This window comes from Taudactylus pleione, unplaced genomic scaffold, assembly GCF_031769625.1.
Source record: "Taudactylus pleione unplaced genomic scaffold, aTauple2 ptg000585l, whole genome shotgun sequence".
NCBI classification, from domain to species: Eukaryota; Metazoa; Chordata; class Amphibia; order Anura; family Myobatrachidae; genus Taudactylus; species Taudactylus pleione.
The window spans coordinates 4,802,107-5,364,334 of NW_028284987.1; the positions used below are offsets into that span (position 1 = coordinate 4,802,107).

The 562,228-nt window shown below is 45.0% G+C and overlaps 4 protein-coding genes across 7 annotated transcripts; 3 read left to right on the forward strand and 1 right to left on the reverse strand.

Annotated features, from left to right (window-relative positions):
* The first annotated feature begins 14,462 nt into the window (after positions 1-14,462).
* On the forward strand, positions 14,463-108,795 carry AKAP10 (A-kinase anchoring protein 10). The gene is made up of 15 exons (XM_088453665.1): positions 14,463-14,717; positions 36,465-36,509; positions 39,480-39,662; positions 47,223-47,777; positions 66,965-67,063; positions 78,535-78,619; positions 78,941-79,064; positions 79,873-80,009; positions 83,489-83,633; positions 85,671-85,847; positions 86,001-86,110; positions 86,414-86,496; positions 86,643-86,695; positions 94,211-94,306; positions 106,098-108,795. Exons 1-15 carry the CDS (start codon positions 14,696-14,698, stop codon positions 106,101-106,103), a joined length of 1,920 nt encoding a protein of 639 aa, XP_088309791.1. The 5' UTR covers positions 14,463-14,695; the 3' UTR covers positions 106,104-108,795.
* A 23,146-nt stretch (positions 108,796-131,941) lies between these two features.
* CTPS2 (CTP synthase 2) lies at positions 131,942-366,110 on the forward strand. 4 transcript variants are annotated; one of them, XM_088453684.1, is made up of 20 exons: positions 131,942-132,143; positions 147,445-147,552; positions 147,950-148,155; positions 150,154-150,324; positions 159,659-159,759; positions 173,350-173,466; positions 178,695-178,778; positions 179,802-179,882; positions 184,228-184,379; positions 202,613-202,745; positions 207,885-207,973; positions 223,910-224,004; positions 225,164-225,226; positions 227,366-227,409; positions 259,369-259,465; positions 275,061-275,116; positions 294,234-294,330; positions 297,182-297,326; positions 346,876-346,955; positions 365,778-366,110. In XM_088453684.1, the coding sequence occupies exons 2-19, from the start codon at positions 147,509-147,511 to the stop codon at positions 346,919-346,921; spliced, it is 1,821 nt and encodes a 606-aa protein (XP_088309810.1). In that variant the 5' UTR covers positions 131,942-132,143; positions 147,445-147,508; the 3' UTR covers positions 346,922-346,955; positions 365,778-366,110. The 4 variants fall into 4 exon arrangements, with proteins under 4 accessions (XP_088309810.1, XP_088309811.1, XP_088309813.1 ...); XM_088453685.1 differs by having other exon boundaries at positions 147,490-147,552; XM_088453687.1 differs by lacking the exon at positions 147,445-147,552.
* Positions 298,572-301,192, forward strand: LOC148481351 (uncharacterized). The gene is made up of 2 exons (XM_088453683.1): positions 298,572-298,790; positions 299,871-301,192. Exon 2 carries the CDS (start codon positions 300,039-300,041, stop codon positions 300,648-300,650), a length of 612 nt encoding a protein of 203 aa, XP_088309809.1. The 5' UTR covers positions 298,572-298,790; positions 299,871-300,038; the 3' UTR covers positions 300,651-301,192.
* Positions 366,111-440,916: 74,806 nt separating the features above from the next.
* Positions 440,917-447,079, reverse strand: LOC148481352 (thiamine transporter 2-like). Its single transcript, XM_088453701.1, has 5 exons — positions 446,930-447,079; positions 444,833-444,972; positions 444,255-444,736; positions 442,562-442,692; positions 440,917-441,051 (listed from the first exon to the last, which is right to left on the reverse strand). Exons 1-5 carry the CDS (start codon positions 447,077-447,079, stop codon positions 440,917-440,919), a joined length of 1,038 nt encoding a protein of 345 aa, XP_088309827.1.
* Positions 447,080-562,228: the final 115,149 nt, after the last annotated feature.

Genomic DNA, 562,228 nt, shown 5'->3' on the forward strand with positions numbered 1-562,228 from the left:
CCTGACATCTCACTGCTCTCGCAAATGAGAGGTAGCTGGCGCTGAATACATACGACAGTGGCATCCCAGCAGAGGAGGAAATCCCAATCGTCAGAGATAAGTATTTACTAACCTGATTCTACCCCCTAACCCTCCCTTAGGGGTGCCTAACCCTAACCCCCCCTTCCCCTAGCCCCTAGCCTAAACCTAACCTCCTGGGGGGAGGGTGACTAACCCTAAATCCTCCCCGGGAACCCTAAACCTAACCCTCCCCCCCCCGCAGCTGTCCACACCCGGCGCCCAGCTTACCTTCGATCGGTAAGTCGGGTTCCCGGCATAGGTAAAATGACAGACATCGGGATATCGACGTCTGTCATTTAATCCCTTGCCGGGATTAGACAGTCGGGAAGCCGACGGTTGGGATTCCGTCCATCGACTTCCCGACTGCTTCCCGCCGGCGCTGCGGTAAGTAACAGGCGATCCCAGGCAGAATCCTGACAGGCAGGACAGAAGAGTGTGGAATTTCTGAGGGAGGTCATTGAGGCATACCAGGCATACAGCTGTCTCTTGAAATGCAGAATACAAATTATGCACACCGTATTTAAAAAAAAACTAAACAAGATGCAGGTCTCCGAAAAATCTGAGCTGGGACAGAAGAGGTTTATGTACCTACTCTTTGGTACTACAACCTGCTCAGCTTCACCACAGAAGAAGTCGAGCAGAAGCCATCACTGAGCTCAATGACCTTGGATGTCAATGTGGGACATAGTTGTTCATCACAGAATGTGGAGTGTATGGATGACATGGACAGGGCCACTGACAGCTCTGCCAAGGTGTTGCCAGACCCCTTCTTACAAAAGAGAAAAAATATATATTACCTTCTCAGCAATGAGCGCCGCACAAGGGGCCCTGGTCTCAGGTGTGTGGGGCACCTGCGTTCGAGTTGGAGGGTGAATGTGATTGCTCCCTCCGGCACATAATGCAGGGAGAGAGAGGACTGACTGCTGCATGGATGACATGGACAGGGCCACTGACAGCTCTGCCAAGGTGTTGCCAGACCCCTTCTTACAAAAAAGAAAATATATTATATATTACCTTCGCAGCCGTGAGCGCCGGACAGGGGGCCCTGGTCTCAGGTGTGTGGGGCACCTGAGTTGGAGGGCGAAAGTGATTGCTCCCCTCGGCACATAAATGCAGGGAGAGAGAGGACTGACTGCTGCTGCAGCAGGAGCCTCTCTCCCTAGCCCAGTACACAGCATGACAGCAGCATGTGTGCTGGGCTGGGGAGATAGGCTGCTGCAGCACCAGTCAGTCCACTCTCTCCCTGATCGAAGTACCGCATCGGGAGAGGGGGGTGCAAGACGTGTTCCTCCGCCAGGCCCATCCATCAAGCCCTTGCCCAAGTAAAGAGTACCTGCTCCCCCCCCCTCGGCACCCCTGGACATGGACATGGTAAGCATTAATGAGACAACAACAGTTTTGTTTGATGTAAAAAAATATTTACTTCTCAAACTGAAGCAATGCATTGTCAATAAAATGTAAATTTAGTACACTTAAACCACAATGTAATTTTGTAATTTCACAGCACCATCTCCATTAAAATACTGAAAATACCTTTCTGTATTTATGCGTCCCTGTGCTGTGTGACCTCTATATAAGCCGGGCACCATTGGTGTTCATCTCTTAGCTTCCTTTAGAACACTCAATGGACTCATCGAAACCAGATGTTTATGTAGAGCAGTGGTTCTCAAACTTGGTTCTCAGGACCCCACACAGGTCATGTTTTCTAGGTCACCTAGCAGATGCACAGGTGCAGTCATTACTTACTGACACATTTTAAAAGATCCACAGGTGGAGATAATTATTTCACTTGTAATACTGAAGAGAACTGAAAAACATGAACTGTTTGGGGTTCTGAAAACCGAACCTGTGGTGTAGAGGATGCTTCGTGCCTTAAAAAGTTGTGTAGGACACAACATGCCAATACCACCCAGTCTATTTTGTCAATCTTCACATTAATGATATTATAAAATATTCTTAATCGGTTGCTCAAAATTCCAAAGGCATTTTAAGAACATTGGATCAACTATTGATTATTTTACATAGACAAGTGTACAAACTGCAGATTTACTAAGCATCGGTTTGCAAACCGACCAAGAACAAACCACAAACCAATGGCCAACCCACCCAATAGATTACCAACTAACAAGCGTGTCTGAGTTTCTTTGCGTTTTGTTATGACAAAACTAAATATACAGTCATGTTACTTTATATAGGATAGGTCCTTGATGGATATCTTCATTGACAATTGTTTGAACACAAAGGGCGGAATTCAATTGTATTCGCGGCCCGCATCTCCCGTCTAAAGTGACAGGAGATCGCGGGCCGCTATACAAATGTCCAAGATGTTCACGCTGATCGCGCCCATAGAGGTCAGGTTTAGCCGCGTAAAGCAGCTAAACCCGACCAAAGTGCTGGGCGCGAAAAGTGATGTTTGGGCGCCCAAACATGTCACTTTTCGCACGTTTCAGCTCTCATCCCCCAGGGGCTGCAAGCTGAAATGTAGCGCTAGCAGCTCATCGTGCCCGACAGGAGCAAGAATTGAATAGCTCCATCGGTCGCGATAGCGGCTATAAAGAATTGAATTCCGCCCAAAGAATACAATTGATACATTTGTCAAAATAGGCCTTACTCTGGCTGTTAAAATATATTGTGTGAAACATTACATAAAAACAGTATACTACTTTAGGTGTACCTTTTCAAAATATATTGTTTGTTGTGTTAAAAAAAATTTCATAGAACCAATAAATAAACAAATAAATATTTTAATGGTAAGTATGCTTAAATGTAAACTTAGGGCCTAATTCAGCAAGGATTGCAATTGCAAAGCAGCACGTAGGCAGCGTTGCAATTGTGATCTTTGCAAAAATGCAAGTGCAGCGCTACCATCGCAACCATCTGTGGTCGATGGTCGCAATGGTGGACGGCGCCGGGACTCTGGCCAGCTGCGTAAGCCTCAGCTTACTCAGGCCGGCTGGCTTGCGAGCCCAGGACACTGCGTTGATCAACGCTGATCCTGGGCTAGCCACTCTCGGAAAATGGGGCGTACATGCCCCTGTTTCCGTGAACAGTGTGGGCATGGTCACATGCCACAAGGGGCGTGGCCACTGAAAAATTGGGGCGTGTCAACATGATATACCACCGTTTCTTGTCATTTTGGGAACATTCCTTTCCATTCCATGTGCACCTTAATGCCCTCAGTAGTAGTGCCCCTCTTGCAATGCCCACTGTAGTAGTGTCCCATTTAGTAGTGCCCCTTATACAGTGCCCCCAGTAGTGCCACTTATACTGTGCCCCCAGTAGTGGTTCCCCCTATGCAGTGTCCCCATTGGTGCTCCCCCTTATACAGTGCTCTCAGCAGAGTTGTCTACCTTTGCAGATCTCTTCCCGAGGTGGGGTCTGATGGCTCACGTCATTAAGCCCCTCCCCTCACATTAAAATTGCCATGATTGGCTAGAATTTGCATAGGAGGTGGGGCCAAATGACATGATTAACGTAGAATCACGTTTTAAGCCCCGCACCCTACACGGAGACCCGCGATCGACGCGGGTATTCTCCTCATTCTGGCCACTTCACTAGGAAGTGGGCAGAATGTGGGAGAAATGCCTACCCTTCCGGGAGCTCCCTCCGTCGTGCGCATGCGCAGTGGGGACCATCGACCCACTTGCGAGCGTACTGCCACTCGCGAGTGGGTCTGAATGACCCCCTGAAATCCCTCCCTTTTTCCTGTTTTAAAATCCTGGACAGCAAATCGTGTTAGAGGGCTTAGTATATTCCCTTGATAACTACAGCTGAGAGATGTTTTTTCTTTTAAAGATCAGTAACACTTTCAGAGTTTGTAACTTGGCTGGTAGTTTGGTATTCCTGTTCCTGTAGTATTATAAATCTTAAATTATGTGAAGATTCGTCACAGTAGATAGACTAACAAGGTGACATGCTTCTAAATTGTAGGATAGTTCCTCCAATGACATTTAAATAAAGCATTCATCAATAACCTCTTAGGGCGGAATTCAATTGTATTCGCGGCCTGCATCTCCCGTCTAAAGTGACAGGAGATCGCGGGCCGCTATACAATTGTCCAAGATGTTCGCGCTGATCGCGCCCATAGAGGTCAGGTTTAGCCGCGTAAAGCAGCTAAACCCAACCAAAGTGCTGGGCGCGATCGCGAAAAGTGATGTTTGGGTGCCCAAACATGTCACTTTTCGCACATGTAGCGCTGGCAGCTCATCGTGCATGACAGGAGCAAGAATTGAATAGCTCCGTCGGGCGCGATAGCGGCTATAAAGAATTGAATTCCGCCCTTAAAGTGAAGGCAAACCTCCCATATGTCAGCTGCTCTGTGTTTGCTCACTTTAGTCTGTCAACCTTGTTTCCCTGCAAATTAATCCCAAGAGGAGATCTGAATGATGTGCAGTATTTATATATCTATGCAGGGGGGGCACTACTGAAGGGGTCGTCAATGTAGGGATTATATTAGATGTCGGCTGCCTGGTTGTTTAGGCTGCACTAATACAGGTGATAACTTTACTGGAGTATATACTGTACTATTGTAGACTGAGCTTTAGTACTCCTCTGAATGCTGCTGAATTTACAGTACTTGTTATTATTGATACGATCCTAGCAATGTGGGGATAATAGTCCCCCCTTTTAGTTAGCTGTTTTGTCCCTCCGCTTAAGTATAACATGGGGTGCTGAGTGTGATTTGTGTTGGCAGAGTGTAACAGAGATACAGTACTTTTTGACAGGCTCACCACCTCCTGTAAGCTGGGATCTCACTGACTGCTGTAATACGATGCTGTTGCATAGCCTGCCTCAAGCCTGCCTCCTCCCCAGCTGGTCCACTCAGTCTCTGGGGCGTGTCATGGCAGTCTGCCCTCCTTAGCAGACTGAGGGCTTTCACTGCTCACCAAGCACAGCCACGCTCCCCCGACAGCCGTCCGGACCGTTGCCGAGACCGCACACAGCAGCTCCACTCCTCCGCAGGTACCCTCCTCACCAGGGTCTCCCTGCTCCACTCAGCCCTCACTGGCTCCTCTAATCCAGCCTCACAGCTGCTGCTGGCGCTCTCATTAGGTTACCTCAGCGCAGCGCCGCGGCTTTAGATCAGAGTGCTCCCAAGGGGGAACTCCAGTCTGCCAACTGACACTAGCTCTCTCCTATTTATAGCCTTCCCCTCAGCCTGCCATAAGCCCCTCCCCTCTGTACCCAGCGCATGCCATTTCTGGAACCTTCCAGGATCCTTGTGTTTGGGGCCCACTTCTCCACAATTACCTATGTGTCCGTGTGGTGACATGAACATTTATATAGGAAAATTGCCTTCACTCATAGATTTAACAACCCCATATACATTTTCATTATATCAAGGGAGTCCAGGACCACTATTGCCTTCCATAACGGTGTATTCATAAACCTGTCGTAATCACAATCATATATTACATTTCAACACACATAGCTTATTATTACTTAAACTTTATAGTGTGTGTGTGTGTGTGTGTGTATCTTCTGTGTTTTGTAAAAGATTTAATTATTTAACATAGGGTGTTACACAGTCCCCCAGTAGTGGTCCTCATTATGTAGTGCCCCTTATACAGTGCCCCCAATAGTGGTCCTCATTATGTAGTTCCCCCAGTAGTGCAACTTATACAGTGTCCCCAGTATTGACCCTTATACAGTTTCCCCAGTAGTGGTCTTCATTATGCAGTGCCCCCAGTAGTGGTCCCCTGTGCAGTGCCCCTTATACAGTGCCCCCAGTAGTGGTCCTCATTGTTTATTGCCCCTTACATATACACAGTCACAGACACAATAAAAAAAAAACCACTTACCTGAATCCCCACTCCTGCGCCTTCTGCCGTCATCCTGGCCCACTCGGCACTGTGGGAGAGACGTCACTGTGGGAGATCACTCACTGCCGAAGCCAGAAGGCAGAGCTCACCAGTGGGCTCCAGCTCATCTTCGGCAGTGGGCGCAGCAGCCAATGAGAGTCAGACGCTGAAACAGACCGCACACCGCCGGTCCAATGTCGCCCCAGGCACGAGCCCCGGCCCACCCCCCCTGGTTACGTCATTGTTGTCATGACCTCATCTAGAATACTGTGTTCAGTTCTGGAGGCCATATCTCGAGAAGCATCTAAAGACTGTACAAAGAAGTGCAATAAAATGGTGCATGGCATACATCACAACTCTTACAAGGAAAGACAAAAAGATATTACTATATAATTTGGAGCAGAGAAGAGAAATGGGGGACATGATGGAAACTTTCAAATATATTATGGAGAGAAGTGCTAGAACATGAGGACATGTACTGAAACTGGGAGGAGGTAGGTTCAAAGGAAATTTGAGGAAAAATTACTTCACGAAAGGGTAGTGGATAAGTGCAATAGCCTCCCATCAGAGGTGGTAGAGGCTAAGGCCCTGATTCAGAGCCGGACGCTCTGACCAGAGCGCTCGCTCTGAATCAGGGCCCACCTCCATAATTATGGAGCGTCCTCCTGGACGCTCGTATAGCTGTAGGTCACCACTCACAGCATATACGAGCGTGCAGGATGATGGTCGCGATGGTCTTGACCATCGCCACTATGAGCCGAAGCCTGCGGTTGAGTTTCTCAACCGCAAGGCCCGGAGTGATTTTGGCTCTATCAGAGCCAAAATCACTCCCACTGACATCACTAGTGATGTCAGTGGGGCCGGCTTCTGACGGTAGGCGTTCCCTTGGGAACGCCCCCGTCTGGGAGGCACGCCCACCAAAGGGGGCGTGCTGTCAATCAACATCGACAGCACGCCCCCTTTGATCAGACACAACGAGCGAAGGAAAGTCCTTCGCTCGTCGCGTCTCGCGCATGCGCACGACGGAGCTCCCTCCGTCGTGCGCATGCGCAGTGCACACCATCGACCCACTTGCGAGCGGACAGCCGCTCGCGAGTGGGTCTGAATCAGGCCCCAAGACAGAAGAGCAATTTAAACATACTTGGTACAGGCATAAGAATATCCTTACATAGAACTAAAGGCCCCTACACACGGAACGATACAATCTCATTAACGATTTCCTTGAACTCCTGTATGCTCCCGGAAAAACGATATTGTGCATACTCATGGAACGATTGTACATACGATCAAATGATATAGATGGGTCATTAATGACTCCAAATCGATAACAATATATAGTTTGGCAGCAAACAACCTCACGATGCATCTTCTGTCTCTCCGTCTGCTAGCACAAAATGGTGGAGGGGAGTGTCCATGAAAAGTGACGACAAATCGCTAGTCGTTAATGAAATCATTCGTCGTGCATACACACGGAACGATGTGTGTCAAATCGTGAAAGACAGGTCGTGATCTTTCTGCATGTTCAAAAGATCACAGACCTTGACCAACAACCAGCGGGAGCGCGCATCAGCATCATTACTGTAACCACCGTAAGGTGGTAGAGGCTCTACCCAGCTCCAGGCGCTAATAAGCTTATATAAAAAATTAGCACATATCAAACTAGCAGCATATGTGGGAAGTCAAATGTCAGACTTCAGAGAATGCAAATATTAAACAGAAAAAGAAAACACTGCGCTTAGTAATGGCCTAATTAGCAAGAATGTATATAAAAAAATAAATTGGTAAAAAATTATATTTTATATATTGGAAAAGGTAAAATAACACAATCTTATATAATCAGTACATCGTATGGGGCCAATCCATTAGACGACTTTCAGAAAGTCGTCTAATGGATAGCTGGCAAGGACCAGCGATGACCGTGCACGCTGGGTCCTTGCCGACGCCGACTATCTGTGGAACATGCCCGTCACCTTACGACGATCGTCAGGTTCGGCATGTTTTCAGATAGGAGGTCGGTCTCCTGCACTGAATGACGTTCAGTGAACGCCGTTCAGTGTGGGCACCGCACCTAGGCGACCTGAAGGACTGAACGCTAGTCGTTACGTTTTTCAGGTTGCCTAATGGATAGGCCCCTTTATACACATAAGCAGTCCCCGCAAAGATACAAAGTTAAAAATCACATTAGGTTGATTACAATGTTGCTCTTCTGTTGGAAATAGAAGCTAATGCAATCGACAAATTCAAATGCATCCCAACACTTGCAGTGATAGTGTGTCTGTCCACATGTAACATATAGAAAATCAGAGATAGAAAAATATAAAAAGGTAATATGTAGCAGCCAGTCACAAATCAATTAATGAAAAAGTGTCTTTATGTCTGTGCTGGCGATGGCGTCCCAGCACAGACACTTGTTTGCTAGATCACACTTTTATATTACCGGAGTCGGCTCCCTTCTGAAGTTGTCTCCCCAAATATGCTGTAAGCCGGTCAAGTTCCTGTGATCGCGGCTGAAGACACATGCCGCTCATCTCTTCAAGGTATACTGTAAGCCAGTCAGAGGACCTCATTCAGACCCGCTCACTAGACGCGTTCGCTTGCTCGATGCGTATGCAAATTTGGGAAGGCAGGTGATCGCACGGCAAGGCATTAGCATGCCCTCTATGTCTTGGTGGAGGCCCTGGCCTTGGGCTCCCAGAGTGTGCTGTCAATGAATTTTCAGTGTGGTGGTGGTCCCAGGGGCCCGGGGCTCCACTGGCGTTCCTTCCATCTCCGGACACTGGGTGCGGCCATGGTAGCTCCTGTTCAGCCGAGTGCGTTGCTGATGAGTTCTCTGTATGGTGGTTGTCTCATGTGGGTGTGATATAAGAGATAGACAGTAATTAGTTAGACAATGTCTAGATAGACACCAGATGTTAGACAGTCAATAGTTAGACAGGGAAAAAAGTTTGACACAGACAAAAGTCAAACACACTAAAGTTAGACATGTAAAAAGTTCAACAGATACAAAAGGTTGACAGGGTCAAAAGTTCGACATGAAAATGGTCGACACAAAAATGGTCGACAATCTACTTTTTTAGCCCTAATCTGCACCCTAACCTTCCCTCCTGGTTATAACCCTAACCATCTGGGTAAGTGCCTTATCCTAACCATGGGGGTAAGTGCCTAACCTTCCCCTTGGTGCCTAACCCTCCCTCCTGGTGCCTAACCCTAACCGTCTGGGTAAGTGCCTAACCCTAACTGTGGGGGTAATTGCCTAACCCTCCAGTAAGTGCCTAACCCTAAACTTAACCGTAAACCTAACCCTTCAAAAAAAAGTGTCAACCATTGTTGTGTCGATCATTTTCATGTCGAACTTATGACCCTGTTGACCTTTTGTACCTATCGAACTTTTTACATGTCTAACTTTAGTGTGTCTGACTTTTTTCCGTGTCGAACTTTTATCCTTGTCTAACTATTGACTGTTGCGACCAGCGTTGTTGTACCTGGCAAGTCGCGGTCTCTGCCTGTGCGGGTGCTTTGGCGCGGTACTACCGGTGGGGGTGCTGGTGTTTGGAAGCTGGCGCAAGGTGCGCATGGATGTCCGAAGGGTATAGGCCATGTGGTGACAGGTGAGACTGGCATTGCTGCCGCGTCGGGGATTGCTGGGTGCTGCCATCTTGGTTTTGGGCATGTGACCTGAATGGGCCAATCAGGTTGGAGCATCTTGTGTGTACTCTCAGCAGCCTATCATGTACCTTCCCATTAAGGGTGTTCAGCACGCCCTCTAGCTGCCAGTGCAACGTATACACAGCACAAGCTGTGTGAGAGTTCTCTGTGCTCATTAGCTCCGTGTGATTATTGCAATCCCAACAGTACTCCGTTTCCTGCTCTGTCTCCATCACAGGCTGTTCCCAGATACCTGCATCTACCCTGCTATACCCCGTTACTCACCCCACGGTTTGTGAACCCTCTAGCACTCCGTACTCAGAACTCACTCCAGTACTTCAGACCTTTGTTCCTCAGTCACACCTTCATTGGACTTTTGTTTTTTTCTGTCTGACACCTGCTCCCAGCCTCACTAATTGGACTTTTTTTCTGCCTGACACCTGTTTCCAGCCTCATTAATTGGATTTTGTTTTCCTGCCAGACATTTGTTTTCAGCCTCACTTCACTTGGACTTGTTTATTTTTTTCAGTTTATATATTAATTACCACTTCATGAATAATAATATTCCTATTAAACCTGCTGCATTCCAATACTACAAACCTGATCCTGTTTCTTCTCCTGCATCCACGCCAGGTTCAAAAAATAATCCAGACCAGACACTAACATCTGGGGGTAAATTTACTAAAGGTCGATTTGGCATTTTGAGTGATTTGAGGTGCGAATTTCATTCGATTTGGCTTCAATTTTGCTTTTTGGTATTTACTAAAGGCCAAATCGAATGTAAAATCATACTTCAAATCGAATTTGGAATCAAATCGCCCCCAAATCGACCATCGGAAAACATTGGTACTTTTACATAGCCCAACACACAAAACACTTATTTACTATCATTCGTTTTGAAATCGACCTCAAAATTGGACTTCAAATCGAACTTCAAATCCAAAATACAATAGACCTGCTTCATGCTTTTGATTTGAGCATGAGCAGGTCGGATTGACACAGATACATGCAGACATCAGTGAGATGCCTGCATATATCTCACTGTAAAAAGCAAATAGTTACATTTAGAAAAAAATTGACATGAGGCTTCCCCCCCAAATCAGAACCAGTCCCGGACTGCTGAAACCCAGTTCTGGTTGACTAAGTACAGGGAAAAAATGACGTAGGGTCTTCCTGTACTTAGAACAACCAGCATTGGGCTATGGGAAGCAGGGCTGGTCCTGGATTTACAGGGTAAAAACTGCGTAAGGTTCCCCTGTAAGATCCAGAACCAGCCCTGGACCCTTTCTAACGGGGGAATGATGCCACAGCCAGGGGAGCCCTATCACCGGGCCCCCCAACCGCAGCATCAGCCCAGGCCAGGGAGTTGGCAATCCCTTCAAAAAAAGGGGTCTACCTCTCCAGAGCACCCCTAGCCTAGGCTGATAGCCCGGGGATATACCCGCCACCCCAAGGCGGTGGGTGGCGGGTTGATTGTGTAGGTGTTGTGTAAAAATGGATGAAAATAAACATTGTCTTTCCAGTAGAACTGCAGGTCTCAGCAAGCCTCCCCCACATGCTGGTACTTGGAGAACCAAAAGTACCAGCATGCGGGGCATTAAGGGCCCACTGGGACTTGTAGTTCACCTGTAAAGAAATGTTGCAAGAAACACACACACACCTTACAAAGTATAACTTTAATACATACATACACACACACATACTCACCTATATTACCTCCAGTGGTCCCCTTCTCCAGTAGGCATCCATGGTTTAAAATAAGAAAACGAAAACCCGACCATTGCATTAAGGATTAATCATTCTAACTAGAATGATTACTCCTTCCCGAATGAAGCACACAGACGCGGCTTCATCCTTTGAAGCTCCGTGTCTGTGCATTCATTGGCTGAAAGAGGTCAGGCCCCGCCTCTCAGCCAATGAACGGCTCCTCCATTATACTCAATGGTGGGAGCCGCAGGGTTACTAAAGTTTATCCTGCGGCTCCCACCATAGACTTCAATGGAGGGAGCCGTTCATTGGCTGAGAGGCGGGGCCTGACCTCTCTCAGCCAATGAACGCACAGACACGGAGCTTCAAAGGATGAAGTCGTTCGCTGTAAACTGACAGGAGTTGATTGATTGGTGCTCTATCTCTCTCCACTTTATCTCTCTCCAAGGCAAAGTACATCTCCACAGTGGCTTGACTGAGTCGTAACTAAAACTTTTAGCGCCTGGTACAAGAAGGAAATGTTATACCCCCCTCCAAGTCTTCCGTTGTAACCAAATTAATCTAAAGTATTCCAGGACCCTCCTTTAGATTTGCATCCTGGGAGACTACCCCTCTTGAACAGCCATAGTTACGGCCAGTGCTTAAAGTGGTCCTAGAGAAGTGGTGGAACTCACTGCCCCCCCCCTCGGTGCTTTTTCAATAAAGGGACAGCACGCGCCGCAGATGCGTGGTGAAAAAAGGGGCGTGGTCTCAAAAGAAAGGGCCATAGTCACTCAATAGTATTTCCAATTCAAATTAAACCACACAGTAGCAAAATCTTGATTCACATTACATTACATATTAGTGTCCCTTATTCATGTATGACACATAGCAGTGCCCCTTTTACACAATGCCCACATTTTTGCCCCTTATACACAATGCCCACAGTACTAGTGCCCCTTATACAATGCCCACAGCAGTAGTGCCCCTTACACATAATGCCCACTGTAGTGGTGCTCCTTATGCAATGCCCACTGTAGTGGTGCCCCTTATCCAGTGCCCCACAGTAGTAATAGTGCCCCTTATGCAGTGCCTTCAGTTGTGGTAGTGCCCTTTATGCAGTGCCCACAGTGGTAGTGCCCTTTATGCAGAGCCCACAGTAGTGGTGCCCCTTATACAGAGCCCCCCTTATGCAGTGCCCCCAGGAGGGGTGCCCCTTATGCAATGCCCCCATTAGTAATCCCCCTGTAATAGTGCCCCTAGTGGTAATGCCTCTGTAGTAGTGCCCCAAATAGGAGTGCCCCCAGTAGCAGTGCCGCCCGAGTAATGCCCTCAGTAGTAGTGCCCCCAATAGTAATGTCCCCTGAGTAATGCACCCAGTAGTAACTCCACCCAGTAGTAGTGTCCCCTGAGTAATGCCCTCAGTAGTAGTGCCCCCTGGGTAATGCCCCCAGTAGTAGTGCCCCCTGAGTAATGCACCCTATAGTGAAGTAACTAGCACACAAAGAAAACTCTAATACTTACCTTAAGCCCCACTCCCGTGTCCGCTGCTGTCTGATTGCTCCTCTGAACTGGGAGAGACGTCATGACACCTCTCCCATAGTGCACTGCACACTGCGGGAGTCAGAAGCCGGAGCTCAGGAGTGAGCGGCAGCGCCTGCTGGTAACAAAATCTCAGCGGCCACCTGGCAAATGGAGCCTCCCTGAGGCGCCGGGCTGAAGTTGGCCGGATGCGGCGTAAATGGTTTCGTCTCCAAATAGAAGTGACAGAATGCAGTTCCGCCCTGTTCCAGCCCACTTTAACCCCTGGTTATGGCCATGTGTGTCAGCCCCATGACAAGAAGCCTTATAGATCAACCCCTCTAGAGTTATGCAATAGACACACACAGTCATACAATATACCAATTGTACATACAATATAGTACAATATTACATTGTTTTTTCTTTATCTGTCGGCACAGTTAGGCTATGCATTTCTTTATAATTTAGGCTTCATAAATAGGCTCCACAGTTAGCCATCAACCATCAATGATCAGCAACAATTGATGATTTGATGGAGCTGGTAATTAGTTTTACCATTAATGAGAGGTCACCAATGGTGTACATCAGTGTCATAGTCCTCGTGGCTAATGCTGGCTATGGTCTGCACATATGAAATTTAAACCATCGATGGATAACCCCTGCCCACAGTCAATAAAAAAATAAGTCTGATTTGAAATATGAAAAAAGTAGATATTGTTAAGAATCAGATTCCCTTCAGACACTACTGGGTACACACTAGATGATATATTGGACGATTTGACTATTTTAGATGAATTGGAATTACAAATTGTCGGCATCGTCTAGTGTGTACTCACTATTGCGCGCTCCCGTGCATCGTTCATCAAAACTTCAGATCGGCCTGCATTGCATGCGCCATAGTGCATATGATTGAAGGATGGAACGACACATCGTTCCGTCATTCATCAAATCTTCTAGTGTGTACTGGCAATCTTGCATGGTCTAGGGTGAAGGTAAACTCCCTGACCATCGGCAAGATTTACTGGTCGTGTAGTGTGTATCCAGAAGGATGGACAGACACATTGTTCCATTGTTCATTAAATCTTCTAGTGTGTACCGGCAATCTTGCATGGTCATGGGACAAAGATAAATCACCCCGACCATCGGCAAGATTGCCCGGTCTAGTGTGTGCCCATTGCCCAGTAATAGACAAATAGTTTGATAAATAGGGTTGCTATGTGTATTTTAACAGTAAAAAATAGGCTTTGTTCCTCCAATGCTATTAATAAGGCAAGCACGTAATATTGCCTATAATAATTACCATAGTATTATTATTATTTTTTTTATTAAGAAAAAGACTATACTTCCCCGGACAACTGACAACCCAAGTTACAGTATAAACTCCAAATGACCACAATGTTGCAGAGGTTGCTTGTATTTTCAGTTTAAATGAAACAAAGTAAAATAATAATGCATAAAACTTGCCAGCAATCGGTACAGGTTTAGCTACATGGTTTGATAATTACTAAAAGATAGTGACATTTGCAGTAACAAGACGGCCTGGGAAAAAGTATTGTAATCCTGGATACTGTATGTCACTGGATAGTAGGGACAATGAGCAACTACAGGACGGTCACCCCGTGTCATGGAACTATTTATTACATCAAGTGACTAAAAGCAAATTATGGACTCGGAGTACTACTGTGGTACCATGCCCTAGGTAAAGATGGCCGCCCGTGCCTCCGCAGCCTGGGTAAGGAACCACCATGCGCTGCGCACCCCGGAAGGCTGTTCTGCTGTTGACAATATGGCGCGGGCAGGATCTGCGACCGGAGGAAAGAGAGAGCCTCATCCATGCTAGAGCTACCGGGTATCCTCCTGCCTGCAAAGCCCAGCGAGCGGCGTCCCCGGCGTCCCCGGCGTCCCGTGTCCTGGGATAAGGGAGCCGGGGCGCCCCAGCATGCGCTGAGTGAGCCGGGCAGGTCCTGGAAGCCGGCGACGCCATGTCCTTCTTCCGCAGGAAAGGTAAGAGCTGGTAGATATGCCGGTAAAGGGGGCCGTGCGGCGGGCGTCTCTCCCTGTGCACTGCAGACCGTAACAGGACAGTGGATGTACCTGCCGGGCGGATTTGGTATATTTGGCAGATGAAGGGCTGCATGGGGATCTATGTCAGAGATGGAAGGCTGCATAGGGTTATATGTCAGATGGAAGGCTGCATGGGGTTAGATGGAAGGCTGCATGGGGGTATATGTCAGATGGAGGGGAGCATGGGGTTATATGTCAGATGGAGGGCAGCATGGGGTTATATGTCAGATGGAGGGCAGCATGGGGTTATATGTCAGATTGAAGGCTGCATGGGGTTAGATGGAAGGCTGCATGGGGTCAGATGGAGGGAGGCGTGGGGTATATGTCAGATGGAGGGAGGCGTGGGGTATATGTCAGATGGAGGGAGGCGTGGGGTATGTCAGATGGAGGGAGGCGTGGGGTATATGTCAGATGGAGGGAGGCGTGGGGTATATGTCAGATGGAGGACTGCGTGGGTATATGTCAGATGGAGGGAGGCGTGGGGTATATGTCAGATGGAGGGAGGCGTGGGGTATATGTCAGATGGAGGGAGGCGTGGGGTATATGTCAGATGGAGGGAGGCGTGGGGTATATGTCAGATGGAGGGCAGCATGGAGTAAGCCTGTGACAGCTATAAGATGAATTTGGGTGATGGATAACAAGAGGGACATTGGGTGTGACAGCCTGGAAGGGGGATGTTGGGTGTGACAACTAGAAAAGTGGTGATGTCTGGGTGTCACAGATAAATAACAGACTATAAAATAAATATTATAGGGTCATTCAAATTAGGTGCGCATTGGGTACTGCGAGCTGTTCTCTCGTCAAACTCGTACTGTGAATTTCATTTGCAATCCAATGCCATACTCGTATTGCTTTTTCAGAGAAAATTCACATATTTTGTGCGTAGCCCTTCGAGCAAGTAAAAAGATAGGGAAAATCTCAATTTTAAAGCTAAAATGTCTGGACACAGTGCAGGACCTCTGGTACATCTTTCCCAATGAATAATCATGCACTTGAAGGCAGGGCCTGATTTACCGCTAGGCAACCTAGACACCCGGCGGGTCCCAGGGTGCCCGTACCCGGGCACCAAGATATCCGGCCCTGACCATCACAAAGGCGGGCTCAGAGGTGGTATTTCTGCCCTAGGCACATAGGGCGCAATTCAATTGTTTTGTCCCTTCCTCGCGCCCGACAGCTATTCAATTGTTGCTCCTGTAGGGAGCGAACAGCTGCTGGCGCAGGCATTTTGGCTCACTCCCCCTGGGGCGGCGAGCTGAGATGCGCGAAACGTGACCCGTTTGGGCGCCCAAATGGCACTTCTCTTGATTGCGGCCAGCACTTGGTTGGGTGTAGCCGTTCTACGCTGCTAAACCCGACCTCTTTGGGCACGATCGAAGATCGGCATCAATTGAATTGCGCCCCGTGATCTCCCGTTACTTTAGATGGGAGATCGAGCGCCCTAAAACAAATTGAATAGTGCACATAGTGTTAACTCTAGGTCCGGCGCAGGACCTATAGAAAGAGCACTCTGGTGCGTGCCCAAAAAGGTGGTGTGACCATGAGAAAAGGGGTGTGTCTTTCTTTTCATCACTCTTGGGGGCGTGCCTGGCACTTTTGGACATGCCGGGCTGCCCCCAAGCTCTCTCTTTTCTGGGAGTAGATGCATGCTCCCGGCATCTATTCACCGGCGGTGATCGATATACCGCAATTTTACCCACCCACACGACACAACGGCCCATGGGTGGGGACGGCAATTTTCAGGCTGTTTTAGCGGAGCGCCGCCAAGAGGGGCAGGACGCATTCTGCCCTTTTGAAATTGGACAGGGTGCGGCACCCCGCTGAAACAGCCTAACGGGAACGCTAGGCACATGCCTCATGTGCCTAGTGCAGGGGTTCCCAAACTCTGTCCTCAAGGCACCCTAACAGTCTAGGTAGAGGTTTCCAAACGCTGCACTCAAGGCTCCACAATAGTTCAGGTTTTAGAGGTATCCATGGTGGAGCACAGGTGACTTAATTAGTACGTCAGTCAATTTAATCTAACCACCTGTGTCCATCATGGATATCTATAAAATAGGGGTGGACAATAAGCGGCCCCCCAGCTGTTGTAGAACTACACATCGTAGCATTTTACTATTTGGCCATGCTAAAATTGTTGCAAGGCATGCTGGGATTTGTAGTTCAACAAAAGCTGGAGGGCTGCTTATTGTCCATCCCTGCTCTAACACCTGGACTGTTGGGGTGCCTTGAGGCCGCGTTTAGGTTTTAAGGCTATCCATAATTGTGCATAGATGATATAGTCAAACTGACAGATGTACTTATTAAGTCATCTGTGCTTAAGTATAGATATCCTGAAAACCTGCACTTTTAGGGTGCCTTGAGGACTGAGGAGCTCATTCAGACCCGCTCGCAAGATGCGCCGCTTGCTCACAGTGTATGGAAATTCAGCTAAGTGATGTCAAGGCAGCCGCTACGGCAAGGCATAAGCACGCCCACTATGTTTGAGCGAGCGATCACTTTGTGTTTATAGACGCCCACCAGCCTGTCTTTAGCCACCCACTTGCATACGTCATCTCCAGGAAGTATATACAACCATCAGTACATCGGGTTCCATCGAATCTGACCGCAGCGCTTGCGGTCGACTGTACCCTATCGCAAGCACTGTGAGCACTTCAGTGTAAAAATCAACCAGGTGACGTGTACTATGACGCTGCCTGTTAATTATGCACGCCACAGAAACAGCATGAAAACACTCTGGCACGCCTGCGTCCGCAACTCCACGCCCCTGTTACCTCCCACAAACGGTCTCTCCTGTCACTCATTCCACTGGGCTGTCTTTGCAGGGTGAGTGAAAACATCCCGATCGCTCGTAATAGTATGCGCACGCGCACTGCGAACTACACGCATGCGCACATTAGGGAACATCGTCTGTTGCGAGCGGGTCTGAATGAGCTCCTGAGTTTGGGAACCACTTGCGTAGTAGGAAAGCCGCCACTGCTTACAAGGGCTAGCCGCAGCTTAACAACACTGAACCACCTGATTCCATGATGCAGGCAATCAGAAAAATAATAAAATAATTCGGGTGTCCCAAAAAGAGTAATTCAGTTTATAAATATTCACCCAGACGGTTCCAATAAATTTATCTTTCACTCCAGTGTTTCCAATTGGGCATGAAAAAAAGGGGTAAAAGACACAATAGTGTATTATATTCATACATTCAGCCCCCTGTGCACAGAAACTGTCTCTTCCACCATAGAAAAGTAATAGTATAAGGTAGAAAAATAGGGTATGTAACACAGACTGCCTGTTGCGATGGCTATATAATAGAGGACTAGGTGTGATTTCTGTGATATAACGCATGCCATGAAGTGATGGCAAGGACTGTTGCATTTGTATAATGGGTAAGCAGGGATTTTTGTGATAGCCAGGAAAGGGGAGCATTGGTCATGACATCTACAGTATATGAGATGCGGTCAATATCCCGACCGCTCTGTTTCTGGAAGCAGAATGCAGACGCCGACATCTAGTGTTCATTCTAGCACCCTGCACCTGTTAAAACCCGTGCCGTTCCTCTTTCCTGCCTGAAGTGTTACTCTCTGCTCTGGTGCTTCTTGCTCGCAAACTGCTGAATCTGCTGAGTGTCCTAGAACCTCTAGAGCAGAGCGACACCCCAGGTAGGATCGAGGAAATGCATGGGTTGTGATAGGTGCAAGGTGCTAGAATGAAGATGAGGCATCCCCACCGCCGGGATCCCGAAGGAAAATACTGGGGTAAGGGGGAGGGTTAGGTTTAGGCACTACGGGGGGAAGTTAGGTTCAGGCATCGGGGAGCGAGGGTTAGTGGTGGGAGAGGGGGAGGGTTAGAATACCTACCGACAAGTGTCTGTATTCTAACCGTCGGGATTCTGACCAGCGGGATCCCGAACGCCGGTATTGTGTATGTATTTCCAGCTATATAGGTGTGGTTAACATGGAGGTACACCTATATGTGTGGGTGACAGCTAGATATATGTGTAGGCCATGACGTGTCTGCTCAATAGGTGGAGAGGCCATGACGTGTCTGCTCAATAGGTAGAGATGCCGTGGGGTGAGTAGCCTCATACTCTGTTTTATTCCGCCTACTAAAGATGGAACCATATGATTCAGTTATAACAACAGCCATGTCCAGCTGTCATTGGGTGAACAGAAATATGAATGCTGAGCATTACTTACAAGTGAGTTCTTGTTAGTGGATAATAGTGGAGTTGTTTGTTAAACTGTACATTACCTTAATGAAAGGAGCATCCAGGAGATACCCTACTAGGGATATTATTTGTGTGTATATTCCTTCTATATCTGCCCAATGTATGTATGGTGTAAGCCCTATCCACAAGTGTGTTATCATGCAAGCTTGCTTACCTAGAAATAATGGACTATTGGCCAATATACTGATCTGTTCCACATGAACAAAATCAGACTCCATAATATAGGATAGGATTTTTCTGGGTTAATAATAAAACCCTTAATTTCGTGGTTAACAATTATGCTTAATTTAGTTCATGTAGCACTATGATGTTTTACACCTTGTACACTATGCTATTTTTTTTAATTACTTTTCGATTTAATTTAATTTCAAGTGACTATATAAGTAATCTGAGTGTGTTTCAATTATGAATTTACATTATTTATTCAGATTCATGTGCACAAAGTTTGTGCCTAAGGCAACAATTAGAGGCAGTGTTCATGTTATTGCAAAGTATTACTAATGGAAAATGTGCTGTCATTTTATTTCGCTCTCCATATGCAGCTATATGTGAGTGTGAGAAAGCCACATGCATTTTTTTTTAACATTTCTTGGATAAATCCAATTTCTATATTTCTTATTAGTTTTTTTGTGTGAACAGTATAAAGATTTAACGTTTTTTTGCTAAAAGTATTCCATGGGCGATAACAGACAGTGGGGGAAATGTACTAAGCCTTGGACAGAGATAAAGTACCAGCCAGTCAGCTCCTAACTGTCATGTTACAGACTGTTTGAAAAATGTAAGTTAGGAGCTGATTGGATGGTACTTTATCTCTCTTCACATCTGCCCCAGTGTCTGGTTCTGTTGTCTGAGTGACAGCATGTAACGCTGTATTTCAGGCCTAGATTGGCCGCTACTTCCCATTGACAGTGAGGGCCTTGGTACAACGGGCTCCCAGCACACAGAGGTGTTCTGACACGTCTTTGCTGCAATATCACAAAACAGCCCTTCTCAGCACACCTGGTGCCATGAGATTCTGCTGGCGCCAGGCGTCTCTTCTTTTTTTTATTTTTATTAAAAATGCGTCTAAGTTGTAATGCGATGCAACTAGGTCGCACCAGGACACTGCGCAGTCTAACTTGATATGCAACACTTGTATATCTGTGCAACTGATTTTCTCAATCAACATGTGAAGCACTACGATGCAGTGACTGCAGCTTTAATCCACGCCAAGCTGCATTAACAGACTTGGTGGTCTATTTACTAAGCAGTGTTAGGAGACAGAGTGAAAAGTGATAAGAAAGTGATAAGGTGCCAGCCAATCAGCTCCTAACTGCCATCTCACAGGCTGTGTTTGAAAAAAATGACAGTTGGGAGCTGATTGGCTGGCACCTTATCACTTTTCACTCTGTCTCCTAACACTGCTTAGTAAATAGACCCCTCAGTCGCACACAGATATACAAATGCCGCATATCAAATTAATCAGCGCAGTCCTAGTCACATCGCAATGCTACCTAAGTTGCCCACACACATAGCGATATTTTACCCGATCTGGCCGATTCCGACGCATTGGAACGTCAGATCGTGTAAAATATGGCCAAAACCGTGAGTCCCCACTCACGATCACGATGCGATGCGTGTCCCTGCAGGTCGCACATCACATCTTCAGATCTGCCGTGCTGTAGGGCAGATCTGACAATCTCTCAAGTCAGGATGCACTGGAGTAGTTAGGAGGCACGATATATCGTGTGTCACATTGGCAGCTTTTTTTATACCAAATTGTGTGCAGTACTGCCAGGGCGCTCCCGGGGAGAGTTCAGGGGGAGATCGTGTACATCGGATGATCTGGAACACATCGCTATGTGTGTGGGCATCATTAGACACAATTTTGTCCAAAAAAATCCGCCCGATGCTAGCAGAGTTGCATGGGACCTGGCAGCTCCCTCACACCAGGCATATAGCTAAATGGCGTATTGAGGCTAGATGAGCAAGGACACATCTGTTAATTGCCTACAGGATCCCAGCAAGGAAGCCATTGTTTTTATGCTCCTGGCAATGTAAAAGCTGTGCTCTTGTCACAACTAGCAGAAAGTGCAAGTCTGCCGCTGCCCACTGTGTACGAAAATTGTGTGCGGCAGTAGTGGAAAAGGTTAAAGAGTAAGTAAAAATCTTGTGCAGATCCGCCATATAGTATAGGGGACCAACACCATGACTAAAGGCCAGGGGCTGATCTCATCCTGAGCTTGTATCACAGCAGCAGAAGTCATATCAAGTCAATTCACTTTAATGGGGGAAAGAGGGGGCGACCGTTCCATCCTTCGGGTTAAGAAGTTCCTTATGTAACGTTTCAGGCTGACTCCCTATAGCTAATGTCTATAACTTCCTTACATTTTCTAGATATCCTTCTTGCTTTTAAATATGCTGACTCAATGAATTTTATTTGCTTTAAAAATGTTTTATGTCTATTTCCTGCTGAACTCTTATATCCAGCAAGGAGCACTAACTTTACTAAAGCAAGTAATGTACTTGTTTTATTATGTCAAGTATAGGGGGCCCGTGTACAGGCTCAGTGCAGGCCCCCTCCTTTCTCCAGTGGTGCCACGGTGCATTAGATTCTGGCTTAGTGCCAGAATCTACTGCGCATGAGAAGGTCTCTGGGAAAATGGCGCCCCTGCCATTTTCCCGGGGACAGCAGTCAGCATCCTGACAATCCAGATGCTCACTAAACCGGCTGCAAGATACCAACGGGTCAAAATGCAGACAGAACTTCAAAAGGTAAGTATTAGGGTTAGGCTGCTAGGGGGGAGACAGGGTTAGACTGTGGTAGGGGTAGGTTGGGGTTAAGGTTTGCCTTAGAATAATCGCCGGCATTTTCACTGCTGCCGCCTTTCTGATCGTCAGGATGCCGTACCCAACCTGTAATATGTGATGGTCAAAATATTTAAATACTTTCTAGCACACAGGTTCTCAAACTCGGTCCTCAGGACCCCAAACAGTGCATGTTTTCCATTTCTCCTCACAGAATCGCAAGTTAAATAATTAGCTCCACCTGTGGATCTTTTAAAATGTGTCAGTGAGTAATGAACACACCTGTGCACCTGCTGGGTGACCTGGAAAAAGTGAACTGTGTGGGGTCCTGAGGACCAAGATTGTGAAAACCACTGTTCTAGTATTTACACAATATTTAGTTGCAGGGTACAACCAGTGGTGCAAGTAGAAAACATTTCTTAGTGCTACTGAATGCCCAAATAAAAGGGTGTGGCCGCGTGTCACGAGGGATGTGGTCACTTGAAATGGGGATCCTGGGCATCAGTCGCCCCCCCCCTGTACCGCCATACTTGCACTGCTGGGGTACGTCTTTGAGAATTATTTCTCAGTGATTTAGGCCATTCCGGGAAATGCCCCATACCTGACACTGTAAAAAAAAAAAAAAAAAAATCTGTACAGTAGCTGTGTATCTTTCTTAGGTTTACAAATTAAATTATAGCTTTTTCTAATAATAGGTTTTCTTAAAAAAAAATAACACAGGCTATTTAATACAACAATGGGCGGAATTCAATTGATTATTCCCCCCTTCACACCCGACGGAGCTATTCTATTGTTGCTCCTGTCGGGTGCGATCAGCTGCTAGCGCTCAATTTCAGCTCGCAGCCCCAGAGGAGTGCGGGCTGAAATCGGCGAAAAGTGTCCTGTTTGGGTGCCCAAACAGCACTTTTCGCGATCGCGTCCAGCACTTTGGTCGGGGTTAGCCGTTTTACGCAGCTAAACCCAACCACTTTGGGTGCGATCAGCGTGAAACGCTGGCACAATTGAATAGCGGCCCGCAATCTCCTGTCACTTTAGACGGGAGATGCGGGCCGCGAAATCAATTGAATTCCGCCCATTGAGTTGAGCTGAAGTAGAAGTTTCCTTTATGTCCCGTACGTGACATGGAATGCCCCATTTGTGTTTGTAGAATATATGAATAACTGTAATCTGTAATGAATAGCACTGTGAGGTTATTCAGAGAGACCGATTCGGAAAGTTGGATAGCTAATCAGTTGTGAGCATTCCATACAGGTAACTAACCAAATTGTTTATGCTTATGGGTAACACAGCTAGCAATCATTCATTTTTACTGCAGATCTGTCCACATACATCTTTCCTCCTTGCGTGTTAATCAACCCTTCTCGGTAGCGCAGAGCGTCTTTTCGTGCAAATTTTCTCTTTCAAATGCGTCTTATTTGCAAAGCGATGCAAATAGAATTTAATTAGCAGATGCTGCTTTTGCAATGATATGCAGCATGCCTATATTCTGTGCGCGAGTGCTGGTGTATCTGCATGCGAAGTACTACGCTACATTATAGTGTCACCGCCGCTGTGATGTAGCATATTGCATGCAGATATAACTGCAGTCGCACACAGAATATAGGAATGCTGCATATCAATTTAATCAGCATAATCTGCTAATGCATTCTATTTCCATCACTTTACGACTAATACACATTTTATAGGTAAAAGTCGCATGAAAAGATGCTCTGTGCTACCAGGTTGCACGACACTCGCAGGTTAAGCTGCCCATCCATTACACGATGCGGGGACGATGGCATGATGTCGCCGTCGTCTCCCGCTGGGTGAAGTGCATACACTGATCGTTCAGACGTTCAGTGTATGCAGATCAATCATCCCCGAACATGGCAACCTGACGGCGGTCGTCAGGTTGACCGTTGTGTTCGGGCGATGATTGATGTTAAAAACAACCATCGGGAGCACGCATCACTGGTCGTTTTTAACCTTTTACTGCCCGATTTTCGGGCGATTACCAAGCGATGGCGCGATAACGACCGTCGATATCGCTCCATCGCTAGGTTTAATCGTCTAGTGTACGGGCAGCATAATGTGTAGCGCACGGAGGATAGATGTATGTGATTTTTTACTTTGTTTTGTCCTTTTTAAAACTATAAACACTGCAATTATTCAGTTGTATACTCAACTATTGCTATGGTAAATCTATTTTTTGTATAAAAATGTATGCATCAATATTTTACTAAGTATTTATAAAAATTTATATTATATCAATACTGCGTTTTTTAACAAAATTTTCAAGGAGCATGGTGGAAATTACTTGAACAGTACAGTAGATGTCTGTTCAGAATTTGGCTGCTTATGTTTGTTTCCACAGGAAATAATAGTTTTTTTTTGTGAGTATTTTCCTCTTTTTCCAAAAGTGTTGACACAGCTGCCTGTAAAGGGGTGTGTAGGTAATGACATGGCAGTGTATGCAGGGCTGGAGCCTGCTTCACACATCACAATGCAGGTGATGAAATGGAGCTATATTATTAGGAGCTTTGCAAGTAATCAAAATGTAAAAGCTCTAAATCCAGATTTCTGTACTGTGCTTCTTTTTCCTTACTGAACAGTAAAAGTTGTTTAATATTTCTTAATTCATGATGCGAGCTGTTAATTGGGTTGTCCCTGCATGCAGTGGTTTAGTTGTATCAGACCAAATGACTGCATGTGTGGGCCTAGTATGACACTTTGGTTACCAAGATGAAATGGTAGTACCATGATTAGAATTGCAGCATGGTGGTTTTGGGTTGGATTATCACTTAATGGGGGAATTCAAATAGCAGCGACACATATCTCACAGCTAATTGATCACACCTCGTGGGTAAATGCTATTCAATTAACCACTTAACTGATATGGTGGCATGGGATGCGAACGCTTCAGCTGACAAGGTGCGACCGCACCACCCCGCTGTGTTTTTGAAGAGGAAATCCATTCTACACATGCGCAGGACGGATCGCATCTGACTTCCTGGACTCTCCTGCGGACCCGGTAATTTCTGACCGGTTTTGCCGGAAAAACGACACTTAGGTTTATGTGCCCCGGGGGGGAGTTAGCGTTAAGCTGCGGGCTGGGGGAGGTTAGGGTCAGGCTCCGGCTCCGGGCAGAGTTCAGGCAACACCTGAGGGTGGATGGAGGGGCGCTAAGGGGGGAGGGTTTGGGCTCTGGGTAGAGAGGGTTAGTAAAAGGCTGCAGGAAAGGAGGGTTGGGGGATAAATAGGACAGGGGAACATTATTTACCGTTCCCCTGTTAGGATTTTAATAAACGGAATGCCCCTGTCAGTGTACTGACAGCCGGCATCCGGTCCATTGGTATTTCGTACCGGTTCCCTAATATGAATGGGGTGTGGGGTGAGAGGGAATGATAACTGAAATAGAAAATACATGTGGGATACTCCATACAAGGCACCAGATAGGGATCAGAACAGATTTGTCAGTTGTTTAAACCACAGATACAATTAGCACCAGTGTAATATATCTTTTCTAATAACTGACACTAGTTTGACACATCTTTGTCTTAATTGGCACCAGTATAATGTGTCTTAGTAATAATTGGCACCAGTATAGCACGTCTTTGTAATCATTTACAACACTATAAAACATTTTCGTAATAAATGACACCAGTATAAGGCATCTTTGTAACAACTGACACCAGTATAACACGTCTTTGTAATAATTGCTATGCCCTATTATATAATGATACACCCACTATTTGATAGCGCTCCCTCTTTTTGTCATCATGCGTTATGCATGGTCCTGATGATAACTGTGGTTCCTACATTTTGGACATACTCGTTGAGCACTGAAATAAGTTACTTGGGCAGTTTTAAGGAAACCTATTTGTGTTTCAGAGCACCATCATATGGCCGAGTGTACTGTTGAGAACTTATTTTTTCTCTTGATGTAAGAGAAGCTATTTAAGAGAATTAATAGTGTTTGATTTTCAGTTTGTTACTCCATAAATAAGGCTTGGTTATGTAGTGTTTCTCCAGGCGATGTGCCTGCCAGAGGCTAGTACTATTATAGTTATCTTTGCAACCAATAATGTGAGAACCATGAGCAAGTTTTGAACTTGCTATTAAACTTGATTCTGAATGACAGAAAATGCATATCAAACAGAAAATGGGAACATAACATTGAAACTCCTTACTTTTTTTTATAGTTTTTATTTTTGGTGCAAAGATTTACAGTGAAGAGCCTACCTACACGCCAAGGTTGACAAAAAATATAATTGAAAATCTGTTTAAACCTGTATTCCGCCATCTGCTGCTTATTCCACCAGATTGTCATAAGTTTTGCTGTCAGTCTGTTTTATCACATCAACTATAAATGTAATTATTTTTGCAATGCAAGATTTGAATTTTAATGAAGAGATTTGTAATATGCGACATACACACTTTTTGTTGTGAACAGTACGTTTTGTACTTCTTTGATAAGAAGCTGATGATGATTTTTCCAGTAGATTCTGATATAACTCAGTTCTACCTTTTTTAATAGAGATACACTGGTTACCGCTGCAAAAAATCTCTCGCATTATAGAAACATTGGTTCCTACTCCAAAGCAAGAGAGTGCAACCTAATCTCGGTGAGAGCCCATCAGTCATATAGCTCCTTCTTGGTCACGTGATGGTAACTGAAAGACGCCCGTTATAAAATCTCTCTACTTACTATATCAAACTAAATTATTTATAGTTTGAATTACAAGTCAGTAGGAAAGTGAACTAAGCAATCTGTCTCCTTATATGTAACCAGAGTGATTTTTGTTAGAGACTCACACCACATTTTAGAGAGATTTGCAGTTTTTTCAGCTTTTATTTTTAATAAATCATCAATTATCCAAACCAAATTAAAACATGCAAGAGCTGATTCAGCATTCCACGCAAGTCCATACTGCGGATTCACTGTAGCTGAGCATAAGCAACTTTGAACAACTAATGGTGATCCAGGGTGGCACGCATGTCGCACATCTCCACTTGCGGCTGAGTGGATGTAACTGGGCGGCTATTGGGCATTCACGTATAGAAGTTTTCTGGTGGCGTGTAGGCGGAATTACAGATCTGTTTGATTTCAGATAGAATAGAGCCGGAGCAAGTGCGCGTCAAAGCTGATAATAATGGCTGTTATTCGAGTAAAATGCATGTGACCTATGAGCCCATCAATGAAACAGTAATCCCCATTGTATGATGATTTTCAGAGCTAGTCGCAAAATACAAAGGATCAGCAAACTCAAAAAATGTAGTCATACCTGCCAAAGATAATGGCTGTTGTGTCCATACAGTCAGTCACTCTGCATTTAGAATCTGTCACCATAATTGTGAGGAAATTAAGTTTATCGCTTCCATCATATTGAGAGCTACTAACTTTTTGTTGTTGTGAATCTATTTTGTACATGAGGAATTTACCGTAACTAAATACACAGCATATTTCATGCATGGAGTATAAGCACTTGCTTATTAAGGTTGAAATGAAAGTACAAAGTGTATTTGTGGCTGTTGTTGTTGCCTATTTTGTATATTGTGCTACAACCAGAACCATGCTATTGTACTTCTGTATGACGCGTCACTATAGTCATGGATCCATAAATCTATTAAATCCATTGAGAGCATTGTGTTCCATGTCATTCATATTCGTTTCCAAAATGAATTACTGTAATACAGTACTTTAGAGTGGAATATTGTTTTTCTAATGTAAAAATATGCAGTAGCAAACGAAATATCTGACCTAAAATCATTCGCAACAATTTGTGGCTTCTCAAGTTATATCATGGTAGACCTACTTTATCCTTGTCAAATACATGGTTAATGTTTTTCCCCATTCGCTGCTGGGGTCATCGGTTCCATTCCAACCAGGGCCGTAACTGTGTGGAGTCTGTATATTGTCCCCAATGTTTGTGTGGGTTTAATCTGGGCACTCTGATTTCTACCTACACTCCAAAAACATACTGTTAGGTTAATTGGCTTCCTTTAAAATTAACCATTGTGTATGTGTCTGTACAGTAGGTAAATAGACTGTAAGCTGCACTGGGGCTGATCTAGGTTATTAAATATTCTCTCTAAATCACTGCAGAATATGTAGGTGTTCTAAATACTGTAACGGTTATTAAAATAATCATAGACCACTTTTAAGAGATTAGCTGTTGTGCTTCAAATTCTGTTCCTAAAAGCAGCCATTTTGATGTCGCTTTCTCTCTAAAGATGCTTGATTTTTTTTTTTTTTTTTTTCAAATGAATTATTTGGCTACTAGATAGTATTGTTTTCTATTTTTCCAAATCCGCTAGACACTAGCTATTCATTAGGGAGAACAAATTAATATTTCTTTTGCAATCAGACTGACCTCTGAAAAGAAAATCCAAGATAGATTTGTAATAAAATGGGAAATCCAAGCAAATAAAGAAAAATCACAAAGAGCATCCCGAACTACTCTTTCAGCCCTGCCACAGAGAAGGTTGGGTTGACGAGGAGTCTTACTAGCTGCTCACCCAATCACAAGTGGTTTTCCCATACTAGCCAATATGTGATTGGCTGGACTGCCAAAGATTTCCTGCTTTGAATATGCCTCAGTATAGGTTAATTGAATCTCCATTGATGTAGCTGAGAAATCAGATTTTATAGCCTGTGCCTCTCCATGTTATTATCAATAAGAAAATGTGTGGTTGACATGCTTTGAATGCACTGGGCGGAATTCAATTGTTGTAGCGCGCCCGCTCTGTCTAAAGTGATGGGAGATCACGAGGCGCTATTCAGTTGATGCCGATTATTGCACTGATTGCGCCCATAGAGGTCTGGTTTAGCCGTGTAAAACGTCTTCCTCCGACCAAAATGCTGGGCGCGATCATGAAAGTGCAGTTTTGGCGCCCAAACGGGTCACTTTTTGCCCATTTGCCCCCTGTTGAAATGGTGCGCCGGCAGCTGACCACGCCTGACAGGAGCAACAGTTGAATACCACCGTCGAGCACAAAGGGGGCTGGAAACAATTGGGTTCCGCCCACTGAATTAAACAATCTGTTTCCAAAGAGCTGCGCTGCAACAGAAATTTATCTTTGATGTAAATATGAATTCAAAAGGGTATGGACACATAAGGGGCATTTCAGTTCAGTGATGAAACTGTGTAAAGAAAACCTCCACAGGCGCTAGAAAAAATAAGTGGAATCACCAGTAGTTGTATAAAGGTAGTGTAGATCTTTGTGTTATATCCTCCAGGGGTAAACATCGCTTGAGGTAACTATAGTCATATGGGGTCAATTCAATTAAACATGATGTGAAAAGCCCCAGGAACGGGTTCCTGAAGCTAATTAATTGTTTCCCTAGCGCCCGGCACTAATTGGGAGATGCCGTTTAGAGTGCCTTAAGCCGAGTGTTTAGGCGCGCTAACCGGCATTTTCCAACTAAAGTCCGGGCTGCAATGTTAGCGCCGTGCTAAGCTGAAAAACAGCATTTGGCCGGCACTTTAGTAGGAATTTTGCTCGCACCCTCAGGAGGGTGCTAGAAGAAGTCCTTTAATCGGGCTCACAGCATGGTCGGTTAAACAGCTCTGGGAACTTTGGTTCGCAGGAGAAGAAATAAAATTTGCTTTAAGCAAGTCTAATGGAGCATACACACGGTCAGATTTTTCTTCAGATCTGAACGATAACTATTTAAAAAATCGTTCAATCGTTCATATCTGAAGGAAAATCTGACATATCTGTCAGTTGAACGATGCGCGTTTCCGATGGTCAGATAACGATATCTGACATCTGATGTGTTTGCAGTCAGACTTGGACGATTCCATTCATTTTAATGCAGTCAAAAATCGTTCATATCTTTGGTAAAATCGTTGATCTGACAGATCTGACGTGTGTATGCTCCATAATTAGACAAACTTTTCTGTTCTTTCCATAGGATTGTCTACTTTTAAACCTTTTATGTATACAAACTGTCATGTTGATAAAATTGGAATGAGTAACAGTCTGAGAAACTCATTGTAATTTCAATTCTCTCATTGGCTCTCTGACAAATGTGCGCCTTACCATTGACATGGTTTATTGTATTATTTAAAGTCATTGTTTCCACTGTTTCTGGGAATACCATCTGAGTACCTGCTGTAGTGCTGCTGCTATTAGACTGTATGAGATCATTTTAATCTCCTGCTTTTTATGAATCATCTATATAATAAGCGAGAAAGTATGTCTGTCTGTCCGTCTTTTATGACCTAGCTACACCAAGTTTGGCATGGTCGTGTAGTTTGACCAGGATTAGGTTTTTGCCTAGGTTTGAACTTTGTCAGGGCCACACACTATCACACAATCCTTAAAAATTGGGGACAATCTTAAATTATACAGAAAAAAAAACAATGCCAAGTGCTAATAAAACTTATGTATAGCAGCAACTTACCTAGCGAGCCTGTGTTAGCCCACTAACAGCTGAAAAATCAAAACTACATATAAAACAATGGTATTGCGCTAGTGATATTTCTTAATCTAATAGGATTGTCAAATCCTGAGATGGCAGAAAAAATTAAATTTAAGACACCACTTATATAGTAATAAGCTTTATATAATAGTAATTTTAAAACCACACAATTACATACAATAAAATAACTGCACATCTATACATTCATATATCACAAAGTATTAAAATAGCTAATATAAACTTGCAAATAGCTGCCAATATTTATCAATGGTGGCTGGATGTTCGTAACATCTCTATAATGACCAATAATAAGTGTAGGAGATTTCTACTCGGCAAAAGGAATTTATATTACCAGTGGGATTCCGGCTTTTTGATTCCAAACACTTCTATATAGCCAAAGTTTGTAGAAAGTTAAATCAGTCTCACACCACATAAACTTCAAAGGTCTCCGCAGCGTTCAATGAACTAATAGCACCTCCAGGTATTTGCAACTGCGGTCCACACTCCCGATCACTTCGTGAGAGCTCAACTCGTATGCCACAGTGTAACCAGTGAGTTTGTAGCGCTTCCAATGTGGCATGTAATTATGTGGTTTAAAAAACTACTATTATATTATATATTTATATATTAATTATATTAATATATGTGGCGTCTTAAATTAAATTTTTTCTGCCATCTCAGGATTTGACGATCCTATTATATTAATAAGTATCACTAGCGCAATCTTAAATTACACAGGTTCCAAGGCTGGCACCAGTGGAAACTGGCAGTCTGCCAAAAACCTGTGAGAAAGCTACAAAAGTATAATTTTATCTTCAGTCTGAGCAAACTTGATGACTCGTGCAAGTTCATATTAAAAGCAGAGCCTCTGTGTTTGCAAGGGCGTAACTAGAACACATACATTTGCCACCACACATAGCCCATTCGTGGTATGCCACACAGTAGTACCCCTTATACACATTGTCACTCAGTAGTAGTGCCCCTTATACATTATGCCACACAGTAATGCTCCTTACACATTATACCACTGAGTAATGCTCTTTACAGATTATGCCACATAGTAGTAGTGTCCCATATAACACATTATTCCACACAATAGTAGTGCCCCTTACACATTATGCCCCCTCCAGCAACTTACCTCTCCGTGTCCCTCCAGCAGCCTCTCGTCTCCCCCTGTGTGCCATCAGCAACCGCAGGTGTGCACTTGAGGGGGGAACACCAGCTAATTGCCTCTGCCTGCTGGTGTGCCAGCTGCAGACCTGGACAGACAGCACCTGTGCAATTTGAATCTGGCATTGGTAGTGAGCCAGACGGAGCTCGTCCAGCGGCAGCTAATTAGGAGCCGCCACTGCTGATTGCCTGCCGGTCTGAGAGCTCTGATTGCCTTTCGACCGGCGACGCTGTCACTCCATGACTGCCTATCAGTGCGCCAGCTGTAATCAGCTGGTGGGCCGGCACCACATCAGCATAGCTGACACCCGGGCCCCCCTCAACGGCCCTGATTGGACCGGCCCACGTTGTGTATGTACGTGTGTGTGTGTGACTGGGTGCAGAGGTTGCGGCAGGCCACAGAGGCAGCTCAGGCACCATAGCAGCCACGCCCCTTGCACCCACAGTGGTTATGCTACTATTTGCATGCATGTTAGTAAACAGTGGGGTCCTTAATGGAATGGGGTTATAGGCGTCGACAATGTAAACAAATAAAGGCTGCAGGTGGTCTTCAGGGTCCAGTCTTCGACCCAGGCAATGCCGGGTATCCCAGCTAGTTACTAATAAAAATTGTTGAATTTTATTTGGTTCGCAGAGCGTGTAGTCTACACTATTACTATAGTTACCTCAAGCACTGTTTTTGTCATACTTTCTCAGTGGTGAAACTGCAGGATATTACAGATAAGAAACATTGCTTATCTGAGTTCCCACCTCTGCAAAAATAAGAAATGTTTGACTTTAATACCTGGAAGTGTGCACAGCTCCAGCGTGACCGGAATGAAAGCTGCCACAATCTGTTGGTGTAAACATCCTAATACCTCCTAGCTCATAATGCAATTAATTTGCCTAAAATTGTGTAGGAATGCGTATTATGTAGAAGGTTTGTGCAATTAGTCCTAATATCTGACTATTATTATTAGCATGTGCACTTAGGTCTTATGGCATAAGGGTTAGATTGAAATGAGTGTAAAGAGGCCTAAATGAAGGGCGTATATTAACGTCAGACTGAAACACAGACCCCTTTGTTCAGGTCTCTCACAAGGTCTTGTTTCTTGAGGATTAGCACTAAGACATTAATACTGCACACAACATTTTTCCATACTGAATATAGATATTACATGGGGAAAAAAATCAAATCCTTGTTCTCAGCGATTTTATGATTTAATTTTTAAATGTACTATTTGTACAGTAAAATGCATGAATTTTGTTATAGAACATTAGCTTTGTAATTTTTATTAGTTTCCCAACAAGCCTTCTCCAAGCATGTGATGTGTCTTTGTGAAAGGCTTATTCATAACCTGGTCTGTTTAAAAGTGACTACAATCCCCCAACATGATATCTCGCACTCACTTCACCCAGTAAAGCTGGGCACACACTTATACGATCTATCGACCGATATAGCGGTCTGACACGGATCGGAACGATATATCGTACACATCGTATAGTGTATATGCCCAATCGTTAGTTCACTGCCGTCGTTCATTGAATTGTTAATTCTGCTGTGCTGAACATCAGGCCGACGCAGTGTCACATGCAGCATATAATAATACATTGTGTCGGCATACGCCGGATCATGTAGTGTGTATGGCGACGCTCTGTATCGTTACTTCGCATCACCACATCACTGGGTCGCACTGTCGTTTTGGGGTCTAACCATCTTTTGGATTTGGCTCAAGAGCTGGCACTGGGAAGTCGTCTTCAGTTATTCCCGCTCTTATCCCATAATAAAATCCTAACTCTGTATTAAATTAAGTTTAATGACAAAAAATGTATCTCAGCTTATTCATATAAAGGTAACAAAAAAGATAAGCTGGTATACAAATCAGTATAGTTTAACCATCGTCTAACACACAGTAGGAATAAGAAGTGGTGCATTAAACTGAGTGTGTTTTTCTGCCGAGATCTAGAGCTGATGGTTATATAACATGGATACATTGCGAGGTTGTGATATATCTATAGCTTCCTTATGAGACTAGGAGGTAAATTTACTAAAGTGAGAGTTTTTAGAAGTGAGTTTTAAAAGTGATGTTGCCCATAGCAACCAATCAGATTCTAGCTATTATCTTCTAGAATGTGCTAGTTAAATTTTAAGTAGAAGCTGATTGGTTGCTATGGGCAACATCACTTTTAAAGCTCACTTCTAAAAACTCTCACTTTAGTAAATTTACCCCTAGTAGTGGTCATTCTAGCAGTCTGCACCAGTTCTTGTTTACTGCCTGGAGTGTCTCTATCTGCTCTGGTGATTCTAGCACACTCATCTGATGCAGCAAACTGCTAAGATACAGATCAGAGTGTGCTAGAAGCACCAAAGCAGAGAGCGACACCCCAGGCAGGAAAGAGGAACTGCACGGGTTGTGAAAGGTGCAGGGTGCTAGAATGAACACGAGACTAGTATTTTTATTGAGGACACATTCTATGTAGCTAGTTACCTTGATTACAAATTTATATAGCAACCTTCCTCAAGTATGTATTGTAATGATGTATGTGATCTTTGAGCATGTGAGGTTATAAACTATAATTGGCTTGTCCACTGGACACGGGCCTCTCTGCAGAAACAACTAGGTCTCTGTATACAGTCAGGTGCATAAATATTGGGACATTGACAGAATTTTCATATTTTGGCCTCTTTTCACAACCACAATGGTTTTGATATGAAACAAACAAGATGTGCTTTAACTGCAGACTTTCAGATTTAATTTTAGGGTAATTACATCCAAATTAGGTGAACGGTGTAGGAATTACAACGGTTTCTATATGTGCCTCCCACTTTTTAAGGGGCCAAAAGTGATAGGACAAACTAAACAATCCTAAATCTAACTTTCACTTTTTAATACTTTGTTGCAAATCCTTTGCAGGCAATTACAGCCTGAAGTCTGGAACGCATAGACATCACCAGACGCTGGGTTTCATCCCTGGTGATGCTCTGCCAGGCCTCTACTGCAAATGTCTTCAGTTCCTGCTTGTTCTTGGGACATTTTCCCTTCAGTTTTGTCTTCATCAAGTGAAATGCATGCTCAGTCGGATTCAGGTCAGGGGAATGACTTGGCCATTGCATAACATTCCACTTTTTAGCCTTAAAAAACTCTTTGGTTGCTTTTGCAGTATGCTTCGGGTCATTGTCCATCTGCACTGTGAAGCGCCGTCCAATGAGTTCTGAAACAGTTGACTGAATACGAGCATATAATATTGCCCGAAACACTTCAGAATTCACTCTGCTGCTTTTGTCAGCAGTCACATCATCAATAAATACAAGGGAACCAGTTCCATTGGCAGCCATACATGCCCACGCCATGACACTACCACCACCATGCTTCACTGATGAGGTGGTATGTTTTGGATCATGAGCAGTTCCTTTCCTTCTCCATACTCTTCTCTTCCCATCACTCTGGTACAAATTGATCTCTGTCTCATCTGTCCATAGGATGTTGTTACAGAACTGTAATGGCTTTTTTAGATGTTGTTTAGCAAACTAATCTGGTCTTCCTGGTTTTGAGGCTCTCCAGTGGTTTACATCTTGTGGTGAACCCTCTATATTCACTCTTGTGAAGTCTTCTCTTGATTGTTGACTTTGACACATATACACCTACCTCCTGGAGAGTGTTCTAGATTTGGCAAACTGTTGTGAAGGGGTTTTTCTTCACCAGGGAAATAATTCTTCTGTCATCCACCACAGATGTTTTCCGTGGTCTTACGGGTCTTTTGGTGTTGCTGAGCTCTCCGGTGCGTTCTTTCTTTTTAAGAATGTTCCAAACAGTTGATTTGGCCACACCTAATGTTTTTGCTATCTCTCTGATGGGTTTGTTTAGATTTTTCAGCCTAATGATGTCTTGCTTCACTGATAGTGACAGCTCTTTGGATCTCATATTGAGAGTCGACAGCAACTGATTCCAAATGCAAATGTCACACCTAGAATCAAGTCCAGACCTTTTACCTGCTTTAATTGTTAATGAAATAATGAGAGAATAGCCCACGTCTGTCCATGAAATAGCTTTTGAGTTGATAGTCCCATTACTTTTGGCCCCTTAAAAAGTGGGAGGCACATATAGAAACCATTGTAATTCCTGCATCATTCACCTGATTTGGATGTAATTACCCTCAAATTAAATCTGAAAGTCTGCAGTTAAAGCACATCTTGTTTGTCTCATTTCAAAGCCATTGTGGTGGTGAATAGAGACCAAAATATGAAATTCTGTCAATGTCCCAATATTTATGCACCTGACTGTACATCCATATACATTAACCCCTAGTTCATTTGCGCTGATGGAACCGCTGACACAGTGACTGATCAGGTAAGCTATACAGACTTACCAATCGGACGCTCAATGTGTGTTCCCTGACATCACAACTGGGTGGGCATGTGAGTTTGCCCACCCAGTTGAGCTGTTGGTCACCGGCGGTTCCTGCAGCAAACGTATCGATGGTCGGCCCGTACACACAGCCCGATGCGCCGTTATATCTGCAGATATATTAGTCATCTGCTGTGCTGCACAGCAGTTACTCATATATTTTGCAAACGTCATGAATATATATATATATTTATATTATTTTCCTAATTGTTGATTAGGCAATAGTTTGCTACTTATTTTTTTGTTACATTATCTCACCCATTATGATTAACCTTCCTTTGAAAATTCAAGATAATAAATATTTGTAGTTTCCAATCAGATTTTGTCGCTGGACAATGGGAATGAAAAGGAAGATTGTTTGTGTGCATACTCCCATGGTGTGACTGATTGTCATTTGTGTGGAAGCAAGAGAGCGTTTATGGGATGGCTGATTTGGTTGCCTGGTCATTTCATTAATGATGCTATACATGGACAAATAATACTCATATTTGACTTTTCATCTAACAAACTGTCCATTTGCAGATAATTGCATATGTAATGTACCATTACTTACTGGCATATACAGTTCATAAAGGCATTGTGTTGCTGTAATCTATTTCCTGGTAACTGTGCCCGTCCATATCCCCTTACCTACTGTTATGACATTACTGTATAGCAGCAACATAATACCAATAACTTATTTTAACCAGCAAATTGTATTTTCTTTTTATATTTTGCAGTCAAAGGAAAAGATCAAGAAAAGCCAGATGTTAAAATATTTAAAGGTAATGCCTTTATATTTCCTAAATCTTTTGCCTTATACAGTAGCTTCTGTAATTTTTCTAGCACAACCTGTAAAATGACAGGGAGTAGCTGATTGGTTGGCACTTTCCCTCTCTTTCTCTCTCTCTGCTTTATCACTCCCCATGATTTGATAAATCTCCCCCTTTGTTTAGACTGTGAAAGTATAGCAAAGCGTTAAGTACAAATGTGAAACCATTCTATATATTATGTGTGGTCATTTTCACATAATCACATTTTTAATGAAGAGCCATATATGCATCCTTGCAGGCTGTTCTTCTTATTTCCTAAAGTTTTACCTGTCTGCTGTATTATAAAAATAATTAGAATAATCTGTACATGCACTTTAATAGCTGTATCTTACTTGTCCCTTGCCAGTCGTGCCATCCTTTTTATAAGCTGTGGCAAAGGTGCTCCATTAATTAACCCTTTATTTTATCCTGGTGATCTAATCAATATTAAAGTGTATTTGTCATTTTGAATTACTACCATAGTGGTTGAACGAAAGTTTCAAGCATTTGGATGTTTAGTACAGGTTTTGTGATCCGCATCTGAGCTCTCACAAGCAGGATTCCATGGTAGTAACGTGTGTTGTAATCTATTGACGTCCAAGAATTTTCTATTTCCCGAATGCCAGTTGAATTTTTTTCTACCCTCCCCATATTGCATATACAGTGGTACTGTATAGGAGTTTTTTCCCCTTCCTGATTTCTTCTATTTTTACACAGTTCTCGCACTTATTTGTTTCAGAGCCCAAGTAAATACAAAATACAGTTTTTAATTGATTTCATTTATTGAAGAAAAAAAGCTATCCAACACCTATATTACCCGTGTGAAAAATTAATTGCTCCCCTAAACTGTTTAGTCTTTAGCAGAAACAACTGCATCCAAACCCACACATCACTCTTCTTTGCAGAATTACTTTAATTCAGCTACATTGGTGGGTTTTCGTGCATGAATTGCTTGATAAAGGTCCTGTCACAGCATCTAAATTCAGGACTTTGAATAGGCCACTCCAAAACCTTACATTTATTATTTCAATCATTCACAGCTGGATTTGCTTTTGTTCTTCAGATTGTTGTCTTGCTGCAGAACCCAGTTGTGCATGATCTGGGAATGACGACCAGAAAGTCTCAGAATTTTCTGGTAGAGAGCAGAATTCATGATTCCATCAATTCTGACAAGTTGCCCAAGTACTGAAGCAGCAAAGCATCCCGACATCATCACACTACCACCATTATGTTTGACTGTTGGTATGATGTTCTTATTGAGGATTGCTGTGTTGGCGTTACATCAGATGTAACAGGACCCATGTCTTCCAAAAAGTTAGATACTAATCCGCCACAGAACATTAGCCCAAAAGGCTTAGGGGTTGTCAATGTGGCAAATATGAGACAAGCCTTTAAGCTCCTCTTGGTAAGCAGTGGTTTTTGCCTTGCAACTCTCCCATGGATACCATTTTTGCCTGGTCTCTTTCTTATATTGGAATCATAAACCCTGACATTAACTGAGGTGAGCGAGGCCTGCACTTCCACAGATGTTTGTCTGGGTTGTTTTGTGTCTTCCTGAATGAGAATGTTGATGGAAGAATTTTGGTAGGCCAACTACTTCTGGGAAGAATCACCACTGTTCTAAATTTCTATAGTGTCAGAGTCCCGGATTATTGGAAATTAATTTGTAACCCCTTTCAGACTGATATATTTCAATAGCTTTCTTTTTAATGTCTTCTGGAATTTCTTTGGATCGCAGCATACTGTGTTGCTTATTAAGACTTTGTAGCCAACTTCATATTGCTGGAAAGGTTCTTTTTCAGTGCTGTTAAGATTCAGCAGGGCTGGCAGTAGTCAAGCCTGATTGTGTCAAGTCTAATTGAACCCAATTGTCAATTCAATTTGGTTCATTGATGGAATGAACAACGATTTGGCTGATTTGGGCAAATCGGAACGTCAAATCGAGCATATCGTGCAGCAGTGTGTATTCCCGACTGCACACTCACGCGGCTGCATGGCCAATTACACGCTATTGCATGCAATGCTATACTTCTTAATGAAGGACGTGTCATTAAATCTTTTTACCAGCAATATCATTTGGGGTGGGGCGAAAGGAAATTGCCTCCTCCATCAGCACAATTGCCAGTCGTACAAGTATGTAACCGGCCTAACTACACCTTGAAAAAGAGCTCCATAGCAGCTCGAAGCGCGTTGGTGGATCTTGCATGCTGTACTTCCATTTGGACTTTACCTGTGGGACGGTCCTGCCTATTTGGAGAAAATTTGTGGAGCCTATACAGGGTAATCCGGACTTACCCTGTATTCTCAAACATCCTGTGGCTCCATATCTTCTATTGGGTAGGATCCTCTCTGTGCGTTACCTATACACCCAGCACTTATATCATTATAGAGCACTTTGGATTTTGTGCAACATAACATCATCCAGGATCTTTTCTGTGCAATATTATACTTAAGCACTTTATATTGTCATACAATATTCTGTGACATTATCCAGGACTTTTTGTGCAATATTATATCCAAACACTTTATACTATTTTGTAGATTTCATGTATATTTTAATTTTTTTAACACTTTTTAAATGTCTCTAATAAAATGCTTTTAAACGTTTTTAATTAGTATTTTTTCGGAGTTAATATAAGAAAATGTTTTTTTTGTGTCTGTGCGCCAAAAGATTATCACTACTGTTTTATTTGAATAACTAAGGGAGCAGTTACTAATTTCACACAGGGCCAGTTGGCGTTGGATAACTTTTTTCCTTCAATAAATGAAATGATCATTTTAAAAACTGTATTTTGTATTTACTTAAGTTGTCTTTGTATTATATTCAATTTCGTTATCTGAAACAATTAGTGTCACAAACTAGCAAAAATAGAAGAAATCAGGAAGGGGACAAAAAACTTTTCATGTCTCTTTATAATTATATGAATTGTATCTGTGTTCCAGATCCAGCACCAGTACATTCCCCATCAAGAAGTCCGAAAAACAATGCCTTACTGGAGGCTGCTGGACCAAGCCATGTGGCTATCAACGCCATATCGGCCAACATGGATTCTTACTCAAGCAGCCGGACAGCTGCCCTCAAAAAGCAGCCAACTCACATGGAGGCTACACATTTTGGGGACCTTGGTAAAACATGGCTATTCATTTGTGGTTGTTGGTACTGAGTGGGAGTATACATATGATTGTCTAACATAACAATTCAGTTTACAATCAGATGTTTGAGCACAACTGCAAAATATATATATATAATATTTATTTTTGTGTACTTAAATAACTTTTCCACCACAGACTTACATTAGTTTATATACTTGTACATCTTGTAAGCTTGTTTGATCGTAGTCATCTTTACATTTTGTGTCATGTTGCTAAATGTACTACGATCATCTATGTTGGCGGCAGAACCCAAGGGTTTGGTGCCATTGTAGGCATTTGGGAGGAGATTATGGTATAAGGGGTCTATTTACTAAGCAGTGTTAGGAGACAGAGTAGAAAGTGATAAGGTGCCAGCCAATCCGCTCCCAGCTGTCATGTCACAGGCTATGTTTGAAAAATGACAGTTGGGAACTGATTGGCTGGCACATTATCACTTTCTTATCACTTTTCACTCTGTTTCCTAACACTGCTTAGTAAATAGACCCCTAAGTGAGGGAAGGAAAAGCACATGAGGGAAGAAAGCCCTGCTCGTGAGAGCTTACATTCTAATTCAGAGGGGCAGACTTTTACAAAATACACTTGCTTTATTTTCTGTCTTCTACACTTTTGAGCCATGTCTTTATAGTATCAGGGAATGTGGTTTATTTTTTTCTTCAAGGTCCATAGGGGATCCACAGGGATACCATGGGGGGTGTGTGGTTGTAGTGATCCAGGCACCAAACAGTTAAGCTTTAGCTCTCAGGATGCCTCGTTTGGTGCTGGGCAGGATCAGTCACACCTTTTTATAACGGGGACTGCTTTAGCAGCCCAAGCTTTTTCATTTTATTAGTTTTTTTTTCCTGTCATCTGAGCAAGCAGCAAGGTGTCCTAATGGACACCTGTGCCGCTGCTCCAACTACCTCTGCCGGAGCTGCAACACCAGTAAGTGATCTGGTGATTTCGGTGGGCGCCAGCGAGGCAACGGAGAAGACCCAGGGCTGCAGCTAGGCAACGGAGAAGATCAGGTAAGGCGATTCCCCGCTTGTGGGGAATCGCATGTTGGCAGTCCTTACTTCCGGCGATGGAGACCCACCAGAATACGCTGTAGAGTGGCGACTGGTGCGTCTGCTCCCCCACTAGACCACCGGGACGGTTTAAAGCCAGGTGATGACAGCAGCACCCGGTGGTTGATGCAACAATAGGGGAGGTAGGTTCTCCCCCGGCAGGCCCTCCCTCAGCCCAGAGCGTGATCCCTCACAAGAGTTTTCCCGCTTCTGAGCTGCTCCTCCTACTTGTCCTCCTCCTATATGAGACGCTCAGTAGCCATTACTCAATGCTTTTCTGAAGCTACAGGTCTCAAGAGTGTCGGGTCCGATCTCCCTCTATACCTCTCCCTGGGGCCAGGTTATACAGCGCACAAATCCTACCAGCCCTTGGAGGCCTGATATACTGTCTTAGGCCCTGATTCAGAAGCGCTCGCTCTGAATCAGGGCTGGCCGGTGTTTTTTTTTCCCCCGGTCTCCCGCTAAGCTGTGGGCGACCACCCACAGCTTTAGCGGGCGGCCTGGCGACGTTTGCAATTATCGCGACCAAGGGGCTTGCGATGAGACCCTTGAGGTAGGGTCTCGTCCACCGCAAGCCCCAGTGAACTTCCTGCTCTAATAGAGCAGGAAGTTCACTACTGACATCACACGTGATGTCAGCAGGGCCACCCACAAACAGCAGGTGTTCCTTTGGAAACGCCTCAGTTTGTGCAGCCTCCCTCCCGACCCGCCTACAAAACGGGGCGAGCTGTCGATCAACATTGACGGCCGGCCCGTCTTGTAGCGAGCCCTGGAGCGAGTGGTTTCTCACTGCCCAGCCATCGACCCGCTTGCGAGCAGGTCTGAATCAGGCCCTTAAACTGTCTGGCTGTTAGTTATATCTATCCCTGCTGCTCTTTCTTAAACCCTTAACTACCAGGTGTGTAGGGGTTAATTATTACTTCACATTTACTTGTATTTGTGAAGGGTGTCGCATTGCATTGTTAACTAGACACTTATTGTGTACTACTTATTGGCTATTTCTATGTCTTCCAAAGGCAAGGAAAAACAGGAGGCTGAGGCCCCTGTGCTGGTTACATGTAAATCCTGTTTTGCGGGCTTGCCCTCTCAGGATTTCATGCAGGAGGGTCTATGTGCTAATTGTTATAAATCTGCTCACCAATCCATCTTACCAGCCCCGGTATATGAACCACCCTGGGTGTCCTCCTTATCCCAGGTTATGACGCAGCTAGTGGATCGTTTATCAACTCCCATTCTGCCTCCTACCATGGGGTACTTACAGATGTTAAAAGCTACTATGTCTGTACCCCCATATGCATTCTCCTTTGATGGATGTTTATGCCCATCAGAATATGGCTCAAACGTCTGCCGCCTCTCAGCAAAACTTACAAGTGGGCAGACCTTTAGCCACCAAAGCACATAGGCGGACTGTATCATCCTCTCAGTCCACCTAGCTTTCAGATTCTGACGCGTCATCTGAGGAGGCAGATGACGCTCAAGATTTTCTCTCTGAGTAACGCTCTGGTGAGGAGCACCGTCAATCACCAGTGGATGTTCCTGCTTTAGTGAGGGTGGTTAAATCAATCCTAAATATAGAGGATGATGAACTGGCCCCTAAGCCTAAAACCCTGATGTTTAAACATCAGAAGGTGATTAAGGCGGAATTCCCTCAATAAATACAGCTCACTGAGCTCATGGGGTACTCCTGCCAAGCGGTTCCAGGTCTAAAAAGACTAGCGTCTTTTTACCCTCTCCCTACTAAGGAATGTACTAAATGGGAAGTCCCTCCCACTGTTGATTTGCATGTGAAACGCTTAGTCAGAAACTCTACTCTGCCTTTACAGTCTACATCCTCCCTTAAGGATGCCACAGATAGAAAGCTAGAAACTTGTCTCAAGTCAGTCTACTCATTTTCTGACACTATTACTAGGCCAGCTATGGCTGCGGCCTGGGTGGCTAAGGCTATCGAAGGATGGGCAGGGGCACTGGAAGAGAGCCTGCCATCAGAAGCTACCAGGGAACAACTGGCCTATATCTCCCATATTCAGGATGCGGCCTCTTATTTGGGAGAAGCTGCGTTGGATACTGGCCACCTTGCTTCTAAGGCATCTGCGACCTCGGTAGTCGCACACTCGGGTCCTTTGGCTACGTTTCTGGAAGGCAGAAATGGGATCCAAGAAGGTACTTGAATCCTTACTCTTCTCTGGAGACAGGCTGTTTGTCGCAGAATTGTACAAAATTGTGGCTACTGTGGCAGCCTCAAAGTCTGCCTTTCTGCCATCAGCAACTGCCCCTAAGCCTAGGCTGTCCTCTTATCGGTCCTTTCGCCCCCCAGGGTAAGGCAAGAGGACAGTCTTTTCCCAGGCAGTCTAGTTCGCTTAAGACCACCAAGCCGCGAGTCAAGCAGCCTTGGTCGTCCAGACGTCCAGCTTCCAAGCCTGACGACGAATCTTTATGATGGGGCAGGCCTCCTTTTTTGTACATGTCTCCCATCAGACCCTGTCAGGGTACTGGCCCTCCAGGAGGCCATTCACTCATTGATGCGTTCAGGTGTGATAATACCGGTTGCTTCGGCTCAGAGAGGAACTGGTTTTTATTCCACTCTATTTTTGATTCAGAAGCCGAATGGGTCTCATCGGCCTATTCTTTATCTCAAACCTCTCAACAAATTTATCAGAGTGCCCAAGTTCCGCATGGAAACTTTACGATCAATTGTCCTGGCAATGGAGCCTGGGGATTTCAAGGTTTCTCTGGACATTCAGGATGCATACCTGCATGTACCTATTACTCCAACCCACCAGCAGTTCCTACGGTTTGCTGTTCTGCAGCAACATTACCAGTTTCGGGCACTACCCTTTGGTCTGTCAACAGCCTCTCGGGTCTTTACCAAAATAATGGGGGCACACCTCCCAGGGAGTCTGAATCCTGCCATACCTAGACGACCTCTTAATCTTGGCACACTCACCGGTTGTATAACAATGCCGTCTCCAGCTGACCATGTACTGCCTGCAAACACACGGCTGGATCATCAATTCGAAAAAGTCCTTCCTATCTCTGACACAGCGGATGATACATCTGGGGGCACTCCTGGATTCTTAAATACAGAGGATCTTTCTGCCAGCAGACAAGATTTTGACACAGTTGCGTGTGCGCAGCTTGCTCCACAATCGGAGGGTATCCATTCACTCAGAAATGCAAGTCCTGGGCCCTGTGGTGTCCATATGGTGGAATACGCCCAGTTCCACTCCAGGCCTCTGCAATAACTGATTCTATCCCGGTGGAACGGACAGTATAATCCTCTCTCTGGAGGTTCGGCTTTCCCTCTAATGGTGGCTACAGATGTCCCATCTGGCCAAGGGTCGCCCCTTCTGGATTCCAGATTGGGAACTTCTCACGACATATGCCAGACTTTGCGGTCGTCATTCCTTTCAGGGACTGACAACTCAGGAAAGTCGCCTGTCCATAAACATTCGAGCAGTGTACAGAACACTCACTCAGACACAGGATCTCCTCCACGGCAGGCTGGTCCAGATCCAGTTTGACAATGCAACTGCAGTACCGTACCTCAACCATCAGGGAGGCACGTGAAGTCAGTCAGACACGTGGGCAGTGGCAAACATTCTAGTCTGGGCCGAAAGTCATCTCTCAGCAATCCGGCAGTGTTCATTCCAGGAGTCCTCAACTGGGAAGCAGACTTCATAAGCCATCAGGACATACACACTGGAGAATGTGCTCTCCATGCGGATGTCTTTCAACTCCTGGTGGACAAATGGGGCCTGCCATACGTAGACCTTGTGACCTCACATCACAACCACAAGGTCCCCAGGTAAGGGTCCAGGACCAGAGACCCCTCAGCCACCTTCGTGGACACTCTGGCAGTGAGGTGGGACTTTAATCTCGCATTCCTCCGATCTCCCTCCTGCCGAGGGTGCTTCAAAAGTTCAAGCATGAAGGTGGCACGGTGATATTAATAGCCCCGGCCTGGCCCAGGCGACATTGGTTTGCCGACTACGGAGTCTCTCCATAGACACACCGTTTCCTTTGTCTCTACAGCAGGATCTACTAGCACAGGGTCCTTGCTGGCACCCGGACCTACTTCGTCTGTCTTTGAACGGCGTGGCTCTTGAGTCCATGCTTTTTAAGAGCCAAGGGTTTCTCTCACTCTGTGGTCCAGACAATGCTCACGTAAGCCTGCCTCATCCCGCTTCTATCACAGAGTTTGGCACTCTTACTTTCAATGATGCTCCCCCAGAGGCTAAGACCCTACAGTTTTTAGGATCTCCCGGGTGTTTGCTTTTCTCCAGGCTGGGTTAGACCTTGGTCTCCACCTGGCCTCCCTTAGAGTTTAGGTTTCTGCTCTGTCAATCTGGTTCCAGCGAAGGATTGCTCCCCTGCCTGATGTTAGAACATTCTTTCAGGGGGTTCTACATCTTCAACCTCCTTTTATCCCTCCGGTAGCTCTGTGGGATTTGTCCTTGGTTCTCAGGGCTCTACAGGCTCCTTCTTCCTGCAGGGTATCTGATATCTGATTTGGCAGCGCTCTCCTATCGCTCCCCATTCTTGATGGATGGGTACCTCCCCTAAGGTGGTATCCCGGTTCCATTTGAATCAAGAGATTGTGGTTCCGGCCTTCCAGTCCTCGGATCTATCTGCAGGTGAAGCTTCCTTGGATGTGGTACGTGCTCTAAGGATCTACGTGGATCGTACAAATTCCTTGAGGAAATCATATTCTCTCTTTGTCTTCTATGGCTTTCACAAGCGAGGCTGGTCAGCTAACAAACAGACTCTGGCTTGTTGGCTCCGCATGACAATCTCCTAGGCCTACACACAAGCTGATCGTCCTGTTCCAAACATGGTTACAGCACATTCTACTCTGTCTGTGGGACCCCCATGGGCGGTTCGACGTGGCGCTTCTGCTGAACAGCTATGCAAGTCAGCCACATGGTCTTCCGTCCACAACTTTCTCAGGTTCTACGGCTTTTTATAACTTTCCCGCTCAGGATGTTTCTTTTGGGCGTCGGATTATTCTTTCTGCTCAGGAGCGTCCCCACCCTTAGGGAAACTTCTATGGGACATCCCCATGGTACCCCTGTGGATCCCCAAGGACCCTGAAGAAGAAATGAATGGTAGACTTACCTTTTTGTTAACTTTTTCTTCAAAGTCCATAGGATCCACAGGGTGCCCACCCTGACGCACCTGGCCTCATTGGGTATTTTTCTCTCTTGATAACTTAATCCTTCATTTTCTGGGAGAGTGTTTCTTGAGAGTAATGTTCTAACTTTTCTTCTTTCCTGCTGGTGCCTTGGGCTTATTTACACAACTGTCTGCCTGTGGCTGGGGGCGGGGTATATGTGGAGGCGGACCAAGGCATCCTGGGAGCTAAAGCTTAACTGTTTGGTGCCTGGATCACTCCAACCACACACCCCATGGTATCCTTATGGATCCTATGGACTTTCGAAGAAATAGAGTTAATTGTTGTTGCCATCATATATGACACAGCATTTTCTAGATACAATATTATACCACACATAAATTTATATCCAGTAGCCTTTAAAAATACATTTATTTGCATGATTATATAAATACATAAAAGAGCAGGAGAGTGACGTAAATATGTAAAAATAGAAGGATGGGGAGATGCACACCAGTAAAGTAAACAGCCCCTCTAGGAATTTGTTACATTATGTTAGCTAACCCAATTTTCTCCATAAATAACAGTGTAGGAAAGCTGCATAACTCATCTTTCCCACCTCTGTTTTTGCTTTGGTCTGGAAATGTCTACTTGGCCCGCTATCCTCATGTAACCTACAGATGTGTACTCCTACCCGCTATCCTCATGTAACCTACAGATGTGTACTCCTACCCGCTATCCTCATGTAACCTACAGATGTGTACTCCTACCCGCTATCCTCATGTAACCAACAGATGTGTACTCCTACCCGCTATCCTCATGTAACCTACAGATGTGTACTCCTACATCTAGCCTCAATACGACACACAGATGTGTACTCCTACCCGCTATCCTCATGTAACCTACAGATGTGTACTCCTACATCTAGCCTCAATACGACACACAGATGTGTACTCCTACCCGCTATCCTAATGTAACCTACAGATGTGTACTCCTACATCTAGCCTCATGTAACCTACAGATGTGTACTCCTACCCACTATCCTCATGTAACCTACATATGTGTACTCCTACATCTAGCCTCAATGCGACATCGTATATAGATTCAGGAACCCCCCTCACTGCATGCCATAGGGAGAAAACAACTTTATTTAAATTGGCTGCAGTTTGTAAGCCATGATATGATTCAATAATAATACAATTGAAGGAATAGGTTGTTTAAAATCTTGTAATGAGGCCAATAGAAACAAATGAGTAAGGAGATGTGACCGAACAATGTAAGTTGTAATAAAATTGTATTGTAATTGTAGATTTTGTTATTGTATTTTAGTTAAATAAATGTTATTAATCTTTGAAAAAACTGTTTTGGTTCTGTCATTAGGTCGTTCATGTTTGAATTATGAATCCCAGGAAGCAAAGTCGAGCCTGTCCAAGACTCTGGAGCAAGTGCTACAAGACAACGTGGCTCTCCCTTATTTTATCCAGTTTATGGAGCTCCGCAGAATGGAACATTTAGTTAAGTTCTGGCTAGAGGCTAAAAGTTTTAACGCCACTACCTGGTCCCGAATAAGAGCATACAGTTTAAACACAGTCAAGCACAGCTCTTTGGCAGAACCAGTATCACCTTCTCCAAGGCGGCCTGACTTGTCAGTAACACCACCACCACCTATATCTGTTAATCAGCAAGCCCAAGATTGCTCTAAAGTTCCACAACACACATCCAGGTTGAAAAGATTGGATCCCTCAGTAAAGCAGAGCAGTGCTTCAAACTATTTACAGACTAAACAGGAGATAAATAGCACACCAGCTATTCAACTGGAACTGGCCAGCGATGACACCTTATCCCCCTATGAGCAGTCTTCCATGCTTACCGCACCAAACAGAAACAGCCTGACACACGAAGGACTGAAAAACATGTCACAGAAGTTAATGAAAAGTAAGTTAACTATTTGCAAAGTGTACAAAGACTTGTTTTTCGCTTGTGTGATACAGATCAAATACTGTGTGCAAAGTAGAATGCAGTACGGCAGTGGTTCCCAAACTGGGTGCCTTAGGGCACTTGCAGGGGTGCCTTGGTTTGGTGGTCCAGTACCAAATAAAATGATTTTTAGTCAGTGTGATAGGCAAAACCAGTGCTAATAGCTGCCAATAAAAAAATGTGGACAAAAAGAAGCGTAACCCTATCAACCACCTCATAACTGAACCTAAGGATAACCTATAAGCACAATTTTCTTATTTAATCGTTGCTGAATTTCTAAATAAAAACTTTTGGCCCAGGGGTGCCATGGTTGAAAAATGTTTGGGAACCACTGCACTAGGGTATTTCTTAGGGTCACTATACAGATGTGTCCTTGCTCATGTAGCCTCTATACACTAGTGCAATATTCCTGGTGAGGGTGAGCTGCCTTGTCCCGGTACAACACTGCTTGCGTTTGTCTAAATTTTTTGCCTAAAATGTGTCTTCAGTCACAATGTGAGGCGACTAGGATGACCCAGCAGTCTGTGCTGATTAATGTGACACTTATATCTGTGTGCGACTGAGTCTGTAAATGGAACTTGGTGTGGAAAAAAGCTGCGGCTGCTGCATTGTGCTCTTCACATGCTGATTCAGAGACTCAGTCGAACACATATATCAAATTAATCAGCACAGTCTCCTGTTGTGTCCTACTCTCATCACAACCTAGATGCATTTTCGGCAAAAAAAGAAGCCTGGCGCTAGCAGTCTCTCATGGGACCAGGTGCACTGACGGGCTGTTTGGTGCGGCTGCAGCAAAGACGATTGAGGACACATCTGTACATTAAAATCCGAAAATGTACAAGGAATGGATCCATATAACAAGCTAATGATTACAGTGTATTGGGTTATCTATTTTCTTCGTCAGGCAGTAATTATGGACACCCTTGATGATGATCATGCTGTGCACTGAAGCCAGTCCATATTTATAATCATATATACTACTTTATTAATGAGCTATTTTTGTCTTCTGAGTATACTAGGCATCATATTCTAAAGGAGTCTGAAGCCTAAAGCTGCATACACACACACAATGATTTAGTAAATGAACAATTTTAGTAAACTATATTCGTTCATTTTTTCAAGGGAAAAATGAACGAAAATCGTTTACTAAAGTCGTTCATTTGCTAAATGTAATGAACGATTTTTTTGAACTACCAACGATTTTTCGATATTCCCTTACTGAAAATCGTTGAGTTGGTCAGTCTGACTGAACTACAAACACGAACGCACATGAGCGATAATCGTTCATCGTTTTAACTCAGAAAGTGAACGATTTTTTTCAAAGATTGAACGATAAAGTATATAGTTATCGATAATTGTTCAAAAAATCGTTTTGTGTGTATGCACCTTAACCGTTTATCATAGTTGGCTGTATAACTTTTTACTTAGCATAGTCTGTGATTTGAAGGGTGTGGGGTGTATGTATGGGGTGTGTGGGATGTATATACAGGGTGTGGGATGTATAACACAGGGTGTTGAGTGTATATATAGTGTGTCGGGTGTATGTATGGGTTGTGGTGATTGTGTGTTTATTTAGTGTACGAGATGTGTCTGTGCGTGTATATATATATATACGAGGTATGTCTATAAAATAACGAGACTGTGATTCCACCTAGTAAACAAAGCAGTCAGAACCGGTTCTAACTGCATACGTAGTAACCTTGAACTTGTATCAACCTGCATGACAAGCAGCAACACTCTATGATGTTCAGTTGATTGTGAGTCGCCATTTAATTTGGTTGTGTTTTCTGTAGAGTGCCGAAAAAATGCTAAGTTTAAAGTTGAACAACGTGTCAATTTGACATTTTTAGTCAAATTTTTCGATATCAAGGGTGTAATTTTGCAAGAATGGGTTCCAGATGTTAACCAGCATTATTATAAGGAAGTTTTGGAACAGCTGAGAGAAAGAGTCAGAAAGAAACGGCCGCAACTGTGGAAAAATGGTTTCATTCATCACTAGGACAATGCGCCTGATCACAAAGCACTTTCTGTGAAGCAGCTTTTGACCGACAATCACATTACTACACTTCAACATCCTCCATATTCGCCCGATTTAGCACCTTGCGACTTTTAAATTTTCCCAATAGTTAAATCAGTGCTTAAAGGGACACATTTTGATTCAGTTGATGCTGTAAAGAAGAAAACTGCAGATATGTTGAAACAACTAACAGAAATTGATTTGCTCCATGCCTACAGCCAGTGGAAAACAAGACTACAGCGATGTATTAGTGCAAATGGGGAGTATATTGAAGAGGACAAACATTAAATTTGTAATACCAATAAATAAAGATGAGTTATTTAATCAGTCTTGTTATTTAATAGACATACCTCGTAGATATATATAAATAGATTATGTATGTATGTTGTCTTCATTCTAGCACCCTGCACTTGTTAAAACCAGTGCAGTTCCTCTTTCCTGCCTGGGGTGTCTATCTCTGCTCTGGTGCTTCCAGCACACTCAGCTGATGCATCAAACTGCTGAGATTCCCACTGCCACTCCGACGCCGGTGACGGCAGCACTGGCGACTGGATCAGTGACTTCAGACGTGGACTCCAGTGCGTACAGAGCCGCAAGCCACAGCCGGCGCTCAGTGGGGAACGTATGGCGGCTCCCTGCATTCAGGGAGCCGCGTGTCTGCTCCCTCCGGTAGTACTGGTAGTGGGGGCTCCCGTCTCCTGCTCTTCCCACTAAACTACCAGGAATGTGATATGGAGCAGATTGCTGCTTATTAGTAGCGTTGGCCATGTTCCCTTGGGTTCAGCCAGTAGGGGAGGTGGGAGTTCTTCAGCAACCTCCAGACAGATCCTTCCTTCTCTCCTCCTAAACGCAGAGCAGCCATTTTACCTCATAGCCTGTCTCAGCATTGGAGAGAGAAGCTGGGCTACGGTCTCCTCTCATAGCCTGCTCCCAATAGCTGCGCTATTCACATTGCTCCTTCCTGCTATTATTGGCTGTTTGTCTTTAGCCCACATTTCTGCATTGACTAGTTTGTGTGTTTGTAAGTAGTGGTGTTTGTCTCTGTACCTGCTGTGGCTACTGGTCACCTGGGGAACATCCCTTGTAGGGTGAGTACAACTCCCAGTATATTTACTATAATATATACTGACACTGTTTAAAAAAACCTTTTAAGCATAAACACATATATTTTATTGATGTTTGGAGATTTCTGCCACTCTCAGGATGTCCAGAAATAAAACTACCAAGGATGTAGGCACTACAGTATTGTGCACATGTAAGAAATGTGTTACTGTCATTTCTCTTCTGGATCCAGAGCACGATTGCCTTTGTGTCAATTGCTTTATGAACCTGCAACAGGCGACTTTGCCCATTGAATCCAATCCAGAACCGCTTGGGCGTCCAGGTTAACACAGGTAATGTCGCAGTTTGTATACAGGGTGGCGGTTCCAGTGCCCCCTGTCGCTGTGCCGCAGCTTCCCATGGCGGAGCCAACCTGGATGCAGACCTTTGCACAGTCAGGTCAGGGTTTAGCTCAGATGTCCATTTCCTTTCAGCAGATGCTAGATAAGGATAGGGCTCCTAGACACAGGCCTGCTGCACGCGAAAGCGCTACTCCTTTACATAGACTCCGATGTGTCTTCAGATGGCGAGGCCAGTGCCTCTGTTACCTCTGACGAGCCAGTTGAACCTTCTTATGTCCCAGAGGAGGCGATGTCCCCAGTAGATGTAGAGGCTCTTATCAGAGCATAAAAGTCCATTCTACTAGTGGAAGACTCTCCCAGATCCAAAACACCTGTATTTAAAAGACAGAAGAAAACTGTATTTCCATCTTCTTCTCAGCTAGAAGACCTCCTAGCGGTGGCGTGGACTCACCTTTAGTAGGCGCTTTCAAGTCTCCAAATGTATTGCTACCTTTAACACTCTCCTTCGTCTGTGATGCCCATATTACTCGTCTAATTGATCATCCTCCATCCTATTCTTAATACTGCATCGCTTAAAGATCCTATGGATAGGAAGCTAGAAAATTTCTTAGTCAATTTGTCAATGCGGGTGCTCTGGCTTGTCCACCCCTTGCATCGGCTTGGGTGGCTAAAGCAGTTGGCCCATGGGCAGACACTTTGGAGGATGGGCTCACATCAGGCACGCACAGAGGTGACCTGGTATCCTTGGTTGGGCATGTTAGAGAGGCAGCTTCTTATCTCTCTGAAGTGGCCATAAGGATTTTCAGCTTCTGCAAAAGCAGCCAGAACTCTGGAAGGCCAACAAGGAATCCAAGAAGGCCTTGGAAGCCCTTCCCTATTCGGACAATGTTATTTTTGATCAGGAGTTGGACAAGATAGTAACCATGCTAGCAGCGTCTAAGACTGCTTTCTTACCATCAGTTGCCACTCCCAGCCCTAGGACTACAACTTCTCGTTCCTTTGTCCGCAGGGCAAAGCCAGAGGTCAGCCATTTCCCAGGAGCCAGGGTTTGTTCCCGAAAAGCTCCAAAGGTAAGCAACTCTGGTCCACTAGACGTCCGGCTGACAAGCCTGCCGCATGACGGTGCGGACCTCCTCCCTGGGGTCCTCTGAGTGGGAGGCCGGCTTCTTTGCTTTTCGGCAGTATGGATGCAAACCACGACAGATTCTTGGATCCGAGACGTGCCTCAGGGCTACGCTTTCACGTTTTGACAGCGTCTGCCTTCCCGATCCTTTTCCTCTGGCCTTCCTATTCGCTGTCTCATGGCCTCAGGGGTCGTTATTCTGTCCCAGAGAGGGTTGTGCTTTTATGCCAATCTGTTGCTGGTATAGAAGCTGGACGGCTCTTTTTGACCCATCCTCAATTTAAAACACCTGAACAAATTTATACGTATTTCCAAATTCCTCATGGAGTCCCTGCGGACTTTATGGCATTGTTGGATATCTAGGATGCCTATTTGCATATCCCTACAATTCCTCAGGTTTGCAGTACAAACCAGCCATTATCAGTAAGGCGTTACCCTTTCGTCTGTCCACAGCCCCTTGTGTGTTCACGAAGGTCATGGCATTAATGGCAGCACAGCTTCGCCCCTGGGGCGTCAAAATCTTACCTTACCTGGACCACTTGTTTCTTTTGGCCCAGTCTCCGACAGTTCTCCAGGATAGAATTCAGCTGTGGAGCTTCTACAGTCACACGGATGGATAATCAGTTGGCGAAAATCCATGCTAGCTCCGTCCCAAGAGATTCTACATCTGGGAGCCTTATTGGATTCGAGAACTCGAGAGTTTTCCTCCCTCTGGACAAGATCTTGACCTTACATGCCAGAATACGCGCCTTTCTCAGCCAGCGTCGGGTGTCCATATACTCGTACATGCAGATTATGGGCACAATAGTGTGATATTGAAAACAACAAGTGAATTTATTCATCAAACACACAAACATATAAATCAATCCTAAAAAAGGCTAAATTAAGCCAAACAGATGCCTATTAGGCATGGTATGATAATTTCTTTAAAAGGAGGGAGGGGCCCATAAGCCCTGCGTACCAGATTCAAGATGTAAAACCGCGTGGTGGAGTGTGGTCAGTTTCACTCCGGGCCTCTTCAAAGGGTTATTCTAAAACAATGGACCTCAAGGCACAGACTCTCATTCTTCCTCAGTAGGTACGTCTCTCCCTACTGTGGTGGCTCCAGCGCTCACATCTGGACAAGGGCCACCTCTTTTGGATCCAGGACTGGGTCCTACACACCACCGAAACAAGCCTTTGGGGGAGGGTGGTCGCCTGTAACCTAACCTTTCAGGAGAGCCAGCTTTCCATCAACATACTGTGTCAGACACAGAACCTTCTTCATGGAAGTTCGGTAAAGGTACAGTTGGACAACGCAACTGCGATGGCTTACATAAATCACCAGGACGGCACTCAGTCAAGGAGCCATGCAGGAAGTCGCATTCTCAGATGGATGGAGCATCATCTTCCAGCACCGTTCGTCTTCATCTTGGGAGTTCAAAATTGTGAAGCGAACTTCCTAAGCTGTTGGGACGTTCATGCAAGCGAGTGGGCGCTGCATCCAGATGTATTCCAACTATTAGTCGGCCATTTGGGCCAGCTGGATATAGACATGATGACGTCTCGTAACAATCATCAGCTGTCGAGATACTGCTCCCACAAGAGGGATCCAGAAGCTCTCCTGGTAGATGCCCTGGCGGTTCCGTGGAACTTCCCTCTGATTTACATTTTCCCTCCAATCTCAATGATTCCTTAGGATCTCTGCAAGTTCAAGCTGGAGGGCGGCACGTTGATCCTGGTGGCAGCAGATTGGCCTCAGCGTGTGCGGTACGCAGTTCTGTTGGGCCTCTCCGTGGACGCACCTCTACATCTTCCTCTGCGGCCGGAATTTTTGTCTCAAGATCTGTGTTTCCATCCGGATCTGACCCACCTCGCTTTGACGGGGTGGCTCTTGAGACATCTGTCCTAAGGGCAAAAGGTTTTTCCTGGAGGGTTATTTGGACCATGCCTCAGGCTAGGAAGCCGCATTCGGAGCGTATCTACCACCGCGTTTGGCGTACCTACTTTTTTAGGTGTACAACAAGGGGTTTTAACCCCCGGTCTTTCAGTCTTTCACCGTATCCTTTCCTTTCTGCAGAAAGTTCTGCATTTGGGCCTCCAGCTCTCGTCTTTGAAGGTCCAGGTTTTGGCCTTGTCTGTTCTCTTCCAGAGGCAGATCGCACAGCTTTCCGCAGCTTGAACCCGGTGGGCAGCATGGGAGAGCTGTCCTTTGCGAGTTTACTCACAAATCTTCATTCAAATCGGCATTATTAAAAGTGGCGGGATGCATCGCATGCAAAATGCGATGCTTGATGTAAACTGTCCTCTGTCTGATAAAGGTATAAATGTGTTTTTCTTGATAAAATGAAAAAATACAGCAATTTATTGCACCTTGCAATTTGAAGTAACACTGCTGTGGAAGAAAGTCCATTCATTAATTTTCTCCTTCCACAAATACTGTAAAATGAAGATATAAAAAGCAAAGAAAAATAAAAAGAGGATTCCTGATTAAAAGGTCCACTGGAAATACTTCTGGGATCGTTATAGCATCCACGTGTCACTGTTGTTTTTTCTATCTATATAAAATGTTTACTTGTAATTATGAGGCAGTAGCTGATTACAGATATATATTTACATTGCCTCTGTCCAACATTATGTCCAGTTACTCCAGGCAGCTGCTGTATATTGTCAGCAGACCATCACTTGCTACCTATCACCAGTATGAAGGTTACTGCAACATGCCCTAGAATGCTGATGAGGTTATTGTGTGATGATAGTATTCATGCTAGCGACATCACTCAACAGTATCTAGTCCACAGACAATATCCTGTGTTGTATATATTTTATTGCTGATAATACAAGCACATAAACATGTAATGTTCTGTATAAATCCTATAATTCAATTTTAAAGTTCAAGAGATTTTACATTCCATGTGCTCCTGAGTGGTTTAAGAGTCCAGAGTCCGATCTGATCGCAAGAACTGACACATATTGCACTGATGTCCTGCTTTTTTCCGGGTGTGGATTAACAGATAGACAGTAAAAAAGGTCGACAGTGTCTAGAAAGACACCAGATGTTAGACAGTCAAAAGGTCGACAGGGGCAAAAGGTTGACACACTAAAGGTTGACATATGAGAAGGTCGACAGGGTCCAAAGGTCTACATGAAAATGGTCGACACATGGTTTGTTTATCGTCAGGGTAGGTGTCTGACCCTAACCGTCCCTTCTAGTATCTAACCCTGATCCTCCGGTAAGTGCCTAGCCCTAAAAAAAAAAAAAAAAAGATGTTTTTGAGTCGACCTTCTTGCATGTTGACCGTCTTGCATGTCGACCTTTTGTCCCTGTCAACCTTTTGTCCCAGTCGACCTGTCTGTCTAACATCTGGTGTCTATCTAGACATTGTTGACCTTTTTACTGTCTGTCTATAGTCCAGAACCCCTTTTTTTTTCCATATGTCAGTGTGATATCTCTGCTGCGGATCTCCGTGAATAGCATTACACATGTCTGCTGGGTAAATAAAAAAAAAAAATTAAACATGTCTAGAACACAAATATCACCCCTAAGGTTATATAAGAGCCTGAGCCTGTTTCATAGTGAGACTCCAGCTTCCACTGTTCAGTTATGTCTCAAGTATTTCTTAAGATAATTATCAGAATGAGGAGACATCAAGCAGTTGTTAGAGATGTTTGACTTCATGGGCGGGGTGCACTATGCTGAAAAATATGGCCAGACCTCCAAAAATTCAGTTTTCGGAGGCTTGACCACAATTACCGTATGCACCAAGTGCTTTCCGGAGGTGGTGTAGCCTAATAGAAGACTATCTTATTGGAGTTTTACCTGAGAGGGATCAGATAGGATCCCTCCCAGGGTCCAGTGCGGCTCAGGCATGCGCGGTTGTACTCCTGGGGGACTTCTGGGTCATAAACTCAGAAGTTCCCACACCGCAAAGGACAGCACTTATCGGCAGAGCTGTTATTGGATAAAATGTACGTTACTAAACCAAAATGCGATACTTGAGGCATCTCACCCCGTGTGTTTGAAGCTTTGTTTTATACTGACTGTGAGGAGCCTACAGATACAGAAATGTGATTTAAAAAACTATAACCTGCTTCTCTAATCCATCAGAATGTTTTATACAACATTAAGTAATGATCTTTCTCAATAGTCATCTGTATCCAAAACGACTGTGCCACTGCTAAATGACTGATGGAAACACGGGGTGAGAGAGACACTGAGAGGTAAACACGAGATACAGAAGAGAGAATCCAGGCAACTAAGTACCTTGAAAAAATTTCAGTGTTCAGGTTACTGACCAGGGAGACAGAAAACTCCCAATAGATGGAGTGATGGAATGATTACTAAATGACCTTAATTATGTAAGACGGATCTTACATCACAGTAAGCAATTATGCATGAGAGTGGAACACCCTTTACCTCCCGCTAAGTGGTGTACCTCCTTTTAGATCAGTGCCTCCACCCAAGTATAGTATGTGCCTACTTGGAAAAACCCTAATTTAAGTGTTGAATCATAAGTTTGTACTGTAACATTGGTTCACACAATGAATATACATTTTACAAGAATAATCCTGTACTACTTCCCTCCACTGCTCCTCCAGGAAAGTGACACACAAGATACTGTTTAAAAAGTTTTTAAACTTTAGTAAGATAGTTATATGTTTACACAAATTCAACTTTATAATTCACAGCATTGTAATAATGTTGTTTATATGTCCACTGAACATTGGAATAACATCTCACTTATCAGCTATATATACCTATTGGTGCCTGCATGTATAGTTCTAAAAGTCTCGCAATGGCACCCTCTACTAACAGCCACAACATGGGGTACTGATGCATCAGAACCACTTAAAAGAGGGGAGAAATTTGCCACAGAAAGGGAGGAGCATTTGGTTATATGCACTGTATTCTAACCTATGTGGTACGCATATTATATTACTATTACCATATTCCACATAATAATTTGATTATTACACTATAATGCGCTGTGCTCTCACCTTTTTGTCATATATATATGTGTGTGTGTGTATATATAATTATATATATATATATATATATATATTATATAATGTGTGTATATATATGTTTACTTAGCTCCGGCGGCAGCCGTGCGTGCCCCCGAAAAGGGGGCATGTCTATAAGACGCGTCCTCTTTTCGTCACTCTTGGGAGCGTGCCCGGCACTTACGGACACGCCGGGCAGCCCTCAAGCGCTGCCGACAGGGAAAATAGATGCCGGGCGCATATTTCCCCACCCGCGGGACACTGCGACCCGTGGGTGAAGACGGCACCCGCAGGCAATGAGGGCAGGGCGCTGCGCCCCGCTAAAACAGCATAGTGGGAACGCTATATATATATATATATATATATATATATATGTGTATGTATGTGTGTGTGTGTATGTATATATATATATGTGTGTGTATGTATGTATGTATATAATCTCTCTAACCCTCAGCTTGTACAATAGCAAAACCATCTTCAAATGACGACAGCAGCCACATTTGTGAGGGCGGAACCGGGTAGAGAGCTCTTTTCAGATCCCTCCTTGTGTGTGAGCAGCTAGTCTTCTCCTTCCTCCTACACTATGCATGCAGAGCAAGCAGCGCTAGACAGTCCTCTGGATTTCTGCATTGCTGCTCCATCACCCCTCTGCGGTGCTGCGACTCCAGCCCTCGGCTAGGTACTCTCGACGGGGCTCCGGGGGGACCTAGCTAGCAGGGCCCCTCGGACCCCAGACTGCAGCCGGGATTTAAGGGGGGACAGGTAAGGCAGGTCCCCTCGTCTATGCGCAGTCTTACCACCCGCATCTGCCAATTACACCTTCCCACCAAAGGTGTTTGCGGTTCTGCAGAAACCTTTCCAATTTCAGGCTCTGCCTTTTTGGTTTGTCAACAGCCCTGCAGGTGTTTTACCAATGTAATGGCAGTAATAACGGCCTATCTCAGGCGCTAGGGAGTCTGGATACTGCCATTCTTGGACAATCTCCTGATATTGACACAATCTACACAGGTATTGCATCATCATCTCAGACTGACAATTTCCTATCTACACAGACACAGCTGGAGCATAAATTGGAAAAAGTCATCGCTTTTTCCAGTGCAACAGATGGTGCATTTAGGTGCACGCCTGGATTCTCTGGAACAAAGGATATTTCTGCCAGAAGACTGTGTGGCCCTTCAATTGCGGATTTTTCGCATTCAGTCAGCGATGCAGGTTCTGGTGTCCATGGTGTCCACCTTCGACATGGTAGAATATGCTCAGTTCCACTCCCGACCACTGCAACAGTTGATCCTCTCCCGGTGGAACGGAGTGTACCAGTTAATGAGGTCACAAACGAACTGTCTTTCTCCAGAGATTCGGCTGTCCCTCTCATGGTGGTTGCAGATGTTTCGTCTGAATATGGGTTGCCCCTTCTGGATTCCAGATTGGGTGCTCCTCACTACCGATGCAAGCCTCTGCGGATGGGGTGCAGTGACAGGTCGGCACACATTTCAAGGAAGATGGATGACCAAGGAGGGTCTCCTGTCCATAAACATCCTGGAACTGCATGCAGTATTCAGAGCACTTGCTCTGGCACAGGATATACTGAAGTGCAGGCCTGTCCAAGTACAGTCCGACAATGCCAACGCAGTAACTTACCTCAACCATCAGGTTGGCACGCGAAGTCGGGCTGCCATGGCAGAAGTGACAAACATTCTGGTCTGGGCAGGATGCCATCTTCCAGCAATCTCCGCAGTATTCATAAAAGGGAGTCCTCAACTGGGAAGCGGACTTCCTAAGCCGGAAGGATATACACATCGGGGGGTGGGCTCTTTATACAGATGGATTTCAGAGCCTAGTGGACAGATGGGGACTACCAGAGGTAGACCTCATGGCCTCAGGCCACAACCACAGGGTCCCCAGGTACGGGTCCAGAACCAGGGATCCCTCAGCCGATTTTGTGGATGCTCTAGCAGTGAAGTGGAACTTCAAGCTAGCGTATCTCTTTTCTCCATTCTCCCTCCTCCCAAGGGTCATTGGGAATTCACGCTGGAGTGTCGGAACAGTAATACTGATAGCCCCTGCTTGGCCCAGATGCCATTGGTTCACCGACCTTCAGAGTCTCTCCATAGACACTCCATGGCCTCTTCCTCTAAGGTTGGACTTGTTAAAACAGGGTTCCTGCCTGAATCCGGACCTTCCTCGTCTATCTTTGACGACGTGGCTCTTGAATCTTCCATTTTAAGAGCCAAGGGTTTTACTAATTCTGTAATTCAGACGATGCTTAGGGCAGGGAAACCTTCGTCTTCCCGCATCTATTACAGAATTTGACACTTCAATGGTGTAAGCATAGAAATTATGATCCTGAAGTTTATAGGGTCTCTCGAGTGCTTGCTTTTCTTCAGACTGGGTTAGACCAGGGTCTCCGCCTGGCCACACTGAGACTTCAGGCATCTGCACACTCATTTTGGTTTCAGCGAAGGATCGCTCCGCTGCCTGAATTTAGGACATTTTTTCAGGGTGTTCTGAGGGTTCAGCCTCCCTTTGTCCCTCCGGTAGCTCTGTGGGGTTTGTCTTTGGTTCTCAGGGCTCTACAGGCTCCCCCATTTAAACCCCTGATATCAGTAGACCTTAAGTGGTTGACATCAGAGACAGATTTTTCTTCTTGGTATCGCCTCTACCCGAAAGGTCTCTGATTTGGCAGCCCTTTTTTGTCGCTCTCCCTTTTTGATTTTTCATCAGGATAGAGCTGTTCTTCATACCAGGGTGTGGGTTACCTTCCTAAGGTAATATCCCGCTTTCATGTAAATGAAGAAATTGTTTTTCCAGCCTTCAGGCCTCTATGTAGGTGAAGTGTCTCTGGATGTTGTACGTGCCCTACCTATACATGGATCGCATCAACTCCATTAGATAATCGGATTCTCTTTTTATGTTGTATGGCTGTCATAAGCGAGGCTGGCCAGCTAGCAAACAGACTCTGGCTTAGTATGACAATTTCTCAAGCTTACACACAAGCTGAAACACAGTGACAGCACATTCTACTGGATCCGTGGGATCATCGTGGGTTATTCCTCGTGGTGCCTCTGCTGAACAATGGTGCAAGGCAGCCAAGTGGTCTTCTGTCCACACTTTTATCAAATGTTACGCATTTGATACATTTGCCTCTCAGGATGCTTCCTTTGGGCGTCAGATTCTCCTTTCTACTAAACAGGAGCATCCCCACCCTTAAGGGAACTGCTTTGGGACATCCCCAAAGTAATTCTTGTCGACAATATGGACCCTGAAGAAGAAAATAAGAGTTATGGTATAACATACCTTTTGTTAACTCTATTTCTTCAAGGTTCATAGGGTCCACAGGGCACCCACCCTAATGCACCTGGTGTTATTGGGTAATATTTTTCTTTCTTTTGTGTTTTGTATTTCAATGATTCCCTCTTCTTCTTAGAGAGATTGTTTCTGTGGTACAATTGTCCTTCCTTCTCCTCTTGCCTTCTCTTGCCAATAAACTGAGTGCCTGTAGCCAGGGGAAGGGTATATATGGAAGAGGACCCAGTGCATCCTGGGAGCTAAAGCTTGTAACTGTTTGGTGCCTGGATCACTCCAACCACATACCCCAAGGTAATTCCTGTGGACCCTATGGACCTTGAAGAAAGAGTTATCAAAGTTATGTTATACCATAACTCTTATTTTTCCTGAAAGAGGATGATATTATAAAGAGGGGATATTCTGTATGGCTAAGCTCTGCTTGGAAGCTATTCAGGTTAAATGTAGGTTTGTTTGAAATTCTTCCTTTGAATCAGTGGGTTAGAGTTGTGTGACATATATTCTGCTACGGAATTGGTATGAAATCATGGCAGTCAGGATAGCTGCTGTCAATATATCGACAGTGGCATCCCGATGCTCATAATCCCGACAAGGGTCGGGTAAGTATACTTACCTTCCCCCTAACCCTCTGTTTGTACATCCTAACACTAACCCTCCCCCCGCCCTATCCTAGCCCTATCTTTTCCCATTAGTGCTTAAACCTAACCCTCCCCTCTTGGTGCCTAAACCGAACTCTCCGCCCTTACTAGCTATTCCTATCCCACCCCCAGGGGTACCTAACCCTAACCTCCCCTAGCCTAACCCTAAGCCCCCCTGTGAAGCCTAACCCCCCCGCAGCTAAGTCCTAACCAACCCGCTGTACTCACGTTCGGCATCCTGGCTGTCGGGATTCCGGCCGTCGGGATGTCACCTCTTGACGGGATTTCGGCCGTCGGGATGTCACCTCTTGTTGGTATTCCGGCGCCGGAATGCCACTACCCGGCTTGAAGACCGGCGCCGGAATACCGACAAGAGGATATCTTCAGACGGGATGCCGCACGTCGGGATTATAACTACATGCCGCTGCTACTATGAGAGTATTCATGATTGTTACATTGTGGTTCTGAGCACAGTGTTGTGTGTTTGTTGTATCTATTGTTAGTAAGCTGTTAAATTTAACCTTCATTCTTTTTTTCATTGATTTGCCAATTAGGGATGATAGCCAGTTTCACATTTATGGACTGTTTATTATTTTGAGTTGTTTGTTGATTATAAAACCATCTGTCTTTTTATGTTTGATCAATCAAAAAAGGGTAAACAGGTGTTTCTGAAACATTTGCGCCCTTTATTGGTCCTACTGCAATAATGATTATTTAATGGTGCACTATTATGGAATAACAGCAGCATTTCATGTCCTCTGAGCTGCATGCATAACCTCCCAGTTAGACTTTTGTCCTATGGTGTCCTGGTAGAGGTGATCTCTTTTGGTACGTTGCTTCTTCTGACGGGAGACTGGATTCTGAGCTGGTTTTGTACGCAGCCATTATGGCAACCTGCAACTGTCATTTGCAGTAAATATACTTGTCTAACAACTTTTTTACTTGCCACTATATGCTACTAGTCAAGTGTTTTAGAACATCCCCATTTTTTCAGTTTTTATTGAAATTTAAGCAATTCAAATCCCGTGAATAACCTTGAAACGGCACAAAGGTACAAAATATGGCACATAATATGTAAAAAGAGGTACAATACAAATATGGTTAGCTAAAGAGCACTGAAAATATATCCCAACTTACCTAACGATACATAATCAACATAGAGAAAAATATGAAGTACAAACTCCAAGCATTGATTAGGCAAGAATGGGCGGCCATCAGTCAGTTTGTGGCCCAGAATTTGATTGAAGGCATGCCAGGGCGAATTCCAGAGGTCTTGAAAAAGAAGGGTCAACACTGCAAATATTGACTCTCTGCATAAACTTAATGTAATTGTCAATAAAAGCCTTTGACACTTATGAAATGCTTGTAATTTTACTTCAGTATACCATAGTAACATCTGACAAAAAGGTCTAAAAACACTGAAGCAGCAAACATTGTGAAAACCAATACTCCATTCTCAAAACTTTTGGCCATGGCTGTAGAATATGCTAGCATAACTTGGAGAGTACAAGAACTATAGAGCCATAATAATCGGCAGTGTGTGGATTTAAGCTGTGAGCAAGAGGTATATAAAAATGGAAAACCGGGAAAGGAGAGTAGGCCACTCACGGTGTGCTGACCCCCCCCCCCCCCCCTCCAGAAGGAGGACCAGATTCCTCCAAATAGTTCAGTAGATCCCTGCATTCATGGATATCTTGAATGAGGACAGTTTTACCATTGAGGTCCACAATGAGTTTAAAGGGGAAACTGCAGCGGTACCCGATACCCCGATCACAAAGTGCCTTGGTCAGGTCCCTCCATTCAGCGATTGTTAGAGGAGCAAAGTTCTGGTAGAATTGCAGTTTAGCGCCATCAAAAAAATTATGTGGTTTGCCTTTAGTGGGGGCGAGAACAAGTTCCTTGTCGCAAAGGAATCGCATTACCGTGTCTCTGGGTGGATCATTATCCCTAGGTTTAGGTCGTAGAGCATGGTGTGCCTGCTCCAGACGAAACTGTCGAGTACCGAGGTCTGTAAGTAGCAACGAAAATAGTCTATGTAGGTTCCAGAGTGCGCTTCCTATTTTCTAGGTCCTCGTTTTTGGTGCGAAGGTTCGAAAGTTTGGTGATGATGTGGTCCAAGTCCCTGCCAGTATCATTTAGCGATTTCCAGGTGATCTTGACGGGATTCCAATTTGGTGGTTCTAGCTGCTAGAGTGGATATATCAGATTTGATTGAGGCCACTGCTCTGTCCAGCTTTGTTTCAAGAGAGTCCTTAAAATCCGTGATTAAGGAGCGTCGGTCCAGAATATCTTCTTTTGGAGAAGGAACCAGCTCTATACATGGTTGCTAAAGGGGGTGGGGTGGGGGGGTGATGGGTGCTTGAGTTGACTTGATTTTGTACCACTGGTGAAATGTTGAGATATATAACCACCCCCTTGTTTAGATGTTTTGGCAGTGGACTTCTGCATGGAAGATGAGGCGCAGGTCAGTGTCACGGGGAAGAAGTACTCTTAGGGGTGCGTTGAAATGTCTTACAGCAAAAAGGGAACTAAAGTAGATGGACAAACTGGATGATATATACAGAATGGTTGCTAAAATATATAAAGGAGATAATACACCCAGGGTACTGATTGCCTGAGTATCAGGTAGACATTTAGCAGTATATGTGTGCTAATCAAGCATGAGGTTGTGGATGGTGGAGAGAGACAGTTATTGACCCCCAACTCTGAGGGGGCTCCAGCTGAAAGAGGGGTATGGTGGCGTGACTATATATATATATAATGCATATATTATAGAAAGGGAGAGGGCAAGCTGATAACCCACCTCCACTTCAAAGGACTTGCCCCTGCTGAAGCTGCAAGGAGGGTATCACAATAAACCAGGGAGACAGTGGCCAGGATGTCTGCCAGAAATGCTGGGGACAGTTCTGTCTCCATGTGCTAAGGGCAAGTTCCGGCCAGAGAGGGTCCCCACACCAGGAGAGAGAAGCTGGGACTCCCACCAAAGAATATGAGAGTGGGCGGAGGATCAGCAGTCACTGTTGGGTCCAAGTGTCTGAGAGCCGATATGCTAGCGGGGTCAATCACCCGCCGGATGCTCGATTGGTGGTAGGGTGAGCACTGGAGAAGCCGAGCCTGAAGGTCTGTCATGCAGCAGGGGCAATGCGACCGGCTGGCTCCAACTATAGTCCGGCGCTGCAGTGGGAGGAGAGGGCTGCAACCTGCAGAGTCTCCCCAGGCGATCCGCGGACAGACTACCTCGGGTGCCTCACAGACAGTAGGTGACCCAGTGTGCTTTGGGGAGCCTGGAGAGCGTGAAAGTGAGGGCAGAAGCCCAATATTCAGCACTGGCGAGCCAGGAGCTCCAGCTATGCGTGTCCGCTCAGCTTGCTTGCCAGGCCACGCCCCCTCAAAATGGCACAAAGGTAAAAGCGGTAAACTGTAAAGGTTCAAAAAAAAAGTTTAGGTTAGCAAAAACTAAAAAGTATTGTAGATTTCAGAGTTACAGAAACATGATTTTTCAGGGCAGAAGTAATGAGTTAAGAACCTATAGCTGCAGAAATAAACAAGAAGCTTGCTTTGGTCATGAAGTACCAGTGAACTACTGAAGACTGGAAAAAGGTCTTATAGATTGATGAACCAAAATGTTAAATCTTTGATTCATTACACAGAGTTCATTGTACGCTGTTGAGTAGGCGAAAGGATGGTTTTTCTGCATGTGACACCAATTATCAAACATGGAGGAGGAAGTATGATCTGTGGCTCATTTGCTGGATTCTGGCTTGCGCAGAGGTACTGGCACCTAGACCCAAAATAGTTACTACAGATTTGCAGTACCAGGTTAATACTCTGTTGTATACCTAATTGGTCAACAGTTCATCCAACAGCAAGGTAATGATCCAAAACATACCTTCAGGCTATGTCAGAATTACCTTTGAGGAAAGAACAAGATGGTACACTCATTTCGGAATGTTCAGCACAGTCTTCAGACTTAAACTTCATCAAGCTGGTTTGGGATGAACTGGACTGAAGGAGACAAAGAAAGCAGCCTACAAGTGCAACACATTTGTGGGATCCATCTGCACCTGTGATGGGAAGAACTTCCCATACAACAATACTTGAGTTCCATTGTAGAAAGAATGCCAGGACCGTGGTTAGCGATTTATATCTGCAATAGATGGGCACTTTGGAAGCGTTTCAAATGTTTTTTTGTTGCTCCATTCGAGCACCAGCACCCAAAAATACGTGTTTTAGCAGCTTTCCCCGTCTAAAGTCCTGCTTTGGGCCCAAACAGCTGACCTTCACACATTTCTGCTCGCCACGACCGGTGGCTGAGAGCAGAGATGTGTGGTGGCTATTTGGGTCTGAATGGAGCAACAATTGAACTGCTCCGCCAGGCGTCCAAAAGAAATAGCTGCGGATAAAACAATTCAAAACAAATTTTGTTAAAATGATTCTATGATTTTTTTTTTTATATGCAGTTTGTTCTTATTAAACTCAATAAAAACTGGTGTGCCGTGCGCATACACTTTTCTCTCCAGCCACATGGACACCATACATCCCTGACATTACCATACACTAGAAGGGCAATACTGCCTAGAGGAAGGAGATGGTGTTAATGACATCTGATGGTGAGAGTTTAATCACTGCCTTTAAATTGGTCTCCCTACCAAGCTGTTCTACAAAACCTTTTGGTCCTGTATTTGTGAGTATATTATATTATACAGTTGTTTTTTTTTTGGGATAGTTTTTAAAGTTGTCTTTATAAGCCCATCCACCTGGAAGTAATATTTTAAGTATTAACACTAGTAGAAGTATCATAGCACTAATACAAAGAAAATTCTCCACACTTCTGCTGTGCCTTGTATGTTCTGTGTGTTTCCAGAACATTATATGATTAGTAGATCACATTTCATAAGAGTACATTGTCTGTGGACCTTACAGTGTATCTATCATGAGTAGGATTACTGATACCTAGAGGTAAATTTACTAAGATGGGAGTTCTATTTAAGAAGTGATGTTGCCCATCGCAACCAATCGGATTCTACTTCTTATTTCTCTAGCACCTTCTAGAAGATAATACCTGGAATCTGATTGATTGGTTGCTATGGGCAACATCACTTCTTAATAGAACTCACATCTTAGTAAATGTACCCCCTAGTGTGCTGTCTATACACATAAAACATTACAAACCCTGTAATTCACTACCTGCAGTACCTCTTGTAATGTGTATGTGTTTGAGTATTTTGCTGGATGTTTCAATTAATTGCTTATTATAAAGTGTTGCTCTATAATCAGGTGAGGTACTTACATTCGGACAACCTTTTTTCTTGCTATTATTCCAGCTGTTTATACAGTCTATGTATAATTTTGGAAACCTTAATTTACATCAAATAAAAATGCCAAATATTGATTTAGGGCTTAAAAAGAAATGGGTTGTTTTATATATTAGCGTTCAGCTGCCAGCTGTGATATCCTGCTGATGAGCACTACATAACTTACACTATCTCCAGCCTCCTCTTCTGCGTTCTTTCCTTTATAGTTCTTTCTGTGCTCCAGCTGTTCCTGAACTTTCAACTTCCAGCTCCTTTATTTTGGCAACCACCTAACGGTCTCCCGGTGTACTCATTATTAATGTAAGAATAACAGACGCATGTAATGCGTGCTGCTCTCTATTAACTGTTTATCTTTTCTTCCAGGTATAGAGCAAGATGCTGTTAATACTTTCACCAAATACATCTCTCCGGATGCTGCTAAGCCTATACCGATCAGTGAGGAAATGAGGAATGATATTGTAGGTGAGTATTACGGTTGGCAAATAAATACCCTGCTTGGTACATACAGTACCAGTCAAAAGTTAGGACACACCTTCTCATTTAATGGTTTTTGTTTATTTAAATTATTTTCAACATAGTAGATTAATACTGAAGACATCAAAACTATGAAAGAACACATATGAACAACACAACTGATGGTCTCAAACACATTAAGAAGGCAAGTAATTCCACAGACGGAAGCTGGCCACACACCTAAAGATTATCTGTCCAACCAGCCAACTAGTTGATTGGTTGGAATGAAAATCTGGATGACGTATGGGAGTAACTGATGATCAGCACTTTGCTCCTAAATGCCAGAAAACAGATGAAAATTGTCGTCAGACAAGTTTGTTAAATGTTTGATCTAAACAATTTGTTCAAACAACAGTTTTTGTCCATTTTCCGGTGTTTGGGAGCAAATTGCTGATTGTCATTTGCTTTCATACCTTACCAGATTTCCATTCCAACCAATCAACTAGTTGGATGGTTGGACAGAAAATCTTTAGATGTGTGGCCAGCTTGACTCTTGACAAGGCACACCTGTTAATTCAAAACCATTCCAGGAGACTACCTCTTGAAGCTGATTGAGAGAATGCAAAGAGTGTGCAAAGCTGTCATCCAAGCAAAAGGGGGCTACTTTGAGGAATCTAAAATATAAAACACATTTTGATTTGTTTAACACTTTTTAGTTTACAACATAATTCTATATGTGTTCTTTTATAGTTTTGATGTCTTCAGTATTAATCTATGTTGAAAATAATTTAAATAAACAAAAACCATTGAATGAGAAGGTGTGTCTAAACTTTTGACTGGTACTGTATATAATAAAACATTTTCAAGTTTAAGATTCAGCTAAAGGTCCTGAAACGATTACACCTGCAATGTCATAGTAGGGTTTAATATGGATGCTTACTATGTGGCTTAAGAAGCATGGGAGCTAGGGTTACCCAAAGGTGAAAAAAATATTTGAGCAATGATGAGTTACATTTGGTATTAAACCTGTGTGGAAGCAAATATTGTAAAATTGAGGTTATGAAGTTAAGGAGCGGTAAATGGATGCGGGTTGGGTATGTGAGTTCCACAGTTAAAATGTTGACATTCACAACGGGGACACTGTGTGGATGAACCCGGCATGCTGATGTGTTAATGTGATTTAATAGTGTTCATTCTAGCACCCTGCACCTGTCACAACCCGGGCAGTTCCTCTTTCCTGTCTGGGGTGTTGCCCTCTGCTCTGGTGCTTCTAGCACAGGCTGGTCTGTATCTCAAAAGTTTGTTGCATTAGCTGAGTGTCCTAGAAGCACCAGAGCAGAGAACGACACCCCAGGAAGGAAAGATGACCTGCACGGGTTATGACGGGTGCAGGGTGCTAGAATGAACACTAGATTAACAGCATTTTAAGTGTCAGATTTACAACTTCAAAGATGATTATTTCTCATCATCATGTTTAGAGTTGCAAATCTGACACTGTTAAAATGCTATAAAACTCATTATTAACACGATGACATCCTGGGTTCTACTTCAGTGTCCCTGTTGTGAGTGTCGACATCTTAACTGTCAAACTCCCCACTACTTACCAATGGATGCAAATGGAGAAATAATTTAGGGAGAAAGTGTGACAGGGGTTTGGGTTCAGGTAGCGGCGAGCCCTACTTTATAGGGAGTGAGGTAGGGGGGAACACTGCTTCAGCAAACCTGATAGAAATGTTAAAATATGTTTAAGCTATTACAGATGCCTACTATTACTTCTAACATGAGAAGTAACGGTGTCGGGTAGGCTTGTTTTATGGAACATTAATAGATTAGGGGGAAGGTTCTGTTAATAGGATCCAGGTCATGTGCCTCACTTACTGCAAACTTCTTCCTGTGCTAGTTAATTAGCTGGATCAGATTTAGGGTCTGATTCAGAGACGGACGGCAATGCAATCTGAATTGCATTCACTTATGGATCACAGTTGCTAAAGTATGCTAATGCCTTTCAAAGCACAGCCGAGCATAGGGACAACCCACTGCTGCCTTCTCATTTCCGTCCGCCAACGTGCAATAACGTAAACATCAGTAATATCAACGCACAGAAGGCTGTCATGCAACGTGCAAGGCAAACACTGCAGCTCTCCTAGCATGCAGAGAGCTCTCATGCTGCGCAGGAGAACACAATGTCTAATTTATACACGCCCATGTGTCAGCGTTAAAATGGTCAGAGACACCTGCGTTCTTCTAACTCCACCCCCCCCTCCCCTTTACTTCCCCAAAGGCTGAATCCCTGTCGCTCACTTTGTGAATGGTTCCAATATACATACACAGTCGCAAAACAATCGCTGCGCGTTCTCAGTGCGGCGTTCGTCCATATGCAATAGCAAACAATCGCTGGTTCTGCAAAAATATCCCCATTTAGTCCTCCTCAGAATCAGGCCCTTAGATCACACTCCATGCTGGTTGCACGCCTGGGCCAATGCACTGGATGTTCCATGGTGACTGACATAGGATGCATTATGAAGGGTCTACTTAATTATGCCAAAAGTTAACCTCTTTAATAATATTATTTCTACTTCAGGGTCCATAGGGGGTCCACAGGGTTGACCTTGGGGTTATAGCTGGAACAGGATCCATGGGCACCACACAGTTAAGCTTTTAGCTCCCAGGATGCACTTGGGTCCTCCTCTATACCCCGCCCCCGAGCCACAGGCACCTCAGTGTAAGCTGGTGCCCGGCCGGAGTCGGTCACCGCGCAGGGGGGCTGCAGGAGCAGCCCCCAGAAGCTTTTTATTTTAAGTTAGATTTTATTTATTTTAATCTTTTTACTACAGACGGCAGCGAAGGGCTGTCTGTACAGACGCCCACGCTGCCGCTCTGATCCCCGACTGGCGCCACGACGCCAGTACTGATCTGGGGATCGCGGCGGGAGGGCAGAGTCCGTACTAGCCGGACTCTGTCTACCTCCCAGGACTGCTGCCGGAGTCGCCGGGGATTCAGGTAAGCCGCGCGTCGCTGGCTAGCGGCGGCGCGCGGAATGCCTTAAATGCAGTCCTTTAGCCTCCGGTCCTGGGGACAGACCGGAGGCTGCTGGCAGTGGCGGCGGGCCCCCCCCCATAACCCGTGGGACCACTAGACCACCAGGGATAAAGGGGCTAGCGGGAAGCCAGCATCCCTGGGGTTATGGCCAGCCAGGGGAGGAAGCCTTCCCTGTCAGCGGCTCCTCCCCTCAGCTCAGCGCTCCTTTCAGCACGCAGTCTGGCGTCGCTGAGCTGCAGTTACACGGCCACTCCTCCTCTGAGGTCTCCAGCGGCCATTTTCCCAGTGGCAGCGCAGATCTCAGGGAGCACGCGGACCGGTCCCCCTGTGTACCTCTCCTTTGATTAAGGACAGCGTACACAGCACTATAGCCCTCCCAGACACTGAATCTGGGCAGGTTGATTGTAGTGTAAAGGTGCAGTGAGTATATCTTCCTGCATGGTATGTGACTATTGCTAGTGCTGCCGTCTGTGCTTATTTTCTACTTACTGTCAGCTTATACCTATCCCTTTACTTCTCCTACAAGCCCTACAGGTGTGTGGGGGAGGGGCGTTTCTACTGACCTCACTTATATAGATCACGTATTTGTGAGGTCCGTCACATACAGTTGTGTGCTACTCAGTGCCATATTGTGGGCTGTTGTTCAGCACACCGGTGAGTGCGTTTTACTTCTACCCTGGTGCCAGATATATAATATATTCTGTCATGTCAGACGAGGAGGTTGAGCGCTCAGTGGCTCCGGTGTTGGCCTCCTGCGGACGCTGTTCTGCAGGAGTAGATAGGGAGGATTTGTCACAGGATGGCCTGTGTAGTCGATGCCAGGTGGCTCCTGGCCCATCCAGACCTTCTCTGGCGCAGGAACCACCGTGGGCGATGTTTTCTCAAGTGCTGGTGTCTATTGCGGACCGTCTGTCGGTCCCGACTGCTCTCCCTACTAGGGCGGTGCCCCAGCCGACCATCCCCCATTCCCCGGGTGTCCCGCAGTTATTGCGGAGTCCTCCTGGGTCTCAATCAGTAGGTCCCTATGCGGGGTTGCCTATGTATATACAGGTTTCCCCTGTGCCGCAGAAGCCTGTGGTACCTTTTCAGGCCCCTATGGCGACTCCTCCACCATGGGTGGATGTGCTCTCCAACTCCGTGCAAAATTTGGCGGCCGCTTCCTCGGCTTTTCAGTCAATGTTGCAGACTGACATGCCTTCTAGGATTTCAAAACGCCCACTCATGACACGGGCTGCTCAGGTATCGGACTCAGAGGGTTCCTCAGATGATGGGGAGGTCCCTGATGACACTGACTCGGACGCCTCGGTCCAGGAAATGGATACCAAGTCGTCCATTAATGTGCGAGCACTAGTTAGGGCGGTGCGAGCTATTCTTCTTATAGAGGATGAGGCACCGGTTCCTAAGTCGAAGTTTCCTAGTTTAAAAAAAACTAAGGTGGCTTCTGCGGTGTTTCCCCTGTCGGATCAGTTGATGGATCATATGGCGGTAGCTTGGCAGGCGCCCAGTAAGAGATTCCTTCCTCAGAAGCGGTTGGCTTCTAATTACCCCTTCCCTGAGGCACATTGTAAAAAATGGGAAACTCCACCGGCGGTGGATTCCCATGTCACCCGTTTAACTCGGTGCGCCACCTTACCATTACCGTCGATATCCTCGCTGAAGGATCCCACGGACAGGAAAGTTGAGACTTGCTTAAAGTCTATTTACTCCCTCTCCGGGGCGGTGGCCATCTCCTGGGTGGCCAAGGCCATTGAGGGTTGGGCCAATGCATTGGAAGATACCTTCCCAGACGACGCTCCGGATGTCCAGCGGGCGTTGTTGGGACAAGTGAGGGACGCTGCTTCTTACATTGGTGAAGCTTCTTTAGATGCTAGTCTGCTGACCTCGCGGGTATCGGCTGCAGCGGTGTCTGGCCGCCGATCCTTGTGGTTGCGGTCTCTGATTCAAAGAAGGGTCTGGAGGCCTTACCTTTCAATGGGGAATTACTATTTGGTCCGGACTTGGATAAAATAGTGGACACCCTGGCTAAATCCAAGTCGGCCTTCCTCCCTTCGGCGGCACTGCCTGCTAAGGTTCGGAGTTCGGCTTTTCGTTCCTTTCGGGTTCAGGGTAAGGCGAAAGGTCAGTCCTTCCCGAGACAGTCTGCGAGTAAGACTGCCTCTAAACCCAAGAAGCAAGCCTGGAGTGCTCGGCGCCCTTCTTCCAAGCAGGAAGATAAACCTGCGGCCTGATGGGACGGGCCTCCCTCTGGGGGACCTCAGAGTGGGAGGCCGACTTCTTCTATTTGCCCAGTGCTGGCACAATACCACCACGGATGCCTGGGTTCGAGAAGTGGTCTCCCAGGGGTACGCCCTGTCTTTTCGGCACAGACCACCCCACCAGTTTTTCTGCACAAGTCCTTCTCAGGTCAAGACCAAGGCGTTACAGGTTCAGGAGGCTATAGAGTCCTTGTTGAAAGCAGGGGTCATTGTTCCCGTTCCTCTATCACAACGAGGGACGGGGTATTATTCGTCTCTGTTTCTGGTGCAGAAACCCAATGGTTCTCATCGCCCTATCCTCAACTTGAAGTCTCTGAACAAATTCCTCAGAGTTCCCAAGTTCAGGATGGAAACGTTACGTTCCATCATTCTGGCGATGGAACCGGGGGATTACATGGTGTCCCTGGACATCCAGGACGCCTACCTCCATGTTCCGATAGCATTTTCACACCAGCGGTATCTGAGGTTCGCTATCCTTCAACACCACTATCAGTTCCGGGCGCTACCCTTTGGTCTCTCCACGGCACCAAGGGTGTTCACGAAGATTATGGCGGTCATGGCCGCACATCTTCGGAACCAGAATGTACGGCTGCTGCCGTATCTGGACGACCTCCTGTTGCTGGCGAGCTCCCCGGAGGTACTGCTTCAACATCTCCACCTGACGATCGCTTGCCTGCAAGCACACGGGTGGTTGATAGATTGGAAAAAGTCCTCCCTGATTCCATCACAGCGGATGGTTCATTTGGGAGCCCTGCTGGATTCGCGTCAGCAAAGGATCTTCCTGACTCCGGAGAAGGTCGCCTCCCTACAGCTGCGGATACACAGTTGCCTGAGCCGTTGCCGTCTGTCGGTCCATTCGGCTATGAGAGTTCTGGGGTCCATGGTGTCGACATTCGACATGGTGGAATTTGCCCAGTTCCAGTCCCGGCCCCTGCAGGGGCTGATTCTATCAGAATGGAACGGGTTACCTCACCGGATCCGCTCTCAGGTGCTGGTGTTGTCTCCGGACGTTCGGCAATCTTTGGCTTGGTGGCTTCAGACAACTCATCTGGTCGAGGGGCGCCCATTTTGGATCCCGGACTGGGTCCTGCTCACGACGGATGCCAGTCTCCGGGGTTGGGGGGCAGTGACCGGCTCTTTGTCGCTTCAGGGTCGTTCGTCAGCGGAAGAAGCACTTCTCCCCATCAACATCCTGGAACTGCGGACAGTATACAGGGCCCCGCAGTCGTCCGGCCCCGCTCTTCACTGAAGGGCGGTACAGGTGCAGTCCGACAACGCCACCACGGTGGCGTATATCAACCACCAAGGCGGAACTCGCAGTCAGGCAGCGATGTCGGAGGTGTCTCGTATCCTGACTTGGGCGGAGGGTCACATTCCGGCGATCTCGGCGGTCTTCATCCCCGGAGTCCTCAATTGGGAGGCGGACTTCCTCAGCCGTCACGACGTGCATCCCGGGGAATGGTCGCTTCACCCAGAGGTGTTTCAGCTACTCGTGGACAGGTGGGGACTGCCGGAGCTGGACTTGATGGCCTCCCGTCACAATCACAAGTTGCCCGTTTACGGGTCAAGGACAAGAGACGCAGGCGCAAGTCTGGTGGACGCGCTGTCGGTGAAATGGACGTTTCCCCTGGCGTATCTGTTTCCTCCGCTATCCCTGCTTCCTCGGGTTCTGCGGAAATTCAAGCAGGACGGCGGCATGCTCGTGCTGGTAGCTCCGGCGTGGCCCAGACGTCCTTGGTACTCCGATCTCAGGAGCCTCTCCATCGACGCTCCGTACCTTCTTCCTCAGCGTCGGGACCTGTTGTCTCAGGGGCCCTGCCTTTACCCGGATCTGGGTCGGCTGTCTTTGACGGCGTGGCTCTTGAGACAGCCGTCTTGAGGTCTCGGGGCTTCTCCAGTTCGGTTATTGGTACCATGCTCAGGGCACGCAAGCCTGCTTCAGCACGGATTTATCACAGAGTGTGGCACACTTACTTTCAGTGGTGTGAGTCCAGACATTATGATCCTCAGGTGTTCCGAGTTTCTAGGATCTTGGAATTTCTTCAGTCAGGATTGGATCTCGGCTTACGCCTTGCATCTCTGAAGGTTCATGTGTCCGCCTTGTCCGTGTGGTTTCAACAGCGGATTGCAATACTACCGGACGTTCACACCTTTTTCCAAGGTGTTCTCAGGATCCAGCCTCCCTTTGTGCCTCCTGTGGCTCCTTGGGACTTGGCGGTGGTGCTACGGGTCCTGCAGGGTCCTCCGTTTGAGCCTCTTGAGGCGGTGGAGCTCAAGTGGCTGACATTTAAGACGGTTTTTCTCCTGGCAATTGCTTCGGCCAGGAGGGTGTCTGAATTGGGGGCGCTTTCCTGTCGCCCTCTTTTCCTGATTTTTCACCAGGACAGAGCGGTGCTCCGCACTCGTCCTGAGTTTTTGCCCAAAGTGGTCTCGAAGTTCCATATTAATCAGGAACTTGTTGTGCCAGCTTTTCAGTCCCCTGATCTTTCAGCTGGTGAGACTTCCTTAGATGTGGTCCGGGCGCTTAGAATTTATGTAGACCGGACGGCTTCGGTTAGGAAGTCTGATTCCTTGTTTATCCTCTTTGGTTTTCACAAGAGGGGTTGGCCTGCCAACAAACAAACGTTAGCCCGTTGGCTTCGTTCCGTTATTTGTGAGGCTTATGCACAGGAGGGCTTACCTGTGCCAGCCTCTGTTAAGGCTCATTCCACTCGTTCTGTGGGTCCCTCTTGGGCTGCTAGACGTGGCGCTTCTGCTGTTCAGCTGTGTAAGGCGGCCACTTGGTCTTCAATTCAAACGTTTTTGAGGTTCTATGCGTTTGACACCTTTGCCTCTCAGGATGCATCCTTTGGGCGCCGGGTACTCCTTTCAGCACAGGAGCGTCCCCGCCCTTAGTTGTACTGCTTTGGGACATCCCCAAGGTCAACCCTGTGGACCCCCTATGGACCCTGAAGTAGAAAACAAGAGATATGGTAAGAACTTACCTTTGTTATCTCTGTTTCTACGAAGTCCATAGGGTCCACAGGGCGCCCGCCCTGACGCACCTGGCTTCAAATGGGCTGTGTGGCTGGTCACCGGTTTTCCGTCTCCCATTTCTGTGAGTATGGTTTCTTGTGTGTTCCAGTCTTCCTTCTCTCTGTTCCATATTCTCCTCCGGCCTAGGCTGCTTACCAACTGAGGTGCCTGTGGCTCGGGGGCGGGGTATAGAGGAGGACCCAAGTGCATCCTGGGAGCTAAAAGCTTAACTGTGTGGTGCCCATGGATCCTGTTCCAGCTATAACCCCAAGGTCAACCCTGTGGACCCTATGGACTTCGTAGAAACAGAGATAACAAAGGTAAGTTCTTACCATATCTCTTGTTGTTTCATCATATTGAGAGCCCTTTCAGTAGTGTATGTAGCTGAGCACAAAGACACCAGCAGCTGTTTGGGGATTGGACCAGAATGACTTTGTCAGTGATTCAGTCATGGACATTTCTCAGCCCTGAGTGGTCATTAATCCCATCAGATTTCCCCTTTTCCAGCAATCTTTTGCACAGAAAGCATTAATAGGAGATCTCGGTATGATAGAAATATTCAAATATATCAGAGTATTTCTTAAAGAGAAAGACATGTCTAGAACTAAGGGACATACTTTGATATTGTAGGGAGGAAGTGTGAAAGCTAACCAAGGAATAACGTTGCTACAGAAAGGGTGATGGATCCATTATTGCATGGAACAAACATACGACCCTATAATGACTTAGATATAACCTATTTAAATAAACCCATAGCAATCACACACAACAAAGGGTGGTCTAGACTGGCCTGTAAATTCTCTTCTGGTGTCAAATTCTGGCGAGGTAAATATCATTATATCCTTCTCTGCTGTTTGTGCAGAGATAATCAGTATACATACGCAGCTGTCATTTCGTTCAGGTACTGGTTTCTTTTTTTTTCCCCTATGATTGACTGTCGGACAGATTTAGGGGGGTATTTTTCAAAGCTGGGAGATAAAATAGTAAAAAGTAAATGAGCAACCAATCAGCCTCCTAACTATCCTTTTATAAACACAGCCTGCAAAATGTAAATTGGAAGCTGATAGGTTAGTACTTTATCTCTCATAATTTTATCTCTCTCCCAACTTTGATAAATACCCTCCTCAGAGGGAGAAACCTGTTCTATTTTTTCATAAACCTTCAAGAGTTTGGTACTTAAACGACTTTTCCACTTTAAATAGTTGCTTTGCTTCAGCCTTCACAGCAATAATAGTAGTAAGGTGGGATTTCCACCCATGGGGCCAAACCATTTGCTGCTGTGCTCGCTTATAGCTGTAACCTCTGCTGATAACCTTCTGTGCTGCTCAGCATTCTGTGTGAAAGGAGAGATCTCACTAAGCCGCTCTAAGTGAGAGACTTATAGCTGCTATGTTGCATATTCCACCTATGGAGATATAAGAGAAGCGGCCGAGGTGACCGGCAGAGTACCCAGCTATGTGCAAGTGCCTGAACCTTGCCAAAAAAGATATGGATTGTGACCACAGGGTAAGGGTGCCATTATTAGTAGTACTGGGAAGAGAAGATTTAGTACAAGGGTTGCTTAAAATGGAAAGCATGTTTTTATTAGACTTCATTATCTATATTTTTTCCATTGGCTGAGTTAAATCCTCAAGCAGTTGTTTCTTCTGAAAAACGTAATCCGTGTCACCGTTTTTGTGCTACGTTTAAAATCATGATAATATGCCCAAGGACCACACCAAAAATATATTCCTGTACACTGTATTTTCACCCAAACCTCAATTTTTTCCTTGTGTACGTGAAGCATAATATAAGATAACAAAAAATGTCATATGATGTACTCCACATGAAGATAAAGTATTAAATATAAGTTTAAGCCCTCTCCTTTTGTGTTGTGCTTTTATAGTTGCACATCTTGCATCTGACCTTGTGAGGTGCACTGTTCAGTAGCTTTGGTTGGTGAAAGCAGGCTACTGAAGCAGCACAATTAGTATCTTTGGGGTCTCCTCTCCTCTCCTGTTCCTGTAGTCTTGTGCTGGAACACTCCTCTTGAGCTTCTATTTGCAGCGAGTGGTGCGCTATGTGCCGAGTGCCAACACTGATAACTGGCGCTGGAACACAGGAGGAGAAGGGTGCCCACGCCAGTCTCCTCCTCCTCTTTGATGAGCTGTCCGCTACGCAGACAGCAATTGAATGGAGAAACACCACAAACTCCTCATCTTATTGGCCGATGTGCGTTTGGTACCTGATGATTTTGCTGAACATAGTCCTTCACCTAGTATAGCACGTAAACTACGCGCAATAGCGAGTAAGTGCGATCATTGTGCATGGTAACCTGATAAAATGCATTGTTCTCCTAACTCGTGTGGGGGTCGCATTGTTTTTTCAGAGGAAATTTGTAGTTTTATTTTTGTTGCACACCCCTGAGCAGATGAAAAGGTAGGGAAATGCCATCCCAATGAAAAATAATGTACTTGGAGGGACTTAAATAGTGTAATTTGGCCAATAAAGATGTCATTTTCTGGTGACGTTCTCTAAATAGCTGAAAATGGGTTAAATGCAGGACATGTACAGTATGTAGTGCTGTTTGATGGGAAAAGGGGGTTTTGAACTTGCCGATGAGTTACAAGTGTTTTTTTCCAACATTTTACAAATTATAAAGACCAAAAAAAAAAACACTTTACAGTATTTTGGGGTATAAAAAATGTCTGTAAAGACTGTATTTGCTGAAAAACACTTTCTGGCTATAATTTTTCCACGATTACTGAAAAAATGTAAAAATGAACCATTTGCTACTTTTTAAGACCCTTCAATGCTTTACTTACGGCCACTAACCGTCTTTTATACGGTCCTGCTATCTCAGTTGCCACTATTTTGGGGTCCAGGATGATTTTCTCACTTATTCATGCACATCTGCCAAGTCGCTTTTTGTAGAAAAAACGTGCGACATTGCCATGAGTCCTGCAGATCGCCATTGCCGTGATGTATGCATGTTTTATGATGCAAGTTCACGTTTGTAAATAATTTAATTGACCCCATGGATTGATATTACTGTACAGTATTTACAATACTATAATCGTGCAGTATTCATAACATAGACGTTGGCATTTTTGCACTGTATTTTGAAGAATAATAGGAAATTGGTTTAAGACGAAATGTGCATGACCCAATAAAATGTGTTCTTGTTTGCAGCAAAGATCTGTGGTGAGGACGGACAAGTGGACCCCAACTGCTTTGTCACAGCACAGTCCATAGTATTTAATGCCATGGAACAAGAGTGAGTTTTTATTGTCATATACTGTTTATATTGGCATAATGGGAGATTTACACAACAAATGTCCAACATTATATCCAACAATAATGTGTTTTCCTACAACAAGTGAAATGTTAAAGCCATACATTTTATTTATTAATTTTAAGCAGTTTATGAAAGTTTCCCTGTTGCTGACATTGTCAAGAGTGTAAACATTCTTCTCCATTCTGTGCCGTCCTGCTATATGGTCGGTCGGTAGGGTCTGTCGGTGCGTTTGATCAGTGTATAGCCAGCAATACACAGCAAAGTATAGATGCTTATGACCTTTCTCACCATTGTATACAGGCACTTTTCTGAATTTTTGCGAAGTCAGCATTTCTGTAAATACCAGATTGAGGTGTTGACCAGTGGAACAGTTTACCTGTCGGATATATTGTTCTGTGAATCCGCTCTCTTTTATTTCTCAGAGGTAAGTGCACCTATTTCAGTACCTTTTCAGCCCGTGGCTAAACCCAGATGTCTATTCCGTTGTGTATCCAATCGCAGCAACAATCTCTGCTGGTATCATTATTTCTTTTCAAGCCAGTTCTGTCATAAATGACACTTTGTTAGCACTACAGAGTGATTGCTGTGAGCATACGTGTCAGTAGCAGAACACACCAACTAGTCTAAATGAGATTCATATGATTTTTTTTCAGTAATTATTCTGATACACATGTGATGTCTGAACACAAAGTCACAACACAATACTAACAACAATAATAGACTAACACTAGCGCCTCTACATTCGGCAGCACTTGACACTGGGGGATAGTCTCATAAGTAGTTCCCCTTCCACAAAATATAAATGCAAACAAAAGTGTCTATGCGTCAAACAATGTTAGGAGTTTTTCCAAGTTCACCAATGGTATCCACAGCTATAGGATGTATTCACCACTCCATGTAAGAACCATCTGTTCTTCTGTCTTTAAAAAGTTGGATCCACTTTCTTGCAATCCTAAATACAGTACAGTATTTAGGAACTTGGAAAAAATCCTAACATTGTTTGGCGCATAGACGCTGTTTTGTTTGCACTACACAATACTAGATTAAAGTGGCCCTTCCCCGACACAGGTTTGCCGTTTGGGGCAATTTGCTACCTGTAAGGCCAAATGGATACATGACCCATTTATATAATTTGAGCTTGCGTAATGCACAAAGTTATCTGTATATTTAATTATCTTGGCCTATTAAAAAGTGGTAACTGTTTTATTTTGTTGTTGTTTTCTTAATACCAGTATATGGAAAAAGAAGATGCAGTAAATATATTACAATTCTGGCTGGCTGCCAACAACTTCCAGTCTCAGCTTGCAGCCAAGAACGGCCAATACGATGGGCAGGAGGCGCAGAACGACGCAATGATCCTCTATGATAAGTAAGCATTGCGCCTTATAGGCAGCATTATAAAGTTGGCATCGAAGCTTTCATGTTAGAGGAAAATCGCAGACATCCACAATAAATATTACATGAGGTGAATGTGCACATAAATAGGAAGTGGAGCTATGACCCTTTCTGCACATAGAAGGCTGCATAGCATTCACCATGAGAGCAGTGGTTACTGTACATACTCTGTGTGATGTTCCAATGTTACTAAGGACCAGGCTCGTATAGATCAGTCAGACAAGCTGGGTGTAATGTGTTCCCCTATTATACAGACACAATGACACACATTTGCAAGGTACAACGCAATTTTATTAAGTTGTAATGAATGTTCAGTAAAGTAACCTGTAAGGGTGCAAGAGTACGCAACAAATTCTATACCTAGTAATATATAAGCAATTCATAGCAAGTCCAAGCTCTTGTGGCAACATGCATTAAACAACTTTAGGCCTTGCAGGTATACACCGTTTGTGAAGTGTAAGCTCTTGTGTCAGCATACAATAAATAACCATAAGCATTGCAGGAGTATACGGAATCGGTGAAGTGTAAGCTCTTGTGGTAATATGCATTAAACAACTTTTAAGCCTTGCAGGTATACACAGTTCAATGAATTGTAAGTGCGACCGCACACAATAAATAACCATAAGCATTGCAGGAGTATACGGAGTCAGTGAAGTGTAAGCTCTTGTGTCAGCATACAATAAATAACCATAAGCATTGCAGGAGTATACGGAATCGGTGAAGTGCAAGCTCTTGTGGTAACATGCATTAAACAGCTCTAGGCCCTGCAGGTATGCACAGTTCAATGAATTATAAGCGCGACCGCACACTATAAATAACCATAAGCATTGCAGGAGTATACAGAGTTAGTGAAGTTCAAGCTCTTGTGGCAAGATGCATTAAACCTAAACTCTGTGGGCCTTTTTCTCACCTTCCCAAATATAAAGACCATAGTCTAAGGACAGAGGGAACCTTAAATCCCCACCCTTCTCAGCATCCACAGAGAGAATTTATTAACAGTAAAAAGTGTCCTTCTATACCAGGGATCTGTGCTCCCCTTCTATAATGTCCAGAGCCTAAGGTTTGTTTGTTTGTTTGTTTTTTTTTTACACCAGCAGCAGAGGATAGTAAATAACCAGTGTCTCACCCTCCTAAGCAGTGCCCAGCTCCTCCTCTCCACAGCGACCACTCTCTCCAGTGCTTGTCTTGCGCAGGGCAGGTTTTCCAGTAGTGGGCTCTTTAATCAGTGGTCAGTGGCAACAGTGCTCTCCTAGGGTCCTCGTCTGTTTATCCTCAGTGGTGTCGCCCTCTTCAGCGGTCTTCTCCCCGGCAACAGGGGTCTTCCTGACAATGGGCAGGGGCAGGACAGCTCCACCTCTCTCAGGATCGTCAATCCGGCTCCAGGGTCCTCCACTGAGTCCTCTTCTTCCAGTGGTAGCTCTCTCCGTGGCAATCTTTAGAGAGGGGTCCTTCCAAGCTCCTGAGGCTGCCAGGTGTGTCTACACACTGCCTGCCCATTCTGAAAGTGCTGATGATGGGGGTCCTCTGGTGAGGGGGTCCTCTGGTCTCTTGACTCGCAGCCGGCCAGCAGCAACATTCCTAAGAGCCAAGTGTCCAGGCTTCACACCCCGTCAGCAGCAGTGCTTCTACTCTGGCAGGGTTCCAGACAGCAGGCACTCCACTCAGGTAGCGGCAGCTCAGTCGTCTTCCAGGTTTCTCTGATCCTGCAGCCGACCTCCTCGGCAGGGGCCCAGTCACTGACAGGTATGTGCTTTTCGGGGGGTTGGTGTCCTCTCTCCGATCTGGTAGCACTTTTCTTTAGTCCGGCAGCAGCAACAACAGCATCCCCCTGGCGTTCCGCAGCTGTAACCAACGCGGAGGGCAGGCTCTAAGCTCCAGTACGGTGATCACCGGCCGGATTCCATTGCAGGGACCCACCGGCATTCTTCTTCGATGGTCCGCGCACACAAAGGCTCCACAGGTCCTGCTCTGCATTTTCATTGCCTATGACACCCCTCTGCTGCTCTCCCTGCAGATACAGTGTAACTCTCTTCCCTGCTACATGACAACACCGCTGCACATCTCTCTCTGCTGCCACTTTTTATATACTTGGAAGGTGCAGGATCCGCCTCTGCTCCTGGGTCCCCTGCTTCTCACAAGCTCTGGGCCCCCATGAATGACAGCCTCCAGGCTCCTCTGCCCTACAACCCTGTTCTCCAATGGTGGCACGCGGGGGAATCTGCCCTGTCTGCGCAGGCTCAGTGACAGCCAGGCTGACATGGTCAATGAGAGTTCAACTACCTGCTGCCAAAGGATTTAATGGGGACCAACCTAACTACCATATATATGAGGAAAAAAAACTACTGGGCCCGCAGCACATCTATAAGCCACTACAATTTTATAATAAATAAATGAAAAAGGTGGGATGGCCCTTTTTAACATTTGGGGTTACACACCCTGCACACAACATTTTACTGTTAAACTAATCTAAACTTGAATTGTCCATTTTGTGTGATGTTATTGCTTATTTACGGTACGGCGATCCTCTTTATACAGCGAGCCCCCCAAGTAGTGTAAGAGTCCAGCGACGCTTTCTTCGTTCCAGCTGAGGCAGCACTCTCTGATTCTGTCTGTTCTACAATATGACTAATATTATTATTGTCATCATTGGTTGTGTATAGCGCCACCATATAAAACAATGCTTTCCAGAGTATTGTATTGTTCACATCAAGGGGTAGATTTATCAAAGCTTGGAAAGAAGTACCAACCAATATGCTTCAGTAATTTTTCGAACACAGGCTGTAAAATAACAGTTAGAAGCTGATTGGTACATTGTCTCTCTCCAAGCTTTGATAAATCTCCCCCTGAATTCCCTACCACACACTAGGACTAGTTTAGTCAGAAGCTAATTTAACCTACCAGTATGGTTTTTTGGACTAGGAAAGAAAACCAGAGCATGCAGAGGTAAACCACACAAACATGGGGAAGACATACAAACCTAACATGGTACCTTGATCAGAATTAAGCCTATAGCCCCGGTTCTGTGTGGTTTATCTTACATATTTCCTGCCTAATCAGAAGCAAGATCATTATCTAAATCCCAGCACAAACAACTTGTACACAAAAATCTCATAATTATTTATTTTAATACCAGTTATTTATATAATGCATACATATTCCACAGTACTTTACAGAGAATATTTGGCCATTCCCATCAGTCTCTGCCCCAGTGGAGCTTACAATCTATATTCCCTACCACAGGTGTACACACACACATACACACTAGGGGTAATTTGTATGTCAGGAGTCATTTAACCTACCAGTACATTTTCTACACTTGCTGTTTCTTGATTCCGTTATGGGATAGGTTTGTTTTGAACATTAAGCACAAATCTACTGTTTGTAACTGAGCATGATCTATAACCATATACATAGCTCTCTTTATCTGAAGCATTTCTTCTTCGTCACATCTAGGTATTTTTCCCTACAAGCAACACACCCTTTAGGCTTTGATGACTCTGTCCGGCTGGAAATTGAGTCCAACATTTGCAGGGAGGGTGGTCCACTCCCAAACTGCTTCACCACTCCATTACGTCAGGCTTGGACTACCATGGAAAAGGTGAGGTTGTGGCACAGACACCAGGGGGTTTATTTACTACAACCCGACACTTCTGGTTCGTGTTTATGCCCAATATTTAAATGGGGCAGTGCTTTTATTATCGAGACATAGCTAGTAAAAGCACTGCCCTTTTAAATATCGGACATAGACTCGAGCAGAAGTGTCGGGTTATAAATAAACCCCCTGGCTTCTTAGCCGGCTGGAGCATGCATTTTCTATATCGGAAACAAAACCGAGCATTAACCAGGCTTGATTTTGACTTGTTTATTACAGTAACATTTTCACTGGGTAATAATAAAATATTCTATATATGCATTTTTTATTTTACTAGTTCTGATATCTACTTTAAATATACCTATTATTGGAAGCTGTGCTCGATATCAATTATAGGTATTGAATGTTAAGGAAAGTTTAGCAAAGTTTGTTTATTGGGACTGGTAGTATATTCTTACATCATTTTTTTGTTTTCAAAATATATAATATGACACTAGTTGAAATATGATTGAAGGAGACCTTTTGCCACATTACTAAAATGCAACTTAAATCTTTTCCTCCACTTTGTACAAATCTATAGCAAGCTTAAGCTAAATTGTTTTCAATTGTGTGATGAAAGATTAACGATAGGGTGTTTATTTTATGTTCCCTATTTGTGCTCTACATTGCATTGGGGAACATATTGTGATGGCATTCTTTAACCTCTTCACTGCTGAGAGTTTTCGCACCTTTGTGCTGAGGCCATGTCTTCACATTTGCACTCGTCACATTCCAACATCAATATCGATGATTTTTTTGTGCGGTACCTGCACAAGTTGGACTTTTTTTTTTCTAGAAGACTTTGTATTTTCAGAAAATACCATTAGTCTTTTTATTCTAACACAAAAAATGTTTAAACCTAAATGACCAAAAAAGTATTTTCTTTTTATTGAAATTCAAGAAAGGGTACCAATGCAAATGTAATTTTTTTTTCTGTCTTATAAGCACCACAAAGAAATACTTTTGTGGGGTTTGTTTCTCCAATATTCTAGATTTTCAAAATAGTAAAAAGCAGGATTCTATGTGTAGGTTTTGACAAATTTGCACTTGAAATGAAAATGCATATATATTTTTTTTTCATTTTTGCTGTTTCACTTTAAACTCTTAGGCCTACTATATTTTAAACTTGGACAACCTACCTCATTAGGTGAGGGATCACTTTCTTATTTTGCACGAGATGAGGGGGTATGGACTTTCGATACCCTCCATCTGTGGAAAATGTGATTTTTTATTTTTTTTTTAAATTCGTTTTTTTGTGTATAGTTTCCGTTATTGTTTGGTGATCACCACATAATAACTAATAAGGGTGCACTTTTTTTTAAGTAGGGGACTCTCCTCTTTCAAACAAAAGTGCCCCCGTCTTTCTATCTTATACGGTGGAGACTTAAAGTCCCTCCCCCCACTTTTTTCATTAATTTTTTTTGTTTAAAAGATCAGTGTGCATGCAACAGCGCTCCATATTTCTTTCCTTTGCCAAGACTAATCTTTTTATGGGGCTTATATTAAAAAAAGGGACAAGGACCAAAAATGTAGTTAAGATAAACTTTTACTTTGAAAACCGCAAGTGTAACCACATTTGTCTAGATAGACATTTCAGGCACAAACCAGCGATTTTCCCATAAGGGGTTTCTACTTCAGGTCCCACAAAGAACTGCTCACTTGTTATGGAGCCACTTGCAAACTGCTCCTTCTTTCCTAATTTCTATAACCTATACATTGGGACTGGAAAATCCCTATCAAAATACTGTACAAATTTGCTGAGTGTCAAGAAAGGTGGTTCTAGTGGTCAAGGCAGGAAATAAACAATTAGACCCTGAGTCAACATTACATTAACATTTTATTGAAAACTGTAAAATTGTGATTACCTAGTCTTATGTTTGCTGGCTTTGTTACTGAATACTTGTAGTATATACCCTACCATCATGTTTTTCTTCATATGTTTTCCTGTATTTTATGTTTCATTCTTTGTCAGTAGTACTTATTGCATGAATATATATATTTCAGGTCTTCTTGCCTGGCTTTCTCTCCAGCAATCTGTATTATAAGTACTTGAACGATCTGATCCACTCAGTACGAGGGGATGACTATAGTTGGACTGGAGCAGGGAATCCCAGCCAAGGGAATCAAGGCACTCCCAACCATGTGCCCTATGCGGGCACGTCAGACACCTCTTCCTCCCAGGTACTGCTCCACCATGAAGCTAGATGATAGCAAACACTGTGTGTATACACTTTGTTCTAAGCAAGCCATAAGACTCCATAATTAGTGCCATCTAGGAAGTAACAGATATAACATTATAAACATAGTTGTAAATACATTTTCTTTTTGTTTCAGCCTAATGTCAAAAAGAGCACTGTAAAAATACTGAAAAATTTTGATGAAGCAATAATTGTCGATGCTGCAAGTTTGGATCCTGAGTCACTTTATCAACGAACATATGCAGGGTAATAACACCTTATTCTATACCATGCATCTTTCTGATCAATAGGAGTACAAGTTGTTGGGTTCTTGTAGGGTTAGTTCCACAATAAAGGGTACATGTTTACTACATACATTTCCTTACTGCAGATTGTTGTCATGTGCACCCTAGTTTGCATGTGAGTGCATAGAATTTGTGTACAGTTTGTGTGCACAAAATGCCTCATGCACACTGTTTAGCATTTGAAACCAGCTTTGCAACATACGTATTATTTTTAATTACTATCTCGCATTAAATAACCTTTGTTCATCTTTTCATGTATTCACAGAAAAATGACTTTTGGTACAGTCAGTGACTTAGGTCAGTTCATCCGTGAGTCTGAGCCTGAGCCAGATGTGAAGAAATCCAAAGGTGATTGTCTATAGTGCAACAGATTAATTTTTGGTTAGGAGGGTAAAAATCGAGGGATGGATGAGCCTTGCACTTCTCATCTGAACTCTTAGCTTCACGTGTTAGATACAATTGTATGTGTCACCATATCTTTTATTTGTGTTTAGGTTCAATGTTCTCACAAGCTATGAAGAAGTGGGTTCAAGGAAGCACTGATGAGGTAATTATTCCCATGCAGGAGGGTCATACTGTACAGGGTACTAGTTTGCTGCTACCACTATCCGTGAAAATGTAAACTTGTATTTCTACTTCAGGGTCCATAGGGGGTCCACAGGGTTGACCTTGGGGTATAGGTTGGGAACCAAATCCGGGCACCACGCAGTTAAAGCTTTTAGCTCCCAGGATGCACTGGGTCCACTCTCCCTATAACCCCACCCCCAAGCCAGAGGCACCTCAGTTTAAGTTGGTGCCCGGCCGGAGTCGGGTCACCGTTAGCGCAGGGGGAGCTGATTAGCAGCCCCTAAGCTTATTTTATTTTTTTAGGGACAAAGTTTTTTCCATGGACTTTGGACTCTTCAGAGCGGCAGCGTCGGACTGTCCATAGGACGTCTAAGCTGCCGCTCCGTCACCCCGCTGGCGATGAGACGCCAGTACAGATCTGGGGATCTCAGCGGGACCCCAGAGTCTGTACTAGCCGGACTCTGTGGGCGCCCAGGACTGCTGCCGGATCCACGGGGAGCAGGTAAGGTCGCGGATCACCGCTTGCGGTGATCCGCGCATTTCAAATGCAGTCCTGTGCCTCCGGTCTCAGGGGACAGACCGGAGGCGCCGGCAGTGGCGGCGGGCCCCCCATACCCCGTGTGTCCACTAGACCACCAGGGACTTAACGATCGGTGCAGGGAGCCGGCGTCCCGGGGGTTAATAGCCGGCCAGGGGAGGCAGCCTTCCCTGTTACAGCGGCTCCTCCCCTCAGCTCAGCGCGCCTTTCAGTATCCATAGTCTGGCGTCGCTGAGCTGCTTCCTCCGCGGGCCACGCTTCCTCTGAGGTCTCCAGCGGCCATTTTATCTCTGTGGTGCAGCAGAAATCTCTCAGGATGGCAGTGAGTCCAGTCCCCCTGCGTACCTCACCATCAGGTCAGTGTACACAGCACTGTAGCCTTCCCAGACACTGAATCTGGGCAGTTGAATGCAGTGTAATAGTGCAGTATATTATATGACATGTTTATGTATATATGTATATATCTGCATTGTATGTGACTTATGCTAGTGCTGACTGTACTTTATTCTCTCACCTGTCAGTGTATATCTATCCCTTTTCTTTATCTGCCCTAATACAGCTGTACTTAGGGTGGTTCTGAGACCTCACATTTATATACTTGTTAATATTTGTGTGGTTTGTCACATACTGTTGCGTGCTGCACGTTGCCATATTTTAGATGGAACTGTGTGTTGCATACGCTGAAAATGGGTCCCTGCAGCTAATTTTTGGCATCAGTCAGGACCAGTATAGCGCTGCTTAATATTTCCGCCAAGATTGGTCAGATATGTCTGACCAGGAGATAGAGCGTTATACTGCACCCATTTTTACTATCCTGCAAGTCATGTGCTGCAGGTGTTAGTGCGGAGGATTTGACTCATAAAGGGTTCTGTATGTGGCGTCATCTGGTGCCGGCCTCTTTCACGACCCCCTTGGGCGGTTTGTTTTCTCGGGATCCTCTCAATTGCGGATCGCCGGGCGGGCCCCATTGTTGTACCTCACTTGGGGTTACTTCACCATACTGCCCTTTTCATCTCAGGGTATCTCGCAGCTTCTTGCTCTCTTCCCCTGTGACACAGACTACCGCTCCCTGCAGGGGTTTTTCGCAGTATATGAATTCCCCCTGGTGCCACAATAGTCTGTCATTCCCCTTGCAGGGATTACCACAACAGCCACCCTGGGTGGATGTCGTTTTCTACGAAACGCTAATTGGCGTGGTTGACGCCCTGTGGTTACTTCCCAGTTGGCTCTGCCGTGAACTGGGTACTGTTCGGGGCTCTTTCCCTCTTACACGGGGGGAAGCCTATTTCAGGTATTATTATCCCTGCTTTAGGGCTGGTAGCAGGTCCATTCTGGTTAGAGTGAATGTTGACCTGCACCTGTATCATACACCCTCAGTATTGCGTGCCTTCGGGTTCCCTGTTGCTGACTAGCGGGTGGATCGCATAGCGGGACTCTGGCTGTTGCCAGATAGGAGGTGTTACAACAGTGTTTGGCCTCCTGTCCCAAATTCCCTGAGGGTCATCACGAGCCCCTCCTGGGGGGGATGGGCGTGTTACTCGTCTGATTACAGACGTTACTACGCCTCCCATTCCTGCGTGGTCGGATTCTTCGGATCCGTAGGTGGTAACTCTGCCTGAAATCAGTATACTTGCTTTCAGGAGTTGTTATCCATCCTACCATGGCTATAGCATGGTTGGTTAATACTATTGCATATTGGGTTGATGCATTTGTAACGTTTTTTCCCCTCCAACACGTCGGGGGTTCAAATGTATTTGGTCGCTCACGTAATATATGCTGTTGTCATAGGTGGAAATGCCTATATTGGATACCAGTCTCCTAACTTTCAGAGTTCCGGCTGCGACTGTATCCTCCGTAATACCCTATGGCTGCGCTCTGGGAATGCAGAGGTGCAGATACCATCTTTAGGGTTGATATTGTTTGGTCCTGACCTTGACAAGATTGTAGTAACATTGGCAGTATTACTAACGACAAGTTTACCGCTTTCAGCTATGCCCACTACAAGGCCTCAGACTAAGTCTGTTAAGTCTTTTTTGTCCTCTGGGTCAGCCTAAAGGTCTGTTTCTTCGTAGACTGTCGGCATCTACAAGGGCCGACATATCCAGTACCGAGCAGGCCTGGACTGCCAGCCGATCCTGCTTCTGAACCTACGGATATCTCTTCAGCCTGACGGGACAGGCCTACAACTGGGAGATACCGATTTTCTCAGTTCGCCCGGTATTAGTGTCAAGTTGCCGCGGCTACGTGGGTAGGAGGGTACGCCCTCTTTACAAGGGCCTTACAGATCCAGAAAGCTATGCAGTTGTTGCGGTAAGCGGAGCTAATTAGGCCATCCCCACTATCTCAGTGAGGGACTGGTTGTTCTGCTTTCTTTCTGGTGCGGTAGCTGAATGGTCCTCTTTGGCCTATTCTCTGTCTCAATTCCCTGAACCAGTTCCTAAAGCTACCTGGGCTCAGGAGGAAATCCCTATGCTCCATCATACGATGTTTGGAACCTGGGGACTTTATGGTATCACTGGATATACAGGACGCGTGCCTACGGGTACTTACAGAGACCTTTCCTCAGCATGGGCTGAGGTTTGCTGTATCACAGCAACACTTACAATTTTTCGGGCTCTGCCTGTTGGGACTGTCCTCAGCCCCACAGGGGTTTACCAGCGTTTTGGATTTTCTGACAGTTCTTCTGTTCAGTATATCCCAATGCTCCTGTACCTGGACGGCCTCCTGCTCTTAGCGGGATCACCGGGGTACTTTACGGCCAGGTCAGGATGACTGTGGCTTCTTCAGGGTGCAGACGTTTAATCAACGGGGAAAAAGTCCTCCCTGCATCCCTCTCTGGGTATTCTTCATCTAGGATCCCTGCTGGATTCTCAGAATCTGAGAATTCTTCTGGCGTAAGACGGAATCTCCTCTCTTCCATTAGGAGTACATGGTTGTCTGCGCAGTCGACAGATGTCTTTACACTCTGGGATGCATGGTGGAATGGGCTCAGTTCCATTCCAGGCCTTTCCATAATTGGCTCATCTCCAGATGGAATGAGTTTTTTCTGTCGGATAACTGTTCAAACGATGATGCTCTCTCCGGAGGCAAGTCGGTCCCTGTCCGGGTGGCTATGGCCATCTCGTCCAGGGTTTTCTTTGCTATGGACAGTGTCTGGATCGAATCCTTTTCAGTGCAGTTGGACGTCTGTCGATTCCACCCTGTCAATTAACTTACTCTGGCATAACTCTTGTTTCCCGGTGAACCTGAAAAGGTTCAGTCCGACAGGGTCAGGACAGTGGCTTCCTTTTTAGCAACACTGTTCGTTGGGTGGCAATGACAGGTATGTCACATATTCGGACATAGTCCGAGGGTCTCCTCCCGACCATCTCGGCAGCGTTCATTTCAGGAGCTCTCCATTGGGAAGCGGGAGTCCTCAGCCGTCACGACGTGCATCCCGGGGACTAGTCTCTTCCCCAAGAGAGGTTTCATCTCCTGGTGAGCAGGGGGGGCCCCCCTGAGGTGACCCTCATGGCCTTCTGACTTTATCACACTATGGTGTTACAGTTCAGCTTTGGGGATTCTGAAGCAACCTTCAGCGACTCTTTGTCGGTGAAGTGGTCCTTCCACTTTGTGTACCTGTGTTCTCCGGTCTCCCTTCTTCCTCAAGGTCTTTGGAAGTGTTTTCAATCGAGACGGAGATGCTTTCCTGCTGGTGGCTCCTGATTGCCCCAGATGTCAGGGGTACTTGGATCTTCGGAGTCTCTACATCGATACTCCATCCCTGATGCTTCACTGCCCGGACCTGTTGTCTCAGGGTCTTTGGTTTTGCCTTGGACCTGGGTCGTTTGTCTTTGACTGTGTCCTTACAGTGGTCTTACGGCTTCCCTGGCTTTGTCATCGTTGGAATGATTAGAGCACATGGATCAGCTTTTGCTGGGACCTACCACAAACTGTGGCAGCCATAAATCTTATGGTATTGTACCTGTCGATACAATCCTCCGGTGTCCAGGATTTCCAGATATTCTGGCATTCCTTCCGGCTGGCTTGGGTTTCACACTTGGCCTGGTCTTCCTGACAGTGCGGATCTCTACACTGTCAGTATGGTTAAGATATGGAATTGCTCCACTCTGGTATCCAGTTCATCCTTTGGAGTGTTTTCTTGATTATGCCTCCATTTGTCCTCCCTAGGGACTCCTGGGGAGTAAGTAGTGGTTCTTCGTTACCTCCGGGGACAGTCAATGGAACCGCTGGTTGTGATAGCCATTACATGGTCTATTGCTTAGGCTCTCTCTTTCTCTCAGGGTGTTTATATCAACCAGGAGAGTGTCTGAATTGGGAGCGTTCTCATGTGGCTCCCTCTTCTGGAGGGCATCATGTCAGGGTGGGAGTTGCTCTCGCCCTGTGTTGCTTCTTAGTGGTTTTCAGGTTCCATATTGTTCTGGAACTTATGGTACGGCCATTCTGTCCCCAGTCCTCTCGGCTGGTGTGGCCTCATTGACTGTGGTCTGGCCTCTTTGGATTTTTGTGATCCGTTCAGGTTCCTTACGGAAATCGGACTCCTTATTGGTGGTCTGAGATTTCTGGTTTTCACAGGAAAGGATGGCCGGCCTATAACCAAATGTTGGCTGGATGGCCTCGTAGGTCTTCCTCAGGGGCCTACCCATGGGTAGGCCTTCCTGTTGTTGATGCTTGTTTTTTCTCGGGCCATGTGTGCGGCTCGCTGTGGCGCCTCGGCTGTTTTACCTTACTAGGTGGCCACGTGGTCTTCTGTCCACACCTTTTTAAGGTTCTAGGCATTGGTTTCCTTTGCCTCTCAGGATGCTTCCTTTTTGGCGACGGATTCTCCTCTCAGCACAGGAGCGTCCCCACCCTTGGTTGAACTGCTTTGGGACATCCCCAAGGTCAACCCTGTGGACCCCCTATGGACCCTGAAGTAGAAAACAAGAGATATGGTAAGAACTTACCTTTGTTATCTCTGTTTCTACGAAGTCCATAGGGTCCACAGGGCGCCCGCCCTGACGCACCTGGCTTCATATGGGCTGTGTGGCTGGTCACCGGTTTTCCGTCTCCCATTTCGGTGAGTATGGTTATTGAGTGTTCCAGTTTTCTCTCTCTTTTTCTCTCCTCCTCCGGCCTTTGGCTACTTACAAACTGAGGTGCCTCTGGCTTGGGGGTGGGGTTATAGGGAGAGTGGACCCAGTGCATCCTGGGAGCTAAAAGCTTTAACTGCGTGGTGCCCGGATTTGGTTCCCAACCTATACCCCAAGGTCAACCCTGTGGACCCTATGGACTTCGTAGAAACAGAGATAACAAAAGTAAGTTCTTACCATATCTCTTGTTATTCACAGCTTACTGCTCACATTGCTGGCACGACAAGACTGATAAATAATTATCAGAGTCGTGTCGTGTGTGCGCTAGTAACCAATAATGATCTTAGGAGTTTTGGGAAATACACCAATACTCACTGGTATATCGATCTGCAGGCTTCTTGCGAATACGTGATAACTAGATCTGGCTCACTTTTTCCCATAGTCCTACATATCGAGTCTGTATGTTCTTCCTATTTGTGGGGTTTCCGCTCAGGGTGTGGATTAAAGATCTACAGTATTTAGCTAGACCGTAAATAGGTCGACACCAGATGGTCAACAGGGTCAAATGGTCGACTGTTTAATGGTCGACATAGACTAAGGTCGACAGTGTCAAATGATCGACACCGAAAATGTTAAAAAAAAATGTTTTAATTATTTAATTCTAACCCTACCTCTAGTGCCTAACCCAAACCATCCCCTTCCACGGCCTAACACTAAAAATCATGTAAAATTATATGTCGACCTTTTGACCCCGTCACCCTATTGACCCTGTTGACCTTTTTTCTGTCTATCTAGACACTGTAGATCTTCCATCCCTGTACCTTCTTCTCGGCATACTGCTAGGTTATTTGGCTTTCAAAAAAAATTAACCTTAATGTGTTTTAGGGATTCAGAGTGTAAACCCCAATAGGCAGTGGTTGATGTGAATGAGAACATATTCCCTACAGTGCTGTGTAATATAATCTTGTTCATGCAGGGCCTGATTCTGGTTCGCACAGCCGCAAGGAAGTGCCTGTGCAGTAACGTCCAGCAAATATTAAAACACTGCAAGAGGCCTCTATAAGAAATAGACGCCTCCTGACAGCAATTATTTATTTATTACCAGTTAACTATACAGTACACACATATTCTGCAACACACACACACACACACACACACACACACACACACACACACACACACACACACACACACACACACACACTCTTAACCCACCAGTATATTGGAACCCACAACATCAGTGCTGTGAGGCAGTAAAGCTAACCATTACACCGTCTGTGCTGCCCACAATAGCGATCTTAGTGCAGTGTCTGTTGACACTTCTCTTGATCACCATTTTGACCATTGGTTGCGATGGTGGCAGCACTGCCCAGTCTGAGTAGACTTCAGCTTGTGAGTCCAGGCAATCTGCGTCCACTGATGCAGACCCTGGCCTCGGCACTTCCGTAAAACTGCGTTAATACACTTACTACCATCCGGACATGAATCAGGCACATTAGAAGAGCACAAATGTTTTGGAAATTTGGCAGAGAGACCTTGTTATCTGGCATCTAATTATGGTGTATTTTCTCTATATAACTTTCTATGTACTCACTGTTGGTGTAACACAATTGAGTAGCTTTGTGACGTCGACCTATAATACTGTATCATTGTTCCATGTAAAAAATTGTGAAATGACAAAGAGCAGCTCTGTATAAAGCTAGGACTGCTAAAAATAAAGGATATATGCTTATTTGAAAAGTAATTTGCTTTCTGAATGAAAAAAACAAATGTATCTATCTATATCTCATATTCAAATAGGTGCCATGCTCTTCTCAGTAGCATCCTTACTGCTCACATTGCTGACTGTTTGCTGTGGGTAACAGTCTCCTATCCTCTATTTTAGGCTCAAGAAGAAATGGCTTGGAAGATTGCAAAGATGATTGTTAATGATGTAATGCAACAGGCACAGTTGATTCCGCCAACAGACAAATGTACTGAGGTTAGTGTGTGTGTCTAGTAGCTAAACTACTATGATTGCTCAGGATACGTTCAGTATCCCGACATTGGATGCCAGCATTTAGAATACCGGCGCCGGAATCCCAACACCTGTCAGAATCCGGGTGCCGGCATCCTGGAGGTAAGTAGTGGGGATGGGGAGAGGGTTAGGAACCAAGGGGGGAGGGTTAGGTTTAGGGTGCATGGAGGTGGAGGTTAGGTTTAGGTACTGGGGCGGGGAGGTTCAGGCATTGGGGAGTGGGATGGTTATGCTGCCCATCCAATAGGCGATTATACCTAGCGATGGAGCGATAACGATGGTCGTTATCGCTCCATCGCTTAGTAATCGCCTGCAAATCGGGCAGTAAAAAATGAAAAACGACCAGCGATGCTCGCGCCCGCTGGTTGTTTTTAACATCAATCATCGCCCGAACATGACTATCAACGTGACGACCGCCGTCAGGTTGCCATGTTCGGGGATGATTGATCTGCATACACTGAACGTTCAGTGTGCGTGCTATGGCGTCCAGAGGCTTAGGGAGCCCTCCAGCCCAGCAAGCAATACCCTGCAGACGCTTTTTTAAATTTTCCACTGTATTTATTTAAACTCGGCTGACTGCGGGCAAACGCTGGCGAGGGGAGGGGGCTGTGTATCACTCACTGACGCTGTCAGGCTTCCACCCGACGCGCAGAGTTAGTTGTCTCGCGAGATGTCATCATCTCGCGAGTCTCTGGTAGTGGGAGGGCCGTGTGGCACAGCAGGCAGCGGATTCAAAGTGGCACCGGTGTTTAAAGGAGTGACACTGAGTAAAACCAACTGTGCTGCTGCAGCTGCTGACAGCCCACTCATGAAGCTAATTTATAATGAATTTATAAATATAATATGCCCATTAATATTTATATATTATATACAGTAGCATGTATAAACCTACTGTGACACAGTTAGGTTAGGGGGTCCCTCTCCTGGGTAGAGGACTCCTTCCTTACACACACACACAGCAGCAGGGAAGCAGCACACCAGTCTGGATGCAAGTACAAGCTGGTCGGCGCCAGTCTTTATTGTACAGTGTCAGAAATATAAAGAAAACATAAATATAAATCCTAGCCCTGTCGTGGCACTAACTTCACAGGTAGTTCCCTCACTACCAGAACCTGGCAGGGCCTAATGCCCTCGCCAGCAACAAAAGCACAGCACAACACTTACAGTTAGGTTTTCAAGTGTCTCTGAGCAAACTCCCTGTCTGCTCTCCCAGGTGAGACAATCAGCCCTAAACAAACTAGGCTTATATTGGCCACTCTCAGGTGGAAAACTAACAATCCTGTTACCAGGCTGCGAGAACCAAAACTTGGAGTGGCCATGGGTGGAGCCCTCCCTCTCCTCTCACCCACAACCCCCAGGTCCCAAACCGGCTTTTCAAAAAGCCGAAACTCAAGCCTGCTACACTGCAGACTTTCTCCTGGGGATTTTAAACACATAGGACAGGAATCTGGGATAAATGTCCCTGCCACAGACCATTTTACCAGTGATCCTATCACATATCCCCCCCCCTTTGTTTCGACCTATGTGGCGGAACAACTGAAGCCCCCAAACAATGAACGCGTGACAACGCGCCTGCTTTAAACAACAGGCCCCCTGGCCTGTGTTCCACCGAAAATGTAAAAGTTTGTAACGCCCACTTTATGGCCAACGCCTCCTTCTCCACTGTGGCACCGGGTAGGCATCGAATTTTGAAACACTGTTCAACTTTCGGAAGGCATTGCAGAAACGCACACTCCCGTCGGGCTTTGGAATCAACACAATGGGACTTGACCATTCACTATGTGATACTTCAATAACCCCTAACTCTAGCATATTTTAATTTCTTTCGACACCGATGCTCTTGGTGCTTCTGGTAACCTATAGGACTTTAGATTAACTTTAACCCCTGGGTCAGTGATGATGTCATGTTTAACGGCCGAGGTTTTCCCAGGTACGTCAGAGAACAGCACCCTATTTCTAACCAGAAACTCCTTGACCTCTCGTTGTTGAATTGCCGACAGGGTTTTTGCCACTGTCACTTCGGGAACTAAGGGCCTTGGTTTTACTAGAGGGACTCGGACGGCCGACAGTACCGTTCTATCTTTCCAGGGCTTTAACCGATTTATATGGTATATCTGTTCCGGCTTTCTTTTCCCCGGCTGGTAAACTTTGTAATTGACCTGTCCCACTCTTTCTAAGATTTCAAAGGGCCCTTGCCATTTAGCCAAAAGTTTATTTCTACTTCAGGGTCCATAGGGGGTCCACAGGGTTGACCTTGGGGTATAGCTGGATCTGGATCCACGGGCACCACGCAGTTAAAGCTTTGCTGCTCCCAGGATGCACTTGGGTCCGTCCTCCTCTATACCCCGCCCCGGCCACAGGCACCTCAGTTTTAGTTGGTGCCCGGCCGGAGTCGGGTCACCCTGTCGCAGTGGGGCTGCAGGAGCAGCCCCATAGCTTTATTTTAAAAGAGAAATTTTTTATTTTTTTCTTCTTTTTTTACACTGTTAGAGCGGCAGCATCAGACTGTCCTTTAGGACGTCCACGCTGCCGCTCCTTCTCCCCGCTGGCGCCGCGACGCCAGTACAGCTCTGGGGATCGCGGCGGGACCCCAGAGCCTGTACTAGCCGGGCTCTGGGGACTCCCTTGACTGCTGCCGGACGCGACGGGGATCAGGTAAGCCGCGGGTCGCCGCGTGCGGCGGCCCGCGGATACTTCAATGCAGTCAGGAGCCTCCGGTCTCTGGGGACAGACCGGAGGCGCTAGCGGCGGCGGCGGGCTCCCCCTCAATTGAGGAATACCCCGCGTGTCCGCTAGACCACCAGGGTATCAGGCTGGTAGCGGGACCGGCAACCCGGGGGTTAATTGCTAGCCAGGGGAGGCAGCCTTCCCTGTCTAGCGGCTCCTCCCCTCAGCTCAGCGCGCCTTTCAACTAGGAGTCTGGCGTCGCTGAGCTGCTCTTATCTCTCGGCCACTCCTCCTCTGAGGTCTCCGGCGGCCATCTTTACTGGCACATCGCAGACTCCCAGGCGGTATCAAGTGGACCGGTCCCCCTGTGTACCTCTCCCCTGCTAAAGGACAGTGTACACAGCGCTATAGCCCTCCCAGACACTGAATCTGGGCGGTTGATTGTAGCGGAAGGTGCAGTGAGTATAACTTTTCTGCATTGTATGTGACTATTGCTAGTGCTGCCTGTCTGTGACTTATTCTCCTTACTGTCAGCTTATAACTATCCCTTTCCTTCTCCTACGGCCCGGCAGGTGTGTGGGGGACGTGCGTTTTTCTGAGACCCTCACTTATATAAAACACGTATTTGTGGGGTCAGTCACATACTGTTGTGTGCTACACAGTACCATATCTGGGCTGTTGTGTCGCATACTGGTGAGTACGCGGGTGTTAAAACCGTAATTCCTCTGGTGATACCTATTTCTTGTGTATTTACGGTATCATGTCGGATGAGGAGACTGAGCGCTCTGTGGCTCCTGTGCTATTTTCCTGCAGACGCTGTGCTGCTGGAGTTGATGGGGAGGACTTATCTCAGGATGGTCTGTGCGGGCGGTGCCAGCTGGTACCGGGCCCCTCCAACCCCCCTGTATCACAGGACCCTCCTTGGGCGATGTTTTCACAGGTGCTGGCGTCTATTGCGGACCGGTTATCGGTCCCATCAGCGGTCCCTTCTAGGGCGTTACCGCAGCCCACCATCCCCCATTCCCCGAGGGTTCCACAAATGTTGCGGTCTTCCCCCGGGGCCCAGACTGTGGGTCCTTACTCGGGACTGCCTGTGTATGTGCAGTCTTCCCCAGGGACGTGTCAGTCTGTAGTGCCTTTGCAGAGTGTTGCTCCGACGGCTCCTCCGCCTTGGGTGGATGTTCTATCCAGCTCCGTACAGAGTCTGGCGGCTTCATCCTCGGCGTTTCAGTCCATGTTGCAAGGTGATGTGCCACCAAGGGTGTCTAAACGTCCGGTTGTGAGTTCACTAGCTGCGCAGTTGTCGGACTCGGAAGTGTCCTCAGATGATGGAGAAATCCATGAGGACTCTGATGTCATGGGGCAGGAGGTGGAAGCTAAGTCCTCCATTAATGTTCCAGCCTTAGTTAGGGCGGTGCGGGCTATCCTACATGTTGAGGATGATGCGCCGGCTCCTAGGTCGAAGTTTCCTAATTTTAAAAAGGCCAAGGTGACCTCAACTGTGTTCCCCCTGTCTGATCAATTATCGGATCATATGGCGGCGGCCTGGCAATTACCTAGTAAGAGGTTCCATCCACAGAAGAGGTTGGCGGCGAACTATCCTTTTCCTGAAGCTCATTGCAGGAAATGGGAAACTCCGCCGGCGGTGGATTCCCACGTTACCCGCTTGATCAAAAGCGCGACGTTGCCATTGCCGTCTATCTCCTCTTTGAAGGATCCCACGGACAGGAAGGTGGAGACTTGTTTAAAGTCCATTTATTCTCTTTCCGGGGCGGTGGCTCGCCCGTCCATGGCTATCTCCTGGGTGGCTAAAGCCATTGAGGCATGGGCCAATGCCTTGGAGGATACCTTTCCTGATGAGGCTCCGGATATCCAGAGAGCGTTAGTGGGACAGATGCGGGATGCAGCTTCCTATATTGGGGAAGCGTCTTTGGATGCCAGCCTGCTCACTTCTAGGGTGTCGGCTGCAGCGGTATCTGCTCGGCGCTCCCTGTGGCTGAGGTCCTGGAGGGCTGATGCAGATTCAAAAAAGGGTCTGGAGGCCTTGCCTTTTAATGGTGATTTACTATTTGGTCCGGATTTGGACAGAATAGTGGATACTTTGGCTAAGTCCAAGTCGGCTTTTCTCCCTTCGGCCTCTGCGCCGGCTAAAGTGAGGAGCTCTGCCTTTCGGTCCTTTCAGGTTCAGGGTAAGGCCAAGGGCCAGTCCTTCCCGAGACATTCGGCGACCAAGGCCGCACCCAAGCCCAAGAAGCAGGCATGGAGTGCTCGGCGCCCTTCTTCCAAGCAGGAGGATAAGCCTGCTGCCTGATGGGACGGGCCTCTCTCTGGGGGACCCCAGAGTGGGAGGCCGACTTCTCCAATTCGCCCAGTGTTGGCACAATACCACCACGGATGCCTGGGTTCGAGAAGTAGTCTCTCAGGGGTACGCCCTGTCTTTTCGGTTCAGGCCGCCCCACCAGTTTTTCTGTACGAGTCCTTCTCTGGACAAGACCAAAGCTGGTCAGATTCAGGTAGCTATAGAATCCTTGCTACAAGCAGGGGTCATTGTTCCCGTTCCGCAGTCTCAGCGCGGGACGGGGTACTATTCTACTCTGTTTCTGGTACAGAAACCCAATGGTTCTCATCGCCCTATCCTGAATTTGAAGTCTCTGAACAGATACCTCAGAGTTCCCAGGTTCAGGATGGAAACGTTACGTTCCATCATTCTGGCGATGGAACCCGGGGATTATATGGTCTCCCTCGATATCCAGGACGCCTATCTCCATGTGCCCATAGCACCGGCACATCAGCGGTATCTGAGGTTTGCTATCCTGAACCATCACTACCAATTTCGGGCGTTGCCTTTTGGCCTTTCCACGGCTCCGAGGGTGTTCACCAAGGTGATGGCGGTTATGGCTGCCCACCTTCGGGGTCAGGGTCTACGTCTGTTGCCGTACCTGGACGATCTTCTGCTGCTGGCGAGCTCCCCGGAGGTGCTTCTTCGACATCTCCACCTGACCATTGCTTGTCTTCAAGCACACGGGTGGTTGATAAACTGGAAGAAGTCCTCCCTGATTCCATCACAGCGGATGGTTCATTTGGGAGCCCTGCTGGATTCTCGTCAGCAGCGGATTTTCCTGACTCCAGAGAAGGTCTCCTCCCTGCAGCTGCGGATACACAGTTGCCTGAGCAGTTGCCGCCTGTCGGTCCATTCAGCTATGAGAGTTCTGGGGTCCATGGTGTCGACATTCGACATGGTGGAATTTGCCCAGTTCCATTCCCGGCCCCTGCAGGGGCTGATTCTATCGGAATGGAACGGGTTACCTCACCGGATCCGCTCTCAGATGCTGGTGTTGTCCGCGGAGGTTCGGCAGTCTTTGGCTTGGTGGCTTCAGACGGTGCATCTGGTCGAGGGGCGCCCCTTTTGGATCCCGGACTGGGTCCTGCTCACGACGGATGCCAGTCTTCGGGGTTGGGGGGCAGTGACCGGCTCATTATCGCTTCAGGGTCGTTGGTCCGCGGAAGAAGCACTTCTCCCCATCAACATCCTGGAACTGCGGGCTGTGTACAGGGCCCTGCAGTCGTCCGGCCCCGCTCTTCACGGAAGGGCGGTTCAGGTGCAGTCCGACAACGCCACCACGGTGGCGTACATCAACCACCAAGGGGGAACTCGCAGTCGGGCAGCAATGTCGGAGGTGTCTCGCATTCTTGCTTGGGCGGAGTGTCACGTTCCAGCGATCTCGGCAGTCTTCATTCCCGGAGTCCTCAATTGGGAGGCGGACTTCCTCAGCCGTCACGATGTGCATCCCGGGGAATGGTCGCTTCACCCAGAGGTGTTTCAGCTACTCGTGGACAGGTGGGGGCTGCCGGAGCTGGACTTGATGGCCTCCCGTCACAATCACAAGTTGCCCGTTTACGGGTCAAGGACAAGAGACGCAGGCGCCTGTCTGGTAGACGCTCTGTCGGTGAAATGGACGTTTCACCTGGCGTATCTGTTTCCTCCGATATCCTTACTTCCTCGGGTTCTGCGGAAATTCAAGCAGGACGGCGGCACGCTCGTGCTGGTGGCTCCGGCGTGGCCCAGACGTCCTTGGTACTCCGATCTGAGGTGCCTCTCCATCGACGCTCCGTACCTTCTTCCTCAGCGTCGGGACCTGTTGTCTCAGGGGCCCTGCCTTTACCCGGATCTGGGTCGGCTGTCTTTGACGGCGTGGCTCTTGAGACAGCCGTCTTGAGGTCTAGGGGTTTCTCCAGTTCAGTGATTGGTACCATGCTTAGGGCACGCAAGCCTGCCTCCGCGCGGATTTACCACAGGGTGTGGCGCACTTATTTTCAATGGTGTGAATCCAGAAACTATGATCCGCAGGTGTTCCGGGTTTCCAGAATCTTGGAATTTCTTCAATCGGGTTTGGACCTCGGCTTACGCCTGGCCTCTCTGAAGGTTCATGTGTCTGCTTTGTCCGTGTGGTTTCAGCGACGGATTGCTACACTGCCAGATGTTTACACCTTTTTCCAAGGTGTTCTCAGGATCCAGCCTCCCTTCGTGCCTCCGGTGGCTCCGTGGGACTTGACGGTGGTACTGAGGGTCTTGCAGGGTCCTCCTTTTGAGCCGCTTGAGTCGGTGGAGCTCAAGTGGCTGACGTTTAAGACCATTTTTCTCCTGGCAATTGCTTCGGCCAGGAGGGTTTCAGAATTGGGGGCGCTTTCCTGTCGCCCTCCTTTTCTGATTTTTCACCAGGACAGGGCAGTGCTCCGCACGCGTCCTGAGTTTTTGCCCAAAGTGGTTTCAAAGTTCCACATTAATCAGGAACTTGTTGTGCCAGCTTTTCAGTCACCTGATCTTTCGGCTGGTGAGGCTTCCTTGGATGTGGTCCGGGCACTTAGAATCTATGTGGACCGGACTGCTTCGGTTAGGAAGTCGGATTCTTTGTTTGTCCTCTTCGGTTTTCACAAGAGGGGTTGGCCTGCCAACAAGCAAACGTTAGCCCGTTGGCTTCGTTCAGTTATTTGTGAGGCTTATGCGCAGGAGGGTTTACCTGTGCCAGCCTCTGTTAAGGCTCATTCCACTCGTTCTGTGGGTCCCTCTTGGGCTGCTAGACGTGGCGCCTCCGCTGTTCAGCTGTGTAAGGCGGCTACTTGGTCTTCAATTCAGACGTTTTTGAGGTTTTATGCGTTTGACACCTTCGCCTCTCAGGATGCATCCTTTGGGCGCCGGGTACTCCTTTCAGCACAGGAGCGTCCCCGCCCTTAGTTGAACTGCTTTGGGACATCCCCAAGGTCAACCCTGTGGACCCCCTATGGACCCTGAAGTAGAAAACAAGAGATATGGTAAGAACTTACCTTTGTTATCTCTGTTTCTACGAAGTCCATAGGGTCCACAGGGCGCCCGCCCTGACGCACCTGGCTTCAAATGGGCTGTGTGGCTGGTCACCGGTTTTCCGTCTCCCATTTCTGTGAGTATGGTTTCTTGTGTGTTCCAGTCTTCCTTCTCTCTGTTTAGTCTCCTCCTCCGGCCTTAGCTGCTTACCAACTGAGGTGCCTGTGGCCGGGGCGGGGTATAGAGGAGGACGGACCCAAGTGCATCCTGGGAGCAGCAAAGCTTTAACTGCGTGGTGCCCGTGGATCCAGATCCAGCTATACCCCAAGGTCAACCCTGTGGACCCTATGGACTTCGTAGAAACAGAGATAACAAAGGTAATTTCTTACCATATCTCTTGTTTTTTCCCCGTGGGAACCAATACTAACACACTGTCCCCAGGAGCAAAGCTGCGTAACCGAGCATTGCTGTTGTATACCCTCTGCTGTGCCTGTTGAGCCTGTTTCAGGTGCTCTCTCACTATTGGCACCTCAACAATAGGCAATGGAACTAGTGGACCCTTAAAACGTGGTCTGGGAGCATGATACTGACACTCAGGGCAGGATAAATCCTGACACATTGCCATGTGGGGATAGGACAAAGGACTATCAGGGTCTACGGGTTTACCATCAACTACCTTTACCTTCTCCCTGGCTTTTACCAAAGTAGGGTCATTCCACTGCTCCACGGCAAAGACCTCTCTTCTGACCTCTAAATCAGGCAGACGATCACCTGGCCCAACAACACTTCCCACCTCAATGGGAGGCACATCAGTTGGCGGGCCACCGTCACGCTCCACATTCTCTAGTTCGCCAACCATAGTAGGAAAAGGGAATAACTCTGACTCAGAAGAAACTCCCTCCTCCACTATATCGACAACCTTCTCAAGTGGACCGGGGTTGTTCACTTCTGGAACAAAACGGCTTTCCCACAATTTCCAGAAGTGAGCAAAGTCTCTCCCCAATATTGCATCGTACATCAGACCAGGCACCAAACCCACAGAAACTATAGCAGAGCCACATGGTGTCTCGATGTTCACCTCGGCAGTAACATAATATCGATTATCCCCATGTATGCAGGTCACATCAACAGTTTTCCCTGTATGCCTCAAGGGGTTCACCAGCTCAGCTTTTATAAGTGTCACCAAGCTACCAGAGTCTAACAGTGCCTCTACTCGGTTGCCATCTACAGTGAGTACACACATGTGCTTATCAGTCTCAGCCTGCCGGTCAGCCGTACAGGCTGTCTGTGCAAAGAAAGACCCCCTGCGGTAGACATGAGCAGTATCACATTGCATAGGTTCAGTTGTAAGTGAACAATTAGCGGAAATATGGCCGAAGTCACCACACCGGAAACACTGAATCATATTAATGTCTAGTCGTTTACGGGGCAAGAACCTTCCTGGCCTGGCAGGCCTGTCTCCAGGTTCTACACCCTCAGTCTTAGGTACATCCCACCGCCCAGCACCCTTCTCCCCTGGAACAGTCTTACCAGTGTCTGTGGGAGTTCGCCGGTGCGCCATCGGGGCTTGGTGGGGCATACTCCTCAGCCGCCACGTACCTCTCCACTAGCTCGACCAACTGGTCCGCGGTCTTAGGGTCTGCATGGCTCACCCACTTGCGCAGAGTCGCAGGTAACGATCGCAGGTACCGGTCCATCACGACCCTTTCCACGATCTGTGGTCCCGTCAGCGTCTCGGGCTGTAGCCATTTTGAGGACAGATGGACGAGGTCATGCATCTGTGAACGTGGAGGCTTGTCCATATGGAACTCCCAGCGGTGGACCCATTGGGCACGAACAAACGTGGTGACTCCCAAGCGAGTTAGGATCTCCTGTTTTAGTTTTTTATAGTCCTTGGCATCAGCCAGGCTTAAGTCGAAATAGGCCTTTTGTGGCTCCCCAGACAAAAAAGATGCCACCAGACTTGCCCACTGCTCCTGGGGCCAACTCTCCCTTTCGAATGCGGCGAGATAGGCCTCCACATCATCGCCCGAAGTCATCTTTTGGAGGAAGTGACTGGTGGTGGGAGGACCAGTATTAACATCTCTGGGCCGGGCGATCAGGTGCTGTACCACCTCTTTTATGGCCTGGCTGTTTTCCGCTAAGGCCTGGCGGGTTTCCTCGATGGCGACCTGTTGTTGCCTCTGGGCTGTCTCCAAGGCCAACAGTTGCACCCTGGTGGATTCCTGCTGAGCCCTGGTAGATTCCTGCTGAAGTTTGTTTGTCTCCTGCTGAGCTGCTGTAGCTTGGAGCAAGGTCTTAATAATGTCCTCCATTTTGTCCTGGGGTGTAGGTTGGAAGCTGAACCTTGCCTCTCTGAGCATTGGCTGACGCCTCCTCTATGGGACTCCAAGGACACAGTGTTATTTCCACACTCACAAATTGGGTGTCTGTCCCTTTAATTTTTAAACGGAAAGTTTTCCTCTTGCTGCAACTTCAGTGTGTGTGGGTGCCCGCATTCTCCACCATATTGTGACACAGTTAGGTTAGGGGGTCCCTCTCCTGGGTAGAGGACTCCTTCCTTACACACACAAACAGCAGCAGGGAAGCAGCACACCAGTCTGGATTCAAATACAAGCTGGTCGGCGCCAGTCTTTATTGTACAATGTCAGAAATAACACAAAGAAAACATAAACGTAAATCCTAACCCTGTCGGGGCACTAACTTCACAGGTAGTTCCCTCACTACCAGAACCTGGCAGGGCCTAATGCCCTCACCAGCAACAAAAGCACAGCACAACACTTACAGTTAGGTTTTCAAGTGTCTCTGAGCAAACTCCCTGTCTGCTCTCCCAGGTGAGACAATCAGCTCTAAACAAACTAGGCTTATATTGGCCACTCTCAGGTGGAAAACTAACAATCCTGTTACCAGGCTGCGAGAACCAACACCTGGAGTGGCCGTGGGTGGAGCCCTCCCTCTCCTCTCACCCACAACCCCCAGGTCCCAAACCGGCTTTTCAAAAAGCCGAAACTCAAGCCTGCTACACTGCAGACTTTCTCCTGGGGATTTTAAACACATAGGACAGGAATCTGGGATAAATGTCCCTGCCACAGACCATTTTACCAGTGATCCTATCACACTACATACTATATATGTATATACATATATGTGTGTGTGATAGATAGATATATATATATATATCTATCTATCTATCTATCTGTATCAGTCATAAGTGCGGGGTATGTTTTTATTTTCATGTGGGGGTGCAATATGTTTTTTTTTTTTACCTCTCTGTCCCAGTGTGGGAGGGGGGGCCCTTACAAGATTTTGCTATGGGACCCACAGAGTTCTACTTACGCCCTTGGTTTCACTTCTGTGTTGTCCCACTCGAATCATGACACTGCCCTTGTCACATAAGCTCCGTAATATAATGATATGATTGGATAGCTTAGCTGCCCCTCCTGTTGAATCAGAACACTCATGTCATGCTGCAGTAAGAACTCTGATGATCTGATTGGCTACGGGTTCTGCTGTCACCCCCCACATTAAAACTTGGGACATCTGGAGCAGGAAATTGATAAAAAAAAAAAAAGGTGATCTGACTCTCGTCACAATTTTCTACAGTATTCACTGTGGAAAGAAAAAAAATGTGTCATTTAAGAATGGTAACCACTCTGCTACAAACTGATGGCACCGAGATTCCTGAAGTTTAATGATTGCTGATAATTTGTTCGTTGGAATTTTTTCTAATAATTGTTTTCGTATATGTTTGTTTACTTAATAATTTTTTTTTCTTGCTCCTTTGCTTAGATATAAGATCAGTGACTCTGGCTGCCACTCTGCTTTCTGTGTGCAAAGACACTGAATATTCTCCTGCACTTAAGGATGCTGTGTTCAACTAGCCCTGCTGAAACCAAGCAATTATACTTCTCGTGGCCGAATGGCAGCGTTCTGGAACTAGGCAAAAATACATTATAAAGCAAACTGATGTTTTGTTTTTGTTTTTTTTAATTACCTGTCCTTGTGTAATATCTCTTGTATGTTACAGATGTCTACAAAGCACTTGTTAATATGAAGGTGACAAATATATGAAGTGTGAACACAGACCACCTGGTTTGTGAGCGAAGCTGTACATGCTCCTGTTGGGATGCACTTGGTTTTTATTCAGGACATGATACGTGGATTGCTCATTTACTATTTCCAATAGCCAACGTTTCAAGATTATAATGGGAACAAATGCCTCTGTGTTACATCTAAACTTTATAATTACGTTGGTTCCCAGTTTAAAGACACATTACTGCAATGTTTGTTACTTGGAGGACAGGGGACTTGACAATTAAGGTTTACAGTAAGCAATCCTAATGTGTTAAGCATATATTTTATCTCTGGGGACCTTTTATAGAGAACATTTTTTTTCCTCTGATATCTACCTAAATCAGTCAGTTCTTTATCCACCAAATCTATATTGTGTGTCATGTCTATACCCAAAGAAAGAGTGGGGTGGGTAGGCTAGGTCATCGCCATAGATGCTTCTCCTCTTTCTGCATGCTCGTTCCTCATTTCTCCAGAGATGCCATCACATGTCGCTGCAGTGTGATTTGCTATCCACTCTGGCGGCTTGTTTAGTGTTTTACTTTATGATTATGCAAATGAGAGCATTAAATGCAATTGACGGAGGTGTTTTATTGGTGGAATATATCAATTTTGTATACTCTTATTTAATCTGTAAAGCAGTGCATTCCCTTTTCCCAAGATCCAGCTTGATAGGTGGGACTTTTTTGCTTTCTTGCCCCAAAAGCCTATTCTTGATCTTGCAATATTACTGCAGAGGTTCTCTACCTTTGGACACCTTTAATCTGTTTGTACATATCACCTGCTACTTTCATAAAATACTAGTGTCAGCAGGTTTGCTAGGAATGGACCAGCTCCAGAGCCAGAACTAAGTCGTGGCTCTAGGTTGCTCCACACTAATGCTCCAGTTTCAGCTACGTAGATATACAAACAAATTTTCATTTTATTTTTTTATATTATAGATTTAGTGTCCACTTATATGTGGTCTATTAGAGGTAAAATCAGGCTATTTTTTATATACAATTAACATTGCTTAGAGAATATATCAAAGTTTAACGTTAAGTTACCAGAAAGAGGAGCTACTACAAAACTGACCTCCAACTCCAAACACTTTATCAACAGCACCACTATAACATAGCTTAACTGGAGCTGATAAAGATCAAGAAGTGAGTGTAACATAAGTTCAGTAGGGATGAAAGTAACAAATTCACCAAAAACCACCTACTACAGAGCGCTAGCAGGAACCATGAGGAGAGACAGCCTGCCGAACCACGGTCGCATTTCACCAGCTGCTCTGGCTTTTTCAGAGATATATAAATAATAGAAGTATAATAATGCCTATATACAAGTACTTACATTAGGCACAGTCTAGTTTATACTTACTGATTTAATTGGAGCACCTCACTGTTGATGGTTTTTGTCTTTAGAAATGTTCTATAATCTTGTTCAACCATTAGTATATGGACTGCTATAAATGCATGGCTAAAAAGCATAGAAGGAAGCTGCAAATGCAAAGCAATTTAATTGCACAAAATTGGTGGAGGCATGTACAAACCAATACATTAAATGTGTCTTATGGTGTGAAACCTCTTGCATTGGGGCAATAGTTTGTAGCGAAATGAGACCTGTTTGGTTTCTAGCTTTGATTTTGCAAACCTCAGTGTGTCTGCTGTTATGCAAGAAAATTCTCTTGTTTAAATGCCAGCAGTGAACTGTTTATTACTTCAGAGTTGCTTTGAGAGTGTTGTCTGGACTGGCGTTGTGACCTCTGCACAGTTAATAACTTACATGCATCAGGTATGGAAATACTGTATATACTTGTGAATTCACATACCAAGAATTATTATTTTTTACCCTTACGTTGCAATTCCATTTCGGAATACTCAATTCAAATCGGAGAACAATAACAGTTTGGAATCCGTTTTTTTTGCCAATATTGGACATTGAAGTACTGTAACAGGACCTTTCAGAAATAATGGGAGCACATGGCACTGCATTGGACATAATTACGTTTCAGGGCATAAGCATTGATCTTCATGCAACACTCCGTTATACTGCTGTAGTTTTATTAGTGACAATACTGTTTCTCGAGAATGCAACTCGGGGAGCTTGATCCCTGTTTGTATGTTTTTATAGGCTTTCTTTTTCTTCTCTACCCTCTCAAAAATCACTTTGTCATGTTATGAAAAGTTTCCAGAAATGGGGACAGCATTGATTATCTAGATAACCTAATCCAGCTACAATTGTGGAAAAATAACATCCTATGTATTGTCTGGTAATATATAAAAGGAGGCTCTGTATAGCTGTTTTTGGTACTATGTACCTATTCCAAGACCTTCTCATGCCCGAGTATTCCTGTACTTAATCACTCATCTATTTAAATGTGTTAAATTGAAAATATATAAGAGAAATTATTAAAAGTGTTGTCTATCCTTTTCATTGTGTGTGATTTCTGAGTGTTTGTTACGTAACGGTTGGACTTCATCTGCTGTCAATATTCTGCCCAAACCATTTGTGATGACACTCCCACTTCCAATAGTCTCTGCCCCTTTTATGGTCAGAGAATTGGGACTATAGTGAGGTAAGTTTAAGGAGATGTCACCTCATCAGTTCAACGTTGGGCCCATGTTACTATCATCATACTTTATTTCTAATATAAGGAACATACAATGAAATAGTGACAGAGCTCTGCGCTTCAAAACTTACGTTCTAATGATGGCCAAAATCTACCAGCATTTCATAAGGAACATGTCACCGCTAATTTGTGTTGCTCTGTTAAGTTTGGTTTTATTGATTACAGCAGTAAATCCCAAACCTTCTGGAATCACGTGCCCTAGAGTAACAGCATTTTATTCACGGCGTGACTAGGCCAAATGTTTCTTATAGAGAAAGTCTGCAAAGATTATTAAATTAAGTAAACTGCTCATTTATCATTCGGTTCAGTTAGTCGTTATGTGACTAGGACGTACCAGGAGACTCTGCTGGTTTATTTGATATTCAACACTTGTATATCTGTGTGCGACTGGGTCTATATACGAAGCATAACGGAACTTGGCGTTGAAAAAAGCGCGTGGCATCGTAGCATTTAGTATTCAGTTTCAGGCGCTAACAGAGTCGCGTGGGACCTGCCGTGCCAAGAGGGGTTGTTTGGTGCAACTGCAGCAAGAATGTATGAGGACACATCTGTATTAGTAGCTCTACAAGCACTGGTTTTGCTTATCACATTGATAAAAATAATTTGGTTTGTTCCTGGACCAGCCAGTTTGGGAACCACTGGACTAGTATGTTGTATAAAATGGCTTGTGAGTGTAACTAAATTATTACAGTGCATGTAATAGCATACATTAATATAGATGGAGCAGAAGGACATTTTACATCATCTTGTTCTTTACATGGTGGAAGAACATGTCTGTGATCTCTAATGGCTCTTCATACTATCATTGAGTACACTATGGGTAGACAAGTACATTTGTTTGGGAGTGTGGGGAATTAACTTTTGTCAGTCACTGGATATGTTGTTCTCACCGGGGAGCTCTTGAGATGTCTCTCTAGATCTAGAAGGAAGACTAGCATGATCAAGTGTTACAGACAGCAAAGTAATGTGTGAGTGGCTGGAAGGCCATGCTGGGACTTGGTCACACAATAGCAGTCACAGCTTGGCTAGTTCTGCATTCAAGTATTGTGTGTAGTTGCCCAGTTAATGAGTACAGTAGTTATCTGAATTATTCGTACTTAAAGCTGCATTACCACCTTTCACGAATATGCTCCATAACCTCCATGGAACCCAAGGGGCTGCTCCATGCAGTTGTTTTACCTGCGTCTCTGTGGTCCCTCTTGACTGAACTAAATGCTAGGGCTGCATGATGATGCTGAGGGGTGGAGGGGATTGTGAAAGGAATAGCTACAGAAGCAGCAACCAGATTGGTACCCCCTTCCCAATAGCTCTAAAAGCAGCTGTGAAGTGGCAAGCTTAAATCTTCTGCCACTATTTGGTAATGCAGCTTTGATATTAATAAAGATTTCATATAAAAATAGAATTGCATTAATCTATCATGCTTGTAAAAATAAGAGTTATGGTATAACATACCTTTAACCCTTTTTCTTCAAGGTCCATGAGGTCCACAGCCGATACGTTGGGTATATAATCCAGTCACCAAACAGTTAAACGAGCTCTCTGCTCCCATGTTCTCCCGACCACTCTCATAAAGGAGGGAAAATTATAGAGATACAGAAAACCACAGGTGCGTTAGGGTGGATGTCCTGTGGACCCCATGGACCTCGAAGAAAAAGTTAACGAAGGTATGTTATACCATAACTCTTATTTTCTTCTCCGGGGTCCATGGGGTCCACAGCCGATACGTTGGGGATATCCCAAAGCAATAACCTCTAAGGGTGGGGACGCTCCTGTGTCTCGGAAGAGAGGAGAATCCTACGCCCGAAGGAGGCATCCTGAGAAGCAAAGGTGTCAAATGCGTAGAACTTAACAAAAGTATGGACGGAAGACCATGTGGCTGCCCTGCATAATTGTTCAGCAGAGGCGCCCCGGCGGGCCGCCCATGAAGGTCCCGCTGACCTGTAGAATGCGCATTTAATGAGTCCGGCACCATACCGGAGCTATTAGTATAACCGTAATGCCTTCTTGCTTGATCTTCCAGATGACTCTGGGAAGAGCAAATGGCGGAAAGAGATACTCTAGCATGTAACGCCATCTTACTGCCAACGCGTCTACAAACTCAGCCATTGGATCCCTGGTCCAGGATCCGTATCTGGGCACCTTTTTTCTCCTTGAGGCCATGAGGTCTATTTCTGGTAGACCCTATCTGTCCACTATGTTCTGAAACACCTGTGGAATCAGGGCCCACTCCGGCATTTACCTCCTGCCGACTCAGGAAGTCCGCTTCCCAATTTAGGACCCCTGGAATGAACATGGCTGATATTGTGGGGAGGTGATGCTCTGCCCAGACCAGAATCCTTGCCACTTCTGTCAAGGCAGCCCGACTAGACGTGCCTCCCTGATGATTGAGGTAGGCTACCGCGGTGCGGTTGTCAGATTGTATTTGAACAGGCCTGCCTTTTAGTATTTCCTGAGCCTGAACTAGAGTTCTGAATACCACTCTCAGACTAGGATATTTATGGACAGACGACTTTCTGCCTCTGTCCATCTCCCCTGAAACGTGTACAGACCCGTCATTGCCCCCTAGTACTGAAGACTGGCATCGGTCTTGAGAAGTACCCAATCTGACACCCAAAACGGGCGACCTTGGCTGAGATGACTTGTTCGCAACCACCATGACAGAGATAACCGAACCTCCGGAGAGAGATGAAGTATCTGAGACTTGATTGCGCGATAGTCCTTGTTCCAGCACAACAGAATCAACAGCTGCAATGGTCTGGAGCGAAACTGGGTGTACTCCGCCATATTGAAGGTGGATACCATCGACCCCACCACTCGCATTGCTGACTGTACAGATATCCGTCTGTTGCGAAGCAATCTGCGTATCCGCAACTGCAGGGCCATCATTTTTTCCTCCGGCAGATATATTCTCTGAGCCACAGAATCTAGGCTTGCCCCTAAGTGACACATCTATTGTACCGGGAGAGGTGAAGACTTTTTCCAGTTTATGATCCAGCCGTGACTGCGCAGGCAGGACACGTCAGTCCCAGATGATTCTGCAACTGCTGTGGAGATCGTCCCAGCAACAGGAGATCATCCAAGTATGGTAAGATCCTGACGCCCTGGCGTCTGAGACATGCCATCATTACCACCATCACCTTGGTAAACAACCAGGGAGCTGTGGACAGGCCAAAAGGCAGAGCCTGGAATTGAAAGTACTTGCCCCCTACCGCAAATCGCAGAAATTGTTGATGGGGCCGGGTGATTGGTATATGGAGGTATGCCTCCTGTATACCCAAGGACACCATGTAATCCCCCTCTTCCATTGCCAATACGATCAACTGCAATGTTTCCATACGAAACCTGGGAGCTCGGATAAACTTGTTTGGCCCTTTCAAGTTTAGAATAGGCCGGTAGGATCCATTTGGTTTCTGAACCAAAAATAGATTTGAATAAAAGCCTTTCCGTAATTGATTCTCTGGAACCGGGATAATGACTCCCGAAGTCAGCAGGGATTGTATTGCCTGTTGAAGGGCCAAGGCCTTTACAGAACCGTCCTCCGGTTTTATGCAAAAATTTTTTTGAGGAGGACTTCTCCAGGATGTCAGGGCATACCCCCGGGAGACCACTCCCCGAACCCAGGCATCTATTGTCGTGAGATGCCAGGCTTCTGAAAACTGAAGAAGTCGGCCCCCTATCCTGGGATCCCCCAGGGGGAGGCCCGTCCCATCAGGCCACTGGTTTATCCTGGGCTCTGGCAACTGGACGCTTGTTCTGCCAGGGTTTCCTAGATCCCGTTCTTTTAGTCGAAATAAAGCTCAATGAGGGCTGACCTGTGGCCGAAAAATCTGAAAGGACGACCGTTTGGGTCTAGACAAAGCTGCTGATGGTAGGCCAGCTGCTTTAGAGGCAGCCACTGTAGCTGCAATTTGTCCAATTCTGCACCAAAAAGAATACCCCCTGTGAATGGAAGGGATTCTAGGGCCTTCTTTGACCCCGCATCCGCCTTCCAATCTTTCAACCACAGGACCCTGCGTGCCACCACCACTTTGGCTGCATCGGTCTGGCGGCCTGCAGAGGTTGCTGAAAAACCGCTGAGGATGACGCCATGCCTCGACCAGCATACATGTCCATCCATGATGGGAACATAGACAGCATAACCATAGGGGGTTGCATCTTCTGAGGGTATCCCCATACTGGGGGTGCTCGGGCAGCCAAACGTTCCGCCACTTGTGCCATAATCTGGGTAAAAGAAGCCCAAGGGGCTTCTGGTCCATAGGCTGGTAAGCTTGATTGATGTGGTGACTGTCTAAAGCAGTTACAATCCATTTTGTATAAAATCCTGTGGCCAAACAGGATAGCAGCACATGGGCTTCTGCCACCTGTCTTTCAGATTCCTTAGACATAGTATTACTATCTTATGTCAAGTTTCTGAGAACACGTGATTTCGGTTTCACCCCAACTCCCACACACCTGCAGCAGAGGGACAATGGGAGAACACACAGCAGTGATAGGATACAAACTGACAGTTATTCAGGCATAAAAGACAGTACCATACACAGCAAATTCAAATCCCATGTAATGCATAAAACACCCCTATGAGCATATGCAATTTTTAAGCTCTTGTCACTACGAACAACCCTAGGCTTAGTAGGATAGAGAGCACTGTAAAAACCTGTCACCATAGGAGAGGTATACAGGGAGACTGATCCAGCCTCCTGAGTGTGCAGCGACTGAGAGCAACTGAAAGTGCTCTGAGGCTGACTCATATGGGGAAGCTGGGAGGAGCAATCCAGACGCTGTGAACATTAAGCTGGGCCAGCATGTGAATCGGGGGAGGGGCCGCCGGGGAAAGCAGACCTCCCTTGTGCTGCCTGGACCCACCCGGCAAACTGACATGGCCGCCGCCAACTAACTCCTGGCTGTCAGGAATAATCATGTCCCGGTGGTCTAGTGCGGGAGACAGTTTACCTGACTTCTCACTGCAGCGCGCCCCCGGCCATTCTCCACTGCCGGAGGCCGGACCGCCACGTGGTCCCGGTGTCAGCGGCCGCCGATGTCCCTACCGAAATCACTGCCTCGACACCAGTGTTGCGAGGCCGGAGGGGGTAGATGGAGCGGGCGACCCGGCGCATCTCCCATCAGACGCTTAGCTGCTTCCTTCAGTCAGCACGTGCCGACCGCCCAGGTGGAGAGTTAGATCCTCTCTTTTTTTTTTACTCGTCTGCGGGACTGCTCCAGCAGTCCCACTGTATTTGTGGTGTAGCACCAAACAGGAAGAACAGGCTACCTATGGGGGGCGGGGTATATAAGTGGAGGACCCGGTGCATCCTGGGAGCAGAGAGCTCGTTTAACTGTTTGGTGATTGGATTATATACCCAACGTATCGGCTGTGGACCCCATGGACCCCGAAGAAGAAAACGTCCTATGGTTGATGTGTGTCAATATGAATAGTTAAAAACATGAAATATGAATAGTTAAAAACACTGATCGAAGCAATAAAATCATTAATTTTAAATGACGCACTTAATCCTTTGTGTTCTAGCCAAAATGATTCCTGCTCACTATGGAGGGAATACAGTTGCTGGTGATGTACCGTGGTTGTGCACAGATTGGCCAGCTGCAGCAATACCAGCATGGCGAACCTCTATGGAATGGCAAATTGCTTCCATTGTGTTGAATTCCTCCTATGCAGTGCAGAAATGTATTTGTGTGCATATCTAGTCGTCTTCAGGGTCCAAAGGGAGACCAATGGGATGTAGGTGGTACTTGGAGGACCGCACACCAACAACAAAGCTTTTTCTGTCTCAGGATGAATGCAACTCCGTTTCATTGGTGTCTGACAAAAGCTGGATTACCGTTATACAGTGGGGCTGCTTTGAAGCAGCCCAAGCTTTATTTTATGATTTATTTTTATTTACTACAACAGAGCAAGCAGTGCTAGACAGTCCTCTGAACGTCTGCACTGCTGCTCAATCACCCCTCCGTGGCGCCGTGACTCCATCCATAGGCTAGGTACTCTTTGTGGGGCTCCGGGGGGGGGGGACCTAGCTAGCAGGACTATTCGAACCCCAGATTGCAGCCGGGACTCAAGGGGACAGGTAAGGCAGGTTCCCGCTCACGGAGACGCTGATGTAGACACCGGTTTGTCCGGGACTCCACTAGACCCCCGTGGTATAACTTTCTTCTTCGGGGTCCATAGGAATTACCTTGTGGGTATGTGGTTGGAGTGATCCAGGCACCAAGCAGTTACAAGCTTTAGCTCCCAGGATGCACTGGGTCCTCCATATATACCCTGGCTACAGGCGTTCAGTTTTTTGTAAGCAGCACCAGACGTTCGAATGGACGCCAGTGTTGCTGCTCCGTATACCCCCTCTGGTTCCGCAACACCAGTGTGGGAACTAGTGATTTCGGTGGGCATCAGTGGAGTGAGCGCTGAGCCCAGGACTGCAGCCGGAGGTATCGGGGATGCAGGAAAGTTGGCTCCCCGTGGGCCGCTGATGGCAGGGAACCACGTGGCAGTCTGTTCCTCCGGCGGTGGTGACCTGCCGAAGGCCGCTGTTGTAAGGAACCAGGTAAACTGCTTCCCCAACTAGACAAACTGAACATGAGATTCTCCTGACAGCCGGGGATGATAATGGCGGCGGCCATGTATAAATCAGTGAGCCCGGTGGATCCATACAGCCTAGGGGAGGTATGCTCTCTCCGGCAGCCCTTCCCCCAACCCAGACGCTGGTCCAGAGTCGATGTTTCCCGTGTCTGGGTTGCTCCTCCCTGCCTCCTTGGATGGCCAGGTTATACAGAGCTCGATATACTAAGCCTAGTGTGCTGTTCGTAGTTGACTAAGAGCTCATCGCATATATATATATATATTTCTACTTCAAGGTCCATAGGGTATCCACAGGATACCTTGGGGGTATAGGTGATGGCGGCAGACATCGGGCACTTCAGAGTTAAATTCTCAGCCTCCCAGGATGCACTGGGGTCCCTCTCCTATACCCCCCCCCCCCCCGAGCCAAGGCATCTGTTTCGTAGGTGCCCGGAGTTGGATCACCTTTTCAGAGGGGGACTGTTGGCCCCTGAAGTTTTTTTTTTTTTTTTTTTCAAAGCAGCTTGCTGCTCTGATATGAGTGGGCAGCAAGGACAAGCTAATTAGAGGTCCATGCTGCCGCTCCATCACACCGCCGGGCCAGGACACCGGTACTGATCTGGGGATCCTGGTGGGTACCAGAAGTCTCGGCTAGCGGCGACCCCAGTATATCCTGACTGAGGCCGGATTCAGGGCAGTTCAGGTAAGCGGCGGGCACCCGCCGTTTCAGTGTTAATTGTCCCTAGGCAGGGGGCTCCCTAGGGATGGCTGCGTGTGGAGCCAGTTACTGATCCTGCACTTCCACTAGACCACCAGGGACAGCGGGCTACGGCAGTGAGGATGCACTCCAGCGTCCCAGGGGTTAATAGCATGCCAGGGGAGCGCTCCTTCCCTGTCTTACACCCGGGGCTTCCCCTGCTGCACAGTGCCTTTCCACAGCGGTCTCCTCCCCCGGGCCCGCCTCCTCTCAGCTCGGCGGCCATTTTCTAGGAAGTGGCAAATGCTGCTGGATTATGATACAGGTGGCATTGCAGTCCAGGTCCCCTGCATACCTTTCCTCCGAGAAGGTCAGCGTATGCAGCACTGTTTCCTACCAGGCTCTGTGTCTACGTAGTTGATCATTGTGCTTGTAGTGCAGGTAAATTACTTCTGCATTGTATGTGACTATATGCTATCCCTGTCTGACAGTACTTTCACTTTTGACTGTCAGCCATTTTACTATCCCCGTTCTTTCTCTGCTAAAGCCCTTGCGGTGCGGTATTGCAGGGTGTTTATTACCTAAAGTAAAAGTGTTTTTCTGTGTGGGGTGTCACATACACGCCGTTTACACTCATCATGTCTGATGGGAACGTGATTATCCTCTTCAGCTAATATGTACCACATGTAAAGCACAGTTACCGGAGGGTGATGTGAACGCTGAGTGTTTATGTAGTGCGTGATACGATATAACAATATTACAATTTCTGTCTCTGAACCTGTTCAGGAACCGCCCTGGGCTTGTTTTGCTAAGGCACTTACAACCCTTGTGGGTCAGTTGGCAACGCCCCCTGCATTTCCCCAGATGGGGTTATTGCAGCAGGCGGTGGTCTCATCACCCATGCAGGGGTTCACAGGCAGTTGATGGTACCCCAGTGTCTCCCGCTTTCGCCCCCCCCAGGTCTCCCAGGAGCCTGTGTGGCTGAATTCATTGTCCAACACGGACGGATGTTTTACAAGGGGAGTCACCATTGCGGCCTTTATTGTCTCAGACGGCTCAGTATGATGATGACGTGACGTCTGATGATGGTGAGATTGACTTTTCAGACCAAGAGCCACTTCGAGTGAAGGATGCAGAGTCTAAATCTAAAGTCTTTCTTTATACCCTGCCTCATACGGGCAGTCCGTGCGGCCTTGGTTATTGAGGATCTCCCCATGGCTAAATCCAAATATGCCTTTAACGATATTAAGGGAGATGCCACTATATTTCCTCTATCTGGTCAGTTAGTGGACCACTTAGAGGAGGCATGGAAAACTCCTGGTAAGAGGTTCCAGCCTCAAAGATGCTTGGCCTTTACATAGCCCTTTGTGGATAATTACTTCTCCAAATGGGAAACCCCTCCACAGGTGGATTCTCATGTTACACGCCTAGTGAGGAGTGCAACTTTACCCCTGTCCTCCATGTCCTCCTTGAAGCATCGCAAGGTGAAAATTTGCTTAAAATCCATTTATTCCCTTGCTGGGGGGGGGGGCTTTCAGACCGGCTATGGCCATGTGCTGGGTAACCAGAGCCATGGAGCACTGGGCTGATAACTTGCAGACGTCTCTGGACACTGACTCTTCAGCTGAACAGTTGGAGTTAGTGGGCAATCTCAGAGACTCGGCCACGTACATTGAGGCAGCCCTAGATATAGGTCGCCTCACTTCCAGAATTTCCTCGGCAGCAGCAGCGGCTCGACGCTCTCTGTGGTTGCGCTTTTGGAGAGCAGATGTAGACTCCAAGAAGGGGTTGGAATGCTTGCCCATTAATGGCCAGGTCCTGTTTGGCCCTGATCTGGACAAAATTGTGGACACGTTGGCAGCAGCTAAATCCGCATGTCTGCCCTCGGCCGCAGTCCCATCAGGGTCTAGTACTTCATCCTTTCGGCCCTATAGGGCCCAAAGTACAGTCCTTTCCAAGACCATCAGGTGCCAGGAAATCTGCCAAGCCAAAGAAGCAGGCTTGAAGTACAAGACGTCCTATTCCCAAACCGGACGATAAGCCTTCAGCCTCACAGGACTCCCCTTGGGGGTCCCCAAAGTGGGAGGCTGCCTTCTTCAGTTCGCCCGGTGCCTGACTACCACAGACACTTGGGTAAGAGAAGTGGTCTCTCGGGAGTACGCCTTCTCATGCCGAAGGCCTCCCAGCCGGTTTTTCACCACAGGCCTTCATTCCGATCAGGACAAGGCCCTGGAACTCCTGAAAGTGTTACGCTCTATGCTACAGGCTGGAGTTAAAGTGCCTGTTCAGTTACCCCAGAGGGGAATGTAGTATTACTCCAATCTCTTTCTGGTGCAGAAACCCAATGGGTCTTACCGGCCCATCCTCAACCTCAAGTCCCTCAACAAGTCCTTGAGGGTTCCTCGGTTCAGGATGGAGACCCTGCATTCCATTATATTGGCGATGGAGCCTGGGGATTTTATGGTGTCGTTGGACATTCAGGATGCCTATCTGTATATCCCCATTATTTCAGCACACCAGCGTTTCATCAGGTTTGCGGTAGTCAATCAAAATTTCCAGTTTCAGGCCCTGCCCTTTGGCCTTTCCACAGTGCCTCGGGTGTTTACCAAGGTCATGGCAGCCCACCTGCGGATGCAGGGGGTCCGCTTGTTACCTTTTCTGGATGACCACCTGTTATTGGCAGGGTCTCCAGAGATACTTCAGTGCTATCTGCAACTGACAATATCTGTGTTCCAGAATCACGGCTGGTTGGTAAACTGGAAGAAGTCCTCCCTGGTTCCCTCACAGAGGATGCTCCATCTCGGAGCCCTGTTGGACTCTCAACAACAGAGGATCTTTGTGACAGAGGTAAAGATCTCTGCATTGCAGGTGAAGGTACGCAGTTGCCTTCAGAGTTGCTGAGTGTCCATTCACTCGGCAATGAGGTACGAGGTTACTGGGATCCATGGTGTCGATGTTCAACATGGTGGAGTATGCCCAGTTTCACTCCAGACCTCTGCAGAAATTGATCCTCTCCAGATGGAATGGGTTGTCACATCGGATAAAGACAGACAATGGTGCTTTCTCCGGAGGTACGTCGTTCTCTGGCTGCAGACGGCTCACCTAAACAAGGGGCACCCCTTTTGGATTGCGGACTGGGTCCTTCTGACAACAGACGCCAGTCTCCAGGGCTGGGGAACAGTAACAGGTCCACACTTGTTTCGGGGACGGTGGACAACAGCAGAATCTGCGCTTCCAATCAACATATTGGAACTTCGAGCAGTATTCAGAGCTCTTCAGCAGGCAAGACATGTTCTCCACGGAAAACCCATGCAGATAAAATCAGACAACGCCATCACAGTGGCTTACATAAACTGACAAGGAGGAACCCGAAGTCAGGCGACACTGACTGAGGTGTCCCGCATTCTGGCTTGGGTGGAGGGCAATCTCCCAGCCATCTCGGCAGTGTTCATACCAGGAGTGCACAACTGGTAAGCGACTTCCTCAGCCATCAAGACGTGCATCCAGGGGAATGGTCTCTTCACCAGGAGGTGTTTCAACTCCTAGTGAACACGTGGGGCCTTCCAGAAATAGACCTCATGGCCTACCGACACAACAACAAGCTGCCTGTGTGCGGGTCAAGAACAAGGGACGAGGGGGCTCTTCTGGTAGACGCTCTGTCGATCCAGTGGATCTTCCAGTTTGTGTACCTCTTCTCTCCATTCTCCCTTCTTTCTCGAGTGCTTCGAAAACTCAAGCAAGAAGGAGGCACGCTCCTGTTGATAGCTCCAGCGTGGCCCAGACGTCACTGGTACTCTCTCCATCGACACTCCGATGCAGTTGCCGCAACGTCCGGACCTGTTGTCTCAAGGTCCTTGTCATTACCCGAACCTGGGTCATCTGTCTTTGATGGTGTGGCTTTTGAGGCAGTCCTCTTAAGGTCCAGGGGTTTTTCCAGCTCTGTGCTTAATACCATGCTCAGAGCTTGGAAGCCTGCTTCTGCAAGAATTTACCACAGTGTGGCATACTTTCTTTGAATGCTGTCGCCCTAGAGGCTATGATCCCCAGGTGTTTAGGATATCCAGGGTTTTGGCTTTCCTACAGGCGGGCTTAGACCACGTCTTCGTCTTGCTTCCTTGAAGGTGCAAGTTTCTGCCCTGTCAGTGTGGTTTCAGCGTAGGATTGCTACTCTTCCTGATTTCCACACCTTTATGCAAGGTGTACTTCGCATTCAGCATCCCTTTGTCCCACCAGTGGCTCCTTGGGATTTGGCTGTGGACCTGAGGGCTCTCCAAGGACTACCATTTGAACCCCTGGGCTCAGTGGATTTAAAATGTCTTATAGCTAAAACTGTGGGCCTGATTCAGACCCAGACGCTATTTGCGGCCGCTCGCTCTCAAAAAGGGGCCGGATATTTAAATTGAGCTCTCACTCTTTGCGGTGTGAGGACGCCTCTATGTCTGTGTGAGCGTCCGCTAAATGCGCTCGCTATTTTTTCAAGACGCCCCTTTTCCGTTCGCAAATCACGGCATCTCCTGTTTTTATTAATCGGGAACATCGAACGGCATCTGAACTGCTCGCAGTGCTTGAGGTAGGAATTACTTCCCGTAATCACTGCGAGCAGTTCAGGCTAAAAGACAACCAAGTGACGTGATCAATGACGCTCCTTTGCTAATTATGCACTCCCATTAAACGCCCTTTTGACCGTTGGGCACGCCTGCGTTCGCACAACCACTCCCCTGTTTTCAAGCACCTTCCCCCGTTACCACCCACAAACGGCACATTCTGTCACTCAAAATAACAGCCCCTCTGTGTTTTACGAGCGCACGATTTCCGACCGCAATGACTGGTATGCGCATTGCGAACCATACGCATGCGCAGTTGTGCGACCATCGCTCAGATCGAGCGTGCGGACGCTTACGAGCGGGCCTGAATCAGGCCATGTGTTTCTTCTGGCTATTGCTTCGGCCAGAAGGGTGTCAGATTTGGGGGCTCTCTCATGTCGCCCTCCCTTTCTGATATTTCATAGGGTCAGAGCGGTGGTATCTAGTTTCCACATTAATGAAGAAATTATAGTGCCAGCCTTTAATTCCCCAGACCTCTTAGCTGGTAAAGCCTCATTGAATCTGGTACGTGCTCTCAGATTTATGTTGACCGTACCAATTCATTTCGGAAGTCGGACTCCTTGTTTGTCCTCTATGGTTTCCATAAGAAGGGATGGCCTGCCAATAAGCACACTTTGGTAGGATGGATTCGCATGGTGATTTCTGAGGCTTACACTCATGAGGGCCTTCCTGTACCGCCCTCTGTTAAGGCTCATTCTACTCTGTCTGTGGGTCCTTCGTGGGCATCTCGCCGTGGCGCCTCTGCTGTTCAGCTTTGCAAGGCAACCACCTGGTCTTCTGTCCATACCTTTGTGAGGTATTATGCATTTGATACCTTCGCCTTTCAGGATGCTTCCTTCGGGCAGTGGATTCTCTTTTTTGCACAGCAGCGTCCCCACCCTTGAAGGATACTGCTTTGGGACATCCCCAAGGTATCCTGTAGATACCCTATGGACCCTGAAGTAGAAAATGAGAGATGGTAAGAGCTTACCCTTGTTATCTCTATTTCTACGAAGTCCATAGGGTTTCATAGGACTCCCGCCCTGCCGCACCTGTACTGCAGATGGGCTTTTATCTGGTCACCGTTTTTTCCGTCTCCTTCTGGTGAGAATGTGATTCTTGTGTGTTCCAGACTTTCTTCTCTCTCTTTCTTCTCCTTCTCCGGCCTATGGCTTATTACGTAACTGAGATGCCTTGGCTCGGGGGCGGGGTATAGGAGAGGGACCACAGTGCATCCTGGGAGGCTGAAAATTTAACTTTGAGGTGTCCGATGTCTGCCGCCATCACCTATACCCCAAGGTATCCTGTGGAACTCTATGGACTTCGTAGAAATAGAGATAACAAGGGTAAGTTCTTACCATATCATATTTTTTGCATTGCATGTGACTTGTGTAAATCTGCTGTGTTATACTGCCTTTTTTATTCCTGAATAACTGTCAGTTATCACTATCACTGCTGTTTCTCCTCATAAGCCCTCTGCTACAGGTGTGTGGGTTATTTTGGGTGTAAAACTCTGTCACAGTGTATTATATTACTTTGCATAACATTAGGGATATTGTTATGTCCAAAGAAAACGAGAAGCAGGAGGCGAGAGCCTCTGTGCTGGTTTCATGTATGGCCTGTCAGGCGAGTTGTCCCCTCAGCTTTTCATACAGATTATGTGGTCACTGTTACAAGGAGTCACCACATTAGTCCAGCCTACCAACTCCTGGAACCCCCTTGGACTTCTTTTTCCCAGATCATGGCCCTGTATACCTCTCCTTTGGTGGCCAGGTTATACAGAGCTCAATATCCTACTAAGCTGTTTGTGCTTTTTGTAGTTGATTAAGAGCCTATTGCAAATATATTGCTTAAATGCATTAAGTTTTGCTGTGTGTTATACTGCCTTTATTTTTCTGAAAAAACTCAGCTATAACTGTACTTCACATTTACTAGATATTTGTGAAGGTGGTCACATTACATTGTTGCCTTTATATGACTAATGCTGTTCATACACTATACAATTATCTGTCAGATATCTTTCCAATCTGGCTGGTTGAAATTAAAATCTGGTAATGTATGGGTGCAAATGACAATCGACCATTTGCTCACAAACACTGGAAAACAGACAAAAATGGTCGTTCAAATTGGTTAAAACACGAATTGAACCAATTTGAACAATTGTTTTTTGTCCGTTTTACAATGTTTAAAACTATATGATCAACTGTCATTTGCTCCCATACATTACCAAGTTTTCATTCCAACCAGCCAGATTGGACAGATATTTGACAGATGATTGTATAGTGTATGCCCAGCATAAGGTAAGTGCTCCAATTAACCCTTAGCTGGTAGGGGTTAAATTGTACTTCACATATACTTGTGAAGACTAGGCTGCCCATTCCCCTCTCTCATAATGAATTAGGGATGCTCAGCTGCAGTTGAGTGCTGGCTGAAGGGAGATTTGGTCAATCTTAGAGCATACCTTTTTCCTAGGAAGGTATTGTTGAAACAGACTTCACCGGGCCCAAAGAGAGCTCTCTTGTCAGTAATCCAGTTGTTTTATGAGCGGCCGGAGAGAATTAAACACACAGCAAGGGGTTGTTTATGATATCCTCTACAGTGTATTAATTTCAGTTAAATTTTATAGCACTCTGGTAAAAGTCTCTCAACCCCCACTAGATATTCTGCCTAGCAATAAGATAAGCAGAGACTTCTGTACATTTAGAATTGTTCTTTGTTGGCACAGCCTGGCATTGGAATGTGCACACAGTCCTATCCTTGAGATTGCTTCTCAGAAATAACTGTCAAGTAAGTGAAGGTCTCTAAGCTTTTCTAAAGTCATGTAGCTGACAGTGAAATAGGTTCATGAATAACATTTAACACAAAATGGTACAAGATGGCTGCCGAACATACAGAACATAATGTTAACTTTTTCAGTATATAGCTGGAATCCTACCAACTTTTGTTGCTTGTGATTCAGTGCCTATTTGTATGCATTGCACTTATATCCTACCAATATGGTCGCAATTTCGGTGCCTATTTGCAAATACGTTATTTGCAGGTAGATCCTAACTGATGTGTTTAGGTAATTAATTTTAATGCCCTTTTGCAAAGATTTTATGTGACTTATGCTACTGTTGAAACATTTTTTACTTTGTGTTTCTTTCTAACACCTAAACTGCCGGTGTAAGGGGTTCAGAGAGTGCTTCACATTTATTTTTTTCTGTGAAGGGGGTCACTTGGCATTGTTAAACTAGCACTTGTTATAGGTTACTTGCAAATATTTCCCAGGGCCCAGGACTAGGGAATTAGGAGACTGTTGTCCCTGGGCTGGTTTCACGTAACTCTGTGCAGTAGGCCTCTCAGGTTTTCATACACGATGGACTGTGTGTTCATTGTTATACACAATAGTCCACCTTGCCAACACCTGTTCAGGTGTCACCTTGAATACTCCCCTGGTCTCAGGTTGTGACGCAGTAAGTGGACCGCTTATCAGCCCCCATACTGCCTCCCACTTGGGATTCCCACAGTGATTACAGCCTGCTATGTTTCCTCCTGTCATACATCCCTCTTGGATGGTAGGGTTATGTCCACTCAGTTCAGAATCTGGCTTTTAGCATCTACCTATCTGCAGATGTTACAGGCGAATAAGGCATCAGCCGCTTAAGTATATAAATTGAGTATGCCATCCTCTCATTTCACCCTGCTTTCAGAGTCTGATATAAATATAATCTGAGGAGGCTGAGGATACACAAGATAGTCAATCGGAAAAGGTCTTTTCTTTCTCCAATACAACAGATGGTACGTCTAGGGGTGCTACTAGGATTCCCTGGTACAAAGGATCTTTCTACCGGGGGTTACAATTGCGGGTGCGCAAATTGTTCCGCAATCAATGAGTGTCAGTTCACTCACAAATGCAGGTCCTGGGGTCCATGGTATCCACCTTTGAACATGGTGGTATATGTCCAGTTCCATTCCAGGCCCCTGCAGAGATGGAATCTGTCTCGGTGGGATGGTCCGTATCATCTGGTAACGGCTCTCCCTCTCATGGTGGTAACGGCTCTCCCTCTCATGGCGACAGCAGACAGCTGGTCGTCCCTTCAGGATTTCAGATTGGGTGCTCACTACCGATGCCAGCCTCCGTGGATGGAGCACAGTGATGGGCCGTCACACCTTTTAGGGTGGATGGATGACCAAGGAGGGTCTCCTATCCATAAATATACCACAAGGTCCCCAGGTACGGGTCCAGAACCAGGGATCCCTCAGCCGATTTTGGGGACACTCTAGCAGTGAAGTGGGACTTCAAGTTAGCGTATCCACCGACTGTCAGAGTCTCTCCATAGATACTTTATGTCCTCTTCCTCTAAGGCCGGGCCTGTTAACAGGGTTCCTGCCTGAATCCGGACCTTCCTCGTCTATCTTTGACGACGTGGCTCTTGAATCTTCCATCTTAAGAGCCATGGGTTTTTACTAATTCTGTAATTCAGACGATGCTTAAGGCACGGAAGCCTTCCTCTTCCCGTATCTATTACAGGATTTGGCACTCGTATTTTCAATGGTGTAAGCATAGAAAATATGATCCTGAAGTTTTCAGGGTCTCCCGAGTGCTTGCTTATCTCCAGGCTGGTTTAGACCGGGGTCTCCGCATGACCACCCTGAGAGTTTAGGTGTCTGCACTCTGTTTCTTTTTAATGAAGGATCGCCCCGTTGCCTGATGTTAGGACATTTTTTCAGGGTGTTCTGAATCTTTTTCTTTTGTATTTCAATGATTCTCTCTTCTTAGAGAGAGAGTGTTTCTGTGGTACAATTGTCCTTCCTTCTCCTCTTGCCTTCTCCTGCCTTGGTAACAAACTGAATGCCTGTAGCCAGGGGCGGTGTATATATGGAGGAGGACCCAGTGCATCCTTGGAGCTAAAGTTTGTAACTGTTTGGTGCCTGGATCACTCCAACCACATACCCCAAGGTAATTCCTGTGGACCCTATGGATCTAGAAGAAAGCGTTAACAAAGGTATGTTATACCATAACTCTTATTTCTACTGGTGCAAGGGGTAGCTAAGGCCAGGCACCCCATGGTTGATTTCAGCATAGGGGAGACTGTCCTCTCCTGCAGTCCCACCCCCAGCTCAGGGTGCATCCCACTGTGGTACTGCCGCCCCTGAGCTGTTCCTCCCTCACCCTCCGCTCCCTCTCCCTCCGCCCCCTCATAGACTCACGGTGGCCATTTTCTGCAACAGCCACAGGTCTCCGGGAACACTGGGCCCAATCTCCCTGTATACCTCTCCTAGGAGCCAGGTTATATAGCGCTATTTTCTACCAACCACTGCGGTCTATGTAGTTGAATTTAGTGCCCACTGTAGTTATATTGTATACTTTGCATTGTATGTGACTTGTGCTAGCGCTGCTGTCTGTTTGCTGGGAGGCAAAAGATACAGACCTCTCTCACTCTAACTGTAAAATCAATTATTCAAATAGAAGATACAGAACCCACACCTAGGGCAAAAGAGCCACTCTTTAAATGACAGAAGGTACAGTGCATACGGAAAGTATTCACAACGCTTCACTTTTTCCACATTTTGTTATGTTACAGCCTTATTCCAAAATGGAATAAATTCAGTTTTGTCCTCCAAAATTCTACACACAATGCCACTTAATGACAACGTGTAAAAAGTATTTGTTACAATTTTTGCAAATTTAATAATAAAAAAACAAACTAAAATCTCCACACTACAGCACCGAGTGCGCAGGTTACTCCACAGTTGCCGAGTGTCAATTCACTCTGCAATGCAGTCCTTGGGATCCATGGTGTCCACCTTTGACATGATGGAGTTTGCTCAGTTCCACTCCAGGCCCCTACAACACCTGATCCTCTCCAGGTGCAATGGGCTGCCCCTTCTGATCAGATCCCAGATGATGGGCCTCTTTCCGGAGGTTCGCCTGTCCCTCTCCTGGTGGCTACAGTCCCACTTAGACAAGGGTCCCACTTAGACAAGGGATCCACAGACGCAAGCATATGCGGATGGGGTGCAGTGACCGGCCAGCACTTCCAAGGACGCCGAGGCAATCTTACCAATTAACGTCCTAGAACGCAGAGCAATTTACAGAGCCCTCAATCTGGCTCAGGATATCCTTCGGCAAGCCGGCAGTGGCCTACCTCAATCACCAGGGAGGCACTCGAAGTCGGTGAGCAATGGCAGAAGTGTCAGGCATTCTCACATGGGCTGAACGCCATCTCCTAGCCATTATCCCAGGAATTCTCAATTGGGAAGCAAATTTCCTCAGCCGTCACGTGTACGCAGGGGAATGGTCCCTACTCCCAGAAGTCTGTCAGCTCCTGGTGGACAAATGGGGTCTACCGGATGTGGACCTTATGGCCTCACGACACAACCACAAGCTTCCAGTGTACGGGTCCAAGACGAGGGACCCCGAAGCAGCCTTCGTGGACACATTGTCATTAAAGTGGACCTTCAGTCCAGTCTCCCTTCTTCCTCGGGTTCTTCAGAAGTTCAAGCAAGAAGGGAGCGCAATCCTGTTGATAGCTCAGGCTTGGCCCAGACGCCATTGGTACTCCGATCTTCAGAGTCACTCCATAGACTCTCCTCTCCAAAGACTGGACCTATTGTATCAGGGTCATCCAATACAAAAAAATGGGAAAGGTCACCAAGCGCTGGATTCTGTTCATATACTCAAAAAAGAAAGAAGTTCTTTATCGGTAAATGTTGATTGAACACAACCTTTAAACTCCTATTGCAATTCTCACCTTAAATAGGTGAAAGAAATTCCTTGAAAGGTATCTTTTCTCGTCATATATCCACTTATAGGGGGAAGACTTTATGTTGATCTTCAATACTAGACATCAGTTTTCAATACCCATCTCAGCCTCGCTGTATAATATCAGCCTACAGGTCTGAAAAGATACCTTTCAAGGAATTTCTTTCACCTATTTAAGGTGAGAATTGCAATAGAAGTTGTGTTCAATCAATGTTTACCGATAAAGAACTTCTTTCTTTTTTGAGTATATGAACAGAATCCAGCGCTTGGTGACCTTTCCCGTTTTTTGTATTGGATAACATATGGTGTGGTGAACCTGGGTGTGGACTCTTGCCAAGGAAGGAGCGCAGTTTACATGGTCTTTTCGTTTGATAAGTACTATTGTATCAGGGTGCCTGTCTACATCTATACCTGGTCCATCTCTTTGAGGTCTAAAGGATTTTCTAACTCTGTGGTCCAGACCATGCTCAGAGCGTGTAAGCCGGCCTTTGTCTGGATTTATCACCGGGTGTGGCATACATATTTCCAGTGCTGTGCTACCAAAAACTATGACCATCAGGTTTTTAGGGTTTCTAGAACACTTGCCTTTCTTCAAGCTGGATTGGATCTTGGACTCCGCCTGGCCTCTCTGAAAGTGCACATCTCTGCTCTGTCCATCTGGTTCCAGCACAGAATTGCTCCACTGCCTGATGTTCACAACTTCCTGCAGGGTGTTCTCCATATACAACCTCCCTTTGTCCCTCCTGTGGCTCTGTGAGATTTGCCAGTGGTTATCCACGCACTTCAGGAACCTCCATTTGAACCCCTGGACTCAGTAGACGTCAAATGGCCCACTGCAAAGACTTTTATTTTTTCTTCTGGCTATAGTGCCTGCCCGTAGGGTATCTGATTAAGGGGTGCTCTCCTGTAGCTCCCCATTTCTGATATTTCATCGGGACATGGTTGTTCTTTCAATGCGCCCAGGCTTCCTTCCCAAGGTGGTCTCTCGTTTCCACCTTAATGAGGAAATTGTAGTTCCGGCCTTCCAATCACCAGACCTCTCGGCAGCTGAGGCCTCCTTGGATGTGGTCCGTGCTCTGAGGATCAACGTTGACCGTACTGGTTCCATCAGGAAAACTGATTCACTCATTGTCCTATATGGATTCCACAAGAAGGGAAGGCCAACAAACAAACAGACTTTGGCCAGATGGCTTTGCATGACTATCTCACAGGCTTACTGTACACGCAGGCTGGCCTTTTTGTGCCGACTACAGTATCTGCTCATTCTCCTTGCTCTGTGGTTCCCCCGTGGGGAGCCCACCGTGGCATGTCTGCCGAACAACTGTGCAGGGCGCCCATGTGGTCTTCTGTCCACATCTTTCTTAGGTTCTATTCCTTTGATACATTTGCCTCTCGGGATGCTTCCTTTGAACGCTGAGTTCTCCTCTCAGCTCAGGAGCGTTCCTGCCCTTGAACAACTGCTTTGAGACATTCCCATTGTCTCCCTTTGGAGCCCTATGGACCCTGAAGAAGAAAAGGAGAATTATGTTAAATCTTACCTTTTAACTCTTTCTTCGAAGTCCATAGGGTCCACAGGGCACCTGCTCTGATGCACATGGCTTCTATGGGTTTCTTCTCTTGGTCACTTGTTTCCTTTTTTGTGTGAAAGTGTGATTCTTCAGTGTACCAGTGTTCCTTCTCTCCTATCCTGCTCCTGCCTTAGGCTTATTGACAAAACTGAGTTGCCTTCAGTCTGTGGGCGGGGTATGGGAGGAAGGATAGGAGCATCCTGGGACAGAAAAAGCTTTGGTGTTGGTGTCCGGTCCTCCAAGTCTACCTACACCCCATTGTCTCACTGTGGACCCTATGGACTTCTAAGAAAGTCCATAGGGATTTACCATAACTCTTATATATATATATATATATATATATATACATATACACACACAAAGGGGAGTAAACTATTAACCCTAAGCATGTTATAATAGCAGTTGAATTATAACCAGGTTTAGGTAGAAATACTAAATAAATGATGGCCTCAAGCAGAGAAAAGGTGCTGTTACTCGCCACAAGTTGATACAATATTACAGTAGCTTCCTTATTCTGGACAAGTCGCCATACAGGGCACTTTTTTTTTCCCTGAAATATCAATCATATCTTCCTGATTCCAGAACTAGGTACACACCTATACAATCCTTGGCACTACGATATTGGGTGAAGAGGCCGACAGTTGTAAAGGTGTGCAAGCAGTACCCTTCTAGGAGTATTAGCCTAACGCTTTAAACGCTACTGCAAAGGTCGCCGTCGAGATTTGTGCTGTTTAATATTTTTCGGCCTGATCTCCTGATCCCATAGAAGCTAGTACACAATGAGGTCTATTTACTAAGCCTTAGATGGAGCTAAAGTACATACCAACCAGCTCCTGTCATTTTTCAAACACTGCTTGTGACATGGCAGTTAAGAGCTGATTGGCTGTTACTTTATCTCTATTCACTTTATATCCATCCAAGGCTTAATAAATAGACCCCACTGTGCTATGTCTGTACAGTATGTACACTACTCGCAGGCAGCTGACTGGGTCACACTGGGGACACATTGCACAGCTGATCGGGAGAGTTTAGCCCGATCAGCTGCTGGTTATAAAGGTGTGTACCCAGCTTAAGAATAGGTGCCAGTACTGAGTACCATAAGCTAAAATGCATTGGTCTTTCTAATATTCCTTTTCACAGTGGATTAATATACACTTTTAGTGCTTGCTTACTGATTATGTGCCCCTGCCCAGGTGATATGTTAGTAAATGCCCCTGTATGATCATAGCAGAACAATGCTGCAGCACAGGGTGTAACTAGTAGTTTGTGGGCCCTATAGCAAATTTTTTAATAGATCCCCCATTCACATTATGCCACAGGGGAATGCAAATTTCTTATATGCACTGGAACACAAAACTAGTAAGTAGGTGTCCCTGCATCCAATGGTAGGTATAGTCTGTGCAGTGAATGTCCTTAGAGGGTGGCGTCCCACACCTCCTATATATTAATGTTAAATGTTCTGTATAAAATGACTGCTTCTGATGTACAATATACTATAGATGGAGTACCCTTAGGTAGACGAGCGGGGGAACAGTCTGGTGAGTGTAAGTAAGTTGACTCTGAGCTAACTGTTCTCTCAAGGTGAGGGGAGGTACACAGGGATTAGCTTGATGCAGGCGCCCCCATGTTGCATGTGTTTCACCGAGATATAGCTATAGCCTGGGGAGGGGATAACACCAGCTTTGAGCTAACTTAACTTGCTACTGGGCACCCCTTCCTCTCAGTCTTACCTTCTCTCTCACTCTTGGGTGTCCTGGCGTCTGATTGTCTCCTTCACAGCAAGTGCTGTCTCTTGCTTGCTGCCGCTGCGATCTGTGGCCTGGCACTTCTGGGTCTGGATGATGGTGGTCACGTAGTCTCTACTTCTGCCAGCTCCGGGTGGCTTAGTCTTAGGTGCTATACTAGTTGGATGACATTACCCGGCTCTCTCCTGCACACGGGCAGATGTATTATAGCTGTACTTGAAGTGCTGCTATAACGGTTCCTGCTTTGCCTTTTTACCGAGGCGAAGCAGGAAGCACTAACTATAAGCACTAACTATATAGCTCATCGGCCGGAGTGGGGGGGGGGGGTGTAACTTCCCCCCTCCGCCAATCCCTGCCTGAGTACACCACACATCAGCCTAGTGCTGATGCGCTGTGTCTTAGTCCCGGCCAGCTCCACTGAGCATGCGCGGGATCTCGCAAGATCCTGCATGCAGACCTGGAACTGGCAGCCCCCGCAGCAGGGACAGTGCATCGCCAGGCTGTAGCTGTTGATGGCAACAGCTGGAGCGGGCGAAATGGTCAGACTAACTGACTGTTCATACATAGCCCAGGCTATCTGCGCTGCTATCTTGTAGATAGCAGGGCCGATAATGACAGGGGTGCATAGCAAACATAGTGTGCCCTGATGCCGCTTCATACATCTCCCCCACAGATTCCTAACCACTTATAAGCTAACAACCTTGCTTCACACCCAGGGTGAAGGGGGTTGCTTGCTTGGCAGGTGGATCCCTAAGCCGGTGGGCCCCATAGCAAGCGCACCCCTTGCACCCTCTATAGTAGCGCCACTGCTGCAGCAATAACTTACAAGCAGGGCTATTTATATAACATGGTGACAAGGAGAAGGGTGTGTGACCCAGAGCAATCAGCCTGCCATTCATGTAGTGCAGTTGCGAATGTGATGCTGCTGATTCTATCAACGACAGGAGAACTTACAATTGTACATAATGTCACCTGTTCACATGTCAATAAAGCGCTTTAAAAAAAAAAAAAAAAAGAAAGCAGCCAGTATTTGTCACATGCTCTGTGGCTGTGCTCGCTTCGCCAGGCTGGTCTCTCTGCTGTGCGCCCCCTCCTGCCAGGTTGCAGCTGTCAATTATTCCCCCAACAATCCAGCGTGTTTGTGTAGTAGAAGCAGGAGACACTCGGGCCCCATAGTATTGGCATGAAGGCGGTATGGGCAGGATCACATGACTTTCAAGGAGCTGCAACGTACTACACAGGTAATGAGTGTGACACTGACAGTAGCCTCCGCCTCCCCTGAGACGCCACTGATATAATAATGTATTTCGCTCACTTTGTGGTCTATGGGTGGCTGGTCTGCGGGCAGGCAGGTATGAGGCAGTGGTGGCTGTCCGAGCTGTGCTGTCCCTTAGTTACATTATAAATTACTGTTGAGAAGGTCACTTGTGTAGTTATTTCTGCCCTGTCCTGTATATGACCAGGCTCTGTTGGCATGGGAGGGGTTAAGTTGCTGACAGAAGGAGGGACTGCCCCCTGGAGGCACATACTGTGTAGGGGGTCACACACACAATCATTCTGCTAGTACTATTTGTGATCTGGCTTCTGGAGGTAACATATTGGGGCAGATGTATGAAGCTCTGAGAAGTGATAAAGTGGAGAGTGATAAATGACCAACCTATCAGTTCCCAACTGTCATTTATCAAACACAGCCTGTAACATGACAGGAGCTAATTGGTTGGTCGTTTATCACTCTCCACTTTATCACTTCCCAGAGCCTCATACATCTCAAACAGCCACATTATCTCGGTCCTTCCCTACTACCCCCTGTATGTCACCAGGAGACGCCTTGTAATAGGAATATATGATATTTACCTAAGGAGGGAAAGCAGATGGATGGGAGCCTGGACTAAGATCACAGCCTTTATTGTGCATGAATGAAACCTATATAAATGTCACAAAGGTGAGCTGAAGAAGCATTTTATTGGCAAAAATAACCAACAGTGAGTTGATAATATTTGTGGAACACAGAATACATAAGTAGAAAGCTGGTAAATTAAACTCTCCAGACTTAATTATTAGAGACCTATCTAAAATCTCACCGGTTACATTTATTATCAGGACTAATCGCAGCAATAAGAAATTAAAGCTCACTGACATCTACACATTTTGTCATTCAGAGACGATCACTTTAATTCACGGTTCAAGGGGGGGGGGGGGGCTTCTGCGCTATTACGCATACACAGCTACTAGACTGCATGTGTATGCTACCAATGCGGGGGGCTCCCCCTCCTGGAATGTTATGTGTAATGTAGCCCATAGGTTACAACGAATATGTTACTATTTGCGGGTAAAACAACCCCCCTCCCCAGAAAAACACAAACAAACAAACAAAAAAAAAAAAAACATTGCCCAAAATTTTTGGATAAATATACTCCCAAGTCTTACAAATGAGTGGCAAATGTCAATAAATGTATTAAGAGTCTAAGGCTCGTATTCAATTAGTTTCGCACCCGCGATACTTTTCCACCTGCTGGACTTTTCGCCTACATCGCGTGTTTTGGACGCGCAAAGTTTTCGTGCTCAATACCAAAGGATGCGAAAACGCGTCCCGGCGAAACTCAAACAGGCAGAAAGTGCTGTCAGAAATGGGGAAATCAGCCTAATACCCCCCAAAACATGCACTAACATTGGGGATCAGTATAGAGGTCGCCGATTAGCCCCCCTGGAGCTATTTGGGTTACTTATGTGCTTTTAATTACCTCTATATAGCATATTTGCACAAGTGGTGAAGAATAGCATTAAGCAGTATTTTTTTCGAGGATATAAGTATTCCTGTCAAATTTGGGGTACATGAAAATGGTGGCAAGCATGGTTTAAAAATGCTGAAGTGAAGTTTTAAGTGACGCCAAAAACGCACCTTCAGCGAGCACCTGCAGTCAAAAAAACACCTACCGCATACTTGCAGACCCCCCAAAAGTCTATTTCGCTACTTTTTATGTGTATCCCAACTTTGTACTTTTTCACCACCATTTTCAAAGTAATTTTTTGGGATTATCCTCACTTTTATTTAGGATTTTTTGGACGCAGTTATCCTTTGGGGGGCTGCAGAGTAGTTTCAGCACCTTTGCACCCCAAAAGCGCACTTCTGCACTTTTTTTTGCCTGCTATTCATAGGTGAAACTTTTTCGCCCATTATATTGCATTGATTTTCCGCGCACACGAAAAGTCTTTGCAATTGAATACGGTGTTACATTTACGCCTGGCGAAATGATGTCATCCGCGATACTTATTCGCGGATTCTGACTTTTCGCCGGCAATTGTATAAGGGCCTAAGGAGTAGATTTACTAAGCTGACGATTATCGACAACTTTGATGCATTTAAAATGGCAAATGTAATAATTACTAAACAAGCATTTATTACAGTTGCCATTTTAAATCCATCTTGACAAATTGCGGAATAGTAAATAAATACCTAATAAGTTTATTGGTAAAAAACTAATGTACTGTAATTTTCCTAATCCTAAATATTGATGGGACATGGGAATGAAAACATAGGGCCGGATTCAGTTAGCCGCGATAAAATGAAAATGTATATTTTGTATTTGCCACTTTTAGTGCAATATTTTCGCGTCTTTTCACAATGTGCACTCCGGTTTGTTGGCCCTATCCAGTTACAAAAGATGTGAAAATGCATATGTGCGATAATTGCGCATGGCGAAAATAGCAAAGTCCAGGATATAAGTATAGAAGTGTATTTGTGTGAAATGGTTGTTATATGCATATTTGCATAAGTGTGGAAAATTGATAAAAATTAAAAAGCAATATTTTTTTGGAGAAAATAATTGCAGCTAAATTGGGGGTACAATAAAATGGGTGCTATTGTTTATAAAGTGCACTTTTAAAAATGTTTTAAAAAACACACCTGTTGCAGCCACCTGCAATCCTAAAAACCTGCCCCATCCATACAGCCCCCCAAAGTACCTGACCCCAATACCTTAACTCTATTTTCCACTCTTTTAATTTTTTTCACCCAATGTCATTATTGGCCAAAGTAAGCTAATTAAAAAATAATTTTTGCCTAATTAGTCAATAGTGGAAGTGTCCAAGGGGTTCTGAATCATCCCCACATTTTTAGCCAAAATAGAGATTTTGCACATTTTTTCATCTGAGATGGTGAAAATATTTTGTCGGTTTTTGTCCAGGGAGTTTTAGCGAATGTGAACACTTCGGCAATTGGATAGCGTGATACGCATTTATCTGCGAAAAGTTTGCACCTGCGATATGCTTTTTGCCAAAGCGCAACTTTTTACGACTAATTGAATCCGACCCATAGTGTCAATGTTTATAACATCAGACACAGAGCACATTGGTTTTGAGACATTGATGGTTCCAATGTTTACTGATGTTTCTTATATTTTGAAGTAAACTAGCCACTTAGGGCCTGATTCAGTGTGTAGATTTTGGTCTCAAGCAGCCAATGTTTTTAGCTTATGCAGGCTTCCTGATGGTTACTGTCGGGGGATATAGAGAGAGACAATTTCAATGGGCGTTCTTGGGTAGTAACAGTGGGTTGGCTAGCAAGACGTGGGCATGTTGCGACCAGTGACTGTCCTTTTTTGCTGTGGCTCAGTCATCGGTGGTCATGTCCCAACTGATATCCTGAGCAACCATAGAGCTGCTTTAATGTCCAATGGTGAGACCGAAGTGCAGATGGGCAATTAACTATGCAAAGCGGTGCATTTGAGTCGAAGCTGTGGGCTTTTCTGTACGAATCCTATCGGCTGCGGCATTAGTCTAAAGACGCAATGGATGTGCGTAAGACCTAGTCACATGCCCTGTGACTAAGATTTTGTCTTTTAAATGACTTCTACTTTAAAACATTGGGCAGAGTCGCACAGAATTTGCCGATGCCTGCAGTCCGCAGGCTATTACATTTACCCCTCAGACTCAGCTGCACACAGATATAGTGTTGCATATCAAATTAATCAGTGCTGTCTGCTGAAGCGGTTTTGTCGCATTGCATTGAGATTAAGACTCACATTCCAGCAAAAAGCTTCTCGACGCAAGCAGATTTGCATGGGACCTGACACGCCAAGATACGCTGTTTGGCGCGACTGTGGCAATAGTACAGAATAGGACATATCTGTAATATGCAGCTTGCAGAGCTAGAAGAGATGCTGAGAGAACAGTGGTATGTGAGTCAGATTTACAACATGTGGCTTGCTAGTGGTAGTGGTAAATATTAAAGTTGCAGTACATAAATAATTCAAACTAGGGCCTGATTAAAAGGTGCACGCAGTACACACAGCGGCTGCGTATAAATATGCTAATGTTGCAGGAGACATCTTGTGTAAATTGACTCTTCCTGTAAGCTTTTCTGATCTGTTGCAGCATATGAGGACTCGGCATCAGATCATCTGCGATAACATTGGCCATCTGAGTAACCTTCAACAGGATGTTTTCACTCTGGCGGGGCCAGTGAAGCTGCCTTGGAAGAGTAGACCCTGGCTTTGGCATGCCTTGAAAATGGGGCCGACAGTCCCCCGTTTTTAAGAAAACGGTCCGCCCCCAAACGGCTGCAGCATGTCAAGTTATGCTGTGACTTGGGGGCACTGTGAGCAACCTCGCAGAATGAGACCTTCCCATGCACTAGACTGATTCTGCACATACGCAGAACTGTCACCATTGGTGTTGTATGCAAATCATCGGGTTTGCGTACAACACTAAATCAGGCCTATTAAGATTTATATACACAATACAGTCCGCACAGTATTAATAAATAAGAAGTCACTTTGCCATGTAAAACACAGTTAAATACAGATGCAAATACAACATTTCAGTTATAAAGAAAAATATGTTGTTTTTCTCGAATATAAATCTGCTTTCATGCGAAGGACCGATTGCAAATATCTAATAAATAATGCAAGAAGTTAGCAGCAACCACACTAATAATAGTAACAGTGTCAGTGGAAGGGATTAAGATGGACTCAGCCAATCATAAACAGCTACAGTTGTCATCATGGTCAATGCATTTTTTGGCCCAGGGCTCGGGCATCTACAAGTGATACGCCTACTGACAAGCGCATGTGTTCCTGTTGTGGTCTGCATGGGAGATATTTGCATGAACTCGCCCTTTCTCTACTCTGCCAACGAGGGCCGGACTGGCCATCTGGCACTTCTGGCAATTGGCAGAAAGGGAGATGGCCTGATGGGCCGGTCCAGTCGACTGAAAGCCTCCCGTCGCTCTGCTCGGCTGGTGTGCTGAGATACGGGGCATGCTGCGAAGCCACCCTTCCATAACACGCAGTGCACCCTAGTGAGGCGCCCTTTGTACACGCGCACGTCTACAACATGCGCGCTCTTCTATTACCAGGGCCAATTAGGCGCCCCAGTACGTCACTGCTGCGAATGCTTGCACATGTCCTCCGTCAGTTTTGCTTCTCTAATTGTAAGGAGGCTTTATCGCAAAATGTCTCTAAATCTATGACTTTTATTGTGCACATGTGCAGTACAAAAAAGTGCAATTTGTGATAAAAAAAAAAAAAAAAAAGCACTTACACCCAATTCTACATTAGCCCCAGAACGTTTCACCAAATTGTGATCACCAACTTCTTTTCCAGTAGTGTCATGGTGGCTAAATAAATACTGCTTTTACTGTCTGTGTTTTTGGGAGTGTGCACCCACTATGTATTCAGTGGTTGCAGCATGCATAGTTAATCTAGGTTAGGTGTGATGTGGCTCACGTTGTACATTGGGCCTGATTCAGGTCCAGATGGTATTGCACAGCCGCAAAGAAGCGACTGTTCAATACTGTCCAGCAAATATCAAAAATACTATAGGAGGCATCTATAGGAAGCAGATGCTTCCTGACAGCAGTAGCGATCAGAGTGCTGCGTCCGTAGATGCTGCCTCAGATCCCAATCACGGCCAGGCCAGTGTGAAAAGCTTCAGACTCAGACAATGGCTTTGGCACTCCTAGAAAACGGGGGTGATTTTAACATTAATCCCTTTTCTGTGTAATGCTATTGTTTCACTAAAAATTTATTTTGTATTATTTAGGATTAAATACTGATTGGTTTATACATTATAAAGGGTCTGACCGTTATATTCTCCAGGGACAACATTCCAGAAGTCATTTTTCTTTTTCCTGATGGCCTATTGCCACTGCATTCATGTACAAACTACCTGTATGCTTAGGTTCTTGGTGTGGAAAACAGGTGTAGGGCTTTACTTTAAGGTGGGGTAGAGGTTTTCCTGTTTCTCTTTGGGCTACTAAGGAATGCTGGGACTAGGTAAGTAGTGAAAGTTGTTTTGGAACTAAACTTTCTATGTATTAATTTATTGCAGTATTTTTGTCTTCAACTGTCTGTATATTTAAATTTTTCTATGGCAAACTACAGCTCCCAGCTTGCCCTGGTGCCAGAGCAAGCTGGCATGATGTGTGATACTTTAAGTGCCAGTGTACTGTGGCAGCCATGATTAAACCAAGACCTGCCTACTCTTCCGATTATCGGATGCTGCTTTGGACAACGCAGCTTGTATAAGTAATGCAGGACGGAATTGCAAACCTGCAATCACCCCCTTTGTCTCCTATTCCCCTGACGACCACAGGATCATATGAAAATAGTGACTTGAACCAGCTTTCATTACAGCTCAAGTGCCCCGTGGCTCCTGAATCCATGTACCAACAATACGTCTTTAAGGGACAGTGGATGGCAGCGGAACCTGCCTCCCGATCAATATTTGTACTTTGGGCAGTCTCCAGAGCGTTGCAACTAGTCAGACTCCTTCTGCTCGAACAGCCCGGGCAAATTCGGTCTGCCTATGCCACAACGGTGGCTTACATCAATGTCAAAGGGAACCTCGTAGTCAGAAGGCCGTAGAGGTATCCCGCAATCTGACTTGGGCGGAAGGCAATCTCCCAGCCATCTTGGCAGTGTTCATTCCCGGAGTCCTCATCTGGGAAGCGGACTTCCTCAGCCGGTACGATGTGCATCCTGGGAGACGATCCCTTCACCAGCAGGTATTTTGGCTCCCAGTGAACAAGGCCTTCCAGACACAACCGCAGGCTGCGGGTGTATGGGTCCAGAACTAGAGACGCTGAATGGTACGGTGAACCTTCCAGTTTGCGTACCTGTTTCCTCTGTTTTCCCTTCTTCCTCGAGTGCTTCAAGGGTTAAAGCAAGACGGGGGTTCGATCCTGCTGGTGGCTCCAGCATGGTGTGTACATCTTTGGTACTCAGGTCTTCGGAGTCTCTCCATCAACACTTCATTGCTTTTGCCTCAACATCTGAACCTGTTGTCTCAGGTTCCTGGCCTTTACCCGGATCGGGTCGTCTGTATTTGACGGCATGGCTCTTGAGACATCCCTCCTAAAGGCTAATAGGTTCTCCAGCTCTGTGGTGCAACACCAGGTTCAGTGCTCGGAATCCCGCCTTTGCCAGGTCTTACCACAGGGTGTGGCATATATACTTTGAAGGGTGTCCGATCCCCAGGTATTTTGGATATCCAGAGTTCTGGCTTTCCTACGGGAGGGCTTAAATAAGAGTCTCCGCCTTGCCTCCTTGTGGGTGCAGTGTGGTTTTAGAGGGGGATGGCTCCCATTCATGATATCCACACTTTATGCAGGGTGTCTTTTGCATTCAGCCTCCCTTTGTCCTTCCAGTGGCTCCTTAGGTTGTGGCTGTGGTCCTTCGAGCTCTCCAGGGACCTCCATTTGGACCCCTGGGCTCGGTAGACTTCAATGAACTTTCAGCAAGGACTGTATTTCTGCTAGCTATTGCTTCAGCTAAAAGGGTGTCAGATTGGGGGCTCTGTCTCTCTCTTGTCGCCCTCTTTTTCTGATTTTTCACAGGAACAGGGCGTTGCTTAGGTCTCGCGCTGGTTTCCTTTCTTAGGTGGTGTCTAGTTTCCACATTACCGAGGAAGTTCTAGTACAGGCCTTTAGAACTGGTAAGTGGATTCGCAGAGCGATCTCTGAGGCTTCCACTCATGAGGGCGTCCCAGTGCCGTTCTCTGTTACTGCTCATTCTCCTCGGTCTGTGGGTCCCTCGTGGGCAGCTTGTAGTGGCGACTTGGCTGTTTAGCTTTGTAAGGCGGCCACGTGGTCTTTTGTCCATACCTTTGCGTGGTATTATGCATTTGGTACTTTGCCTCTCAGGATGCTTCCTTTGGACAACGGATTCTCCTTTTTTGCCAAGGTAATAACTTCACTTTGTTATCTCTATTTCTACGAATTCCGTAGGGTTCCACAGGGCTCCCACCCTGTCGCACCTGTGCTGCAGATTGGCTTTGTTCTGGTTACCGGTTTTCCGTCTCCTTTTTGGTGAGAATGTGATTCTTGTGTGTTCCAGACTTTCTTTTCTCTCTTTGTTCTCCTCCTCCGGCCTATGGCTTGTTACGTAACTAAAGGTGCCTTGGCTCGGGGGGAAGGGGCATAGGAGAGGGACCCCAGTGCATCCTGGGAGCTGCAAAATTTAACTGAGGTCCCCGGATGACTGCCGCATCCACCTATACCCCAAGGTACCCTGTGAAACCCTATGGACTTCGTAGAAATAGAGATAACAAAGGTAAGTTCTTACCATATGTCTTATTTTTATGCTGCTTTAGCACTTGCACTCTGCCCTCAGCAGTTTCCATGGTCTCCTCCTGCTTGTACTCTCTCTCTGTAACCAGGCTGCCATTGTGGCTGTTGCTGTGGTCTTCCCTCCAGGTCACCTATGGCTATGGGTTCTCCTAAGTCAGTGCTATCACTTTGATGCCTCTCATGGTGGGTCCATATTGATGCATATTCCATCTGCATTTTCTGCTATCCTTTATACCGTTCCAATTATGGTAAATTGTGCCACCAAACATGGAGATTGCAGCTTTATCATCCTCTGTGGTCACCATTAAATACTCTTCATCTGCCGGATCTGTCAGCTGTCTAAAACAGTACTGGTAATCTATACCTAGATGTTCTCCATCACATTGGGTTTTAAACTCTGCGATGACTCCATTATTTGCAGGTGGTTGTTCCTCCATTTCTGCATTCTGCAATTCACTTTGCGGTTCTTCCACACTCTGGGCAGCAGACTCGTCTGTGACGTCGCTATCAGAGCCATACATCTCACCATGAGCTTGTCCTTCCTCCTGATCCTCAGTATGGAATTCAGGATCTTCTTCTTCTTCTTCTTCTTCTTCTTCTTCTTCTTCTTCCACACTGTCATTAATAGTTTCCTCTATATAGTAATCCTCAGAGGAATCCATTTTAGCGTGGACGCGAAAACTTATCATGTGCGTCCCCGCTTTTCGCCCTATTCAGTTACTAACCAGGCGAAAACGGCAAGCGGCGAATGCAGAACAGGTGGAAAGTATTGTCACAATAGGGGAAATCAGCCTGAACCCCCAAAAAGATGCACTAACATTGGGGATCAATATAGAAGTGCTCAAGTAGCCCTAATACTATTTGGGGTACTGAAGTTGTTTAAAATCCTTGTTAATCGCGACCTTGTAAAAGTGGTGAAGAATGGCATTAAGCAGTGTTTTTTGGTGAAAATAAGTAGTCCTGTCAAATTTGGGGTAATTGAAAATGGGTGCTGGCATATTTTAAATTCTCTAAAGTGTTGTTTTAAAAAACCTGGAAAACGCACCTGTTGCATGCACCTGCAATCCCAAAAACACCTCACCCATCCTTGCAGACCCCTAAGAAGGCGATTTCGCTAGTTTTTATGCTTGTTCCCCCACTTTGTACTTTTTCGTGTTCTTACTTTTTTTCCCTGGATTTTTTGACGCAGTTGTCCTTTGGGGGCTGTCCCAAGGGTTCTGAGTGGTTTCCCCACGTTTGCACCCCTAAATAAAAATGTTGCACTTCTTTTCTCCTGCTATTCTTAGGCAAATCTTTTTCGCCTACTACATTGCATTGACTTTCCGCGTAGGAGAAAACCGTCTGGAATTGAATTTGGAGATAGGTTCCGACCACGCAAAATGCCCCGATCCGCGATACTTTTCTGCGGAAAACGGCTTTTCGCTTCTAATTGAATACGGCCCAAAGTCGGTAAGTATGCACCACTGACTCTCGTGTATAGTTCAATAACCTCTGCATTCTGGACATTATTATGGAAATTGCTGAAAAGCCTGCAACTGGCTGATCAAACATCTGCTACTGTAGCCATAGAAATAGCAGCTTTATAACTGATCACTACATAATACTGTACATCCCCCAACAAGTTACCTCACACTCACTGTCCCTCTCTCTGTTGGAACATGTCTTATGCAGCACATGCTAACACAGTGCTTCCCAAACTCTCCTGAATCACGGCTCCTTAGAGCAGCAGCATCTAGCTCAAGGCACCCCGAGGCCAAACGTTTCTCATTGAGACATTCAGAAAAGAAATGTTGCAAATTGCGCTTAGCTGCCATCCTTAGGGTCAGTTATGTGGTGGTGGACAGGGTTGTGAACACATTTTATGATTGGCAGTCACTATCACATTGACCATAAATAATTTGATTTGGTCCTGGTCCACCAACTTGTGGCACCCCTGCATGTGTCCCACGGCACCCAGTTTGGGAACCACTGCCCTAACATGTTCTACATATATGCCTCTCTCTAAGCAATAATTATGCATTAGCCTGCGAAGGCAAAGGGCATGGGGGGTGCGACACCCCCAACCGGACGGAAATTAACTGCCACCACCCTTCCCCGGGTACATGGACATGCTGATAGTCTATGGCAGCGGTGGCCAACCTGTGGCTCTTGAGCCACATGCGGGTCATCCGTTGTTCTGATGCGGCTCCCCTGACTGACAGCTTATCAGAGGAGGCTCGTCCTTTGTTGCTGCAGTCTGCTCCGCTGTGGAAGCATGTATGGGCGATGTGGCAATGTCACGCCGTAAACAGGAGGTGAAGCTCAACTTGTGACTGAACCTGCAGCCACAAGGAGGATGCAGTTGCAGATGTGGGAGCCTACCTACGTTACACAGTCGCAACAGGGTAAGAGCTGTGGGTTTTTTTTATTTGTTTTTTTCATTTTACTTATGACATGTGGGGGGCTGAAGTGGAGTGGGAGGGAGTGTGGGGTAAAGTGGCTGGAATGGAGTGGCCCAGGGAGAGAGGAGGAGGAGGGACTACTGGAGTGACACATGAGGGGCAGCTGAAGTGACACATGAGGGGGATTGGAGTGACATATGGACGGCTGGAGTGACACATGGAGGGACTAGAGCAGGGGCGTTTTAAGAGAGGAAGGGACCCGTGTGAAACCTCAGTTTGGGCCTCCTCTCTGTCAGCGTAGTAGATTCTAGCTTCATGACAAAACCTACTGCGCATTTACGGGTCTCCGGGAAAATGGCTCCCGCGCCTTTATCACGGGAACATCTTTTCTGCACGTGCGCGAGTCACCGGGGAAAATGGCCGCTGCCATATTCTTTGTGATTTTTTGCATGTCCTGCAGCGTTGGTCTGGCACTGTAGAGCAGGACATCCAAATCTACGGAAAGGTAAGTATAACTAACTATGGGTGCAGGGTTTGCCCCCTGGACTCAGGCTCCTGTGTGCACTGCACACCCTGCACCCATTATAAATATGCCCCTGAGCTGGAGTGACACCAGGGGGGTTGGATTGTATTATTCGTGAATCTGGTTTTATTTTTTAATGTATTTTATGTGGATATGGCTTTTTCAGTGTATGTTAAGTGGATCTGGCTTGTTTTAGTGTATTTTTTGTGGATCTGTTTTTTCAATGTTTTTTATATTGTTCTGGCTTTTTCTTTCCCTTTAATAGTTACCTCCACGGTGATTGTGTGCATGCGCTTTTACATGCTCCTACATACATAATACCAGGGGCGTGGCCTAGCTGGCCACATCCATTTTTGCACGTGCGCCTTCGGCGCGTGCATGATCTCGACTCTTTGACATACTGGTTGGCCACCCCTGGCGTAGAGGGTATCATGGATCGGGTTACTGAGAAACCTTAGATAAACAAATACTACAACCTATGAAAATGAAAATTTATTGGAAATAATAAATACATTTCTAGAAAAGTATTTGTCAAAAGACTTTTGAGCACCACTGTGAGTGTGTGTGTGTGTGTGTGTGTATGTATATATATATATATATATATATATATATATATATATACACACACACATACAGTCAGGTCCATAAATATTGGGACATTGACAGAATTTTCATATTTTGGCCTCTATTCACCACCACAATGGCTTTGACATGAAACAAACAAGATGTGCTTTAACTGCAGACTTTCAGATTTAATTTGAGGGTAATTACATCCAAATCAGGTGAACGGTGTAGGAATTACAACGGTTTCTATATGTGCCTCCCACATTTTAAGGGGCCAAAAGTAATGGGACAAGCTAAAAAATCCTAAATCTAAATTTCACTTTTTAATACTTTGTTGCAAATCCTTTGCAGGCAATTACAGCCTGAAGTCTGGAATGCATAGACATCACCAGACGCTGGGTTTCATCCCTGGTGATGGTCTGCCAGCCCTCTACTGCAGTCTTCAGTTCCTGCTTGTTCTTGGGGCATTTTCCCTTCAGTTTTGTCTTCATCAAGTGAAATGCATGCTCAATCGGATTCAGGTCAGGGGATTGACTTGGCCATTGCATACCATTCCACTTTTTAGCCTTAACAAACTCTTTGGTTGCTTTTGCAGTATGCTTCGGGTCATTGTCCATCTGCACTGTGAAGCGCCGTCCAATGAGTTCTGAAGCATTTGACTGAATATAAGCATATAATATTGCCTGAAACACTTCAGAATTCATTCTGCTGCTTTTGTCAGCAGTCACATCATCAATAAATACAAGGGAACCAGTTCCATTGGCAGCCATAAATGCCCACGCCATGACACTACCACCAAAATGCTTCACTGATGAGGTGGTATGTTTTGGATCATGAGCAGTTCCTTTTCTTCTCCATACTCTTCTCTTCCCATCACTCTGGTACAAGTTGATCTATGTCTCATCTGTCCATAGGATGTTGTTCCAGAACTGTAATGGCTTTTTTAGATGTTGTTTGGCAAACTCTAATCTGGTCTTCCTGTTTTTGTGGCTCACCAATGGTTTGCATCTTGTGGTGAACCCTCTATATTCACTCTTGTGAAGTCTTCTCTTGATTGTTCACTTTGACACATATACATCTACCTCCTGGAGAGTGTTCTTGATTTGGCCAACTGTTGTGAAGGGGTTTTTCTTCGCCAGGGAAATAATTCTTCTGTCATCCACCACAGTTGTTTTCCGTGGTCTTCTTGGTCTTTTGGTGTTGCTGAGCTCTCCAGTGCGTTCTTTCTTTTTAAGAATGTTCCAAACAGTTGATTTGGCCACACCTAATATTTTTGCTATTTCTCTGATGGGTTTGTTTGATTTTTCAGCCTAAGGATGGCTTGCTTCACTGATAGTGACAGCTCTTTGGATCTCATATTGAGAGTCGACATCAACTGATTCCAAATGCAAATGTCACACCTAGAATCAACTCCAGACCTTTTACCTGCTTAATTGATAATGAAATAACGAGGGAATAGCCCACACCTGTCCATGAAATAGCTTTTGAGTTGATAGTCCCATTACTTTTGGCCCCTTAAAAAGTGGGAGGCACATATTTAAACCGTTGTAATTCCTACACCGTTCACTCGATTTGGATGTAATTACCCTCAAATTAAATCTGAAAGTCTGCAGTTAAAGCACATCTTTTGTTTCATTTCAAAACCATTGCGGTGGTGAATAGAGGCCAAAATATGAAAATTCTGTCAATGTCCCAATATTTATGGACCTGACTGTATGTGTGTATATATATATATATATATATGTATGTATATATATATATGTATGTATATATATATATGTATGTATATATATATATGTATGTATATATATATATGTATGTATGTATATATATATGTATGTATATATATATATATATGTATGTATATATATATATATATGTATGTATATATATATATATGTATGTATATATATATATATGTATGTATATATATATATATGTATGTATATATATATATGTATATATATATATATATATATGTATGTATATATATATATATGTATGTATATATATATATATGTATGTATATATATATATATATGTATATATATATATATATATATATGTATATATATATATATGTATGTATATGTATATATATATATATATGTATGTATATGTATATATATATATGTATATATGTATATATATGTATATATATATATACACATATATATAATATATATTTATATAGAGATATACATGAGATCAAGATAATTTGATATTTGTACTATCGTAATAACTAAATATGAAAGAATAGTTAATGCTTGTTATCAATTGTTGTGAAGAACCTTTACAACTTGAAAAAAAAAAGTAAAATAGCAACTTATAATGTACTCAATTATAATACACAGCAGCAAATAGCTGGAGATATGTAAGTTCTGGTATGTATATCATAATTTGGGAATAATTCTAACTGACTACTTAAATGGCTCTTGTGCCTCTTTCATTAAGTAACTAATGTAAAGTGCTGCTTCTTGTCCTGTTCATCGTCAGGGGTTTAAATTGTGTATGAGTTAAAAACTTTCTGTATTAAAGAACACTGTCTGGGGAAATTTGGGATACTTGGAAGTTCTATTCTTGAAGGACTCTGAATAATAATTAATGTTTAGCGCCACTTCTCCACTTCTCATCAAATGACTCATAAGAGTAATACATAAGGGGTGTTAAGCTCAAAGTGAAATCCTATCATGCAGTAGAGAGCACAGATATGTCTCTAAGGCTGGGTACACACGTAAAGATTTTCGGTCCAACCATCCAATTAGTTGATTGGTTGGAATGAAAATCTGGTAACGTATGGGAGTAACTGATCAGCAATTTGCTCCTAAATGCCAGAAAACAGTTGAAAATGGTCGTTAGACAAGTTTGTTAAATGTTTGATCTAAACCAGTGGTTCCCAAACTTTTTTGAATCACGGCACCCTAGAGTATCAGCATTGTCTCCATGGCACCCCTAAGCCAAAATGTTGTTATTGAGAAAGTCAGAAAAAAATTTAGTGAAGTAAATTGTGCTTATCTGTCATCCTTAGGTTCAGTTATGTGGTGGGGGACAGGTTTGCATTTCTGTTTGTCCACATGTTTACATTACATTGACCATAAATAATTTAATTTGGTGCTGGACCACCAACCTGTGGCTCCCCTGCAAGTGTCCCGAGGCACCAAAGGGTGCCGCGGCGCACAGTTTGGGAACCACTGATCTAAACAATTTGTTCAAACAACAGTTTTCGTCCATTTTCCGGCGTTTGGGAGCAGATTGCTGATTGTCATTTGCTTTCATACTTTACCAGATTTTCATCCCAACCAATCAACTAGTTGGATGGTTGGACAGAAAATCTTTACGTGTGTATGCAGCTTACAGAATACTTTGGCTACAGCTGTGTCACATTATAATATGGCTTATTTACAGAGCAGAAGCAGTGGTTTAAAGTATGAAAAAAGTAAATGTGCAAAAAATTAAACAGGTTTTTTTTTTTTTAAGAAATAAGTTTTTTTTTTTTTTTTTTTAAGGCTTTTCAATTCATTTTGGGAAAACATACCTTTGTTACTTTTCAGTGAGGAAATAAGCTGTCTAATGATTGGAAGAAGAGCTTTGAAATTTATTACCTGTGGAAAAAGGTAATTTAACTTTCCAGCACTCTATTGGGACAGGTGACAGGACCAGTGTTTGCGGGAACAGTAAAATGGAAACTGGTCTCATTAAAGTGCTTCCATCCATGTTATTTGGTCTAGCTGCAGGTGGGCTCTTCTGTCATCGGTGAAAGAACTAAGGGGGAGATGTACTAAAAAGCCCAAATAGCACTGGAAATAAGAACATTACATGCATATGTAATTTCACATTTTACAGGATAATTATATTTTGGATGTTCAAGTAACAAAGTTAATCAATTTGGTTTTGACATTAATTGTTTTTTTACATACTAATGCTAATTGGATTATAAATGCTTTATCATAAATATATTATTTTCATTTAAGTTTTGTGAACAGTGACGACATTTTATTTGTTACGTTCCAGAACTCTGTTTCAGCGCTTGTGCAGTGTACGCGGAGAACCAATGAAGTACATACTGGTGACTGGTGGTGTCATCTCTGGCATTGGGAAAGGAATCATCGCAAGCAGCATTGGTACAATCCTGAAGTCATGTGGACTGCGAGTAACCGCCATTAAAATCGATCCATATATTAACATTGATGCTGGGACATTTTCACCTTACGAGCATGGTACATTACAAGTTATGCTGTCTCTGCATTACCAATTATATTGTCATTGAAAATGCAAATATGCTACAATTTCAATATGTGTACCTTATATAACTGGGTGTGTCCTAGATCTAGGCATGTATTTGGTTGTAAAGGGTGTGACCTTTATTATTCTGAATTTCTAATGTGTGCATTTGATTTTCATTTGGATTGAAGAGTATTGTCCTTGGTACACTGAGGATCTGTGTGGGCCCCAAAGCATTTGCAATCTTGCATCCGTATTTATATAGCAAGAGCATATTGCATTGGTTATTTGTGATATGATTCCTGTGAATTGAAAGAAAAATGATAGCTAGAACCAAAACATAGAGATAAAACATAATAAAAAAAGATGACTAACGAATCACAGGCTGCATTATCCCTTCCTGCTTCAGAACATGGTCCACATGGGTTGGGTATGGGTTCCCGGCGTTCGGGAAGCTGTTGGTCAAAATCCCTACACCATTAGGTAAGTATCCTTCCCCTAACCCTTACCCCTAACCCTCCACAGTGCCTGAACCTAACCTTCCCCCCTAGTGCCTAAACCTAACCCCCCCACACCGTACCCTAAACCTAACCTTCATTCCTTAGTGCCTAACCTCCCCCCCCCCCTAGTGCTTAACCCTAAACCTAACCCTCCCCCTAACCCCTGATACTTACCTTCGGAATGCTGACAGTTGGGATTCCGGAGCCGGTATTTTGACCATCAGCATGCCGGGATGCTGACTACATCTCGGTCCACATAGTGATAAAGATTAATAATTCAAATGAAAAAATCTTGGATGGAATGTCCTAAATGAAATGTTTTCCCATAAGGGTTACTTACTTGGGGTAACACATTCACACCCTCCGGATGGTCCCTAACATGTTCTATGTGTCAGTGTGTATTTGAACAAGCCTGAACCCCCTAGTCACTGAAAAACTGCAAATTCCTATAACTAATACCTCTGAATCTCTATTATCATGTAGGATTTAAATATTTTTTGTTGATATTGCTGCAGTGTGCTGGAGGGCAAATCCCTTATTTTCTGTGTTCAGTGACCTGTGCTATGTCATTAAGCTGATATGAGCGACCACCATACTTTTTGTTTACCTGCTACTGTGACTAAGGACTATATAACATACTTGCCTACTTTTGAAAAAGCATGTCAGGGAGATTGTGATAGCAGCACCTATGAGTGTGGCGGTAAAGTGGGCGTGTACTGCTACGTCTGAGAGGCGTGTCATAAAATTGATTTACATCCACATGTAAATGAGCCCCAAAGCAGTTAGTAAGATCTACTTGTTGATGAAAACACACTGATACTTCTCAGAAAATACATGTAGCTATAGGGATCATTGTGCCTTATAACCAATGTAGGGTAATGATACTAATGATCCCATTTCAATGTATATTTCTCTGTTTTTTATTTTATATAACAGTGTCATAATGGGGGTAAGGTGAAATGAGGGATATTGCTAGACTCTTCAGGGAGACAGGGAGAATGGGGGTAAGGTGAAATGAGGGATATTGCTAGACTCTTCAGGGAGACAGGGAGATTGCTGCTATTTCAGGGAGTCTCCCTGACAATGAGGGAGAGTTGGCAAGTATGCTATATAATCACCACTTTTTGTGTGGCTCTGAGTTTATTATTTTGTGATCTTCTCCTTGGTTGTATGCCTTTTTATTATTGGCCTTAAACAGTGCCATAACTGTGTTTTAATTATATACATAGGCTGTATTGCGTAGGTATAAATCATAGCCTTTTCATTCACCATGTTTGAAACACAACACAGCAGAGCTCCGGAGGATGGAAAAAACACATGTGCACATGCTGAAACACGATGGAACATTGATTAGCTCAGCCCATACAAATAACCTTTTTGTACCAGTTACTTGTACTGTAGATAGCCCACAATGTTGTTTTATATCATAGTAAATATTTCTGTCTGTGTTCATGATAACGTAGAATATGTCATATTATTGCATCTGTTTTGCAGGAGAGGTTTTTGTACTGGACGATGGAGGTGAGGTTGATTTGGATTTGGGAAATTATGAGAGATTTTTGGACATCAGCCTCTACAAGGACAACAACATCACAACAGGGAAGATTTACCAGCATGTGATTAACAAGGAACGGAAAGGAGACTACCTGGGGAAAACAGTGCAAGGTAATAATCCATATCACTAATATGAAATGTCATTTAATGACTAATCAGAGACAGCCAAGCACTGTATATTGTTCTCTGTTTACCAGTTTTTATAAGTAGCGCCAAGTGTTTGCTGAATGGGACTTTCAGGGACTTGCACAAAGTTCTTACAGTACAATTACATGTATGCATGTCTCTGTTGATCAAGAGTATGGTTGTGCCGTTACTTATTACTCATAATTCCACCATTATTGATGAAAATTTAAACATTTCTCATTCTTATTATAACATGTATAATCAGACCAGCTTAATATCAGAGCCGTAACTTGACTTTTTGGTGCCCTGTGACAGAAAGAGCATTGGCACCCCCCTCATTTTTCAAAGGGACATAATGCACCCAAAAAAGGGCCTTGGCTTCATGGGGAAGGGCCAGGGAAGAGATAGGAGAGGCCAGGAGATGCTGGGGATGAAATAAGAGGAAACTACAAGCAAGAATGATAATAAACAGAAATTTGACAGGCCCAAACAGCGGCCCCTGACCTGTGGTGCCCTGTGCCATGGCACCGGCCACGCTACCCTAGCTATGGCCCTGCTTAATATACAGTATTATCAGCATTCTATGGTATTACTGTAGCTTATACAGCATTATTATTGAATGTATAAACTTTGTTTCATATCAAGGTGCATTTGACACCACTCTCTTTCTGCATCTTTTTGTCAGGCGCCTCACATTACTACTCTGTGCTGTTGGGAAACCTTAAATCTTCCACTGTATTTTTCGACTGTAGTTTAATTCTCTTCCTCACATCATGACAATACTCCTGTCACCTAGAGCTCTGCATCACTAACATTATCACATAAGTCCTATAACATTGTCACACACATCACTTTAAAAAACATGTGCTGTAGGTGGCTCCTGCTTCCTTGACTATCTAATTCTCAGTCTGTGAGTATTGTCTCACAATATTGTCACACTCATCTCTTGAAAAACCCACATCTTGTAGGAAGGAACGTACTTATTTCCATGTGTGTGTAATGTTTCAAAATTAACAATTAATTAGTTTTTATAGCTGCTGCTTACGTTTCTCATTTTTCATGTACAATATGATTTATTCCATGTACATTTTTTATGTGATTTTTTTTTTTTCTTTAGTTTGGGTACAGCCATCAGCCATAACATTAAAGCGGCTGACAGGTGTAGTAAATAACAATAATTATCTTGTTACAAGATGCATTTTCGGACTAAAAAGATGATCGCGCAAGCAGAGACGCAAGGGACCCGGCGGTTCACTCAAACCTCGCAGCTTGAAGTATTTGGGCTAGGTGTATGAGGATACATCTGTCCCTACCAAAAGTGGTCGAAGAAAGGACAATTGGTGAACTGGAGACTGGGTCATTAATGCGCTTAGGAAGTGAAGGCTAGCCCATCTGGTCCAATCCCACAGAAGAGCGACTGTAGCAAAAATTACTGAAAATGTTAATGCTGGCTATGATAGAAAGGTACAGAAACAGACAAATCTCAGGTGCACAACTCCAAATTATTAATAATATATATAAATGCAATCAAATTTTGCAATCAATAGAGGTTTTAAGCATAATCATGGCCAAGTTTATGGGCCTACCCACCATATCCAGGTAACCTCTTTCGGGTAGGTCCCTTACATACTAGGGCTCAAATCCAGAGTGCAAGACCCCCCAAAACTGGCCCAGCCAAGCTGCCCCAGGGCACTACCATAGTAAGAAAAGTGCAGTGTAAAGAGATAGTTAGGAGCAGCTGCATATAAAGAATGAAAATAAAAAAGTGAAGTACATATATATTAAACACACAGTGAAGGGTTAAAATGTATTATACAGGAAAATGTGTTATAATGCAGTGCCCTGAGACAGATCAACCAATGCAATCTAGGGGGACCCACGCCCCAAAATTTACCAAAGTTGCACTACAGTATATAACTTGTAGGACTTATCTAGAATTGTGCCTAATACAGTGTGCATATACATTTCCATACTCCATGCTTTTAAACCAATAAGGAAGGGTGCTAATCCAGAATGAGGGCGTCTCCATATGATAGAAAGGTGTCAGATCACATAGTGTATCGCAGCTTGCTGTGTATGGGGCTGTGTAACCACACACCAGTCAGAGTGCCCATGCTGACCTCTGTCTACCACCAAAAGCGCCTACAATGGGCACGTGAGCGTTTCAACTGCACCTTGGAGCAATGAAAGAAAATTAATCACATTTTCTGTTACATCATGTGAACGTACGGGTGCATGTGTCGTTTACCTGGGAAAGAGATGACACCAGAATGCATTATGGGAAGAAAGCAAGTAGGCTGAGGCACCGTTATGCTCTGGGCAATGTTCTGCTGGGAAACCTTGGGTCCTATCATACATGTGGTTGTTACTTTTACACGTAACACCTAGCTAAACATTGTTAGAGACCAAGTACACCCTTCTATGGCAACAGTATTCCCTGATGCCAGTGGATTCAGCAGGATAATGCACCCTTCCACACTGCAAAAAGTGTTCGGGAATGGTTTTGGGAACATGATAAAGAGCTTAAGGTGTGACCTTGGGGTTGGGTACAGGATGCCGGCGCTCAGGATCCCGGCATTTACAATTCCAACGCCAGCCGGTAAGTACCCTACCCCTAAACCTAACCCTCTCTCTCCGCAGTCTAAACTTAACTCTTCCCCCCCTGCAGCCTAAACCTAACCCCCCCTCCCCCCTGCAGCCTAAACCGTTCCCTCCCCCTCGCAGCCTACCCTCCCCCTAGCCTCAATACTTACCGTCGGGATGTCAGCGGTCGGGATGCTGGCGCTGGTATTCTGACTGGTGTTTGGATTCCGACGTCGGCATTCTGGCAACTGGCATCCCGACCGCCAGGATCTTATTTACATCCTGTGGCCTTGGCCTCCAAATTCCCCTGATCTCAATCCATTCGAGCATCTGTGGAATGTGCTGGAAAAACATGTCAGAGCCATGGATGCCCCAGATCTCAACTTACAGGACTTAAACGATCTGCTGCTAACGTCTTGGCACCAGATACCACAGGACAACTTCAGAGGTCTTGAGGAGTCCATGCTGACTGGTCAGAGCTGTTTTGGCGGCACAATCGGCACCTACACAGTATTAAATATGTGGTTTTAATGTTATGACTGATGGTGTATGTCATGTATTAAATATATATTCCTTGTTGTCTCATATTTTCCAAATTGGTAAATGATTTTTCTAGGGGGTCCACAGGGTTGACCTTGGGGTATAGGTTGGGAACCAAATCCGGGCACCACGCAGTTAGCTTTCAGCTCCCAGGATGCACTGGGTCCACTCTCCCTATAACCCCACCCCCAAGCCAGAGGCACCTCAGTTTAAGTTGGTGCCCGGCCGGAGTCGGGTCACCGTTATCGCAGGGGGGGCTGATTAGCAGCCCCTAAGCTTTATTTAATTTTTTTTAAGACAGTTTTTATTTTTCTACTTTGGACTTTCTAGAGCGGCAGCGTCGGACTGTCCATGGGATCCAAGCTGCCGCTCCGTCACTCCGCCGGCGCTTAGACGCCAGTACAGATCTGGGGATCTCAGCGGGTCCCCAGAGTCTGTACTAGCCGGACTCTGCGGGCGCCCAGGACTGCTACCGGATCCACGGGGAGCAGGTAAGGTCGCCATCCACGCATTGGAAATGCAGTCCTGTGCCTCCGGTCTCTGGGGACAGACCGAAGGCGCCGGCAGTGGCGGCGGGCCCCCCATACCCCGTGTGTCCACTAGACCACCAGGGACTTAAAGATCGGCGCAGAGCCGGCTTTCCGGGGGTTAATTGCCGGCTCCTCCCATCAGCTCAGCGCGCCTTTCAGTGTCTAAAGTCTGGCGTCGCTGAGCTGCTTCCTCCGCGGGCCGCACTGCTTCAGAGGTCTCCAGCGGCCATTTTCTCTGATGGTGCAGCAGCAGATCTCCGGAGATGGCGCTTGGTCCAGTCCCCCTGCGTTCCTCACCATCAGGTCAGTGAACACAGCGCAATAGCCTTCCCATAGTGCAGTATATTATGTCATGCTTATGTATGTATGTATATATGTCTTCATTGTATGTGACTTATGCTAGTGCTGACTGTCTGTACTTTATTATTTCACCTGTTAGTGTATATCTATCCCTTTTCTTTACAATCTGCCCTAATACAGCTGTACTTAGGGTGGTTCTGAGACCTCACACATATATACTTGTTAATATTTGTGAGGTTTGTCACATACTGTTGCGTGCTGCATGTTGCCATATTTTAGGTGGAACTGAGTTTTGCATATGCTGAAAATGGGTTCCTGCAGCTAATCTTAGCATCAGTCAGGACCAGTATAGCGCTGCTTGATATATCCGCCAAGAGGGTTGGTCAGATATGTCTGACCAGGAGATAGAGCGTTATACTGCACCCATTTTTGCTATCCTGCAAGTCATTTGCTGCAGGTGTTAGTGGGGAGGATTTGACTCATAAAGGGTTATGTATGCGGGCGCCATCTGGTGCCAGGCCCCTTCCACGACCCCCTTGGGCGGTTTGTTTCTCGGGATCCTCTCAATTGCGGATCGCCGGGCACGCCCCATTGTTGTAACTCACTTGGGGTTACTTCACCATACTGCCCTTTTCATCTCAGGGTATCTCGCAGTTTCTTGCATTCTACCCCTGTGACACAGACTATTGCTCCTTGCAGGTGTTTTTCACAGTATCCCTTGCAGGGATTACCACAAAAGCCACCCTGGGTGGATGTCGTTTTCTATGAAACGCAATATGGCGTGGTGTATGCCATGTGGTTACTTCCCGGTTGGCTCTGCCGTGAACTAGATGCTGTTTTGGGCTCTTTCCCTCTTACACGGGGGGGAGCCTATTTCAAATATTATTATCCCTGCTTTAGGACTGGGTCCATTCTGGTTAGAGAGAATGTAGACCTGTACCTGTCTCAAACACCCTCAGTCTAACGTGCTTTTGGGTTCCCTGTTTCTGACTAGCGGGTGGATCGCATGGCGGGACTCTGGGTGTTGCCAGATACGAGGTATCACAACAGTGATTTGGCTTCCTGTCCCAAATTCCCTGAGGGTCATCACGAGCCACTCCTGGGGTGGATTGGCATGTTACTCGTCTGATTACAGACATTACTATGCCTCCCTTTCCTGCGTGGTCTGATTCTATGGATCTGTAGGTGGTAACTTTGCTTGAAATCTGTATACTCGCTTTCAGGGGTTGTTACCCGTCCTACCATGGCTATAGCATGGTCGGTTAATACTATTGCATACTGGGCTGATGCATTTGTAACGTTTTTTCCCCTCCAACACGTCTGGGGTTCAAATGTCTTTGGTCGCTCACATAATATATGCATAATATATGCAGTTGTCATATGTGGAAATACCTACATTGGATGCCAGTCTCCTAACTTTCAGAGTTCCGGCTGCGACTGTATCCACCATAATACCCTATGGCTGCGCTCTGGGAATGCAGAGGTGCAGATACCATCTATGGGGAAGGTCTTGTTTGGTCTTGACCTTGACAAGATTGTAGTAACATTGGCAGTATTACTAACGACAAGTTTACCGCCTTCAGCTACTCCCACTACAAGGCCTCAGACTAAATCTGTTAAGTCTTTTGACCCTCAGGGTCAGCCTAAAGGTCAGTCTTTTCTTCGGCTGTCAGCCTCCACAAGGGCCGCCATACCTGGTACCGAGCAGATTGGACATCCAGACGCCCTGCTTCTAAACTGGAGGAGGAACCTTCAGCCTGACGCGTCAGGTTTTCATCTGGGGGAATCCCAGAGTGAGATACCGGTTTTCTCAGTTCGCCCAGTGCTGGTGTCAAGTCACCACAATTGCTTGGGTAAGAGTTGAAGTCTCTCACGGGTGCTTCCTCTCATTGATCAGAGGGCCTCCCCACATATTTTGCTACACAAGCTTTCCTTCAGACCGAACAAGGCCTTACAAGTCCAGAAAGCGATACGGTCCTTGCGATAAGCGGGGGTAATTATACCAGCCCCGCTATCTCAGCGAGGGACTGGTTATTCTGCTTTCTGGTGTAGAGGCCGTATGGTTCTCATTCTCTATCTTCAGCGATAGCTCAGGGTTGCTGTGCCACTGCAACTCTTCCAGTTTTCAAGTTCTGCCCTTTGGACTGTCCACAGCTCCACCGGAGTTTGTCAGATTTATGGCTTTTATGACGGTCCTCCTGTTCAGGGTATCCGACTGCTCCTGTATCCGGACGTCCTCCTGTTCTTTACAGAATCACCGGAGTTCTTTGAAGCCATTTCCAGTTATCCATTACTTCCCTTCACTAGCAGGAAGGATTAATCAACTGGGAAAAAATTCCTCCCTGAATTCCTCACAGGATATGGTTAGTCTGGGAGCCCTGCTGGATTCTCAGAATCTGAGTATTTTTTCTGACATCAGACAAGATCTCCACTCTTTTATCTACGGGTGCGCTGACGTCTCCACAGTTGACGAGTGTCTATACACTGTCATGTGGGTTCTGGATTCCAGGGTGTCTACCTTCAAAAGGATGGTATATGCTCAGGTCCATTCCAGGCCTTTGCAAAGACTGACCCTTTCCAGATGGAATTCCATCGAATCACTGTTTAGAGATGTTCTCTCCGGAGATGTGTATGTCTCTATCTGGGTGGTTATGGTCATCTCATCTAGGTTAGTCCTTACTACAGACACCAGTCTCTGAGGTGCTATGACCGGTCCGCACTTCTTTCGGGGCTGTTGGACGTCTGTCGCTTCTGCCCTGCCCATTAACTTGTTGAAACTTTAGGCTGTCTTGGGTCCTCACTCTGGCCTAACACAGGCTTCATGGTGAACCTCGAACGGTTCAGTCCAACAGTGTCACGACGGTGGCTTACATCTAGAAGACACTGGTCGTTGGGTGGCAGTGACGGGAGTGTCACGCATTTTGACATAGTCCCAGAGTTTCCTCTCGACCATCTCTGCAGCGTCCATTCCGGGAGTTCTCCATTGGGAAGCAGACTTCCTCAGCCGTCATGACGTGCATTCCGGGGACTGGTCTCTTTTCCTTGAAAAGTTTCAACTCCTAGTGAGCAAAGGGGGCCTCCCAGGGGTGTCCTCATGGCTTTTCTGACTCTACCACACACTGCCGGTGTTAGAGTCCAGCTCTTGAGATACTGAAGCAATCTTCTGTGACGCTTTGTCAGTGAAGTGGTCCTTCCACTTTGTGTACCTGTTTCCTCCAGTCTCCCTTCTTCCTCAGGTCTTTGGAAGTGTTTCAATCGAGACGGAGATGCTCTACTGCTGGTGGCTCCTGATTGCCCCAGATGTCAGGGGTACTTGGATTTTCGGAGTCTCCCCATAGATACTCCATTCCTAATGTTTCACTATCCGGACCTGTTGTCTCAGGGTCCTTGTTTTGCCCTGGACCTGGATCGTTTCTCTTTGACTGCGTCCCTACAGTGGTCCTACGGCTTTCGTGACTTTGTCATCATTGAGATGATTAGAGCACATAGATCAGCTTTTGCTGGGACCTACCACAGACTGTGGCAGGCATAATTCTTATGGTGTCGTACCTGTCGCTACGATCCTCCGGTGTTCAGGATTTCCAGATATTCTGGCATTCCTTCCAGCTGGCTTGGGTCTCACCCACCCTCCGCCTGGTCTTCCTGACAGTGCAGATATCTGCACTGTCAGTATGGTTCGGATGTCGAATTGCTCCACTCTGGTATCCAGTTCATCCTTCAGAGTGTTTTCTGGATTATGCCATTTGTCCACCCTAGGGGCTCCTTGGGAGTTAGTAGTGGTTCTTCGTTCCCTCCGGGGACAGTCAATGGAACCACTGGTTGTGATAGCCATTACATGGTCTATTGCTTAGGCTCTCTCTCTCTCTCTCTCTCTCTCTCTCTCTTATGGCGTTTAAATCCGCCAGGAGAGTGTCTGCATTGGGAGTGTTCTCATGTGGCTCCCTCTTCTGGATGGCATCATGTCAGGGTGTGAGTTGCACTCGCCCTGTGTTTCTTCCTAAAGTGGTTTTTAGGTTCCATATTATTCTGGAACTTATGGTACGGCCATTCAGTCTCCAGTCCTCTCGGCTGGTGTGGCCTCATTGACTGTGGTCCGGCCTCTTCGGATTTCTGTGATCCGTTCAAGTTCATTAGGGAAATCGGACTCCTTATTTGTGGTCTGAGATTTCTGGTTTTCACAGGAAAGGATGGCCTGCCTATAACCAGTTGTTGGCTGGATGGCTTCGTATGTCTTCCTCAGGGGCCTACCCATGGGTAGGCCTTTCTGTTGTTGATGCTTTTTTTTCTCGGGCCGTGTACTCCTCGTGGGCAGCTCGCTGTGGCGCCTCGGCTGTTCTGCCTTACTAAGTGGCCACGTGGTCTTCTGTCCACACCTTTTTAAGGTTCTAGGCATTGGTATCCTTTGCCTCTCAGGATGCTTCCTTTTGGACGACGGATTCTCCTCTCAGCACAGGAGCGTCCCCACCCTTGGTTGAACTGCTTTGGAACATCCTCAAGGTCAACCATGTGGACCCCCTATGGACCCTGAAGTAGAAAACAAGAGATATGGTAAGAACTTACCTTTGTTATCTCTGTTTCTACAAAGTCCATAGGGTCCACAGGGCGCCCGCCCTGACGCACCTGGCTTCATATGGGCTGTGTTACTGGTCACCGGTTTCCCGTCTCCTTCTCTGTGAGTATGGTTCTTGAGTGTTCCAGTCTTCTCTCCCTCTTTCTTTCCTCCTCCGGCCTTTGGCTACTTACAAACTGAGGTGCCTCTGGCTTGGGGATGGGGTTATAGGGAGAGTGGAACCAGTGCATCCTGGGAGCTGAAAGCTTTAACTGCGTGGTGCCCGGATTTGGTTCCCAACCTATACCCCAAGGTCAACCCTGTGGACCCTATGGATTTCGTAGAAACAGAGATAACAAAGGTAAGTTCTTACCATATCTCTTGTTATGTGCAGATGAGTGTGTATTTGAGTCTACGGTCATTATGTGCCTGTGACTGTGTTGATATGTTGTGTTGGCAGCAGAATGTATATGATGTGCTTTAAAATGTAAATGGGGGAAGGACAGTTCCTCTAAGGTCATTAATTCAATTTTGTCAGCAGCATTTCCAATGTAGTAATCAATTGGTTTGTTCCCAATTGCAATGATTTATATTGTGTGTATTGATGTTCATTGTTTCGCTCTTTCAGTCAGTCATACACAGTATTTCTCTATAGACTAAGCTGTAATGGTAATCATCACAAAGCCTATTAGTATGGATATAAAATCATTGCAGCTGATTAAAGCTGTAATTGCTGCGACTTCTGCGTTATAACTTAGTTTGTTGTAATGACCATAAAGTCTGCTACAGCTGATACATGGTGTCTTCTTTGTTTCAGTGGTCCCACATATCACAGATGCCATTCAGGAATGGGTGATGAATCAGGCAAAGGTTCCTGTGGACAAAGATCATCAAGAGCCACAAATATGTGTCATTGAGGCAAGTGCATATAACGACCACATTTAGTGGTAGCTTTATACACAAACCTTGTACGTCATGACAGCCGCAGCAGCTGTATCGCATCACAACAGCAGCAGCTGTGTCGCATCACAACAGCAGCAGCTGTGTCGCATCACAACAGCAGCAGCTGTGTCGCATCACAACAGCAGCAGCTGTGTCGCATCACAACAGCAGCAGCTGTGTCGCATCACAACAGCAGCAGCTGTGTCGCATCACAACAGCAGCAGCTGTGTCGCATCACAACAGCAGCAGCTGTGTCGCATCACAACAGCAGCAGCTGTGTCGCATCACAACAGCAGCAGCTGTGTCGCATCACAACAGCAGCAGCTGTGTCGCATCACAACAGCAGCAGCTGTGTCGCATCACAACAGCAGCAGCTGTGTCGCATCACAACAGCAGCAGCTGTGTCGCATCACAACAGCAGCAGCTGTGTCGCATCACAACAGCAGCAGCTGTGTCGCATCACAACAGCAGCAGCTGTGTCGCATCACAACAGCAGCAGCTGTGTCGCATCACAACAGCAGCAGCTGTGTCGCATCACAACAGCAGCAGCTGTGTCGCATCACAACAGCAGCAGCTGTGTCGCATCACAACAGCAGCAGCTGTGTCGCATCACAACAGCAGCAGCTGTGTCGCATCACAACAGCAGCAGCTGTGTCGCACCACAACAGCAGCAGCAGCTGTGTCGCACCACAACAGCAGCAGCAGCTGTGTCGCACCACAACAGCAGCAGCAGCTGTGTCGCACCACAACAGCAGCAGCAGCTGTGTCGCACCACAACAGCAGCAGCAGCTGTGTCGCACCACAACAGCAGCAGCAGCTGTGTCGCACCACAACAGCAGCAGCAGCTGTGTCGCACCACAACAGCAGCAGCAGCTGTGTCGCACCACAACAGCAGCAGCAGCTGTGTCGCACCACAACAGCAGCAGCAGCTGTGTCGCACCACAACAGCAGCAGCAGCTGTGTCGCACCACAACAGCAGCAGCAGCTGTGTCGCATCACAACAGCAGCAGCAGCTGTGTGGCCCCACACCAGCAGCAGCTGTGTGGCCCCACACCAGCAGCAGCTGTGTGGCCCCACACCAGCAGCAGCTGTGTGGCCCCACACCAGCAGCAGCATCTGTGTGGCCCCACACCAGCAGCAGCATCTGTGTGGCCCCACACCAGCAGCAGCATCTGTGTGGCCCCACACCAGCAGCATCTGTGTGGCCCCACACCAGCAGCATCTGTGTGGCCCCACACCAGCAGCATCTGTGTGGCCCCACACCAGCAGCATCTGTGTGGCCCCACACCAGCAGCATCTGTGTGGCACCACACCAGCAGCAGCTGTATGGCACCACACCAGCAGCATCTCTGTCGCACCACACCAGCGGCAGCTGTATCGCACCACACTAGAGGCAGCTGTGTCGCACCACACCAGCACTTTCTAATTATACACTTCAGTTACTTCATGTCTCCCCCGTTGATTGCTGTGATAATTCCTGTGTAAGATACGCCTGAAAACACTCACACTTTCTAAATTCACACGTGTAATTTCTCATAGTTATACGGTGCAACATGGTTCCTATTTAGTAGAACAAGTCTTGCAAACTCGCCTACTGTGGAAGTCCTTTCCATCTGTGACAGGTGGACAGAGGAGATACACAGGAACATATAAAGATCTTTCATTTCTATGGCGAAAAGCCATTGCAATGCACAGTGCCCGTCCCACAAAAACAAATGATGGCGTAAAGATAGGGAAAAGCATGGTCTTTATATTAGTAGTTCACCTATCAGAAAAAGAAAGCGGGACAAATTGCTTTATAAAACGCCTTCAGCTATGAAAAAAAAAAATTTTGTATGTTAAATACTATAAGGTAGTTTCCTGGTGTTACTGCCATCTTGTGTAGTATTTTTACACAATGAATTCAGAAAATAGTGCCTTGTTTCCACAAATTGTTGCATTTACCATTAGCTAATGAACTAGGACCGTTTTATGTTTGTTTATAATAATAGTTATTTGGTAATGTAAAAAGAGCCACTCTGATTAATTAGATGCAGTGAATTCTAACTAGAGATGACGGTTTGGTTTTACTCTGTTATGTTCGGATTTCAAAAACGGCATCTCACGTGTTTTGGATAGCCAATAAGATAAATTTGAATTTGCACTAATTTGGCGAAAATAACTGAGTCAAAATTGAACCGCTCATCTCACTTCTAACCAATAAGAGTTTAGACAGATTTTGCAGTGTCAGATGCTCATACTGAATTGATAAATGATATGTAGTTGCACAATTCTCTCCCTGTTAACACATGATACAAATACCAGGAGGGATAGAGTAAAGGGTATATTTACTAAAGTGCGGGTTTATAAAAGCGAGATGTTGCCAATAGCAAACAATTAGATTCTAGCTATTATCTTCTAGAGGGTGCTAGATAAATATTAAGAAGAATCAGAATGGTTGCTATAGGCAACATCTCCAATTCTAAAAATCTGCACTTTAGTAAATGTACCCCTAAGAGTGTAGAGCCCAGACTAATAGTGCATCTCTTCACTACTGCTGCCCCCTGTTTGAAACATTGGACAAGGGATGAAAGAGTGGTGGGAGCACGTTCCTGGGTAAGGGTAGAAATGGCGCTTCTGCAGACTGACCTGGTACTCCCTTACACCATGTGCATTGCAGGAATACTCATGGTCAGTGGCAGATGATAGAGTGCCTGAGAAAGAAGGTGAAATACCTGTTAGTCTTTAGAATGTAAGCTCTCACGAGCAGAGTCCTCTTCCCTCATGTGCTTCTCCTTCCCTTACTTATACTATAATTTACTTGTAACTCCCCACAACGGCAACTTAAGCTGCCAACACATAGCGATATTTTACCCGATTTGGGCGATTTCGATGAATTGTGACAACAAATCGTGTAAAATATGCCCAAATCATGATTGTCCATTTACGATCACGGTGCCAATGCGCGTCCCAGCTCGTCGTACATCGCATCTTCAGATCTACCGTGCTGTAGGGCAGATTTGCCAATCTGGGACTCAATGCACTGGATGCACAATAGATCTTAAGTCAGATTGGACATATTTTACTCCAAATCGTGTGTAGGATTGCTGGGAAGCTGCCGGGGGAGAGTTCAGGGGAAATCGCACACATTGTGGGATCGTGTGCAGATTGCTATGTGTGTGGGCACCTTAACACTTGGTTGCTGACACTCTGCTGCTTATTTAAGTATTATGCAGCAATGTTTATAAACCATGTCCTTGTCCTACATTGTTTGTACTGTTAACTGGTCACCTCCCAAAGCACCTTCAGTCACATCGTCCTTTATTTAACGCACACATTTTAAAATACTGTCATACCCGGGATTCGAACCCGCCAGTGATATTTGCTGCATATACACTACAAGCAACACTCTTTGTAGACCTTCAGCCGGTGGTCTACTTTGCCGGCTCCAGGCTTGTGTACGGCTGCTCTGATGGACAAATCCTGTTGAAAGTGCAGCTTTACCACCACTCTAATACATCTAGAGCAGGTGAGTTACTGTACAGTATACTGCATGATTCTGCATCTTCACTGCAGCCATTGGATTCACACTGTATACCTGGATAACACTGGCACAAAGGAATTGGTAACCCTTCATCATCATAGGACAAATCAGATTTGCCTTGCCCCTTACCCATGAGCCCAAGCCCCTTATTCGAGCGCACGCCTTATATTTCTATTTGGGTGGTGATGGTGGGATGGTGGCAATGCTTTTTCTGGCCTAGGGCACCAAAAAGTCTAGTTACAGCTCTGTGTAGGAGACTCAGAATCAGTGAAGAGTCTGTTTTATAGCGGATCGGAAGTAGAGGATGCACGTTTTGTCTGTCCTGGCCTGTTAGCTGTTCATCTCAGTCTGCATACCCGGTTCCAGTTCTGTATACTGTATATTATTCCAGCCAATTGGCGTGTCACATTTTTAGATTGTCAGCGCTCTCTGCCAGTAGAATGGCAGAGCTCTCTACCAGTCAGCCTTTAAGTAGGAGTAGTCCACTTTGTTAATAAACAATTTTCGTCATTTAGCTGGTGCTGACAGGCAATTATAACAGCCAATCATCATGTGATCTTTTTAGATTGGCAGGCCTCTCTGCCAATTGAATGGCAGGACTCACTACCAATAAGCATTTATTGTGGGAGTAATCCCCTTTGTTGGTAAATAAAGTGCTGATTTTGTCAGATTGCAAGTGCTGACATACAGAGTAATTAGTAACAAGGTCTCCTATAGCAAAATATCTATTAGAGGTGATATTTATATTAATCTATGATCATGTATGCGCTTCAGTCAATATATATTTTACTCATATTTTGTGATTTTGCTGGTCATATGTATATCAATTTTAAAAAACCAAAATTGTTGTATTGACTTGATTGACAGTAATTTAAATAAATAAAGGTAACAAGTTTCTGTCTGTACCTAAAATAATTAAACTTCAGGAAAGAATATATAGCTAACATAAGGATAAAACATATTGTTTAATCTGCATGTATCCTATTATGGAGAAATATTTATAGTTGATAAAGGACATAAACTAATAAAGTGATAAACTATAATTTATAGTGATGGTGTAAAGTAAGAAGGAGACATACTGTACTTGCATATTGTCTCATAATTTACTAATAACATTGGGAACTCAAGTGCTAGATCCCTTCAAAATAATTATGTTGGTATTAATAAAAATATATTTTTGTCTATTTGGCTATGTATAAGGGATTCTTATATATATTTTTACTGAATACTGTAGGTCACAATTTGGTGACTCATAATTTAGTGACTTAAGGTAGACGCTTTAAAATCCTAGGGATATATTTGTTAAAGTGCAGGTTTTTATAGGTGGAGATGTTGCCCATAGCAACCAAACAGATTCTACGTAACATTTATATAGCACCTTCTAGAAGATAATAGCTAGAATCTGATTGTTGTTGTGGGCAACATCTCCACTTCTAAAATCCCGCAGCTTAGCCAATATACGGCGTAGTGTTTATCTAATCTATTTAATACTTATTTTAATTGCACACAGTTCTTATGTAATTTACGGTAGTATTATCATTAAAAGTTAAAAACATTTATTATATTTTGATTGTGTGAAGTAGTGCCTGTAACAGTGTTTGTTTTTTATTTTCTTTTTGCCCTCAGCAACCTTAGTCCTAGAGCCCTAGTGTTGTCAGCATGGTGCTGTTTTTCCAAAAGGGGTGGGCCCACGTTGTTTTTTCAGTCCCAATTTTTCAGCCATATGGATCCCATGCTGTGAGTTCACAGAGTAGCCTGTCATAGTCACTAACAGCACTTGGCTCTTTTGGAGTGACCCCATGCTATTTGTACCCCAGATTTTGCCACTACTAGCCTAGGAGTGGTTTAAGAGAGGATGGGTCCTGTGTGCAGTCTGTGTGTGGGGCCCACTCATGACACCCTTGTCTGTGCCATTTTCCAGGTAGTTGCGGCAGCATTGGCAGATAGTTTATAATGGGTGCAGGTTGTGCGGTGTGGGCATGCTGGACCAAGGGCCTATGTGTACCACATTCCCTGCACTCACTATAGATACGCTTTTTTTTGTAGATGTAATTGCCAAACCAGCTCTTTTTTTTTTAACCTGCTTTTCCAGCATTTTCTATAAACTATTGCAACACTAGCTTGTGTTTGAAATGTCAGTTTTCTAATGATTTTTTGTCAATTTAGCCTATATTATATAGTACTTACCAGACTGCTGTTATCGCAGTGTCAGAGGCTATTACATTCTGGCCTATATGTGCTAAATTTCTAAAACCAGACCTATAATACCTTCAATTTTAGCAACTCAAATAACTTTGATATGATACATAAAGACTGTTCAAACATTATATTAAACCACTAGAGGGCACAATTGCCTAATTTAACATATGTGACAAGTCTTTGCACATTTTCTTTGGCTTTCCTAACATCTAACTGTGTGTGTGTGTGTGTATATATGTATGTATGTATGTATGTATGTATGTATGTATGTATATATATATATATATATTCAACAGAAACACATACACACAATAGCAAAATGAAGGAGAGTACACAGCACGGCACTACAGGACATAGTATGCAGATAGAAGGGGCGCATTAGGTCTTGAAATGTTGAAGTAAACTCTGTCTGCATGCTGTGTCCTGCAGTGCCGTGTTGTGTACTTACTCTCCTCCCCGGGTCTAGGGTTGCCATTCCCGGGAGGGCACCCAGGTAAATTTTAAATACTTATAGTGGAATGCCAGTTATAAGAAATTGAATATAATATATATTTACATAGAAATATATATTATATATATATATAGTGTGTGTGTATATATGTGTATATATATATATATATATATATATAAAATTGGTCTGTCTGTTTGTTTGTCTGTCCGGTTATGCATTCGGACACCCCTGCACCAATTGGTGGTCTGGTTGGATCCTGGCCAGGTTTTAGGGGGGTTATGGTCCCAGTCGGACCTCCCGTTGGTGTACGCTGGACAGAACTTTTACCTGGGGAGCCTGTCCTGGGCCTGACACTGGATGGATTTGGATGAAAACTTCAGAGGGATGGCAATTGGTCTGGGATGCTTAATAGAGTGGTTGGGGTCCTGGTCCGACCTCACGGTGGAGTGTGCTGGGCAGAACTTTGACCCAGGGAGCCTGTTTTGGGCCTTCCACTGGATGGATTTGGACGACATAACATACTTTTATAACATACATATTTTTTCATAAAGGTTTACACACTTTCTTGTAATCAATAGCGACTGTGCATTCTTGCATCTAGGGTCAAGCGCCACCGACATCCACATTTTTACAGCTTTATTTTTACACTGCAGATTTCAGTTTGAACACACTCATCTCACATCTAAGGGGTGAGTTTACTAAAGTTCGGTATTGTGTTTTTGGACGATTTTGCAAACCGACCAAAACCGCACATTTGTTAAAGGCAAAACCGACCAAAATTCAGACTTTAGAACATTGGACTAATAGTCGATACTATTTACTATTACATAGACGACTATACAAACCGGAGAAGTACTAGTGGTCAGTTTCAAAAGCAAAACAACGGCAAGCCCTCCCAAACAATAGACCTGCCTGTGGCAGGCGAGTTTGGGAGAAGCACTGCACTGTGAGCGACGATGGTAATAGAAGCTGACGCATGTGCAGTGCATTCATAGATCACTGATAATCGCTCAGCTACATAAGCACTGGCATTGTGTCCATCTCCGAATCAGGCCCAGAGTGCTGTATACAATTATATGCAATATAAACTAATAAAAAATTGTTTGACATTTTACTATTAATAATATTTATATCCACAATTTATATACTTGGATAATTGACCAAAAAATATTTGTCAAGACAAAAAGGTTGCATCAGCAGTTAATGCATTGTTTTAATAATAACATTGTTACAGTACAGTGTATATGCTAAACTGGGATACTTGTAAGATGACTGATTTCTGTGCATCTTCTATATTGTGTTTTTCTCTGTAATGGGAAAAAACATAACAATCTATTATATAGTATATGGTGTGGGGTTTGGTAGCATATATGAATAATTAATCACATTGGTGATAATTCTCACTTTATGTATAAAAGTTGTGAGTCGGGTAGTTGCAGATCATTTTTATAGCCTGAGAAGGATGAGAGGGGAAGAGCAGTGTGATATGTTATTAGGAGAAAACGTAAAATGATAACGCTATAATATAGATAAGTGACATAAAGTTCTGCTGTTGCGCTACAGAAAAACCGTTATTCCATAACACAAACTTGCCAATAGTATTTTTGCAGTGTTATTCGCAGAGAAAAAGCTGTGCTCCACCCAATTATTGTGTGACATTAGTGTGGCATGGTGCCAAAATCTTAGATCACTACCCAGCTGCAGCAAAGCAATATACTTGGTACACAATTCGAATAAAAAGATATACCATGAACATACTGCAATACGCAAAATGTGAAACTAGTACATAGCAGCAGCAATACATTTTGAATGCACCGTGAGCTTGATTCAGAGGCGTACACATTTTATTTAGAGCCCGATGATTTAAATCTGCTCATGCATCCGAGACGCACAGCGTATGCGTTACTATGGTTAGCGCTGGGGGACGTAGATCGGAATTGCATGGAGATAGACATTCCTGGGCGGTGACTGAGAGTGGGTTTTGTCGGCGGATCCGACAGGGGCATGCCGATGTCAAGAACTGCTTTGGAAGACGCGGTTAGTCAGACTCCGGCGCCAATGTACCATCAGACATTCTGAGCAACCAAAAAGTTGATCTAATGTCCAGTGGTGAGGCCGAAGTTCGCTCAATGATGCAACTATTTTACGCACTGCTGCAGATTGCAGCCACATATGGTGGGTGTCTCAGTAGGCCAATCCATCATGTGCGGCATTAGCATAAATTCACAGTAGTGGATGTGACAAAAGACACAGCCGCTACTGCATTTGTGTCCAGCTCTGAATCAGGCCTTGTGTCTAGCACAATGGTGGATGAGCACATACTTATTGCAGTATAAAAATGAATACGTAGTATGTGCGATACTCGCCGTAAGCACTGCAGGAGCACAAATAGTGGAGGGAAGCTTACATAAAAGTCACCCCAATTTTAGTTGCTGTCGCTCAGACCTGGGATGGGCGGGGCTTGGTTATGCCATTGTGTTGGAAACTGATGATGTAATTAATCCCCTTTCAGGCAAAACACTGCATACTTTTTTTACAAGCTAGAAATAAGGGAGAAAGCAGTAAAAGTTATTCTCTGGTGATCAGCAGAGTACAGTCCTGTACTGCAGAAATGAATTACGGGGATGGGGGAATACTGTATATCTCCCATTCTGGCTTCAGTAACTGAAGGGCACCCATATTTAAAAGAGGAGAGACCCCTCTCTCAAGTGATGTGGACCGTTAATAGTTAGTGTCTGGGGCGTTAAAGAGAGGAAGGGGCCCATGTGCAGTCACCGTGTTTCAACCCCCACCCCCTCGTAGGTGCATGTGCTGAGCTGACTCTGACACTGTGGGGAAGTACGTATTGTCTATGGGTGTAGGGTATGTGGTGTGAGCCCCCAGGATCCAGGGGCCTGTATGCACCGCACACCCTGCACCCAGTATAGATATGTCTAAATATCAACCTACTCTGCAGAAATACTGTGGATGGAGAAGGGCACTTACAGATGTGTCTTCATACACCAAGTCTCAATACACCATGCAGAGCAAGTGAGCTGCCAGGTCCCGTCTCACTTGCTGAGAGTCTTTTTCACCCACAAATGCACATAAGTCACAAACGGATGTGGTAAACGTTTTCCTACACTGATTAGTTTGACATGCAACACTTCTATATATTTTTGAAATTGAATCTGCATACAAAGCACAATGAACCATGGTGTAGATAAAAGCAGTGACCACTGCATTGTAGCACTTCGTATACAGATCAGATTCAGTTACACACAGATATACAAGTGTTGCATTCAAATTAATAAGTGCAAGTGGTTTGTTTGCGACTAAGATGCATGTCCGGGTGAAAAAAAAGCAAAAAAGATGCTTTGTGCAAGCTGATTTAGATGGGACCTGGCGCGTCAACAAGGGCTGTTTGGCGTGATTGCAGCAATAGTGTATGAGGACACTTCTGTAATGTGCACGATCAAACTCATCCTGGCAGTCAGGGGCAAACTCTTTTGAGAGAGGGGAGTCCCCTCTTTAATCAGCTGTGCCCCTTTAGGAAGTCCTGCGTTAGTGGGGTTATAAATGCCTAGATCTCCCTCATCCTGGCATCATTAAACACAAGGGTCTCCTCATTTAATGTGGTAGGTTGAATATTTTTGAAAATAGTTTGTCTTCTTGAGCTACCATATTGTTCCTAAATATTTTATGCATTCATTCAAACATATTAAAAAAACAGACAGCGTATTATCATTTATTAGTGCAGATTGTATTAGAATGTGTAGAATCCGGCTTTTTGCTGTCTTGGAAAGGTGGATTCATGCTGCACGAAAACCAGGGCCGGCTTAACAGCATTTTAGGCCCTGGGCAAAGCAATGCACTGGAGCCCCTACTCACCCAGTCATGGGAATAAAAAGGAAAGCTGTCAATAAAACAAACCTTCAGATTTATTGGTACTTTCAACAAAATCAATGTTTAAACATAAAAAAAACATGATGTAAAGAAAGGCTTACGGACTCAATCTCCTTTTCTCCTCTGCAGCTCGGAGTGCAGTTCCTACTCTGCACTGCTGCTGTGATTAAAGTATGGGGGGCCACTGAGAGAGTGGCCCAGGGGGATTTGTCTTCTGTGCCACCCCCCTTATTCCGGTTCTGAGGCTGCAGTCTGGGAGGCAGGTAGAGAATGCTGCGTGACTGCTCTGATTATAATTCACAATCCGTACGGGGCGGAAGCATCTTTCTCTGCCTGCCTCTATGCTGGCTGCCCTATGCACAGAGCGAGCAGCCGCACATCCCTGTGTAGAATCCACCGGCCCAGACCGCCCCTGCTTGGAATCAGAAGTGTGCCTATATGTTAAGATGGCCCTGACGAAAACCTTGAAGTATTTCTTGGTGGTATGAAAAAAATACACACATTTTGCAATTTCAATTAGGAAAGAACTTTTCTGCCCATTGTGGGTAAATTGGTTTTGCAGTGTTTGAAGAAATAAGCTAACCAATGCTATTATCTGGAAACTCAAAGTCCTATAAAAATAATATATAATTTGTGTGGATACTACATAACTTATTACAGTTATTGTTATTGTAATGTAACCAGTTCATAATAGGCTCAGCAGTGAAGGCGTTAATGTGGATCACACAAATACCAGTGCTGAGTACAGTACATCATACCAAACTCTTATATACCCCAAGATAGTCTTGCATACCAACATATAGCCAATGTGCCACACTGTTTAGGGTAACTGCACCTAGTTATACACCCACATCTGTATATAAGATTGAAGGGGTGAACAAACCTTTTCAGTGTCTGCAGGTCCAGGGCACTGCATTTCAACCACTATAAAATCTCTCAGCACACAATATATATACTCAAGACACTATAATAATTTAAAGACACTATAATAATTTAGCACTTAAATGAGGAAAAGTATTTTAGGAGAAAAACACTGAATGGAGTGACCCTAAAGAGATCGTATACTAGAGTTTGAACTGTACTTTTGCACTGTGTACATTTTGAACACCACAATCTTTAAATGCATATACTGTGATTTTCTTGGGCAGGTCCAAAGTCCGTAATTGAGGTGTGCACAGTGGCGTCACAAGGGGGGTGTGGCCTGCACCCGGGTGTCAACCTCCGAGGGGTGACACCAAGGTGCAGGCTCCCCCTCAGTGACAGGAGCCGGGTGCTGCCCGCACCTCCTGCACCCCCCACCGTCACCATCCCATTGATTAGTTTGTTTGCCACAGGCCGGGGATCAGGATCAGTGTTGCCAACTGTGAACTGGAAAACAAGCAACCTATAAATAAAAAAAACAAGCCTAAACCAATCCTAAAGAGCCCAATAAAAAAGCCCAATTTATGGGGGTGTCTTTTTGTCCTCACTCTCTACCTGCCTAACTTCCTTTATTCCCCCTCTTCTCTAACCTAAATATTTTAGTGTATGCACAGCCTTATCTGCCTATATTGCTTTTCTCCCTCTACACCAGCCTCCATATTTTTACCTCCTCCCTCTTTTCATACCTCATTCCCTTGCCAGTCTTCAGCTGGGTACACACTTGCCGATGTGTGTGTCCAGCGATGCGACACACGACTACGCAATATATATCGGGCGATCAATACATACTGCATGATGTGGTGACCAAACATCCGATATGTCGGGCACCGGCTCCATCCACTATTTCGGCATCTGGGTCGTTCCATCAGCCCTACATGTAGGCCTACGGAACGTCCACGATGGACGACCCGTGGGAGTGCGCAGGGTCATGCATAGTGGTTGCACACTGGCCGATGTGGACGATATGTCAGCCCAATCAGCAGGACCAGGCAACAAATCGTCTAGTGTGTACCCACCTTTCCTTTACCTGACTCTTCTCCGCATTTCTGTCACCCCTCTTTAATTACCTCCTTCATTCCTGTCACATGTTAATTCCATTATCCCCTCTTTTTAACAGCCTCAGTAATTTTAACTTACCCCCATGTACCTGCCTCATTTCTATCATCTAGTTTACCTCTCCTTCATGCCTGCCCCCTCCAACTTCACCCTGTCCACTGGCTACTGCCAACTATTATACAGACACAACCCCCCCCCCCCCAATCACACACACATTTGCTTACCGCCAGGGGTGCCTCGGCAATGCACAGAACAAACACTAGCAACCTTAAAAAACAAGCAACTTGCAAAATTAACAAGCCCAATTCCGCTTGTTATAAGCGGAATTGGCAACTATGACCAGGATCGGCCTGCGAGGCCACACCCCCTTCCGGAGGACACACCCCTCTCTGAGACCACGCCCCTTTTTTGGCTGGCGATTGCGTCCCTCCCCGCACCGAGTGTCACCGTGGGAAGTTACGCCACTGGGCGCGCACCTTTGTATGCCCCAGGAGGAAGACACATACAGTAGATGCATTTGCACACAATAAAAAACTTGTCTGTATGGTTTGCCCCTTTCATATGACCGTGATTGTGCTTAGTACATATGATTTGCAATTACAGAAAATAACGCTTATATTCTGTGCTGTGGTTAAGGATATAATGCTCTGAAACCGATTTTTCTATCTTTGACTGTTTCATCTCTATTGCATCCATGTGTCCTGTGTTTTGAAGAATAAATGAAATAGGATCTCTGACCCTTCTCAAACTCACCTATAAAATGCAACAGAGGGAATAATACATATTTTATTTAAGCTAATTAATAATATTTTTTAATATGTTTACATTTTTTAACTCTAAGGTCTGTAGAACTTTGAGTTTTGTAGAAAAATGCACAGAGCTATGAGGCATTATTAAGGTCATGTCTCGTCTGAGAATTGCAGTACTAGTAATATAGCTTACTTCTGATCATCACTGTGAAGCAGTGTCTTATTATTCCTTTGTGTATTGTCTGCCTGTTTGCTAAGTTCCGCATACAGTAGTGCATACTTTAGAGTAATAGACTCCAGGGATACCAGATTTCACTCTCTGGTGTGTGTGCGCTCTTGAAATGATGAGCAATGATTTTAATATATTGTCTGTGTTTGTTTAGTATGCCAATTTCATATCACCTGTTTCAAGAGTGTCTGCTATGTAGAACAGCAAGATTTACATGGAAAAATAGTTAACTGTTCATGATTCCAGGCAGGCCAGATGGATATACTCTGCTGTAGAACAACAGGTCTATACGCATAGGCTGGTAAGGTATGCTGGGGCTTGTAGTTCTTGCAGACAGCCTAATCTTCCCTACGTCTGTTATAATGAATAGTGGAGATGCTTGCATAACTGAATCTTGAAGGGTTTGCTGTTAACACCAGCTGTCTGCACTGGACAATGCAAAAATGAAATGACAACATCTGCGTATGTGTGATTGTGTTTATTGGTGTGTTTTTCTGAATATGGTACATGTAACACAAGGTGGAAAGCTTAATAGTTTGTCCTGTGCTTTTAGCTTGGCGGAACAATTGGAGACATTGAAGGAATGGCTTTCATAGAAGCTTTCAGACAGTTCCAGTTCAAGGCGAAGAGAGAGAACTTTTGTAACATACATGTCAGTCTTGTGCCTCAGGTATGTATTTTATTTTTAGCATACCTTCGTGATGTTACTAGATCCTAGTAGATAGACTCAGTTTTGTTGGGGTCGACAAAATAGCTTCCTACACATTGTGCCTACTCATAGTGAAGAAAGATATTTTGAGGGATGACCAATACCTATTATAATGCAACCTATCAATTTCTATAGATATGAGTGACATCGCTGAGGCTCACAGTACTAGAACACTCCAAAGTCAGCTCTCGGTTAGCTAAGTTTTGTTCTTGTAAGTCCATTTTGTTAGGGGGAAATGAAATAGTGGCTTACTTTTATACATAGAAAATAACAATATTCTCATATGACTTATTCATTGAAAAGAAGAACAAGCTGTTTTGATTTTAGTGCTCGCTGGTAAACCAAATTGTATTCTTTACAGGTGAACTACATGTACCAGCGGCCCCTTAATGCCCTGCATGCTGGTACTTGTGGTTCTCAAGTACCAGCATGCGGGGGAGACTTGCTGGGACCTGCAGTTCTACTTTAAAGACAATGTTGTTAATTTTATTTTTAACACTACACCTACACTATCGACCCACCACCCACCGCACAGGGGTGGTAGGGATAACCCTGGGCTATCAGCCTAGGCCAGGGGTGCCCTGGAGAGGGGGACCCCTTTATTGTGGGGTCCCCAACTCCCCAGGGATCCCTGGCCTGTGCTGACTAGCGGTCAGGGCTGATGCTGCAGCTGGGGGGCCCGGTGAAAGGGCTCCCCTGGCTGTGGCATCAGTCCCCCGTTAGAAAGGGTCCAGAGCTGGCTTTAAATATAAGGGAACCTCACTCAAATTTTTTCTCCCTATATTTAAAACCAGGTCTGGCCCTGCTGCCTGGTGCTAGTTCTTTAATTGCTGTGGAACCCTACACATTTTGTTTCCTGTAATTTTAAAAACCAGGACTGGCTGGCAAGTCCGGTGCTGGTTAGTCTTTGAGGGGGTGAATTGAAGCGAGTTTGCTAACTCTCCAGTATTTTCCTGTAGCAAAGGAAATCTCTTTCCCGAGTTTTACATTAGTAAATTTGCAAGTGGGGAAATATGCCCAAACTTTCCAGAGTTTGCAAACTCTCCCAGACTCGATTCTTAGTAAATTTACCCCTAAATGTTGATATGGGTTAAAAGACTCAAATAACAAATAATTGGATGATAGTTTATTCCAAGTCAGTAGTGTCACTGGTCACGCCTACAGTATGTGTATGAGTCTCTTCAGATTATTTCTGTAGTTTGGTAGCTCTTTAATGCATAATTTATTGCAGGTATTAAAGTATACTAAAAAGTGTTGCCGTGACTAATCACAGCTAGGCATGCTATACATGTTGGTTTGAAATCAAAACAAAAATGTCTGGTTTTTATAAAAGTCACTAAATATCTCCCAATATTATATCTCACTATAACTAAGATTTAGGTCAAGAGCTGACACTGTTAGAAAATCTTCAAGTAGGGCCCAAATTATCCCAAACTGGAAACTAATATAAACAGAGATACTGTAAATTAATCTATTTACTGCAAATGTAAAATTATAAAACCAATCCTATCTGATGAATTAATTATTTAAAAACACAAAGATTGTACATTATTAAACTAAGTATAATATGACAAATTCACAATGCTTATTGAATAAGAATGGTGATAACAAATTGATATGCACAAAATATAAAAACAGAACAGTCTTTTTTAAATAATAAAGGAATAAAAACAGAAACTATCATAAAAGTCAACAAAAAGTCTGTCATCTGGGGATTGCTTAGAGGTTGCAGACAGTTAATTGGCAGAAAGATTGGGCCCCAAAAGTGATAATTTTTAAAATATTACTTTTAAACACACATGTGGTCACTGCAAGAAGAAGTGTTTGTATGATAATCTGTTTTTACAACTGGCCTTATTGTTGTTTGCTATTTTAATTCTCTTCTAAAACATAACAGCGTTATGATGATAAATTAATTAAACAGTACCGTTTTTTTCTGCATGAATAGGAAACATGAATTTGTTATATACATCCCTTGAGGAGATACGCTATATTCATGCTTTATGTCCTATCATTCAGCTAGTTCCACTGATTCCAAGTATGTATAGAGGTCTAACGAAACAGGTTTTTATTATAGTGGATTTTCCCTTTAAAGAACATGTCTCTCCTTAAATGAACCAAAGCTAACCTCTGGGGCTATAAGGGCTTTCATAGTCTTCTAGCATCTTTAGCACTGTGCAATAAACCATAGTTCACTGGTGCTGTGCACCAACATTCAAAGCTATGTGACAAGAAACAGGTCTCTGAAGAATACCACAATATATGTTTACTCAATTTTTACTGTCACACTGTGAATTAACAGGTTGTTAAAACAACTGATATGCTTAGGAGGCATCCTGTCTACATAAATAAATTATTTTAACAATTCCAGATTAGAGGATAATTATAACAAGTGTGTTTGCTCGTTAATGCTGTTCAATGTGGACAAGCAATTTGTCCAGCTGATGAGTTTTTATTAGGAAATATTCTATTCACGAGGTGACCAATGAAGTGTTTTTTTATTTATTTATTTTTATCTGTCAGTTATGAGGATAAACAGCAGTAGTTATAACACCAGCAGTATCAATTAGGTCTGCATTCTAATGCTGGGTACACACTGGCCAATATATTGGCCGATAAACTGATCGGCCAATATATCTGCTGGCCGTCGGCCAGTGTGTACAGGCGATATGTCTGTGAACCGCGTGGTTCACAGACATATCGCACTGGCTGTGCTGCACAGCCGATGGACAGGTAAGTCTGCAGACATTATCTGTCCATCGCCAAGTGTGTATGGGCGGTCTGCAGACCACCCGTGCATACACAGCGGCAGATGCAAGGAGGGGGGTGGCTCCGCCCCCGTCCCGCCTCCCTGCTAGCGTGACCCGCGGCTCCCGGATAAATGATGGCCGTTCAGTGTGTATGAACGACCATCATCTAAAGATATATCTGCAGATCACTCGATCTGCAGATATATGTTTCAGGTGTGTACCCACCTTAACACAGCAGCAAAAATTCATAATGTGGTAAGAGAAACATATTTGTAATATAAGCAAACATTTTTTATAGTATTACCACTACATGCTAAGCACTATCTGTCTTTAGAAATTAGTTGTATATCTTTTATTTATAAAGCACTAACTTGTTATGCACCTCTGTACATTGAGGAGATTATGGCGTAACACAGCATAAACAGGAATGACAAAGAATGGAAAGATGGCCCTGCTCAAGTGATTTTACAATCTGATAATCTAACTTGCATTGATTTATGTATCTTCCATTAGATTGAAGCTTCTAAGGCCAATATATAGTGATGACAATTAGTATGAATACTGGATGAAGCATTAGTAATTCAGAGTCATATTTAGCCCCTGTCTGTGTACCTCTGAATGTGCATAAAAAAACATCGCAATAAAATTGTAGCATTTATAGTGTTGGTATTTATGACCAATGCCGGTGGGGTATTCACAGGGATCAGTTATTCTGTGACCACATTTATTCTAGTATATAAATGAATACTCTTCAGGAAAATGTGGAGGTAAATACATATTATACAGGGTTCACATAATTTACCTTTACTGGAGTCATCAGACATATTAAAAGAGAACTTACAGTGTATACATTTTTTCATCCTTAAACTCCATTCCTTCAACTTGTAGACTCTTCCCTGTGACTGATCTACTGTAAAGGTTCATTCTCCACAAAGGCAGTAGGTTGCAGAAGAACATTATGGCAGGATCATTAATGCTCTGCTGCGCGTTTCCTTCATATTGAGTTTCATCAGGGGACCACAGAGATAGGGGCCGGGGATTCTTTTTTCATTTTTTAAATTCTTTTTATTGATTTTCATTAGACAAAAAAAGTAACCAATTCTCAACAAATGTCCCAACCAAGTCAATGTGAGCAAAAAGAGAATTATTTCTCATACAATGTTACATACGGTATCAGTAAGGATGAGTACAGTCATTGCTTACATAAGATAAGGGAGGCTCAGCATGTTGGAGCAAGAGAATTCATTTGTACAAATCTTTTTTCAATCATGGAATTAGCATTTCAATTGTTGTCTTTACTTATGATCAAATAGACTTAATTTTTAAGCTTTTGCTTTAGAGCTCGCCATCAGGGACATAAGTAGTCTAAACACCTTGCACCTAAAGTATATTCAACTAACCAATTAAATCTAATTTTAATTCCATTTTTATCATACTTCTCTCAGTGGCTCAGATTTATTTATTTATTACCAGTTATTTATATAGCGCACACATATTCCGCAGTGCTTTGCAGAGCATATTTGTCCATTCATATCAGTCCCTGCCCCAGTGGAGCTTACAATCTATATTATCCTACCACATGTTCACAGACATACTAACACACTAGGGTTCATTTTTTTTTTTTTTTTTTCATGAGCCAATTATGCTAACCATTACACCATCTGTGCTGCCCAATCATTTAACAGATCATTCAACGTTGCACTAATCTGCCTAACTGCTTTTTTATTATTATTCTTCTTCTTATTATTATTATTATTATTATTATTATTATTATTCTTTTTATTGACAGTTACTTACAGTATATAGTGCCAGCTATATATTTTTTTTTACCATCCAACAAAATGGAAATGCAGCAGGAGGTGCTCCATTGGCCAGGCTGCGTAAGCTGAAACTTAACTCCACCTGACCGGTGCCTGGTCACTTGCGAGGCCAGGAAATCTGCATTCATCGATGTAGACCCAGGCCTCATCACTCCCGGAAAACGGGGACGACACGCCCCCTTTTCTGGGAACGTTGGCCAGCTCCGCCACCCAAATGCCACAGCATGTCAGTCGATCTGCGGAGAGTGGGGACTGGGAGCGAGATCGCAGGACCCGTTCTGCATATGCGCAGAACGGGTCCTGCGCCTGTGCAGAGCCCTAAATATCAGAGATGTACGCTGACCATTGAGTTAGCATACAGCTCTGAATCAAGCCCACATTTTAGTTATAATATCAACCTACTTATGTGAGATTGTGAGTTAGGCTAAAAATAAGGATGATGGAAATATTATAGCATCACTATAGAGTATACTAACACTTTAGAATCTCCCACTTCAGTACTTTCAATTATTGTCATAGTATACTGCTGGTTTTACCCTTGAATTTTATGATGTTCCTACATATATACTGAATGTGAATGAATGGGAAATTATAACATTAAACTGTTACTTTTGTTTAGCCGACAGCTACAGGAGAACAAAAGACGAAACCGACACAGAACAGTGTTCGAGCGCTCAGGGGACTTGGCTTATCTCCAGACTTGGTAAATCCAATACATTCCTGTTAAAATTAACTGTGTCTCTCTAAGGTGTCTGGCTGTTTGAGGAAGGACTAAAGCCGGTACACACTGGAGCGAATGGCTAAATCGTAACAGCATATCGTGCAGTGTGTATATACAATATGCACGCTCCCGCGGTCACTTGCAACTTCCTCAGGTTTGATGTGCTGCACATCAAACCTGAAGATATCGCAAGAGGCCCCATTCATGTTAATGAAGGACGGAACAAGTGGTGGTTCTGTCGTTCATAACATGACTCTAATGTGTACCCGCGGTATGATATGTCGGCCAAACAGGCCGACGTGTGTAGTAGGTATTACCGCCAGATCCCAACAGCGGCAGCCCAGCAAGGGTGAAAATCCCGATCGTCCCTAAAGTAAGTATCGCTAACCTAATTCCCCCCTCTAACCCTAACCCTTCCTTAGGGGTGCCTAACTCTAACCTCCCCCTCTAAGTGCCTAAACCTAACCCCCCCTTCGCCTAGCCTAACCCTAACCTCCCGGGGGGTGCCTAACCCTAAGTCCCCCCCGGAAGCCCTAAACCTAACCCTCCCCCACCTAGGCTGTTCGCGCCCAGCATCACTGCGATCGGGATGCCGGGCGTCGGTCTTCCGGCGTCTGGTTAATGACAGGAGTCTAGATTTAGACGCCTGTCATTAGTACCACACCGGGTCTAGAATGTCTGGCCGGCGGTCGGGATTTAGACCGTCGGCTTCCAAACTACATCCCCAGGCCGACATATCGTCCCGGTACACATTGTCCAGTGTACCTGGCTTTACACTGTTATTCCAAAGGGCTATCACATCCTATTCTCCTAATCAGCTGTAAATTGGTCATCCATTGCCAGGTGTAATTACAATAAGATTGTTATTCAATAATTAATAACTATAGATGAGGCTATAATGAAGCATATATATGCAGCTTCAGAAATGTACGGTGGCACAAACCTTGTAGTGATGAAATTATGCAAAGTCAAGAGTCCTGATTGCTGGTAATTATCTTGTGATAGATTGTATGCAGGAGTACCAAACCTATTGAGATGGCTGTGAAACAGAAGATTTCTATGTTTTGCCACGTGGAACCAGAACAGGTGATTTATTTAATGGAATTTGCTTACTGTTTTAGAGCTTGCTAAATTAAATGTTTGATAATTCACTTATTAAAGGATATGTTCACTGTCAGAAGATGTTACCTTAGACCAGAAGGATAATTTTTTAAAAATTTCATAAGATGCACTCGCTAATATAGTGTATAACTCTAATGAGCATCTAATAAAGTGTATCTAACGGGTAACTATGCGCACTTCTCTAGCTCTTTTCTCTGTGGAGCTCTCTAAGAAATGTCTTCTCACCAAGCTATTTTTATATGTAGGCCAAAGCCTTAATTGCCTTGGCCAAAGGATTACCCTACACCTCACACACAATAATCTTATACCAGTATAAAACACCCCCCACACATTAATCATACCCCTATATAACACCTCCCACACATTGATCTCATACAACCCATATAATTGTCACACACAATAATCTAAGACCTCCATAAAACACACAGTACTGTAGATGTTCGCCGTATTGGATTTCTGGGCAAGATGATGACGTCAGATGACAAAAACTGGAGCAGACCCTGGTGATGGACTCACCTAGGGAAGTGCGGGGACCGGTTCACCCCTCCCAGGTTAAACAGCATGAAGCTCCTCCAAGCCATGTCCTTCATGTATGCAGCCACTGACACTGGTGTCCCGTGTCCAGCATCAATGTTGTGTGTCCACTAACCATGCGGAATGTATGTCCCATGCACGCCAACGTGGTGACTTATCATTTGCTGATTGACACACACATGTGTATATATATATATATATATATATATATATATACACACACACATTCACACCCTACAAATATTCACACTCGGCACTAATACCACTTCCAAAATGTCAACGATTTCCGGTTTCTTATAACATACAATAATTCCAAAAGATATTCAGGGTGGTACTCAGAGTGAATATGCAAAAAAAAATAACACAGAACCTCCGCTCGTCAACATTTCAATTCAATTCTATTGCAGAATTTTCATCAGGACATGCCACCTGAATATCTTTGGAATTATATATATATATATATATATATATATATTTATATTTATATTTATAAAAAAAAATTTCTAATTTTATAGATTTGCAATACATTTTAAGTAAAACAGTACACAGTTAAATAAATAATTTGAAAAACAAATTTAAATACTAAATATCTTCAATTTCATATTAAAAAACAGTGAGAACAAAGGAATGTTATCATCACTAATATTGAAGGTAGTACATTTATTGGGATCCTGGCCCTCGCTTCTCCTTGCTAAGTTTGTCATAGAACAGAAAACAGACTGACCCTACGGGCTGTGGGTCAAAGAGTTGGCTGCAGTCAGCAAGACTAATACTGACTAAGCTTATAGGTAAATCAGTGAGTTTACACTTTTTGTTATTGTTTACTATCTTTACCTAAGTATATAAATAGTTTTTTTAATTACAAAATATTAAGGTCCAAATTTAAATCTGGAAATTACACATATAACCCTAGCTGGTAAATCTTCGGCGTGCCACTTATAACTGTTCCGTATGCTATGTCTGGCACGTGTGCTAGGAGTTGCCTGGTCTGTGCAATGTTCGGTGACAGTTTGCTCAATGTAAAATGTGTTCACTATACAGTCTTTACAAACATGCAGTTTGGCTTGGTCAGTGGTTTCTTTAGCAAATGGATCTATATAAAGGCCTTGGAGTAAATTCACGATGTGACACCTTTCAAAGTCTCTGCATCTTTAGCGGTTTTCGCCTTTGGATTTATAGTGACAATAATATTAAATACAAATCACGCCTATTTTTTTAAAACTGTAATATTATTGCCCCTTTAAATCCTGGCAAATATTGCAGCTGCATTAAAAAGTGCCGCTTAGTAAATTTACCCCCTGGTACCTTTGCAAAGTATGGGATCTGTGCAGGGTCGCTGCAGACTTGGCAACAGGTTCATTGCATTTGGTATTTGCAAAAATTATACTTTTTAATGGCTAGTTCCAAAGCTGTTGCAGGCTTCCAGTCAGACAGACCAGGAATGGGCACTTACTTCTGCAGCACACTGTTCACTGGTTAACCTCGGGTCTGGAAGATATAATAAGTGTTCGGAGCACTTTGCAATCATCAGAAAATGTTGCATGTTGTACCTTAAGATTGTAACTGTTCCCGTGTGACAGCAGCCCTCATTCAGTTCCAAGTGTAAGTTAAGTTCTCACAACCAACTTGATCTTTGTTTACTTATGTATATATCCTCCAAACTGTTCGTTCTTTCTTTCGGAAATGTCTAAAAGGTGTCCCAAGAAGGTCATTACAAGAAGCACAGTGTATTTGTTTTATTATTATGTATTATCGGCTATGTAGGCAAAGCCGCAAAACTCGCACACAAACTTTGTGTATCATGGTATTATTTTATAAGGAACTCTGATTTAAATTTGTTAGTCCATGGGACAGATCGATCCATAAAATAAAACAGTCATACAATAATGTATCCTATAAATAAATTAAAGTAGAGAAACAAATACAGTACTTATGAGATCTAAAACGTCTCTGATTAAATGCTTATAAGTGTGCTATATATCATACTTAAAACTGTTGTTATACATATTTGATCTGGAAGCACAAATGATAATTTACGAAGATGCAGCAAAGTGGCCACTTGGGTGAATGATGTTTTGAGACATCATACACCTAGTTGTGCAAGTAAAGGTGAATGATTAAGTGTGTCTAGGTAGGCTGCAGGTGGACATATTCGGTCCTCATGGGAGGAGTTAAGCAGATTATGGAATTGAGCCCTCTTCATATAACACACAAATACAAAAATAAAATACTTATGCCAAAAATATTTAAACCAGCTTCAAGAGGTGGAGAATGCACATTTTTTGGAGTTGCTTTTTATGTTTCTTTTTTTACCCCTGGAAAATGAGAGGTGGTAAAAATTGGACAATATTTTCCACGACGTACAGTAGGCACACTTATACAGGAAAGCACCAATATACAGATTATATACAAACATTGAAAATGGACAATTTTATGTAACACATACTAGATGTTCACATACGAGAAAAACGTAATGGTTGTAATTTATTAACATAATAGTTGTTAGTTATTAAAGGGCTTAAAGTGATAGTAAGCACCATCTTACTTTTCCTGGTATAGGCATTCCCATCTGGAACTGCAGTTCTTCCTTTATATTCTGTAGAGCCACTTCCCCTGTATAAGGATATAAAATGGACGTAGTTGTATAACATTAAATGTTTTGCATATCTACAGATTTATTGTGGTTAGTAAAAGATCCTCATTGTTTCTCCCTGCAATTTGCACTTGTTTGTACTGCGCATGTTCATCAGAAGCCATGGCGACAGAGTCGCATTTTACGTTTACGACCCATTGATGCTGACCCTAAAATAGACGCAAATGCCCCTTTTTGGAGGCAGATCACTTGCAGGTCCTCGACTCTCACCGCAAAATATGAACACATGATGACACCATGAAACTACCGAAAGTTTGCAGTTTGTAGAACCGCCGATTGATACACGCCATACAGCCTGCTTTAGAGTTGGGCATTAATGTGACTTATATAAATTTTGTTGCACAAGTTGCGGCTGTATTTTGAATTGAGAGTATTTTGACTGTGTTCATGTATAGCAGCAAGTACACCAGGCCCTTAGAGATAAGTCAGAGTTTTATTTACACATATCTGTAAAATAAATTTTTAGTAGGAGACTTCACATAGGACTGCACATGACTGCATTTTTGTGCCAAATGCATTTCTATGCTTGATTTAAAGTTGCATGTATTTTAAGAGTATTAAATTATTTTTTAATCCCTTTGCCAAATTGTTTTGTTCATATTTATTCCCAGTATTTGGGTTTCCATATCTCACTGCCTTCATACAAACAAGAGCAGTTATCTGAGGTCTCCTTAGGTTGATTGATGCCTGTATAAAATTTCTGGTACTGGAGAAAGGCATGATGGGACATGGAGTTCCTTGATTAAGAGCAGTTCATTGATTAAAGTCACTTGGAGAACATGCTTTCCATCCCCAGACTTCACTAATAAACCAGCATCTTTAGATCTTCCATAACTGAATACTAACCCCTGGATATGCCATTTGTTGAGCTAAGTAAATAAATAAACAAATACCCACACCTATAGGTAAGGCGAGGGTGATGTTATTTTCTACTTAATTTTACATGTTTTGAAATGTTATTATAGAAAACAAATAATTAAGTTATCATTTACGAAAAGCTTAATACAGTAAATTTCAGACAGCAGGCTTGAAACGTATTCAGCTTGCAAACTCTTTTTTTGCTGTTTTGTACATACAGCCATTATTATCAATGTCTGCTCAAATAAATTATTTCATTTCCAGGTCATTTTTGTTCACGATGTCTCTTCTACTTACCGTGTGCCCATATTATTGGAGGAACAAGGGATAATCAAATATTTTAAACACAGGCTGGACCTTCCTGTTGCTGATGAGCCCAGTGTGCAACTCTTGAAGTGGAAAAGAATGGCTGACAGGTACATTAGGATGCATTTATCGTGCCACATTGTCTGGATTATATTATGCCATAATTGTTAAAGACAAATTTGCACCAAAAATGATTTTTTAAATATATATATATATATATATATATATATATATACATACACATACATACAGTAAACATATAACAAGGGCCCTCGTTCAGAGCCGTTCGCTATTTGCGGTTGTTCGTTCAAAAACAAGGGGTGGCTATTCAAATGATCCGTTCGCACATTGCAGTCTGTTCACACCTCTAAGTCTGAACGAGCGAGCAAACCATACGCTCGTTTATTTGATAAAAATGTCCCCTGGCCGCTCGCACCATTCGTCATGTCCGCTATTTATTAGATTAATCGAGTACATCGTACAGCGTATGAACTGCTCGCTATTCTTGTGGTTGGTTTTTTCAACCGCTATTTTGCGAGCAGTTCTGAGTTTAAAAAAACCAAGTGATGGGGTCAATGACGCTGCTGGATTAATTATGCACACCCTTAAAACGCCCGTTTTGACCTTTAAGCACGCCTGTGTTCGAATTCCACTCCCCCGTTTTCAAGCACCTTCCCCTGTTACCACCCACATACGCCTCATTCTGTCTCTCAAAATAGCAGGCACTCGCTATATAGCGTACAAACGATTTTCGGCCGCACTGACTGGTTCGCGCATGCGTACTAAAAACCATACGCATGCGCAGATGTGCGAACATCGCTCGGAACGAGCGTACTGCCGCCAACGAGCGGCTCTGAATGAGGGCCAAAGTCCCCAGTTTAGGGGTCTGTCTGTTCGTTCGTGATCTCTTAAACCACTGGACACATTTTGATGGGGTTTTCACTATTCTATACAGCATTGGTCTGTGACAAAAGGGAGCCGAGGAGTGACGATTTTACTGAAGCAAGTCACAGAAAAACTGTTGCGCTGTTTGAGTGAGTGAGTGACTAACTGATGCCCTGATTTACTCTCTGAGACAGTAGTGATGAACATCGACCATCCAAGATTTTAAATCATTGATGTTTTATGTCCAATGTCGAATAGTTTTACCATCTATGGCAGAGAGTCAATGGTTCTCTGCCATCGATGGACGAATGGGAAACCATTTTTTTTTATCTGGATGGAATGATGCTTAGCCCCACCCCGCCCCCTGTTGCCAGCTAAGCCCCACTTCTGTTTTTGATTAGCCTACAGGCCACTGTTCCCCATCGCAGTGGTGTTCACCGAGGGGTGCAAACCATTGATGATTCACCATAGATGATAACCATCGATGGACACTGTTCCGATGGCCTTCCCTATGAGATAATGAGAGCCAGTCAGAGATAGCAATGTGTCCTCCTGTTGCTTAACAGCAGCCTTAGATAGGGTGGTGGGTGAGGAACTGAGCAGGGTCACGTCTGAGGCAGACACAGTAACCAGGAAGGAGCCAGGGGAGGGATAGCTATCAGGAATGAAAAAAAAAAAAAAATACAACCATTGGAACACCATCAAATAATTTCCATTTGATGGTGACAAACATCGGACCACCACCATCAAATATTAAAAACAATACCATCGGAACAAAAACATCTCTACTGTTCTAGAGAAGGATTTTACTTTTGTGCACAGGCAACTTTTGGTTACTTATCACTTTAGAGCAGCTGTGTGTAGTCCAGGGTTTCTTTTGTGTCATGCTTGATGCTGAAGACATGGAGAACAGGACCGCTGTCTTCAAGGTTGTAGTGGAGATCATGGGAGCCAACAAGTTTTAGTATCAGATGCTATGAGTATTTCTCTCTGCCTGTGGATGGTTAAACACAGAGCTGATGTAAAGTTGTTGAGTCAGATCAGTTTATAGCTTAAGCTGCCCAGTGCCAGCAAGTAAAAGGTCACAAAAAATAATACTAAGGTCAAGTAGGTAAACAGCTTAATGATACTAAAAAAAATAATACATAATATAAGGAAAGAATGAGGAAATACCTAATACTGTAAACATATAAGGGATAACTAAATATGATAATGATTGTTTCGCAATGCCGTCACAGCCTAACATAAGGACGCCCACATTACCTTACACACATCCGTAATGCTTTGCAAGTTTGCAAAACCATCGGTAACATCGAGTACAATCGGAGCCTCACTCACACTTGCACAAGGCCTGAGCCTACTCAGAAATTGCTAATCTCATCGTACGCAGTGAAAGCTCAAGCTGCGTATGGCATCGCAATGGCTAATTTATGCACGCCTCTGTAATGGCGTTGAAACGCACTGGCACCCTGTGTTTCGCCAACCACCCCCTCGTCTCCACCCCCAAATGGTCACATCCTGTCAATCACTCTGCAATAGGTCTACGTAGTTACTGCGATCGCAGTGGAGTCATCGCGCACTTGCAATGCATGCGCAGAACGCAACAGTCGGCCAATCGCACGTGTAATCGCATTTGCGATCGGTAATGAATCAGGCCGTCAGTGTATTCTACAACAAGTGAACAGAGCAGGGTGACTATAAGCAATAATCAGAAGGCTCTAATCCACACTGGAATGTAATAAGGAAAGAAATAAGAAGTGGGATGTATCAGACCCATGGCAAGTAATTAAATAGACATGAGCAAAGCATCAGAGGGTCATGGATTTTTCTGAGACACGTGAGTAACAATAGAACTGGTTTACATATGGATTTAAGGTGAAATATATGCATACGAGAATAAGTCTGCTGGAGAGCATTAGCATAGCTGTTGGATCTACGAAGCTAAATACCAGACTGCAGATTCATGGCATCGCCCCTTTCCTGTTCTAGCACTCCCAGTACCCCAGTAATCTTCAGGCTCATAAAATTCAGTTATCACAACACTCCCACAATTTACTTTGAACCCATAGGAAATTCTTGTCATTGTATTTCTTTATTATCAAATATTGTTTCCCATATTTCCAAAACATCCTGAGCTCCCTCTTTTTACTTAGCAGACTCCTTATCATTTGGAAATTAACACCGAAGCTTATTGGGGTTAATTCTGAGTTACTGTAGGGGAAAAAAAGCAAGTAACTATGCACCTGGACAACCCATGTTGCAATGCAAGACGTGCAAAAATACATTTATTGTCTTTGCATGTGGGGTAAATATTGGCTGCTTTTGCATGTAACCCACAAATGCTTGACAGCTTTATATTTACACTGTAATTTAGATCTGAGCTAGGACACATCCCTTTCAAATCTAATTCTCTCTGCACCTTTTAAATCCGCCCACCTGTAGTGCAGCATGGTTCTAACATGGTGCAAGGTTACTTGTTTGTTTTTCTTGCTTTACTCAGAATCAGCCCCTATTGTCTTCAAATCTGCTGTTTTGGTGTTTTTTTTCTTCCTTTCTATTTTCTTTAACTGTAAGAGAGGGATCTCTCTGTAACCTGCAAGAACCCTCCCCATTCACCCACCGCTGCACCCATTTCTCTGACAGACCAGTGGCACCATAGTTTATTGTTGTGCTCCATAGCAGCTGAACCCCCCACTCCCTAGGTCCACAGCTCTACTCTGCAAATGGCTTCACCTAAGTATAGGCATACAAAGTGTGTTCTCAGAGGAGGACTTGGGGAGTGCTGCTGAGCCTGAGGGAAGAGGGGGTGAAGCTAGCCTTTCTGTGACCTGAGGCAAAGACTCAGCTCGGCGTCCCCTTCAAGTAGTTAGTAGCCATCCTCTGCGTATAAAATGCGGAGAGCATCAGTGACCGCCGTGTCATGTAGGGAGCATCATTGACATCTATATAATGTAGGGAGCTTCAATGACCTCTATATAATACAGAGAGCATCAGTGACCACCATACAGTATAATGCAGGGAACATCAGTGACCTCCATATAATGCAGAGAGAATCAGTGACAGCCATATAATACAGAGAGGCGAAAAGTCCGGATCTGCAATACTTGTTCGCCGATGACGTCATTTTCGCCTGTTTTGCTTTTACCCCGTATTCAATTTGAAAGACTTTCCGCCTAGGCGGAAAGTCAATGCACTGTAATAGGCGAAAAAGTTTTGCCTATGAATAGCAGGCGGAAAAAAGTGCAGAATTGGGGTTTTGGGGTGCAACGTTGCGGGAACCCCCCTGCAGCCTGACAGTCCCCCAAAGGTAAACTGTGTCAAAAATGTTTTCAAAAACACTTAACACCCCCAAAAAAATCACTTTCATCTTGGGGGCGAAAAAAATAAAAGTTGGGGGACAAAGTTAAAAACTAGCGAACTTGACTCTGGAGTGGTCCCCAAGTCTGCCCCATTTGTTTTTTGATTGCAGGTGCTTGCGGCAGGTGGATTTTTCACGATTTATTCAACTTCACTTTAGCAACTTTTAAATATGCAGACCCCCATTTTCAAGTACCAAAAATTTGCTGGGATAACTTATTTTCTAGAAAAAATACTCCTGAATACTATTCTGCATGACGTATAGAAAAACGCTATTTAGCAGCTATTCAGCCCGTTTAAAAACACCAAATACCTTCAGCAAGCCAAATCGGGGGTAACCAAAGCTAACCCCCATGTCAGAGCATCTTTTGGGGCGTGTCAGGCTGATTTCCCCAAAACTGACAGTACTTTCCGCCTGTTTAAGTTTCGCCGGGTCCCGTTTTCGCGTACTTTCAGATTGAATATGGGGTAAAGCGGCCACGCTCGCTGTACTTTTCCGCCTGCAAAAGAGGTGAAGTAGGCGAAAAGTCCGGGACGCGAAAAAGTATCGCGGCTCGACTCAAATTGAATACGGCTCTCAGTCACACTTAGATATACTAGTGTTGCTTATCAAATGAATCAGTGCAGTCTCGTGGTGAGTCTTAGTCGTATCGCATTGTGACTAGGACAAATTTTAATCCAAAAAAGAAGCAAAAAGTGCTCTTGGCACAAGCAGAGTCACACGGACCTGGCGCGCCAACAGGGGCTGTTTGCCGCGATTTCAGCAAAAGTGCTTATCTGTATGAGATCCATTCTGTTATTAGGAACAAAGGGTAATCTTTCAGCAGGATCACTTGACCTGAATGGCTTGCTGTCTCCTGAGTTCAGCATGAGCTGGATTTCTTTACTTGAACTGGGTATGAACCAGCTGTTTTTGTTTATATTTATATCAGCACAGAATAAATGGAAGATGCAAGATTCAAGAGTTAGTTTAACCACTTAACTGGCTAATATTTTTCCCAAGAACTGCTCAGAAATTGCCAGGTTTTTTTTATGATTGAATTAGGTCAAGAACATCATTTAAAAACTTATCCAACATGATTTTCTAAAAGAAAATAAATAAAAAAATAAATATATATATATATACACAGTATATAATTATTTTTTTTAAACACAGTATACCATTAAAATAGCTATTTTAATGGTATACTGTAGTGATGGCTATTGACAGCTGTACCATCGATGGAGCAACCATCAATAAAAATCTTCAATTGCTTGAGACTGCAGCCACTGATGTGTCCTTACATCGGTTGGGGCTGCCATCGGTGGTGCAACATCAGTGCTCGTCAGCGATGGAAAATCCACTTGTTATCGGTCATAGACCGATGGTCAGTGGCTATCCCTAGTATACTATATAGTGTACCATCCCTATCCCATTGGGCTACATCTGACTATTTGCCCGGCATCTGCTCCTTCCTCACTGCAGCTGCCGGGTTGCCTCTAGCTTGGCAGAGGTGGGGGAAGGCGACGTGGGGGGGCTGTATTTTTCCATTTGCCTGGCGGCTGCACCTCCAGCTGTCTTTAGCTAGGCAGCAGGTGGCAGGAGAGAAGGACAGCTGGCTGTTTGATTTACTTGCCCGCCAACTGCTCCGTCTCCTTTACAGCCGCCGGGTTGGGGTGCGCCAGCACTGGGCAGGCCGATCTCTTCTGCTAGCAGTGATCGGCACAGGGGGAGGAGCCTCTGAGATTGGTGGCTGCTGGAAGATTATCTTCCAAAAGCCGCCCACTGGGCATTTATTATTGGTCACATCAAATGTGACCATGTCAGGGAAAGCCCGGCCTGATGTGATCGCACTCCAGGCAAGTGGTTAAGGAAATATGCAGTAAACTGAAGGAGAAGACTGTAACTGTTCAATTCTCTGCAACGCCACACAAGGGAAAGCTAAAGGCTTGGTGTAAACCAAATAAAGCTTAACAGTAGAATATCTTCATTTAATTTAAGTTATTACTTTAAAATATTAGTAATTATCCTCCGAGTGATCAATGTAAACCTTGATTCAGAAACAAAGAGCAGATAATTCTCAGTCTCTTTATGCAAATACATTTTACAATTCCGTGTAATGCTCTGGCAAATTTATAAAAATTTTTGCTACAGCCTATGAATACTGTAGCAGGAGAAAAGAAGTGCAACATTTTTATTTTGGGGTGCAAACATGGGACAGCCCCCCAAAGGACAACTGTGTCAAAAAATATGGGGAAAAAAAACATAAGAACACCCCAAAAAAGTACTTTCATTTTGGGGGTGAAAAAGTACAAAGTGGGGGGATAAGCATAAAAACTAGCGAAATAGCGTTCTTAGGTGTCTGCAACGATGGGTCTGGTGTTTTTAGGATTGCAGGTGTGTTTTTCACGTTTTTTTAACTTCGCTTTAGAGAGATAAAAATATGCTAGCACCCATTTTCAAGTACTGTACCCCAAATTTGACAAGACTACTTGTTTTGACCCAAAAATACTGCTTAATGCCATTCTTCACCACTTTTACAAGGATGCTAATAACAAGGATTTTAAACAACTTCAGTACCCCAAATAGTTTTATTAGGGCTATTGGAACACTTCTACATTGATCCCCAATGTTAGTGCATCTTTTTGGGGAGTTCAGATTGATTTCCCCCATTCTGACAGTACTTTCCGCCTGTTCTGCATTTGCCGCTTGCAATTTTCGCCTGGTTAGTAATTGAATAGGGCGAAAAGCGGGAACACGCACAATAAGATTTCGCCTACAAAGCACGCGATGTAGGCGAAAAGTTGGGTGTGCGGAACTTTTTCGCCGAGGCAAAACTAATTGAATACGGGCCATAGTAACTAAACAGATTTGTACTGTTATGTTTTAGCAATTCAGGTTAGATAATGAAAGCAAGCGTCTTTTTGGCACCAATGTGTTTTTCTTTCAAATGGCTTTTTCCTACATCAAAATTGAGGGCTCCAACCTCTTTGTAGGAATGATCGTGTTAACCCCCTGGCCTTGCTTGTAACTGCTTTTACATGTGTGTCAGTTGCTCATGATATACAATCAGGAATATTGATTTTCACAGTGCCAGACTAATTTTCCTGGTAGAGAATTTCTGCTCTTCCAAATAATATTTTTATTTATTTATTTTTTTTAAAGTGACGTTTTGGCTGGAATGTTACTCACTATACTGGAATGTTTACAGAGAAAAAGAATTACAGTGCATAGCAATAATATCGTACCAGAGTAGTGTTGTGTCCTTTATAGCCGCCGCATAATTAAGGTTATTAATTGAGATTGTCAGGACGAAGGACACTGACCTTGCTACTGCAGGAATCATACGCATTCTAGATTTTCTTTTTTGTTATTTGCCAGTAAGTCTGGTAGCAGCTAGGGCCTGATTCAGAAGTGGAGGCCATGACAATGTACAGTATGTGCAGTTGAGAGATTTTCTGCTACTGCAAATGTGCGAAAAGTCCTGAAAACCACAATGGCGCATTAGTTCACCTGGGTGTACGTAGAGACGCATTGTTACATACTGCCATTAGAATTTGCGGCGTCAGGCTATGAATGGTGAATGGGAGGTGGCCTGAAGTGAATGTAATAAAGGCTGTCTCATGGGCGTGTTATGGGAGTGTCCCAGGAGTGTCAGTGAACGTGGCTGCATTCCCAAATGCCAGGCAGCAGCCACTGAAGCCATATTGGCAATTTCAGAAGGAGACAATGCGCCAGCCATAGGCTGGTGCAAGGGTTAATAGTGGATGCAATGATGCGCAGATGGTGGAGTATTCAGTGCCACTGGTGGAGTAATACTATCTACAGGCATTGATAATGTGCGTCTCAGGGCTTGAAAGTTCGTTGCACGCTAGTGCACAAGGGGAAGGCTGGAACTAGCATTTTCACATTATTGCCGCTGCGACTCCACAAATAATTGCAACCACAGCGGCAATAGCGTCCATCTCTGAATTGGGCCCTTAATTGTATACTCAAATCATGGGAACAAGTCTTTAATCTTGATTTGTTTGTGGGAATTAAAAAAAAAACATATATATATAATTTTCAACTGGATACACAGTGGCATGTAGCGGGACTGGAGCCAACCAGCATTAATATGTTAACATCTGTATAAAGCATTTTAGCTCAGCTAACAGGTTGAAGTGGGGGGGGTGGGGTCAGTTCTAAAGCTGGATACACACTAAACGATGTGTCTACCCAGAGATGCAGTGGATGACTGGACGGGCGACGGGCCGATATATCGGGTGGCCGGTACACATTAGACGATTGATCCGGTGCTCGCCTGATATTTCGGGTCCAGGCGCATCCAGCTGCTTGGGGTTGTCAGTTGCATTGTCAGATTGAGCTGCATTTAGGGCCGACCTGACGAATCGACTGACAACCAAACGGGAGTGTGCATGGCCCGACCTAGTGAGTACACACTAGGCGATTTTGACGATGTGTTGGCCCGATTTGTCGGATCAGGCAAATATCATCTAGTACCCACTTTTACATGCCCATTCTAACAATTTGTGATGTAAGGTTTGTGTCACACTGGTTTGTGAAGATTGAGGTGTGCTCCACAACATGAAATATCGTTCATTGGCCCATTATCAACAATATTCTTTAATGTCTCCCAATGTGTCTGAAGTTAATATTTTATTCTAATACTATAATTGAGACTAAAATTCTATTTATTAATCTGTCTATTGATCTAAAAGCTTTGCTGATGTTTTTGGCCTAGAGAAACACCTTTGATGACTATACTAGGTTTAAAATTGTCCCCAGAGTTTTCAAGGACGTTCCTATATTTCCCATTAGGGAAATTTGCTGCCAGATTTGCCTTTGTGGCAGTCAATATCCATTTGTCACATACACATGGCAGCATGAAGTACAGGAACACTTATGCTTGCAAGTATGACAGAATAATTAGGAATTAGTTATTCCTCTTTTGTGTGGGAGCCGCCTGGCCTGATCATAGGGCTAAAATAAATGTAAGTCAGAAACAAATATGATAATATACTATGCACTTTCCTTTCTCTTTCCCTAAGTTCTGTCACATCAAGCCTTATAGCAGGCATTACTATTGCAAATGTCCACTGAACTGAAAAGATTGCTGAGCATAATTCTCCATTAGGTCAGTGGTAGGAAGCCACTTGTGTGTCAGAAAAAGACTGGGCCTATGGTGATTGCATGTAAATGCTTTGTGGTCGCACGGAGAAGTGTTATAATAATCACATAAACAGTTTATCTGTGAGACCCCTGAGGTTGTAAAGGATGACACAATTCACATTGCCAAGTACCTCCCACCTCAGGAGCTGTGCTTGGCCAGGGGTGTAGTGATGCATTTAGCGCCATCATACACCTTTCACCACCTTCATGATCCCAATGGCATCAAGTCACACACAACTCTTCCTTCACATATCTGCTATTATCCTTTCCCAGAGAGGGGGAAATATTTCTTCCCGAGCTGTCTTTCTATTCCAGCATCATATATTATTATATTTAGTGCAGATGTCATTAATCGTTGATGCCACTAAGTATGCCCCAATATGGAGCAAAAACAGACCTATAGCGGGAAATGTAAGATTCTGCGACTCGCAGGCATTGCCGAGATTCCGACAACTCTGCCCGATGCAGTGGTGGAACTGAGTGGTGGGCCCAGGTGCTAGGATATGCTTTGCCTCCCCCCCCCCCATTCCTGGCACCCTGCACCCCAATTTCTCCTCCTCACATCAGTGTCGGACTGGGGCATGAAGGGCCCAGAGTGGAAATGCAGTGGTAGGGGCCCATGCTTAGAATCTTGGCTAACCATTACCGAGTGCATGGTCTTGGCCCCTTAATAAATATATAAAATAAATGCTGCTAGTGCATGATAAAGTACCAGCATAATAACAGCAATACACTGTAGAATATGCACCATAGTCCTGTGCAATATAATGTCAGATATGTATAATGTATAAATCAAGGACAGAGTCTGGATCCTGATCCCTAGAGGAGGGGGGCAGGCCCCTAGGCAGAGGGGCACACTGTCGGTTTCCCTTGTACCCTTGTGGGCCAGTCCGACCCTGTCACATGCAGCCCTGTCTTCACTAACACATCATTCTTCTCCTGATATTCTCTCTGCTGCTGTACTCTCTGCAGTGCGACATCAGTAACATAAATTTATCAAATTATTTATGGTAAATGTACAGTAATAGGCAAAACCAGTGCTGTGGACAAACAAAAGTGAATCCTGTCTCCTCACATAACTGACCCTAAGGATGACATGAGCACAGCTTACTTAATATTTCTCTGAATTTTTCAATAAGAACATTTTGGCCTAGCGGTGCTATGAAAAATATTCTGAAACTCTAGGGTGCAGTGACTAGACCAGGAGTCTTCAACCTTGGCCCTCCAGCTGCTGTGGAACTACACATCCCAGCATGCACTGCCACCTTTTTGATGTAACAGCATGCTAAAACTATGGCAGTGCATGCTGGGATGTGTAGTTCCACAGCAGCTGGAGGGCCAAGGTTGAAGACCCCTGGACTAGACAGTCTCTATATCATGCAGCACTGGTTACTGCTGCTGCAGTAGCAGCATCCTAAATAATGCACATATAGTATGCAAAATAAAAACAGCTTTGTTAAACTTTTTTTCTTCTTCAGGGTCCATAGGGCACCACAGGGATACAATGGGGTGTAGGTAGGACTTGGAGGACCGGACACCAACAGCAAAGCTTTTCAATCCCAGGATGCTCCGGTTTTTACCCCTATACCCCTCCCACAGCCTGAGGGTAACTCAGTTTCGTTGGTGTCCGGCAGGAGCTGGATCACCATTTTAACAGGGGGCTGCTATTAAGCAGCCCAAGCTTATTTTTATGATTTAATTTAGTTTAATTAATTCTACTAATGAGCAGCAGCACGAGACAGTCCTTTGGACGTCTGCACTGCTGCTCCATCACCCTATGCGGCACCGTGACACCATCCCTCGGCTAGGTACTCTCGGCAGGGCTCTGAGGGGGGCCTAGCTAGCGAGGCTCCCCAGACTGCGGCCGAGACTCAAGAGGCAGGTAAAGTGGATCCCCGCTCACAGGGACCCGCGTGTATGCACAGTCTTACCTCCGGTCTTATGAGACAGACTGGAGGCTCTGATGTGGACACCGGTTCGTCCGGGACTCCACTAGACCACCAGGACATTACAAGTACTGGAGCAGAGCATATGTAAGGCTAGGGGACCCGGTGGTTAAAGTCAGCATAGGGGAGAAGGCCCCCTACCCCAGCTCAGGGCGCCATTTCACTGCTCTCTTGCTGCTCCTTGAGCTGCTCCTCCCTCACCCTCCGCCCCCTCTGAGACTCATGGCAGCCATTTTCTGCATTCAGGTGTCCAGGTCTCCCTGTATACCTCTTCCATGGGCCAGGTTATACAGCGCTATAGCTTACCAGCCACTATGGTCTGTGTAGTTTTAGTGGCCACTACAGTTATACTGTATATTCTGCATTGTATGTGACTTATGCTAGCGCTGCATTCTGTTTTCTTTTTCACATGACTGTCGGCTTATACCTTTCCCTTTCTACTACTATAACCCTGGCATACTAAAGGTATAGGGGGTTCATTGTACCTCACATCTCCATATATTTGTGAGGGCTATCACATACTAGATATCACTGTTGCCAACTATACTGTGCCGTATTGCACATACATCTGAGTTGCTCACTGCACTGTGCCAGATTGTGTGTTACATTATTCTTGCAGCTATGTCTGGCAGAGGCAAGACTGACAAGCAGCCTTCTCCACTCTGGTGTCTTGGAAGTCCTCAGCAGGCTTAACTTCAGAGGACATCATTCAGGATGGTCTTTGTGCATCGTGTTATACTGCCCCGGGCCCATCAGCCCCCGTGTCCTCTCCTCAGGATGCATCCTGGCCTACATTTTCACAGGTGCTAGCAAACATTGCAGACCATCTAACGGTCCCTGTAGTAGCTCCCCCTATGGGATGGCCACAGCAGGTACTCCCTGCAAATCCTTTACCTCCCCCATGGGTAGACATACTTTCTACCTCAGGGCAGAGTCTGGCGGATACCTCTACAGCTTTTCAGCATGTGCTGCAAAAAGAGAGACCCCTACCTAGTAAACCTACTAAGTGTGCTGTGTTTTCTTCCCAGTCCACCCAGCTATCAGATTCTGATTTATCATCTGGTGAGGCAGAAGATGCAGACCTCTCTCACTCTGACTCCCCTTCGGGAGATGAGGAACAACCCTCTAAATTGAATATACCACTTGTAAGACCTTTAAAATCTATTCTTCAAATAAAAGAGACAGAACCTGCTCCTAAGACTAAACAGCCATCTTTTAAACGACAAAAGGTAATTTTACCAGACTTTCCTCACTCTGATCAGCTATCTGATCACACGAGTGAGGCATAGAATATGCCCAGTAAAATATTTCAGCTGCCTAAGTTTAAGTTTCTTTTACCCTCTTCCCGCTACTGATTGCACTAAATGCTAAGATCCCCCAGTAGTGGATTCCCACGTGACACGTCTGGTCAAAAATGCTACCTTACCTATCCATACTGCAACCTCCTTGAAGGAGACTACAGATAGAAGGCTGGAAGCTTGTCTAAAATCTATATACTCTTTTACAGGAGCTATTACTCGTCCTGCTAGGGCTACGGCCTGCATGGCTAAGGCCAATGAGAGTTGGGCAAATGCCCTAGAAGAGACATTTCCTTCTGATGCTTCGAGGGAACAGCTGTCCTACATATCTCATATTAGAGTTGCAGCCTCCTATTTGGGTGAAGCAGCTATGGATACGGCTCTCCTAGCCTTCAAGGCATCTGACACTTCTGTAGTAGCCCGCCGTATTGTTTGGCTCCGCTCATGGAAGGCAGATGCGGACTCAAAAAGGCTTTGTAGTCTCTGCCTTATTCAGGTGATATCCTGTTTGGCCCAGAATTTGACAAAATTGTGCCTACCTTGGCAGCTTCCAAGACGGTGTTCCTGCCCTCTACACAAAAAGATACACCCAAGAAAAAGCGCTTCTCAATAGACACATTTACATAAACATGCAAATCCGGTGTGGGCACACACAGAAATGTATAATAATCACCCTTCTCTGTTTATTCCAGGAGAATAAGTTTGCAAGAATATATATTCACCCCAAAATCATATACCAATGTTGGTATCTATAATAGGGTACAGAAACACAGAGAACGGCACATTAATCCTTATTTAGAACAATTAGTGCTAAATTTGTTGCACTTACAAACCAAGATGAATAAGAGGCATATAGTAAATCCCATCAATGTCAGGCAGCGACCATGAGGTTCAATCCATGGACATCTTTAAAACACTTGCATCCCCTTGTTCTCATAGCGTATATGAAAAATATAAAAGGCAAGAAATATAGTGCAAATTATCCTTTAAAAGCAAGTTTTAATTACATATATTGTACTTACAAGAAAAAAGTGAAAAAAAGACATGTAGCAAATATCCACGATGGCGCACAGTAGACCAGATGTCTCAAGATGTTAAAATGGAACACAGGCTCCGGATATCCCAGTCCACCAAGCAAAACTCCCAGGTCCTCTGTACACCAACGATCGTCACCGCCACAGCTTAACGCGTTTCTGCGAAGCCTCGGACGGCGTCCTTTCGTCCTCAAGGAAAAGCTAAAGTCCTTTTCAAGGTATCAAGCATCAACTAAGGCTTCCAAGCCTAGGACCAAACGGGCTACTAGATGTCCATCTAGCAATCTGAGGACAAGCCTTCAGCCTGGGTAAGAGAAGTGGTCTCCCACGGATATGCCCTATCCTTCCTGAGACGACCCCCCCAGCAGTTCTTTTGCACAGGTTCACGATCTGACCCACGCAAGGCCCTGAAAAAATCTCGGTATTACAGCACCGGGTGCGCAGACTACTACACAGTCGCCGAGTGTCAATTCACTCTGCAATGCAGACCTTGGGATCCATGGTGTCATGGTGGAGTTCGCTCAGTTTCACTCCAGGCCCCTACAACACCTGATCCTCTCCAGGTGGAACGGGCTGCCTCATCTGCTCAGATCCCAGATTGAGAGCCTCTCCCCGTAGGTTCGCTTGTAACTAACCTGGTGGCTACAGACGCCCCACTTGAACAAGGGATGCCCCTTTTGGATCCTGGACTGGGTACTCCTAACCACGCTCCACCCGAGGCAGTCTTACCAATCAGTGTCCTAGAACTCCGAGCCATCTACAGAGCTCTCACTCTGGCTCAGGATATTCAGAGCAGGCCAGTACAAGTACAGTCTGAAAAAGCCACAGCAGTGGCCTACCTCAATCACCAAGGAGGCACTCGAAGTCGGGCAGCAATGGCTGAATTGTTCCGCAGTCTCACATGGACCGAACGCCATCTCCGCAGTGTTCATCCCAGTAATTCTCAATTGGGAAGCGGATTTCCTCAGCCGTCACGACTTGCATTCAGGAGAGTGGTCTCTACATCCAGAAGTCTTTCAGCTTCTTCTGGAAAAATGGGCTCTACCACTTGTAGATCTCATGACCTTAAGACACAACCACAAGCTTTCAGTGTATGGAGCCAGGACAAGGCACCCCAACGTGGCCTTCGTGGACGCATTATCTGCGAGGTGGACCTTCCAGTTGGCGTACCTCTTCCCTCCAATATCCCTTCTTCCTCTTCTTCAGAAATTCCAACAGGAAGGGGGCACAGTCCTGTTGGTAGCTCCGGCTTGGCCCAGACGCCATTGATACTCCAGAGGTATGTATCTGTACAATGTATATGCCCAAACAGCAAGCACATATAGAAAGAGGGCAGTGCTTGTAGTAAACAACACAAGAGTACTAATTATAAATGTATTACCATGCAAATCGTAACAATATCTAAATCAACTTTCACATACATAAACTTCCGGGAGTGGGGGATCATAAAAAGTTGACAAAACACATATATTACCAAAAAGTAAAAAAATATATAATAATGATAAAACATATTATGCATTAATAAGAAAAAAATAAATGAAAATAAAACAGCTCGTGACCAAATCATACGGCTCTTAATTCCACACTGGATCACTGTCCCATATGGCCTCAGTGTAATTCACTATAGTCCATTTGTACTCTGATCATCTAGACCTGGCCCACCTGACTCTTGAGACATCCCTCCTAAGGTCTAAGGGATTTTGTAGCTCTGTGGTACAGACCATGATCAGAGCTCATAAACCGGCCTCTCTCAGGATTTATCACTGGGTATGGCATACATATTTCCAGTGGTGTGCCCCTAAAAGTTATGACCCTCAAGTTTTTAAAGTTTCTAGAATACTTGCCTTTCTTCAGGCTGGATTGGATCTTGGACTCCGCCTAGCATCTCTGAAAGTGCACGTCTCTGCTCTGTCCATCTGGTTCCAGCACAGAATTGCTCCTCGATCGGATGCTTACACCTTCCTGCAGGGTGTTCTATGTATACAACCTCCCTTTATCCCTCCCGTGGCTCCGTGGGACTTGTCAGTGGTTCTCGACGCACTTCAGGAACCTCCATTCGAACACTTGGAATCAGTGGATGTCAAGTGGCTCACTGCGAAGACTCTGTTTCTTCTGGCTATAGCATCTGCCCGTAGGGTATCTGATTTAGGGACGCTTTCACGTCGCTTCCCCTTTTTAATCTTTCATCAGGACATGGCTGTTCTTAAGGCGGGTATCCACTTATAGATATACAAACGAGAGCACGATTACGACATTGCTGTCGTGCTCTCGTTTGTATATGTAGTGATGTGCCTAGACGGAACGTTCACTCGTTCAGTCCGGGCACATCCCTCATCCCCGCACATGCTGATCCTGACGATATCGTCAGGTTGACCAGCATGTACGGGCGATGTCGGAAGCGACCAGCGGGCATGCACTTCACTGGTCGCTTCCGACCAAAACATGCCCGATGCATGCACGATTTGCAAGCGATTGCACGATAACGACATTATCGTGTAATCGCCTGGTTTATTCGCTAAGTGGATACCCCCCTTTAGAATGCGCCCGGGTTTCCTTCCCAAAGTAGTTTCTCGTTTCCACATTAATGAGGAAATTGTGGTTTCGACCTTTCAATTACCAGACCTCTCGGCTGGTGTGGCCTCTCCGGATGTGGTACGTGCTCTAAAGATCTAGGTGGACCGCTCTAGTTCCATCAGGAAATCAGACTCCCTCTTCATCTTTTATGGATTCCATAAGTAGGGATGGCCAGCTAGCATACAGACTCTGGCCAGATGGATTCGCATGACTATCTCACAGGCTTACGCGCAGACTGGCCTTCCTTTGAGCAGCTACAGTATCTGCTCATTCTACTCGCTCTGTGGGTCCCTTGTAGGCAGCCCACCATGGCGCCTCTGCTGAACAACTATGCAAGGCGGCTACATGGTCTTCTGTCCACACCTTTCTTAGGTTCTATGCCTTTGATACATTTGCCTCTCAGGATGCTTCCTGCAGGCGCAGGGTTCTCCTCTCAGCTCAGGAAACATCCCTGCCCTTGAACAACTGCTTTGGGACATCCCCATTGTCTCCCTGTGGAGCCCTATGGACCCTGAAGAAGAAAAGGAGAGTTATGGTAAAACTTACCCTTGTTAACCCTCTTTCTTCGAAGTCCATAGGGTCCACAGGGCACCCACCCTGACGCACCTGGCTTCTATGAGTTTCTTCTCGTGGTCACTTGTTTCCTTCTCTGTGTGAGAGTATGATTCTTCAGTGTACCAGTCTTCCTTCTCTCCTATCCTGCTCCTGCCTGGGGCTTGTTAACAAAACTGAGTTGCCCTCAGGCTGTGGACGGAGTATAGGGGGAAGGACCAGAGCATCTTGGGATTGAAAAGCTTTGCTGTTGGTGTCCGGTCCTCCAAGTCCTACCTACACCCCATTGTCTCCCTGTGGACCCTATAGACTTCAAAGAAAGAGTTAACACCATAGCTCTCCTTTTTTTTTTGTGTGTGCCTACCTAGTCCTGCTGCAGCGCAGGGAAATGGCTGCCTCTGCTCCTCTGATCTTCCAGCTCCTTCCATCCACAGAAGGCACCAAGAACATCAGCCAGCGCAGCCGCACTATGGTTGGTATGAATGGAAAGAAGCCGGGAGGGACCCGAACTTCCGTCCGGGATCCGAACTTCAGGCAATGGCAGCGGCTCCATACTGTGGGTCCCGGGAGACACTGGCGGCGGGTGCATGGCACTGTTGGATGCAGACGGCTATGGGCCCCGGTGCAAGGCACCGGGTGCACCGACGCTAGTTCCGCCATTGGTCCAATGTTTTAAAGTGGCAACCTTTTAAAAGGCAAAACCAGGTTAGTTATGCCTTTTAAATGATTGCCACTTTAAAATATCGGGAAGACTCGCTGGAATCTCTATGATGGCTACAAGTCGCAGGTTATTACATTTCCCCCTACAGGTCTTTTTTTGCCCCATAGTGGCATCAAACGATTAATGACATCTGCATTAAATATAATAATATATGGTGCCGGAATAGAAAGACAGCTTGTGAAGAAATATTTCCACCTCACTGAGAGAGGATCAAACGGTCAGACCTGCCTGTGTTTACCTAACCCCTCCCCCCGTTACCTCCTCCAAACGCTGACTACATGTCATTTACTTTGTAAAGGGATCCTCTGTGCGCACGTAATCGTAATGCAATCACGACAAATGCACAGTGTGACTTGCATGCATGCGCAATTGCAAATAATCACTCGATCTGCGTAAATATCGGCATTTCGTCTGATGCTGAATCAGGCCCATAGTGCGTACACACTAAGCAAACCTCGAAACGACTGCACAATATATTGTATAGTTGCATCGCATATGATTATTCGTTACCCCTGTCAACACTATACGGCCATCTTCCGGTTGAGCATACACACTTCACAACTTGCTCAAAATCGTTAAAGATGTCTTTTCATCTGCCGTGCAATACAGCAGATGAGAAGATGTGAGGAACTATGCACGGGAGGACGCAAAAGTGCGTACACATTAGACGATGTGGACGATATGTCATTCCAGTTCGGCTCAAAATGACAATTCGTCCTATATATCGTCTAGTGTGTACCCAGCTTTACAATATCCTGTTATTTGTAATATTATATGATGAGGTATACAATACATTGTGTGGTAATTGTAACCATTTCCATCAGATATGAAAGATTACAGCAGACCTGCTCAATTGCACTGGTTGGAAAGTATACAAAACTGAGTGACTGCTACGCATCCGTCTTCAAGGCTCTAGAACACTCTGCTCTGGCCATTAATCACAAGCTGAATTTAATGGTAAGCGCTGCCTTTCCTGTGCTCAGGTCTTTCAGACAGTATTCACTGCACGTTCTGGTTGCTGAACTATAAGGTTCTACCTGATTGAGTAACAATTACATTTACTAAAAGTAATGTCTTGGGAAGCATCAGAAACTCTTATTTTCAAATGAGCAAATCTGTGAAGATGATGCAGTATAATGATTATTATTATGATTGCTATTATTAACAGTAAATATGTATAGTGCATACATAATAGTTACAGAGAATATTCAATCATTCACAGCAGTTGGAACCCCAGTGGGTGCTTCACATGAAGACCTTGGGCAAAATTTACTAAGCTGCAGGTTCTAAACCCCATCGGTTTGGTGGCTGTTTGAAGGCGGGTTCTAAACCCCGGGGGTTTGGCAGCGGTTTCTAAATGACAGTCCTGTTCTATTCTATCATAAATTTTGTTTTGACAGCGGTTTTGCAGCAGTTTTGGCCTTAGTAAATCTGTGGATAGCAAAACCATCACCAAACCGCTGGGGTTTAGAACCTGCCGCTCAGTAAATTTTGCCCCTTGACTTAAAAGTTGCCTATACTGGGGGAGGGTTAAATTATTTTTGATTGAAAAAATAAGTTAATGAGATGCTTGATTGAATATTTATTCTAGGAAACGGAAACTCGCTATAGCAGCTCATTGTTCTAGGAAATGTGAGTCAGGAGAATACTTTTCAATATTATGGGGATGATTCTGAGCCGGACCTATCTCTTTTCTCGCATGCAACTAGTGAGTTTAGTATACAGCGTACGAGCAGAAGCGAATTTACGCATTTTTCGTGCCTCCATCCAATTGTGAGTCAGATGGATCTTTGGCGGATCTTGCTTTGTGTGAAAAGAACGTTTCAGGGTGGGAACTGGACTGCGACAATGTGACCGCATGGAACTGTTCTGTCTTGTGGGAGTGTAATGGAGTGTCTGTGCTATTCTGAGTAGTTTGTACGGAGAAGGGAAGCTGCTTCAGGAGGATCTCTTGCACTCAGCATGGGACTGTATATACTAATAATGACGGCTGTGACCGTAGATGGAAATACAGTGGGTGGTGCGGCTTCTTGCTTGAAGCTGCGCGGATACTCTCATCAGCCTAAGGGAAACTTGCATTAGCTAGATAGTAAATCAGGCTGCCGTTGCATTATGCAAGAACCGCCACTGTGCGTCCAACTCAGGATCATCCAGTGTACAGTATGAGTACAGATGTATCCTTACACATCTTTGCTGTAGTTGCACAAAAAAGCCCCTTTTGGCGTGCCAAGTACCTGAGACTCTGCTAGCGCCGGGCGTCTTTTTGCATCTTTATTCAGCGAACATGCGTCTAAGTCGCACTGTGATGCGACTAGGACACACCAGCAGACTCTACCGATTAATTTCATATTCGACACCATTATATCCGCATTCGGTATGAAATACCGGCTGACGCATGGCCGGCAGTTCGATTCCCGGCAGCGTCAGCCCGACAGATGCAGAGATCCGAACAGCGCTGGAAATCCTGATCGTCCCTAGGTAATTACAATCTAACCTAACCCCCCTAACCCTAACCCTCCTTAGGGGTGCCTAACCCTAACCTCCCCCCCTGTGCCTAACCCTAACCTCCCCCCCCTGTACCTAAACCTCACCCCCCTTCCCCTAGCCTAAACCTAAGTCCCCCGGGGGGTGCCGAACCCTAACCCCCCTCTTCCCCTAGCCTAACCCTAACCCTCCCGGGGGGTGCCTAACCCTAAGTCCCCCCCGGGTGCCCTAAACCTAACTCTCCCCCCCACGGCTGTCCGCTCGTGGCGCCCGGCATCCCTTCGATCGGGATGCTGGGTGCCGGTCTCCCGGTGTCGAAAAAATTACAAGCATCTAGATTTAGACGCCTGTCATTTAACCCTCGCCGGGGTAAAGCAATCAGGAAGCCAGCTGTCGGGCTTACGTCAGCCGGTTCCCCGATTGAATCCCATTTTATCTGTGTGCGACTGAGTCCTTGATACAAAGTGCTACAATGTAGCGGCCGCAGCTGTTTTCATTCCAAGTTCCGTATTGCTTCATATACAGACTCATGTGCCCACAGATATATGTCGCATATCAAATTAATCAACACAGTCTGCTGGTGCATCCTTGTCACATTGCAATTTAAACACATTTTCGGGGAAGAAAGACACCCGGCGCTAGCAGAGCAGCACAGGACCTGGCGGCTCACTCTTGCCAGGCAAGGCGCACTGCGTAGTGTTTTGGGCTAGATGCATGAGGACACATCTGTAGTTGAGTAAGAATATTCAGTGGTGTACAGGAGGGCTCTGTTACTGTGAGCTACCCCAACCAACCTAGAGAGATCTTGCACTGCAGCTGTGAAACACTCTGAAATTACCTTTGCAAAGAGAAATATACAGGAATGCCAGTGATCAGGTCACAATGTTCTGTCCCTTGATGGTCTTTCTTCACAAGTTGGCACTTTAGTGAGTTTTACATCTATGCAAATAAATGAAATTCACTTGGCACATGTGCACCTTGATGAGCAAGACTAAAGACATATTCTCCGCCTATAAAGGTACATACAGTATTTATCACCCAGTTTTCCCAACTGTCCCGGTTCTGCAAGAATGATACATTCCCATGATGTTTATTGCAATTATGTTGGGAAACATCTAAAAAATGTTTGATAATGAGTGGATCAAGATTGCAAATCCTAATTAACATGCCCTGATGAATCTACTGTGAGATAGTCTGCAGGGTAAGGTGAAAGGAGCAGGAGCAAAACTAACTTTAATAAGACAAATATATACAGGTTGATGTTAACTAGAAATGTAACCCAGAGCATCCTACTGCAGTCACTGAGGAGCACTGATAAACTTTAATGAATGTTAGGCACAGTGTGGGGACACACAGAGGTAATTTCTAAATTAAATTTGGTATATTTTAGGCATGTTGCTCCAAATTAATATAAATTGCTATATATAAATTACATCAGTTACATCTTCAGGCAATGTACTGTGCTCGAGAACTTTACATGTAGTTAAAAGCTAACAGTGCTTGTACAGTAAGTACATCTGTGACTGCCGAGTATTTAGCTTATAGTGGTGAATAGTTCTTGTACAGTAGAAGCTTGTTACTAACAATGGAGCACCAAAAGCCAAATGTTTCCTTATACCTCCGTATTGCATGACTGCCGGTTTGTGCCTACAAGCACACTACCCCCTGCGCACTGAGCAAGGCCTGCAGTCACCTGGTGTATGAGTTTTAAGATGTAACTTAGCTGATTTAAGTGTTTTGTGAGTGCCTTGCTTTTATGGGGATGTAGTTATGAGAGGTCTCAATACGGACATCCGAATCCCGGCAAGGGTCTCAAGATAGGCGTCGAAATGCAGACGCCTATCTTAATCCCGATGCTGGAAAGCCGAAGGACATCAGACCGAATGAGGTAAGTCCGGGGCGACCTTAGTGTTAGCAGCTGGGGGGGTTAGGTTTAGGGAGCATAGTGGGGTTAAGGTCAGATTTTGAGGGGGGATAGGCACCCCTAAGGAGGAAGGTTAGGTACTCCGGGGGGAGGCTAGGGTGAGGTACTAGGGGGGGAGGTTAGGGTTAGGCACCACTAAGGGAGGGATAGGGGGGAGAGCGGTAGGAATAGGGTACACGCGTGCCCTGCCGGGATCTTCTCCCTTCGGGCTGCCAGCATCGGGATATGAACTGGTGGCTATTCAGTCACTAGGACTTCATACCCATTCCATTTTATGTATGTTGCTTCTTACACTGCAGCCATTTTTTTCAGTGTGCTTTTCCATAAAGTAGTTAATATTAAACTCACATGGCATGTTAGCATGTGCCAAAAGATGCTATTGGGATTCCTCACTAAAGGGACAATGCTATGTTGAATGCGGATCATGCATGTTTGCGCTCTGTGCATGCTCTGTAATGAAGTGCTCACAACTACAGGTGATTCAAAGTCACGTAACTCAGGGCCTGATTCAATAAGGATCGCAATTCTGCTTATACACACGCACCGCAGTTGCTAATATCAGTGGTGCTATTTAAATGTTTGCATTCACATTGCGAACGCAGCCTGACATAAGGAAGCCCACTTCCCCTTACTCACATTCATATACTAGGGCAACATTGCGAAACAATCGATAACATCGGACCCATATAAATATGCCCACATGCATCTATCCTACGTGCGCTACAAGTTGCGCCACACATAACGCGGGAGCTCAGAGTGACTCGGTAGCGCCGAATGTCTTTTCGTGCGTGTTTTTACTTTCAAATGCATCTTATTCGCACAATAAGAGTAGATAGCACAAGCAGTTTCTGCTGATTAAAATGACATGCAGCATGCCTATGTTCTCTGCGCGAGTGCGGGTGTAACTGCATGCGAAACGCTATGTTACAGTGTCAGCGGCTATAACACTGTAACGTAGTATTTCGCATGCAGATACACCCGCAGTTGCACACATTTTAAGCATCAGAAGCTGCTTGTCCGTCCTATTCACATCGTTGTGTGAATAAAACGCATTTGAAGGTAAAAAGACACATGAAAAGCTTTCAGCGCTACTGAGTCACGCCACGGCCTTGGCGAGATTCAAAGGGCTGTTTAAAGCGCCAGGAAGATAGTTGTATGTGGACCCATCTATATGCACACTTGCACAAGCCCTGACCTTACTCAGAAATTGCTAGCAGCCACGCACACTACTAGTGCTATGGCTACTTATGTCCACACAGTTGCTAATTTATGCAGGCTCCTGCAACGGCCTTGAAACGCACTGGCAGGCCTGCATTCGCCTGCCAGTGCGACGGATCGACACGATATAGGTGCTATATTGTGCCGTGTATGGTCATGATACCTGATATCATGCTGCACGCTCCCACGGGGTCGTACATCGCATCCCCAGGTCTTCCTGCAAAACCATCTGATCTGAGATGCGATGTACGATCCCATTCAGATGAAGGAGGGGGAAGCCGGCATATCGTGCGGTCTGCGGGGACCACACGATTGCCGGCAGTGACAGCACGATCCGTCTGCCGACCTTAAGGATAGGCAACAGAGTAAAAGAGTTTAAAACAGTTTCCAATGTAACAGTTGGCATTTACAAATGTTCATAGTGCATTTTATAATATTAATGAGTCATATTGTTTGTCATCTTACCTTAGTATATAGATTCTACTGAACTGGAACCTTCAACTAAAGCTGAGGATCCTGTGAAATTCCACAAGGCCTGGGAAAAGTTGTGTAAAGCTCAGTAAGTCACATTTATCACATGTATTGTGGTATGTTTTGAGAAGACAACTGGTTCTTTAAACTGTCCTTTTATCCACAATGCTTTATATGACTAAAGGAATGAAGTCTACTAGTGTCCCACTGTGCGGGAGAGAACATGCAGTGTTCCCCACAACATCTGGTCCTCACAAATGTTTGCTTTGTTTAGCATGGCAGGGTCAGTAGGAACCCGCTGTAGTAACATCATGGGGACTATCTAGCGTAGTGTGACTAAACCAGCATTCCCAGCACTCTACATAAGGTGATACCTGCTGTGTATGGATTTGGTTTGCTACCAATTTTCAATTATTGGGTGCTAAAGTTAAATAAATGCTGTTTGTTACCTAAGGTCGAATCTATTTCTGACTCCCATGGGGCTGCTAGAGAGTAATTTCAGTTATTTGAGTGAAGTTTTTGCCCTGGGGTGCCCTTAAAGTTAATATGTACAGATTATTTTAATATGCTTTGGTGCATAGGAATGGATGATTGAAGATCTCAGATTGATCTGCTGGATCAATGCAGAATCAGTACATTCACATCAAATAAGGTAGATGACCATCGGGGGAAATGGCATTGATCTCTCTATGCATCGATATTTTGTGCATGGGCAATTAAATATCTTCCTGCAGAGCTTTCTGGGGATATACAGTACACCTGGGTGGATAGAGGACAGTCACAAAGCAACAAAAACACATAGGGAAAGAGACCTAACATTGGGACTAGGGATGTGAAATGGAGAACTGGTGGGCAGTGAGATGAAAGGATGATAGAATGTGAATATAGAATTAAATGAACACACAGTAATGGGGGAACAAGGTGATGTAATTACACTGTGGAGAGACACAACATAATGGAAATAGAAGAAGACTGGAGGAGGTCCACAATAATGGGATGGAAATGCAGGGCCAGAATCTGTATATCAAGGTGTGATGTTAGATAATGAAATGAGAGGAAAGCAGCAATGCAATATAAATGGATTTGCATCTAGAAATAGAAAAATAATATTAATCTCAGTACATACACTACACACTGTCTGTCTTATATATAAACTATAGCAGGGCTGCTACTTTATCTTCTCAGAGCTAATCTGAGCGGCAGGGAAAGCGTATCAGAAGACACTAAGAACTTCTCTCAGTCTTTCAGAGAGTCTCACCTTGCTAGGACAGCCTCCAATGAGCAGAAAGCTGGTAAATAAACCGCTATCTCTGGGAAAGAAAATCATTGGTAAATTGATACATCATACCTTGGTATCAATCCAAACATCGACCAGGAGATATATCTTTTTTGATTCATCGACCTTTGATATCCTTCTATATGGCTGTATTATAACATTGCATATAGGACCTGATACTGAGTCGCACGCAATGCTGATATTCACGTAAATCGTTGATAATTTTCAGCTGCGCATGCCACTAAGTCATTAAAAAGCCACACATTGCAAGCATCCCGTGGTGTGTACACACAAAGGCACAGTTGCGATTAAGACACACAGTATCCTTGTCTTGGAAATGTGCTGGGCGTCCCTTCAGATGCACAGTGATGGTCCGTCTAACGGTCATATTATGGGCGTGTTGTGGATCTTGTTGCATACGCAGACACTTAATTGCTCACATTGGAGGCCATACTATGCCGGAGAATCTGCACCTAGCATGGGGCTGGTGCAAGTTTCGATGGTGTGACCGATGGTAGCGTCTAAAGGCGACCAACCGATATTACAAAATAAAAGGTGCTCAGAGTAGCCACCTTAGTCCTTGCAAACGCGAACACATGGGTGTACTCTAGTGAAGGACTTGTAGCAGTGTTAGCATAAAGTTGACCCACTATACCGGCAAAAGATACACACAGGAAGGTGGCAGCATTTGATACAGAATCAGCCCTTTAGTTCCACAGTGCCACTTGTGAAAATAAGTAACACGACTGCTGGAGAAACCAAAAATGTTCTTTGTTTACTTTTTGTTTAGAAAACAAGAAGCACAGTACGTTATATTAATACACCCAAAGGCATCATGCTAATGGCTTTGAAGTAGCCGATGCTCTCAGCTTTCTGGAAGATTGAAAATGCAGGTGTGTCCTGTTAGAAAGGTTTCATGACAAAGGTGACTGCATCCAGAAAATGGTTCAGCGTCACTTAAACCTAGGTTCATCTCACACATTAATGAGACTCAGCAGAGAAGGAATAATCAGACATGGAAATATAATTCTCTTAAAAAGTTCAATGTGTCCATTTCTACATTAGACTCATAATCTAGTTGGTCTCTGTTGTTTTATTGACTTTCAGAGTCACAACAGAGTTTCTAGGCACCCAGATGCTGCACTCTGCACTTCAAAAATGTTTTCAATAGTGGAGGGTTCTGAGCAAGTTTGAACAGAAAATATAATGGTGCATTAGGCTTGGAAGTTTTATATCATTCTATTACAGCGTACTGGAGGTGCTGCCATTGTGCAGGTAATTAATGGGCTTGTTTTTGTACAAAAGAAGAAGTGGCTGCACGTTCAATATACCTTGGCACCATATCTGATTATATCTATATTATGTGTTCACTAGGAGGCCTCTATGTCTGCTCATCTATTATGTTTTGGGGACAGCAGTGCTGCCAGCCAAGCAGGGGGGAAATTAATTTTATTTATGTGCCCATTTGGATTGCTCACAGCCAATTTCTCCTCCACTGACCTAATGTTATTTTCCTAAATGTTGTCCAGTAGCTTTAATCCATTTGTAGAACATCTAAATTTGTTATCTGTTTGCCCATATACGTATCATAAAATATTAACAATGTATATATGTAATATTGTTGCAAAAACATTTTTAAATGATAATGGTTTGAATAGTAGCCATCATTATCATTAGTATTGTCAGCAATATCTTCAGCCAAATGCTCTCAAACAGCACTACGCACCCTGGTGCTTTGTGGCCACAGTGCAGATGATACACCTGTGGTACAGTGGGAGTGATAACATTTCTAGAATCAAACCTCATCTAATCGGTGACTATGATTTTACAAATCTATTATACTGTGATCCGGCTGCATAGCACACGCAATGTCCCCGTTGGGTGTAATAAACCAATTATAGTAATACCTAACCGCAATACTCGTCCAGTCACAGTATGTTATACTGTGTCTAAACTTACATATTATTTTTTATATAGTGCTCAATAATGTTTCAATGTGCATGAATCCATGTATCCACACTTCATTTGAATTAGTAGCAATCGGCAACAGTGTTTCAATATTTCTGCTAGTAATACTAGCGTTACTGCCTGAGTAGATTATATACAGATCAATTCTTGCATTTTCTCTGTAACTATTAATATCAAATAAGTCACATTAATAAGATCTGTGGCAGATATTATGGTGGTAATATACCACTAAGGAACTGCTGATATATGTTAAGGAAATAAAGACACCAGTACATTAGATAATAGATCTTCTTAAAGCAAAATCCCTTAATTAACCAGACATTATTATATAGCAAGACACCAATAATAAATAATTGCTTACTGATAGATGAGATCTTGTACTATTATTGGTACCTAACAAATAAGTTTCTATGTACTATACATCAATGATTATATTAGTACAGTGTACGCATGAGAAACAAATCAATTAACACATCGATTATAATAACTGTATTTATCCCATTATCTCTGGTCACATATGGGAATGGAGATGTGCGGGTTCACTTACTAACTGAACCTCTTATTTCGAATATAATTATTATCCTTCCCTAGTATCAATTGCAGAGCTCCGCAAGAGTTAATTCCCATTTACAGAGCATGGATATCTATTAATATTAACAGTAAAGAAATAAAACACACGGCAGGGTTTATTTTTGAATTTATTTCACTTATTACAAATAGTTACACAATTATTATTTTTTGTTTCATCTTTTAACCTTTATTTCGCTGGATCAGGTTCCTCTTGGAACTTTTTTAATGCATACCTAATAAAGAATCATATATTTTATTACTATTTTCAGTCCTGTGCACCACACATTAAGACAAACCTTTTATTTTCTCTTACTAATATTGAGATACGTAACCTCCAAGGAATATTAAAAACCTAAACCTCCCATTGCGTAATACAGTAACATTCATTCTTAAATACCGCAAACACATAATACGGCTTGAAAACTGTGTACCGACTCAGGGCCTGATTCAGAGCCGGACGCTCTGACCAGAGCGCTCACTCTGAATCAGGGCCCTCCTACCTCAACTTGGAGCGGCCTCTTGGACGCTCGCATAGCTGTGGGTTACCACCCACCGCTTATGCTAGCGTCCATGATGATGGTCAAGACCATCGCGACCATCGGGCTTGCGACGAGACCCTGCGGTAGGGTCTCGTTGCCGCAAGCCCTGGAGTGATTTTGGCTCTATCAGAGCCAAAATCACTCCCACTGACATCACTAGTGATGTCCGTGGGGCCGAACCCAGACGGTAGGCGTTCCCATGGGAACGCCTCCGTCTGGCAGCCACGCCCCCGGCATGCCCACCAAAGTGCTGTCACTCACCATCGAGTGCGAGACCTCGAGCAAGCCGGGTCTCGCGCATGCGCACGACGGAGCTCCCTCCGTCGTGCGCATGCGCACTTGGGCACCATCGACCCGCTTGTGAGCGTACAGCGCTCGCGAGCGGGTCAGAATCAGGCCCTCAGGCCTTAGAGAAGGCGCTTAAAAGAGTGTGAGTGAAGAGTCCCGGGCAACAACACCTTCCTCCAGTGTAAACTTCTCCAGGACCCCGATAGGTAGCAGTAGCAGACACAGATGTGTGTTATAAGAGATAGACAGTAATTAGATAGACACTGTCTAGGTAGACATCAGATGTTAGACAGACAATTGGTCAACAGGGACAAAAGGTCAACATATAAGAAGGTCGACAGGTACAAATGGTCAAAAGGTCAACACAAAAAAATGGTTGCTGCGTGATTTTTTTTTTGGTTTTTTTAGCCCTAATCTTCACCCTAACCCTCCCTCCTGGTGCCTAACTGTTGGGGTAAGTGCCTAACCCTCCAGTAAGTGCTTAAACCTAAAAAACTAAAAAAAATAATGTGTAGACCATTTCGATGTCGACCTTTTGACCCTGTCTACATTTGTACCTGTCGTCCTTCTTACATGTCGACTTTTAGTGTGTCGACATTTTGTCCCTGTCAACCTTTTGTCCCTGTCGACCTATTGACTGTCTTAACATAAGGTGTCTATCTAGACATTGTCTGTCTGATTACTGCCTATCTAGAGTATGGAACCCACACACACCAACGCGTTTTGAACCAAGTCTTTATCAAGGTGTGTCTCCCAGAGCCACTGATAGGCTTTATATACCCCTAATTATCTCCCGTCCCCTGTGACCTCAAAATAGGGGCGGGTTTAGGAAAACCCTGTGTGGTCTCCTTTCTGTGTCCAACAACATAACTCTATAGTATCCTATCCAACAGAGCACACATTGTACACATCATGTATATATACATTTGTGTACAATACCTTTAGGAAACCTCTAAAAATTATGCCATACACTGGTGTGCGTTCCAGGCTGGAGCGCAATTCACATCCACCGGAAGGGTAACGTTTGCTGGTCACTTCTGTCTGGTCACCGTGCCGAACCCCCACAGGCGTACTTCTTTCTAAACAGAGAGCGGGGAACTTCGCATGTTCTTCCAGGCATCTGCATGTGAAATGCTACGTTACAGTGTCAGCGGCTCTAACACTGTAACGTAGCGTTTCCCATACAGATACACCCGCAGTCACACACAGAACATAGGCATGCCGCATATTATTTTAATCAACAGAAGCTGCTAGTGCGTCCTATTCGCATCGCTGTGCAAATAAGACCCATTTTAAGATAAAAAGTCGCACGAAAAGACACTCTGCGCTAACGAGTCACACAGAGCTTCCGCGTTAAGTATAGCGTGACTTGTAGCGCACAGAGGATAGATGTATGTGGACACATCTGTACACTCCAAGTCCAAATAGCTCTTATGCTGGGTACACACTCTCCAGATATATCTGCAGATGATGGTCGTTCATACACACTGAACGGCCATCATCTGCTTCTGCCCATGGGTTGGGGGGATGTTATCCCCCCTCCCCGCGGCCTCTGCGGCATGTGTGCCGATGGCCAGATATATCTGGAGATATATCTCCCATCGGCTCTGCAGCACAGCAGACGCGATATGTCTGTGAACGATGTTGTTCACAGACATATCACTGGTACACACTGGCCAACGGGCAGCAGATATATTGGCCGATCAATTGTCAGTGTGTACCCAGCTTTATTGTCTCAGCATTATCTTCTCCCTCTAGATTGTAAGCTCTCACAAGCAGTATCCACTATCTCATGTCTGCACCTTCTCTGAACTGATCCCTGGTTAATAGGTATGAAAAATAGTGATCGATCATTTTATTTTTCCTAACATTGGAATATTGACTACAATGTAATAGATATAGATTTTCCTTTTTAATGTAGCTAAAAGTTGGCGCTAAATAAGCGCAACCTAACTGATCTATTACGCGGAAAGTGGTTCAATAAATTCCATTATCACTTATCATTGTACGTGAAATTTGTAATCACTTTGTTGGTTGTCTTACTAATGTCACCAAAATGACAGTTTATGTTTTTGCACTTAATTTTTGATTTTTGTGAAACATAAATGTTTTGGCCAAGATTTACTAAAACTTTTAAAAAGAAAGAGTGGAGATGTTATCCAGACCCGGCCCTAGCCCATTTGGTGCCCTAGACAAATTTTTGAGTGGTGCCCCCTAAAAACAGGTGGCCCTCCTTTTGGCCACGGGCCTAGTGCCCACCTACTTTTTCCAATAGTGACCTGGGCCTAGTACCCAGGTCACTTACACCTAATAGGGCAATAACTCTCTCTAGGGCCTAATGCCCCCTATGTAGCCCGGGCCTTGCACCCGCCTATATGCCCACGGGCCTATTGCCCGACAGTGTCCCCACGGGCCTAGTGCCCGACAACCCTGGTGGTCTAGGGAGGGGGTATATGGTAGGCCTCATGGAGGACCTACCTGCTCCACTGGAAGAGGCTGCGGGGAGGAGCTTCGTTGGCTCTTTTACTTTCCACCCCCGCAGTCCTCTCTGGTCCTCAGCCGCATTCTTCGTCCGCTGGCCCGTTCTGGCCAGCGGCACTGCCTTTTCTTTGCTTCTTCCAGCCGGCGCACCTGTCTTCCTTCTTGATCACGGCGTCTTCTGGCCTCTTCCGCCGGAACTCTTGCCGCGATGCTCTCTTCAGGAGGTCCTCACTCCTTCCTCTCCGCCGCCGTACTGCCTTTTCCCGCTCAGCGGAGTCTGATACAAGATGCCGCGAATGGGCAGGGCTATGACGCAGCGAGCCGCGTCTACCTCCTATTGGAGGCAGAGCCAAACACCCGCCGCTGTACCAAGGCTACCGGGTGATGGGCTACAGTAAACCCGCACCCGGAGCCAAGTCCTGCACGCCACGCTCGATGATTGACGCTGCTGTGTCCCGCAGGGGACACATCTCCTCCTGCTGTGCCGATGCTGGGATCAGCCACTTGATCCCAGCACGGCTTTCCACACGGCAACGGCAGCAGCAGGGCAGGGGGAGGGGCATGCTGCACCAGTGGGGGGGGGAAACTGCAGCAGAGCCCTGGAATGCCCCTAGGCATTCCAGTCGCCCCTAGGTATTTGCTTATTATAAATCACAACAGTTATCCAATAGAATAGGACAAAAGAAAGAAACTCCTTTTTGGAGGTAAATCACATATGTAGAAAATTAGCTAATACATAACTTTTATTTATTCAATGCACTTAAAAGGACAAAGACAGACAACAATAAACATAAATCACAATATATACAAACAGAGGAATCAGCTCCACGGTGTTATGTACCATATATAACCGTGGAGTATGAAGATTATACCGTGGTATTAGAAAATCTAAGTATAATCACAGTGTATAGAACACATACTAAAAGGAATCGGATATATAATATATTATCCTATTATGTCCCTACACCTAGCAATTGCAATGGAAGAGAATTAGGCGAAAATATTGGAGAAAGATATTGGGTATGCTTGACACCATAAAGTTAATTAGTAACAAATATGAACTTATTCATGTGTTCAAGCTAAAACAATAAATGGCATCTGATATGACAATTCTTGTATCCTAGTACATAACCATAATCACAGTAATCAATTCTTCATTTCCTGATTGAATATAAATAACATGGTTTGTAACATTAGTACTGGGATAATAATTTCAACCTTCGTGCCCCAGAGAGATACAGTTGGTAATAGTATTCCTTTTTTACTGCTTCTTTAGTTCATTATCTCATATGTATGAGCATTTAAAGTTGTCCTCTTACATAATAGCCTGAGTCCATGCCAATCTAAATATGGGCATGTGAAACTCCCTATATTGTATCTGGCTATTTAGTATATTCATATACACATAATATTACAATCCTGTAGCATACAGCAGTTTATCGATATGCATGATTAGATAAACATGACAATCAGATCATTATAGTCTATTTAATATTATCTGAGTAACAAATATCATTGAGGATATCTAGGGGTTAATAAACCATGATCATCTGATCATTGCAGTCTGAGGAGCATACCAGGAAGAGAGAAGCCTGTACAATACCTCTCCGGAGTCCCTGCGGTGTATAATGGGGCTACAAACCGACGCCTGCCGGGAGTTCAGCTGGGCACAGCTGATACTCACATGACCTGGACGCGCGTTTCGCCGTTCGGGCTTTGTCAAACAGGAAGCCCGAACGGGGAGCACCACCAACCAGCTCATGGGTATGGGATGTTTGTATAAACACCCTGATAAATTTAAATATATGTTGGTTCTTATGGTCTAATAAATTGAATTAATCCAGTGCGGAGTTCCCTCCTTTGTTTTCATATTTGCTTCTTATGCCTATGCCTAGGGCCGGCTTTGATGTTATCCATAGCAACCACTCAGATTCTAACTATCTAGTACTTTCAAGAAATGATAGCTAGAATCTGATTGGTTGCTTTAAGGAAAAGATTTTTCTATGTTTTAGTAAACCTCCCCTATGTGTATCAGAAAGGGCATATACAGTCATGTGCATAAATATTGGGACATTGACAGAATTTTCATATTTTGGCCTCTATTCACCACCACAATGGCTTTGAAATGAAACAAACAAGATGTGCTTTAACTGCAGACTTTCAGATTTAATTTGAGGGTAATTACATCCAAATCAGGTGAACGGTGTAGGAATTACAACGGTTTCTATATGTGCCTCCCACTTTTTAAGGGGCCAAAAGTAATGGGACTATCAACTCAAATGCTATTTCGTGGACAGGTGTGGGCTATTCCCTCGTTATTTCATTATCAATTAAGCAGGTAAAAGATCTGGAGTTTATTCTAAGTGTGACATTTGCATTTGGAATCAGTTGCTGTCACCTCTCAATATGAGATCCAAAGAGCTATCACTATCAGTGAAGCAAGCCATCATTAGGCTGAAAAATCAAAATAAACCCATCAGAGAGATAGCAAAAACATTAGGTGTGGCCAAATCAACTGTTTGGAACATTCTTAAAAAGAAAGAACGCACCGGAGAGCTCAGCAACACCAAAAGACCCGGAAGACCACAGCAAACAACTGTGGTGGATGACAGAAGAATTATTTCCCTGGTGAAGAAAAACCCCTTCACAACAGTTGGCCAAATCAAGAACACTCTCCAGGAGGTAGGTGTATATGTGTCAAAGTCAACAATCAAGAGAAGACTTCACAAGAGTGAATATAGAGGGTTCACCACAAGATGTAAACCATTGGTGAGCCTCAAAAACAGGAAGACCAAATTAGAGTTTGCCAAACAACATCTAAAAAAGCCATTACAGTTCTGGAACAACATCCTATGGACAGATAAGACAAAGATCAACTTGTACCAGAGTGATGGGAAGAGAAGAGTATAGAGAAGGAAGGGAACTGCTCATGATCCAAAACATACCACCTCATCAGTGAAGCATGGTGGTGGTAGTGTCATGGCGTGGGCATGTATGGCTGCCAATGGAACTGGTTCCCTTGTATTTATTGATGATGTGACTGCTGACAAAAGCAGCAGAATGAATTCTGAAGTGTTTCGGGCAATATTATATGCTCATATTCAGTCAAATGTTTCAGAACTCATTGGACGGCGCTTCACAGTGCAGATGGACAATGACCCGAAGCATACTGCAAAAGCAACCAAAAAGTTTTTTAAAGCTAAAAAGTGGAATGTTATGCAATGGCCAAGTCAATCTCCTGACCTGAATCCGATTGAGCATGCATTTCACTTGATGAAGACAAAACTGAAGGGAAAATGCCCCAAGAACAAGCAGGAACTGAATACATTTGCAGTAGAGGCCTGGCAGAGCATCCCCAGGGATGAAACCCAGCGTCTCGTGATGTCTATGCGTTCCAGACTTCAGGCTGTAATTGCCTGCAAAAGGATTTGCAACAAAGTATTAAAAAGTGAAAGTTAGATTTAGGATTGTTTAGTTTGTCCCATTTCTTTTAGCCCCTTAAAAAGTGGGAGGCACATATAGAAACCGTTGTAATTCCTACACCGTTCTCCTGATTTGGATGTAATTACCCTCAAATTAAATCTGAAATTCTGCAGTTAAAGCACATCTTGTTTGTTTCATTTCAAAGCTATTGTGGTGATGAATAGAGGCCAAAATATGAAAATTCTGTCAATGTCCCAATATTTATGCACATGACTGTACATCTTCATGAGATTTGTTTAAAAAACTATCTGTTCACTCAATTCATCACTTACAATGACAGCCTCATTTCTGAGCTCCTGACTCTTAGGGGTAAATTTACTAAAGTGAGAGTTTTTAGAAGTGAGTTTTAAAAGTGATGTTGCCCATAGCAACCAGTCAGATTCTAGCTATTATCTTCTAGAAGGTGCTAGTTAAATGTTAAGTAGAATTTGACTGGTTGCTATGGGCAACATCACTTTTAGAACTCACTTCTAAAAACTCTCACTTTAGTAAATTTACCACTTAGACCCCCGTGGTTATTCAGTCATTTCTATCTGTGTTTGTGTGTTGGATCTTTTGGAGCTCATAGGTCATTATGGGGGCTGGCCAGTAGTGGTTCTCACTAATTGGCAGTGCCAGTACTATACTCTTTGAAGCAGAAGTAGTATATGGGGGTTAAATTATTTGTTCTTTTAAAGGAATACTCCAAATTTTATTTTTCTCTGAAGCCCTTCCCCACCGTATATTAGAACTACCGGAGTCTTATATCTAGGACCAATACTTTTTGTGCAACGCACATGCCCCCCCATAATTCCTTATACAAAACAGCTAGGAGTTCTTATCCATCAGCTCATAGTACAGTTGTTAGATCGAAGGCGAATGGAAGAGTGTTAGCGGATTGGTGAACTTTCAATTCTAGGGGCAATTCAGCTTCGGATGGAATTGCAAAGCTGCATGCAGGCAGCTTTTCAATTCCGTCCTTGCTAATATGCAAATGCAGCAGGAGATGTATGACACCAGGAGATGTATGACACCCCCTGCTGCATTTACAGTCCCAGCACTGCGATCGTGGTCGCAGGCTGGGATGGTCGTGATGGCGCCGGGCCGCCGGCCAGCTGTATAAGCTGAGGCTTACTCAGGCTGACCAGCTTACGAGTTCAGGAAACTGCGTCCGTAGACGCAGTCCCTGGCCTTGCCAATGCCGTTTTGAGAAATGTCGGCCTCCCCTGCCCCTTAAATGCCTCTGCCTGTCAATCAGACAAAAGCATAGAAAAGTCTGCGGTCGATCACGCAGGACCCGTTCACACTCGCAGAGCAGGTCCTGCAGATGCGCCAATTCCTGATAATCTGGAATCTGCGTTCAGTAGTGCACTTCCGTGCAATGCTGATCAGGCCCCTAGTTCTAACTGGAAATAAAAGGCTTTCAGAGAGAAAACAATTGTAAAAGCATAAACAGAGAGACAAACAGAAGCACTTCCTCTGGTGTTAACCTTTTTTAATGTAACATAGTAAACAACAAAAGGGTAAAGGCGCACATCCACTACCTGATTAAACAGAGCGATTGAACGATAACGACATCGTTATCGTTCAATCGCTCGTTAATCGGATACAAATCGGGCGTGCAAATGTCGGAAATGACCAGCGATACCGCTAGTTGTTTCCAACATCAATCATCGCCCGAATATGCCGGTCAATCTGCCGATAACGACAGATTGGCCATGTTCGGGGATGATGGAGGGTGCCTACACTGAAAGATATATCGTTCAGTGTAGGCAATGCACAGTACAGTGGACGATAACGATATAGTGGATGTGCTCCTTTAGGATGAGAGCTGGATGGCTTTGATGAAGAAGTGGGTCTTGAGAGGTCAAGATGAAGAATCTGATAGGGTGAGGGAGAGAATTCCAGAGGTAGGGAGCAGCATGGGCAAAATCTTGGATGTGGGACTGTTCCTTTCTTATTAAAAAAATTGTATAAATTGGCAGAAATTTTCTTTTCAGCACATCATAATTTTATTTAGAATAAGTGCTGTATAAGAAATATCATCTTTATGCAGGCTACATTGGAGCTCATTCCCCACTGGCATGCTGCCATCACACAGTGAATAGCGACAACCTGCAAGCTAATCTTTCACACAGTATGTGGCATTTTCTTCCCAATTACCTCATCAGATTTTCTTTGAAGTCTAAGCTGAAAGTAGTTGTCAGTCTGGGTATGTATATTACATAGAAGGATTAGTATGATTTGAAACTTTCTTTATTATACCTAACCAGTCAAGGTAGGATGTATGAGTTTCCTGAAAGACAGTTATTTCAATTTATGCCCTTATAAAAGTGTTCAGATTGTCATGTTTTACTGATGAATGAGATGTGCAGAGCATTAATTATTTCTACAAGTATGCCCTACAAAGAAAAACAGACACTTATCTAAGTTTTTATAGGAACATGTTATATTAGAGCCTACCTGCTTATCTGATGAATGGAAACCCCCTGAGAGAACATGATGCATTCAGTATATAAATAAGCCTGAATCGCAGTAATGATTCCTCTTGACTGATGAAACTCATACTCTTAGCGGTTTAAGAAATATGTACTACGCTTTGTTTATCTGTATTACCTGCAGCATTTCCTTACTCAAAATGAATCCAATGTTGTTTAGAATCTTTCATGCTGTGAATGTTGACCAGTAATTCTGCAGGAATGTTTTAGAACATCTGCAATTACTAAATGCTTTCACCTGAAGGCATTTTCTACCAAACAGATCCCACTTTGCCTTCCTGCAGAATATCACAGATTGTATGATGCGACCTGTGAGCAGATGGACCTGAATATTTTAGCTGGGTTTATTTCTTATTATGTGCGCCTCTGTTAAATACCAATCATTCTAATCTGGTAAAGATTTACATGTCTGTTTAAGATAATTATAACAGAAAATCAATATGTGATACATGGCGTTTTAATAAAACATACAGTGCATCCGGAAAGTATTCACAGCGCTTCACTTTTTCCACATTTTGTTATGTTACAGCCTTATCCCAAAATGGAATAAATTCATTTTTGTTCTCAAAATTCTACACACAATACCCCATAATAACAACATGTAAAAGTTTTTTTGAGATTTTTGCAAATGTAATTAAAAAAAAAATGAAGAAATCACATGTACATAAGTATTCACAGCCTTTGCTCAAAACTTTGTTGATGCACCTTTGGCAGCAATTACAGCCTCGAGTCTTTTTGAATATGATGCCACAAGCTTGGCACACCTACAGTATCTTTGGGCAGTTTCGCCCATTCCTCTTTGCAGCACCTCTCAACCTCCATCAGGTTTTATGGGAAGCGTTGGTGCACAGCCATTTTCAGATCTCTCCAGAGATGTTCAATCGGATTCAAGTCTGGGCTCTGGCTGGGTCACTCAAGGACATTCATAGAGTTGTCCTGAAGCCACTCCTTTGATATCTTGGCTGTGTGCTTAGGGTCGTTGTCCTGCTGAAAGATGAACCGTCGCCCCAGTCTGAGGTCAAGAGCACTCTGGAGCAGTTTTTCATCCAGGATGTCTCTGTACATTGCTGCATTCATCTTTCCCTCTATCCTGACTAGTCTTCCAGTTCCTACCGCTGAAAAACATCCCCACAGCATTATGCTGCCACCACCATGTTTCACTGTTGGGATGGTATTGGCCTGGTGATGAGTGGTGACTGGTTTCCTCCAAACATAACGCCTGGCATTCACGCGTTATTCAGAGTTGAATCTTTGTATCATCAGACCAGAGAATTTTGTTTCTCATGGTCTGAGAGTCCTTCAGGTGCATTTTGGCAAACTCCAAGCGGGCTGCCATGTGCTTTTTACTAAGGAGTGGCTTCCGTCTGGCCACTCTACCATACAGGCCTGATTGGTGGATTGCTGCAGAGATGGTTGTCCTTCTAGAAGTTTGTCATCTCTCAACAGAGGAATGCTGTAGCTTTGACAGAGTGACCATCGGGTTCTTGGTCACCTCCCTGACTAGGGCCCTTCTCTCCCGATGGCTCAGTTTAGATTAGATGGCCGGCCAACTCTAGGAAGAGTCCTGGTGGCTCCGAACTTCTTCCATTTACGGTTGATGGAGGCCACTGTGCTCATTGGGCCTTCAAAGCAGCAGATATTTTTCTGTACCCTTCCCCAGATTTGTGCCTTGAAACAATCCTGTCTCGGAGGTCTACAGACAATTCCTTGGACTTCATGCTTGGTTTGTGCTCTGACATGCACTGTCAAGTTGGGACCTTATATAGACAGGTGTATAGCTTTCAAAATCATGTCCAATCAACTGAATTTACCACAGGTGGACTCCAAGGATGATCAGTGGAAACAGGATGCACCTGAGCTCAATTTTGAGCTTCGTAACAAAGGCTGTGACTACTTACGTACATGTGATTTCCTTGGTGTTTTTTTTTTTTTTTATTAAATTTGCAAAAATCTCAAAAAAACTGTTGCACATTGTCATTATAAGATATTGTGTGTAGAATTTTGAGGACAAAAATGAATTTATTACATTTTGGAGTAAAGCTGTAACATAACAAAATGTGGAAAAAGTGCTGTGAATACTTTCTGGATGCACTGTAGCATTTAAGTCTAAGCGCGAAACCTTCACAGTTTATTAAAGTGAACAAAGCTGTATGTTAGAACAAGGTAGATAAAGGAATACGTTTGCAAATAGTACACCAGTTGTGGCATGGGGCTCAATGTCCTTGAAGAGAAAATACATGTGTGATTAGGTTAGGTGAAATAGGCATATACTTCCTGTATGATATAAAGGATAAGCCTAGTGGGTCATGTATGTTGAGATACATGGTAAAAACAATTTGCAGTCTTTAAAGCTGCAAGTTCTGTATAACTTTCTTGAAATTGTATAACTGCAATTTCAAGTACTGTTATTTTTCTGAAGAAATGCAAGGTCAGGAAGTTAGAGCTGTGCGTCTGGAACTGGTGCCTCAAGGCTCACTGACAACCCAAGCTTTACGTATATCTACGTTTGAGCACAGACGACTTCATTAGTACCTCAGTCATTTTGACTTAAATATCTGTGCTTAAAATCTATCCTTAAAACCTGGACTGTTAGTGTGCCTTGAGAGCCGAGTTCAAGAAGCACTGAGCTAAAGGAACATAGGATCCCATGTGCTTATGGGTTTTATATGAAATGTTAAATATAGTGAGCTTGTGAAATGGTGCTTTTGTTAGCAGTGATTATCTGCACCCAAATCCCTACCTATATCTGTTAAGAACAGGCAGAAATTAAAACAAATTGTATAACATATTTTACAATAATGCAAAGATTATTCTCTGTTAAAGTTAACATCTTCTTCTTTTACAAATGATGTCACAATTGCACAGTATATGTCTTCGGAGAACTTACCTATTCATAGTTGAATACTTTGATTTTCTCACTTTTGCTGTTTGCTTTGTTTCAGGGGTATTCTGGTTCCTGGCGGGTTTGGGTTACGGGGAACAGAAGGAAAACTTCAAGCAATAACCTGGGCCAGAGAGAGAAAAGTTCCTTTTCTAGGTACGGTGGCTCAGAACTGTTTGGAATTCTCTATCCTAAGTGGAATAGATTGGACAGAAGCCGCTGCCACTGAGGTCCCTGGCAATTAGCATGTTTGAAAGATGTATTATGCAATTTAAAGAGAAGCGTATTGCCTTTAGAAATAAGGGGAAGAACAGGCAATTGAGTGACCTAGCGGAGAATAGCAATTACAGTCTGTTTTGTACAAGCATGATCTATGAGAAGCAGTTTGAACAATGTATTACTCTTTATTACTGAGTTCTACTTTTGTTGATAATTAGCAAAATGTGTTCAGAAAGCATAATGGAAATGTTGCTCTTTACACAAACCCTGACTGACACAACTTCTTAACACAGTATGACACAAATACTAAGGGAGGGGAGGGTTAGGCTTGGGCTAGGTGAAGGGGGGGTTAGGCACCCCCGGGGGAAGGTTAGGGTTAGGCACCCCCCCGGGAGACTGCACGCAGGCAGCTTTGCAATTGCGATCCTTGCAATAATGCAAATGCAGCAGGAGGTGTATGACACCCCCTGCTGCATTTACGATATCAGCACTGCGAGGGTGGTCGATGGTGGATGGCGCCGGACGGCCAGCCAACTGAGTAAGCCTCAGCTTACACAGGCTGGCCGGCTTGTGAGCCCAGCAGACTGTAGCGTCCACGCAGTCCATGGGCTGGCCACTCCTGGAAAACGGGGCGTCTTAGCAGGACCCAATCTGCACACTCGCAGAATGGGTCTGGCGTGCACAGATTCCCGATAATCGGGAATCTGCGTTCAGCAGTGCGATTGTGTGCACTGCTGAATCTGGCCCATTATTCTAAATAGCCTGGGTATATGGATACTGAAAGGGACAGGGCTTATCAAACAGAGGGCATGGTTGGGCGGGTGAGGGTAGGTTTCAAGGGTGCACACTATTGTATCATATTTTACCACTTTTAAATGTTTCAATGTATGTATATAGTATGTGCTGAGATACATCACCATATATATATTTTAAACAGTTAAAAAAGATACATTCTTTTATCACAGTATGCAAGAAAATACACAGAGTTAAACATTCAGTTTAATTATAAGATTACCATAGTTTACATCTTTACATTCTTCAATCTAAAGTTTCCTTTTCATTTAAAATGTTTGTTTTATTTTTGTCTGTGTTTTAGGAGTGTGTTTGGGGATGCAGCTAGCAGTGGTGGAATTTGCAAGGAATTGTTTGATGCAGAAAGGTGAGATCTTGTATTATTTAATGTAGTGCAGCAACTCATACATTCTTACATCGAAGAGCACGGCTCCTGCTATGAGGTTTATAGAGTAGTTTGATGTATAAAAAGAACTCAGTGGTGTGATAAGGTAACTGAGGGATCAATTACTTTCAACATCTTCAGTGGCTCCAGCCAGATCAGCCTTGAATGGTCTCGTAACAGGAGCTGGATGGTATTGCACAGTGGTTTCCCCAGCTGCCAATTATTGGGAAATGTCTCTGTATGTGTGCAGGGAGATTTTATGGGTTTCTTTAATTATTATCTTTTATTTTTAAGGTACCACAAAGTATCTGCATCACTATACAAGGAATATACATAGTAGCATTGTAACTTGACATATCATGATAACAATATACAGGAGTGTAAATTTACATATCTCGGAACATATAACAATACGAGGACAGGGGTAGGATAAGTTTGAACTTACTGTCTTGTAGGGCAGGCGGTGGTGAGTCACAATGAAGGGAAGCAGTTTGGCACATGATGGGTCTGTACACAAGGTAAGGGTGAGCATACAGTTTCAGGATATCTAACCGAGACTTGGAGACAAAAGAGCACATGTACTGTAGCATAGATAGTGCTAAGGAGAGAACAGGAGGAGAGTGGGACCTGTCCGTAAGAGCCTACAGGACATCTAAGGGAATACACGTGAGCAGTAGCCTTCTGTGTCACAGGAGGCAGAGGGATCATACATTTTTTGAAGTATTAAAACAATATACCTGGCCATGTATATTTTTACTCCAATACTGAATAATCTAACATCGTACAATCCGGGAACTTAATAGAGTGGGCCTGATTCAACAGTGCACACTGCACGCAGATTCCCGATGGAGACCTGAAAAGAAATCCCCAATAAGCGGGGCTAATTAAATAGAGGTCGGCATTCAATTAGCACCCTTTAACTTAACGGGGCTAATTAAATCCCCCCCTAAGACACATTTTTGCAGCGAAAAAGCAGCTCAGAGCAAGTTGCGTTGCACGGGACCTGGCAGTTCACTTGCGCCCGGCATCTGGCGCCACATGGCACATGGAGGCTAGGTGTATGAGGACACATCTGTACATTTCTGATGGCTCAGAAATGTTATCCTATGTGCTTGCTGCACTTCTCCAGCAATTTCTAATGTCATTATCTATCACAATCTCATCCCATACAGGGCTGCATGAGACTGGTGTTCTGTGGTTCTGTCTCTGCCACGACAATATTATTAGGACGAATATCCATTTAAGAGAAGCTATTCCCCTAAGCAATGTATGGTTGGCTAGTTTGAAAATCTGGTAATATATGGAATCAAACAATAATGGTTGACTCCCAGATGCCAGAAAATGGATGAAAACGGTGGGTTAGGCAAGTTGGTTAACTCTTTCGATGGGGAGGATGAGAGGGGCTCGTTATCAACATATACTTTAAAAGTGCAGATGACGAGTCCCACTTGTCGTCTGCAGCAAAGTGCCCGGGAACTCACCTTCTCCTCACCAGCACAAATCCTGCTTCATGGGGCCGGTTTGGAGCAGTGACATGTGCGCCGACTGTAAAAATATCGCCAGAGACGGGAGAATAGACATTAAGTGCCTCCAGTGCGCAGAAGAAAAACATTGCTCCACTGAGAGACTTCTCCTGTCCCTATACTGTGAGCATTATCTATATCTGTAACTGAGGGTTAGAATAAAGCAGATGTGAATTAAATATAATGTAGTCATTGAGAAGTACACAGCAGGTAAACAGTACAGAGCTTACTGATTGATATTAGTTGACAGGCGTGAGAGCTAGCTGACTGCTGGTTCCCTTCTGAAATTCAGAATAAGTTTCATCCCGCTCCTCTTCCAGTAGCCAGAGACCCGTGAGCTAGAGCAATATGCAGATGGTCTGCATGGGCTTACTCTGCTCGCTGTGTTCAGTGTTGTGCTGAGGATCCTATGAGACTATTCACTGTGAGACTGGGAGTGCGGCACAAATGCAAGAAATATGTTCTTTAAAACACACCAATAGTTGCATCTTATTTTTTCAATGTAAGCAAGCACAACATGACTTGTATGAGCATATGGTTTGTTTGATATAAAGCAAAATAGATTTGAATTAATGAAAAAATGTATCGTTTTACGCAGATGCTAACTCCACAGAATTTGACCCGAATACAAAGAATCCAGTGGTGAGTAATTAACGAGTCAGTTTTGCTAATCTTGCACTGACTGATTTTCCTAAAATAAGATGTGCAATGTAGAGGAATGAGTTCATGTTTTCACCTTCTGTATTCGAAAGAGGGAAAGCAAGGAACAAACATGAAGAGTGTAATTCGTACTTATGTGCAGTGGTGGATATTACCTAGGTGCTGCAGCCTTGCCCCCCTCCTCCCCAGGAAAATCTGCCTCCCCCAGTGACTGCCTGGCAGTGGCAGTGACTACCCATTGTGATTTCTGCTAATCACATGCCGGATAGGCAGTCTCAGGGGGAGGTGTTTTCTCCCAACCGGGACTGCCAGGCTCGACTGCAATAGCAGACAGTGCTTCCAATGGGAAGCCACTACCCTGCTATTATGGCAGCCCTACCAGTCTTCTAGAGGCTACAGACTATGCAGTCCCCAATAGCCAGCTTGTTGATTTGTACTCGTGCAGGATCGTGATCCCTCACATGTGCATATTTACAGACCTCCAGGCCACACAAAGTAGGAGCTACCACTGCTTATGCACATATGTTGAATCAGACACAACTCAAGATGCATCAAACTCAATAGAAAAAACTAATTCTACCAGACATGTGTATACTTAAAGTATGTACCAGGATAGCATAGAGCTATGGCCTGACAGTGTTAGTAAATCCTGAAGTTGCATCACTAAACTTTTACACATTAATAATGTAAGGAAATGTATTATTGTCTTGCCAGCTATAAACTGTAATACACACAGAAAATACAAATTAAATAACTTCAGAATCCCCCTATAGAAAGCAAAATGAATTATTTTTCTTCTGCAGTAGCCCAAATGGAAGTGTCTAATAAAGATGCCGAATAGAGGGTCGGAATCTTGAAAGGTTAAGATGCAGTCAACCAATAAGAATTGGCTAGATAATCACTAGTCCTCATCACCATTGCATTTCGTTGCAGCAGCCCTCCAGCCTTTATCTGACCTACATCAAAGTACTGTAGATCAGATAAAGTAGCAGGGCTCTCAGATGGTGAGACAGATTGTATATGAGGGGACAGAGGACCTCATTCAGAGTCTGTCGTAAGCGGCCGCTCGGTCGTACGCCTAACGATCGAGAATCAGAAAAGAAAACAATCGCACGGCTGGGCGATCGCAACCAAAGTGAACAAAGCACCTCCTCTAGAGTCAATCGTTGTCAGTCGCTGTATGTTAATTTTCTTCTCCTGGTTGCGGCCGCTTGTGTTGTGTGCAAATTAAATGAAAAATTAACAAAAAAACGCATAGATTAAGCCATCCCCATGAAATATATTTATTCTTATTATTCTCTAATGCAAACGCAACTGAATCAATTACATGCCAATTAGCAGTGTTATTAGCAACAACAAACGATTATTAGCTGCTTGCATTGTGTGGCACAAAATAGAAACCTCAAACATAACATCAGTCACAATCGATAGTATCGATTGTACTCTGGTGCTTGAGAGAGCACATACCCAACCTCAAGCTGTACGATCAGCCAGGCCTCTAACCTGCTCGCAGAAGGGAAGTTTTACTACTTCCGGCCTTCTATGTCGGTCGTAGCAGGAAATTTATGTACGCCCCTAAAACGCCCTGAAAACGGTGAGGATTGCCTGCGTTTTTAGACCACCACCCCCGTCAACACCCACAAATGGCCTTTCATGTCAATCATTAACTCTCGGAAGCCACTTCCTGCTCGTAAGCCGTACGATCGACAGCATTTTGGATCGCAAGGTCTCGTACGCACATGCGCACAACTAACCGAATACATGCATGGTTTGGAAAAATCGGATGCGTACGACCGAGCGGCCGCTTACGACCGACTCTGAATGAGGTCCAGAGTGTGGGTACAAATCTCCATCTCTTGTACAAGAAAAAATTATCTATAACACAGACACACAAAAAAACATAATATACAGTATGTGCAAGCAACAAAGAAAACACCTATGAGTGGTTCATTCACAATCAGCCAATCGGAAGTTACCCAGTTCTGGCAAACAATATCATCATTATTGTCGTCGTATACTTTTCCAAGCCCTTGACTTACCAGAAATGATATGGCTTGGACAGGCGTGTGCCAGTCAGCATCTATTTGTAATTAAGCATACAAGTCCTTGCTGTAATTTACCTACATTAGTGCATCCCTTCCCTCTTCCATTCGGTTTCTCCTAACTCAACCAGGGTTAAGTAATAATAGAAAATAGCTGTTGTATTGGGATGGGTACGGGATGCTGGCGCTTGGCATCTCGTGGACAGAATTCCGACGCCAGCATCCCGACGGTTAGGATACCGACACCCGTCGGTAGATATCCTAACCTTCCCCCTCTACCTACCTTAACCCTACCTCCCCCACCCCCCAGTGCCTAAACCTAACCTTCCCCTCCCTGCACCTTAAACTTAACCTCCCCCCTTAGTGCCTAATCCTCCCCCTAATCCCGCTACTTACCTTCGGGATTCCAGCAGTCAGGATGCTGGCGCCGGTATACTGACAGGTTTTGGGATTCCGGCACCGGCATTCTGCCCACCGGAATCCCTACGGTCGTGATATTGACCCCATCCCATTGTATTTGTATGTTTGTATGGCTGGGTTTAATATTGGATGTTTTTTTGACAAGGTAACAGGTATAAACTAGGGATGTGCAGGCTCGGATAGGTTCGAGTTTGCACGTGGAGTTCGGATTTTTCCCTCCAAAAAAACGGAACTCAGAACGAGGCAAAACGTCATCTTACATGGACGAACATCATCATTCCTGGACAAAAGACCAGGAATGATGATGTTCGTCCATGTAAGATGACGTTTTGCCTCGTTCTGAGTTCCGTTTTTTTGGAGGGAAAAATCCGAACTCCACGTGCAAACTCGAACCTATCCGAGCCTGCACATCCCTAGTATAAACCATTCTCAACTGTTTTGTATCTTATTTATATGCCATTTTTCTTCTGCACAAAACACATTGTTATATAAAGCCAAAATTACATTCCAAAATCTGAATCGTCTGCTTAACTGAAATGCAGTTTTCTGCTCACGTCTGCTAAAGCCTGTGGGAAGCTCACAGTTTGCCAGCACAAGTTGAACAGATTATCATTGGTGCAGAGTTTAAACAGATTTAATAAAATTGGGAATCTCCAGATGAAGATACAAATCACTACAGAAAAATAATTAGGCAAATGTTCAGCACACGGTGAGAATTGAGAAAGTAACTTTTGAGGAGCGGATGGAAAAACTTTGTGTTAGATTAGCCGTTTAACTCTTAAAATGATATTACACCATGAAAACTACTTCAGAAAATAAATTGCACTGTACGTTTTTTACATTTGGTCAGTCCCATACCTTCCATATATATATATATATATATATATATAACTTTTGGTTTCAAAGGTTGCTAGGTAGATAAGGCATGCTACCAGTTTAAAAATAATAAAAAAAAAAATGTTTTTGCTTGTACGCTTAGGTCATACATTAGACCTGGAAACTGCACTGGTGTCTTTCCATATGTAAGATAATTCATTATATCCCAACAAATGCCTCAGCACTTCTCTACAGCACCCCTTCAATATTGCCTCTCATTATATCTAACCAGTACCGGGCAGAGCTGTGCGTCTCTGAAGCACATAGCATCTTTTTGTGTGACTTTTCCATTAAGTCTGTGACTCTGTATTGTAGCATTTTGCATGCAGATACACCCGCAGTCACACACAGAATATATTCATGTAGCATATCATTTTAATCAGCAGAAGCTGCTTGTGCGTCCAATTTGGATGACTTTGCGAAAAAGATCAATTTTATGGGAAAAAGTTGCGCAAGAAGGCTAGATGTATGTGGACACATCTGTAGATGCACAGGGACATCCTTACCTGTCCATCCACTTCTCTATCTTCATGTAAAAATATTTGTGAGGCCCACTGTTGTTTATGTAATAGATATTCCACTCTTGGGTGTGCGGTCGCGCTCTGATATACGCACGCCTTGGTGTGTGTTGTGACACACGAGGACAAAATTGGCCCTTGTTGTGACAAAATAGTTCTATGTGGAGGATGGTGTACGGTGAAACAGATACAGAATATGAGATCAAAATAGTTCAGAATAGGCTGTTTCATTTGTATTATTTTTAATAAATACACATTTAACTGGATAACATTATAAGTGAATAAAACAGTTGAACATTCAGAATAGGCTGTTTAAACAATGAATGAATACTGCACTTTAAGAGTGGTTCATTTTGGAAAGACAGCATGTGTTGTACAGTGAATTGTTTGCTGTGCTGGATTCTGAAGTGGCTGTTCTGTTCAAGTTCTTTGAATAGATAACTATTGGTGAGAACTGATTTAATTTCTGACAGAAAATAATAAAAAAAAAGCACCTATGTACTCCTGTCAGTGAGGCAGTGATGTGCTGCTTTTCTGTGAGCAGTATCTCTTTGATAGATGTTATAGTTTACACCTGAGGAGTGATACAGCTGAAGCATTGTGATGAGGTTTAGGTCACAGTTGAAAGTAGATCAGGCATGAGGTGTGCGGTCTAGTCATGTTGGTGGGATCTGTCTCAATATACCACAACATTTTATAAAATTGTACATTTTAAAACTTAACTTATTTCAAAATATTTGTGGGTAAACATTGTTTTTCAATATACTGTTACTGCCATATGGATGAATTTCAGTTGTGTAATCTCCACTGCCCATCTGGGTTTATATATACACGAGAATCAAACTGCTAATAATTGCACTCCACTTGGCTGGCTTTCTGCTGATGTAATTGGCTCTCTACTTATTGCACAAAATAAGCCTAATGACTCTGTTCTTACCATCCATTCCCCCACAACCTACAGAAGCTTGTACTTTGGTTCATTAGTAAAACAATTGAGGCCTGCCTGCATCAGTCTGCTGGCTGTCCAGTAGAATCTGAGCTGGCAGCATTCTGATTAAAGGTGAATCTGTGTCACAAGTTTGTTTCTATAAAATGCTTTGATTAACTTGTGACATTTAATCAGAGCTGCCAACTCATTCTCTTTTCACGTTAGACTCAGGGACTGCAAAGACTGCTTCAAGTACCCACTTTATTGAGCAGCAATTAGATTTCTTTTAATGTATTTTACATGGTTTCAGTCTTGATAGCAATAAATGTTTGAGACACTTACCGAGAAGCTACAGAAATAAGTCCAGTAGCATCAGATTTTGCTTCATAATATGATGCTCTCTACACTGCAAGATGCTGCAGATCTCATTATTTCCAGCTTTTACTCCAGTAATCCAACGTAGATCAGAACTTACAGGTAAACCAAGTCAGGTACCAGGAAATTAAAGCAACAGATATTAGGAACAAATAGACAGAACAAGGTAGCAGTGAACTGGTTAGTTAAAGCGCATATCCTGGAAGGAGCTATACAAGTGTCAGTGCCTGGCAGTTTGATAAATGCAGTTGGCTGAAAATCAACCCATCCAGTCCAAAGTACAAGGGAAATAAGAGTCTGCTGTACTTTGTCATTTTAGCCTGTGGCTCTCCATAAAACATCTGCGTCACCATGGTTGTTACTCCCAGAAGAGTACCACTTGGCTAGGGTAACTATCAGAGATACATTGCAATGGCCAGGCCACTTAATCCTGAAACAGGGGCTTTTAAACTTCCATGCCTCTTTATATGTCAACCACAGAGGCCCCTCAGTCATGCCCCTGTATATGCCTCAGTCCCTAGAGCCCCCACAGTCATGCTTTTAAATGAGCAGAGACCGCTCAGTCGTGCTCCTCTATATGCCTCAGAGCCCCCTCAGTCATGTCCATTTAACTAAGCAGATCTCCCTCAGACATGGTTCTTTATATATCTCATTCCTTAGAGCCCCCTCATGCCCTTATATGCTAGCCTAAAGCCCCCCCTCATAACTGAAGTTGCAAAAGTCATGGGATAGTAGTATGGAAAGGTAATGGTAGGTGGTGACACCGTACTGGGATATCTTGAAAATTGGCAGTTGTGATCTGACATCTCGTGAGTCAGTTTGAACACCGGCTAGGCTGCTCATGGCAAGGCGAGGTAGCTTATCGGAGTTTGAACGGGGCATGATAGTGGATGTCCGACGGATGGGACATTCCATTTCTAAAGGTGTGTGGACATTTAATATTCCTCAATCTATGGTACCGCCTCTTGGAAGGCATTACCACTCGTCGTGGATAGTGCAGTGGACGACCAGAGGTGCTTAGTGATTGTGACCAGTGGCGTCTCGCCAGAATTGTCCGTGGTAAAAAACGAGTGACACTGGCTCAAATCACATACACTTTCAATGCAGGTGGTACCAGATACATATCTAGCAGGTGACTGCAGTGTTCTTTAGCTTCCATGGGATATGGGAGCAGACGATCCACCAGAGGTCCCCTGTTAACACTTTGACACCGGACACAGTGCCTCACCTGGACTTGTGACATCGCTAATTGGACCCTGGAGGACTGACATGTGGCATGGTCCGGGCTGATGGTAGGGTGATGTTTCGGGCTGATGGTAGAGTTTGGGTATGGTACAAACCCCATGAGGCCATGGACCTTAGTTGTCAGCAAGGCATTGTGAAAGCTGGTGATGGTTCCATAATGGTGTGAGGTGTGTTCATGTGGCATAGGTTGAATCTGCTGGTCTGCCTGAACACATCATTGGCCGGTAACCGCTATGTTGCATTGCCTGATGATCATTTGCAGCCCTTCATAGACTTCATGTACCCCTACAATGATGGAATAATCCAGCAGGATAATGCACCATGTCATCGGTCCCAAATTGTCCAGAATTGGATTAAGGAGCTTTCTGGATAGTTCCAACAAATCGTGTGGCCACCATATTTGCCCAATATTAACCCAAATTACCATTTATGGGACATGGTGAAGAGGTTCAGTCGCACCCAGGATCCTGCACGTGCAAATATCAGGGAGCTGTGGGAAGTTATCCAGACAGCATGGGTCAACATCTCTCCAGAGGTCTTCCGTCCACTTGTGGAATCAATGCCATGTCAAGTTGTTGCACTTCGCTGGGCTAGAGGGAGTCCTACATGATGCTGGGCACCTATCCCATGACTTCTGGCACTTCAGTGTACATGCCAACCCAGAGCCCCCCCTCGTGACCTTATATGTTGGCCTAGAGCTCCCTCATGTACTTATATTCAAGCCCAGATCATCTCTCATAAGCTTATCTGCCAGTCCAGAGCTGCCACCTCATGGCCCTATATGTCCACTGTCTTTGCCTGTCTCCTTTAGTCTATCCACCCCACGCAATTGACTCTAGTCAGGCCCATGGGACTCCAGTAACACCTGCATGTCTGCGTATTACTCAGAGGGGGAGTAGGGTGGACTGGAGGCAGAGCTGCAGAAAAGGCTGGCCCAATATTGATGTTGCTATACATATACCACCACTGGACTCAAGACAGAGCGCTGCAGAGGAATCCCGGATGTGGTATTCAAATTTCAGCAGGGAGACCAGCTTCATTTGGCTTGCGGGCTATAGTTTGGCTGCTCCTGTCCTAAGAGAATAGGTTGTGAGGGACAAAGTTGAAGTCGATAGGTAAAGCTGAAGTCCATACAGATGTGTCCAGCTACATCTTTGCCGATGGCACTACAAACGTGCGCATTCATCATGCCATGCGATTAACCGCAGCAGCACATGCTACGGTATGCTATGGTGCGCACTGCGATCACACCATGCAATTGTATGGAGGTGCGTATCCGCTTGCGGCCTCACGTCATGCGTGGCACGATTTGTAGCTGGATACATCTGTATGCTGGCAACCAAATCAAGACTATTTAAAGCACCATCAAAGAAGCTAAATTACAACTTAGCTTGTGCAAAAGATTGGTAGGATTGAGGGCCTCACAATTTTGCCTAAAAACACAGCCGTGAATAAAGAATGATTTCAAAACATCCTCCAAGAGCAACTTCTCCCAACCATCCAAAAACATTTTGGTGACAAACAATGCCTTTTCCAGCATGATGGCGCACCTTGCCATAAGGCAAAAGTGATAACTAAGTGGTTCGGGGTACAAAACACTGAAATTTTGGGTCCATGGCCAGGAAACTCCCCAGACCTTAATCCCATTGAGAACTTGTGGTCAATCCTCAAAAGGTGGGTGGACAAACAAAAACCCACAAATTCTGACAAACTCCAAGCATTGATTAGGCAAGAATGGGCGGCCATCAGTCAGTATGTGGCCCAGAATTTGATTCACAAGCATATGTGCACCTGCGTACACATACGCAGCATCTGATGCAGATCATGCAAACATCGACTTCTCGAGTAAGTCTATAGTCACTCAGAATGGCTGCCGTAATTGAGAGGTTGCAGCCACGTTTTCAGTGTACGGGATCGCAGATGTAGGATGTGACACGCCCCTGAAACAGTTGAGTCACGTCTGCGTTTTTAGCCAATACTCCCCGTTGCCTCCCCCAAGCAATCCCTGCTTGCCAATCACACTGTGAATAAAGACTTGCAGCATGTGACTACAGTATGTAAATTAACTATCCCCTTATTGCTGCAGAAAATCAAGCTTGGATTTTGTATCTGAATTTCCTGATTAGCCTTTACTTGAGTATTTTGTTTGCTCTGTTGCTGTTATGTGTATTAGCTGCAGTTGGATCCCTGTGTAAAACCTGCTTAGGTATGACTACCTACTTTGTGTGCCAACTTGGTTTATTCCTAAAGACCCGCTTTTTGTGCCAGACATGCTTACATCTGACTATCCCATTAGTTTGTGATTAAAGGCTCTTGAGTTGCTTTCAGTATGCTGACTGTAATGATCTCCATTGGAAATTAGACTACAGCTAAACACACCAGTATCATAACCATTTAACTTAATTTTAACCATATGCTGCCATACACTAGTACAATGTAGTACGATGCGATTCATCGTACCTTTCCCTTGAACTCCCCAGCAGACCTGACGGAATGATTTGGTGCTTTTTAACACACACGATCTGCATACGATTACAATAGACTTGATGGGCTGCACATCTGATCATATGATGCATTTTAAGGGCAGCGGAAGCACGTCAGTGCTACACGATTTTGACACGATTCACGACGCTTCGAAAATTGGGCAATCGGCCTGAAATCATGCTAGTGTATGGCTAGCATTAGATCTTTTAACTATTGGCATCAAAATACTTTATTTTACTAGTTTTGTTTAGAAAACTGTATTGCTCTGTTCCAGAAGCACAATGATAGGTCACATGATTTATATATTAGTTAATTTAGGCAAGTTTTTACATAGAGCGCTTGCTCAGATGTTGGACGGAATTACTGTAAATCAGATTTGTCCATTCTGTGAAATTGGGCATTTAAGGGCGGCAACATGCAAGAGTGTCATTGGAGTGTTGTGGGTATAATGTAGCTATACTCTATGCAGTTCTGAGTGTCACACACAGCGAGGAGAAGCTTGTTTCTGAGGGGCCTCTTGCACATAGCATGGGGCTAGTTCAGTTGCAGATACTAATGATGAAATTGTGGTGGCTGGTGTAAACTCAATTGGCGGCACGGCTTTCTGCTTACACACGCACGATCCCCTGCATTAGATCTACAGATTCATGCTTTAGGATATGATAGTAAATCTAGCTTCCGCGGCTGCCCACAGCTACATCCACTTACATGCGACTCAGGATCAACCGTATGTCTTTAAGGTTTGAAATAATAACCCTTCAGTCTTGTTTTAAATGTTTGATAATAATCTATTACTATTGAATTATGTAACACAGGATGAGAATTCATGCTTCACATATGCATAGAGGGTTAAGCTATAACCATGCTGTCATTTCATTGCTATACTGTATAGTGTGCCAAGGTTTGTACACATCCTGCAGATGACGTGCTGGATCACACAGTACTAAACTATCATATTAATGAAAGAACAAAGAAATTCAGGCGCATGAAATGAAAAAGAATAAATCTAAATATAGTGTCTATACATAAGCTGCTCCTAAAAGGTAGTACCTGTAAACACACCTATAACCAGCCAGAAAATTTAAATCTGGATAACGTCACTAGATAAATGTTGGATAATAAACCTAATGGTGTAGTATAACTGTGACTGAATCCAGACAAAGAGCACTAAATATACAATTTATTACATAATGCATAAAAGACAAAAATTTTAAATATCTAAAAATCACACACATTACCGCCGGCCGGCTTATGATGGTAAATATACTGATCTGTCAGGTATAAAGAAATGTCCCGGACCTTACTCCCACAGGTGTCTTGGCTCTGCTGGCTGATATTGATCTCATGCATGCACTCCCGATGCTGTAACTGAACTGCTCATCAGTCTTAAGGCCGTCCGTTCTTTCAGTTTTTTAAGAACCAGCTGATGGTGAATAGGGAATCCCTTACGCGTTTCTCCGCTGTAAGTCCTTGCGGTTACGTCAGAGGGTTAGTCTCCTAATGATCCTGTCGGTGTTTTTAAACTCGAGTCAGCCAATCCGCTGACAGTCATCAAATATATCAGAATCATCTGTGTGTGTTTCCATCCACATTAGCTGAATATATATATATACATATCTCTGTTCTTTTAAAAGTTAGTAGAAACAACTACAAAATATGAATGCGGAAGAAGAATTATTCCTGATATTGAGACCATTTCATCCAAATATACTTTTAAGAGACATATTTCATTATAATGTATAGTGTTTCCATAATGACAATTAAAGAGAAAATTGCTATCATTGTTTAAAGTGTTTAAATACACCAACAATCTTCACACAAATATGTGTGTCTAAGGGGCAGCACAGCGGCAAGGCAACCGCCCTGCACCCGGGAGACCAGGGTTTGAATCCCCCGTCCAACCAGCACCCCCCAGATTTACTTTTTTAATAATATATATATATTTTATTGTGTTATACTTTATTGTCCTAAGTATCCAAAACACCCAATGTCACCTTAGATCATTCTAGGTAATTCTATAAAGAAAAAATAAATACGGTGATAAATAAATTACTATCTGACCAATAAAAATTATTATCATTGTATATTATATTATGAAGAATTATTCCAAATATTGAGACCATTTTATCCAAATATACTTTTAGGAGACAGATTTTATTACAATGTATAGTACTTCCATAATGACAAACAAAGAAAAATTGCTATTATTATAACCAAAGGTGACAAGAGACAGCACAGAGGTAAGGCAACCGCCCCGCACCCGGGAGACCAGGGTTCAAATCCCCCGTCCAACCAGCACCACCATAAATTTTATTTTTTATTTATATATATGTTATTTTGTTATACTTTATTATCATAAGTATTCAAAACACCCAATGTCACCTTGGATCGCTCTAGGTTATTCTATATAAAAAAAAAATAGGGTATTCATAAAAGAATATAAATACAATAATACATAAATTGCCATCTAACCAATATAAATTCTCATTGTGTATTAGCTTTTGGTGTTATCATGAATTATTATATTCCTTACTATAGAAACTAATTTGATATAATCTCCTGCACATCATTTTAGGTATCTATACCTTATTATCATAAATACAATGGATAAGAATTTGATAATCAAAACCATACGATAGACCCCCAAAAAATAGAAGAATCAAACAATCCCAATTATGTGGTACATGTCTTTTATACTCAAGAGGACCAATAGGAACTTCTAGTGCATAGAGGATAAACATAAGTGTAACAGTACTATAGAAGATACTCATTGGATTTTATACAAAATATCAATTAGATTCTATATCCTCTACCAGATACAGATCATTAATAAATTTATACATCAACCACACAGAGTGATAGCTAAAATCATTCTGGTGTCAAAAACCATTCAGCTCTATACTTTCATTAAGTCCTTGTGGGAACAATGTTCCCAACGCAAAAATCCAGTAAGCTTCTCTTTTACAGAGCATACCATATCTGTCACCTCCTCTATTGGTGGGGGCTATATGTTCAATACCAGTTATTGTTAAGACTTTATCATCTCCATTATGTTTATTCCACACATGTCTAGATAGACTGTGTGTCATAACACCTTTGAGTACATTCCTTCTGTGTTCCAGGAATCGAGTATTTAGACTTCGTTTAGTGCGGCCCACGTACTGTATGCCGCATACACATGTTATTACATAAATAACATAGTTGGATAAACAATTTATAAGATGTTCAGTATTATACTCTTGGTTCATAGAACAGGAAAAGAAAGACTGTTTCTTATGGCTGATGTAATTACAAGTAATACATTTATTCCTACCACATTTATAATTTCCCTTTATTCTTGTTGGTAACCAACTATTGTTGGGTTGGTCTACTCTCATATTATCAATTTTCTTTACATTTGTTCTTTTAGTGTTTTGAAAGAAACTTGGTGCTAACTTATCCTTTAGATTACTTGTTTTTCTAAAAACAACTTTGACTTGGGATTCCAGATATGGTGTTAGAACCCTGTCTAAGTTGAGTAGAGGGTAGTTTTTGTTTATGATCCTATGGATCTTATCGCTACAAATATTGTATTCTGTCACAAAGGGCAAGATAGGACTATCAATATCCCTTTCTGATCTGGTCTTAGTTTTAATCAGGAGAAGACTCTCTCTGTCCATAAGGTCAACCTCCTCTTTAACCCTTTTTAATAGAACTTCCGGATAGCCCTGCTCCAAAAAAGCTAACGTAAGTTCTTCTGCCTGTTTAATATTATCTGAACAATTCCTCTTGATTCTTATATATTGTCCCTTAGGGATGTTCTCTTTCCACTTAATATGGTGGCAACTTGAGTAGTTTAGAAAGCTGTGTGTATCTACCTCTTTTTGAAACGTACTAGTTTTTATATGACCTGCGTCTACAGAGAGGGCAATATCCAGAAAATTAATATTTGAAGTGCTGGTTGTGCTTGTGAATTTTAAACCAAATGAATTTGTATTAAGGTGAATGATAGAATCATTAATAGAATTCCCATCACCTTTCCAAATAAAAAATAAATCATCTATATATCTGACGTATAGCACCAAGTTTGCCCCGAAAGGACCGTTCCAGATCATTATAAACGTCCCATATAAAGGTTCGCAAAACTCGGGGCAAACTTGGTGCCCATCGCAGTCCCGTGCAGTTGTAAATAAAACTGTGAATCAAACAAAAAATAATTATGTGACAAAATAAAGCCCATGGATTTTAATATGAAGTCACGTCTCATATCTCCTAAGTTAGAGTCTTGCAATAGATAGAATCTAGAGGCTTCAATGCCCTGTTGGTGTGGTATATTAGTATATAGCGATTCAACGTCGCAAGTGATTAAATTATAATCATCACACCATTTGATATTTTTAATCATGTTCAAAAATTGTTTAGTATCTCTAATATACGATCGTAAGGAAATAACGTGAGATTGAGGGAATGAGTCAACAAACTCTGACAAATTTGTAGTCATAGACCCTATACCCGATATAATGGGTCGCCCCGATGGTGCAATGATCGATTTGTGGATCTTTGGGAGGTGGTAGTACGTAGGGATAACTGGGTGCATATTAAACAAATAATGAAATTCTTTCCTAGATATTGCCTCTCCCTGCAATGCTAAATCCAATAACTCTTTGAGTTCCAATAAATACCTCTGAGTAGGATTTGTCAATAGTCTAGTATAAAATTTGGCATTCGACAACTGTCTATGTGCTTCCAAAAGGTAATCATCCTTATTTTGTATGACCGTCCCTCCACCCTTATCTGCACTTTTAATTATAATAGAGTCATCATTCCTTAGGCTATATAGAGCATGTTTTTCCTGTTTACCTAGATTCTGATTAAATTTTTTGTTCTTTTCATTCTTTCCACACAGCTTCCTAAAGTCCTCTAATGTTGCATTGTAAAATGTCTCAATAGATGGGCTCCTATGTTGTAGTGGGTAAAAGTCAGACTTCTTTGAAAAAACTTTTTCCCTTTTAGAGATATCAAAGACCTTTTTGAAACCTTCTTGTTCAGAGTTATTTTCACTGAGAAGTGCATTTAGCATATCTATGCCTTCCTGATCAGTGTCATCTAACACTATTGGATTACCTTCATTGTTAGTCTTTTTAAGAGCTTTAGTAGCGAAATATCGCTTTCTACATAGATCCCGTGTGTATCTATTAAGATCCACGAACAGGCCAAAGAGATCAGGGTTAGAAGAGGGGGCATATTTAAGTCCTTTGCTCAGGACTGACTTTTCATGTTCCGTAAGAACTCTAGACGATAGATTAAAAATGCCCTTATTTCTTAATTGTGTCTTAAGTTTTTGGCGGGATTTCTTATGTCCACCTCTTCTTCCCCTGAATCTTCTCTGTCCCTCTTTCCCAGACCTGGATCTAAAATTTTGTAACGGTTCGGATGTTCGTAAGTGTTGAATTGTTCCTTCTCCAAAAAAGGACGGCGATCATATTGATGACTGTCAGCAGATTGGCTGACTCGAGTTTAAAAACACCGACAGGATCATTAGGAGACTCACCCTTTGGCGAAACTACAAGGACTTACAGCGGAGAAACGCTGTACAGATAGCCGGTTATATGTAATCCAGCTCTGTACATTACTTACGAACTACCACGTTACAAATACCGGTACATTATTCCTGAAACCTGTTTTGTGCTGAACTAATATGTGACAACTAATACACAGTTTTATTATTGAGGCAATCTTTTTAGCCTCCAGGCTACCTTGTTTCTTATTTTTGAATTGAAAGATTTTTGATACATTGACTCGCCTTGACATATTACTCCCAGGCACGTCATTGTTACTTTTTATTCTGTATCTTTTCCTTAGAGACAAGTTAACTTTAGACTGTTTCTTTTGATTTTTATGTATTGAGAGTCTGATCAACTCTATTGCATTGTTTTGTTTTCATTATTCTTCATCTGTATATGTGTGGCTAATTAGACTTTTTTAAATAAATATTATTTTCAATATTATCATGCTGGTGTCCCAACATAGACTTTAGAGCGCAGTTCAAATTTGTTTAGTATTTGAGTGAGATAGCCTAAGAAAAGTCTCATTGTAATGTGATGCTATGAAAATCCTCATCACAGGTAAAGCAGTTCATTAAACCAAGAGGTCCAAGGGGCCCTCACTTTGAGAAAAGATGCAGAGGTGTTCCTCACTATGCTTGTAATCTACTCCATTTGGTAAGAAAGGGGATGTAGTTATGAGACCGGCAGCCGCAATGCCCCAGTCTCAATTCAGACAATGAAAGTCCAACACGGGACTTAAGATAGGCGTCGAAAAACCAACGCCTATCTTAAACCTGACGGCAGAACTAAGAAGGACGCCAGCCCAAACAAGGTAAGTCCGGGGAGCCCTTAGTGTTAGCCGCGGGAGGGTTAAGTTTAGGTAGCATAGCGCGGTTAGCGGTAGGTTTTGGAAGGGGGGGTTAGGCACCATTGAGGGGGGAGTTAGGCACTAAGGGGGGAAGAGTGAGGTTTAGGCACGAAGGGGGGATACTTAGGTGTCACCAGTAACAGGGAGGGTTAAGGTATGGGGTGGGGAGGGTTAGGGTTAGACTACAAGAGGAGGGTTAGGGGGAGAAGGTGGGAGGGTAAGTATACTTATCCGACCCCTGTCAGGATACCAACCATCGGGATGCCGCTGTCGGAATTTTGACAGGAGGCATCCTGACAGCCGGCATTACATGCCGATTCCGTAAGAAATAGGTCTGGGAAATGGGTTCTTATAGGCAGCAGTGATTAAACAAGTTGTAGCACTCATAACATGTCTAAACAGTTCTTGGACATGTTTAAGGAAGTCTGGGATAGGTAGAGGAAGCAAGACGTACTTTGGGTCGTGTGGAATTTGCAAATTGAGGATTTGGGAAAACAGGGAGTTTACCTCTTTCCAGAATGGTTGGCATTTAGGGCAGCACCACCATACATGTAGAAATGAAGACAATTGAAAACAATTCCTCCAACTGGAGTCTGAGGCTACTAAATAAATCCCATGGAGTCGGTTGGGTACATAATAACAATGATACAGCACTTCATAGTCATGAGAAACGTTATTGGAAGATTTAGACACTCCCTCATAAATGTCATTCCAGTCCTTAGAATCAAGTGGTTCATCAAAATTGATGTTCCATTGTGTTTGGAAAAAGTCCTTTCCATCACCAGTGGTGGAGGGAAGGGAGTTATACTGTAGAATGTTGATGTGAGGACCTCAGTGGCCTGTGAGACACAGACACTCAATTAGAGAAGTGGGCTGACACCGAAAGCACCTTTCAGCTAAGTGCCTGATCTGCTGAAACTGGTGGAACTGTCCTCTAGCTTGTGGGATCTCCCAGATCCTTGTGGTAAAAAAACGTAGGAATAGAGTGGCCTAGAACACAGGGTTTCCCTAGAAAGGAACTGTAGGGGATGGAGAGGGAGATATTTTATTGCAGTATAACCATATTACCATGGAGTGACAAACTAAGGGATGTGACCGGTATATATATGGGCAGACTATGGACTAGAGCCAGAAAAAATACCAAACAGGGAAACTGCCAATTCAGCAGATTGCATATCCATCCAGACCCGAGTGCTTAGTGGAGAATGGTTTTGCCTTTAAATGACTCTCAGGAAATTTGCTGATGCCTGCAAGTCGCAGGCTATTACATTTACCCCATAGTTAGTTTTCTAGGATTTGAGATCAGTTTTAAAGCTGAAAACTCCATCTAGTATCTGTGGCAAAAACCTCAAGCTTGCTGTCCATTGATGCTCACCACCAAATTTTACCTTAGCTTGATCATTTTGTAAATGGGCAAAGAGTAAGAGTTACTCTCGCATAAAGTTGAACGTCATTGGCGAAAGTCTCATATTCCAAGTGACTTCCTCACATATAAGACTATCTACAACTCTTATCGTACTGCTCTGGACACTGCCAAACAAACATATTTCCAATCTGTAATCTCTGCTCAAGCTTCTAACCCCAAGCGACGTTTTATTACATTTAAACTGCTTCTTACCCCTCCATCAGCCAAACCTCCTGCTACTATCTGTGCACAATATCTTGCTTCCTATTTTAGGGACAAGATTGATAAGATCCAAAATGAAATGGTAGGCTCTTCCTCAGCTAGTGACCTGCTCAATTCCCTACCTGAACCCTCTGGCACATTCTCTTCATTTGATCTCACAAACGAAGATGAAGTATCTACACTCTTCTCATCCTCCTACTCTATTACCTCTCCTCTAGATCCTATACCCTCACAAATCAGTAAAGCTCTGTCTCCTGTGCTTATCGCAACCCTAACTAAAATCTGTAATCTCTCTCTCTCTACTGGCAACTTTCCATCACTGTTAAAGCACACAGTGATTACTCCCATTCTGAAAAAACAAAATTCTGACCCTAGTACTCTCTCAAATTACCGTCCTATCTCCAAGCTCCCATGCCCCTCCAAGCTACTTCAGAGACTTGTCTACACCCGCCTCACACACTTTCTTAACTCACACAACTTATTGGACCCACTACAGTCCGGCTTTCGTTCCCAACACTCCACAGAGACAGCACTAAGGTAGTAAATGATCTTGTCACTTCCAAGGCTAAAGGCCATTACTCACTCCTAATTCTTCTAGATCTCTCTGCTGCTTTTGACACTGTTGACCACTCTCTTCTCATACAAACACTGCAATCCTTAGGTCTTAAGGATACAGCTCTTTCTTGGTTTTCTTCCTACCTATCTGATCGCTCTTTTACTGTTCGCTTTTCTGATTCTGCCTCCTCTTCGCTACTTCTATCAGTTGGAGTGCCGCAAGGCTCTGTCTTAGGTCCTCTGCTATTCTCAATCTATACCACTTCTCTTGGCAAACTAATCAGCTCTTTTGGATTTCAGTACCATCTGTATGCGGATGATACTCAAATCTACCTATCCTCTCCAGATTTATCTTCATCTGTATTGGTCCGTGTCACTGAATGTCTTTCTGCCATTTCATCTTGGATGTCATCTCGCCACCTGAAACTTAATATTTCTAAAACAGAATTAATTATATTTCCACCGGCCAATAACAGTTATCAACCTGATCTCTCTATCACTGTTGATACCTCGACCATCCACCTCGCCCCACAAGCTCGCTGCCTTGGTGTCATCCTTGACTCTAAACTGTCCTTTGTTCCCCACATTCAATCTGTCTCAAAATCATGTTCCATACATTTAAAAAACATATTCAAAATTCGACCATATCTCACACAAGACACTGCAAAAACTCTAATCCATGCACTTATTATTTCCCGCATTGACTATTGCAATAGCCTCCTTACTGGTCTTCCCAAAAACAGGCTATCACCATTACAGTCCATTATGAATGCAGCTGCAAGGCTTATCTTCCTTGCGAAACGTTCTTCTTCTGCTGCCCCGCTCTGTCAGTCCCTCCATTGGTTGCCGGTTTTCTACCGTATTCAATACAAAATACTTTCACTTACACATAAGGCTATTAACCAAACCACACCAACATACATCTCTTCACTCATCTCAAAATATCTCCCAACCCGACCTCTCCGCTCAGCACAAGATCTGCGTCTCTCATCCCCATGCATTACTTGCTCCCATTCACGATTACAGGACTTTCTTCATGCTGCACCCACTCTATGGAATGAACTACCTCGCACAATAAGACTTTCCTCTAGTCTCCAATCCTTCAAGTGATCCCTGAAAACTCACCTCTTCAGGCAAGCTTATCAAATTCCAGAACCTCCCACATAACCTTCATAGCTTCCATATCTAATTTCGGGCCTGATTCAGACCCACTCGCAAGCGGCTGTCCGCTCGCAAGTGGGTCGATGTTGTGCACTGCGCATGCGCACGACGGCGGGAGCTCCGTCGTGCGCATGCGCCAGACGCGACGAGCGAAGGACTTTCCTTCGCTCGTTGTGTCTGATCAAAGGGGGCGTGCTGTCGATGTTGATTGACAGCATGCCCCCTTTGGTGGGCGTGCCGGGGGCGTGCCTCCCTGACGGGGGCGTTCCCAAGGGAACACCTACCGTCAGAAGCCGGCCCACTGACATCACTAGTGATGTCAGTGGGAGTGATTTTGGCTCTGATAGAGCCAAAATCACTCCGGGCCTTGCGGTTGAAAAACTCAACCGCAGGCTCCGGCTCGCAGTGGCGATGGTCGCGATGGTCAAGACCATCGCGGCCATCAAACTGCACGCTCGTATAGGCTGTGGGTGGTGACCCACAGCTATACGAGCGTCCAGGAGGACGCTCCATAATTATGGAGGGCGGCCCTCATTCAGAGCGTGCGCTCTGCTCAGAGCGTACGGCTCTGAATGAGGGCCTTCATCCCCTTTTACAGTCCACACACAATCTCAAACATCGTCTTTCTCTCACATCCTCATGACATTTGCTCAACATTCCTGTGTGACTGGATCATGCAGCCAACCAAGAAACTGTGCATTCTGGCTGGACCAAAATGCAATATATAGCACCTATCCTGTATCAATGCCTATTTCCCTATAGATTGTAAGCTTGCGAGCAGGGCCTTCCTACCTATATATCTGTCTGTTATTACACAGTTTTGTTCTATTAATGTTTACAATTGTAAAGCGCAACAGAATATGCTGTGCTATATAAGAAACTTAATACATTTTTACGTAAGTATTGGTTTTCACGAAGTTTGCCGCTTGAGTGTTTTTAGGCCTTTTTGTCAGATGTTACTATGGAATACTGAAGTAAAATTAGAAGCATTTCATAAGTGTCAAAGGCTTTAATTGACAATTACATTAAGTTTATGCAAACAGTCAATACATGCAGTGTTGACCCTTCTTTTTCAAGACCTCTGTAATTCACCCTGGCATGCTATCAATTTCTGGGCCACATATAGACTGATGACCATCCATTCTTGCCTAATCAGTTCTCAATGGGATTAAGGCCCTGATTCAGAGCCGGACACTCTGAATCAGGGCGTTTTTTTTTATTTGTGCGGCCACCTGGCCGCTCACATAGCTGTGGGTGACCACCCACAGCTATAGCGAGCGGCCAGGTTGATGGTCGCGATGGTCAAGACCATCGCGCTTGCGACGAGACCCTTGTGGTAGGGTCTCGTGGCCGCAAGCCCCAGAGAGATTTCGGCTCTAACAGAGCCGAAATCTCTCCACTGACATCACTCGTGATGTCAGTGGGGCCGCCCCCAAATGGCAGGCATTCACATGGGAATGCCTCCGTTTGGGCAGCCACTCCCCCGGCCCGCCCACCAAAGGGGGCGAGCTGTCACTCAACAACGACAGCTCGCCCCCTTTTGTGCGAGACCCGGAGTGATGAAGTGCCCGTTGCTAGCCGTGTCTCGCGCATGCGCACGACAGAGCCAGCTCCATCGTGTGCGTGCGCACTGGCCCACCATTGACCCGGTTGCGAGCGCACAGCGCATGCGACCGGGTCTGAATCAGGCCCTAAGGTCTGAGGAGTTTCCTGGCCATGGACCCAAAATTTCGATGTTTTGTTCCCCGAGCCACTTAGTTATCACTTTTGCCTTATGGCAAACTGCTCCATCATGCTGGAAAAGGCATTGTTTGTCACGGAACTGTTCTTGGATGGTTGGCAGGAGTTGCTCTTGGAGGATGTTTTGGTACCATTCTTTATTCATGTCTGTGTTCTTAGGCAAAATTGTGATGAGCCCACTCCCTTGGCTGAGAAGCAACCCCACACATGAGTGGTCTCAGGATGCTTTACTGTTGGCATGCCACAGGACTTATGGTAGCACTCACCTTTCCTTCTCTGGAAAAGCGTTTTTCAGATGCCCCAAACAATCTGAAAGGGGATTCATCAGAGAAGATAACTTTACCCCTGTCCTCAGCAGTCCAATCCTTGTACCTTTTCCAGAATCAGTCCCAGATGTTTTTCCTGGAAAGAAGTGGCTTTTGCTGCCCTTCTTGACACCAGGCCATCCTTTAAAAAATGTTGGCTCATTGTGCGTGAAAATGCACTCACACCTGCCTGCTGCCATTCCTGAGCAAGCTCTGGACTGGTGGTGCGTCGATCCCGCAGCTTAATCATCTTTAGGAGATGGTCCTGGCACTTGCTGGATGTTCTTGGTCACCCTGAAGCCTTCTTCACAACTATTGAACCTCTCTCGAAGTTCTTGAAGATCCGATAAATGGTTGATTTAGGTGCAATAGCAGCAATATCCTTGCCTGTGTAGTACTTTTTGTGCAAATCAATGATGACTGCACATGTTTCCTTGCAGGTAACCATGGTTAACAGAGGAAGAACAATGATTTCATGCTCAACACTCCTTTTAAAGCTTCCAGTCTGCTTTTCTAACTCAATCAGCATGACAGAGTGATCTCCAGCCTTGTCCTCGTCAGCACTCTCACCTGTGTTAAATAGAGAATCACTGACATGTCAGCTGGTCCTTTTGTGGCAGGGCTGACATACCGTGGAAATGATGTTTTTGGGACTAAGGGCCTGATTCAGAGCCGCTCGTAAGTGGCAGTACGCTCGTTCCGAGCGATGTTTGCCCAACTGCGCATGCGTTCGGATCGTAATACGCATGCACAAACCAGTCAGCACGGCCGAAAATCGTTTGTTCGCTAAATAGTGAATGCCTGCTATTTTGAGTGACAGAAAGAGGCGTATGTGGGAGGTAACAGGGGAAGGTGCTTGAAAACGGGGAGTGAAGATCCGAACGCAGGCGTGCTTAAAGGTCAAAACAGGCGTTTTATGGGTGTGCATAATTAAAGCAGCAGCGTCATTGACCACGTCACTGGGTTATTTTATAGCCAGAACTGCTCGCAAGATTGTGGTAGCAAAAACCAACCACAAGAATAGCGAGCAGTTCATACGCTGGTCGATGTACTCAATTAATCTAATAAATAGCGGACATGAGGTAGGATGCGAGCGGCCAGGGGGCGTATTTATCCAAAAAGCGACCGCAAGTTTTGTTAGCTCGTACAGACCTGGAGGCGTGAACAGACCGCAAAGAGCGAACGGTTCATTTGAATAGCCACCCCTATTTTTTGGACGAGCGAGCGCTAATAGCGTCCGGCTCTGAATCAGGCCCTAAGTTCATTGTCATAGCAAAGAGGGACTTTGCAATTAATTGAAATTCATATGATCACTCTTCATGACATTCTGGAGTATATGCAAATTGCCATCATAAAAACTGAAGCAGCAGACTTTTTGAAAACCAATACTTGTGTCATTCTCTTTTGGCCATGGCTGTACATACACTCTTTATGGTCAGTGATATCACAGCAAGCCGACATTTTATTCTTTGCTAGTTTAGCTTTTTTTCACTAAACATGTGAGCCAAGGCTATATCTATCTTTAATTGACACGGGCGGGGGTAGTTAATCAAGGTAATACTGAACACTGTTTTATTTCAATGTTTCATATTGTGGATAAGAAATTCCATTTTGGGGATTACAGATGTGTCCTCATACATCTATCTTCAATACGCCATGCAGTGCGACTTGCCTGGCGGCTCACTTAAGTGAGCCGCCAGGTCCCGTGCTACTCTGCTAGCATCGAGTGTCTTTTTCTGCCGGAAATGCGTCTAATTCACAATGCAATTTGACTAAGAAGTACTAACAGACTGCTGACTAATTTTTATATGTGACACTTGTATTCTGTGTGCACCTGAGTCTGTATATGAAGCACAACGGAACTTGGAATTTAAAAAATCTGCATCCGCTACATTGTAGCACTTTGTATATAGATTCAGAAACTCAGTTGCACACAGATATAGGTATAAGTATTGGTTATCAATTCAATCAGCACAGTCTGCTGGTGCTTCCTACGCCCAACACTACCAGAATCTCACGGGACCTGGTGCTCCCAGAGGGTCATTTTACTGTGACTGCAACAAAGATGTGTAAGGATACATGTACAGTTGCCCAGTAAGGCAAACACACTTACATGAGGAACATCACTGAACAACTTTGCTTACATTTAATTGTAGCGTGTGGGGGGGTGACCGAGGGTTAAATATTGCTCGGTCGGGCATGCCGGATTGTCCAGCATGCCCGTCCGATGCGATATTTCCCGGTAAACTGTCGGCCGCATCGGGCAGTGTATGCCCAGCCGCGGCCGACAGACAGACATTTCCTGTGTTCCTTCCTATGGAAGGAACAGGGAAATGTCTCCTCCCCCGGGGGCGGAGCGCAGATGTCTGCCGACTACACTGGGAGAGAAATCTCACAGTGTATGCCGGCGACATCTGCGGCTGGCAGCCGGCCAGATAAAATGTCTGTCGGTCTGACAGGCATTTTATCTGGCTGTGTATGCCCAGCATTAGTGAAACCTGTATTTTCAGGCTGTGATTCTTGACCAGCATTAGTATAAATATGTATATTTGCAACTAATAAACTTCCAGACTATTCCTGTTATACCAGATACCGTAGTTGAATGATTTTGTATACTCTCTGCCATAAACTAAACCATCTAAAAAGTTAAAAAGTTATTTGCCTTCCTAGCAGACGCAAAGGGTTGCAGGTGCTTTATATGAAATGTAACACAGGTATATTGTACTACAAGTTATGAATCCCATCAGAAGTCAGTTGTCTCTTAACACAGAAGAGTAGCATCCAAGGCAATTTAATTGACAAGTGATTCATGAAACTAGCACCCTTTGCCAGCACTCATCATGCTGAATTATGTATTTCTATGATCTTAGACCTTGACATTTTATGTGGTTAGTGCCATGTTTAATCCTCACAGCGCCTTAAAATGTGATATAAATAGGACATTGTAGAATACTTTAGCATCAAAGGCAATGTAGCAAAAACATGTTTGTTAAACAGATACTGTATGGACCTTTCACTCCTTTTGAAAGTGAGGCGCATCCCTGTGGCTTTGTAGTTGTCTGATTCAGACTCTACCAAATACAAATATCACACACTGAAAACTACAAAATCCATTTGTTTAACCGGTGTCACATAAATGAATGCAATATAAAATTGCCAGTTCAGTTTTTGGCAGCAATTATATACATACATAATAATCCGCTCCACCGCTAAATAATATCTCACTCGTGCAAGTGTAATTGATAATAAATGATAATGCAGTTGCTGAAACAATAAATTCAGTAAATACCTCCCCAAAAGTGTTAAAAATAAATGACAAAGAAATTATATATACATAGATTATAACAATAGGGACAGACAGCGCTGTCCTAATATTTATATTAGTTTCTGGATATATTGAAAACAGATGTGTCAGACCTTAAATAAATGTAATTGATCCACTTAAAATCTTTCCAATAATAAATATGAATATATAAGAATACATAGTGGATATACTATTCACAAAGTAATAAACAAATAACACACTGTAACAAATATAAAAACAATAATGTTGCAGATCTCTAGGCTCTTTTGATGGTATGAATAGCTCAGGTAGCCCCTTTAGGCATGCTCCAGGGACAACCTCTCTAGTTAAAATTCTAAAGATTACCGGCTGTATATTGTTATTACTGACACCTCAATAGTGAAAAAAAGGAATGGGGTCCCGATTATGGGCCTGATTCAGAGATGTACGCTAACCCGATGGTTAGCACACATCTCCGATGTTTGGAGGACTGTGCATGCGCAGCAGGTGTACTGCGCATGTGCAGCCCTCCGACTGCGAGCCCGCTCACAGTGTGTCCCGGCCACAGCCTGATTGACCAGCTGCGGCATTTGGGAGGCGGAGCAAGGGCATTCCCTGGCAGCATTCCCATAAACCGGGGAGTGTTGCAGTTGTTTTGATGGTGAACGATTGTGACTCCAGGCTGCAACCTGGGTCGCAGCGCTGGGATCACACAAATGAGGCGATGTCCAACTGTGCAATTACGTCTCTGAATCAGGCCCTATATCCTTAGGAGTAAAAATTGCGTAGGCATTCTGATGTAAATAGTGCAGAGAGCTAGCGCTCACTCGTGTGATAATAAGCAGACACAAATTGTCACTTGCTATAATAATTTATTGAATAATGAATAGATAAAAAATTCCAATAAAAATTAGCATTAAGAAATGGCAATACTATTGCTTGCCAGTTATAGGTTAAAAGGGGTTTCTAATACCGGCATACAAACATTAGACAATACAAACATAAAACATATATAGAAAAATTTAAAATTGATTCAATTTCCTACTAATAAGAAAAAACCAGCAAAGTGGCAAAGGTATGTCTATATAGTGTAGTTGGCACTTGATTGTAGATCTGAATGAAATACTTTTGTTCACCTACGGCGCTTCTCACCCGACATGGCAAGCAAAAACCAGTGATGTCAGTTTCCAAAGTGAAAAAGGAGTTTACCTTCTCTCTGGTGCAGCGTATCCCGGTCAGAATCTCATTGCTGAAATCACTGTTATGCAGTATAGTGGTCTGAGAAGACAAGGTGAGCCTGTATAATTACTGGCTCCATGATGTAGCAGATTCTGATCAAAGTAGCTGCACTGTCCCGGAAAGGAGAACTTCAGGTAACAGGATGCAGTGGTAGGGCGTCCGCCGGCAGACTAATTCTCATGCTGTCTGACCCTCCTCCTTGCTGCTGCTTGCTGTCTCCACTCTTCTGTCCTGACCATCGCGACCATCGGGCTTGCGACGAGACCCTTGTGGTAGGGTCTCGTGGCCACAAGCCCCAGAGAGCTTTCGTCTCTAACAGAGCCGGAAGCTCTCCACTGACATCACTTGTGATGTCAGTGGGGCCGCCCCCAAATGACAGGCGTTTGGGCAGCCACCCCCCCGGCCCGCCCACCGAAGGGGGCGAGCTTTCACTCAACATCGACAGCTCGCCCCCTTTGCTGCGAGACCCAGAGCAACCGAGTGCCCGTCGCTATCCGGGTCTCGCGCATGCGCACAACGGACCCAGCTCCATCGTGCGCATGCGCTCTGAGCCACCATCGACCCGGTTGCGAGCGCTCAGCGCTTGCGACCGGGTCTGAATCAGGCCCTCAGTGCATCACTTATGGAATATTTTGGATTGATACATAGGTTTTTGACACTATCAACCTTATGTCAATATCAAGATTCATACATGCCATCCTGATTGCATGAGATGGCTGGACTGTCTACCGTATTAAGTGACTATGGTTTATATGTACTAAGCCTTGGAGAGAGATACCAACAATAAGCTTCTAAATATTATTTTTCAAACACAGCCTGCAAAGTGAAAGTTAGGAGCTGATTGATGGGGACTTTATCTCCGTATACTTATATCTCTCCAAGACTTAGTACATAGACCCCTATGTCGGAATTCCAATTGTATTTATCGATTACTGCAGTGATCTTCAGAGGCTCAGGTGGATACTGTATGTATTACAAAATGTGCAGTGGGGTTTCTTGGATTGTCAGTTTACGGAGCAGTATATAAGCACATATTGCATTAGAGAATAACTTACAGTATTACAGCACAGTATATATTTATGCGATGTATTAATATAGCACGTATGAAAGGTTTTTCTTATAACATGTTTGGCAGTATCACCAGAGGTGGCACTGGTGAGCAGCAGATTCTGTGTGGGGCAGGGGAGATCTGCCCACACAGACTAGAAAAGCATTGTGGGAAGATGTATAATAGCTGCCGGATGACCAGAGCCCAGGTGAGGCTGCTGGTGGACACAGCCAGACAGTCCAAATGGGGCTGCAGTGTGTGTGAAGTAGACCAGGTTTTCAGGATCATACCTGCAAGGAGGCAGGCAGATCCATAAACCTCTGACACTGTCCTTGTGAGAGGCGGCAGCCAACAAGCTGAGAAAGCTATACCAGGCCAGGAGGTCAGAGTCCAGTCCTGCATGTGGCAGGAAGGACCACAAATCTCAGAGACTATGAGAGACTTTCATGGAGATTAGCTGCTTCTCTAGAGAGGGTTCAAGAAGTGAGCTAGTGCCCTAAACAAGGGCTAGGTTTGTTTATAATTTTTCTGTTTCCTGATTTCACATGCTGGAAGTAAAGCATCACTTATGTTTATTAACTGGAATGCTACGTGTGGACTCTAATTCTGCACCTATTCACTGCATCACTGACCCCAGTCTAACGAGCTAATTAACCCCAAGTATCACACATGGTATAAATTGCACAGACAGAGATTAAAGCTGCATACACACGTAACGATTTTGTTAATGAACGATTTTCGTTCAGTTTTTACCTTGAAAAAGTGTACGATTTTTTTGAAGTGTAATGAACGATTTTTTCTACAAACGGGACCGCGCATGACCGATTATCGTTATAACTGAAAAAGTGAACGATAACGACGTTGTTGTAACAATTTTTAAAAAAATTTAAATATGTGTGTATGCACCTTTAGACATATGGCAGTAGCTTCCAACCACTGTGTGACAAGCTGCACATTACAATATTTCTATGTAACTATCTATGTATATCTCTTTGTGTGCGCACACATGGAAAAGGGGTGTGGCCACACATGGGGGTGTGCTGCAAGTCTCGGGAGTGGCCTCATGGCATGCCCCCCTTCTCTCTGCATGCCAGCAGAGCAGCGAGCCAGGAGGTGGAGCAAAGCTTTCGGGCCAGACTGGCCCATTAGGCCATCTTCAGGGCCAGATAGCCAGTCAGAGAGCATGCCATTGATCAGAATCTTAGCAGAAGTACAGTGCCAGTAAGGAAGTCGCCAATAAAGCCAAAAGCTTCAAGTGCAGCTCTCATGAAACCCCAGGAGATCCTGTCAAACGTTTTTCAGCTCCCAAAGAGAGCATATAGTAGTGGATCTCCTGGAGTATGATATATGGATAAAATTGGCAACACGTCTGGTGTTATCCCTTGCCTGACATCCTGGAATAAAGCCTACCTGACCGTAATGAATTAGGGAAGGAAGGAATGCATTTAAACGATTTGCCAAGATTTTAGCATATATTTTCAGATGTAGATTAAGAAAAGAGATGGGGCCTGTAGCTGCCACAATTGAGGGGGTCAGAATAAAATCGTGATGGTTCCGCACAGAATTTATTCAGTGATTGAAATTATATTTCACATCGTACAATTTCAAAAATCCCCTTGCTTCTCTTTTTGTCCCTTTTCAAGGGATATATTTATTCCTAGTCGGTGCTTTGCCTTAAATCTGTATGTATTCTTTGTGGCGAGAAACAGTGGTCCTACCAATCTCACTATGATACATCAACAAAGGTATATAGAAAAAAAGGTTAAGAGCTGTAGGTTCACTCTTGGGACTAATATGTAATATGTGTATATGTCTGCTTAATTAAAACATAACCTTTAATATAACTGTAAAGTTTGTACTTGTTTACTTTACGGACTCATTGCAGAGAGAACCCAATGAATGTTTTAAATGATACTTTTGTACTTTATGTACACAAGTACCGAGAGTTGTCCCCACCTAAAGAAGAAAGTTGTCCACTCACGGGCTCTCTGCGCTCACCACGCTTCGGGCTTGGTGGCCAGCTACGCTCGCCACAAGGTTATATTCCCCCTCTATGCCCACTTGCATGGTAGGGAATGATGCTGGACACTGGCTGATGACGTCGGGCTCCTCTCCGTGAAGGGGATTCAGACATTACCATGATTGATAATAATAATGAGTGTAGGACACTTGGGTTCTCTCTGCAATGAGTCCGTAAAGTACACAAGTACCAAAAAGTTTATATATTTTTTTTCAATCCAAAAAGTCTATTTAAAAAATAGTATAGATATGTCACAGTTTCTAAATAAAGTGATGTTAAAAACAAATAACTACTGAGTCCTTGTCTCATTTACTCAGTATATATCTTTCCTTATCCTCTTCACCTGAGTATCTAATATTATATGTAATTGTATGTGCTGAATTTCCAGGATTCTTGATATAACCCAGGACAAGAATAATAGTTACACTGTAAAAAGCTGGTTATTAATTAATAGCACAATGTAGTTGATACTTTTTTGTTCTTTTAATTATTTCCAGGCACAGTATATTAATTGTATGTGCTGAAATGGCAATATTCTTGATTTTGCCCAGTGCAAGGATAATAGTTACACTGTAAAAAAAAATGGTTATTTTTTAATGGCACGATACATCCGACGGACAATCGGCGAAATGCGCATAGGCATACTGACTAACTGTGTCCTTTAATGTGCATACAATCAATATGATAACACCGTGGTAGCCGAAGTGAATATTGTGTGTGTTATAGTAGTACCCATGTCCCGGCCGAACTCCAGCAGTGGAGAGCGGGCACAGACTAGTGTGACACTGGAGTCTAATGGATATGCACTGGAGCCCTGGCACCTAATCCGGGGCTCCAATAAAATTATCATTACCTACCACCAGCATGATGCACAGTTCCCAGCTGGGACTTGTATGCAGCCTCTGAAGCAGCCGCGTGTCTGAGTAACAATGGGTGGCTGAAGGGGAAACACCAGGACGGCATAACGGCCATTTGAAAATAAACTCTAGCCAGACGACAGTTATAGAAACATATGGGCAGTGCTTAAAGTGGTCCTAGAGAAGTGGTGGAACTTACCGCCCCCCCTTGGGTGCAATGTCAATAAAGGACCGCACGCGCCTTAGGTTTAATTTTTTATTAAGCTTGCCCACTTGGATAAGATAGCGCCCTCTTTTGTATCTGCAACAAACTCTATAAGTTCAAAATTGTGGTAGCTAGCAAATCCCTGTTTTTTAGCAGTGTGGTAACATGGTAGGTGTCAGGGTACATTTTTGTGCGTAGTTCAAGAGACACATACTGTAGGTCAGCTAGACCCGGGGGAGGGGGGGCATGGCAAAACTTCCGGGTGGTGCATTGTGGTGAACACTGTTAGAGCTAGGGTGGGCCACTCTTGGGAAATCCAAAGTAGTAGACTGGAAGTAGAAACAATAATAACAAATGGGTAGAGCAACCAAATGGTAGGGGTGCGGGTATGGGGCAGGAGAGAGTGTGGAACAAAAGAGAGGCATGGGGATCAAAAAAGGGAGGTGGGTATATGAGAAATGGGAGAGAACACAGTGGGATAATCAAGTATATACATTGTAACTACATCAGTTAAACAAAGTGAATATGGCATAAATCATATAACAAACATAGTAGGAGTAAGTTAAGCTAAATATTAAAATGGGGTGCTCTCAGCCCGGGCAATGTAAACTAAACAAATGAAAATTCCAATGCAAAAATAGAAAAATGGGGTGGAAGTCCTAATTGGGGCCCTTCAATATAGGATGATAACCTCTATTGATTGTACAGAGAAAAGAGCTAGAAGACACAAAGAAAACTTTTGCAGAAAGTCAAGTTCTAGACGGTGGAGCAGGAGAGGAAAATTGAGCTAGAATGGTGGTCCATTCTTATCTTGGGGGTTGATGTGCAGAATCCTTTGATGGTCTTTGGGAGTGCGTCAGCAGGATCACCTTCTCCAGTGGCGATGCCCAGTTTGGAGAGCAAAGCCGAAGATTCAAAGAGGGTTCTGGCTGTGGGCATTTTCCCTTGGTGCCAGACCAGGATGCCGAAGGGGAGCCCCATTGGTACATCATGTCTCTTTGGTGAAGTAAAGTGGTGATAGGTTTGACATCGCTGCTTTTATTTAAGGTATTTGAGTAGTTATCCTGGAAAACTTGTAGGGCAGTATTGTTGAAAGTTATTGTTTGATGTTTACAAACTTCCCTCATGATGGCTTCTTTCATGGTGAAATAGAGCATTCTCAGAATAATGTCTCTGGATTGTGTCGGGTCCTGCGATTGAGTTGGGTCCCGATTGATGGGCTCGGTCAAGGTCATAATCTTCAGGGGTCCCGGGACAAAATTGGGTAAAAAATCTTTTAAGTTCAAGATGAGTCGGTTCAACCTCTTCGGGGATTCCGGGGTATCTTAAGTTGTTCCTTCAGGCCCTGTTATCTTGGGCATCTTGTAATTGGATGATGGCTTGGCGTGTTACCACCAGTCAAGTGGTTAAAATGTTTTTAAAATAACCTATTTTTTTTAGTTATTCCCGCCCCCCACAAAAACAATATGAGTAAAGAAAAACAGTGAAAAAGAGTAAGATATATATATATATATATATATATATATTATATATATATATATATATATATATATACTCACCTAATGCTGGGCATACACTATACAATTATCTGTCAGATATCTGTCCAATCTGGCTGGTTGGAATGAAAACCTGGTAATGTCTGGGAGCAAATCACAATCATCCATTTGCTCACAAACACTGTAAAAAAACAAAATGGTTCTTCAGACAAATTGGTTAAAACACACGATTTTAACCAATTTGAACAATTGTTTTTTGTCCGTTTTCCAGTATTTAAGACCATATGATCGACTGTCATTTGCTCCCAGACATTACCAGGTTTTCATTCCAACCAGCCAGATTGGACAGATATCTGACAGATATTTGTATAGTGTGTGCCCAGCATTAGTTGTAGTGGGTTTCACACTGTGTGATCTTTCTGTGTGGTTGATGCAGGGGTCCATTTTAGAAGGCAGAGCCATAATTGCAGAGGTAGGGAACCAGGTGCAGCAGTGGGAGGCTGCAAGGCTATTTCCTTCTTCTGACATGACATCACTAGGACTGCTGCTGGACCACATGAAGCCCTCAGGGAGGTCAGTTACTGGCATCTCCAGTCTATAATGCATGGGTTGATTCGTCATGGGGAGCACCCCCACCCAAAAGTGCAGTCTCTCCTTTAAATATGGGGGGGAGAGGTGGTTGTAGCTGCCTCTGCACTGTTTGGGGGCAGGAAGCCGGAAACAGAGTAATTGAGCTGCGGCCATTGCTCTTGTGCTCTATGGACTTCACCAGCAGCTCCAGGCACATTCATGCAGTGTGCTGAGAAGCAGTCAGCTGGCCTGTCCCAAAAGGTCAAAATTCTACAAGCTCACCCTGCCCTGGTGCCCTCTGAGCTCGACGCCCAGGGAACATGCCCCATTCTTGTTATGCCATTTGTTGTTATTTCCAATAGACCATTAGCAATTAACAAGAGCATTACTAAGATACAACAATTACATTTTTCTAGAGGTAGTTAAAGAAAAACTTTTACATTTTCTTTCTCCAACACTCCTATAAGTTTTCTATGTCTAATACATATAGCTGTTGATCATGTTACTGTTTTGTTTATAAATGTTAATAGCAATAATTAAAAATTTTTTTGTAGGTTATTGACATGCCTGAGCACAACCCAGGGGACATGGGTGGCACAATGCGACTCGGAAAGCGAAAGACTGTCTTCACAGCCAGAGGTTCCATTCTAAGTATGAATCCACCTTTTTGTATGATGTGTTATTTACTGCATGTAACTGCTTGTCCCAGACTGCAGCCAGTGAAGTTCTTGTTATATTATCATGTGATGCTGACAAATTGTCTTCACCAAGGTGGGACTGGAGCGTGATGAGGCGCTCTCACAGTACCAAAATTTTCTGAGGGCGTGGTCACGTACTTGTAGGCTAAGCAGGGCTGAATGTAAGCGATTATACACCATTTGGGAGGTGTATTTTTTGTATCTAGCATGAGCAGGTGCGTACTGTTAGTGACTTCAGATTCATACAGCGCTGCCTAAGGGGGAGTATGTCCCTTTTCCGTGCTTGCTTCCTTTGACCAACGTTCGCTCAATTTTCAGCAATATTTTGCCATTCATGTTAAGACATCATTAGTGCTGTTTTCTTTAGCCTGTAATTGATTTATTGTACAGTATATTTATTATTATATATATTATATAGCAATGGTTTCCAAACTTTTTTGAATCACGGCGCCCTAGTGTATCTGCATTTTTATTCATGGCACCCTTAGGCCAAAAGTTTCTTATTGAGTTATTTAAAAAAAATATATATTATTATTATTACGTCATCCTTAAAAAGGGTTGCACTTCTGTTTGTCCACATATATTATGATTGGCAGGGGTTAAAGTGGGCTGGAACGGGGCGGAACTGCGTTCCGTCACTTCTATTTGGAGATGGAACGAGTTCAGCCTCCTCCGACCCACCTTAGCCCGGCGCCGCAGGGAGGCCCCATTTGCCGGGCGCCCGCTGAAATTTTGTTACCAGCGGGCGCCCGGCTCTCTCCCGCAGCAGCAGCCGGAGGCTGGAGCTCACTCTTGAGCTCCGGCTTCCGGCTCTGCTCCCCCCACGGGCACTATGGGAGAGACGTCACGACGTCTCTCCCATAGTTCGGAGGACTCGAAGCAGCCAGGTGGACCAGAGGCATGCAGGAGCGGGGCTTAAGGTAAGTATTTTTTTTTTACGGCACTACTACTGGGGGCATTACTATTGGGGGCACTACTTTAGGAGGTATTACTACAAGGGGCATCACTCCTGGGGGAACTGCATAAGGGGCACTACCACTACTCTGGGCTCTGCATAAAGGGCACCACTACTGGGGGCACTGAATAAGGGGCACCACTACTGGGGGAACTGCATAAGGGGCACCACTACTGGGGCCCTGCATAAGGGGGCGCTACCACTACTGTGGGCCCTGCATAAAGGGCACCACTAGTGGGGGCACTGAAGAAGGGGCAACACCCAGGGGGCACTGCATAAGGGGCAACACTACTGGGGTCACTGAATAATGGACACTACCAATGTGGGCTCTGCATTATGGGCACTACCACTGCTAGGGGCACTTCATAAGGGGCACCACTACTGGGGGCACTGCATAAGGGGCACCACTATTGGGGGCACTGGATAAGGTGCACTACCACTGTGGGCACTGCATATGGGGCACTACCACTGTTGGCACTGCATAAGGGGCACTACCACTACTGATGGCACTGCATTACGGGCACCACTACTGAGGGCACTGCATTAGGGGCACTGTCTCTTCTGGGACCACTACATAAGGGGCACTACCACTACTAGGGGCACTGCATAAGGGGTACCACTACTGGGGCACTGCATCAGGGACACCACTACAATGGGCATTGCATTTGCATAAGGGGCAGTACTGCTGTGGGCATTGTATAAGGGGCACTACTACTGTGGGCATTGTGTATAAAGGACACATATGTGGGCATTGTGTAAAAGGGTCACTGCTGTGGGTCATACATGAATAAGGGACACTACTATGTGGTGTAATGTGAATAAGCAGAGGAAAGGAGGGCTTAGTCCCACCACTTTTCTATAACCACTTTAAGCACTGATGATTGGCAGCCACCAGCACTGTGGTTTGGACCTGGACACCAACTCGTGCCACAGTTTTGGAACCAGTGACTTAAAGTAATAGTTAATATAAGAGGGGATGTGAGAGTAATAAGAAACACTCAATCTTTGTTTAAGAAATAGCCACATGTGATTTGTATGACCATTTCAGCATTGAAAGTGGAGATGGGATGTCACTTTAGTGTGTTGCTTTCCATCACTTAAAGGCCTCCCCCTTCATGAATTAATCATTTACACATTTTTCATTCTTCAGCTAAAATACGGACTGCTAGCTGAGACCTCGTTTCTGTCTTAGGGCCATATTCAATTTGGCAGCGAAAAGTCGGAATTGGGCGAAAATTTTTCGCCTATAATGTAATTTTCGCCTATTTGAAATATCCCCGTATTCAATTACATTGACTTTTCGCCGGTGGGAAAAGTCAATGTTAAAAAACGGGGATAAATATTCGCCTGCCTTTAGCAGATGAAAAAAAACGCAGAATTTTGGTTTAGGGGTGCAGGCTTAAAAAAATTAGCCTGCTCCCTTGGGAAAGACCCCTTAAAACGATCTGTGTCAAAAAATGTAAAAGAAAAAAAAAATCGGGATACTCCAAAAAAAAATTTTTACATTTTGGGGTGAAAAAAAATAAATAGGAAAAACCACTTCTTAAATAGTTAAATAGATTCCAGAGGGGGTTGGAAGTATGCGGCAGGTGTTTTCTTCAATGCTGTGACAGCGCCAGGTGCATTTTTGCAGAATTAAAAAAAATCATTTTAGGGATTTAAAAATATGCTTGCACCCATTTTCATGTACCCCAAATTTGATGGGACCACTTTTAAAAACGAAATAAAAACCCAAAGTGCTCTTCTGCATCACTTCTTCAATGTCAGGAAAAAACACCTGCCGCGGCTAATACAAACCCCGACTTCCTACAGCAGGCACAAAATGGGGTACCCATAGTGATCCCCCATGTCTGGACATCTTTATGTGGGTCCCAGGCACATTTCCTGAAAATTTCCGTTTTTGTTCGTAGATAGTGCAAACAGTCAATTTTAAAAAAAGGAGATATTTTTTCACTTGCCTTCAGCAGGTGAAAAAAGTGCAGATTTGGGGTTTAGGGGTGGAGGCTTAAAAAAAATAGCCTGCACCCTTGGGAATGCCCCCTTAAAACTAAATGTGCAAAAAAAAAACAATTCTGGACACCCCAAAAAAATTATTTCAAATTTTGGGGCAAAAAAATAGGGGAACCGTGTTTTAAAATAGGGAAATAGGTTCAGGGGTATTTTGTAAGTATGCGGCAGGTGTATTCTAGAATAGGCTATTAGCGGCAGGTGCTTTTTTGCAGAATTTTTTAAAAATTACTTTAGGGACTAAAAAATATGCTAGTACCCATTTTCAGGTACCCCAAATTTGATTGGACCACTTTTAAAAATGGAAAAAAAAAGGTAAGTGCTCTTCTGCATCACTTCTTCAAGGTCGGGAAAAAAACACCTGCCGTGGCTATTTAAAAACCCGACTTTCTTTTGCAAGCAAAAACGGGGGTACCCATAGTGATCCCCCTGGTCTGGACATCTTTAGGGGGGTCCTACAATTACTTCCCAAAAAATCCTGTATTTTTTCGCCAATCACAGTTTCGCCTGTTCCCGTTTTCGCCTACTTTGGAATTGAATACAGGGACTAGCGGGCATGCGCGCAATACTTTTCCGCCTGGAAAACATGTGAAGGAGGCGAAAAGTCAAGCAAGCGAAAATTCTGGACTTTTCGCCTCAAATTGAATACGGGCTTTAGACTGCTAAAAGAATAACAGAATTTTCATGTTGTTTTTATTACATGTCTCACATTGTATTTGAAATTAAATTTGTATTACAAAAACAAAATCTTACAGAGTGCAAAACATTGCATAAACATGATACAATGAGCAATGATGTACATGTAGTAGAACATTTTATAAAATTGTAACCTACAACATGAAGGGAAACTGGTGTTTTGCATAGAACTTAGCCATCAGTCGAGGATGCTCCTATCCTACTCGGCTATAGGAAACAAGTAAACGAAGAGTAATGGAAATAAGGTTTTTTGCTGAGGATAATCAACTTTAGGTTGTGCAAGTTCAATGAACTCAATACAACTTCTAAATATCTTTTGAAGAAAAAAAAGTAATAAGAAGTTAGATATTAGGAAGAGAGAAAGGAAGAAATCATAGCATAGGGATTGCAAGTCATGGCCATAATTGGGAACAAGGGGGTGGTTAAGGAAAAATAGAACCATGCTTATTATATGTAATAAAGACAGCTATACCCCACACAATGAGGGAAGCGGGGCAAAAATAGATAGGGACCACAAAATTAGTTGTGAAATCAACTTAGATTACGCAATATATAGTGATCAAGTGGTGTTTTCGAAAACTTTCATAATCTGGTCAGATGTGTCAGTAGGCAGATAATTAAGATATAATTGCCATTTTTTATAAAACCTGGCAACAGTTTTTCAATATCAAGCATTGCTGTGCGCCTATCAAAATACAATATGGAGAGCAATTCTGTTTTCACCATTGCCACAGAGGGGCTGAAGAAATTCATTTTTGCAGTATGCGAGGAAGGGAGTACTAGAGGTATATTTACTAAAGTGCAAGTTTTTTGGAGTGGAGATGTTGCCCCTAGCAACCAATCAGAATCTACTTAACATTTATCTAGCACCTTATGGAAGATAGTAGCTTGAATCTGATTGGTTGCTATGGGCAACAGCTCCACTTCTAAAATTCCGCAATTCAGTAAATATACCCCCTAGTGTTGGTGACCATTAGTGGAAATTAGCTAACAGAAAGGCCTCCCAGGATAATGGTATCATCATTCCTGTAAGCTGTGTGATAAAGAAATTGAGTTTATACCAACTTTTATTTATCTTGAGACACTGCCAAACATTATGAATACAAGTTACAGACCTTACATGATACTTAGGACAACTTCTCCACTCTAGTAGTAGAATATGACATCTTTGGGCTTGTGAAACATAGACCCTTTTTAGAAATTTAACATGAATCTCTTGCAATTTGGCCAAACCAGCAAAACACATAGTGTCTTGTGTAGGCATTAAAATCCTTTCTGGTGATTCAAATTCCAGAAAGTCATGAGTCCAAGCTGCCCATACTCTGGACCATAATTGCAATCTCATTTAAATGTATTGGTAGTAGAGAGCGAATATAGGGAGCGAATGGGGCATTGAGTCATAGGAAGACACAAGGTGCTGGGGGGTAACTTGCTGTATGCATAATTTCTGGCTTGTATGTATAGAAAAAACTGAGAATTTGGGATATCATACATGTCCTTTAGTTGTTGGAAAGTGGAAAGCCAACCTCCAGGATCAAAAATGTCACAGATTGCTGCAATTCCCTTTTCTCTCCATGTGGCACAGTGAGAAATATTGAGTGAGGGTGTAAGGTTTGGGTTACCCCACAATGGCAAATCTTTGGTGAAGTGAGGGTCTGAACCATGCATTTATGTATCGTAAGTCAGGCAACATAAGTGTCCCTAAATAAGAGGTTAGTGGCAATTCCTTTGGGGAATTAGGAATGGGGTGTATGAGAAAGAGCAGCAGGGGAGTTAGGTAAGGATAAGGCGTCCTCTAGGAGTGTATTAGTCAAATGAGTTTGACCCAGACACCAATCCAAAATATATCGTATATCGTTGCAAGCTTAAAGTGCATCTTTACACCACCGCACTTTACAGCACAGCAGTGCTGTGTACTGATTAGCATCATGTTGAGTAAGCTGCTAGCAGCAATGTCTGTAGCGGTTGGAGCCAAAGTCATCTCTGTTGGCATGGCATAGGAAAGAAGGCTGGGGGGATGGTGTGAAGCTACAGTATGCAGTGAGTTATGCACAGTACCCTGACATGAATTCATCTGGTTTCATTGCAAGCTGAAAGTGCGTCTTTACACCATAGCAGTGCTGTGTACTGATTAGCATCATGTTGAGTAAGCTGCTAGCGGCAATGTCTGTAGTAGTTGGTGCCAAAGTCATCTCTGTTGGCATGGCATAGGAAAGAAGGCTGGGGGATTGGTGTGAAGCTACAGTATGCAGTGAGCAGTACCCTGACATGAATTCACCTGGTTTCATTGCAAGCTGAAAGTACGTCTTTACAACACCGCACTTTACTCTCTGTAGCATTGCATTAAGGGTGAATTTGTGCCTTGACAATTGCCATGCAATGCAGTGCAAAAGTAAAATGATAAATGTATATAAGTACTGTAATATAGATAAAATAATATTGATTAGAAAATCACATTGCTCAATGCCCCTGGACGCTGCTGTTGATAGTGTAAAATAAGGGGTCATACTTTCCGTTTATCTGTTTCCGTGAGACTACAGGTCCCAGCCAGCCTGTCCCAGCATCTCTAATGTCTGGACATTAATTGACGGCTGACACCTTTACTACCAGTATAAAGAATTTTTTTTAAATATTTAAAAAAATATATTACTTGCACACAGAATGATTTAATCCTTTGTTACACACTCAAATACAGCTCTCGATCTGTGGCGTACCGAATAACAGGTTCAGTCAGCCAATCAACGGGCGGTGCTGAAGAAACTGCATTGGCTTTTTTACACATGCACAGTGCAGTTTAGGAAAATCGACATCTGGTGGACAGAATGTTGTATTACACTCTCCGGCTTTTCCAGCATCTCAGTACGTTATGATGTGACTCAATACGTCATGAGGCGACTTAATACAGCAAGTTGCTGTATGGCAGAGCCCGACTAGCAGGGTGCGCTACATGGTGTATAGACGCTAGATGTAAGAGGACACATCTGTAAATGCTGCCACTTGGTAGAATGTCAATATGTCATGAAGACCTAGTCCACCTGTACTCTTAGGTTGGATTCATCTATTTCTAGCTCTCCTTGTTTTTTTGTGAATAAATGTATCTATATCCCTAAGGATATTAAATCAAGAGAAAAACAGAAGCTATGTTGCTTGATGGAATTGACAAATTCACTGGAATGTATAAATCAAAATTATATAGATATATCCTTGCTCATCTAGCTTCAATACGCCATGCAGCACGATATGCCTGCCATGAGTGAGCCGTCAGGTCCCATACAGCTCTGCTAACGTCGGGCGTCCTTTTGTGCTGAAAATGCGTCCAAGTAACAATGCGATGCGACTAGGAAGCTAATTAATTTGATATGTAACACTTTTATATCTGCGTACAAAAGAGAATGTAAATGGCACTTGTCGTGAGAAAGAGCTGTGGCCCCTCCATGGTAGCACTTTGTATGCTGATTTAGAGACTAAAGCTGGCCACACACTAGACCAACTTGCATCCAACCATCCAACTAGTTGATAGGTTGGAGTGAAAATCTGGTAAGGTATGGGAGTAAATGATCAGCAATTTGCTCCTAAATAGCAGAAAACAGATGAAAATGGTCGTCAGACAAGTTTGTTAAATGTTTGATCTAAACAATTTGTTCAACAGTTTTTGTCCATTTTCCGGCGTTTCGAAGCAGATTGCTGATTGTCATTTGCTTTCATACCTTACCAGATTTTCATTCCAACCAATCAACTAGTTGGCTGGATGGATGCAAGTTGGTCTAGTGTGTGGCCAGCTTTAGTCGCACACAGATATACAAGTGTCACATATCAAATTAATCAGTACAGTCTCCTGGTACTTCCTAGTTAAATCGCATTGCAACTTACACGCATATTTGGCACAAAAAGATGCAAAAAAGATGCCCAGCACTAGCTGAGGCTCACACAACCAGTCACGCCACGAGGGACTGTACGCGTGACTGCAGCAAAGATGAGTGAAGACACATCTGTACTGTATATAAATCAGGTAAACATCAGACAAAAGGAACAGTTTGCCTTGTAAGAGATTTAAAGAGCAGGTGGACAAGCCCCACCAGCCAAATCACCCTATTCCATGGAAAAGTATTGCAGAGGGAAGCTGATAAATGTCTTGGAGTCATGCAAGAGAAAAAACAATATCTTTGTGGACTGTGGCTTGCTGGTGTTCTGGTAGAAGTTCGCATTAGCTGTAGCGGCAGACAGTCTACGTCAGATGCCAGGCCAATGTAGCTGAAGGTCACCCCATAAGTATAGCTGACCAGGGAGTGAACCAACGCTCCCCGCTGACCGATGGTGCATTCCGGTGGCAAATAGGCGGCAGGGTCCTGGGTGAGTCTGGGAATGGTTAGGAAGGCCACGTTGGATAGGGCGCTCTGGGTGGCACTATTTTCGGCCCTGGTGTACTGCAGATGGTAATGCCTGGCAGGATTGCCAGCTGTAGTGGTGATTTTTGTGGCAGAACAGTTCCATTAAGTAAAGAGCAAAATGGCGCTGCTACCTCTCAGCTTGGCATCCAATCCACACCCCCACATTGCCACATTGTTAAGAGTTTAATGTATTTTATTATGTTGACATAAGTGCAAATTCAATTGTGCTATTGTATAAAATAAACCCCATTGTAGGTACAGGTTGGCACATAGGTCCTGATTCTGATTTGCACAAATGTCTGAATGCAGCCGGATCTAGCAAGTTTTAGCAAACTGCACATGCACTGTATCAAACATAAGCATCTTTGCATATCTCTAGGCATGAAATAGGGATTTCTGAATGTTAAGTGTGAGGCTAGTGGGCGTATGCACGGAAGAGTACTTTGTTGTGGGCATGTAGCCAAAGTTACACCATAATCTGAGTCGTGCGTATGCGGAGGAGATGCCAATTTCACTCATATCTCTTGCGCCCATCGTGGGGTAGGTGATAGTGCTGATGATAATGATGACGGCAGCTTTCACATACTGAAAAAGTGGGGTGTTGCTATGCGTCTGCATTAGGACGTACAGTCAGGTGCATAAATATTGGGACATTGACAGAATTTTCATATTTTGGCCTCTATTCTCCACCACAATGGCTTTAAAATAAAACAAACAAGATGTGATTTAACTGCAGACTTTCAGATTTAATTTGAGGGTAATTAAATCCAAATCTGGTGAACGGTGTAGGAATTACAACGGTTTCTATATGTGCCTCCCACTTTTTAAGAGGCCAAAAGTAATGGGACTATCAACTCAAAAGCTATTTCATGGACAGGTGTGGGCTATTCCCTCGTTATTTCATTATCAATTAAGCAGGTAAAAGGTCTGGAGTTGATTCTAGGTGTGACATTTGCATTTGAAATCAGTTGCTGTCGACTCTCAATATGAGATCCAAAGAGCTGTCACTATCAGTGAAGCAAGCCATCATTAGGCTGAAAAATCAAAACAAACCCATCAGAGAGATAGCAAAAACATTAGGTGTGGCCAAATCAACTGTTTGGAACATTCTTAGGGCTCTATTTACTACAATCCGCATATTGAATGCAGATTGTAGTGTGATATTACCGAGTGAATTCGCATTGCGAATTCAGGCAATATCACAGGGATTTATTACAAATCTCTTACAGGGACAGAGCTTGCGATAAAGCTCTGTCCCTGTGAATCCCCTCCGGAGCCTTATCCCCACCCCCCCGGCACTAAGCCATGCCCCCGCGATCACGGACCCCTCCGCGACCCCCCCCCCCCCGCGACCCCCCTCTCCCTTAATTACAGTTACCTGCATGCTCCCGGCCTCCGGTGATGTTCTCCATTCCTCCGGTCAGGTGATCTCCCATACTGCACTGGGGCCCGATCACCTGATGATCGGGCAGCAGTGCACTATGGGAGACCAGCTGCCCGGAGGGGAGTCATCACCGGAGGCCCGATCACCGGTCCCTGGAGTCAGGTAAGTAATTTTTTTTTTTTTACTATTTTTTTTTATTCTTTTTTTTAATAGAATGCTATAGGAGTAGCAGCTCAATTCAATTTATACAATGTAACAGAATGATAAAAGAGCGCTTGTGTGTGTAATGTGATAATGAATATGTAGCACAATACCTGTTAAAAAGAAACAATGTAAATATGTTAATAAGAAACAATCGGAATCCTGTTCTTTTCCCCTGTGTATGGACAATCCAAAACCAGCAAAATGGCTATAAATATTTGTATATAGTAATAACATTGTTTCTTTTTAACAGGTATTGGGCTACATGTTCATTTATCACATTACTCACACAAGCGCTCTTTTATCATTCTGCTACCTTGAAGATGTGTAAAATCAGGTTATTTGTGAGCAGGAAGAGGCTTTCAAATATCTTGTTTCCCAAAATATATATATTTTTTAATGTAAGCAATTTGAAGTGAGTTTCTGCATTCAGCAAGCAACGTCCTGATGCGCCCAATTCCTCTGGGAATATGAATCTACAAATATTCTAGTTCCTCTTTTTTTGCCATCTTAAAACTTTAAGCCACAAGGGAACTTGTGAAAATAGGACCTGACTGAGCAAGTACCGCAGTTGCTTATACGCATGCAATCGGGCGATTGTTGCATACTGCACATGCGTATGCATCGCCCTGCGCGTGCGTGAAACGGCCACTGCGACCACGCAGACCCATCGCAGAGTGATTGACTGAAAGTGCCGTTTTTGGATAGTGACGGGGGGGTGGTTGGACAAACGCAGGCGTGCCAGTGCCTTTCAACGCCGTTGCATGGGCGTGCATAAATTAGCCACTGCTATACCATACACAGCCTGAGGCCTCATAGTGTGTGCTGAAGTAAGCAGTTCCTGAGTGAGGTCTGACCTGCCTTAACTGTGAGTATGGCTCCGATGTTACTCGATATTACTCAATATTTTGCTATGTTGCCAAAATATACGGATGTGAGTAAGGGGAAGTGGGCGTTCTTTTATTAGGCTGCGATCGCAATGCAAATGCAAACATTTGCATATCACCGCTGATATTAGCAACTACGTTGCATGCGTACAAGCAGAATAGCGATCCTTGCTGAATCAGGACCTTAGTGTCTGATTCTGAGGTGCACAATGGGCCTAATTCAGAGATGCATGCAATCTGGTACACAGCAAACGTGCGAAAATATGCTAATGACTCAGCCGCTGTCTTATGCACAGAGACGCCCATCTCTGGTGTTTCACATCATCCACTTACGAACAAAAGCAAAAACATCGGACACCTTGGTCGCACATCAAACCCTTGGGCAAGCCTATGCTTTCTCAGAATGACACCGGGTCCTCAATCTGCGTACGAATGTTTACTAGTTCTTGCCCAGAAAATGGTTTGACAGCTTGCTTTTCATTAACCACCCCCAGTTACCCATCCCAAACGCTGACTGTTTGTGACTCATTTTGTGAATAAAATCCTCTCTGTGACCTCCGTTGCTAACCAATCGCTGCGCATGGGCAGTGTGGCTACTGCGCAATAACAAATAATATTGCTCCACTTCGTCCAACATCAACATTTTGCGCATCTCTGAATCACAAAATGGTATTTACGCTACAGGACTCATATGTCCAGCTTTATTGTGTTAATGACATTTAAAGTGTTTTTTTTTATTTTTATTCAGTATATTTGTATATACAGTATGTACACAGAATACAACACATTGATTAGGAAGAGAGTTATAATTGCAGAGAGGTAATACAATATAGCCGCTGGCAGTGTGATAACTTGATAAGCTATGGATTTTTGCACAAGACAATTAAAACTATGACCAGTTTTTTGTCAAATACATTTTGATACTGCTTATATCCTACAGTACTGCTGCAAATAAAATCAGCCTGATCTGCTAATATCTCTGAAGTACACTAAGGATAACTCCTGAACTGATTAATTAGGGAAAAGTGATTCCACAATACAATTACGCATTACATTGAATTAAATAAATGTTCCTCCTGAACGTAATGAATGGGCCAGTATGGTTGTGTGCATAATGACACTGCTACATTCTGTGTCTTAATTATTAAATAGAGATGAGCAGTGTCAAATAATAATTGCATATTTGTTTATACTGTATCATATCAGCCAGGTCACATTGCTCTGCTCCTTTTTTCATACGAATGATGTCCAGCACTAAGCAGCAGTAATAACCGCTATTGCAGCTGGTAGCTGGTGCAGTTTACTTATGAGAAGTACACAAATAATCATTGCTGAGCTACAGGCCGGTTATGGCCGATGATGAGCCTCAGTTGCTGAGGAAAAGAAACAGTGTGTACCTGTTCCTAAACTGCAATATGGGCATCCAGCCACTGAAGCCTAGTATTATGCTAAACAATGAGCAAGAACCCTTCTTTTCTTTGTTTACTATTGTTATTGCATTATAAGGTTAATTGTTTAATTCAGATTTAACCATAGTTACTGCGCCGTACCAATCTGTTATTCTCCATATGGTTCACTACCTGTTTCTTGCCAATATTGTCTTTGTTTATTTCACTGTTCTTCTGTTATAAATACAGATTATTAAGAAAAAAATATATGATTGAAACAAAACTTAAACCCCTAGCCAATTTCTTTGCCTCTGATCTTGAGTATTAATTTGTGGCTTGGGGGATTTGCCTGACTGCCCTATCTTTTGCATGGGGTGATGGATGCAAGCAGCTCAATGCAAATTATACAGGCACCACTCTATGGGAGCACTCAAGAGCAATGGTTTCCACCTGTAATTTCACTGAAGATTTTAGCCATTTTTTACCACCATAATTACCATACCGTAGATTAGAAACTGATGATACCTGTCTGTGAATCCCCCCCCCCCCCTTTAAAAAAAAAAAAAAAAGCTGTAATAGAATAAATGGGACATGTTGGACCTGCCTCTGGTCAGCAAGTAGTAGACATCCAATAGCAATGTCCCTGCTAAGCCTACAACCATCCCAATTCTCCCGGGCACCACATCCGCAGCCAGCAGAAGCAAGGTGAGAACATCCATTCTTTCCACTGCTTGGATTTAGGAAAAAGTGGGGAAAGTATAGGCTGGCATAAGCCGCTCACAATGCTGCTGAGCTCTGTGTCAGTAATGACACATCACAGACATAGTAAATAATCTTGTATAACGTTAGCTGAGCTACTCCAATGAAAAAACAAGTTTGCAGAATACACTTTTCAAGTGGCGCCCTTAAAGTTAACAAGTATCTCCTGACTCAATGTGGCATAACTGCTATGCAATGTCACTTATTAACATGTAGCAATCATAGTTTAGTTTGAGGGGTTACAGAGGCCATTCATTTTTTTGCTGCAGTACAGTGGCAATTTATTTATCACAGCTCTATTAGGCTATACTTTTTTTCAGTCATAGCAGTTATGACATTTTTTAGTTGGTTATTAATTTAATTGTGTCTTGTACATGTGGATAAATATACTAAACCGTTTTATGTTATGCCGCTGTAGTTTGTCCAATCGCTGACTGTTACTGCATTGACCATGGACTCCGCAGATGCATTTCACCCCCCAATAATTTTAGCCTTGCCCCTACCTCATATGATTAACATGAGGGCTTTTGAAGCATATTAAGGGATTATTGAACAAACATTCAGACAATGGCAACTCTCCCAGCACATCTTTACCAGACCTACCTAAGGTTCTGTTGTACAAATTTTCTTCTACATAGGTCAGTATTCTCATTATACAAATGGAAAGTAAAATATTGAGTTTTTGTGACTTTAAATCAGTCCATATTAATTTTATTCATGTACATCAAAGGGATAAAATGCACATTAGTAAGTTACTCAGATTTGTACACTACTTTAAACACACACACATAAGTCAGATCTGTTTTCCTTATTAAAACATTATACTTACATAATGAACAGATGTGGCTCCCACCTTTATCTGTCAGGGAGGCTGCCCGTGCAGCAGTCCTATCAGTGTCCCGGGCCGTGTCCCGTTCTCCCTGGTACATGCACAATGCATCTGGCAGGGCCCGCGACCAGAGCATGCGCAAAAGCACCAGCTTCAAGGAAATGTATTGGCTGCAGCCTCTAAAACCCAGGTAGGGATGACGTCAAGGCAGCTTATTGGCTTCCCATTGGAAGCGCTCTCTCTGCTATTAGTGGTATGGACTAACAGTCCCAGGAAGTGAAAACACCTCCCCTGGGGCTGTCTGTCTGGTTGTGATTAGCAGATAGCACTTCTAATAGAAAGCCACTGCAAGGAACACTTTCTGGGCATGGCGGATTTTACTGGGGAGGCTGCAGCCCCCAGGTAAATCCATCACTGATAATAAGTGATTTTGGGATTCATTTATGGGTGGATGTATAGGTGCTCAGAACATGTGCAAGGAGAAAATACATGCATAAAAATAAATCACATTTAGATGCATATGTTCCGTCTGTAGTCATGATGCACCCAGATTAAAACAATAGCGTGTTCGCTAGATGTGCAATAGGTGTACAAGTTTGTATTCTTATACCCCATGATAGCATAGAGAGAGTGCAGAGATGTGGCTTGACAGTGTTAATAATAAATGCTAAAGTCACAGTATCCTATTTATACACAATATAATAGTGTAATGTGCATACAAGAGAATAGCATCTTGAGCTTTGATACATATGAAAGTTATTTTACGTAAATATTTCTTAAATTGAATAAAAATAACATTAAGTTAAATAGTATCTGTTTTATCCTATAAGTCAAATTGCAGTCTTTTTTAATATAGTAGTCCAAATAAAAATGTCAATAAAACAGCATAAATAGATTTTGGCAATTTCACGTAATTGTCACAGTGCGCCGGACACCGGCTGTCACTTACTGGGTCCGGTAGCACTGGAATCCCAGGCAGCGGGCGGGGTGTCCCCAGGGGCTGCTGCTGATGTATGCGGCTCCCCCCGCTGTGCGGCTGTGGCTCTCCTAGGAGCGCGCACGCAGACCTGCAGGAAAATTGAAAGGGCCATGTACACCTAAATGGTGATGTCACAGTAGGCGCCAAATTACAAGCCTGCCTATTTAAGGAAGTCCCTTGGATCACTCCTGTGCCAGAGTATAGGCTCCATTACCTTACCCCAGCGTTCCTGTGCAAATCCTGTTACCTGTTCCTGAACTTGACTTTGTTTTGTGTCTCTGATTTCGTCTGAACCTGGTACCGTATTTGATATCTGGTTCTGACCTCGGCTATCTTCTGTGACCCGCATACGCCTGCTCCCTGGTACCGTCTTGTCCGTCTGGTTTTGACCAGGCCTGTTGACTACGCTGAAATTTTTCTCCACTCCATCCAGAGTTTACCAGTACCTGTATAAGGAACCTATCCTGAAGGCCGCGACCTGTGTGTCGGACGCAGCCAAGTCCATTACTTGCGAGGGTCCCTGGTGAATACCGCTGGTACATTAGACTCCACGCCTCAGAAATAGGTCACGCCAATCCCCAAATACGGGTCGCAACCACTATCCACCCAAGAGTTGTGACCGTAATATAGCCGCAACACTAATGAGTTGTCAAGAAACAATCAGTTAGTCAGAAGCAGTTAGATAGTGGTATGAATAGTCATCAGTATCCCTGTATATCATATTATTAATCCTCAAGCATCCCCAAGAGATACACCTTCTAAAATACGTATCTGCAGATGCATCCTCATCTAATTCTCTCTCATTTACATGAACATGCTGCTTCTGTGCTTGGTTTACACTTGCTCACCCATGCTCACCACTGTTCCTGCTCCCCAGTTGTAGGTAGAGGCAAGTTATGGATATGCAAAAAATGTAAATACAATCATTTGCCTATGTATTTTTGGTGTGCACGCACAGTACAGAAATGTATATCATACACAAAAACACCAGACGTTTGTCCAATTCTACATGAGCCTCTTTGTGCGTTAAGGATCTGTTTTGCTAACTATATAATATTTTTTTTTTTTTTTTCAGAGAAGCTCTACGGTAATGTTGACTTTCTAGAAGAGCGACATAGACACCGGTTTGAGGCAAGTACCTCCAAATGGACTGTTGAGTTTTTCAATTATGCAAATGAGAAAATACTATAGATGATCATAAAGTGTAATTGAGTAATCTGAATAAGTGAACAAAAATAGATTATATAACTGTATTTTTCAAACAATAACATTGATAAGAATAACTGCAAATTAACTAGAAATAAATGCTTCAAGATCTTAAGAAAATGTCATCAGTAGGACTAGAGATGGTAATAGTAATGTTGACGCTTTAATAAATATTTGTATTTTTGAAGGTATATTTACTAAAGTGAGAGTTTTAAAAGTGGAGATGTTGCACATAGCAACCAATAAGATTCTACTTAACAGTTAACTAGCCCCATCTAGAAGATAATAGCTAGAATCTGATTGGTTGCTATGGGCAACATCTCCACTTCTAAAAACTCTCACTTTACTAAATTTACCCCTAAAATGGAATGTACATAACATTACTTATTCTCTGTTTTATATATTTGGTGGTCTTGCTCAAGTATCATCTGGATATGGTCTAAAGCTTAGCAATTAGTGAATACGCTATTCTCTCCCCGACCAGTGGACCCATCACACTGTTTATGCTAGGCATCTATAAGAGATTAATTCACGAAATGTTATTGTATGTATGCACCAGCGCTCTAAGAATAAATAAACCTTGTATCGGGGGCAGCTGTAGGCATATGAGGTAACCACCCTCAATTTACATATGGATTCTTGATTGTTATACACCTTGACAAAGGCTAGACAAAGCCGAAACGCGTTGGTGTACTGACACTATTAGCAGGAAAAGAGACCCAGCACTGGATCGCAGGACAAGCACACACGTAGGACCCGGACAGCGCGTATACACGCTGACAAACTTGCATTGAAGCCACGGCCCGACTAAGCCAGAGGCACATACTGACAGCCTAACATCAGAGCGGGACTGCAGACCACGCGACAGACGGAGCGAGTCTCACCGCCTATACCACCTGTAAGAATCAGAAGAGACCAGTGCCTCAGATAGCCGAAGAGCAGAAGGTGCGCCCACGGACCTGAACGGCAGAAATCCAGCGGTGATCGTCCGTGACGCCAGTATCAAGAGACTGGAGTCTCTGCAGCCCAGGAAGGGTAAGTCACCCACGGGGCTCATCACGGCCAGACCCCAGCGGCTATACAAACATTCCAAACAGCCATTTACTTATTGATTCAACGACGACCTTACCAGGGTCCATATACAATAAGCAACTTTGGTCCATTTAACTGGACACCATCGGGACAATACAAATACAGAATTCCCCATTCCTCCCCCCCCCTTTCCCCCCAATACCTACACCCAAGCACTATTGTCATTTGTCTATTACACACTCCCACACACTCACCCTTCCCAATGTTAGTTTGTAATGTATACGTGCTGTAATGTTATATGTGGACGTCTTATAATCACCTAATGCCAGCAGGAGATTTTACAGTGTCCAATTTAAGTGTGGCAACAATTTATCTTCATCTGATACAGAGATTAAATCAGACACATGTTAAAGGTTCATTCTTTTATATTTAGGTATAACATAGAATTGTCATTTCAAATATTGCCAACAGACGCCGCAGGTGTCTGTTAAAAAGTCTGTATATGATCTGATAAGGCCACATATTGATAAATAAAAGTTTTTAAGAAAGACCAACATCTATTCATTTATTTAGACGATATACTATACATAGGTAGAACGCTGAGGTAAAATTATAACAATCAAGAATCTATAAGAGATTAGTAGTTGGTTGGAATACATTTTAATTATGCAGACATTACGGAGCTGATGTGCTTTATATAACAATTTTGTGCCGTATCAGTATAGAAGTGACTTGGTAGCTGAGAGCCTGACGCATGCAGGTAAATATTTTAACCCTAACCCACATTTCCCGCAGCCTAACACGATCGTCTAACCCTAATATCGTCGGGATAGCAGCCGTCTCGATTCTGTCTGCCGACATTGTCTGCGCCAGGATGGTGACTACATCCCCTTTGACACACTTTGATTTATTAAGTGATAACACAAAGCATGACAGCATAGTTTGTATTATTAACATACAGTATAGCATTAAAGGTGAAAAAATGAAACAAGTTGAACATAGAAACTGGGCTGCACTTCAGAGAACGTGATGTATAACAGGGAAGCGACCTCACCTATGCTGATCAAAAATTAGGTCAGTCGTCTTATGTTGAAACAATTTAACTTTATAGGCATTATAGCAATAAAGTACTAGAGATAAAAAAATAGGTGAGCTTGTCAGCTGGCGGCGTAACTAGTTTTGTGCCTGTACCAGCACTCCTTTAGAGACATTAACCCATTGGAGTATATCGATAAATGCCAAAATCTTAATGTAAATGTTTAATAATTATTCAAAGATATTACTATTAATTATATAGAACTGTTAGATATCCTGCTATTATTGTCTGATAATTACAGAGAAATGTGAATTAATCCAATGTGTCAAATTCGTGGGTGCCCGATGAACTAATAATAATCTATAAAAACAAATATACGTAAAAATGCATATACAGGAGTGCACATAAACACGTATGTACAAGTTTGTATTTAAATGGGAAGCAGTGCTAAATATAATTAAAATAATATGGGATTAGTGTTCGTGTGAAGAGCTGAGGAGAGAAAGAGAACTAAGATAAAAGGGAGATGGGGACATACAGATATGACCTGTGCCATGCAATGCTTTACACAGTGCAGAGAGAACAGGAGGAGCAATGGCCCTGCAGAAGAAGGTAATGATAAGGGAGACTGTTGCTTTTGTTGTTTCTCTCTCCTATAATATACAGATGTGTCCTCATACATCTAGCCTCCTTGCAGCTAAACAGCCCTTCAGGCCGTGGCGTGACTCGGTAGTGCCGAGCATCTTTTCGTGCAACTTTTTACCTTCAAATGCATCTTATTCGCACAGTGATGCAAATAGCACAAGCAGTTCCTGCTGATATGCCTATGTTCTGTGTGCATCTGCGGGTGTAGCTGCATGCTAAAGACTACGTTACAGTGTCAGCGGCTGTAACACTAATGTAGCGTGTCATATGCAGATACACCCGAAGTCAGGGCCGAAACTAGGATTTTTGTCACCAGGGGCAAGACAGTAATTTGGCACCCCCCCTGGTAATTCCCTCTGCAGCAGTGCCCCTATAGTAATGCCCCCTGAGGTAATGCCCCTGTAGTAGTGCCCATATAGTGATGCCCCTGTAGTAGTGCCCATATGATAATTCCCCCATAGTAATGCCCCTGTAGTAGTGCCCATATTGTAATGCCCCCATAGTAATGCCCATATGTTAATACCCCCATAGTAATGCCCCTGTAGTGCCCATGCTCCCATATTAATGCCCTTGTGGTAATGCCCCTGTAGGGCCCATGCTTTCATAGTAATGCTCCTGTAGTGTCCATGCTCTCATAGTAATGCCCCTGTAGTGCCCATGCTCCCATATTAATGCCCTTGTGGTAATGCCCCTGTAGTGCCCATGCTTTCATAGTAATGCTCCTGTAGTGTCCATGCTCTCATAGTAATGCCCCTGTAGTGCCCATGCCCTCATAGTAATATCCCTATAGTGCCCTTACAGTAATGCCCCTGTAGTGCTAATGCCCCCACAGTAATGCCCCTGTGGTAATGCTTCTGTAGTGCTCATGCCCCATTAGTAATGCCCATTATTGCCCATGCCCCCATAGTAATGCCCCTGCCCCCATAATAATGCCCCTGTAGTGCAGCTTATTACAAAAAAAAATACTTACCTTGAACCCTGCTCCTGCATCCAGCGTCGCATCCGGTCCGCCGGCTGCTCCTCGGAACTATGGGGGAAACGTGATGACGTCTCTCCCATAGTGCCCGTGGGGAGAGCCGGAAGCTGGAGTTTGGGAGAGAACTCCAGCCTCCGGCTCCGGCTACACCGCGTCGCTGCAGAGAAGGAGCCGGGCGCCCGCTGGTAATAAATATTACCAGCGGTCGTCCGGCTTGGAGCCTCTCTGCAGCGCTGGGCTGGAGGTCACTGGCACCGGGTACAGCGGCGCACCCGGTGCATGTGCACCTCCAGCCCCCCCCCCTAGTTGCGGCCCTGCCGAAGTCGCACACAAAATGTAGACATGCTGCATATCATTTTAATCAGCTAAAGCTGCTTGTGCTAAATATTTGCACCGCTGTGCGAATATGACACATTTGAAAGCTAAACAGTTGCAAGAAAAGACACTCGGCAATACCGAGTCACACGGAACTCCCGCGTTATGTGTAGCGCGACTTGTAGCGCATGGAGGATAGATTTATTTGGACACATCTGTAGTTAATGTCATTTGCGTATTGTATACTAGGTACTTAGGATGAATATTTTGGTGCAGCTAAGTTGCAACGTCTGTGGTTCACTTAACGGCTATTTCACGCAATGTGAAGATATTTTTATGTGGACACATCTGTATTTGATCACTGTTTTTAAATTAATCTACTTGTATACACTGGCAACTGTTTGTTATTTTATGATGACACCTTCAGCCAATCACAACTTATTACTACTGAGCTTTTCCAGCCAATAGTGTTAAATAATGCAATACAGCTGTGAGAAATTATTCTCTTCATTCAGTTAGAGTGAAGGCGAGACAGAATGCCTCTGGATCTATGGCAAACTGAAAATAAAATCTAGCAGCCAATTATAAAATTTAGATTCCATAAGACATGGCAAAGTGGATTGCTTTTACTTTAATTCCCCATTTAATTCTTACTCACACTTAACTTACTTACATCTTACATGACATGAATGACTGTAGGAGCAGTTAAATTCTAATTTTCATATTATTTTTATATTAGCAACCCACCCCGGCTTCGCATTGGGAGTAATTTAAATTTACCAAAGCCCCCTGCATCTCAAAACAACCTACGCCATGTCACCACAGTCCCTGCACCCTGGGCTTCTCACTCCTGCCACTGGGATGTGCTGGGAAGGGCAAGAGAATAATGAATGAGAGATTTGTATTGCAACTACCATAAGCATATTCAACAGCCTCCATGTGCACTTCTACCCAGCTGCCGAACATGGCGTTGAGCAATGTTCTCTTTGCACAATGTACCCTGTATTTCCTGGGCTTCCTGTTGAGCTTCTTCGCCGTGCTGCCCCTGTCCAAGAATAGTGCTGACTTTCATGGGAGGTGCCTCCTGTTCACAGGGGGAGTGTGGCTGAGCGGAAACATCAGGCTGGAGAGGGAGCACCTCACGGTAGAGGATGGTGGCTGGAGTCCGCTTGCAGGTTCAGCATAGGGATGGACATCAGAATCAGATGGTTACTAACCATTGATGTTTTTGTTTCGATGGTAGTGTTTTTACCATTTGATGGTGGCAGTCCGATGTTTGTCACCATCCAATGGAAATCATTCGATGCTGTCCATTGATGTTTTTTTTGTTTTTTTTCATTCCTGATAAATATGCTTCCCCTGGCACATTGCTGGCTACTGTTTCTGCATCAGGGCATCTTCATGGGTTCGTTAGATGCTGTCTCTCACTCTCTGTCTGCCTTAGATGTGACCCTGCTCAGTCCCTGACTCCCTCCCCACTATAGCCTGCTGCTAAACAACTGGGCACATTGTTATCTCTGATTAACGCGCCCTGTCTCTTGCTGTTTCAGCACCCTGGCCAGCTCCTTTACAGCAGCTTGGTGCAAGATTTTTCTCTAAACTTGTCTCTGCTCGGGTTCCTCTTGTCACAGATTAATGGTTCATACAGCAAATCCTTCCTCGGCTAATGCTGTATAGAATAGTAAAAACCCCATCAAAATCCATCCAGTGGTTCAAGAGATTAGCCCGAACGAGAGAGAGAAGTAATGTCTCATTTAAAACATTCAAACATATACAAACTTATGGAGTAGCAATTTTGTTGCTGAACTACATTATCCATCCCCAAGATTCCTGTATACTATTTAAATTAGGCTGCCCAAAGTAATGAAAGCATTTTATGAAAAAGTAGAGTTATGCATCATTACGGTATTACAAAAAATAAACTTTCTAAATGACTATAATTGTGACATGGCAGCCATTTCTGTTTGATTTTAGGTGGCATTCAGAATTAAGCAAATTGTGAAGTACATCTATAGTTTTTGAGAAGAACTGATTATGTTGCTCAGAGAATATTTTTTTTGTGACTACAAACCCTGTGTTTTTGTCAGTCTAATTTAACTTTAGAATGTTCAAGTATAATAATTACCTAACAAACTTTGCTTTATCATTTCCTTTTAAATTACTAAAGCATTTTGTTTTAAATTACAAAAGTAGAGTTATGCATTATTACAGTAATACAAAAAAGTATACTTTGTAAATGACTTTAATTGTGACAGGGCACACAGGGTCTCATTCAGAGCCGCTCGTAAGCGGCCGCTCGTTCGTTCCGAGCGATGTTCGCACATCTGCGCATGCGTATGGGTTTTAGTACGCGAACCAGTCAGTGCGGCCAGAAATCGTGTGCTCGCAAAATAGCGAATGTCTGCTAATTTGGGTGACATGATGAGGCGTTTGTGGGTGGTAACAGGGGAAGGTGCTTGAAAACGGGGAGTGGTGATCCGAACGCAGGCATGCCAAAAGGTCAAAACGGGCGTTTTAAGGGTGTGCATAATTAATAAAGCAGCGTCAGTGACCACGTCACTTGGTTGTCTTTTAGCCAGAACTGTTCGCATGATTGCGGTAGGAAAAACCAACCGCAAGAATTGCGAGCAGTTCATACGCCGTTCGATGTACTCGATTAATCTAATAAATAGCGGAGATGACGTATGATGCGAGCGGCCAGGGGGCGTTTTTTACAAAATAACAACCGCATGTTTTGTTCACTCGTTCAGACATAGAGGCGTCAACAGACCGCAAAGAGCGAACGGTCAATTTAAATAGCCAGCCCCTTTTTCTGAACGAGCGAGCGCAAATAGCGTCCGGCTCTGAATCAGACCCACACTTCTGTGTAATTATAGGTGGCATCCAGCACTAAGCTAACTGTGAAATACATCCATAGTTTTTGGCAAGAACTTATTAATGTTGCTCTTCAGAGAATATATTTTTTTGTGACTACAAACCCTGTGTTTTTGTCAGTCTAATTTAACTTTAGAATGTTCAAGTATAATAATTACCAAACAAACATTGCTTGATCATTTCCTTTCAAATTACTAAAGTGGTCTAGACTATATTTTGAAATAATATTACAGGAGTAATAATAAAGCATGATTAATCTTTTTGTATAAAGGGAGTTGGGCGGAATTTGTGTCTAAATGTTAAGCACAAAATGTGCCTGGCAAAAAGGTGCATTGAGCTTGTAGAGCTGGTTGTATACTCAAGATGTGTCCAGCTGGGCAAGGGTTGCCTATGTGCCTGCTTCATTTCAGAAGAGAACAGTAGTATATGAGACTGGTTTAAACCAGGAGGTTTGGCTGTACACTGATAGAAGTAAATTGTATTTCTGTCAAACTCTACATCTGCTCCAAAAGGTACATGTGGTCAGGGGCGTATCTTCCTATTGGCCTGGATGGCCCTCGCCAGGGGTGCCCCAGCCGAGGGGGGGGCGCCGTTGCCCCCCCGACATCATTAGCAAATGATCACTGGTCTCCTGTTTGCTCTGCGCAGTGTACCGCAGACAGCTGTCATTAGTAAATGATCCCTAGTCTCCTTCCGTCTCCTCTGCTCTTATCAGTGTCCTCCATTGATAGTTAATGTGTATCAGGCTTCTTATATGTCCCTTTATATCAGAAACATTTAAAATTAGAGAGAATAATTTTTTTTAATTCTTTTTTTCTAATATATCTCTTCTCCCACAATACCCACTACATACCAATCACCAATCACTAAGTCCCATATCTCAACCTTGCAGGAAAAGAGTGCAACACCACATCAACCACAATGCTCTATTCACAAGGTAATTTGCATATATGCAAATTATCTTGCCCACAATGCACCTTGTTTGTTATTGATGCCCTCTTTTCCTGTGTTGTTGACATATAGAAATTAATAAACAGTGCTTGCATGTAGTAAGTGTTATAACTGAAAAAATATAAAAATATATATGTATTTTAAAAAAGTGTGTGTATATATATATATATATATATATATATACAGTCAGGTGCATAAATATTGGGACATTGACAGATTTTTCATATTTTGGCTTCTATTCACCACCACAATAGCTTTGAAATGAAACAAACAAGATGTGCTTTAACTGCAGACTTTCAGATTTAATTTGAGTGTAATTACATCCAAATCAGGTGAACGGTGTAGGAATTACAACGGTTTCTATATGTGCCTCCCACTTTTTAAGGGGCCAAAAGTAATGGGACTATCAACTCAAAAGCTATTTCATGGACAGGTGTGGGCTATTCCCTCGTTATTTCATTATCAATTAAGCAGGTAAAAGGTCTGGAGTTGATTCTAGGTGTGACATTTGCATTTGGAATCAGTTGCTGTCGACTCTCAATCTGAGATCCAAAGAGCTGTCACTATCAGTGAAGCAAGCCATCATTAGGCTGAAAAATCAAAACAAACCCATCAGAGAGAGAGCAAAAACATTAGGTGTGGCCAAATCAACTGTTTGGAACAATCTTAAAAAGAAAGAACGCATCGGAGAGCTCAGCAATACCAAAAGACCCAGGAAGACCACGGAAAACAACTGTGGTGGATGACAGAAGAATTATTTCCCTGGTGAAGAAAAACCCCTTCACAACAGTTGGCCAAATCAAGAACACTCTCCAGGAGGTAGGTGTATATGTGTCAAAGTCAACAATCAAGAGAAGACTTCACAAGAGTGAATATAGAGGGTTCACCACAAGATGTAAACCATTGGTGAGCCACAAAAACAGGAAGACCAGATTAGAGTTTGCCAAACAACATCTAAAAAAGCCATTACAGTTCTAGAACAACATCCTATGGACAGATGAGACAAAGATCAACTTGTACCAGAGTGACGGGAAGAGAAGAGTATGGAGAAGGAAAGGAACTGCTCATGATCCAAAACATACCACCTCATCAGTGAAGCATGGTGGTGGTAGTGTCATGGCGTGGGCATGTATGGCTGCCAGTGGAACTGGTTCTCTTGTATTTATTGATGATGTGACTGCTGACGAGCAGCAGAATTAATTCTGAAGTGTTTCGGGCATTATTATATGCTCTTATTCAGTCAAATGCTTCAGAACTCATTGGACGACACTTCACAGTGCAGATGGACAATAACCCGAAGCATACTGCAATAGCAGCCAAAGAGTTTTTTTAAGGCTAAAACGTAGAATGTTATGCAATGGCCAAGTCAATCCCCTGACCTGAATCTGATTGAGCATGCATTTCACTTGATGAAGACAAAACTGAAGGGAAAAAGCCCCAAGAACAAGCAGAAACTGAAGACATTCGCAGTAGAGGCCTGGCAGAGCATCACCAGGGATGAAACCCAGCATCTGGTGATGTCTATGCGTTCCAGACTTCAGGCTGTAATTGTCTGCAAAGGATTTGCAACAAAGTATTAAAAAGTGAAAGTTAGATTTAGGATTGTTTAGTTTGTCCCATTACTTTTGGCCCCTTAAAAACTGGGAGGCACATATAGAAACCGTTGTAATTCCTACACCGTTCACCTGATGTGGATGTAATTACCCTCAAATTAAATCTGAAAGTATGCAGTAAAAGCACATCTTGTTTGTTTCATTTCAAAGCCATTGTGGTAGTGAATAGAGGCCAAAATATGAAAATTCTGTCAATGTCCCAATATTTATGCACCTGACTGTATATATATATATTGTCTCCCTATTTCTACAGGCGTGTAAGTTGAACTACCCCCAGTGTAAGTACTAATAAATTTATCTTTTCCTCAGTATGGGGATTGACCATGATCTTTATAGTTTGTGGATACTCAGGTGTCAGGATTAAGACATGATCTTTATGGACTGTTTTTAATATTGTGTGTGAGATAGCAATGGACCCATGTGGGCTGTTTTACCAGTGAATTATATGGCAGAGTTAAAAAAGCATAATGCAGTGTAGACAGTCCAATTTGAATATATGTAAATTATTTTACCCATAATGCATGTTTGTTTTTGATGCTATGTTTTCAAGCATTTCCTGTGTTTTTTGGCATTCGTAAATAGTGGTTTGCAATAGAGTAAGTTCTGTAAAAGATATATTTATTAAAAAGAGAATAAAAAAAATATTTTCCCTATTTCTACAGGTGTCTCAATTAAACTACCCCCAGTGTGTGTTAGTTTATTTTTTCAAGTAGAAGCAGTCATTGGAGGGGGGCGCCAGTCCCTTAGTTTGCCTGGGGCGCTCGGACCCCAAGATACACCCTTGCATGTGGTTGTAGCTTTAGGGGTCATTCTAATGAGTGCTTTCTAAATGATACAGAGGATGTAATGTGGTGCGATATGCCAGCGAGTTTCAAATCGTGATCTGTAATACAGACTATCATAATACATGAGCCACCGTAGATCGCTGTACTGATATTCCCGGTATTATGAATAGAATTCGCGGAATATAATAAGAGCTGAGTCATCTCCAAACACAGTAAAAATTGGCGAACAATGAAAATTCCTCTGGCTAATGAGATAGATACAATTGGAGCTATCTGGCCTGTACCATTGGGGATAAAAAAAGAGTAAAACACAAACGTGTCTCCCCCCCTTTTTTTTTTTTAATAGGCACCCCTAGCACCTGATTGGACCAGCTGTGTTTTATTAATTAGGAAATAAAACAAAGCCCTTAATTGGCTGTCTAGTTATTAACTAGCTTGACTGCCTAACTTTAACCCATTGTGTAACCAAGGCAATTCAAAGTAAGTTGCATTAATGTTGTGTGTGGCTCCTTTTTTTCTTTTTTTTTCTTACAAATCCCATTGGACAACATCAGATCGGACCAGGAACAAGAGAACATGTTAAAGCAGAGGTGCCCAAATGCCGTCATCAAGACTCCCCAACAGTTCAGGTTTTAGAGATATCCATGGTTGATCACAGGTTACTTAATTAGTGCCTCAGTCAATCTTATTTAACCACCTGTACTCAACAATGGTGATTTCTAAAACCTGAACTGTTGGGGAGCCTTGAGGTCCGTGTTTGGGAACCTCTGCATTAAAGTAATAAGTTGTGTTTTCTGGGGGGGGGGAGGGGTTAATGGCAGCCATTGTTTTTCTTTTTTGAACCAATGGAGGCTTGAGTTTTTTGTTATCAGAATATGGCAGCAAAATATTTATTTTGTGATTTATAAGGAGGTAATATTTGACTTTACATACAAGAACTGCTCTTACAGTGCTGCGGATGATGATCTCTCTTTTACTCCATGATGTAGAATTATCTCAGACATGAGAGGGAGAAAATACAAAATAGTGCAATAGCATACATTGGGTATAAACACCTGGGGCCTGATTCTGAGCCGCACGCATTTGTGTCTGTCACCCGTCTGCAACCTTATGCAAATGCAGCTGCAAACTGTTTCCCTTGTGTACATCTGTGCAGCCGAATGTGCAAGGTCTGATACTCCCACCTTTAGCATCTGTGCACGCTGCAATACTGATTGGTGCACCCTTATACGCCACTATTGGACGCACCATTGAAATTTGCACCAGGCGTATGGCAGGTGCACTGTCTGACTATGGCCTCCTATGTCTGCAGCTCTGCGTCTGTGTACGCAGCCGCTTGCATTGACACGCCTGTGACAATCCCATACCTTGCCCACTGAAAGGACCATTTTTGCATACACTACTAGCCACCTCCCACTGTAGGACATTTTTTTACATTTTTGCGCATACGCAGTTGCAAAAAATCACTCAAGTACGTGAACATCAGCATGCGTGGAGCTCTGAATCAGGCCCCTAATGTGTGAAGTGAAATAAGTCCCAGTTGGCACACCAAATGCTCACATGTGGAATAAATACCCTTGCTTTAAATGTGTTAGCAGTGTGCCTTTATCCTTTCATGTGGTGTTTTGCATCATACTGTACTGTATAAATATATTTCTCCCAGGCAGCATGGAAGAAAGAAGAAAATAAATAATGTAGTGCAACACCGTATAAAAAAAGAGTGTTATTTACACTTACAAAAAATCACCACATGAATGGAAGAACTACAGTATGGCAGTGTTTTGGTAATATTTAGCTATTTGCTTCATGTATTTAGAGCCACTAAATTATATTTATTAATAAGGGGGCAATAATCTCCTTATTACTATTGTTTCTAAAAATGCACAACATATTTGCCTATTGGAACAATTAGGGAATGTTGCGCCTTATTTAACTCAAACATGTCGCACTAGTCCGATCTGCTTACAATGTGGGGATTTTAAACCCACCGCACATAGCCGGTAGCTTGGTTTTTTATTATCCACATTGTTGAGTACCACATCCAGCAGTTTGACGGGCAAGTTCACCTCTATTTCATTCGACTCTATATCGTTTTATCACATTAATTTCAGAGCTGCATATTTATTGCAGTCCATGTGGGCAGCAAAATTGTTTTCCTATAGAGATCTCTCGAGTTGCTTTTCACTTGGGGAGGAAAGTGTTGCTGAATCCCTAAATAATAACCAAAATCTAAAACAAATAGAGAGAAAATCCCACCAAGGCACTAGTATTGCATGTTATTGCACAAACTGCAGTTTCTCAAAAGAGGGAATACTGCAGCTCTCAAAGATACAAGAATGATTTTTAAAAAAATGATGGGTCATTCCACATCAGATCACCCAAAAAAAAAATTAATTGTCCACCACCCATCTCAGATTTTTTGGAAATTTTTTTAGTTAAAAGAGGATGTCAAAACAATTATTTCTGCCAAATATCTCGACTGTCTGACAATTAGTTTATTAAATATTGATTTTTCAATTTATTAAATAATTTACTAATCGCGGCTTCTTTATCCAGTTTATTTAAAGTAACACGGGTGTTTATTAAGGAATAACCACAAAATTTGGACCCCTAAGGTAACTTTTCTTCCCGAATCCAAACCAAATTACTTTATCTGCCTCATGTTTTGCGTTACGGCAAAAACGCACGTTTTTCGAATAGAATTAAAAACGCTAGGTTCCATCAACATTAGGGATCCCATTTTTTTGGGGGGTGCTTATAAAAGGTATACATTACTACCACAAGAAAAATCAGCAGGGTACTCTGGACCTCATTCAGAGTCGGTCGTTGCGGACGCACGGTCGTAGGGGAAAAGGGGCCGGATATGCAAATTAAGCGATCACAAGTTGCGGTCCTAAGATGAGATCGTTAGCTGAACGACCGAGGGTAAGAAGCGGCCGTAAGACTAAATAACGCCCCCTTCTCGTTCACCACACACGTCATCTCCTGGGATATAAGGATTAATCGCGAGCATCGGGAACCATCGGAACTGGTCGTAGAGCTTAAGGTACCCTCTCTTAAGCTCTACGATCAGGTCAGTGTACAAACCACCCATGTCATGTGTGCCATGACACTACTTTGTTAATTATGCACTCCCATAAAACGCTGTTCGCATAATTAGGCACGCCTGTGTTCGGATCTCCACACCCCCGTTTTCAAGCACCTTCCCATGTTACCACCCACAAACGCCTCATTCTGTCACTCAAACTACCGACCTGGCTGTGTTAAAGGAGAGAGAAATTTGTAATCGTAGCCGCTAGTTTGCGCACGCGCATTGCGAACTTTACACATGCGCAGTTTAGCGAACATCGGTGGCGTACAACCGTGCGGCCGCAACGACCGACTCTGAATGAGGTCCTCTGTTTCATAGTGGAGAAAAAAAATAAAAAAATCATAAAGCTGACGCTTGATTACTGGTGTACCGCACACATAATTAAAACCATACCAAAAAAGTGAACTAAGCTGAGGCAATGGGATAAAACTCCCATACAGAAAATTAAGAGAGGTAGACACAGAAAGATAGTCAATCATGGCAGCTGCTCATTCAAAGTGCACATTTGGTAGTCTTTTAAATACAGACTGCCATACTACTAGCTACCCAAAAACCAGTTAGTTATGAAACATTAGTGAAACTATTACCAAAATTGGAGTATGTTTACTACTTTAGTAATGGTGCTAGTGCACAATACAAGAACTGCAAAGACTTTTTGAACTTATGCTTCCATAAGGATGACTTCAACATTCAAGCAGAATGAAATTTTTTTGCCACATCTCATGGTAAGAATCTGTGTGATGGCATTGGAGGGACAGTTAAATGTCTAGCCACACGCACCAGTATGCAAGCAGTGGAAACCCATCACATCTTGACACCTTTAACTGTATAGCTGGGCAAATGAAAATGTACATGGCATAAAGTTTTTTTACGTATGAAATACAAGACTGCAAATCCAAGCTGCATAGCCGTCTGGAAACAGCGAACACTGTGGGAGGAACACTTTCTCATCACGGATTTCGGCCTATTAGTAATGATGAGCTGCACATATATCGATTGTCATCAGACGACATGAAGACAGCAGGAACCAGAGTTAGTGTCACTATGACCACAGTCACAAAATATGTAGACAAAAGTGATCTGCAACCTGGAACATACATAGCAGCAGTGTATGATAACATCTTGTACATTGGGTATATCATTCAATGTAATAAGGAGGAACAAGATGTGCTGGTACACTTCATGAAACAAAACCAATCAACAAATGTGCTATCCTGCCCTTCAAGAGATGTGTTTTGTTCCTTTTATTCACGTCCTCTGTGTAACGGAAGTGCCTACTATCCAAGGAAGTACTGGAAGGCAGTATACACTTTCTGTTGCCACTTTAAGGAAAATTACAGACCGTTACAACAAGTTCCAAACAAGGGAAGAATGATTTTGTTGACTCAACTTAAGTTATGGACTCAAGTTATGTTAAAGCTTTTAAATTTTATGGTTTCTTGTGTTAATTATGTATGTGGTACAACAGTAATCGAACATCAACTTCATTATCTTATTCCTCCACTATTAAACAGAGTACCCTGCTGATTTTTTTGTGGTAGTAATGTTTACCTTTTTTAAGCACCCCAAAAAAAATGGGATCCCTAATGTCGATGGAACCTAGAGTTTTTAATTCTATTAGAAAAACATGCGTTTTTGACGTGACGCAAAACATGAGGCAGATAAAGTAATTTGGTTTCGTTTTTTGGATTCGGGGGGAAAAGTTACCTTAGGGGTCCAAATTTCATGGTGATTCCTTAATAACCACCCCTGATATTTCAAATAAACTGGATAAAGAAGCCGTGATTAGTAAATAGTTTTGTAAGTTGAAAAATCAATATTTAATAAACTAATTGTCAGACAGTCGAGATATTTGGCAGAAATAGTTGTCTTGACATCCTCTCTTAATGAAAATTTTTTCGTAGAAATCTGAGATGGGTGGTGGACACCCCTGGTTGAACTGACATGGAATGACCCTGAAGCGCTGTCTGTCAGACAAATAAAATGTATTTGTCTATACAATATGCAACATTAATAAACAACAATGTCCACTCAAAATACCTAAATAAATTAAAAATATATATGGAATTAATATACTATAATATTCCAACAAAAGACCGCACATTCTTTTTAGTATTAGTAAAGCATAATTTAGAGTCCTTATAGTAATCCCAGAACTTTAAGGCAAGATATTCCATGCATAGGTTAGTTTGCAGACGAGTAGTATTGAGGAATCGTGTTGTCAAGTATCTTGCATATCAGTCAATAGTTATCATCGCAAAAGCATCCACTCAAAGATTATGGTTAGTAGCAAGCAAGTTGGACTGTCCATATATATGAAAAATGCTCAATCTCTTTATAATAACACTCAGTTCTGGCAACCAGTTTCAATTTCCAGGATAAATAAACCGGCACAATTTTTCTCATACTGTACGCCCCGGCTACAGGGACTCCCTGGAATGCAGCCTTGGTGAGATTTCTTGAGTCTTACGACACCCGTAACTGAGTTTCCACTAGAAAAAAAAACAGTGGTCCCCAATGGCCTTCTCATGTAAGGAGTACAAATAGCTTAACGCGTGTCTCTGCCTTCTTGTAATCAGCGTCTTCATCAGAAGTTGATTTTTTTTTAAATTCTTGTATCAACAGATAAAACAACTAACAGCCAGTTGTAAAATGAAAATAGCTATTAGGCTTACAGGTGTATTAGTTTTCTCTGAACAGTCCTATGTTTTACTCACAGAAATCTTTGCCCAAGTATCTTTATCTTCCTAAATTTTACATTTCTGACACATCCTGATTAACACAATTTCTGAATGAATTCATATACAGTCAGGTGCATAAATATTGGGACATTGACAGAATTCCATATTTTGGCATCTATTCACCACCACAATGGCTTTGCAATGAAACAAACAAGATGTGCTTTAACTGCAGACTTTCAGATTTAATTTGAGGGTAATTACATCCAAATCAGGTGAACGCTGTAGGAATTACAACGGTTTCTATATGTGCCTCCCACTTTTTAAGGGGCCAAAAGTAATGGGACAAACTAAACAATCCTAAATCTACCCTTCACTTTTTAATACTTTGTTGCAAATCCTTTGCAGGCAATTACAGCCTGAAGTCTGGAACGCATAGACATCACCAGACGCTGGGTTTCATCCCTGGTGATGCTCTGCCAGGCCTCAACTGCAAATGTGTTCAGTTCCTGCTTGTTCTTGGGGCATTTTCCCTTCAGTTTTTGTCTTCATCAAGTGAAATGCATGCTCAATCGGATTCAGGTCAGGGGATTGACTTGGCCATTGCATAACATTCCACTTTTTAGCCTTAAAAAACTCTTTGGTTGCTTTTGCAGTATGCTTCGGTTCATTGTCCATCTGCACTGTGAAGCGCCATCCAATGAGTTCTGAAGCATTTGACTGAATAAGAGCATATAATATTGCCCGAAACACTTCAGAATTCATTCTGCTGCTTTTGTCAGCAGTCACATCATCAATAAATACAAGGGAACCAGTTCCATTGGCAGCCATACATGCCCACGCCATGACACTACCACCACCATGCTTCACTGATGAGGTGGTATTTTTTGGATCATGAGCAGCTCCTTTCCTTCTCCATACTCTTCTCTTCCCATCACTCTGGTACAAGTTGATCTTTGTCTTATCTGTCCATAGGATGTTGTTCCAGAACTGTAATGGCTTTTTTAGATGTTGTTTGGCAAACTCTAATTTGGTCTTCCTGTTTTTGTGGCTCACCAATGGTTTACATCTTGTGGTGAACCCTCTATATTCACTCTTGTGAAGTCTTCTCTTGATTGTTGACTTTGACACATATACACCTACCTCCTGGAGAGTGTTCTTGATTTGGCCAACTGTTGTGAAGGGGTTTTTCTTCACCAGGGGAATAATTCTTCTGTCATCCACCACAGTTGTTTTCCATGGTCTTCCGGGTCTTTTGGTGTTGCTGAGCTCTCCAGTGCATTCTTTCTTTTTAAGAATGTTCCAAACAGTTGATTTGGCCACACCTAATGTTTTTGCTATCTCTCTGATGGGTTTGTTTTGATTTTTCAGCCTAATGATGGCTTGCTTCACTGATAGTGACAGCTCTTTGGATCTCATATTGAGAGTCGACAGCAACTGATTCCAAATGTCACACCTAGAATCAACTCCAGACATTTTACCTGCTTAATTGATAATGAAATAACGAGGGAATAGCCCACACCTGTCCATGAAATAGCTTTTGAGTTGATAATCCCATTACTTTTGGCCCCTTAAAAAGTGGGAGGCACATATAGAAACTGTTGTAATTCCTACACCGTTCACCTGATTTGGATGTAATTACCCTCAAATTAAATCAGAAAGTCTGCAGTTAAAGCACATCTTGTTTGTTTAATTTCAAAGTCATTGTGGTGGTGAATAGAGGCCAATATATGAAAATTCTGTCAATGTCCCAATATTTATGCACCTGACTGTATGAGTTTTGCATCATTCAGTTAACTGGATTTAGATAACAACAAAAGACTACTACAGCGCTAGCAATAAAAAAAAGTTTAGCCAATTCAGCTAAACTCGTTAAGTAAATACTTACTATATTTGGTTGACACCAGGATCGAAATCCCTGCAGTGCACTTTATTTCGCCAGGACCTATTTCACTTTCCAGTGATTGATTCCAGCCCAGGACTTAACGCGTTTCGCTGAATTGTCTCTCAGCTTCTTCAGACACATTCAAAACATTTGCTTCTGAAGAAGCTGAGAGTCACTCAGCAAAACGCGTTAAGAAAGGACTTACTATATTTGGTGGACACCAGGATCGAAATCCCGGCACTGCACTTTATTTCGCAAGAACCTATTTCACTTTCCAGTGATCAGTTCCAGCCCAGGACTCTGGGAAATCATACAGCCTTTGCAAGGACATCTTGCTAATACCTGATGGGACATAATATGGACTGGTAATATACTTATGTTTTACCTTGGCCTGGCAATTATCGGTACTCCAAAACTGTTTTTTTTTTTTTTTTTTTTTAAATACAAGGACATCCTTACCTGCAGTCCTATATTCGGTGCTATATCTTGGGACACCTTTCATATTTATTGATTGCTCACCACTTTTGCTGCTGATTTTATATGTACATTCAAATGATACTAATTTGTATTATTCTTTAATATATTCTTCAATTTTATTTTAATAAATAACATTAATTGTTGATATTATCAAGCCGCATTAACTTTTTCTTATTGATAGTGCTGTATTAGTCTCTTTTGTTTTTATCTTTATCCTAAAGAAGGTTCACACCCTTCATTCATACAGCTACTTACAACTATATTGATAAGCGCCAACTTAGGTTATCCTTTGGGTATTTTTGAAATTAACTATGGATTTTAGGAGGGGAATAATGTGCCTTACTTTGGACAATTCATTAGAAGGAATGGTAGAATTTAAGTGAGGGTGGACATAGTGCTTTTAGGTAAGCATTCTCTGTTTTACAGGTAGGTTAACAACCTTATATTCTAGGTGCTGGATATCAAACTCATTCTATGCTTTTAATGGGGCAACTTTCCACTTTCAGTTGCTATTCAGGAGAGAAGACTCATCAACAGACTCATTGTTTGGAAAAAGTGAATAGTGACGTTTCTTGACTGGAGCAATGCAGTATTACATTTTATATTTTTCTTTCAGGTGAAAAAGAGACTTTGAAAGTTTACTGTAGATAACATTTTGAAGTCTGTCTATTTAATTCTGCACAGGTAAATCCAGGACTTACTCCACAGTTTGAAGAAAATGGTTTAAAATTTGTTGGTCATGACACAGAGGGACAGAGAATGGAAGTCATTGAACTTGAAGGTTAGTAGTTAATATGTCTGATATATAAATACCTGTGAGCTTGTAAGACACAAAAATACCAGGGCTCATTCATAGTGCAGTAAGTAATGATGTGCATAATAGACGTTTGGATGAGGAGTGTAAACAGGGTAATTGCCTGGGGCACAGAGCCACTAGGAGGCCCCAAACCTTCTCACTGAATCCTGCTCCCACTCCTGTCTCTGTTCTCTGTATTCCAACCCAAATGGCTATAATCATCAATATCATATAATTGTTCCATACTTTTAATGGAATGCTCTTTGCATCTTTCACTTGCTGTCACAAATCTGCGATGATTCAGGATTCTCTATCAACTAATATTAGCACTACCAGAGACAGAGGCAATGACTCTAATGCATAGGTGTTATTTACCAGTGACCCTCGCAAATAGGGTATGCAGTCGAAAAGCCGGCGGACCTATTCCCGACTGCTTAATCCCGGCGAGGATTAAATGACCGGCGGCTACATCTAGACGCCTGTCATTTTACCGACGCCGGGAGACCGGCGCCCGGCATCCCCGTCGAAGTGATGCCGGGCACCGCTGCGGACAGCCGCGGGGGGGGGAGGGTTAGGTTTAGGGCTCCCGGTGGGGACTTAGAGTTATGCCCCCCCCCCCCCAGGAGGTTAGGGTTAGGCTAGGGGGAGGGAGGGTTAGGGTTAGGCACTGGGGGAGAAGGTTAGGGTTAGGCACCCTAAAGGAGGGTTCGGGTGGGGGAATACGTCAGTGAATACTTACCTGTGGACGATCTGGATTTTCATCCTGTTCGGGCAGCCGCTGTCGGGATTTGAACCGCCGGCCAGGGGTCCGGCGGTAAATCATACCGATTCCCACAAATAGGTATGGTCATTGCTGCACCCTGTACACAGATCGCCGCTCCTTGCACTGGTTCAAGTGTGATAAGCTGGTTAATATAAGTAAGTGATAACTAACTGAGGTCTGGTGCACAGGGAGCCACAGTATTGCCACGGGAGAATAGCTGAGCAGATTCATGAACAAGCCTACACAAGGTCATACATAGGGAGATCTTGGCAGACACAGGGCTATAACGGAGATTGATTCTTGACAAGCCAAGTGTCAAACACAGTGAGGTATCTGCAGCCAGATGGAGCAAATGGAAGATAGAAACAAGCCGATAATACACTGGAACATACAAACTGGTATATAGCTAATAACTGGAGCTAGATTATGAGACTAATATTCTGCTGCCATACTGCTGCCAGAGTGAGCGTATATAGCAAAACCTCATTAATTAAGTATTTTCCACTTTTTCCCTGTAGGCTTAGTCACACCTCATTTGGCCACACCCACTTCAGTACCTGTGCCCCACAGCTGTCTCAATTACCCTTCCAGTCTTATGGCAATGCAGATTTTCTGTTTCAGTATGGCTTCCACTTCAGCGACACTCCCATAACACACCCATAAGACAAACCATTAAAATTCAGGCCCCATGCAATCACCTCGATGTGTACGATCTGTATGCACTGATGCAAAATAAAAGCATCCTATGTAAATGTACAGCATATTTAATGTATATTTTATTTAGATTTCCCTGGAATTATCAAGTACTGTATCTGTATTTACTGTATATGGTTCTGAAAAATAAACACTGGGAACACTGTTTGGCTTGTGAATTAGCACATATTCTCTGCAGCTTGCCAAATACTTACAGTATTTCTTCCTATAGTAGTCCGAGTTCTCCTACAGTATCTCTCTAAAATCACCTGTGGGTCCACTCATACGTCATTCACGTATAAACAATATGCACAATGCACAGTATTTTTATTCCATTTATTCCATTGAAACATTCTGTTCCTTTCACGGATGTACGTCTATCACTTTGTGTTATTTGTCAGTCTATTTGCAGGTATAAGAAAAGTAGTTTTTGTGACAATGTAATGTCATGTCTGAGTGGGTCCTGGTCCTCAATTTAAGTGGCAGTCAGAATTTCTGAAAACTCTAGTGGTTATGTCTCACCTCATCGCTCAGTTACTCCGTTCACATTAGTATATATTTATAGAAGGAACATAATAGCCACATCATGCAATCAAGCCCAACTGAGGCTCCGGGGGGTTTGGGGGGGGGTTGGAGGTGGGAAGCAATGTGTACTAGCCTTGTTCACTCAATAGCATAGAGCAGTGTTAGGTGAAAAGCTCAATCGGCACATTGTGGAATAGGCTCTTGTGCGATTTATCTAAACCAATTCTGGCGCTGATTCTGAGTCGCATGCAAAGTGGCTGTAGTTACAGGTAGCCTTGGAATCCTGTTTACTACTTATGCAAAGGCAAGTATCTGACAAACTAATGCTGGGGTTTGTGCGTCTGCAAGCGGAAACCTGTGCCACCCATTGCTATTATGCTGGCTGCAGCAACCATCATCACCCGTGCTAGGTGCAAGAGATCCGTCAGATTCAGGCGTCCCTTCCCCGTATACATGACTCAGACTCGCACACCCAGGACAGCCCCATGACACTCCCACACATCAGGGAGTTTACGTGCAATTGCATTGTCACCGCAACGTTCATGCCCCAAAACGGGAATTCAGATCTGGCCAAATTTCATTCGACTCAGATTGGGATGGACGTGTATATGCGCTGTACGCAAAATCTCGCTGTTTGCGTCCGTGCACAAAGATCCGTGCGACTCAGAATCAGCCTCTCTCTGTCTGAATGTTTCCCAGATGTTGGGGCTTCTAAATTATTCAGGCTGATTTGTTCTGGGCAAATGAATTATAAAACTGTGGATTTATAGACCTTTTGCATTTATAATCCAGATGCTTTGTATATACTGTACATGCTTAGCCATCTCATTCATTATGGATGTGTTCTGTCTGCAGATCATCCATACTTTGTGGGTGTGCAGTTCCATCCAGAATTCTCCTCCAGACCAATGAAACCTGCTCCTGCCTATCTAGGGCTAATGTTGGCCTCTTCTGGGAAACTCTCTACATACTTACAGAATGGTTGCAAATTAACTCCAAGGTAAATAATGAAGTATTTGAATGACATGTGTATAAGTTATATCCATAGTGCTGACCATGTTACTTTGAGCTGGCAATAAAATCACTTGTGTTACATACAGTAGATGTAGATACCCAGCCAGCAGTTGACTCTATTGACCTAATTGATCATCAGAGCCGTAACTAGACTTTTTGGTGCCCTGTGCCAGAAAGCGCATTGGCGCCCCCCTCATTTTTCAAAGGGATATGATGCACCCAATAATGGGCCATGGCCTCATGGGAAGGGCCAGGGAATAGATAGGAGAGGCCAGGAGATGCTGGGGATGAAATAAGAGGAAGCTACGAGCAAGAAACAGAAATTTGACAGGCCCAAACAGCGCCCCCTGAACTGTGGTGCCTTGTGCGATGGCATCGGCCGCACTACCCTAGCTACAGCCCTGTTGATCATTTTATATTGAAGTTTTGAATCCGAGTACATACTGTACACAAAGATGGAGAACACACACAGAACACCAATGGGCATTCAATAGTGTGTGTGTTGTATCTTTGCTTTTATGCAAAAAACACAAACCCAAAAGAGCGAAGGGGCGTGATTTGTAATGCTAACATCTTTCGGTGGCATCACTACATTGATGTCAGTCCCAGAGGAACGATAGACTCTAAAGGCCCCATACACGGAGCGATTTGTATCTGATCCAATCTCGCATATGCATACGATTCCCTTGAAAATTCTTCTCTTGACATTCTGTACGATTTGTATTTAGAAATGGTGCGATTCTACAAACGACCATATGATCCGATGTATCTTAAACGATTGTAAATCGTTTACGATCAATCGTATGCAGCAAATACACACACGATGCATCTGCTGGAATGTAAATAGGGGAGGGCTTATCTAGGGGGTATAAAAGGCAGCATCCATTTTAGATATGTGCACACTCTGCTCAGTGACTAGTGAGGCTTGGTTTTATACCCTGCTGTACTTTGCTAGTGTGTATTTCTTTGTGTTAAGGCTTGCCTTTGCAAAGTGTGATTATTCTGCTTTCTGATGGATTCCTATCGCCATAAGCTTCTGCTAGCCTATGGCTGTGAGGCTGAAAGGTGTAGGGCCTGAGGAGAGGAGGATGCGGTCTTACTGGATCAAGGAGTAGCTGATGAGGAGGGAGACCCGCTTCCATATGCCCCTGCTGATGGAGATTAGTCAGAACAACCCGGACAATTATCGCAACTACCTGCGGATGGATGACGCCGCATTCCAGGAGTTGCTGCGTCTGGTGACCCCCTATATCCAGAGTCAGGACACCAACATGAGGAGGGCCATTCCGGCAGAGGAGAGGCTGATTGCGATGCTGAGGTACCTGGCTACACGGAGATCATTATTAAAGACCTGAAGTTTGGTACCCTCATTTCCCCCCAGACGTTGGGGCACATCATCCCGGAGACCTGTGATGCCATTGTCAATGTCCTGAAGTTCCACTACTTCAAAGTAAGTAAAACATTACAAATTTGTTTTTTGAATTTTTATAAACACAATGGTGTTTAGTAAAACAACCAACATGGCTGTATGTATATTTATAATGTTTGTGGGTACATAAATCCTCAACCAACATGGCTGAATTATTTTGTGTCACAAACCAACATGGTCTATTTACTATATAAATATTTGTATATCCACAAGTAAAACTTGCTGATAGTTAAAATGGTAAAACATTCAGCAACTTTATGCAAAGAAATGCACTGAAACAAAACTGCTATCTCCTCCAGCTTTATGTCTCCTAATAGTTATTCAGCTGCATAGTATACAGTGTATCAGATGCTGGATTGAACAGGCCACGAGGCACATGGCACAAGTCCAGATTGAGGCCCCAGCATGCACCAATCTGTCCTTGTGCCATGCGCTTCGGGACCCTGTCCAACCCGCATCATCAACGCCGTATACTACGCAGCACCTATTGGGAGACATAAAACTGGCTGATAGTTGAACATAATGTAAAATTAAAAATTTGCAAATGGAGGGGGGTCCTCATCCTTTGCCAACATGGCACTATACACCACTTCAGAGGATGTGGAGGGATTGGTGATTGAGGAGTAGGATAACTGGGATAGGGTGGTGTGACCTGGTAGGATGTGGATGGGCCACAGTTGAATGGCTGTAGCGTTGTCTGGGGGACAGGGTTATTTGTGAGCCTAGTAGTGGTTGCCAGCTTTTTCATTCGCCCCCGGATAACTGTATCATACATCAGGCATTGGGCATGTATATGCTGGCTTTCCTCCATTTCCAGGAGGGTGCTAGCTATGTGCATGCCCAGGTGGTCAAACATGTGAGGTGGTTTGTTTAAAGCCTGTCTGACCTCATTCAGTAGTTCATCTGGTTGTTCCTGGGTTCTACGCTGATATCTACGCCGCTTAGTCGCAGGTTGTGGTGTTTGGGGCTAGCTTTGGGAGGCAATGTTGGCTGACCGTTAAATCAAGCTTAGGTGTTGAAGGCTGCTGGAGGAGAGAGATAATTGTATAATGTTAATAACATGTTTTTCAAAGGTTTCATTTTCTAAATTTTTTATTCTAGTTCCCAATAACAGTGGAGGAGTGGCAGACCATTGCTGAGGAGTTTGAACGGAGATGGAACTTCCCAAACTGCGGTGGAGCAATAGACAGCAAACATGTCCGGATTACCCCACCTGCCCACAGCGAGTCCTTTTATTATAATTATAAAGGATTTAACAGCATAGTGCTCATGGCGGTGGTTAACGCCAATTATGAATTTATTTTTGTGGATGTGGGCAAAAATGGCCATGCTTCAGAAGGGGGTTCATTTAAGCAAACACTCTTCTATAAGAGACTTAGCTCCAACCGCCTGAATTTACCATCTGGAACGGAAACAAAACACAGCCTAAACCATGTTTTTGTGGCTGATGAGGCGTTTGCTCTACATGAGCATTTGCTGAAACCGTATGCGCAACAAGACCTTACAAAAGAGAAGCGCATTTTTAATTACAGACTATCCAGGGCTCGCCGAATAGTGGAGAACACATTCGGCATTCTATGTAACCGGTTCCGGGTGTTCCATACCTCTATTAATTTGCATATGGACAAAATAGATTCAGTTGTTTTGCCTGCTGTGTCCTCCATAATTTCCTACGAAAAGAGTTCTACCCAGAGGACATCAGATACAGCAGTGCTGGACGACCCGGATCAACTGGAGGAAACAGTCCCAATGCTCTCTGTGGCCCCACCTTCACTCGCTTCAACAACAGGAACTGTGTGGGCTAAAGAGGTGAAGGAACAATATCTGGCGTACTTCAATGGAGTGGGGGCAGTACCGTGGCAGGAGAACAGTATCCGCTAATGGACTACATTGGCCATATGAACTAAATGTAATTATACTTACGACTTCACAAGAGGACTCTTGTTCCGTGTCTGGGTTGTCCACTCCATGGTCCTCTGTATTCACCACCATTAGGGCCTGTGAAGGTCGCTGCGGCTCCTGCTCATGCAGGAATTTCAGCTGGTCAAAGTGCTTGAATAGGTGTCAGCTGCCCCTGCTCCGGATGCCCGGGACTCTTCCTGCTTCCTTTTCTCCTTCACATATACAGTACAGAGATTTTGAATCTTGTTTTTGACCCAGACTACTGTCACATCATCATCAGGATGAAAGGTCTTGCTTAATTCAATTAGCTCCTGGATTGCTGCATTGCGCTTGATTTTATTGCGGTAGTGCTGACTTTTCGCTCGCCACAAACACTCGTGACCATGGAACATCTCGATGAACCCCGTCACAAACTGCCTTTCTCTGGCACTTGTCATTCCTGTTGGGAAATATATTGAAAAAGTTCAAATTTCAATCAATTTTTAAGAGTTATTACTGTTTGACGAAATAAATACAGTTTATTTGGCGTGTAATATTTAACAGAAACATGGATTTTAAGCTTGGGTATGCATTGGTGGCGCAGGGGTTAATACACATTGGTGAGGCAGGGGTTAATACACATTGGTGGGGCAGAGGTTAATACACTTTGGTGGGGCTGGGGTATGTATTGGTGGGGCAGGGGTTAATACACATTGGTGGGGCAGGAGTATGTATTGGTGGGGCAGGGGTTAATTCACATTGGTGGGGCAGGGGTTAATACACATTGGTGGGGCAGGGGTATGCATTGGTGGCGCAGGGGTTAATACACATTGGTGGGGCAGGGGTATGCATTGGTGGTTCAGGGTATACAGTCAAATACAGGCGATACTCACTTTTTAAAGGCACACTCCGCTAGATAGTTGATGCTGCTTCTCTTCACTTCTCCCGTCGTCTGCCACAAAATGGAGGAGGGGAGTGTCCAGGGACATCGTACATCGCATCGTACTGCAGCAAAAGTACGTACGATGTGTGTCAAATCATACACGATAGGTCGCAAACTTTCTGCAAAACCATCTGATCTACGATGCAGATCCACAACGCCAGGGACGATCAACGCATTGTAATCGTGTATGAAAACACTACTTTTTACACGATTGGTCGTTACGATAAGTCAAAAACGGCCAGTTCGTGTGAAAAATTACCCCGTGTATGTGGGCCTTAAGGTAGGGGTGGGCAATAAGCTACCCCCCAGCTGTTGTAGAACTACAAATCCCAGCATGCCCTGCCTCAGATTTGGTTTTTGGCCATGCTAAAAACATTGCAAGTCATGCTGGGGTTTGTAGTTCAACAACAGCTGGAGGGCCGCTTATTGCCCTCCCTTGCACTAAGGGACATATTTATTACAGGAATATCCCACGAAAACACCCATTTTCAGGGGGCACCTGCAAATGTTAAGAATCCTTATGATTTACCACAGAGGGTTATGATATGCAATTATTCCAAAATACGGAATATTCCGTTATCCAAAATACCCCTGGTCCCAAGCATTTTGGATATGGGAGACTCAACCTGTATCATCTATTTAGCATATCTTAAAAAATTATAGCTAACATGATTGGTTGTTCAGGAAACACCCAACCTGTTTAGAAGGTTTAATACATCTCCTGAGTCCTACAAGAGATGAATATGACATGAACACTCTACTTGGAATCACAGCTACAACAGTACTAATTCCAACACTCTCCTATGAGTTCTTATTTTCCTCCACTTCATGAACTTGCTTTACGTACTGCCTTGGCAATTCATATGGAACTGTTTGCAAAGCTGCAAACCACTTTATTACAATGTTCTTACATTTATCTTTATTTCTTGTTTGTGACCTCACCTTCAACACATACTAACTACTTACCTCATAATGGGCTCTATTTACTACAATCCGCATTTTGAATGCAGATTGTAGTGTGATATTACTGACTGAATTTGCATTGCGAATTCAGCCAATATCACAGGGATTTACTAAAAATCCCTTGCAGGGACAGAGCTTGTGATAAAGCTCTGTCCCTACGAATCCCTTCCGCACACTTATCACGGTATTTTCGCAAAAAATACTGTGACAAGTGCCCACGCATTCGCTGAACGGCCGCTGCTATGCCACGCCACTAAGCCACACCCCCGCGACCGTGACTTCCACCCGGAACTACCCCTCACTTAATTGCACTTGCCTCCGGTGATCGGGCTCCGGTGATGTCCTCCATGGCTCCAGTCAGCTGACATCCCATCCTGCACTCGGACCCAGTCACCTGATAACTGGGTCCCAGTGCAGGATGGGAGAACAGCTGACCGAAGGGAGGAGATCAGTGGAGCACCGATCTTTGGTCCCTGGACTCAGGTAAGTTATTTTTTTTACTGTTTTTTATTTTATTTTTTTCAGCAGTGATCAGCGTGTGGTCTATTTAGACCACAGAGCAGATCACTAGGGCCGGCTCCGGACTCTGCTCTGCCTGTTAGCACAGAGCAGGAGTCTGGTAACCGGGGGAGACCCTACATAACGCCACCTCCAGGTGGCGTTATTATCACAGGGCTTCCCTTGGTATTTTTTAAAAAATTTATTTTTAGTAACTACCAGGCAGATCGCATTTCCCATTACAATTATGGGAAATGCGATCTGATTACTAAAAATAAGTGATAATTAGGGGTTGGAGTAGAATTTTACGAAATCTACTCCAATTGCCCTTTAGTAACTTTAGGTGAAACTAATATAATGTGAAAAGGGTGTGAAAACACCCTGTTTCACTTTATTTTAGTAAAAATAATGACAATAAATAGAGCCCAATTCCTCTCACTGGTGTTAATTTTATGTTATGCATAAAGTTTTCTAGTTACCTATATACTTTATAGGTATGGGTGGCATTGTGGTTAGTTATCATTACTGCCTCACAGCACTAAGGTCATGAGTTCAATTTCTGAACAGGTTCTATCAGAGTTTGTATGTTCTTATAGAGACAAAACTGGCACAATATTTATTATATCAATAATAAATGTAATCTAAAAATAGCATGTATACTAAAAACAATCAAATTTAAGTTGGATTGAGCACATGCTATGAGATGACCTCCACTGTCCCACATCATTTACACCTTCATATACTTTATACCTCCACATACTGTACTTGTCCCACATCATTTACACATCCACATACCTGTCCCACATCATTTACACCTCCACATACCTGCCCCACATCATTTACATTTCCACATACCTGTCCCACATCATTTATACCTCCACATACTGTACTTGTCCCACATCATTTACACTTCCACATACCTGTCCCACATCATTTATACCTCCACATACTGTACTTGTCCCACATCATTTACACTTCCACATACCGGTCCCACATCATTTACACCTCCACATACCTGTCCCACTTCATTTACACCTTCATTAACTTTACACTTCCACATACCTGTCCCACATCATTTACACCTCCACATACCTGTCCCATGTCATTCACACCTCCACATACCTGTTCCACATCATTCACACCTCCACATACCTGTTCCACATCATTTATACCTCCCCATACCTGCCCCACATAATTTACACCTCTCCACATACCTGTCCCCATCATTCACACCTCCACATACCTGTTCCACATCATTCACACCTCCACATACATGTTCCACATCATTTACACCTCCACATACCTGTCCCACATCATTTACACCTCCACATACCTGTTCCACATAATTTATACCTCCCCGTACCTGCCCCACATAATTCACACCTCCACATACCTGTCCCACATCATTCACACCTCCACATACCTGTTCCACATCATTTATACCTCCCCATACCTGCCCCACATCATTTACACCTCCTCATACCTTTCCCACATCATTTATACCTCCTCATACCTGTCCCACATCATTTACACCTCCTCATACCGTTCCCACATCATTTATACCTCCTCATACCTGTCCCACATCATTTACACTTCCACATACCTTTCCCACATAATTTACACCACCTCATACCTTTCCCACATCATTTATACCTCCTCATACCTGTCCCACATCATTTACACCTCATACCTTTCCCACATCATTTATACCTCCTCATACCTGTCCCACATCATTTACACTTCCACATACCTGTCCCCATATCTATCTCATGAGATGTATTAACATCTAATCTACTGGACTGGGGGAGTGAAAGCTTCCCCCTCCTGCGATCCCTAGTGCCGATGCACTATGTCTCCTTTCTCGGCTGGCTCCATTGGGCATGCACAAGATCTCACAAGCATCGCAAGATCTCATGTGCAGTCCGAAGATGCCAGCTGCCGCAGTAGGAACACGCTATCCCTGCTGTGGTGGTAGGGGAATGACAGCTGCAGCTATCGATAGCTGCAGCTGTCTGAGCAGTCAGTGCCACTGACCGTTCATACATTGGCTGGCACATCGGCGCCCTGTCTTGTAGATAGCAGCGCCGATAATTACAGGGGCGCTGATACCACTCCTCCCCCATAACGCCGGGTCATACATCTCCACCTTAGTGTCTAATGACTTATTTCTTATCAGATTAGGAATCAATAAAGGAATCCCGTTTTCATAGAAATACACGGTTCACACATCCATGGCATTTAAAAATCGCAGGCTTAGAACATATCCAACTTTCTGAGCTCATTGGGCTAACATCTGACATGACTACGATTTCTAATAATGATATTATTGCTTCTTTTATAGCAAAATAACGGAGTCTCTTGGCAAGCAAGGACAGAGCCAGTTTGAACAATTTGCTGGTGGCGTAGGATTGCATCATATTTGATTTTTTAGAGGCAGTGAAATATGTGCTTGCATAAATGTAAATGATTGCTCTTATTGTCTTGTTTAGTGATAGAATGTCCTCTGTGTTCAATTTAAGGCATTCAGAGATTGCTTAATTCATTTCCTTCTTATAATCCCTCATACTCTTGATTTGTCTTCCATAACTTCAAATGCGTATGGCAAGGCATTAACACTTGATGTCTCATGAACAACTCTTAAGAGCTGAGAGTGTAGATGTCTATGTTTAAGTGGTTGAGGATGAAAGCTATATTTTGTCTTATAGACAATCGGTTTTAAGGTGGATTTAATGACCTGATCATCTAAATAATTATAAGATTAAGTACTGAAAGATAATGTAGAACATATGGTAGTGTTCAGGACATTAAGAAAATCAATAAAGACAGTCAAATTGTCAATACCACTAGTCCATATCGTAAGTACAATTCTACACAACACTATATAACTGATGACTAAACTTAGGACGAGACATTGGCCCTGATTCAGAGCCGGACGCAAGTGGTTGCTCGTTCGCTCCGAGCGATGTTTGCCCAACTGCGCATGCGTACGGATCGTTATACGCATGCGCGAACCACTCAGTGCGGCCGAAATTCATGTGCTCGCAAAATAGCGAATGCCTGATAATTTGAGTGACAGAAAGAGGCGTATGTGGGTGGTAACAGGGGAAGGTGCTTCAAAACGGGGAGTGGAGATCCGATCGCAGGCGTGCTTAAAGGTCAAAACGGGCGTTTTATGGGTGTGCATATTTAAAACAGCAGCGTCATTGCCCACGTCACTGGGTTCTTTTATAGCCAGAACTGCTCGCAAAATTGTGGTAGCAAAAACCAACCACAAGAATAGCGAGCAGTTCATACCCTGGTCGATGTACTCGATTAATCTAATAAATAGCGGACATGACGTAGGATGCGAGCGGCCAGGGGGCGTATTTTTCCAAAAAACGAACGCAAGTTTTGTTCGCTCGTTCAGACCTAGAGGCGTGAACAGACCGCAAACAGCGAACGGTTCATTTGAATAGCCACCCCTTGTTTTAGAACGAACGACCGCAAATAGCTAGTGGCTCTGAATGAGGGCCATTGTCTTTTGTTCCTTGTTAGTGAAAAGAGTGGCACTCGCAGTGCCTGTAAGTGAAGAAAAAATATGAATTTTCAAACAGAGAAATACATTTTTTTTTCTCAATAATATCAGCTGCATAGCAAAATCTACAACAGGACCTTTGTAGTGTGGGCTGGTGGTAATTAAAGTCCTAACTGCCTCCATACCATATTGGTGAGCATTTTTAGTATATAGACAGATGATGTTAAGGGTTTACAAGAAGTCTGGTCTTAGGAAAGGAGCCCAGCGCCTGCAATTTATTTAATGAAACGAGTGGTATACTAGAGATAAAGATCATCAAACAATTTTGTACAAACAGTTGCAACAAAAAATCTTCAGATTGTAAGAGATACTGCAAAGACTTCCAAGTGATGATATAATAGGTCTCCCCAGTGGTCGGATTAAGGTCATATGGATTTTTGGCAATATATAGATCAAAAAGGATTTGGGAGTCCTTAATCAAAAAAACGAGAGGTAAATTTGTCTATCCAACATTCAAGAAGACCCCTGTTAATAACAGTGTATGTTTCTCTCTGTGTGTGTGATTAGGAGGGTATAACAGCACCAGTATTGACATCAGAGATCTCCTCTATAGTGTCTCATTTATATTTCTCTGTGAATATCCAGAGGTAAAAAAATGTGTCCACATACATCTACCCTCCACACGCTACAAGTCGCGCCACACAACACGGGAGCTGATACACCCACAGATTCACACAGAACATAGGCATGCTGCATATCATTGTAATCAGCAGAAGCTGCTTGTGCTATCTATTCGCATCACTGTGTGAATAAGATGCATTTGAAGGTAAAAAGTCACACAGAAGAAACGTGGCGCTACAGAGTCTTGCCACGGCATGGCGCGATTAGAAGAGCTGTTTAACGCACAAGGAGGCTAGATGTATGAGGACACTTCTGTATGTACAGCTTCATTGGGGAAGGCGGGAAAAGGGGAGGTAAGCAATACACTTATCTGATGTACAGATGTGTTCGTATACACTACGGCTTCAGTCGCATCAAATAGCCCCTTTCCCACACCTGGTCCCAGCTTCTTTCAAAAGGTGCATTTTATTTGCATAAATAATTGAAAGTGACAAAACTACTTTGCACTGATCAATTTGACGTGCAACATGTGTACAGCTGTATGCAAATTAGTCTGTATTTGTGTAATAAGTGCTGCGATGCATGTTTCATCTGTGACTTTGTACGTTTATAAACCTAATTCCTGTGCAGATAAAGTCGCAGCTCCGCATTTCTAGTACTCTGTAAGTGGTGGTTCACAGCCTCTATGATTCGAATAAGATGCATAAATTTAAAGAAAAGGAGGCACGCTACACCTTACAGAGCGCCTCAGTCACACCTGGCGTCTCGCCTCTAGGTGTATGAGGACACATCTGTATAAAGATAAAATATTACTTTTATTCAGTTTCTAATACAATTTGAGCAACGTGTCTCTGAAGTATATTATTTTTCTTATTGGATTCTATATTTTAGAAAAGAAAACATCTTATTCTCGCATCACTTATCCTGTTGATGAATTGGAAATACTTTATCAGCATCGGAATAGTATTAGCATTTGGTTTGGAAACTTAGCGGACAGAAATGGATTTCACCTTTATTCTTGTCCTCCAAAAGTTTTGTATAAAAAAAAAAAATTGTTACTTAAAAGAGACCCTTTTCAAAAGATTCTTGAGACAAAATAATAGAAGTATCCTCTGTTCCCATTAACCCGTCACATTATGATTTATGTTCCCAGAACACAGTACGGGGGAGTAAGACTTCGAATACCATTTGAACTATTCAAATCTGAATATTGTTCAGTTTATGAAAAACTTAACGTCAGTTATTTTTAGCATTTTTTTTATTTCATGTCTGTTTTAATTATTTTAAGATTTCTATGATATATTTTTAGACTGTTTTTTGCTATTCTATAGTACAAATACTTTCAAATATACAGATTTAAAGGAGAGCTTTATAAGCAAATGCAGGGGGGGTCCAGTTGTCCAGAAAACCCCCCTGCCAGTGGCTCAAATCATGACCACAATAATAGTAGTATATAATATGATTTCACTAGTGCTGCGGCCGCAACATGCAGTATAGTGGGCAGAACAGAGCAGCAATTTCCAGTGACAGCAGCTTTTGCTACCAAGTCAGTGTTTTTGGATCTGAGCGCTCAATCAGCACACTGGACCATGGAGACCAGAGAGCAGCTGCCAGCAAGAAGAGATAGGTGTCTTACCATGAGTTGGGAAAGTGTGTGTTTAGACAATTATCAGTTTAGACTTAGAATCAGACATTAAAATTGCTGTAAATTAGTATTTTTATTTATATGCAGCCAGATTTCCTCAGCGTGTTTTCTAATATAGTGATCTTTAAGCAGAGCCATAACTAGACTTTTTGGTGCCCTGTGCCAGAAAGAGCACTGGTGCCCACCTATTATTTTTCAATTAGGGACATAAGAAATGCACCCGAAAAAGGGCCATGGCCTCATGGGGAAGGGCCAGGGAAGAGATAGAGGAGGCCAGAAGATTCTGGGGATAAAAGAAGAGGAAGCTACAAGTGAGAATGATAATAAACAGAAAATTGACAGGCCCAAACAGCGCCTCCTGCCCCGCGGTGCCCTGTGCCGTAGCACCGATTGCACTACCCTAGTTACGGCCCTGTCTTTAAGTACCTAACTGTTATCCACATGCAGCTTAACAAGGCTTGCTGCATAACTATTTGTACATTTACAAATGTTACTTCATTTGATAAGGTAAAGTGTTCATCTCCTCTGGCCATGTTGATATTGGATTTATACATCTGATAACATCTAAAAAGACCAAGATAATGTCCTGCCTACCTGTCTTATTAGTGATAAGCCTCCACTGTATTAAGCTGAATTCCTGGCGGGCATCTGAGTACAGATGAGCGTGTTCATTTTTAAGGGAAAGGTGTCTGCTATAGGTGAAACACTCTATTAGTGGTTCTACAGGACTTATTACTTCTCTTCAGGTATTATTCGGTCCATTCCTTAGTGAGTAATGGAGATCTCATTCCCTGGTTGTCCCCTGAACTATATAGAGCCCATTCTATAATTGTTAAGGTTTAGATGGCAAAAGCATGAAAGGTAAAAATGTCCCATGCTTCTTACCTACTTGTGTACTCCTACTCATATAATTACAGCTATTCTTAAGGCGCACATCCACTAGGCGATATTAATGAGCGATTGCACGATTACAACATCGTAATCGTGCAATTGCTCATTAATCGTGCACAAATTTTCACTATAATGTCGGAAACGACCAGCAATGAGCGCTCCCGCTGGTAGTTTCCGACATCAATCATCACCTGAACATGCCGGTCAGTCTGCTGATGACGACAGATTGGCCATGTTCGGGGATGAGGGAGGGTGCCTACACTGAACGACTAATTGTTCAGTGTAGGCACTGCAGGGGATGGGGAACGATGGTGCGATTCCGATGTTGTAATCGTAGTCACCTAGTGGATGTGCGCCTTTAGGACTAGATTGGCCAACTTGAAAAAGATTGGTAGCTGAAGCAGTCAACGGAAAGACAGTTAATGGGCTTATAACTGCTCTGTCTGCTTTAATCTGTCCAACCCTGGCAGCCAGTTTGAGTTCATTGTAAAACAGAAAACACAATTCTGTAATAAAAAATACTGATAATATTTTGTTTCCTGACTCACACTGAACTTGGGAGCTAGGGGAAAGCTTCAAATGTTCCACGATCCTGATCTAATGGCACATGGCAAGCACATAAAGGTGTGTATGGCAAAATTATTATTATTATCATTTATGCTTATTTATGCCTACTGTACAGAAACAAATGTTCCTGCTCCACTGGAGCTTACAGTCTAACTAACAAAATGTGGGTAACCTAAAGAAAACGTATGCAAATAGAGAGAGAGCACACAGACAACAACAAAGATAGGTCCCTGGTCAGAATCAAACCCATGTTCCCGGTGCTGTGAGGCGGTAATGCCAACCACTTCATAGTTTTAGAGAATTGAGAGCATAGCTGTCACTGTGTGCATGGGGGTTTGGGTGTAGGGGGGACAAAATGTATGTTATACTGGTTATTAATATCAGAGTTAAATTAACAGATCCTGGTCCCTTAACATAGTGAATATGTGATTAAGCATTTTGCACATCAGTGTAGCTGCTTTACAGCAATATGAAGTGTCTGGGGACTTGCATAATAATGGGACTACCTTATTGAACCACCTGTCACTGTGTCTTCTTTATCATGACTAGCTGACAGGTTAGCTGGCCCCAGCATTAATAGTGAATTTCCAATACAGGTTGAGTCTCCCATATCCAAAATGCTTGGGACCAGGGGTATTTTGGATAACGGAATATTCCGTATTTTGGAATAATTGCATATCATAATGAAATATCTTGGGAATTGGACCCCAATATACACACAGAATGCATATATGTGTTATATGCACCTTATACACATAGCCTGCAGGTCATTTTATACAATATTTTCAATAATTTTGTGGCTCAAGCAAAGTTTGTGTACATACATGAAATAAATTTATGTTTCATTTACACCCTATACACACAGCCTGAAGGTAATTTTATACCATTTTTTTAATAATTTGTGCCTTAGACAAAGTTTGTGTACATTGAACCATCAAAAATCAAAGGTTTTATTATCTCAGTCATGCCAAAATTATTCCGTAATTCGGAATATTCCGTAATTCGGAATATTTGGATATGGGAGACTCAACCTGTATTCCCATTCCCAGAATTGATGTATTGCCAACAGAATAGCAAATCGTGATATATATTTTTTTAAATATTGTGATATACAGTATATGGAGGCCTCCTTGTTTTTTGCATGTCAAGAAGCATACAGACTGAGATGTATATGTACAATATACGCATTAGGGCTGTTGGGAATAGAGTTAAGGTGCACACACTAGACAATTTTTTTGAACGATATGTCTGATTCTGACACATCAGAACGACTATCGTTCAAAATCATCTAGTGTGTACCCTCTATATCGTCCAGTGTACGCTCCTGTGGGGACTTCAGCCGCATTGTCAGGTTGGTCCTACATGCAGGCCAATCTGACAATGCGATGGACGACCCCATGCAGTGGGATGTGGCAGGGGCCAACATATTGGGCGGTCGGACACCGGATTGTCTAGTGTTTACCGGCCTCCCCGATATGTCGGCCCGTCGGCGATGGGGGTGGCGGGTCGCATCGATGGGTACATACATCGTCAAGTGTGTACCCAGCTTAAGACAGAGCGAGTAGCTTTGCACCTTGGTAAAACCATGTTGCACTGCGGGTGGGGCAAATGTAAGGTGCAGAGAGATGTAAAGAAATGCAACTGAATTTGCATTGAATTTCCCGAAAAACTAGCTTCAAAATACAACATCGCAGAATGGCCAATTCTGCAGTTTCTTTTAGTCGGCAAATGCCTTTCTTCTACAGATAATCAGTTAGTCATGAGGAAGAACTGATAGTTGACAATTGGTGGTACCAGTGTCAGTACTATGTCACTGCAAACTAGACTGCTCTTACACCATGAAATTATAGCACAGTGACAAAAGAGGCCTCAACAGTGCAACTAGTAACCATACCAGTGAGATAAATATTAATAAATAATATTAGTAATAACCTCAATAATTATATGAACAATAATCTGCAAAAATGCTGCTCCTTCCCAGCTCCTCCCACAATTCCTTGATCCACCAGATAATACAGAATAAAAAAAAAATGCAAATGAAGATGCTTCAAAAAAATAAACTGATATGAACCATAAGTCCCTTGAGTTTCCCCATGTGTTCCAATAGCCCTCACCAGCATGGCTTACTTGATTGCACACAGCACCCTCCATATTAACGCAGACTTTAATGAAAATGCAGTGTAGTTTCATTCACGTAGATATTAAATGTAAATATATTTACCACACAGATATCTAATAGGGTTGGGTATGAGATCCCGGCGATCGGAATGTCGCTGGTCAGAATACTGAAAGCGACATTCCGATAGTCAGCATCCCGACACCCATAAGAAAACAAGGTAAGACTAATTACCCCTAACCCTCCCTCCCCAATGCCTAACCCTAACCTCCTCCCCTAGTGCCTAAACCTAATCTCCCCCTCCCCACACCCTAAACCAAACAATTCCTCCGCGGTGCCTAAACTTAACCTCCCCCTCCCCGCACCCTAACCCTCCCTCCTAATGCCTAACCCTCCCCCTAATGCTTAACCTTGCACCCTAACCGTCCCCCTAACACCTGATACTTACCTTCGGGATGCCGGCGGTCGGGATTCTGGTGCTGGACTCCCGGGCCGGTATTTCGCCCATCCCATGTAATAGTATTATTTATCTAATACAGCCACCTCTGTGTTAATCACAGACATTATTCCACCTACATAACGTCTGCTATTTTCTTATTGTTATACCTTAAGGGCACTATAATGGGTTCAGGGTGTGCAGCACAGGGGGGCCCACACCGCACATCCTGCATCCATGTTTAATACCTCTCTGGAATCCCAAGTCGGCAGTGCAATGCTGAAGAAATCACAGAGAAAATGTTGCGGTGGCCATTATTACAGCGATTTGCGCATGCGCAGTAGAAAAGTTGTAAAGAAAATGGACACCCCACAATTTTCATGGAAACCTGCGCATGTGCAGTAGACTCTGTCACAGCACCATAGTCTACTCTGTGCGCCGCCATCTAGAGAAGAAGGGGCCCAGACAGAGACTGCACATGGACTCCCCTTCTCTCGTAATACGCCCCCCTGCTTATGGGGCTGATTCAGAGTTGGACGCAAAGCAAAAAAGGCAAGTAACTTTGCACCTTGGCAAAACCATGTTGCACTGCAGGTGGAGGATATATAAAATGTGCATAGGAGTCTTCTGGGGGTGTCCCTGAAATGGTTGCGTACACAGGGCCTAATTCAGAGATGTACATTCATCCGATGATTAACGTATATCTCCGATGTTTCTGGGTCTGCGTCTGCGCAAGTGCAGAACGGGTTCATGCTGCGGCATTTGGGGTGGTGGAGTGGGGACGTGGCTGGTCACTGTTCCCAGAAATGGGGGGCGTGTTGCACCCGTTTTCCGGGAGGGACAAGGCCAGGGTCTGCGATAGTGGTCCCAGCCTGCGGCGACGGCCACAGTGCTGGGATTGCAAATGCAGCAAGGAGGTGTCTGACACCTCCTTCTGCAGTGGCAACAGAGATGGGCCGATTTGCACAGCCGCTTGTGTGCAAATCCGTCCATCTCTGAATCAGGCCCACAGGTGCTTAATAGCTCACATTAGAGGCCATACTCCAATGATGGAGAATCTGTATCTACCATAATGCTGGTGCAAGTGTCAATAATTCGACCGATGGTGGCACCTAAAGATGCACCGAGCAGTATTACTGCATTCAAATATGCTTACAGTGGGCATCTCAGTCCTTGCACATTGGGCGCGCACAAGGAAAAGCATTAGCACATGGCCTTGGACGCGACTATTGCAATAGTTGCTAAAGCGGCCTCAGCAGCGTGCGGCTCAGAATCTTATTTGTCATCATTACCAGCACATATCCATTCTAATTACCTTTCTGCAATATCTCCTGTCTTTGTAATATGTTTAACTTTTTTAGATAGATTTTTCCCTTTTCATTCACTTTTGTTTCAACATTGTTTGTGTTGATTGCATTTTATAATACATATATATTTTAGAATATAATATTGTTAGAATATTTTATTGTGGGCATGGTTTTGAATTCATTTTTTACTTTTACATGTCGTTTCATTCCTGATGATTAAAGCGCCTAACAATGACTTTGCCCTACCAGTCTGAGTTGTGAGTGCATAAAAATACATTTTCCCTTATGCAGAATTGCATGCATCTATTCGGCTGCACAGCCCCTATCCATCCACTTGCAGAAGTAGCCTTTATCACTGTCAGTGCAGACTTGCCCCAGCTCTATATCTGGTATGCTCAGCATAGCCCTCAATTCCACCTGCACACAACCACCACACACCTTCAGAACACTTAGCACAACCCATTGCTGCCTAGTTGCACCCAGAAAGCCACAAGTGGAGGTGCAATTTAATTGCGAGTCTGAATCATGCGTATAATTGCGTACACTCGGCCACAGAGCATGCGCAACCCTGAAATTTGCATTCTGCAAATGGAGTTGATCAGCCAATTATCACTTCCATAAAACCCTTTGGAACTGTTGTGCAGCCTCTGGGACTTTTATTTATGTTGGAGATTAAGGGGATGGGACTTTGGCCTTTTTTCCAAATTATTAAAAAATGTAGCTGTGTTGATTTATGTGTGTATCTAGTGGTATTTGTTATAGATACATATTTTCAGTATTGCGCTTGTTTAGTATAAAAGACAAAATGTAAAAAAATATATTTATTTCACCACTAATCTTTTCTTAAATAATTTAAAAACATGATCCTGCATAATATATGATGTTATGGTTATATGGGCTGGAGAGTTGAATTTAGAAATTACTTAGACAATAATAACAAACAGTATTAATATGTAGTTGGAGGCGATGAGAACATTTTTGTTTCATATTAAGGTTAATAATTGCAGATTAAATATCAGCCTATATAAAGCTAATTTTATAACAAGAGATGACAGCTAATATCCTCAGTTTACCTTAGCTGGTATATGATGTAGTTTATGTTTAAGACTAAAGCAAAATAACAAGAGTACAGAGAGTAATGCCGCAACTGGGGTTGTGTGACTGTTGCAGCCGCACAGAGGGGGTGATTCAGCACTGATTGGAATGACAAAGCTGCACACAAGCAGCTTTGCAATTCCGTCCTTGCTATTATGTTAATGCAGCAGGAGGCATCATGCCTCCTGTATGCATTAATGATCCAAGCTGCGTCCACAGACGCAGCATTGGATCATTTGCACGATCCTTGGCAGGCTGAGTGACCATGGGTCATGCTGGCCGGCCATCATAAATGTCCAAAAGAGGTCAGGAAATCTCCATCTGCCGACAAAAATCCTGGCCTCATCCCTCTCCCCCAATGGCGGTGAACGCCTCCTTTTTGGAAAGCGGAGGCCGTCGCCACCCTCTCCAAAAGGCAGCAGACTGTCAATCACTGAGAGTCTGCTGCTGCTCTGCTCTGATCATGCAGGACCCATTCTGCACATGGGCAGAACGGGTCCTGCGCACAACGATCAGGAATCTGCATTCAGCAACGCACTACCGCTACCATCGCTGCTCCATGGCCCTTGCTTCTAGCTAGCAGGGTGCCTGAACGGCATCCTGCAGCCAGTATTGCTGCGACAGTGCTGCCTGTAGTGTCCATTGCTGCACAGTGCGTTATGCACAAAGGGGGTGGGGCTGGCAGAACCCATTAAAGCCCAGTTACGTCACCCATATAGAGAGAACCGTTTGAATTAACTATAACAGAAAATTAGCTTAGAAACATCTTCATTGTTACATTTTTCATATGGCTGAGTTGGAAGATAGCAATCAAAGGTTATGTAAATAATTTATCTTTTCAGTATCCATAGGCAGTGGCATGTGTTACAAAGAGACCTTACATATAGGGGCTAGAAATCACGTTTGGTCAGGGGCGGATTGGGAATTTAAAGTGGCTCTGGAAAAAAAATATGAAATTGGTCTCATTTAAGTGGGATCAAACCAACTGTAGGAGAGGCCAACACAATTGTAGGCAATATTAAAATAAATTTTCCTTAGCAGTGTAAAATTAAAAAATAAATTGTATTGCCTCTGCTTACTCAAAACTCCCCACTTCCCTGTGATTGCCATACAAAACAGAGTATCCCAGTGACTGCAATACAATACAGAGACCATCCCAGTTACAGCCATACAATACATAAAGCATCCCAGTGGCTATCTTACAATACAGAGAATATCACAGTGACCACTATACAATACAGATATCATCCCTGTGACCACCATACAAAATAGATATCATTACAGTGACTTTCATACAATACAGAGGACACCCCAGTCACATATATACAGAGGTAATCCTAGTTACAGTAATACAATAAAGAGGACACCCCAGTGGAAGCCATTTGATACAGAGGACAATCCTTTGATTATAATGCAATACAGAGAACATTTAGTGATCTCCATACAGTACAGAGAATCTGAACAATCCCCTTATCAGCCATTTTGTACCCTAACCCTTTCCTTGTCATGCATTTTGCCTATGACTCCATGTATTGATCCCTGTATTGATTGCTCCCCCATATCATGACCACCTGTATTATACCTATACTGCTGACAGTGGTGTCTCATGCGTTAAGGTTTTAGTTTCCTGCAGGGTGAGTGCGAAGTCTGATATTGCTGTTAGTATCAGTCTTGATCATCCTCAATCCATTCATTTTCAATATAATTTCTGATGTCACTCTTAAGGTAACATATCATGCATTGAAGGATATTGCTGGTTGTTATAATTGAGCTTTGGGAATCTAACCTATCTAATATGATACCTCACAAAACAGTAATAATACATTTATTGTATGTAGATTCTTTTAAAATGTTGATGCAATTTTGTTAGTTTCTCTTTTGTAAATTCATTGATGGCACTCAGGACCAAAAAACCAACTACTTGCTATAGACAGGATTTAAAAATCCTATGTATTGAATTAAAAAAGAAAATCATACAATGATGGTATTAAGAGCCTTCAATACAACGCTCAACATTATTATGGATTTTGTTCAGCATTTTATCCTGCATAATGTTTGTGATATTTAGTTCTGTTATTTATTTTCCTATGATATATTTTATTTTTTCAAATGGTTTTGCTCTTGTTTTATTTACTATGAATTTCCGATGGTATGAGGTAAGTATTTACAAATTCCGTTTCTGTTAGTTACAATAAATGCAGGATTCACAGATAATCACAACTAGGGAAACAAATGATGCATTTCAAATTATTACAGAGTAATAAACTATTGTTTCATAGTAATGTAAGTACTATCTCTAATCTACTTCTACCTATATTTTATTGCTTTCATTGGTGTCATCTGAAGAAAGTAAGTATTGAAATGCATTTGTGTGTTTTATGCTGCATGTACACAGCATGTAATAGTAATATCAATGCACTTTCTTTATAACACATTCAGAGCTATTAATGATGTACAGTTTATTTTTCACAAATGTGCCTACATTTCAGTTCATTTTTTTGTCTACACAGACGCTTTGTATGTTGTTTTGCAAATGTTTGGTCTGAAACTTTAAAAAGCCTAGTTAAACATATTGCCTACTCCAACATTTGCACCACCTCTTATTTATTAATTTATTTTAAAACTTTTTTTTACTTGAGGCATTACATTACATACAAAATTGTAATATAAAACAATAAAGTATTGTATATACAATAGCAGAATAGCAAATAATGGATATTTGAAATTTCAACAATTAACCATTAAGGCAGTCGGATTTTGAATACATATACAGTACATACAAAAATTTGCTGCATCAATTTTTAAAGAAGTCCTGTCTCATTTACAACCACAAGAAAATAAATAAATCTGCTGAAAACTGTAATTTTTCCCCTTTAAATGACATCCTATTTCTCATAGATGAAGGCTAGCCATATGAGCTTGGGTTTTGGAATATGTCCTCTTTTAGAATTAATGAATGTCATGTTTCGTTATTAGCAAAAAGGATTATCATCTAGTCCAATATCTGATCTGGAGAAATATGAAGTAATTAAGGATACCAATTAAATCTAAAAGAATTCCCTGTAGTGTTTTCAGTAAAAAAAAAAAGATAAATAGACACTGTATGTAGGTAAATAGATAGATACAGATGTGTCTACACACATCTATCCTCCATGCGCTACAAGTCGCGGCACACATAACGCCGGAGCTCTGTGTGCCTCGGTAGCACTGAGTGTCTTCCGTGCAACTTTTTACCTTCCAATGCATCTTATTCACACAGTGATGTGAATAGCTAGCACAAGCAGATTCTGCTGATTAAAATGATATGCAGCATGCCTATGTTCTGTGCGTCTGCTGGTGTATCTGCATGCGAAACGCTAAGTTACAGTGTCAGTGGCTGTAACACTGTGTAATGTAGCATTTTGCGTGCAGATACACACGCACAGAGAACATAGGCATGCTGCATAACTGTCAGGTTGCGGCCTAGGAACGTCCGTTACTCACCTCAGCGCCGGCTTCCCCTGATCTCTAGAGTGGTCAGAAGCCAGGTGCGGCTGCGAGTGACGTGCTGAGGGTTATACCTAGGGTCTGCTAAGAAGTCCATGGGCTCGCTCTGTAATGTGGTTTCTGCGATTGATGTCATGGATGCAGCCATGACGTCTATTTTCACCTGACTAACCCATTACCCAATGATAGCATTGGTTGCTGTCAGCTGACAGTGTCCTCCAATGGACTGCTACCTTAGTGTATATAACCGGGCTCTGGATAACAGGAAGTTGTCTGTACAACGTTGTTATTTTCAGTGTAGCTTGCTGTTGCATCGTTCCAGGTTCCAAGCTCCGTTCTCTCTAGTGATGTGTTCCTAGTGTGTTTTACAGTGGGTGTACTCAGAACATTTTCTGGGTACAATTTATTCAGAGTCACCTCCTATACTAACTCCGCGCCAAAAGCCACAACGTGTCTACTTAATATATTCATCAAGTACCATCTCCTGATACCCATTCATCTGTGACAGTGCTGCGTCTAAAGCCACAGCGTGTGTACTTAGTGCATTCATCAAGTACCATCTTGTGATACCAATCTCCTGTGCCAGTTCTGCGTCTGAAGCCGCATTGGACGTATTTAAGTACAATCTCATCACATCATCCTCCAGTGCAAGCTCTATGTCAGAAAACCATTTAGTGTGTATTCTATACATCACTTTATGCAAAACCTCCAATATATATCCCCTATGTTTCCCTGTGATGGTGTTCTTTCATTTGTTCCCACTTGTGCCGGATACCTGACCAAAGGGCCTCGACCTGCTTACTGGGTGCAGCTTGAGCCCAAATCCCGCTTGGAGGGGTCACTGGTGAACAAAATACAAGACCGTACTGAAACAGCGCTAAAATCCGTACAATTCCGTGTAGATGCAGATTCCTTCTATATAAATCAATGAGTTTTCAGCTGTTTCACTATATTCCCGTTTTTCACAGTGGCAGCTATATGTTCTCCAATGAAATCATTTGTATGATCCCGGATTTATGGAAAACAAGAGGATGAGAACCAGCGCTTATTTGGTTTTGGGATAATTCCTCTACCAATCCAAGAGCATATACCAATGCACTGTTACTAAACACCGCAATGGCCGCTCTCTGCAGACTTGCTGTGTTTAGAGCAGTGGTTCTCAAACTCGGTCCTCAGGACCCCAAACAGTGCATGTTTTCCAGGTCTCCTCATAGAATCGCAAGTTAAATAAATACTGTAGCTCCACCTGTGAAACTTTTAAAATGTGTCAGTGAGTAATGAATACACCTGTGCTGGGTGACCTGGAAAACGCGACCTATGTGGGGTCCTGAGGACCGAGTTTGAGAACCTGTGGTTTAGAGGAATTATCCCAGTGGAATCAGGAAAAGACAAACAACCCAATGCTTATTGTTTTGGGTTTATATTGTACGCATTTATTTAATAAGAGTGTGTCACGTTGTAATAACTACTACACTATAAGGCGCTTGTTCTTGTGTTGTGTACACACAGCTAATTCGGTATCTATATAAGCGACACCATTTGGAACAATTCTCTCTGCTCCTTTTAAAACGACTGATTACATATAAGCAGTGTGAATATGGTGGATCTTGGTAATTAATGGCTCTCTCTTGGGGATTGCTACAATATTGTTTGGTAACTGATTTATTTACAATATAATTTACTACTAATATCAAGTAACCCATTTAGCTGGACACAGCTATTTGGTTAAAAGATCTGAAGGATCAGTGGATTCTACTGCACCATTCTCTACAGCTACAATAACAGAATAATAAACACCAATATATTTTTTGTGGACCCTTTCAAAAGGATTTCAGCATTTAACTGATATGTAATGTATTAACGTGTCAATATTGAAATATCTTTTATACTTTTTGATTTTTAGGTTTCTATATTGTATACATGGCTTAAAGTAACATAATATATGTATTATATTTATTTTTCATATATGTATTAAATATTTTTCAATTAATTAACACACGGTGCTATTTTTAATAAGAACGTGGTTATTGTTTTCCTTTTTTTCTTTAAATATACTTGTAAGCAATACCGAATAGCTTTGAGCTTTCAACAGAATATAGTTAAAGCTAACAAAGAATCAATCTCTATGAATAGTATAAAAAGAGAATTATTGGACAAGGTTTACACTAAATACAAGCTTCTAATTGGGTTGCCTTCTAAATCCTTTTATAGACCTTTTTTTCCAGTAGGCAATTGGCTTTATAATAGAGTTTCTGATGCACTAACATCCAAGATCCCAATAAATAGCAGCTACAGTATATCCCCGAAACACATAAATGCCATTACACAGTAATATTGGGATAACACGAATAGGTTTGCATAGAATTAATATAAATTTATATTATAAAACCTTTAGTTTGTATACAGTAGCTGTATAATACATGCCTATGTTTCAGTTTGTGAAGTCAGGCAGTAAATCTGTCCCTGGAGGACATTTGAAAGTGCCAGAGCCTAATCCAGAGATCCCAAAAAGTGAAATTACAAAAATCATTGTCACTGTTTCAGGTGCCTGCACTTTTAGGCCCCGAGTGTCCAGCGGTCATTCCTGCTGATTACTTTGTAGGGTAACAGTCTTGTTTAGGTGCAGCTGCCATACTTTAATTACTTAACTGACAATTTTTTTTTCTAAAAACCGCTCAGAAATTGTAAATTTTTTATGAGTGAGTTAGGTGAAGACCATGTATTTTAACATATCCAAAACAATTTTATAAAAAAAAGTTTTTTTAAAAAAAAATATTTGTAAATTATCATCAAAATATCGGGTCACCACCATCGGAACATTGCGACTTTACTTTTCCCAGGAGCTGCAGCCACCAGGTACACACTAGCGTGCTGAGGGGGGGTTAATTTATTTTTCCCAAGCAGCTTCTAATTCCTGCATCCAATGGGTGGGGGGTCCTGTTATGCTGACTGATCAGCAGTGATCGGCAGCACGGCAGACACTGGGGGAGGGTGCAGGGAAGCAGTAGCTGCGGGAAGATTCTCTTCCTGCAGCCGCCCACACTGTGTATCTGTATGTGCGCAGTGACAACATAGAAAGATGAAGGCATCTCACCACACAATAACTAAAACGGTACACAAAAAACTGTTTTGAAAATATGTGATTAAAAGCCAAAGCAATAACTGCAAACTATGGTGATTATTAAAAAAAATAATAATAAAGTAAAATTGCATTTAGTTTTAGTTCACTATATTCAAATTTCAGTTAATGAAACACTTTGGCAATTTGATAAAATTTTATTTCACGTGTTAGAGCATAAAGACTATTGGTATTTTTTAGAACATGCAATGGGCCTGATTCAGAGGTGGATGCAGTTGAGAGATTGGATGTTAGGAGCAATAATCAGCAAACTGCGCATGTGCAGCCCAGAAGAAATCCTTACTGCGCATGAGCGAAAAACGGTTGTATGGCGCACATAATCACTATTATCTGGGGCGGCTTCTGTGTTCCATCTGTGTACCATGCGCTATTCAGGTGGAGACTAGGAGGTGACCAAAGTCTTTGCAAAAAGAGGTATTATCGGTGTGTCATGGGCGCGATTCAGCATGCGGCTGCGATCTTGCTCACAGCACCTAAACCACAGTGGCTATATCTTAAGAAAGTTTCAAGGGAGACTCTGCGCCAGGCAGTGGCTGCTCGAGGTGTTGATGTTGTGACCAATGGTGGAGAGATCGGATCTACCAGTACACTTGAGCATTGTTCACATATGCAGAGTGGGCGTTGCAGGACTTGTGGGGTCCGTCGCGCGGTAGTGCACAAGGTGAATGCATTTGCATGTTCTTGCACATGAGACTCTGTGAGGAATCGCAGCCATGTATGATCTTTGTGCACATCCTAATCAGGCCCAATATCTTATGAAAACACCCAAGGTATAATTTGTGTTGGCATTGCATAAAAAAATAGTTAGAATGATGTTGGAATGTGACAAGCACAACTAAGTATGAACATGTGGCGGTTTGGAGAGCAGTCAGCTCTCTCTCCCTTCATTATATGCTGCATCACTGCTATACAGCTGCTATCGGTAGTGGGGGAAGGTGCATCGCAGCACAGAGCTGGGAAAACCCGCAGCAGCTAAGGGGTTAAGGCATTAGATAACTATGAAAGTACTCATGCTTTTGTGCAACACATAATAATTATGCCAGAAAAGTAATGATAAATGAGAGATGAGAAAAGGTGAGCTGGAGGTCCCAGTTAATGTCTAGCTTTAATGGAGAGAAAGGATACTCCATTGCCTAATAATCCTTTATAAGATGGAAATTGTTCTAAGAAGATTGGGAGCAGGGTCATCCAAAATAATAAAATATAATATATGCTTCCAGTGAAAAGCAGAAAAACCAATAGGAATAATGTTGCAGCAATCAATACAGGAAAGATTAAGGGCATGCATTAGTGGTGGTAGATGTTGTACAACAGGGGATAGCTCCCAATTTAACAAAGTATCTTAGTAAGATAAGTGTTTTTGCAAATAATGTTCATATACTGTAAGAATAAAAAATTATGGAAAAATGCCATAAAAATTGTCTCTTATAATACCGTAAATATATATATAAATATTTACGGTACTACAAGATATAGATATATATATATATATATATATATATACATATACACAGTCAGGTGCATAAATACTGGGACATTGACAGAATTTTCCTATTTTGGCCTCTATTCACCACCACAATGGCTTTGAAATGAAACAAACAAACAAGACATGCTTTAACTGCAGACTTTCAGATTTAATTTGAGGGTAATTACATCCAAATCAGGTGACCGGTGTTGGATTTACAACGGTTTCTATTTGTGCCTCCCACTTTTTAAGGGGCCAAAAGTAATGGGACAAACTAAACAATCCTAAATCTAACTTTCACTTTTTAATACTTTGTTGCAAATCCTTTGCAGGCAATTACAGCCTGAAGTCTGGAACGCGTAGACATCACCAAACGCTGGGTTTCATCCCTGGTGATGCTCTGCCAGGCCTCTACTGCAAATGTCTTCAGTTCCTGCTTGTTCTTGGGGCATTTTCCCTTCAGTTTTGTCTTCATCAAGTGAAATGCATGCTCAATCGGATTCAGGTCAGGGGATTGACTTGGCCATTGCATAATATTCCACTTTTTAGCCTTAAAAAACTCTTTGGTTGCTTTTGCAGTATGCTTTGGGTCATTGTCCATCTGCACTGTGAAGCGCCGTCCAATGAATTATGAAGCATTTGACTGAATATGAGCATATAATATTGCCCGAAACACTTCAGAATTCATTTTGCTGCTTTTGTCAGCAGTCACATCATCAATAAATACAAGGGAATGAGTTCCATTGGCAGCCATACATGCCCATGCCATGATACTACCACCACAATGCTTCACTGATGAGGTGGTATGTTTTGGATCATGAGCAGTTCCTTTCCTTCTCCATACTCTTCTTTTCCCATCACTCTGGTACAAGTTGATCTTTGTCTCATCCGTCCATAGGATGTTGTTCCAGAACTGTAATAGCTTTTTTAGATGTTGTTTGGCAAACTCTAATCTGGTCTTCCTGTTTTGAGGCTCACCAATGGTACACAACTTGTGGTGAACCCTCTATATTCACTCTTGTGAAGTCTTCTCTTGATTGTTGACTTTGACACATATACACCTACCTCCTGGAGAGTGTTCTTGATTTGGCCAACTGTTGTGAAGGAGTTTTTCTTCACCAGGGAAATAATTCTTCTGTCATCCACCACAGTTGTTTTCTGTGGTCTTTCGGGTCTTTTGGTGTTGCTGAGCTCTCCGGTGCGTTCTTTCTTTTTAAGAATGTTCCAAACAGTTTATTTGGCCACACCTAATGTTTTTGCTATCTCTCTGATGGGTTTGTTTTGATTTTTCAGCCTAATGATGACTTGCTTCACTGATAGTGACAGCTCTTTGGATCTCATATTGAGAGTCGACAGCAACTGATTCCAAATGCAAATGTCACACATAGAATCAACTCCAGACCTTTTACCTGCTTAATTGATAATGAAATAATGAGGGAATAGCCCACACCTGTCCATGAAATAGCTTTTGAGTTGATAGTCCCATTACTTTTGGCCCTTAAAAAGTGGGAGGCACATATAGAAACCGTTGTAATTCCTACACCGTTCACCTGATTTGGATGTAATTACCCTCAAATTAAATCAGAAAGTCTGCAGTTAAAGCACATCTTGTTTGTTTCATTTCAAAGCCATTGTGGTGGTGAATAGAGGCCAAAATATGAAAATTCTGTCAATGTCCCAATATTTATGCACCTGACTGTATATATATATATATATATATATACACACTGTATATACACATGTGTCTACATAAACTTATCTTCAAACTGCACCATTTGCCCCTTCACTGTTTGCTGCTACCGGGCTCGATCGGAGCTGTCAGCTGAGCTCCGATCGTGGACGCTGCGCAGTGGCAGTAGCAGCTGCCAGAGTCCCTGACCAGTCGGCAGTAGGTGCCCCGGCCATGTCTGCCTCAAACCTCCGCCAGTCCAAGGCTGGCTTGGATGCACCTAGGCATTCCAAATGCGCTGGACATTTGCTTAGTTTGCCTATGCCTAGGACCGGCTCTGTGAGGGCCACATGGCAAAATGTTCAAAGAGCCCACAAGACACCTCTCTTTCTTCAGCGATCCACCTGAGCTTTTTTATAAAGTTGCCTACTGAATAAGATAACCCTGTTTTATTCTGTCTTCTATATAAACTAAATCCCTGCTTAGTTTGTCTGCTTACATATCTTAAGAATTCCAGAGGCACAAGCAGTCCTCTCCAATTTAACTGTATTCATTTTTTGGGTCCTCCTACCATGTTACTTTTCTAATTCCCTACCAATATAACTATCCATTATCTGTGTGCCCTCCCCTTATATAGTTTATTTGACCCCCTGCTGCCCCAGTCCCCTATATGGATTTATACATTTCTTACGTGTTCTTCTGTTGCTTTCTGCTTCTATCCACTTCTTTTCTTCTGATTCTTCTTTTTTCTGATAGCTTTTCTTCACTGCTCCTGTTCTGTTCCTGTCCATGTATTAGTGCAGCCCAACTCCGTCCTCACTGGGTCGGTATTCACTAGAAAGTCTTTAAACCTGGTATCAGGCAGACACCCGGCAGAATTAGGGGGAGAGCCACTGGCAGCAAGACTGGAAGATAATAGAATGGACTATATCTTATGTTCCCAGGTTCTCTGTAATGGATTGGGTACGGGATGCCGACGCCAGCATCCCGACCAGGTTACCATCCCGATGGCTGTAAGTAAGTATACTAGCCTAACCCTCCTTCCATGGTGCCTAAACCTAACCTCTCCTTTAGTGCCTAAACCTGACCTCCCTGCAACCTAAACATAACCCTCCCCTAGTGCCTAACCCTCCCCCTAACCCCGGTACTTACCTTCAGGATCCCGGCTGTCGGGATACTGGCGCTGGTATTCCGATAAGTGTCGGGATTCTGGCGTCGGCATTGTGAACGCCGGAATCTCTGTTGTCGGGATTCTGAACGTATCCCCTCTGTACTGTCCAGCTTCTCTGTGTGGCCACGTAAGGTGAGTTAGCGAGGTGTTGGGGAAGGCAGTTTCCAGAGGCCATGCCCATAGCAAAGCTGCAGCGAGAGATGAGTAGGGGGTAGAAGGACATTGACTCCTGATGTTGTCTGTCCCTATTTGCACTGCAGAGCAACAGGGGGAATTGGACTACGGAGATGGTTCCTCATAGCACAGTGTGAGGCGAGCAGGCTTGATGCCGGGGGAGGCGGACCCTGTAGGCACTCCAGGCAACCACACCCCCTGCACCCACGGTAGCTATGCCCCTGAGAAGGTGTCTCTAACTTCAAGTGTACTTTATATACACAAATACAGAGGAAAGAGGGAGGGACATATATATTCTAATATGTATGCTGTCTGCACACATAATGTGTTAGTATTAGGAATGTTAGGGACCCATCTGATGGGAATTACCGATGTGAATAGTTGAGTTTATCATAATTGTTTTGACTCAGTATTCTTAAATGCTATTGTGTGCACCTGCATTTTCTTTTTCCTGAATGCCACTACACGACTGAGCATGGTGGAACCTCTCATTACTTTTAAAATTAGGATGTGCGTTCCAAGCCCCACACCCCTGTCAGTTATCCCCCAAAGAGATCTATTTTAAAATATCCAATATTTTGTAGCTGTATTCAGATGTGTCCACATACAGTGCCTTGCAAAAGTATTCACCCCCCTTTGCATTTTTCATGTTTTGTTGCCTCACAACCTGGAATTAAAATGGATTGTTTGAAGGTGTGCATGCCTACAACTGTGAAGTTGTGTTTTTTTTTATATTGTGAATCAAACAACATTTAGGACACCATAACAGAAAACTTCAGTGTGCATAACTATTCACTCCCCTAAAGTCAGTACTTTGTCGAGCCACCTTTTGCGGCAATTACAGCTGCAAGTCGCTTTGGATAAGTCTCTATGAGCTTGCCACATCTTGCCCCTGGGATTTTCACCTATTCCTCAAGGCAAAACTGCTCCAGCTCCTACATGTTGGATGGTTTCCGCTTGTGAACAGCAATCTTCCTGTCTGACCACAGATTCTCAATTGGATTGAGATCTGGGCTTTAACTAGGCCATTCCAACACATTTAAATGTTTCCCCTTAAGCCACTCGAGTGTTGCTTTAGCAGTATGCTTCGGGTCATTGTCCTGCTGAAAGGTGAACCTCTGTCCCAGTCTCAAATCACAGGCAGACTGAAACAGGTTTTGCTCAAGAATATCCCTGTATTTAGTAGAGATGTGCGCCGACCCCGCGTGGTTTTGGATCTGGATTGGTTTTGCCAAAAACCTCGTCTCCGTGTTTTGTTTTCGTGTTTTGGATCTGGATTTTTCTTAAAAAAAACATAAAAACAGATAAAATCACATCATTTGGGCCTGTTTTTGTTCCTACAGTATAATTAACCTCAATAACATTTATTTCCAGTATTTTCCAATCAATTTTGACCACCTCACAATATTATTTGCTTCATCTAGTTAAGGCCAAAAGGTTGCATCCAGCTAGCTGGCTGACTAAGCTAAGTGACACAGTGGGCGGCACTAACATATGGCAGTTCAGCTTCTAATTTCCAACACGGATACAGTGTGGGTTGGATACACAAATAGTGCACTTACTGTGAAAGCAGTGTCGCTGCGGGGTTGCTGACGGTGTCCTCAGTACATGGAATGGCAGTGCTGCGGTGCTGGCAGTGTCCTCAGTGAAGGGTACCGGTGATGTCAGCAGTGCTGGGGTGCCAGCGGTGTCTTTAGTCAGGTTTGCTGGCTGTGTCGGCAGTGCAGGGGTGCCAGCGATGTCTTTACTGCAGGTTTGTTGGCTGTGTCGGCAGTGCGGGGGTTGCTGGCCGTGTCCTCAGTACATAGAATGGCAGTGCTGAGGTGCTGGCAGTGTTCTCAGTGAAGGGTACTGGCGGTGTCGGCAGTGCAGGGGTGTTCTCAATGCAGGGTGCCGGCGGTGTCGGCAGAACGGGGGTGCCAGCGGTGTCCTCAGTGCAGGTTTGCTGACTGTCGGCAGTGCAGGGGTGTTCTCAATGCAGGGTGCAGGCAGTGTCCTCAGTGCAGGGGTGCTGGTGGTGTCCTCAGTGTGGGAGTGTTGGCACTGTGGGGGTCGCTGACGCTGTCCTCAGTATGCTAGGCAGCAACGCAGCAGTGTCGGCAGCGGAGGGTGCCGGCGGTGTCACGCGCCGAGGATGGCGGGCGCCATCTTCTTCTTCAGTGTTCATTTTCAATGGGCTTAACGCTGATTGGCTGAGAGCCGTGACAGACGGCTCTCTCAGCCAATCAGCGTTAAGCCCGCTCAACACAGCCTTGCTGTCGGGTCGCGAGGTTTTGCCTCGGGTGTCGCGTCGCTCGGATCACCCTGGATCCCCGAAATTCGGGTGGGTTCAGATCTCTGAGATCCGAACCCGCTCATCTCTAGTATTTAGCACCATCCATCTTTCTCTCGACAAATAATTTTACCAGTCCCTGCTGCTGAAAAACATCACCACAGCATGATGCTGCCACCACCATGTTTCACTGTGGGGATTGTGTTCTTGGGGTGATGGGATGTGTTGGGATTGCATCAGACATAGCGTTTTTCTTGGTGGCCGAAAAGTTCAATTTTAGTCTTATCTGACCAGAGCACCTTCCTCCATACATTTGGGGAGTCGCCCACATGCCTTTTGGCAAACAAATCGTGTCTTCTTATTTTTATCATTAAGTAATGGCTTTTTTCTGGCCACTCTTGCATAAAGCCCAGCTCTATGGAGTGTACGGCTTATTGTGGTCACATGCACAGATACACCAGTCTCTGCTGTGGAACTCTGCAGCTCATTCAGGGTTACCTTTGGTCTCTGTGCTGTCTCTCTGATTAACGCCCTCCTTCCCCGGTCTGTGAGTTTTGGTGGGCGGCCCTCTCTTGGCACGTTTGTTGTGGTACCATGTTCTTTCCATTTGATGATGATGAATTTGATGGTGTTCCGAGGGATCATCAAAGATTTGGATATTTTTTTATAACCCAACCCAGAATTGTTTATACTGACAGATCATGTGACACTTAGATTTCACACAGATGGACTTCATTACACTAATTATGTGACTTCTGAAGGTAATTGGTTGCACCAGAACTTTTGAGGGACTTCATAGCAAAGGGGGTGATTACATATGCACATGCCAATTTTCAGAATTTTATATATATATATTTTTCTCATTTCACTTAAAATTAGAATATTTTGTACAGATCCACCACACACAATTCAGATTAAAAATTACATGTTGTAATGTAACAAAAAAGGTAAAAAGCCAAAGGGGGTGAATAGTTTTGCAAGGCACTGTATATCTGTCCTCCATGCGCTACAAGTCGCGCTACAAATAACGCGGGAGCGCTGTGTCCCTCGGTAGCGCTGAGTGTCTTTCGTGTGACGTTTTACCTTCAAATGCGTCTTATTCTCACAGTGATATGAATAGATAGCACAAGCAGCTTCTGCTGTTTAAAATGATATGCAGCATGCCTATATTCTCTGTACATCTGCAGGTGTATCTGCATGTGAAATGCTACTTTACAGTATCAGCGGTTGTTTAATGTGCAAGGAGGCTAGATGTATGAGAATAGCACAGATTACACAAAACAAATAGAGAACCAGTTGGCGCTAATATACCCAGAGGGAATTGCAGAATGAATATATTGGGGTTGATTAAGCAGCTGTTCCAAAGGAACTCTGTAGTTCCTCAATAAAAGAATAGCAACAAAAGATAAATTAGATAGGAACTGCGCTATATCAATCACAAATAAGGTAAAAAATATATATGAATGTTTATTCAATCTGTATATGCATAATCGCAATACCAATAATATGTTGCATAAAAGAATAATAAAAACAGAATTAATGTGATAAAACAACCTATGAGAACATATCATTCCTGAAGGGAAAATAATAATAGATTGTCCCAATGGCATAAAAATGATCCAAAAAAACAATATTAGTCTAAAGATTGTATTGAAAGAATGTTCCAAATCTTTTGCAGGGAAGGAGAATATTCAATTTATACAATAGTATGCGGTAATTTTGAACTTTGCAATGTATTGTTTATATTATATGTATGATGGCTGGGACTTGGTACTCACAAGAATAATATCTATTCATATTGCAATAGTTGTACAGTATAATACTCAATGACCAGGGATAGATAGGTGATGGGTGATCTTTGTTTATCTGGAATGTTAGGGGACTGAATGATAAAGAGCATTGTGTCAACTCAAAAAGTATAATCCGAATGTGTTCTGTTTAGTCAAGACTGTTTAGTGGCTGGAAATAAATTGTCCCTTAAAAAATCATGGATTGGGCGGTCTTTTCATGCTGTGTACTCGTCATGTACCAGTGAGGTATCAAGTCTTCCTGTATTCTGAAACAATTCTTTTTTGAGTTGGAAAAAGTACATAAAGACCTATAGGACCAGTGTGTATTTATTAGGGCCAGAGGGAATTAATCTCCGCTGATTATTCTAGCAGTATACTGTACATACTTCTTCCATATAGCAGTGAAGTTCTTAATAAAATATAGTGAGATTATGGCACTTTCACTTTAGACTGAAGTTATTGTATATGTATGGGAGACTTTAATGTCATGAACAAACTGAACAAACTATTAGACAGATGGAAAGAAAAGTGAAATATTGGAAGGCAGGGAGGTCTATATTTTTCATGCCTGGCAGAGGAGATGAGTTTAGTTGATGCATCTTAGACATCCTAATATTGGGCAGGTTTCCTGTTTTTCATCTTCTTAACACTTTATCCACAATAGATCTGGCACTTGCTTGATGTCCTCTGTAATGGAGATTTATTATAGGCCAGAAGTTAAATCTGTCATTCTCCTTTGAGGTTGACAATTGATTTCACTAGTCCAAGAATTCCGAAATGTAATCCTTTTTAGTTGACATTGATGGGAGCAGGTTCTGTATTAATTTGGCAATGGGTAGGATAATTTTCCATTAATGTATATAAGGTGAGTCCACCCATAATTTGAGTTGCATTTAAGCTGTTTTGAGATGAACCCTTATAACTAGAGTGACTACACTAAATAAATTGTCAAAGTAAAAAGAGAATGTTGTAGAACAAAAATGTACAGAATGAAAGCAAGAATATTTAGTTTTACTTTCAGAGTGATTCCAAATTATCTGGATGATTACTGAAAAAGCATGGATTGATCATTTTATTCTACTAGATACAGTAGGTCAAAATGTAGATTATTCTTTGGCAGACATATCCAATCTGCCAAACCAGATGGGAGCATTAGGGGTATATTTACTAAAGTTTGGGTTTTTAGATATTGAGTTGTTACCCATAGCAACCAATCAGATTCTACCTATTATCTTCAAGAAGGTGCTAGATAAATGATAAGTACAATCTGATTGATTGGTTGCTATGGGTAACAGCTCCACTTCTAAATACCCGCACTTTAGTAAATATACCCCTTAGTGTCCTGGCTTATTGGGCATTGGCTGTGAATGCAAAAAAATTACTATTCCTGATATATTAGATGACAAGGGTAGAAACAGATTTTATTACAGTATATAGCAAATTTATTATATCGTTATTGTGATAAAGTATATAAGAAAAACAAGGCATTCTTTGCCTTAAAAATTTTGGTAACATTTAATAAACATTTAATATTCTCCCCCATGTATATGTGAGGCTGTGAGAGCTGTAATACATAACTACAATAATTGTCAGCGCTTATTTCCACTGTAAACCTGTGTGTATCTAGCTGAGTAAAAGTATGAGTACAGATATTTCATATCTTGATCAAAAGATTTAAGCTTGCAGGCCAGCATCACGGCTTCCTCCTTACTGTAAGTCCTATCAGTTTTGCTTTTAAACACCATTGAATTGTAGTAAAATGCACTCACCTATCATATTCAGAAGCTCAATTCCTTGTTGTCAAAAGATCTTAAAATATTGGTTATGGTTTTGGCTCTGCGACATAGTATGGGAAGTATTCCCTCCAGACCAAACTGGAGTCATGTCAGATAAATCAACACATATCAGTCTCATGTAATTACATGTTGAGTCTCCCATATCCAAAATGCTTGGGACCAGGGTATTTTGGATAACGGAATATTCCGTATTTTGGAATAATTGCATAACATAATGAAATATCTTGGGAATAGGACCCAAATATAAACACAGAATGCATGTATGTATTATATACACCTTATACACACAGCCTACAGGTCATTTTATACAATATTTTCAATAATTTTGTGGTTCAAACAAAGTTTGTGTACAGAAATGAAATTCATTTATTTTTTATATACACCTTATACACACAGCCTGAAGGTAATTTTATACTTTAATTATAATAATTTGTGCTTAGACAAAGTTTGAGTACATTGAACCATCAAAAATGAAAGGTTTCATTATCTCAGACATGCCAAAATTATTCTGTATTTTGGAATATTTGGATATGGGAGACTCAACCTGTATAATCACATTTACAGTTACAACATGTTCGGGATGAGGAGGGAGTGTTGGTGTTTCCCTATACTGCCAAAAATATGATTTGGTAAAGTAGACTAATTTACAGGCGGTAATTAGGAAATTTAGCAAGGGGTCTGGCTTTATAGGTTGGTTCAATTTGCTGTATTCAAAACTCTGAAAATGGGATGTAGTCAGAATCCCGGCAGTTACCATCCTGACGGTGACAATACCAGCAGCAGAATTCCGACAGTCAAAATACAGACGAATCGCGACGGTGAGTATTAGGATTAGGTTTAGGGTTAGGTACTATGAGGAGGGTTAGGGTTAGGCTGCTGAAGGGGACAGCTACAGTAAAGCTGCCAAAGGTGACGGTTAGGATTAGGCTGCGGGTTAGGGTTACAATACTCACTAAAATGCATCAGGATTTTGACCGTCGGGATTCTGCTGCTAGTATTGTGACTGTCGGGATGGTCACTGCAAGGATATTGTACCCAACCCACCAGAATATATATGAATGGATTTGTAACTTTGAATTAGATTGGGTACAGAGCAAAAATGCCCATATTCCATTTACTATTTGGACTAACTAAAGAGCCACTGGTCTGTTTCTCTAGGAATCATCCCAAAATATATGGGTGCCTATCCCACAAAAACACCCATTTTCGGGGGTACCCACAAATACCCTGGGTGTATGCACGGGGGACCGCTGCTGTGAGCCCGCATTTTTTAATGCAAAAACTGCCCCCAGCTTAAATGCCATATTTACCAAGCTTTGCATTCCGGATCTTAGTCGTTACGTTACCCATTGTAGTTTATCGGCTGTACTCCACAACATTTACATTTTCCTGGCAATGGCCACTACCGCATACACAGTCATCAGGCCACCCATGTGCAGTAGCACTGCCGGATCCCGAAAGAGAAGTGTAGTGATCACTAATACTAAACTTCTAACACATCTCAGGAATGGGCTCCTCCCCTGTCTCTGCATGTGTACAGAATTATTTGTATTCAAGCAAAACTTAATTTGTTACTGCTGTGATAAGTGTCAATAAGAAATTATAATTATTGGGTCTGAAACCTGATAATTATTAAATATGCCTCATGGCCTTTCAATATAAGAATTTAGTATGATACTATTGCTTTGTTTACATATTATATATTGATCCTATATATTTTTTCCTATATGATACCATTGAGTCAATGGGAAATTTCTTGCAAATATTGGATACATTTGGATATTTTTTAGGTCTCAGAATTAAGTGGGATAAATCTCGTATATTTCCAATTAGAAGGGAGTGACCCCAGGGTAGTTCACATCAGTCCAACCTGCAATGGACTGGTAAGTTACCTAGTTATATGAATATCTAACAATATTTTTGAATATATTCAGTCTAATTGATTTATAATAAACTAGAATACATACCTGGAACAATGTACCCCTGTCAGAGGCTCTCAGAATTAATCTAACAAAAATAATTGTCTATGTATAGCAGCAGGACCCAGTGTTGGGGAAACTGATGCAGGCTGAGGATGTGGGGGACACAGTGCATGCTTTTACATTATTTAGTTTTTATTACATGACTGATGGATTTTTGACTTCTGCAAAGCTCAATTTGCATGGAATTTGGCTGCATTTTCGCTCATTTCTATATGCCTCTATAGTGTGGAGACTAGTTCAAGCTTCTCTCCTGACACAAAAAAAAGATATTGTATTCTAGTCACAGCTGTTCATTACATGGAAATCATTGCTGTGCTTTATACAGTCTTACTAGAATGACAGTCACACTGGTATGGTTCAGCAGTCAAAAGCAAAACCAATAATAAAAGACTGTAAACCTTAGCAATATAAGGCCCTCATTTAGAGCCGTTCGCTATTTGCGTTCGTTCGTTCAAAAACAAGGGGTGGCTATGCAAATGATCCGTTCGCACATTGCAGTCTGTTCACACCTCTAAGTCTGAACGAGCGAGCAAAACATACGCTCGTTTATTTGATAAAAACGCCCCCTGGCCGCTCGCACCATACGTCATGTCCGCTATTTATTAGATTAATCGAGTACATCGAACAGGATAAGAACTGCTCGCTATTCTTGTGGTTGGTTTTTTCAACCGCTATTTTGCGAGCAGTTCTGAGTTAAAAAAAACCAAGTGACGTGGTCAATGACGCTGCTATATTAATTATGCACACCCATAAAACGCCCGTTTTGACCTTTAAGCACGCCTGCGAACGGATCTCCACTCCCCGTTTTCAAGCACCTTCCCCTGTTACCACCCACATACGCCTCATTCTGTCACTCAAAATAGCAGGCACTCGCTATATTGCGTACAAATGATTTTCGGCCGCACTGACCGGTTCGCGCATGCGCACTAAAAACCGTACGCATACGCAGATGTGCGAACATCGCTCGGAACGAGCGTACTGCCGCTAGCGAGTGGCTCTGAATGAGGGCCTAAATGTCTTTTTTAAGCCCAAACAACTCTAGAACCTTCATTGAAAGTTTAAATCTTTCTTGCTGTACTTTCTATGTGTTTACTGCTACCCAAAATTACAATCCAATGCAAGATCATAAATAGATTATACTGTGTCAGCTATGTTTTATCATTTATTATCGCATGTGTTTGTGCATTACTTTAAATAAAATGAAATTATAGTACTTTGAGAACTTTTGCTCTCATTTTAGAAGGATCTTGGAGCTTTTCTAAAACTTCTAAACCTTTACATTGTCGATGCTGGCTCAAATACAATAGCCTGCGAGTTGTGGGCATTGGCAAAATTTCGGTGATGTATGTACAGTATCCTCCTTACAGTTACAGCAAATTTCCAATTGAAATTTCAGTACATTTGGGCCGCCGAGTCAGATGTTCTCTGCTATGGAGCAAGACAAACAATGCTGAAGGTGATTGGTAGAGATTCAAACTATGGGTCTGATTCAGCACAGGACGAAATTGCAAAGCTGCATGCAAGTAGCTTTGCACTTCCGTCTTTGCAATTATGGTAATGCAGCAGGAGGCGTCATACCTCCTGCATGCATTACTTATACGAGCTGCATCCAAGGACGCAACATCGGATAATCCAAGATAACATCGGCCGGCTAAGTGACCTGTGGTGTCATGCAAGCTGGTCGCCGCAGATACAAAAATGAGGTCAGGAAATCTCTGTCAAGCTGGCCACACACATGGCGCTCTGCACACGATCAGCCGATGTGTACGATTTGTGTACAATGTCCCATGAAACTCACCCCGGCAGCTCTCCACACTATCTGCGCACAATTTGGTGTCCAATCTTCATACGATCTCTCCTGAATCCAGACTTTCACAGTGCATCGCCTCCTAGATTGTCAGATCTGCCCTACTGCACGTAAGATCTGACGATGCGTTGTGTGACCAGGGGGGACGCGCATCGCATCATGACTCAGGATTTGGCCATATTTTACACGATCTGTCGTTCCAATGTGTCGGAATCGGCCTAATATCCCTATGTGTGTGGACAACTTCAGCCGATGGAGATCCTGGTCTCTTCCCTCCTCCCCAACTGCCACCCCCTCCTGCCCACGAACGGAAGCAGACTGTCAATCACTGACAGTCTGCTGCCGGACTATGGAGGTCATTCAGACCCGCTCGTGAGCTGCAGTACGCTCGCAAGCGGGTCGATGTTCCCCCACTGCGCAATCGCACGACGGAGGGAGCTCCGTCGTGCGCATGCGCGAGACCCGGCGAGCGACGGGCTCTCCATTGCTCTGGGTCTCGCACCAAAGGGGGCGTGCTGTCGATGTTGATTGACAGTACGCCCCCTTTGGTGGGCGTGCCTGCCAGACGGAGGCGTTCCCATGTCAAAATTGATCAGTAGTCCTTATTTGTGATGTGCTCCTCATTCAACTTAACAGTGGAGTAAATATAAAGCTTTACCAGTGAGCAAATAAACCTAGAGATAAAGTCAGCACAGTTCTCCTATTGAAGTGCAATGTCAGAAATAAAAGCAGTGAAATTGCATTTAATCTCAACAAGGTAAATTTACAGTAGTAGCTAATTATCGCTGAATGACACTCTCCAAGCTATTACTTCTACTGTAGGTCCACTGTGAGAGGCTTAAGTCCAACCCTTAATGGCATAGGAAATATGGAGAACCCTGAAGGTGGCATTCAGTGCTGCCTCTAAGGATTATGGACCTCATTCAGAGTCGATCGCTTGCTGCAAACGATTGCTCTGAATGAGGGTGGCCGCATACTTTTTTAAGTGCCACCTCCTGGTCGATCACTAGGATGTGGGTTACCACCCACAGCTCTTGTGATCGTCCAGGGTGTCTTGACCATCGCGACCATCGGGGCTTACGACGAGACCCTAAGGTTGGGTCTCGTCAACTGCAAGCCCCAGGGAGCTTCCTGCTCTGATCGAGCAGGAAGCTTCCCACTGACATCATTGCTGATGTCAGTGGGGCCGCCCCCAAACGGCAAGCGTTCCGTCGGGAACGCCTCCGTTTGGCCGGCTACGCCCCCTGCCTGCCTCTCAAACGGGACGAGCTGTCATTCACCATCGACAGCTCGCCCCCTTTGGAGCGAGACCCGTAGCAACGGAGCGCTCGTCACTAGCCGAGTCTCGCACATGCGCACGTCGGAGCCGGCTCCGACGTGCGCATGCCCAGTGGGGAAACATCGACCCGAGTGCTCAGCGCTTGCGACCGGGTCTGAATGACCCCCTATGTTTCTACATTCCCCACACCCAAGAATGACAGTGCTTCCATTAGATAGCCCTTTTTCCCACTTCTCCCACTAGGGACAGAATTAGCCCCCACAACTAGGCTAGATTCCCAGCCACATACTGTACCACCTCCAAGGTGAGCTTGACAGTGTTTTCATAATTAGGTTGAGGTTCAGTACTCTGCTCCATCCCTCAACTGAAGGTGGAAAGACCCTTTGGGAGGAAAAGTACATATTAGTGAGACCTAGACAGTATCTTGCGGAATTAGAAAAACAAATCCCATAAAGCATAGCCTTCATTTATATTCCCTGTTTGCACTGATAATTATGGTATTAAGGTTATGATCAATATGGGTGACAGAAAGAGTAATATCTCCGCTAATATCTCTTTCTATGTGTATCTTTGGTCTACAGTTATCTGTTAATGTACAGATGTGTCCTCAAACACCTAGCCTCAGTACACCATGCAATGCGAGAGATGCGCCGAGCGGTGTAGCGTCATTTTCGCTCCACTGTCAGTATTGGTTACAACGCAAAGCTACAAAACTGCTTCATGACACTGATTAATTAGATATGCAACACAATTATATATCGGTGTGTGACTGAGTGAATCTGTACAACGGACCCTGGCATGATGAAAAGCCGCAGCTGCTGCATCGTAGCACTTCATATACAGATTCAGACTCAGTTGCACACAGATATAAAAGTGTCACATATCTAATTAATCAGTGCAGTCTCATGAAGCAGTTTTGCCATATTGCGTTGCAACTAAGACACACATTTGAGAGAAATAGATGCTTGGCGCAAGCCAAGTCGCATGGGATCCGCCACACCAAGACGGCCTGTTTGGAACGACTGCGACTAGTGGTTTTTATCTGTAAACAAGGATACACATGTATGGCTGAATAATTTGTTTATGCTGGCTAAAGTGATGATCACCAGAAAGTGGTTGGCAACAGCCACTGATCATGATTAGATGGGTTGGTGAATGAAACGGTGGGGAACTGCTTGTTGACATGGAATAACTCTATACACTCTTTACGTAGAGGTGTTGACAATGTCTCCAGTTAATTTTCCCCCCTTTAGCCAGTTTGGGTTTGTGTGGTTTAGTCTGAATACCTCTAGGTCAGGGGTGAGCAATAAGTGGCTCTCCAGCTGTTGTTGAACTACAAATCGCAGCATTCATTGCAACAGTATTAGCATTGGCAAATAGCAAAACTGTGGCAGGACATTTTGGGATGTGTAGTTCTAACAGCTGGGGAGCCGCTTATTGCCCACCCCTACTCTAGATTATGTATCCAAATGTCCAAGCACATGGGTGTATTTAAAAACCCACCATATAGTAAATGTAGTTCTTTGATTTCACAATTTTTTTTTTTTTTTAAGTATTAACATAAACAGTATAATTCTGATAGAACTGAAACCTACTTGGTGGGTAATAAGCTTATTTTCCTTCAGAGGCTGTGGGTGAGCTGGTCTTACCATGCTTCGCACACATCATCTTCGTGGAGAGTCTCAATCCTCATTAAGAAATCAGTGCCGTTTGTATTAATTTCAGTTAAAACTGATGCATATGGCAGATACATGTTTGATTGTAAAATACATTCCCAGCCTTTATTTATTATTATTTATTTATTACTGCGGTGTATATACCACCTCCCTTCTCCTATGATGTGCTGAAGTATGCTGCTACCTTTGTGTCCCATTCTCCTGCCACTCCTGTACTTTGTTTGGGTGATTTTAACAATTTGATGGACCCTTCCTTAGACAAATGGAGGGAGGTCTCAAATCTGAATGTTAGAGGTGGACAGGCGGGATTCGCTAAATTTATTGTCAGTTTGGGATGGATAGATGCTTGGAGGGTCAAGCACCCTAAAGAGCAACAATTCTCAGGAAGAAAGAAGCTGATTTAAAATCTGAGTATCGTGAAGCAGAGATTTTATACCTAAAAGATGGACTAGCTGCGTATAGAACTCGTGGGTTGAATGCCCAATCCGATTGGTTGGCCCATCTGTCAGATTGTAACATGCACAGTTTATTATTTAGAGCCCATAGTCATTGCATGCATGCTGACAGGACTGGCAGTTTTTTGGCACATGCTGACCGCTCAGTGGCCACTGTTTCGGAGCTTGTTGACCCTACTGGTGGGGTGGCTACAGTAACCTCTGATATAGCAGATATATTTCTCTCATTTTATGAAGATGTTTACAATACATGGCTTTCTTGTACCATTATCGAATTGAAGTTATATGTTTCTTCTATTAGTATGCATAAGTTGAAGCCTGATGCTAGGGGATTTTTTGGATGCGCCCTTTACCCTCGATGAAGTTGAAGCTGCATTTAGGGCCTGATTCAGCAAGGAACGCATGGATGCAGACGCACGCAATCGGCCAATGTTTTAGCTCTGCGCATGTGTATGCATCACAGTGCGCGTGCGCAAACTAGCTATTGCGATGAGTTCTGCGTGTTCAGAGGCAACGCAGACCCAGAGAAAAGTGTTTGACAGGAAGTTGCGTTTTGTGGGGGTGGATGGGCAAACGCAGCCGCGCCTGTGCGTCTGGATGGCGTTTTTAGGGACGTGCATAATTAAGCCCTTGCGGCGACTACCGTAGCTTGAGGTCTAGTTGCACGCAGGAAGTGGCACACATCCTGTGTGGAGTCAGGTCAACCACTAATATGCTAATGTGTTCGATGGTTCTCGATATTTACGCTGTTTTGCATGGTTTAACAGAACGCATATTAAGGGAAGCGGGAGGTATTGTGTATTGCTAGGCGTCTGCTTATTCTGCGTGCGTATGCATGTATTAGCATATACTCGCAGCGGACGGCTGCGTGCGTCTACTAGCATGCATTTCGTGCTGAATCAGGCCCTTAATTCCTTCCCGGGGGGCAAGGCTTCGGATAATTATGGCCTATCAATGGAATTGTATAAAAAGCATGCGGGTATGTTTGTTCCTAGATTGTTGTCCTTATTTATTGATTTGTATGAAGGTGGTATATTTCTGTCTTCTATGTCTGAGGCCATTATTATTGTTTTACCAAAACCTGGCAAGGGCTCTCGGTTCCCTGATGCATATAGGCCTGTCTCATTGTTTCCCACAGATGCCAAACTACTAGCAGTTCACTTCAGTCATTGTGTCATTAGACGCAGCCAAAGTGTTTGATTCGGTGGAGTGGCCCTACTTGTAATGTGATGCTTGGGGATAGGACCAATCTTGAAGTGGGGCCAGCTTTTGTATAATAAACCTAGAGCTAGGATTTCTGTTAATTGGTTCACATCTTCATCCTTCCCTTTAGCCCGTGGCACAAGGCAGGGCTGTCCTTAGTCCCCAGCTCTATTTGCCCTAGCAATCGAACCATTAACTTGTGTTCTCAGGGAGCACCCAGGTATTGTAGGCCTTCAGCATGGGTCTGGGGTTGATAAGGTGATCTATATGCAGATGACCACCTTCTGTTTCTTCAAAATTTTAGGATAGCTATACCTGTTGTTTTACAGGTCATGGATGAGTTTAGTAGATACTCTGGTCTTACTACTAATTGGAGTAAATCCTCCATTATGCCATTGCGTGGGCCTCCTCCTCTTAATCCAGAGTTAGATTTACCATTATGTTGGGTTGCCCAGTTTAAATACTTAAGCGTCTTGATTTCTAACTCTTCCTCAGATTATAGAGAAAAAAAGAATACTGCGCTCTAATATTACTGCAGGGACAAAGGAACAATACAAACTGCGTGATCTATCAATATAGCATTTAATTACCTAAAACAAACACAGTACAATAAAAAGTACCATGCATACACAAATATTGTGAAACGACACAACATAGGACTACACTAATACATAATACATATAAGTAATAAAAACTAAATAGAAATATAAAATGCACAGGGAGAGGAAACAAATGAAGGAGTTGATCAGGCTCCAATAATAAGTCTCCAATAACACCTGTAAAAAAGCAATATCATTGAAATACTGAACAACAGTTGTGCTGGTGTCTCTTTTCTTTAGGAGCAGACAGTGGAATCTGTTAGCAGAGACGCCAGCTGACGGTCGAAGGACATGGTCTCCCGTCTGTTGGAGCCAGCAATGAACTGGCAGTAGAGCCGCCGGCTGGTAGTGAGAGATCTTCCTCAGATTATATTGTTCTGAATTTGTTGCCTTTATTATCATATTTACGTGATAAATTTAAAGTGTGGTGTAAACTCCCTCTCACGGTTACGGGCAGGGTAAATCTTATTGAAATGATAGTCCAACCTAAATTTTTATATATTTTGCAGCAGTCCCCAGTTTACATACCGGACTCTTTTTTATGAAATTGAACAGTTTGCTCTCTTCTCTGATATGGGCAGGTAAACGGCCTCGAATCAGATTAGATGTGCTTTCCAGACCTAGGGTAGATGGTTGCTTAGCGGATCCATACTGTTGATATTATTATTATGCCACTCAACTGTCGCATATTCGGTCATGGTTACAGGATGGTTGGCGCATTGCCTGCCTTTCTAGTCTCGCAAACAAATCCAGGACTCACTACTTTGCGCACAGTCCTCCCCTGCTTATTCAAGCAATTAAGATTTGGTGTGAGGTGCAAGCAATAGTCAAGTTTACTGATCTTGATCCTGACAACCCCTTATGGCGTTCTCGTTGGCTTACTGAACTAGATACTCTCTGTGAGACAGGTGTGGGTCACCAGAGGTATTGCTACGATAGGGCAGTTATACTCAAATGGTGTTTTAAAATCGTTTCATTAATTGAAGGATGAATATGACCTGCCGTCTACTTATTTTTACAGATTTTTACAAAACTGGCATGCCCTGAATGTTCAACTTGGAGATGGTCCTCCAATTATTACTTCCTCCCCAGTAAAAAAAAAAATTTTATTAATTTAGGACAGTTGAAATCTGTCTCCCTTAACCTCTTATTACATAGAGGCTCTACCTACATTGTGTAGTCAATGGGAAGGTAATTTGGGACCCCTTAGTGACAAGGAATTTGGTTCTGTGGTTCAGTTATTTTGAGCTCAGGTGAAATCTTAAATTTTCAATACTGGCATTCCTATTATGGTGCTTACATCAAAATGTTGCACTATAGGTGCTAGGGAAGGTGATGAGCTTAATGGTTATAACGCTCAATATATTATTAATTTATGTGCGTTGGTTAAGGTCTGTTTGGCCCGTTCATGGTTGGCTTCAAATGGTCCTGATTTTCCCCGCATGGATTGCGCTAGTCAATGTTACAGTTGAACACGAGCGCTATATGTATTAAACTCGTAAGGCGACTTCTAAATTTGAGCATATATGGTCCGGATGGTTGTACTCTATTTATGCAACCACCGCTCATTCTACGTAATGTATTACTGATACGGTTATATCTGTATTTATTTGTAATTATTTGGTTAATGTAAGTGTGGTACACTTCTATATTTATTTTTGTGGGGGGGGGGGGGTTTTCTCAGTTTGTTTCGTTTTTGTTGTTAAGGGGTTTCTATAAAATATATACATTTGAAATTGTATGTAAGATGTTAAAATAGTCCATTCAGTGAATAATATATTTTAACTTGACTCAGCTTTATAGTCTTCATATTTTGTTATGAGTACTAGCATATTCTCATACTGGGTCACTAATTGTCTCTTGGTACAGTATGCTATGTAGATGCCTAGGTTGTACTATATGGTCTTCTCTTTGTACCATGCATATGTGTGCTGTTCATTTTGAGTACATGTCTGTGCTTAATAAAAATTACTTTATTAAAAAGTATTAACATCTTCTTAATAACATTATACGCTTGAGAACATACTGTATACAGTAATACACCATTTTCAATTATAAGGGAAAAAATAAATCTTTCTACCTCAGAACATTGTAATTTAATACACTAGCATTTAATAATTGTGCTAGTTTCCTTTTATACAAATAAATAATATAATATCAAATAGTATAGGTTTCTCAAATTACAATTATTACCTGAAAATATAAAACCATTTTCTGCAGAGATATACTGTATTCATAAATTAGCAATTAATAAAAACATATAACAATAGACACTGCATGATTCATTCATTTGGAATCGGTATGAAATACCGCCGTCCCTTTGGCCGGAAGTTCGGATCCCATCCGGGGCAGGCCGACAGAATCTGAGATCCCGGCAGCGGAAGTCCGACAGCGCTGGAAATCCCGATCGTCAGTAGGTAAATAAATACTAACCTAACCCTCCGTAGGGGTGCCTAACCCCCCTCCCAAGTGCCTAAACCTAATCCCCCCTGTAAGTGCCTAACGCTAATCCTCCCCCCTTCCCCTCTAAATCTAAGTCCCCCGGGGGGGTGCCTAACCCTAAGTCCCCCCCAGGGGTGCCTGACCCTAAACCTCCCTCTCCCTAGCTTAACTCTATCCCACCTGGGGGGTGCCTAACCCTAAGTCCCCCCGTGTACCCTAAACCTAACCCTCCCTCCCCGCAGCTGCCACTCGCGGCGCCCAGCATCCCTTCGATTGGGATGCCGGGCGCCTGTCTCCCGGCGTCGGGAAAATGACAGGCGTCTAGGTATAGACGCCTGTCATTTAACCCTCGCCGGGATAAAGCAGTCGGGAAGCCGGCTGTCGGGATTAAGACAGCCGGTTTCCCGAATGCATCCCATGCAATTTAATCTTCGAGTCTCTTTTGAAAACTGGTTGTAATTTTTTTTAATGCTAAATTGGCCTCATTACTTTCAGCCATAGTGATAATCTTCACTGTAGCAAGATGAGCTTACTAAGGGGCCTATTCATGATGTTAGTTATTGGGGTCCGAACGGACCCTGATAATTAACACCCTAATTCGCCGCGGCCACCGGAGCAATTCATCATGTGAAATCAGCTGCCCCTGCGAGCGGCTTCACTGCTCCTTTTAGGAGCAGTGCGTACTAGAGTCCCGACATCCGGCGGAAGGAGCCGGACAGGGGTGGAGGGATCTGAAAGGATCCCTTCTCGCAAGCCGGACCCTCTTCCCATAGGGAAGAGCGGGCGGCGAAGAACAAGTGGGGGTATTCGCCATCTGAAGATAGCGAATGCCCCCGCAGTCAAGCGCTGAAAATATAATATTTTTGGAGCTTGATGAATTCTGTCCCCATACTAGTGTATGGGGACAGCGGGCCATTCCGCAAACAGAAGGTAAGTAGGAGATATCTGTGAATGGCCTGAATACTTAATTTTAACAATTGCAGGTGAAAATTTGCTTTCTCACCTGCTTTTGTCAAAATTAAGTGATGATGAATAGGCCCCTTACTATGAATGTAGGTGGCTTTACTTTAAAAATTGATGGACATAGAAAAACACAGTACATTTATACAAATGCATTAAATTATATATTTTTTATGTTTTTTGGGGGGGAGGGAGGGGTTGGCCACCCTGGTTTGGCTCTGACCTATGCCTCTTATAATTAACACACTCCAATCTGAAATTTCTCCAGCACTCACCACCCTTGGGACTCTTTACCTTGCCTCACCAAATTCCTGCAACCTAGAATTCTTCAAACTCTCCCTCAAAATCCACCTCTTCATGCTTTACTACCCCATTTCCTAGACCCTTATGTTTAGTCTATTAACTTCCTCCACCTACCACATTCACTTGTCTCTCACTACCCCCTCCCTCTAGAATGTAAGCTCACACAGAAGGGTCGTCTCTACCCTACTTCTTCTGTCTGTCTGTCTACCTCATTGCCCCTGTAATGTCCTAAACTTTATTTTTTGTGTGACGCATTTGCTGATTGTTTACTTGTTTAGAAAACATAGAATTTGACGGCAGATAAGAACCACTTTTGCCCATCTAGTCTGCCCCTTTTCATTTATCCTTTTGGCAACTTCAACCCTATTTGCTCCTTAGGTCTCTCTTGAGGATATTCTTATGCCTATCCCAAGCGTGTTTAAATTGATCAACCGTCTTAGCTTCAACCACCTCTGATGGCAGGCTATTCCACTTATCGACTACCCTCCGTGAAGTAACTATTCCTCCATCCAGTTCCAGTGCATGTCCTTGTGTTCTTGCACTTCTCTTCCTTTAAAGAATGCTTCCCTCCTGTACTTTGTTAAAACCCTTCATGTATTTGAAAGTTTCTGTCATGTCCCCCCTTTCAATTTTCTGCTCCGAACTATACATATTAAGATCTTTTAGTTTTTCCGGGTAATTTCTGTGCTGTAGGCCATGCACCATTCTAGTTGCCCTTCTTTGTACCATCTCTAATGTATTTATATCCTTCTGGAGATATGGCCTCCAGAACTGAACACAGTATTCTAGATGAGGCCGTGCCAATGACCTTTACAGTGACATTATCACCTCTTTGTTTCTGCTAATGACTCCTCTCCCTATGCAACCAAGCATCTGACTTGCCTTCCTCAATGCTTTAGTGCATTGCTTACCTGCCTTCAAGTCATCTGAAATGGTGACTCCTAAATCCCTTTTCTTCTCTGTATTTTCCATTATAGTGGCCTTGATACTATATTTAGCATTTAGGTTCTTGAGACCCATTAAACTGTAGTTGTCATGTTCTTGCCCATTCCTCTAGTCTACCCAGATCCTGAGTCATTTGTTTTACCCCTCCTAGTGTGTCTACCCTGTTGTATACTTTTGGGTCGTCTGCAAAATTGCATACTTTCCCTTCAATGCCATTTGCAATATCACCAACATAGATATTAAAAAGCACTGGCCCGAGTACAGATCCCTGGGCTACTCCACTGGTAACCTTCCCCTCCCGTGAATAAACTCCATTTACTACAACTCTCTTTCCTATCCTGCAACCAGGATCTTATCCATTCAACAGTCATGGAATCCAATCTCAAGCTTTCCAGTTTGTTTATCATTCTGCAATGCAGGACCCTGTATGAAATTCATAGTTGTTTTTTGTGCTACCTGTAATTGCTCAAGCACAACTCATACACTGAATTTGTACCACACATCTGCTATTATTCTTCATTGTATTTGTTATTATACTTATGTGTATTTATTTTGTTGTATTTGTGCATATATATCTGTGGCACCCTTTAAATAAACAATAAATACATAAATAAATAATAATAATAATGAAGATGATTATGATGAAATGAACCCCTAACATGACTTGATGTTTTGAATGGTTGTGCTAATGTATATTGCATCTTGTCATTTATAAATGGAATAATACGAAGTGGAAAATATGCCCTTACTGAACGCTCAGTCTCTGGACCCCAGCTATCATTTAGCTGGGGTTCTGCAATTGTTTTGGTTAGTCCCTGCTTACTCACCTCAATTCCCTTCCCATCAAGATAGTTGGAAACAATCCATTTAGTTAAATTGGTTCAAAACACCTGTATCTATGATCCATTCTCTAAATGTCAGATATTGTCAAAATAGCAATGTACATGCCCAGATGTGAGGTTGTCCAGTGCAGTGAAATACAATACGAATGAATGTCCTTCTTTTCTATTTTATAGGGATAGCTACAGTGACGGCAGTGAAGAAAGTTTCTCAGATAACTAGCTGCATTCAGTAAATCATGATGCCTAAATATCAGGTACCTGAAACTTTTATTATACTAGTTACTGCCAATATGCTAATAATGCTATTCAAATGTGTTATTTCCAGAGCAATTATGATAATTGTCCATTACCAGGTGCTATATTCTAGAATATATTTTTCCTTCCTCAGGGTCTACGGGAACTACCTTGAGGAATATGTGGTTTGGAGGAAACCCAGCACCAAACAGTCAACTCTTTCCGGTCCCAGGATACACTGGGTCCTCCTCCATTTATATCCCAACTCCGGCCACAGGTCCTCAGTTTTTCGTTTGGTGTGGCAGGAGACACACCGTTATAACAGACTGGACTGAAGCAGTCCCAATTTTTTTTTTCTCTTACTCCATGAGTTTAGCAGCAGGGCGCCTTATAAGACGCCTGTGCTGCGACTCCATCTACCCCTGCCTGCGCCGCAACACCAGTAACATGTGTGGTCTGGTGATTTCGGCAGGGTCGCGGTGGAGCTTGCTAGTTGCAATGACCTGGACTGCAACCGGAGGATACGGGGAAGTCAGGTAAGAGCGAGGCAGTCCTGGCTTCCAGTGTGGGAGATGCAATGGAAGCTGATGCAGTAAGGGCCTGGTTCTGTCTGCTCACAAACTATACCATACCGCCAGGCACCGGGGACGTGCTTCGGATGCATTCTGTTGCTGGGAGGCCAGGGTTCCCGGTTGGTTGTGCAGCATAGGGGAGGTAAGCTCTCACCCCGGAAGCCCCTCCCCCGACGCCCGGGCTATGGACGTTTTGCACGCCTGAGTCGCTCCACCCACCTCTATATGAAACGCTCACTGACCACGTTTCTGTGCTCTGTGAAAGCGGTTTGGTCTCAGGAGGTGTTGGGATCTCCCTGTATACCTCTCCCCCAGGTGCCAGGTATATAACGCTCTATATCCTATCAATCAACACTGTTAGGGTTTTGAGTAGTTGATTCAGAGCCCATTTGCAACTAAAGGTTGTATCTGCATTGTATGTGACTTTGTGCTAATTCTGCTGTGTTTTACTCTCAGTTATTTCTATGACTGTTTGTTTTATTTTTTCCTCATCCCTCTCTACACGTGGTGGGGTTAGTTTTCTATAAGGTTTCACTTTTTACTAATATTAGTATATCAAAAAGGAAAGAGGCGCATTTGCCTTACTTTGTACCTTTGCACCTTATATGTCTAAGGCCAAAGGGAAACATGAGGCTGAGGCCCCGGTGCTGGTATCATGTAAATCCTGTCAGGTAGGCCTGTCTATTCATGATTTCATACAGGATGGTTTGTGTATTTCTTTTTATAAGATTCCATCACATCAACCCAGTGTACCAGCTCCTGTAAAAGAGCCACCGTGGGTGTCCTCTTTTTCGCAAGTTCTAACACATTTAGTGGACCATTTGGCAGCACCTATACTGCCTCCTACTATTGGATTTCAACAACAGTTGCAACCTGCTATGTGTGTACCCCCTATACATCAGTCCTGGCTGGATGCTTATGCTCATTCTTCACAGAGTATGGTTCAACAGTCTGTCACTCTTCAACCTAGACAAGTGGATAGATTGGTAACCACTAAGGTTCAGGGACGGAAAAGGTCATCATCATCATTCCGCCCAGCCTTTAGACTCTGATGCATCATCAGATGAACCGGATGTTGCACATGGTTCCTCCTCGGAATCTGTATCTGAGGAGGAGGATTGTCATGCCTCCGTGGATGTTCCCTCTCTGGTGAGAGCGGTTAAATCCATATTAAATTTAGAGGATGAAAAAGCACTTCCTAGGTCTCAAGCTCCGCTCTTTAGACGACAGAAGGTAGTTAAGGATGAGTTCCCTCAGTCTGAACAGCTTTCAGAACTCATGGCTGGGGCATGGAGTACTCCGGATAGGCTACAAATAAGTTATCCTCTTTATATCCATTTCCAGTAAGTGAATGTGATAAGTGGGAGGTCTCTCCTACAGTGGATGCTCACGTGACTCATTTAATTAAGAGTTCCACATTGCCCATTCCGTCCGCATCCTTTCTTAAGGATGCTACTGATAAAAGATTGGAAACCTGTTTGAAATCAGTTTTTTCTTTATTTGGTGCAATCACGCGGCTGGCTATGGTGACGGCCTGGGTAGCCAAGGCCATGGAAGAGTGGACGGTGGCATTAGAGGAGACTATGCCAGATGCTACGAAAGAACAACTATCTTATTTCTCTATTATATGGGAGGCAGTGTCTAACATAGGGGATGCAGGAATTGTGGTGTCTAGGGCATCAGCAGCCTCGATTGTGGCATGTAGAGCCCTCTGGTAAAGGTCCCGGAAGGCGGATGTGGGTTCCAAGAAAGCGCTGGAATCTCTGCCTTTTTCGGGTAAAAGATTGTTTGGTCCAGAGTTGGATAAGATAGTGGCTACATTTGCAACTTCAAAATCTGCTGGGTTTTCAATCAACAAACACTTACAAGAGGCAGTTTTCCTTTTGGTCTTTTCGCCCTCAGGGAATGCAAAGGGACAGTCCTTTTCCAGGCAGTCGAATTCCCGTAATACTACCAAGCCACAACAAGGGAAGAAGTCATGGTCAGTCAGACGTCCAGCTGCTAAGCCGGACGATAAACCTTCAGCCTGATGGGGGCGGGTCTCACCCTGGGGGACCTCAGGGTGGGAGACCGACTTCTTCAGTTTTGCGACACCTGGCATCATACAACAACAGATGCCTGGGACTCAGAAGTGGTCTCTCAGTGATACAATCACCTGCCGGGGACATCCTCCCCAGAAATTAGTTTGCACAAATCCTCCATCAAACTCTGTCAAAGCTCTGGCCCTCCAGGAAGCCATTCAGACTTTGCTGGATTCAGGGGTTATCATACCGGTTCCCTTGGCTCAACAGGGAAGCGGATATTATTCAGATATGTTCTTGATTCAGAAACTGAATGGGTCTCATCGCCCTATCCTGAATCTAAAATATCTCAACAAATGTATTCATGTACCCAAATTCTGTATGGAAACCCTATGGTCAATTGTGCTGGCAATGGAACCTGGGGATTTTATGGTTTCCCTAGACATACAGGAAACATACCTGCATGTGCCTATAGCACTATCCCATCAAAGGTTTCTACAATTTGCTGTTCGTCAGCAACATTACCAATTTCAGGCTCTACCCTTTGGTCTGTCCACAGCTCCTCGGTTGTTTACCAAGATAATGGCAGGCATGACGGCTCATCTCAGACGACAAGGGGTCAGAATACTGCCATACTTGGACCTCCTAATATTGGCACAATCTCAGGATGTTTTACATCATTATCTCCAGCTGACCGTGGCCTGCCTGAAGGAGCACAGCTGGATTGTCAACTGGAAAAAAATCTTCATTTTTTCCAACTCAGCGGATGATACATCTGGGAGCGCTCCTGGATTCTCAGGCGCAGAATATCTTTTTGCCAGTAGAAAAGATTGCAGCTCTATTTGCGGGTGCTCAAATTGCTTCACAATCAAAGAGTATCAGTCCACGCAGCAGTGCAGGTCCTGGGGTCCATGGTTTCCACCTTCGACATGGTGGAATATGCCCAGTTCCACTCCAGGCCCTTGCAGCTATTGATTCTGTCTCGTTGGAGCGGTCAGTATCAGTGGATAAAGTCTCAGATGATCCTTCTCTCCCCAGAGGTTCAGCTCTCCCTGGCCTGGCAGCATCAGATGGCTCATCTAAACAAAGCTCGCACTATGTGGATCCCAAAGTGGGTACTCCTCACCACGGACGCCACTCTTCGAGGATGGGGCGAGGTGACAAGTTATTGCACTTTCCAGGGAAGGTGGTTGACTCAGGAAAGTCACCTGCCCATAAATATCTTGGAACACCGGGCAGTTTACAGGGTGCTAGTTCTAACACGAGGCCTCCTTCAAGGCAGGCCTGCCCAGATCCAGTCCGACAATGCAACTGCGGTAGCCTACCTCAACCATCAGGGAGGCAGGTGAATTCGAGCAGCAATGCGGGAAGTGGCAAACATTCTGATTTGGGCAGAATGTCATCTTCCAGCAATTTCGGCAATATTCATCCCAGGAGTCCACAACTGGGAAGCAGACTTCCTGAGTTGTCAGCACATACATGCCGGAGGTCTTACAGATCCTAGTGGACAAGTGGGGACTACCAGATGTGGATCTCATGGCACAATTACAAGGTCCCCAGGTACGGTTCCACGACAAGAGACCCCTCAGCCACCTTTGTAGATGCTCTGGTAGTGGGGTGGAATTTCAGGTTGGCTTACCTCCATTCTCTCTTTTACCAAGAATTCTCAGAAAATGCAAGCAAGAGGGCGACAGGGTGATTTTAATAGCTCCAGCTTGGCACAGGCGCCATTGGTTCACCGACCTGATGTGTTTCTCTATAGATACTCTGCTCATACTTCCTCTATGGCCGGATCTGCTAGTGCAGGGTCCCCCAGGCCTACCTCTTCTGTCTTTGACGGCTTGGCTCTAGAGTCTTCTGTCTTAAGAGCTAAAGGGTTTACCAACTCTGCGATTCATACAATGCTTGCGGCAAAAAAGCCTTTCTCTGCCCGCATCTACTGTATTACAGAATGTGGCTTTACTTTTTTTATGGTGTTCCCATAGAAAAGTTGATCCTAAGGTTTAAACCTTTGAATACAGTGGACCTCAAGTGGTTGACAGCGAAGACACTTTTTCTCCTCACTATCTCCTCAGCTCACACAGTCTTTGATTTGGCAGCACTTTCGTATAGCCCCCCTATATTTGATCTTCCACAAGGATAGAGCTGTCCTTCGTACTCAGGCAGGCTATCTTCCGAAAGTGGTATCCCGTTTTCATATAAAGAAATTGTTGTACCGGCTTACAAGTCTTCAGGCCTTTCTGCTGGTGAAGCTTCATTGGATGTGGTTCAAGCCCTTCGGATCTACGTGGATTGTACCAACTCGATCAGGAAATCAGCTGCACTTTTTGTTTTGTATGGCTTTCACAAACGTGGTTGGCCAGCTGACAAGCAGACTCTGGCTCGGTGGCTGCGTATGACTATTTCTCAAGTTTATATGCAGGCTGATCTCCCTGTTCCCAGCAGGGTGACAGCACATTCAACTCAGTCTGTAGGACCTTCGTGGGCGGTTAAGCATGGCGCCTCGGCTGAACAGCTGTGCAAGGCAGCCACTTGGTCTTTCGCCCATACCTTTATCAAATGCTATGCATTTGACACTTTTGCCTCCCAGAATGCTTCCTTTGGGCGGCGGATCCTCCTGTCGGCCCAGGAGCATCCCCACCTTTAAGGGAACTGCTTTAGGATATCCTCAAGGTAGTTCCTGTGGACCCTATGGATACTGAAGAAGAAAATAAGAGTTATGGTAGACTTACCATAGATATCTCTTCTTCGACATCCATAGGGTCTACAGGGCACCCTCTCTGACACACCTGGCTTCAGTGGAATCTTCTCCAACTTGTCACCGATTCCCTATTTTTTGTATGATTGTTTCTATTGTAATGTGTACTTCCTTCTCCACTTTCATTCTCCTGGCAATGGGCTTGTTTACAAACGAAGGAACTGTGGCCGGAGGTGGGTATATATATGGGGGAGGACCCAGTGCATCCTGGGACCGGAAAGCATTGACTGTTTGGTGCCGGGTTTCCTCCAAACCACATATTCACCAAGGTAGTTCCTGTGGACCCTATGGACTTCTAAGAAAAAGAGTTGTCAAAGGTAAGTCTACCATAACTCTTATTTTTCCATAGTCTTGGAGGGAAATCTTTATATATTTTAGAGCCATGCAGATGTATTACTGTACTTTCACCATGACGCAGCAGGCACCACAATCGATTAAGCCGTATTGTGAACTGAACAAATAATCATAATCGTGCAACCATTTTATTTACTAAGATCTAGTGAAATCACTGAAACACGATCTGCAGCCACGGGCAGCACAAAGCTGCCGCTAGATACTAGAGAATTGACAGGCTGCATTCTCAATAACTATTATTTCAGGGTACAGACTTTCTGCCTCCAATGTGTGTAATACTAATACAATGGGCTGCTGTAATGGTGCCAGGACTGTTCCAGTGTGGCATCCGACTGGATACGTCCTAGGGTAATGTTACCCTCAATGTCTTTCAAGTTAACCCGATCTTAAGGCCTCTTAGTAACAAGATACTGTTCTGTTTTACTACACATATGTTAGGACAGATAAAATTATTTATGCGGTTTCAAGATGATCCACAGACTGATTATGGACATCAGTCTACCGTATTAACACTCATGCCGATCCGGTCATTTTCAGGCATCATGACTACAATATCATGGCAATTTACAGATGTAGCTGTTGCTATCCGTGCATGTTTGGCTAGCATTAGCGCTTCCATGTAACTTGTTTATTGGTTACTTTACAGTTAAGGGCTGTATTCAATCAGAGGCGAAATCGTCCGTTTTCGCAGTTGTTTGCGATTCGACCGACTGATCGGCATATATATGGGCCATTATCGGCCGATTTCGCCAACGACGGCGAAAAACAGACTTTTTTCGCCTAAAAACTGGAGAAAACTTTTCTCCAGCCTAGGGCAGGTGAAAAAATTAGCACAATCCCTATTTTTGGGTAAAAATGTGGGGATTTCTTACAGAACCCTTTGGACAGCCCACTAATGATACTTTAGCTGAAAAAAAAAAGAGTAAGTTGCGTACTTCGGCAAAAAAAGGCAGCTGAAATTTCGGTCAAAATTTTTTTTGTTTCCCGTGAAAAATGCGTTTAATGTATTGGGTCTGGTAGTTTGGAGGGCCATAAGGATGTGACAAGTGTTTTACACATCGCACGTGGCTGGCACAGGTGGTTTTTTAAAACTGCTAAAAAAACGCCTGCACCAGCCAAGTGCGATATTTAAAACACTTGGCCTATCTTTATGTCTGTCCAAAATACCAGCCCCAATACATTAAATTCATTTTTCACGACAAGAAAAAAATATTTTACCGAAACTACTTCCGTTTTTCGCAAAGTACGCAATTTTCGAAAAAGATTTTCGCTAAAGTATCATTACGGGAGCTGTCCAAAGGGTTCTGTAAGAAATCCCCACATTTTTACACAAAAATAGGGATTTTGCACATTTTCCCCCTTACTTAAAATGGAGAAAAGTTTTCTCCATTTTTACATGAAAAATTGGCGTTAACTTATTGCCGAAAAATCGGTGATATTATCGCGGGTGCGATAATATCACCGCTAATTGAATATGGCCCTAAAATGTAAATTAATAGTAAAATAAGTAAAAAAAAATATTAAATCGGGAAAAATTTATAATGACAGTAAAGAAATGCTCTAAACCCAACCATGCTATTTATTGTGTGCAGATAAAAGCAGAAAATTTCAGTATTATTAACAAATGAAAGTAAGACCCAACTAGTGAAAGTAAGACCCACCTTAAAGCTCCACACCCCTCCTCAGCATGCAAACAATATCCCCATGTTTATTATTCTTTTTTGACTGCTAAACAAAGTGGTTCGCCACTGCGACACACTGTGATCTACCTGTCTGATGACCAGAAATGCTTTATTATTCTTGTCGGTACTTACAACTAAGCCCCTTAATGATTCTTTGCTCCTAAAGCTGACTAATGTTGCTGACCTTACTAATACTCTCACTGAATGTTATGCCACAACTCCCCCGATGTCTCACTATTCTAGGAGGAGACTTTAACATCACTTTACATCCCTCTTTAGATCTCACATGAGCGATGCCCTCCCAGCATACGCCAAACTTTCTAAAAATCTCCTCTCACAACTCGCTCTTAACAATCGTTAAGATGCATGGCGTGTTTCTTATCCTTCAGCAAGGAGATAATACCCATTGTTCCTCACCTCATGATCTCTACACACAAAGGACCTGATTCAGAGCCGCTTGCTAGATGTGATCGCTCGCTCCCAGCGTATGCAAATCCAGCGCACGCCCAGCAAGGCAGGCTATCGCACGGCAAGGCATTAGCATGCCCACTATGTCTTGGCGAGCGATCACTTTGTGTATGCAGACGCCCACCAGCCATTCTTAAGATGCCCACTTGCGCACGTCATCTCCTGGAAAAGCATGAAAACATTGGTACATTGAGCACCATCGGATGTGCTCGTAGCGCTCGAGGTTGACTATACCTGGCCGCAATCACTGCGATCACTTCAGTGTGAAATACAACCAGGTGACGTGTACAATGACACTGCCTGTTAATTATGCACACCTATGAAACAGCATTGAAACACACAGGCACGCCTGCGTTCGTGCCTCCACTCCCCCGTTTCTAGTGGCCTGCCCCTGTTACCATCCATAAACGGCCTCTCCTGTCACTCATTCAACTGGGCTGTCTATGCTGAGCGAGCGAGTGCTTCCCGATCTGTCGCAGTGGCTCACACACGCACATTGTGATGCATACGCATGCGCAGAATGCAAATATCGGCCAGCAACGAGCGATCGCATCCTAGCGAGCAGGTCTGAATCAGGTCCAAAGTGACTATTTCTTTGAAGACAGGTCAACTACTCAGAATCTCATCAGGGCTCAGACTCTACCTACCTCCTAGTCTGACCACTCTGCCATAAAATTAGAGATTGCATCCCCACAGGGCTCTAGTTCTGTTCCTACTTGGTGTCTAAATTATTTTTTTCTCCTAAAGCCGACTAATGTTTCTGACCTTACTAAGACTCTCACTGAATGTTATACCATGAATGCCACATTGGATGTAACTCCCTCTAATGTTTGAGAGGCTCATAAAGCCACCCTTCAGGGAATTTTCATCAGTTTATCAGCTGCTCAGAAGAAGACTGAACTTACACGTATACTAAGGCTACTCTTGCCTCTTTAACCAGCTTCATCATCGATACTCCAAAAAGCTTACATATATGAAAATCCTGGCAGTTAAAGGCCAGCTCTCACAGATTCTCTCTAAAAAGGCGGCTAGTGCGCTTTTATGGGTGCAGAGATTTTATGAGAACTCTTAACAGAGCAGAATTGCTTATAGCTCATAAACTACGAGCCAAACGCACCTGCAACCGTATACATGCCCTGAAATGCCTAGATGGTACTACTACTCATAATCCCCAAGAGATGGGCAATCAATTTCATAGCTTTTATGAGTCTCCTTACAATTTACCTCTCGTAACCTCAACTACCCCCTCGGCTACAGATGCTATCCATTGCTATTTGAATTCTTGTTCCCTGCCAAACTTTCTGCAGACCATTTAACTGCTGTTAACACCCCAATCTCAGAGGAGGAGATAGGAGAGGCAGTAACACAACTTTGTCGTTCTGCTACTTAAGGCCCTGATGGATTCACAAGCGTTTATTATAAGAAATGATCAAAACCTCTACTACCCATGCTTAAGTTATTGTTTAATTCGCTTATAGAAGGCAGTTCACTAAATCATGCCACCACTAGGACCATGATCCACTAGACATGGGTAACTATAGACCTATATCCCTTTTGAATGTCGATATCAAATTATTCGCTAAGGTACTAGCAAACCACCTGGCGTCTATCTTACCATATTTAATCCATCCGGATCAAGTAGGTTTTTTTCCAAACAGGTAAGCCGCTGACAACACCTGGCACCTTATTAAGCTTATCCATATTGCACAAGAAAAGGCACTATTAGTCGCCTGGACTTTCATACAACAAACTTTTTCATGTATGGGTTTCGAAGGCCCTTTCTTTAATGATGTTCTTTCTTTCTATATATCATAATCTTTCCACTTCTGTACTAGTAAATAGTCTCTCCTCCAAACCCTTCACTATAGGGAACAGGCAGGGAGTCTTTAAGAGAGGAGGGGGCCCGTGTACAGACATAGTGCGGACACCCTCCTCTCTCTAGCAATGCCGCAGCGGCCTTCGGGTGCAGTAGATTCTGGTTTAGTGCCAGAATCTACTGCCCATGCGCGGGTCTCCTCTCTCTAGCAATGCCGCGGCGGCCGGCGGGTGCAGTAGATTCTGGCTTAGTGCCAGAATCTACTGTGCATGCGCTGATCTCCGGTAAAATGGCATCTGTGCGAGACACTGGGAAATGGCCAGCACTGCAGAGCAGCAGTCTGAAAACAACGGATGGGTAAGTATAAAGACTAAATGAATGCAGGATGTGCGGTGTGGGCCCCCCTGGACCCAAGGGCCTGTGTGCACTGCATATCCTGCACCCATTATAGATACTTCCCTGGGAATGGCATTTGCTAGGGCTGCCCTCTCTCCCCTCTATTATTAGCCTTGATAATGGAACCACTAGCTGCCAGAATTAGGATTAATAGTAATATATAAGATATTGCTGTCGGCCATGTAGACCATTGCTCTATACACTAACTGTGATATTAACTCTAACTAACCCCTGTCACTCACATCCACATCTGTTTAAATAGATGTTTACAGTCAGCTCTGCAATTCTAAAATAAATACTAATAAATCTGAAATATTAGATTTCAATTTTCCCTCGGCGGATCTTACCATTCTTCAAGCCTCTTATCCTTTTCTTTGGCAACCCGAAAAGCTTAAATACTTAGAGGTTTACATCATTATTCATATCCAAATTTATATTCAGCTAATTTTCCAAGATTGTTTACCTCTATTAGATAAGACCTGTCATCCTGGAACAAATTATACATATCTTGGTTTAGTCACATGGGTGTGGAAATATGTCTGTTTTGCCCCGCTTGCTTTTCCGTACATATTCCCAAGAAAATAGTAACACACCTTCAAGGTGAAATATCTGACTTTATTTGGGAGGGCAAAAAACTACTGTCAAAATGCAAATACTGCAGAAACACCACACTTCTGAGGGGTTCGATATGCCAGATCTGCTTTTAAATATTATCGTGCAGTGCACCATGTATACACCGGCATGCCCCCCCTGTGAGCAAAGTATGGACAACTATAGAAGCAGATACTTTATCTATGTACTCGCTATCTAGTCTTCTCTGGTGCTCACCCTTAAATCACCCTGCTTCAGTGTTCTTATATCCAACATTTTGCTTGACTTTAGTCCACTGGATTTTAGTACTAGGCTTTATCACCTACGTTCCTACCACCCCTTATTGGTCTCTCTTTGGAACAACTGCACGAGGTCTAGACCACCGGTTATTTTACTATTGGACCCACCAGAATATTCTTTTACCCCACTGCGCACCTTCCCTGACATTGCTAGTTTGCAAACTCGATTCTCCCTCCCAAATAGGGTTTTCTACCAATATTTACAGATACAATACTTTTATCACACCCTCATGAAGAACTCCACTATTACCATTAGCACTCCTATTGAATCACTGTGCAGACAGTCGCAAATACTAAGGGACTCTCTTCTAATTACTATCTATCACTCCCCTATAACCTTTCTCAAAAAGAAGCCCATGAACTGGCCTGGGAACGAGATGTGAGTGAGACATTGACCCACTAGGAATGGGCCGATATTAGTTTGCAAACAGCTTCTAAAGTCCTCAGCACAGTATTAAGTTCACTGCAGCTATTATATAGTCCTGGTCAATCCTTGCACAGAGTTATGTTAGATTATAGTACACTATTGAAATATTTATGTCAGTGTGGGAGTTGTTCATCCCCTGAGTAACTGTAGTAAGATAATGAAGTTACCATATCTTTCTTACAATCAGAAGACATATTGGGGGTTATTTAAGAACACGAAAATATGTAATCCAATCCTGTACTGTGATATTGGGGAACTTTCAGATTGTGTACTTGATTATTATATTGTTCATTCTCTGATCCATTGTTGTAATGTGCACTACTGCATACTCGCCTTGTCTCCCGGAACGGGCGGGAAGCTCCCGACAATCGGGTGGTGCACCTGGCTGCCCGGAAAAGCGGAGAAGTCTCCCAGCCGGCCACATCCCCCCGCACTCCCACACACACACATTCTGGCAGCAGAGGGGTGGGTGCGGTGAGGCAATGACACTATTCGCACTGAATTGTGTCATTGTGGCCCCACCTCCTGCTTCACAATGCCGATAATCTCGGCATTGTGGGGCGGGGCCACGATGATGCGGTCATGCCCCCTGCTCCACCCCTGATGCAGCGTCTTTTCAACCGGCACGTCCCCTATGCCATGTCACGCCCATCCCGGAGGGGGCAGCCAGTATGCACTACTGTAGCTTGCTTCTGTTATTTACTCACATATGCATGCTTAGTTCTGGGAATCCAACACCTTAATTGTGGTATATAAGAAACTAACACTCAGTTAGACTCTAGTCTGTCCTGGAATCAGAGAACTGTCTGGCAGAGATTGCATTCCTGTGCAAGTTCTCCCTGTTAAAGCAAACACGTGTGCAAAATCACGATCTCGCATTGGAATAGACAACAAAACACACAAATAGGAGTCAACAGACCATCAAACCAACACGCAAGTACTTTCCATATACAGGAAAACAACTCATGGATTTACCGTATATACTCGAGTATAAGCCGAGTTTTTCAGCACATTTTTTGTGCTGAAAAAGCCCCCCCCCCCCCCCCCCTCGGCTTATACTCAAGTGATGCTCCAGGACCAGCGGGCCGCGGTGCAGACTGTCTCTCTGTGACACAGCTGCACCGCGTGTGTAGCGCTGACCGGATGGAGTTCGGTCAGCACTGCACAGTGCCAAACACACAGCCGCCGGCAACGGCAGCTGTGTGTTGTAATTAGCAGCCGATGAGAGTCTGTCAGACTCTCATCGGCTGCTGCTGCTCCCACTGCGGGAGCCATCTTCCGGCACCCGCAGTGGGTAATGGGAGAGACGTCATGATGTCATGACCTCTCCCATGATGCAAAGTGGCCGGAGGAGCCGGTAGCAGCGTCGGGACCAGGAGCGGGGTTTCAGGTAAGTGTTTTTTTTTATTTTTTTATTGCGTCTCTCTCTACTGGGGGGGGAGCTACTACTGGGGGCAGTACCAGGGGGGGATATTACTACTGGGAGCACTACCAGGGGGGGATTACTACTGGGGGCACTACCAGGGGGGATTACTACTGGAGGCACTAGCAGGGGGGGATTACTACTGGGGACTCTACCAGGGGGGGATATTACTACTGGGAGCACTACCAGGGGGGATTACTACTGGGGACAGTACCAGGGGGGAGGATTACTACCAGTAGCTGCTGCATTTCCCACCCTAGGCTTATACTCGAGTCAATAAGTTTTCCCAGTTTTTTGTGGTAAAATTAGGTACCTCGGCTTATATTCGGGTCGACTTATACTCGAGTATATACGGTACTAAGAATCGTGTTTAAAATCAATAGAGCATGGAGCAGAATAGAAGAAACCAATAAAAGTGCCTGTTTGCTGCGTGTTATGACGAAGCACTGCATACAGTAGATTAGTGCAATCTGTGCAGTGCTTCTGTGTTATAGGTGTAATAAAGGTTAAATATTTAGAAAACAAATGGTGAGAGGTGCCCCCCACAAAGCATAACCAGCCGCTGACCTCTGAGACTGTTCCGGTATAAGAAAATAGAGGGGAAAAAACAGGCATGTTGTTCCCCCTATTTTGCAATAACCAGCACAGGGCTGAACCAAATGGGGTGGTAATGCTACAGCACACGCGAGTCTCAGAGATGACCAGCATGTTTTTCATACCCGTACACGATTCTCCCCTTATTGAGAGTCACCTGTATTTCTGTGTGAAGCGAAGTATTGAAATATAGTGCATATGAATTAAAGCAATTGTTTCTTTAACCAAATCCCTTTGTCTTCACTGCAACCCGAACCTTTGAATGTTTCCACTGGTTACATTGTACTTATGTGTAACAGCTCCAGTATCTACCTGGTTCATACAGAGGTCTATGCCTACATTCCACTTTTCTTTTGAGAACTGAAATGTAAAATCTTAATTTGTGGTCTTATAAATCCATGTGGAAACATGAATGCCTTCCTCCCAGCTGTATCAAAATGCTCTTCAGTTGTACAAGCCTAGAACAACTCCAAATTACTGGCAATGCTCTCTCTGCCAATTGAATCTCATGTACATACAGTATGTTGCTCTGCAAAGCCTTATCAGTCGCTATAAAGATTTAGGGAGGGATTCAATTAGAGGCGAAAAGCCGTGTTCGGCGAAACTTTTTCCCCTATTACAACTTTTCGCCTGTCTGCAACTTATCTCCAAATTCAATTCTGGGCCAGTTCGCCTAAGAGGAAACTCAATGCACTGAAACAGGCGGAAAAGTACCTCCAATGAATGGCAGGCGGAAAAAAAAGCAAAATCTTTATTCTGGAGTGCAAATGTGAGGAATTACCCTTTGGAAACCTCCCCCAAGCCCCCCCCCCCCCCCCCCAAAGGACAAATCAGCCAAAAAAAAAATTCCTTAGAATACCCCAAAAAAGACATGCCATTTTTGGGGCAAAAATAAAAAAGTGGGGGGACAAGTACAAAAAGTAGCAAAATAGGTTTCTTGGGGGGCTGTATGGATGGAAGAGGTGTTTTTAGGATTGCTGGTGCATGCAGCAGGTGGATTTTTCTCATTTTTAAAAAGTGCACTTTAGAGACACAAAAATATTCTAGCACCCATTTTCAAGTACCCCACATTTGACTGGACTATTTATTTTCACCAAAAATACTGTTTTCTATTATTCTTCAACACTCTTACAAATATGCTTCTAGAAAGCATTTAACACAACTTAAGGACACAAAGTATGTTTATTAGGGCTAATAGGCTGTATCCCCTTTAGAATGTAAGCTCTTACGAGCAGGGCCCTCTACCCTCTTGTGCTTCTCCTTACTCTTACTCTACTTTCATCTACTTCTTACTCCCCACTAGGGCACCTAACACTTGGTTACTTTGCTTTGTTGCTTATCTGGGTGTTATGGTCGCTACTGTAGCAATGTATATTAATCATGTTCCTTGTCCTGTATAGTATAGTACTGTAAGTCACTGGTCAACCTATTTGTACTTTGTAAGGCGCTGCGGAACACTTGTGGTGCCATATAAATAAATGATAATAATAACAGTACACAGTTGTAATGATTTCCAGTGTCAGTGCATATTATTTTGGTGTACAGACTGATTCCCCCATTCTATTCAGTACTTTCCGTCTGTTATTATTATTATTATTACCAGTTATTCATATAGCTCACACATATTCAGCAGCGCTTTACAGAGAATATTTGGCCATTCACATCAGTCCCTGCCCCAGTAGAGCTTACACTCTATATTCCCTACCACATGCTCACACACATACACACTAGGGGTAATTTTGTTAGGAGTCAGTTAACCTAAGAGTATATTTTTGGAGTTTGGGAGGAAACTGGAGCACCCGGAGGAAACCCACGCAAGCTCAGGGAGAATATACAAACTCCACACAGTTTGGGCCATAATGGGTGTCGAACCCATGACCTCAGTGCTGTGAGGCAGTAATGCTAACCATTACACCGTCTGTGCTGCCCTGTTATGCATTTGCCTATTTGCGTTTTCGCCTATTCTGTAATAGAATAGGGCGAATTGCGGGGACGCGCATGCCACGAGTTTGCGTCTCAGACAAAATTGGCGGAAAGTACAATAGGCGAAAAGTTTCTGACTTTTCACGTCTAATTGAATACGGGCTAAATTTACTAAAGGTTGAGTTTGGTTTATTGGTTATTGGTTTTCTGTCGGTTTTGCAATCAGCCCATTTACTAAAGACAAAATAAATGAGGACAGGCTAATACCCCTTTTGCACCGACATTAAAATCCCAGATTTTTGCACGTGAATTCGCCTCAACCCTGGATTTTAGTCAGTGTAAATGGATCCACCCAGGTCTAGTGACCCGGGGATCCAACTTGGGTAGCTTGCTGGGTTGGGCACAGGTCCTTTCCGTGTCGAGTCACGATGACCCAGATCGTTCTGCATGCTATCCGATTGGGCGGATTTAGGAACCCTTGAAGACTACATCATCTCCAAGCATCCGGGACTTTGGTATAAAAGGGGTATGATTGGTCAGAGCGTGGAAACTGACGCGTACTGACCAATCAGCACATCGCCCATTCAGTCCTACGGAGAGTGTCCCTGAGTGACATCTCATAAGCGACTGGACCGGTGGAAAAGCAGTAGTGATGTTTTTTGTTTTGCCAAGATTCGGGATGCTTAATGGACCGAAGAAGACGTAACCCCTTCATATTGTAAATAATAAACTGATGAACAAGGGTGTTGTAAAAATATGAAAAAAATGCGCTTCAATACCAGGTGCAGCTAGAACATTTAAAATAGAGGTCACAAAGCTCTATCTCATCAGAAACAACAAATACACAGTAAAAAGTTCCAGCTCTCCCTACTAAGCCAATAGTCCAATAATTCAGGTAAACAGACATTTCAATGTTCATGGGTTATTCCACATCAAAAAATTCTTCTCTTATTGCATATAGTACAGTATAATGAGAGCATGTAGTACAGTATAGTGAGAGCATATAGTACAGTATAGTGAGAGCATATAGTGCAGTATAGTGAGAGTATATAGTACATGTGTAGAAGCAAATTTAAACATTTTTTTTCCCAATTCTGAGTTGGTCGGATCTGTATTTGTGCGAAATGCCCGACAAAGTAACCGCACGGAACTGTTCTGTCTTGTGAGAGTGTCTTGGCTGTGTAGCTTGAGTTCCGTGCTATTAAGAGCCAAGCATACGGAGAATGGAAGCCTATATCAGACAGATCTCAGGCACACAGCATGTGGCTGGTACAGGTGCTGACAATAATGACAACGCTTTTGGATGTGGACGACAGAAAAAGTGGACAGAGCAGCTTCCCGCTTGTGGCAGCACTGATCCCCACATTAGCCCTATGGAAACTTGCATTAATACAAGGTAGTAAATCAGGTTTCTATGGCATCACTTAAACACAACCACTTTGTTTCTAACTCAGAATCAGCCCCATTATCTGGTGATTACCAGACAATAACTACTAAAGGGGCAAGAAACTAGTTTACATCATGTGACCAGACTAGTTACTTCCGGATAGACGCAGCTCCTGGACTAGGTAATAAACATATTTGTTATCCATTTTACAATATTTAAAATTATTGAAAGAAGGTTATAATGTTATGATAAATGTGCTTGCCTTCCTATAGGTTTTTATATGATAATTTGTGTGCGGCTTCGTTATTTTTATGTACAGTATTATTGACACAGCTTTTCGTCATGTGTAATTAACAACTGGGCATAAATCTCTGGGACTTATGGGCAACACTCACATTTGCTTCTGAGGAAACTGAGGGTTATCAGTGAAACGCATTAAGCAGCCTAACTATTTATTGGAGACCCCAAGAATTCCCTGTACTGCGCTAATCCAGAACCTGATAAAGGATCTTTTTAACTACAGCCGGCCAAGCACTTCCTACAGCATCACACCTTGCTATACACTCTTTATGAATATTTTTATTGGACTGGTAATTCAATCTTCATTCATCTTATTTAGTAGGTACAGCAGTAACAACTTTCTCTATATCTGGGCACTAACATTAGGTACCCAGCCTTGCTCTCAAATAGCAGTCTAATATTTGGGATTATATTTATGGTCTCAATTATATTGTTTTGAATATTGTCCTTGTTGTTTTTATGATGTGGTCCTAATGGGATTTTGTTCCTTAATATGCATTATTTTTTGATGCTCTAGAATAAATTGTCAGCCTAGCCGCACGCTGCAATGCAATTTTATTGAGTTAATTTATATTTAGCGCTGTATACACCCCCGTTTTTTTGTTAAGATAGGACAAATGTTTCCACCCGCCACCCATCACATTTGCCTACTTTTGATTTCTCTCCAGCTGGGGGACACAGCTGACCCCAGACGGGGGCGGTACTGGGTGCTTCATGATGCGTGGCATAATGCCACACATCACAGGTTTATAAAGCAATTCTAATAGAATTGCATCATACTGACATTGCCCCCTCCTCACAGACCCACGATTTTTGGCATTATTCTCCCCCATCCCGCATCCATGGACAATGTTGGGAAGGAATATTGTGCCCTATTTTTCAGTAGCACACAGTTATATAGCTACAAGAGAGTTGCACTATTTGAAAAACTGGACTCCCCTCTTTCAAATGTGGGTGCCATTAGATGTACAGGTGTCATTATGGGGGTGATAAGGTACCTGCCACCCATATACAGATAATGTATGTTTTTTGTAACGTAGGGTACTATTATCTAATGGTCACAGGTGATCACCAGACAATAGCTAATAGGAAGCCGCATCATTTAGTAGATCGGAACACCCTCTGTTACATGTGTATGTCCCTGAATTTATGAAAGCCAGGCTGGTGGAGATCGTTCCCCTTCCCTAGACTCTGTTATTTTTCCATGGTGTATGGTTACTGTCTGGTTATCACACTGATCACCAGACATTAGCTTTTATGGGGCACCTATTTTAAAAAAGGGGAGACCCCTTTTCAAACTAAGGGTTCCCATATCTTTGTACAGTAGGTGAAATGGTTGGATAAATATAGGGACTTAAAGTCCTTACACCATACATTTCTTTATTTTCATTCTCCCTGATGTGCATCGCCGGCTGCCAGGAGACCCAATGGTTACCAAGACCGGAGGGGGTCTGGTATTTTAATTTATTTTCTACTGCCCTGATCGCTGTAGTGGACTAGTATGACAGTCATAAGGTATATGCGGAGGAGGAGCCCCACTTGTCCTCTACAATGAAAGTGTTCCAATACACAAACATTAACTTTAATGAACATATTTGTCCCACAATAACTGCATACCTGTAAACAGTCTCAATTTAAATAATTACTGGCTTAATAAAGACTAAAGCCCCAGTCTGCTGAAAACATAGCCTTACTCTGCTTAATCCATATAACACCTATTGTATGCGGAATCTGGCCGTTTTTGGACAATACATCCCGCTTTTCTAGTAACCAATTCACTCGCTTGCAATAAACTTAATTTCTAACCTATTTTTGTTTGTTTTTTCACCAGAGCAAAAGCTGCCCAGAAATTACCTACCAGGAACAGAATCTCGTGTCAAAATCATGACCTCACAAATACAGATCCATTCTTTTGCTTAAAAGGATATAATGATTAATATAAAGAACATTACAATATATTTTGTGGTTTAGAAAAACAGTGCCTTCTGGTGTGCTCTTACATGACACTGGTTACTGTGCTATAGACCTACAACTTGGAGACAGGTAAAAATTCAGGTGTTTTGACTGGTTGTTCCTTTACAAAAAGCAAATGTTGAAAAATGCTGCATCCATCATTTGTACCGTTATCTTCAAGCCAAGATTAAAGACAGACCGTTTATGTCAAGTGCTGCAAATGTTAATGATTTGAGAGATCTTTGGTGCCCCTGAACTTGGAGATTTTGTGAAGCATGTTGGAGGCACAGCTACGCCCCATTGCCCACGGTCAGGTTGCACCATCTTGGGGGGTATGTTGGCCCCTCTCTGTGTTTCCAGATGTTTAGCAATGACTGACTGTTATGTATTATAGAATACAAAATAAGTGTGACAGTAGTGGGCAGGTCTTTGGTTGAATTAAAAACAAAAAAAAGAAAGTAGATGGTCTGTGATTTGTCATTAAAAGCAAGCGCTTAATATTATGTATAATGCAGTGCTTGAAGTGTGCCAGTATACAGCGGTATGATATACCGGCACTTCCTTCGAGCACCGAGCCCTGCTGTGCCTCCCATTGCCCGCCATGAAGATGTTTGTTCTTGCAAAAAGAAAAATTGCAAGAACAAACCGGTTTCCATGGAAAGAGCGCAGCACACAGCGCAGCCATCATTATTAATCTGGGACTGTCCGCGAGCTAATTGGAACTCGCGGACAGACAGCCAATCAGGAGCAGCCGCAGCGGCGGCTCTTGATTGGCTGCCGGTCCATGAGCTAATTAGCTAACGGACAGCCCCAGATTAGAAATGATGGCGGCGCTGTGTGCTGCTCTCTTTCCATGGAAACCACGTTCCTCCTAATTCTGGACCCGGCCGTCAATATGTGGCTGTGCCCCCATGAGCGCCGCTGGCCCACCCACCGCCGCGTAGGCAAAACTGTTCACAGTATAAAACAAAGGGGAGGGGACTGCGCTCTACCACTGTAGTCAGGTAAAATATTGGTAGCTGATGTGTGTGGTGAGGGCACTACGTACCTCACTTAAAATATGCACCAGTGAAAACCTAAACACTCAGCGCTTACCTTTACCTGATTTCTGTACCTATACAACCGTAGATAGTGTGTATGTCTACAGTTCTGTATGTAACCAAATGTAATCGTAATATATAGGAAATAAAAATAATAATAAGTATAAAACCAATGATATAATATATAGGATGTCAAGCAATAAGAATTTATGCAAGATAAACCAGCATACGATATATGGAAAAAACTAAATATAAACCATGTATCTGATAAAGGACAAATTTATTGAAGTTTATCAAGTAAACAGAAAAAATATTAAAAAATCCCAAGCATGCAAGGGAATGGGGTCTGTAGCGACAACTATTTCTAATCACAATTATGGAATAGAAATAATAAGGGAATGTCCCTTAGTATAGGAGTATTCTATAGAGGGTATAAAATAGGGGGGGGGGATCTGACCTAATTTAAATGTCTGTGCAATCCAAAAGACCAGACTATACTGGTTCTAAAAACATAACATATAACATATAACATAGACGTATAGAAGACACTGTTAGTCAGTGCACAGGGGGATACGCTGAGTAGCGTTTTACTCGCCCTGTAGTAAATATTTACATATACACAGTGAAGAGGTTCAATTGTGTCCAACAGGTGGATAAAGTCCTGTAATGTCTGTGGGGGAATGCCCCTTCAAAGCCAAGCCATGGGGTCCGTAGAGTGTGAAGTGGGGATGCGGGTATGATCAGGGTCCTGATCTGCGTGTCCGCTATGGATCCTAGGTAAATTACCTTTCGTTTTGCTCGTGGATGTCTCTCCTGGACTCCGGAAATAAACCAAGGTCCCGAAGTGCTGGGGGTCTGCCGGTAGACTACCAGGACGGCCGCGATGTGCACTGAGCGGCTCGTGCTGGGATCGATGATTCTGCAATCGACGCGTTTCACCTGATGGCTTCCTCAGGATAGCAGATAACATGATCCTCCAGCCTGGGCTCTTTTTATGCAGTCTTGCTATGATGCCATTTCGGCCATTTTGAAAATGGGCTATTATAGCGTGATTAGCCCTTCTCATGTTTGTTCTTATAGCAGTGTTGTACAGGTCGTTTTAACCAGGTGTTAAAGGCTTTATCTTCTTAGTTAGGAGAGTGCATGTATATATATACATATATATATATATATATATATATATAAAAAAATAGAAGACATAACTATACAAAGAGGACATTACATAAAACATAGAATGTGTTTAGCACAGAAATAAAACATCAATAAATTTAAAATATTATGCTATAAAATATTGGTCAGATTTTTTAAAAAACATCTCATAGAATACGCTCCTAGGGCTAATTAAATAATATATGAAAACTTTGTAGAGAGTACATCCTCCAATCTACAGGGAGGGGGGGGGGGAGGTAGTATTGCTACTCTTAGCTCTATTGGTGGTCTAAAATATTGGTCTAGATCCTTAGGATGGGAGATGACCAACTCCCTGTTGGTGACTAGGATATGTCTAAATCACTGAACCCAAAGGGGGGGGGGGGGGGAGGGGGTTATGATGTATATATACATATAATGTCTATGTGCATGTATTGGATGGTAATGGCATATCATAGTGCACACACTGACTGTGGAGTAAGTTATATGGAATAGGGCAAGTGGGAGGTGGATAATGAAAAGGTTCGAAGTGAAGGGACCTATAGCAAATAGTATTACCTAAGAAATGGTGCAATTTCCATATCAATATTCAAGCCTCTTGGGGTGAGGGTTCCCATTTCGTATATGGTTCTAGTTTCTTCTCTACTGAGAACTTCATCTATATTCCCTCCTCTCCATGGTAGCACTATATTCTTCAATCCAACAAATTGTAAATCTTTTGGGTTCCTATTATGCTTTTCTTTGAAATATAATTGGACGCTGTGATTATGTAATTTGCCATTACATTTCAAAGAAAAGCATAATGGCAACCCAAAAGATTTACAATTTGTTGGATTGAAGAAGATAGTGCCACCATAGAGAGGAGGGAATATAGATGAAGTTCTCAGTAGAGAAGAAACTAGAACCATATACGAAATGGGAACCCTCACCCCAAGAGGCTTGAATATTGATATGGAAATTGCACCATTTCTTAGGTAATACTATTTGCTATAGGTCCCTTCACTTCAAACCTTTTCATTATCCTCCTCCCACTTGCCCTATTCCATATAACTTACTCCACAGTCAGTGTGTGCACTATGATATGCCATTACCATCCAATACATGCACATAGACTTTATACGTATATACATCATAACCCCCTTCCCCCCCCCCCCTTTTGGGTTCAGTGATTTAGACATATCCTAGTCACCAACAGGGAGTTGGTCATCTCCCATCCTAAGGATCTAGACCAATATTTTAGACCACCAATAGAGCTAAGAGTAACACTATTACCTCCCCCCCCTCCCTGTAGATTGGAGGATGTACTCTCTACAAAGTTTTCATATATTATTTAATTAGCCCTAGGAGCGGATTCTATGAGATGTTTTTTAAAAAATCTGACCAATATTTTATAGCATAATATTTTACATTTATTGATGTTTTATTTCTGTGCTAAACACATTCTATGTTTTATGTAATGTCCTCTTTGTATAGTTATATCTTCTATTTTTATATATATATATGTATACATGCACTCTCCTAACTAAGAAGATAAAGCCTTTAACACCTGGTTAAAACGACCTGTACAACACTGCTATAAGAACAAACATGAGAAGGGCTAACCACGCTATAATAGCCCATTTTCAAAATGACCGAAATGGCATCATAGCAAGACTGCATAAAAAGAGCCCAGGCTGGAGGATCATATTATCTGCTATCCTGAGGAAGCCATCAGGCGAAACGCGTCGATTGCAGAATCATCGATCCCAGCACGAGCCGCTCAGTGCACATCGCGGCCGTCCTGGTAGTCTGCCGGCAGACCCCCAGCACTTCGGGACCTTGGTTTATTTCCGGAGTCCAGGAGAGACATCCACGAGCAAAACGAAAGGTAATTTACCCAGGATCCATAGCGGACACGCAGATCAGGACCCTGATCATACCCGCATCCCCACTTCTCACTCTACGGACCCCAGGGTTTGGCTTTGAAGGGGCATTCCCCCACAGACATTACAGGACTTTATCCACCTGTTGGACACAATTGAACCTCTTCACTGTGTATATGTAAATATTTACTACAGGACGAGTAAAACGCCACTCAGCGTATCCCCCTGTGCACTGACTAACAGTGTCCTCTATACGTCTATGTTATATGTTATGTTTTTAATACCAGTATAGTCTGGTCTTTTGGATTGCACAGACATTTAAATTAGGTCAGATCCCCCCCCCCCCCCTATTTTATACCCTCCATAGAATACTCCTATACTAAGGGACATTCCCTTATTATTTCTATTCCATAATTGTGTCTAGAAATAGTTGTCGCTACAGACCCCATTCCCTTGCATGCTTGGGATTTTTTTATATTTTTTCTGTTTACTTGATAAACTTCAATAAATTTGTCCTTTATCAGATACATGGTTTATATTTAGTTTTTTCCATATATCGTATGCTGGTTTATGTTGCATAAATTCTTATTGCTTGACATCCTATATATTATATCATTGGTTTTATACTTATTATTATTTTTATTTCCTATATATTACAATTACATTTGGTTACATACAGGACTGTAGACATACACACTATCTACGGTTGTATAGGTACAGAAATCAGGTAAAGGTAAGCGCTGAGTGTTTAGGTTTACAAAACTGTTCACAGACCTGCCGCTGGCCCACCCACCGCTGCACTGCCCTCACGCTGCCTGCCCACCACCGTCTTTTTTTAGACACGGTGAGGGAACAAACCTGCCCGGCCGGCGAGAGGACACCTATCCCCTGTGCTGGAGGGACCTTTCCGACATCAGGCTCTGGGCGGAGCTGAGAGCGGAGTACGGTGCACCTGACCCAGTGCTAAGGGGACAGCAGTCTGAGCAGGACACCTATCCCCTGTGCTGGAGGGACCTTTCCGACATCAAGCTCTGGGCGGAGCTGAGAGCGGAGTAAGGTGCACCTGACCCAGTGCTAAGGGGACAGCAGTCTGAGCAGGGGGTGGGGTAAGTGATGTCAGGAAAGGTATTTGTGCTGTGAGGGGGTCTGTGCTGTGAGGGGGGGGGTCAGTGCTGTGAGAGGGCTGTCTGTGCTGTGAAGGGGGGAGTCTGGTGAGAGGGGTCTGTGCTGTGAGGGGGGTCTGTGCTGTGAGGTGGAGGGGTCAGTGATGTGAGAGGGGGTCTGTGGGGAGAGGGGGGGGTCTTTGCTGTGAGGGGGAGGGGTCAGTGATGTGAGAGGGGGTCTGTGCAGTGAGGAGGAGGGGTCAGTGATGTGAGAGGGGGTCTGTGCTGTGAGGGGGGGAGTCTGTGCTGCGAAGGGGGTCTGTGCTGTGAGGTGGAGGGGTCAGTGATGTGAGAGGGGGTCTGTGGGGAGGGGGGTCTTTGCTGTGAGGGGGAGGGGTCAGTGATGTGAGAGGGGGTCTGTGCAGTGAGGAGGAGGGGTCAGTGATGTGAGAGGGGGTCTGTGCTGTGAGGGGGGGAGTCTGTGCTGCGAAGGGGGTCTGTGCTGTGAGGTGGAGGGGTCAGTGATGTGAGAGGGGGTCTGTGGGGAGGGGGGTCTTTGCTGTGAGGGGGAGGGGTCAGTGATGTGAGAGGGGGTCTGTGCTGTGAGGGGGAGGGGTCAGTGATGTGAGAGGGGGTCTGTGCTGTGAGGGGGGAGTCTGTGCTTTGAGGTGGGTCTGTGCTGTGGGGGGGGTCTGTGCTGTGAGGGGTCAGTGATGTGAAAGGGGGAGTCTGTGGTGAGGGGGGTCTGTGCTGTGAGGGGGGGGAGACTGATGAGAGGGATCTGTGCTGTGAGGGGGGTCTGTGCTGTGAGGTGGAGGGGTCAATGATGTGAGAGGGGGTCTGTGGGGAGATGGGTGGTCTTTGCTGTGAGGGGGAGGGATCAGTGATGTGAGAGGGGGTCTGTGCTGTGAGGGGGAGGGGTCAGTGATGTGAGAGGAGTTCTGTGGTAAGAGGGGGTGTCTGTGCTGAGAGGTGAGAGGGGTCAATAAATGTGAGAAAAAAGGGGGTCTGTGCTGTGAGAGGGGTCAGTGATGTGAGAAAGAGGGATTCTGTGCTGTGAGGGGGGGTCTGTGTTGAGAGGTGATCGGGGTGAGTGATGTGAGAAAGAGGGGGTCTGTTCTGTGAGGGGTCTGTGCTGAGAGGTGAGAGGGGTCTGTGCTGTGAGGGAAGGGGGCAGTCTGTGCTGAGAGGGGTTAGGCTGCTAGGGAGATGCTTAGGTTTAGGCTGCAGGAAGGGAGGGTTAGCTTTAGGGGAAGGGTTAGGATACTTATCGGCAGGTATCAGTGTCCTAACCTTGTCGGGATACTGAGCGCCGGCATCCCATACCCAGTCCATACATACATAGCTGATGTTTCAAGGCCGCAGTGGTGCTGTACACCTGCTGCTGCTGACTGGGAGGTAAGGGGCTACTGCTGGTTGCTCATCAGAGGTAGGTTATAGGATGTTTTAGGGACACGGGGCAGTAAAAGGCTGCACAAGAGCTTAACTGTGGCATGATGTGTAAGGGGCACTAATACTACATGGCATAATTTGCAAAGGGTATTACCGTGAGACATAATGTGTAAGAGGCATTAGTATGTGTGGAATAATGTGTAAGGGGCAATACTGTGTGGCATAATGTATAAGAGGCACTATTACTGCATGGCATAATGTGTTATAAGGGCACTATATATTGTGTGGCATAATGTGTATAAGGGGTACTTCAGTGTGGTACACTACAGTACATTGATGACATGGGGGCATGCCTTAAGAGCTCACCTCTTTTGAGTGTCCAAATCCCTTTTTACGACGTGCAAGCACCTTCGGCACGTACATAGGTACAGCCTTAAATTTTGCATACCCCCACTTAAAAATTCCCACTTCGACCACTGGTATAATGTATAAAAACACAGGTAACTGCAGAAACTAACTCTGACTATAGCAATCAATGAAATGTTTGCTTTTGTTTTGTATCTAAAGAAGAAGGGACATCATCACTTATTTTTCATAAAAGCATGTGAAAATTAACATTTTCACATACTTTTGTAAAAAATAAGTGTCCGGGCCATTCATCAAGTTCCGAAAAAGCATTTATTTCGGAACTTGATGGTGTAACTGAACACCACTTTCAGATGGTTTTCAGCCCCCGATAACCTTCACAGGCTGCTGTTTAGACGACTGCCTGTGAAAATTTACAAGACATCCACAGCAGAGAGACCTCTTCAGATCCTCCCTGCTGTGTCTGCACTGCAGAGCTCCAAAGCTCTCACTGCAGACATGTGACCCGGACTCATGAGAGAAGACAGGTGAGCCTGGGTGGGGAAAAGATGCGGCGGGGGGGATCAATGATTGGACAACAACGGGGGGGGAGTTTAACTCGCAGCGAGTTTAAAACATAATTATCACTAATGATATTTATGTCATGATGAATAGGCCCAAGAATACGATCACAAAAATGGTAGTATTTATTCCAGTTGTGAGCCAGGTATACACGTGTGTACAGCCATGGCCAAAAGTTTTGAGAATGACACAAGTATTGGTTTTTACTGCTGCGTTTTTATGATGGTAATTTGCATATACTCCAGAATGTCATGAAGAGTTATTAGATGAATTACAATTAATTGCAAAGTCCCTCTTTGCCATGACAATGAATTTAGGACCTGATTCAGAGCCACTCGCAAAAAGCGAGCGCTCACTCTGAATCAGGGTGGGCACTTGTTGTTTATGTTGCGGCCTCCCGGCCGCTCACATAGCTGTAGGTGACCACCCACAGCTTATGCGAGCGGCCAGGTAATGGCCTGCTTTTTTTATGTCATACCCACTCACTTGACAAAGAATTTTCTACATTCTTAGTCCTGCAAGAAAAGAAGACAGCAGCAGGGGGTTAGTGTTCCTGAGGATCGCCCATCTGTGCTGCCTTGGAGAAACTGGGGGAAGGTGGGGTTGCAGTGAGCCCTAGCTGGTGGGCGATCCTGTTGAGATTTCCGATCATCACAGTGTGATAAAGTGTAGGGAGCCACGGCTGCCCTTAGCCTCTTTAGCTCGAGCTGTAGGAAGATTGTCTGATAGGTTCGCCCTTCTGTGACATTGGCGGGTGGAAGAGACCACTAAGCATTATTTATGGGCCTGATTCAGAGATGGACACTATTGCACACCCACAGTGCCTTTGTACAAAGCGGCTGTGCAATAATATGCTAATGCTGCAGGAGGCGTATTGGATGTTTGTCAGTGACCGTGGTGAGCGAAAAAAATTGTGGGTTCCAGGGACCCCTCACTTTCAAAAATTGTGGTCCTAATCCACTGTTTTTAAGTACCATTACATATAGGGGTAAGGGCAGATAGCAGTTCGGTAACAGCTGGGGGCACTTAGCAGTTGGTATGGAGAAATTGTAGTAGAGCTGGGGCTAGATAGGGAGCTAGGGCGGGCAGAGCTGGGGCCAGGGAGGGGTAAGTGCAGAGCGTATTTGTGACAGCGCTAGGAGCAGGTAGTGGTGGGGGTAGTAAGGGGACAAGGGTAGATTGCAGCTGGTGCAGTACTGGGGTAACAAAGAGGTTAGGGGCAGGCAGTACTAAGGGTAGGGAGGGGGTAAGGATAGCTAGCAGCTGGGGTAGTACTGTGCTAAGAGGACGTTAGGGGCAGTGCTGGGTGTAGGAAGGGGGCAAGGGTAGATAGCTGGGGCAGTACTGGTGGCAAAGAGGAGGTTAGGGACTGCTGGGTGTAGGGAGGGTACAAGAGTAGTTAGCTGGGGCAGTATTAGGGGCAAGGATGAGGTTAGGGACAGGCAGTGCTTGGGGGTGGGGGCTGCACACAGCAATCAGGGTAAATGGGAAATACAGCTACACAGTTGGGGATAGTGAAGGCATGCACAGTTACACAGTCAGGATTAGGATGGAGGTGCACAGCTGGCCACTAATAATACTAGGGAAAGGGCCACTCAGCCGGCCAGTGAGTAAGGAACACCAGGGACAGGGGTCCTCACCTTTCAGGGCGCTCCTCTCCACCAGCACCGTTTTCACCTGTTTCTGCAGCACCAACAGGTCTGCAATGTTCTGCACCGCGGCCGATACCTCACCGTCCACAGCCAACAATTTCCCCGCCTGGGTCCGACATCCCCACTGACATTCCTCCCCCCTCCTCGTGTCCGAGATCCCCGATGAGGCACAGTAAATATAGAGTGGCTGCGGCGGCAGCAGAGTGTGTGGGAGAGGGACTGGAGTGTGGCTGCGTAAACCAAGACTCGTTAGCACAGATAGTGACTGCGTCTGAGACTCAAAGAGGAGCGGGCGGCATGGCAGCTGCAGAATGCAGACACAGAGGGAGGGGGAGTCGCAAGCACCAGGTGGATTCTGGGAGCTGTAGTGAGCAGTATGTCTCGGCGACAGTTGGTTGTGAAGCCGCCGGCGGTGATTGGATGCTGCAGAGCTACACAGAACAAACAGTGCATCCTACACGACCCGCTCAGTTTAAAAAAAGGGTCCCAAGGTTCCTGTAGTGCGTAAAAATGCGTTATAGCGTGTATTTTTGCGATCTCTGTTTGTACTTAGCGCTGTACCTGAGTGTTAGGAGAAATAATCATTGGCAATTGGGATTTTATGTAATTGTGACCAATTTATTAAAAATGGAGACAGTGGGCCTGATTGAGACTCACTTGCGAGCGCTCAGCGATGGTGGGCCAGTGCGCATGCGCACAATGGAGGTGGCTCCGTCGTGCGCATGCGCGAGACCCGGATAGCGACGGGCAAGCCATCGCTATGGGTCTCGCTACAAAGGGGGCGTGCTGTCGATGTTGAGTGACAGCATGCCCCCTTTGGTGGGTGGGCCGGGGGCGTGGCTGCCCAGACGGAGGCGTTCCCATGGGAACGCCTACCGTCTGGTGCCGGCCCCACTGACATCACAAGTGATGTGATGTCAGTGGGTGGACTTCTTTCTCTGTAAGAGCAAGAAGTCCACTGGGACTTGCGGCAACGAGACCCTACCATAAGGGTCTCGTCGCAAGCCCGATGGTCTTGACCATCTTCCTGGCCGCTCGCTATAGCTGTGGGTGGTCACCCACAGCTATGCGAGCGGCCAGGAGGCCGCTCTAAAAAAACAATAGGCGGGCTCTGATTCAGAGCGAGCGCTCTGTCAGAGCGTCCGGCTCTGAATCAGGCCCACGGTTACTAAAAGTCTGGTGAGGTCTTCACCCTCCGTCTCTTCTAATAGTTTTTATGTACGTATTGCCTGGGAAATAAGATGGCTCCTTTAGGGTGCCTCTTTCCGTGTTGTATGGTATACCTATGTGTCCCTTTTGCACCTCAGGTGTGACAACATATGTATAGCGAGATCCCCTGGTAGGCGGTCCCCTCTGGTGTGTGAGACCCATGGGTATGTAATCCTTCGTCCTGTGCTGCAGTATATGAGTTCTGTATCTCTCCTTACTGCTGTAGAACACCGCGTCTCCGCTTGTCAGTGGAGAGCCCCCACTGTCCCACGGGGCGATCTCTCAATTGGTGTACCTCAGTAACAGTGTGTGTTTATCTACGTCTGTTACTGTTGTGTTGGTCAGGAGGAGTTCTTCATGGTCTAGAGCAAATAGCCGCCTCTTGCTGGCTTCTCTGATCTGCTGCTGTGCCCGAAGACACATTATCGGATCATCTGTATTAGCATCGGCCATCTCAGTTACCCTCAGGTTGCTCAGGAAGACTGGTGTTTTCATACTGCAGAGGCCAGCGAAACTGCATTTGCAAGAACAGTGGGCATTGCCACCCCGTCTACACCCTTAAACGGCCGCAGCATGTCAATTGAAGAACGAGATCTGCACATGCACGATTCTCACCTCTTTGGAGATGTACATAAACCATTGGGTTTGCGTACATCTCTGAATCAGGCCCTATATACCTTAAAATAGTCATGTGTATGAAAGGAAATGAGAACTCTCTTTGTTACATGAGTGATATTTTTGTATTCAAACTTGCAATGTTTTATTATATCAGTATCTGTGTGCATATAAATGTACTAACCCTATATCGAATGTTCCAAAATCACCCAGTAACCGTCTAGTTGAATATATAGGACTCCTGATTACTGGCACCTCTGAGCATTTATGCAAAAGTACAGTAGGCAGAACCACAAATAAGCATAAATGCTGCAGGGGCAACTTTTTGCAAATTTGTACATGTCTGTGCTTAATTGAAAATGCAGGTTGGTATGTACACATCAATAAATGTAAGTGTCAGCACTCATGTTCTTATCCACTTCACTGCAAAAACAATTCTCATGTAGAAGCAACAACACTATTACAGTGAAGAAATCTTCTCCCGGTAAATTTTACGAAGAGTACCCCAATGGCTACAGCAGTACAACGCCATGCTCAAATGCTGCGGGGACTAAACTCTGGTATTCTTTGCATTCCGGAACTTTGTAAACCCAACAGCATCGCATCCTCCATAGAAACCTATGTGAGTTGCGGCTGCTGTCGGAATTGGAGGGACCACAGCAGATATTGGATATATACGCTGAGGTCCCTCCTTCATTCTGTACATTGGGGTGATACTAAATATTTGCGGGTATCCCCCAAAAATTGTGTTTTTTTGGGTGGAATATGCCGCAAATATGTCCCACATACTGTAAATTTAGGGCTTGGAACATGTAATGTCTGTAATCTCCCTACCCAGATTCTATGAAACATCCTTTAAGAAACACATTTGGGTTTGGACTCATCCTTTAGAGCTATGTCACCACTACACAGATGCTGTATGTACAGTACATGAGTAAGAGCTTAGGGCCTGATTCAGAGCCACTCGTAAGCGGCAGCTCGTTCGCTCCGAGCGATGTTTGCCCAACTGCGCATGCGTACGGATCGTTATACGCATGCGCGAACCAGTCAGTGCGGCCGAAATTCATGTGCTCGCAAAATAGCGAATGCCTGATAATTTGAGTGACATGAGGAGGCGTATGTGGGTGGTAACAGGGGAAGGTGTTTGAAAAATCCGATCGCAGGCGTGCTTAAAGGTCAAAACGGGCGTTTTATGGGTGTGCATAATTAAAACAGCAGCATCATTGACCATGTCACTGGGTTATTTTATAGTCAGAACTGCTCGCAAAATTGTGGTAGCAAAAACCAACCACAAGAATAGCGAGCAGTTCATATCCTGGTCGATGTACTCGATTAATCTAATAAATAGCGGACATGACGTAGGATGCGAGCGGCCAGGGGGCGTAGTTTCCCAAAAAACGTCCGCAAGTTTTGTTCGCTCGTTCAGACCTTGAGGCGTGAACAGACCGCAAACAGCGAACGGTTCATTTGAATAGCCACCCCTATTTTCTGGACGTGCGAGCGCTAATTGCGTCCGGCTCTGAATCAGGCCCTTAGATACTTCCTAACACCGGACAACCATGTACATCAAACAGGTAAGCTGGTGCTTGTCAAGGAGAGGCACTGGTTCATGCAGTGTTTTAAGGTCTGGGCTTCTAGTAAACACAAGACATATCCTAATCCTATTGTATATGCATTATATCAACTATGCATAATTTATCCTGAATCACTCTATATTCACATTTTTAACCAAAACTGTTTTAACTATTTAATAGTGATAACTAGTATTACAGACCCATCCTTGTCTGGTCGCAAACCGTGTCTAGCGTTGCCTATGTTGTGTGAGCAGTCTCTCAGAGGTACAGACTGCTATATTCTGCTGGTGTGTTTTTCTGCCGACACCTCCAGTGTAGGAAAATATAAAACTGAGGAGATATCACCAGTGTCGGCAGTCTATATGGCACCAACATTGGCTCTCACATTGCTTTATCCCATAATTGTCTTCCTCCAATGTTCATATGACCATGGGGTAGATGTACTAAGGGCCTGATTCAGAGCCACTCGTAAGCGGCAGCTCGTTCGCTCCGAGCGATGTTTGGCCAACTGCGCATGCGTACGGATCGTTATACGCATGCGCGAACCAGTCAGTGCGTCGAAAATCATGTGCTCGCAAAATAGCGAATGCCTGCTAATTTGAGTGACAGAATGAGGCGTATATGGGTGGTAACAGGGGAAGGTGCTTGAAAACGGGGAGTGGAAATCAGAACGCAGGCGTGCTTAAAGGTCAAAACGGGCGTTTTATGGGTGTGCATAATTAAAACAGCAGCGTCATTGACCACGTCACTGGGTTATTTTATAGCCAGAACTGCTCGCAAAATTGTGGTAGCAAAAACCGACCACAAGAATAGCGAGCAGTTCATACCCTGTTCGATGTACTCGATTAATCTAATAAATAGCGGACATGATGTAGGATGCGAGCGGCCAGGGGGCGTAGTTTCCCAAAAAACGTCCGCAAGTTTTGTTCGCTCGATCAGACCTAGAGGCGTGAACAGACCGCAAAGAGTGAACGGTTCATTTGAATAGCCACCCCTATTTTCAGGACGAGCGAGCGCTAATTGCGTCCGGCTCTGAATGAGGGCCTAAGCCTTGGAAGGAGATCAAGTACCAACCAATCAGCTCCTGTCATTTTTCAAACTCAGCCTGTAAAATGACAGGAGCTAATTGGTTGGTACTTTCTCTCTACAAGGCTTAGTACATCTCCCCCTTTGAAATGTTTATATAAGTGGGGCAGGTGTGTGAGTGCACTGCTCAGACGGGCCCCGGTAATAGCGGTATTGGGCGCCGGGTGTGCATATGCTACCATCCTGCTCTTACTGCGTGCCATTTGTTAGAGTTATATATAAGATATTCTACCATGTTTCCATTTATTCTAAAGTTGCAATATACTGGAAATAATTAAAAATTGATCATAGAGTTGCTTCTAACGCCAGTTAGTTTGATGGAATCACTTTATTGTAATTGGAAAAAAGTTTAAAAAGAAAAAGCAGATAATGATCACTGCATAGGTTCAAGCTGACTTTAATAGGTTTCTACACAGCGCTTTCTTTCCCCAGGTAAGCGGGCAGTTGTTGGGTGAAAGGAGTTGTGGGGTGTGTAGAGGCCTCTGGTGACCAGGCTGCCCGATTGTGCGCTGGACGGATGAGGAAACTTCTGTGAATCACTGATCTGTTGTTTGTACTTAGCGTCTCTCAGTTCTGCAGCAATGTATTCGTTGTGGTATGACGCCTGTGGCTTCCCAGCTGCTGTAGAACTACAACTTCCAGCATGCATTCCTGTATATTCCTAGCAGAGCAGACCTTTGCAACCACTGCAATGCTGGGACTTAATATTCCCCAGGTGCTGTGGAACTATAGCTGTCTATACTGTAGGTAATTAATAGTATATCTTCCAGAGGGACAAAAAATGGAGCAGTGTTTGTTTATTGACACTACAGTATTTACATTGTTGTCTTATAAACCTTATACATATGTATGACATCTGTGCAGTGCTATATGACACTTACAGTGCTCCCTTTTTCAATCGATTGCAAATTGCTGATGTATGGGGGCCTTTACCCTTTATCTCTCTCTCCTGCTCCCCACTACTCCTCACCTCTTTTCCTTCTCTTCAGCTCTTCCTCCTCCCTCTCACACATCTACTTCTTTCCCCCTTCTTGCTCTATCTAATCATTTCTTTCTCTCTCCCCCTCCTCTCTCTCTTCTCAGGCCCGCCAAGAGCCGTGCCGGGCGTGGGTAAAAGGGTGTGTGGCCTAATCGCAGTAGGCGTGGCAATGACCCCTTAAGCTTAAAAAAAAGAAAAGTTTTGCAGCGGCGCTGTGCGCTAGCGAGGGGGGCGCTGTGCGCTAGCGAGGGGGGCGCTGTGAGCCCCCTCAGCCCGGCGCATAACCAGTCTGTGATCAGCTCCACCTACAGGCAAAAGAGACTGCTGTGGCTGCTTCTTAGCAGCTGCGAGCAGTCTCCCAGTGCAGCCCAGCACACAGCAGCGTGTGCTAAGAGGGGGGAGTGGTGCCCCCCGCCGGGCCCCTCCAGGAAGTCCGGGTAAGTAGTACCCGCTCCCCCCCCCCTCAGCGCCCTTGTCTCTCCTGTCCCCCTCTTATATCCGTCCCCTCCTAATCCTCTCCTCACCTGCTCCTCCTCCCCTCTCTCTCTCCCCTATTCACATCTTTCTTCTCCACCCCAATTCTCTCACCACCCTCTCTCTTCCACCCTGTCTCCCACTGCCATCCACACTGCTCCCCCACTCCTCCCTCTCCCCTCCCCTTTCTTCTCTTCCACTTGACTCTTCCACTTACCTAGGGGGCCTATTCATCAACTCTAAAATTAACGTTTTTAAGGACATTTTCCTTAAATAACGTTATTTTAGTATTCATGAAGCCACTTAGCACAGGAGATATCACTGACATCTCCTTGCTAAGCTCCCCTGCGTTAATTTCCACACTCCGCATACATTAGTACATTAGTATGGAAATTATGGTAATCATCAAATTCCGAACATTATGTATTTTCGGAATTTTATGGAGTTACTATTCGCCACTGTGAGGTGGCGAATAGCAGGACAGACTTACCTACTTCCAGCTGTGCAGGTCCCCCGGAGTCTTCCTCCGGCGCTCTGATGCGTCCTCTGGCTCCGTCTGCAATGCTGATATTGTGTTCTACCAGCAGAACACAAAGTTTAGAAAAGAAAAAATTTTTTTTTTCTAAACTGCACTGTGTGCTGCTGGGAGACCACATGACAGACCAGCAGGACGGAGCCAGAGGCGCTGCAGCGGGCAGGTAACTGCGGGACCGGGGGAGGTGAGCGGAGGGGGGGTTGGGGGGCGCACACAAACTTACCGCAGCTGTAAGTAGTGCTGCGCATGTTCTGGGTTTACGATTGTAACAGCGCATGAGCAGCACTGCTTCCAGCTGCGGTAAGTTAGAGCAGGCAGGGAAAAGTATCTATTTCCCGAAAAGCTGTCATCGCAAAAATTACAGCTTTTCGGACTAGATGGTTATAGGGAGGAGGAATGATGAATTCCTCCGGTAATTAGGTAGAACTCCATGCGAGTTCTAAACCTAATTACTTCCATAGATATTTTAGGTATGATGAATAGGCCTCCTAACCTCTTAAGTCTCCCCGGCCCCCTAGTTTCCATCCCTACATTTGGATTAGACACAGGATCTATTGGAGTCTTTATGCAATTTTCTCGAATCAACAAAAATAAATGAAATACATTTCACAAATGTCTGTTGTTCTCCAGTTGCAGATCAGCATTTCCAAGAGAACTACTGTACAAGTAAAGTAATCACTCTTCTACTTTGTGGAGGACTCCCAGGGAGCTAATAGGTGCACTACAGACAGTGTTGCATTAGACCCTACTATTATGATGCTTTAGAAAAACAGGATTAATTTAATTCAACAATCTATTATTCATAGAAACAAATACTTAGTAATAACCATAACAAGAGATTTGCAGAATAACTTTGCATTTCCATATGCAGAAATCAATTTCTAGACACTTAGCTCATCTGTGCGGCCCTCTGACCTACTAACTGGAAATATATATACTTGGTCTACATTACTTTGTGAATGTAGATTTTTAAATTGCATATTGTTTATATAGATTCTCTCAGCAAGAGGTCAGTTCAAAACAACAAACAGAATAAAAGGATTAAGCTTTAAAGAAAATCATTAAAAGAACAAAACCTATGATTGGTGCTATAGACTAAACTGGGACTCAGAACACGTTAAGCATTACGCCACCATCCAAGTAGTACAGTAAACTGTAACTGCTAGAGACTGCTCTTGGGATGTGCTCCAAAAGTGTGTACTCAATATAATCAAGGGCGTTTTTCAAAGAAGTAACATGATTTGTTTTGTGAAATGCAAAATAATACAGAAAATAAAAGGTCACTACATTGAGTACCTTTATGCATTTCTTAAAAGACTAAGGGGGTCTATGTATTAATAATCGCAGTAGTGCAGCAATCATGAACAGTCCATCTGACGACTGACTGTTAAATTTTTTACAAAAAAGCCCCGGTTATGTACGTACTAACTAACTTACAGGGACAGTGGTAGCGATAACCGCTGTCCCTGCAAGTGACATCCCCGGCATATCGGAGGAGTCTCATATTTGTGAATTGCTCCTCCTGGGAATCAGACACTGCGTATGCGGACAATGTTAGTTTCCGGAGCTGGACAGAGGCAGCAGGAGAAGGACAGTAAGATCCCACTCTTACAATAATGCCTTCATATTAATAAAGCAGTTTATGCCAAATGAGGATGGAATAAGCAAAGTGACCAAACACCATGCACCCATACTTTTTTATACTTACCTCTCCGAAGTCCCACTTCAGCCGGAGTAGTGCTACACAAAACGCCATGGAAAATGGGCGCTGCTGCCAATTTCCCGGCATTTTGCGCATCGCAGTAGGGAAAACACCTGGAAAATGGCTGCTGCACCATTTTCCCGGTGTCCTGCGCATGCGGAGTAGACTCCGGGCACAGACTAGTGCCCGAAGTCTACTACTGCTGTCAGTTGGCTGGCAGCCACCAGGGAGAGAGGAGGGGGCCCAGAATGGGAATACATATGGGCCCCTCTTCTCTCTTAATACGACCCTGCCATCCTTGGTGCATAAATAAAGGGTTGGTATCTTCTAACTCAAAGGTTCAAGGCTCCCCAACAGCTCAGGTATTAGAGATATCCATGGTTGAGCACAGGTGATTAAATCAAATTGACTGAGGTAATAATTAGGGGTATGATTCAGAGTTGGGAATAGAGTAAAGGCCCCCATACATGGTGCAATATGCACCTTGCGATGTGACGGCCGATCTGATGGTCGTCGCACGGGAGCGTGCACTGGGCGATATCATACCCACACACGGAAAGTTATAGCAGCGATATCGTTCCAATCCGTCGGATCGATTGCTATATCGCACTGTGTATGGGGGTGCAAGTAAAGCTAGGTACACACTGTCAGATTTTTTTGATCGGGATGACAATCGGGACAATTATTCGGCTACAGGAAGTTCCCAATATTTGTGCTATTTCTAGTGGAATCGTTCGATGTCAAAAATCAGTTTTACTTACACACTACCCAATTTTAATAGCCAGAGGAATGGATCATAGGTGTGTTTTTGACTAGAAGGCAGGTTTTAAAAAAGGTGGGCCATTTTTTTTGTGTCAGGTGTTAGGATGGAAATGATTATTGTTTACCAATTTATTGACTAGGCTCCTATGTGTTCTTTTATTTGTGCCATCAAAATGGATTACCTACAAAACCAAGGGCGTGCTGTGTTTGCGGTCGCTGCTATTACTGTTTTAAATGACATTCAGAGGAAGAGAAGATTTCGGAGAAGGCGCTGCTGGTCCAAGGAAAGGCTGTTAAATAGAGATTCCATCTCCCATATGCCATTTTTGCATCAAATTAGTGAAAAGTACCCTGATGACTTTAGAAATTTCATCCAGGTTGGAGATTGATGTGGTGGGCAAGTCTTGGTGTGCAGTAAAAGCTAGCATGTCATAGTACGAAAGGCGTGGGGTGTAAACTTGCTGAGTCCCTGCTCCAAACCTTTAGACTCCTGCATTTGTTCAGTTCCTTTTTATGAACGGTAAGCAAGTTTGCAGTGTTGTTCTTTACAAATTCAGCATTGGCATGGGGGTGGTATGGCTTACATACCATATTTGTCGACTTGAGAATTCTTCTCCCTGTGGCCCCAACGCACGGATCCGCGATCACCACTAATATTCTCCCCATTCTGCCTACTTCACTAGGTAGTGGGTAGAATGCGGGAGAAGAGCCTACCCTTCCGGGGGTGCAGGGAGTTACCCGAAAAATTTGTGAGCCTCCTGCGAATTCCAGGAGGGTAGGCTGTTGCATACCTGTATAAGGAATTCAATGGCAGCAGCCCATTTTTGCTTATTCAAATAATGTGGTGACTTGCTTAGCCATAAACAGCGATGTTATTGATATATTCTCTGATAAAACAGTTTATTTCTGTATAGAGAATTACAGTAAGAGGAGGTACCCACAACTACCATTAATGTAGACCCCTAATAACAGTTTTCAATTTATGGAAACAAATTTATGACTGGCTGCAAAGGATCATGTTGTACGGTGATGTGTATTTATAAACTAAAATAAATGAATGGTATTACATTAGATCGATCAGCAAACATGACGTAGCCACATGCTTAACCATTGGTAGTTTTTTTACCTAAAGTTTGCATGAATACAAAACATGACTTAACGAAAATAATTACTTAAAAATGACATGCCTCATTAATGAGACTAATGCAGGATAATTGTGAAATATTTAAAAATGTATCCTACATCTATTGTGGAAATACACAATCCAGCATTAGCCACAAGACATTTATACACACAGAAATGGCAAATAAATGCTTGGCATGCCTGAGTGTGCAGTTAAACAGTAGTTTAAAAGCACTTAATTCCCACACCTGTGTTTAAAACTGGATGCTGATGCTGAAAGCCATAAAGCATACATATTACAGTCTGGACATATTATCCTGAAAATTAAGTCCCTACAGATTCAAACAAATAGAAAAACAGATAAAGGAAATCAATTAAGTAGTATATAAACAAGACATACACACATCGTTATTAGGGGAAATTAAAAATTAAATTCTAGGTCATTGTTGTGACATAATATGTTAAACACAATAATATTGTATGAGTTGGATGTACCTTCTGAAAACTTGGATGAAGGTCCACAAGAATTGTGGACATGACCAGTCGACAGATTAAAATTTCGCCACCATGACAGCCAAATGAACGTTTGATAGTGGCATAGTTTTATGAGTGAAGACGGGCCCTAACCACACCCCCGATGATAGTTTGACGCCAAAACAGCTCCACAGCTGCTCTAATCATGGCAGAGGCAAGAGACAGGTCTGGGCAAGCTGCCAAAGAAGATTCTTGAGAGAATGCTGCTACCAGTACAAGAGCGTAACTAGACCTTAAGGGAGCCCCATAGCAATTTTCACATGCCCCCCCACCCCTCCACACTCCCCCCTCCTCTCTCCCCGACTTACCTCTGGTGATTGCGTCCTCTTTCAGAGTGTGCTGTTCATGGCAGGCAGACCTCTCCCAGTATCAGTCAAAGAGGAGAGGTGGAGATGACCGGGAGGACAGATGTGCCTGCCTTGTGCAGCACACTGCTGGAGGATGTGACCACGGCTGGCCTGGCACCATAGGTGCGGGGGGAGGGCCAGGCCTGGAGGCGGTCCAGGCCCCATAGCAGCTGCACCAGTGTACCAGAGCCATACCAATGAATGGACCTGAAATGGAAACTACTGCATGGTCCATTTCTTTGATAGATGGGATTATGATTGCACACAGAAATACTATAAAAGAGTGAATCTTCGTAAACAGAAAATCATGATGCACCTGATATATATTCTGCCAGCAAAATAAGGTCACAAACGCCAAAAGGACCAAATCCAAAAGATGGTCGTACCTAAAAAGAATATAATAAACTTGTTAACATTCGCAGACAAATAAAAAGTAACTTAACACCTTCAATTAGTAGGACAACAACACCATTAAATGTAAATGTATAAATTATACTTACTTTACAGTGGTTTTTGTAGAACAAAAGCAAATGGCTAGAGAACACAGGAAAAATTACAAAAGAAGTAAAGGCCACGATGGCCAGGCCACTGTGGATGTGTGTGTGGGCAGAGAGCAGGCAGAAGAAAGTACAGGTACAGTACATACATGAGTTCCTCTAAGTGAGTTAATCACATGTTCTTTGTGACAGTGTAATGACCCCGCTTATACTAACATTACACAGTGACAGAGGCACACACAAAATAAATGAGGAAATTGTGAGACTCCCTGATAGAAACAAACAGCTTGAAAATGACCAGATATCCAGTCCAGCAAAAGTTTTGTTAGACCTTGTATTGGAATCTACTTTAGGACTGATAACAAACACATACTGTATACAGTGGTGGCCCTGCTCCCTGCCTGAGCTCGCCATCAGCTTGCTGCAGTTGAAAAGCCCGACCTCCACCCTCCCGCTGGCGTTATTGGGTAAGCGCTCGGGGAGGGAAGGGGCGCAGCTATGCAGCATAGTACTCCGGAACTGGGCGCATGGAAGCCGAGCGCCGGTCATAACTGTATACCAGTAGTAACTCATCTCTTTTCCAAAGTCCCTATAGTCATTTTGGATGGCAGCACAGAGGATGACATACCTACACAAATGGGAGAGGGAAGAGAAGTTTTTTGGTTGAGACAGCAACAAAACATAACCAAACACAGGACCTGATTCAGCAGTGATTGCAACTGCGAATATGCACGCAATTGGCTGATTGTTGTGTTCTGCAGTTGCACATGCGCGAAGACTACACTACGATCGGGACGCCGATTGCAATGACTATGCAGGGTGATTGACAGGAAGTACCGTTTGGGGGTGGTGACAGGGGGGGGGGGTGGTCAGCGTGCCAGTGCATTTGAACACAGTTGCAGACATTAGCATATCTTCGCAGTAAGACTGCGTGTGTAATCACTATTGCGATTGCATTTGCGATCCGTACTGAATCAGGCCTACAGTACAGAAGAAGAAATTGGCAGTTTGGTGAAGGAATGTATGGTGAAAGTAAGCCTCATAAAGGAACAAACACGTGAAGTGAAAACAACATTAAAATACATCCTGAATTTAACTGAATCCCAGTGTACTGGCAATATTTTAAAAACTCATTTGTGTAACTTTACCATGTTCATGCATGTTACATTTTTAGACAGTCAATCACATTAATGTTTTTGGAGTTGACTTATAGCATAGTTCAGAATTACATAAACTGGTCCTTAAGGTACCACAACAGTCCAGGTTTTATTTTAAGGATATATTTGCTTGAGCACAGTGTACATTGTGACAAAACATTACCTGACATTGTGATACTGACCTGTACTGCTGGTTTCAGAGTTGAAAATATAAAATTATACCCTCATACACAGACTACCAAATGTAGGTGCTGACAGTGTGAATTCTCATACTGGGTCTGATTCAGAGCCGAATGCTATTTGCGCTCGCTCGTTTAGAAAAAGGTGCTGGCTATATAAATTGACCGTTCGCTCTTTGCGGTCTGTTGACGCCTCTATGTCTGAACGAGCGAACAAAACATGCGGTCGTTATTTTGAAAAAAACGCCCCCTGGCCGCTCGCATCATACGTCATCTTCGCTATTTATTTGATTAATCGAGTACATCGAAAGGCGTATGAACTGCTCGCTATTCTTGTGGTTGCATTTTCCTACCGCAATCATGCGAGCAGTTCTGGCTAAAAGACACCCAACTGACGTGGTCGATGACGCTGCTTTGTTAATTATGCACACCCATAAAACGCCCGTTTTGACCTTTTGGCACGCCTGCATTCGGATCTCCACTCCCCGTTTTCAAGCACCTTCCCCTGTTACCACCCACAAACGCCTCTCTCTGTCACTCAAATTAGCAGGCATTCGCTATTTTGCGAGCACACGATTTTCGACTGCACTGACTGGTTCGCGCATGCGTACTAAAACCCGTACGCATGCGCAGTTGTGCGAACATCGCTCGGAGCGAACAAGCAGCCGCTTAGTTTTGGAACCTCTGATCTAACCAAAGAAAGATGACCGGTAGGCCTCTGTTTTACAGGTAACGATTCATATGATCTATTTTAAGACTTTTAAATATACATTTCTTACTGACAGGCAGACGTGGACTGGGCCACGGGGGATTCGGGCGGCTTTTTTTAAATCAGAGTGTATTTGCTTACCGGGCATTGACCCAGAAGTAGGTCCGGCAGTCTTCATTTGCACAGTCTGCACCACTGATTCCATTTACCGAAATCAACTGCGCCGGTAACATCAGGCGCCCCTGCCCTAGTCTTAGAGCCCAGGCTTTGTAGAAGGGTGGAGGCTGGAGCCCAGACTGCTGCAGACACAAAGACACCACTGACACAGAGGACCCAGTTCCGGAAGAAAACAACGAGGACAAGGAGGCGGATCTTAGCCGCACCTGGCAAGGTGCATGTCCTATGGCGGAAAGGATCAGCGTGGCAGTACGTACAGAGTAAATGTGTAAACTGGTTTCCTGTGTCACATCCACTTAGTCTTCTTCCTGCGTCACATCCTCCTGTCTACCTGCCTGTGTCACATCCATCTACCTGCCTGCATCACATCCATCTACCTCTATCCACCTGCATCACATCTACCTGTCTGTCTGTGTCACATCCACCTACCTATCTGTCATGTCCTCCTATCTGCCTGCCTGCCTGTGTGACATCCATCTACCTGCCTGCCTTTGTCATGTACACCTACCTGTCTGTGTCACGTCCAACTACCTGTATGTGTCACATCCACCTACCTGCCTGTGTCACATCCACCTACCTGTCTGCCCCAGGGACCAGCCACCCTATCACAGTGGCCACACGGTTCAGCCCCGGCCTGATCTATCCCTCCCTCCCCCTCTAGGCATCTACATATGCAGGACAGCCCCATAGGAGAGAACCAGGAAGTGGCTGCAGCCCGGAGCCTCCTGGGTTACACTGATCTCAGTAGTGCCTGAGGATGCAAAAGCGAAGGGGCATACATGTAAAACAGGGGAAAGGATCAGTGCGGCAGTTAATTACTGAGTAAAGCTGGCCATACACCAGGCCAACTTTCCTCCAACCATGCAACTATTTGGTTGGTTGGAATGAAAATCTGGTAATGTATGGGAGCAAATGACAATCAGCCATTTGCTTCCAAACACCGGAAAACAGACGAAAGCTGTTATTCAGACAAGTTGTTTAAAACAAACAGATTTAACCAACTTGCTTGAACAACCTTTTTCTTGTTTTCCGGTGTTTGGGAGCAAATTGCTGATTGTGATTTGTTCCCATACATTACCAGATTTTCATTCCAACCCACCATCTAGTTGGAAAGTTGGTCTGGTGTATGGCCAGCTTAATAAATGTGTAAACAAGTTGCTGGTGATAACGGTATGATGTAATAAGTGTGTGTGTGTGTGTCAGTGTGTGTGAGAGGCACAGAGTGTGTGTCAATGTGTGTGAGAGGCACAGAGTGAGTGTTAATGAGTGTGTGAGGCACAGAGTGTGTGTCAATGTGTGTGAGAGGCACAGAGTGAGTGTTAATGAGTGTGTGAGGCACAGAGGGTACATTTTAACTTTAGACTAAAGTGGATGCAGGTTGCTGTTATTATTATACTAAAGTGGACATGATTATATTTATTGAACTAAAGATGGTACAGATTAATATTATTATTATTATTATTATTATTATACAAATGCTGCTACTGACAATTATTATTAGACTAAATTGGGCACAGTGCTGTCAGGGCCTCCTAGGCTCCCTTGGCAAAGCTTTACTTGCCTCCCCTACCCCAATACACTCCATCAATCAATATAAATAAAACCACAGTTACATGTTTACCAAAGTCTACCAAACCCTATAAGCACCCCAGCATGTCAACAAACAAACTTTTTAGGGGTAGCACCTCTGAACCCCAGCATGACAACACTTATTAGTGGGGGGCATCCAAAGTCAGCAAACCAATATATTTGTGGGGGACTTTTAACCCAGACACATGGGTAATTATTTTGATCCCAAGTGCCCCCCACACATGTCAGCACCTATGACCTCCTGCATGTCATACATGTAACTACTGTGTAGGTGACATCTGTGACCCCACGAAGTTAGTGGTCTGCAGTAAGTTACAAAGGTCCAGATGCCCCAAATCCTCCCCACAGACCCATGTGCCAGAGTAAGGGGCAGTAACCAAGCCCTGTGAGTCGGCTCCTCTCAGTGTCTGCCTTATGCCAGCCAGGGCCCTGACTTACCCTCGTCCACTTTATTGTTATTATTCTCCCTGTCCCAGGTGCCACAAGGGGCCATGGAGACCCCCTGCCTCGCACAGTTGCCTCTCACCCGCTGTGGAACCAGTCCTTGCAGATGTCACTCTCGATCATGAACCCGGCTCACATTAGAGTACAGTAGATGTACTAAGTGGTGGAGAGAGATAATTACCAACCAATCAGCTCCTAACTGTCATTTTTCAAATACAGCCTGTAACATGACAGGAGCTGATTGGCTGTTGGGTAATCTATCCATCACTTTATCTCTTTCCAAGGCTTAGTGCATCCCCCCCATTGTATGACTGCCGGCAAACATAGTAGACCGGAGCTGTTCCAGCCATATTTAATCCACTCTCTTGCCCAGACCTCACACACAGCACAGAGCCCAGCAGGGAGTGCGCATGATATGTGTCGTCCGCCCTAGGCTGCTGGAGGTAGCCATCACAGGCACCATCAACATGATGGTGGCAACAATGCTGCTGCTTCAGAAGAGTAAGCCAGCCGAATCCCTGGCCTCCAGCTGGCCACCCCCTCAGGTACCGGGGCCTGGCTGCCTTATAGAGTGCTGTATCTGAGAATCAAAGAATGCATAATATGCTGTGTCATTTGTGAGATGGCCATGCCCTTCCCGTTGATGGCCACACCTACCAGCGGTTGGTCACACCCCTTCAATGGGCCCCTGCAGCTACATTTCCCTGATGGGCCCTTAATGCCAGAGACCAACACTACAAACAGGTTATCTCATAAATCCAGAACCTGACAACTAAGGAGAGTGCTTTTTTTTTTTCCTTTTAGGAAAAGAGGATGATCAGGTATCACAAAGTGTCTTGCTCTTGCCATGCGATTGACATTCATCTGAGGGATTAAGTTTTGGTACTTTATGTCCAGCACATTTTGGTGTTGCAGTGTTGTGGTATTTGGTATTTATAAGTTCCCACAGAAACATATAAAAGCTGGGTAAGAACGATACACTCCTTTCATTAATACTTTTTCTGTAATACACAAATAATGAATAGCATGACACAGTCTAAAATAAAAGAAAGGTATTTTGCTGGTTGGTTAGTGCCAGGGTTCAGATTTTATCCTTCACTTCTCACAGATGAGTACTGTTGTTGCTAAGTTGCTATTTTTTTTATATGATATTATTACAGGGAGCCAGATCCAGGTGCTGACAGATGGTTGGTACAGATCTGCATTGGTTGAGGACAGAAAATTATATTTAATGTAACAATTGTTGTACAAGTAGATGTTACTGTTTCTTGAAAAATGTAGACTTTTTGCAGCTGTCTGCTTTTTATAAGTGCATGATCTTGCCATGCCAGGAATACTGGTAATGTAACAGGCTTCACCAATGATGTGTAAGTGTATACATACATGTACATACAAAGAAGCTGCAGTGTCCAAGCAATAGCTTATACACCACAACTGAAACACCAATGGGATGACTCTATCACCAGGCAAAGCTCGTGGTTTGTTGCCGAAAATTGCCTGCATTCCGGATATTGGTTATTACACTTCGTTTGCACACACCACCAGCCGGACATGGCATGAGCCAGGGGAATACTTTTCATTTTGTGCTATTGTTATTTAATTGTGTTACCGATACTGCACTTTGTTAGTACTTTGTATATGTACAATAAACGTGTATACCTTATGCTGGCCATACACGCTACAATTATCGGGACGATCCGCCCGATATTGGCGGATCACCACGATAATTGTAGCGTGTGGGGGGGCGACCAAGGGTTAAATATTGCTCGGTCGGGCATGCTGGATTGTCCAGCATGGCAGTCCGATGTGATATTTAGCGGGTAAACTGTCGGCCGCATCGGGCAGTGTATGCCCAGCGCAGACGACAGACAGACATTTCCTGTGTTCCTCCTACGGAAGGAACAGGGAAATGACTCCTCCCCCGGGGGCGGAGCGCGGATGTCTGCCGAATACACTGTGAGAGAAATCTCACAGTGTATGCCGGCGACTTCTGCGGCTGGCAGCCGGCCAGATAAAATGTCTGTCGGTCTGACAGACATTTTATCTGGTAGTGTATGCCCAGCATTATTTAAGTCTTTATAACATTCCTTATTAATGTTTATTGATAATATTATATGTATTATGATTTGATTACCATTCATTTGGGGAAATCTTTTGAATAGGTAAATATTTTTCAGAAAATAGCGCTGTACATATCCACATATTTTTCTCTTGTAGTTTCTCAGAACAGAGAAAACTTGGGAGGCCTTTTACACTATACCCTATGGTCCCATCATATAATGTACTCATCGATCAGGATATATGGTAAGTGAGTATCACAGTGGGGATATGTACTATGTACAACGTCTCCCAGCAAGGATGGACACACAAGTCAAAAGCTTCATTGGGAATATGGACCTAAGATCCCCAACCCTACTTAAGAAATATTAAGTGGATGGTTATTTGTGACCTCTGATTTTCATTTTGGAAGACTCCAGAATAACATTTATTATGTCAATGTTTTGCTATTGTTTATGGTATTATTTCCAATAAATTATATGCAAATTCAGTTACATTTATCTAATAAAAAGGAAAACAAAATAATTGCATGTTATTATTTCTTTATAAGTTTAGAACATGCAGCTAATGGGGTAGAACAGTCTCAGTTACGTGCTCTGAATATGGAAATGAGACATATTATCTGCTTACTGTAGCTCTGTTCTCAGCATATGTACTAAGAGCGTGCAGTGTAATCAGTAGGCATGTTGTGTTACACTGGCAATTTCCCAGTATTTAATTCTTAGGGCATTGTAAAAAGGTAGATATAGAAAAATAATTATCCTAATATTAGGCTGCCTTGACTCCAAATTATAACCGTAATACTTTTTTAATAACACATTCTTTGCTATAATAACTGAGATGTGTTTGTTTTGTTACATTGGGGGTGATTCATAGGTGGATGCAGTTGCAGTAAAGCAGTGGTTCTCAAACTCGGTCCTCAGGACCCCACACAGGTAACGTTTTCCAGGTCACCTAGCAGGAGCACAGGGGTAGTCATTACTCACTGACACATTATAACACGTGGAGCTAATTTTCTCACTTGTGATTCTTTTGAAGAGACCTGGAAAACATGCACTGTTTGGGGTCCTGAGGATCGAATTTGAGAACCTGTGCTGTAGAGACTTTGTTATACTCCTGTTGAGACGCCCACTGGCAGCAGCGCGAATCCACCAATTTTATACAAAGACGTACCATCGGCCGCACTGTCGGACATTGCACTTGCCTATGGCAGGCGCAGAATGTCCAAAGGACCATGGCCAGCAGTGTAAGTGGAACTGAAGTCGTTAGGGGTAGCCTACCCCCTCCACCCAGAAACGCTCTCCATGCTATGTTAATCTGCATCCCCTGGCGGTAATCATCAGGACACATGCACAGGGCGTCTCAAACACATGCACAGTGGGAAAACATTGGGCTCTTGCGCCCAATGTTTTCCCTGAATCTTACTCAATTGTCTTTCAAACCTGCAATCATCCATTTTAATGAAATTGCAGGAACACATAATGCTGGAGATGGAGCCAGAGCAGAAACAGTCTGGGGGTTTTCTTATGGATCAGTACTGAAGTAGGGTTGCAGGTTCTAGGACAACTGTAGAAAAATAGGAAAAGTAACTTTATTATCATCCTTTATGTATATGGTGCCACAAGGGTTCCACAGCGCCTTACAAAGTAGATAAACAAATGAGAACACAAGAAAAACAGTGACTTACTGTATAAAACTCCTGACTAAGGGCCTGATTCAGACCCACTCGCAAGCGGCTGTCCGTTCGCAAGTGGGTCGATGTTGTGCACTGCGCATGCGCATGACGGCGGGAGCTCCGTCGTGCGCATGCGCCAGACGCGACGAGCGAAGGACTTTCCTTCGCTCGTTGTGTCTGATCAAAGGGGGCGTGCTGTCGATGTTGACTGACAGCACGCCCCCTTTGGTGGGCGTGCCGGGGGCGTGCCTCCCTGACGGGGGCGTTCCCAAGGGAACGCCTACCGTCAGAAGCCGGCCCACTGACATCACTAGTGATGTCAGTGGGAGTGATTTTGGCTCTGATAGAGCCAAAATCACTCCGGGCCTTGCGGTTGAAAACCTCAACCGCAGGCTCCGGCTCGCAGTGGCGATGGTCAAGACCATCGCGGCCATCAAACTGCACGCTCGTATAGGCTGTGGGTGGTGACCCACAGCTATACGAGCGTCCAGGAGGACGCTCCATAATTATGGAGGGCAGCCCTCATTCAGAGCGTGCGCTCTGCTCAGAGCGTACGGCTCTGAATGAGGGCCTAAGTTTTGATATGGGGCCCATCAATGCACCATTTAATCCCTGGATGAGAGGGCAGTAAAACAGTGAGAGACATAGGGAGAAATAAAGAGGGGAAGTCCACAGAATAAAAGAGGCATGGAAGGAGAAAGAGAAATGACAAGAGAATTATTGGATGTACATAGTGCCTGATTCAGAGCTGGACGCAATGGCGATTTTTACGCAGATCGAGCGATTGCCATTGTGCATGCGTATAACCCGCACTGGCTCGTGCTGCGATTGTCTTGCGATTCTTCACGCACATCGAACACATTCTCAAAGCGAATGATAGGTAGTCAGCGTTTGGGGTAGGTAACGGGGAGTGATCAGAAAAATACAGGTGTGTCTGACCATTTAAATGCAGTTACATAGGCATGCATACATTAGCCATTGCAATCACATACGCAGCATGAGCGCTCTCAGCGTGTCAGGGGAGCCACTGTATTTGAGACAGGTCAGACCTAACCCAAGGCATGCATTGCTGGTCGATGTGTGTCGATGTTACCGATATTTATGCTGGTACGCGACGTACGCAGATGAGAAGGCAGCAGTGGGTGTCCTTATGCTCTGGTAAGCTTTGGAACTATTAGCATATTTTCCCACCTGCGATCACATTAGCGACCATCTCTAAATCAGGCCTATAGACAGGACAAGAAGAATGGGAGCATCAGGATTCAACAGTCCATTTAGAGAAAAAAGTTTCAATATACATAGAGCTACACTGTGGAATAACAGACAGACGAGGGATGCAATCAGGAAACCGGCTGACATGATCCCGACAGCCGGCTTCCCGACTGCTTTATCCCGGCGTGGGTTAAATGACAGGCATCTATATCTAGACGCCTGTCATTTTCCCGATGCCGGGAGACAGGTGCCTGGCATCCCGATCGAAGGGATGCTGGGCGGTGTGAGCGGACAGCCATGGAGGGGGGGAGGGTTAGGTTTAGCGCACCCAGGGGGGACTTAGGGTTAGCCCCCCCCCGGGTGTCTTAGGATAAGGCAGCGGGGAAGGGGGGGTTAGGGTTAGGAACCCCCCCTGGTGTCTTAGGTTTAGACAACGGGGAAGGGGGGTTAGGGTTAGGCACTTGGGGGGGAGGTTAGGGTTAGGCCCCCCCCAGGTGTCTTAGGTTTAGGCAGCGGGGAAGGGGGGGTTAGGGTTAGGCACTTGCACTTACAGGGGGAATTAGGGTTAGGCATTTGGGGGGGAGGTTAGGTTAGTGATTACTTACCTTAGGACGATCGGGAATTCCAGCGCTGCCGCTGACTGGATCTGTTCAGCTGTCTGACTGCCGCCGCCGGGAATCGACCATGCGGCTGGCGGTATTTCATACCGATTCCGACAGACAAGGATACGAGAGAGAGAGTTAAAAGAATTCAATGGCAGGAACCAGAAAAAGTGTTACTATTAGAAAACAAAAGTATGTAATACTCTAAGTAGAGAGGAGCTAATTCAGACCCGGACGCTAAGCTGCGCTCTCTGGCAGCCAAAAGGGGCCGGGTATGCAAATTCCACGATCGCACTGTCTAGTGTAAGGACCCCCTCTATGTCTTAGAGAGCGACGGCATAGCGAACATACGCCGGTCTAAAGACGCCCACTTTTCTTTCTTAACACACGTTATCTCCAGCAAGTGTATGATTAATCAGCTACATGGAGAGCCATCAGAGCTGCTCGTAGCGCTTGAGGTAGACCCTACCCTGCCAAGGTGACGTACAATGACGCTGCCATGCTAAGTATAAATGCCCATTAAACTCCGTTTTGACACCCAGACATGCCTGTGTTCGCACCACCACTCCCCCGTTCACAAGCACCTTCCCCTGTTACCACCCACAAACGGCACTATCTGTCACTCAAAAAAGCGTCCAGCCTGTGTACTACGAGCACATGATTCCCGGAAGCAGTGACTGATCCGCGCATGCGTATTTTGATGCATACACATGCGCAAACGGGCCACGATCACCCATAGCGTGCATTCACGGCATAGCGTCCGGGTCTGAATCAGCCCCACAGTATTGTAAAGGGAGACAGCATAGCGGAGTGATCAAATAAAAGGTTATTAAGGGAGAAAGATGTAGCAGACATCCAGGATAATAAGGACTGAATAGAGTACTAGAAGACAGTAGATAATACAGTTACAGCCACCAGCAGACCTATCAGAAGAGAGCATTTCACCTGAGACTGTGTCAGCATCCAGGCAGTAGATCTAAAGGTCCAAGACTCTGAACTTACACTACATAAACTGTCAACTAAAAATTGTTTGCTGGACTGGACATAGAGGAATGTTTGTTGCAAGACTACCTGCTCTTAGTATATCAGGGCTTTGGGATGCCATCTGCGCTTAGCATATCAGGGCTTTGGGATGCCATCTGCGCTTAGTATATCAGGGCTTTGAGATGCCATCTGAGCTTAGTATATCAGGGCTTTGGGATGCCATCTGCGCTTAGTATATCAGGGCTTTTGGATGCCATCTGTGCTTAGTATATCAGGGCTTTGGGATGCCATCTGAGCTTAGCATATCAGGGCTTTGGGATGCCATCTGAGCTTAGTATATCAGGGCTTTGGGATGCCATCTGCGCTTAGCATGTCAGGGCTTTGGGATGCCATCTGCGCTTAGCATATCAGGGCTTTGGGATGCCATCTGAGGTTAGCATATCAGGGCTTTGGGATGCCATCTGAGCTTAGTATATCAGGGCTTTTGGATGCCATCTGCGCTTAGTATATCAGGTCTTTGGGATGCCAACTGTGCTTAGTATATCAGGGCTTTGGGATGCCATCTGCGCTCAGTATATCAGGGCTTTGGGATGCCAATTGCGCATAGTATATCAGGGCTTTGGGATGCTATCTGCGCTTAGTATTTCAGGGCTTTGGGATGCCAACTGCGCTTAGTATATCAGGGCTTTGGGATGCCAACTGCGCTCAGTATATCAGGGTTTGGGATGCCATCTGCGCTTAGTATATCAGGGCTTTGGGATGCCAACTGCGCTTAGTATATCAGGGCTTTGGGATGCTATCTGCGGAATGTTTATCAGGGCTTTGGGATCCTATCTACGCTTAGCATATCAGGACTTTGGGATGCTATCTGCGCAATGTATATCAGGGCTTTGGGATACCATCAGCGATTAGTTTATTAGGGCTTTGGTATGCCATCTGCGCTTAATATATCACGGCTTTAGGATGCCATCTGCACTTAGTATATTAGGGCTTTGGGATGCCATCTGCGCTTAGTATATCAGGGCTTTGGGATTCCATCTGAGCTTAGTATATCAGGGCTTTGGGATGCCATCTGCGCTTAGTATATCAGGGCTTTGGGATGCTATCTGCACTTAGCATATCAGGGCTTTGGGATGCTATCTGTGCGATGTATATCAGGGCTTTGGGATGCCATCAGCGATTAGTATATCATGGCTTTGGGATGCCATCTGTGCTTAGTATATTAGGGCTTTGGGATGCCATCTGCGCTTAGTATATCAGGGATTTGAGATGCCATCTGCGCTTAGTATATCAGGGCTTTGGGATGCCATCTGAGTTTAGTATATCAGGGCTTTGGGATGCCATCTGCGCTTAGTATATCAGGGCTTTGTGATGCCATCTGAGCTTAGTATATCAGGGCTTTTGGATGCCATCTGTGCTTAGTATATCAGGGCTTTGGGATGCCATCTGAGCTTAGCATATCAGGGCTTTGGGATGCCATCTGAGCTTAGTATATCAGGGCTTTGGGATGCCATCTGCGCTTAGCATATCAGGGCTTTGGGATGCTATCTGCGCAATGTTTATCAGGGCTTTGGGATGCCATCTGCGCTTAGTATATCAAGGCTTTGGGATGCTATCTGCGCTTCGCATATCAGGGCTTTGGGATGCCATCTGCGCGATGTATATCAGGGCATTGGGATGCCATCAGCGATTAGTATATTAGAGCTTTGGGATGCCATCTGCGCTTAAAATATCAGGGTTTTGGGATGCCATCTGTGCTTGTTATATCAGGGCTTTGGTATGCCATCTGCACTTAGTATATCAGGGCTTTGGGATGACATCTGCGCTTAGTATATCAGGGCGTTGGGATGCCAACTGCGCTTAGTATATCAGGGCTTTGGGATGCCATCTGAGCTTAGTATATCAAGGCTTAGGGATGCCATCTGCGCTTAGTATATCAGGACTTTGGGATGCCAACTGCGCTTAGTATATCAGGGCTTTGGGATGCTATCTGCGCTTAGCATATCAGGGCTTTGGGATGCTATCTGCCTGATGTATATCAGGGCTTTGGGATGCCATCAGCGATTAGTATATCATGGCTTTGGGATGCCATCTGTGCTTAGTATATCAGGGCTTTGGGATGCCATCTGCGCTTAGTATATCAGGACTTTGGGATGCCATCTGAGCTTAGTATATCAGGGCCTTGGGATGCCATCTGCGTTTAGTATATCAAGGCTTTGGGATGCCATCTGAGCTTAGTATATCAGGGCTTTGGGATGCCATCTCAGCTTAGTATATCAGGGCTTTGGGATGAAATCTGAGCTTAGTATATCAGGGCTTTGGTATGCCATCTGCGCTTAATATATCAGGGCTTTGGTATGCCATCTGCGCTTGTTATATCAGGGCTTTGGGATGCCATCTGCACTTAGTATATCAGGGCTTTGGGATGCCAACTGCGCTTAGTATATCAGGGCTTTGGGATTCCATCTGAGCTTAGTATATCAGGGCTTTGGGATGCCATCTGCGCTTAGTATATCAGGGCATTGGGATGCCAACTGCGCTTAGTATATCAGGGCTTTGGGATGCTATCTGCTCTTAGCATATCAGGGCTTTGGGATGCTATCTGCGCGATGTATATCAGTGCTTTGGGATGCCATCTGTGCTTGTTATATCAGGGCTTTGGGATGCCATCTGCACTTTGTATATCAGGGCTTTGGGATGCCATCTGAGCTTAGTATATCTGGGCTTTGGGATGCCATCAGCGATTAGTATATTAGGGCTTTGGTATGCCATCTGCGCTTAATATATCAGGGCTTTGGGATGCCATCTGCGCTTGTTATATCAGGGCTTTGGGAAGCTATCTGCACTTAGTATATCAGGGCTTTGGGATGCCATCTGCGCTTAGTATATCAGGGCTTTGGGATGCCAACTGCGCTTAGTATATCAGGGCTTTGGGATGCCATATGAGCTTAGTATATCAGGGCTTTTGGATGCCGTCTGCGCTTAGTATATCAGGGCTATGGGATGCCAACTGCACTTAGTATATCAGGTCTTTGGGATGCTATCTGTGCTTAGCATATCAGGGCTTTGGGATGCTATCTGCGCAATGTATATCAGGGCTTTGGGATGCCATCAGTGATTAGTATATCAGGGCTTTGGGATGCCATCTGTGCTTAGTATATCAGGGCTTTGGGATGCCATCTATGCTTAGTATATCAGGACTTTGGGATGCCATCTGAGCTTAGTATATCAGGACTTTGGGATGCCATCTGAGCTTAGTATATCAGGGCTTTGGTATGCCATCTGAGCTTAGTATATCAGGGCTTTGGGATGCCATCTGCGCTTGTTATATCAGGGCTTTGGGATGCCATCTGCACTTAGTATATCAGGGCTTTGGGATGCCATCTGTGTTTGGTATATAAGGGATTTTGAAAGCCATCTGTGTTTGGTAAATCAGGGCTTTGGGGCGCCATCTGCTCTTGGTATATCAGGGCTATGGGATGCCATCTGCTCTTGGTATATCACGGCTATGGGATGCCATCTGCTCTTGGTTTATCAGGGCTTTGGGATGCCATCTGCACTTGTTATATCAGGGCTTTGGGACGCCAACTGCGCTTAGTATATCAGGGCTTTGGGATCCCATCTGAGCTTAGTATATCAGGGCTTTTGGATGCCATCTGCGCTTAGTATATCAGGGCTTTGGGATGCCAACTGCGCTTAGTATATCAGGGCTTTGGGATGCTATCTGCGCTTAGCATATCAGGGCTTTGGGATGCTATCTGCGCGATGTATATCAGGGCTTTGGGATGCCATCAGCGTTTAGTTTATCATGACTTTGGGATGCCATCTGTGCTTAGTATATCCGGGCTTTGGGATGCCATCTATGCTTAGTATATCAGGACTTTGGGATGCCATCTGAGCTTAGTATATCAGGACTTTGGGATGCCATCTGAGCTTAGTATATCAGGGCTTTTGGATGCCATCTGCGCTTAGTATATCAGGGCTTTGGGATGCCAACTGCGCTTAGTATATCAGGGCTTTGGGATGCTATCTGCGCTTAGCATATCAGGGCTTTGGGATGCTATCTGCGCGATGTATATCAGGGCTTTGGGATGCCATCAGCGTTTAGTTTATCATGGCTTTGGGATGCCATCTGTGCTTAGTATATCAGGGCTTTGGGATGCCATCTATGCTTAGTATATCAGGACTTTGGGATGCCATCTGAGCTTAGTATATCAGGGCTTTGGTATGCCATCTGAGCTTAGTATATCAGGGCTTTGGGATGCCACCTGTGCTTGTTATATTAGGGCTTTGGGATGCCATCTGCACTTAGTATATCAGGGCTTTGGGATGCCATCTGCGTTTGGTATATAAGGGATTTTGAAAGCCATCTGTGTTTGGTAAATCAGGGCTTTGGGGCGCCATCTGCTCTTGGTATATCAGGGCTATGGGATGCCATCTGCTCTTGGTATATCAGAGCTATGGGATGCCATCTGCTCTTGGTATATCAGGGCTATGGGATGCCATCTGCGCTTAGTATATCAGGGCTTTGGGATGCCAACTGCGCTTAGTGTATCAGGGCTTTGGGATGCTATCTGCGCTTAGCATATCAGGGCTTTGGGATGCTATCTGCGCTTAGCATATCAGGGCTTTGGGATGCTATCTGCGCAATGTATATCAGGGCTTTGAGATGCCATCAGCGATTAGTATATCAGGGCTTTGGGATGCCATCTGTGCTTAGTATATCAGGGCTTTGGGATGCCATCTATGCTTAGTATATCAGGACTTTGGGATGCCATCTGAGCTTAGTATATCAGGACTTTGGGATGCCATCTGAGCTTAGTATATCAGGGCTTTGGTATGCCATCTGAGCTTAGTATATCAGGGCTTTGGGATGCCATCTGCGCTTAGTATATCAGGGCTTTGTGATGCCAACTGTGCTTAGTATATCAGGGCTTTGGGATGCTATCTGCGCTTAGCATATCAGGGCTTTGGGATGCTATCTGCGCAATGTATATCAGGGCTTTGGGATGCCATCAGCGATTAGTATATCAGGGCTTTGGGATGCCATCTGTGCTTAGTATATCAGGGCTTTGGGATGCCATCTATGCTTAGTATATCAGGACTTTGGGATGCCATCTGATCTTAGTATATCAGGACTTTGGGATGCCATCTGAGCTTAGTATATCAGGGCTTTTTATATGCCATCTGAGCTTAGTATATCAGGGCTTTGGGATGCCATCTGCGCATGTTATATCAGGGCTTTGGGATGCCATCTGCATTTAGTATATCAGGGCTTTGGGATGCCATCTGCATTTGGTATATAAGGGATTTTGAAAGCCATCTGTGTTTGGTAAATCAGGGCTTTGGGGCGCCATCTGCTCTTGGTATATCAGGGCTATGGGATGCCATCTGCTCTTGGTATATCAGGGCTATGGGATGCCATCTGCTCTTGGTATATCAGGGCTTTGGGATGCCATCTGCACTTGTTATATCAGGGCTTTGGGATGCCATCTGCACTTAGTATATCAGGGCTTTGGGATGCCATCTGTGCTTAGTATTTCAGGGCTTTGGGATGCCAACTGTGCTTAGTATATCAGGGCTTTGGGATGCCATCTGAGCTTAGTATTTCAGGGCTTTTGGATGCCATGTGCGCTTAGTATATCAGGGCTTTGGGTGCCAACTGCGCTTAGTATATCAGGTCTTTGGGATGCTATCTGCGCTTAGCATATCAGGGCTTTGGGGTGCTATCTGCGCGATGTATATCAGGGCTTTGGGATGCCATCTGCGATTAGTTTATCATGGCTTTGGGATGCCATCTGTGCTTTGTATATCAGGGCTTTGGGATGCCATCTATGCTTAGTATATCAGGACTTTGGGATGCCATCTGAGCTTAGTATATCAGGACTTTGGGATGTCATCTGAGCTTAGTATATCAGGGCTTTGGTATGCCATCTGAGCTTAGTATATCAGGACTTTGGGATGCCACCTGTGCTTGTTATATTAGGGCTTTGGGATGCCATCTGCACTTAGTATATCAGGGCTTTGGGATGCCATCTGCGTTTGGTATATAAGGGATTTTGAAAGCCATCTGTGTTTGGTAAATCAGGGCTTTGGGGCGCCATCTGCTCTTGGTATATCAGGGCTATTGGATGCCATCTGCTCTTGGTATATCAGGGCTATGGGATGCCATCTGCTCTTGGTATATCAGGGCTATGGGATGCCATCTGCTCTTGGTATATTAGGGCTATGGGATGCCATCTGTTCTTGGTATATCATGGCTTTGGTATGTGCTGCTGCCAAATGGGGTCCAGTGGAGCCTGGTCCTTGTTTCTAGCTGCATTGTTGTACTCTGGCACATTCAGGGGTAGTGTTCCTGTGCCGGGGGTAAGGCCTGAGGTGTGAAGTATTTCTACATTGATCTTACTGAGGTATTTCTTTAGTTTATGATGAAAAATTGTTTTGTTCATCCTAATTCTTATCCTTTAAATTATGCTTACAGAGTATGGGGGTGAACGGTTAGTAAAGGGAGCAAGGGGGAGAGTTAAGGAGTGCAATTTGCAGATAAGCAGGTACATCAATGTCTTATGTTTACTAACACAAGTGTTTGTCAACCACAGTAATTACACTAACTGGATTTATTTCTGATAGAGAGGCAAATTTGTAATATATAGATTAATATTGTGTAACAACAAACTGAGACAATAAAGTCTTGAAATAATTTGATATGATATGGATATAAATGAAGCGGAAAATTGTACTAATTATTTTGCTTGTGTTTGGAGGAGACAAACAAAATGTGGGAGTTAGAGATAGCAGGCCGACAAAGCTGTCAATCATCTGTTGATATAAATAAGTGCTGTAAATGAAATTCAGAACAATGCAGTGGCTAACACAATCTGGACAGAATACGCAGAATAACACAATATGGACAGAACACGCAGAATAACACAATATGGACAGAATACGCAGAATAACCAAAATAGAGCAATATCAATGCAGCAAAGTGACAAACACAAAATGGACAAAATAACCAGAACAAACACAATAGAGCAATTACAATGCAGTGATATGAGGGGAAATACGTATGCTAATGATTGTGGAATAAGTTATTTACTAGCTTATTAATAAGTTATTATGGAAGAATGGACTTGTGGTAAGTAAACAATATGCGGTTGGGAAATATAAATGAAATTAGATAACAGTATATGGGAGAAAAGATAGACAAATGTTAATCACAATGATAATAGTGTATCGAAAAGGATACATAAGATATAACATAATCAGTTTGTTGTTTCATGATATTAATCCATGTAGTACAAAATTGCACAATTGTTTTATATTTCTTTCCCATAAGGACCTGTGTTAGTAGATATATAAGGCGTTGTTTTACCTGTCTCTGTGTATTGCTCCCCTTAATTCTCCCTCTTTCTCCTATTACTATCCCTTCACCCCCCATAAGTACATTTTAAAGGAAAACAACAAGGAATTCTCTACAAGGATAAATGATACTATTTTTCACAGTACACGAAAAGCATACATTGGCTAGATAAAGGTAGAAACACTACACTCCTCATTTCTTCTGGTTCCTCCTCTCCACGGAAACCACCCCCCCTATATCTAGATATAGAGGAATGCGTTGTATATCTATTTAGTGTATGAGTATTTAATATAGATAAACATTAATTAATTGTTTCTGAGTTGCACACAAAAGCGCACATAGCATCGTCTATTGGGGGACGTCCATCTGTGAGTTTATGCAAATGCTCTGCAAACTCCTTCCCTTGTGTATATCCGTGTGGCTGATTGTGCAAGGACTGAGACACCCACTTTTAGGGCCCATACACGCTGTAATACTGATTGGTGAGTCCTTATACATTGACACACCCACAACACTGCCGTAATACGCCCACTGAATGGCCCATTTTGCGTGCACTACTAGCCACCTGCCATTCACCACCTTTCTGATACCATCTGAATGGATTACATCAGCAACTTTGTGCGCACTCTCTATGTAACGCATGAACTGTAGAGGTTCGCTGAAATTTTCGGTCATGCGCAGTTGCATATAATCTCTCAACTATGTGATCATCGCCATTGTGTGAGGTTTGTGTGCGACTCAGAATCTGACCCTAATTCTCTTAACTCGGATAAATTACTATTTTTTACAGTGCAACAAATTATAATTTTTTGGGAAATGTAAGGAATAGTTTTAAGATCAACTTGATAGCTTTAAGATAACAGTGAACACCTTTCCAGGGCGCTTACATAATCCTTTGCCTGTAATCAATCTTAAAAATGACCCCTTTAAATATATCCAATTATTTGGGGTCTTGCCTGGGTTGGGAGCCTTGCCTTTCTTTGTATTGGTGCTGGATGGCACTCACACAAGAAGTAGTGAAGGAGGAATCACTATCAAACATTGCTTGCATAGTGGACTGCACTCTAGAACATGGACAGAGGGCCTGATTCAGACCCGCTCACGAGCACATAGCGCTCGCAAGCGGGTCGATGGTCCCCCACTGCGCATGCGCATGCCGGAGCCAGCTCATCCATCATTCTTTAAAAAGTAAAGCAGCCGAACCAATGCACTAACTGACATGTGCTTTATTGTGACATTTACCTAAATGTAAAATGCTCAATCAATAGGAACATTTACAGAAGTTACATTATTCTGCTAGTTCCCAATGTATAGTCAAACAGCTGACAAATGTACAGTACCCATAGATATATAGCATTAATAGTTGGTCTAAATAACAAGTCAGTCAAGAACTGAACAGCAAAGTGATGGTGTTCACATGAAGGCTTACGTATATATATCCATTTAATAGAAAGATAGGAGCTATATTTACTAAAGTGTGGATTTTTACAAGTGAAGATGATGCCCATAGCAATACCATGGCATCAAGCAGAATGTGGCAGAGCCACAAAGATGTGGTTTCAAAGCAAATTTCATCAGCATGTTCGCAGACTGCCCATTTCACTGGGTAAGTGAGCGGATCCGGGAGGCTGGAATACTCTCTCGGAGATCAGGAGAGCTCCACAAAGTTTGGGAGTCTCAGGGACAATCTGGGCCTGTAGAGAAGTATATCATAAAATGCAGCTTTTTCTATGTAAACAATTAGCTGTTTCTCAGCTGGTGACACACAAGCAGATTTTTTTGCTCCAAACACTTTTTAACAGCTTTTCAACCATCACAAAAAAGCAAATACATGTTTAAATGTTATTTCTACTACACCTCTCATTTGGATGTTGAAGCTCCAGCTCCAGCTCCAGAACCGATAATGCATTTACATAATTATCAGGCATAATTTTTCATCCTAACATGCAAAAACATTATGCCACATAAAAACTAAAGGTGCATACACACTACACGATATGCTCCCTGAGTGTAGTGTGCCCCCGGCAGGCTGTGCTCAATGTCGTTCATGACATTGAGCACAGCCGCTGAACGATATCATTAACGATATCGTTCAGCGCCGGGCTCTCTCCCCCATTCCCTGACATGCAGCAACCTGACGAGATCGTCAGGTTGGCCTGCATGTCAGCCCGATGAACGATGATGACGAACGACCCGCGGGAACGCGCGTCGTCATCATCGTTCATCTTTTTGGGCTTAAAAATGGACGATAAAGTGGACGACTGAACGATAACGATATCGTTATCGTTCAGTCGTCCACTTTATCGCCCAGTGTGTACGCACCTTAAATCTTCAATGATCTTTATATTTCCCTATAGATTGTAAGCATGCGAGCAGGGCCCTCTTACCTTTATGTCTGTCTCTTACAACCCAGTCTTGTTCTATTAATGTTGTTGTAAATGTAAAGCGCAACAAAATATTCTGCGCTATATAAGAAACTGTTAATAAATAAAATAATAAAATAAAATCCTGTTCACTAGAACATGAGTCTGGCAGTGTAGGAGCAATGTCACTGGTTTTTAGCAAGTCATAGTTTGTACTACATATAGGATCACCCCACAAAATCAATACCTCTATAATTTGTGCATGTAACAGGTCCACTTTAATTCAAATACCAGGGACAATATTAATTTCTCACCCTCCTACCAGCTATATTAGAATAGACCTTTCCTTGCCAAATGCAACATCTATCAATGTAAGTGTAATGTACACAATCATCATTGAGTTCCATAGATCAACCAGTTAGCATGCCTGAAAATCAGTAATGTCAAGGATACACGACCTGTATACGTCTGGAGTCTTAATAACTCTATATTGACTATACGCTAGTGAAAAGCAAAGTCAATAATCTTATGGACAATAGTCATTGTGTTTCTAACCGTAAATGTCATTACTAGAACACTGAGGAGATTTTCAGGGTAATGTCCCTTGGAAGAACACAATGAGTCACATTCATTGAAGTCTAAAGGAAAATAAATGCATCCGAAATATGCAAATTCAACAAACTGATGTCTTCCACTTCTTCAATATTATCTGAACAAGCAGCATGTAATGAGAATCCAAGTACTGCGCACTGCAGTGACAGAATGTGTCTGACAAACGCAAGTAGAAGTGCTCGCATTAATGTAGAGACAACATGTTTATATAACTGCTGTTAGGCAGTGGTCTGATGCTTATAGCTACATAAAAAAGATTATAGGCATATCATTTAGTAACCCTTTGAGCAAAACTGCATTAAACTGACATAAGAAACAAGAAATAAAGCTTAAAAATATTAGAAAATGCTGTGAAAAATGTAATAACTGTTTTAACATACAAGTAATATGCTATATACAGTACTCAAAGAATAGTATGAATGGTAATGTAAGAATGGTAGATGGTAAAGTGTGCTAAGATTGATATTAAATAATATAATAATAATGATAACAAAGGATCATTTGAATCAATTTTAATGTCCGCACTTAGTGTATGATGATACATTTTCCAGTAATTGCTGTATAGGGCTTTAGTTACAAAGCAGCGACATTTGTCACCAGTTGCTTCCCGGCAGGTTGCAGGTGAAAACTTAAAACGGCACCTGCAGTCGGTGTACAGCAGATATAAAGCTTTACACTGACTGCAGGTTCCCTTTTACATTTTCATCTGCAACCTGCCGGTAAGCTGCTGCTTCGTAACTAAAGCCCATAGACTAGATTGAAATTAAAATTAGAGAAATTGCATTAATCAATATAAACCATTATACTCAGTCACACTGGGCCTGATTCAGAGATGGACACAAATGACATTGCAACTGCGTCTTTGTACACAGCGGCTGTGCGAAAATATGCAAATGTTGCAGCCACTGGGATTTGCACAGAGACTCCCACTTGTGGCTTCCCAAATCCACCACTTTTATAGAAGGACATAACCATCAGACGCATATCGTTCAATCATCGGATATCTGAGTGACCCGATGGTCGCGCAGAATGGCCAACGGAACTAAGATACTAAAGCCTTAACAACTGCGTATGGGTTTGTTTTGTTGCCACTCCCCTGTTATCTCCCCCAAACGGTCCCCATCAATCACTTTGTAAATAAATCCTCTCTGTGACTGCTGTTCCAAAACCATCATTGTGACACATGTGCAGTGCGACTCCTACGCATGTGCAGTAGAAAAAACATCGACCATTTGCGAATATTGTACATGGGCATTGCATCAGGGCCAATGTCACTTTCTTTATGATGCAGTTACACATTTATTTTCATCATGTCTATGTACTGTCTTATTCAATTTATATGTGTAACTCCTAAACTAATTCAGTTATTCATTAAAAAAATGGATATCACAGAGAGGCCTGGGTCTATTTACAGTATTCGGCAATAAGTAAGTGATGGTGACAACATTGCCCTCATGCCATCCAATGGGAAAACCATTGCTATTGTTCTAAAAACAGTGATGGTTGTGAAACATCATCATCGATGGCCATCCCTATCATAGGCGTGACTGATACGTGATTGGTGCCATTAGAGTATGTGCTCCTCCAGGCAACGGACACACTGTTAGGACCTCCAACACCAATTTATTGCTCATCTGTGAGCCTGACTGACAAGCTGGTACAGCAATGTCACATAGTGCTTCATCACATGAGCGTTCTCTGCATATCATAGAAACATCCTCCCATCCTCCTCCCTGAGGAAAAATGTAAGAGCAGGCAGTGTGCTGGTCGTAATATATCGCGCTGTCATTGCTGATATCCTAACGTAGAAGGAACAGTGGGCAGAGGAGCTAAACTTTCTGCATGTGAAGCAGCAGCTTCCAGTCACTGAGATACTGTAGCGATGCAGCAATGCCCTCATCACCACTCAGGGCCCTTCTAAGATGTCAGTGTGTCTGGGAGCTAAAGTATCATGTGGTCAGATGCTGGGATGGACATCACTTCCTCTACATTCTCTTCTACTGTGTAATGTAATAGATACATTGGGGGATGGAAAGTGATGGTGAAGGAGTGAGAAATAATAGGGTTGGACTTATGAATACTGGATACACATTAGACCAGGGGTTCTCAAAATTGGTCCTCAGGACCCCACACAGTTCACTTTTTGCAGGTCTCCCAGCAGGTGCACAGGTGTATTCATTACTCACATTTTAAAAGATCCAAGGTGGAGCTAATTATCTCACTTGTGATTCTGTGAGAGACCTGGAAAACATGCACTGTTTGGGGTCCTGAGGATTGAGTTTGAGAACCTGTGCATTAGACAATGTGCTAGGGGTCCTAGCGCCCCTGGCAAAGTAATGGACTGGTCCCCCCTCCCACAAACTGATGATGGATATAATAAGCCCCCTTATGTTTCATCAGCCAGCCCCCCCTTCTGTTTTATCAGCCACCCTTTTGCCTCCCCAGTCAGCCCCCCTTCTCTCTCACCAGCCAGCCCCTGTATGTTTCATTAGACAGCCCCCCTTATGTCCCCCAGCCAGTCCCCCTTCTGACTCCCCAGCCAGACCCCACTTCTTTCTCCCGTGCTCTAACCCCCCTTCTGTCTCTTCAGCTCCAGCCCCTGGCCTCCCGTCCCCCACAGCCCACACATACCTACCATGTCTGGCGGTGGCTGTCCATCATGCTGCAGCCGGTTCCACAGGCGTGACAGCGCTGTGATGCGGTGCATGTGATGTCACACGCGCCTTGTCTTAAAAAAACGTTTATTCGTTGTACCAAGCAGCCGCCAGCAAGCGCGAGTGGCTGCCCGGCTCTGGACATCTATACAGGGTAGGTTCCAGGGGCAGACCCGGGACTCCAGTCCTGGCAGTCCCGCGCTGATTCTACCCCCGGGCCGTGGGTGGCACCACTGGACAGTGCCCCCCTTCGGTCGGTGCCTCAAGCAAGTGCCATCCTGTCCAAGCAGTGGATATGCCCCTGCGCTGTTCAAACAACGTGATGGTCATCCCAATTTCTCTTGAACTCCCGGACAAACGATATAGCGCGTACACACATTGCAATCTTCCAAAGGACAGAACAGCATATCGTGTGTTGTTCCGTCGTTAACGATATGTTGTTTGCTTTTAAAACACCATACGACCATCTTAAAGATTTCTTCAAAATTTAAATAGTGAGCGTTACTTTCTGTACATTTTAAGTCGTTGCAGTTTTGCTGTGTGATTAGTGATGCTTGGTTTATACCTGCTGAACGCTGTACATTGCTTTAACAACGTGCTTCTATACTTGCTTATGATGGATCAGTATCACTATCAAGTTATGACATCATACACTATCGGTATGGTGTTATCTGATAGGGCTATTTCACACCTGCTGGTTTTCACCGGCTGGCAAAAAACTGTCCAAAGCCGGACGCTTTTTTTACCGGCAATCAATTCCTTTCACATTCAATGGCTTTGAGCTGTTTTTAATGTTGTGTTTTTTTTCTTCATGTATTGGACTTGCGCAGCAGCAGCAGTACAAGTTAAGAAAAGCCAGCCGGTGTGTGTGAAAGGAAACATTGTAACATATACTGTACTTGACTGACTTGCAGTGATGGCACGGACATGGCCCGGCAGCCGTCCTTGCCGTGTCCGTGCCGGCTGAAAGGAGCCATCTGTTTTCAGGCTTAATTCAAATTAATATATACGCCAAAAACCGGCAGGTGTGAAATAGCCCTTAGGGAGTGGGCCCAGAATAGGAGAAGAGTCATGGGGTCCTGCTGGACAAAGGAGTGGCTGCATTCCATGCGCATGTATAATGCAACCTTCCAGGAGTTACTGCATCTGGTGACTCCCTACATCAGGAGGCAGAATACCAAGGCTAGGAGGAACATCCATGCTGAGGAGAAGCTGGTGGCTGCCTTTGGAATCCTGGCTACTGGCAAGTCCCTGGCTGACCTGAAGTTTGGCTCCCTCATCTTCCCTCAAGCTTTGGGCCTCATCATCACAGAGACCTGCAAAGCCATCATTACTGTCCTGAAACAGCAGTACTTAAAGGTAAGAAAAACACCAGTCTTATTTCTTATGAAATATATATTTTTTAATTAATACTAAAATAGATAATCAGCACCGTATGTAAACCACTGCAACATTATATATATATATATATAAAGATCCACCTGTGATCCGGCACTCACTGTATAATGTGTCAATATTTGCTCCAGTGCCCTCCTTACAGGGAACGGCGACCCCACCGTATACAAGCACACGAGGCAGCACTCGGAGACCATTCAATGTAGTTAAGACAAAGCAGTGATGACGCACGGGACGAGACAGATATGGAATGTCCAGGGGGGTGAGTTTTTGGAAGCTGTTTGTATGTCAATATCATTGTACTTTTGCATCCTGAAGAAGGGGCGTGTTGCTCCAAAACGTCGATGATGATGATTAATTAAATTACTGCTTTGTCTTACAATGAATGGTCTCCGAGTTTCGCCTCATGTGCTTGTGTACATATAAATATACCGGTGTGTGTATATATATATATATATATATATTATATATATATATACACACACACATACACACACTCTACCGTTCAACAGTTTGGGGTCACCCAGACAATTTTGTGTTTTATTTATCAAATGAGTTGCAAGATGAATAGAACATATAGTCAAGACGTTGGCAAGGTTAGAAACAATGATTTTTATTTGAAATAATAATTTTGTCCTTCAAACTTTGCTTTTGTCAATGAATGCTCCTTTTGCAGCAATTACAGCATTGCAGACCTTTGGCATTCTAGCTGTTAATTTGCTGAGGTAATCTGAAGAAATTTCACCCTACGCTTCCTATAGCACCTCCCACGAGTTGGATTGGCTTGATGGGAACTTCTTGCTTACCATACGGTCAAGCTGCTCCCACAGCTCAATGGGGTTGAGATCTGGTGACTGCGCTGGCCACTCCATTACAGACAGAATACCAGCTGCCTGCTTCTTCCCTAAATAGTTCTTTCACAATTTGGAGGTGTGATTTGGGTCATTGTCCTGTTGGAGGAGGAAATTGGCTCCAATCAAGCGCTGTCCACAGGGTATGGCATGGCATTGTAAAATGAAGTGATAGCCTTCCTTATTCAAAATCCCTTTTACCTTGTACAAATCTCCCACTTTACCAGCACCAAAGCAGCCCCAGACCATCACATTAACCCCACCATGCTTGACAGATGGCGTCAGGCACTCTTCCAGCATCTTTTCACTTGTTCCGCATCTCACAAATGCTCTTCTGTGTGATCCAAACACCTCAACTTCGATTCGTCTATCCATAACACTTTTTTCCAATCTTCCTCTGTCCAATGTCTGTGTTCTTTTGGCCATATTAATCTTTTCCTTTTATTGGCCAGTCTCAGATATGGCTTTGTCTTTGCCACTCTGCCTAGAAGGCCAGCAACCCGGAGTTGCCTCTTCACTGTAGATGTTGACACTGGCGTTTTGCGGGTACCATTTAATGAAGCTGCCAGTTGAGGACTTGTGAAGCATCTGTTTCTCAAACTAGAGACTCTAATATACTTGTCTTCTTGCACAGTTGTGCACCGGGGCCTCCCACTTCTCTTTCTACTTTGGTTAGAGCCTGTTTGTGCTGTTCTCTGAAGGGAGTTGTACACACCGTTGTAGGAAATGTTCAGTTTCTTGGCAATTTCTCGCACGGAATAGCCTTCATTTCTAAGAACAAAAATAGACTGTTGAGTTTCACATGAAAGTTCTCTTTTTCAGGCCATTTGGAGAGAATAATCGAACCTACAAATGTGATGCTCCAGATACTCAACTAGCTCAAAGGAGGCCAGTTGTATAGCTTCTGTAACGAGAAAATCCATTTTCAGCTATGCTAACACAATTGCACAAGGGTCTTCAAGATTTTTCTAATCATCCATTAGTCTTCTAACGCGCTTTGCAAACAAAATGTACCATTAGAACACTGGAGTGATGGTTGCTGGAAATAGGCCTCTATACACCTATGTACTGTAGATACTCCTTTAAAAACCAAATGTTTGCAGCTAGTATAGTCATTTACCACATTAACAATGTATAGAGTGTATTTCTGATTCATTTAATGTTATCTTCATTGAAAAAGTAAAACAGGTCTTTTCTTTCAAAAATAAGGAAATTTCTAAGTGACTCCACACTTTAGAACGGTAGTGTGTGTGTGTGTGTGTGTATATATATATATATATATATATATATATATATATATATAATGTGAACAGTAGTGATCATGGTGCTAATACATACGATCACCCCAAAGTGAACAAAAACCTGTGAATAAGAACTATGAATACATCATTTTATCTTTTGTTGTATTGCACTCCCCGTTTCTTTCCAGTGACAGCTCTATGTTCAAATCCAATGGCTCACATTGGAAAACAAATCTAGAAGTAATGATAACAAAAAAAACCGCCTCCTAGTGCAATACATATGGAATCTTTCACGTGATGATTAAATTATTTACAGTGCACACGTACCATGTAACAAGGCAAAAAGTTTTAGTTTTTGCCAACATAAACTTTTGGTGTAGTAATCTCCCACCACAGATTCTTGTGATCTTGAACTCTTGTTTTCAAATAAGGACCAAACAAACAGATGGTAGATAATTTTAGAAAGAATACCAATACAATTTATTAATTAAGCGTATATACATACATACATTTCAGTAAAAGAAGTAAAGCTTATCTGGACAGTAGAACAAAGCTCTCAGGTCTGGAACAGTCCAACAGGCATATGTGATATATGGTGCTCTAATCAGGTCCTATAACTGCCACGTGTTTGATAAATGAGGAATATACTGTATATCATAGGGAATGAGGGGGGGCAGTTGGCTTGGCTGTGCATGTGTTTGCTGGCACCTAACTATTCCACTGGGAATTCTAGCTTTTTATATAGCATAAAACTGTGCCTAGCATATTCTTTCTCCGTGTAATGTGTAACTGAACACATAAGAATGTTTAGGCTACAGTTGTTACATATTACTAATTGTAGTGTAATACTCCTTTTAAATCTATTATCTGTAAATTCAAACATTTCAAACATTTCTTTTGTGAGAACAACTTGGATTTTAGTACTCAGGAACTCTGGGTGTAACGAGTATTATTTGGGGAAAACAAATGAATACCTAAGCATATGTCAATTTCTATTTCAAATTGAGTAAAATATAGCACCTAGATGGGACTAGCTGAACAAGGAGAGATATACATCCAATGTTCTTATTATCTAGGCTGTTTGGTGCTCATCTAGCTATAAGGAAATGGGCCACTGAAGCAAAAAATAAAGCTGTATTTCTGCTGAGGAACACTTGGAAGATTTAATAACAAAAACCCGACAATTTCTGAGCGGTTTTTGGAAAAAATATTAGCCAGTTACTGTAAGTGGTTACATGGATCACCGCTTTTCATGAATCCTGCTTTAATACAACTGGTAAACAGTCACGTCTCATACATGTTTTCACTTTTGAAAATAATGACAACAATATAATGACTATTCCTTAATAGGACAGAATGATACACTAAGCATATATTCATTTCGGATCGCTATTGCGATCACGGCTGGGATTACACACGCAGGTCTGCTGTGAAAATATGCAAATGACTCATAAAAAAAGAAATTACTGCAGCTAATTGAATTGCCCCTATAAATGCATATATCATTCAGGCCAGTTACAAAATTAGGCCATACCCCTTATCCACCCAAACTCATCTATTGGGACTATACCAAAAAGCCAAAATCTGTGCTGTGGAAATCAAGACTGGCGACTGAACCAATCAAAACTGTACCAACCGCTAGCTAGGCTTCCTATGTAGTAACTAACTGCATTTCATAGGCAAGGGATTCACACAAGATGAAATATTGTGCTTTGCATCCAAGTAGTCATTGTCATACCCAGCTCCAGAGCAGGGAAGTAGAGCACCTTAGGACACTCTGGCCTGCTCTACAGGCTGCGTGCACGGAGCTTCCTTTGAATGCTCTTGGCGGCTCTTCAGCAGCTCTACTGATTGCAAGGTGGAATTACAAGCACCCTGCAAGCCAAATACAGGTGTCATAGGGCAGAGATGGTGCCGCCTCCAGGGCCCTGCACCATGAGGGTCAGCACTGCTTGCACACCCCTAGTTCCGGCTCTAATCATACTATCAAGAAATATATTGTTTACGGAATCTACCAATGACAAACCCATGCTCCAGATGTCCGATTGTACAGAGTAATGAGTGCCTTGTAATCGTTCTGGAGACATATATGATCTGGTCCCCACAAAGGAGTTAGCCATGGAATCTATAAGTTGCCCACTGACACCAAAGTCACACAATTTGATCTCTCCCCGGGAATTCACTAATATATTGGAGGGTTTCCCATCTCTGTTCGAATCCCAGCAGCGGCAGCCCGACGAAGCAGCAGAGCCCGGTAGCGGAAGCCCGACAGCGCTGGAAATCCCGATCGTCCTAAGGTAAGTATCTGCTAACCTAACCTAACCCCCCTAACCCTAACCCTTCTTAGGGGTGCCTAACCCTAACCTCCCCCCCCTTGCCTAACCCTAATTCCCCCTCTAACTGCCTAACCCTAACCCCCCTTCCCCGCTGCCTAAACCTAAGTCCCCCGGGGGGTGCCTAACCCTAAGTCTTTCCCGGGGGTGCCTGACCCTAACCCTCTCTCCCCCTAGCCTAACCCTAACCCTCCCAGGGGGGTGCCTTACCCTGTCCCCCCGGGTGCCCTAAACCTAACCCTCCCCCCCTGCGGCTGTCCGCTCGCGGCGCCTGGCATCCCTTCGATCGGGATGCCGGGCGCCTGTCTCCCGGCATCGGGGAAATGACAGGCGTCTAGATATAGACACCCGGCATTTCACCCTCGCCGGGATATGACAGTCGGGAAGTCGGCTGCCGGTATTAAGGCAGCCGGCTTCCCGATTGTATACCTTGTTTACACACCCTAATGGCTGATCATTGCTTTTGGCAGCAAGTGGCCCTGGTGAAGTATAAAAGGGGAGGGGCTTTCCAAGCAGTTCCAAGAGGGGATCATGACAACCAAGACATACTTACCGACTTTCTATAAGCCCCCTCTGGGAGAGATCTGGAGGGGGCAACCCTATCTGGTGGCGGGGGAGTGGCACCACATTCTTATCATGGCCCCACCCTCTGCTTTAGAATTGCTATCCGCTGCATTTTACAGCAGGGGGTGGGGCTACACTGCATTTTGGTCCCGTTCCTACTGTACAAACGGCAATTAGCATTATTTTACTGTGGTGGGCATGGGTAGGATGATTCAATGTGAATTGCGTCATCCAACTGCACAACATACTCTTCAGTCAGAAGTGGGCAGCACCGGGAGAGACTGGCTAACTCTGTCAGGCTGTTAGGAAGCTGGGAGAGTTCCCCAAATTCCAGACTGTCCCAGGAGAGTTCGCAAGCATGAAACAAATAGAATCTAAAGACTTATCCTAGAGGGAAATGAGGATGCGCCTGATATATGTGTATATTCTGTTTCCAGTACAGGCAGTGGTGACCCAAGCACATGATAAGCTCACTTTTTCACACCCATATACAGTAGTCCCTTATGTCATTTACTAATGGTCAATATAGTTGAGTCAAATTGTTGAATTTACAGTTTGTGATTCTGCAGCCAAGGTACACAGGAAAAATAGCTTAAATGTTAAAATCCAAGAACTATTAAGAATGATGTCACCAGTTATTCATCAAATTGAGAAGTATTCATGTTTTTCACATTTTGTATTTTAATATCAGTTTTAAAGTACATAGCTGACATTTTAATTCTACAATATATCAACCAACAGCCATAGCATTTTATCACTGCTATGTTTGTACTTTAATATACAGTACTACTATATAATATATTAAAGAAGACTCTGACAAGCATGAATAGTAATAGATAATTGTAATTGTATCTTCATTTACATGTAACCTTGAGCCAGTGCAGAGGGCAAGAAAAATGCTTTATGCTCACATATTCAGCTGTCTTTATGCCTGACACAGTCCACATGGATTAAAAATAAAACACCATAACAGAGCACACATGAAAATGAATTTAATTGGCCTCAAGTGGTCAGTACACAAACAGCCTATCAGAGTAGTTCTCCCATACTCCAGCTAATCAATCAAGTAGTGTCCTGTTACAGTATGGTTTTTTAAAAAAATCCTTACGGACTACTCCAAGAGTAAACATACGATTAATAAGGTGTTTTGGAGAGTTTGAATGAACCTTTTGAATTTTGTTGGTATTTTTGTATTAGGCACTATTGTGGGACTATGTGATCCAGTAGTCGGTGGCTGCCAGGGCATGTTGATACTTGTAGTTCCACGTGATACAGCTTGCTCTAAACAATTATCCTGGCACCCACCATTCCTGGGGTGCCAGACTGAGTCTCTGCTATTACGAGGAGTTGTTCTCATTGGGGGTGGCCACATATTTTTTCCCACCTGATTTTTCTAGGTCCTGTGGTGACCAACCTGACCTTGTCTTATAGTATGAGGAGACCCAACACTGACAGACTTCCCATTATAGTGTAGCCAGCCCATCCTGGGATATTCTGGGGCTGAATGCTGCATTTGCAGGGCTCACCCACATTCAGCTTCTTCTGCTCTGGCACTAACATCGCTGGCTTTAACATGATGATAATGATGACTGCTATGGGGGAGATGTATCAAACCTTCGAGAAAGATAAAGTGAAGAAGTTACCCATAGCAACCATCCTCTAGCTACCATTTATCTAGCACAGTCTATAAAATGACGGTTAGAAACTGTTTGGTTGCTATGGATAAACACTCCACTTTAAGTCTCTCGAAGGTTTGATACACCGGTATACAATCGGGAAACCGGCTGCCTTAATACCGACAGCCGGCTTCCCGACTGTCATATCCCGGCGAGGGTGAAATGCCGGGCGTCTAGATGTAGACGCCTGACATTTCCCCGATGCCAGGAGACCGGCGCCCGGCATCCCGATCGAAGGGATGCCGGGCGCCGCGAGCGGACAGCCACGGAGGGGTGAGGGTTAGGTTTAGGGCACACGGGGGGGACTTAGGGTAAGGCACCCCCCCAGGGAGGGTTAGGGTTAGGCTAGGGGAGGGAGGGTTAGGGTTAGGCACCCCCGGGGGGGGGACTTAGGGTTAGGCCCCCCCCCGGGGACTTAGGTTTAGGCAGCGGGGAAGGGGGGGTTAGGGTTAGGCACTTAGAGGAGGGATTAGGGTTAGGCACTTGGGGGGGAGGTTAGGGTTAGGCACCCCTAAAGAGGGTTAGGGGGTTAGGTTAGTTTATACTTACCTTAGCAACGATCGGGATTTCCAGCGATGTCGGGCTTCTGCTGCCGGGAACTGTTTTTGTCGGCCAGGCGCTGCCGGGGCGGTATTTCATACGGATTCCGATACACCTACCTCTATATCTTTACTCCATCTGCATATGCACACTGATTTTGAGTCGCACACAGATAGCTGGGTCTTTATGCTACTGCCACGGCCAGTTTCATTAATACTGAGACACTCACTTGCAGCATCTTGTGGTGGTGCAGTTCTGTCCCCATGGCAGGTGCAGTTTCTGCACCTGACTGTAGCCTCCTGTGTGAGTGATTGTGCATCTGTGTACACAGCCTCTTACAGCGACACTCCCACAACTGCTTAGCCCCCCCGTTACCTACCAGGAACGTTCACTGAATTCCACAGACTGTGCATCTGATTCTATTCTGTTTCATTGAGCGCTAACACTTGGGACACATGCTCTGGGGCGCATATGCAGGCCATCTGCAAAACATAGGCCATCTGCGTACGGCATCGACACTGCATGCTACAGAGAATCAGGCCCTGTGTGTATCCTAATATATGTGCAACTCAAAATACCCATGTAATGCTGCAATTATGTGACTATATGTGAGTCGCACAATTGCAGCCTTCTCTGTAACAATAGTGTGAGCGGTCTGCACTACAATAGTAGAAATACAGTACTATTGTACAGACGTGCTATGACCAGCTTCTGGGGCCATAGACTGCTTTTCCTGAGGATGGCGGCCCTGAACTCTTGCTGGAGAATTCTACAGTGGAGGAATCTTCCATGAGGAGACAACTAAACTCTAACGCACAGTACAACACTGAAAAAAAAAAGAGCCTGTGCTGTAGAGAAATGCATCAGACGATACAAATTGTTGTTTATCTGCTGGACACTGCAAATCTAATACAGCAGATAAACTGTGGATATGCTAATTGGACACAGTGGACATATCTGACGTGCTCAGCCTTATAAGTGCCCGGACAGGTTACAAAACAGAAATAGGAGAATAGAGCAAGGAGCCTATTTATAGTCTGATTTCATTACTTATTATTTTCTGCTAGGATTTGGGGCAGTCTATGTTACTTAGACTGGAGAATCACCATTAATCATCTTTTTATGTATTACAACATTTGTTGAATTTGATTATTTTCATCTTCATTATTTTTTGTTCCTAAATAAAAAATGAAACAACCATAATTATATGAAATGTAATAACATGAATAACATCCTTTATCTCTTTATTAATTAGCTGGGACTATGTGTTCCTAAATAACAGACTATTTGACATTACATATTGTATGATGTGGTTTTATGAGCTGTAATATTGCCCATTGTCTATTTCCCACTGTATTCTTAGTCTTCAGACTATTGGTATGTGTGTGGAAATGTTCCTAATAAATGATGATGATCATTTCATTTTGTAAGTAAGTTTGGCATTTTTTACTTGTAATTAAGTATTGTTTTAAAAACGAATTACACCTGTAAGAGAGGAGAGACTGACTTCTATTACTGTAAGTAGGTAGGCTTGCTGGACATTAACTCATATCATGCCTTGAACTAATTAAGCTGTGATATGCTCCCCAGCAAAAAGTTAGCTGGTGACTGACAGTGTACTGTTCCACCTATGCAATTCACAGAAAATACTGTGTTTGACAACTAATATAAGTACATTACTGTCCATGCTAAATAACTGCAGCTTTCAATCATTAAATGGACAGTATAGGGACAACCTAGCATATTAGTAATAAATCCAGGGGGAAATGAATCGCTAGTCACAATGAATTGTAACTAAGAAAATCATTACAAATCCTAGGCTAGATATGAATCCTGGGGGAAATGAATTGCTAGTCATAATGAATTATAACTAAGAGCATCATTAGAATTACTAGGCTAGTTATGAATACTGGGGGAAATGAATTGCTAGTCATAATGAATTATAACTAAGAGCATCATTACAAATCCTAGGCTAGTTATGAATACTGGGGGAAATTAATTGCTAGTCATAATGAATTATAACTAAGAGCATCATTAGAATTACTAGGCTAGTTATGAATACTGGGGGAAATGAATTGCTAGTCATAATGAATTATAACTAAGAGCATCATTAGAATTACTAGGCTAGTTATGAATACTGGGGGAAATGAATTGCTAGTCATAATGAATTATAACTAAGAAAATCATTACAAATCCTAGGCTAGTTATGAATACTGGGGGAAATGAATTGCTAGTCATAATGAATTATAACTAAGAAAATCATTACAAATCCTAGGCTAGTTATGAATACTGGGGGAAATGAATTGCTAGTCATAATGAATTATAACTAAGAAAATCATTACAAATCCTAGGCTAGATATGAATACTGGGGGAAATGAATTGCTAGTCACAATGAATTATAACTAAGAGCATCATTAGAATTACTAGGCTAGTACATGTAAGCAAGGTTTCCCAAGTTAATCTGTAGTGAACATCCTCAAACCCAGTACTGAGCTGCCTTCAGCTGTTATGAGATACAACATGAGAGAATTGACAGAGTGTAGGAGAATCTCTGAGGGAATGTATTGGAATTCTCTGGGAAATTGTTACCAAGTAAGAGAAGCCTCATAGAGAACACTCCTAATGGATAAATAATATTAAGTCCAACTATTGAGAGGACATTATAAGATTAATTTGACTTCACTATAGTTAATATCAGGATAAATTAAGTCAAAATGAATAATAATATTGTATTTGTCACATTGAAGAGTAGAAAATAATCTCCTATTATCCATTCAGTTTGGCACATTATTGCAATGTCTGCTCTTTTGTAGTAAAAAACAAATGCTATAATATGACACTACAATTCTGATATGTGACGTGCTATAATCAGAGATGTATAACCCAGGAGAACTGTTGTACCAGGATAAAAAATATTTTTAAAATGTATCATTAGTACTGTACATACGATGCATTATGTAAAGCCAGTGTTCCATCTGTAGGTGGCACTGTGGTGAAAGTGTACAGACATGCACTCTTTCTTGGGCTTTGTAATAGTTGTTTAATCTTAATGAATCTGGGACTTCCAAGTTTAACCACTTAACTGACGCTTATTTCGGCAAAACCGGTCAGAAATTGCCGGGTCTACGAGAGAGTCCGGGGAGTCAGAGAAGATCCATCCTGCACATGTGTAGAACGGATTTCCTCTTCAAAAACACATCGGGGTGGTGCAGTCACCTTGTCAGCTGAAGCACAGTTGGGTGCGTTTGCATCCCATGCCACCACGTCATTTAAGTGGTTAACAGATTTAATCCCAGGGTGCGTCCAGTATGCTTAGTGTTCTAGACTTTAATCTGTGAAAGTAGTAGCTTTTTGTCATTGCGCAGGGCTAACAAGCTGGATGTGTGAACTTTATTTCATATAGAGATGCATTTGACACCACAATTTTGCTGCATTAGTTTAATAGGAGACTCACTTCACTATGCTGTTGTAAGGGGGTGGAGGGGATGACGGCTCTCTGCTCAGCTCCATTCCCCCCTCACATCGTGTTACTGCCGCTATCACATGCAGCCCTGTCATCATTTAATCATACGAGAGGACAGTTCACTTCCTCCCACAAGATCAGTGCAATCATCTTATGATAATTTAGGTTATCTGAATGGCCACCACAAATTGCTAATGTGTTATCGCATTCAGGGCCGCAGAGAGCCAGCCCAGACCCCATTACTATCAGGGCGTGGCCTAATCGCGGGAGGCGTGGTCATGTCCCATTAGATTCTTTTTTTAAAACACCGTATTTGCAGCGCCGCTGCGAACTGGGGTGGGTGGCACCCCAAAACCCAGTGCAAATCCAAGGGGGGGTGTGCAGCGATCAATGTTATGGCTCCGCCCCCAGGGAGAGGGGAGGGGACTGCTGCTGCTCTGTGGAAGCAGTCTCCCTGGCCTCCCACTGCAGCCTAGCACACATCAGTAGAGCTGTAACTAGACTTTTTGGTGCCCTGTGCCAGAGAGAGCATTGGCACCCCCCCCCCATTTTTAAATAGGGACATAAGATAATGCAACTGAAAAAGGTCCATGGCCTCATGGGGAAGGGCCAGGGAAGAGATAGGGGAGGCCAGGAGATGCTGGAGATAAAAGAAGAAGAAGAAGAAGAAGAGAAGAGGAAGCTACAAGTGAGAATGATAATAAATAGCAAAATTTACAGGCCCGAACAGTGCCCCCTGGCCTGCGGTGCCTTGTGCCGTGGTACTGGTCGCACTACTCCAGCACAGCAGCATGTACTGGGCTGCTGACAGGTGAGAGGGAAGGGGGCGGTGTCGGACCCAGCCCCTCCAACAAGCTCGGGCCCAGGTAATTAGTACCCGCTCCCTTGGCACCCTGCTCGCATTAGTCTAACAATGCTGACATCAAAAACTCTGCATACCTGCAATATTTGCATAGGATTTAAAAATGTACATTTGTTTTTCTTTACTTGGCCAAAATTATTTTCCACATAAAATATATAGCCATTATTGTAACCCTTTTAATGTTAACAACTATACCAAATATGTGTACTGTCTTGGAGATTGCGTCTATATTTCGCCCACATGTGTTACTGTTTTAACTTTGATTAGAACAGCTAAATGAACATGCAATAGCAGAAACTGGGTCTGCCTCTCACATTACTGGGCTGTTCTTGCCTTTGTGATGTATGTAGACTGCTTCCCTTATGTGTGAAGATATGGGGTCAAGAAGGACACGCAACCATTTACTAAATGTGATCTCTTGACCCACTTAATTGTGGGCAGTAAAATCTGCAATTATATCACATGGGATAGCCGTAGCTTTAAATAATATGGCAGTGACATAGAGAGGGATAGCAAAGCCAACCTTCTTATGCCAAAAACCTATAATAAACCCCTGGTTTAGACCTATAATTACTTTGCTATTCCCACATTAACCTAGGGACGTCTGGTCAAGCATAAATAGTAAATAGAATATTAAAAGTATTCTAAGCTCAAGAAATCTTTGCTTAAAAATCTGTCTAAGCTTGATAAGATTCAGCTGTGTCCTCATTCACCATGACTGCAGTCGTGTCAAACAGCTCCTCCTGGCGCACCAGGATCTGTGTGACTCGGCCTCGCTGAGCGTCTTATTCTCTCTATATGTGCATTTTATTTGCACAAAAAAAAAACTGGAAGCAAATTATCCTTAATTGTGTCACCTTATATATGGCTATATAAGGTGACACAATTAAGGATAATTTACATTAAAAATTAAGGTAATCATTCACTTCAGTGATACTGAAACACCAATAGATTTTGGGAGGAAGTGATGTCACAGACTTGAGAGGTTAAAAGGTAGGATCAAGTGAGAAAGTTTAGTGTAGTAGTTGGACTGAGAGGTACAAGCACAAATTCAGTAAGTAGGGAAGTGAATTCCCAAACGAATTTTTCAGTTATTTTTGCAATGTGTTTTGTGGAATATGTAGGTTTTGTAATAGATGTTATACATCATTTCTTTTATCTTGACATTTATTTGGGAAGTTATTTTTCCCTATAGATGGAGACATATTGATACCATGGTATAAAGTTGTATATAAATGTAATGTAAATCAATTATGGAGGTATAACGGTTAAAAATAATGAGATACACATTGTAATGTAAATTATACACATTATTGTGATGTAAGATGTAAAACAATGATATTCTATATATAAGGGCGATAAGTTTAATTATGAAAATTACGGTTACTAACATATCATCAAATTAATGAGTCCAATAGAGTTGAGTGACTGAGTTAGCAATGTATTGTGATGAGCCTTGAGTATGTGGCTCGTTATTGAAATATGTGTCTTTAATATCATATAGGTTTTATGCTTTCTGAGTTATGAGGTATGTAATTTAGATATATAACATTGGAATGTTGTCATTTTGTCTATTAAGCTTGATGGCGAGCCTTGATTAAGTGACTTGTTATTGAAATATGTATTCTTAATATCAAATAGATTTTACATTATCTGATTCAGAGAATCGTCTAATATACGGTCAGATATTAACTACATATGTACACACTGATTTTGAGGTATGTTGCTAAGAAAAAGATGTAAAACATTGGAATATTGTCTATTTATTGAGCTTGGTTTATTACCAGAGACACCTAGTATATATATATATATATTTTGTAGGTATTTTTTAGATTTACCCCTGAAGAAGTCTTGGAATGAGACAAAATGTGTAGGGTTTTAAGTGAAAGGTGGACTAGCATTCCCTTGATTGGAAGGTGTAGACATTTTTTTTCTCCAAAGAGTGGATGGTTACATATTATCAAAAACTGTGTAAGATATATTGTCCATCTGATACATTGTTATATTTTAATAAAGGTATATTTTAATTTTTAATTTCTATTAATGTTGGCCTTGGGCCTATTTTTTGGGTGTTTTTTGGTACAAGGGTATCTTTTTAGAGCTTCAAGGAGGATTTAGAACAAGCTCAATTTTATTCTATGGACTAATTTGATCAATATTGAAAACAAGCAGGAACAACGGTGATACTGCCTCTTCAAAAGAAAAGAATCTATAAGCCTCTGGAGACTGTATTGCATTGCACAACAAATATATGTTTCTATTTTTTTGACTTGTAAAGTTGGGTCAAATGGAACCGCCCCACCAGTAACCAATTTGTATATTTCTCAGACCAGTCCTACTGACAGAGGACTTACTGAAGGGAACTGCTGTGTCTAATTCAAATAGCGCAGACTAGGATATTTTGTGATATATATATATATATATATATATATTATAATATAATATAAAATATCATACAAACTCGGTACTCACTTGTTTTTCAAACTGCAACTCCTTTGAATACAGGGAATGTTGGTTCCAAAATATTGCAATAATTTGTTAAGCTGACCACCACTTCACTGTCATTCCCATCTGGCCAGTCCCTACACTGATTCTCAGATAAATGTTCTTGGTCTGCCACCTTTGGCTCAAACTTGCATACATTTTAAACATGAATATGGGTCCTGACTTAAACAGACAGGACCACACACAGGGATATCAGTTAATAAGCACCTGGAGATAGACAAAAAAAGTTAGTCTTACATTTGAAAAACAGGGTATATATTTATATATATGCACACAGTGCATCTGGAAAGTATTCACAGCACTTCACTTTTTCCACATTTTGTTATGCTACAGCCTTATTCCAAAATGGAATGCATTAATTTTTGTCCTCAAAATTCTACAAACAGTACCCCATAATGACAACGTGTAAAAAGCTTTTTTTAGATTTTTGCAAATTTAATTAAAAAAACAAAATAAGAAATCACATGTACATAAGTATTCACAGCCTTTGCGCAATACTTTGTTGATGCACCTTTGGCAGCAAATACAGCCTCAAGTATTTTTGAATATGATGTCACAAGCTTGGTACATCTATCTTTGGGCAGTTTCGCCCATTCCACTTTGCAGCAACGCTCAAGATCCATCAGGTTGGATGGGAAGCGTCAGTACATTTTCAGATCTCTCCAGAGATGTTCAATTGTATTCAAGTCTGGGCTCTGGCTGGGCCACTCAAGGACATTCACAGAGTTGTCCTAAAGCCACTCCTTTGATATCTTGGCTGTGTGCTTATGGTTGTTGTCCTGCTAAAAGATGAACCGTTGCCCCAGTCTGAGGTCAAGAGCGCTCTGGAGCAGGTTTTCATCCAGGATGTCTCTGTACATTGCTGCATTCATCTTTCCCTTTATCCTGACTAGTGTCCTAGTTCCTGCCACTGAAAAACATCCCCACAGTATAATGCTGACACCACCATGCTTCACTGTAGGGATGGTATTGGCCTGGTGATGAGCGGTGCCTGGTTTCCTCTAAACATAACGCCTGGTATTGACACTAAAGAGTTCAATATTTGGGCAAAATTTACTAAGCAGCGGTTTGATGGCGGGTTCTATTCTGTTCTAAACCCCGGCGGTTTGGTGGCGGGTTCTACTCTGTTTTGATGGCAGTTTTGCAGCGGTTTTGGCCTTAGGAAATCTGCAGATAGCAAAACCGCCACCAAACCACAGTCAAAACACATTTTAGAATAGAATAGAACAGGGCTGTCATTTTGAAACCACTGCAAAGCCGCCACCAAACCCCTGGGGTTTAGAACAGAATAGAACCCGCCACCAAACCGCCGGGGTTTAGAATAGAATAGAACTCGCCATCAAACCGCCGCTTAGTAAATTTTGCCCTTTGTCTCATCAGACCAGAGAATTTTGTTTCTCATGGTCTGAGAGTCCTTCAGGTGCTTTTTGGCAATCTTCAGGCAGGCTGCTATGTGCTTTTTACTAAGGAGTGGCTTCAGTCTGGCCACTCTACCATACAGGCCTAATTGGTAGATTGCTGCAGAGATGGTTGTCCTTCTGGAAGGTTCCCATATCTCCACAGAGGAATGCTGTAGCTCTGACAGAGTGACCATCAGGTTCTTGGTCACCGCCCTGACTAGGGCCCTTCTGCCCTGATCGCTCAGTTTAGACGGCCGGCCAACTCTAGGAAGAGTCCTGGTGGTTCTGACCTTCTCCGTTTACGGAGGATGGAAGCCACTGTGCTCATTGGGACCTTCAAAGCAGCAGATATTTTTCTATACCCTTCCCCAGATTTGTGCCTCGAGATAATCCTGTCTCACAGACAATTCCTTGGACTTCATGCTTGGTTTGTGCACTGATATGCACTGTCAATTGTGGGACCTTATATAGTGCATAACGGTGGTGTTCTTTCTGATCGAAATGAAATATTACCCACATGTGACCAATATGAGTGAGTACAAATGAACACACTTTATTTACAAGTAACAAACAAACAATAAACAAACAACATACAAAGTATGCTGTATACTCAACTTTTGTCTATGTATTCAGATGACACCGGTAATTCATCATCTCCAACATAAGATGTACTTCATCTTATCTTCTCTGGGGAGCCCTCGTTTCACAACACCCAGGTTATTCAATTTACATTGGCAGCACCCTACTGCAGACTCAGGTCTACCACGAGCCAAGAACCTTTGTGTACCTCTGATTTATATACCCTAGTCTGGGGTGTTGGCTTTCCGGATATTAAGCCCATATCAGTTACATACAGTGCTAGGTATCAAGCACTCATTGGTCCAGCATAGCATTGACCAAACTTAGCTCTCTTGCACATGCTCTGTAAGCACTAAGATATATACTACCAGACAAAGACATACATTAATGACGTATCCTAATGTCTGGAGATGAACTCTATTTCAAGGCTCCTTTGTATAGAGTCTGGACATCACTGCTAATTACCCATAATGCTTAGCATCTCTACACAGCTTATGATGGTCATTGTAATGGAATGTAGCTAACTGATAAGAACATAGAAGCTATGAATGGCTCATTATACTTCTAGTTGCAATAGAAATGACAGGTAGGAGCTAGGCCTCAATATTTATGGCTTATTTGACCCCAAAAGGTTATATCTAACAATTCTGTCCATAGACTGCAACTATAGTACAATCTCATTTCAACCCTCAAAGAGGCCTAGCAAGGGGTATAGGTGTGTGTTACTTATATGCCTCTGTAGAAATTAACTATTTAATCCACTGATTACATATAGACAGGTGTATGCCTTTCAAAATCATGTCCAATCAACTGAATTTACCACATGTGGACTGAAATTAAGCTGTAGGAATATCTCAAGGATGAATAGTGGAAACAGGATGCAACTGAGCTTAATTTTGTGCTTCATGGCAAAGGCTGTGAATACTTATACACATGTGATTTCTTCATTTTTTTTTTAATTAAATTTGCAAAAATCTCAAAAAAACTTTTTACACGTTGTCATTATGGGATATTGTAGGTAGAATGTTGAGGACAAGAATGAATTTATTCCATTTTGCAAAAAGGCTATAACAGAACAAAAAGTGGAAAAAGTGAAGCGCTGTGAATACTTTCCGGATGCACTGTATGAATCAAGTTGTAAGCCAAAATGGGCAATATTCCTCTCCTTAGATTGTAAACTCCTGTGGGTAGGGTTCCCTTTCCCCTCATGTTAATGTAGATGGTTGCTCAAAAAGAAAGTAAGTTTGCAGCTCACCGCTGGAAACTACGCATAGAAGTTCCGTTCATTGCAGGTGGTGCGTTTGCTGCATTTTCAAGTGAACGCTGCAGTGAATTTAAAATGAACTTACTGCAAAAGCCTAAATAGGATGTTCCTTGAAGAGTAAATTGAGCCTTGCCACACCATCTGCTTGTCTTTTGAAAAGATTTAAAAATAGCTGTTCTAAGTGGGTTGGAAATTCTGACAATGAAAATTATAGAGAATATCACAGATTAGAAGGAAGAAAACATCATGGTGAAGAGGTGGCACCAAGAAAAAACAAGATGGCATATCAAGGAGCAGCAGCAGGAAGTGCCACACCCAGCTGTGGACCTTTAATTGGTCTTGGAGTGGAAGCTATAATGACAAAATGAGGATTATGTGAGCTCTACAAACAATAAAGGTATCCAGTCATCATATCTAGATGATTCTACATATTTGCTAATGCAAAGGTAAATGATTTAAGGTAAGTGACAAATAGATAATTGTGTCTCTATTAGGGGTGTGCACCAGCCACTTTTCGTGTTTTGTGTTTTGGCTTTGGATCTCAAACTTTCTTTGTGTTTTGGATCTGGATTGGTTTTGCCAAAATCACCCTGTCCGTGTTTTGGGTTCTGGGTTTTGTGTTTTGGATCTGTATTTTTTTGAAAAAAAGCATAAAAACAGCTAAAATCACAGAATTTGTGGGATTTTCTGCTCCTATGCTATTATTAACCTCAACAACATTAATTTCCACTCATTTCCAGTCTAGTCTGAACATCTCACAATATTGTTTTTAGTCCAAAAGGTTGCACCGAGGTAGCTGGATGACTATGCTAAGCGACACGAGTGGGCGGAACAAACACGTGGCCCATCTAGGACCATCTAGTGACACTGCAGTGGCAGACAGGATGACAGTTTGAAAAACTAGGCCCCAAACAGTACATAATGCAAAGAAAAAAAAGAGGTGCAAGATGGAATTGTCCTTGGGCCCTCCCACCCACCCTTATGTTGTATAAACAGGACATGCGCACTTTAACAAACCAATCATTTCAGCGCCAGGGTCTGCCACACGACTGTGGCTGAAATGATTGGTTCGTTTGGGCCCCCACAAACCAAGCTGGCAATTAATCTGTCCCTGCACAAACTGGCTCTACGGAGGCAAGATGTTGTCCTCATCCTCCTCATCCACTGATTCTTCACCCTCTTCAGTGTTGTGTACATCCTCATCCTCACAGAATATTAATTCGTCCCCACTGGAATCCAACACCACAGGTCCCTCTGTACGTTCTGGAGGCTGGTCTCCCTGGAAGAGTTGATAATTCATTATTATGAACATCATCTTCTCCACATTCTGTGGAAGCAACCTCCTATGCCTTTCGCTGACAAGGTTCCCGGCTGCACTAAACACTCTTTCGGAGTACACACTGGAGGGTGGGGGGGGGCAACTCAGGTAAAATAGAGCCAGTTTGTACAGGGGCCTCCAAATAGTTTCTTTTTCCTGCCAGTACAGGTACGGACTGCCTGACATCCCTACTTGGATGCTGTCACCAATGTAATCCTCCACCATTATGTCAATGGTGACAGCATCATATGCAGTGACAGTAGACATGTCAGAAATTGATGGCACTTCCTTCAGTCTGGACCAGATGTCCAAACCAGCCCTTGACTTATGACAAAGGCGCACGCTTGGCGCTGCTACTGTGTTGATGCACGTGAGGCTACAGCGCACACAAGTCACAAACACAGAGCAAAAATAGTTTTTTAGTTTTTGGAGCACTTTGGGGTTACACCACCCTTTAATAGATATATTGGACACAGGCGCACACTTGGCGCTGCTCCTTTGTTGATGCACATGCGGCTACTGCGCATACATTTCGCACACAAACACAGAAAAAAAAAAGAATTTTTTATTGTTTGTGGAGAGCACTTTGGGGGTTACACCACCAACCCTTTAAGAGATGAGCCAGCTGGCCCTTTACTTATGGGACACAGGCGCACGCTTGGCGCTGCTCCTTTGTTGATGCACGTGCAACCACAGTGCACACAAATCACAAACACAGAAAATAATTTTTTATTTTTGTTGGAGTGCACTTTGGGGTTTACACCACCCTTTAAGAGATGAGCCAGCCGGCCCTATACTTATGGGACACAGGCGCACGCTTGGCGCTGCTCCTTTATTGATACACGTGCAGCCACAGTGCACACAATTCACAAACACAGAAAAATAAAATATATTTTTTTTTGGAGTGCACTTTGGAGGTTACAGCACCCTTTAACGGACAAGCCAGCCGGCCCTTGATTTATGACACAGGCGCACGCTTGGCGCTCCTTTGTCGATGCACGTGCGGCTATTGCGCATACATTTCGCACACAAACACAGAAAAAAAATAATTGTTTATTTTTTGTGGAGCGCACTTTGGGGGTTACACCACCCTTTAACAGACTTATGGGACACAGGCGCATGCTTGGCGCTGCTCCTTTGTTGATGCACGTGCGTCTACTGCGCATACATTTCGCCCACAAACACAGAAAAAAAAAGAAGAATTTTTATTTTTTGTGGAGTACACTTTGGGGGTTACACCACCCTTTAACAGACTTATGGGACACAGGCGCACACTTGGTGCTCCTTTGTTGATGCACGTGCGGCTACTGCGCATACATTTTGCACTCAAGCACAGAAAAAAAAGAATTGTTTATTTTTTGTGGAGCACACTTTCGGGGTTACACCACCCTTTAAGAGATGAGCCAGCTGGCCCTTTACTTATGGGACACAGGCGCACGCTTGGCGCTGCTCCTTTGTTGATGCACGTGCAGCTACTGCGCACACAATTCACAAACACAGAAAAATAAAATATATATTTTTTTTGGAGTGCACTTTGGGGGTTACAGCACCCTTTAATGGACAAGCCAGCCGGCCCTTGATTTATGACACAGGCGCACGCTTGGCGCTACTTTGTTGATGTATGAGCTGCTACAGTGCACACTGGGCCTGATTCAGACCCGCCCGCGAGGACTGAGCGCTCGCAAGCGGGTCGATGTTGGGCCAGTACGCATGCGCTTGACGGACCCGGCTCCATCGTGCGCATGCACGAGACCCGGATAGCAATGGGCATGCCGTCGCTATGGGTCTCGCTACAAAGGGGGCGTGCTGTCGATGGTGAGCGACAGCACGCCCCCTTTGGTGGGCGTGCCAGTGGTGTGGCTGTCCAGGTGGAGGCGTTCCCATGGGAATGCCTACCGTCTGGGGCTGGCCCCACTGACATCACAAGTGATGTTAGTGGGAGTGCTTTTGGCTCTGATAGAGCCAAGAGCACTCCAGGGCTTGCGGCAGACGAGACCCTACCACAAGGGTCTCGTCGCAAGCCCGATGGTCGCGATGGTCTTGATCATCGCGACCATCTTTTTGGCCGCTCGCTATAGCTGTGGGTGGTCACCCACAGCTATGTAAACGGCCAGGAGGTCGCTCTAAAATTCAGAGGGAGGGCACTGATTCAGAGCGAGCGCTCTGAAAGAGCGTCTGGCTCTGGATCAGGCTCACAATTCACAAACACAGAAAATTTTTTCTTTTTATTTGTTTGGAGTGCACTTTGGGGGTTACACCACCCTTTAACAGATGAGCCAGCCGGCCCTTTATTTATGACACAGGCGCACGCTTGGTGCTACTTTGTTGATGCACGTGCGGCTACTGCGCACACAATTCACAAACACAGAAACATTTATTTTTTACATTTTTTTGGAGTGCACTTTGGGGGTTACAGCACCCTTTAACGGACAAGCCAGCCGGCCCTTGATTTATGACACAGGCACACGCTTGGTGCTACTTTGTTGATGCACGTGCGGCTACTGCGCACACAATTCACAAACACAGAAAGATTAATTTTTTTAATTGTTTTGGAGTGCACTTTGGGGGTTACAGCACCCTTTAACAGACGAGCCAGCTGGCCCTTTACTTATGGGACACAGGCGCACGCTTGGCACTGCTCCTTTGTTGATGCACGTGCGGCTACTGCGCACACAATTCACAAACACAGAAAAATTAAATCTATATTTTTTTGGGGTGCACTTTGGGGGTTACAGCACCCTTTAACAGACGAGCCAGCCGGCCCTTGATTTATGACACAGGCGCACGCTTGGCGCTCCTTTGTTGATGCACGTGCGGCTACTGCGCACACAATTCACAAACACAGAAACATTTATTTTTTTTATTTTTTTTGAGTGCACTCTGGGGGTTACAGCACCCTTTAATGGACAAGCCAGCCAGCCCTTTATTTATGACACAGGTGCACGCTTGGTTCTACTTTGTTGATGCACTGTGCGGCTACTGCGCACACAATTCACAAACACAGAAACATTTATTTTTTTCATTTTTTTGGAGTGCACTTTGGAGGTTACAGCACCCTTTAACGGACAAGCCAGCCGGCCCTTGATTTATGACACAGGCGCACGCTTAGTGCTCCTTTGTCGATGCACGTGTGGCTATTGCGCATACATTTCGCACAGAAACACAGAATAAAAAGAATTGTTTATTTTTTGTGGAGTGCACTTTGGGGGTTACCCCACCCTTTAACAAACTTATGGGACACAGACGCACGCTTGGCGCTGCTCCTTTGTTGATGCACATGCGTCTACTGCGCATACATTTCGCACACAAACACAGAAAAAAAAGAAGAATTTTTATTTTTTGTGGAGTGCATTTTGGGGGTTACACCACCCTTTAAAAGACTTATGGGACACAGGCGCACGCTTGGCGCTCCTTTGTTGATGCACGTGCGGCTACTGCGCATACATTTTGCACACAAGCACAGAAAAAAAAGAATTGTTTATTTGTGGTGGAGCGCACTTTGGGGGTTGCACCACCCTTTAAGAGATGAGCCAGCTGGCCCTTTACTTATGGGACACAGGCGCACGCTTGGCGCTTCTTTGTTGATGCACGTGCGGCTACTGCACATACATTTTGCACACAAGCACAGAAAAAAAAGAATTGTTTATTTTTTGTGGAGCGCACATTGGGGGTTACACCACCCTTTAAGAGATGAGCCAGCCGGCCCTTTACTTATGGGACACAGGCGCACGCTTGGCGCTGCTCCTTTGTTGATGCACGTGCGGCTACTGCGCACACAATTCACAAACACAGAAAAATAAAATATATATTTTGTTTGGAGTGCACTTTGGGGGTTACAGCACCCTTTAATGGACAAGCCAGCCGGCCCTTCATTTATGACACAGGCGCACGCTTGGCGCTACTTTGTTGATGTACGAGCGGCTACAGCGCACACTGGGCCTGATTCAGACCCGCTCACGAGCGCTCGCAAGTGGATCGATGTTGGGCCAATGCGCATGCGCTCGACGGACCCGGCTCTGTCGTGCGCATGCGCGAGACCCGGATAGCGATGGGCAAGCCGTCGCTATGGGTCTCGCTACAAAGTGTGCGTGCTGTCGCTGGTGAGCGACAGCACGCCCCCTTTGGTGGGCGTGCCAGGGGTGTGGCTGGCCAGACGGAGGCGTTCCCATGGACTCCAGGGCTTGCGGCAGATGAGACCCTACCACAAGGGTCTCGTCACAAACCCGATGGTCAAGACCATCGCGACCATCTTTTTGGCCGCTCGCTATAGCTGTGGGTGGTCACCCACAGCTATGCGAATGGCCAGGAGGCCGCTCTAAAATTCAGAGGGAGGGCACTGATTCAGAGCGAGCGCTCTGAAAGAGCTGTCATTTGGCTCCCGTTTTGTTTACGGTTGCCATGCCAGTGCTCTGGCATAATCCAATCATGTCTGATGTCATCAGCGGGCGTCACCAGGTGACAGCTGGGGGCTGCGCCATGTAGTGACGCACACCCTCGTGATGCCGGAAGCCAGGTGCGCGTGCTGATCGGGCGGGGAGGAGTGATTGGGACATGGTGGAAGGTATTTATATGTATGTTTGTCCATTGTTGTATTGTACTGTCTTGAGAAAGGAGGCTCGTCTTCCGAAACGTTGACACATTAAAATTTTTTCTTTTACTACTTTGGTAGTCTCTGAGTGCCGCCTGAATCGCTTTTGCTATATATATATATATATATATATATATATATATATATATATAAATATTTTGCAAACAAAATATATATAAAAAAATTATATATATATATGTGTTTTTGTGCAGATATTAGATAGTTCAACATCTAGATATATGTATATACATAATATGTATATTTCCAAATTTATATATGTGTGTCTGGATCTTTCTCTCTCTCTCTCTATATATATATATATATATATTGAGAGCGACAATATATAATTTGCCAAACAAAGTCAGGGGAAGTCCAACAATTTGCTAAATCCAGCCTATATAAATTAGAAGATACCAAAAAAAACCAACAGGTGCGAATTTACGCTGATTGAATCGCATTAGAACCAATTAAAGGGTCCATCGAAAGAGCAGATGAGAAAACATGGCTCTGCCAAGTAATCACGATGGGCGCGTAGGGTGACGGCTGCGTCCGTCAGACTATTACGACTGTAGGTGTCGCTCGTTCTGTTACGTGGTCCGGTAGGTGTACTTTCATTGTGGTGGGTGTTTACCTGCTTGCGCTGTGCATTGCGGGCGATTGCTCACTTTGCATTTCCTCGCTCGCCGCAGATGCGAGTGATCGCGCCCTAGCGAGTGGGTCTGAATGAGGTCCCTAATGTCTATTACCTGCCTTACCTGAATCAGATATCTTGTCAAATGAGATATGATACATGATGAAATATGTATTTTGTTATTCTATCACATGAAGAACTGGGTCAGAGCATATTTTCTGTATGATACCTTTTCGTAGACCTGTTGAATGAAATATGTTGTTATGTATTATATACAGCTAAAGTAATAGGGATTAGGAACATTAATCACAATGAAGTAACATTTCCTGATTTAATAGTATACACAAGTTATTTACCTGTATACTACGTTTGCATTTTGTTAATGAAAGCTGCTTGCTATATTTCTGCAGATGGCAAGGGCTTTCTTTTGTGAATAATCTGAATCTATTTTGAATTTATTTACTGTCATTATTTAGTTTTATTTGAAGCGCTAATCTGTACACAGGGAAAAATATGAAAATAAGACTTTTTTTTTTAGATTTTTCCGTAGTTACCCTTTATTCAATTAGCTACTTTACACCTAATACTGTTTCTCACCTAATGGATCCTCCAGTAGATCTTCCTTACCCTACTGCCAGCAGATCAGTGTAAAGTATTTATTAACACTACCTGAGAAGCCTGATTCAGGTCTGGCCTGTTTTATGCTCTGCCCCTATAGGCTTGGAATCGGTATGTCATACCACCTTACATGAGCCCTGCGGATGAAATACCATCGCCGGAAGGCCAGCAGATGAAGATCCCGACAGGGGAGGTAAGTAGGCTATGTCCCGACAGGGGAGGTAAGTAGGCTATGTCTAACGCTTTACCCCCCTAACCCTAACCTCCCCCCTAGTCTAATCCTAACCTCCCCCCAGGGGTGCCTAAACCTAACCCCCCCTCCCCGCACCATAAACCTAACCCTTCTGGGGGGGTGCTTAACCCTAACCTCCCCCCGGGGGTGCCTGACCCTAACCCCCCTTTACCTTAGCCTAGAGCTCCGTACACATGGAGCGATCAGACAATGATAACGATATTGCTGTCTGATCGTCCTGCGCCCTCCTAGTGTGCTGGATGATTGATATTGATCATCCAGCACAGCACTTACCAATGACTATAACGACCCACGATCAAAGTGGATCCCTATAGTAAGCTGCTCGATATTGAGCAGGTTGGCCTGCATGCACGGCCGATGGATGATTTTGTTATCGTCCATACGTGGCCGCGCATCGCAGGTCGTTAGTGGGTTGGAAGGGACCAAAAACTGAACAGTTTGAATGATAATGATATGAACGATATCGTTATCATTCAAATCATCCAGTTTTGTCGTACCATGTGTATGCAGCATAACCCTAACCTTCCTGGGGGGTGCCTAACCCTAAGTCCCCCCGGGAGACCGTAAACCTAACCTGCCCCCCCCCGTGCGACTATCCACTCTCGATGCCTGGCTTATCTATGATCGGTATGCCGGATGTTGGGATTTCGGAATGGGGCTGATGATAGGCGTCAGTATTTAGTATTTAGATGCCAATCATTAGTCCCATGCCGGGATTTTACAGCCGACCACCGGCTTCCTGACTGCATCCCATAGGCTGTACTAGAGACTTCACAATGTTATTTCACAGAAATCCTCTATGTAAGCCATCCGCAGGTCTATTCATTCATTTTAACACAGGAATTGGCTTCAGAAACAAGTCACGACTTCCTCCATGATTTGATAGAAGCCTACAGAGCACATCTATGCTTTTGGAAAACAAAATCACTGGATTATTATAACAAGATAATGAGGGCTATGGCCTTGGAAGAGCAGCAGAAGGTATGCCAGCATTATCACCCTTCTGCCAACATTACATGGGTCAGGACAAAGGGCCTGATTCAGAGCCGGATGCTAGTAGCGCTCGCTCGTTCAGAAAAAGGGGTTGGCTATTCAAATGAACCATTCGCTCTTTGCGGTCTGTTGCCGCCTCTATGTCTGAATGACATCATACGTCATGTCCGCTATTTATTAGATTAATCGAGTACATCGATCAGCGTATGAACTGCTCGCTATTCTTGTGGCTGGTTTTTCCTACCACTATATTGCGAGCAGTTCTGACTATAAAACAACCAAATGACGTGGTCAATGACGCTGCTGTATTAATTGTGCACACCCATAAAACGCCCGTTTTGACCTTTAAGCACGCCTGCGTTCTGATCTCCACTCCCCGTTTTCAAGCACCTTCCCCTGTTACCACCCACACACGCCTCCTCCTGTCACTCAAAATAGCAGGCATTCGCTATATAGCGAACAAACGATTTTCGGCCGCACTGACTGGTTCGCGCATGCGTATTACAAACCGTACGCATGCGCAGATGGGCGAACATCGCTCGGAATGAGCGTACGGCTCTGAATGAGGTCCAAAGATCTCAAATCTCCACACAGTGTTCAAGGAAGAACTGAACAGAATATCCGCTGCAGGAGCAGATGAGGTGCATGAGCCGAGACTCTGGTATATTGATTTGCTATTATTTATGGCCAACGAGGAGCTTCCTCAAGCATTTGTCACCAACTCGGAAGTTTAAAATAGCTTGCAGTGGCATAGTAAGTATTAAAACAATAACAACAAATTTGTATGCAATGTTTATTATACAAGATACAGTATATGTAAAATATGGAAACATTACAAGAACAGGGTCAATAGTTCACCACTGCAGAAATTTAAATACTGCTCCCTGTTTAATTTGCCTCAACACTGATGTTTCGCACTTCACTTGGCTCCACTGGTGTAAATCCTACGTCATACTCTGGATATTCTGCAATGTCACCAAAACAGGATGTTGTGCTGTGCGGTTGAGGCTTTGCGATGAAGATAGGTGTGTATGGCACAACATGCCTGAACCACCAAGTCTATTTTATCATGGTGCAGGTTTATTGCAGTGTGGAAAATCCAGAAAATGGGCCATTGCGGCCATTCCTCGGAGTTGAAGATAACTGAAAATACAAAATGTAAATGTTAAATGACAAGAACAAAATGATGTTAGAACATTAATTTCAATTATTTGTATTTTTTTTCCCCCAAAAGCCATCGGCTTTTACTGATGAAGCATCAACTATGATAGTGACTAAAGCAGATGAGGCTACAACTGCCACCCAAGTGACCCTACCTCCATCCATCCAAGTCTCATTACTTACTGCCTCGCCTAACCCACAACAATCTGCCTTTTCTATACTGTAAGGAAAAGACCATGGGGTCTATTTACTAAGCTGTATTAGGAGATAAAGTGAACGGTTATAAGGTACCAGCCAATCAGCTCCTAACTGCCAAGTCACAGACTGTGTTTGAAAAATGACAATTAGGAGCTGATTGGCTGGTACCAATCACTCCGTTCACTTTATCTCCTAACACAGCTTAGTAAATAGACCCCTATGTGAGATAGGGGAGAGCCCAGAGGTCATGACTTGTTGGATTCTGGAGTCCACCAACTGACTCATGGAAAAGAATGCAGATGAGTATGACGTTGTGGCAGCCAATATAGCATAGAAGCTGAGAAAATTGAATGACAGCAACAGAGCTGAGGCAGAGAGGATATTGGCTGATGTGCTATATAAGGGGACCAGAGGTCTACTTACCCCTTATAGTGTCCTAATGGAGATGCCTCCTAGGCCACAACAGGAACCCTATATGCCATGTTTACCTCCCTACCTCCTATCTGTCATTTCAAAAGGGAACGCACCACCAATATGAGCGGCCCTATGTTAACACTCAGCTTTGCACCAGGACATCCACACCTGCCATTTCTGAGAATAGAAGTTCATTGAACTACAGTGCGGGCCTTGCCTCATTGGAAAGTTAACAGTTATACAGTAGTTTTAAGAAGTTTATGGTTATGTTTTATGTTATGTGTGCTTATTTATATTTTTGAGGGTGAAATAAATCTTTAATATTTTCTATTACATATATTTAGGAATATTTTATTGAAAATTAAGTTGATCTGTATTATTTACGTTTATTTTCAGTTTGCAAAAATCTCCTCATTTAATAAAATTGTTATACAAAACAAACATGACTGTGATTATTTGTGAGTACTTGAAGTATTGCCTTTTAAGAATATGTATGATGGGCAGTGGTGTAATGTGGGTGGGGTCAGTGCAGGGGTGTAACATGCCCTGGGTGTGTGTGCAAGGGACGGTGCTGGCCTGTGGCTTGGCAGACATTTGGACAACACTGTCAGCACAGACCACATTCACCTATAGGAGGCTCCAAACACTACAAGTAGTAGTATTGTATGATCTATAGCTGGATGCTGTTACAATGGCCATTGGACATGTCACAATTTCAAAGCCCCTGTCACATGGTACACAGAGGAGGGGCAACAGCCCCCAGCAGTCCAGGACTGGAGAGAATATGTGCTGCACACTCCACACTGATTGGACAGTGCATGCAAAGTTGCAGTGATGGGAGATGATCTTCATATATCCCTATAGATTACATGATTCAGACCAGCACTGTAGCAAAGCTTAATTGCTGATTCAAACTGTGCTGTCCAGTTGCACCAACTACAGTAGATGACATCATACTTGACGACAATCAGCTCCCTCCTTCTGGGAGGGAGCTGATCATCAGCTAACAGCGGGGGGCGTGCCCGATCATCATCGTCACAGTGGGGGTGGAGCCGCGCAATTGCGTCATCGTGGCCCCGCCACCTCTTCACAATACCATTATTTTCGGCATTGTGAAGCAGGGGAAGGGGCCACGATGATGCGATTCAGCGCAAATCGCGTCATTGGCCCCCCCCACTGCGGGTGTTTCTAGTTTATTCACGGGGGAGGTCGGGAGGGTTGCTGGCTGCCGGGAGGCTTGCCTGCCTTTCCTGGGGGCCTGGAGCTGCACTCGAAAATCGGGAGGCTCCCGGCCAAATCGGGAGGGTAGGCAAGCCTGGATGTCATGCAGTTTAGTGAGAGGGGCTTTGCATTGGTCCTTTCTTTTTATCATGAGCATCAGTAACTGCTAAACTACCCCAACTGTTAAACTCGCTAAACATCACTGCTGATAGCTTCTACACTACTGTTTGGTAACCTCCCTGTTCCCACATTAATACAGTGATAGTGCTTATTATTACCTCTCGATAGATGACTTTGGTGACTTGTCGCTGCTGGTGAGCCTTCTCCAAGTGTCACCAGCCTAGGTCCCGGGACTCTTCCACCTTCTACTAAGAACAGGTGCTGGGAGATGCCAGGCTGCTGATCAAGAATGGGGACCATGGCAGCACCCCACCCTTGCAGAGTTGGATTCTGAGTCAGAGATAGATACAGGGACCATGGCAATGATGCTGCTCTTGCCTGAGGGTATCCTCTGAGTGTAAAGATGTTTTTAGCCACACAGAGGGTGTAGAAGCTCTGCTTAGATACGCTGGATGCTGGGACCACCCACCAGAAATATCTGATGGCATTGTGTTATGGACACCCTGTGCTGTTATCGGTGATCTGCTGGTCTCTGATGTTTTTCTTTCTTTTGTTAATCATTATGCAGACTCCAATGAAACCAATGATCCCTGATAGTATAAGGAAATAGCTGGCATAGATGATAAACTAGAAGAAACACAACAGAGAAAATATAATCTTACAAAAGTAAAGTTACAGTATTAGCAGAGAAATTATTATAGTAGCAAGTAGTCTAGGGGCCTATTTATTGCATACCTCCTAACTGTCCCACTTTTCTAGGACTGTCCTGCCATCCCACTCATGGGTCGCAGTTTCCCGCAGACATGGCACACCCCTAATATAGATAATAGTTTGCACATATTTATTGGAAGCAATGTGGTGGTGGCCAGGGTGTCCTTACCTGACTGTGGATATCTTGCTTGATACCAGTCATTACTATATTCACAATCGCTAGCAACAGCAGGGATGCAAAATTGTTTATCCCAGAAACCAAAGCGTATCTTTCCTTTCTCACACTCACAGCAATATTCACCCTAGGATAGGAGTGGGACATGCACCAGTTATATAACACAGAACAAGACATGGTGATACTGTGGGTACTGTAAGTCATAGCAGTGTGACCAGACATATATCATTGTGTTATACAGGACTGGAACAGGGCTCCGCAAGAGGAGTTTTCTAATGTCAGTAAGTATGGTGTAAGTTAGATCATTAAATCAGATGTCTGATTATATGCTGTGATTGTTACTGAAGATTTGTACATTTCAATAGTATTTATACATAACCGTCATTGGTGCTAGAATTGTAGGGTACTACAACTGTAATCAGCATTGCTCTGATGGGTAAGTGGTACTGGTCCAGTGTCAGAGACACTGTACACTAATCCCACAGTGACTGCGGATTGCTCTGATGGGTAAGTGGTACTGGGCCTGATTCAGCGATATACACTAATGCCACAGTGACTGCGGATTTGTACACAGCAGTTGTGCAAAAATATGCAAATGCCACAGCTGCCAGGATTTGTAATGAGACGTCACATCTGCAGCCTGGCAAATCCAAACAACAGCTCGGACGCAGATCAGTTGATTATCTGACTTCAAAGTAACCCTATGGTCATACAGAATGGGCGCAGGAACTGAGACGCTGGAGCCATTTTTTCTGCATACAGGATCTCAGTCACTGACAGAGACTGAAAACGGCCGCGTCACGTCTGCATTTCAGTCGTCACCTCCGCATTGTCGCCCATAAATGATCCCTTCCAGGCAATCACTTTGTGAATAAATGCTGACTGCGAGTGACATCAGCGACATCAGTAATGACACGTGACGCATGCGCAGTGTGACTCATATGTGTGTGCAGGTTACAGGTAATTACTATAACTGCGCAAACAGCAGCACTGTGTCCATCTCTGACTCAGGGTCATTATACACAGCACATTGGGGCATATAATGACTAATGAACTGGAGATAATAATGAAGTTGCTTATTTTATATGCAAAGGAAACTAAATAGTCAGTGACTGTTACAGATCTATACATGGTAGAAATATGACATTCATAGGCATGACAGTAGTAGTGGTACAGAGTGCATACTTACATTATTATTGTGGTAAGTATCTTATAGGAAGCCTTACATACAATGTAGCCAGCATAGCCCACCCAGATATTGTTAATGTAGGCCATGGTGAATATGGCAGCACTGTCCACTGCACAGAGGACACACAGAGCCAGCTCTCCCCAGAAGCTCCAGTCTATCTTCATGCAGTCCATCACAGAGAGTGCAAATATATCTGCAGGAAACAAACAGGTGCAGAGTAGCTATCAGGTGACATCATATATTTTACTGACCTTATATGACCAGAGGTACTTAAAATTTATGTTATCACCCATTTTTGATACATAAGGGAAATAGAATCTGAAGAATGTATAACATGTTCAATGAACAGGTATCGGTTTTCCATAAAAACATATATTTTTAAAACATGTATTTGCCATAGCACATAGGAAAACACAGGGGGTTTCCAGTTGCCACATTAGCAGAAGTATATTAAATGATTTAATACAATATGCAGTTTAAGGGATAGTACAAAGCTGCTGTACATGCCCAGTGGTCATAGTTTCTCATACCAAGTGCGCTGTGTGTATGAATCTGAGTACTCAATCAGCTTAGAGAGGACAGAGAGCAGCTGCCAGCTAGGAGACAGGTGTCTTACCGGGATGCGGTTATTATACCTACAGCCGGCATCCTGTCTGATGAAATCCCGACACCGGAATGCCACTACCCAGCCAGAAGACCTGCACTGTAATCCCAAAAGTCATGGATATGCCAACGCCGGAATCCCGACAGCCGGGGTCCTGATCATCATGGGGGTAAGAGTTAGACTTGGGGGGAGGGTAGCGTTAGGTGCCCTGTGGGGTGGGCTAGGGATAGGCACCCCTAGAGGGGAGGGTTAGGTTTAGGCACTAACAGGGATGGTTAGGGTGTGGGGTAGGGAGGGTTAGTGTTAGGGTACAGTAACAGAGGGTTAAAGTTAGGGGGAGAAGGGGGAAGGATTACCATACTTATCAGACCCTTGTCGGGATCCTGAGCATTGGGATGCCGTTGTCGGTATAATGTCAGCAGGCATCCCGGCTGTCGGGATTTCATACCCATTCCGTCTTACCATGAGGTGGGAGACTGTGTGCTTAGAAAGCTCAGTTCTGTCTCCTGCTAGTTCTGTCATGTATGTATATTTATTATAGGCAGCTGGCTAGTCTTTTAGCCACATCTAAAGGCCTATGTTGATAGCTTGTTTTGTATATGTCTGAAGTATTACAAACACTTTGTTTGAGGCAGACTATAGCTTATTAAGTGTTAATTATGAGACCTCTTCATGGAACGGCCACACACACTCATTTGGACCACCGGCACCTATGTACCTCTAGAAATCCTGCATTTGCAGGTCTAATAAGTTTTTTTTATAACTCTGCCTAATACAGATAATGTATTAATAGAAATATATATGTTATATTTAGCTGAGAGATATCTGGTCCAGAAGCAGCACAGGGAATGGAATACATCCAGTCTGCTTCTATTTTCAGAGATATTTTTACCATCAGTGTTTTGACATGAGAGTGAGGGATATGACTTATAATGTAATAAGAAATAATTGTGAAGACATCTAAGAGGTTTTCCTATGGTTTTGAATGCTCCTCCCCTGTTTTTTGTTTAGCCAATGACAGATACATTTGAAAAGCCACAATGAGAAAGGGATATTTGCCTAGGACCTTGTCCTCCCTAGTTAGTGTATAGGGTTAGAGATTAGTGTGATGGAGACACATAATTACTCAGACTGTGTAATCTATTTCATACCTAGCAAAGCTGCAGCAGCTTCCACGCCTCCATTAAGCACAAAGACACTGTCAGAGTGTTCCAAGCTATCCCAGAGTGTTTGGGAAGAGCCAATCACTTGGTAGTATCCAACTGACACAAGTGCCCACAATGAGGACCAGGTAATGATGCTGCAGGAATAGCACTCGTGGAAGTCCAGCCACTGCTGCTTGAAGAACTTGGTCACCATTTTACAACAGCTGTGCACAGCATTCATGTGTCTGTGTTTGATGTGGTTATTTGTACACTCTGAACATGGCTGATCCTTGCTGGGCATGGGCAAGAAAATGGAGATGATGAAAGCCATTGATGCACTTTCCAAGGTAATAATGTTCAGGTAATAGTAGGAGAAATGACCAACTGACACCATGAGCTGACCACACACAGCACCTATGATGTAGCCCAGCAAGCTATACCCTCGGATATAGACAATGGTCTTCTCATATCGATCAGCAGCCACCACACTGTGTACATATGAGAAGATGGCAATGTCACATGCAGAGACCATGGCTGAGGTAACCTGAAGGAACTGCATGGCCTGGAAACTAGAAGCAAAGCACAGTAGGCTGTAGCTGATGACTTGGCACAGGCCCTGACACACAATGACCGGTTTGTATCGGCAGAGGTCAGTAAAGAGGAGCACTAGCAGCTGGAGAAGCAGCAAACTGTTTGTCCATATTGGGGAGAGCTTATTCGTGACCTGGGGAGAAAGAAGACACATTATAAGCAATCTGTTAGTGAAAACAGAGTTTGAGTATCAGTTGTCATATTTTCAAAGGCAAATTAGTTATTAACACATTGTATGACCAGGAGACAAGATCCTTAGTAGAATTATAATTCCATTATAAGAGATATAATCAGAGTATTTTCACAGGCAGAGTTCCTCTTTTTTTTAAGAAAAAAATGCTGTTAGACGTTCACCCATTTGTTTTGTGTAAAATATGCAAATTTATACTACGCTCATCCACAATAAAGCACACGCCTATGTCCATATGCAGACTTGGTCACATCATACACTTGCGCCTCCTTATGTTTGGAGTGGAAGAACAGGAAAAGGGGAGGTAAAATGTAGTCCAGGTACAGAAAGGGCATTTTCATGTTACTACGGGTAAGGTAAACCTTCACAGAGGTGCATATACGCTGGTCAGTAGTGTTGATGATGGAAAACACTACTGTGCAGACTACATATTACTCCTCCAGGAAGGCTTCATTCCCTGTACCAAGATGGCTGCTAAGGCTACTACTGTTTATGTGCAATGACATCTTGTTCACTGTGTTAGAGCACCACAATGGGAGACGCAAGTCTTCCACTTAGCTCCTTGAGACCTGAGAGATTACCTGCAATATTGACACTTTCCAGTGATCCTGCACCACTACCCAGTATCTGGATACAATCACTGGCTGGTGAGCTCCATCCAACCAGTATGTGTAACAGTGAGTACAGCTGTAGCTCATGTAACATCAATAAACTATTCCACTGGTTAAGCAACTGGGGGCATATGTGTACATTAACTCTGCTACATCATCCAACCTGCACACACATATTTCCAACAAGTAGCTGTATCACTTGGGGTGCATACACATTGATGATGAGAATGACAATTCCCAGTACTAACTAGTTCCTTCTGATTGGCTTATTGTGGATTTGCTACTATTATCCATACATGAGAATGATTATTATAATTGCTGTAGTATAGGTGTTTTTTATTATTTAAATCAAATTTAATAGCAAATAATTTTTTTTAATTATCAGTCAAGTGGTAAAGAACCTTTCCTGTGCCTATGACTTCGTGTGGTGTAAGTATACCTGACATCAACCTGGCACATATGCTACTGGTGTTGGAAACTTTTTATTTTGACATATAATTAATATTATTATTGTTATTATTTTATTTTATGAAAGTTTTACATATAAATATATTATGGAACTGCTTTTGGGGCAATTTATTAATGACCTCCTAGCCAGAGAGCTGCTCCAATATGCACCTGTCCCTGAGAAGTTCCAAGCCTGTACTTTCATTGCTAATAGTAGTGATGAAAGTTTACACTGTTGGATTCTGTCTCAGCAGTGTTACTGTGTATGTGCAACCAACTCCATGCTGTCATCCAAAGAGGAGCCAGTGTGAGTATTTATACAGTGGTAGAGAGGTCAGTAATACAGACTTTCCTTGTATTTTATCTGACTTTTACCAATCAGGATAGCAGCCATATGTAATGTATGGTTTTCTAGTTTACATACTTACCATTAATCCCATCTACGGTATGCTTTACTAAGTGCTTTCATCAGAGCCGTAACTAGACTTTTTGGTGCCCTGTGCCAGAGAGAGCATTGGCGTCCCCACCCCATTTTTTAAATACGGACATAAAAAAAGGCAACTGAAAAAGGGCAATGGCCTCATGGGGAAGGGCCAGGGAAGAGATAGTGGAAGCCAGGAGATGCTGGGGATAAAAGAAGAGTAAGCTACAAGTGAGATTCATAATAAACAGGAATATTGATAGGCCCAAACAGCGCCCCCTGCCCTGCGGTGCCCTGTGTCATGGCACTGGTCACACTACCCTAGTTACGGCCCTGGCTTTCGTACAACTCAACCATAGAGTGCATTACAATTTCACACAATTTATATGTACTGATATAACTAAGAATTGTGTTCTCGTACCTCTTCCATGGTGAACTTTTTGTTAGGCCCAGTCATATATGATGTGTAAAAGGGTTCTGCAGGTCTCAGGTGGAAGAAGAAACCATATAGACATAATAAGAACACTGGATGCTCTTGAAACATGTTCTTAAAAGGAAGTCTTAAATTCATGGCTATTTAATAGCGTACAGAATTTTTGGAACTGATGGTAAAGTCTCTTCTGAAAGATAAACACAATGGTTGTCAAATAACTGAAACAAATAAAATATAATTTGAGTTGCTATAACTTATTCATGTTTTTGGCTTTTTACTTACATTACATATATACAGGTATTTTCAATCCATTCCATAGCGGGCATAAAACAGGACTCATCTTACATGATGCTGAAGTACTGTACAATGAGCTGTCACTGCAGCATAGCAACTGAATAGTGTCAGTTAGCAGACAAACTGCTGGGAAATGTTACAATGGGATGTAGTCAAAATTCAAACAGTCAAAACTTAGACAATCAAAAGGTCAAATGGCAAAATGTCAACAACAAAAGAAGTCGACATGGACATAAGGTTTACAGGGTCATAAGGTTAACAGGATGCAGACAGTCAAAATATTGTCAATGAATACAGAAATGTCAACAATCAAAATGTTGATATTCAATCTGTCGACAGGGTCTAAATGTAGACAAAGTGTACACAGTTAAAATGTTGAAAGTCATAACAATGACAACTAAAATGTCGACAGGGTCAAAATGTCTACAGTCTGAATGTCGTCAGTCATAATAAAATATCATAGATGCTGATAAAAGCCATCCGGCGGCTCAGATGCTACTAAAAGCTGGTGGATGAGACGCCTGTTAGAGCGACCAGGCTAAGAGCAGTGAAATAGTTACATTTAAAAAATATATATATTAAGCAGACACATGATGGCTGTGTAACTATACATACACATACCAGACACTATTATATGCATTTTAGTGGAAAGATGGATCCATGTTTTAAACTTTATTGCCATATTCCCACTAGCAATGCATAGAACGGAGTGTAGGGTGAGCAGGGCTGACAGAGGCTCTCAGAAAAGCAGGTGTTTTCCTAGCAATTCTTTTACATATATAAATAACAGTGTATTTTATATTTTATTTTAATCTACAACTAATTAATTCATGTAAAATGAAAATCTGACATAACAAAATGGAGAAATATAGTGATTGGCAGATCAGATCAATTAATGATGATTAATTATACCGTTCCCCGGCCAGCTGCTTTTTAATACTATTAATAATATAAATTTTTGAATTGCAACAAGTACATAGAACAATATGAGATATATAATTTTAAGTTATTGTGAAGTAAAAACTAATAATACATCTTTCTTAATGTTTCTTAATCCACATAACGTAAATATTCACTTCTAATAGACGGGGGATGTTTTAATGAACTTCCCTCTATGATCCAGTCATATTAAAGTTTAGGAGACGACCGAAGCACGTTAGAATATATGTAATTACAGTATGTTAACATAATATAGATTAAGATGATTACATATAATCTAACTCCATAATATAGAGAATAGCAAATGTTTTATTAGCACAGATAACACATTAATATTATAATTTATGGGTGCACAACTAAGGATACAATTTACAGAAGAACATAAAAGCAAATTAAGAGCTATAATCCTGAAACTGCTGAAATATGTTTTAAGGTTAATTTTTTAATTATAAGGGTGAAAAGCCCCCAAAAAGTAAAATTTAAATAACCCCCCCCCCCCTCCCTCATGAATGATGATGATGATGACTGGCAGGGAAAATAATGAAAAACAAATAAAACATAAAGTAATCCGCTCCACCACCTCCACAATCTCCAAATTAATCCCAGCACCAGTGCTTGTGGCCTGGTAGGCTAACAGCTAGTAACATTATTTAGGTTAAGATAAACTTACCTGAGACTGTAAGATATCCAATATACGGAAAGAGTTATAGCGCTAAGAAACAATCTATAGATATAGATACTACACACACTCAGCTAATAACTCAGTGTCCTATGCCAGGCAGTGACTTTTATAGGCTTAGTGACATCACAGAAGCTGTCTGTCACAATCATCCTCACATTGCCTATATTTCACCAATGAATGTAAAGGATTTACATACTGTGGTCCATACTCAATTAGGTGCGAAAAGCTGAGATCTGCAAAAAACTATCGCTGATTGCGACTTTTCATCGTATCACCGTATCACCGTATTCAACTCCATCCGCTCTTCGCGTACGCGAAAATGCAATGCAATGTAACAGGCGAAAAATTTTTTGCCTTTGAATAGGTGGAGAAAAGAAGTGGACATTTTTTGTATGGGGGTGCAAAGATGGGGAAACCACTCAGAACCCTTGGGACAGCCCCCAAAGGACAACTGCGTTAAAAAAACATAAAAATAATGAATAACACCCAAAAAAAGTAGTTTGAATTTGGGGGCAAAAAAGTGCAAAGTGGGGGGACAAGTTCGCAAACTAGCGAAATAAGGTGCTGGGGTCAAGTGTTTTGGGAAATTTTTGGGGGTGCAAATTCATATTATTTAAGAGTTCACTTTGAAGACATTACAACATGCTTGCACCCATTTTCAGGTACCCCAAATTTGACTGGACAACTTATTTTCACCTAAAAAAACTGCTTAATGCTTTTCTTCACCACTTATTCAAAGACGCTAACTAGAAGAAAATGACACCCCTTAAGTACCCCAAATAACTTTATTAGGGCTATTCGGGGGCATGTACATTGGTCCACAATGTTAGTGCATCTTTTAGGGGGTGTCAGCCTGAATTCCCCAATTCTGACAGCACTTCTCACCTGGTTTGCATTCACCGGATTGTGTTTTCGCGTGTTTTGGAATTGAATACGGCGAATCGCGGGGACGCGTGCGATATGTTTCCGCAGCTAAAATACACGGCAGTAATTTGCCCCTTACCCCCACCATAACTATATTATTATTATTAGCCTTTATTTCTATGCTGCCACAATGGTTCCGCAGCACCTTACAAAGCAGAACAAGAGAACAGTGACTTACAGCACAAGACAATACAGGATAAGTACATGACATATAAACATTGCTGCAACAGCGGTCACAACCCTCAAGTTAGTAGTACAGTGGCAGAAGTCAAAAGTTAGCTGCTGAAGGTAATAGTAAGAGAAGGAAAAGCACATGGGAGAAAAGGGCCCTGTATGTGAGAGCTTACATTCTAAAGGGTAGGAGTAGACAGACAAGGGGGACACAGACAAGGGGGCACCAAGAGGTGGGGGAGCGGGTACATATTACCCGGGCATGGCAGGGGGCCCGGGATGCCCGCAGCACACCACCGTTTGTTTGTTATACTAGTTTTTTTTAATTCCCCTTTACGGGTGGTGGGCGGCAGTTCGGGGGAGGGAAGGGGGGCGGGAGGTCTCTGTCACTGCACTGTCTGTGTGTCAATGTGTCACACAGACAGTGTCACTTACTTTGACATTGGCAGTGCGTACATCTCTGAATCTGGCCCATAATGTGCAAATCTGCTAAGGCACATAGTAAGTCCTAATTTTGTGCTGGTTCATCTAGGTTTCTGTCAATGTATATGGTTATTGAAGCAAAGAAATGGCATTTGCAGTACCTAATGGATGGAGATGGGTGAAGTAAGAGTGTCCCTTGCTAAATGTGGACTAGTCACACCTATGCAAGAATATTATAAAGAGATAAAAGGAATGTAGAGGATGGACCAGCTTCATTAGGAAACATTTAGGTTTATTGATGACTTAAATGGACAAGGATACAATAATCACAGTTTCGGGGCTGCACAAGCCATTGCCAAGCTTGTAGGCTACTTACTGCTTCATAGTCTTTCTATGCCTTGTTCTTCCTGTTTAGACTGTACAGTGTAGAATACGTGCCTTAATTCAGAGGGCTGGACTTCCCTGATATCATTTTAAATTACTATAATAAAGTGTGATTTTTAGATTGTAGTCATGGGGGTAGCTATAGTGGGTACAGAGGGTGTCAGTGATATGGGGTCCAGAGCCTTAGGAGGCCCCAGACACAGGTCATATAGTTGTTTTACCAAGTTCACAGATTTGGTCTAACTCGTTGCCAGGTCTAAATGGGGTGACTTTCAGTGAATAATGTGGGTAGTGGATGTTATAATGGTAAGGGTAGCCTGTATGGTGGCATAATCTGAACTGGGCACTGTAATGTGGTATAATATGAACTGGAGTGCACTGAAATGTTAAATAATATGGACGGGGTCACTGTAATGGGGCATAATATGAACTAGAGGCACTACAGTATGGCATAATATAAGCAGGGTACACTGTAATGTGGCGTAATAAGAAGTAGAGGCACTATAGTATGGTAGAATACAAACGGGACACTAATGTGGCATAATATGAAATTGGTCACTGTGATGTAGCATAATATAAACTAGGGGCACTGAAATATTGCACTGTATGAACTGTGGACACTACAGTGTGGCATAATATGAACTGGATGCACCACACTGTGGTATTATGAACTCAGAACAATGTGACATAATATGTACTGGGGACACTGGCATAAAGTGAATTGGGGCACTGTGTGTCATGAAGTGTACTGGCAGCACTACAATGTGGCAGCACTACAATGTGGCAGCAATACAATGTGGCATATTGTAAACTAAGGCACTACAATGGTGCATACATTGAACAAGGCACGACTATGGGACATAAAATGAACTAGGGCACTATTAAGTGCACAACATAAACTAGGATACTACTATGGGGCATAAAATTATCAAGACATTACTACGGGACATAAAATGAACAACTGCTGCATAGAAAGGTGTCTCTCTAGAATTCTTAGGGTAGGGGCCAATTAAAAATATTGCTATGGGGCCCACAAAGTTCTGGCTATGCCCCTGCTTGTAATCGGATGTTTTGCAGCTGTTTATATTACTGCAGTAAGCGTGCTTTGTGGAGGAAATCCCTGTTTACACTGTTGATGTATTTTGATAGTGAGATCTTTTGTAATAGAATGGAAAAAATAAGACTCAAGAGTATATATGTGGTGTCTTCCCACTTGGTGACCTACCTGTGGTAATGAATGTAACAGCTTTCCTTACATAATTGTGCTTCCTCCACACCTAGGACCTCATTCAGACCCACTCGCTAGGGCACGATCGCTCGCTCTGAACGATTTTTGCCCATCTGCGCATGCGTATAATTTGCAGTGCGTGTGCGGAAGCCATTCATTGCGATCTGATTTTGGTTGCTCGTAAGCCACTATCAGGTCGCTGCTCTGAGTGATAGATAGTGCCATTTGTGGGTGGTAACAGGGGAAGGTGCTTGGGAACGGGGGAGTGGTGCTGCGAACGCAGGCGTGTCTGACTGTCAAAACGGAGTTTTAAGGGCGTGCATAATTTAAAGGCCACGTCATTGTACACGTCAGTTCGCAACCATTACGATGGAACTACTCGCAGTGCTAGTGTTAGCCCAGGGTCTACCACAAGCACTGCGTGTGCAGGCGATGGTTTATTCCTCTGCCGATGTTTGCAGTCAATTAATAGAGTAACAGGTGTTACTTATTGCGTTGTTTAATAGCGAAGTGGTTGCATAAATTAGCATTTTTTTTCTCTATTTTGGTTTGTTTATTGGATATTAAATAAGATACCAAACCCTAAGAAATTTAAATTACCAAACAATAGTCCCTATATTTTTTAAGTTCACAAATACATGTTTTTTTTTTGTACTTAAAGCAATAGAGCTTTTTTGGTTGTGGAACTGCACATCCCAGCATGCCATTCCATTGTAAATAAATGTCTTTTTTGCAATACTGTTGCAGACCAGGGCCCTCATTCAGAGCCGTACGCTCTGAGCAGAGCGCACGCTCTGAATGAGGGCCGTCCTCCATAACTATGGAGCGTCCTCCTGGACGCTCGTATAGCTGTGGGTCACCACCCACAGCCTATACGAGCGTGCAGTTTGATGGCCGCGATGGTCTTGACCATCGCGACCATCGAAACTGCGAGCCGGAGCCTGCGGTTGAGGTTTTCAACCGCAAGGCCCGGAGTGATTTTGGCTCTATCAGAGCCAAAATCACTCCCACTGACATCACTAGTGATGTCAGTGGGCCGGCTTCTGACGGTAGGCGTTCCTTTAGGAACGCCCCCGTCAGGGAGGCACGCCCCCGGCACGCCCACCAAAGGGGGCGTGCTGTCAATCAACATCGACAGCACGCCCCCTTTGATCAGACACAACGAGCGAAGGAAAGTCCTTCGCTCGTCGCGTCTGGCGCATGCGCACGACGGAGCTCCCTCCGTCGTGTGCATGCTCAGTGCAGAACATCGACCCACTTGCGAGCGGACAGCCGCTCGCGAGTGGGTCTGAATCAGGCCCTAGGTCCGGATTTGTTCAACCATACTATTTTTTGCTAAATATTTTATGTTGGAAGAAGGTAAAAAAAAACATTCTGTCAATGTAGATGAATTTTGGTTTTTATTCACATTTTTTTAAAGACAAAATACCAAAACCATCATATTTTGCTTTTTTTTTAAAAAAAACAAATGCATCATTGAAATAATTTTTGATAAACATAAAAGAAATAAACTATTTAATTCATTAAAAATACATGAATTTCTGGACGAATTTGGTTTTGGATTACCAACAGAAAATGAAGATGTGGACACACTTGCAGATGTGGGTGAGGAAAGTGTGCCTGTGCCGCCACCAGATGATCCTCCTGCACCTCATACAAACACATCACCTCAAAACGTGGCAGGCCCATCACATGCAACAATAGAAAATCGCGATAGTCCTTGTGGGCCTTCCAGGGGCACTAACCAGAATAAATTTTTGGACATAATTTAGGAAAGTTCTGGATAAAATAAATGAAAGCTCATTAATCGGATTTCTTCTTCTTTTCAGCCGACTCTGGTAAGCTGAATTTACGGATCCGGGTGGACCGTAAATTCAGCAGGGCACTGGTCCACCTCACCTTCTGTTGGGCCACAGATGTTCTTTCATCTCCCTGACATCTTGGCTTATGGACTTTAGATAGGAGGTTTGCTCCACCATGCTGGCCTGGACAGCCTCCATGGCTGCTGCTTGCCTTAACACTGCCACCCTAAGCCACTCCAGGACTTCGGTAAGGGTGGCAGTGGAGGATGGGGGAGGCACAATTGATGAAGGTTGTGCCATCACCCCATCCATCTGAAAGCTTTCAGGCATGTTACTTCCTAAAAAATGGGTGCTTAAAAAAAAAATTAGAAAGTAAATTAATAAAAAACAGATACCGAGCCAGGTGTATGCAAAAAATTACCAGACTAAGCATGTGGTCATCTTGTGGAGGCTCCTGATGGTCTACTTTTGCCTCCACCACTATCCTCCTATCTAAGGCCCCCAAAAGTAGATTTTGGCTTTTGGTCAAAGCCAAGATGTCAGGGAGGGGACCCCCCTAGCCCATTAAATGTTGGATCCGCAATTTCAGCTTCATCTTGAGTCAACTGCAAAGGTTACTCCACCTTTTAATCAATTGTGCATCAATTAGTTTTATGCAAAAACATTTTGGTATGAGTGATATAGATTGTCACACTCTGTACCAATTGTGTGACTTACCTTGCTATTTGCTGCAGGTCAGGATTTCTGCCTGACCTTGTTCGGGAACCATGCAGTAACATCACCATCATATACTTTGTCAGCTGATAGCATTCTTCCAGTGAGAGTGCTCCTGCCTCAGCTGACCTCAGCAGCCTATCATGGACTTGCAGCAGAGTCATATCCCCTGTGAGAACTCCCACTGGTGCCTGAGCAAAGTGTTGCTTCCTAGAGTTCAGTTCTATCATGTGGCTCCTTTGTGCAGAATACCACCACTGCTATCAGGCTCATTTACCAGACTCCAGCGTTGCTGTGCATATCCTGATTACCTGTTCCAGACCTTGGCTTCGATTGTGACCCTGATTTTGCCTGACCCCTGGTACTGCATCTGATATCTGGTTTTGACTTCGGCTATTCCCTGTGACCTGTTCATGCCTGCTCCCTGGCACCGTGTAGTCCGTTTGGTTCAGACGTGGCCTGTCGACTAAGCTACACATCTTCTCTGCTTCATCCAGAGTTTACCAGCACCTGTATAAGGGAACCTATACTGAGGGCCGCGACCTGTGTGTCGGACGTAGCCAAGCCCATACCTTCTTGCGAGGGTCCCTGGTGAATACCGCCGGCACATTAGACTCCGCGCCTCAGTCTTAGGTCTAGCCAATTCCCTAATACGGGCTGCATCCATAACCATCCAGGAACTGTGACAGATTGCTCAGGCCCAAATATATGGATGCTGCTGGTCAGACTCAGGTGGCAGACCCCAGTCTGGGTCTCATGAGATGACACAAGGAGGTATTCTACAACATTTGGTTGAATGTTTTACCATGGCTTCTCAGTCTCAGAGGATTTTTTCAGACTCTGTTAACCCCTGCATACCTCCAGTCACTGCTGAAGATTTTCCTGGTAACCTACTTCTACATAATTCAGTTAAAGGGACCACTTATCACAATTGCTCACAGACCTCCCAGTCATCAAGTAAATTGAATCCTGCACAACTGGGAATGTTTCAGCAAAGGCTAGAACAGCTGCAAAAGCTTTAAACCAACATTATGTTGATTCTACCAGAATTAATTTCTTCTGGTCCTGACAAAACCCCAACTCAGTATAATAAAACTATGGAGTTTGCTGATTTAGGAGCCTTTAAGATTGTGGTCTCCTCCTCTGTACTGAAAAGGGAGAAGTATCAGAGTTTTCCATGGCCCAAGCAGTCAGAAGCTGAACGTCAGTGGCGCAAGGAATTTCATCTTTGCCTTTATTGTGGGGGTTCCGATCATTTCATAAGAGACTGTTCTCTTTGCAAATCGAGGAAGGGTGACAAGTATCACAGCATTTATGCCAACGAACTACTTAGCGTGTCATCTTCAGTTCCAGTTCCCACTACTCCAAATAGGAGTGCTAAGGAAGTTGCCCAAAAAGGAACTTCAGTTCAAGATTGGGGTCCTGTGACAAGAGCACCCAATTCCAGCTTTGGAAATCAAAAGAGTATTAAAATCTCCCAAAGTCAGTGAGAAGTCAGTTTCTGCAGTCTCAAGTGGAGTATCCGATATTCAAACTCCAGAAGGAGTATCCGATGTCCAGACCTCAGTAAAGGTGTCCGATGCTTCAGTCCAAGCAGAGATATTCGATGTTTCAGTACCAGTGGGGGTATCCGATAATTAATTCCAACAAGGGTATCCGATGCTCAGACTCCAAAAGGATTATTCGATGTTCAGACCCCAGCAGGGGTATCCGATATTTCTACCTGTAAGCAAGGTATCCAATATTCCAATGTTCCAGCTGCAAGAGAGGGATTCAATGTTCAAACCCCGACAGGGGTATCCGATATTTCACCTCCAACAAGGGTATCCGATGTTCCAGCACAAGCAGGGGTATCCAAGGTTCCAGCTGCAAGAGAGGGATTCGATGTTCCAGCCCCAGTAGGGGCATCCAATGTTTCATCTCCAACAAGGGTATCCAATGTTCAGACATCAGCAGGGGTGCCTGATGTTCTACCTGTAAGCAAGGTGTCCGATATTCTAGCCCCAATGAGGGTATCCAAGGTTCCATCTGCAAGGGAGGAAATCGATGTTCCAGCCACAGTAGGAGTATCCGATGTTACAACTCCAACAGTGGTATCCAATGTATCTACCCCAGCAGGGGTAGCCGATGTTTCAACATCAAAAGCAATGTTCAATGCACCAGCCTCAGAAGGGGTATCTGACTTTCCAGGCCCAGAGGGGGCATCTGACTTTATAGCCCCAGAAGGGGCATCTGATTTTGCAGCCCTAGGAAGGGCATCTGACTTCATAGCCCCAGAGAGGGCATCTGATTCTTTAGCCCTAGTAAGGGCATCTGACTTCATAGCCCCAGAGAGGGTATCTGATCCTGTAGCCCTAGGAAGGGCATCTGACTTTATAACCCCAGGAGGGTTGTCTGATTTTACAGCTCCAGGAAGGGCATGTGAGCATCCAGCTCCAGGGAAAATGTCTGAGTTGCCAACCCCAGAGAAGGTGTCTGAGTTGCCAACCCCAGAGGAGGTGTATGAGTTGCCAGCCCCAGGAGGGGTCTCCAGTGCCTCAGCCCCAGGAGGGGTGTCTAGTGCCTCAGCCCTAGGAGGGGTGTCTAGTGCCTCAGCCCCAGGAGGTGTGTCTAGTGCCTCAGCCCCAGGAGGTGTGTCTAGTGCCTCAGCCCCAGGAGGGGTCTCCAGTGCCTCGGCCCCAGGAGGGGTCTCTAGTGCCTCAGCCCCAGGATGGATTAACAGTGCCATGGATACAGATATGGATTCCTGTTTGCCACTTCCCGAGAACATTACCATCACTTCTAGTATGGTCCAGACCCAGAAAGGGTCATTTAAACTTCCTGTTCCTTCCAGCTTCAGTGTGTCCTGCCTGAATCCGGTTTTGACCTGTACTATTCCTGCTGCAGTTGGCCCTTCACCTGATTCTCTATCAAGAAGTTCGGTGGATGATCGACCATCTGTTTATTTTGATGGAGAGTTAGATCAGTTTTATGCCTTGGCACGTCAATATTTCACCGATGTGGATTCTGGACTGTTGCCTTCACTTACTCCTGCCAAAGTGGTCAAATACTTCCTTTAGGCCTTTAGGGGCAAAGCTTTGGATTGGGCTAATCGACTTATAGAGACTAAGGATCCCATTTTAGAAGATCTCTCGGCTTTCACTGAAGCGGTACTGCAAAGGTTTGCTCCAAAAGCGTCAAGATCAGCACAAGCTCCACAACCTGCGGTACTGCAAAAGGTTACTTGAAAAGCCTCAAGATCAGCAAAAGGTCTACAGTCTGCAGTATTGAGACTTGGGGTCACGTCCTTGGCCCCTCTCCATGAAGGCTGCTCTGGGTATCCTGGTTCTTTGGATCCATCATCCACTTCTGCTGCTGTTTCCAAGGGAAAAAAAAATTTGACCCAAGACTTGGATTCTGATTCCGATTATGATCCTGTAGCGGATGAAGCACCTTTCCCTGGAGGCCTATGTTTAGGAAAGAAGTTTTTGTTGAACAAAGATTTTGGGCCTCATTCAGAGGTGGTCGTAGGATGCAAGCGGTCGTTCTGAAACAGGGCGGCCGCTTGCATCCTGAACGGCCGCCTCCATGACGGTCGTTAGGCTGTGGGTTAACACCCACAACTCTAACGACCGACAAGGGTGATGGTTGCGATGGTCAAGACCATCACGACCATTGGGGCTTACGACGAGACCCTAAGGTAGGGTCTCATCAACCTTAAGCCCCAGGGAGCTTCCTGCTCTGATCGAGCAGGAAGCTCCCCACTGACATCACTGATGATGTCAGTGGGGCCGCCCCCAAACGGCAAGCATTCCTACTGGAACACCTCCGTTTGGCCAGGCACGCCCCTGGCCCACCCAGCAAATGGGGCGAGCTGTCACTCAACATTGACAGCTCGCCCCGTCTACGACGAGACCCCTAATGACGGATCACCCGTCGTTAGCCGGGTCTCGTGCATGCGCACGACGGAGCTGGCTCCGTCGTGTGCATGCGCTGTGGGGCAACATCGAGTCGGTCGTGAATGAGCTCCTTTGCCTCATCAGAATGGATCAAGACATTCCCGAAAGGGCAAGAAGATGCGTCGAACGCATTAACTGCCACCATGGTTTCTGCTTCTCCAATGAAAAGTGTTGTTGATCTTCCGTGAATGAGCTCCTTTGCCTCATCAGAGTGGATCAAGACGTTCCCGAAAGGGCAAGAAGATGCGTCGAACGCATTAACTGCCACCATGGTTTCTGCTTCTCCAATGCAAAGTGTTGTTGATCTTCAAAGATATTTTCAAGTTTCTTTTTCTCAAGTCATAGGGGTGTCCTGAGGCCACCCGTTAGGAGGGGGCAATGTCACACTCTGTACAAATTGTGTGACTTACCTTGCTATTTGCTGCAGGTCAGGATTTCTGCCTGACCTTGTTCGAGAACCATGCAGTGACATCACCATCATGCACAATGTCAGCTGTTAGCATTCTGCCAGTGAGAATGCTCCTGCCTCAGCTGACCTCAGCAGCCTATCATGGACTTGCAGCAGAGTCATATACCCTGTGAGAACTCCCACTGGTTCCTGAGCAAAGTGTTGTTTCCTAGAGTTCAGTTCTAACCTGTGGCTCCTTTGTGCAGAATACCACCACTGCTATCAGGCTCATTTACCAGACTCCAGCGTTGCTGTGCATATCCTGATTACCTGTTCCTGACCTTGGCTTCGTTTGTGACCCTGATTTTGCCTGACCCCTGGTACTGCATCTGATATCTGGTTTTGACTTGGGCTATTCCCTGTGATCTGTTTATGCCTGCTCCCTGGTACTGTCTAGTCCATTTGGTTATGACCTGGCCTGTCGACTAAGCTACACATCTTCTTCGGAGTTTACCAGCACCTGTATAAGGGAACCTATCTTGTGTGTCGGGTGCAGCCAAGCCCATACCTTCTTGTGAGGGTCCCTGGTGAATACCGCCAGCACTTTAAACTCTGTGCCTCAGGCTTAGGTCTAGCCAACTCCCTAATACGGGCCGCATCCATAACCATCCGGGAACTGTGACATAGATATATAGTCCATTTTACAAAAATCTTTTAGTTTTACTACTTATTTGTTTAGTTAACTATAAAAAATTTAATTATATTTTGAATAGTAACCCAAAATACAAAATTTAAGGAAAATACTTACTTATTACGAAGAAAATAGAACTCAAAATAAGTGGAGTGCTTCCGATTGATGATCTTTGTAAATTTCACCGATTTTTTTCCTATCACGAAAAGGAATCTTATGTCCAAAAGTTAATCTGGTTAGTGCCTCCAGGATGAGTGTATCTGAAACCCGACAAGGTTTAACTTGACCTTGTATCATTCCATGTGATGGGCCAGCCACATTTGGAGGTGATGTGTTTGTAGGTGCTGGAGGAGGATCATCTGGTGTCGGATTAGGCTCACTTTTCTCAGCCTCATCTGGAAGTGTATCCACTTCTTCAAGTTCTGAAGCAACTCCAAAACCAAATTCGTACAGAAATTCATGTATATCAAGCATGCAGTCCTCATTGGCCTCCTCAGAATCCATGACTGCAAATTTGAAAAAATCTGGCGTTGCTATTTGTAGCAATCTGCATATGCGCCTGCTACTGTGTGCCACGCCCACGCAGTGAACTATGCAATGCACAAGCGACCAACACACCCTTTAAAAGTGCCCCTCAAAATTCCAAACACTTTTACAAGGAGATGCGTAGTGTTGGGGGTGCCCTACTGGCCACACAGGCATATCCTAGCTGTGGCATGAGGTGAGTTACATGATGTATAACAGGTGTTGTGTTGTTATAGATGTATTAAATCAACAAATGTCCTGTGTTTATCCACCATTTTTGAATGGCCAACCAATCAGACTGCACCCTAGTTTATATAAAGTTTGCACACTGTAATATTTGTCATTGCCATCATGACATCCTCCAGCTTTTGCAGGTCGGGAGCTGCGTATATTGACGGAGGTCATGGACTGACGCCTGGGACCCGTAGGCCCGCATGTGCCTAACCGAATCAAGATGCGGGCATATGCGGAGGTACGAGGGAAGCTGAGCCGCCTTGGATTCCGCCAGACGGTGGTCCAGCTGGAACAGAGGTGGTCTGATCTCCGGAGGCAGACCCTGGTCCTCCTGGAGCATCTGCGTGTGGGCAACTGCCAAAGTATGTAATACATTGTATATCCATTGTGTGGTGTATGCTTTGTGTTGTGTATGCCTTTCTGCATGTGTGTGTGTGTGTTTATGGTATATTTTCTGGTTTTGATGGCCTGTTTGTTAGCCTCATTTTAAGGTCTGCAGACTTTTTTTTTTATAGAAAATGGCTGCCAACAAATTTTAAGCCCTAATTTCAATACAGTGTTTAAAAAATAAGCACAACTGTTGTAGTCATTAGGTGTGTCTGTTGGTGTGTGTGAGTTTGTGTGTGTGAGACGGTCTGACATATGTGTTTAAATGCAGAAGATGGCTGACAATTTGAGGGTCAGGCTACATTTTATGCAGTGTCACTGGATTATTGTCACATGGGTGACACAGGTGTCTATATGTAATTAATTTTTTATTAGAATTTTTTTTAGAAAAAACTTGCTCATGCCTTTGCTCTGCTAAACCAGGGAGATCTGGATATGATGTTTTTTGTACATTGCCATTTATTAAAACATTTTCAAAATATATTTTTTAATTCATAGGATTATGTCAAAGAAGAGAAGGGGCTAGGCAAGCTAAAGCCCCACCAACCCCAGAAGATGCCTCCCCCACCCACTCCTCCCCACCCATCCCTGAACCTGCCTCCCCCACCCACTCCTCCCCACCCATCCCTGAACTTGCCTCCCCCACCCACTCCTCCTCACCCATCCCCGAACCTGCCTCCCCCACCCACTCCTCCCCACCCATCCCTGAACCTGCCTCCCCCACCTACTTCTCCCCACCCATCCCTGAACCTGCCTGCCCCACCCACTCCTTGGGAAGTTTGAATTGGGCTCCTTCAGCCCAAGAAGTGCTGGCCCAAGGACCTGAAGGTACATATGTCACAGATGCCATTATGCAATGTATATGTAATGTAGGATCCAGAAAAGAATGCAATGTGTAAGCAGCATTAACCTCAGTAGCCAATGTGAAACACTGTGCAGGACTACCTGGCAAAGGGATACACACCAATTATTCAGGGCTATGGTGGATGTTTTTTTATGTCAAACTGTTTGGCTTTAATAACAAATACTTATTAATTAATTTTTATTTTCCTTTACATTTCAGTTGAACAAGAGGATCCACTGCAGGAGCTAAAAAGGAGGGAGGTGGCCATAATATGTGTACAGTATGTGTCCTCCAAATTTATGAGGCCATTCGCAGGATCCCGATTTCCTTATAAACATTTTGATGTCCCAAAAATAAGAAAAAAAATTGCTTGCCAAAAAAATGTGTGGTGTTTTTATTAAAAGGTAAAATTTTCAAAAAGTAAGGTCTTAATAAAGTTGAACTAGAAATAAATGTTTGGGTAGATATGTAAATTTTGAATGTGTAAATATATATATATATATATATTTATTCATTATATATATATATATATATATATATATTGCTATTATTTTAAATTTATAAACAAATACATGTATAGATATATATAGGGATAAATATATATATGAATATTTTGCAAACAAAAAATATCAAAATTTTTTTTATATATATATATATATATATATATATATATATATATATATACAGTGGTGGTCAAAATTGTGGATACTTTTTGAAATTTTAATGTTTTTCAACTTCGAATGCTTATAAAAACTGTTACACTTCATGCAGTGCATTGATGCATATATCAAATGAAAGGAAATTTAATGCTGAATTCAACACAATAAACAGAGGTCAAATATTTGCATTACAAGGGAAGTTATGCAGTGAAATCAACACTTAGGGTGAAAATCCCTGTGTACTTATGATGTTACTGTCCTACCAGTATTTCATTGGGTATCCTTTATTTTTCAAGACAACAGCACAGTGATGTGTCATTGAGCCAACCAATGTTTGGAGCTCTTCCTTTTTTTATGTGGTGCCATGAGACAATGATAGCCTCAATTAATTGTCTTTTATTGGATGGACGCCTCAGATGTACCAGTTTTTTCAAACAGAACCACAAATGTTCTATGGGGTTCAGGTCTGGGCTATTTCCTGGCCATCCCAGCACCTGTATGTCATTCTCCATGAACCCCTTTTTGTATGTCCGTGCAGTGTGGCAGGGACCTGAATCCTGCTGTAAAAAAAATGGGGCATGATCTGGAAAAAGATCCCTGATAAAAGGTAGAAGTTTTGGTTGTAGGATGGTGTCAATGTACTTTCTGCTGTTCAGTGTGCCATCTATGACATAAAGGCGGCCTACAGCATCTGCTGTCATACATGCCCAGATAATAACACTTGTAGGATTCTTTGTTGTCGCTTGAATAAAATCTGGATGTACCTCTTCCCCGATGCGACGTCTCACACATTTTCTCCCATCACAACCAAATATTGATATCTTAGTTTCGTCACTCCATATCACTTGTTTCCACTGACCTTCTGTCCATGCAATGTGTTCTTTTGCCTACCTTTTAGGCCAACCTCCGTTAGTCTTCTCCGTTCCGTTCTTGCACTAACAAAAACACCAGTTGCACTCTGTTTACTGCTAATGGCCGCAGATGACATCCATCTGTCCCTGACGCAAATTTGATTTATTCTCCTATCATCAACAGCTGTTGTGCACTTTTTCCGGACTTTTTCTTCTTTGTTTTGTATAAATTGTGTTTCCTGATAACGTAAACAAAACTTCGTACTCCTGATGTTGTCACATTCCCACCAGTTTCTCTCGCAATTGCTGCATACAAAAGACCATTTTCACTTAACACCACAATCCTGGATCACATCGCTGTGCTGCGGTCTTGAAAAATAAAGGATACCCAACGAAATACATATAGGACAGTAACATCATAAGTACACAAGGATTTTATCCCTAAGTGTTGTTTTCACGGCATAACTTCCCTTGTAATGCAAATATTTGACCTATGTTTATTGTGTTGAATTCAGCATTACATTTCCTTTCATTTGATATATGAATCATTGCACTGCGTGAAGTGAAACAGTTTTTATACGCATTCGAAGTTGATAAACATTCAAATTTCAAAAAGTGTCCGCAATTTTGGCCACCAGTGTATATAAAAATATATATATATATATATATATATGCAGATATTAGATGGTTCCACATCTAGATATATGTATATACATATGTATATTTCCATATTTATATATATTTATCTGGATCTATATCTAGATCTCTCTCTCTCTCTATATATATAATTTCTGAACGAAGATCAGCACTCACTTTAAGTGTCATAATAATACTGTCTGGGATGGCCATCCAATGGTACTGGAAAAGGTACCACAATACAATGAAAAAAATGAAAGAATTCACTCACCAGGGCTTCTCTTCAGATTTTTTTTTAAAAAGTTTTAAAAAAACTTACTTTAATAGTATAAACATGTCACAAGGTCAACGTTTCGACCCCACAAATGCAGTCTTTTTCAAGACACCACAAGTGAAAAACAAGACATACAAACCCCCTAAACCATGGCTGCATTATATACCCATCTCAATCAGGCTTAGCTTAGGCTCCACCCCCAACCACCTTCCGGGATCGGAAGTGACACTGGCGGGAGAAAATCTGCTTCTATATCTGAATAAGATGAAGTTATATGCTTCACAAACTACCTCATGTATGGCAACATTCACCCTTTGTCACTCACAGGCGAACAAGGTGCTGGGGACCGCTGTGTTGACAATACAGAGCTCCTGCCTCCGGGGTGCGTTCCACAAGTCCCGGAAGCCATGCGTTCCACTGACGCAGCACATCACTTCCGGTAGGCGTCCTAGGTCACACAGACACACAGGACGCCAACAGTTGGTTCCATATGCAGAGGTGGTCTAGTGTACGTAATGCATTAACCAAGAATGTGTTCCACCTGCACTATCCTTAACATCCGGCGGTGTCACCTCCGATCATTAAAACACATCAATCTGGAAACATATGCTTAGACCAAAGGTTCCTTCTTAACACAATACTTATATTAAATCTGCATATCTGCCTTAGTGTCACCAGTACAATAAGCCTGGCACAAGGCCACCTGTTCGCAAAAAAGACGACCAAGAAGTATTGCTGCCAATCTTTTAAAGGATAAATGTCATTGTAATAAACCTACTGAAGATTTATGCGTGCAAATCCACATCTGTGCATACATATCTATGACTCATAATGTTAGAGTTTATACCGGCCATGGTAAGGGTTACCCCACAATTAACACACAAATAACAAAGTCAGATAAACAAAAAATACCAAAGTATACTACCATATATAAAAAAATAATAAAGAATAGCATGGATAACATTTTATCCAGAACAACAGCGGGGGCCACTGAGAGCATAACAAAAGGAAACAATCTAAATAAAATGGTGCAGAGGATTATACTCATTTAGTCCCTTTGGGGCTACAGTCCCCAGTTTGTATATCCACAACGATTCCCTTTTTAGCAGCATACGACCCTGATTGCCTCCTCGTAATGGTGGAGGAATCCAGTCAATCATCATGTATTTTAAAGCCGCTACTTGGTGACCTTTAGACAAAAAATGAGCAGCCACTGGTTTGTCTGTGCCGTTTTTCAATATCTAATATCAGACCTGTGTTGGGTATGATAAGTAAGTTTTTTTAAAACTTTTTTCAAAAAAATCTGAAGAGAAACCCTGGTGAGTGCATTCTTTAATTTTTTATCATTATACTCTATATATGAATCAAGTTGTAAGCCAAAATGGTCAATATTCCTTTCCTTAGATTGTAAACTCCTGCGAGTAGGGTTCCCTTTCCCCTCATGTTAATGTAGATGGTTGCTAAAGAAGAAAGTAAGTAGGCAGCTCACCTCTGGACACTACGCATAGAAGTTCCATTCATGGCAGATTGCGCGTTTGCTGCATTTTCAAGTGAACGCTGCAGTGAATTTAAAATTAACTTGCTGCAAAAGCCCAAACAGGATGTTCCTGTAAGAGTAAATTGGGCCTTGCCACACCATCTGCTGGTCTTTTGAACAGATATAAAAGTAACTGTTCCAAGTGGGTTGGAAATCCTGACAATGAAGATTATAGAGAACATCACAGATTAGAAGAGAGAAAACCTCAGGGTGAAGAGGTGGCACCAAGAAAAAACAAGATGGCAAGGTCAAGAGGCAGCAGCAGGAAGTGACACACCCAGTTATAGACTTATAATTGGTCTTGGAGTGGAAGCTGTAATGACAAAATCAGGATTATGTGAGCTCTACAAACAATAAAGGTATCCAGTCATAATATCAAAATGATCCTACTTATTTGCTAATGCAAAGGTAAATGATTTAAGGTAAGGGACAAATAGGTAAGCGTGTCTCTATATATGAATCAACTTGTAAGCCAAAATGGGCAATGTTCCTCTCCTTAGATTGTAAACTCCTGCAAGTAGGGCTCCCCTCCCCTTTATGTAAATGATGGTTGCTCAAGAAGAAAGTAAGTTGGCAGCTCACCGTTGAAAACTATGCATTGAAGTTCCGTTCATTGCAGGTGGCGTGTTTGCTGCATTTTCAAGTGAATGCTGCAGTGAATTTAAAATTAACTTACTGCAAAAGCCCAAACAGGATGTTCCTTGAAGAGTAAATTGGGCCTTGCCACACCATCTGCTGGTCTTTTGAACAGATATATAAAAATAGCTGTTCTAAATTTGGTTGGAAAGCCTCACAATGAAGATTATAGAGAACATCACAGATTAGAAGGGAGAAAACCATGAGGGTGAAGAGGTGGCACCAAGTAAAAACAAAATGGCAAGATCAAGAGGCAGCATCAGAAAGTGACACACCCAGCTGTGGACCTTTAATTGGTCTTGGAGTGGAAGCTCTAATGACAAAATGAGGATTATGTGAGCTCTTCAAACAATGAAGGTATCCAGTCATCATATCTATATGATCCTATTTAGAGTGCCTTGCAAAAGTATTCACCCCCTTTGCATTTTTCATGTTTTGTTGCCTCACAACCTGGAATTAAAATGGATTGTTTGAAGGTGTGCATCATTTCATTCACAGAACATGCCTACAACTGTGAAGTTGTATTTTTTTTATATTGTGAATCAAACAACATTTAGGACAACATAACAGAAAACTTCTGCGTGCATAATTATTCACCCCCCTAAAGTCAGTACTTTGTTGAGCCACCTTTTGCGGCAATTACAGCTGCAAGTCGCTTTGGATACATCTCTATGAGCTCTCCACATCTTGCACCTGGGATTTTTGCCCATTCCTCAAGGCAAAACTGCTCCAGCTCTTTCATGTTGGATGGTTTCCGCTTGTGAACAGCAATCTTCAAATCGGACCACAGATTCTCAATTGGATTGAGATCTGGGCTTTGACTAGGCCATTCCAACTCATTTAAATGTTTTCCCTTAAACCACTCGCGTGTTGCTTTAGCAGTATGCTTCGAATCATTGTCCTGCTGGAAGGTGAACCTTCGTCTCAGTCTCAAATCCCAGGCAGACTGAAACAGGTTTTGCTCAAGAATATCCCTGTATTTAGCACCATCCATCTTTACCTCGACTCGAATAGGTTTCCCAGTCCCTGCTGCTGAAAAACATCCCCACAGCATGATGCTGCCACCACCATGTTTCACTGGGGGGATGAGATGTGTTGGGTTTGCACAAGACATAGCGTTTTCCTTGGTGGACGAAAAGTTAAATTTTAGTCTCATCTGACCAGTGCACCTTCCTCCATACATTTGGGGAGTCGCCCACATGCCTTTTGGCAAACTCAAATCGTGTCTTCTTATTTTTATCACTAAGTAATGGCTTTTTTCTGGCCACTCTTCCATAAAGCCCAGCTCTATGGAGTGTACGTCTTATTGTGGTCACATGCGAAGTTACACCAGTCTCTGCTGTGGAACTCTGCAGCTCCTTCAGGTTTACCTTTGGTCTCTGTGTTGTTCCTCTCTGAATAATGCCCTCCTTGCCCGGTCTGTGAGTTTTGGTGGGCGGCCCTCACTTGGCAGGTTTGTTGTGGTACCATGTTCTTTCCATTTGATGATGATGGATTTGATGGTGCTCTGGGGGATCATCAAAGATTTGGATATTTTTTTATAACCCAACCCAGAATTGTACTTCTCAATAACCTTTTTCCTGACTTGTTTGGAGAGCTTCTTCGTCATCATGATGTGATGCCTCTTGCTTAGTGGTGTTGTAGCCCCTGGGGCGTTTCAGAAAAGGTGCATTTATACTGACAGATCATGTGACACTTAGATTTCACATAGGTGGACTTCATTTCACTAATTATGTGACTTCTGAACGTAATTGGTTGCACCAGAACTTTTGAGGGGCTTCATAGCAAAGTAAATGATTACATATGCACATGCCCATTTTCAGAATTTTATGTATAAAATTTTTTTTTTTTATATAGATTTTTATAATTTCACTTCACCAAATTAAACTATTTTGTGCAGATCCATCACATAAAATTCAAATAAAAAAATAAAACAATTACAGGTTGTAATGTAACAAAAAAGGTAAAAAGCCAAGGGGGGTGAATACTTTTTCAAGGCACTGTATTTGCTAATAAAAAGGTAAGTGCTTTAAGGTAAGTGACAAATAGGTAAGTGTTTCTCTATATATGAATCAAATTGTAAGCCAAAATGGGCAATGTTCCCCTCCTTAGATTGTAAGATCCTGCAAGTAGGGTTCCCTTTCCCCTCATGTTAATATAGATGGTTGCTCAAGAAGAAAGTAAGTTGGCAGCTCACCGCTGGAAACTATGCATTGAAGTTCCGTTCATGGCAGGTGGCACGTTTACTGCATTTTCATGTGAACGCTGCAATGATATTAAAATTATCTTACTGTAAAAGCCCAAATAGGATGTTCCTTTAAGAGTAAATTGGGCTTTGCCACACCATCTGCTTGTCTTTCGAACAGATTTAAAATAGCTGTTCTAAGTGGGTTGGAATGCCTGACAATGAAAATTATAGAGAACATCACAGATTAGAATGAAGAAAACATCATGGTGAAGAGGAGGCACCAAGAAAAAACAAGATGGCAAAATCAAGAAGCAGCAGCAGGAAGTGCCACACCCAGCTGTGGACTTTTAATTGGTCTTGGAGTTGAAGCTATAATGACAAAATCAGGATTATGTGAGCTCTACAAACAATAAAGGTATCCAGTCATCATATCTAGATGATCCTACTTATTTGCTAATGCAAAGGTAAATGATTTAAGGTAAGTGACAAATAAGTAAGTGTGTATCTATATATGAATCAAGTTGTAAGCCAAAATGGTCAATATTCCTCTCCTTAGATTGTAAGCTCCTGTGAGTAGGGTTCCCTTTCCTTTTATGTTAATGTAGATGGTTGCTCAAGAAGAAAGTAAGTTGGCATCTCACCGCTGGAGACTACGCATAGAAGTTCCATTCATAGCAGGTGGCGCATTTGCTGCATTTTCAAGTGAACGCTGCAGTGAATTTAAAATTAACTTACTGCAAAAGCCCAAACAGTACGTCCTTGAAGAGTAAATTGGGCCTTGCCACACCATCTGCTGGTCTTTCGAACAGATATATAAAAATAGCTGTTCTAAGTGGGATGGAAATCCTGACAATGAAGATTATAGAGAACATCACAGATTAGAAGGAAGAAAACATCAGGGTGAAGAGGTGGCACCAATAAAAAACAAGATGGCAATATGAGGAGGCAGCAGAAGGAAGTGACACACTCAGCTATGGAACTATAATTGGTCTTGGAGTGGAAGTTATAATGACAAAATCAGGATTATGCGAGTCCTACAAACAATAAAGGTATCCAGTCATCATATCTAGATGATCCTACTTATTTGCTAATGCAAAGAAAAGTGATTTAAGGTAAGGGACAAATAACTAAGAGTGTCTCTATATATGAATCAAGTTTTAATCCAGAATGGGCAATATTCCTCTCCTTAGATTGTAAACACCTATGAGTAGGGTTCCCTTTCCCCTTATGTTAATGTAGATGGTTGCTCAAGAAGAAAGTAAGTTGGCAGCTCACCGCTGGTTACTATGCATAGAAGTTACGTTTATGGCAGGTTGCGCGTTTGCTGCTTATTCAAGTGAATGCTGCAGTGAATTTAAAATTAATGTGCTGCAAAAGTCCAAATAGGATGTTTCTTGAAGAGTAAATTGGACCTTGCCACACCATCTGCTGGTCTTTTGAACAGATATAAAAATAGCCGTTCCAACTGGGTTGGAAAGCCTAACAAAGAAAATTATAGAGAACATCACAGATTAGAAGGAAGAAAACATCAGGGTGATGAGGTGGCACCAAGAAAAAACAAAAAAACAAGTTGGCAAAATCAAGAAAAAGCTGCAGGAAGTGACACACCCAGTTATGTACCTATAATTGGTCTTGGAGTGGAAGTTATAATGACAAAATGAGGACTATGTGAGCTCTATAAACGGTATCCAGTCATAATATCAAGATGATCCTACTTATTTGCTAATGCAAATGTAAGTTATTTAAAGTAAGTAACAAATAGGTATTTGTGTCTCTATATATGAATCAATTTGTAAGCCAAAATGGGCAATATTCCTCTCTTTAGATTGTAAACTCCTGTGAGTAGGGCTCCCCTCCCCTTTATGTTAATGTAGATGGTTGCTGAAGAAGAAATTAAGTTGGCAGCTCACCGCTGGAAACTACGCTTAGAACTTCCATTCTTGGCAGCTGGAGTACAACACAAAAGAACCAGCGCTTAAAAAGATGGATAGTGATCTTTAAATAATGAAAATGTCAACTATTATAAAAAAGCAAGAATAAAACAATAAATGCCACACATGATAATAAATGATTGAATGACCAGCACTCTCAATGCAGAATTCCAATGAAGGATATGAACACAGTTTTAAAATATATCTCTGATCCTGTATATTGAGCAGATGGTATAGGACCTAGGGCTCCTTCCACTATATCCAAGGTTATGAGATTTCAAGCAGCCATATGAATAGTTAGTACAACTGGTTTAAACACATTCTTTCGCATCCAAGTGCAAATTGAATAAGCTGTTAATAATACACCTGTATGTTGTTCCGGCGCTGCACTCAGTCCTGGAAACTGCCAGAGCAATCACCCCAACGCATTTCACTGGGCAAGAGGCACCCAGCTTCCTCAGGAGTGTGTGTTTTGGTTCATATTGTTGGGGTAGTTAAATACCCAGGAGTAATTTGTTAATTGATAACACATGTATTAGCAATAAGATTAGTAAATGAAAAGAAAAACTATCCATCAAACACATTTAAAAGAAGGGCCTAAATAAGGCTAAGGTTAGGCAATCCCACTTACTCGTAAATGGTGTAAGGAAAATTTATCTTGATCAAAAGCTATATTGTACAATTACCGGAAATGCGGTCATGCGACAACCTAGTGTCACATGATCGCATGCCGTACTCTCATTGGCTAGACCGAAATGACACCCATAAACCGCATATTTCAAATTCCTGGGCTCCATCATGTAGTGTATATCCCCGCCAATAATGTGATGTGTTCCGGATAATTACCCACAATCACGTCAGTGGCACATGAGCATGTCCATAGGTCCAGTGTAAGGTCACGTCACAGTGCGTGCCATCAATGGACCACATGGCCACAAGGGGCCAATCAAGTTGTGAGACCCAGCAATCTCCCGTCTGACCATGTGACTAGTCACACTGCTGGATGGGATAGATCACACAGATACTCACAGGGAGCTGGCCACCCTTCGATCGCGTCAACTGGGTCGCATGGTTGTGTGCGGACCTATCACCGCGGTTAGCATCATGGACTGCAATTCCCAGCAGTCTGAATTCCCATCACGTGACTCTGTCACATGACCGGATAAGATGGAGTGTATGGACTCTCCCCAGGAATTTTACGTCTCGGTGCCTATAGTCAATAAACCGATCACGTGATGGGGTGAGTCACATGATCGGGATCTCAAAATTCCATCATAACATAGAAATATATAGAAATATATAGTTAGAGATTGAGATCTTTAAAGGGAGAGGCTAATGTTATGCTCAGACAAAAGACTAAGGGCTCACACCCGTTTCACATTATTTTAGTATTACCTATAGTTATTACAGGGAAATTGGAGTAAAATTCGTAAAATTCTACTCCAACCCCTAAGTATCACTTATTTTTTAGTAATCAGATCGCACTTCCCATAATTGTAATGGGAAATGTGATCTGGCCAAAGTTACTAAAAATAAATTGTAAAAAAATATCGGGGAAAGCCCTGTGATAAAAACACCACTTGGAGGTGGTGTTATCCAGGGACTCCCCCGGTTACTGGACTCCTGCCCTGTTCTAACAGGGAGAGCAGAGCCGGGAGTCGGTCCCAGTAATCAGCTGTGTGGTCTAAGCTGATCACTGCAAAAAAAAAAATTGGTATAAATTTTTTTTACTTACCTGACTCCAGGGACTGGTGATCGGGGCTCCGGGTGATGTCCTCCCTCCAGTCAGCTGGTCTCCCATAGTTCACTGCTGCCCGGTCATCAGGTGATTGGGTCCCAGTGCAGTATGGGAGATCACCTGACCAGAGGCATGAAGAACACCACTGGAGGTCCGGATCATGCAGGTAAGTGTATTTAAGGGAGGGGGATTCGCAGGGGTTCCGCGATTGCGGGGGGCAGGGCTTAGTGGTGGGAGGGGTAGCAGCAGCGGCTGGTCGGCGCATGCGCAGGCACTTTGTCATGGTATTTTTTGCAAAAATACCGTGATAAGGCTCCGAAGGGGATTCGCAGGGACAGAGCTTTATCGCAAGCTCTGTCCCTGCAAGGGATTTGTAGTAAATCCCTGTGATATTGCCTGAATTTGCAATGCGAATTCAGAGGTAATATCACACTGCAATCTGCATTCAATATGCAGATTGTAGTAAATAGAGCCTTAAATACTTTAAATAATACAACTATACTAATAAATCTTCACATCCATAATAATTATATACAATTATATACAATTATACAACATTAATGAATGGTATAAAGAAGAAGAGTAACAAAGAGAAGGAAACATATTGTTTATATAATAGAAATACATTAATTAATGTATTAAGTTGTCAGTAACCAGAGAAGGGGGGGGGGGAATGGGTTGAAAGAAAAAAGAAAGGAAAAATGAGAAGATTTACTTGATATATATAAAAGGAATCCATATAGGTAAAGTGGCTAGAAACATTAGATCCCTTATATCTGAGGATCATATTAATTGATGACAGAGTTAAGTTCAATGGTCTCGTTAAGGCCATCAGGATACAGAGAATTAAATCTCAGCATCCAGTACACTTCTCTGCTACAGAGTTGGTTAAATCTATTGCCCCCTCTGGCAGTTGATGGTATGACTTCTAATCCTATGATTTTCAAACAGGATGGATCACCATTATGTTTGTCATTGAAATGGTGTGGGACACTATGCTTGGTACTCTTATTGATAATATTCCTACGATGTTCCATAAACCTAGTTCTTAACGATCTAGTGGTGCGACCCACAAAATATTGCAATCACAGCTCAATAATTAAATGATGAATTTGGAATCGCAATTCATAAAAGTACCAAATATATGTTTATCTCTGGATATCGGTATATCTATTTCAGTGGTACGTATTGCCATGTGGAAACACATGATACATCTAGGTTCCCCACATCTATAGAATCCAGTTGGCTATGTAGATAGCCAGCTGGAATTCCAGTTCCCCTCAATAGATCCACTCCTATTGTTCTCAATGGATTTAATATTTTTCAGATGACTGGGTGCTAGAATGTTTTTTAATGATTTGTTTTTTCGATATGTGATTTTAAGTTCTTATGGTAGGATGTCTCTCAAGATGTTGTCTTGTTTTAATACACTATAATTTCTTTTTACAATATCTCTAATTTCTTGAAAACTGTTGTTATACTTGCATATAAAAGGATAGATCCCTATTCTGATCTTTATCATTAATCTGGTATCCAGATGAATCTTTAGATTTCAACAATTTCTGTCTATCCATCTGGAGTACATCTCGATAGGATTTTTCTAATAGAGTATCTGGGTATCCCCGTTTTTTGAAAGTATGGATCATATAAGAAGCCTGTCTAGAAAACATCTCTACATTTGAACAGTTACAATGTAGGTGCATGAATTGGCCTTTTGCTGTGTTATGTTTCCAAGGTGTATAGTGTGCACTGTCAAAATGTAAATATGCATTTGTATTTACTGGCTTCATGAAATTAGACGTGATGATTGCATTATCTATTGTTTCAAGAGTTATATCCAGAAAATCTATCTGGCTCCTAAGATAGGTGTAGGTGAAGTGAAGAGTATAAGAATTAGTGTTAAGAAAAGTGACAAAAGATGAAGCTGATGATAGATCCCCATCCCAAATAAAAAATAGATCATCTATATAATGGCCATAGAAAACCATTTTTGCCGCCCAGTCACCCCTCCAAATATGGGTCTCCTCAAGGTCTCCTATATAGATTTTGGTGTAACTGGGCGCAAAGCTGGTTCCCATGGCTGTTCCTATCACCTGAAGATAATAAATATCAAGAAAAAGTAAATAATTATGAGAAAGTATAAAGGAAATTCAATCTAAAAGAAATCTCCTGTGTTACAAATTAGTAATCTAGGTATAACTTCCTTACCATTATGATGAGGGATGTCGGTGTATAAAGCAGCCACATCTAAAGGGAGATAAGCAAATGAAGGTTTGCACTTAATAGACTGAATTTGATTGAGAAAATGAGTTGTATCTTTTAGGTGTGACCTGAGGGAACTAACTCGGGGCTGAAGATGAAAATCAACATAAAAAGAAAGATTAGAGGTAAGAGAATTGACACCAGAAATTATAGGACGTCCAGGATTTGAAGTAAGGGATTTGTGAATTTTAGGAAGAAATTAAAATTTGGGAACTGTTGGAAATTGGGGGAATAGGAACTGGAATTCTGTTCTGAATATAACTCCTGAGTCGACTGCACGTCCCAATAGCTGTTTTAGTTCACCCTGAAATATATTTGTAGGATCATGGGGTAGAGTAGAGTAAAAAGTGGAGTCACTCAGCTGACCCAAGGCCTCAGAGATATAGTATGTCCAATAAATAACGACCAGACCACCACTTTTATCGGCCTCCTTAAAAATTAATGAGGTGTCATTGACAAGAGTTTTAAGGACCATTTTATCCTATTTAGATAAATTGGAGGCATATTTGGTACTCCCATGTTTTTGAGTGCATAATGTTTTGAAGTCCTCAAATTTGATTTTATAAAAGGATTCAATATTGCTACTTTTATCCCTAATAGGAAAAAACTCAGATTTATTTTTGAAAATAGTTTGATTTCTCTCTGTGTCATAAATTTTAATGGGTGTCTCTTCATTGGGGACCATACAATCAGTTGTGCTATTCTTCTCCCAGAGTTCCTCAAGGGAAGACAACAACACATCATTATTGCTGTCTAGTATAATAGGGCTAGAGTCATCTTTTTGTCTATTAAGGTATTTTTTAGTAAAGAATCTTTTGCGACATACTGTGCGGATGAATCAGTTAAGGTCTACATATAACTCAAAAATGTTTGGTTCATTTGTTGGGGAGAATTTCAATCCTTTAGCTAGTAAGGAGAGTTGTGAAGTGCTCAGTTTTTTAGAAGAGATGTTAAAGAAATTTTTCTGGTTTTTGGACTCATCAACCGGATGAGTCCAAATCAACAATCTTTATATTCTTCTTCAATTTTTCTTTCTTTCCCCCTCTAATACTTCGGGGGTTAGATCTCTCTGTCTTTTGGGGGTGTCTCTGTGTTGTCCTATTGGTTGATTCCATGGATCCCTGTCACTAGCCACTACTAGTTATCAATTAACCAATTACTCCGGGGTATTTAACTACTCCAACAATATGAACCAACACACACACTCCTGAGGAAGCTGGGTGCCTCTTGCCCAGTGAAACATGTTGAGGTGATTGCTCTGGGAATCCTGCCAACATTGGGCCCTTACTCTGGACCCCCACAATCTTTCCAGGACTGAGTGTAGCGCCAGAATAACATACAGGTGGATTATTAACAGCTTATTCAATTTGCACTTGGATGCTAAAGACTGTGTTTAAACCAATTGTACCAACTATTCATATGGCTGCTTGAAATCTCATAACCTTTGATATAGTGAAAGGAGTCCTAAGTCCTATACCATCTGCTCAATATACAGGATCAGAGATATATTTTAAAACGGTGTTCATATCCTTCATTGGAATTCTGCATTGAGAGTGCTGGTCATTCATTCAATCATTTATTATCATGTGTGGTATTTATAGTTTTATTCTTGTTTTTTTTATAATAAATGACATTTTCATTATTTAAAGATCACCATCCATCTTTTTTAGCACTGGTTCTTTTGTGTTTTACTGTGTTTGATTTCAAATGTGACTATCCCTGTACCAACTGCTTTTGTGTCAGCGCATCCCAACCAATTTTTTTCTTGGCAGCTGGAGTGTTTGCTGCATTTGAGCACTTCAGTGAATTGAAAATTAACTTGCTGCAAAAGCGCAAATAGGACGTTCCTTGAACACTAAATTGGGACTTGCCACACCATCTGCTGTTTTTTTTTAACAGATTTAAAAATAACTGTTCTAAGTGGGTTGGAAATCCTGACAATGAAGATTATAGAGAACATCACAGATTATAAAAATTGAAGGAAAAGGGGAAATTGGGAAAAAGATTCTGCACAAGAGATTTTTATAAATACCGTTGATGTAAATGCAGATTACCAACTATAAATACAAATCACTCAGAGTAAAAAACTCTTTCCATAATTGAAATGGTTGGTGGTGCTCCCAAAAGTCAAATATTCCAAACAGAAAAATTATTCATTGCACAGGCAGGCCAAGTAGACTCTTTGTTGGGGCACTCTTTAATGATAGTATGAAAAATGATATGATGAATTTAAGTAAAACAACAATTTTAATGATCCACTCATTAAAATATAAATGCTACGAGCATTATTTTACAAGACAAAACAAAAAACAAACATTAAACATATAATAATCAAAATTGAAATGATAAATCCTGTCTGAAGAGTTCAATCATTACTCTTATTGCAGGAAATTAATGGGCGAAAATATGAATCAATCTCTCATAAAGAGAGATAAAGGTGGCTGGCAGACACAGACAGGGTAAGTATAAACAGATAATACCAAATAAACAAGTTATTCCTTGCTAATAGTAACCAATACTACCTTTATATTCAGCATGAACACCTGTAGTTTCTGAACTGATGCTAGGACATAAACCACAAATTGAACCCAATTGTTTCTGAATAGTAGGTTAAAATACCTCAATGTCATGAAACACAGTTAGGTTAATACTCAGTGCTATAAAGCTACTAATTAAACCTTGCGGCCAGTATATAATCAAATTAACATAATGTCTTCATATTTAGCATAAACATTTGTAGTTTCTGAGCTGACGTTATAACGTAAACCACATAATATGTCCAACTGTTTCTGAATAGTAGGTTGAAATACCTCAATGTCATGAAAACACAATTAGATTGATACTCAGTGCTATGAAGGTACTAATTTAAACTTTGCAGACAGTATATACTCCAATTAGCATAATGTGCAACAGTAATTGGGTCACATATATTCAGTGCATATCAAAAAGGAATGTTTCTCAAGATTGTATATTGATATAAATAGCATTATAGATCATCACTTAGTTGCCATTCAAGGTAAGTATAAATTCCAAATATCAACCATATATCTGATAAACACATTTAGGTATAATGCAAAAGGAGTTTTTAAGCTGAAAGAAGGAAAGTAGGCACATGAGATGACTCTCCACTTCTGCTGTCACTCAGAGTGAGTGCAAGCCGAGTGATGAGAGAGTGGGGAGTTTTGTGTCCATAGAAACAACAGGGTGGTGGTATATGTTAAAGATACGTGGGTGTTAGGTGGGATCTGTTACCAAAGCATTGCAGAACCCCAAATGCACCCCAGACCAGTCAATGTACCACCAGAGGGGATAGAAAGGTACCTGTACATTCATATGCTGCCTGCAGATAGAAGGTGGTCTATGCTGCACTGCCCTTAGCCGTCTGATCAGCTGTGAGAGAAATCTACAGCAAACAAGTGTATGCTGTAAAGCGTCTGTAGCGTGTAGCACAGTGGTGATCACGTGACGGCGGTCAGCTGATCGGGCCTATGATTTTGACGCGCGTTTTGCCCGGAGGCTTGCTCACAAACGGAATGCCCAGAAGTATCCCAACTCCAAATTATTAATAATAATATATATAAATGCAATAAAATTTTGCAATCAATAGATTAGCACCCTTCCTTATTGGTTTAAAAGCATGGAGTATGGTAATGTATATGCACACTGTATTAGGCACAATTCTAGATAAGTCCTACAAGTTATATACTGTAGTGCAACTTTGGTTCATTTTTGGGGTGTGGGTCCCCCTGCATTGCGTTGGTTAATCTGTCTCAGGGCACCGCATTATAACACATTTTCCTTTATAACACATTTTAACCCTTTACTGTGTGTGTTTAATATATATGTACTTCACTTTTTTATTTTCATTCTTATGCAGCTGCAGCTGCTCCTAACTATCTCTTTACACTGCACTTTTCTTACTATGGCGGTGCCCTGGGGCGGCTTGGCTGGGCCAGTTTTGGGGAGTCCTGCACTCTGGATTTGAACCCTAGTATGTTAGGGACCTACCCGAAAGAGGTTACCTGGATATGGTGGGTATGCCCATAACCTTGGCCATGATTATGCTAAAAACCTCTATTGATTGTAAAATTTTATTGCATTTATATATATTATTAATAATTTGGAGTTGTGCACCTGAGATTTGTCTGTTTCTGTGCCTGCAATTAGTCTCATCAGGTAGCACCTCCCATTATATATATAGTCAGGTTGTGCAGTCCAGAAATTTTTCCCATAAGATCAAGATGCAGCAGCAGGAAGTGACACACCCAGCTGTGGACCTTTAATTGGTCTTGGAGTGAAAGCTTTAGTGACAAAATGAGGATTATGTGAGCTCTACAAACAATAAAAGATATCCGGTCATAATATCAAAATGATCCTACTTATTTGCTAATGCAAAAGTAAGAGATTTAAGCTGACACATAGGTAAGTGTGTCTCTATATAAGAATCAAGTTGTAAGCCAAAATGGGCAATGTTCCTCTCCTTAGATTGTAAACTCCTATGAGTAGGGTTCCCTCCCCCCTATGTTAATGTAGATGGCTGCTCAAGAAGAAAGTAAGTTGGCAGCTCACTGCTGGACACTACGCATAGAAGTTCCGTTCATTGCAGGTGGCGCGTTTGCTGCATTTTTAAGTGAACGCTGCAGTGAATTTAAAATTAACTTGCTGCAAAAGCCATAATAGGACATTTCTTGAATAGAATAATGGGCCTCATAACACCATCTGCTGGTCTTTTGAACAGATATAAAAATAGCTGTTCCAAGTGGGTTGGGAAGCCTCACAATGAAGATTATAGAGAACATCACAGATTAGAAGGAAGAAAACATCAGGGTGAAGAGGTGGCACCAAGAACAAACAAGATGACAAAATCAAGAGGCAGCAGCAGGAAGTGACACACCCAGCTGCAGAATTTAACTTGGTCTTTGAGTGGAAGCTGTAATGAGAAAATGAGAATTATGTGAGCTCTACAAACAATAAAGGTATCCAGTCATAATATCAATATGATCCTACTTATTTGCTAATGCAAAGGTCAGTGATTTAAGGTAAGTGACAAATATGTAAGTGTGTCTCTATGTATGAATCAAGTTGTAAGCCAAAAATGAGAGTTATGGTAAAACTTACCTTTGTTACCTCTCTTTCTTCAAAGTCCATAAGGTCCACCTGGAGACATTGGGTGTAGGTGGTGGTTGAGGACCAGGCACCATGCAGTTAATGCTTTCAGCTCTCATTATGCACTGGTCCAACCCCCTTTACCCTGCCCCCAAGCCAAGCCATGGCTGAAGGAGGATAAGAGGAAAGGAAGACTAATTTACACAAGAATCACACTCTGATGGAGAAGGAGACTGGAAACTGGTTACCAGAAAAATAGGCCCAGTGAAGCATCAGGATGGGTGCCCTGTGGACCCTATGACTTAGAAGAAAGAGAGTTAACAAAAGTAAGTTTTACCATAACTGTCATTTTCTTCAGGGTCCATACGGCTCCACAGTGAGACCTTGGGGATGTCCCAAAGCAGTCATTTAGTGGTGGGGACACTCCTGCGCTGAGAGGAGAGTCTGGCACCCAAATGAAGCCTCCTGAGAGGCAAATGTATCATGGCATACAACCTTAGAAAGGTATGGACAGAGGACCACATGGCCACATTACAAAGCTGTTTAGGCAAGATGCCACAGCGAGCTGTCCAAGAAGGACCCACAGAGCGAGTAGAATGAGCAGTAACAGTAGGCGGTACAGGAAGGTCTGCCTGAGTGTAAGCCTGTGAGATAGTCATGCGAAGCCATCAAGCCAATGTTTGTTTGTTGGCTGGCCATCCCTTCTTGTGGTATCCATAGAGCACAAATAAGGAGTCTGATTTCCGAAAGGAACTGGCACGGTCCACATATATCCTGAGGGCACGGACCACATCCAAGGATGCCTCAACTGCTGAGAGGTCTGGTCATTGAAAGGCCAGGACAATTTCCTCATTAATGTGGAAACTAGTAACAACTTTTGGAAAGAAACCAGGGTGAGTCCGAAGCACAGCCCTGTCCTGTTGGAATATTAGAAATGGGGAGCAACAGGAGAGCACCCCTAAATCTGACACTCTTCTGGTGGATGCTATAGCCAGAAGAAAAAGAGTCTTCGCTGTGAGGCACTTGAGTTCCACAGAATCCAGGGGTTCAAATTGAGGATACTTATAAAGTGAGTGCTGGATCATTTGACAAATGATACAGCAAGACAAGAAATTTTTCTTGTGTGGTGCACTCTTTTTCTAGTGCACTCTTTTTCTAGTTTTCTAGTTGATGAAGCACATTTCACTTTGTAGAAGCTTGTTCACATCAGAGCCTATCCGGCTCCGATGTGAACAAGCTTCTACAAAGTGAAACACGCGTCATCAACTAGGGCCGGTATCTCTGGTCTTTGTATGGCGCCCACGTGACCCGGCATCTGGCAGCACCACAGATGGCAGCTGGGGACTGTGCTCTCACACATATCTCCCGTGGTGTCCGCCCTCTCAGACCACCATGTATTTTAGCCGGCTCTCTCATCCGGCGGCAACCGGCACTTCCACCCTGCAATGTGTATACACAACAGGGGGTAACCGGGGACCACAGGGACAGCAGAAGCCGGTGCTCTTTTATATCTTGCTTCCTTTCTGCACTCAGGGGGTCTCAATCTCATGTTGCTCTGTTCAATACCATTGGTAAACAGAGGTAATGTTAGAGGTGTCTTCCCCTGACAGGTTCAGAACATTACTTCTATGGGGACCTCTCTCTTTCACCCTGTCATTACACTGTTAGAATGAAAATTGCAATATATAATGTGGATGTTATTGGCTATTTTATGTATGACTATAAACTATAGCACACGGTTGGTGCAATAAGAAATTCTTAGACATCATTTGCATATATGATTGACATAATCTGCATAATATTGATTTAAAACTCCACAATAGGAGATACTATATATTATATACATGAGCTTTTTGCAATATAATTAAAAGTTTATTTAGATATATACCTAAGGATCCCAATTTACAATGGAGAGCTTATACTGACTATGATCAGGGCTGCCATCAGAAATTGGGGGCCTGGGACTGCAAAAATAGACAGGGCAAGGCCCCCCTCCCCCCCAAAGTATGGAAACTTAATACCACCCCCCCAGGTGATCCCGCCCTGTTTGGCCGCACCAGCTGCATACCCCTGCATAACGGTATATACAACTGCATCTGCACATGCAGCATAATGTGCCTAGTACACACACACACATATTATAATATATATATATATATATATATATATATACACACACATGCGCCGGATAAGGAGCCCAGCACGTGCCATGAACGGGAGGCCTGTCTGCCTCTTCTGCCGATGTACAATAAAGTTACATCGGCAGAAGGGGCGGACAGGCACCTCATTCGCAGTGGGTGGCAGGCTCCCTTGGGGACCAGGAAGCAGGGGTGGGTTAGGTGGCCCCATTCATCCAAAGTAACAGCGGCGGCGGGCGAGTGGTAGGAGCTGGCTGGGCCCCCTTTTTTGTCGGAGTATCCGGGCCCGGGACAGTAGTCCCGACAGTCCCGCCCTGATGGCGGCTCTGACTATGATTAAACGTGGGGAAATTTTTGAGACGTTGTTGACTGCTGATAAATTACCTACTGTTTACAAAGATTGTTTTGATTATGTAAAGTACCGATGATTATGAATATGTAATAGAGTACATCATAGATTTATAAAAAGCTCAAATTTGACACAATCTGGAATTGTAATACGGGTAGAGTTTTTTTCACTTGCTGTTCCACAATATCCTGGTCTTATAAATATAGCAACTATTGATGTTTCTTTTATTAAGTATATTTGTTGTTTCATAAACAGGATAGTATTTAAGATTATCTTAATGACTTGTCCTATACTTTCTGAGCCAATATTAGAACTGGAAATTATATTTCATACAGTCCTAAATATGTCCTCTCCACTGAGGAAAGTAAGGAGATAAATAGAATTATTACAGTCTAGTAAGAATTTTAAAATGTCTGTATTTTTCTTCTATGTCTTTATATTTTATGTGCAAGTGTAATTAAAAGCTAAGTTTTATATTATATTATATTTAAAAAAGAATAATAAGAAAAAAAAATTTTTTTCTTAAGAAGAGTGCACTGCACAAGGAAAATTTATTGTCTTGCTGAATCATTTGTCAAATGATCCAGCACTCACTTTATAAGTACTGTAATTTTTCTGTGGTGCACCACCAACCATACTTAAATTGGGTTTATTTGTAATACATACACCTCTCTACTAGGGGTGTGCATCGGCCACTTTTCGTGTTTTGTGTTTTGTTTTTGGATCTGGATCTTTCTTCGTGTTTTGGATCTGGATTGGTTTTGCCAAAACCACCCTTCCGTGTTTTGGGTTCTGGGTTTTGTGTTTTGGATCTGTATTTTTTTGAAAAAAAGCATAAATACAGCTAAAATCACAGAATTTGTGGGTTTTTCTGCTCCTATGCTATTATTAACCTCAATAACCTTCATTTCCACTCATTTCCATCTAGGAGTGACACTGCAGTGGCAGACAGGATGGCAGTTTGAAAAACTAGGCCCCAAACAGTACATACTGCAAAGAAAAAAAAAGAGGTGCAAGATGGAATTGTCCTTGGGCCCTCCCACCCACCCTTATGTTGTATAAATAGGACATGCTCACTTTAACAAACCAATCATTTCAGCGCCAGGGTCTGCCACACGACTGTGGCTGAAATGATTGGTTCGTTTGGGCCCCCACAAAACAAGCTGGCAGTTAATGTGTCCCTGCACAATCTGGCTCTACGGAGGCAAGATGTCGTCCTCATCCTCCTCATCCACCGATTCCTTGGATAAAACAGGAAAAAGGGATTTAGGTGTCCCTGGACTGCTTACGGTCTTACCCAAAGTTTCTGAACTTGACAGTAACTTTTTATGAACGCGCTGTAGGTGACGTATAAGGGAGGATGTTCCTAGGTGGTTAACGTCCCTACCCCTACTTATTTCACCTTTACATATGGTACATATGGTAAGACAGTTGTTGTCCGGATTTGGATAGAAATATTGCCAGACCAAAGAGGTGGAATGTTTGGTTTTCTGCCCAGGCATGACCGTGATGGACTTTTTCATCCCACGGACAACAACTGTCTCCCCCGGAGCCTGATTTAAACAAACCACATCACCATCAGAATCCTCCTCGACAACTTCCTCCTCAGCACCAGCTACACCAGTATCCTCATCCTGTTGTACTTCAACAGTGACATCTTCAATTTGCATATCAGCAAGTGGACTGTGGGTGCTCCTTTCAGCACTTGCAGGGGGCATGCAAATGGTGGAAAGAGCCACCTCTTCCCGTCCAGTGCTGGGAAGGTCAGGCATCGCAACCACCACCACACTTGGACTCTCCTTGGGGATTTGTGATATCTTCTTAGAACGCACAGTTCTTCGCTGTGCTTTTGCCAGCTTAACTTGTTTGATTTTTTTAGCGGGAGGAGGGCTTCCATCGTCATGTGAAGCTGAACCACTAGTCATGAACATAGGGAAAGACCTTAGCCGTTCCTTGCCACTCCGTGTCGTAAATGGCATATTGGCAAGTTAACGTTTCTCTTCAGACGATTTAAATGTTTTTTTTAAGGTCATTTTCCTGAACTTTGTCATTTGGGATTGTATGTGCCCTCTACTATGACATTGGGCATCAGCCTTGGCAGACGACGTTGATGGCATGTTATCGTCTATGTCATGACTAGTGGCAGCAGCTTCAGCACTAGGAGGAAGTGGTTCTTGATCTTTCCCTATTTTATTTTTATCGGAGAAAGTTTGGTCCTCCATTTATGTTATATTGATATATACGTGCGGCTAAGGCGCACACAAACACAGAAAATTATTTTTTAATTTTGTTGGAGACTAGTGCACTTTGTGGGTTACACCACCCTTTAAGAAATGAGCCAGCCGGCCCTTTACTTATGGGACACAGGCGCACGCTTGGAGCTGCTCCTTTGTTGATGCACGTGCAGCTACAGCCCACACAATTCACAAACACAGAAAATATTTTTTTATTTTGTTTGGAGTGCCCTTTGGGGGTTACAGCACCCTTTAGTGGTCAATCCAGCCGGCCCTTTATTTATGGGACACAGGCGCATGCTTGGCACTACTTTGTTGATGCATGTGCGGCTACTGCGCACACAATTCACAAACACAAAAAAATATATTTTTTCATTTTGTTTGGAGTGCCCTTTGGGGGTTACAGCACCCTTTAGCGGTCAATCCAGCCAGCCCTTTACTTATGGGACATAGGCGCACGCTTGGCACTGCTCCTTTGTTGATGCACGTGCAGCCACAGTGCACACAATTCACAAACACAGAAAAAATATATATTTTTTTTGCACTTGGGGGGAGCACCCCTGATGGACAGAGCACCCCCTGGACAACACTACAGCACCCCTTTAGGACTGGGACACTGCACAGGACTTTGGAGTGGACACAGCCCCTATGGACAACTGACTGCACAACACAGTCCAGCCAGCCCCTATGGACTTTGAAGTAGTGGACACAGCTCCTATGGACAACAGCAGCACAGCGCAGCACAGCACAGCACAACACTACACTGCACTACACTACACTACACTACACAGCCCAGCCAGCCCTAACTCCCACCCTCCCTCTTAACTGTCCACAGCTGAGTGAGAAAATGGTGCCGACGCAGGTACCTTATATAGGATCCAAAACCTGCGAGACTCGGAAGGCGGGATGATGATGTTTTGCCTCAATTTCAGATCCGAGTCAGGCGGGAAAAGTCGAGCCTGACTCGGATCGGCCTCGGATCGGGGGTGCTCAGGGGGGTTCGGATTTCAGAAATCCGAACCCGCTCACCCCTACTCTCTATTAATTAGGTTGGTTTTATATAAAATTCTAAATAAAAATGTTTCCTGTATGGATTCTACATACCTTTCCCCAGAAATAGTTCAAATGGGGGACCCTGGAGGGCACAAAGAACTACTGACAAATCCCATGGAGCCACTGGAGGGACAAAAGGAGGTTGAATCTGGAGGATACCCTGGAGAAAGGTGTGGACATCCGGTAGTGGAGCAAGTCTACGCTGGAACTAAACGGATAGAGCAGAGATATGCACTTTCAGTGAGGCAAGGCAGAGTCCAAGGTCTAATCCAACTTGAAGGAAAGCCATGACATTGGAAATCCTAAACACTTGAGGATTGTAGCTTCTGGTATGAACCCATTGGAAATATGTATGCCACACTCTGTGGTCGATCTGAGCAGAGACTGGCTTACAGGCTCTGAGCATAGTGATGATGACAGAGCAAGAGAATCCTTTGGACTTTAGGAGGGAATTCTAGAGCCATGCCATCAAAGACAGATGACCCAGGTCTGGATAAAGGCAAGGACCCTGAGACAACAGGTCCAGATGTTGAGGAAGCAGGAATGGAGTGTGGATGGAGAGACTCCGAAGATCTGATTACCAGTGACATCTGGGCCAAGCTGGAGCCACCAGCAGGACAGTACCTCCATCTTGTTTGAACTTCCGAAGAACTTGAGGTAGAAGGGAGACTGGAGGGAACAGGTATGCAAACTGGAAGGTCCACTTCACTGACAATGCGTCTACAAAGGTTGCTTTGGCATCTCTTGTTCTGGACCCATACACCAGCAGTTTGTGATTGTGTTGGGAGGTTATGAAGTCCACTTCTGGGAGGCCCCATCTGCTCACTAGGAGTTAAAACATCTCATGGTGAAGAGACCATTCCCTAATATGCACGTCTTGATGGCTGAAGAAGTCTGCTTCCCAATTGAGAACTCCCGAAATGAACACTGCAGAGATGGCCAGGAGGTGACCATCAGTCCACGTCAGAATGCGTGACACTTCTATCATTGCTGCTCGACTTCGAGTGCCTCCTTGATGATTGATGTAAGCCACTGTTATGGCATTGTCGGACTGTACCTGTACAGGTTTTCCGTGAAGTATGTGCTGGATCAGTTTGAGGGCTCTATAGACAGCTCAAAGTTCCAATATGTTGATTGGCAGGGTTGATTCGACCAATGTCCAACGGCCCTGAAAGGAGTGTGGACCGGTCACTGTGTCCCAGCCCCGGAGACTGGCATCTGTTGTTAGGATTACCCAGTACGGGATCCAAAGGGGTTACCCTTGGTTAGATGAGATGTCTATAGCCACCAAGATAGAGACAGATGCACCTCCAGAGAGAGAGCACCATCTTCTGCGCTTTGATCCGATGGGGTAACCCATTCCACCTGGAGAGGATCAGCCTTTGCAAAGGCCTGTAATGGAACTGAGCATATTCCGCCATGTTGAAGGTTTACACCATGGATCCCAGAACCTTCATTGTTGAGTGGATCGACACTCGGCGACTGTGGAGACATCTGTGTACTCCTAGTTGAAGTGTGGAGATTTTGCAGGGCTCCCAGATGAATCATTCCCTGCAAGGGATTCAGGGAGGGCTTTTTCCAGTTGATTAACCATCCATGCTTGTGCAGGAAAGCAATGGTTAGCTGCAGATAGTGGTGAAGCACCTCTGGGGAACCTGCCAAGAGCAGGAGGCCATCCAGATATGGTAGCAGTCGAACACCCTGACCACGCAAGTGGGCCGTCATTATAACCATAATTTTGGTAAACCCCCATGTGGCTGTGGATAGTCCAAATGGCAGAGCCTGAAATTGGAAGTGTTGCTGTAGTATAGCAAACCGGAGATATCGCTGATGAGAGGGTGCTATAGGTACATGTAGGTACACATCCTGAATATCTAGAGATACCATAAAGTCCCTGGGCTCCGTAGCTAGGATGATGGAGTGTAGGGTTTCCATCATGAACTTGGGTATCCCGAGAAATTTGTTCAGGGATTTGAGGTTTAGAATAGGCTGATGAGACCCATTCAGTATTGAGAAATATTGTTTCGATTTTAGGTGCCCTTTCTTAAACCTTCTTTCCCCTTGACCACTGGCTTTAGTAGATATTGAAGTACTAGCACGACTGGCAGCAGCCACAACAATTGTACTGCTCTTCTATCAACTGATCCATATTGACTCACAGCGGTCCTAGTAATGGCACCCTAATGACATTATTTTTTAACACAGTGCCTGAACACACAACACAGTGCCTCACAGCACTCCTTGTAATGGCACCCTAATGACATAATTTTTTAACACAGTGCCTGAACACACAGCACAATGCCTCACAGTGCTCCTAACACAGTGACTGAACACACAACACAGTGCCTCATAACGCTCCTAGTAATTGCATCCTAATTACATAATTTTTTAAAACAGTGCCTGAACACACAACACAATGTTTTTAACACAGTGCTTAGCCCTGAACACATAACACAGAGTTATTTTAATGTTTTTTTTAACTCAGTGCCTCAGTACACATCACAGTGTTTTTAACACAGTGCCTAGCCCTGAACACACAACAGTGTCTTATTTTTTTTTTTTTTTTAAGACAGTGCCTGAACACACAGCAGAGTGTTTTTAACACAGTGCCTAGCCCTGAACACATAACACAGTGTTTTAGTTTAATGTTTTTTAACACAGTGCCTGAACACACAACACATTGTTTTTTAACACAGTGCCTAGCCCTGAACACACAACACCATGCTTCACAATGCTGCAGCCCACAGTCCACTGTATCTCTATAAATGTTTTTTTTTTTAATGACACAGTGGCCCTCTAACACAATGCTCCTAATGGTGTTTTTTAGTGTCTGACCATGACAAAGTGTCCCTGTAGGGTTTAACACAGTGCTCCTGTCCACCCTCTCCCTCCAGTCTCCTGTGAAATGATGTCCAGTCCTGAGGGAGGGACTTTAATATGCAATCCAAAACAGGTGAGATCCGACGACGGGAAGATGGCGTTTTACCTTGCTTTGGGATCCGAGCTTGGCGGGAAGACCTGAGTCAGGGCTCAGTTTGACTCAGAATCCGTAAGTTCGGGTGTGTTCGGTTTCCACACATCTTTAATATATAGTAAATTGTGTTGGCTCACATTATGAGGTGCCAGCAACATTGTTTATAACATTGTATTTACTTATTTTAACTCTACTGGCCACCCATCTGATTACAGGGATCAGTTTTGATCCACATAAAGCTGTATTTTTTTTTCTTCTAGGTCTGGGATAGTTTTGACAGAATTCCCAACACTCCCATTGGAAGTAATGAAACTAACCACATAATGGAGCTACAGTTTCACAGTAACAGATACAATCCCTAATTACTGTTAGGAGCGCTGACATTGCATTGTCGTAAAAGGGACAAATTGTATTTTTCTGCCATGCAGTAATCAATTGTGTCACATATTTGACACCTAAGCAGCAATAATTCAAATGAATGGGACTTGGACAATATCTATATCAGAGAGTGTAATTAGAAGCACTAGTACTTTGACAGCAAAAAAGTAAAATGCAGAAACTGGCAGCTTTCCAGTGTCGACTTGTTTCTGAGCTACGTATATACCACAAGCTGCATAACTAGGCTCCTGGCTTCACACAGCTTTGAACTCAGGTTTAATGACCATCTGAGAAAGCTTCTTTTATCTCTTAAGATTTGCAAGAAGTGGTAACAATTTGATCAGGCCTCTAGGGCTCTAGCAAACAACACCTGCTACACTTTCATGTCCTTCCAAGTCTATAGATTTGTTTCTACTCTGCTTGTAAATATACTTAATAGATTATCTCATAAAACAAACTTTTGAGACAGAAAATTGATCAATCACAAAAAGAGGTCATCTATTCAGCTTCATAGAGTATTAGCAGTCTTGTTACCAGATCATACTAGTAGCTATTACTGAATCCTCAATGACGGGAGCTGACCTCACTTGGCATCATATAAAGTCTTCTTTACAAATCAGTAGTGTGCAGGCAGCCAAGTCCGCACCACATTTTCTCTGCCCACTCACGTACTATACTATACATTTGTACCCGCAATTTGTTGTGCTATTTAACTATCTATTATTTATTTAAGGAAATGACTCCAATGTAGATGCTTGTGTTGTTATTTTCGTAATTATGACTGACAGTCATCCTTGGTGCTAGACAGTGGAGCAACAAGGACATACTGTACATAAAATATACATATCTGGTTAACACAATTAATGCAGACATGAAAAGAAAGAATACAGTAGGTAGAGCTTGCAATCTAGTGGGGAAAGGGTGGTAATGACTGAAGAGGAGCCAGTGTGGCTCATAATGCAGAAAGCAGCAAAGTGGTGTTAGTGTGAATAGTGTAATTGGGAGGCCCTAGTAATGAAGGGGCTTATGTGAAGATTGTAGGCAGGCTGGGCAGAATCCATAGACAAACTTAGGTGGTCACCTATGACCTAGGGCACCAGGGTTTAGAGAGGGTACTGTACCTAAAACATTTAGGGGATAATGCAGAGTGGACACAAGGTGGCCATAATTGCTCCCATATTTGTATATACAATCATATGCTGAGTTGTACACATTGCTGCATCTGGACTGTCACCATCCATATTACTTCATAGCCATCATCCAACCCAATGCATACAAAATATCCATCTGTAAACAAGCATAATTACAGCAGGCATATGCATAACCAGCAATTCTGTTGGCACACTCTCACTGAACTTAGCATATGTGTGAATACCCTGTTACTACCAAGTTATGCCCCTAGAGCCGCAAATTACTGATTTGTATATAACTCAGCATTTCTGATAGCTGCATACACTAAGCTCCAGAGCATGCGCAGCTAAAAAACCCCAAACTGCAGATGCAAAACCGGGTCATGTTCAACTCTATAGCGGCTAGGGCCTGTTCGACAGCCATTCCAGCTGAGCGGCCGCACAAGGGCGCCACCTCATAGTGGGCACAGTATGACCACCACAGAAACCCGCACCCACCGCGTAACATCCTGTAGCCTTGCCAGGACTGTGCTGGGCTCTTCCAAGTAGCTAAAATGCAGCCCGGGCGTGACCCTACAGATGGTAATGCAGCATCATAGGGCAGGTCACCATCTCGAATCCACACACAGTGAGTCACTGGCACTGAGGCAAGCTGCAGTGTTGAGGGGCTGAGCCAGAGGACGGTGATGAGGGATTGAGGACTGTGCTGAGGGGCTGAGGACAGTGATGTGGAGTTGAGGACAATGATGAGGGTCTGAGGGCAGTAATGAGGGGCTGAGGAATGTTTTAAGAGGTGCAGGACTGTTCTGAGTGGCTAAGGATGGTGATGAGGGGCTGTGGATTGTGCTGAGGGGCTGAGTACTGTGCTGAGGAGCTGGGGACAGTTGTGAGGGCTGAGGACTCTGCTGAGGACAGTGATGAGGGCTGAGGTGATGAGGGGCTGAGGACTGTGCTGAGGAGCTGTGGACAGTTGTGAGGACTGAGGTGAGGAGGGGCTGAGGACTTTGCTGAAGACAGTGATGAGGGCTGAGGTGATGATGGACTGAGGACTATGCTGAGGGGCTGAGGACAGTGATGAGGTGCTTGGGGCTGGTGATGGTGCTGGGGGCCCAGGGGAGGGATTGGGTAGGACCAAGTTCCAACCCCCGGGTCTGATCTGGACTCTCTGGAAGGAGGCACTCAGTGGAGCGTCTGGAGGAAGTCACTGGTCCAGGGATGGACTGGGGCTGTATTTCAGCCCTGGCAGTCCACCCTGCATTCACATGTAAAGGGGGGCGTGGTTTAATCAAGGGGCATGCCACAAGTCACACCCCGTCTCTCCCCGGCCCAGCAAAGCAGCCGTCGGCCCATCCATGCCTCCACCCATTCCGTCTCCGTGAAATTATAATAATTCCGGAGCTGTGGGGTGGAGGGCGGGGGACTTTTCCTTTCCCCTTCCTCAAGCCGGTCCTTAGGCCATCGGCTCTGGGATATGCCAGAAGTGCCCAATGGCCAGTCCGGCCCTGCACTGGTCTGAAGGCTAGTCTCCTGTAATTAGCTCTGCAACTGTCTGTGACAGCCCAGCAGGTGAGGAAACTCAGTCTTCTGTAGGGGACAGGGGGGAGGGGGTCAATGAACATGAATTAATGATTGTTTTACTTTATTTTTCTCACTGTTGGGGTAATGACTCCATTTGTTTTTTTTCCTTTGAGGGCAATCGTTGAATCAGTTTGTGAATCAGTGTGTTTTCTTTTTTTCTTGTGTCGGCCAATGTGTAAACAGAGCAAACAGAGCAAAGCAGTGGTGGTACTGTGTTCCCCAACCTCCCGACCACCCACGGAACACTGCGGCCCATAGGTGAGACAGAGGGCCAGTCCATGAAAAGAGGGACTGTTCCGCTAAAATCCGGATAGTTTAGAAATATGTATGTACATTACAGTTAAATGGGATATAAAGATATAGAGCTTTCCGTGCTTCTATGAATCACTCTCTCTATACAACTGTATGGGGAAGTGATATCTACACTAATCAGGTGCACACCTGGAGAAATCTAGATTTCTCCACGGTGACCCCTTCTCTGAATAGGACGAAGCAGTGAAAAGCCCTGTTATCACTGATTAAGGGATTTTCACTGCTACATGAATACAGAATCAAACATTTCAGTTGCATATCCTTCACCATCCATACTGCATATGTGCGGGTGATGATTTCCCAAGCATGCACACACACTGTGCTCTGTTTAACAGCATTACAGGGGGTACTACAAGTGTATTAGCCTAAGGCATCCGGAACCCTTAATCAGGTCCTGGGCACTGGCTGGGCTGATCTGACCTACCCTTTATGGTTTAGCTGGCTCTCCTATACTCCCCACCAGCTCTTGATATTATATAGCAAATACTAGTTTGCTTTATGAATTGTATACAGGTCCCTAGAGAGCTTTTCATATTGCAGGATTGTGGTGATAGACCCATGTGGTTGCTGGCCACACTATTACAAGTACTGAGCTTTAATAGTGATACAGTAGTTTCAGTTCAACATACAAAAGTATTCATAGTACTTGATGTATGGTAAGACTATAGTCAGTAATTCAAGACAGGAGTAACAGCCCACAGAACAGATGGCCAGGGGTTAGCAGAATTGTGGTCAGGGTGAAAGCTGGAGGTCTGGTACACTAGACAATAATGGTCTTGTCAGCAGCAAAAGTCAAAATCACTACACAGGAGTAGTCACAGTGTGGTAGTCAACAAAGCGAGATCAATGACTGGTACTTTTATGTATGGGCAAGGGAGAAGGGAGGACTTGTGGTCTGCATTTAGCTAAAGTTCTGGTACACAATACTGCAAGAGAGTCATAACAAACACTAGACACTGGTGCTGAGACACTGGTGACCCGGTTACCGAGTTATTATCAAAGCTGAGATGTGCTGGGTGTCAATGATGATACCAGACTCCTTAGAAACCCTTGCTTTGGTCAGCTGTTTGTTTGGTACATATAGATCTCTGGTGAGCAGTACTGACTACTACCACCAGCAGGGAACTAACGCCAGGGCCACCAAGAGAAATCCAGCAATTTTCCAGGGGCAAATCACGCTTCTCTGTTTGGCAGTCAGATGGGTTTGACAGATGCCGGGAGAACTTACCTGTCTGACTCCATTGTGCCGACTGTGAAGTTTGGTGAGGAGGGATAATGGTATGATGCTGTTTTTCGGGGTTTTGGCTAGGCCCCTTATGTCCAATGAAGGGCAATCTTAATGCTTCACCATACCAAGAAATTTTGGACAATGCTATGCTTCCAACTTTGTGGTAACAGTTTGGGGAAGGCCCTTTTCTATTCCAACATGACTGTGCCCAGTGCACAAAGCAAGGACTATAAAGACATATTTGATGTGGAAGAACTTGACTGGCCTGCATAGAGTCTTGACCTCAACCCCATCGTGCACTTTTTAGTTGAACTGGAACAGAGATTGCGAGCCAGGCCTTCTCGTCCAACATCAGTGCCTGCTCTACAGAATGATTGGGCGCAAATTCCCATAGAAACAATCCAAAATCTTGTGGAAAGTCTTCAAAGAGTGGAAGCTGTTACAGCTGCAAAAGGTTGACCAACTCCTTATTACAGTATGTATTTGAATAGTCATTACAGTCCCTGTTGGTGAATGGTCAGACGTCTGAATACTTTTGTCCATATAGTGTATGTACACATTATATATACAGTCAGGTCCATAAATATTGGGACATTGACAGAATTTTCAGATTTTGGCCTCTATTCACCACCACAATGGTTTTGAAATGAAACAAACAAGATGTGCTTTAACTGCAGACTTTCAGATTTAATTTGAGGGTAATTACATCCAAATCGGGTGAACAGTGTAGGAATTACAACAGTTTCAATATGTGCCTCCCACTTTTTAAGGGGCCAAAAGTAATGGGACTATCAACTCAAAAGCTATTTCATGGACAGGTGTGGGCTATTCCCTCATTATTTCATTATCAATTAAGCAGGTAAAAGGTCTGGAGTTGAATCTAGGTGTGACATTTGCATTTCGAATCAGTTGCTGTCAACTCTCAATATGAGATCCAAAGAGCTGTCACTATCAGTGAAGCAAGCCATCATTAGGCTGAAAAATCAAAACAAACCCATCAGAGAGATAGCAAAAACATTAGGTGTGGCCAAATCAACTGTTTGGAACATTCTTAAAAAGAAAGAACACACCGGAGAGCTCAGCAACACCAAAAGACCCGGAAGACCATGGAAAACAACTGTTGTGGATGACAAGAGAATTATTTCCCTGGTGAAAAAAAACCCCTTCACAACAGTTGGCCAAATCAAGAACACTCTCCAGGAGGTAGATGTTTATGTGTCAAAGTCAACAATCAAGAGAAGACTTCACAAGAGTGAATATAGAGGGTTCACCACAAGATGCAAACCATTGGTGAGCCACAAAAACAGGAAGACCAGATTAGAGTTTGCCAAACAACATCTAAAAAAGCCATTACAGTTTTGGAACAATATCCTATTGACAGATGAGACAAAGATCAACTTGTACCAGAGTGATGGGAATAGAAGAGAAGGAAAGGAACTGCTCATGATCCAAAACATACCACCTCATCAGTGAAGCATGGTGGTGGTAGTGTCATGGCATGGGCATGTATGGCTGCCAATGGAACTGGTTCCCTTGTATTTATTGATGATGTGACTGCTGACAAAAGCAGCAGAATGAATTCTGAAGTGTTTCGGGCAATATTATATGCTCATATTCAGTCAAATGCTTCAGAACTCATTGGACAGCGTTTCACAGTGCAGATGGACAATGACCTGAAGCATACTGCAAAAGCAACCAAAAAGTTTTTTAAGGCTAAAAAGTGGAATGTTATGCAATGGCCAAGTCAATCCCCTGACCTGAATCAGATTGAGCATGCATTTCACTTGATGAAGACAAAACTGAAGGGAAAATGCCCCAAGAACAAGCAGGAACTGAATACATTTGCAGTAGAGGCCTGGCAGAGCATCACCAGGGATGAAACCCTGCGTCTGGTGATGTCTATGCGTTCCAGACTTCAGGCTGTAATTGCCTCCAAAGGATTTGCAACAAAGTATTAAAAAGTGAAAGTTAGATTTAGGATTGTTTAGTTTGTCCCATTACTTTTGGCCCCTTAAAAAGTGGGAGGCACATATAGAAACCGTTGTAATTCCTACACCGTTCACCTGATTTGGATGTAATTACCCTCAAATTAAATCTGAAAGTCTGCAGTTAAATTACATCTTGTTTGTTTCATTTCAAAGCCATTGTGGTGGTGAATAGAGGACAAAATATGAAAATTCTGTCAATGTCCCAATATTTATGGACCTGAGTGTATATATATATATACACACAAAAAATATACAGACAAATATATATAAATATATTACATACATCTTTTGATAGGGATGCGGTCATTATACCGACTGCGGGGATTCCGGCGCTCAGAATTCCGGTGCCAGAATCCCAACACCTGCCAGAATCCCAGCATCCCGACCGATGGCATCCCGAAGGTAAGTAGCAGTGTTAGGGGGAGGGTTAAGGGTTAGGCACTAGGGGGAGGGTTAGGTACTAAGGGGGGAGGGTTAGGTTTAGGATGCGTGGAGGAGGAGTTAGGTTTAGGCACTATGGTTGGAGGTGACATTTAGGCAGCAGGAGGGAGGGTTAGGGAGAGGGGGAGGGTTAGGATACCGTCCAACAGGTGTTGGTATTCTTACTCTGTCAGGATGCCAGGGTCAGGATTGTGACCGACAGGATCCTGACTACGGGATCCTGAGCACCAGCATCCCGTACCCAACCCTTCAGATAAATATACCTAAATATATATGATATATATGTATAGGATATAAACCACTTACACTACCTGAAGCAGCAAAGTGTAAAAACCTGCACTCATGTTTAGTAGGTCGAAATGTTCCTTTATTCACATAGTGATAAGCAGCAGCGCTGCAATAGCCTGACGTTCATTTCAACTGTAATGTCAGTTTTCCAGTTTTTATGTATAGGGTATATATTATATACATAATATATATTATAAGGGCACAGTCGAGCCCTTATATTAAGGCTGAATAAATAACCCTGAAATCTCCATAGAGAGGGGGGCAGGGTGTTTAAGGGGCTACACCTTAAAAAAGCTATAGGAGGTACGAAGCTTGACATGGGCAGGTAGAACCGTCGCTCGGTGCTGCATGCCAAATTTCAGGGCAAAAACATAAAAAATTAGTATTTGGGAGTAATCTAAATTTCCAACTGACAGTTTTTTCTGACATTCTCAGTTAGGACCACGTTTCTGCTGTTCTCTATTGGGGATTTTTGGGAAGGCATAACTCAGGGTAGGGGGCGAATTTAGACTTGGGGTTTGTTTTTTAATTATGTAGTTATTGCTCCAGAATAGGGCCTTTTGGGGTTCAGGTAATTGGGAAAGTTAAAGTTTTTAAACTATTACCTCATAAATCCGCCATTATACAGATAGGAAGTTTCAATTCGTTGCGCAGCCTCCAGCAGGTGTACTCATTGTGGCTTCACTCGGGTGCACCAAGATGGCTGTCGTCTGTGGGCAGTAGCAGCGATTAGCTTGGGGGAATTAAGCAGGCGTTAGCTGCGGCTGGGACCCGGAGAAGGGGGGAGCGGGCGTTAATTCTGTCCGGGACCCGGGGATGGTAGCAGGCATTAGCGGCAACAGTGCAGCCAGCGGTGGTGCCGACGTTAGGGCCCGGTTGAGGTAGCAGCACACAGTTGCAGGCTAGGATCTGGAATGTCCGTGATACCTGCATCTGTGTTTAAATAAACAAACAGTAGCAAAGATGGGATCAGTGAGACTCATCTGTGCTTCTGTGTTTAATTAAATATAAAACCTGTGTAGAAATAAAAAAATGGTGTGGCTCCCCTCCCCCCCCAAAAGAACTACCAGCATCGGTCTTTGAAAACCCAGTACTGGTTGTGCTAAATACAGGGGACAAACAATGTAGGGGTCCCCCGTATTAAGCACAACAGCACCAGGCTTTTCATAACCAGTCCTGGTTGCCAAAATACTGGAGACAAATGATATAGGGGTCTCCCGTATTCAGCACAACCAGCACTGGGCTCTGTGCCGGTCCTGGTTCTGGAAATACAGGGGTAAAAATTGTGTAGGGCCCCCCTGTATTTACCACAACCAACACTGGACCCTTTCTAGCAGGGGGTGATGCCACAGCCAGGATAGCCCTTTCACCAGGCCCCCCAGCCAAAGCAAAACCCATGACCGCTAGTCAGCCCAGGCCAGGGATCCCTGGGGAACTGGGGACCCCCCAATAAAGGGGTCCCCCTCTCCAGGGTACCCCAGGCCTATCCCCAGCACCCCTGGCTGGTGGGTGCCGGTTTGATAATGAAAAGTGTGGTGCAATTAAAGTTAAAATATTGGCTTTTGCTGTGGAACTACAGTTCCCAGCAACCCTCCCCCGCATGCTGGTACTCGGAGAACCACAAGTATCAGCATGCAGGGCATTACGGGCCTGCTGGTACAGAGTGAGATTGCTGTCACTCACAAAATGGTGGAGCTGCTAATTCACAGAATTGTGTGCTCATTGGAATACACACATGCAGTCTATGCAACTGAGGTCTGAGCAGAACATAGAGCTGCGCAGATGGGATAAAAGTGGTGTGGATGGGGGGAGGAGACACAGCAGTGTGGATAGGTGAGACACAAAGGCGTGTAGAAGAGGGAATGTTAAGCAGTACAGAGGGGGGTGGCCAAAGTAATGCAGATGTGTTGAAAACAGTGGTGCGGATGGGAAGAAACAGAGTGGCACGGTTTGGTGGGACAGTGACATGGATGGGGGAAGAGAGTGGCATGGACATGGGAAGACAGAGCAGTGCAGATGGAGAAAGACAGATTGGTGTGGATAAGGGAATACAGACTAGCACAAATAGGAGAACACACAACAGTAGGGATTGGGGAAGACAGATTAGTGTGGATTGGTAGGAAGACAGAGTAGTGCGGGTGGGGGGGGGAGACAGAGTTGCACAGTTGGGGGGGACAGAGTGGTGCAGATGGAGGAAGAAGGAGTGCCACAAAGGAAAGGAAGACAGCAGCATGGCTTAGGGGAAGGCAGTGGTGCAGAAGGAAACAGAGTGGCACGGATGCAGGGCTGTGCAGATGGAGAAAGACAGATTGGTGCGGATGAGAGAACACAGACTACCATAGTTTGGTAACCATGCAACAGTAGGGATTAAGGAATATATAGCAGCATGGAGGCATATAGGGGAAGAAAGTGTACATGCATAGACAGAGTATGATATTTTTAAAAATAAGGGAGCTTTTTGTCCGCGCTTCGGCCGCCTCTTAGGGGTTCTCAGCAGGTCCCCCTCTGCTGTTTCAGGTTTTGTCGGCACTTTGGCCGCCTCTTAGGGGTTCTCAGCAGGTCCCCCTCTGCTGTTTCAGGTTTTGATGGTGCTACGGCCACCTCTTAAGGGTTCTCAGCAGGTCCCCCTCTGCTGTTTCAGTTTTTGTCGGCGCTTTGGCTGCCTCTTAGAGGTTCTCAGCAGGTCCTCCTCTGCTGTTTCAGTTTTGGTTTGGCCACCTCTTAGGGGTTCTCAGCAGGTCCTCCTCTGCTGTTTCAGTTTTGGTTTGGCCGCCTCTTAGGGGTTCTCAGCAGGTCCCCCTCTGCTGTTTAAGTTTTTGTCGGCGCTTCTGCCACCTCTTAGGGGTTCTCAGCAGGTCCCCCTCTGCTGTTTCAGTTTTTGTTGGCACTTCGGCCACCACTTAGGGGTTCTCAGCAGGTCCCCCTCTGCTGTTTCAGTTTTTGTCGGCGCTTTGGCTGCCTCTTAGAGGTTCTCAGCAGGTCCTTCTCTGCTGTTTCAGTTTTGGTTTGGCCGCCTCTTAGGGGTTCTCAGCAGGTCCCCCTCTGCTGTTTAAGTTTTTGTCAGTGCTTCTGCCACCTCTTAGGGGTTCTCAGCAGGTCCCCCTCTGCTGTTTCAGTTTTTGTTGGCGCTTCGGCCACCTCTTAGGGGTTCTCAGCAGGTCCCCCTCTGCTGTTTACATTTTTGTTGGCACTTTCGCAGCCTCTTAGTGGATCTCAGCAGGTCCCCCTCTGCTGTTTCACTTTTTGTTGGCGTTTCAGCTGTCTCTTAGGGGTTCTCAGCAAGTCCCCCTCTGCTGTTTCAGTTTTTGTCGGCGCTTCGGCCGCCTCTTAGGGGTTCTCAGCAGGTCCCCCTCTGCTGATTCAGTTTTTGTCGGTGCTTCGACCGCCTCTTAGGGGTTCTCAGCAGGTCCCCCTCTGCTATTTCACTTTTGTAGGCGCTTCGGCCGCCTCTTAGGGGTTCTCAGCAGGTCCCCCTCTGCTGTTTCTGTTTTTGTCGGTGCTTTGGCCGCCTCTTAGGGGTTCTCAGCAGGTCCCCCTCTGCTGTTTCAGTTTTTGTCAGGCCTGCGGTCGCCTCTTAGGGGTTCTCAGCAGGTCCCCCTCTGCTGTTTCACTTTTTGTCAGCGCTTCGGCCGCCTCTTAGGGGTTTCTCAGCAAGTCCCTCTCTGCTGTTTCACTTTTTGTCGGCGCTTCGGCCGCCTCTTAGGGGTTCTCAGCAGGGCCCCCTCTGCTGATTCACTTTTTGTCAGTGCTTCGACCGCCTCTTAGGGGATCTCAGCAGGTCGCCCTCTGCTGTTTCACTTTTTGTCGGTGCTTCGGCCGCCTCTTAGGAGTTCTCAGCAGGTCCCCCAATGCTGTTTCAATTTTTGTTGGTGCTTTGGCCGCCTCTTAGGGGTTCTCAGAAGGTCCCCCTCTGCTGATTCACTTTTGTCGGTGCTTCGGCCGCCTCTTAGGGGTTCACAGCAGGTCCCCCTCTGCTGTTTCTGTTTTTGTCGGCGCTTTGGCCGCCTCTTAGGGGTTCTCAGCAGGTCCCCCTCTGCTGTTTCAGTTTTTGTCGGGCCTGCGGTCGCCTCTTAGGGGTTCTCAGCAGGTCCCCCTCTGCTGTTTCACATTTTGTCGGTGCTTCGGAGATCTCTTAGGGGCTCTCAGCAGGTTCCCCTCTGCTGTTTCACTTTTTGTAGGCGTTTAGGCTGCCTCTTAGGGGTTCTCATTAGGTCCCCCTCTGCTGTTTAACTTTTTGTCGGTGCTTCGGCCACATCTTAGGGTTTCTCAGCAGGTCCCCCTCTGCTGTTTCACTATTTGTCGGGCCTTCGGCCGCCTCTTCGGGGTTTTCAGCAGGTCCCCCTCTGATGTTTCAGTTTTTGTCAGCATTCGGCCGCCTCTTAGGGGTTCTCAGCAGGTCCCCCAATGCAGTTTCAATATATGTCGGCGCTTCAGCCGCCTCTTAGGGGTTCTCAGCAGGTCCCCCTCTGCTGTTTCAGTTTTTGTCTGCACTTTGGCTGCCTCTAAGGGGTTCTCAGCAGGTCCCCCTCTGCTGTTTCAATTTTTGTCAGTGCTTCGACCGCCTCTTAGGGGTTCTCAGCATGTTCCCCTCTGCTGTTTCAATTTTTGTCAGCACTTCGGCCGCCTCTTAGGGGTTCTCAGCAGGTCCACCTCTGCTGTTTCAGTTTTTGTCGGCGCTTCAGCCGCCTCTTAGGGGTGCTCGGCAGGTCCCCTTCTGCTGATTCAGTTTCTGTTGGCGATTCGGCCACCTATTAGGGGTTCTCAGCAGGTCCCCCTCTGCTGTTTCACTTTTTGTCAGTGCTTCAGCTGCCTCTTAGGGGTTCTCAGCTGGTTCCCCCTCTGCTGTTTCACTTTGTGTTGGCGCTTCGGCCGCCTCTTAGGGGTTCTCAGCAGGTCCCCCTCTGCTGTTTCACTTTTTGTCGGTGCTTCGGCCGCCTCTTAGGAGTTCTCAGCAGGTCCCCCAATGCTGTTTCAATTTTTGTTGGCGCTTTGGCCACCTCTTAGGGGTTCTCAGCAGGTCCCCCTCTGCTGATTCACTTTTGAAGGCACTTCGTCCGCCTCTTAGGGGTTCTCAGCAGGTCCCCCTCTGCTGTTTCTGTTTTTGTCGGCGCTTTGGCCGCCTCTTAGGGGTTCTCAGTAGGTCCCCCTCTGCTGTTTCAGTTTTTGTCGGGCCTGCGGTCGCCTCTTAGGGGTTCTCAGCAGGTCCCCCTCTGCTGTTTCACTTTTTGTCGGTGCTTCTGAGATCTCTTAGGGGCTCTCAGCAGGTTCCCCTCTGCTGTTTCACTTTTTGTCGGCGTTTAGGCTGCCTCTTAGGGGTTCTCAGCATGTCCCCCTCTGCTGTTTAACTTTTTGTCGGTGCTTCGGCCACATCTTAGGGGTTCTCAGCAGGTCCCCCTCTGCTGTTTCACTATTTGTCGGGCCTTCGGCCGCCTCTTGAGGGTTTTCAGCAGGTCCCCCTCTGATGTTTCAGTTTTTGTCAGCATTCGGCCGCCTCTTAGGGGTTCTCAGCAGGTGCCCCAATGCTGTTTCAATATATGTCGGCGCTTCAGCCGCCTCTTAGGGGTTTTCAGCAGGTCCCCCTCTGCTGTTTCAGTTTTTGTCTGCACTTTGGCTGCCTCTAAGGGGTTCTCAGCAGGTCCCCCTCTGCTGTTTCAAATTTTGTCAGCGCTTCGACCGCCTCTTAGGGGTTCTCAGCATGTCCCCCTCTGCTGTTTCAATTTTTGTCAGCACTTCGGCCGCCTCTTAGGGGTTCTCAGCAGGTCCACCTCTGCTGTTTCAGTTTTTGTCGGCGCTTCAGCCGCCTCTTAGGGGTGCTCAGCAGGTCCCCCTCTGCTGATTCACTTTGTGTTGGCGCTTCGGCCGCCTCTTAGGGGTTCTCAGCAGGTCCCCCTCTGCTGTTTTACTTTTTGTCGGCGCTTTTGCCATTTCTTAGGTGTTCTCAGCAGGTCCCCCTCTGATGTTTCCATTTTTGTCGGGACTTAGGCTGCCTCTTAGGGGTTCTCAGCAGGTCCCCCTCTGCTGTTTCAGGTTTTGTCGGCACTTTGGCCGCCTCTTAGGGGTTCTCAGCAGGTCCCCCTCTGCTGTTTCAGGTTTTGTCGGTGCTACGGCCACCTCTTAGGGGTTCTCAGCAGGTCCCAGTCTGCTGTTTCAGTTTTTGTCGGCGCTTTGGCCGCCTCTTAGAGGTTCTCAGCAGGTCCTCCTCTGCTGTTTCAGTTTTGGTTTGGCCGCCTCTTAGGGGTTCTCAGCAGGTCCCCCTCTGCTGTTTAAGTTTTTGTTGGTGCTTCTGCCACCTCTTAGGGGTTCTCAGCAGGTCCCCCTCTGCTGTTTCAGTTTTTGTTGGCGCTTCGGCCACCTCTTAGGGGTTCTCAGCAGGTCCCCCTCTGCTATTTCAGTTTTTGTCGGCACTTCGGCCACATCTTAGGGGTTCTCAGCAGGTCCCCCTCTGCTGTTTCAATTTTTGCTGCCGCTTTGGCCACCTCTTAGTGGTTCTCAGCAGGTCCCCCTCTGCTGTTTCACTTTTTGTTGGCATTTCGGCCATCTCTTAGGGGTTTTCAGCAGGAACCCCTCTGCTGTTTCATTTTTTGTCGGCGCTTCGGCCGCCTTCTAGGGGTTCTCAGCAGGTCCCCATCTGCTGTTTCACTTTTTGTCGGTGCTTCGGCCGCCTCTTAGGGGTTCTCAGCAAGTCCCAGTCTGCTGTTTCAGTTTTAGTCAGCGCTTCGGCTGCCTCTTAGGGGTTCTCAGCAGGTCCCCCTCTGCTGATTCACTTTTGTCGGTGCTTCGACCGCCTCTTAGGGGTTCTCAGCAGGTCGCCCTCTGCTGTTTCACTTTTTGTCGGTGCTTCGGCCGCCTCTTAGGAGTTCTGAGCAGGTACCCCAATGCTGTTTCAATTTTTGTTGGTGCTTTGGCCGCCTCTTAGGGGTTCTCAGCAGGTCCCCCTCTGCTATTTCACTTTTGTAGGCACTTCGGCCGCCTCTTAGGGGTTCTCAGCAGGTCCTCCTCTGCTGTTTCTGTTTTTGTCGGTGCTTTGGCCGCCTCATAGGGGTTCTCAGCAGGTCCCCCTCTGCTGTTTCAGTTTTTGTCAGGCCTGCGGTCGCCTCTTAGGGGTTCTCAGCAGGTCCCCCTCTGCTGTTTCACTTTTTGTCGGTGCTTCGGCCGCCTCTTAGGGGTTCTCAGCAAGTCCCCCTCTGCTTTTTCACTTTTTGTCGTCGCTTCGGCCGCCTCTTAGGGGTTCTCAGCAGGTCCCCCTCTGCTGATTCACGTTTTGTCAGGCCTGCGGTCGCCTCTTAGGGGTTCTCAGCAGGTCCCCCTCTGCTGTTTCACTTTTTGTCAGCGCTTCGGCCGCCTCTTAGGGGTTTCTCAGCAAGTCCCTCTCTGCTGTTTCAGTTTTTGTCGGCGCTTCAGCTGCCTCTTAGGGGTTCTCAGCAGGTCCCCCTCTGCTGTTTCTGTTTTTGTCGGCGCTTTGGCCGCCTCTTAGGTGTTCTCAGCAGGTCCCCGTCTGCTGTTTCAGTTTTTGTCGGGCCTGCGGTCGCCTGTTAGGGGTTCTCAGCAGGTCCCCCTCTGCTGTTTCACTTTTTGTCGGCGCTTCGGCCGCCTCTTAGGGGTTCTCAGCAAGTCCCCCTCTGCTGTTTCAGTTTTTGTCGTCGCTTCGGCCGCCTCTTAGGGGTTCTCAGCAGGTCCCCCTCTGCTGATTCACGTTTTGTCAGGCCTGCGGTCGCCTCTTAGGGGTTCTCAGCAGGTCCCCCTCTGCTGTTTCACTTTTTGTCAGCGCTTCGGCCGCCTCTTAGGGGTTTCTCAGCAAGTCCCTCTCTGCTGTTTCAGTTTTTGTCGGCGCTTCGGCTGCCTCTTAGGGGTTCTCAGCAGGTCCCCCTCTGCTGATTCACTTTTTGTCGGTGCTTCGACCGCCTCTTAGGGAATCTCAGCAGGTCACCCTCTGCTGTTTCACTTTTTGTCGGTGCTTCGGCCGCATCTTAGGAGTTCTCAGCAGGTCCCCCAATGCTGTTTCAATTTTTGTTGGCGCTTTGGCCGCCTCTTAGGGGTTCTCAGCAGGTCCCCCTCTGCTGATTCACTTTTGTGGGCGCTTCGGCCGCCTCTTAGGGGTTCTCAGCAGGTCCCCCTCTGCTGTTTCTGTTTTTGTCGGCGCTTTGGCCGCCTCTTAGGTGTTCTCAGCAGGTCCCCGTCTGCTGTTTCAGTTTTTGTCAGGCCTGCGGTCGCCTCTTAGGGGTTCTCAGCAGGTCCCCCTCTGCTGTTTCACTTTTTGACGGTGCTTCGGAGATCTCTTAGGGGCTCTCAGCAGGTTCCCCTCTGCTGTTTCACTTTTTGTAGGCGTTTAGGCTGCCTCTTAGGGGTTCTCATCAGGTCCCTCTCTGCTGTTTAACTTTTTGTCGGTGCTTCAGCCACATCTTTGGGGTTCTCAGCAGGTCCCCCTCTGCTGTTTCACTTTTTGTCGGGCCTTCGGCCACCTCTTGGGGGTTTTCAGCAGGTCCACCTCTGATGTTTCAGTTTTTGTCAGCATTCGGCCGCCTCTTAGGGGTTCTCAGCAGGTCCCCGAATGCAGTTTCAATATATGTCGGCGCTTCAGCCGCCTCTTAGGGGTTCTCAGCAGGTCCCCCTCTGCTGTTTCAGTTTTGTCTGCACTTTGGTTGCCTCTAAGGGGTTCTCAGCAAGGTCCCCCTCTGCTGTTTCAATTTTTGTCAGCGCTTCGACCGCCTCTTAGGGGTTCTCAGCATGTGCACCTCTGCTGTTTCAATTTTTGTCAGCACTTCGGCCGCCTCTTAGGGGTTCTCAGCAGGTCCACCTCTGCTGTTTCAGTTTTTGTTGGCGCTTCAGCCGCCTCTTAGGGGTGCTCAGCAGGTCCCCCTCTGCTGATTCAGTTTCTGTTGGCGATTCGGCCACCTATTAGGGGTTCTCAGCAGGTCCCCCTCTGCTGTTTCACTTTTTGTCAGTGCTTCAGCTGCCTCTTAGGGGTTCTCAGCAGGTTCCCCCTTTGCTGTTTCACTTTGTGTTGGCGCTTCGGCCGCCTCTTAGGGGTTCTCAGCAGGTCCCCCTCTGCTGTTTCACTTTTTGTTGGTGCTTCGGCCGCCTCTTAGGAGTTCTCAGCAGGTCCCCCAATGCTGTTTCAATTTTTGTTGGCGCTTTGGCCGCCTCTTAGGGGTTCTCAGCAGGTCCCCCTCTGCTGATTCACTTTTGTGGGCGCTTCGGCCGCCTCTTAGGGGTTCTCAGCAGGTCCCCCTCTGCTGTTTCTGTTTTTGTCGGCGCTTTGGCCGCCTCTTAGGGGTTTTCAGTAGGTTCCCCTCTACTGTTTCAGTTTTTGTCGGGCCTGCGGTTGCCTCTTAGGGGTTCTCAGCAGGTCCCCCTCTGCTGTTTCACTTTTTGTCAGTGCTTCGGAGATCTCTTAGGGGCTATCAGCAGGTTCCCCTCTGCTGTTTCACTTTTTGTCGGCGCTTCAGCCGCCTCTTAGGGGTTCTCAGCAGGTCCCCCTCTGCTGTTTCAGTTTTTGTCTGCACTTTGGCTGCCTCTAAGGGGTTCTCAGCAGGTCCGCCTCTGCTGTTTCAATTTTTGTCAGCGCTTCGACCGCCTCTTAGGGGTTCTTAGCATGTCCCCCTCTGCTGTTTCAATTTTTGTCAGCACTTCGGCCGCCTCTTAGGGGTTCTCAGCAGGTCCACCTCTGCTGTTTCAGTTATTGTCGGCGCTTCAGCCGCCTCTTAGGGGTGCTCAGCAGGTCCCCCTCTGCTGATTCAGTTTCTGTTGGCAATTCGGCCACCTACTAGGTGTTCTCAGCAGGTCCCCCTCTGCTGTTTCACTTTTTGTCAGTGCTTCTGCTGCCTCTTAGGGGTTCTCAGCAGGTTCCCCCTCTGCTGTTTCACTTTGTGTTGGCGCTTCGGCCGCCTCTTAGGGGTTCTCAGCCGGTCCCCCTCTGCTGTTTCAGTTTTTGTTGGTGCTTCGGCCGCCTCTTAGGGGTTCTCAGCAGGTCCCCCTCTGCTGTTTCAGTTTTTGTTGGCGCTTCTGCCACCTCTTAGGGGTTCTCAGCAGGTCCCCCTCTGCTGTTTCAGTTTTTGTTGGCGCTTCGGCCACCTCTTAGGGGTTCTCAGCAGGTCCCTCTCTGCTATTTCAGTTTTTGTCGGCATTTCGGCCACATCTTAGGGGTTCTCAGCAGGTCCCCCTCTGCTGTTTCAATTTTTGCTGCCGCTTTGGCCGCCTCTTAGTGGTTCTCAGCAGGTCCCCCTCTGCTGTTTCATTTTTTGTCGGCGCTTCGGCCGCCTTCTAGGTGTTCTCAGCAGGTCCCCATCTGCTGTTTCACTTTTTGTCGGTGGTTCGGCCGCCTCTTAGGGGTTCTCAGCAAGTCCCAGTCTGCTGTTTCAGTTTTACTCAGCGCTTCGGCTGCCTCTTAGGAGTTCTCAGCAGGTCCCCCTCTGCTGTTTCACTTTGTGTTGGCGCTTCGGCCACCTCTTAGGGGTTCTCAGCAGGTCCCCCTCTGCTGTTTCACTTTTTGTTGGTGCTTCGGCCGCCTCTTAGGGGTTCTCAGCAGGTCCCCCTCTGCTGTTTCACTTTTTGTTGGCGCTTCTGCCACCTCTTAGGGGTTCTCAGCAGGTCCCCCTCTGCTGTTTCAGTTTTTGTTGGCGCTTCGGCCACCTCTTAGGGGTTCTCAGCAGGTCCCTCTCTGCTATTTCAGTTTTTGTCGGCACTTCGTCCACATCTTAGGGGTTCTCAGCAGGTCCCCCTCTGCTGTTTCAATTTTTGCTGCCGCTTTGGCCGCCTCTTAGTGGTTCTCAGTAGGTCCCCCTCTGCTGTTTCACTTTTTGTTGGCATTTCGGCCATCTCTTAGGGGTTCTCAGCAGGAACCCCTCTGCTGTTTCATTTTTTGTCGGCGCTTCGGCCGCCTTCTAGGTGTTCTCAGCAGGTCCCCATCTGCTGTTTCACTTTTTGTCGGTGGTTCGGCCGCCTCTTAGGGGTTCTCAGCAAGTCCCAGTCTGCTGTTTCAGTTTTACTCAGCGCTTCGGCTGCCTCTTAGGAGTTCTCAGCAGGTCCCCCTCTGCTGTTTCACTTTTTGTTGGTGCTTCGGCCGCCTCTTAGGGGTTCTCAGCAGGTCCCCCTCTGCTGTTTCACTTTTTGTTGGTGCTTCGGCCGCCTCTTAGGGGTTCTCAGCAGGTCCCCCTCTGCTGTTTCAGTTTTTGTTGGCGCTTCTGCCACCTCTTAGGGGTTCTCAGCAGGTCCCCCTCTGATGTTTCAGTTTTTGTTGGCACTTCGGCCACCTCTTAGGGGTTCTCAGCAGGTCCCTCTCTGCTATTTCAGTTTTTGTCGGCACTTCGGCCACATCTTAGGGGTTCTCAGCAGGTCCCCCTCTGCTGTTTCAATTTTTGCTGCCGCTTTGGCCGCCTCTTAGTGGTTCTCAGCAGGTCCCCCTCTGCTGTTTCACTTTTTGTTGGCATTTCGGCCATCTCTTAGGGGTTCTCAGCAGGAACCCCTCTGCTGTTTCATTTTTTGTCGGCGCTTCGGCCGCCTTCTAGGTGTTCTCAGCAGGTCCCCATCTGCTGTTTCACTTTTTGTCGGTGGTTCGGCCGCCTCTTAGGGGTTCTCAGCAAGTCCCAGTCTGCTGTTTCAGTTTTACTCAGCGCTTCGGCTGCCTCTTAGGAGTTCTCAGCAGGTCCCCCTCTGCTGTTTCACTTTTTGTCGGTGCTTTGACCGCCTCTTAGGGGTTCTCAGCATGTCGCCCTCTGCTGTTTCACTTTTTATTGGTGCTTCGGCCGCCTCTTAGGAGTTCTCAGCAGGTCCCCCAATGCTGTTTCAATTTTTTTGGCGCTTTGGCCGCCTCTTAGGGGTTCTCAGCAGGTCCCCCTCTGCTGTTTCCCTTTTGTAGGCACTTCGGCCAACTCTTAGGGGTTCTCAGCAGGTCCCCCTCTGCTGTTTCAATTTTTGTTGGCACTTTGGCCGCCTCTTAGTGGTTCGCAGCAGGTCCCCTTCTGCTGTTTCACTTTTTGTTGGCGTTTCAGCTTTCTCTTAGGTGTTCTCAGCAGGACCCCCTCTGCTGTTTCACTTTTTGTTGGTGCTTCGGCCGCCTCCTAGGGGTTCTCAGCAGGTTCCCCTCTGCTGTTTCACTTTTTGTCGGCGCTTCGGCCACCTCTTAGGGGTTCTCAGCAAGTCCCCCTCTGCTGTTTCAGTTTTTGTCGGAGCTTCGGCCGCCACTTAGGGGTTCTCAGCAGGTCTCCCTCTGCTGATTCACTTTTATCGGTGCTTCGACCGCCTCTTAGGGGTTCTCAGCAGGTCGCCCTCTGCTGTTTCACTTTTTGTCGGTGCTTCGGCCGCCTCTTAGGAGTTCTGAGCAGGTACCCCAATGCTGTTTCAATTTTTGTTGGTGCTTTGGCCGCCTCTTAGGGGTTCTCAGCAGGTCCCCCTCTGCTATTTCACTTTTGTAGGCGCTTCGGCCGCCTCTTAGGGGTTCTCAGCAGGTCCCCCTCTGCTGTTTCTGTTTTTGTCGGTGCTTTGGCCGCCTCATAGGGGTTCTCAGCAGGTCCCCCTCTGCTGTTTCAGTTTTTGTCAGGCCTGCGGTCGCCTCTTAGGGGTTCTCAGCAGGTCCCCCTCTGCTGTTTCACTTTTTGTCGGTGCTTCGGCCGCCTCTTAGGGGTTCTCAGCAAGTCCCCCTCTGCTGTTTCACTTTTTGTCGTCGCTTCGGCCGCCTCTTAGGGGTTCTCAGCAGGTCCCCCTCTGCTGATTCACGTTTTGTCAGGCCTGCGGTCGCCTCTTAGGGGTTCTCAGCAGGTCCCCCTCTGCTGTTTCACTTTTTGTCAGCGCTTCGGCCGCCTCTTAGGGGTTTCTCAGCAAGTCCCTCTCTGCTGTTTCAGTTTTTGTCGGCGCTTCAGCTGCCTCTTAGGGGTTCTCAGCAGGTCCCCCTCTGCTGTTTCTGTTTTTGTCGGCGCTTTGGCCGCCTCTTAGGTGTTCTCAGCAGGTCCCCGTCTGCTGTTTCAGTTTTTGTCGGGCCTGCGGTCGCCTGTTAAGGGTTCTCAGCAGGTCCCCCTCTGCTGTTTCACTTTTTGTCGGCGCTTCAGCCGCCTCTTAGGGGTTCTCAGCAGGTCCCCCTCTGCAGATTCACTTTTTGTCGGTGCTTCGACCGCCTCTTAGGGAATCTCAGCAGGTCGCCCTCTGCTGTTTCTCTTTTTGTCGGTGCTTCGGCCGCCTCTTAGGACTTCTCAGCAGGTCCCCCAATGCTGTTTCAATTTTTGTTGGTGCTTTGGCCGCCTCTTAGGGGTTCTCAGCAGGTCCCCCTCTGCTGATTCACTTTTGTGGGCGCTTCGGCCGCCTCTTAGGGGTTCTCAGCAGGTCCCCCTCTGCTGTTTCTGTTTTTGTCGGCGCTTTGGCCGCCTCTTAGGTGTTCTCAGCAGGTCCCCGTCTGCTGATTCCGTTTTTGTCGGGCCTGCGGTCGCCTCTTAGGGGTTCTCAGCAGGTCCCCCTCTGCTGTTTCACTTTTTGACGGTGCTTCGGAGATCTCTTAGGGGCTCTCAGCAGTTTCCCCTCTGCTGTTTCACTTTTTGTAGGCGTTTAGGCTGCCTCTTAGGGGTTCTCATCAGGTCCCTCTCTGCTGTTTAACTTTTTGTCGGTGCTTCGGCCACATCTTAGGAGTTCTCAGCAGGTACCCCTCTGCTGTTTCACTTTTTGTCGGGCCTTCGGCCGCCTCTTGGGGGTTTTTAGCAGGTCCCCCTCTGATGTTTCAGTTTTTGTCAGCATTCGGCCGCCTCTTAGGGGTTCTCAGCAGGTCCCCGAATGCAGTTTCAATATATGTCGGCGCTTCAGCCGCCTCTTAGGGGTTCTCAGCAGGTCACCCTCTGCTGTTTCAGTTTTGTCTGCACTTTGGTTGCCTCTAAGGGGTTCTCAGCAAGGTCCCCCTCTGCTGTTTCAATTTTTGTTAGCGCTTCGACCGCCTCTTAGGGGTTCTCAGCATGTGCACCTCTGCTGTTTCAATTTTTGTCAGCACTTCGGCCGCCTCTTAGGGGTTCTCAGCAGGTCCACCTCTGCTGTTTCAGTTTTTGTCGGTGCTTCAGCCGCCTCTTAGGGGTGCTCAGCAGGTCCCCCTCTGCTGATTCAGTTTCTGTTGGCGATTCGGCCACCTATTAGGGGTTCTCAGGAGGTCCCCCTCTGCTGTTTCACTTTTTGTCAGTGCTTCAGCTGCCTCTAAGGGGTTCTCAGCAGGTTCCCCCTCTGCTGTTTCACTTTGTGTTGGCGCTTCGGCCACCTCTTAGGGGTTCTCAGCAGGTCCCCCTCTGCTGTTTCACTTTTTGTTGGTGCTTCGGCCGCCTCTTAGGAGTTCTCAGCAGGTCCCCCAATGCTGTTTCAATTTTTGTTGGCGCTTTGGCCGCCTCTTAGGGGTTCTCAGCAGGTCCCCCTCTGCTGATTCACTTTTGTGGGCGCTTCGGCCACCTCTTAGGGGTTCTCAGCAGGTCCCCCTCTGCTGTTTCTGTTTTTGTCGGCGATTTGGCCGCCTCTTAGGGGTTCTCAGTAGGTCCCCCTCTACTGTTTCAGTTTTTGTCGGGCCTGCGGTCGCCTCTTAGGGGTTCTCAGCAGGTCACCCTCTGCTGTTTAACTTTTGTCGGTGCTTCGGAGATCTCTTAGGGGCTATCAGCAGGTTCCCCTCTGCTGTTTCACTTTTTGTCGGCGCTTCAGCCGCCTCTTAGGGGTTCTCAGCAGGTCCCCCTCTGCTGATTCAGTTTTTGTCTGCACTTTGGCTGCCTCTAAGGGGTTCTCAGCAGGTCCCCCTCTGCTGTTTCAATTTTTGTCAGCGCTTCGACCACCTCTTAGGGGTTCTTAGCATGTCCCCCTCTGCTGTTTCAATTTTTGTCAGCACTTCGGCCGCCTCTTAGGGGTTCTCAGCAGGTCCACCTCTGCTGTTTCAGTTATTGTCGGCGCTTCAGCCACCTCTTAGGGGTGCTCAGCAGGTCCCCCTCTGCTGATTCAGTTTCTGTTGGCAATTCGGCCACCTACTAGGTGTTCTCAGCAGGTCCCCCTCTGCTGTTTCACTTTTTGTCAGTGCTTCTGCTGCCTCTTAGGGGTTCTCAGCAGGTTCCCCCTCTGCTGTTTCACTTTGTGTTGGCGCTTCGGCCGCCTCTTAGGGGTTCTCAGCCGGTCCCCCTCTGCTGTTTCAGTTTTTGTTGGTGCTTCGGCCACCTCTTATGGGTTCTCAGCAGGTCCCCCTCTGCTATTTCAGTTTTTGTCGGCACTTCGGCCACCTCTTAGGGGTTCTCAGCAGGTCCCCTTCTGCTGTTTCAATTTTTGTTGGCGCTTTGGCCGCCTCTTAGTGCTTTTCAGCAGGTCCCCCTCTGCTGTTTCACTTTTTGTTGGCATTTCGGCCATCTCTTAGGGGTTCTCAGCAGGAACCACTCTGCTGTTTCATTTTTTGTCGGCGCTTCGGCCGCCTTCTAGGGGTTCTCAGCAGGTCCCCATCTGCTGTTTCACTTTTTGTCGGCGCTTCGGCCGCCTCTTAGGGGTTCTCAGCAAGTCCCCCTCTGCTGTTTCAGTTTTTGTCAGCGCTTCGGCTGCCTCTTAGGGGTTCTCAGCAGGTCCCCCTCTGCTGTTTCACTTTTTGTCGGTGCTTCGACCGCCTCTTAGGGGTTCTCAGCATGTCGCACTCTGCTGTTTCACTTTTTATTGGTGCTTCGGCCGCCTTTTTGGGGTTCTCAGCAGGTCCCCCAATGCTGTTTCAATTTTTTTGGCGCTTTGGCTGCCTCTTAGGGGTTCTCAGCAGGTCCCCCTCTGCTGTTTCACTTTTGTAGGCACTTCGGCCAACTCTTAGGGGTTCTCAGCAGGTCCCCCTCTGCTGTTTCAATATTTGTTGGCACTTTGGCCGCCTCTTAGTGGTTCTCAGCAGGTCCCCCTCTGCTGTTTCACTTTTTGTTGGCGTTTCAGCTTTCTCTTACGGGTTCTCAGCAGGACCCCCTCTGCTGTTTCACTTTTTGTTGGTGCTTCGGCCGCCTCCTAGTGGTTCTCAGCAAGTCCCCCTCTGCTGTTTCACTTTTTGTCGGCGCTTCGGCCGCCTCTTAGGGGTTCTCAGCAAGTCCCCCTCTGCTGTTTCAGTTTTTGTCGGCGCTTCGGCCGCCACTTAGGGGTTCTCAGCAGGTCCCCCTCTGCTGATTCACTTTTTGTCGGTGCTTCGACCGCCTCTTAGGGGTTCTCAGCAGGTCACCCTCTGCTGTTTCACTTTTTGTCGGTGCTTCGGCCGCCTCTTAGGAGTTCTCAGCAGGTCCCCCAATGCTGTTTCAATTTTTGTTGGTGCTTTGGCCGCCTCTTTGGGGTTCTCAGCAGGTCCCCCTCTGCTATTTCACTTTTGTAGGCGCTTCGGCCGCCTCTTAGGGGTTCTCAGCAGGTCCCCCTCTGCTGTTTCTGTTTTTGTCGGTGCTTTGGCCGCCTCTTAGGAGTTCTCAGCAGGTCCCCCTCTGCTGTTTCTGTTTTTTTCGGTGCTTTGGCCGCCTCTTAGGGGTTCTCAGCAGGTCCCCCTCTGCTGTTTCAGTTTTTGTCAGGCCTGCTGTCGCCTCTTAGGGGTTCTCAGCAGGTCCCCCTCTGCTGTTTCACTCTTTGTCGGCTCTTCGGCCGCCTCTTAGGGGTTCTCAGCAAGTCCCCCTCTGCTGTTTCAGTTTTTGTCATCGCTTCGGCCGCCTCTTAGGGGTTCTCAGCAGGTCCCCCTCTGCTGATTCACTTTTTGTCAGTGCTTCGACAGCCTCTTAGGGGTTCTCAGCAGGTCGCCCTCTGCTGTTTCCGTTTTTGTTGGTGCTTCGGCCGCCTCTTAGGAGTTCTCAGCAAGTCCCCCAATGCTGTTTCAATTTTTGTTGGCGCTTTGGCCACCTCTTAGGGGTTCTCAGCAGGTCCCCCTCTGCTGTTTCACTTTTGTAGGTGCTTTGGCCGCCTCTTAGGGGTTCTCAGCTGGTCCCCCTCTGCTGTTTCTGTTTTTGTCGGCGCTTTGGCCGCCTCTTAGGGGTTCTCAGTAGGTCCCACTCTGCTGTTTCAGTTTTTGTCGGGCCTGCGGTCGCCTCTTAGGGGTTCTCAGCAGGTCCCCCTCTGCTGTTTCACTTTTTGTCGGTGCTTCGGCCATCTCTTAGGGGCTCTCTGCAGGTTCCCCTCTGCTGTTTCACTTTTTGTCAGCGTTTCGGATGCCTCTTAGGGGTTCTCAGCAGGTCCCCCTCTGCTGTTTAACATTTTGTCGGTGCTTCGGCCACATCTTAGGGGTTCTCAGCAGGTCCCCCTCTGCTGTTTCACTTTTTGTCGTGCCTTCGGCTGCCTCTTAGGGGTTCTCAGCAGGTCCCCCAATGCTGTTTCAATATATGTCAGCGCTTCAGCGCCTCTTAGGTGTTCTTAGCAGGTCCCCCTCTGTTGTTTCAGTTTTTGTCTGCAGTTTGGCTGCCTCTTAGGTGTTCTCAGCAGGTCCCCCTCTGCTGTTTCAATTTTTGTCAGCGCTTCGACCGCCTCTTAGGGGTTCTCAGCATGTCCCCCTCTGCTGTTTCAATTTTTGTCAGCACTTCGGCCACCTCATAGGGGTTCTCAGCAGGTACACCTCTGCTGTTTCAGTTTTTGTCGGCGCTTCAGCCGCCTCTTAGGGGTGCTCAGCAGGTCCCCCTCTGCTGATTCAGTTTCTGTTGGCGATTCGGGCAACTACTAGGGGTTCTCAGCAGGTCCCCCTCTGCTGTTTCACTTTTTGCCAGTGCTTCAGCTGCCTCTTAGGGGTTCTCAGCAGGTTCCCCCTCTGCTGTTTCACTTTTTGTCGGCGCTTCGGCCGTTTCTTAGGTGTTCTCAGCAGGTCCCCCTATGATGTTTCCATTTTTGTCGGGACTTAGGCTGCTTCTTATGAGTTCTCAGCAGGTCCCCCTCTGCTGTTTCAGGTTTTGTCGGCACTTTGGCCGCATCTTAGGGGTTCTCAGCAGGTCCCCCTCTGCTGTTTCAGGTTTTGTCGGTGCTACGGCCACCTCTTAGGGGTTCTCAACAGGTCCCCCTCTGCTGTTTCAGTTTTTGTCGGCACTTTGGCTGCCTCTTAGAGGTTCTCAGCAGGTCCTCCTCTGCAGTTTCAGTTTTGGTTTGGCAGACTCTTAGGGGTTCTTAGCAGGTCCCCCTCTGCTGTTTAAGTTTTTGTCGGCGCTTCTGCCACCTCTTAGGGGTTCTCAGCAGGTCCCCTCTGCTGTTTCAGTTTTTGTTGGCGCTTCGGCCACCTCTTTGGGGTTCTCAGCAGGTCCCCCTCTGCTGTTTCAGTTTTTGTCGGCACGTCGGCCACCTCTTAGGGGTTCTCAACAGGTCCCCCTCTGCTGTTTCAATTTTTGTTGGCACTTTGGCCGCCTCTTAGTGGTTCTCAGCAGGTCCCCCTCTGCTGTTTCACTTTTTGTTGGCATTTCGGCCATCTCTTAAGGGTTCTCAGCAGGACCCCTCTGATGTTTCACTTTTTGTCGGCACTTCGGCCGCCTCCTAGGGGTTCTGAGCAGGTCCCCCTCTGCTGCTTCACTTTTTGTCGGTGCTTCGGCATCCTCTTAGGGGTTCTCAGCAAGTCTCCCTCTGCTGTTTCAGTTTTTGTCAGCGCTTCGGCTGCCTCTTAGGGGTTCTCAGTAGGACCCCCTCTGCTGTTTCACTTTTTCTCGGTGCTTCGACCGCCTCTTAGGGGTTCTCAGCATGTCACCCTCTGCTGTTTCACTTTTTGTCGGTGCTTCGGTCGCCTCTTTGGAATTCTCAGCAGGTCCCCAATGCTGTTTCAATTTTTGTTGGCGCTTTGGCCGCCTCTTAGGGGTTCTCAGCAGGTCCCCTCTGCTGTTTGACTTTTGTAGGCGCTTCGGCTGCCTCTTATGGGTTCTCAGCAGGTCCCCCTCTGCTATTTCTGTTTTTGTCAGCGCTTTGGCCGCTTCTTAGGGATTCTCAGCTGGTCCCCCTCTGCTGTTTCACTTTTTGTCGGTGCTTCGGCCATCTCTTTGGGGCTCTCAGCAGGTTCCCCTCTGCTGTTTCACTTTTTGACGGCATTTCGGCTGCCTCTTAGGGGTTCTCAGCCGGTCCCCCTCTGCTGTTTAACTTTTTGTCGGTGCTTCAGCCACATCTTAGGGGTTCTCAGCAGGTCCCCCTTTGCTGTTTCACTTTTGTCGGGCCTTCGGCTGCCTCTTAGGGGTTTTCAGCAGGTCCCCCTCTGATGTTTCAGTTTTTGTCGGCATTCGGCCGCCTCTTAGGGGTTCTCTGCAGGTCCCCCAATGCTGTTTCAATATATATCGGCGCTTCAGCCGCCACTTAGGGGTTCTCAGCAGGTCCCCCTTTGCTGTTTCAGTTTTTGTTTGCACTTTGGCTGCCTCTTAGGGGTTCTCAGCATGTCCCCCTCTGCTGTTTCAATTTTTGTCAGCACTTCAGCCGCCTCTTAGGGGTTCTCAGTAGGTCCACCTCTGCTGTTTCAGTTTTTGTCGGCGCTTCAGCCGCCTCTTAGGGGTGCTCTGCAGGTCCCCCTATGCTGATTCAGTTTTAGTTGGCGATTCGGCCACCTATTACTGGTTCTCAGCAGGTCCCCCTCTGCTGTTTAACTTTTTGTCAGTGCTTCAGCTGCCTCTTAGGGGTTCTCAGCAGGTCCCCCCTGCTGTTTCAGTTTTTGTCGGGCCTTCGGCCGCCTCTTAGGGGTTCTCAGCAGGTCCCCCTCTGCTGTTTCAGTTTTTGTTGGCGCTTCGGCCGCCTCTTAGGGGTTCCCAGCAGGTCCTCCTCTGATGTTTTAGTTTTTTTCGGGCCTTCGGCCGCCTCTTAGGGGTTCTCAGGAGGTCCCCCTCTGCTGTTTCACTTTGTGTCGGCGCTTCAGCCGCCTCTTAGGGGTTCTCAGCAGGTCCCCCTCTGCTGTTTCACTTTTTGTCTGCGCTTCAGCCGCCTCTTAGGGGTTCTCAGCAGGTCCCCCTCTGCTGTTTCACTTTGTGTCAGCGCTTCAGCCGCCTCTTAGGGGTTCTCAGCAGGTCCCCCTCTGCTGTTTCACTTTTTGTCGGCGCTTCAGCCACCTCTTAGGGGTTCTCAGCAGGTCCCCCTCTGCTGTTTCACTTTGTGTTGGCGCTTCAGCCGCCTCTTAGGGGTTCTCAGCAGGTCCCCCTCTGCTGTTTCACTTTTTGTCGGCGCTTCAGCCGCCTCTTAGGGGTTCTCAGCAGGTCCCCCTCTGCTGTTTCAGTTTTTGTCAGGCCTTCGGCCGCCTCTTAGGGGTTCTCAGCAGGTCCCCTATGCTGTTTCAGTTTTTGTCGGCGCTTCGGCCACCTCTTAGGGTTTCTCAGGAGGTCCCCTCTGCTGTTTCAGTTTTTGTCGGGCCTTCAGCCGCCTCTTAGGGGTTCTCAGCAGGTCCCCCTCTGCTGTTTCAGTTTTTGTTGGCGCTTCGGCCGCCTCTTTGGGGTTCTCAGCAGGTACCCCTCTGCTGTTTTAGTTTTTTCGGGCCTTCGGCCGCCTCTTAGGGGTTCTCAGGAGGTCCCCCTCTGCTGTTTCAGTTTTTGTTGGTGCTTCGGCCGCCTCTTAGGGTTTCTCAGCAGGTCCCCCTCTGCTGTTTCACTTTGTGTCGGCGCTTCAGCCGCCTCTTAGGGGTTCTCAGCTGGTCCCCCCCTGCTGTTTCACTTTGTGTCGGTGCTTCAGCCGCCTCTTAGGGGTTCTCAGCAGGTCCCCCTCTGCTGTTTCAGTTTTTGTTGGCGCTTCGGCCACCTCTTAGGGGTTCTCAGCAGGTCCCTCTCTGCTATTTCAGTTTTTGTCGGCACTTCGGCCACATCTTAGGGGTTCTCAGCAGGTCCCCCTCTGCTGTTTCAATTTTTGCTGCCGCTTTGGCCGCCTCTTAGTGGTTCTCAGCAGGTCCCCCTCTGCTGTTTCACTTTTTGTTGGCATTTCGGCCATCTCTTAGGGGTTCTCAGCAGGAACCCCTCTGCTGTTTCATTTTTTGTCGGCGCTTCGGCCGCCTTCTAGGTGTTCTCAGCAGGTCCCCATCTGCTGTTTCACTTTTTGTCGGTGGTTCGGCCGCCTCTTAGGGGTTCTCAGCAAGTCCCAGTCTGCTGTTTCAGTTTTACTCAGCGCTTCGGCTGCCTCTTAGGAGTTCTCAGCAGGTCCCCCTCTGCTGTTTCACTTTTTGTTGGTGCTTCGGCCGCCTATTAGGGGTTCTCAGCAGGTCCCCCTCTGCTGTTTCAGTTTTTGTTGGCGCTTCTGCCACCTCTTAGGGGTTCTCAGCAGGTCCCCCTCTGCTGTTTCAGTTTTTGTTGGCGCTTCGGCCACCTCTTAGGGGTTCTCAGCAGGTCCCTCTCTGCTATTTCAGTTTTTGTCGGCACTTCGGCCACATCTTAGGGGTTCTCAGCAGGTCCCCCTCTGCTGTTTCACTTTGTGTTGGCGCTTCGGCCACCTCTTAGGGGTTCTCAGCAGGTCCCCCTCTGCTGTTTCACTTTTTGTTGGTGCTTCGGCCGCCTCTTAGGGGTTCTCAGCAGGTCCCCCTCTGCTGTTTCAGTTTTTGTTGGCGCTTCTGCCACCTCTTAGGGGTTCTCAGCAGGTCCCCCTCTGCTGTTTCAGTTTTTGTTGGCGCTTCGGCCACCTCTTAGGGGTTCTCAGCAGGTCCCTCTCTGCTATTTCAGTTTTTGTCGGCACTTCGGCCACATCTTAGGGGTTCTCAGCAGGTCCCCCTCTGCTGTTTCAATTTTTGCTGCCGCTTTGGCCGCCTCTTAGTGGTTCTCAGCAGGTCCCCCTCTGCTGTTTCACTTTTTGTTGGCATTTCGGCCATCTCTTAGGGGTTCTCAGCAGGAACCCCTCTGCTGTTTCATTTTTTGTCGGTGCTTCGGCCGCCTTCTAGGTGTTCTCAGCAGGTCCCCATCTGCTGTTTCACTTTTTGTCGGTGGTTCGGCCGCCTCTTAAGGTGCATACACACTAGACGATATGCTCCCTGAGCGATATCGTCTAGTGTGTCCCCGGCAGGCTGTGCTCAATGTCGTTCATGACATTGAGCACAGCCGCTGAACGATATCATTAGCGATATCGTTCAGCGCCGGGCTCTCTCACCCATTCCCTGACATGCAGCAACCTGACGAGGTCGTCAGGTTGGCCTGCATGTCAGCCCGATGAACGAGGATGACGAACGACCCGCGGGAACGCGCGTCGTCGTCATCGTTCATCTTTTTTGTGTTAAAAATGGACGATAAAGTGGACGACTGAACGATAACGATATCGTTATCGTTCAGTCGTCCACTTTAATCGCCCAGTGTGTACGCACCATTAGGGGTTCTCAGCAAGTCCCAGTCTGCTGTTTCAGTTTTACTCAGCGCTTCGGCTGCCTCTTAGGAGTTCTCAGCAGGTCCCCCTCTGCTGTTTCACTTTGTGTTGGTGCTTCGGCCACCTCTTAGGGGTTCTCAGCAGGTCCCCCTCTGCTGTTTCACTTTTTGTTGGTGCTTCGGCCGCCTCTTAGGGGTTCTCAGCAGGTCCCCCTCTGCTGTTTCAGTTTTTGTTGGCGCTTCTGCCACCTCTTAGGGGTTCTCAGCAGGTCCCCCTCTGCTGTTTCAGTTTTTGTTGGCGCTTCGGCCACCTCTTAGGGGTTCTCAGCAGGTCCCTCTCTGCTATTTCAGTTTTTGTCGGCACTTCGGTCACATCTTAGGGGTTCTCAGCAGGTCCCCCTCTGCTGTTTCAATTTTTGCTGCCGCTTTGGCCGCCTCTTAGTGGTTCTCAGCAGGTCCCCCTCTGCTGTTTCACTTTTTGTTGGCATTTCGGCCATCTCTTAGGGGTTCTCAGCAGGAACCCCTCTGCTGTTTCATTTTTTGTCGGCGCTTCGGCCGCCTTCTAGGTGTTCTCAGCAGGTCCCCATCTATTGTTTCACTTTTTGTCGGTGGTTCGGCCGCCTCTTAGGGGTTCTCAGCAAGTCCCAGTCTGCTGTTTCAGTTTTACTCAGCGCTTCGGCTGCCTCTTAGGAGTTCTCAGCAGGTCCCCCTCTGCTGTTTCACTTTTTGTCGGTGCTTCGACCGCCTCTTAGGGGTTCTCAGCATGTCGCCCTCTGCTGTTTCACTTTTTATTGGTGCTTCGGCCGCCTCTTAGGAGTTCTCAGCAGGTCCCCCAATGCTGTTTCAATTTTTTTGGCGCTTTGGCCGCCTCTTAGGGGTTCTCAGCAGGTCCCCCTCTGCTGTTTCACTTTTGTAGGCACTTCGGCCAACTCTTAGGGGTTCTCAGCAGGTCCCCCTCTGCTGTTTCAATTTTTGTTGGCACTTTGGCCGCCTCTTAGTGGTTCGCAGCAGGTCCCCTTCTGCTGTTTCACTTTTTGTTGGCGTTTCAGCTTTCTCTTAGGTGTTCTCAGCAGGACCCCCTCTGCTGTTTCACTTTTTGTTGGTGCTTCGGCCGCCTCCTAGGGGTTCTCAGCAGGTTCCCCTCTGCTGTTTCACTTTTTGTCGGCGCTTCGGCCACCTCTTAGGGGTTCTCAGCAAGTCCCCCTCTGCTGTTTCAGTTTTTGTCGGCGCTTCGGCCGCCACTTAGGGGTTCTCAGCAGGTCTCCCTCTGCTGATTCACTTTTATCGGTGCTTCGACCGCCTCTTAGGGGTTCTCAGCAGGTCGCCCTCTGCTGTTTCACTTTTTGTCGGTGCTTCGGCCGCCTCTTAGGAGTTCTGAGCAGGTACCCCAATGCTGTTTCAATTTTTGTTGGTGCTTTGGCCGCCTCTTAGGGGTTCTCAGCAGGTCCCCCTCTGCTATTTCACTTTTGTAGGCGCTTCGGCCGCCTCTTAGGGGTTCTCAGCAGGTCCCCCTCTGCTGTTTCTGTTTTTGTCGGTGCTTTGGCCGCCTCATAGGGGTTCTCAGCAGGTCCCCCTCTGCTGTTTCAGTTTTTGTCAGGCCTGCGGTCGCCTCTTAGGGGTTCTCAGCAGGTCCCCCTCTGCTGTTTCACTTTTTGTCGGTGCTTCGGCCGCCTCTTAGGGGTTCTCAGCAAGTCCCCCTCTGCTGTTTCACTTTTTGTCGTCGCTTCGGCCGCCTCTTAGGGGTTCTCAGCAGGTCCCCCTCTGCTGATTCACGTTTTGTCAGGCCTGCGGTCGCCTCTTAGGGGTTCTCAGCAGGTCCCCCTCTGCTGTTTCACTTTTTGTCAGCGCTTCGGCCGCCTCTTAGGGGTTTCTCAGCAAGTCCCTCTCTGCTGTTTCAGTTTTTGTCGGCGCTTCAGCTGCCTCTTACGGGTTCTCAGCAGGTCCCCCTCTGCTGTTTCTGTTTTTGTCGGCGCTTTGGCCGCCTCTTAGGTGTTCTCAGCAGGTCCCCGTCTGCTGTTTCAGTTTTTGTCGGGCCTGCGGTCGCCACTTAGGGGTTCTCAGCAGGTCCCCCTCTGCTGTTTCACTTTTTGTCGGTGCTTCAGCCGCCTCTTAGGGGTTCTCAGCAGGTCCCCCTCTGCTGATTCACTTTTTGTCGGTGCTTCGACCGCCTCTTAGGGAATCTCAGCAGGTCGCCCTCTGCTGTTTCACTTTTTGTCGGTGCTTCGGCCGCCTCTTAGGACTTCTCAGCAGGTCCCCCAATGCTGTTTCAATTTTTGTTGGCGCTTTGGCCACCTCTTAGGGGTTCTCAGCAGGTCCCCCTCTGCTGATTCACTTTTGTGGGCGCTTCGGCCGCCTCTTAGGGGTTCTCAGCAGGTCCCCCTCTGCTGTTTCTGTTTTTGTCGGCGCTTTGGCCGCCTCTTAGGTGTTCTCAGCAGGTCCCCGTCTGCTGATTCAGTTTTTGTCGGGCCTGCAGTCGCCTCTTAGGGGTTCTCAGCAGGTCCCCCTCTGCTGTTTCACTTTTTGACGGTGCTTCGGAGATCTCTTAGGGGCTCTCAGCAGTTTCCCCTCTGCTGTTTCACTTTTTGTAGGCGTTTAGGCTGCCTCTTAGGGGTTCTCATCAGGTCCCTCTCTGCTGTTTAACTTTTTGTCGGTGCTTCGGCCACATCTTAGGGGTTCTCAGCAGGTCCCCCTCTGCTGTTTCACTTTTTGTCGGGCCTTCGGCCGCCTCTTGGGGGTTTTTAGCAGGTCCCCCTCTGATGTTTCAGTTTTTGTCAGCATTCGGCCGCCTCTTAGGGGTTCTCAGCAGGTCCCCGAATGCAGTTTCAATATATGTCGGCGCTTCAGCCGCCTCTTAGGGGTTCTCAGCAGGTCACCCTCTGCTGTTTCAGTTTTGTCTGCACTTTGGTTGCCTCTAAAGTGTTCTCAGCAAGGTCCCCCTCTGCTGTTTCAATTTTTGTCAGCGCTTCGACCGCCTCTTAGGGGTTCTCAGCATGTGCACCTCTGCTGTTTCAATTTTTGTCAGCACTTCGGCCGCCTCTTAGGCGTTCTCAGCAGGTCCACCTCTGCTGTTTCAGTTTTTGTCGGCGCTTCAGCCGCCTCTTAGGGGTGCTCAGCAGGTCCCCCTCTGCTGATTCAGTTTCTGTTGGCGATTCGGCCACCTATTAGGGGTTCTCAGGAGGTCCCCCTCTGCTGTTTCACTTTTTGTCAGTGCTTCAGCTGCCTCTTAGGGGTTCTCAGCAGGTTCCCCCTCTGCTGTTTCACTTTGTGTTGGCGCTTCGGCCACCTCTTAGGGGTTCTCAGCAGGTCCCCCTCTGCTGTTTCACTTTTTGTTGGTGCTTCGGCCGCCTCTTTGGAGTTCTCAGCAGGTCCCCCAATGCTGTTTCAATTTTTGTTGGCGCTTTGGCCGCCTCTTAGGGGTTCTCAGCAGGTCCCCCTCTGCTGATTCACTTTGTGGGCGCTTCGGCCGCCTCTTAGGGGTTCTCAGTAGGTCCCCCTCTGCTGTTTCTGTTTTTGTCGGCGATTTGGCCGCCTCTTAGGGGTTCTCAGTAGGTCCCCCTCTACTGTTTCAGTTTTTGTCGGGCCTGCGGTCGCCTCTTAGGGGTTCTCAGCAGGTCACCCTCTGCTGTTTAACTTTTTGTCGGTGCTTCGGAGATCTCTTAGGGGCTATCAGCAGGTTCCCCTCTGCTGTTTCACTTTTTGTCGGCGCTTCAGCCGCCTCTTAGGGGTTCTCAGCAGGTCCCCCTCTGCTGTTCGAGTTTTTGTCTGCACTTTGGCTGCCTCTAAGGGGTTCTCAGCAGGTCCCCCTCTGCTGTTTCAATTTTTGTCAGCGCTTCGACCGCCTCTTAGGGGTTCTTAGCATGTCCCCCTCTGCTGTTTCAATTTTTGTCAGCACTTCGGTCGCCTCTTAGGGGTTCTCAGCAGGTCCACCTCTGCTGTTTCAGTTATTGTCGGCGCTTCAGCCACCTCTTAGGGGTGCTCAGCAGGTCCCCCTCTGCTGATTCAGTTCCTGTTGGCAATTCGGCCACCTACTAGGTGTTCTCAGCAGGTCCCCCTCTGCTGTTTCACTTTTTGTCAGTGCTTCTGCTGCCTCTTAGGGGTTCTCAGCAGGTTCCCCCTCTGCTGTTTCAGTTTTTGTTGGTGCTTCGGCCACCTCTTAGGGGTTCTCAGCAGGTCCCCCTCTGCTATTTCAGTTTTTGTCGGCACTTCGGCCACCTCTTAGGGGTTCTCAGCAGGTCCCCTTCTGCTGTTTCAATTTTTGTTGGCGCTTTGGCCGCCTCTTAGTGGTTTTCAGCAGGTCCCCCTCTGCTGTTTCACTTTTTGTTGGCATTTCGGCCATCTCTTAGGGGTTCTCAGCTATAACCACTCTGCTGTTTCATTTTTTGTCGGCGCTTCGGCCGCCTTCTAGGGGTTCTCAGCAGGTCCCCATCTGCTGTTTCACTTTTTGTCAGCGCTTCGGCCGCCTCTTAGGGGTTCTCAGCAAGGCCCCCTCTGCTGTTTCAGTTTTTGTCAGCGCTTCGGCTGCCTCTTAGGGGTTCTCAGCAGGTCCCCCTCTGCTGTTTCACTTTTTGTCGGTGCTTCGACCGCCTCTTAGGGGTTCTCAGCATGTCGCACTCTGCTGTTTCACTTTTTATTGGTGCTTCGGCCGCCTTTTTGGGGTTCTCAGCAGGTCCCCCAATGCTGTTTCAATTTTTTTGGCGCTTTGGCTGCCTCTTAGGGGTTCTCAGCAGGTCCCCCTCTGCTGTTTCACTTTTGTAGGCACTTCGGCCAACTCTTAGGGGTTCTCAGCAGGTCCCCCTCTGCTGTTTCAATATTTGTTGGCACTTTGGCCGGCTCTTAGTGGTTCTCAGCAGGTCCCCCTCTGCTGTTTCACTTTTTGTTGGCGTTTCAGCTTTCTCTTACGGGTTCTCAGCAGGACCCCCTCTGCTGTTTCACTTTTTGTTGGTGCTTCGGCCGCCTCCTAGTGGTTCTCAGCAGGTCCCCCTCTGCTGTTTCACTCTTTGTCGGCGCTTCGGCCGCCTCTTAGGGGTTCTCAGCAAGTCCCCCTCTGCTGTTTCAGTTTTTGTCGGCGCTTCGGCCGCCACTTAGGGGTTCTCAGCAGGTCCCCCTCTGCTGATTCACTTTTTGTCGGTGCTTCGACCGCCTCTTAGGGGTTCTCAGCAGGTCGCCCTCTGCTGTTTCACTTTTTGTCGGTGCTTCGGCCGCCTCTTAGGAGTTCTCAGCAGGTCCCCCAATGCTGTTTCAATTTTTGTTGGTGCTTTGGCCGCCTCTTTGGGGTTCTCAGCAGGACCCCCTCTGCTATTTCACTTTTGTAGGCACTTCGGCCGCCTCTTAGGGGTTCTCAGCAGGTCCCCCTCTGCTGTTTCTGTTTTTGTCGGTGCTTTGGCCGCCTCTTAGGGGTTCTCAGCAGGTCCCCCTCTGCTGTTTCTGTTTTTGTCGGCGCTTTGGCCACCTCTTAGGGGTTCTCAGCAGGTCCCCCTCTGCTGTTTCACTTTTGTAGGTGCTTTGGCCGCCTCTTAGGGGTTCTCAGCTGGTCCCCCTCTGCTGTTTCTGTTTTTGTTGGCGCTTTGGCCGCCTCTTAGGGATTCTCAGTAGGTCCCACTCTGCTGTTTCAGTTTTTGTCGGGCCTGCGGTCGCCTCTTAGGGGTTCTCAGCAGGTCCCCCTCTGCTGTTTCACTTTTTGTCGGTGCTTCGGCCATCTCTTAGGGGCTCTCTGCAGGTTCCCCTCTGCTGTTTCACTTTTTGTCAGCGTTTCGGATGCCTCTTAGGGGTTCTCAGCAGGTCCCCCTCTGCTGTTTAACATTTTGTCGGTGCTTCGGCCACATCTTAGGGGTTCTCAGCAGGTCCCCCTCTGCTGTTTCACTTTTTGTCGTGCCTTCGGCCGCCTCTTAGGGGTTCTCAGCAGGTCCCCCAATGCTGTTTCAATATATGTCGGCGCTTCAGCGCCTCTTAGGTGTTCTTAGCAGGTCCCCCTCTGTTGTTTCAGTTTTTGTCTGCAGTTTGGCTGCCTCTTAGGTGTTCTCAGCAGGTCCCCCTCTGCTGTTTCAATTTTTGTCAGCGCTTCGACCGCCTCTTAGGGGTTCTCAGCATGTCCCCCTCTGCTGTTTCAATTTTTGTCAGCACTTCGGCCACCTCATAGGGGTTCTCAGCAGGTCCACCTCTGCTGTTTCAGTTTTTGTCGGCGCTTCAGCCGCCTCTTAGGGGTGCTCAGCAGGTCCCCCTCTGCTGATTCAGTTTCTGTTGGCGATTCGGGCAACTACTAGGGGTTCTCAGCAGGTCCCCCTCTGCTGTTTCACTTTTTGCCAGTGCTTCAGCTGCCTCTTAGGGGTTCTCAGCAGGTTCCCCCTCTGCTGTTTCACTTTTTGTCGGCGCTTCGGCCGTTTCTTAGGTGTTCTCAGCAGGTCCCCCTATGATGTTTCCATTTTTGTCGGGACTTAGGCTGCTTCTTATGAGTTCTCAGCAGGTCCCCCTCTGCTGTTTCAGGTTTTGTCGGCACTTTGGCCGCATCTTAGGGGTTCTCAGCAGGTCCCCCTCTGCTGTTTCAGGTTTTGTCGGTGCTACGGCCACCTCTTAGGGGTTCTCAACAGGTCCCCCTCTGCTGTTTCAGTTTTTGTCGGCACTTTGGCTGCCTCTTAGAGGTTCTCAGCAGGTCCTCCTCTGCAGTTTCAGTTTTGGTTTGGCAGACTCTTAGGGGTTCTTAGCAGGTCCCCCTCTGCTGTTTAAGTTTTTGTCGGCGCTTCTGCCACCTCTTAGGGGTTCTCAGCAGGTCCCCTCTGCTGTTTCAGTTTTTGTTGGTGCTTCGGCCACCTCTTTGGGGTTCTCAGCAGGTCCCCCTCTGCTGTTTCAGTTTTTGTCGGCACGTCGGCCACCTCTTAGGGGTTCTCAGCAGGTCCCCCTCTGCTGTTTCAATTTTTGTTGGCACTTTGGCCTCCTCTTAGTGGTTCTCAGCAGGTCCCCCTCTGCTGTTTCACTTTTTGTTGGCATTTCGGCCATCTCTTAAGGGTTCTCAGCAGGACCCCTCTGATGTTTCACTTTTTGTCGGCACTTCGGCCGCCTCCTAGGGGTTCTGAGCAGGTCCCCCTCTGCTGCTTCACTTTTTGTCGGTGCTTCGGCATCCTCTTAGGGGTTCTCAGCAAGTCTCCCTCTGCTGTTTCAGTTTTTGTCAGCGCTTCGGCTGCCTCTTAGGGGTTCTCAGCAGGTCCCCCTCTGCTGTTTCAATTTTTGTTGGCACTTTGGCCGCCTCTTAGTGGTTCGCAGCAGGTCCCCTTCTGCTGTTTCACTTTTTGTTGGCGTTTCAGCTTTCTCTTAGGTGTTCTCAGCAGGACCCCCTCTGATGTTTCACTTTTTGTTGGTGCTTCGGCCGCCTCCTAGGGGTTCTCAGCAGGTTCCCCTCTGCTGTTTCACTTTTTGTCGGCGCTTCGGCCACCTCTTAGGGGTTCTCAGCAAGTCCCCCTCTGCTGTTTCAGTTTTTGTCGGCGCTTCGGCCGCCACTTAGGGGTTCTCAGCAGGTCTCCCTCTGCTGATTCACTTTTATCGGTGCTTCGACCGCCTCTTAGGGGTTCTCAGCAGGTCGCCCTCTGCTGTTTCACTTTTTGTCGGTGCTTCGGCCGCCTCTTAGGAGTTCTGAGCAGGTACCCCAATGCTGTTTCAATTTTTGTTGGTGCTTTGGCCGCCTCTTAGGGGTTCTCAGCAGGTCCCCCTCTGCTATTTCACTTTTGTAGGCGCTTCGGCCGCCTCTTAGGGGTTCTCAGCAGGTCCCCCTCTGCTGTTTCTGTTTTTGTCGGTGCTTTGGCCGCCTCATAGGGGTTCTCAGCAGGTCCCCCTCTGCTGTTTCAGTTTTTGTCAGGCCTGCGGTCGCCTCTTAGGGGTTCTCAGCAGGTCCCCCTCTGCTGTTTCACTTTTTGTCGGTGCTTCGGCCGCCTCTTAGGGGTTCTCAGCAAGTCCCCCTCTGCTGTTTCACTTTTTGTCGTCGCTTCGGCCGCCTCTTAGGGGTTCTCAGCAGGTCCCCCTCTGCTGATTCACGTTTTGTCAGGCCTGCGGTCGCCTCTTAGGGGTTCTCAGCAGGTCCCCCTCTGCTGTTTCACTTTTTGTCAGCGCTTCGGCCGCCTCTTAGGGGTTTCTCAGCAAGTCCCTCTCTGCTGTTTCAGTTTTTGTCGGCGCTTCAGCTGCCTCTTAGGGGTTCTCAGCAGGTCCCCCTCTGCTGTTTCTGTTTTTGTCGGCGCTTTGGCCGCCTCTTAGGTGTTCTCAGCAGGTCCCCGTCTGCTGTTTCAGTTTTTGTCGGGCCTGCGGTCGCCTGTTAGGGGTTCTCAGCAGGTCCCCCTCTGCTGTTTCACTTTTTGTCGGCGCTTCAGCCGCCTCTTAGGGGTTCTCAGCAGGTCCCCCTCTGCTGATTCACTTTTTGTCGGTGCTTCGACCGCCTCTTAGGGAATCTCAGCAGGTCGCCCTCTGCTGTTTCACTTTTTGTCGGTGCTTCGGCCGCCTCTTAGGACTTCTCAGCAGGTCCCCCTCTGCTGTTTCAATTTTTGTTGGTGCTTTGGCCGCCTCTTAGGGGTTCTCAGCAGGTCCCCCTCTGCTGATTCACTTTTGTGGGCGCTTCGGCCGCCTCTTAGGGGTTCTCAGCAGGTCCCCCTCTGCTGTTTCTGTTTTTGTCGGCGCTTTGGCCGCCTCTTAGGTGTTCTCAGCAGGTCCCCGTCTGCTGATTCAGTTTTTGTCGGGCCTGCGGTCGCCTCTTAGGGGTTCTCAGCAGGTCCCCCTCTGCTGTTTCACTTTTTGACGGTGCTTCGGAGATCTCTTAGGGGCTCTCAGCAGTTTCCCCTCTGCTGTTTCACTTTTTGTAGGCGTTTAGGCTGCCTCTTAGGGGTTCTCATCAGGTCCCTCTCTGCTGTTTAACTTTTTGTCGGTGCTTCGGCCACATCTTAGGGGTTCTCAGCAGGTCCCCCTCTGCTGTTTCACTTTTTGTCGGGCCTTCGGCCGCCTCTTGGGGGTTTTTAGCAGGTCCCCCTCTGCTGTTTCACTTTTTGTCGGCGCTTCAGCCGCCTCTTAGGGGTTCTCAGCAGGTCCCCGAATGCAGTTTCAATATATGTCGGCGCTTCAGCCACCTCTTAGGGGTTCTCAGCAGGTCACCCTCTGCTGTTTCAGTTTTGTCTGCACTTTGGTTGCCTCTAAGGGGTTCTCAGCAAGGTCCCCCTCTGCTGTTTCAATTTTTGTCAGCGCTTCGACCGCCTCTTAGGGGTTCTCAGCATGTGCACCTCTGCTGTTTCAATTTTTGTCAGCACTTCGGCCGCCTCTTAGGGGTTCTCAGCAGGTCCACCTCTGCTGTTTCAGTTTTTGTCGGCGCTTCAGCCGCCTCTTAGGGGTGCTCAGCAGGTCCCCCTCTGCTGATTCAGTTTCTGTTGGCGATTCGGCCACCTATTAGGGGTTCTCAGGAGGTCCCCCTCTGCTGTTTCACTTTTTGTCAGTGCTTCAGCTGCCTCTTAGGGGTTCTCAGCAGGTTCCCCCTCTGCTGTTTCACTTTGTGTTGGCGCTTCGGCCACCTCTTAGGGGTTCTCAGCAGGTCCCCCTCTGCTGTTTCACTTTTTGTTGGTGCTTTGGCCGCCTCTTTGGAGTTCTCAGCAGGTCCCCCAATGCTGTTTCAATTTTTGTTGGCACTTTGGCCGCCTCTTAGGGGTTCTCAGCAGGTCCCCCTCTGCTGATTCACTTTTGTGGGCGCTTCGGCCGCCTCTTAGGGGTTCTCAGCATGTCCCCCTCTGCTGTTTCTGTTTTTGTCTGCGATTTGGCCGCCTCTTAGGGGTTCTCAGTAGGTCCCCCTCTACTGTTTCAGTTTTTGTCGGGATTGCGGTCGCCTCTTAGGGGTTCTCAGCAGGTCACCCTCTGCTGTTTAACTTTTTGTCGGTGCTTCGGAGATCTCTTAGGGGCTATCAGCAAGTTCCCCTCTGCTGTTTCACTTTTTGTCGGCGCTTCAGCCGCCTCTTAGGGGTTCTCAGGAGGTCCCCCTCTGCTGTTTCAGTTTTTGTCTGCACTTTGGCTGCCTCTAAGGGGTTCTCAGCAGGTCCCCCTCTGCTGTTTAAATTTTTGTCAGCGCTTCGACCGCCTCTTAGGGGTTCTTAGCATGTCCCCCTCTGCTGTTTCAATTTTTGTCAGCACTTCGGCCGCCTTTTAGGGGTTCTCAGCAGGTCCACCTCTGCTGTTTCAGTTATTGTCGGCGCTTCAGCCACCTCTTAGGGGTGCTCAGCAGGTCCTCCTCTGCTGATTCAGTTCCTATTGGCAATTCGGCCACCTACTAGGTGTTCTCAGCAGGTCCCCCTCTGCTGTTTCACTTTTTGTCAGTGCTTCTGCTGCCTCTTAGGGGTTCTCAGCAGGTTCCCCCTCTGCTGTTTCACTTTGTGTTGGCGCTTCGGCCGCCTCTTAGGGGTTCTCAGCCGGTCCCCCTCTGCTGTTTCAGTTTTTGTTGGTGCTTCGGCCACCTCTTAGGGGTTCTCAGCAGGTCCCCCTCTGCTATTTCAGTTTTTGTCGGCACTTCGGCCACCTCTTAGGGGTTCTCAGCAGGTCCCCTTCTGCTGTTTCAATTTTTGTTGGCGCTTTGGCCGCCTCTTAGTGGTTTTCAGCAGGTCCCCCTCTGCTGTTTCACTTTTTGTTGGAATTTCGGCCATCTCTTAGGGGTTGTCAGCAGGAACCACTCTGCTGTTTCATTTTTTGTCGGCACTTCGGCCGCCTTCTAGGGGTTCTCAGCAGGTCCCCATCTGCTGTTTCACTTTTTGTCGGCACTTCGGCCGCCTCTTAGAGGTTCTCAGCAAGGCCCCCTCTGCTGTTTCAGTTTTTGTCAGCGCTTCGGCTGCCTCTTAGGGGTTCTCAGCAGGTCCCCCTCTGCTGTTTCACTTTTTGTCGGTGCTTCGACCACCTCTTAGGGGTTCTCAGCATGTCGCACTCTGCTGTTTCACTTTTTATTGGTGCTTCGGCCGCCTTTTTGGGGTTCTCAGCAGGTCCCCCAATGCTGTTTCAATTTTTTTGGCGCTTTGGCTGCCTCTTAGGGGTTCTCAGCAGGTCCCCCTCTGCTGTTTCACTTTTGTAGGCACTTCGGTCAACTCTTAGGGGTTCTCAGCAGGTCCCCCTCTGCTGTTTCAATATTTGTTGGCACTTTGGCCGCCTCTTAGTGGTTCTCAGCAGGTCCCCCTCTGCTGTTTCACTTTTTGTTGGCATTTCAGCTTTCTCTTACGGGTTCTCAGCAGGACCCCCTCTGCTGTTTCACTTTTTGTTGGTGCTTCGGCCGCCTCCTAGTGGTTCTCAGCAGGTCCCCCTCTGCTGTTTCACTTTTTGTCGGCGCTTCGGCCGCCTCTTAGGGGTTCTCAGCAAGTCCCCCTCTGCTGTTTCAGTTTTTGTCGGCGCTTCGGCCGCCACTAAGGGGTTCTCAGCAGGTCCCCCTCTGCTGATTCACTTTTTGTCGGTGCTTTGACCGCCTCTTAGGGGTTCTCAGCAGGTCGCCCTCTGCTGTTTCACTTTTTGTCGGTGCTTCGGCCGCCTCTTAGGAGTTCTCAGCAGGTCCCCCAATGCTGTTTCAATTTTTGTTGGTGCTTTGGCCGCCTCTTTGGGGTTCTCAGCAGGTCCCCCTCTGCTATTTCACTTTTGTAGGCGCTTCGGCCGCCTCTTAGGGGTTCTCAGCAGGTCCCCCTCTGCTGTTTCTGTTTTTGTCGGTGGTTTGGCCGCCTCTTAGGGGTTCTCAGCAGGTCCCCCTCTGCTGTTTCTGTTTTTGTCGGTGGTTTGGCCGCCTCTTAGGGGTTCTCAGCAGGTCCCCCTCTGCTGTTTCAGTTTTTGTCAGGCCTGCGGTCGCCTCTTAGGGGTTCTCAGCAGGTCCCCCTCTGCTGTTTCACTTTTTGTCGGCTCTTCGGCCGCCTCTTAGGGGTTCTCAGCAAGTCCCCCTCTGCTGTTTCAGTTTTTGTCATCGCTTCGGCCGCCTCTTAGGGGTTCTCAGCAGGTCCCCGTCTGCTGATTCACTTTTTGTCACTGCTTCGACAGCCTCTTAGGGGTTCTCAGCAGGTCGCCCTCTGCTGTTTCCGTTTTTGTTGGTGCTTCGGCTGCCTCTTAGGAGTTCTCAGCAGGTCCCCCAATGCTGTTTCAATTTTTGTTGGCGCTTTGGCCACCTCTTAGGGGTTCTCAGCAGGTCCCCCTCTGCTGTTTCACTTTTGTAGGTGCTTTGGCCGCCTCTTAGGGGTTCTCAGCTGGTCCCCCTCTGCTGTTTCTGTTTTTGTCGGCGCTTTGGCCGCCTCTTAGGGATTCTCAGTAGGTCCCACTCTGCTGTTTCAGTTTTTGTCGGGCCTGCGGTCGCCTCTTAGGGGTTCTCAGCAGGTCCCCCTCTGCTGTTTCACTTTTTGTCGGTGCTTCGGCCATCTCTTAGGGGCTCTCTGCAGGTTCCCCTCTGCTGTTTCACTTTTTGTCAGCGTTTCGGATGCCTCTTAGGGGTTCTCAGCAGGTCCCCCTCTGCTGTTTAACATTTTGTCGGTGCTTCGGCCACATCTTAGGGGTTCTCAGCAGGTCCCCCTCTGCTGTTTCACTTTTTGTCGTGCCTTCGGCCGCCTCTTAGGGGTTCTCAGCAGGTCCCCCAATGCTGTTTCAATATATGTCGGCGCTTCAGCGCCTCTTAGGTGTTCTTAGCAGGTCCCCCTCTGTTGTTTCAGTTTTTGTCTGCAGTTTGGCTGCCTCTTAGGTGTTCTCAGCAGGTCCCCCTCTGCTGTTTCAATTTTTGTCAGCGCTTCGACCGCCTCTTAGGGGTTCTCAGCATGTCCCCCTCTGCTGTTTCAATTTTTGTCAGCACTTCGGCCACCTCATAGGGTTTCTCAGCAGGTCCACCTCTGCTGTTTCAGTTTTTGTCGGCGCTTCAGCCGCCTCTTAGGGGTGCTCAGCAGGTCCCCCTCTGCTGATTCAGTTTCTGTTGGCGATTCGGGCAACTACTAGGGGTTCTCAGCAGGTCCCCCTCTGCTGTTTCACTTTTTGCCAGTGCTTCAGCTGCCTCTTAGGGGTTCTCAGCAGGTTCCCCCTCTGCTGTTTCACTTTTTGTCGGCGCTTCGGCCGTTTCTTAGGTGTTCTCAGCAGGTCCCCCTATGATGTTTCCATTTTTGTCGGGACTTAGGCTGCTTCTTATGAGTTCTCAGCAGGTCCCCCTCTGCTGTTTCAGGTTTTGTCGGCACTTTGGCCGCATCTTAGGTGGTTCTCAGCAGGTCCCCCTCTGCTGTTTCAGGTTTTGTTGGTGCTACGGCCACCTCTTAGGGGTTCTCAACAGGTCCCCCTCTGCTGTTTCAGTTTTTGTCGGCACTTTGGCTGCCTCTTAGAGGTTCTCAGCAGGTCCTCCTCTGCAGTTTCAGTTTTGGTTTGGCAGACTCTTAGGGGTTCTTAGCAGGTCCCCCTCTGCTGTTTAAGTTTTTGTCGGCGCTTCTGCCACCTCTTAGGGGTTCTCAGCAGGTCCCCTCTGCTGTTTCAGTTTTTGTTGGCGCTTCGGCCACCTCTTTGGGGTTCTCAGCAGGTCCCCCTCTGCTGTTTCAGTTTTTGTCGGCACGTCGGCCACCTCTTAGGGGTTCTCAGCAGGTCCCCCTCTGCTGTTTCAATTTTTGTTGGCACTTTGGCCTCCTCTTAGTGGTTCTCAGCAGGTCCCCCTCTGCTGTTTCACTTTTTGTTGGCATTTTGGCCATCTCTTAAGGGTTCTCAGCAGGACCCCTCTGATGTTTCACTTTTTGTCGGCACATCGGCCGCCTCCTAGGGGTTCTGAGCAGGTCCCCCTCTGCTGCTTCACTTTTTGTCGGTGCTTCGGCATCCTCTTAGGGGTTCTCAGCAAGTCTCCCTCTGCTGTTTCAGTTTTTGTCAGCGCTTCGGCTGCCTCTTAGGGGTTCTCAGTAGGACCCCCTCTGCTGTTTCACTTTTTCTCGGTGCTTCGACCGCCTCTTAGGGGTTCTCAGCATGTCACCCTCTGCTGTTTCACTTTTTGTCGGTGCTTCGGTCGCCTCTTTGGAATTCTCAGCAGGTCCCCAATGCTGTTTCAATTTTTGTTGGCGCTTTGGCCGCCTCTTAGGGGTTCTCAGCAGGTCCCCTCTGCTGTTTGACTTGTGTAGGCGCTTCGGCTGCCTCTTAGGGGTTCTCAGCAGGTCCCCCTCTGCTATTTCTGTTTTTGTCAGCGCTTTGGCCGCTTCTTAGGGATTCTCAGCTGGTCCCCCTCTGCTGTTTCACTTTTTGTCGGTGCTTCGGCCATCTCTTAGGGGCTCTCAGCAGGTTCCCCTCTGCTGTTTCACTTTTTGACGGCATTTCGGCTGCCTCTTAGGGGTTCTCAGCCGGTCCCCCTCTGCTGTTTAACTTTTTGTCGGTGCTTCAGCCACATCTTAGGGGTTCTCAGCAGGTCCCCCTCTGCTGTTTCACTTTTTGTCGGGCCTTCGGCTGCCTCTTAGGGGTTTTCAGCAGGTCCCCCTCTGATGTTTCAGTTTTTGTCGGCATTCGGCCGCCTCTTAGGGGTTCTCTGCAGGTCCCCCAATGCTGTATCAATATATATCGGCACTTCAGCCGCCACTTAGGGGTTCTCAGCAGGTCCCCCTTTGCTGTTTCAGTTTTTGTTTGCACTTTGGCTGCCTCTTAGGGGTTCTCAGCATGTCCCCCTCTGCTGTTTCAATTTTTGTCAGCACTTCAGCCGCCTCTTAGGGGTTCTCAGCAGGTCCACCTCTGCTGTATCAGTTTTTGTCGGCGCTTCAGCCGCCTCTTAGGGGTGCTCAGCAGGTCCCCCTATGCTGATTCAGTTTCAGTTGGCGATTCAGCCACCTATTACTGGTTCTCAGCAGGTCCCCCTCTGCTGTTTAACTTTTTGTCAGTGCTTCAGCTGCCTCTTAGGGGTTCTCAGCAGGTCCCCCCTGCTTTTTCAGTTTTTGTCGGGCCTTCGGCCGCCTCTTAGGGGTTCTCAGCAGGTCCCCCTCTGCTGTTTCAGTTTTTGTTGGCGCTTCGGCCGCCTCTTAGGGGTTCTCAGCAGGTCCTCCTCTGCTGTTTTAGTTTTTTTCGGGCCTTCGGCCACCTCTTAGGGGTTCTCAGGAGGTCCCCCTCTGCTGTTTCACTTTGTGTCGGCGCTTCAGCCGCCTCTTAGGGGTTCTCAGCAGGTCCCCCTCTGCTGTTTCACTTTTTGTCTGCGCTTCAGCCGCCTCTTAGGGGTTCTCAGCAGGTCCCCCTCTGCTGTTTCACTTTGTGTCAGCGCTTCAGCCGCCTCTTAGGGGTTCTCAGCAGGTCCCCCTCTGCTGTTTCACTTTTTGTCGGCGCTTCAGCCGCCTCTTAGGGGTTCTCAGCAGGTCACCCTCTGCTGTTTCACTTTGTGTTGGCGCTTCAGCCGCCTCTTAGGGGTTCTCAGCAGGTCCCCCTCTGCTGTTTCACTTTTTGTCGGCGCTTCAGCCGCCTCTTAGAGGTTCTCAGCAGGTCCCCCTCTGCTGTTTCAGTTTTTGTCAGGCCTTCGGCCGCCTCTTAGGGGTTCTCAGCAGGTCCCCTATGCTGTTTCAGTTTTTGTTGGCGCTTCGGCCGCCTCTTAGGGTTTCTCAGGAGGTCCTCTCTGCTGTTTCAGTTTTTGTCAGTGCTTCAGCCGCCTCTTAGGGGTTATCAGCAGGTCCCACTCTGCTGTTTCAGTTTTTGTTGGCGCTTCGGCCGCCTCTTTGGGGTTCTCAGCAGGTACCCCTCTGCTGTTTTAGTTTTTTCGGGCCTTCGGCCGCCTCTTAGGGGTTCTCAGGAGGTCCCCCTCTGCTGTTTCAGTTTTTGTTGGTGCTTCGGCCGCCTCTTAGGGTTTCTCAGCAGGTCCCCCTCTGCTGTTTCACTTTGTGTCGGCGCTTCAGCCGCCTCTTAGGAGTTCTCAGCAGGTCCTCCTCTGCTGTTCCACTTGTTGTCGGCACTTCGGCCGCCTCTTAGGGGTTCTCAGCAGGTCCCCCTCTGCTGTTTCAGTTTTTGTCGGTGCTTCAGCCGCCACTTAGGGGTTCTCAGCAGGTCCCCCTCTGCTGTTTCACTTTTTGTCGTGCTTCGGCCGCCTCTTAGGGGTTCTCAGCAGTTCTCCCTCTGCTGTTTCACTTTTTGTCGGCGCTTCAGCCGCCTCTTAGGGGTTCTCAGCCGGTCCCCCTCTGCTGTTTCACTTTGTGTCGGCGCTTCAGCCGCCTTTTAGGGGTTCTCAGCAGGTCCCCCTCTGCTGTTCCACTTTTTGTTGGTGCTTCGGCCGCCTCTTAGGGGTTCTCAACAGGTCCCCCTCTGCTGTTTCACTGTTTGTCGGCGCTTTGGCAGCCTTTTAGGGGTTCTCAGCAGGTCCCCCTCTGCTGTTCCACTTTTTGTCGGCACTTCAGCCGCCTCTTAGGGGTTCTCAGCAGGCCCCCCTCTGCTATTTCACTTTTTGTCTGTGCTTCGGCCGCCTCTTAGGGGTTCTCAGCAGGTCCCCCTATGCTGTTTCGGTTTTTGTCAGCGCTTCGGCCGCCTATTTGGGGTTCTCAGCAGGTCCCCTCTGCTGTTTCAGTTTATGTCGGGCCTTCGGCCGCCTCTAAGGGGTTCTCAGCAGGTCCCCCTCTGCTGTTTCAGGTTTTTGTTGGCGCTTCGGCTGCCTCTTAGGGGTTCTCAGCAGGTCCCCCTCTGCTGTTTCAGTTTTTGTTGGCGCTTCGGCTGCCTCTTAGGGGTTCTCAGCAGGTCCCCCTCTGCTGTTTCAGTTTTTGTCGGCCTTCTGCCGCCTCTTAGGGGTTCTCAGGAGCTCCCCCTCTGCTGTTTCAGTTTTTGTTGGTGCTTCGGCCGCCTCTTAGGGGTTCTCAGCAGGTCCGCCTCTGCTGTTTCACTATTTGTCGGTGCTTCGTCCGCCTCTTAGGGGTTCTCAGGAGGTCCCCTCTGCTGTTTCAGTTTTTGTCAGGCCTTCGGCCGCCGCTTAGGGGTTCTCAGCAGGTCCCCTCTGCTGTTTCAGTTTTTGTCGGCGCTTCGGCCGCCTCTTCGGGGTTCTCAGCAGGTCCCCTCTGCTGTTTAAGTTTTGGTCAGGCCTTCGGCCGCCTCTTAGGGGTTCTCAGTAGGTCCCCCTCTGCTGTTTCAGTTTTTGTTGGTGCTTCGGCCGCCTCTTAGGGGTTCTCAGCAGGTCCCCCTCTGCTGTTTCAGTTTTTGTTGGTGCTTCGGCCGCCTCTTAGGGTTTCTCAGCAGGTCCCCCTCTGCTGTTTCACTTTGTGTCGGCGCTTCAGCAGCCTCTTAGGGGTTCTCAGCTGGTCCCCCTCTGCTGTTTCACTTTGTGTCGGCGCTTCAGCCACCTCTTAGGGGTTCTCAGCAGGTCCCCCTCGGCTGTTTCACTTTTTGTCGGCGCTTCAGCCGCCTCTTAGGGGTTCTCAGCAGGTCCCCCTCTGCTGTTCCACTTTTTGTCGGTGCTTCGGCCGCCTCTTAGGGGTTCTCAGCAGGTCCCCCTCTGCTATTTCACTTTTTGTCTGTGCTTCGGCCGCCTCTTAGTGGTTCTCAGCAGGTCCGCCTCTGCTGTTTCAGTTATTGTCTGCGCTTCAGCCGCCTCTTAGGAGTTCTTAGCAGGACCCCTACTGCTGTTTCAATTTTTGTTGGTGCTTCGGCCGACTCTTAGGGGTTCTCAGCACGTCCCCCTCTTCTATTTCGCTTTTTGTCGGTGCTTCGGCCGCCTCTTAGGGGTTCTCAGCAGTTCCCCCTCTGCTGTTACAGTTTTTGTCGGCGCTTCCGCCGCCTCTTAGGGTTTCTCTGCAGGTCCCCCTCTGCTGTTCCACTTTTTGTCGGCGCTTCGGCCGCCTCTAAGGGGTTCTCAGCAGGTCCCCCTCTGCTATTTCACTTTTTGTCTGTGCTTCGGCCGCCTCTTTGGGGTTCTCAGCAGGTCCCCCTTTGCTGTTTCGGTTTTTGTCGGCGCTTCGGCCGCCTATTAGGGGTTCTCAGCAGGTCCCCTCTGCTGTTTCAGTTTTTGTCGGGCCTTCGGCCGCCTCTTAGGGGTTCTCAGCAGGTCCCCCTCTGCTGTTTCAGTATTTGTTGGCGCTTTGGCCGCCTCTTAGGGGTTCTCAGCAGGTCCCCCTCTGCTGTTTCAGTTTTTGTCAGTGCTTCAGCTGCCTCTTAGGGGGTCTCAGCAGGTCCCCCTCTGCTGTTTCACTTTTTGTTGGCGGTTTCGGCCGTTTCTTAGATGTTCTCAGCATGTCACCCTCTGATGTTTCCATTTTTGTCGGGACTTAGGCCGCCTCTTAGGGGTTCTCAGCAGGTCCCCATCTGCTGTTTCACTTTGTGTCGGCACTTCGGCCACCTATTAGGGGTTCTCAGCAGGTCCCCCTATGCTGTTTCAGTTTTAGACGGTGCTTCTGCCGCCTCTTAGGGGATCTCAGCAGTTCCCCCTCTGCTGTTTCACTTTGTGTCGGCACTTCTGCTGCCTCATAGGGGTTCATAGCAGGTCCCCCTCTGCTGTTTCACTTTTTGTCGGTGCTTCGGTCGCCTCTTAGGGGTTCTCAGCAGGTCCCCCTCTGCTGTTTCACTTTGTGTCAGTGCTTCAGCCGCCTCTTAGGGGTTCTCAGCAGGTCCCCCTCTGCTGTTTCACTTTGTGTCGGCGCCTCAGCCGCCTCTTAGGGGTTCTCAGTTGGTCCCCCTCTGCTGTTTCACTTTTTGTCGGCGCTTCAGCCTCCTCTTAGGGGTTCTCAGCAGGTCCCCCTCTGCTGTTCCTCTTTTTGTCGGCGCTTCGGCCACCTCTTAGGGGTTCTCAGCAGGTCCCCCTCTGCTATTTCACTTTTTGTCTGTGCTTCAGCCGCCTCTTAGGGGTTCTCAGCAGGTCCCCTCTGCTGTTTCAGTTTTTGTTGGCGCTTCAGCCGCCTCTTAGGGGTTCTCAGCAGGTCCCCCTCTGCTGTTTTAGTTTTTGTCGGGCATTCGGCCGCCTCTTAGGGGTTCTTAGGAGGTCCCCCTCTGCTGTTTCACTTTGTGACGGCGCTTCAGCCGCCTCTTAGGGGTTCTCAGCAGGTCCCCCTCTGCTGTTTCACTTTTTGACGGCACTTCAGCCGCCTCTTAGGGTTTCTCAGCAGGTCCCCCTCTGCTGTTTCACTTTGTGTCGGCGCTTCAGCCGCCTCTTAGGGGTTCTCAGTAGGTCCCCCTCTGCTGTTTCACTATTTGTCGGTGCTTCAGCCGCCTCTTAGGGGTTCTCAGCAGGTCCCCCTCTACTGTTCCTCTTTTTCTCGGCGCTTCAGCCGCCTCTTAGGGGTTCTCAGCAGGTCCCCCTCTGCTATTTCACTTTTTGTCTGTGCTTCAGCCGCATCTTAGGGGTTCTCAGCAGGTCCCCCTCTGCTGTTTCAGTTTTTGTCTGCGTTTCCGCCGCCTCTTAGGGGTTCTCAGCAGGTCCCCCTCTGCTGTTTCACTTTTGTCGGCGCTTAGGCCGCCTCTTAGGTGTTCTCAGCAGGACCCCTACTGCTGTTTCAATTTTTGTCGGCGCTTCGGCCGCCTCTTAGGGGTTCTCAGCAGGTCCCCCTCTGCTGTTTCGCTTTTTGTCGGCGCTTCGGCAGCCTCTTAGGGGTTCTTAGCAATTCCCCCTCTGCTGTTTCAGTTTTTGTCAGTGCTTCGGCCACCTCTTAGGGGTTTCTCAGCAGGTCCCCCTCTGCTGCTTCAATTTTTGTCGGCGCTTCGGCCGCTTCTTAGGGTTTCTCAGCAGGTCCCCCTCTGCTGTATCAGGTTTTGTCAGTGCTTCGGCCGCCTCTAAGGGTTTCTCAGCAGGTCCCACTCTGCTGTTTGAGGTTTTGTCGGTGCCACGGCCATCTCTTAAAGGTTCTCAGCAGGTCCACCTCTGCTCTTTCAATTTTTGATGGCGCTTTGGCCGCTACTTAGGCATTCTCAGCAGGTCCCCTTCTGCTGTTTCAGGTTTTGTTGGCGCTTTGGCCACCTCTTAGGGGTTCTCAGCAGGTCACCCTCTGCTGTTTCAGGTTTTGTCGGCGCTTTGGCCGCCTCTTAGGGGTTCTCAGCATGTCCCCCTCTGCTGTTTCACTTTTTGTCAGCGCTTCGGCCGCCTCCTAGGGGTTGTCAGCAGGTCCCCCTCTGCTGTTTCAGTTTTTATCAGCACTTCGACCGCCTCTTAGGGGTTCTCAGCAGGTCCCCCTCTGCTGTTTCAATTTTTGTCAGTGCTTCGGCCGCCTCTTAGGGGTTCTCAGCAGGTCCACCTCTGCTGTTTCACTTTTTGTTGGCGCTTCCGCCGCCTCTTAGGGGTTCTCAGCAGGTCCCCCTCTGGTGTTTCAGTTTTTGTCGGCGCTTAGGCCGCCTCCTAGGTGTTCTCAGCAGGACCCCTACTGCAGTTTCAATTTTTGTCGGCGCTTCGGCCGCCTCTTAGGGGTTCTCAGCAGGTCCCCCTCTGCTGTTTTGCTTTATGTCGGCGCTTCGGCCGCCTCTTAGGGGTTCTCAGCATGTCCCCCTCTGCTGTTTCACTTTTTGTCAGCGTTTCGGCCGCCTCTTCGGGGTTCTCAGCAGGTCCCCCTCTGCTGTTTCACTTTTTGTCAGCACTTCGACCGCCTCTTAGGGGTTCTCAGCAGGTCCCCCTCTGCTGTATCAATTTTTGTCAGTGCTTCGGCCGCCTCTTAGGGGTTCTCAGCAGGTCCACCTCTGCTGTTTCACTTTTTTTCGCCGCTTCCGCCGCCTCTTAGGGGTTTTCAGCAAGTCCCCCTCTGCTGTTTCACTTTTTGTCGGCGCTTAGGCCGCCTCTTAGGTGTTCTCAGCAGGACCCCTACTGCTGTTTCAATTTTTGTCGGCGCTTCGGCCGCCTCTTAGGGGCTCTCTGCAGGTCCCCCTCTGCTGTTTCGCATTTTGTCGGCACTTCGGCCGCCTCTTAGGGGTTCTTAGCAGTTCCCCCTCTGCTGTTTCCGATTTTGTCAGCGCTTCGGCCGCCTCTTAGGGGTTTCTCAGCAGGTCCCCCTCTGCTGTTTCAATTTTTGGTGGCGCTTCTGCCGCTTCTTAGGGGTTCTCAGCAGGTCCCCCTCTGCTGTATCAGGTTTTGTCCGTGCTTCGGCCGCCTCTTAGGGGTTCTCAGCAGGTCCCACTCTGCTGTTTGAGGTTTAGTCGGTGCCACGGCCATCTCTTAGGGGTTCTCAGCAGGTCCACCTCTGCTCTTTCAATTTTTGACGGCGCTTCGGCCGCTACTTAGGGGTTCTCAGCAGGTCCCCTTCTGCTGTTTCAAGTTTTGTTGGCTCTTTGGCCGCCTCTTAGGGGTTCTCAGCATGTCTCCCTCTGCTGTTTCACTTTTTGTCAGCGCTTCGGCCGCCTCTTAGGAGTTCTCAGCAGGTCCCCCTCTGCTGTTTCAGTTTTTGTCAGCACTTCGACCGACTCTTAGGGGTTCTCAGCAGGTCCCCCTCTGCTGTTTCAATTTTTGTCAGTGCTTCGGCCGCCTCTTAGGGGTTCTCAGCAGGTCTACCTCTGCTGTTTCACTTTTTGTCAGCGCTTCCGCCGCCTCTTAGGGGTTCTCAGCAGGTCCCCTTCTGCTGTTTCACTTTTTGTCGGCGCTTAGGCCGCCTCTTGGGTGTTCTCAACAGGAACCCTACTGCTGTTTCAATTTTTGTCGGCGCTTCGGCCGCCTCTTTGGCTTTCTCAGCAGGTTCCTCTCTGCTGTTTCGCTTTTTGTCGGCGCTTCGGCCGCCTCTTAGGGGTTCTCAGCATGTCCCCCTCTGCTGTTTCACTTTTTGTCAGCGCTTCGGCCGCCTCTTAGGGGTTCTCAGCAGGTCCCCCTCTGCTGTTTCAGTTTTTGTCAGCACTTCGACCGCCTCTTAGGGGTTCTCAGCAGGTCCCCCTCTGCTCTTTCAATTTTTGTCAGTGCTTTGGCCGCCTCTTAGGGGTTCTCAGCAGGTCCACCTCTGCTGTTTCACTTTTTGTCGGTGCTTCCGCCGCCTCTTAGGGGTTCTCAGCAGGTCCCCCTCTGTTGTTTCACTTTTTGTCGGCGCTTAGGCCGCCTCTTAGGTGTTCTCAGCAGGACCCCTACTGCTGTTTCAATTGTTGTCGGTGCTTCGGCCGCCTCTTAGGGGTTCTCAGCAAGTCCCCCTCTGCTGTTTCGCTTTTTGTCGGCGCTTCGGCCACCTCTTAGGGGTTCTTAGCAGCTCCCCCTCTGCTGTTTCAGTTTTTGTCAGCGCTTCGGCCGCCTCTTAGGGGTTTCTCAGCAGGTCCCCTTCTGCTGTTTCAATTTTTGTCGGTGCTTCGGACGCTTCTTAGGGGTTCTCAGCAGGTCCCCCTCTGCTGTTTCAGGTTTTGTCAGTGCTTCGGCCGCCTCTTAGGGGTTCTCAGCAGGTCCCACTCTGCTGTTTGAGGTTTTGTCGGTGCCACGGCCATCTCTTAGGGGTTCTCAGCAGGTCCACCTCTGCTCTTTCAATTTTTGTCAGCGCTTCCGCCGCCTCTTAGGGGTTCTCAGCAGGTCCCCTTCTGCTGTTTCACTTTTTGTCGGCGCTTAGGCCGCCTCTTAGGTGTTCTCAACAGGACCCCTACTGCTGTTTCAATTATTGTCGGTGCTTCGGCCGCCTCTTAGGGGATCTCAGCAGGTCCCCCTCTGCTGTTTCGCTTTTTGTCGGCGCTTCGGCCACCTCTTAGGTGTTCTTAGCAGCTCCCCCTCTGCTGTTTCAGTTTTTGTCAGCGCTTCGGCTGCCTCTTAGGGGTTTCTCAGCAGGTCCCCTTCTGCTGTTTCAATTTTTGTCGGTGCTTCGGACGCTTCTTAGGGGTTCTCAGCAGGTCCCCCTCTGCTGTTTCAGGTTTTGTCAGTGCTTCGGCCGCCTCTTAGGGGTTCTCAGCAGGTCCCACTCTGCTGTTTGAGGTTTTGTCGGTGCCACGGCCATCTCTTAGGGGTTCTCAGCAGGTCCACCTCTGCTCTTTCAATTTTTGTCAGCGCTTCCGCCGCCTCTTAGGGGTTCTCAGCAGGTCCCCTTCTGCTGTTTCACTTTTTGTCGGCGCTTAGGCCGCCTCTTAGGTGTTCTCAACAGGACCCCTACTGCTGTTTCAATTTTTGTCGGCGCTTCGGCCGCCTCTTAGGGGTTCTCAGCAGGTTCCTCTCTGCTGTTTCGCTTTTTGTCGGCGCTTCGGCCGCCTCTTAGGGGTTCTCTGCATGTCCCCCTCTGCTGTTTCACTTTTTGTCAGCGCTTCGGCCACCTCTTAGGGGTTCTCAGCAGGTCCCCCTCTGCTGTTTCAGTTTTTGTCAGCACTTCGACCGCCTCTTAGGGGTTCTCAGCAGGTCCCCCTCTGCTCTTTCAATTTTTGTCAGTGCTTTGGCCGCCTCTTAGGGGTTCTCAGCAGGTCCACCTCTGCTTTTTCACTTTTTGTCGGTGCTTCCGCCGCCTCTTAGGGGTTCTCAGCAGGTCCCCCTCTGTTGTTTCACTTTTTGTCGGCGCTTAGGCCGCCTCTTAGGTGTTCTCAGCAGGACCCCTACTGCTGTTTCAATTTTTGTCGGCGCTTCGGCCGCCTCTTAGGGGTTCTCAGCAGGTCCCCCTCTGCTGTTTCGCTTTTTGTCGGCGCTTCGGCCACCTCTTAGGGGTTCTTAGCAGCTCCCCCTCTGCTGTTTCAGTTTTTGTCAGCGCTTCGGCCGCCTCTTAGGGGTTTCTCAGCAGGTCCCCTTCTGCTGTTTCAATTTTTGTCGGTGCTTCGGACGCTTCTTAGGGGTTCTCAGCAGGTCCCCCTCTGCTGTTTCAGGTTTTGTCAGTGCTTTGGCCGCCTCTTAGGGGTTCTCAGCAGGTCCCACTCTGCTGTTTGAGGTTTTGTCGGTGCCACGGCCATCTCTTAGGGGTTCTCAGCAGGTCCCCCTCTGCTGTTTCAGGTTTTGTCGGCGCTTCGGCCGCCTCTTAGGGGTTCTCAGCATGTCCCCCTCTGCTGTTTCAGTTTTTCTCAGCGATTCGGTCACCTCTTAGGGGTTCTCAGCAGGTCCCCTTCTGCTGTTTCAGTTTTTGTTTGCGCTTTGGCCGCCTCTTAGGGGTCCAGCAGGTCCACCTCTGCTCTTTCAATTTTTGATGACACTTCGGCCGCAACTTAGGGGTTCTCAGCAGGTCCCCTTCTGCTGTTTCAGGTTTTGTTGGCGCTTTGGCCACCTCTTAGGGGTTCTCAGCAGGTCCCCCTCTGCTGTTTCAGGTTTTGTCGGCGCTTCGGCCGCCTCTTAGGGGTTCTCAGCATGTCCCCCTCTGCTGTTTCAGTTTTTCTCAGCGATTCGGTCACCTCTTAGGGGTTCTCAGCAGGTCCCCTTCTGCTGTTTCAGTTTTTGTTTGCGCTTTGGCCGCCTCTTAGGGGTTCTCAGCAGGTCCCCCTCTGCTGTTTCAGGTTTTGTCGGCGGTGCGGCTGCCTCTTACGGGTTCTCAGTAGGTCCCCCTCTGCTGTTTCACTTTTTGTCGGCACTTCGGCTGCCTCCTAGGGGTTCTCAGCAGGTCCCCCTCTGCTGTTTCACTTTTTGTTTGTGCTTCGGCCACCTTTTAGTGGTTCTCAGCAGGTCCCCCTCTGCTGTTTCAGGTTTTGTCGGAGCTTCGACCACTTCTTAGGGGTTCTCAGCTGGACCCCCTCTGCTGTTTCAATTTTTGTCGGCGGTTCGGCCCCCTCTTAGGGGTTCTCAGCAGGTCCCCCTCTGCTGTTTCACTTTTTGTCAGCGCTTCGGCTGCCTCTTAGGGATTCTCAGCATGGCCCCCTCTGCTGTTTCACTTTTTGTCGGCGTTTTGGCTGCCTCTTAGGGGCTCTCAGCAGGTCCCCCTCTGCTGATTAACTTTTTGTCAGTGCTTCGGCCACATCTTAGGGGTTCTCAGCAGGTCCCCCTCTGCTGTTTAACTTTTTGTCGGGCCTTCGGCCACCACTTAGGGGTTTTCAGCAGGTCCCCCTCTGATGTTTCAGTTTTTGTCGGCATTCGGCCGCCTCTTAGGGGTTCTCAGCAAGTCCCCCAATGCTGTTTCAATCTATGTCGGCGCTTCAGCCGCCTCTTAGGGGTTCTCAGCAGGTCCCCCTCTGCTGATTTAGATTCTGTTGGAGATTCGGCCACCTATTAGGGGTTCTCAGCAGGTCCCCCTCTGCTGTTTCACTTAATGTCAGTGCTTCAGCTGCCTCTTAGGGGTTCTCAGTAGGTCCCCCTCTGCTGTTTCACTTTGTGTCAACACTTCGGCCGCCTCTTAGGGGTTCTCAGCAGGTCCCACTATGCTGTTTCAGTTTTAGTCGGTGCTTCGGCCGCCTCTTAGGGGAAGCTCAGCAGGTCCCTCTCTGCTGTTTCACTCTGTGTCAGCACTTCTGCCGCCTCTTAGGGGTTCTCAGCAGGTCCCCTCTGCTGTTTCAGTTTTTGTCGGCGCTTTGCCCGTTTCTTAGGTGTTCTCAGCAGGTCCCCCTCTGATGTTTCCATTTTTGTCATCGCTTCGGCCACCTCTTAGGGGTTCTCAGCAGGTCCCCCTCTGCTGTTTCAGTTTTTGTCGGTGCTTGGGCCGCATCTTAGGGGTTCTCAGCAGGTCCCCCTCTGCTGTTTCACTTTTTGTTGGTGCTTCGGCCACCTCTTAGGGTTTCTCAGCAGGTCCCCTCTGCTGTTTCAGTTTTTGTCGGGCCTTCGGCTGACTCTTAGGGGTTCTCAGCAGGTCCCCTTTGCTGTTTCAGTTTTTGTCGGGCCTTCGGCCGCCTCTTAGGTGTTCTCAGCAGGTACCCCTCTGCTGTTTCAGTTTTTGGCGGCGCTTCGGTCGCCTCTTAGGGGTTTTCAGCAGGTCCCCCTCTGCTGTTTCAGTTTTTGTCGGCGATTCAGCCTCCTTTTAGGGGTTCTCAGCAGGTCCCCCTCTGCTGTTTCCGTTTTTGTCGGTGCTTGGGCCACCTCTTAGGGTTCTCAGCAGGTCCCCTCTGCTGTTTCAGTTTTTGTCGGGCCTTTGTCCGCCTCTTAGGGGTTCTCAGCAGGTACCCCTCTGCTGTTTCACTTTTTGTCGGTGCTTTGGCCGCCTCTTGGGGGTTCTCAGCAGGTCCCCCTTTGCTGTTTCAGATTTTGTCGGTGCTTCGGCCGCCTTTTTGGGGTTCTCTGCAGCTCCCCTCTGCTGTTTCAGTTTTTGTCGGTGCTTCGGCCGCCTCTTAGGGCTTTTCAGCAGGTCCCCACTGCTGTTTCAGTTTTTGTCGGGCCTTCGGCCGCCTCTTTGGGGTTCTCAGCAGGTCCCCCTCTGCTGTTTCAGTTTTTGTTGGCGCTTCAGCCGCCTCTTAGGGGTTCTCAGCAGGTCCCCCTCTGCTGTTTTAGTTTTTGTCGGGCATTCGGCCGCCTCTTAGGGGTTCTCAGGAGGTCCCCTTCTGCTGTTTCACTTTGTGTCGGCGCTTCAGATTCCTCTTAGGGGTTCTCAGCAGGTCCCCCTCTGCTGTTTCACTTTTTGTCAGCACTTCAGCCGCCTCTTAGGGGTTCTCAGCAGGTCCCCCTCTGCTGTTTCACTTTGTGTCGGCGCTTCAGCCGCCTCTTAGGGGTTCTCAGCAGGTCCCCCTCTGCTGTTTCACTATTTGTCTGCACTTCAGCCGCCTCTTTGGGGATCTCAGCAGGTCCCCCTCTGCTGTTCCACTTTTTCTTGGTGCTTCGGCTGCCTCTTAGGGGTTCTCAGCAGGTCACCCTCTGCTATTTCACTTTTTGTCTGTGCTTCAGCCGCCTCTTAGGGGTTCTCAGCAGGTCCCCCTCTGCTGTTTCAGTTTTTGTCTGCATTTCTGCCACCTCTTAGGGGTTCTCAGCAGGTCCCCCTCTGCTGTTTCACTTTTTGTCAGCGCTTAGGCCACCTCTTAGGTGTTCTCAGCAGGACCCCTACTGCTGTTTCAATTTTTGTCGGCGCTTCGGCCGCCTTATAGTGGTTCTCAGCAGGTCCCCCTCTGCTGTTTCGCTTTTTGTCGGCGCTTTGGCCGCCTCTTAATGGTTCTTAGCAGTTCCCCCTCTGCTGTTTCAGTTTTTGTCAGCGCTTCGGCCGCCTCTTAGTGGTTTCTCAGCAGGTCCCCCTCTGCTGTTTCAATTTTTGTCGGCGCTTCGGACGCTTCTTAGGGGTTCTCAGCAGGTCCCCCTCTGCTGTATCAGGTTTTGTCTGTGCTTCGGCCGCCTCTTAGGGGTTCTCAGCATGTCCCACTCTGCTGTTTGAGGTTTTGTCGGAGCCACGGCCATCCCTTAGGGGTTCTCAGCAGGTCCACCTCTGCTCTTTCAATTTTTGACGGCGCTTTGGCTGCTACTTAGGGGTTCTCAGCAGGTCCCCTTCTGCTGTTCCAGGTTTTGTTGGCGCTTTGGCCACCTCTTAGGGGTTCTCAGCAGGTCCCCCTATGCTGTTTCAGTTTTTGTCAGCACTTCGACCGCCTCTTAGGGGTTCTCATCAGGTCCCCCAATGCTGTTTCAATATATGTCGGCACTTCGGCCGTCTCTTAGGTGTTCTGAGCAGGTCCCCCTCTGCTGTTTCAATTTTTGTTGGCGCTTCGGCCGCCTCTTAGGGGTTCTCAGCAGGTCCCCCTCTGCTGTTTCAGTTTTTGTCTGCACTTTGGCTGCCTCTTAGGGGTTCTCAGCAGGTCCCCCTCTGCTGTTTCAATTTTTGTCAGCACTTCGACCGCCTCTTAGGGGTTCTCAGCATGTCCCCCTCTGCTGTTTCAATTTTTATCAGCGCTTCGGCCGCCTCTAAGTGGTTCTCAGCATGTCCCCCTCTGCTGTTTCAATTTTTGTTGGAGATTCGGCCACCTATTAGGGGTTCTCAGCAGGTTCCCCTCTGCTGTTTCACTTAATATCAGTGCTTCAGCTGCCTCTTAGGGGTTCTCAGTAGGTCCCCCTATGCTGTTTCACTTTGTGTCAACACTTCGGCCGCCTCTTAGTGGTTCTCAGCAGGTCCCCCTATGCTGTTTCAGTTTTAGTCGGTGCTTTGGCCGCCTCTTAGGGGAAACTCAGCAGGTCCCCCTCTGCTGTTTCACTCTGTGTCGGCACTTCTGATGCCTCTTAGGGGTTCTCAGCAGGTCCCCCTCTGCTGTTTCAGTTTTTGTCGGCGCTTTGCCCATTTCTTAGGTGTTCTCAGCAGGTCCCCCTCTGATGTTTCCATTTTTGTCGTCGCTTCGGCCTCCTCTTAGGGGTTCTCAGCAGGTCCCCTTCAGCTGTTTCAGTTTTTGTTGGTGCTTGTGCCGCATCTTAGGGGTTCTCAGCAGGTCCCCCTCTGCTGTTTCACTTTTTGTCGGTGCTTCGGCCACCTCTTAGGGGTTCTCAGCAGGCCCCCTCTGCTGTTTCAGTTTTTGTTGGGCCTTCGGCCGCCTCTTAGGGGTTCTCAGCAGGTCCCCTTTGCTGTTTTAGTTTTTGTCGGTCCTTCAGCTGCCTCTTAGGGGTTCTCAGCAGGTACCCTTCTGCTGTTTCAGTTTTTGGCGGCTCTTCGGCCGCCTCTTAGGGGTTTTCAGCAGGTCCCCCTCTGCTGTTTCAGTTTTTGTCGGCGCTTCGGCCTCCTTTTAGGGGTTCTCAGCAGGTCGCCCTCTGCTGTTTCAGTTTTTGTCGGTGCTTGGGCCGCCTCTTAGGGTTCTCAGAAGGTCCCCTCTGCTGTTTCAGTTTTTGTCGGGCCTTTTGCCGCCTCTTAGGGGATCTCAGCAGGTACCCCTCTGCTGTTTCACTTTTTGTCAGCGCTTCGGCCGCCTCTTAGGGGATCTCAGCAGGTCCCCATTTGCTGTTTCAGTTTTTGTCGGTGCTTCGGCCGCCTTTTAGGGGTTCTCAGCAGCTCCCCTCTGCTGTTTCAGTTTTTGTCGGTGCTTCGGCCGCCTCTTAGGGCTTCTCAGCAGGTCCCCTCTGCTGTTTCAGTTTTTGTCGGGCCTTCGGCCACCTCTTTGGGGTTCTCAGCAGGTCCCCCTCTGCTGTTTCAGTTTTTGTTGGCGCTTCAGCTGCCTCTTAGGGTTCTCAGCAGGTCCCACTCTGCTGTTTCAGTTTTTGTCGGCGCTTTGCCCGTTTCTTAGGTGTTCTCAGCAGGTCCCCCTCTGATGTTTCCATTTTTGTCGTCGCTTCGGCCTCCTCTTAGAGGTTCTCAGCAGGTCCCCCTCTGCTGTAACAGTTTTTGTTGGTGCTTGGGCCGCCTCTTAGGGGTTCTCAGCAGGTCCCGTTTGCTGTTTCTGTTTTTGTCGGGCCTTCGGCTGCCTCTTAGGGGTTCTCAGCAGGTACCCCTCTGCTGTTTCAGTTTTTGTCGGCGCTTTGGCCGCCTCTTAGGGGTTTTCAGCAGGTCCCCCTCTGCTGTTTCAGTTTTTGTCGGCGCTTCAGCCTCCTTTTAGGGGTTCTCAGCAGGTCCCCCTCTGCTGTTTCAGTTTTTGTCGGTGCTTGGGCCGCCTCTAATGTTCTCAGCAGGTCCCCTCTGCTGTTTCAGTTTTTGTCGGGCCTTTTGCCACCTCTTAGGGGTTCTCAGCAGCTCCCCTCTGCTGTTTCAGTTTTTGTCGGTGCTTCAGCTGCCTCTTAGGGCTTCTCAGCAGGTCCCCTCTGCTGTTTCAGTTTTTGTCGGGCCTTCGGCCGCCTCTTTGCGGTTCTCAGCCGGTCCCCCTCTGCTGTTTCAGTTTTTGTTGGTGCTTCAGCCGCCTCTTAGGGTTTCTCAGCAAGTCCCCCTCTGCTGTTTCAATTTGTGTTGGCGCTTCGGCCGCCTCTTAGGGGTTCTCAGCAGGTCCCCCTCTGCTGTTTCACTTTGTGTCTGCATTTCAGCCTCCTCATAGGGGTTCTCAGCAGGTCCCCCTCTGCTGTTCCACTTTTTGTCGGTGTTTCGGCCGCCTCTTAGGGGTTATCAGCAGGTCCCCCTCTGCTATTTCACTTTTTGTTGGGCCTTTGGCCGCCTCTTAGGGGTTCTCAGCAGTTCCCCCTCTGCTGTTTCACTTTTTGTCGGCACTTCGGCCGCCTCTTAGGGGTTCTCAGCAGGTCCCCCTCTGCTGTTTCAGTTTTTGTCGGCGCTTCGGCCGCCTCTTAGGGGTTCTCAGCAGGTCACCCTCTGCTGTTTTAGTTTTGTCGGCGCTTCGGCCGCCTCTTAAGGGTTACCAGCAGGTCCCCCTCTGCTGTTTCAGGTTTTGTCGGCGCTTCGGCTGCTTCTTAGGGGTTCTCGGTAGGTCCCCCTCTGCTGTTTCACTTTTTGTCGGCACTTAGGCCGCCTCCTAGTGGTTCTCAGCAGGCCCCCCTCTGCTGTTTCACTTTTTGTTGGTGCTTCGGCCGCCTCTTAGGGGTTCTCAGCAGGTCCCCCTCTGCTGTTTCAGCTTTTGTCTGAGCTTTGGCCGCCTCTTAGGGGTTCACAGCAGGTCCCCCTCTGCTGTTTCACTTTTTGTCGGTGCTTTGGCCGCCTCTTAGGGGTTCTCAGCAGGTCCCCCTCTGCTGTTTCAGGTTTTGTCGGCGCTTTGGCTGCCTCTTAGGGGTTCTCAACAGGTCCCCCTCTGCTGTTTCAGGTTTTGTCGGCGCTTCGGCCGCCTCTTAAGGCTCCCCCTCTGCTGTTTCAGGTTTTGTCGGAGCTTCGGCTGCCTCTTAGGGGTTCTCAGCAGGTCCCCCTCTGCTGTTTCACTTTTTGTCGGCGCTTCGGCCGCCTTTTAGGGTTTCTCAGCAGGTCTCCCTCTGCTGTTTCAATTTTTGATGGCGCTTTGGCCACCTCTTAGTTGTTCTCAGCAGGTCCCCTCTGCTGTTTCACTATTTGTTGGCGCTTCGGCCGCCTCTTAGGGGTTCTCAGCAGGTCCCCCTCTGCTGTTTCACTTTTTGTCGGCACTTTTGCCGCCTCTTAGGGGTTCTCAGCAAGTCCACTTTTGCTGTTTCACTTTTTGCCAGCGCTTCGGCCGCCTCTTATGGGTTCTCAGCAGGTCCCCGTCTGCTGTTTCAGTTTTTGTCGGCGCTTCTCCCGCCTCTTAGGGGTTCTCAGCTGGTCCCCCTCTGCTGGTTCACTTTTTGTCGGTGCTTCGACCGCCTCTTTGGGGTTCTCAGCAGGTCACCCTCTGCTGTTTCACTTTTTGTTGGTGCTTCGGCCGCCTCTTAGGGGTTCTCAGCATGTCCCCCAATGCTGTTTCAATTTTTGTTGGCGCTTTGGCCGCCTCTTAGGGGTTTTCAGCATGTCCCCCAATGCTGTTTCACTTTTTGTAGGTGCTTCGGCCGCCTCTTAGGGGTTCTCAGCAGGTCCCACTCTGCTGTTTCAGTTTTTGTCGGTGCAATTTCCGCCTCTTAGGGGTTCACAGCAGGTCCCCCTCTGCTGTTTCAGTTTTTGTCGGGCATTCGGTCACCTCTTAGGGGTTCTAAGCAGGTCCCCCTCTGCTGTTTCAATTTTTTTTGGCACTTCTGCAGCCTCTTAGCGGATCTCAGCAGGTCCACCTCTGCTGTTTTAGGTTTTGTCGACGCTTCGGCTGCCTCTAAAGGGTTCTCAGCAGGACCCCCTCTGCTGTTTCAGTTTTTGTCAGCACTTCGGCCACCTCTTAGGGGTTCTCAGCAGGTCCCCCTCTGCTATTTCACTTTTTGTCGGCACTTCGGCCGCCTCTTAGGGTTTCTCAGCAGGTCCCCCTCTGCTGTTTCACTTTTTGTAGGTACTTCGGCTGCCTCTTAGGGGTTCTCAACAGGTCTCCCTCTGTTGTTTCACTTTTTGTCGGTGCTTCGGCCACCTCTTAGGGGTTCTCAGCAGTCCCCCCCTCTGCTGTTTCACTTTTTGTCGGGCCTTAGGGCCGCCTGTCAGGGGTTCTTAGCAGGTCCCCCTCTGATGTTTCAGTTTTTGTCGGCGTTCGGCCGCCTCTTAAAGGTTCTCAGCAGGTCCCCCAATGCTGTTTCAATATATGTCAGCGCTTCGGCCTTCTCTTAGGGGTTCTCAGCAGGTCCCCCTCTGCTGTTTGAATTTTTGTTGGCACTTCGGCCGCCTCTTAGGGGTTCCCAGCAGGTCTCCCTCTGCTGTTTCAGTTTTTGTCTGCTCTTTGGCCGCCTCTTAGGGGTTCTCAGCAGGTTACCATCTGCTGTTTCAATTTTTGTCAGTGCTTCGGCTGCCTCTTAGGGGTTCTCAGCATGTCCCCTTCTGCTGTTTCAATTTTTGTCAGCGCTTCGGCCTCCTTTTAGGGGTTCTCAGCAGGTCCACCTCTGCTGTTTCAGTTTTTGTCGGTGCTTCGGCAGCCTCTTAGGGGTGCTCAGCAGGTCCCCCTCTGCTGTTTCAATTTTTGTCGGCGCTTCGGCCACCTCTTAGGGTTTCTCAGCAGTTCCCCCTCTGCTGTTTCACTTTTTGAAAGCGCTTCGGCCGCCTCTTAGGGATTCTCAGCAGGTCCCGCTCTGCTGTTTCACTTTTTGTCGGCGTTTTGGCTGCCTCTTAGGGGCTCTCAGCAGGTCCCCCTCTGCTGTTTCACTTTTTGTCAGTGCTTCGGCCACATCTTAGGGGTTCTCAGCAGGTCCCCCTCTGCTGTTTAACTTTTTGTCGGGCCTTTGGCCACCTCTTAGGGGTTTTCAGCAGGTCCCCCTCTGATGTTTCAGTTTTTATCGGCATTCGGCCGCCTCTTAGGGGTTCTCAGCAGGTCCCCCAATGCTGTTTCAATCTATGTCAGCGCTTCAGCCGCCTCTTAGGGGTTCTCAGCAGGTCCCCCTCTGCTGATTCAGTTTCTGTTGGAGATTCGGCCACCTATTAGGGGTTCTCAGCAGGTCCCCCTCTGCTGTTTCACTTAATGTCAGTGCTTCAGGTGCCTCTTAGGGGCTCTCAGTAGGTCCCCCTCTGCTGTTTTACTTTGTGTCAACACTTCGGCCGCCTCTTAGGGGTTCTGAGCAGGTCACCCTATGCTGTTTCAGTTTTAGTCGGTGCTTTGGCCGCCTCTTAGAGGAAACTCAGCAGGTCCCTCTCTGCTGTTTCACTCTGTGTCGGCACTTCTGCCGCCTCTTAGGGGTTCTCAGCAGGTCCCCCTCTGCTGTTTCAGTTTTTGTCGACGCTTTGCCCGTTTCTTAGGTGTTCTCAGCAGGTCCCCCTCTGATGTTTCCATTTTTGTCATCGCTTTGGCCGCCTCTTAGGGGTTCTCAGCAGGTCCCCCTCTGCTGTTTCAGTTTTTGTCGGTGCTTGGGCCGCATCTTAGGGGTTCTCAGCAGGTCCCCCTCTGCTGTTTCACTTTTTGTCGGTGCTTCGGCCGCCTCTTAGGGGTTCTCAGCAGGTCCCCTTTGCTTTTTCAGTTTTTGTCGGGCCTTCGGCCGCCTCTTAGGGGTTATCAGCAGGTACCCCTCTGCTGTTTCAGTTTTTGGCGGCGCTTCGGCCGCCTCTTAGGGGTTTTCAGCAGGTCCCCCTCTGCTGTTTCAGTTTTTGTCGGCGATTCAGCCTCCTTTTAGGGGTTCTCAGCAGGTCCCCCTCTGCTGTTTCAGTTTTTGTCGGTGCTTGGGCCGCCTCTTAGGGTTCTCAGCAGGTCCCCTCTGCTGTTTTAGTTTTTGTCGGGCCTTTGGCCGCCTCTTAGGGGTTCTCAGCAGGTACCCCTCTGCTGTTTCACTTTTTGTCGGTGCTTTGGCCGCCTCTTGGGGGTTCTCAGCATGTCCCCCTTTGCTGTTTCAGTTTTTGTCGGTGCTTCGGCCGCCTTTTTGGGGTTCTCAGCAGCTCCCCTCTGCTGTTTCAGTTTTTGTCGGTGCTTCGGCCGCCTCTTAGGGCTTCTCAGCAGGTCCCCTCTGCTGTTTCAGTTTTTGTCGGGCCTTCGGCCGCCTCTTTGGGGTTCTCAGCAGGTCCCCCTCTGCTGTTTCAGTTTTTGTTGGCGCTTCAGCCGCCTCTTAGGGGTTCTCATCAGGTCCCCCTCTGCTGTTTCACTTTGTGTCGGCGCTTCAGCCGCCTCTTAGGGGTTCTCAGCAGGTCCCCCTCTGCTGTTTCACTATTTGTCGGCACTTCAGCTGCCTCTTTGGGGATCTCAGCAGGTCCCCCTCTGCTGTTCCACTTTTTCTCGGCGCTTCGGCTGCCTCTTAGGGGTTCTCAGCAGGTCACCCTCTGCTATTTCACTTTTTGTCTGTACTTCAGCCGCCTCTTATGGGTTCTCAGCAGGTCCCCCTCTGCTGTTTTAGTTTTTGTCTCTGCATTTCTGCCGCCTCTTAGGGGTTCTCAGCAGGTCACCCTCTGCTGTTTTAGATTTGTCGGCGCTTCGGCCACCACTTAAGGGTTACCAGCAGGTCCCCCTCTGCTGTTTCAGGTTTTATCGGCGCTTCGGCTGCCTCTTAGGGGTTCTCGGTAGGTCCCCCTCTGCTGTTTCACTTTTTGTCGGCACTTCGGCCGCCTCCTAGTGGTTCTCAGCAGGTCCCCCTCTGCTGTTTCACTTTTTGTTGGTCCTTCGGCCGCCTCTTAGGGGTTCTCAGCAGGTCCCCCTCTGCTGTTTCAGCTTTTGTCTGAGCTTCAGCCGCCTCTTAGGGGTTCACAGCAGGTCCCCCTCTGCTGTTTCACTTTTTGTCGGTGCTTTGGCCGCCTCTTAGGGTTTCTCAGCAGGTCCCCCTCTGCTGTTTCAGGTTTTGTCGGCGCTTTGGCCGCCTCTTAGGGGTTCTCAACAGGTCCCCCTCTGCTGTTTCAGGTTTTGTCGGTGCTTCGGCCGCCTCTTAAGGCTCCCCCTCTGCTGTTTCAGGTTTTGTCGGAGCTTTGGCTGTCTCTTAGGGGTTCTCAGCAGGTCCCCATCTGCTGTTTCACTTTTTGTCGGCGCTTCGGCCGCCTCTTAGGGTTTCTCAGCAGGTCTCCCTCTGCTGTTTCAATTTTTGTTGGCGCTTTGGCCGCCTCTTAGTTGTTTTCAGCAGGTCCCCTCTGCTGTTTCACTTTCTGTTGGCGCTTCGGCCGCCTCTTAGGGGTTCTCAGCAGGTCCCCCTCTGCTGTTTCACTTTTTGTTGGCACTTTTGCCGCCTCTTAGGTGTTCTCAGCGAGGCCACTTTTGCTGTTTCACTTTTTGCAAGCACTTCGGCCGCCTCTTAGGGGTTCTCAGCAGGTCCCCCTCTGCTGTTTCAGTTTTTGTCGGCGCTTGTCCCGCCTCTTAGGGGTTCTCAGCATGTCCCCCTCTGCTGGTTCACTTTTTGTCGGTGCTTCGACCGCCTCTTTGGGGTTCTCAGCAGGTCACCCTCTGCTGTTTCACTTTTTGTAGGTGCTTCGGCCGCCTCTTAGGGGTTCTCAGCAGGTCCCACTCTGCTGTTTCAGTTTTTGTCAGGCATTCGGTCGCCTCTTAGGGGTTCTCAGCAGGTCCCCCTCTGCTGTTTCAATTTTTTTTGGCACGTCTGGAGCCTCTTTTGCGGATCTCAGCTGGTCCACCTCTGCTGTTTTAAGTTTTGTCGACGCTTCGGCTGCCTCTAAGGGGTTCTCAGCAGGACCCCCTCTGCTGTTTCAGTTTTTGTCAGCACTTCGGCCACCTTTTGGGGGCTCTCAGCAGGTCCCCCTCTGCTATTTCACTTTTTGTCGGCACTTCGGCCGCCTCTTAGGGTTTCTCAGCAGGTCATCCTCTGCTATTTCAGTTTTTATCGTGCCCTCGGCCGCTTCTTAGGGGTTTTCAGCAGGTCCCCCTCTGCTGTTTCAGTTTTTTTCGGGCCATTGGCCGCCTCATAAGCGTTTTCAGGTGGTCCCCCTCTGCTGTTTCACTTTGTGTCGGCGCTTCTGCTGCCTCTTAGGGGTTCTCAGCAGGTCCCCCTCTGCTGTTTTATTTGTTGTCTGCATTTCTGCCGCCTCTTAGGGGTTCTCAGCAGGTCACCCTCTGCTGTTTTAGATTCGTCGGCGCTTCGGCCGCCTCTTAAGGGTTACCAGCAGGTCCCCCTCTGCTGTTTCAGGTTTTATCGGCGCTTCAGCTGCCTCTTAGGGGTTCTCGGTAGGTCCCCCTCTGCTGTTTCACTTTTTGTCGGCACTTCGGCCGCCTCCTATTGGTTCTCAGCAGGTCCCCCTCTGCTGTTTCACTTTTTGTTGGTCCTTCGGCCGCCTCTTAGGGGTTCTCAGCAGGTCCCCTTCTGCTGTTTCAGCTTTTGTCTGAGCTTCGGCCGCCTCTTAGGGGTTCACAGCAGGTCCCCCTCTGCTGTTTCACTTTTTGTCGGTGCTTTGGCCGCCTCTTAGGGGTTCTCAACAGGTCCCCCTCTGCTGTTTCAGGTTTTGTCGGTGCTTCGGCCGCCTCTTAAGGCTCCCCCTCTGCTGTTTCAGGTTTTGTCGGAGCTTCGGCTGCCTCTTAGGGGTTCTCAGCAGGTCCCCATCTGCTGTTTCACTTTTTATCGGCGCTTCGGCCGCCTCTTAGGGTTTCTCAGCAGGTCTCCCTCTGCTGTTTCAATTTTTGTTGGCGCTTTGGCCACCTCTTAGTTGTTCTCAGCAGGTCCCCTCTGCTGTTTCACTTTCTGTTGGCGCTTCGGCCGCCTCTTAGGGGTTCTCAGCAGGTCCCCCTCTGCTGTTTCACTTTTTGTCGGCACTTTTGCCGCCTCTTAGGTGTTCTCAGCAAGTCCACTTTTGCTGTTTCACTTTTTGCAAGCACTTCGGCCGCCTCTTAGGGGTTCTCAGCAGGTCCCCCTCTGCTGTTTCAGTTTTTGTCGGCGCTTGTCCCGCCTCTTAGGGGTTCTCAGCATGTCCCCCTCTGCTGGTTCACTTTTTGTCAGTGCTTCGACCGCCTCTTTGGGGTTCTCAGTAGGTCACCCTCTGCTGTTTCACTTTTTGTAGGTGCTTCGGCCGCCTCTTAGGGGTTCTCAGCAGGTCCCACTCTGCTGTTTCAGTTTTTGTCGGTCATTCGGTTGCCTCTAAGGGGTTCTCAGCAGGTCCCCCTCTGCTGTTTCAATTTTTTTTTGCACGTCTGCAGCCTCTTTTGCGGATCTCAGCTGGTCCACCTCTGCTGTTTTACGTTTTGTCGACGCTTCGGCTGCCTCTAAGGGGTTCTCAGCAGGACCCCCTCTGCTGTTTAAGTTTTTGTCCGCACTTCGGCCACCTCTTGGGGGCTCTCAGCAGGTCCCCCTCTGCTATTTCACTTTTTGTCGGCACTTCGGCCGCCTCTTAGGGTTTCTCAGCAGGTCCCCCTCTGCTGTTTCACTTTTTGTAGGTACTTCGGCTGCCTCTTAGGGGTTATCAGCAGGTCTCCCTCTGTTGTTTCACTTTTTGTCGGTGCTTCGGCCACCTCTTAGGGGTTCTCAGCAGGCCCCCCCTCTGCTGTTTCACTTTTTGTCGGGCCTTAGGCCGCCTGTCAGGGGTTCTCAGCAGGTCCCCCTCTGATGTTTCAGTTTTTGTCGGCGTTCAGCCGCCTCTTAGGGGTTCTCAGCAGGTCCCCCAATGCTGTTTCAATATATGTCAGCGCTTCGTCCTTCTCTTAGGGGTTCTCAGCAGGTCCCCCTCTGCTGTTTCAATTTTTGTTGGCGCTTCGGCCACCTCTTAGGGGTTCCCAGCAGGTCCCCCTCTGCTGTTTCAGTTTTTGTCTGCTCTTTGGCCGCCTCTTAGGGGTTCTCAGCAGGTCCCCATCTGCTGTTTCAATTTTTGTCAGTGCTTCGGCCGCCTCTTAGGGGTTCTCAGCATGTCCCCTTCTGCTGTTTCAATTTTTGTCAGCGCTTCGGCCACCTTTTAGGGGTTCTCAGCAGGTCCACCTCTGCTGTTTCAGTTTTTGTCGTTGCTTCGGCAGCCTCTTAGGGGTGCTCAGCAGGTGCCCCTCTGCTGATTCAGTTTCTGTCGGCGATTCGGCCGCCTCTTAGGGGTTCTGAGCAGGTCCCCCTCTGCTGTTTCTCTTTTTGTCAGCACTTCAGCTGCCTCTTAGGGGTTCTCAGCAGGTCCCCCTTTGCTGTTTCACTTTGTGTTTGTGCTTCGGCCGCCTCTTAGGGGTTCTCAGCAGGTCTCCCTGTGATGTTTCCATTTTTGTCGGGACTTAGGCCGCCTCTTAGGTGTTCACAGCAGGTCCCCCTCTGCTGTTTCACTTTGTGTCGGTGCATCGGCCGCCTCTTAGGGGTTCTCAGCAGGTCCCCCTCTGCTGTTTCAGTTTTAGTTGGTGCTATGGCGGCATCTTAGGGGTTCTCAGCAGGTCCCCCTCTGCTGTTTCACTTTGTGTCGGTGCTTCGGCCGCCTCTTAGGAGTTCTCAGCAGGTCCCCCTCTGCTGTTTCACTTTTTGTTGGCGCTTCGGCTGCCTCTTAGGGGTTCTCAGCAGGTCCCCCTCTAGTGTTTCACTTTTTGTCGGCGCATCGGCCGCCACTTAGGGGTTCTCAGCAGGTCCCACTCTGCTTTTTCACTTTTTGTCGGCGCTTTGGCCTCCTCTTAGGGGTTCTCAGAAGGTCCCCCTATGTTGTTTCATTCTTTGTCGGCGCTTCGGCTGCCTCTTAGGGGTTCTCAGCAGGTCCCCCTCTGCTGTTTCAATTTTTGTTGGCGCTTTGGCCGCCTCTTAGTGGTTCTCAGCTGGTCCCCCTCTGCTATTTCAATTTTTGTCGGCGCTTCGGCCGCTTCTTAGGGGTTCTCAGCAGGTCCCCCTCTGCTGTATCAGGTTTTCTCAGTGCTTCGGCCGCCTCTTAGGGGTTCTCAGCAGGTCCCACTCTGCTGTTTGAGGTTTTGTCGGTGCCACGGCCATCTCTTAGGGGTTCTCAGCAGGTCCACCTCTGCTCTTTCAATTTTTCATGGCGCTTCGGCCGCTACTTAGGGGTTCTCAGCAGGTCCCCTTCTGCTGTTTCAGGTTTTGTTGGCGCTTTGGCCACCTCTTAGGGGTTCTCAGCAGATCCCCCTCTGCTGTTTCAGGTTTTGTCGGCGCTTCGGCCACCTCTTAGGGGTTCTCAGCAGGCCCCCCCTCTGCTGTTTCACTTTTTGTCGGGCCTTAGGCCGCCTGTCAGGGGTTCTCAGCAGGTCCCCCTCTGATGTTTCAGTTTTTGTCGGCATTCGGCCCCTCTTAGGGGTTCTCAGCAGGTCCCCCAATGCTGTTTCAATATATGTCGGCACTTCGGTCATCTCTTAGGGGTTCTCAGCAGGTCCCCCTCTGCTGTTTCAATTTTTGTTTGAGATTCGGCCGCCTCTTAGGGGTTCTCAGCAGGTCCCCCTCTGCTGTTTCAGTTTTTGTCTGCACTTTGGCTGCCTCTTAGGGGTTCTCAGCAGGTCCCCCTCTGCTGTTTCAATTTTTGTCAGCACTTCGACCGCCTCTTAGGGGTTCTCAGCATGTCCCCCTCTGCTGTTTCAATTTTTGTCAGCGCTTCGGCCGCCTCTTAGGGGTTCTCAGCAGGTCCACCTCTGCTGTTTCAGTTTTTGTCGGCGCTTCCGCCGCCACTTAGGGGTGCTCAGCAGGTCCCCCTCTGCTGATTCAGTTTCTGTTGGAGATTCGGCCACCTATTAGGGGTTCTCAGCAGGTCCCCGTCTGCTGTTTCACTTAATGTCAGTGCTTCAGCTGCCTCTTAGGGGTTCTCAGTAGGTCCCCCTATGCTGTTTCACTTTGTGTCAACACTTCGGCCGCCTCTTAGTGGTTCTCAGCAGGACCCCCTATGCTGTTTCAGTTTTAGTCGGTGCTTTGGCCGCCTCTTAGGGGAAACTCAGCAGGTCCCCCTCTGCTGTTTCACTCTGTGTCGGCACTTCTGCTGCCTCTTAGGGGTTCTCAGCAGATCCCCCTCTGCTGTTTCAGTTTTTGTCGGCGCTTTGCCCGTTTCTTAGGTGTTCTCAGCAGGTCCCCCTCTGATGTTTCCATTTTTGTCGTCGCTTCGGCCTCCTCTTAGGGGTTCTCAGCAGGTCCACCTCTGCTGTTTCAGTTTTTGTCGGTGCTTTGGCCCCATCTTAGGGGTTCTCAGCAGGTCCCCCTCTGCTGTTTCACTTTTTGTCGGTGCTTCGGCCACCTCTTAGGGGTTCTCAGCAGGTCCCCTCTGCTGTTTCAGTTTTTGTCGGGCCTTCGGCCACCTCTTAGGGGTTCTCAGCAGGTCCCCTTTGCTGTTTCAGTTTTTGTCGGGCCTTCGGCCGCCTCTTAGGGGTTATCAGCAGGTACCCCTCTGCTGTTTCAGTTTTTGGCGGCGCTTCGGCCGCCTCTTAGGGGTTTTCAGCAGGTCCCCCTCTGCTGTTTCAGTTTTTGTCGGCGATTCAGCCTCCTTTTAGGGGTTCTCAGCAGGTCCCCCTCTGCTGTTTCAGTTTTTGTCGGTGCTTGGGCCGCCTCTTAGGGTTCTCAGCAGGTCCCCTCTGCTGTTTTAGTTTTTGTCGGGCCTTTGGCCGCCTCTTAGGGGTTCTCAGCAGGTACCCCTCTGCTGTTTCACTTTTTGTCGGTGCTTTGGCCGCCTCTTGGGGGTTCTCAGCATGTCCCCCTTTGCTGTTTCAGTTTTTGTCGGTGCTTCGGCCGCCTTTTTGGGGTTCTCAGCAGCTCCCCTCTGCTGTTTCAGTTTTTGTCGGTGCTTCGGCCGCCTCTTAGGGCTTCTCAGCAGGTCCCCTCTGCTGTTTCAGTTTTTGTCGGGCCTTCGGCCGCCTCTTTGGGGTTCTCAGCAGGTCCCCCTCTGCTGTTTCAGTTTTTGTTGGCGCTTCAGCCGCCTCTTAGGGGTTCTCATCAGGTCCCCCTCTGCTGTTTCACTTTGTGTCGGCGCTTCAGCCGCCTCTTAGGGGTTCTCAGCAGGTCCCCCTCTGCTGTTTCACTATTTGTCGGCACTTCAGCTGCCTCTTTGGGGATCTCAGCAGGTCCCCCTCTGCTGTTCCACTTTTTCTCGGCGCTTCGGCTGCCTCTTAGGGGTTCTCAGCAGGTCACCCTCTGCTATTTCACTTTTTGTCTGTACTTCAGCCGCCTCTTATGGGTTCTCAGCAGGTCCCCCTCTGCTGTTTTAGTTTTTGTCTCTGCATTTCTGCCGCCTCTTAGGGGTTCTCAGCAGGTCACCCTCTGCTGTTTTAGATTTGTCGGCGCTTCGGCCACCACTTAAGGGTTACCAGCAGGTCCCCCTCTGCTGTTTCAGGTTTTATCGGCGCTTCGGCTGCCTCTTAGGGGTTCTCGGTAGGTCCCCCTCTGCTGTTTCACTTTTTGTCGGCACTTCGGCCGCCTCCTAGTGGTTCTCAGCAGGTCCCCCTCTGCTGTTTCACTTTTTGTTGGTCCTTCGGCCGCCTCTTAGGGGTTCTCAGCAGGTCCCCCTCTGCTGTTTCAGCTTTTGTCTGAGCTTCAGCCGCCTCTTAGGGGTTCACAGCAGGTCCCCCTCTGCTGTTTCACTTTTTGTCGGTGCTTTGGCCGCCTCTTAGGGTTTCTCAGCAGGTCCCCCTCTGCTGTTTCAGGTTTTGTCGGCGCTTTGGCCGCCTCTTAGGGGTTCTCAACAGGTCCCCCTCTGCTGTTTCAGGTTTTGTCGGTGCTTCGGCCGCCTCTTAAGGCTCCCCCTCTGCTGTTTCAGGTTTTGTCGGAGCTTTGGCTGTCTCTTAGGGGTTCTCAGCAGGTCCCCATCTGCTGTTTCACTTTTTGTCGGCGCTTCGGCCGCCTCTTAGGGTTTCTCAGCAGGTCTCCCTCTGCTGTTTCAATTTTTGTTGGCGCTTTGGCCGCCTCTTAGTTGTTTTCAGCAGGTCCCCTCTGCTGTTTCACTTTCTGTTGGCGCTTCGGCCGCCTCTTAGGGGTTCTCAGCAGGTCCCCCTCTGCTGTTTCACTTTTTGTTGGCACTTTTGCCGCCTCTTAGGTGTTCTCAGCGAGGCCACTTTTGCTGTTTCACTTTTTGCAAGCACTTCGGCCGCCTCTTAGGGGTTCTCAGCAGGTCCCCCTCTGCTGTTTCAGTTTTTGTCGGCGCTTGTCCCGCCTCTTAGGGGTTCTCAGCATGTCCCCCTCTGCTGGTTCACTTTTTGTCGGTGCTTCGACCGCCTCTTTGGGGTTCTCAGCAGGTCACCCTCTGCTGTTTCACTTTTTGTAGGTGCTTCGGCCGCCTCTTAGGGGTTCTCAGCAGGTCCCACTCTGCTGTTTCAGTTTTTGTCAGGCATTCGGTCGCCTCTTAGGGGTTCTCAGCAGGTCCCCCTCTGCTGTTTCAATTTTTTTTGGCACGTCTGGAGCCTCTTTTGCGGATCTCAGCTGGTCCACCTCTGCTGTTTTAAGTTTTGTCGACGCTTCGGCTGCCTCTAAGGGGTTCTCAGCAGGACCCCCTCTGCTGTTTCAGTTTTTGTCAGCACTTCGGCCACCTTTTGGGGGCTCTCAGCAGGTCCCCCTCTGCTATTTCACTTTTTGTCGGCACTTCGGCCGCCTCTTAGGGTTTCTCAGCAGGTCATCCTCTGCTATTTCAGTTTTTATCGTGCCCTCGGCCGCTTCTTAGGGGTTTTCAGCAGGTCCCCCTCTGCTGTTTCAGTTTTTTTCGGGCCATTGGCCGCCTCATAAGCGTTTTCAGGTGGTCCCCCTCTGCTGTTTCACTTTGTGTCGGCGCTTCTGCTGCCTCTTAGGGGTTCTCAGCAGGTCCCCCTCTGCTGTTTTATTTGTTGTCTGCATTTCTGCCGCCTCTTAGGGGTTCTCAGCAGGTCACCCTCTGCTGTTTTAGATTCGTCGGCGCTTCGGCCGCCTCTTAAGGGTTACCAGCAGGTCCCCCTCTGCTGTTTCAGGTTTTATCGGCGCTTCAGCTGCCTCTTAGGGGTTCTCGGTAGGTCCCCCTCTGCTGTTTCACTTTTTGTCGGCACTTCGGCCGCCTCCTATTGGTTCTCAGCAGGTCCCCCTCTGCTGTTTCACTTTTTGTTGGTCCTTCGGCCGCCTCTTAGGGGTTCTCAGCAGGTCCCCTTCTGCTGTTTCAGCTTTTGTCTGAGCTTCGGCCGCCTCTTAGGGGTTCACAGCAGGTCCCCCTCTGCTGTTTCACTTTTTGTCGGTGCTTTGGCCGCCTCTTAGGGGTTCTCAACAGGTCCCCCTCTGCTGTTTCAGGTTTTGTCGGTGCTTCGGCCGCCTCTTAAGGCTCCCCCTCTGCTGTTTCAGGTTTTGTCGGAGCTTCGGCTGCCTCTTAGGGGTTCTCAGCAGGTCCCCATCTGCTGTTTCACTTTTTATCGGCGCTTCGGCCGCCTCTTAGGGTTTCTCAGCAGGTCTCCCTCTGCTGTTTCAATTTTTGTTGGCGCTTTGGCCACCTCTTAGTTGTTCTCAGCAGGTCCCCTCTGCTGTTTCACTTTCTGTTGGCGCTTCGGCCGCCTCTTAGGGGTTCTCAGCAGGTCCCCCTCTGCTGTTTCACTTTTTGTCGGCACTTTTGCCGCCTCTTAGGTGTTCTCAGCAAGTCCACTTTTGCTGTTTCACTTTTTGCAAGCACTTCGGCCGCCTCTTAGGGGTTCTCAGCAGGTCCCCCTCTGCTGTTTCAGTTTTTGTCGGCGCTTGTCCCGCCTCTTAGGGGTTCTCAGCATGTCCCCCTCTGCTGGTTCACTTTTTGTCAGTGCTTCGACCGCCTCTTTGGGGTTCTCAGTAGGTCACCCTCTGCTGTTTCACTTTTTGTAGGTGCTTCGGCCGCCTCTTAGGGGTTCTCAGCAGGTCCCACTCTGCTGTTTCAGTTTTTGTCGGTCATTCGGTTGCCTCTAAGGGGTTCTCAGCAGGTCCCCCTCTGCTGTTTCAATTTTTTTTTGCACGTCTGCAGCCTCTTTTGCGGATCTCAGCTGGTCCACCTCTGCTGTTTTACGTTTTGTCGACGCTTCGGCTGCCTCTAAGGGGTTCTCAGCAGGACCCCCTCTGCTGTTTAAGTTTTTGTCCGCACTTCGGCCACCTCTTGGGGGCTCTCAGCAGGTCCCCCTCTGCTATTTCACTTTTTGTCGGCACTTCGGCCGCCTCTTAGGGTTTCTCAGCAGGTCCCCCTCTGCTGTTTCACTTTTTGTAGGTACTTCGGCTGCCTCTTAGGGGTTATCAGCAGGTCTCCCTCTGTTGTTTCACTTTTTGTCGGTGCTTCGGCCACCTCTTAGGGGTTCTCAGCAGGCCCCCCCTCTGCTGTTTCACTTTTTGTCGGGCCTTAGGCCGCCTGTCAGGGGTTCTCAGCAGGTCCCCCTCTGATGTTTCAGTTTTTGTCGGCGTTCAGCCGCCTCTTAGGGGTTCTCAGCAGGTCCCCCAATGCTGTTTCAATATATGTCAGCGCTTCGTCCTTCTCTTAGGGGTTCTCAGCAGGTCCCCCTCTGCTGTTTCAATTTTTGTTGGCGCTTCGGCCACCTCTTAGGGGTTCCCAGCAGGTCCCCCTCTGCTGTTTCAGTTTTTGTCTGCTCTTTGGCCGCCTCTTAGGGGTTCTCAGCAGGTCCCCATCTGCTGTTTCAATTTTTGTCAGTGCTTCGGCCGCCTCTTAGGGGTTCTCAGCATGTCCCTTCTGCTGTTTCAATTTTGTCAGCGCTTCGGCCACCTTTTAGGGGTTCTCAGCAGCTCCACCTCTGCTGTTTCAGTTTTTGTCGTTGCTTCGGCAGCCTCTTAGGGGTGCTCAGCAGGTGCCCCTCTGCTGATTCAGTTTTCTGTCGGCGATTCGGCCGCCTCTTAGGGGTTCTGAGCAGGTCCCCCTCTGCTGTTTCTCTATTTTGTCAGCACTTCAGCTGCCTCTTAGGGGTTCTCAGCAGGTCCCCTTTGCTGTTTCACTTTGTGTTTGTGCTTCGGCCGCCTCTTAGGGGTTCTCAGCAGGTCTCCCTGTGATGTTTCCATTTTTGTCGGGACTTAGGCCGCCTCTTAGGTGTTCACAGCAGGTCCCCCTCTGCTGTTTCACTTTGTGTCGGTGCATCGGCCGCCTCTTAGGGGTTCTCAGCAGGTCCCCCTCTGCTGTTTCAGTTTTAGTTGGTGCTATGGCGGCATCTTAGGGGTTCTCAGCAGGTCCCCCTCTGCTGTTTCACTTTGTGTCGGTGCTTCGGCCGCCTCTTAGGAGTTCTCAGCAGGTCCCCCTCTGCTGTTTCACTTTTTGTCGGCGCTTCGGCTGCCTCTTAGGGGTTCTCAGCAGGTCCCCCTCTAGTGTTTCACTTTTTGTCGGCG

Coding starts and splice junctions, on each gene's coding strand:
- AKAP10 (XM_088453665.1), top strand. CDS start 14,696: ATGTCCTTCTTCCGCAGGAAAG. Junction 14,718..36,464: donor GTCCTTCTTCCGCAGGAAAG/GTAAGAGCTGGT, acceptor TATATTTTGCAG/TCAAAGGAAAAGATCAAGAA. Junction 78,620..78,940: donor TTTAATGCCATGGAACAAGA/GTGAGTTTTTAT, acceptor CATTGTATACAG/GCACTTTTCTGAATTTTTGC.
- CTPS2 (XM_088453684.1), top strand. CDS start 147,509: ATGATTGGAAGAAGAGCTTTGAAATTTATTACCTGTGGAAAAAG. Junction 147,553..147,949: donor TTTATTACCTGTGGAAAAAG/GTAATTTAACTT, acceptor GTTACGTTCCAG/AACTCTGTTTCAGCGCTTGT. Junction 275,117..294,233: donor GACATAGACACCGGTTTGAG/GCAAGTACCTCC, acceptor AATTCTGCACAG/GTAAATCCAGGACTTACTCC.
- LOC148481351 (XM_088453683.1), top strand. CDS start 300,039: ATGGCGGTGGTTAACGCCAATTATGAATTTATTTTTGTGGATGTGGGC.
- LOC148481352 (XM_088453701.1), bottom strand. CDS start 447,079: ATGAATTTAAGACTTCCTTTTAAGAACATGTTTCAAGAGCATCCAGTG. Junction 444,973..446,929: donor AAAAGTTCACCATGGAAGAG/GTACGAGAACAC, acceptor CTTTCTCCCCAG/GTCACGAATAAGCTCTCCCC. Junction 442,693..444,254: donor AGCTGCTGCAGCTTTGCTAG/GTATGAAATAGA, acceptor TGTTTCCTGCAG/ATATATTTGCACTCTCTGTG.